This window comes from Mesoplodon densirostris, chromosome 5, assembly GCF_025265405.1.
Source record: "Mesoplodon densirostris isolate mMesDen1 chromosome 5, mMesDen1 primary haplotype, whole genome shotgun sequence".
NCBI lineage: Eukaryota > Metazoa > Chordata > Mammalia > Artiodactyla > Ziphiidae > Mesoplodon > Mesoplodon densirostris.
In genome coordinates, this window is record NC_082665.1 from 120149922 (window position 1) to 120704448 (window position 554527).

Genomic DNA, 554527 nt, shown 5'->3' on the forward strand with positions numbered 1-554527 from the left:
TGCAATTGTACTCATGGTACCTACTATGTGTTTGGCACCAGTATAGGCATGGGGATAATCAGTGAAAAAAGCAGACAAGAATCCCTGCCCTCATGGAACTTATTCTGTAGCAATGACAAATCCAATTACTAGTATGATTTGACATGGATCCTATAAAACTATACTGGTTCTTTATCTAGCTAATGATCTATATCTACATGTAAGTTTTAATGTTTTTGCATCCTGTAGTTTTAGTTTTAGTTCAAAATTTAACTTTTATCAGGATAGGCCAAAAGCTGGTTGACTCATACCAGGTATGGTCAGAAGCCCCCTCCTGAGCAAACGTGTTGATCCAAGAAAATACAAAATAACCAAATGTCACATCTGATTTCTCATAGCCACATGGAGAATGTCATTTTGTTTGTCATGCATCAGTCGGCTCCTGGACTAAAACCTGAGCTGCAATGAACTTATTCCATGCAGCCCTTTTCTAGAAGGGCTAACCAGTGCCATTTGAGACTAATTTTTCTATATAGCTAAGGAAGACAACTCTCTGGACTTACTTTTACAATGTATCTCTCTAGAAATAAGGCTTTGCATTAGATGGGAAGGTATTACACAATGAATGGGAGGGTGTGTGTGTGTGTGTACGTGTGTATATGTATGCATGCTAGTACCCTGAGCTCCCCTTTCATTTGGCTTCAACCAAAAACTTGTCTCTTGAGGGCAAACTGATGCAGCTGGGAGGAGAAAGTCAGCTTCTCCTTAACTCCCCAGTCTGCTGCCTAAGTTCTATGAGTCCAAAGTGGGGTTTGGGGAGAGGAAGCCACATTTACCTCACAACTGTGACTGAGCCATCTTCCTGCTGCCAGGGACTCAGATCTAGGTTGAACATATCTGTTACTTGGGCCCAAGGAACAGATTCTATATGAGTTAATATCTTAAGCCTCTAGTTTGAATTCCTGTGCCTCTTCACAGGGTCTCCCAGAGCCCCATGCTGTTTTTTGATAAAGAGAACTGGAATTCTTTCTGCCTTTGTACTGGTGACTGGGATTTGTCCCAAACAGGCATGATTGGGAACTATTCTTCCCATTGCTGAACCTTTATCAAGCTAGACTTGAGGGGCCCTGCAGTCTGCTGGGAATCAGGTGAGGTAACCAAAGGGAGTTCATAATTTAAGCCTATGAAAGACAAAACAAATACTGTACCATACTTCTCAGAATCTGCAAAGCTTCTTTGAGCTTCTAGAGATTTATGAACAGTTATTCCATGAACTCTTGGTTCTTGGACTCATTTTATACTTGGACCATACCTGTATTTATTTTCAAGAATCTCATCATGTGAACTTTGAGGGATGTCTGGTCACACCACAGGTGAAGTCCTCATCAGACTGGATGGAACCCAGATTCCTCTAACCTAGGCTAATACCATATCAGAAAGGCTCACTTGGACCCCTGGTGGAGGCTGGGGGAGTAGTCTGGGGCCCACTTGACTTCTGGGGCACATTCCTGGGCACCCTCTTGGCTCCATAGGAGGCATGAAGGCTGGGGGAGAGGCCATCTTACCTGAGAGCCCCTACCTGTTCCCTAGGTAAGACCACTCCTCCCCAGGTCTTCATGCTTTTCTGGGGAGTAATGAAGAGAAATTTCTAAGACCTGTGTGTGCTCCTCGCAGAACCCTCAACCCTCCCTCTCCTCCAAAACTCACAGCCACATTACCACGATCTACCTTGAGACCATCTGGCCTAATTTCACTAATCTCTGCATCTCCGATTAGGTCAGTCACCAGAACTCAGATCCTCCCCTCACTTCTTCCCTCATCCCCTGCACTACTTACATCCTTTGAAGCTATATTTTTTCCTCTATAGCATGTGTCATCATCTGTACTTTATATATTTTACTTATTTATTTGTCTGTATTCCCGTCAGAATGTAAGCTCCATGGGGGCAGGAATTCTTGTCTGGTTTGTTGTTGTCTAGGATAGCGCTTGGCACATAGTCGGTATTCAATAAACATTTGCTGAGTGAATAAATGATGTGATGGATATCTAGTATTTATTGAGGGTCACTAATTATTAATAATATTCATTCTCTTGTTTTTTGGATAAATGACCCTCTCATTGATCTCTGAGGATGCATTAGCTTTTCCCATAGTCTCCAATAGTTAAGGGGACCCTCCAGAGCCCAAATCATTGCATTACTTTGGCCATAATCTTTGACAGCCTTCCCCCATGTCAAACATTTGCCAAAGAGACCAATGTGTCCAGTGTAAATATCGATGCTATCCAGCCTCAACCTTCTGGATCCCAACCACCACCCCTACTTGCATATGCTTCTTTCAAAAGACATTTAATCCAGGAGAAAACAGCCAGATTTCTGACTATTATAGCCAAATTTGAGGTCTGATGGGAAACTGGCATGTGGCAATGGTCTAAGCAATCATCTTTGTAACACCATCAGGCTCACTGTGATAACTACCTTCTCACTTTAATTTCTAAATCATTTATTCCTCAGAAGCTAGAAATGCTGGGTTGATGGCCTCTCCTAGAAGGCTATGCACCTGTCTGGCCCTACTAGACACCTTGTGCTGTGCCATTAAGCTGGAACGTGATCACTTATATCCTGCAACACCAACCAACCAGTGAGACCCTGCAAGGGCCTCCCCCTTTAATGACCTATTCCATCACTGAGCTTGCTTTGCAGCTTGCCTTGCAGGTGGACAGAGAGTATTTAGATCATTTGTAGTGGTCTGGTTTTGAGGTCCCTATATCAATGGCTCTCCAACAAGTTTGTTGGTTGCTTGTCCCAACAAATAAAGCACTATGTCAGCATCTTCAATGCCAAACGAGAATGAAGGAAGAATCTGGGAAGTACAAAGCCTCCTATTTCCATTGCCAACTTCCGGAGGCCTTGTAGGAACTTAACTGTGTAAATCAATTTAAACACCTGCTCCTCTCAGGGCTAAGATGCCCATGCAAGTCCTCATGAATCTATGAGATACCAGAGCAACTCCTGGAGGGCCATACTTCTGAGCCACTCTCAGAGTGAGCGTGCCACACCGGTGAAATCTAAACACTGCTTCTACATCAACTATGTTTCAGTCCCCACTCGCACCCTGGGATCCTTTTACCCTGATTGGTGCCATAGCAACTGCCCAGACTCAGCACAGCCAGATGTAAAAACTTCACACGATGCTTGGGTATAAGGCCCATTAAAAGGTCACCATTGCCAGGAAACAGAATCTCTGGACATCCTTACAAATAGAATAACACACCTTATTCCACCATCCCGGAAATTCAAAGGCAGATACATACAGACCCCCTCCCCCATCACTGTTATGTTTCCCTGTGGCTACCGCTATCCGTGACCAGACACACCCACAGCAAGCCTGGCTATATGATCACACCACTAGCACCCCTCATGGTCATTGGTAAGGCTGGATACAGCACCAGTGCTGTGAAAACCCCCTCCCAGGCCAGGATGGGCTTGCAGGGCCAGCATAAAGAGGGTTCATGGGACAGATGTGAGATCCAGCTGTGTATCTGCCCTGAACCCCTGTCTTGGGATTCGACTATTAACAAAGCACACCTTAAAGCAGAATGGAGTCAGAGCCAGAGCAGCTCCTTTAAGGAGTGGAGGGAGGGAGGGCTGCTGCACCATCGGATGGCCCAATACAAGTAGGAGGAAGGTGTGTGAGCGGTGTTCCTTGAGCCACCTGGTCACCAGAACTACAATCTTATCCTTGTCTTCTGGCTGCACTTGCAGTTTTCTAAACTTGTCTTCCTTTTTGGATTATGAATTTGGAATTTATTTAAAGGGCTCACATCCTCATAAAATCATTTTTACTGGGGTTCAACACCTTTCCTGTGCGTGTATATTTGTATATAGGTACACACCCACGCACATGCACACACATACATATGGTTGAATTACAGTCTGCATCTCTTCTCATGGCTTTTCTAATACAGATGCAACTAATTGAATCCTCTGCATGCCACCGCATCTCCTCCAACCCAACCTGTTTTCTTATATGCTAAATCCTTGTGTTGCAGTGGGCATGAACTATATATTTTTAAGGAACAGTCATTTTTATAGCATACTTTGGAGTCTAAAGCTCAGCAAAAACACATTCATACCAGATCTTTCAACAATATGGAATTTCTTATCATCCAAGTTTTATGATCCTCATAAATTCAATTTGTTATAGTCCACATGTGGAATATCTACAGCAGATGCTAGATCCTATACCGCCCCCTTGTTACCATGCTTTTGGGGCTGCCAATGCACATCTTGGTGTGTGCTCAGAGCTACAGAGTAGAGCTTCCTCCGTATCCCACTCTCCTCTCCAGGTAAGTTTTCTTTCCTAATGATGCCTGTTTTATGTTGACGCTAAAATAGTTCAATAATTAGCTTTCTTTGAGCACACAGAGAATTAAAATAGGGAGATGCTCACACGGGTTTATGACCTACATCTAGAATACACTTCAGTGTTGACTATTCTATAATTTACAAAGTGATTCTAATATATGTCATGTTCTTTGAGGATAGGATTATTTCTAACTCATTTTCATAGCCTGTTCAGTGGCTCTTACAGTGTCTGGTACACACTAAGTACTTATTAAGTACTTATTGAATAAATGAGTGGTCCCAACAGCAGTACAGGAGGAAAATGTCAGAATATCAATGGGTTGAGAGACAGATGAGGGCAGTTTTAGAAATGAAACTTCTAAAACCTTGGGCTCTTCGATGGCCAAAAACATGTATGGAAGCTGATGGGAAACAGCTCCTTGTAACCCCTGGGTCCTCGTCTGTGAGATTCAGTGAGAGACTTTACTCTCTCACTATGAGAAATCAGTGCAGGACTGGAGAAAATAACAGAAAGGCAAGTACTGGAAAACAGGATTTTATGTTTCATGTCTATGATTTTTTTTTTTTTTTGGTATATTTAAGTACTTGAGAAAGTGATTCATCAGTCATCAGATTTAACAAAATCCACTCTCCTTTCGCTATGTGCTTTAGTGTTACAGGAAACTTTCAATTATCTCGACGAATGGAATGGAAGCAAAGGTACACATAATCAAATACCATTTCTATTTGCCTTTGGAAAGTATTATGTCTGCTTTTCCCCCAGCAGGTTTGCTTTCATAATGATTAGTTCTAGCTTGGGCTAATATTAAAATGAGTTAGCATTTTCTCTGTACGATACCTGGTAGAAGAGAAATGTGTTTATGGTAGAGGAAACTCATGCAGGGCTTAGTATTTGTCACAGTTAATCACCCACATGTATAATCTACTTGCAGCAAGTGGGATTTTGAACAGAGCAAAGGCAAAGAGCAACTACATGTCCTGGATTTTAATGGCCTGGGGTAGATGCCCCAGGAGAAAGCTACAGCTCATGTTATGCAGAGTGTGAGTAGAAAAAGAACACTGGACTAGGAGTAAAGCAACTGGGCTTCTCATCCTTGATGCCCTATGCAGGCCATATAACCTCTTTGTGTCTCAATTTTTTTACCTACAAAATGAAATAATGACATCTGTAAATATCTATCTAACAGGTTAACTGCCAAAAGAGAGTAGTGAGGAAAGGGCTTGTAAAAGTATTAAATGCTAGGAAAATGCAAAGCATTGATAGACAAGCAATGAAATATTGTCACCGTCTTTTCATGACCTGTCCTTTGCCCTAAGTCCTCAATGCTTGGGGTCTTGGGCTGTCGCTTCTGAAACTTACCCCAGTTTAAAAAAAGAAGTCACATTTCTTAAGGATCCTGCTCTTCCAGAAATAGCTACTTTGATAAAGTCCATGGATCCTAATGAATAGATGTATCCTTTCTCAGGATTTTAGCAGAGATCTTCCAGCTATAATACTTAACCTAGTGGCTCTCAAAGGGAGGTCCCTGGACCACCAGCAGCAGCAGCAGCATCTGGGGATGCAAATTCTTGGAACCACCCCAGACCTACTGAATCACAAACTCTGTGAGTGGAGTCCAGCAATCTGTGTTTTAACAAGTGCTCCAGCTGATTCTGGTGTACACTCAAGTTTGAGAACCACTGACTTAGCTCAAAGGAAAAAAAAGGAAAGCTAGGAGTTGGGCTCTTGGACATGCTACTGAGAAACCTTCATTTCTCTGAAGGAGGTAGGGGAAGACTTAGGGGACTTTTCAAATCATACTGCACAGTCGTGTGTGTGTGGGGGGGTGGGGAATGATGACCGAGAACATAATTTTCTCAGGGATGTCTTTTTCCCAACCACCTTACCTAAAAATGCATCACCCCTCCCCTAGCACTCCCCACTTCCCTTTCTTGATATACTTTTCTTTGTAGCATTTACCACCTTCTGATATGCTGATATTTACCTATGTATTCGTTTATCGTGTTTCCCCCAGGTGGAATGTTCACTCCACGAGGGCACTCTACTTTTTCACTGCTGTGTCCCCAGCTCTGAGAACTGTGCATGGTCCTTAGTGGGCACTCAATAAATATTTGTTGAATTAGTGAGTGAATGAATGACTACTGAACTTGGGAGATGAGAAAATACTGGGTCAGACCAAAACACTGAAACACCTGCAAGCACTCTTCTTACAGCATGGGAGACTTGCCTCTCTGTTCTTGCTTTGGGCTCTGAAATAAGTCTGCAGACAAGGCTTGGGTAACTGCCATCCTCAAGGGTTCAGTTCACTATGCTGTTTGATTATCATTACAAAGTTGCTGTCTGGCTTTTCCTAGGCTGGGGATAGTGTGCTGATTGATCAATACGTTCATAGGGCTGGCTGTGGTTAGGGGGCAGTTTCTGGGTATGCAAGAGACTGGAGTGCGACATAGTAGGGAAAAGGCAGTCTAAGAATAGAAATCTACTGAGTTCTAGTCCTCGTGCTGCCCCTAACTTGCTATATGGTCTTAAGCAAACTGCTTAGCATTTCTGGGTCTCAGTTTCATCTGTGGATCTCAAGGATCTCCAAGGTCCCTTCCAGTTATAATTATATATCCATGCAAGTGTTCCTTGATTAAAAATGCCTATCTCCTCCACTGGTAAGCTCTGTGAGAAGAGGGGCTGAGTCTATATTTGCCCACCTAGTTCATAATGCCCAGCACTTAGGGACACTCAAATATTTTCTGAGTGAGCAAATCCCTGTGAGAACTGAATGGGGATCTCAGCCTCATCAGACTGTGCTCTACAAAACTAAGTCCCAGGTATGAGGATGTGGGCTGCAAAACCCTGACCTGGAAGGGATCTCCAATCACAGGAAGAGCAGGATGCTGGCTCTGCCACACGCCATCCCCCCCTCCCAGGGCACACAGAGGTTGCAAAATTCATTAAAGACCATGGCAAGGTACAAGGGAGAGCCCAGGCTGGGCACTGGCCATCAGCCCTGTGGTCTGAAGAAGCATGGGTTTGGGGATCAGAGACCTGAATTTGAATCACAGATCTGCTATTATCTAGCTTTATGACTCTGTACAAGTTATTTACTTCTCTCAGCTTCAGCCTCTTCATCTGGAAAATGAAGACAGTACTGCTTGCCTCTCAGGATGGCTCTGAAAACTAGAGGAGTTGATGTATATCAAGTGCCTTCCCAGCATCTGGTGTGAGAAGGGTGCTCAGTATATGGAAGGCTCCTTGTCTGGTCCTGCCTTCTCTGCCCCTTACAAGGTTTCTAACAAAGCCTCCTATCCCAAAGAACTGGCCCAAGTTGGTTATTGGCTCATGAGAGTGCCCTGGCCAGTCTGGCTGAAGGGGGATAAAGATTGGAATCAAAAGTGCTTCTCAAAATATCTGCCTTTGGAAATACATATTTTTATTTGCTTCTAGTTTGCTGAGATTTTGAAATTTGTTACTTGCTCTAACTTGATATCAAAAGGTGCAATTTTGTAAATAAAGTTTAACAACCAGTAATCACTTGAACATGCTGACTCTTATCACTGAACAGAACAAATTAGAACTTGACCTCCCTTTTTGGCTGCCTTTGTCTCTCCTTCTGCCTTGCCCTTTCTCTGGCAGAGGGAATTATCCTCCTGTTCCTGCCCTGCCCCCTCCACTTTCCCCCATCACACTCATCTACTTCATATGGCCATCTTTATTCTGGAAAACAAATTCTGCTGCTAGGCAACCAGAAGACAAAATCGCTGTGGTTGACATGATTCTCATTAGTGACTGCAATTGCAGTGGTGCCGCAACTAGGCCAGACGTACACTCATTGCATCTGTCCCCAACAAACAGATCTTTCCAGAAAGTGGGATGGGGTGAATTCTTGGTATAAAATTAAGGGCCTCAGCACTCAACAGAAAGTATTTATAAATCACTGTATATCAACAGCCTGCTTTAGAATCATTTTATTAGAACACATTCAAGAAAGTGACATATGGAAAAAAGACAGCAGCAATTCTTAGTCATGCAAATGCCCGTGTTAAGGTTCTCCATTAGATTTAAATTCAAGTACAAAGACAGTCCTTTCCTGAGCCAGGTGCAATTCCAGAGAATGACACTTTGAATTGAGAGCACGTTTCCTTTGCAAAGTTCAGAACACTGAACAAGTCCCATCCTCACAATAAGATTGTGAGATACATGGAAGTGTAAACTTTCAGGATTTTAAGGAACCCTTTACCCAAGCCCTCCCCCATAACCCAGTTGAGGGAAGTAAGCGCAACTTTGGGACCGCTTAGAAATAAGGTTTAGTCTATTGAAAATAAAGCAGTGGGCCTTAAAAAAATTAGAAAATGAATATATATATATACATATATATATACGTAATGGAGTCAGCTTTGCCTCTTGCCTTGGTGTGGGGTTTCCATGAAACTGTGTTGGGGGTAGGGGCTCTCTCTTGAGTGTTTTGAAAGTTGAAGGACTTTTTTTTTTTTTAACTTTTTATTATGAAAAACTGCAAACATATACAAAAGGGAGAGAATGATATAATAAATACGCACGTACCCATCATCTAGTCTCAACAGTTATCAACACGTGGCCAGTCTGTTTCACTTACTTCTTCTCCCACTTCCCACCCATCCCCTAACAGGACAATTTGGTAGCCAAGGAAGGCTGGGAGGGTGACCTGTGAACCAGACACCTCAGGAGTGAGTGAGGTTAGGGAAGAGCTAGAAAACCGTGACAGAACCTGGGTAGGCTGAAGTAGACAGAATACTTGTTGGGAGAAGTGGTTCCTGCCCATGTCTGGGAAAGGCTGCAGTTCCCTCATCTTCCGTAAACCATAACCATAAACTGTTCCTCCTTCCTCCTCCCTCCTTCTCATGATACAGGGGAAGGCAGGCTGGATTAGAATGATGGGTTTTTCCAGATTGGGGCCACTGACAATAGAAACATTCAACCTGGAGAAGAACTCCAGGGACAAGTACGTCCCTCTGATGAACCTGCCCACTCACATGGCAGACCTCTAGGGCAGCGAGGGCCCGGGGGTGCCTGGTGTTCAGATTGGGAGCTGGGGGTGGTGGTGCGTTGGGCCATGGGGCCTCTCACAGGTCCCTACTGTCCCACCATTTTAGACTTTGGAGAGAAGCTCGGCAACCTCGAATTGCACCCAGTAGAGAAAGAAGCAAGGGGCCCCGAGGGGTGAGCCCATGGCCCAGGGGGGCAGATTTTTGCCTGGAACATGTGGCCCTCTGAGCAAAGGCTGCACCCCACCCCAGCCCTGCCAGAGCAGTCTCAAGAGAGGTGGGTGATGGGAGTCCAGGTGGGAGGTCCCAACGGCGGCACGGCTAACCCGGTGAGCTGCGTGCTAAACGTAAGTGGAGAAAGGATCTCCAGGTCCCAGGTACCACCGAGGAGCAAGGTTGCCGTCCTGTTAAGAAAAGGGCCGGGGCTCTGTGATTTGCATATAACTTTGCAAAAATTTCCATGAGATTCCTGTAGCCTTTTATAGAAAACAGAGTGAAACCATCAGTGCGACCTAATGTATTTCTAGCAACCCAACGCACAGAGTGCAACCTGGCAAACACACAGTCATAATTTTAGAGGAAATGGAGGAAGCAGAGTGCTGTGTAGGACAGTGCTTGGTCTGAAGGTTCAGAAGAAGCCAACCGGGTCCAGGATCCAGAGGAGGATCACTCACTGGACACTGTTAACTGTGGAACACTGTCAAAGTTCAAATCTGTATACTGTTCCTTGCATTAGTTCCCAGTAGAGCACTCCGGCTGTGGCTTTCCAATTTCCCAGACAGATAAGGAGGAGGAAAGCCAGGAATAATATAACTAGGGATGCATTAAATATGAGGTCCAGTGCACCAAGGAGGGAAGGGGGGATGGGATGAACTGGGAGATTGGGACTGACATATATACACTAATATGCATAAAATAGATAACTAAGGAGAACCTGCTGTTTAGCACAGGCAACTCCACTTTGCTGTACAGTAGAAATTAACACAACATTGTAAAACAACTATACCCCAATTTAAAAAAACATACGAGGTCCAGTGGCAGTGATCATTAGTGTTTATTTCATACCCTTTTTGTTTTGTTTTGTTTTCTTGTTTCAACTCTTTTAGGGGCCCTATGCCCTACCAAGTCTTACCATGACATTCAGTTGGGGGAAAGAAACTGAGAAAAGTTTACCCATTTATGCAGCAGATTTTTAGTAGCAACTGACTTAACATTCCTGATTTCAAGTGTTTCCAGGGTCCATAAAGTGGTAGTCTGGACTTTTTCTAAGGCACGTGGTGGGTTAGTGCAGGCTGCAAGGCCAGCTGAGGGAATGGATTACCGAGTGAGGGAGTGAGGGAGCCATGCCAGAGACCCCATATCCCAGTGTTGGTTCCACCATCTCTACTGGGCCATTGGAGGCAATGGAATCATCGTTTCTTTAAGAACAATGGCCCCTCAAAGAGAACCAACTTCTAGTGCTATTGGAAGAGTGACATATTTTAAAAAGCAATGGCTCTTAGCCAGGAGAAAAATTCAAGATGAATTAAAGAGTATGACCTTCCATTTGACTGTGGCTCAGCTCATGGTATCAAAGGCTGCCTTATAAAAACGAGAAAAACAGTATGAGACTCTCTTAGTAAGACCTCCAGTCAGGCAAAAACTGTTCATTAAGGGAGAGAAAACACTTCAGCATCAAGTTCAAATGGCAGTTACCCTGAGCTGTGGGGAAGATAGCAGGTGCTAAGGATTCAGGAGGGAGATGAGATTCTGAAGAAAGCCAGGGGCAGTACGCACGCATTTGTGAAAGGGCAAAGTACTGGGCTCACCTTTTCCAGGGCAAAAGGGACTCAAAAATCTTAAATCATATTTTCCTTTGCATAATGTTACACTTATGGACTGGGGGGGGCAGGTAGCATCAGCTGTCCTGATTAGCTAGTCCTCCACATCATAATTCACTGTCAGTACCAGCTTATAGATGTGCTATTACATCTGTAGAACTTATTTTAGTGGCAGAATTTAATAGTCATATAAGCAATGAATTTCACATTTTGTTCTTTATGCAATGTTTAAAATTCTGAAGGGGGAGAACAGTTTTAAAAAATATTTTTAGTGTCATCATTATTAATAGCTAATTTATTTGTCATTTTTATTATCACTATTATTAATGGCTAATATTTATTGCATGTTTACCATGTGCCAGGTGAAGTGCTGAGTGTTTGGCACACATCATTTCACATAACTTGCACCACAACCTTATGGGATGGGTAATACCATTACCCCCATTTTGCAGATTGAAGCACTGAGGTCCTGCCCAGGATCATACACCTGACAGTGGAGGGGCTGAGATCTGAACTGAGGTTGGTTTGACTCCAAAGCTGTCCTAACCACTGTGCTAGGTTGCCTTTTGTAAAGGAGAATCCATCTGTTAAATGATATTTGTACGTGTGTAATGTTTGTGGATTCCAAAGGTCTTAGAAAGCATCCTTCACACATTTGGAGGATCCATGTTATCCTTGAAGACCTAACTAGAAGTGGTTTGGGTCACCTCATCATGTGTATTCATTAGATTTTGCACAAAAACTTTTATCTCCTTTTAAACCTCAAGTTGTGATGGTCCCTGTGTACCTGCAAATCTATCTGATGATGGTTTGATATGTGAGACATATAAGAAATGAACGCATGTAAGCAAACTGAACACTTGTTCTCCAAAACTCTGAGAAAATACATACACATTTACATAGGAAGCCATTGTTTTATATGGCCCAGTTGATACCTTAAAAGAGTAGTTAACACCAATGCATAGCTCTTTAAAAATGACGGCCATTCATGATCTCACTGAGATGATTTTCTAAAAATCTGGCCTAGGGCAAAGACTAGTGGTAAAAGTTTAAGTGGTTAAAAAAAAAAAAAGGCCATTACATTTCTTTGAAATGCTAATGATCTCTATTATTTAGAAAATAACTCTCTGCTTGGAATTCACAGATATCCCATATCCAATCACCCTCTACCTTTGGCATTCTGATTCAACAGGCCAGTGAGGAGCCTGGGATGCGTTTTTTGAAATGATTCCTCGGTAATTCTAAGGGTCACCTGGTTTAAAATCCTTAAGACAGAGGCCTTTTCTATGTACCAGCCACTCCATGGTTGGAAAACCTGAGTTTTGCAGCGTTTCAACTGCATTTTCACATCTGCCAGCATACATTGTCCAGAAGCACTTGGGCATTTTCCATGAGGAGCAAGAATCAGTGAGACCCATTTTAATAGGACAGCAGCTTTTATTAACCAGACCTCCCCCGAATTCTTTTTTTTTGGGGGGGGGCACCTATATTGAGATTTCTCCCAGCTCCCTCTATTTAGGTGCAGACCCTTTCATAGGAACAGATTACTTATTTATTTAATATACTGTAGGTCTCATTCTAATATTAGACACTCATAATACGAGTTTTCTGAGTTATGATGAGATGTTCTACAGTCCCTGGGTGCACAAGAGACATCATTGGACATCCAATGGTATAAAAATTGCCATAAACGGGGCACATATTTGTTATATTATAGATTTCCATCCTTTCTTGTTCCACAAAGAATCTGAGGTGGCTATTTTGCAATATATTTTTAAATGCATCTTCAGTTGACTACATATTCTAGATGCTTCTGTCTGATGGATTTGGAAGCCACTGAGGCAGGTGTGTGCTTGAATCACTAGTCCTGTGGCCAAGACATAATAAACAGCCTCCTCTAAATTCCTGACTCATGCCATGCTCCACTAGACACAGCAGCCACTGAGCAGTTAGCACATGTAATACACAGAACATGGTCTGTTCTTGGTTTTTTATTCTTTTCTTCCCCTTGTTCTTGGTTTTTTAATTCAGATGCATTTCATTCAGTTGGTCAGGAGGGAGAAACAGTAAGACTTACAGCATTTGGGCCAAAATGTTGCTTTGTGTGTTTCTGCCTGAATCACCCAACTGTTTTCGTTCATGAACTTGGCCAGCAGAAGGCAGCGTATACAGTGGACGTGAGAAAGACCTGGGTTCAAATCTCAGCTCTGCCACTTTCTGGATGTGTGACCTTGGGCAATTATTTAACTTCTACATTCTTCCTCATCTGCAAAATGAGGATAACGATACTTACCTTGAAGAATTGTGAGGATGGAGTGAGAGATTATACATAAAACGCCAGGCTCATAGTAGGAGTTCAGGAAGAAAGACAATTGCTACTGTCAGTCGTTTATGCTCTGGATGCTTCCTTACAGCAGCAGACTTCGTGCTTTTCTCCACCTGCCCAATTTCAGCAGGGGCTTCTAAGGGAAAGGACTGTATGTTTTTCGGTAGATGGGCGGGGTCCTTGGTGGGGACTTCACTGCTTTGTTTGTATTCCTCCATTACACACAGGGAACTGCAAATCCCATATTAACTGGTTTAAAAGAGCCTTTTTCCACCTCAAATTTCAAACTAGGGCCCGGACTGGAAATGTTCCTTCATCAGAATGAAAAACTGAGATACAGACAAGTACAAATGTTGAATCGTGCAGAGAGAAAAGACATAAACATCATGAAATATGTTTTCAGTTTAGCTCTTTTTCAAAACTGATTTTTGTGACTTTCTTTGTTCTTTCCTGTTTCCTACTCTACTTTTGGCTTTTAGACATGCGTGTGTGCCGCTCATCCTGACCCCAGGGCTCCTCATTGGGAATTCGGTAAGGGGGTGACTGGTAAGGAACAGTTGGCCGAGCAGCTTGGTGAAGAGCAGGGAGGCCCTGGAGGTGGTGTAGAGCCAGGCTCTGCTATGTCCCCTCCTGGCTCTGAGGCCAGGGGGTCCCCACTTCCAGAACACTGCCCCAGAGGAAAGAAATGAGCCACAGCAAGGAAGAATCACCCTCCCTGTTTTTCATCTTTCCATTTCTCCTTCCTCTCTTGGAGAGAACCACGAGACTAGGAGGGGTGGGAGAAACATCCTTGACAATGTTTGTTTCATGCAATTTTTTTGTTCCAAGTTCAGAAAGGTTAGAAACTGTCTTTTTACCAAGAATTCTAATCAGAAATTTCCCTATGTCCTTAGACACTGGGAGATGAGGGAGGAGGAGGGAGGGGAGGGGGTGGGGGAGCTGTGTGTTGACCTAATGATGAACCTGCTGTTAGGAACCCTACCGCCCGTGCAGTGGTGACCCATCCCTCCTACCCCAGGTCCCAGTGTCCCCACGCTGATCACTCAGGAAACCCCACCATCTGGAGTCACAGGGGATTAAAACCAAACTGGAAACGTGTCTGCCTTTTCTCTCTCCCACTGCATGTATCTCTTCATAAAATCTCTTCATGAACTTGAAAGTATATTTCGAGCTTTTCCTCACCTTTTCCATACTTTTCAAAACAGCTGAGTTTGGGGGGAAACCCTGATGAACTCCCTATCCACCTCTCCCACCCCTACCCCAACCCCCAAATTTTCCTTCTCTTTCCTTCCACTGTCCAAGGCTCCTGATCTTCACAACCAAACAAAGTTGCCAGTTCCTCAGCTCACAACCTTCAGTAACCTCGGCCCATCCTGCAAGTCAGCCCAAATTCACCGTCTGGTCACTTTCTCTCATCTGGAGATTCTGAGGAGAAGTCCATCCCTCTGTTCCCTACTAGGCCCCTGCTTGTCCCTTTGTCCTTGGTTGACACAGAGGGTTGATCTCAGCAATCACCTAATAATTGTGTCCTATCCTTAAAAATAGCATCTATTAGGTTTTTGTTGTTGTTGTTGCTACTAATAAAAATAATTTGACTTATCATAGAGAATTTGGAAAAAGCCACCATCCAGAAATAACCACTATTTACTTGTTGGTGGATTTCCTTCATCTATACATACATGCATACATATATGTATATACGAATAATGTATATATGCATAGAGGAGCACAAATACACACACATGTATACACATCCACATTCCTTTTAATGTTTAACAGAAAAATTAGTCTTTCATATTTAGAGGGAAAAGGAAGACCCCAAGCAGGTGGGAAAGAAAAATAACGCCAGGCTGCAGCTCAGGTAGGCTCTTCACCTGTGCCAGCTGCGGCCATGAGCCTTTGGAGCACCTGGCTTATTGGTTTGTAATGTCACGGGCCTGATGGCTGAGGAAAATATCCAAGCTATCCCTGCCTCCCAGACCACGTAGATGAATCCTTCTTAGAGAGCAATATGGGAAACACATTCAGAGACTCACAAAAGTTCATAAATATACACAAACAGAAGTTATACACATAAAACATATTCAAACAAGTCTTTTCTGAGCCCCCTCTGTGAATGCCCAGCTCAACCTCAGTGCATTGAGGTTAACACAAGGCATCACACGTGAGCTTTTGTCTTTGTGGGTCTCAGGACTCAGCTGCTGAGACAAAAACTAACCCCTGGGAAACAACAGCAGACTGAAAGGAGATGGTTTCTCACAAAGTGCTGATGAAAGGGACTCCAGAGATCATTCTAATAATGAAGAAAATGCGTTCCAGCAACATTCTTCCCGAGGTCAGAAACATATCTATCAGGACAGAGAGAGAATTTTGGAGACACAGTGATGCAGTATATGTTAGACATATACTAACAAAGGCAATTATGATTTGAAAGATCATTATATTTTAGTGAAGATGATCACACATATCTACCGGAAAACATGTTAGAGGAGAGGTCCCCCGGGGAGGTGCAAGACCAGGAGGAAGTGGCCTGTTTATCAGGATGCTCTAGGTCCTAGAGAATGTTGCTGTGGTTTGGGAGACATGTTTCTCCTCTTGAAGCTCCCAGAGATAGACTCTATATATTATATAAAAATCTGAAGCCAGGCTAAGGAATGTGCAATCACTGTGATGATCCAGTGGAATGTTATTTCAGGAGGAGGACAGAGAATGAAGGAGAGCTGAGATGGCTTCGAGACCAAGCTGTGGATGGGGATGTAGGCCAGGAGCAGACCCGGGAGATGGCATATGAGCTTAATTTCAGTTCTGTTGAGTAGACTGCAGTGAGTCATCCAAGAACAGTTATGTCATAGACGGCTGGAAATACGGTAGTGGGTCCCAGAGTGGAAAGTGAGGGCTAGAAACAGACATCTTTCAACTCACTGTTAAGAGTGCAACTTCATGCTAAGTAATATGGAAAACACAAAGTAAAACATATATGCTTTGGATGTTAAAGAATGATATGCGATTTTGTCAGGGGGTAGGGAGCAATATTGTTGGCTCAGAGGTGGTGGCAGGAGATTAATGTGGAGTAGTGAGCATTTCCATGAAGGAGGCATGAGTCAGGCTGGCAGTGAGGGGTGGGTAGGACGTGATCAGGTAAAGTCGGTGGGCATTATAGGAAATGGAAGCAGCAGGAGCAGATCACAACGTGAGTGGGGGCACTCGATTGCCATTGTTTACTTTGTACCAGATGCTGTAGTAGACAGTAAAGAGAGAAGCAACATTAAGATCAAGACATGATCGTCAAAAAACTCACAATGTAACATGGGAGAAAGACATACAGGCAACCAATTGTTTGGGAAGTGCAATTTGGGTGCAACATAGAAATTGCCAATATTCAATCAACCATTTTGCATCCATGAAAATGGCAGTTTCATATGATTCCATCTAATATAAGTGCACTATAGTGTTATATAAAAGGTAAGGGTCTCTAAAGGATCACGCAGAGGAAGGAAAACTATATAAATGACTTTGGAGGTGGGCCTGTACTTTATTCTAAATAAATGTGCTACTGAAGTCTTTTAACAGATAAGCGAGATATTGAGAGAGATGTTTTAGGAAGATGAATTTGGTGTCAGTAGAAAAGATAAAATGAAAGGGCAAAATCCCAGAAAGCAGTGGGGGACATTTAGGAGGCTACTTAAAGAATTTAAGCAAAGGGTGACCAAGGCCTGACCAGGGTGATGTGACAGACATTTGGAGGGAATCATCCTCAGGACTTGGCAACAGACCTGCTGGCTATCAGGGGATATGCCCCAAAATGGATCCACAGATACAAACCTGGGTATCTGGAAAATCCTGTTTCTACCCCAAACAGGGAAGTCAAACCAAGTTGCTGGTTTGAAAGAAAAAGAAAATTTTCTGATGCTGAGACTGAGGGAAGCCAACATCAAACTGGAAGGACCTACAGTGACTGTGTTCATTATGTCACCATTTGGTCTTATATTTGCTTGCTGGTTTCCTGGTTCTCCAGTAGAACTGAGTGTTCGTAAGGTTGGGGACTGGCCTGTTTGGTGTCACTCAGCATCTCCAGCCTGCAACAGTGCCTGACACATAGTAGGCGCACAAAATAATGTGCTGTGTGAACAAACAATGAATATGGAACTGCCGTTAGGAGTGACGTCACTTCAGAGATATCATGTTGGAATTTTTGTCATGGACCTCAGTATGGAAGCAACAAAAACTACTGTTGAAGGTGGGAGAGGATCTGGAGAAAGAAGAATCAGGAGAAGTTCCAGTGCAGGGAGCATGAAGTCACAAAGAGGTGTGAGGTGGCAGAGGGAAAGGGGATGCTTGACAGTAAGAGGGAAAGAAGAGGTGTTGAATGGATGTACTGGATGGAGGTGGGTACAAAGCATGAGATTCAGAGCCTGTGGGTAGTTTCACTTTAGACTCTCTCTGAGTCTAAGAGAAAGAATGAGAGCATAAAAGGACAGTTACACATCAAGGTGAAGATAAGAGTAATTCTGTAACTATCATGCTAAACAAACAAACAAACAAACAAAAAACCTCTCAGTGTTTCTTGGATAATACTCAATAAAATCTAAATTCCTTTCAATGGTGTCCAGAGTCTGCCCTGATCTGACCCAACCAATCATTTCAGCCTTGTTTCTGACAGCTCACCTCACAAACTCCGCACTTCATCAGGCATATTTACTCTACATGACCCAAACTTATCCTATATTTTCCTTTCTCCCTTTCCCTGCTCTTGCTGTTTGATCCATTTAGGATGACTTTCCTCTCCACTCCCAATACCAATGCTGCCTGGATAAGCTCTACCCACTTCGTAAAGTTTAATGCTGAACCTTCTCTAATCTTCCCAAACTAGGTAAGTTCGAGTTTCTTAATAATATTTGTTTCCCATTTCTAGCTCTCTTTCTTACCCACAATGCCCAACACATTACCTTGTGTTTATTGGGTCTTCGTTTATTGACTTAACAAATATTAACTGGGTCCCTCCTGTGAATCAGTATTTTGTTAGATTTGGTGATGCAGTGGGGGTATAAAACAGATATGTCTCCGCCCTCATGGACTTAACATCTGGTGTTGGAGGCAACTGTGTAACCAAACAAACGCTTATATAGTAAATAATGGTGGTAAGTTCCAAGAAATAACAATACAGAATGCAGTGAGAGATATGACTTGGGGAGGGGAGTTAGTCAGAGGGTCAGGAAGGGTTAAGATCTGAAAGAAGAGAGAGCAAAAGGAGTGGGAAACAAGGCTGAAATGAGTGGTTGGGTCAGATCATGGGAGACGCTGGAGAGCAAAAGGAGAAAGGATTTTCCAGGCAGAGGAAACAAAGGCCCTGAGACGGCAAAGAAACCTGACACATTCAAGGAAGGCCAGGAACGTTGCAAGGCAGGAAACAAGAGGAAGAGTGGCTGCAGCGAGGAGAAGAGGGCTGAGGTCCAGACAGTGCCCTCGTAGGTCATGTTGAGGACTTTGGTATTCACCCTAAGGGCAAAAGGACCCTCTCAAAGGGCTTGAAGCCATAGATGCGAAGAGCTTGCATTTGAAAAAGATCACATTGGTCTCAGAGTGAAGAAAAGATTAGAGGAAAGTAAGAGTGAATGTCTGGGGACCAATTAGGAGGCTTCTTTCATAGGCCATGTGTGATAGGACAGTGGCTCGGACTAGAGTGGATTACACAGACCCTCAATAAATGCCAAAGGAGTGCAGAATCAGTGTTTTGGAGTTAATCACTAGGACTGAGAAAAGCTGAGTTTCACCTTTACAAATCTTTCCACTAATGTAAATCATAGTCAGCGTCACCTCAGCTCTCTAAAACCCGTGGAAAATGTGTCTGTCAGGATAATCAAGTGTTCTGGATGACTAAAGATAAACAGCAACGCCACCTTTTTCTCCCCATTTAAATCTTTTAATGAATATCTTTACATCTCTGACTTCTTAAAAAGCAAAGTACACTGAACATAATTTCCCCATCTGTTGACAATTACACAAACCAACATGAGTAATAGTTATGGTGTAGTACAAAATACAAAGGATGTTGTAAGACATGCCAGGTCATAATAGCACTCTTGGTACCTTCACTAAATAGAACCCAACTGCTGGAGTTTTATTTCCTCCTTCAGCTTTTGCTTTCATAGCTTTTCTGCTTCCTCTCTTGCTGTCAACAGCTCAGCCTTCGTGGCTATTACTGTGTCTATATAAAAGTAACTTCCTCCTCTTCTAATTTTCTTAGGGGCTAAGTAACTAGATGACAGAGATGGTAAGCATTACATATAAAATTAGGATTGGAGAGGCTTTCCTGTGAGCATAGATGCTTAGTTTTACTATGTAAAGATTTCCTTCCTGGGTCTTGGATCTGTTTGTCAGACAACTGAGTTCCAAATCCAATGGACTTATCTTTTTTTCTAATACATTTCATCGCTCTAACTATATTACCTGTCACATAATATATAGAGTAAAATGCAACAGATACCTTGAAAAAAGTCAACTAGTTCTTATTCTTTTATTAAAACAGGGATAGGGACTTCCCTGGTGGGGCAGTGGTTAAGACTCCGTGCTTCCAATGCAGGGGTCCTGGGTTTGATCCCTGGTCAGGGAACTAGATCCCACATGCATGCCACAACTAAGAAGTTCACATGCCACAACTGAGGAGCCCACGAGCTGCAACTAAGGAGCCCGCCTGCTGCAACTAAGACCCGGTGTAACCAAATAAATAAATAAATAAAGATTTTAAAAAAGAAAAAAACAGGGGTAAACTTAGGGACTGACAGAAACCTACATTATATATAAAGTTTCCATGGTGGTACACTATTATGTGGAGAAACAAATGATAAACTGTTATTTTAAAGGACTAAATGTAAGAAATGTCTCATTATGTCCCATCATATAAGTCTTTAACTTACAAACGTACTGCCTTCAAAATGTCAAATTAGATGTTTTTCAAGACACAATAAAGAGAGTGAAAAGACTAGCCACACAGTGATAGCAGATACTTACAATGTGTATAATCAACAAAGGACTAATGTCTGGAATACATAAAGAAATCCAAAAATGCATAAGAAAAAACCAGACAACTCACAACTAGGCAAAGGCTTAAACAAGGATGTAAAGGAGAAAATCCAAAGGTCCAAGAAGATATGGAGAGGCTTCAACCTCATTAGTAATTAGGGGAACGCAAATTAAAACCATAAGCAGATATTACTACATACCCATCAGATCCGCAACAATTTTGAAGTCCGGCATATCAAGTATACTCAAGAATGTAGTGCAACAGAAAAGTCTCACAGATACTGGCAGGAGTGGAAATCTGGTATCCGCATTTTGAAAAATAGATTACACCATCTAGTTAAGTTGAAGACATATATATATATATATCTCCTATTACCTAGCAATTTCCTTTTTTTTTTCCACCTAGAAATTTCACTCCTACCTTTACACCCTAGAGAAACTCAAGTACATGTATACAAGGATACATATAGAAGAATATTCATAGCAGTATTGTTCACAGCAGCCCCAAACATCCCATGTGCAGAATGGATAAATTGTGGTATATTCATACAATGGTATACTATACAGCAGTGAAAATGAATGAAAAACTACCCACATCAGCATGGATGAATTCCATAAAAATGAGGGTTGAGTGAGAGAAGAGGCACACACAGTACGACCTAGCCATATAAATTTAAAAACAGCCACATTGAAACTATATTGTTTAGGGACACATACATAGGAGGCAAAATAATAAAGAAAAGTAAGGACAGTATTATTATGAATGTCAGGAGAATGGTTACCTCTAGGGAAGAAGACAGGGTTGTGACCAGGGAGGGGCACACAGGGGGCTTCTGGAAAGCTGGCAATGCCCTCCTTTCATGAACTGCATGGTAATTACATATATGTTCACTTTATAATTATTCATTCACGTGTTTAGTACTTTTTGATGCATTTTCAACATATATATTTTACATTAATAAAATTTTTAAAAAGGTTAATGTAAACCAGATGTTTCTGATTAGGAATGCATTTCATCCATAGAAATAAGAGTATAAATAACAGCTAATTAATCAGAGAAGCCCATAACTCTCATTAGGTAATAGTATAAGTTAAATACTGCACATTTCAAATATATTTCAGAAAATAATATAGTTGCAATATTATCAGCTAAACAAAATATATACAAGAGAAATAATGAATAAGGATTATTTTAAAGTATCTGATACCAGATTGGAAAAGATAAAAAATATTGAAGATATACTAGATTGCAAGACTGGGGAAACTGACACTCATACTCAGCCGGAGAGAGTATAGATTGGTCCAGCTTCTGTAGGGGGTGATCTAACAATGTCTATCAACATTTTTAAATGCATATTCTACTTCTAGGAAGCTATCCTGTTAATATACTCATGACCGACAAGTGTGAGAAACTGTATCTGTACAAGAATTACAGACCTGTCTGTAATGGTAAAAGATTAGAAACATCCCATACACCCATCAATAGAAGACTAGTTAAATAAATTATGGTACTCTAAGTATGGAATACTGTGTAGCCATCAAAAAGAATGATGCAGCTCTACATGTCCTACTATGAAATTACCCAGATTTGTTACAAGGGAGAAAGTATAAAGCAGTACTTATCATATGCTATTACTTATTTAAACAATTTTTAAAAAGAATAAATAAGTATGAGCTTTTATATTTTAAAATAATATCTCTAGAAAAATACCCACATTTTAAATCATGTTTATGTATTATTGCTTCAAAAGTTCTTTTAAAAAACCTTCAGTGCATATGCTTAAGGAAAAACAGGTTTAATTATATTATTATGAGGAACAATAAGAAAGTTTTGGTAAAAATTTTAAGGGGACTTTTGAATAGTCCCCATCAGAGCTAACAGGCCATTAAAAAAAAAGCCTAATTCCACATCAAAACAAAATACTTCTTTTGATATGGATGTAGTATCAGTAGCATTGCTCTTTTACAGACTGTCCGTGATTAGAATAATTATTCTGGGATCAAAACTGATACCAAGGAGGAGAAATAGAAGGAAGATGAACTTCAAGGCCAAGCTCAAATTTCACTTCTGATAATAAAAAGCCTTCCCTGGCTCCCAGGCTGTTTGTTGTTCAAAGTGGGTATACTTCTGTTACAAAAGGTAGTGTATGTGTGGCAAGTATGTATCTCACCTAACATTCCTCTTCCTAGTTTCTCTGATGCCTCGCTCAGCCACTGGCATAAAGGAAGTGCTAAGGACAACTCTCCTTCCTTAAATACAAGTAACACCTATATAGCCACCCTATTTGGCATCACATATTAAGACCCCTGGGGGGTAGGAACTCAGAAAACTCTGGGACAAGGACAGAGGTGGTTCTTATATAGCTGGAATCTCCATGGTATCTGGTCACCAGTGGACATTCAATAAAATTCTGTTGAATAAAAGAATGAATTCAGTGTACCAGAATATTTGTAATAATTTTCCATTTTTGCCTCTAGCTAATTTCATTCTTCTCTGTTAACAGATTTTTCTGCTTGATCAGGTGTTAATGGTAGTGCCTACTTATTTGCCCTCTAAATAACATAACCGATCTAGTGGTTTGGTCTATGTCCCTGTTAGAAGTACTGTGTTAAATCTAATGGTAGAGAACATATCCTAAAAACCTTTCTCCTTGAGGAGTTTTCAATAAAATTTTCACAAGTACAATAAAGGTTCTTAATAGCCCATATGTAAAGAGGCATAAAAATTGTGACTGTTCTTGTTTTGAGAGGTTGTGGGGTGAAGTGGGGTAGGGACATCAGATAAGTTAGACTCTGTATTACAAATTTCAGATTCTAAAATTTGAAGTAACTCCATTTAACAAACTATTCCCCACTCCTCATCCCCTTACATCTTTCATCATCATCATCATCATCATAACAGTTTAAAAAGAACTTTTTAAAAGAACAATTTACCTTTGGTATTCCTGTTATATGAGATAGAAGTAATTTTAATATTTGGGAGCTATGTGAATACTTCCTAATCTTTTCTCCTCATCCGGAATGTCTACCTGCCATGAAGGTAACCTTCCCTAATCAGGAATCCGCTGACTGCAACTACAGCTCAAAGATGATAGCGGCGAGAAATCTAACATTCTGGTTTGATTTCTGTTTTTAATTCAGGAAATTAAAAATTGGGGGACTACTTTCAAGAACTCCCAAGTAATCTTTTTAAACAAATTGCTAAATTCTTTTAAGATAAAAGCTGCAATGATGTCAGTCACAGAGACATACAAAAAAATAGAAGTAACTTGCAAGGCATTCCAAATACCTCAAAATCGAGCATATTTAGGTTCATATCAGCACAAAAGAGAAAGGTCTAAGCAGGCCACCAAGGTGTTTTGTCTGTTTTGTTCACTGTCTTATCCTCTGTGTTTAGAATAGCACCTGCTGGATAGTAGGAGCTCAATAAATGCCTGATAAATCAATCAATGAGATAAAAAGATAGCATACATTAAAATCATGAGGAAAAGAGGACTTCCCTGGCGATCCAGTGGTTGACTCCGCACTTACGTTGCAGGGGGTGGGGGTTCAATCCCTGGTCGGGGAACTAAGATCCCACATGCTGTGCAGTGTGGCCAAAAAATAAAAAAAATTTAAAAAAAATCATGAGGCAAAGAAAAGGTAATGAATTTTTAATATCCTCTAGTGCTTACTAAGTCAGACTGTCATCCATGTGTAAGTGAGAAACAGCAAAGAGTAAGTGAAACTTTTTAAACCCCATTCCTGCAGCTGAAAGGACACCAGCTAGCAGGAGACAGGAGACAAACAGAAAAATACAGAAACTGTTTTTCTTTTTCTTTTTTTTTTTCCCTTCAGTACATCATGAAGTTCAGAGAGGAGTATAAGCCCTTGCATATGATGCAGAGAGCAATGCTTATGGGAGCATTCAGTAAGCATCTCACAGCCAGCATCAGCAGGGGCCATGCAGATTAGAGGAACAGCTCTCCTGAACTTCTAATCAATGTATACATGTCTCTGCAATCAGCAATTTTAAACAGAACCAATTAGAGCATTAATAATAATAATAATGACAGTAGATAAACATTCTGAACTTGGAAGACTCAACTCTAAGCCCTTACATATGGGGAAGCTGGAAACTTGACTATCAGCTCTGAAACAAGGCAGTGACTGCTCCAACACAACCAGAGCCAGAGCCGTGTGGAACATGGCGGCAGAAGAATGGAAAGACTGATTAGCAGAGGGAAGGGTCTGGTTGAAACTAGGGAGTAGACACCTGGAATGGGTCAGCCTTCACAGGTCTGCATCTTCCAGCAGTTTTCTCTCAACAGAAAGAGCTATCAGGGCAGAGGCAGGCTGCTCCCCTTGGTGGGCGTTTGCTACTTGGCACCCGTGGAAAGACCCTGAGCCAAAGTCCCATCTTCACTGTGGTTCCTAGTGGAAGGCCACCACGGAGGACAGGCAAACATGTTTTTCTCGACAAGACCCTACTTTCTGGCACTAGGATCACACCATCTCACCCCAATGCCTCAAATGGTTCGATCTCCCCATCCCCATCCAGTGTCCACCACATCCCACTAGTCATGGCAGACAGGTTGCCAGTAGCCATCAGCAGTGAGGAAGTGAAGCTAAGCTTCCAGGCAGGTAAAACCCAAACTAGCATTTTCAATCTAAGGTCAAGATAAAGAAACAGGATACTATTTATCCACTTGTCTATCAAACAGGCTTTTGTCAAGACTCCTATGTTACGGCCACAGAACATGTCATGTTTGACAGCACAGCACCCATGGGGGAAGGCAGCTCAGCTAAAGCAGAGCCGCCACTGCAAAGCCACCTTCACCCGCCCCATCCACGCTCATCTCAGTGCTTTGGCTCTAGACGTTCATTTCTAGCAACACTTCTGCTTGAAATTTCTAGAAGAGTTCATTTTCGCAACCACAAGGAGAGCTTGCCTCCAGATTTCAAAACTCCTGGTGTCACTCTTAGTCATCCAGGAGCACAATTTTTTAAGAACGGTATTTCCCACAACCTGTTTCCCTCTTACCAGTAGCTTTAAGAAGGTAGATTCAGCCATCTTGTTCTTCACTAAAAGAACTTTTTAACTCACACAGAAGGAAAAAAGGGTAAGTGGGGTAAGTGATATGCCAAGAAGTCTGTGCAGAATACTCCAGTAAAACCCTTGTCCTGAGAGCTGCCACTTCTCTCTCTGCCCGTGGCCTCCAAGCTGGCCCCCGCCTCCCTCCCTGGACGTGCCTTCTCCCCATTTCGGGCCCCTCCTCCCCAGTGTGTCCGGCCGGCAGTGTACTCACTTGGGTCTTGTTTGCCTTGGACTGTCGCCAGCTAATCCACTTTCACATCTTGGCTTGATCTCAGATTTGCTTTCTCCTTCCACCAAAATTTTTAAAAACAGAATTCAGATTTGTGCTGGGCTGCCTTCCCGCAGTGCCTCTTGCCAGCTCTCAGAGCCTGACCGGGAATTTGCCTTGAGAGGTCTGAAGACTCTTCTGGGGCAGAATCACACTCCCACCAAGGCCGCTATATGACTCACAAGTACTTGCTATCAAAGACTCTGCGACAGGCATTAATACTTGGAAGGTATCTTCCCCGTTTGCCATATGCCAGCCCCGGAGATGCTGGACTGGCCTACAGAACCTCTCTGTAATTTACTTTGCTGTGGATTTTCTGGGGCTGGGGCGGGATGGTGTAGAGGCAGCTGGAGAAGAAGCCAGTAACAATTGTGTTTGCTGTTTGCTACAAAGTTCTGGAAGCTGAACTATCAGGGTTACTACAAAAGTACCATGTTTTTAATCCCATTGAACAGGCAGGAGAGTGACTTGGGTTTGAGTCTGAGGTCTGCCACGAACTGGCTTTGTGACTCTGAGCAAGTCACTTTGTTCCCTTTAAACAGGATGGAGACAGAGGGCTAGAGGATCTCTCAGGTTCCATTCTTCCCTGAGCTTCTATGCTTCCAAATTCCAAACTTCCAAGTCAAATCTGGCCTCTGGCCACCCCTGCAGCTATCACACAGAGATCTAATCTACTGGCAAATCAGCTTTTGCAATTTCTTTATTTCTGGAACATATACTTGCACAGTGTCGCCACTAGAAACCAAGAGATTTGTGCGGCACGGTGCTCTGAGGTTTCCTGTGATCTGCCTGTGTGCAGCAAACTGTCCATCGGCTGCTGTGTGTTATGAAGCTTATTTGCTTTTTCAGTTGATTGGTAACGTTAAAGGTGGGCCTCTCCAGGGAGGTTTTCAAGCTCTGGAGTGTAAGTCAAATATTAAGTAAAATAATGCTGTCATGAGAGGTTTTGTCCCGCGAACCTCAGTTGTGTTTTTCACACTGTTGGGCTGTGTGTGATGCTGGGAGCCAGTCACTTATTCGAGCCACTTTTCATTTAGAGGAAAACAGGTGATCTCAACTCCTTGCACTTTAAAGACTCGTTCTGAAAAGCCAGCACATTTGTCCTGTGTTGAGTGTTGCTCAGGAGAGGATGGATTTGGGCTTCTGGGTGGTGACAGAGCCGCCACAGGGAGGAGGACCGGGGACTCCTCTGCTGTTTGTTGCCCCCTGCTGCCACCTCTCCCGCCCACCCTGGATCAAAGTAACAAAGGGACCACACTAGGAAAAGAAGTTATTTTCAAACCTAGCCCTGAACTTGGATTATTCAGAAAACTAACAAAAAAAAAAATCGTAATTTGGGTTTAAAACTTTAAAGTGGAGATGACATTTTTCCTACTTTGGAGTGACTACCAAGTTCTTGAGAAAATCAGAATGCCTCTACCTGGGATTCATACAGCAACTCCAACCCACTGTACTGTTAGGCGTGGGGTACGACTGAGACTCAAGATTACAGTTTGTGAAGTCCAAGTTTAGGTTTCAGATATATCCACTCCAAACCCCGGGAACGAGGAGTACAATTATGTACTCTTCAAAGGTATTTATTTAAGGATTAGAAAGTGCTTTGTTCCTAGATGGGAGGCAACATAAACCTCTCCCACTAAGAAACATTTTAGGGCCCTGAGACAAAGGGCAGAGTAACAGAAGTGCTGAGGAATCTCTCCTGGAGACGCATCACGTTTTCTTTTTCTAGCTTTTAACACAGTGCATTTAATAGGCTGGATCTCCAGCAGTTGGGTCACCTGCTCAGGCCCCACGGCTAAATGTCACACGCTGTCACAATCTCATTCTGGAGATTCAACCTTGGGGGGCCCATCTTGATTTTTTTTTAAAAATGATGATCAATAACTTTATTTTTTTATTATCTCATACATATATTTTTAAGGTCAAGTACTTCCTTACATATGTGCTGAGTTGTCCATTAAATTCTTTTGGATACATTTTTAGTAGATTTGTATTACACTGTCTTATTTGGATATATCTGAAGGTAAATTCAAAACCAACCCAACCAACCAAACAAACAAACAAAACAAAAACTCTGGTTTTTCTCCAACCAGAAAACGTACCAGTGGTTTCTCTGTGTTCTCTCAAATACCAAATCATATGTTGTAATATATTTTATAATATATCTATTAGCTATTGTTTTGGGTTATTTATACCTTCTTCTATATTAACACAGATATGGGAGTTAAAAAAGCATGTCTTCTTTTATAATTTTATTTAATCTAATATAACTAAAATAGTAGCAACAAAATAGAGGTCATTCACCCAAATATATCATGAAATTGTGTACATTATATACACACAACATATCTAGGGATAAGGCTCAAAACGCATTTTTCTCTTTTTAACAAGTTATATCCTGCTGGTGTGTTGCATCATCTTGATGGTTTTTAAGAATTTGTTAAGTGAAAAATATTACATCATGTGAACTGATAGGATTTTTATTAGTCCCAACACTGTTGAGTTTCCACATTTCCAGATGTTTGGTTTTTCTCCTTAGCGGCGAAAGCCAGTGATCTGTAGGCCCTTAAAACTCCAGGGCGCACGCTGTCTATTTTCTCTCACGCCAGTCGCCTATAGTCACCCGGACAGCGACCTACCCACCGCATGTCTCCTCTGCTTCATACCCTCTTTCACACAGGATCTTGGCTAGTCCTTCAAAATCCCAGGAAGCTGAAACCATTGCCTTCACTGTACAGACTTGGAGACTGAGGCATGAAATGATTAAATGACCCACTCAAGGTCCTGCAGCTGGTGAACAACCAGGGACTGAATCCATGCCTGGTCCCCAAACCCATCCCCTTCCTCTGTGCAGTAGACGCCTTTGCAGCCCACTCAGATCCTCTTTCCTGCTGTGGTTCCCATGCCCCAGCTCTTGTGCATGTTGGCTGCTAACAGCTCACAGCTATCACAAAAGGCCAGGCCCCTTGCCCGAAGGTGGGGCAAATTCTGGGTGCAATTCACGCTCCAGGTCCAGGAGGGATCAGACTGAGCTAGACTCCAGATGAAACCACATGCACATTTGCTTTAGCTCCTTCTGCACCGGCCCCTGTTTCTTGCCCCTTTTCCTGAAAGCACACCCTTAATAAACTACATGCATAGGAATCACGGTCTCAGACTCTGCTTCTAGGGAATGGGACCCAGTTTGCTCTCCTTCCTCCCAAGAAGCTCTATATCCATCCTTATTCTCTGGAGGGCTTTTCTATTTAGGAGCCCATTTAAATGAAGAGATTCTATTTTTTCCCCTCCATCATCTGTCCCCCGATCAACACTAATCTTTACAAGGAAACTAATTTCTTACATTTAATTTGAGTTCTTCCAATTGCAGCATTAGCCCACTTTTTCTTACAAGAAAAACCTAGAAGCTTTTTATCTCTGATGCTATTAGCAGAAGACTAGGGATGCCATCCTTTCTCTTTCTGGTTATTTACCTTTCCTCCCTATTAGACAATAAGCCAAAGGATGGCAGGGCCTTGTTTCATTCAATGCTGTACTCTCAGCATGGAGAGCAACACCTGCTGTGGAGTAAGTGGGCCCTCAACACAGAGCATGTATGAAGAGAGATGGCATAGGTCAACTATGGGGGACCTTTGGTGAGGTTGGGACCTCACCAAAGCATGGGCTGGGCCCTCTTGGACTACAGCCCTTGCACCTAGTGGCCTGCTTTGTGCTCCCAGAGTGCATGTGTCAGGATTACCAGGTTCTGATAAACCAGGTGAGGCTCTTTAGAAGTCTATTCCCAGAAGGCTTCTGCAGCCAGGCTGCCCTGCCCCTTGTTAGAGGCATCACGTTACTGCAGTTACTCAGTAACGTGATGCCTCTAACAAAGGATTCCTTGTAGGAATCCTTTGACTTTAGAGCGTTTCTTCCCACATGGTAAAACAAAATTTTGGTCATGACCCATTATATTGATTTGACAGTCGAGAGTTTTAAAACTTCTGAGTTAAATCCTGGGATCTCCAGGCTTCTCCAGGCATTTCCCATCCCCCTTCAGCACACAGTCATTATCAGCCCACCTTGTACCTTAGATCACATTTGCTTGCTTTTGAAATCCCTCCTTAAAATCACAATCAGTCCTGGGATGTTCCAGCAGTGTTCTTTCCCTTATAATTTTTGCAGGGACTCGCACTCACAACTCAATTTCCCTGTCTCCAGCCAGTCTGGACATGTCTAGAAATTCATAGTGTATTTTGGATGAAAAGCATCCCTACTAGGAGGTGTTTGTAATGTTCAATTCAAAAAGCATTTACTGAACGTCTCCAGCATGCCTAGTCTAAATGTCAAATATTATACATGCACAGGGACTGTCACTGTTCAGATGGCTGCTTCTGCACCATTAGCTGGTAATTATTCAGCAGACATCCATCGTGTTCAACTACAAGATGCTTCTTCACTGCCACCTCATAACTCAGCCTTGCTTGACTAGAATTCTATAATTCTGGATGTCTTTGAAGTGTGGTTGCAAAGCTCCATCACTTAATACATGTATAAGCAAAAGAGTCTTTACGGTGGAATGCCCAGAGTAGTATGAGCCTACTCTGGACAGAATAGGAAGGCGCTCAGACCCAGATCTCTATAGAACAAAGTAAGCACATCCATTTGCCTTCAGGGAAATGACACTTTTACATGGGACAGGGGCAAGGTAGAACCTAATTATGCAGACCCATTTGAGAGATGAACAAAAGCAACTTTGGGGAAAGCTTATTCATGCCATTTACTGAGGCACCCATGTCGGCTTTGTCGGCATTTAATGCAGAATTAATAATATTAGACTGGTTCCTCATCAAGGGAGGATTTACCACAAGCAATCCCAGCTTCTCTGTTATAGAGAAAGGTGCGGAAGTTCCCTTTCCTAAAAAGAAGAGTCAGACAAGGAGGGTTCCAAGTGTCAAAACCTGGGTGGGAAATGAGGAGGGGCCGGGCATTGGTCTTCTGTTCTCAACCTTGTCTTTTTAGCCAGAATTTGGATGAAGCCACAAAATGTACATTTAGCCAATAATGCTGGGAAATGCAGCTGACATACTGGACAGAATAATTTATATTCAAAACATACTGGATTATGGATGGAACTAAACAAGAGAAAATCTAATAGATATTAAGTAGTCTGACACGCAGTTTACTAAGTCACCTGCTGAGTTAAGGGCAGTCCACGAAAACAGGTCAGGAGATTTTATGAGCCAGCAGTGTACACCCTACTAGACACGGTGAACCTTCTTAGGGAGGAGGGCAGGCATAGCAGCTCTAGAACAAGGAGATGAACTTGAGTCGGTTAGATCACACCTAATGTACTATATTCCATTCTGGAGGCCCCATTTTACACAGATCATTACACACTAGAGTAAACCAGAGGAAAGCAACCAGGATATGGAAGGGTCGGAAAACACATTAATACAAGGAATAGTTGGAGAAACTGAGGACTTCTAAACAAAGAAGATTAAGAGAAAAGACAACTGTCTTCAAATACCTAAAGCCTTAGGGGTTACCACTGGTCAAAGGTGATACAATCTGAGGATTAAAATGAAATACCTGGCAGTAATGGACCATAACCCATTGGATAATAAAATAAGCCATGAGCCAATGCTAACTACAAATAGCTACGTCTAAAGATTCTAAGGGTTAGCAAATGGGAAGAGGAGTAAAGTTGCCCTATTGCAGACAAGTAAACTGATGCTCCATCCCTTTAGGTCTAATATAGAAAAAAACCTACTGACAGTTAATGAACCAAGGACCCAGAGGGCAGAACTCTACTCAAGAACTTCCAAAGATCCTCAGTCTGCTTAATAATTGTGCACTTTTTTTTTTTTTTTTTTTTTTTGTGGACGTGGGCCTCTCACTGTTGTGGCCTCTCCCGTTGCAGAGCACAGGCTCCGGACGCGCAGTCTCAGCGGCCATGGCTCACAGGTCCAGCCACTCCGTGGCATGTGGGATCTTCCCGGACCGGGGCACGAACCCGTGTCCCCTGCATCGGCAGGCAGACTCTCAACGACTGCGCCACCAGGGAAGCCCAATAATTATGCACTCTTATTCACAGTATCTAAATTTCTGTTTCCCCTCTAATAAGGACGGAAAGTTGACCTTTACTGAATGTCTAATAGATGCCAACTAATTATATTTTACTTAACCTTCCCAAGGACTCAGTGAGATGGGTATTTGTTTTACAGGTCGGGGAATTAAGGTGCAGTAACTCAGGCAATGTGACACAGAGGGTGAGTGCCAGAGCTGGATTTGAATCCAGGTGTGTCCAAACTCCTTCCACCCCACCCCAGCGCACAGAGGACACACAAGGGGATTGCAGAGGGGCCTTGGGGCCCCACAGCTCCTCAAGGTCATCTGTCATGGCCCTTTAAGGGTTACATTTACCATCTACCCAGCCCACAGTGCTACGACTCTCACCCCTCTGGATTAGAAGAGGAAGACTGGGGCCTTTCCTAGAAACTCACCAATAAAATGACCCTGATCCCTGTGAGGTGCCTCTGCCCCATCCCCTCCCCACAGCCACCCTGTTTGCCCTTCTGTTGAATGTGGCTCAGCCTACCTGAATCAACCCACTTGCTCTTTCTCTTCTTCAGAGTCTGTTCACCTGACCACTTGGAAACCAATGGAGACCAGTTTCCTGGTCTTTGGGTATAGATAGGGGGAAATTTACCTTTGTTGATAACATCTATGAATTCAAAGATACCAATAAATGGTTTCTCTGATGAAGGACAGGGCAGGTCAAGGGAACACCTGGCTGTCCTGATCTCACTGCTCAGTGACAGAAGAATAAGAACCTTCTAACTGCAGTGCAAGGTCACAGGCAGGCCCTCCCTTTATCTGACTATTTCTAAGCAATTTTCCAGGTTTTGTGTCAGAACCCAGAATCTTTCTTCATCTCCCAACCCGATGCCCATGTTTCCCAAGGTCTGAGAAGGTAATTAAGGGTTAATGTTCCCAACAGGCCGGGAACATTACCTGCAGCTTTCTGCTTGCAAGTAAGGAAACTTCTAGGCTTCTTTAGCATATTTAAAAATACAGTATTTGTATGTTTGGTTGCTTTCCGACCACCTGTTTTAGCTTCCTCTTCATGCTGGAGTTCTCTACCCCCCTGTTCATTCATTCTCCAAGTACTTCTTGAGCATCCATGTGTGTTATGTGCTGAGGGTACAGCCATGAAACAGACAGACACAACCCCGGCCCTCATCAGGGCTTAAGAGCCCGGCTATAGAGACATACATGAAACGAAAATTACACATATAAGGATTCACACTCAACAAAGCATCCACATGTGTCTACAGTATCCAGCACAGAGTTCGGCATGTGGTGGGTGCTTTTTCATGAATATGTGACTGATGTTTTTGTGGAATGTGCAGAAGGTCTGGCCAGCTGAGTTCACCTTAGCATTGGGAGCTCAAAGCTTTGACTTTAATAAGAGTGAGGGAAAAACATGACAGTGAATCAGGGAGACCTGGGTTCTGGTTCTTGCTTTTCCACTCACTACTAGGATTTTCTTAGACGAGTCACTCAGTCTTTCTGGGCGTCAGTTTCCTTACTTGTGGATAATGTGTAAGTACCAGGGTTCCTCATTAACAAAGAAATGCCTGCTGTCAGAGGCGTTCTATTCTAACCACACTCACCTTGCCAGAGGACAAGGAAAGGCTGGAGCCGAGGGCTTCCTAAGACAGCTGTCTCTGGCAGAGGTGTCTGTTTAAGGGCCGCGGGGAAGACAAAGCAGCAGCTGGAAGGGAGGCATCCCCCAGACCATGGAATTAATAGGCCACTATGTCTGAACATGGGAAACATGCACTTCACTTACCACCCACTGACTGTTTAAAAATAAACACTTTCATTCATAGGATACTCTAGGTTATAGTTCTAAACAACAGATCAGAGGAGAAAGGAAAGTACAGAAATACTTTTCTTTGTATGTTTTACAAGTAGAAAAAACCAATTTTCCATCTACTCTGATAGTCAAAAGTGGCTTAGAAACTTGAAGGCAGGACGTCAAATAGAATTAATTACCTTGCATGTCCTTGCACACTAGTCTAGAGCATGATTTAGCACCATGATCTTAGGAAGTTTGGGGGGCATAGTCTTTTTTTTTTTTCCCAGTAAGAAAAAAATTAGGAAAAATCCTAATGAATGCAGATTATCTTTTTAAAATGCCCCTAACTTAGAAAACTGAAATGAAGCGAGGACACAGCCTGTTGCCTGAGGCTGAAGGACTAAGGCCAAAATACTAGGTCTAGAAACTAGGGCCAAATGGTCCTTGTAAACCCATACCTTTATTAATAAAATCCCTAGTATTCAGAAAATGATCATCTCAAACTCTTCCGACCCTGAGGTAAGCAAATGAGAGTAAGGTCAGAGACAGAACCTTCCCCGTCCCTGCTGCACATTCAGACCGCTGAATTCCTCCGCTAGCTTGAGCAAATGCACTGAGTCTTCGCTACATTCTTCTTTCTTTGGCTCCCCATCAGAGCTCCTAACTTTTGCTTACTTGCTCCAAAATGTAAGCAAGCAAGTGACCAGGTTTTCTCCTGAGACAACTACATCCCTCCACGCCGCTTCAAATACCACTTCCTGGTCCTCTGCCCCTCAGGAACTGAGCCCCAGTACTCTGGCCAGAGGAGGGCATCATTTCCACCAGAGCCCCTTCGGATAGGAGGCCCCTTCCAACCAGCATCTTTGTGGCCATTTCCCAAATCACTGATCTTGGTCTAAATTTAGGTCTCTGGAAACTATCCCAGCCTCAGCTCCCTGAGTTCCAGCCTCCCAGAAAGCAGAGCAGCCCAGGCAGCGCTGGTGAGGCATCTCAGAAGGAGAGGAAACCCAGACTCACTCTCCACCCTCGCCAGGTCTGCTAAACTCTCATGGCGTCAGAGGTCTGGCTGGCCGCCTCAATCTTCTGCCCCTCAGACAAGATCTCCGTGCTGTGACATACCTCCTCCAGCCCTGCTCCTTCCCCTTTGGCCGGCACAAAGAGACCACTGGCTCCTGAGGTCAGGCTCCACCATGGGAGAAATTCCTCTAGGGGTTAACTCTCCAGGGGTGGTTAAGCCAACAAGAAGTCTTGGGGGAAGGAAGGTTGGGGCACTGTCCTACCTTGTCACTGTCCACTGTGTTCTGAGAGGTCCTAGAGGCAATGGAGATGGTGTCTGGCTGGCTGCTCCCATCCCCCTGGCTGTCAACATCCTCCACTCCATCCCTGCAGGAAGAAGAGAAAAGCAACAGGGGTGGGGGTGGGGGGAGCGACTGTGGGCTTAGAGCACACAAGTGTTTCCAGCTGGGCTGGTGGAGCAGCGCCTTAGCACTTTCTAGCAGGGATGTGTCTAAAATTATTCCACGAAAGGAAGCAGCCCCATGTAATTTTCAATGATGTCACTTCTTGCACTTAGCAAATACATAATCACTATGTTGATAACTGAACACAAAATGACTCCTCTCCATAACTCCTCTGGCCCACGGTGCAGAGTGGGCAGCTATTTACTTATTTTCACTAGGAATGGCTCTATAAAAGGCAGTAGGAAGAAGTATGTCCTGCTTAGAACCTAGGCTTCTCTCCAGCTGCCTGGGTCATCTGCAACAGTCCCAGAGTTCAGGGTATTCAAACAGATTTTCTGTATATGCTGTAACAGGGTGAGGGTGGTTTATAGCTGGCTTATAAAGAGAAGAGAACTGAGAAGATATTTTTTTGACCTGTGTTTCTTTTGCTCAAGAAAATGGGGTGGGACATCTTCTCCAGGGGCAATTATCCTTGGGAAGGTCGGACCCTCAACTCCTGGGTCTGGAGGAGTTTATTGCCTTCATTTTGGTGGGTCTTGGTGATCTCATGCTTATTTATGATGATTTCTTATTAACACAGAAGACCAAGGCGTCTTCTCAAAGATAAGAGGACGGTCACAGATTCTGCAGCAGCTTTTGAGCCAGCTGTGCTCCTGAGTGTCTGATAAGATAGTCTCCTAAGTGCACTCCTGACGTTTGGACCCCTTCCTGGGCCCCTGGACCACACTGCTGTCCCATTCACATGCTCCCTCAACTCTCCAGCTTTAGAACTGGGTCCCAATCCTACACTGAACCCAAAGCTCTGGCCAACGGGGATTAGATGCCTGGGAACTGGTGAAGGCTGAAGGGTCTACGTCAGGAAAAACTGGAGATGTGGGCCAGGGGTTAGATAAACCAGCCCAGGAAGTGACAGCTCTTCCTATGGAGGTCTTTGCGAAAGTCACACCCCTGATACTGCTTATGGAGAAGTATAGCCTTAGGGGAAATGGGAACTCAGTGCCTGACAGTGTTACCACATGGGCAACATATCTCATATACCGAAGCTCAGAGTCTAAATAACTACAATCTGGAGTGTGAGTGTGTGTGGGCACGTGTGTGCATGTGGGCATACATGGGATGCCAATGTACATACACTGGGTCTGCAAGTCATAAAAAGTGTTTTCTCCCACCCAGAACACTTCCAAGTCAATTGTTCTCTCACCACCATTTGTGGGCTTGGGAAATGCCAATTTATTTTAATAATATAAGCCACAGATTCATAGGAAGGAAAATCTGCTGTAGAAAGAAATTATGTGATGTATTTCAAAACCAAAAATAAAGGAGTTTCAGATCATCTGTTGTTTCAGATATCTGGACCAGTGCTCCCCACCATTTGTAGACAGTTGAGAGCTGGCTGTACGTTCTGCTTCCCACTATTCTGGCCCGTTGCAGGCCCTTCTGGTCCACACCAGATGAGGCCAGTTCTTGGGGACGTGGGGAGCCCATCCAGGACTGTTGGTTGTATTACCCAAGCCAATCCACTCCTCTGTAAACTCTGTCCCCATATGCAGGGAGCCAAGCTAATGAAATAACACAATGCCTGGCTGTTCTCTGCAGAGACTGCTAAGGTTTATCCCCTTCTCATCACAGGACAATGACCAAGAAAAGGTGTGAGGCATTTCCAAGATATGTCCATCCCATGTTCTAGAGATGCTCAAACTCTCCTACTATAGGAAAAAGGGGCTTTTTCTGCAGAGTAACCCTAGATAAGCTCACCTGAATATCCTTCCCACCATGGTCCTGGACCTTCAATTCCTTATAACTGTTTCCATTCTCTTTTCTTTATTGAAGTAGGGGCTTCCTACAGCAGGGTCTGTCTCTAGTGCTAAACTAAGTCTGCCCCTTACCTGGACTCTGGACAAAGGTAACTGAAATCAAAATAACCCCTCCCTAACACAGTCATAATTGTTCCTTCAGCACCGAGAGGGGTCCTTATCCTGGTCATGCTGGTCTTGGGGCTCTTGCCTCCTGGAGGAATCTCTCTCTACCTTAGCCACACCCTTCTTTTGGCTACCACCTCCCTTGGTGGCTCCCAAGCCTGTGTAGCCTGGTTGGCACCAAAGGGTCAACTAGAATCTCCTGAATTTAATCCATTCATGAATAGGAGAGGAGAGGACAGCCTGTTATCACCAACATCCATCACCTCCATAACTCTGTTTTTGTTTTTTCTTTTCCAAAACTGATATGAAGCTTTTATATGCTTTCTCTTGAAGTGCCCTCCAAAAGAGTCATTGTAGGTGACTGTAACACGGAGATTTGAGAAAGAAATACTTAAGCAGTCATCCACTGGTCTTAGGAAAACTCGGATTCAGAAGGGCCCAGAGAGATGAAGATATAAAAAATAAGTCCTCTTCTGCCACATCATATTGCTTATCTCAGATGAATGAAGACGAGGACTCTTGGGGCTTGCAGTAGGAGCTGCAGTGACAGCCCCACCATACCACGCCCACATTACAGTCCTTTGGCTGCCTAGCCAGTCCAGAGAGCCCCGACTCAAAGCCACCTCCTTCCCAAAGCTTTCCCCAGACACTTCACTCCAGCGCTCATCCAAAGTCCCCCCTCCTTGATGCCTGCAGCATTTCCTGTCCCTACGAGTGGTCCTGCTTTTTCTTGTCTAACTATTCCACGTGTGAGATGTGACTGTAAGGTGGTTCTTGAGGGAATGGACTCATCTTACACTTCCTTTTATCTTCCCCGGGCACCCAGCACAGTGTTTATCAGAGGACAGGTGCCCAGGGAAGCCCTGCTGAATGTAATTGACAGTAACGGGTGAGATGCTTAAAGAGAAGGTGACTCCTCTTAGGTAGAACTCAGTGGGGTGTTACAAAGACGGGTGCTGCCTGCAGAGTGTACCGCCCCCATGGAAGCAAAGGTTCACCCCACCCCCACTCCCGGAAGCCTGTGAGGCTGTGCTGGGGGCAGAGACGCTGGTTACCTCTTACTATTGTTCCTCTGTTTGGCTGGTGTTTTGGGGAGCTGAATTGGCTCCTTTAAAGCTCCTTTCAGGTGAATGATCCTCTCTTGAATCACCTCACGTATGTTCTTGATCCATTCCTGCTTGGTTTCTATGTTGGAGGCCTGGAGTGCCACAGGGAGAGAGAGTGAGAATCCCATTTCCCTTCAATCCACTGAAACAGTTCTCAACCCTCCTCTTGCAGGCTTAACCCATCATCTTCAAGGATACCAAATATTGGAGGGGTTCATTTCTCTCATTTTATACTTGTGACTCTTCAATCCCAGGGACATGCTTCTCCAACTCCTTGAACAGGGCTATGACCCCAAGACTCAATGTAGATTTCTACAGGATGATTTTCAAAGTATTTAATAACCTGGGAGGCACTGACCAACCCTGATATCTGCCCCTGCTGGGCCAAGGGTTAACACTTCAGTTACTAGATTCTGAGGAGGTCTGGGGAGTACAGGAGGGGCAGCAAGGGGGCATTTGGAGGCAGCAGCCATTTACCAACTGGTACAACTGGATATATGTCAGGAGGCTCAACACCTGTATGGCTACATAGGCTGGTACTGATTGAAAGTCAGTCCTGGGTTTTTAGCCCTGTAAACCTGTTAATTGAAGGCATTGCTACCACCCCACGAATACCCCATTTGTCTTCATGGAACTTTTTTCAGGTACTTCTGCCTCGTGTCAGGTAGCAGCTATGCTGGCAATTCAGAGTAAACAAGTGTGAAGCTTGGTCAGGGCTGGCCCATCTCTTCCTTGGGGATGGGCACTTCCCTGGTAAGCACATGACTGGTGGGTGTGCCATGTGCAGGATCTCTCCTCGGTTACACTAACAGGACCACAGGCACTGACTCAGTTCCCAGGCTACGTGCACCCTGGGGAGCTGAGGTGACTCCTTCTCAACACTCCTCTCAATCAGCATAGTTCCCATGTTAGTATGATTCACTAGAGCTCCTAGAACATAAGTTCCCAGAGGACTGGGTTCATATCCCATACATAGGTATCCTCCACAGCACTGAGCAGAATACCTTATATGTGGAAGGTGTTCAGGAAAAAAAATGTTGAGTGAATGTGGAGCAAATCAAGGTGCCGTTTACCAAAGGGTCATTTGTTGTCCTTGCCACTTGAAGGAACCATATGGACAGAACGTATTTAAGCGGGCCCTGTTGAGGCCGTTCCCTGCCTCCTTCCCTCCATGTTCCAACAGGCGCCTGGACTTAGGAGACCACTCATCTTGAGATTTCAGGCTCCTTTCATGAAAGAATTTGCATCTCAACACCCATGTGAAGCCGCCCTTCCCGAGAGAGGGAGAAGCCCAGTGGCCCGGTGGAGTCTCCAGGCCCCAGCTTTTAGGTGGATCCTGCCCACATCCCTCCACGTTCCCTTCGGCTGTCCCCAACCCTGGTCGTGCGCCCAGCAGAGAGCAGTACTTACTTTCAGCACTGTTTTATTGTCTGAGGATGGGGTGCGCCCAGACCACAAGGCGAATTTGCAGGGATCGCCCTCTACGTGCTCCGTCACACCCAGCTCTGAGGTCTGTAGACAGGAAATGCCTGTGAGAGGCGGGGAAGGGGAGGGCAGTGGGGAGACTTAGGGCTGGGGTTGGGAAGGGAAAGGCAACAGAGAGGAGAGGACCGAGGGAGGGGCTCTGTCAATCAAACTTAAACAGATCGGATGTTCTGTTCCTCTACCCAGGATGCAAGGACCTACAGGCACGTGCCTGATGAGCAGGTAGCAGGGAGGGCAGGTGAAGAGGGAGGCGCCCAAAGCCAACTGGAAGAAGAACGGTGAACGCTAAGATGCAAAAGTGGGCGTTGAGGGGGCGCTTTCCAACTAGGATGCATTTTCATCTGTCCAGGATGGTTTTGGTGTGGCGCCAGGGGAGAGATGAGCGGAGTGTTCAAGATCCCTTCCTACCCAAGGGTACTATGCAAATGGGGAGTCTCGTCTGACCCCACCTGCCCCACCTACCAGTAGCTTGTTCTTGTAAACATATTTTGTGTGTCCTGAAGAGTCTTTGATCTCCTTGCTGAAAACCAAGGAGATCTCAAAGAGGAACAGGTGTCGCTCGCGCCCCTTCCGGATCAGCGACTTGGGGTCCCACACTTGAAAGGCATCCTGCAGAATCAGCTCCCCCTGCACGTCCAGGTTCTCGTCGAACCCTGAAAAACACCCAGGTCTCCTCTCCAGAACCAGTATCAGTGGAACCTCCTGCAAAGCTCCTGTGCAGCCTCCCCCAGCCCCACTGTCAGCTGGGGACCTCCTGCAAAGTAAACCCCATCTCTCCTTCTCCCTCCACAGCTCCCACTGTCCCTGTCTTGGAGCTCGGAGTGGGGCTGAGGACAAACACTGCCTGCCTGAGTGCCCTTGACCCTACTCCATTTGTTAGTGCTTCATTCCTTACATTCCATTCCTAGGACTCTTCCTAGGATTGCTCCTATACTGCGTGGTGCACAAGCCTTCAACAATTTATATTCATGCCACTTTAATAGAGGTTCTGAAACTTCAGTGTGGGTAAGAATCACCTAGATTGCTTATGAAAACACAGATTCCTGCCCATTCCTCAACGCCCAAGAGATTGGGATTCAGTAGGGATGGGGTGGAGCCCATGAATTTGCACTCTGACAAGCTCCCAGGTGCTGCTGCTGCTGGTCCACAGAGCATCCCTTGAGTAGCTGGATCTGGAATACAGGTCAGGGACAGGCTGGAGGAGAGGGTATTTACAGAGGTGGACAGGCAGGGGTCGGGGTGGGCATGGGGAGCAGGTGCAAACAGAAAAGAAGAGGTGGAGAAAGTGTGACACTAGGAATATGTGCAGATGGTCGGGGCTCAGTAATCAGGGCTCCTTTGCAATGAAGAAGTGGGGCTTCCTGTGCTTAGGGTGGCCCAGGAAGTACTGAAACCAGACCAAGTCTTTTAGATGGCGTTGGGGCGGGGCAAGTGGTGGGGGGTGATGGAGCCCAGAAGAGAGAAAACACCCCACAGGTTTACCTTGTACAACGGAGTAGACTCGCCTTCCTTATCTCACCTGTTTGTCAGCCCAGATTGGGATACTGAGTATTAACACATCGAACAGTTTCCACCCCAATAAGGCTGCTCTGCCCATATCCGCTCTGTTTTGCGGTATCAGGAGCACTTGCTGGAGTCTCACTCTACCAGGTTTCTGGGTCCCAAGAGCACGGTTCCAGCCAATGAACGTGCTTCAGCAAAGTCCTATCAGGTTTAGCTGGCTGGACTTTTCTTACCAGCTAGGAAGGGCATGAGGGTAGCTGCATACTAACGTGAATGTACTTAATGCAACTGAACTGTACACTTAAAAATGGTTAGGACAGTAAACTTTATGTTATGTATACTTTAGTATATAAAAAAAGAGCAGGGCACAAGGCTAAAGATGGTGGGTGTGTGTATGTGCAGGATTTCTACTTATTCTGACGACAAATGCAATGCAAATGTTATGCAGAGGAAGAGGGCTGCTGTGGGTCAGGGGCTCTAGCACATTTATAATAAGGATGACAGCCTGTCCTACTCTACCTCTCAGGCAGCAAGTTGTCCACATATTTGATTCGGCACAGGCCTGGAGGCAGGTGTTAGCTGAGCTAGCCCCTGTGGATCTCCTCTCACACTTCCCCAGGACCTATGTAACAATTTGCCATTTCTCCTCTCTTCTAGCTTGGCCCCTTGCCTGACTTCATGCCACTTCCCTCCCATGACACAAGCTTCATGGTCCTAGGAAAGGAGGCGGCTCCCCTGAGGAGGCTGAGAGGACAGCTACCTTCCAGCATGCTGACGTGCATGGCATCATTGGCTTTCTTTGGGACACTGAGCATCACCTCCAGGCCATCCTTGAGCTCCCCTTTCCCTTCTTCACAGCAAGTTAAAAGTTCCTGCGAAAAAAGTCCGGATACATTGAGAACTGTTTCCCCCAGCTTCCCCACCGTCCCGCTACCTAACCCCTCAAGGCAATTATATACCAATTCCTCAAGGAATTATATACCAGCTTCATTCTCTGTAATGGTCCCCTCTGAGGTATGAGGAAAGTGGGGTGGGGTGGAAAGGTTATCGCCAAAGAATTCAACCACCATGCTTTTCCCAGACTGAGCTTCCTCAGCTCAGTCTAATCCAAACTAACTCAATTCAACCCAACTCCCAAATGGCTGGCACTAGAAGTCAGCAACTAGGGCATTCTCTGTCACTCAACTGACCTCCTGGAGGTCAGGGAATACCCCTGGCAAAACACATGAACAGAGGTACAGTGCTGTGTGATCATAAAGAGGAGACAAATGGTGTGCGAAGGACACACAGCACTCATACATCACTGCATGCCTACTGCCAGCACCACTTTTATTTACACACCTCTACTGCCTGAACGACTTCCACCATACTGGGAGCAACTTTGGGTTACGGACATTACAGGCATAGTTTTTCAGAGTTATAAAAGATTTGTAGATCCTATGGATCAGGAGTTCCTAACCTGGGGCCAATAGATGGGATTCTGGATTAGTCCTTGCATTGTCAGATGAGGACACTGTGATTAACAGGGACAGAGATTTCCCCCAGGTTATAGAATTCACTAGAGGCCATGCCGGAGCCTGAATCCAGGTCTCTTGAATCCAAATCCAAGTACTCCATCCACCACGCCAACCTGCCTTCCACCTGTCCTCCTGGAGCGTGTCCTCTCTTTTACATCCTCATTGGAGACTAGGTCATTACTACATCCATAAAAGATATACAGTATCTGGTTGATGGAGAAGAGATAATTTCCAACTATTTTAGTAACCATAAAGACCACTGGGAATGATTTCACCCAAACCAGAGGAATGCTGGCTTTTATTTTTCCTATCAGGGTTATCGTATCTTGCTCACTTTGACACTGGGAAGGAAAAAGTTAAGTGATCTACAATCCATACTCTCTCCTTCTGTGGAGGAGAGAAGGAATGGTGTAAGGGAAAGCAGGGAATGGGTGGATGGGTGGGGATGCATTTCCAGGAAAGAAAGAAGTTGACAAGATCAAACCTTATAAACACATTAATGACAGACCTCTTGACAAACTAGTAGTACTTGCTAGCAGGAGAGTACTTATTTATGGAGTGCTGTTAGTAGGATATATCTGGTCTGTCTAGGACTTCTCATGGTAAACAAACGTAGAATCCATGGGCAATATCACATAAGCTACACAACTGTCTAAGTAAAAAGAGATTACATTTCATGACCAAAATGGCTCTCTTCAGGGTAAGTGATAGGATGCAACATACATCATTTAGAAACCCTGTATGTTAATCAGGGCCACAGCACATCCTGATGCTGTAAGAAAGGACTTGGAGCTATTGGTGATCTTCTCTCTGTGTTTTACCTCTGTTTTGGGATTATTTGTATCTTTGAAATTATTAGTAAAGCTTTATACTTGGTAAGATTATCTGATTAATGAGCATCTGATATGAGAATCCAAGCCTTTGTGTCATCTTGGATACATTTCCATATGAAGAAGAGAGCTTTGAGTGTCCAAAGAAGAGGTGAACTGCCCAGAGTACATGTTTGGGAGGTAGACATGATCAGTTCTCAGCTCTGTCCTTGGTTCCAGTCAGTATAATAGCATCATCGTTTAGAAAGCTGTATTTCCTTCTGCCAACCTGAAGTTCTCTGATTCTCCCCATCCTTTACTAATTTTAATCCTCCTAACCTGTTCTCATACATCATCAAAGGAACTTCTAGGCAGAAACATAAGAGAAAAATAAGAAATATGCTTCAGGGACTTCCCTGGTGGCACAGTGGTTAAGAATCCACCTGCCAATGCAGGGGACACGGGTTCGAGCCCTGGTCCAGGAAGATCCCACATGCCGTGGAGCAACTAAGCCCACGTGCCACAACTACTGAGCCTGTATTCTAGAGCCTGCGAGCCACAACTACTGAAGCCCACATGCCTAGAGCCTGTGCTCCAAAACAAGAGAAGCCACCGCAACGACAAGCCTGTGCACTGCAATGAAAAGTAGCCCCCTCTCGCCACAACTAAAGAAAGTCTGCGCACAGCAACAAAGACCCAACGCAGTCAAAATAAATAAATAAATAAAAGAAATATGCTTCAGTTTGCAACAGAAAACACCAAAACCCAAAGCAATTTGGCAAGTCCACCGATCAACTAGCAAAATCAATGAGTTCTCCTCAGATCCCTGCCATGGTTTACGATAAGGAAAAGGCTCCACATTTAATTTAGACTCCAAAAGGACAGCTGTAGCAGATTTACATACAGACTATTGAACACTCTGACTTTCACTTTCATGCAACACCTAAAGGGAGGAACCCCAGAGGATACTGATAATTAAATATCAATTCACTCAGAATAAAACTAACTTTAATAAGAAAATAAATTCCAGGGCTTCCCTGGTGGCGCAGTGGTTGGGAGTCCGCCTGCCGATGCAGGGGATACGGGTTCGTGCCCCGGTCTGGGAAGATCCCACATGCCGCGGAGAGGCTGGGCCCGTGAGCCATGGCCGCTGGGCCTGTGCGTCCGGAGCCTGTGCTCCGCAATGGGGGAGGCCACAACAGTGAGAGGCCCGCGTACAGCAAAAAAAAAAAAAAAAAAAAAAAAAAAGAAAATAAAATCCATATTATTTATTTATAGTAAAAGTGAACTATTTTTCTTTTACTCAGCAAGCACTCTGCTACCAGCACATTTAAAAGAGGTCAAATTTATCTTAACTCTTTTTTGTCCCAAATAATTTTTCAATGTCTCTACAACAAATTTCCCCCTACTTCACTGTCTTCCTTCTCAGTTGCCTGCACGGTCCTCTCTTCCTAAAACATCCAGTTACAGAATGAAGGCCCAGAGCCCACCCCTCCATCTGCCTAAAGCGAAACACAGGGCAGCCCATCCATCCTCCGCTTCCCTCCCTTGTCCATGTCACAAAATTCATCCTAGGAACTTCAGCCTTATGGGATTAACAGGGAGAGGTGAAAAACTATATTTCTTTTCCAACTGCATCTTAATTGATTTAAGACCCTGGCAGTGTGGGTGGGCATGCCAGTTTTGTTTTGTTTTTTCAATGCACAACCCCACCAATTCCCGAATAGGCTTTGGGATACTCAAATTTGAAAACCACAAAAATAAATTAAAAAAAAATCTTCTGGCACAAGAAAAGTCATTTAGAAGGGTCATGCATCAAGTGGGCTAGAGAAGGAGAGGATAATTATACACAGAAATCTGGCTAAGGAGAAATTCCTGTAAGTAACCACAAAAGTGGATATCTGACAGTCAAAGGCAAAGAAGGACCTCAAGCGCTTGTGATTTAAAGGTAGGAAGCACACCAGTGTTTCAGAAGAGAAGCCTCTCACCACCACTCTGAGATCTTAGGAGAATTTCTGTGAGTCTTTATATAAGAAACTTCAAAAACAGACAGGGTGGCATCCTCAAAATGCCAGCAGCAGTGCTGCCCAAACAGCCGTGATGTTCTGCACATAGTTATTTCTGATACCAGTCTCAATAAAGGCCAAGGGCGTGATGCCCTGTGGTGATTCTCTACGTCATTTCTGCAGGGTTGGGAGACTGGAGGGCCTGGAAGTGAAGCCCACTGCCTCTTCCTGGAGTCGAAGAAGGAGACAGTTTGAAGGAGGAGGCTGAAAGGGAAGAGGGAGGGTACAGGGCCCTGCCCTGGTCCAGAGGGGAGAAGAGAGGTCAGGGCATGACTCACTGCTGCCCCCACTCCTCTTATCACGGAGCTACAAGTGCTAAGGCAGGAAGACCCCACAGACTGGAAAGCTGGGCACACTCCAACGTGAGTAGAATCTGGATTTGAAACTAGACTGGTTTTCAGATTTAGTGAAGCAGATAGAACATGTGAGGTTCAGCAAGCATCTCACAGAGCTGAACTTCATCAGATTTTCTCTGGAACTATACTACTTATGACATGCCTCTCCCTATTCTTTTATCCTTTGCATTTGAGGAGCGACGAGCAAAATATTCAAACTTAGGGAAAACTCCACGCTTGCACATTAAGCATTAATATAGATACAGGTTATATAACTGCCTATGATATTGATTTCCCAGGCTTTCTGTGGGGAAATGTCATATTTTCAGACTGTCAGTGTGTCCTTCTCTGAGAAGAATCAGCCCAAATCACTCAGTATTTTACATAATTTGATTATTTGACTTTTAAAGAAAAAGATTTTGGAAAAAACCTAAATCTCTTGGTTGGCTCCAGAAGAGCCCCTAACATATGGGATCCTACAGATACAGAGTGCCACTGTCTTTTAATATGTACTTTTTAACTATTTCCTCTCTGAAACCTCCTAGTCTTGACAAACATGGAGATTAAGACAAGGGTAGGTGCTGCCCTGGGCCTCCACTGCCCACGTAGACTGGCACTGCCCCTAACACCTTGACCCCGGATCCCATCGGAAGCAGGGCCCACCAGGAGGAATCTGCCCAAAAGGGAAGGACAGGAGAGACTCTACGTACCAGCCAGTGCCTGGGGTGGCAGTCACTAAAAGCTGTGCAGTGGCGGATGCATGTGAAAACAGTCACAATCCATTCCTGCTCCCATTTCTCCTCTCCCCCACCCCAATAAGCATCTGGAATTTCATGGGATGGAACATGCAGTCTAGAACCATCACTGCCAGCATGGGCTCATCTCTGAAGTTCTGCTCCAGGTAGAGGAAAAGTCTTCAGGTGGAAGCTTTCCCATCCTTGGGCAAAGCTGGGACTCCCTGGGCCTGGTCAACAGTGTGGTCAGGGTGGCAGAGAGGGAGGGCAGATACCTTCAGGAGCAGCTGGTACTTAGTGATCCTCTGGACGGGCTTAATTAGGTAGGAAGAGATGGAGTTGGCCAGACCGTGCCGCTGCTGTATCTCCTACAGGGATGAAAAACGGGCACCGTTAGACACAGAGGGCCATGTGCACGTATGTCTTCTGGGAGGAGGTGGGCTGGGTTAGGAGAGAGGAGAAAAGGGAAAAGGGCACACAACTATGAGAAACTGCTCTTTGATGGGAAAAGGAGGAGGAATGGCATTCTATCAAGGGAAAATGTATAAGCCAAAACACACAGGAAATAATCATTGTATCTTTAGATGATAATGAGGACCATACCTGAGCAGTACAGAGGATCACACCTAGATTCTAGAAAAGTGAAAATACACTTAGATAAGAAGATGGATGTAGGTCATTAATGGTGTGGAGCTAGAAGAATGAATTAGGATGTGATGGGGAGCTTCTCAGGGGTAAAGTATTGTAGATCTTAAATAGAAGCAACATATGGTGAAAGCAATGTTTCAGAAAGATTAATATAAGCCTAATAGCAACATAGAGGGTGGAAGCTGGGAAATAGAGACAAAGAGACCAGTTCAGAGATTACTGCAAAAGTCTGAGTGTGTAAACACGCAGTTACCATATGATCCAGCAATTCCACTTCTAGGTATATACCTGAGAGAAATCAAAACATATGTCCACACAAAGACTTGTATAAAATGTTCATAGCAGTACTATTAAGAGCAGTGAAAAGGTGGACACAACTCAAATCTCCATCAACTGATGAATGAAAAAACAAAATGTAGTATAGTCAGTCATACAATGGAATATAATTTGGCCATGAAAAGGAATGAAGTACTGAGACGCTACAACATAGATGAATCTTAACTTTATGCTAAGTGAAAGAAGTCAGTCACAAAAGAACACACATTATATCATTGCATTTTTAATGAAATGTCCAGAAGAGGAAAATCTATAGAAATAGGAAATAGATCATTGGTTGCTTAGAGCTGGGGGAGTAGGAAGGAGGATAAGATGGAAGGGTGATAGCTAAAGGGCATGGGGTTGCTTTATGAGATGATGAAATAGTTGCACATGTCTGTGAGTATACTAAACAATTAAACTGTACCCTTTACATATATGTATAATATACATCTGTATCTCCAGGTGTGTAACATGGGGGCTTGCCATAAACAAAGATTAGTGAGAACAAAGCGTTGGGAGGATTACAAGAAACATTTTAAAGCTCGACAAGATAGGACTTGCTACGCGGCTATGAAGGAGGGTGAAAAAGAGGGAATGACAATAATAAAAAATTCCATTTTCCGCCAACTATCCCAGAAAGTAGCAATTTTCTCACTCATTTGCGTCTTCCCTAGAGGTGTGTAGTTATAGCAGGACTTATTCAAGGAAAATGGGCAAACAGCTGACAGCTTGACCCTATTTGGGAAAATGAACATTGTGAGTTTACTTGGGGGCTTTGGCAGGAGAGGACAGGCAATAACGCACCTTTGACAGGCTTCCCTCTCTGACAAGGTGCCAGTTCGGGGAAGGCTTCATGTGGACACTGAGGAAGGGGCGGCCTCCAGAGGCTGGGTCAGCCCAACCAAGCTTAGTAATCAACATGGTACCAGACACCACAGCCTCACGGTCCCCACATTTGGAGTAGAAAATTCCAGATCACGTCAATGTGTGGGTCTTTCCTGGACTTGAATTTTCTGTGCTCTCTTTACAATAATGGATAATAAGGCTGTCTTTATTGGGGGGTTATCTCTTATAGAAGGAGGGCCTAAAGTAGATGGCTTCTAGGTGTAGAATTTAGGGAAACCCTTCTGATGGAAGGGGGAAAGCTACAAAGATGATGCTTTCTGGAATGCTTTGGGAACAGTCAGGAGGGTTTACTGCTCTCCCTCCCCACCTCTGGGCCAAGCTCCAGGAACTGCTACTGGTCTGGTTTTCTGGCTTCCACTGGCCTCCCCAACTAACGTAGAGGCTCATCAGGCATGACGTTGGAAAATGGGGGGTGGGGTGTGAAATTTGGAGTATATCTGCCTGCAAGTCAAAGTCTAGAAACAGGGATATGAGAATGTAGGACTAGAGGAGAACACAGTTTAGCACCAGACATTGTAACATGTACAAAATGAGCCAGGCAACCCGTCAGTCAACCTCAGGGGACTCACAGGTGGGGGAGGTGTGTGTAATAGAAAGGTCCACTGTTAACCTGCCCAAAGGCAGATTGTTACAAACGCCGTAGAGAGACACAGAGGATACTGCATGCATAGAGAGGCAAGGATTCATACAGGAAGCAACACGTGACCTTTAAAGGTTAGGAAGACCTCTAAGAGTGTCTGTGTGGGCCTGTGTGCCCGCCTGCACCTGTGTGTGCAGAGGGCTCACAATCCATTCTAGGCAGGGAGAGCAGTGTGAGCAAAGATAAGGGAGGAGAAGAGTCTGAGGCATGCTCAGAGCACAGGACATGTATGTTCAGAAAAATGTGAAGTGGAAAACAGGACACAGTGCATTTTAAAACTTCAGAAAGACCCTTCTGGTTACTGTTGATAAATAACCAGAAATGTCTTAAGAGAAATACATTATTAAGCAGAGATAATAGCGCTATAGGGCATCCCAGATGATAGTCAATAAATTCTGATACCAAGTTAGAGAAAGACTTTTCTTGGGTTTTCTGCTTAAACAAATATAACCTCAGAAATTCCACGTTGGGACCATTTCCATAGTAATACTCCGTTTTTAAAAATCAAGTATGTTTTTTCTTGTCTTGTTTCTTGTTTTTTCTTGTTTTACCCATTCAAGTGTCATTTCTTCACTGAGCAACAAGACACTTGTAGAATCATTTCTGTTATAGCAGGGTCAGGCTAGAAAGATGCTCAGAGAAAGGTTATTTTGTAAACTTGAGTATGGGAACCATGTTTGAATGTCTGACTCCCCATGGGGCCTGGCACACTATCTTGAATACAGTAGACACTCGAAGATTTATAGGTGGAATGAGGTAGGCAGAAAGTTAGATTGACGGATACTAAAATGACACGACTACCAGAATGGCCATCACTGCTGCTGCCACTTATCTCTCACTGAACTTCACTTTTATTCTCATTCTTTTTCTCTCTCTGTTCTTCCCGTGCATCCTGCAGTGGCCCGTTTGATTCTGTCACTCTCTGGGGACCAGCAGTATATATACCATCATTTGCCAACAGGATTGCATCCTCACCCAAAACCGGGGGACCAGACAAGGTACATCGGCTCTGAGTCTTCTCTTGGCTTCCATCACAGCATAAGTGCTCAACCCTGGCTGCACGTTACTCTCACCTGGAAATGTTTAAAACTCTCAATGCCCAGGCCAAACCCAGGCTGATCATATCAAAATCAGGGCTGGGACCGTAATCACTATTTTTCAAAGCTCCCCAGGTAATTCCAATGGGCAGTCAAGGTTGAAACAATTGCATTATAGTCAGTGACTCCCAAACTTGAGCAGGTATCAGAGAGCTCCTTAAAACTCAGATTGTTGGGCTCCAGCGCTGGGGATTCTGATTCAATAGATCTAGAGTGGGGTCCAAAATACATATTTCTAACAAGTTCTCAGGTGATGCTGATGCGGCTGGGCTGAGAGCACATTTTGAGGAACCCCTACATTTGAGAAGCTATATAGGCAGTAGAAGTGGAATATCCTAGTACGCCTCCTCTGCTTGTGAGATTTATGGCTAGCTGGATTCGGTGTGGAGGCACGGAGGCAAATGAGCATTATCCGAAACCACAGCACTTGAGATGGGATGGAGTAAAACAAAAGATAAACACTGCTTTTGTTTTTCTCCATGTTTTATCCATGAGAGAGAGGTTTGGAGGGGCCAGTAAAGAAAAATGAGGAACAAAGGATAGCTAAAAACCCATGATCTCAGAGTAGAGAAGCAATTTCCACCTGCTCATCAGTGGTTCAAGGATGGAAATTCACAGCTTACATCAAAGAAGGTGCCTGCATGCTCCAGGATCAGCTGGTTGGAATCAGGCTTGTTTTTACAGTAGGTGACGTACATCTGAAATTTGTCTGCCTAAAAAAACAAAAACGATAATAGGTCAGCATCCATTAGTTGCTCCCTTCTGTTGACTGCCAGCAAGGGCTATGCAGTTAAACCCTCAGATATTGCGTGTTACAGGATTATCTGTGGCAAATGTCCTGGGCTCATCGGGTCTGTGCTCCCCTAACAAACTTTGGGATGCTTTTTTCCTATCAGCAGGGGGAGAAAGCTCACTGAAAGTGAGCTCATTTTAATACTAGTCAATGCTAGATAGAATTAAAAAAAAACAATTCACATATCCTCATGTATCCTGAAGCTGGACAGAATTTACTGAGAGATTATCCCCCTTTTTGGATTACCTATAATTGTGCTTCCCACCTTGAAAAATGACAGCATTTGCTCTGAAAACAAAAGTCACAGAATGAAAACGAAGTGTGATCTCAGAGGGGGATCTGCTAGAACTCCAAATGTCTCCACTGGGGGCAGTTTGTAGGGCATGTTAAACGCCTATGCTACCATGCCCCACTTCCCAGAAGCAATGATGGGGGAAAGGAAAGCAGGGTGACCCTCTGGGGCAGGGTCTGAACAATGAGTCCTAGCCAGATTGCTACTTCAAGTCAAGAATTTTATGGCTTAGTGAAAATTCATTTCTTATGTCTTTGGGATCCTCTGGGTCAGTGTTTCACAGCCTTTCCACTGGAAAGGGTGTGTGTACTTTGGCCACCAAGCACTTTTCCCATTCGTGAAATGCTCCCCATCCTCGTGCTTACACCATATTGGGGATGTCCTCTTCTAAGAAAGCAGCCTAGCTATGTTTTAATTATAGCAGGTTCCATTTATGCCACCACTTTCCCAAGTTCTTTATATATATTAACTCATTTGATCCTTATGAGAACCCTACGTGGTGAGTTCTATTATTATCATCCCCATTTTACAAATGTGAAAATGGTGGCATAAGGTTGGTTAAGTAACTTTAAATTCCCTTAGTTACAAAGTGGTGGATCCCAGGCCACCTGCCTTCAGGCTTCTTGGTAATAACTGTTGCTGTTCAATACATTGCAAACAACTCTTTCTACCCTTTACTCCTGCACTACACTCATAAATTAAGATTATAAGACTTAAGAAAGTCACTTTGGGATAATTCTTGGCAAAATGTGCATATTTTACACAATCATGAAAGGTTTTCTGAAACCAATTTTAGGGTTTATATACTACCTGGGAGGCATTCATCATCCCTAAGAGATGTTGATAAACCATACTTATGGTTGATGGTAAGGCAAATCCACAATATGTATGAAAAAAGATACCAGAAAACCCCCCAAAAACCTTCACTTAATGGTCAATCTCATTTTCTCTCTACACTGGCCATGCAAGGGATCATAAATTATTTATCAGCACTAATGTGAACTGTGCATGGGCTCAAGTATTTAGAGGTGAAAAATGTATTAGCACAAAATAAGATGGCAGTCTGAGACTTCCTTAAGAAATGAGAGTGTGCCAGGAAGCAAATGTTATAGTTTCAGAAAACGGAAGTAACTCAGGTCTTGAGTTGTGGCATAAGCTGTGATATTAATTACATGTCAATGGGCTAGCCAATGTCTTAGCTCCTCTGAAATGTTTCCATATATAGAATATAAAACAACCATAGCCCTGCCTATTCCAGAGGGCTGTTAAGAGCACATACTCTCTGAAGAGTGAAAACATTTGGAAAAGTGGTTAGCCCATTTTGAGTGGAGGTTATAATTAGTTAACCTTTGAATATTAGAGCTCCTGGCCCTGGGGAAGGATTTCCATGTTTAGTTGCACTTATTGTACTAGGTGGACTTCCCTCAAGATGTTGGCGCTCATACCATGAACCTGAACTCAGGATAATGTGGCACAGAGATGCTAACAGACACTAATGTTTCTGTTTGTATAAGTAGAACCTAGTACATTCAGCCCATTTACTTGGCCCAAGAAAGAGAATGACTAGATATGCATCCTGTAGGTCAGAATTGGGATGGATACCCAAGGAGTCTGTTCTCTAATAAGGAAGAAAATGTAAACGATGGTTTGGTGGATTTCTAAAGTTCTAATTCCTTAATCCTCATCCTGTTAAAAACAAAACAACTCGTGGATGGAGCTGGAGTAGTTCTTCTACCAAGGGTGGTGGTCTTGTTCCAATCTCCTGACATCTCAATTTTAGAAAGTTTTTAGAAAACTTAAGGTGGAGCTTGGACACACCATCTAAGGACCTTTCCCAAGGAGGGCTCTGCTCCTCAGGGACAGACTGCTTCTTTCAGATCTACTCATGGCCCCTCTCTATAGCCCTTGGTCCTGTGTTAGAACTTCAGTGACACCAATCAGCTCAGGCACTGAACAGTGATGTCATCTGGTAGCATCTGCATTCCTGGAAAGCATGTGACAGTGGGAGGAGAAGAAGCTCAGGTCGGTTACCCAGGTGACAAAGCAGTGTCCCACATCCTCAGGCAGCTGCTCGTACTTCTCCAGCTCTTTGAGGAAGATGCTGCAAGGGGAGAGAAAGGCCAAATCAGACATCTCTGTACTGCTGACCCCCTCTCCACCAGAAGCTTATACTGAGGTCATCCCAACCTCGTAAGCTCTCCATTATTTACACGTGGCTTCTCTACTCTCTAAGCAACACGTGGTAACAAGCGATTTTAAATATGTTGGAACTAATTTCATTAAAATTTGTATTAATTGATTAATTAGTGCTACTTAATATTGTTTCCCTTAAGGGTTTACACTTCTCAGGCTGAAAATAATGAAATATTATACTTTTGTTGGGCATTTCATTTTAACAGTAACTATGACTATTTTTTTACACAAGTAATCTCAGCATGTTGTAACATTTAAAAATATACAGATATAGGTATCAAAAGAACAAAATAAATATCATCTACGATCCCAGAGATAGGTGGAAAAATTCTGAATCCTACACTGACTTCTTTCCAATTTTTCACTTACTTCTTCCATCAGTACCCAGTTTGTGCTAAAAAACTGAGTTAACGTTTCCTAATGCTGACATTGTTAGGAAAGAAAATTTAATGGGGAAAAAGTCATAATACATTTCAAAGCTGAATTGAATTACTACTGAATTATCTGCCATTGTGGATATCTGAGCCATGGCCCCCTTGTATCTTAATAAATAATAAAGAGTTGACTATACCAACTTCAAATTAATATATTAAACAATTGGTTTGAGCTCAGAGAATATAAGCTCAAATAAGCCAGAATCATTGGAATGGAATTTGCTTTTTAAAAATCACACAAAGTTTTTCAAATAAAAAATAATATGAGGCTGTGGGGAAACATTCTGATGGAGATGGAAGATGGTATAATCTTTGCACAGGTCAATTTGATAACATCTATCAAAATAAAAAATGTACTTATCTTTGCCTCTGCAATTTTAATTTTGGAAAATGTCCTATAGTTGTAGTCACATGTGTGTAACATGAAGTATATACATGTATATTCACTGTGGCACTGTTCATAACAGCAAAAGATACTCTATAGATGACAAAGTAAACTACAGTACATCCACAAAACCATATACTATATAGCTATAAAAAATGGCAAAGCTTTTTAGGTTTTCACATGGAAGATCTCCAGGGCAGGCTGTTAAGTAAAAAAAGCAAGGTGTGGAAGAATGTATCTAATATTCTGCCTTTTGTCTAAGTAAGTAATATATACTCTTATTTCCAACCCAAGAAACTAATGGTCAAAGTGTACAATTTCAGTCATGCAATATAAGTTCTGGAGATCTATTATATAGCATAATACTTATAGCTAACAATAATGTATTGTATACTTAAAAGTTGCAAAGATGGTAGATCTTATGTTAAGTGTTCTTATATAATTATAATAGGGGAGAAAACTTTGGGAGGTGATAAATATGTCTATGGCCTTGATGGTGGTGATGGTTTCATGGGTGTAGAGTTATCCCCAAACGCATCAGGTTGTGATATTAAATATGTACAGCTTTTTACATCAACCATACTTCAATAAAGTGGTTAAAAAGAAAGTCATTACCTAAAATGAAAAGACAACCTACTGAATGGGAGAAAATATTGGCAAATGATATAACCAATACAGATTAATATCCAACATATATAAATAGCTCATACAACTCAACATCAAAAAAACAAACAACATGATTTAAAAATGGGCAGAAGATCTGAATGGATGTTTTTCCCAAGAAGACATACAGATGGCCAACAGGCACATGAAAAGATGCCCAACATCATTAATCATCAGAGAAATGCAAATTAAAACCACAGTGAAGTATCACCTCACACCAGACAGAATGGCTATCACCAAAAAGAACACAAATAACAAACGCTGGAGAGGGTGGGGAGAGAAGGGAACCCTTCTACACTGTTGGTGGGAATGTAAATTGGTGCAGCCACTGTGGAAAACAGCATGGAGCATTCTCCAAAAACTAAAAATAGAGCTACCATATGACCCAGCAATTCTACTCCTGAGTATATATCTGAAAAAAATGAAAACTCTAATTTGAAAAGACACATGCACCCCAATGTTCATAGCAGCATTATGTACAATTGCCAAGATATGGAAGCAACCTAAGTGTCCAAGAGATGAATGGATAAAGAAGATGTGGTACATATACAATGGAATATTAGCCATAAAAAGAATGAAATTTTGCCATTTGCAACAGCATGGATTGAGTAGGAGGGCATTATGCTCAGTGAAGTAAGTCAGACAGAGAGAGACAAATACTGTATGATATCACTTATATGTGGAGTCTAAAAAACACCACAAACTAGTGAATATAACAAAAAAGAAACAGACTCACAGATATAGAGAACAAGCTAGTGGTTACCAGTGGGCAGAGGAAAGTGGGGAGCAGCAAGATAGGGAAAGGGGATTAAGAGGTACAAACTACTATACATATAAAAAAAATAAGCTACAAGGATATACTGTACAACATGGGGAATATAGCCAATATTTTATAATAACTATAAATGGAGTATAACCTTTAAAGATTGTGAATCACTATGTTGTATACCTCAAAGTTATAAAATATTATACATCAACCATACCTCAATAAAAAAAAGAAAAGCAAACAGACTTTTAAACATGTGAAATGACATATAAAGAAGAGCATTCACCACAGTGCTGTCTGAAATAAAAGTCGGTTGGAAACAACACAAATATATTTTTAAAAAGTCATTACCATAGGAAACCAGGTGAAGGAACAGGGTGAATGAAGATAGTGGTGGGTGGGTCTTCTCAATCTATACTTTTCTATTTAATTTTGATTTTAAAAATTAATTCAAAAATTAAATTAAAATATATAAAGTAGGTCTGAATGATTCTACTGCCTACCTCTACCATTGGAACAAGTAAATTTTATTGATTTGACTTACACTACTTGAGTCCTCTTGTCCAAGAATTCTGGCAGCATCTTACAATTATAATTACAAGTGGTTATGGATTCTATATATATGTTATTTGTGTTCTCCCTTCAATGACATAGAAAGATGTTGGTTTTGGTTTAAAGAAATATGTATGTGCAATTAAAAAATGTTTGGCAAGTCATATTTGGAAGGCCAAAATGCTAATGATTGATAGGCTCATAGATGATATTTTTTGCCCACCTGCCATTTAAATTTTCTACAACAAATGGGTATTACTTCAGTAATAAGAAAAAGTCACTTAAAATTCTTTGAAGACTCCTAGCAATACCCATTTGATGATAATCATCTTTCTCCTGAATTCTGGAGTATCCTGATCTGAATCATGGAACAGCAGTGATTAAAATGCGATTTGGGCTTACACAATGCAAATATGCAGTGCTCAAAAATCAATAAGTATCATACTTGTTGCTATTTTTAGAACTGCAGGTGACACATGTATTTAATATGACTTCTAAATTAGAAATAGGAAAAATTTATATAATGCTGTAAGTGAGGATCAAGTTTTTTTCAAGGCCAAAAAGAAAACATCTTTTTTTGTAGCAAAGAGAAGCAATCTGGCTCATTACTATATATAACATAATATGTTAAAATATTAATCTATTTTTAATATAATTTTTATTTCTGGAACTAAATTCTAGAAGACATTTATTATGTGACTCTTTTCCATGAGAACACTAAATAATAAAATGTACAAAATCTTCAGAGGTAATTTTTTTAGGTGCTGAGATATTCTTTACACAGTCATTTCTCATATGGGCTGAACAGGGCCAAGGTCATTTCTCATATGGGCTGAACAGGGCCAGGGTGGGGCGGGGGGGGGGCGCTGGAATGGCTTGATGAGTTGGGGGGGGAAGAAACTCTGATGAGCTATTCTAGGACAAGGACTGGTGAAAGGAAATGAACTGCTTTAAAGAAAGCAGGACTAGGAGGGCAGAGTACTTGGAAGAAGAGAGAAAGAGGCGAATTTGGAGCCCTGGGCACCTACAATAAATGCTATTGGCTGTAGGAAACCTCCACTTCCCCACTCTCAGGATCTCACTCCAATCCCCTGCCTCTCACCCCCATGGTATATAGGCCCTTCTCCTTTAACAGCAATCAAATAAATGATACAACAGCCTGGATCATGACATACCACTTAAGATATAAAATGGTATTCTTGCTTTAGAAGTTGCAAGGACTCTGTGACGACTCAGGGAGAGTGTCCCTCCTTCCTTGACTTATGACCTAAGGTCAGTGGCCTGGTCACTTTAGATTAATTTTAAGTGCACAGTGATAATTATACCCACAGAGTTGACAATTGATCTAGATGCTGAAGATGGTGCTAGAATTTTATTTAAAATCCTGGTAATTTAAATAGAGCAATACCCTGACTTTTGGTGACAGCAGGTATCAAAAACCTATGGGAGGATGCTCTGCTTGAAAATTCTCGAGAAGTGAAAGCACTTTAAAATGAGTTAAGTACATAGACTATCATTGCTACAATTAATGCCTTTTCGGAAAATGCAGGTTTTAACGGCAGCTGCCACTGCTAGTTCACCTTTCTACTGACCCGAGGCCTCACTTCCCTTCCCTCCCACAGCCAAGCTCAAGTCAAAGAGCCAGAGTTCACACCTACTCACAGTTGTGAGGGGGTCTTCCGAAGTCTCATTTTTCTCAACTTTAAATAACCTCGTGGGGATGTTGTGAGGATTTAATAAATCCACGTAGGTAAAGAACCCAAACCACTGCCTGGCATATAGCAGGCACTAAATAAACATTAGTTCTTCAGGATCAGTGCTTCCCAGTCTTAATAAGCTCCACTCCTGTAGACTTATCCCGAGAGAGCTCTCCCCACCATGCCCCTGTTGGAAAATCTATAGTAGATTACCTTCTCCTAAACCATATCCTGGGAAAATCTTGATTGGGTATTATGCAAAGATTGGATTTCAAGGTCATAGATCATGTAAGTTTGGGAAATGCTGGGCTAAACTAGTTCATTTATGGCAGGACTTCTAAAATCCTATAATATGATGAGGCACATTATAAATCTCTGAAGTATCTGATAGAGTGTGCAGTGCTTCCCAAACTTCTTTGCGAGTGGAACATTTCTGTGGGGACTTTGTCTTAAGGAACACTCTTGGAGAACCTTAGTTAGTGGTCATCACACGTGGCTGTGCACTGCCCTCTGGGTTAGGATCTGAGCATCTGTATTGTTTAGCAAAGCTCCCTGGGTAATTCTAATGCATCCAATCCATAGGTCAGCTTTTGAAGGCAACTGCCCCATTCCAGTGTGCTTCCAGTTGTTAGATCCTACATCAACTCTATATGATTTAATTTTTAAATAAAAAAGCTAAGAATTTTAAAAGCTATTTATTTCATGCTGGGCATATCAATTCATAACTTTGAGTAAGATGTGCACTACCATCTCAATGTAATTGTTGATGGTAAGTGGCAGTATTAAACTCTATTTTTTTTAATTTGAAGCTTATGAAGATGACAGGTTATGTACGTCTGATCAGTATCATTCTACCTACTTCAAATAGATGTGATGAGTTTAAATTAAAGCACAAGAGGTCACAACACTCTTCACAAATGATGGGATATTCCTCCTCAGCTGTTCTATAGAAACATCTTGGTCCTCACCATTTCAATAATTATATGTAATAAATCATGGGAGAACGAGCAAAGCAAGGGGTTTAAGAGTTTGCATGAATGTCTGGGGTTCTTTCAGAAATGAATAAAACTTGTAAAGAAATGTCAAGATTCAAATACTGTATGATATCACTTATATGTGGAATTTAAAAAATACAACAAACTAGTGAATATAACAAAAAAGAAGCAGACTCACAGATACAGAGAATGAACTAGTGGTTACCATGGGGAGGGGGGAGGGGCAATATGGGGTAGGGGATTAAGAGATACAAGCTATTAGGTATAAAATAAGCTACAAGAATGTATTGTACAACATGGGGGATATAGCCAACATTTTATAATAACTATAACCTTTAAAATTGTGAATCACTACACTGTACACCTGTAGCTTATATAATAGTGTACAGCAACTACACTTCGATAAAAAAATGTCAAGATCTAAGCAGTGTCACTACTCTATTAAAGTATTACGATACAATATATTATGCAGTTACTTTATGAGGAAAATGCTTCCCTCTGACTTTGGACAGGATCCTGGGAAATGAAACCTCTAGCATTTGTTGATAGAAAAGCTTTGTGAGCTTTGTCATTAAGTACTATGGAAACAGCACCATTCCAAAGGCACCCTGAGTCATTCTGATTTTGTTATTCTCGCCAAAGGTAAATTTGGCCTATATTCTTACTGCTTCTGGAGAAGTATATCATTCACAGAGGACCTCTACGTCAAGGGTGCAGCTTGCATTTAAAGGGGAGCATATGTGATGACCTTGTGTATGCGTGCTCTCATGCATGTGCATGCACACTTGTTGGGACAAGGGGAATGAAGGTGGGGGGCGGTGCTGTGGTAACGGGGCAGCGGGGAGAAGAACAACGAGGAGGAGACAAACAAATAAAGCTGGAGGCAGCCAGGGAGAAAGGCATCAGGCTCATCTTTGCAGGCAGTCCAGGACACTGCCCCGTATCAATGCTTTCATACAAGTGGAGCTAGAGATCGTTTCTAAGGGATCCACTAGTGACCAGACAGATTTAGAGCCCATCTTGGAAGAGGCTCTGGACTGCAGGCCAGGACAGCTGGTTAGCATACTGAGCAGCTGTTAAACTAATGGAGAGTTGTGCACACTCCAGGGAAGGTACCAGATTGTTCACAAAAGTGTTTAATCAGCACAGTTTGATCACCTGGGCTGAGCCATGACAATCAGCGGGCTCTGTCCCTTTATTTCACAGCAGAAACTTCAGCTTAGGCTAGAGGTGAAGGGGTGAAGTGTGCAGGGCTGGACTCTTACTCAGCATATGCCCCGCCCTCACCTCCAACCTCAAGCAGAAGTTTACCTCGCTGCACTGCTACCTGTTGAATATGTTTCGCTAATATTTCTTAAGTTTGTTTAACTTGTGTGATCAGATGAATCAAAAAGTATTGCATAGGGCTTCCCTGGTGGCACAGTGGTGGAGAGTCCGCCTGCCGATGCAGGGGACACGGGTTCGTGCCCCGGTCTGGGAAGATCCCACATGCCGTGGAGCGGCTGGGCCCGTGAGCCATGGCTGCTGAGCCTGCATGTCCGGAGCCTGTGTTCCGCAACGGGAGAGGCCACAACAGTGAGAGGCCCGCGTACCGCCAAAAAAAAAAAAAAAAAAAAAAAAAAAAAAAAAAAATTGCATAAATACAAGTTTAATGTTAAAGTAAAATATAAACAATCTCACATTTAATGTTATTCATAGCCGTTGATAGCCTGTTTAGCAACTAGGCAAGGACGCTAAGCAGTTAGTGTGTACAAGTGAAATGAACATGACTTGAACACCCCAAATGAATGTTTAGACTTTGTCTTGCTTTGGGTACTCCCTAATATCTATAACCAGCACCAATGTCGATGGCTTACTGAAAAACAATAGCAACAAAATCACAGCTAAATTTTTTTTAGGGCCCTTCTGATGGGTAAGGCCTCAGTTATCCCTTAGAATATGGGTTTAGGGCCCAAGAAAAATCACAAGTCTTCTCCTTCCTCTTCGCTTGGCATTTGAATATTAAGAAAATGACAGTGTGACTTAATAGGGAGTTATGAAGACTTGGATTCTTTGGCTGTGTTACTAACTTGTTTGTGCAGGTCACGAAATTATGTAAGCTCCAGTTTCTATAAAACAAGGGAATAGGATAGAATGAGATTTTCTTGGAGTGTGAAAAAAGCATAGAAAGCACAGAATACGCGATTTTGAAGCAAGGGGTATGTGTGTGGGAAGGAGTAGGAGAGGCAATGGAGGAGAAGGCAGCTGCAGCCTGGCAGTGTGGCCTCCAGAAGGGGATGTGACCTGCACATCCCTATTCTCACCACTTGGTGGAGCCAGCTCCTCACCTTGTAGCTACAGATCTACCCTCTGTGTTTCAAGGGGTTGTAAAATCAATTTAGTGGGTGGAAACCAGCATTAAAAAGGAAGGAGAATGGAACCTAATCCAAAATATCAGAGTGCATCACACATAGTGAGGGTGTTATTTTGGAGGACTTAATTTTCCTCTTATATATAATGTATAAGCATATGCATATCAGGACATGATATATAATTTTTCTTTGGTTCATGATCAAAAATATTTGAAAAGCACTTTGCTGATGCTCCTGCCTGCAACAGGACACAGGGAGGTCTAGGTCTTTATCCATCTCTCTCCCTCCCTCTCACCCTCGACCCTCCCCCTTTCTCCCTCTCTATTTATCTACCATCTCCCTCTAGTAGTGCCCCCCTTTCCCCCCTTCCTTCCTCTCTCCTTCTCCCCATCTCTTCTTTCCCCTTGTTATCCACTGTTCTCACTTCTCTATCCAGGTATTTTACCCCACTTTCCCACTCACTCTGTCTCTCCTGCCTTCCTTCGTGCTCTCCTACACCACCATTTCTGACTCATACCATCTCCACCCACCACCTCTCCCCTCCTGAGCCTCAATCTCACAGACACAGACGTGACAAGACACAGTCTAAGTAGGAGTGTGATGGCCAGACCTTCCCCATCCTCGACCCAGGATTCAGACTCACTCCCAAATGCCTCCCATTGCCTCTCGGCCTCCCTCCTAGACTTCACCACTCTCCTCCCTGAAAGGGCCTGTGTTCAAACTCTCCTCCATCATCAAGGGAGCTGTGCCTGGTTGTACAAATCCCACTGGTTATTTAAATTCCATCTCAAATGCCCCTCCCCTGGGAAGCCTTCCTGTTACTCCAACAGAGACTATTTTCTTTGCTCCTTTGATCTGCACTTCTGCTCACCTCCACCCTTATCACCAGTACCTCACTGATTCCCAGAACTCGGAGGGCAGAGCCTTGGTTAGGTTCCCCACTGGGTACCAACTCCATCTCCAAACCAGTGCAGGGCTGACCTCACGGTGGAACTCCTGGGAGATCATGGAAGTGTGGGCCTGGTTTGGTGGTTCACCGGCATCTCCCATCATTCCCCCCAACCTTGTCTTCTCCTGCCCTGCTGCACACCACCCTCTGCTCCCACTGACCCCAGCTACTTGGTGCCCTGGAAGGCTGCCCTGGGCCTGACCAGTGTCTCAGCTCAGTCCCACTTAGCCCTGGCCCTGGCCCTCAGCCTTGGGCCAGGGAATACTAGGCTGGTAGGGCAATGGGTGGTGGCCAAGTCCAAATCTAATAGCTTCTGGCCAGACCTGGAGGAGGGAGTTTGCAGAAGGGTTATCCAGCCCTGGTTGTTGGTCCCCTACTTGTCTTTCCAACCCTTGCTGAAAACTGACTTATTTCAGGTCATTATTGTAAGGGTGTGTGACCTGGATGACACACCTATGAAAGAAATGGGTTGAAGTGTTCCTCAAATTTGAGGATGCACATGGAAGCTGGTTAGATATGAATCAAACAACCCAGATTTGGCAGTGCCAGCTGGTGGTCTATGGAGTAGGGGAGGGGGAGAGAGCACTGACGTGGGAAACCCAGCCCCTGGAATCTACACCTAATCTTTCAAGGGGGAGATGTCACGTACTGGGCAAGTCACTGGCCCCTCTCTGGGTCTCAGTGTCCTTATCTGTAAAAGGAAATGGTTGTACTTGATGGTCAGGAAGACCTTCTGATCCCTGACAGCAGAGATTTTATAAAAATGTTATTGCCCAGACTCACATATGTCCATATCTCCAAAAACTGAAAAGGAAAAAGTAACGTTCAGATTTAACCAAAGGTGATAAGCATTTTAAACAAACAGCTGTCCTTATCAAAGCTGAAAATCTAATACAAGCCAAACTGAAAATAAATGATTTTCCCACATCATGAGCTGTAGGCCATAGTGGGGAGATACAGCATCAGCAAAATCATTACCGTTTGGGGGATCTATTTATGGCACATACTCCCTTATCCGAGCGCTCCCAGAATGCTTAGCAACAGGCAATAGAAATGGATCTAGTTTTTGAGTAGATAAGTTTCATGATCTTTACATTTAGTTGTATAATAAAGAGATGTAGTATGAAAATAGGGAGAGTGGAGGGTAAAACCTAAGTATCATTCCACTTAAACCTCCAATTTGTGTTCAAATGACTACTTGTAGGTATTAAATTCTATATAGTGAATTGTTCTTCTTTACAGAAATTTTGGTACTTGGGAATTTCTCCATTCAATACCTATAGAGACAAAGGTCCTAGAGAAAGATCACATACATACAACTACTCTTTTTTTTTTTTTTTTTTTTGTGGTACACGGGCCTCTCCCGTTGCGGGGCACAGGCTCCGGACGCGCAGGCCCAGCAGCCATGGCTCACGGGCCCAGCCGCTCCGCAGCATGTGGGATCTTCCCGGACCAGGGCACGAACCCGCGTCCCCTGCATTGGCGGCAGATTCTTAACCACTGCGCCACCAGGGAGGCCCCCATACAACTACTCTTGATTGTCATTTTCCAAAGTGACACCATTTAAAAGGATCAATACTAACTAGCTGAAATATTTAACATATTCACCCTTGGTGTAGGTACTAACCTCCTAGTGACTCAGCTAATTTGGTTGTGCAGGCAGTGTCAATCTCAACTCCTCTGCCTTTCAATCTCTCTGTCTCCCAATCTTCCTTCCTTCCTTCCTCTTTCCTTCACTCTCTCTCTGGAGTACAGGCAGATAACGTGAGCTATGCACTAGAAATCAGAAGAGTCTGCTTCTCTGTTAGCACTTAATTATAAATTTGAGGGCTTCCCTGGTGGCGCAGTGGTTGAGAGTCTGCCTGCCGATGCAGGGGACGCGGGTTCGTGCCCCGGTCCGGGAAGATCCCACAGGCCGCGGAGCGGCTGGGCCCGTGAGCCATGGCTGCTGAGCCTGCGCGTCCGGAGCCTGTGCTCCGCAACGGGAGAGGCCACAATAGTGAGAGGCCCGCGTACCGAAAAAAAAAAAAAAAATTGAAAAGATGCAAGCAACTGGGGTTAAAAAGAACCTTTTGATATCTTCAGGTTAAAAAGTGACGATTTCAGAAAAGTATTCCTGAAGAGCAAACAAGTGTTTGGACCACTGTCTGGCCTTCCCATTAAGAAGTACCCAGGAAACTCCTTCATTTAGACATGAAAATGTTTTGCTTGTCTAGAAGGTTCTGATAGTGGTGGGGAAAAATAATGGTTTTCCATGTCTTGAGGTTTTCATAAACAAAAGACTGAATTATGACTTGAATGGCATTAGCCGTAAATCTGCAAATCGTAATTCTATTTTAAACCCATCCATCCATTCATCCATCCAACAAATATTTACTTAAAGTTTACTGTGTGCCAGGCATTGGGGTTATGCAGTGAAATACATGGTCTCTTATGGAGTTCACAGTTTCTGCATTTTCAAAGTTGGCTTAATTGCCATTTTACCTCTTACTTATTAGAGATTTTAGAGGTGTTATGCCTTCTACATTAATTAAACTTTGTATGGCACAAGTAGACAGCATAAGTTATGAACAGAGTAAAGCCTTAGTTCTCCAGATCCTGTAGGGAATTAATATGCAGCTTGATTTTCTTGAATGTTCCCTTAAATTGTGGATTATTTAAAACATATTTTTTGGTGGATAGCTTTCTAAACGCATTACAAGTTCCGTGCTTTCTCATGCAGAATATATCAATGATTCAGGATTATTACTAATATATTAGTATGCTATATTTTAATATTTGGATGTGTTGGGCTCTATATTGGGACATAGGATCATGTGCACCAATATAGAATAGCCCTTGACCACTATGATTTTTTGGGTTCTTTGGCCTTTTTTTTTTTTTTTTTGGTAGTTTTTCTTTCTTTCCTGTCAGGTATTGGTGTCAAGCTACTTGCTCAAGTTCTTGATTCTTATTTGCTGCTTCTAAATTGCTATGGGCTCGGAAACAATCTAACCAAGAAGTAAAGAGGCTTACAGGGAGGATAGAAAGGAGTTCCTATGGAAAGACAAAAACTTTATCCTTAGGATATCTCTTTGGGTTGCTCAGAGGCTGGTTTTTATCTTCTTCCTGTTTCTCTAATGTTATACATAGGTAACGTTTGCTGGGTAGCTGTGCTCTTGATCACTGAATTAACTCCTCTCTACAGAATGCAACATTCCATAAGGTTTAACTTGACTTTTTTATTTTATGGGTTTCTTAGAACTATATATTGTAACTGGTAGGTAGATTTCTAGCTATTTAAAAGACTACCAAACTGCTTGCCATGATTTATTGGAGTGATACCATTAAACCAGAAAAAGGCGTGGCTATGCTAGATATTTTGTTAGAATTGGTCAATTTTGAAATGAAGAGTCTTTCCCCTTATACATTGATTTGGCAAAAACAAGGCTCACGGGAAGTACATGTATTGATCTCTAGATTTCTATACCTTGTCAATTTGGTAGGAATATGAGGAAAGTGAGACTTTTGATTAAATCCCAGAGATCATACATCAGAAAAGAAAAGTAACATGACTTACTGCTTTCCAGGCTGATGTCTTCCCAGATATCCTGGGGAGATGGGATAATACTCAGCTGAGTTCAGATGATGGAATTTGGGGTCAATGGTCAAGATGGTTTTATTGGGATCTTATTAAACAGACATGAGGAGAGAATATTTCTATGTTTGGAGATTTCCAGACAAACCATATAGAGAGTGTTAAAATTTGGATTAAAAAAAAAGACTGGGAACTTTTATAAAGTACTCCAGAAAGTCAGAAGGTAATTTCACCCTAGAGCTTACTGCTTTCATAATCTGAAAGGGGAGCTACACATTTTACGTTCTCCTTAAACTAATGCCATTTGATGACATTACAGGGGATTAATCATCAGGAGAGGACAAGAGAGGAGTGACTCTCCACCCCTTCTTTAGACCTTTTAGAACTCAGGATCCTTTTATGCCCAACTCTTACCTCTTAGTCATTCTTAGCAAAGGGCCACACTGAGGTCTCATTTTCTAGAGCTGGGCTGTGCAGTATGGTAGCCACTTGCCACCTATATTTATTAAACAAAGTTGAAAATGCTGTTTTCAGTAACAATAGTCACATTTCAAGTGTTCACTAGGCACACATGACCAGTGGCTACTGTACTGGACAGCACAGACATGGAACATTTCCATTACTGCACAGAGCTCGATGGCGCAGTGCTGTTTTAGAATCTTGCCTCAGGAGGGCTGCTACACCGGTGCCCACTGCCTTCCCAGGACCTCTCCGAGCTGGCAGTTTCATCTTCAGCATGACTGCTTAATTCAGTCAAATCCTTGACTAGCCTGACCCTAGGACTTCCTCCAGACTGTATCCTACAACACTGAATCTCTACCTCAACCCTTCTCTGCAACAGGGTCCTGAGAGAGCTCTAGGATTTTATGTCAACATTATTTCTCATGTCTTGAGGTTTCCTCTATTTGTACTTTGGAAACTGAATTATTTCCATAAGCTGGTTATGTAACTAATCAAGCAATGTTCTTGCTGACCCTCTGTTAATGATGGAACATGTTTAGTATGCTGTGGGAAAGATATTTAAATCAAGTTGGGAGCTAGAAAAAATGAATTGTGAGGTTTTAGAGCTCTATGATTCTACTGATTTCAACAAAACATAGAGGGTTGATTGATGTTCCCCCCATAAGCTGTCAAGAAATATGTTCCATTAGATAGTTAGTTTGATTATCTATCTATCTATCTATCATCTATCATCTGTTGTTGTTTTAGTTGAGGGTGGGGAAGATGAGGTAGTTAAGGATGGAGGAAGTATTTAGGTGAAAGAAAACTTCAGTGGAATTTGAAACCTAAGGCCCACAGAGTAGGACGGTTAGCCTCAGATGAATTCTAATGTCAGGATTCCCAATAGTTTTAATGAGCAGAAGCTACTTTTACTTCCTCAAGGCCTGGCTATCATTCTGATTGGGTCTGAAGATGTTGGCAGGTAGGTCCCTCAGGACACTGGGGAGAGACACTGCTGAATACTTGACTTCACCCTCCACTAGGAATTCTGGACCATTGCAGAGAAAGAAGTGTGAGTGAGAAAGAAGTCTGACAGCCACTGACTTAGAAAATTTAATGGGCCATACTTTACAAGGCAAGCTTTCCCAATCAGCTTTGGCCCACTTGTTGGGAAAGCCCTGCTGTTGGGTATTTATGGCCCTGAGTGTGCTCCACTGAAACCTTCTGCCAACCTACTTGTTATGAAAATCGTAGATCTCCTGGATGTTGCCAAAGATGATATGCTCCTTATTAAGGACCCCAGGGGGGATCTCCTCCACACCACTGGTCATTTCCCATAGGTAGGTCTGTAAGACAGCAACGGTTCCGTCACTGGCAAGCACTGCCACGTGAAATACACACAAAACAAGCAGGGCCTCAAACCTGTGGGGTAAGGCTCAGACTGGGAATGCACGTAGAGCCTAAAAAGTGAGATGGTAAATAAGCAGAATGGAAAGAACGAAAACCTGAATGTTCCATTACTGTGAACTGTTGCTAGGGAAATTCACATCCCAGACTTTAGCAAGAACACAAACTCCACAGTCTTCTTATTTATTAAATGTGTTTGAGTCTGACTGTGTGTCGGGGGGAGGATGCAGATTTTTAGACTCAACTTAAGTTCATTGACTGTGTCATAGATTTTATTTTGAATTCAAGTGTGTTATATGCTTTTTTTTTTTTTTTTTTTTGCTGGGCCTAGTTCCAGTCTGAGAAAAGTTTCTTTCCAAAGCACTTTAAACTCCCATGCAATTATTATTGACTCTGGGAGAAAGATGTCCTCTGGTTGGTTTTTTATTCTTCAAGCTCCGGGAGAAGACAGAGTACTGAGCTCCTCTCCAGGACTTGATGTGGCAAGGATGTCAGTTTCTAATACAGCTGAGAACTGATGACCGCAAGACTTACCTCTAAGCACTCGTGTAAGTCCCTCACATAAGCCTTCTCTGTCTGAAGCAGTTCCGCCATAATGAATCTAGAAGGAAGCAAATGGGCTTTTAGTTGGTTAGAGATGTAATACCTCCCTTCCTTCAAACTTCACTTCCCCCACCCCAGCATTTATGACATTCTTGAATGTCCTATTTTTCTACTTTACCAATATACATCTCTTCCTTTGAGTCCCTCTCACTCTGATCATTTGCTCTGTGTCCCTTCAGAATGTTTGTGCTCAGCTAGTTCCATACTCTTTTCCCTTTTTACCCCCACCCAGTTCTACCATGTTGTGATTCTGTGCTGATATGTGTGTGCTCTCAGTTGCACATCTGTGTGTGTGTGTGCACATACGCTTGTAGTGCCACTCACACTCATTCTCACCAACTAGACACCAACTCAGCTTCCTATGTTCCTCTTACTGTAGCTCCCAGAATGATGATTCCTGCTGAGTAGAATTGCTGACTTACACCAAAACAGTTCCCAGTCCCACAGGTTAAACCAGGTTTAAAAGCCAGAAACAGATGCCCAAGACACCACCGCCAAGACTGGGGGTTAGCAAACTTTTTCTGGAAAGAGCCAGAGAGTAACTATTTGTGGGCCATTCAGTCTCTGTCACAACCACTCAGCTTTGCTGTTGTGTGTGAAAGAAGCCACAGACAATATGTTAAAAAAGTAAGTCTGGCTGTGTTCCAATAAAACTATTTATAAACAGAAAAGAATTTCATCTAATTTTCATGTCACAAAATATTCTTCTTGTTTTGATAGTTTTCAACCATTTAAAAATATAAAAAAATATTTTTTAGCTTACAGACTATATAAAACAGGTGGTGGACCAGATGTGGCATGTAGGCCATAGCGTGCTGACCTCTGGCTTCTAATGGGGTTATTTTACATCACAAACTGATGTGCATGAGGCTGAGCATGTGATCCCAAGCACAGCACAAGCTAATGATATTAACTGACTACTCTTCAGTCTCCCAAAAAGAGAAGTTGTGCTACACATATGCAAGGGGAAGGCTCCTTCCTCCTTGGACCCCCAAACAACACAATGTACCCGTGCGGGCGTTCAACTCACGATGCGTGGCTTCACTGTAGTGTACTTACGCCACTTTCTTTCTTTGATAAATTTGTTTTAGAAATGGTGCTTCCTAGCTGGCATGTGATATGCAATAATATCTAATTTAGCACAAAATATATTTTTATATATTTATCTTAGATTTTCCATGTCATTTTTTCATGGAACTTCATAATGAGAATCCCTATTTACAAGGTGTTCCATCACATAAAAATTTTGAGAAAGATTATCCCGAGTGTTCCCTGTTGGAGATTTCAGAAGAAATATTAAAATGAGCAGCATCTTTTCCTGAACCTTTATCTTGGTGGGATTTTCCTTAAAGCAAAACTTTGTTGTAGCAGTAGCCTTTCTGTTAAATTATTGATTTTAAAAATTCCCTTTTGCAGGAGTTAATGAGCCACTCTCTTGTTAGTCTTGCTCTATTGGTAGAGTGGAAAGTCCATGAGCTTTGAAGTCAGACATCCAGGAATTGAATTATGACTGTCATTTCCTAGAGGCAGGACTTGCTTCTCCAAGCCCCAGACTCCTTACTTATAAAACAGCTGATCACACAGGGCTGCTGCAAGAATTAAACAAGATCCTATAAGCAAAGTTCCTAGTACACTGTAAGTGCTTGGTAAACAAAGAAAGAAGGAAGATCAGAAGGAACGTAATCCCACTTGCTTTGAAAAGTTGTCTTTGATTTTACTGCCTTGGGTTCTGGCATGCCTCTACCTTCTCCCTTTTTCTCCATCTGCTTCCTGCAGTTTTTCCTGTTTTTCTTCATAATTTAGCTCCACTACCCTCTACCCCATTTTGTTTTATTTTCCACCCACCCTTTACCATCCTCTGGCTATTTGGTGTCTCAAAGACAGCCCAGCAGGAAGATCTGGCCATGTGTTGTCTCCTCATTTCCTTCTCTGCTATGGGTTGAATTGTGTCTCCCCCAAAATGCATATGTTGGGTCCCAACCGCCAGTACCTCACAATGTGACCTTATTTAGAGACAGTCATTGCAGATGCAATTTAAGATGAGGTCATACTGGAGTAGGGTGGGCCCTCGTTCCAAAATGACTGGTATCCTTAAAATGGGGGGAAGTCAACACAGGCCTGTATTCAGAGAGGACGCCATGTGAACATGAAGATGGCCATCTGTAAGGCAGGGAGAAAGGCCTGGAGCAGAGTCTTCCCTCCCAGCCCTCAGAAGGAATCAACCCAGCCAACAACTTGATTTCAGACTTCCAGCCTCCAGAACTGTGAGACAATACATTTCTGTTGTTTAAAGCACCTGATACGTCATACTTTCTTTTTTTTTTTTTTTTTTTTTTGGCGGTACGTGGGCCTCTCACTGTTGTGGCCTCTCCCGTAGTGGAGCACAGGTTCCGGACACGCAGGCTCAGCAGCCATGGCTCACGGGCCCAGCCGCTCCACGGCATGTGGGATCTTCCCAGACCGGGGCACGAACCTGTGTCCCCTGCATCGGCAGGCGGACTCTCAACCACTGCGCCACCAGGGAAGCCCCGTCATACTTTCTTACAGCAGCCCAGATGAAACATAGCTCTGACTTCACAGACCAGCTTGAGTTTCTTCAGTTCCAAGGGACCTGTGGTCTTACTTCATTTTGATAAAATCAACTACAGAGGCCTTCTTAATCTTAGAACACACCATTTTTTTCCAGCATTACCCAAAAGGAATGCCAAAATACTCTTCATAAAGCCCTTGCATATCTCTAGCTATGTGTAACTTTGTAACACTGATATAAAGAAAGCAGAGTGATCAAGACACGGTTTGTAAGGTTGACATGGTTCATTGTTTCTTCTGTCCAATGCCCTAAAGTTCTTGGTTAGTGTGAAATGTGGGTGGAAGCATCATGTCTGTCCATTCCAACCTCTGTAGGTGGTCATGGGGACACAGCAAGCTGTCTAAAGGGACGGGTGGCAGTGAAAACCAAGCATAGCCTTGAGGAGCCTGCCAGGCGGTGGAACTATCTCATGCCCAACCCCCCACATACTCTTTCTTCCGGGCTGATTTCCGCTTCTCTTCATTGACCTCATGGTTGGCATCCCGGAGCTTGACCTCACGATCTGAAAGGCTTGCTGGGATGATATCCAGCTCCAGGTCCTTGTTATCCTACACACAGAGAGATCGCAGAGGTCACCTTGGAGATGCTTTGGGAAAGCAACTCACCAGAGTTGGTGGAGGTGGGGGAAGGGAAGAACAGAGAAAGATATTACGGAGAAGGATAAGAAGATGCGGAATCCCACCAACTGCTACCCACAAGCACTCTTCTTCATGGGATAATTTTTTTTTCAAATAAGAAAAGTATAAAATGTTCAGGTCAAAGGCTCAGGGATAATATCCACAACAAAGAAAAAGAATGCACACATTTGATAATTAGTGTCATATTTCCTCAAGGAGTTGGGCCTGATTAGATCTACACACACACACACACACACACACACACACACACAGAGGTCCAAGATTGATGATTAACCATTAAAACAGATGTGAAACAGAAATGTAAAAAGATATAAAACTTTCATTTGTCAAGGGAAAATAATAAAAGTAAATATTTTTATTTAAACAAGCAACTTCCCTTAGAAATAGAAAGCTAAATGATAGAACAATTACTGAATTTTCTAATTGCCCATTCATGCTTATTTCAACCACCGTTTGGTATTTATATAGAATAAAAACCTCTAGGAAAAAAATCTCACAGGTTAAAGCCTGGGGGAGACGTTAATTCCCCCAATCTTTGTGGTTTGACCACTTTATTCTCTAGTCTGCTGTGCTTCAGTGTATGAGCCTATTTAAAGATTTAAGAATTAGAAATCCTAGGATTAAATTGCCAGGCTGTATTTAGCTCTTAATTCATAGGTTAATGACCCCTATTATAAAGAGGAGATTAAAAGTCAGTCTTCCTTTGCTTCCTGGAAAATAGTACTTCTTTTCAGTTGAAATGTCAAATAGACTTTATACAAATTGCATACCTTATTCTTGAAAGAGCACTATTATACATACTGAGGACTCTAATCATTTGCTGATTAACATAATTGGGTGGAAGACAGTACTGATGAAGCCAAGATAAAGGGTTTAATCCTCAAAGTCAACAGTTAACTCTACACATAGAAAAACTCTGTTCTGTAGCCACAGGCCCTATCCCTGGCCAGCCAATTTTGCACTGCATATAGCACCAGGCATGGGGAGCTGGAAGCCAATGGCTCAGCAAGATCCAGTCCCTCCAGGAGAAAGACAACACAAGGCAAGTGCTCTAGGGGTCAACAGCTCAGGGAGATTCCTCTGCAAACCCAGCTTCCCTCCACAGCAATGAACAGCAGTACTGAGGGAGGTAAGAAAGGAGGATGTCCCAGCTGGGCAATCCCACACCTACCTCTGTGTTGACTCCAAGGGCTTTCTCCAGAGAGTACCGGTACTTTCCCATCCTCAAGGAGAAGTCTCTGTAATGCTTGTCCACCGTGGTCACCCATTTCCTGATCTCTGTGGCATGAATGTGGCCTTTTTCCACAAAGCTATCGGCCAGCTGAATCAGGAGTTTCACCTTCTCCTTTGTTTGCTGCCCCAAAAGATGGTCGTAAGTTACTAGCTTACCTTTACTATCATGGCCCTTCACTCCAGCCCTCTTTCCTTCTTCACAGAAGCCATAGAATACCCCAGAGCCAGACTGCCTCCGTTTATATCCCAGTGCTGTCACTTACTGGCTGGGAGGGCTTGAGCAAACTACTGAAACCCTCTGTGCCTCAGTTCCTTCATCTGTAAAATAGGGATCATAATAGTATCTATATTGTAGGGTTGTTGTGAGCATTATATGAGTTGACAATGTAGGATGTGTCTGGAACACAGTGTTCACAGTAAAAACTCAGTAAGCAATAAATGTTAGCCAGTATGATTATTGATGTAAGAATCTCTTTCATTAATATAGCACTTTATCAGTTTACAGAGTATGTTCATGTTACATCTGAGACTCGTTTGAGTCTTAAAGCATCCCTAGGAGGCAGGTGGAGGGAGGTGGTATGGCTCTCTTTGAAACACAGATTGAAAAGGCTGAGGCTTAGAGAGGCTTAGGGCTTGTCCAAGTTCATACAACCTGTAAGTGATAGAGCCGTTTGCCACTGGTCCATAGTTTCTAGTTCTCTCCCTTTACTCTACTGGCCTGAAGAAGGCTTTCTAAACATCAGGTGAGTTGGCACACCCAGGATCTACAGAAATCTAACTAGCAGATTTAAGAGTAAACTCTGTCCCTTTCACCACCAGGACCTTGTTTTTAGTTTCCTTGAGAGAGAGAGAGAGAGAGAGAGAGAGAGAGAGAGAGAGAGAGAGAGAGAGAGAGAGAGAGAGAGAAGTGAACAAAGCTAGTGTCCATCATAGGGCTAAGTGAGGTGGAGCCCTGACGTGGGTCAATTTCATTTCTAACAAGAGTGTGTTCAACATCTTCTCTGTCCACACCACTGTGCAGAGGGCTGTGGGGAAAGACCTGGGGGGTAAACAACAGAAGAAAAAGAGATTTCCACCAGACTGTCTATATCCCTAGAGGGACAAGATTTTCACACAGAGTAGTTCAATAACTCAGGGCATTATGTAATTGAACGTCAAAATAAGAAATATGTATAGTTAACACGGCAGGAATTTTAAAACAGGAAAAAAATGAAGGTGGGCTGGCAGGGGTGGAATAGGTGTCATGGGGGAGGCGGGACCTGTGCTGGGTAAGATATGGAAACAGAAGGGCTATTCAAACAAGCAAACGCTTGCTCATCTTTTATCCTCAGTTTGGGTTTTGAAACTCTATCAGGAAAACCTGATAGATTTTAAGAGAAAGGGAAGAATATTTACATAATATTCTGAGAAGTAATCTTTTATCTTTCGGACTGGGGGAAAGTAGGTACAAGGTTTGGATCATGCTACGATCTGGGTAATTGAGGGAAACTGAGACAGAAAATCACTGGAGCAAGAGCAGAACAGACAGAGGAGCCTTTCTTTCTTTATGCCACCACCCTCACCCTTGCCTCTCCAGGCTCACCCACAGCCCCTCCCACGAGAGACTGACCCTCTCAAGAACTGCCAGAGGGAAACTTCTGGCCAGAGAGGCAAGCAGAGAGAACTTGGTCCCCCACCGCCAGGGCTCCCACTCTCCAGCAACTCACTCAACACCTCGAGCCTCTCCTACCTCAGCACAGTGGGCTGGTCCCCAGGGCTGGGAGATAAGGGGCCAGAAGAGCTTTGGTGTGAAGGAAAGAAGGTAGGTATGAGGACAGGAGAAACACCTCCTTAGCAACGAAAAGGCAAAGAATAATGGCGCTGGGACTCGGTTAATACAAGATACCTGGTATTCCAAGGACTTCTATTTCTTGCATTTAGTGTTTCCCCTCTGACCCGGGAAACAATTTTTCTTAGGTTTGTCATTTACTTAAAACAGTGATTAATTTTTGTAGCTATAATCAAGAAATCCATCTTCATGTAAAATCTTGGAAACACATATTTATTCTCTGCTCTTGGTAAGGAGACTTGAGCACGAGATGGGGGTTTATAGCCAATTGGTAGCAGCAGTCCTACCAGAGCAGCCCTATAATTTCCTATCAGAGGAAATGATATCCTAAAACATCAAAACTGATTAAGAGTCAACAGGGATAGTGGCTTGTGAGCAAGAGCATTCCAGGTATGTGTGGGACCCAGGGGGAGCAAACAGACAGTGAAACTGGCAGCGTAGACAAGCTATCCCCCACGTGGCCTCACCTGCCCACGTGACCGTCTCCACTGCTCTCCGTGGCCCCGAAATTCCAGCCATGTTAAATAAACCTCACCTGCCCCCCACAATGTGATGAGTGGCTCCTCCTCAGCCCTGCTTTCACCCCAATGGCCCTCCCTCACCTCTCCTCCTCGTCCACAAGCCGAGTGGGAGATGCCCTTCCCAGTGTTCCCACAGTACCACACACATGCTGCTACTTCAGTGTGTATCACGCTGAGTTATTTATGTCTCCTTCATTAGACCATGTGCTTCTAAGAGATGAGTGTGATCTTATTCAGTTGTAGCTCCAATGTCTACTATGTATACCCTAATAATAATAATGTTGAGTAAATGGATGAGTGCGTAATTATTGTGCTGGGAGGTGAGTAAAATTAGACCAGCAAGAGTTGAAGGTTTACACTGGGAAGAATTAGATGAAAAGATTTGACCCCAACCATGCCCACGGCCCCTACTGAGAGCAGTCTGAAGTGATTTCTTATACGTGGGTAACTATGGTGGCACAGTGCGACCCGCCCCATGACTGGCTACCGCTGATGAGATCAGAGGTAAAACTTGTCCCACGAGGGCAGCCCATCAATATGCAGCCAGTGACTTCCAAGGTGTCCTGGCCTAGAAGCTCTGACTAAACAGGGACAGGGGCAACATGCTGGGTCAATTAAGCTGGTTTTTCTGGGGATGTGAACTGTAGAGACAGGGAACTGGGTGGCTGGTTGGAGAGTAGAAGTGAAAGCAAATAGCAGAGAGAAGGGAAGCTGAATCACAGTGGTGGTAGCCGTGTATGCCTGATCTCCTGAGATGAGCTGACTCGGAAATAGGGCTGCTGGAACTGCCCTGGTCTCGGGTGACATCCCAGTTTTCATCTCCAGAGGTGAGATTATGCCACGTGTCTTGTTCTTCCCATTGGGCTGAGTCATTCAGCTTCTCCTGGGCTCCTTCGAGGTCCAGTCGCACAGCTTCTGTCTTCTTTATTTCCACATACAGCCATACAAAATCTTTTCCCCTTCTAAACTTAAGCCAGCTTGAAACTCAAATCTTGCCACCAAGAAGAATAACTTATACAGACTGATAAAGTGGGGGTCAGATTGTAGAGGTGCTTGCATGATAGGTTCAGGAGTATGGACATGATCTTGTGGACAAAGGGAGATTTTGGGGAATATAATTCACTTGGGCCTGGAAATTTAGAACACATCTCACTTATCTTGGGATTCTTGTGTTCCCTAGTGTATATTTTGCCCTTTCATTTTCAATTCTATGTTATCTGCTGGAAAAGACAGAGGTTAAAAATAAGGGTTCAGTAGTTCTATTTTTCTTATTTTTTCTCTTCCTTCCTTCTTTTGATCAGTTAATATTATATCCTCTTCCCCTAATCAGAGCACCTTACTCCGAATATAATTTGTAAAAAGCCCTTTTGGTATCTCTTGAAAATCTGACAAGTCTTTAAAATTTAGCCTTCTTGACATATTCTCATAATCTAATTATAAGCATCCAATTGGCCTTTCATTGCTGATCTGCCTTGTACTTATTGATATATTCTTTCGGGGTATGGAATTATTGTGCTCCCTGAGTGGGAAAACCGTTCCTTGAGATGTATCTTCATATTCATTCCACAGGAGAAAGATTTTCTTGTTAAATATGAAAAACTAAACCTTTCAAAAATGTCTATCACATGTGAGCTATGCTCATTCCTCTTAAGAGTCTCAGAAACAGAAACGTGACCATATTTTATCTGAACTGTTTAGATTCTACTTTTCTCATAGAAAGTGCCTCTCTGACAAGCCCAGTGTTCTCCTTCTTGGCTATCTGAATTCAAAGACATAATTTAGTTCAGCTAAAGCTCCAGTCACGTTCATTATCACTTATTTCTCTTTTGTTAAGAAGAAGCTAGTCCAGTTTATCTCATAGCTTCTTTCACTTTCAGAGATAAAATTATCAGTTTAGAAAAGCGTTTTCTCAACATCATTACTCATTGAGAAATGTAAATGAAAACCACAATGAGATACCACTTCATACCCACTAGCATGGTTATACAAAAAAGACAGACGATAACCAGTGTTGGAGAGGATGTAGAGAAGTGAGAACTCATATACACCGCTGGTGGAAATGGAAAATGGTGTATGCACTTTGGGAAACAGTTTGGAATTTCCTCATAAAGTTAAATATAGAGTCGCCACCTGACCCAGCCATTCCACTCTCAGGTATATACCTAAGAGAACTGAAAACATATGTTCACACCAAAACTTGTACACAAATGTTCACAGCAACATTACTCAAAGTAGCCCAAAACTGGAAACAATCCAAGTGTCCATCAACTGATGAATGTATAACAAAATGTGGTTTATCCATACAGTGGAGTATTATCCAGTCACAAAGAGGAACGAAGTACTGATGAACTACTGCTACAACATGGATGAATCTTGAAAACACTCTAAGTGAAAGAAGCCAGACATAAAAGACCACATATTACATGATTCCATGATTCCATTTACATGAAGTGTCCAGAACAGGCAAACTCATAGAGACAGAAAGTAGATTAGTGGTTGCCAGGGGCTAAGGGGAGGGGAAAAGGGGAGTGACTGCTGGGGTTTATTGTGGGGAGGGATGATATATTCCAGAACTAGACAGTGGCGACGGCTGCACAACCTTGTGAATGTACGAAAAACTACTGAATTGTAAAAAATGGAAAACAGAAGAATCTAAAGAGTTTTGCTCTTAGAAGAAATAGAGTTCTTCCAGATGTCAAGATGATTAAACTTTCCTATCACCATGTACCATGACCCCTTATAAATTCTGAAACCCACAATAGGAAAATATCATTGGCATTCTTCTAACTGGATTGTCCACAGCATACCACAACAAGAAAATTTTGTTTTCCTCTTATCCTCATCCAAATTCTCTTTACCTTATTTTTATTCTCACATTTGTATACTGCTACATAGAAAGTACCTTTTTATATTCAGTGTTTCTTCTACTTGATCTGTTTCTTTGGAACAGAGTATAATAATTCAATATACTCAGAATACTCTGTTGCTCTGTTCAATCATGAGGGCCACCATACTTACTGTCGTGTGTTTTAAGGTCAATTTGGTTTCCATTTCAAATTCACTTTATTGATTATAAAGATTAAAACCAAAGATGGCTGGTTAAAAGAGGTTTGCTTCTGGTAAGTGGGACTGCAGTGGGGCCGGAGGCTACTGCCTTTCATCAGAAGGTCCCCAGCTGGATTTGTTATCTTGTAGATATTCTCATAACAAATAGTCCTGAAACTTGGAAATGATAGATGGGAGGATGAAATCCCATTAAGAGAAATAGTTAAGAGGAAGAGAGAATAAAGAGAGAGTCAAAGTAAAAGAATCATATTAAATAGAGGTTTGGGGAGGAAGCACTGTTGAAATCTATCCAAACTTCTTTTTCTCTTATGTTCTCAAATATCTGTAGCCTCCCTTCAATGCATAAGATATAGTTAGGTATGTGAATAAAGCATGGTTCTTGTCCTTTGGGATCTTGCAGGCTCATACAGGAGATAACACTGTACACACATTGCCGGGAGGACAGGATGGTCCAGGTCAGGTGCCTTAAGGGCTGCACAGACAATGTCTGCAGTGCAGGGATAGGCCGATTGTATCTGGCTTGTAGGCAGGGACACAGAGGAGGAGGCACTGAAGTGGGAAGGCGGGGTCTTCTTAAAAAGTACAAACTAGAGGGAAGAGAAGGCTATTCTAGGCAGAGAAATAGTATAGAAAAGATAGAGAGGCAAGAAAATCAATGATGTATCTCTCGGAGGGTAAGAAAATAATATCCATTCAGCTGGAGCATAAAATCTGCATAAACCCATTAACTGAAGATACAGTGGCAGTGGTAAGGCGGCACAGTTGTAGACATTGTTGAGTGTTGCCTAAAGGCACTGTATAATCATTAAAGCTCTTGAGCTGGGTGGTAATCTGACCAAAGCAGTGTTTTAAAGGTGAACGCCAATGAAGGGCAGGATGGGTTGGAAGGAAGGAAAGGCCAAAAGCATGGAACCCAATTCGGGTGACAACGATGTGAATAGAAAAGAGAAAGACAGGAAGATTGTAAAGGAAGGGTGAATTAAAGTGACTGAATGACTCTCCACATTTCCACTTTGGTGATGGACAGACTCTGATCCTAGGAGGTTCTGGGTATCTGCTGTGACCCATCCTACGTGAGCAGGATCACCAGTGGATCTGATACTATTCAGCCTCTTAGTGGCTCATTGTTGACACTATTTGGAGAGGGGCAGAGAGGTGCAAAGTGGGTAATTCAAAACCATTTTCATTTGGATTTGAAACGGGTTCTGTGCGTCTGCCACCTCCTGGGCACTGTCTGCTCTAGCTGGTATTGAAATGAATCTCTTATCTGAAATGACAGTTCTTCACATTGGGTGAAAAGGCCCCAAAGCTCACAAGTGTGCAGGGGGAGGCTCCCTGCTAGCAAGAGTTCAGAGTGTAGGATTCACAAAGTGGATAACCACTTCTGAAATACCAGCTCAGGAAGGAGGCTAAGGGCCTAATTTTGTTGCAGCAGATTAGAGAGAAATTTGCTGCAGTGTCAGAGGGATCTCTGGATAAGGTAGGCATTTATATGTTCCCCCCCTGACTCTCACAAAAGCTCCTCTCATCCTGGGAATAGCATCTGCCCTATGTGGAAGTGATGCCAAGGATGGTCCTCCATGGCAGGGAGCCCCGTGTGAGGGACAAGGATGCTACAAAGAGGGAACTGAGACATCAGATTTCACTCAAAGCCAAGGGTCCTCAGATCAAATCCTGGCTGGGAAAACAGATGAAAATGAGATTTCCTTCTATTATATTATTTTCATTCTCCACCTCAGTGCGAATGGGGGTGAGAGGGTGTGTGGTACGTGCACCAATGCATGTTTTGCTCCCCAGAGACCTCAGCCTGGCTCATTTGCAGGGTGAGGCCAGAGGGAAGTAGTCAGCTCCAGAACCTGCTTTGTGAACCCACCCATAGCCACTGGCCCTTCCCAAAAGATGGACTTCCCAAGCCATTCAAATTTCAAGAATATGTGGCTGATATTCCCACACATTTCACATGAATACATTCCTTTGCCTTATCTGGTCTGAAAGAATACAGCAGATTCCAGAATCTGGAGCACGAAGATGAGCACCATTTGGAAGAACAGCGTATAGGAGTTGAGTTCCTACGTACAGAGGCTCTATCAACAGCTGCATCTCCTTGGATGTTCAGGTCTCAAAGGAGATGATCCTACCTGTGTGTCCCCCCCTCCTTGCCTCTGTAGTCAAGCATTTCTGTGTACAGAGGCTGTTCTCCCTCCCGCAATGTGAAATTGGCCAGATTGGGGAGTGCTGGGTGGAAGGGGAGGGCTCCGGGATGCTTCCTACCTTGGCAGGCACCCTGAACTCCCCATATTCCTTCAGCAGCTCCTGAGTCTCCTCTGAAGTCTCCCCCGTGGAGGTATGTGTTGAGAGGTAATATTCACCTGTTTCTTGGATCCAGTCTAGCGCCTGTAGGAGGAAACAACCCATTCAGTGCCCCAAAAGCCAGCTGTTAGTAGGAAAACATGCCATGCTCTGACGTGAAGGTTTGTAGTTTGGGACAGCATGATGGACCTAGGAAATGCTGACACGATTCAATCAGTATGTAGCTTGGAAGTTGATTTTATGAAAGAGCTCTCCCCTGTTAGACCTGGAACAACCCACCAGCAAAGAGAGTGTTTTGTCCATTAGACTGGGGACTCTTCTAGGCCAGGCCAGTGTCATCTATGAGTTAGAGCAATCTGCCCCCAGCATCTCCTCCCAACTCCTGGTACCAGACTCTGAACAGAGTGCCTGGTGAAGGCTGAACAGCTGGTCAGAGCAAGGATGCTTTCTTCTTTTCATCTCCACCTCCCATCTCTACTCTGCCTGCTCCTATGACTCTCTTCAGGACTGTCTCAAGTCTTGGCCATCTAGGCCTCTGTATGGACCCCGGAAGTGAAGCAATGCCAGGGAAAGCTCTGAACATACCTGCTTGGCGCTTCGCTCAAACACCACGTATTGCTGGCACTGGTCTAACCGCCGCTTCTTCAAGGTCCAGAAGTGCAGGACACGGTTCTCCCTCTGTAAGAGCTCACTCAGGATGGCTGCAGGGCAGAGAGACAGGCGCTGGTCACAGGAAGGTCCTGAGCAAATCTGACCGGCTGCTTCAGCCCCACTACCAGGTGCCACATAACTGAGACCTTTAAGTCTCCCCATCGGACTGATTCAGCACCAGAAGCAAGGGAGCAAAGGTTTGGTCCAGAGAGAATTTCCCAGAGATCAGGGAGACTGAGGCAGGGCCTGTTGATGAGGTTCCATCAATGAAGGGGGGAAGAGGATGTCCCCAGGGTGACTTAAAAGTGACTCTGATTCTCTTCACACCAAAGCTAGTCCTTGATGATAAGAGACCTTGGGAATTATCGGTGCTGAAAATAATAGCTAACATAACTGGTGCCTGGGAGCCTGCAGAGAGTGAATGGACTTGACAGGAACACCAGCCACTCTTGAGGGGTTCTAGGAGAGGGCCAGAGGGGAATGGCATGAGGACTGGGGTAACGGCATGATAGCCATGTCACTTGCCACAAGCTCTGTCCCATACAAAGGGCTATGCACTTAGCATCTCAACAGCACAACCTCAATTTTAAAACCTCTAAATTATGGGCCTAGGGAAGCTATGTTGGAATCACGTCATCACGGAATCATGTCTCTAGGCCCAAACTTCCATGCTGGTTGGGACTGATCATAAGAAAAGCTAAAAGCTGTTCTCACGTCATCTCTAATGAAGGTGAGCGCGAGGATGTGTACAAGGCACGGGGCACCACGGTGGCCGTGGGAGCTGTTTGTCCATGTCATGTCCCTCCCTCTCTCTACTTCTGTTGTTCCAGAAGCAGCTGGTTATGTGGATGGATTTCTGAAGTGTCTAATAGTACGTTCTAAGCTTGAAGCAATAAAATTTATCTTGTATTGTTTGCCTCCTGCTTCCTGCTAACTATATTAGATACTAATAAAATACACAATAATGATGCTATGGAAAGTTAACACTTATTCAGTACTCACTATGTGGCAGGTACGTATTTTCACAGTACCTCAGGATGCATGGACCACTATTATCTCCATTTTACAGATGAAGAAACTGAGGCTTAGAGAGGATAGGAAACTCAACCAGGGTCAGTCAGATAAAGGGGTAGAGCTATTTGACTTAAGAGCCTGGGTCCTTAGCCACCTTGGTCTACCGAATTATTGTGCTCTACAAAAAAGGCACAGCCCAAATTGCAGTGCTTGTACTTAGAAGTTTTTGTTGATTTTGTGTACTTTTAATGCCCGATGGAAGTTTGGCTCTCTAAGGACAGAATCTGTCTCTCCTCTCTTAGGCTGAGAGCTTTTATGGTCCCTATTATTCACCTCTCCCTATATCTCTGCCCTTATTATGTAGCTTTTTAGTTCCTCCCCAAAGAGACAAAGTGTACTTCCTCACCCCCAAACTCAGGCTCAGTCACATGACTTTCTTTGGCAAATGGGCTGTTAATAGATAAGACACAAGTAGGGGCTTGAAGTGTGCTTGTGCACTTGAGCTTGCCCCTTAAATCTCTGCCAACACCTCTATAAGAAGTTCTCCTGGGTAACCGCTGCCCCTTCAACCAAAGTCCCAGAATTAATCCACATGGAGCAGACAAGAACCCACCCTGCAGTGAAGGAGCCAAGCCAGCCAGACCTGCAGCCTCAAGCAGAACCGCATCACTGAGCCCAGCCAAGGCAGCTGGTCCCCAAGCCAACACGGTCATTGAATGATAAATGCTTATAGTTGTAGGCCACTGAATTTCAGGGGTTGTTATGCAGCAATAATTGCTCCTGTAACGAAAACTTAAAATAAGTGGCATTGGCTTTGGGTCCAGGCAGCAGGTGGAAAGGAAATGGCTATAGGAGAGATTGTAGGTCCCTGCTCAGGTGGAAGCTTCAACTGGGCAAAGACAGTGAGAACCTGTGTTTCCTTTGTTACTCTTTTTGTCTCCTAGTCAGAGTTTTGTTCACTGAGGTCCCTCTGTGGTGGCTGAGAAAATCAATCCAGCTCAGGCGAAAATCCTAATGAGTTTCAGGTCTCATTTGTGCCCCATCTGGTAAACTTTCCTTTGGGCAAACCCTGCCCTGGCGCCCACGAAGGTGCGGCACATCCTGCTCACCCTGGGTGGCTGTCACTCTCCGCACACTGGGGCGGGGGCGGGGCGTGTGTGCTCTCAGTAGGCAGCTGGCCTCACCCAAGCTGCCACCTGCACTTGGACATCAGAACACAGGCTTTGAAAAATCTGCAGGAAGGGGAAGGTGACATAATGCTAGCCACCCACAGGGACCCTCGGCTGCAAACAGGGTGGCACATCTGGAAAAGGAATGCTGCTTCCCTCTTCTCTGTAGGGACCGTTGATTACTAAGTTTAATTCTTCTCAGTGGCCTCTGATCTTCGCACCTCCTGAGTTCCTTGAGCAGGAGAGAGGCCCTTCCCAGAGGAGGTCAGAGCTTCGCTCTGTCTGCTTGGCAGCTCGCCAAGCCTGTCCCCACTCCTCACTCCAAGTCAGCGTCACTTTCCTCCCTAGCCTTGGTCTCTGGGGTTGACTAATGGCCACGTACTGCACAGTGTAGATACATAGAGAACATCTGTCGTTTCAGGAAATTCTATTAGCGTTGTTCTAAACTCTTAAGATAAATGCAAAAGCTCTGGGGAAATTTTATAGTCATTTTTCCATCCCAAATCTTGAGGCATGTTGAATCGCCACCACCCACACCATCCCACATCACACTTCTTCTCATCCAAGGAGAAGAACCAGGAAGTCTGAGGTCACATGAAGACCAGGTACCCAGGCTCTGGTCCATGCGGCGGAAGTGGCTCGAGGCCGGCAGGGCTTGCACTGACCTTTCACTTGCTGCTCGGGTCCTCGGGTGTGGCTGGCGGCACTGGGCATGCTGACATTGTTCCTGTGGATGTACTTGAGAAAGACCTCAGCGTTCCGCCGTGCCAGGGTGCAGGCCTGAGAGAGACAAGGTGTGAAGCCCCACACATAAGTCCCGGTCTGGTAGGGGCACATGATCTAAGACACTGAAGAAGGGGTGCTGATGATGAGGCTTCTGGGGCTCTGGGTGAGCAGAGCCCTGGGGCAACTTCCAGTTTATGTATACTCCAGTTCCAATGCAGGAGACTCACTCACTCTTTTGTTGAGTAAAGAAAAGCTAGCTCCCTGTGCCTCTCCCCTTTCCATCACAGACAAAACCAGAAATCAGCCACCCTTCGACTACTACATGTTGATTCAGCGTGACCACCTGAGAGTGACTCTCAGGTTGGTTTCCCTCTGCCACCAAAATGCCTCATATATGACCACTTTAACATTAGCTTAATTTAGACTTGAGAAAGCAAATTTAGTGATCAAACCTATTAACTGTATGTTCCAAATCTAAATGGAAATTACCCACATTTTAGAAACGTATTTGTCCATCAAACCCAGCCCCGCCTCAGTAAGACTAATAAAGATCCTATTGCTGGGAAATATCAGTCATGTAAAGGGGTAAGAGCCATTGTACTGCCCCCTTAAGACTCACAAGAGTGGTGGGTAGCAGAGAGGACAGGTCTGTCCCATGCTATTGTATCCAATCCAGGCCCAGCAAGGGCAGGAGTCATGAAGCAAGTCAGGGCTAGAATCTAGGTCTACTGACAGAGTACTTCTAGTTTCTCTCAAGACAAGAGATTTTCTGAATTTCTTTAAAAAGCAGTATTTTTCCTGATGGTAGAGGTAATACATGCTAGTCCATTAACTTTCAATCCACAGTTTTCAGAATTAAATTATCTCTAGACAAAACTGTTAACTTTAAAACATCTTTATACTTAGCATCTGATTCTACAAATCATGTGGTAAAAAAATTATTTTAAATGTTGCATTCCCAACAATGGCTTCTGGGAGCTCTGGGAAAAGACTGCTAGTGGGTCCTTCCACTCTGAGGCCCATGAATTTAACAGCTGGACAGTGGTCCAAAGCTAAGGAATCCAAAATAGATCAACTAGTGTATACACATGGAGAGCTCGATATTCCGTCCATTGGGCTTGTAATTCCCACAACAATAAGGAGTTTTTCAACTATGGTTTTAGGCACATATGGAAAACATCAGAACATTTTCTTTTTTCCTTCTTCAAAAGAAACATTTAATTTTATGAAGACATACCTTTATACATCTATTTAAAATATCTGACATGCCCTACAAAAATTGTTTTGTTTTAAACTGTGTTTTGTCATAGGGAAGACTTTTAAAGTCATCTTAAGCCCTGTATGGAAGAATTTCTATTTAATCTTATTAGTAAGAGCTGATTACTAAGAGTTCTGATCAAATGTGGGTACAGATACCAGATAGATGGGAGAAGGGCAGGGAGAGGTCATCTTTTAAAAAGAATAAAAATAAAACTTAAAGAGGTGGTCAAGTAGAGAAAATCCCTAATAAAAGAAAGGCAGTTAATTACAGAATTGTAGAAAATCAGTGGCAACATGTCAGGGTATAAAAATTCTCTTTTGTGCTTTCAGAAACCTGAAAGGAAGCAGAACATGAAAGCAGGGAATCTGAGAGAAAATGGAGCCTTTAGATAAGTTTTAACACTGAAGGCTCTGTCAGAGAGAAGATCAAAGGCAGGAGGAAAGAGGCTTGGGAGAACTTCCCACACCAGCTGAAAGCTGTTCAGAGCAGGACTGTGCTTCCTCTCTGGGAAGCTAAGGCTCTTTTAAAAACAAAACAAACAAAATAAGGTATCTCTCTCTTCATACAGCACAATAAACAGTGTTACATTCACTGGTACTTGGTAATCGTTAGACTGATAAATAAATAAGATGTCTAAATGTATTTCTTTAACTCTTGCCCTAAATTTTGCATCATCCATTTATAAAAGATGTATTTTAATAGTTTCCTATCTAGGCTTATATATTTCAATTAAACTATTTTTATAGATAAATGAAAGTAGGTACTTTTCTCAGTTAACATCAATGGGATATCAGGATATTTGTACATGGCACCAGTAGAAATGAAGCATCCTAATTGCCTAATTACACAAAAAAGTGCCGAGAGAAATAAAGAATGTTTGAAGTGTAACCTTTCAACTTTTCGAATTAACCAGCCAATATCCCCTCTACAAATGCCCCCTTTAGATAAGAAGCTAGAAGATAGAGGGGTATGGGAAGCCCACATGAAGCAGTGAGAGAGAGAGACGGAGAGACAGAGACAGAAAGGAGGAGGCGGAGGCGGAGGCCATGGGGAGAGTAAGACAGCAGATCAAACACAAGGCTGAAGCCCCAGACCCTGGATGACAATGTGCTCTGACCTTAAGGAAGGCCTCCTTTTGCTCCAAATGTTTACTGATGAGTGGAATGACGTGGTCCATCTCTGCTGCTGGCCCCAATTTATCTCGTCCACCACACCAGTCCTCGTCTCTCCGGTATTCTTGCTCTAAGCTCTCCAGGACACTACAGACCTAATGAATCATGGAGGAAAAACTTAGTAAATTAATCATTGAAAGGTCCTATTTTATGAGGACCTTTAGCTAAGAGGCCCCTACAGAAGTGACAGTTTTCATTCAAAATCTAATTTGTAGACTTAGGTGCACAGTGCCCCTGAGACATCTAAGAAAAGTCCAGGAGGCAGTGAGAATCCAGCATCTGGAGCTTGGGAGACAGATGACTACCGAGATATGGACTTTGGAATTATCTTCTGACAGTTGATGGTTGAAGGCTGAAGCTATGGGGGTTGATGACATCATCTAGGGATAGTATGCAGAGCAAGAAAGGAAGAGAGGCTAGTAATTTGGGGGCTTTCAAAGTGTTTTTATATATTATATTGCTATAACCTTATGATATGTCTATGAATTAGGTAGAACAGGAGAAAGAGGTTTGAAGAAGATAACTGGGTTGTCCAACTATCTGTCCTTGCTCTACAGGAAGTCGCCTCAAGTAGAGGTAAAGGAGGAAGTTGCCTATGTTGTGTGACTTATGGGCCATAAATGAATGTTACCTTTTCCCTCCCTGGGGAAAAATATTCCAGCAAAATTGTTTCAAGGTACTACTATAAGGCAATGACATCTCCAGGCCTGCTATTATAAAATGCACATTTCCTTCAGAGGGATAACAAATTTGGGTTGACCTAAAAGATAGTGAAGACGGTTTTTCATTTCTAAAAATGCTGAGAGGCCATGCTCTAAGTGACCTTATAGATGAACTCAAAAGACCAAAAGCATTTCAAATGGGGCTTAGAGGGAAAGTTAGGTTGAGTGCATCAGTAGGAGACCCAGGGCAGCCTAGTGTCAGGGCTTAAGGAAGGATGCAGAAAATAGAAACTCATTCCTATACTTTCCTTCAATAGTCTGTGGCAGCAGGGGAGAACAGCACTAACTACCCTTGGCCTCCTCTGTCTGAGAAAGGCATCTCTTTTGGTGAAGCATGTGGCATTGGATAAGATGCTTTTTGAGTTATGAACTGAGCTGAAAAATAAGCTGAAAGATGTCCCAGGCAGAACACCCTCATAGCCAACATGCTTCCCATGTCGTGAGGAGGCCTATCCCTGAACTCCAGCTGGTTTCTTTAGCACCACACACCTCTCTTGTTGCAAGACCTGAAAACATGCAGGAGGCTCACGTCTTGAGAGAAAACAGATTATACACACAAAAAAAAACTTTAAGAAAATGAGTACTTGACACCTGTCCCATGACAGTATTGGACTTAAAACCAATCAATTTGGGAGCTACAGGAAATGGAAAGATTATCCAGCATAAGTCCTTTAATTCAATAGGCGAAGAAACAGAAATCTAGAGAGATAAAGTGACCTTTGGTAAGGTCAGTTCAGGGTCAAATTTCCTGACTCAATCTAGTGCTTTGTCCCCTTCAGCATCTTGAACCATCTCAAATTAAAATCTGTATATGATATTAGACAGGGGTTAAGCTTCATTTTTTTATATGGATATTCAGTTGTCTAGCACCATTTGTTAAAAAGACTTTACTTACTGAATTGCTTTCTCAAAAATCAACTGACTGTATATATGTGGGTCTACTTCTGGAACCTCTACTCTGTTCAACTGTGTCTGTTCTTACACCAATGCCATTCTGTCTTGACCACTGCAGCTTTAGGGTAAGTCTTAAAATCAGGTAGTGTAACTCCTTCAACTTTGTTCTTCTTTTTCAAGACGGTTTTGGCTATTTTAGTCTCTTTGCATTTCCATGTAAATCTTAGAATCAGCCTATTGACTTTCTGGGGTGTGATTGGGATGTGCTGAATTTACAGATCAACTGGAGAAGCTCTTTATCTCGTTAGTTTGCTGCACCCACTTCTGAGGCCATCAGAGGCATCATCTCTCTGAAACACTGAAAGGAGAACTGAGAGAAGGTTTGAAGATGAATACTGGCTGCAGGGCCCTCTGACAGGCATGCTCTGAGACAGACTTTCCCATGGTCCCTGTAAGTCACCCAGAGGAGAATGTTTCTCTATTTCTACCAGGGAGTGATTTGAATGAGGAAATTATTTTATACTGAATAAAATTACTCCTGTCTTAAACCTCTGTTTCATGAAAAGAGTCCCCTAACAGCACCCAAATCATTTAAAAATCCTCTTTGCCCGTGCGCATATTGCTGTACAGATGTACTAGTAATGGGTTTGTATTTTTATGGCCCTGCTGTAGGTATCTCCTACCTTTTCTCCCCCAGCTGTACCATCCTACTAGTTAGGCTCACAGTTCTCCAATGACAGAAAGCGGTGTTTCCTTATTAGACTGGGAACCCCATGAATGAAAGAGCTGTATGTTTTTCAAGCAGTGCATAGTACCTGATTGTGGTAAATTAGACTGTGCTCAGCAAATTGTCACTCTCCTCTCCCAACCTTCACAGGAGGCATATACTGCCATGCTTCGTTGATGTTGGCTTGGCCACGTGACTTGTTTTGGTCAAAAGGATGTTAGAGCATGTGACACAAGCAGGCTTGAAACGCACTCGCACAGTAGATTTTGGGTTCTTGCACTCCTGCTTTTCACCATAAATATGCCTCAGGTAGCTGCTGGTCAAGGAGGAGGAGAAATATAGGAACAGATCCAGACCCAACCTGCAGCTTGGAGCCTAGTTCTACCAAGCTCAGCCAAGATCAGCTGAACACCGGATACTTAAGCAAAAAATATGTGCTTATTGTTTTATACCACTGGGTTGAGGGGTGATCTGTTACACAGCATTATTGTTGCAAGAGCTAACTGGTACACCACTCAAACTTGGCACTCAGCCTACACCTACCCAGTTTCTACTTCAACACCGAAATCCTGTGAGGTTGAGAAATTTGTAAGAAACAAATCACATAGTCCACTCTTGTAATGGAAAGGATTATAAGGAAGCAAACCATGGTGTTTCCACAAATCATTCTTCTACTCTCAAAGGCTAGTACTGAGAGGAGTGGCTTCTTGCTGAGGTAGATGCTGCAGATTTGCAGTGTGAGGCAGAAAACAGTCCTCCGTCAGTCTCAGCCCCACACATTCCACAGCCCTTTCCCTCACCTGCTCAGAAGTTTTGTAAAAGGCCACTGAGGCATTGACCAGTTTCAACCGGTCTTCCATCTTCAGCATAAGCTGCTGCCAGTGGAGGGCCACCTTCTCAGCACATTCCCGGATGGCGTCCGCATCGTAGTGGCCAGCCTGGAGCAGTGCCTCAGCTTTCTGCTGTACCTGCAGGGCACTCTGGTGTGTCTTCTGCAAGGAAGTGGCATGAAAGAGGGACTGGGCACAAGGGGAGGAGAGAGAGGTCCGTGGGAACGACCCAGGCGTGGTATGGGAGGGGGTGGAGTGAGGCGTGAGTGGAAAGATGCAGAAAAGTTAAAGAGCTTTAAATGACTGATTCAAACATGTTGTCATCATTGTTTCTTAAGCATATTTTTAAAAAGAATATCAAACATTTTCATTAACTAATTGTTCAGGTCCCTAACTCCTACCCCCACTCCTTTCTCTTTACTTGCATCACTCTGCATTTTAAAGACATTTCAGTTCCTGTGCTAGAGAAACGCAGTTGTGTATAAATCTGCTTCCTGACTGATTCATACATTAGTTAAATTTCCTTTTCAAATCTAATCATAAAATTATTCATCATGAATTTTCAAAGGAGGTTACTGCCGTAGTCCCATTCTGCAGATCAGATAAACATAGCCCATAAAAAATATCCCCATGTAACACAAATCTCAACCAATAATGCAATCATTTTAAACATGAATGATCAGTTTTAAAAAGGTTCCAGTAGAAGGAAGACATTTGGCAGGTTAATAAAGTAGAAGAGTAGCATCTCACACCATCTCTTAGTTACCAAGGGAAAAGAACAGCACAGTAGATAATTCAGCTTAACACAGCATCCCACATTACTACCTTATTTATGTTTGCCTTTAGGATAATCTATATTGTAGAAGGTTTGTGTCTTATTCAGGGTAAGTGTCATTCTCTGAGTTCACTTTAACTGTAGGGGCTGGGGAGAACAGGTTGGAGAACTGGGTGGCAGGGAGACAGCCAAATGGGATTACAATGTATTAAAATAAAGGACTGATGTGGATGAGCCATGTGACTTCAAAGAGCTAATATTATCCCAACTTCAGCTACTGGAATCATTTCAACCCAATGGCACAGTACTAATTTGGCCTTTGCACTTTCAAAGTAGAGCTTAGCTGGCAGTGGAAAAGAGCAGCTGGAAGCCCAGCACCTCACTCCAGAATGATTTCTGCCCTTCTTGGGCTACAGTGTTGGGACAGTTCCCCCAGAGCAAATCCATCAGCACTCCTGTGTGTGAGTACAACCTCCCCCTCTTCTCACCTCTGCCTCCCCCTTCACCTTCATTCCAGATGGCAGCCCGTCTAGAGAGTCTATCAACCACCTCCTGGTTGCCCTCCCCACCCCGCCTGAATCTGTCCTCAGTGTTAGCTATGTTAGCACGACCTCCTCCAGCAGCCTAGACTCCTTTATTCCCTCACTTTGCCACTGAGTCGGCCTTCAGTCCTGATGACCACATTAGCATCTGGGTTCCTAATTGCTGGATGAAGCTAGAAAAATAAACTAACAAGTAGAAATGATCCACTAAAAATCCTTGGTTTCTTTCCCTGTTTTACTTATTGGTACCATTTTCTTTTCCCGCCTCCTAAATGTAGAGGTACCCCAAGGTCCATTCTTGGTTTTGGTTCACGTCTGTAGAGTTCTCATCCTTTCCCTTGGCTTCTATCATTTCCTCTTTGTAAATGGCTCTCCAATCTGTATTTCTCGCCTGATATCTGAGCCTCATCTTTAATTGTCTTTGGATGTGAGGGTGAGCTGCCTGTCACACCTCTCACCTAGGTCAGTAGCACTGATTCAGATGATCTAGCTGCCCGCCCCATGTTAGTCACTTACAAAGATGCATTCTCAGTAGAAGTGAAATATCTTCCCAGAGAGAAGAGGAACCCTTGCCAAGGAATGAGAATGGCTTTACTGCCCAATCAGAGCCTCCACCTTCCTCCCAGATGTCTGCTCAAGTTCCATACCTAAACCTAAACTCCTCCTCCCTCTGAAACAGTCTTCCCAGGCAGTCCACCATCCTGTGGACGGTGCCCTCCTCACTGCCATCTAGGATCACAGTCTTGTCATCATCCTTGCCTGTTGCTCCTCAGCCTGAAACCCAGTCCAGCTCTCACCACTTCATACCTAGGCCTCTGTGGTGGTCACCTAACTAGTCTTTTCCTGCCTTCCATTTCTAACCCATCGAACCCGTCCCTTACATTTCTGACAGATTCTCTCTAACAGGAAGTGCTTCAATTAAGAGAATTCTAACATCCTTTCCAGTGCTAAAACCCTAATTTTATGCTCTAAACATCACTTCCATCTCTCAATTCAAATGCCTGCAATGGTTCACCCACTGCTACAAAATCAAGTCCAAACTTTAGAGGATGTTATTAAAAGCCCCTCACACTGTGGTCCCAAGTACATCATTATGTACTACTACTTCCTTACAAAGACCATTTGGAAATAAACTTGCCTTTGCCATCTTCATTCTCCCTGCCTTTAAGGAACACATCTTAGACTCTCCTCATCTATGATCCAGTCTCCATTGGAGACTCAGTTCAGATCCAACCTCCTTCAAAGAGGCCTTTTTGGACAGCCTGAGACTTACTAAAAACTACCCTCTTCTGAATACCTATATCACTCATCTAACGCTTGGCTGATTTTCCTTACTTAAGATAGTGAAACTCTCAAGGCAAGGAATGTTTTAAAAATATCCCTTTAATAGCTGTCATTTAACCAGGTATATATTCTGTGCTAGGAACTGTACTTATGCATTTTTTCCTTAGTTCTCATAACATTACTCCAAGGTGGATATTATTATTCCCACTTCACAGATTAAGAAACTGAGACTCAGGCTGGTTAAGGGACTTGCCCAAAAATGTACATCTAAGGAAGTGATGAAACCAGATTCAGGTTTGACCTATTCCCAAATCTATGTCCTTTCCACCATATCACACCATATCATTTCATCTCTAGCCATTAGAATGGTAACTGTCTACAGTTTCTCATTCAGAGGAAGAGTTCACCAAGTGAACATTAGTGATTCTGATAATTATTTGGCCTCTCCTCAATATATGAAACCAGCATATAATTTTCATCATAAATTTGTTATTATATATTTTCTCTGAGAATGGAGGAGATAGAGGAGTAACTTTCATTTTCCTATAATTTATGCTGTGTAACAAATCCTCTTCCTTATTCTGAAACTCATTATTATCTGATAGTCCTGGGAGCCCCTTCTTCCCTTTAATTACCTAAATTATGAACTCTTATGCATATGACATAATCTCTGCTTTGCTAAAGCTTGAGTCATTATTTTGCATTTATTTCTACTATTATCTAATCCTATTGAGTGCTGTATCTTTGAGACATGGATTATCAAGGATGTTCATGTTTAGTAGGAGGACATGGAAGAAAACCAAACCAAATCAACTGAATTTATTATCCAGTTTTAACTACTGTTTCTGTCATAATGCTTATGCTTAAAATGCAGAAGAGGATTTCAAATTAAAATGGATTTTAAAATCAAGTGTGTCTCTATGATGTTCACAGTTCTTGAAGACACATCAGCCACAACATTTGGATACTAACAAACAATAATCTGGGTTTGTTGATAGAGCTATGCTTCTGGAGAGCTGTGTACTGCTCTGCACTCTGAATGGCTCCGGGGAAGTTTTTCTGTAACCAAGGCTACCTCAGGTAAACATTCTGACCTTCTTTAAGGAGACCAAAACCTTCAGACTGATGAGGCCACCAAACCTAGGGTGAGCAAACATCTTGGTTTGCCCATGAGAGTTCTAGTACCTGCTGATTTTCCTGGCTTAGTTATTAATAATTCCCTCCTTCACTCTTAAAAGTGTCTCAGTTCTAACAATAACTTATATGATCATCTTACCTATAGCCATTTTATTTTCCCTTCTGGAGCCCAGGGTTCTTTCTTAGGGCCCAAGAAGACAAATTATGTTCCCTGTCAGTGATCACTGTAAAGGCCTCCAGTAACAGTATCAAAATGGGTTAAATCAAACCAGACTAGTTAGATCTCCTATCAAATTGCTTAAATCCCCTGGCGTACGTTCCCCCAATGCAGAACCTGGTCTAAACTGACACATTTAGAGAGAAACACAAGGCCACCTGGAGAAGGAACGCATGTTGAAATTCTGGCTCTGTTCTCGTCATTTTTCTAGCCAAGCTGCAGACCTTGCCTACCTTCCATTCCCAAGATCTATGAGAAATCCTATCTGTTCTGCCATGTCTCCTTGAGTCCACAGACATAAACTCGACAGGGGTCTATATCTCAACATCTATTCTAAGAATATTTGATCGAGTTGCATCCATGAAATTAAAGAGATATAGATGCTTAGTGAGCCTCTATTCTGTTAAGGATGCAAGAGCATCTAATACAAATTCATACATACTGCATATGCAAGTCAGGTGGAATTTGGTTATTTCAATAGCATTGCTAATGCATTTACCCACTATTTTCTCCTAGCTCATTGAGATACTCAAGGGTGTCATAACGCTTGGTTTTTGTGTTTTTTTTAAATTTTTTATAATGCTTGGTTTTACTTGCCCAACGTTTGATTAAGGGACTGAAAATTTAATTACCTGATGGGGCAGGTAAACCTCCACGTTCAAGATAAACAAGGAGGAGGTATGGCCAAAGGCTGCCCTCTCTCTGCGTAGCATCCCTCACAGCTCCTGCCAAGCCTTGACTGTGACTGCCCAACCTTCGTTCTCTTCACTGTTGCCTCTCGATGGGGTTTTGACCACTGTGTGCCTAATTCTTGATTATAATCCCAATCTTGATTTTTCCTTTACAATGAATAGATTCCAACACTCTAATATTTGGGCGTGCCAGTAAAATGCAACAGAGCTGCTGATGATAAAACTTCTTTCCTCTGGTTAGTTCTTCCTTAGAAAATAATTTGTCCATACTGTGTGTGTAATACACAGTTTATTTTTAAATCTCAAATCTCAGACAGGAGTCTGGTACGAGCAAGGGTTCCTAAGAAGTTATCAGACATCTTAGAGAAATATATCACTCGTATCAATGCTATGTTTTCACATACAAGATAACTTTTGGAAAATTAAATGGTTGAAATCAATCAATACTAGCTTAAAAATAGCTACAGTTGGATCATTGTATTAAAGATATACTTATTGGCATGAACAGTTAAAATCTTATCATTGTTGTGTTTTTTTAGTAGAAGATAATCACCTTTGCATTTCTTACACACTCTGAAGTGGGTTAAGTTTTATACTGAACCACAAGTAATGGATGTCTTTGAGGTTTTCACTCCTTATCTCTTTTCCCATTGGTACTGAACTTATTTTATTTTTAACATAGTTCCCATGTCCCATTTCCTACTCTTTTCCCTACACCACTCTAGAACAATCAGTTCAAGTCTCTTTGGGAAGGAAATGTTCTAGTAGAAAGGATAATTAAAGATATTATTTAAAGCAAGACAAAATTTATATTAGACTATCATAAGTGGAGTTTTATTTTAAAATAGCCTTTAAAACAAGTCTTGGTGAGTTTCTGGTTTCAGTTTATTCTTTAAATATGACTTCCACCAGCATGACTGAACAACTATTTTCAGTGAATCAAACTATCTAGTGCAGTCTGCTCCCGTGCTCACTACTCGTTAAAAGGCAGATCTGACAATGGAATCTAAATGTTACATGTAAACCAAATGTTTAAAAATGGAATCCTAGTTTACTAATGACTTCTGCAGTTGTTTATCCTCAATTCTTTGTGAGCTTCAACTAGAGGTGACTTCTAACCTTATAGCTTTACATTTCTCACGTGGTGTATAGTCCATAATGTATAAAAAACTCAGTGGACCAGGGGCCTTGAAAGTTAAAGGTATCAATAAGTAAGAAAGATCCACATTTGGAGTGTGAATATTTGTCTTCTAATACCAGGCTTCCTTGGGGTGATGAAGCCCTGCATTTGCTTCTCCATCAATTCCTGGGTCATAAGGAGGCTACCTGGCCCATTTCACTAGAAAGAGTAATGGCTTCACCACATAAAGGAACACCCGCATCTTGAGGAATCATCCTGCCTAAGGTGCAGACCAGAGAGGGGAAGGGAGGACAGTGCAGCCAGATTTGGGTGTTACCTCGATGGCCAGTTGGAACTGCTCGTGTTCCCGCTGCAGCTGCTCTGCTTCCGACAAAGAGCTGGCGTTGACCAGGCTGGCGTTGAGCATCGACTCCCCATTGCGGATCCATCCCAGGACCTAGGGAGTCGGGACAAGAGCATAGGTGAATGGCCTTTCAGTGACAGGCCCTTCAGTCAGAGAGCTTGCTATCTCCTACCCACAGTTGAAAACAGGACAGGAAGAGTCTAGATAATTAAAATCTCCTTAAATTTGCTTCGTACCTTGCGCCATAAGGTACTTATTTTAAGTACCAACCTCATTCCCAACTTCATCTCTTCTTTCCTACCCTTAACACTCCTCAGTCCCAGGCTCCTCAGCCACTTAATTTAAACATTACTTCATCTGACTGCATTGTATGTATGTTTCCAAAGTTCCATCTGGAACATAGTATGGTATAAATAAATAAATGCCATCTGTTGGTATCCCTTTCATTTTTTTAAGGCCCAATTCAAATAACAATAACTGCTTGAAATCTTCTATACCTAACCACTCCTATTAGAAACAATCTCTTCATCATCTAGTGAAACCCAGATCATTTTGCATGTACCACCTTTGTGGCACTCACCAAAGCCTGCCTTATTCAGTTATTTCGACCTATGTTTCATCTCCTCCCCTTACAATGTAAAATTCTGGAAGACTAGAGTAATATATGAGTCATATTTTAATCTCACCCAATGCCTAGCACAGTACCTTTCATACGACGGGTATGCAGTAACGTTTTTGAAAGAGTGAAAATACCCAAGTCACACCTGAGCAGTGTGTCCAACCTCCTATACCTTGCAAAATAGCCAAGAGTAGACAGGTTTGAGCTTTGGTTAAACAATCCAAAGGGAGGAGAAATAAAACAAGCAAAATAGCATGAATCATCCATACACTGGATCATTAGAAAAAGGGAGAATATGTTATAATTGATTTAAATTATTTAGAGGCAATGGCTAGGCTGAGTAAAATTTCTAGGTGACCTTAATTAGTACAGGGGGAAAGAAAACTCAGCTAGGGAATATTAGAATAGAAGGAGAAATAGCTGACACTGTCTAGACAGTCCCAGCTAAAATAGAGATGTGGCAATAATCCAGCTAATAGAGTCAAGTGCAAATAATCAAACTGGAAGTAACAGGCCTTGAAAATCTACCTTGTGTTTGGTCATCAGAAAATTGCCAAATATTTGCTTTATTAAGGAGTCTGAGAGTTTGCTTGGAGAGGAAATAAAAATTCTTCTGAAATTTTAAGACCAGTAAATACCATCCATCTGTTCCCTCAAGGCAAAGCAGAAGACACCACAATCTGTTTCAGATTTTTTTTTCTTCTCTCAACTTCTTCATGTTAAACAATTAGAAAAATACTAAGTCTGGTCTCCTATTCCATAACCCTCACAGGCATTTCTCAAATGTCCTCCTTAAGCAGAAAATGACTGATACCATATTGTTCATGGATAACATCGGGACATAAATCCCACTGAAGCTGGGCTATTTGGATTGAGATGTTAATTCATGGGCAGTCTGGCAGATTGTGGATGAGATGCCAATCTGTAAAGCAATTAGTTCCAGGAAATAACTGCTCAGAGCGTATGTGTGAAATCTCTGATGCCACTGGTGTGCTGTAGCTGGCTGACTATAGAGGTGCTAATGATATCTAAAAGCTGGCTGCAAGTTCGGGTACATGCATACATGGATTACATGCCCAAATGCTTCACCTCTTTGGAAAATGGAGCTCACAATTTATATTTTTGAATTATGTAAGTCCTTCTGCAGTGATTCATCACATCTTGCTTGGTTCAAGATTCACTTGAGGGTGTCAGAGAAACATTTTCTCAATGTGCATGACAAATCAACGCTTGAGGGACAATTTGACTCCCTCTGGGCCTCCTGAGTCTTGGTGGAATATTTTCCTCTCTAGTTTCAGTCAACTGAAAATATCAGTTATAGCTATGGTTGTGAGGTCACCATTTACCAGGTTTTCCATTTAGAAATATTATAGGTTTTAGTCTCTACAGCTTTCATTAAATGATGCCATATCCTTGATATCCTTGTTCATTTTTATTTCCCAAATGTTGTTTATAAAGGCATTCCAGGACTTCAACATGGGAGGTTTGATTTTAGGAAGATAAAAATGCACTGTAGTTCAATCAATGGCTTGGGTTCAGGGGTGGGACTGATGCCAATGATTAAACTACCAAGTATTTTTATCTTCCTAAAATCAAACCTCCCATGTTGAAGTCCCGGACTCAGTCCTAGAAGCAAAACTGGGAATGTGTAGAAAGAGCATAAAATCTGAAGTCAGAATACCTGGCTTTGTTACTGCCTGGTAAAACCATTTAACTCCTCTGAGCCTCAGCTTTTTCATCTGTAAAGATAGGATAATGGTACCTTCCCTTCCTATATCAGGGTTGATGTAGCCTACCATAAAATGCAAAGCCTGATGATGGTGGTTCTAGCGATTTTTAGTTTTGAGGCAAAACTAGCTAATGCTATGATTCTTCATTTACACCTCTCACAATAAGAAGAGAAAAAAATTTAGGAATATTAACTTTTATTCTAGTATTTGTAGAGCTTATTGACATATTCTGATGTGATGTAAATACCTTAGCTGTTTTATTATCATCACTCTTTGTGCTCTGATCAATGCTAACTCTTGTTGGTGTAATTTTCTATTACTGTCATCCTTTATCTTTCTGGTTCATAAAATTGGTTATTCTTGTGTGATCATCCAAATGAGAGAAAGGTAGTAGAAGAAAGTTTGTAACAAACATGGGAAAATGTTGGTCCTACTAATCTTGACCTGCATGACTTTGGAAACATCACTTAATCTCTCTGAGGCTCAGTTTTCTTAACTGTAAAATGGTAAATCACAGGGTATAGATGAAATAATTAATGTAAAAGTATTTTGCAAACCATATAATGCAATCCTTAACATGAACATTTTATACTGATCATTCATCTTAGGCAACAGTTTACTGATAAGTTAGATGGTCTTTGAAGGTCATTTTGAGCCATAATATTCCATACTTCTTTCAAAATTCAGAGACTGCCCCTATAACCATAGGATACCAGAGGAACTTAGCTCTGCAGAAATGAGGGATGGGAAGAGTATTGCTGCTTGGGGACTTGGGAGCTAGGCCACCAATTCAGCTCAGTCAGGGGTGAGGGGAGAACTGAAGATGGAGATCTATTGGTTCCTCAGGCCAAGGAAGTTCAGATAACCCCGAGTTAGGAGAAGCATGGATGTGGTTAACTGGACATGAATGTCCAAAATGATGACACCACCTAAGCTGGTCAAGCTGGACACTGTAGCCACGTAGGCTGGGGAAGCTGCTTGGCTATGGCTGTGTTCTCTAGGCCACACTGACAGGAAAGCTATGAGGCTGCACTGAAGGACACTGTGTCTAACTCCTGCTACTGCAGATGACTTATCACAAGGCACAATGACTTCTGAAACTCTAGCCACAGGAAAATCATCAGTCCCTCAGGTGGTAACTGGGAGCCTGTCATATTTCTAGTGTTTCTTAGTTCTAAAAATTCACAGTTTATGAGATTATATGTGTTCATCCCTCATGATTTTATAGACTATGACTGTGTGTCTTCCTAATTATCTCCGTTTTGAAACAAATGGATAGTGCTTGTACCTATGGCTGCCTCTCTTTTGGACCTACTCCAGCTCCTTTCTAACTTTTACGTACAGTGAACAGAATGAAACAGTAGTCTATACAGGAATATGAGGAGAGGATATTTTCTCCTTTGATTTAAATTTCCATCTTGATCATATGCAAATTTTGGCCAGTATTTGGTCCACAGGGGTAATTTAAGTCAATGTCTTTAGTAGACAAATGATAAGTACAATTTCTTTCCCCAAAGCTTAGAGCTCCAACATCTTATAAATCCATTTTGGCCTATTTTCTGCTAAATGCATTGCTCTGCAGGAAACATGGAAATTCACTTAGTTTTATGCCCATTAAATAGGTTTTTCAAATCTTCCTGAATTATCTAATAAATGTGAGGCTATCCTTACCAGAGTAGCAATTTTCCTGGAAAGCAATCAGAGCATTCTGTGGGTTCTGGAGAATAATCTGAACTATTTTTCTAGAAGAAAGGGGGCATCTGGGTGGTCTATGGCCCTGGACCATAGGAATCAGGGGAATGGTTTCCCTTCAAGATTCAGCATTTCTCTGGAGATGCTGGGGCCATTTATCTTAGATACAAAGTCCTATGTAATCCCTCAGAAAGCAAGTCAGTTGCATTAATCAGTTTCATTTGTTCTAAATACTTGAAAATAATTTTCAGTCAATGTCTGCGACATTACCTCTCCTCAGAGCTTCAGTTTAATATAAGTGTGGTGTAACTGCACATAAGGTTATGAAGGCCAAATCTAAACCTTTAATCTCTGAGCTCTAACAACAGAGCTGTATCACAACACATTGTGGCCCTCTCCCTTTCTCTCCCCATTAATGGCACTTCAATTAAGGTGTCTCTTTCTTTCTCTTTCTTTCTTTTCCTTCCTTCCTTCCCTCCCTCCCTCCTTCCTTTCTCTCTCTCTCTCCCTTTCTCTTTCTTTCTCTTTCTCTCTCTTTTTCTCTCTCTCCCTCTCTTTCTTTCTTTCAGTATATTCAAAAGAGAAACTCTCAAGCTAGTGTCTAAATTTAGCCCAAGTGATCTGTACTGACATCCAAATTAAGTCCCTCTTTCCAAGCGTCAACAGCTTTCAAGTCAATATTTCCTGCTCCACCAACTTCCATCAAACGCGAATGCCTGTCGGAAACTGGACCAGACGACCCCTAAAGGAGAACAAGCTTGTCTAATGAGGCACAGTGGCTTAATGGAGCAGTGGTCCCTCGACACCTCCGAGGGCCGCAGTCCTTCACGCTTTTCCTAAAGGCTGACCCCAGCAATCCAGTGCCATTTTGAACTACAGTCCCCCTGTGTGTCATCCTTGCTGTGGTGGAGAGAAGGAGAAGGAATGTTCTCACTCCTGCGGAAGAATTCTTTTTTGTCCTCCAATTCATGAAACACTGAACAGGCACGTACACAGATATTAGTCAAGGCTGGATGATCCATACATAGATAATCTCCTTTCCCACTCGACAAACTACCTATCATCATCCCAGCTCCCCATCCTGTACAGAATGGATACTTGGAGGATTAAAACTCATTTCATTTCCATTTTCATCTCAGCCAAGAAAAACATAATTAGGAAGTTGGCTCTACTATGAATGCTGTAGCAAAAATAAATAAAATAAAAAACCAGGAACAAAAGCAAAATTATATATTTAATTTCAAAGTCAATTAGGAATATTTTTCCTGTTATCTGGTTTACTGAGATGACATGAACAAACAGTAGAGGAGAACTCCCATGGCCTGCTGAGCCCGCTGCTTGATCTGGCTGGTGCCACCCCCTCTGCCAGGTGTAGGCCATGCCTACCCATCTTCTCAGACATGGCACTGTGGAGGCCAGGAAAAGCCCAGACTGCATTCTGCTGGAGAACTTCTGTCTATTTCTCCTGGAACTCCAGGGTGGGAGTGGGGTCCAGCAGAGGCAAATTGTAGGACCTTGTATTTCAGAGGCTTGGGCTCAAGTTTCAGCTAAGTAGCCAACAGGCCCTGGGAGCACTCATCCTATGGTATCTCAGTTTCCTCATTTGTAAGCTAAATGTCCACCACTTTCTCTCATGGGCCTGTCCTCCTAAACCGAAATCACAAACGAGAAAGTACTTGTCATATGAAAAGAAAGTACTATCATTACTGCCAAGAGATTCAGAATTTGAATATTCATCACTGCTCTGGGCCTGCTAGGATTTCTACCATGTCCCCACGAGTAACAAGTCTCACCAGACATTCAGGTGTGACTCCAGTGTAATTAAACAGAAAACAACCGGGATGGCAGTGCTGTATCTGGCTTTGCCTGGGGCTCAGTGATGTTACCTGTGCTCAAGATGGATCTTTAGCACACAATGTGTGGACTCTTAGTACTCTTTGGAAAAGAAGGGGAGCAGAGAAGATAATTTTTCACATTATAATAAATAGTATATAATTAAAACATAGGCATTAGCAAGGAATACCCTGAATAAAAGGGGCCGAGCAATAATTAAATAAAATATGATGTTTTTGTTCCCTGTGCTAAATTAATAGACTAATCTAAAAGCTCTAGCAGTCACTGAACATAAGAAAAAACATTTAAAAGAGGAAGATGTGTCTCTGCTTAGGATGTTTTGGGTGGGGCTCTCCCTAGAGGAAGCAGGGGGATAGGGTTGCTTGCGAGAGTCTGGAGCACAGGGAGAAAACACTGAAGCGCTATGAGCTCTGCCCTGCAGGGAAGCCCTTCTGCACCCATGGAGGGTGAAGGTGAGGTCTTTCCTCACCTCATTAGACCTGTCTGGTGACCTTTCTAAGCTTTGGTGACTTCCTCTGAAAGGAGAGTAATATCAGCTTCACAGAATGGTTGTGAGGATTGATCAAGAGATAGGTATAAAAGGCACACAACACTCAATTAAAGGAACTATAATTATATTTGTATTTCTTCAATCCCACTTTGTCTAAATAGGAAATCCCCAATAATTATGCTAAAAATTCCCATTTAGTCTGTTCATGATATAAATATGTAGTATTTTTAAAATGTATCATTGGTCATTGTGGGTATGTTCCTAGAGATCCCTAGGAATGGTACAGGGATGTCCTTTAGAAAGATAGCTAGTATTATGTCTCATACAGGTAAGTACTCTTTTCTTTTTAAGATTGGCTTTAATGTGACTAGAACATTTTCTTATAAGAACCGCACACACATTGAAAAGAAATATGGGAACTGAAGGATGGCTACCCCTTATTGATTCTCAAGTATATGTCAGGTCCTGTACTAGGCACACAAATTAATCAAGCTGGCTTTAAAGCCTGAATATGTTTATTGATACAGGCTTTGCATTTCCTATGAACTCTGGGCAGGGCTGAGGATAGAAAGGAAGAGAATCGATTCAGTGACTGAGGGCAACTTGGAACAGCACTGAGGTACTCTCCTTAGATTGTTATATGTCAGAGAAATAATGCACTTGTAGTTTGAGCCATTGTACCATTAGATCTATTTGTTAGAGTCAGTAGATAGCAGCCTAGCTTTCAGAAACGAATACAACCACTCCTTAACTTACCTATTTCCTAATTCTGGTTATACCGGTGGCTCTGTATGCCTTACCCCATTCCAGGAGCAGGCCCAGGCCAGACTCAGCCACTGGGAAGCCCAGGCTGCAGGACGAGAGTCAGGCTCACCTGTCTGACCTCTGCCTGGAGGTGTCGCAGTTGGAGACACTGCTCGAGCCGCTCATGGGTCTGCTCTGCGTTGAGCTCCAACTCGTGCTGCTTCTCCTGGAGAAACTCCAGTAGCTCTTGCACCTGGGCTGCCAGATCAATGTCTTTTTCACAGATTAACTCAATTCCTGATTTAAACAAAATGTAAACCATTAAAAACCAGGTAGTACCGTAAAGACTACATTTCCTTCTATATGCACATGAAAGCTGGAATCTGGAAATAGCCATCACCAACACCCTCCCAACCTCTGCATATCCCTCAGTGAAACTGGATAGATCACCATAACGGGTCTTTGTTTGGGATGCTCGAACCATGCCGTCTCTGTTGGATTAACTGATCCTTTGTCAGGAAACAACTCTTCAACACATGATCAGCTCCTTATCAACTGGAGTCAAAGAGGTGGTCCTCTGGATTCCATCCCAGACAAGGCTGCATACAACAGTCCCTGCTGGGCAGTTTGCCTACACCCAGAATATTCACAACCGAGCCTCTGGATCACATTGGGAAATACAAAACAAAGCCCCAGAGACCCTGTCTCAGGAACTACCAAAGGCACACTCTCTTTTAGCTGGTCAGATGCAATTTACCATTGGATGCTAAGTCCATTCTGAAGAGAATAGTTGGCCAGTGGTGATTTTCTTAGCCAACTACCTAGGTCCCCTAAAAAAGCAACTCAGAAATTCATCACTGCCACCACCAACACACCTGCCTGATACAGTGGGGGCATATAAGGAAAGTCCGTACACGCTAAAGGAAATTCTTTTCTAGAAGCAAAAATAGTGTTTTATGTAAGAACAATATGGGAGAGTGGGAAATTTTTTTCTGGTGTTACATGGTAATAATTTCAGTATCTTTTCATGTTTATTTTTTCTGTCCGTTTCATAATTCCAAGGCCCAGCTCCTGAAATATCTGTGGGAGACAGAGAAGAGGATGACTTGTCCTTTTAGCAGTCAACTCCCTCTAGTTACTATCTGCAGTTACCAAGGGGATGAGGTAGAGCATCTCCTTGACTGAAATCAAAAAATAAGAAGAAATAAAAAATTTCTACCTTTGCAGTGCTAGGCAACATGGGATGACCCTTGGCCTCCATGTTTACTTTTTAAAATGCAATTTAAGATCCACCTGCAGGGGGCTTCCCTGGTGGCGCAGTGGTTGAGAGTCCGCCTGCCGATGCAGGGGACACGGGTTCATGCCCCGGTCTGGGAAGATCCCACATGCCGCGGAGCGGCTGGGCCCGTGAGCCATGGCCGCTGAGCCTGCGCGTCCGGAGCCTGTGCTCTGCAACGGGAGAGGCCACAACAGTGAGAGGCCCATGTACCGCAAAAAAAAAAAAAAAAAAAAAAAGATCCACCTGCAGAAGTGGATCCCTGTTTCCAGTCACAATGCAGATTTTTTTCCAGCTCGTTTTCTTCCTGCATGCATCTCTGGTGTTTAGTGTGCTGGGCTTGGGCAAAGTGTCTTTCTGTGGGAAGCTCATGGCTTACCCATGCCACATCACATGCAAATGGGCTTTCTTAGCCTGGTGCTTCATCAAAGGGACCAGCCACCTGCTTAGACGATCATCCAGAACAGGCTCCCTGCCTGCCTGGAGACTCCAGCCCTTCATTTTCATCTATCTTGCTTGATATTTTTTTTATGTGAGATGAACACAGGAAATAAAATAGGTGAAGATGGTGTAATCGGGCTAAGAACAATTGTTTTATATCCACTTTTCTTCCCTTCCTCCAGATCCACATTCCTTCAGCCCAGAGTAGCTTCCATTTTGGAAGAACACAGGCCTTTTCTTTCCTTTTATGACACAAGTACAATTATTTGTGGCCCATTATTTTTACGTATATCTGTTTCCCCCAGACTGATGTTCACTCTTGATTAATTCAGTAAACACTGACATTGAGAATTTGCTATGGCGAGACATAACCACTCTGCTGGATACCGGGAACGTAAAGAGAAGAAAGGAGGAGCCCTACCCTCATGCTTCTACCGAAGCTACGGGAACGCAAATAACCCCAACAGAATTCAGTATGCACTAGAATACCAGTATAATATACAATAGTTATCAAGCTTTACTGAACTTTTACCACGCTTGTGTTTCTCTCACTGCATCCTCACAATGACTGCATATGGTTAAGATTCCTATAATTGCCGTTCTTCTGAGGAAGGTGAAGCTTAGAGAGATTGGGTAACATGCTCAAGGACACCCAGGTAGTGAGAGGTGCGGCTGGGACCCCAACAAAGGAAATCTCTCTCTCTCCTGGCTGTACCCTTAACCTCTATGTGCAAGGAGAAGAGTGATCCTCACAACCTAATTTTTTTTAATTAATTAATTTATGGATGTGTTGGGTCTTTGTTGCTGTGCACGGGCTTTCTCTAGTTGTGGTGAGCAGGGGCTACTCTTTGTTGCGGTGCGCGTGCTTCTCATTGTGGTGGCTTCTCTTGTTGTGGAGCATGGGCTCTAAGCGCCGGCTTCAGCAGCTGTGGCTGGAAGGCTCTAGAGTGCAGGCTCAGTAGTTGTGGCGCACAGGCTTAGTTGCTCCACGGCATGTGGGATCTTCCCGGACCAGGGCTCGAACGTGTGTCTCCTGCATTGACAGGTGGATTCTTAACCACTGTGCCACCAGGGAAGCCCCTCACGACCTAATTTAAGACTTCATTTAAATGCTGGGTCTGGGTACTTTCCAGACACAGTAAATGTGAAGCACCATTGCCATAGACTCCATAGAGTTTTCACTTAAAAACCTTGCATAAAGAGAGAACTTGACGCTTTAAACCACAAAAGCAACGTATGCATAGGATACGCAGCTCCTGTCTTATTCCTAAGGTCATGGGTAACAGTCACATGGTTGGTGACATTAGGGTGAAGACCTGGGCCATAACCAATGGGGGCAGTGAGGCTGAATCATGGCTAGTGAGAACTGGAGGGGACTTTAGGAATGAAGGCCTGCCTGCCACACTGGACAAAAGAAGAAACTAAGGTCTACAGAGAAAGAACAGGGACTTCCAAAGTCAAAGTGCTTGTTGGCGGTGCATCTGGACCTTGAATTCAGTCAGTGGGTTTACTCCAAGTCGACTCTTTCCAGCAAACCCTGCCACTTTCCAACTTGAGGCCCAGTAGATAACCCTAAACAAGGAGCAAGTAAAGAAACTTCCTATTTTGCCAACTACTGCTAAGGCTGATGTTGATTTAAACAAGGCTTTTGCTTTGGTTAGGGTTGTTGGCACATCAGGCGGATTTAGTAGGACCTGGCTGAATGTTACAAACTTCATACCAAAAAATAAGTGTAAGGAAATTCCTTACTTCTCCTATAAAAATCCAATAAAAATCATTTACTCCTACAAAAATCAAAGCATAAGCCCTAATTATTTTAGCCTGGAGGGTTAAATAGCAACCAAATTCTTAATTTTGCTAATTGTCCTTTTTCTGAGACAATAGTTTATTTTACCTCTAGTTCAAATATAGTTCATTAAACAGACAAGGTAAGTGCCCAGCCCATTTATTGCCTCAGTCCGGTGTCTCTGAAGTACTGCTTTCCTTGGCCACCTAGGTCCTCAGTAAGGCCCACTCTCGGTCCACCTCCAACCTCCACCCCTGGACCCCAGCTCTGGCGTGTTGCTGCCCTCCCTTCCTCCAAGCCAGAGATGAGGTTGACGCCTCCTCTGCAGGACAGGCACACGGCAGCAGACAGAGGGAGCTTCCCTGAGAGCCTTGAGGCCTCACGGGCTATGCCAGACTGAACAGCCAGCTGAGGAGGAGCAGAGACTGAAGAGGCCAATCAAGGCTCTTTTGACAAAGCTCATTCCTAGAACAGGATATGTGGGGGTGGGCAGCCCATCTGCTTGGGGTGTTTTCACCCACTCAGCCCTCATGGTTAAGGTGGCTGCCAAGCACAGCCAGTCTTCAGGGACTGCCAGCTCCCGGCAGTCTTTCCGTTACCAAGGATACCTGGCTCTTGGACAGAGGTGCACTTGCCCAAGGTCACGCCAGCATCCTGCTCCTACATGCCGCAGGTTTTCAGGCAGATGAGGCGCTCCACCTGCCAGACACGTCAATACTGAGGGATGAAGGGATGGGGGATGAGCATCCCTGCAGAGTTTCTCTGCACAGTCTCTCTCCTGGGTACTATGTCTGCATTCTCTCATGGTTCCCCATCTTAGTTGGATAGCAGGCTATGGCGAGCATCATGAGGACAAGTTGTAGGGTGAAACCCTGAGTCCAGACAAGGTTCTCAGTCACAGTTTGCCCCTTCCCTAATAAGGCCTTGAAAAGGTACAGCTGTGGCCAAGAACACTGCTTCTCAAACTTTAACATGCACATGATTTACCTGAAGATTTTGTTAAAATGCAGATTCAGATTCGTAAGTCTGGGATTCTGCCTTTCTAATCAGCTCTAGAGTCATGCTGGTGCTGCTGGTTCAGGGCCCACACTTAGAGTAGGTCCTGATCAGTGGTCCTAGATTAGTGCATCAGAATCACCTAGAGGGCTTACTGAAACAGATTGTTGGGCCTCGCCCCCAAGAGATTCTGACGTGGCAGGTTCTAGGGATGGGCCCTTGAACTTGCATTTCTAACAAGTTCTCCGGTAATGCTGATGCTGCTGATCTGGGACCACATTTGGAAGTCGTTGCCCTGGGGCACGTCATAGATATCAGCTGCTGTGATTTAACCATCAAGATGAAAAGCAGTGGTTCTCAGCCCTGGCTGCACAGTGGTATCACCTGAGGAGCTTTTGCCGATGCCCAAGTCCCATTCAGAGGTGTTAGATCACAGTATCTGGGCACTGTCATTTTAGAAATAGTCCCCAGATAATCATGTGAATGAAGGGGCTTCCTGGAGCTGTGTGGAGCGTGGGCTGCACCCTGTAAACAGGCCTGGGTCTCATAGGCAGCTGCAGCCTGGTCACAACAAATGAAAATTCAAGGAAAGATTATGCTGACCAAAGTAAACAGAATTTACTAGATTGTCTCTCCTCTGGTTAGAAGTGAAGTTCCTTTGAATGCTGCTATGTCCTCTATCAGGTCATTAAGAGAAACACAGTACCCTAAAGTCAAGTCTGACTGCTAAAGTCTGCCTGACAATCTCATGATTTAAATATCCTTCACAATCAGCAGGGATGTGGACAGACCATGTTTTAAAGAGTTGATGGCTTGAGGCCCTATCTGCTTCTTCCTGGAAGAGCCGGGTGGGTGGCAGTGTGGAGACCTGGGTTCTGGCACTTCACTGGTGTGAGTCCAGATCAATGACTTCCTCTTTCTGGACTAGTTGGACGAGGGGACAGCGATGGCTCTCTCCGGTTCTAACATCAAAGGCTGTTCTAGAAAGTGGCAGGTGTAACGTTAAGTGTTCATGGACTTGTTGGATAAACAGTGAATAGGGCTTCCCTGGTGGCACAGTGGTTGGGAGTCCACCTGCTGATGCAGGGGACACGGGTTCATGCCCCGGTCCGGGAGGATCCCACATGCCATGGAGTGGCTGGGCCCGTGAGCCATGGCTGCTGAGCCTGCGCATCCAGAGCCTGTGCTCCACAGTGGGAGAGGGCACAACAGTGAGAGGCCCGCGTACCGCCAAAAAACAAAACAAAACAAAACAAAACAGTGAATAAATCCTGAGCAGGAAAAGAAGTCAAGCCTGGATAACTTGGCCATGTGTTTTTTGAGAAGTTATAAAATTATATGACCTCACCATAAACTTTATCAGTACTTCTTACACTCAAGCACAGACAGTTTTAAGAAAAATGAGGACAGATAGGCCTGGACTGGAATGAGGAGCCGGCTCTGGGGGTGGAGGACAGGGCAGGAGAGTGTGTGCAGGGCACAGGGGTGGAACAGCAGCATCCGTACATCTGAATACAATTCACAAGGATGCCTGACGGCCTTTGCAGTCCACCTGGTTTATTTCTCCAGACCACCATGTTTTTGGATCTGTGCTAATTTCCATCATTGGTTTTTCCCCTTCTCCCCACAGCACCAGGAGAACCTGGCCCTATTCCTATTTTTATCATAGCCTAACCGGGCAACCTCAGACAAACAATTTCAGCTCTCATGCTTCAGTTTCTTTTTCATTAACATGGGGTCAAAAACCTCTGTTCCTTGTACCTGTGGGAAGAGAATGAGTGAGTGGAGCGGAAGGGCTTGTTGGAGTCAAGCTGCTGTCCTTGTCTTCACCACCTCCCCACCGGAAGCAGGAGCACGGGACAGGTCGCCTACCTGAGGCCTGGACCTCCATGATGTACTGGTGCAGATCCTGGCCCTGCTGGATGACCTCGAAGGTCATGTTGTTCATGGCTAGCTTCCGCTCCGTGTGGCGCTGCAGCCGCTGCTCGGCCAGTGTCAGATCCTCCGTGTTGAAGTCGTTCATCTGCCGAAGCAAGTCCTCATTCCAGGCATCTAGCTCTGCCGTCACCTGTGAGGGAACCACCATCACTGCAGGCTCACTGGTCCACAAGAGCCTTATTAACTAACCCAAGCTTCAGAACTGTCTCTACTTTGCATCTCTTTTTTGACCCCTAGACTACGTTTAAGCAATGGTGCCATTACCCACGTATGCATGCCTTTAAAAGTGCTCTCCCGTGTTTCAATGTCTACGGCAGCAGCAAACACTTACATGATGGATTATGGTTTAGAAAGGTTTTCACACTCCATCTCAACCTACTCCCACAGTAACCTGGAGAGGCAGGCAGGGTGGACATCCCCAGGTCCATCTCACAGAAGAGGAAGCTGACGCTCACTCACACAGATGGAATGCTTTGCTCAGAGTTCACCCTGCTCATGAGGGGCACGACCTGAGGACATTACTCAGTTCTTCCCCTGACTGCAAAGACTTTGTCCCCCATACCACAACCATTGTTGTAAAGATCTCATCATCGGAGAGGGCCTCAGAAATTAAGTACTGAGGGCTTCCCTGGTGGCGCAGTGGTTGAGAGTCCGCCTGCCGATGCAGGGGACACGGATTCGTGCCCCGGTCCGGGAAGATCCCACATGCCGCGGAGCAGCTGGGCCCGTGAGCCATGGCCGCTGAGCCTGCGCGTCCGGAGCCTGTGCTCCGCAATGGGAGAGTCCACGGCAGTGAGAGGCCCGCGTACCGCAAAAAATAAATAAATAAATAAAATAAAATAAATTAAGTACGGAGTCTAACTCTTTTCAAGAACCAGAAACAGAGGGCTGGAGAATCTTGGTAAATGGCCCGAGGTTACACAGTTGGTTAGACCCCAAACCCAGGGGCCCTGATCTGGTTCCCATGTTCTGTTGTACAGTATTCTCTCGGCTACAATGGCTGATACCAGGAAGTGGTAACAAAACGAGGTAGAGATGTATAACTTACCTCTAGAAATCCAAGCAGATTAAACTCTATTGAGGCATGACTGAGTCTCATGAAGACTGAGCATGCAGTGAAGGAGAACCTCGCCCTAAGATGACTTTGCTAATTGGTTACTGCTCTACGCCTTCACTCCCGTGATGTGCCCTCGTTTACTCACAAATATGTGCCTGCAAAGAGAGACTGAATCCTATACTTCCTTTACAATCACTGCTAGCATCCACATAGTAAGAACTCAGAAGTATTGAAGTATTGGATAATAATTCCACCTGACACGTGAATCAAATAAAACCTTTTCTAAAACGGTTTTCAGGTCTGTTCTCGCAGGCCAGCCCTGTGGCAGCCCTGTGAAGGCAATGGCACAGGCGCTGTCACCCTCTTTTCTGGGAAGAGGCAATGGAAGCCTCACCCCAGATCACACAGTTGCAGGATGGCCCAGGCAGCCTAAGCACACGGCCCAGAGCCCAGCTTAGTGATTTTCATCATGCTGGGTCTCATCCCAGCTGACATGTGGCATAAGCTTCCCAATTACCAAACACTGCTGTCCAAGAGCATCAGGGGACAAAGAGAAGGAAAGATGCAGCTGAGAGATGGTGCTGTTCCATGCTGTGCCAGGGCCATAAAGGCTGGGATGGGAAAGGCGAGCAGTCCCTGTGAGGGGCTGCCATCCAGGGCACAGGATTCCACTCTTTGTCTAACAGTAAGACTTTCCTCCACTGAAAGTGCAGTTTCTCTCTTTGAAGCAGAAATGGGGAACTGTAAAAATATTACCTTCACTGTGGTGGGTTCTCACCTCATGCTGCCACCTCTTTGCAGGTCAACTAAGGGATCCACTGAGCTCAGCCCGAAAACCTAGTACCTACTTATTGTGGGGAGCCCTTGGGGATCTGGGAACCAGCGGGTTGGTAGGCAAACAGGTTTTTGTTATATCCCGTCTTTTTAAATTTTTTTAGATTTTTTTTGACGTGGACCATTTTTAAAGTCTTTATTGAATTTGTTACATTATTGCTTCTGTTTTATGTTTTGGTTTTTTGGTTGCGAGGCATGTGGGATCTTAGCTCCCCGACCAGGGATCGAACCCACACCCCCTGCATTGGAAGGTGAGGTCTTAACCACTGGACAGCCAGGGAAGTCCCTATATCCCATCTTTGAAAAGCACTTCATTCTCTAACTAGAGAAAGGAGTTAAACTGAGAAAAATAAGAGAGATAACTTATAATTTATAAGAGATAACTTATAGAATGAATAGGCCTTTGTAGACTAGGCCTATAGCTATGTTTTCCCTTCCTGTATTTAAAAAAAAATTGAAGTATAATCTGCATATAATAAGACACATAAATTTTAAGCATTCAGTTCTATGAGTTTTGACACGTTTAGTTACTGGTGTAGCCACCACCAAAACCAAAATATAGGACCTTTCCATCACCCTAGGGAGTCATCCTTTCCAGTCAGTTCCTGACCCTGCCCCACTTCAGGTACCATTTTCTGATTTCTGTCCTCACAGATTCTTAGATTCCATACAAATGAAACCATACAGTATGGACTCTTTCATGTCTAGCTTCTGTGTTCAACACACTGTATTTAAGATTTATCTGTGTTGTATCAGTTCATTCCTTGCTACTGCTGAGTTCCATGGTATAGAGATACCGTGATTTATGTATCCGTCCTCTAGCTGGTGAACTCCTGGGTTGTTTTCAGTGTTTGGCTATTATGAATAAGGCTGATATGAAAGCTCTTGCACAAGTCTTACTGTGGACATTGGTTTTCATTTCTCTTGAGGGTCACTTAGGAGTGCAATTGTAGGGTCATAGGGTAAGTGTACGTTTAACATTCCCAAGAGGAATTTCGCATTCCCTGTGAAAGTTCCAGTTGCTCACCATCATTCGGTATTATCAGTCTACTTAATTTTAGCCAAGCTAGTGGGTGTGAAGTGATATCTTATTATGGTTTGAGGTTGTATTTCCCTGATGACTCATGGTGGTGAACACATTTTCATATGCTTATTGACCGTTGGTATCTACTTTCAGAAAGTGTTGAGTTTTTTGCTCATTTTTCAAAAGCTAGGTTATCTTTTGATTATAGATTTGTAAGAGTTCTTAATATACGCTGGATATAAGTCATTTATCAGATAATATATGGAAAATAGACCAAACAAAATTTTTAATCCATTTCCTCATCTACAAGCTTAAGGAAAATAAAAATAAGAAAACAATCATGAAAGGAAGAGTCTGCCTTTTCTTTACATTTTAGTTTTTGTTTTGTTTTCATGAAACTGAGTCTATGAAGAAGCTGTTTGCTGCAGGAAGATCCCAGAGGGGTCCCAAGGCCTGAGTCTGTGGAGCAGAAAGGCAAGTGTCGAGGGTCCTGGTTAGGGCAGAGCCAAGGTGAGGTGCTTTGGTTGGGGAGAGTGAGGCTCAGACGTCTGGTATCTTGGGAATCTGAACCTAAAGCAAATGTAAAGTATGCCCAGGATTCTATATCTGGTGTTTCTATATTCCTTCCTTCCCCTTCTCCACCCGTACCTCCCAATACCATTGAGCTGAAGGACCCAAGTCTGTCATGAAGCCTGAAGAATGAGAATTTCAAGGAGCTACTCAATGCAACAGCCTGGCTTCCAAGCCTCCCTTCCTGGGTCTATGTACAGTCATGTCTGACTCTCTTCCCAAATCCCCAAGAACTAATGCCCAGAGCCTTGAAATAGTCTGATTTATGAATTTCGAATGTCGGCTGGAGTTTAAATTATTTTCTTTCCTGAGTATTTTCTGTTTCCTCCAGGAATATTCTGTCATTGGCTTCCCTCTCTCCACCTTCCTTCTGGGGCACAAGGTTGGCATATAGCAGGGGCTCTTTTTTTTTTTTTTTTTTAAAGAAAAAAATTTGATTTCAAACCTGAAGCTTGCTTTACAGCTAATGAACAAACCTAGCCTTCTGGTCCCATCTCATGCTCTTCTGTTATGTGAACCAGGTATCTGGTTTACTCCCTGATCCTGAGAGGTAGTTCTGCCCTCTCCAATCACCTTCTCTGGTCCAGCAGCCCTGAGACATCCTTGTCCCTCCTCCCAGTCTGCTCAAGTCCTCAATGCCCTTCAAAGTCACCCCTCTGTCATGAAGAGCTTCATGACCACCCCCAGAACCTGACGTTTTTCTCCGGCTTATCTCATAACATGGGACATGGGCTAATTTGCTAATACAGAGACAAAGCCATGAAAAGAAAAACCTGTCTGGGGATTGATCTGGTGATCTAACTCCATTTGGAAAAGAAACCTGGAAGAATTTGTACTAGGCAGAAACTAGGGCCTGAACCAAATGAGTGAAAGATGGAATAGAAGGTACCCACAGGGCATTCAGCTTTCAATCAACCTATTTTGCTTTCTCCTTCCACTCAATTAGCTCCATCTCGGCTCCTGGCTCACTCAGCTCCTCTCTGGGCTCCAGTGGCCCCTCTCTGCCTCACTCTTCTGAATTAATTGGCATGTGAGGATATGAGAGATACATTGCCAGTGTTTCTATTCTACCAATTATCTACTCTAGAGCCACAGCCATAAGGAAAATCAGAGAAGGAGGTGAACAGGAATTTAGAAAGGATAAGAGGCAGTGGGAAATGGGAAGACACTTCAAAAAGAAGACCAAGGCTTTCCTACCAGATGAGATTCACTGAACCCAGTATTCTGCGGTCAAAAACTGACCCAAGGGACTTGGTTTAGCAGTAGCCTTGGGCTCTGTTCTCAGAAAGCCCTCTTCACTGGCTCCTCCCATTTTCTGGGTCCTTCCCAGGAGTTACGTGTAGAGAATGCTTTCTCCCCTCACCCCCAAGTGTACCTGCCTGAAACAGAACTCACCTGTCCCTCTTTTCCCACTTCCTATGGTCTATTCCCATCACCTTAGCTCTTTATTATCAGCTGCAGAGTTGGAAATATCACTGTGTAGTCCTTTCCTTCAGATCAGTTTTAGATGCTGGTGATCATGATGAAGATGATGATCATGGTTAAAAGAAGATTCTATCCTGAATTGTGCATTTATTATGGGATAGACAGTGTTAAGCATTTGATTTTCTTTTATTTCATCCTCATAGCAACTCTAGGAGGAAACGAAGGCACACAGAAGTCAGATCATTTGCCTCATGGTCTCAGAGCTGGTGGTGGCAGAGCTCAGCATTCAACTACAAAGTCCAGGGCTCTTAACCATGGTGTCATATCAACAGAGCTGGTCCAAGAACTAACTTCAGGGGATAGCTTTCTTTTTATTTTTCTCACTTCAGAGAAGTGCCTGTTTAACCTTTCCCCTGTTTTCTTCTCTAAAAAACCCCCCACAAACTCCTGATAACTCCATTTTCTTCACTTCACATGAACCTTTGAAATTAATCATGTGCTTTGAACAGATCAATTAACTGTGTGTTTGTGGCCTTATATAATGCCAGGAATATTTTACCCATTCAAAAAAAAACCACACAGCCTTCCCCCAGTAGGATATTTTTGTTGAAGAGTTGGTAAATTTAAAAAATTCGGTGCTTTGTGACCACCTAGAGCGGTAGGATAGGGAGGGTGGGAGACACAAGAGAGAGGAGAATGGGGATGGATGTATATGTATAGCTGAGTCACTTTGTTATACAGCAGAAACTAACACACCATTGTAAAGCAATTATACTCCAATAAAGATGTTTAAAAAAATTGACACTGAGTATTTATACTCAGTATAAAGGTCACGTTAACCTATCTAGAATTCTCTGGTTTCCCAGGGGCCTTTGCCATGAACAGGGGACACATCTGCAATCCGGCATTGGGGTTTGAACACTGGGACAAAAGCTGTGGCAAAGAGAAGTGTAACCTGCCCTCTGCATGGGCACATTCTCTGTATGGCAAGCGCAAATGCCTGTGGCTCTCACAGCAGTTACGTGAACACTCAGAGATCACCTAACAGGATTGGGTAACAAATTCAGAGAGAAGCAATGGGGGAGAATAAGATGGAATGTTTGCTTAAAATCTGGATGCAAATACATACACATATGTATATGTATGTACAGCATATTAGTATCGGGTTGGCCAAAAGGTTCATTTGAGTTCTTCCATAACATCTTATGGAAGAACCCGAACAAACTTTTGGTCAACCCAATATATATTATTTAGGTATTTTATTAATAATAACAATGCTGACTACAATGTATTATAGTATTTATTAAGTGCTAGGCACTTTGCTAAAAATGTTCTGTGTGTTAACTCATTAAATCCTTAATAACCCTATGGGGATTGGGAATTATTATTTTCATACCTATTTCTCAGATGAGGAAACCAAATGAGTAACTCGTCTAAAAATCACACAATTAGTAAAGCTGGTGAAACAGGTTTCAAACCCAGGCACTCTAACTCAAAATACTGCATACTCAATGACTGCACTATACTGCCTCTCAGCAAAGGGTGTGTGTGTCTGTGTGCATCAACACTGCATACGTTATGTACATTAAGGTCCAGTCCCATTCCAACTAACAGTGGCGAGGAAGGATCCAAGGCATTTCATTGTGGTAAGATGCTCTGAAATACATAAGCTGTCAATTGCAAATGAACATCTTTCTGTTCTAAATATAAGGTCATTATTTGTATTAAAACGAGAAAAGCGAAAGCTAAATATTCTCCACTGACCTACAAGTGCTGGCTGATAGGGAAAGACATATTGCAGCTAAAGAGACAGTCTCACTGCATGGGAAGGGCTATTTTATCTATAATGGGTATGTACATTGATATGCATAACCACTGTGAAACTAAAATAAACTAAATTACCATAGGCATTTGTTCTTCTTGTCTAGTCTAGTGTTAAGTTTTTTTCTGTTAATCAATTTATAAAATGATGAGGATTAGTGAATTCTAATACAGATTATTTTAAAAGTATATCATAGAATTTCCCTCTGTTTTAGAAATATATATAACCTGTCTAAAGAGTTAAAATATTTCTTTATGTAGCTATAAGAAAACCTTTGAGGATACTACAAGAGTTTTCTGGAAAAGCAGAAGGACTTAGCAGTAAAGATATCCACTTGGTTGTTTTTTGATTTTTGGCAAAAAAAATGTAAGAACATATTGCAGCACTGTAACTGATGAGTTCCAATGTTCGGTCACCTAATTTCTATTCCAATTGGATAATTGGGATAATGGAACACAATTTTTATTGAACCAAGTTCATGTTCTTTTTTTCATTATCATCATGATTAAAACCGAGATCTTTTATAATCATGACTGATCTTGAGTCTTTATTTTGCCCATATCTTTGCATCTTAATCAGTTTGAGACTTGTAGGACTCTATTCTGTTTTCAAAAAAATCTCTCCTCTGTTGAAGAGCTCCTATGATGTATACTGTTCACCCATTCTAAAACTTATCAATGCTTGAGTGTCAGAATGGGTTTTCTCCCGTGAAAGCTAAACACCCAGTGCTGGAGCTTACATCATTTCCTTCTACTGAGTTCCCTGTTATCTTTACCAGAAAGGAGAAGCAGACAGCATTTGAACCTTGATAATGTCACCTGACTTCAGGTCCACAGCTCCTTACCCACCCCATTATAGAATGATCTGAAAGCTTCCATCAGGGATCTTTGATAATTTGCCAAAAACAAGTGACATGCCAGAATACTAAAGCTGTGTAAATAATCCTTTTTTTTCCCCAAAGGAAGATGTTAGGGGAAACTCCCAATGATCCTGAAACCAATTTGACAAAAGTCTAGAAGAAACTATCAAATAACTATTTTGTGAGAATTTTGGTTTACTTTATTGTATTTATTCTGCATTTCCTTTGCAAACGATTTGGAGTACATTTAGAAAATGCTGTAGGAATCCCAAGGGAACCCACAAAAATTGATCTCAAGCAGATCTCATTTTCTTTCTTGATATAGTTACTAAACTGGTGCATTTAAGGCCTGTTACAAACATGGAGAACAGCAAGGCTTTGCAGAGTCTCACACTGTATCTATGGAGGAAAGGGCTACGAAATTGGACTAGAAGATGACGTGGCCCTTTGAAGGAATGACTGTGCAGGCTGATGGCTGTGTCACCGAAGGAAAACTTCCAGTGAGGCACCACAGAGCCCTGCCTGACCTTGCCAATGTTTCAAGTTGTTGAAATACTGATAGCAATAATAAATTAAATTTATTTTGATAGGCTGAAGAACTGGGCCTAAAAAAAAAAGAGTAAAATTTGAGAGGAAAAATACATAAAAAGCTTTCGTTTAAGGTAAAAAAAAAAAGTCAGTGTATTGGAAGCACGTATCTTGAAAAGACAACCAGGGGCTTTTAAGGGAGCACAAGCCTCAACAAGGCAGAAAAGGCCCCTATCTCCTGGGCTGTGCTGGGAGAGCGCCAGGGTCCTGGACACACAGCTCCCAAGGGGTGTGTGTAAGCCAGCCATGGCTAACTACAGCCCAGCCAGCAGGGGGCAACCAGAAGAGGTACAATGTGTACCCAGAAAGCGGCGAGTACATCAGAGCTATGTCCCACAGAAAAGGGCTGACAATAAAGAGAAGTAGTTATCGAAGTTTTAGAGTCAGAAGGGACTGCAGAAATAACTTACACAATCTCAACACTTTTCAGATAAAGGAAAAGAGGTCTGTGATGAACATCTTCAAATATTTTTAAGGCTGCCAAATAAAAGGGAGCAGATTTGTTCTGTTTTTCAGAGAACAGAACCAGGACCAAAGGGTAGAAGGGTGGAGATCTTGGTTCAACACACTAATGAGATCCTGAGCTCCCTCCTCTCCCCAGCCCTGCTTCTGGGCTCTGGAGATATTCTGGTAGAGGCTAGATGGCATCCTTCAGAGATGCCAAATCCTAGCCACCAACTTTTACCTGTCCTCCAGGTGTCATCTCATTGGGAAGCCTTCCACGGGCAGCCTGAGAAAGCTAAGCATTCCTGTCTCAGTGTTCTCATCAAGCTGTAAGCTTCTCTCTGTCATAGAATGATCACATTATAGGATGGTTCTATTGCTATGGTTCTCCCCAACTAGCCCACTGATGGCAGGGATTGTCTCATCCTCAATGCCCAACACAATTTTTGGTGCATAGTAGGTGCTCACTAAATGTTTATCAAGTGTAAAACATGAAAGGCCTCTGCATACAACCAATTGCAGAGTTGAGACCACCAGTGCAAATTACAATCAGCTTTCTCTCCTCTAGGCAGAATTTTCCTCCTTGAAGGCCATTTTCCTCAGCCTCAGCCTGGCCCCAGCTTGTCCTAATGTGAACTCCATGGATTTATAGTTTGCTATTCCATTCCTTACCTGGGTTAATGATGCAGATTAATTTTCAGGTACATTGAGAAAAACTTTGGTTTTAATTATAGAGTCAGAAATTTAAAAGAAAGATCAGGGCTTCCCTGGTGGCGCAGTGGTTGAGAGTCTGCCTGCCGATGCAGGGGGCGCAGGTTCGTGCCCCGGTCTGGGAGGATCCCACATGCCGTGGAGCATCTGGGCCCGTGAGCCATGGCCGCTGAGCCTGCGCGTCCGGAGCCTGTGCTCTGCGACGGGAGAGGCCACAGCAGTGAGAGGCCCGCGTACCGCAAAAAAAAAAAAAAAAGAAAGATCATAACTGTGGCCTATTTTTTAGTCCCTTGTATAGAGTTTCTTTCTTGGTGTCATTCCTAGCACAAAATTATCCATTGATAACAGAGAGAAATATTCTCTGTATATAAATAAGCATATGTATGTGCATATATATTATATGCACACGTATTTGATCAAACCAATAAAAAAAGATACGATGTTTCCCCGGACTTTCATAGGGTACTGACACTGGAGTCTCACTCGGAACACATGGCAGGTGATGTGGTGGGCAGGGCACCTCAGGGACGGTGGAAGGACCACAATGCAGAGGGGTGGACTGGCTCATTTGTTCAGTTGCTTTCAGCATATTTCAAATTATTGCTGTTTTCATGTGCCCAGTTAAATGGACTTATCTATTATCTAGTTTTAACTAAACTACCCTTCACAAAAAGACGTGGCTTAACACGGTTCCTCAAAGAAACTACAGTTTGAAGATAATACTAAACATGAAAGCACAAGAGAACTTTGAACTCTTTGGCAGCCACATGATGGGGTAAAGAAACAATGACAATCTAATCAGGTCTGTCAAGAGACCAAACCAAAAAATAATTGAAAATTATCAAGAAGACTATTTGAAATACAGAACTACAACTTCTAATGAAAAAGTCAAACTTCACCCTAAAGGCACAGTGAACTTTGAGATTATTAGTGATAGTATAACATGTATATAATTTATAAATTAATATGGATGCATATATAGGGGGTTGCAAGTTCAAAAATATTTTATTGAGAGAGTGTCTAATCAAAAGAGTTTGGAGACCACTGTCCTGTTCCTGCTTCTAAAAATATTTTTTTATTTCTTTCTGATCATTCTGATTAATTGTAGAAAAGGTGAAATGCATGGAGTTATCAAAAACAAGAAGAAATTATCCATATTCTTACCACCACAAAATAAATATTATTTGCATTTGGTGAAGTGTTTCTTCCATTACAACTGTTTCCTATAACTTATCTTTCATAGGAGGCTGAACTTACAGGGAAAAAACTTTAAAGAGCATCATGTTCCGCTATGGGTCACTTCATCTAGTCTCCAGGGAGTCTAAGAAGGAGTGTCAGGAATGCAGCTGCAGTCCTGGTTTCTGAACATTTGCCTAATACATGTGGGATAAGTTTCACTCTCAGTGGGTTTACTCCCTGACCCCATCCCAGGTATACTCTGGAAGCCATATAATTAAGTAAAACGAGACTGGTGCCGCAACTCATGTGTTACCTTAATTTTAAAATTAATTAGCCCATGCCAGCCATCAGTGACATGGTTAAGGAGTCACACTTCGATTACCCAAATGTCAGGGGAGCAGGTCAGCTCTGGTTTTCAGTAATCCCTAGGAATTCTGAGTATGTCCATCAAATGCTTTCCTTTAAGAAAGGAAACCATAGCTGTAGGTCTTGCAGTGACAGCCTCTGCCTGGCTTATATCAGCTCCAGCATGGCTCTCATTACAGAAACCACCCTCAGTTTCACACTCTGAATCTTCTCTAGAAGTTTGCCCTTCATCCTTACAGTGAAACCCTAGCTGGTATTTGAAATTATCTCATCACCCTCAAAAATAACTTCTGACAATCTGACTTGAAGGAGAAATTTTCCATAGGTTTGGCAGGATTTCCATTTCTGTCTAAGATGAAAGGCGGCATTTCCCCAAGCTTTGGGCCACACCCGAAATGGGGAACAAGACCCCTTCTAAAACCTGGGTGCAGAACTAAATTTTTATCACCCTCATTTTTATCTCCCTCATTTGGTCTGTTTATTATTTTTATCTCCCTCATTTTATTAGACCCTCATACTACTTCCCTAGTTCTGGTTTGCAGCATACCAAGCTGTCCAAGTTGTTGTCAGGGTGGGAGGGGAAACATTTATACAAACATTTATACAAACAAAGGCTGAGAAATGCAAATTCTACAATTTAAATATCAAACTCTTCTACTGCAACATTTAAATAGGATCCAATTTTAAAGTATTTGATTTACAATCAACTTAAAAAAAAAAAGAATATCTTTTTACATATGCTTTGGATTCGGAATGGATTTTCCCAGAATTACTGCAGGCAAACACACCAGAGTGAGGCCCCTGGCTGATGTCAGGGGTACAGTTCAAGTGGCAAAGTGAAGCCAACTGACCCGTTTTGGAAATAAACCAGCAACCCAGACCTCAAAACCACAGCCGTTTCATCAAATAAAGCTTAAACACCCAAATCCTCAGGTTATTTCCTCCCCCTTAAGCACTTTTTGATGTGGACCTGGAATGACAGGAGAGTAGATAAAGAATACAACAGTCAAATCCCCACACCTGCTAACATAATTCCCGCAGGGATATATTCACTCTCGGTGGGTGAAGACTGTGGGAGGGCCTGCCGCCAACACTGTTGCAACCAAACATTACCTCTGTTTATTTCGGTGAGTCTCACTCCCAACTACCAAAGAATAATAACTCAGGCCCCCTCTTTCCTTTCTTTATTACCTTTGTCACCCCACTTTCATTCCTTTCTGCATACCAACGCCTCTAATTTTCCACTGGCATTTTCACTGTTCTTTCAATATATGTTTTAATACTGTCTGCCACCTGAAATCCCTTGGGGGGTAGATTCAAGATAAATTATAAGTAAGAAACATAAATAAATTTACTTGAAGTTATGGAATGAGTTGGAAGGATAATCGAGATCTAAACTTAAAGACTTATCTTTTCCTTTGTTTCGGAAACTGTCCAGAAAGCACCTTTTAGAACACGACATCTTTAAGCAAAAAAGCTGCAGTGGCTTCCAGGAAGTCAGGATAGCAGTGAAGAAGGGAAAGGTCATAAGAGAGTCAGGGATAGGAAGGATTGCTTTAGGACTGCTTTTTGTTTGTTTGTTTTTACATTTCTGATTCTCATTATAAACATTTTTGGTCTCAGGATTGAAGAAGAGGGCTTCTATTGCCAGGACAGTTTTCTGGTCCTGCGTGGGATTGCGAATGACATTGGCATTGGGATATTGGAGCATACAACATTTGAAAAAATAATAATTTTCCTTCCAAACCAGTTCCACAGAAGTTTCCACAGATATTGTTGGGAAGATCAATCCCAGACTCCCAGAAGTCCCAACTAGGAGGAGATGGTTGGAATGCAAAGTAAAGTTTTAATGAATGGTAGAGGGATCATTGGTTTTCCTTCACAACACACCAGCCAGGAGCAAAGAGAAGATATAGCTTTTAATTTAACTCTTTGCCATCCCTGAAAAGGACAAAGCGCCATAGGTGTTGAATACTCTTCACACCTCAGAAACCCTACTGGCCTGGCTTTAGTTACTGTGTCAAAGCAGAAGATAACAAAAGGTGGGGCTTCCCTGGTGGTGCAGTGGTTGAGAGTCCGCCTGCCGATGCAGGGGACACGGGTTTGTGCCCCCGTCCAGGAAGATCCCACATGCTACGGAGCGGCTGGGCCCGTGAGCCATGGCCGCTGAGCCTGTGCGTCTGCAGCCTGTGCTCTGCAATGGGAGAGGCCACAACGGTGAGAGGCCCGCATACCGCAAAAATAAATAAATAAAATAAAATAAAATAAAAGGTGGATATTATGTGGGGCATCACAAAGAGGACATAAATATACCAGAACAGCGGATTCTGACCTTCCCAGAATGAAGTGAGGAGTCAATGAAATGAACCAGCAAATGTCCTCCACATATGCTTACTTTCTTAATAAGCAGAAAGCAAACTGAGGATTCGGATCTTCCTTCCTGTGTCTCCTGACTTCCTGGCTGCTGTGTGAGTCTATCTAATCCCTGATCTACAGTTACCAGCTGAAGAGACCACCTAATTTTATCACCTTCCTACTCATGAAGCTATAGAATCCAACAAGTCTGCCTCAGTCACCAAACAGCCAACTCCACGGTCTGCCAGGAACTAAAGTGCCAAGTAGGAGTCCAATGCAAGCCAACAAAACCCTTCTCAATGGAGTAATCCCAGACAGACAGCGAGGCGAGGGGCTCTGCTTGGCAGCCTGGGTGAGGGGGACTGGAAGGAATCCAACACGGTGGAATGTGAATTTGCTGATTTCCAGAAACATATCAGGATGCATAATCCCCTCCAATCCCCTTAGGCTACTACACAGCAGTCCTTCCAGTTCCCGGGGCACTGCCCTCGGCCACCTCACCTGCCCAGCACCTCCTCCCCACATGTACCTCAATGGTGTACTGCTCAAAGATGCGCAGCTGCAGGAAGATGTCCAGCTTGATCTTTCGCTCATGGAACAGCTCCTCCATCTGCACCTGGGCATCGTCGAGCTGCTGCAGCACTGACTCGATGTGGCTGATGGAGCTACTGTGGGGCGTCTTGTTGCTGGACACAGCCGAGTCCCTGTGGCAGAGCGGGGGAGAGAAGGGAGGGGCCTTGACATGTTCACAGTGACAGAGGAGCAGGGGGCCTTCCTCGTCTGAGTGAGGGGGACGGCAATCTACTGTGAGCCTGGCACTGTCTGCTTAGTAGGTGAGCCAAAGCTACTGTACACAGCACCATAGCTCTAAGGCTAGCTGCTGTCCTATTCCTCAGACAGAATCGTGACAGGATCAAATGAAATAATGCATGCAAAAGGGCTCCACAAATGTTACAGAAATAGAATGGTTCCACACATCTATGTAGTCGAATATATACATATTTCAAGACACACATACACAAATACACATATCACAATACATAAGGGTACATAAATTAAGGCATATGTAAAAAAAAAAATCCTTCCTAGTTTTACCTCACAGGATCATGGTTAAAATGAGATCATGGCTGCCAAAATTATTCATCCCCTTTGTAAGTCCATGCCAAAGTTATGGGCTCGTGTTATTACACAGGCTTCACGCTATACTTAGGAAAGCATGGGGTCTGGAGGCTGCAAGCCTGGCTTAAGTCTCCCTCTGACATATATGGGCTGGTGACCTTAGGAAATCACCTCCCTGAGGCCCAGTTGCCTCCTGTAAAGTGGGCTTAATAATCCCTGCCCTACTCACGGCACAGTTTGCTGTTAAAGAAGATGGCATGTGTGACCGTGCTCTGTGACCAGGAACGCGCTGTATGAATGACTGTTAATCCTGAAAGGACAGTGATGTGTCAGGTGCTGACTGGAGATGGGTCCAGCTGTGGAGTAGAAGCTAGGGCACAAGAGGCTGGACAACCAACGAAGGCTTCAGAGAGGATGAGCCCAGAATTGGGTGTTAGAAGAAAAGGAGGAGCTGAGTAGATGCGAGGGGTGGGCTTTCTGAGCAGAAAGGGTCTATACAAAAGAAGCAAGGGGAGGTGGCATGCCACAGAGGGAACCAAGAGATAAACATATTGATCTGCTTAGACGATTGAGGGGGTGGTGACACGTCCAGAGTCCATTATAACAGGCAAACTGCAGAGTTCAAGAAGCTCAGATTCTACAGGGCCTTGGCTGAGTAAGCTAGAGCCCTAAAACTTGAAGTAAACAAGCACATTCATTATTTCACGACACCTTCGTTTCTGACACAGTTTAAGAAGTCAGAGGGGAAAATCATTAGTTTTGAATGGTCTCATCAGCATCCTTTCTGAAAACCAGGTCCTTCTGGCCTGTGTTTGTCTCAGAAGCAATGGTATCTGAGCTCACACTATTTCTAGACGGAGCATAAAGCCAGTTTGTCAAGAGCCTCCCTTTCTGTCATCTAGAGAGCTTCTGATCCCTCCCTTCTCACCCTGACCTATTTGGGCATGAAAGCCCCCTACTGCACAGCTTCCCCCAACTACGAAAAGAACTCAAGAGGAGTACTCAACACTGTGTATTATGCATTTGCTAAGGAGGGTGGATATGACTATTCTTTCTGACAGCTCCCCTCAGTCTTTCTCTATCACCCAGCCTCCAGAAGGAAGAGGATGATTTCTGGTCACTTTGTTCAGCATCTCTGTCAGTGTCACATTCACTAGGAATCATAGAGATGATATAAAAACCACCTTAGGTGCTTCGGTGATCAGTGCCAGAGGAGTCGTGGAGGCCTAGGGAAGATGTGTGCACTGGTATGTGTGAGGCATCCTGCCAATGTCCACTAGGCATCGTTTGCTTTTTTTCTTTGACTGGTCTTGATATCAGGGAGGAGAGTCCAGGCTAGCATCAGGCTGCTGGGGGGACGAACAGTCACCAGTGGTTCTTGTCACATGACTATGGCCCTCTCTGAAGTCCATGGAACTTAAACTTGTAGGACAGGCATCAGCAACCTCGTTGCCTTTACCATCACTGAGTAGCCTTCAGCCCTCAGGTATGGAGCAAGGTTGGCAAGGGATAAGAGCGAGTGGCACCTCCACAAACCCAGCGCCACAGAGAGGCTAGCCAAGCTTGTGAAAAGTATTTGGAGAGAAAATGCAAAAGCCATCACATAATTCTAGAGCTTACAAGCTCCTAGAGTGAACCCCTTAATCACACAGACAAAGCAGCTGAGGCCCAGAGAGGCTAAGTGGCTGCCTACTATTTGGAATTTTCTTCAGAAGCAAGTAACAGTGGAGTTTCCTAGGTAGGCAGACAAAACTGTCACATATTATATATTCATGACAGTGAATTGGGGGAAGAAGGGAAAGAGGCTGTCTCGTTGGTATGCAAAAGAGGACTCAGAACATCCCATCTCATGTGCATGTTTGGAATAGAAATGATTAATCCAACAGAAAAACATGCCAGGGCCATCTTAAGGTAAGCTCTCACTGTTTATTTAATTGGACAACTGGTATGGGGTGGTGGGGAAGCCCTCTCCAACTGAAGTAATTCCCTCTGGCTCCAGGACTGTCCTGGGACTTGTTGATGAGATTATTTCTGTCCAGAGCTGGCAGAGGTCCTGGCATTCAGTGATTTGAGGATAAAAACAAGTCCCCGCAGGCAGACATCATCAGCGCCATCAAATCCTATTTACACAGCACCTGGACATAGGGCTGGTTGCTGAGGGCTTGCTCAAGGCCTCGTGACACTTTACCTGAGGAGCCGATGCCCTTGACAGGGACAGGAAACTAACTAGACACTGATGCCAATAGAAAGGAGGCAATGGTGTGGATGATTCTAAATGAACATAAGGTATCAGGTAGGATTTTCTAAGATCCCTTCTTAGTTATTTTTGTTTAGGGCAATAGAGAAGGAGTTTTATTTTCTGGGTAGCAAGGAATGGTGGAAAGGTCATATGTGGCTAAGTGGAGAGCAGAGTGGGACACATCACACACTCCCTACATTCTCACAGGGCCAAAGGCGGCCATTTGGGGTTACATTTCACCAACTGGAGCACTAGAATTCAGAGGCAGCCTGAGAACAGATGCCAGATAACACTATATTCCATAATGGCTATTTCTCCACATGATCAAATGTGCCATCATTCTCAATGAAGACACTATTTATTTAACTTTTTGTTGTATTTATATTACTTATTGATCGCTGAATAATGTCTTCAATGATACATAATGCTTTGAAACATCAGAGCTTTTCCACTGACTCTTCCACTCTAAATTCAAGTTGGGTATGGTGCAGGCATTTTTATATCTGACAGATGGAGAAACCAAAACTCACACAAGACCACAAAGCTGGCTGCGGCTGAGCCAAGACCAGAACATGATGACTTATCTCACGTCTAGTCCGAGGCATTTCCCACTGGAAAGCACTGCCCATGCTGACCTGGCCTCGCTGGGCTCCCCCAGGGAGGGAGGCGCTGACCTGAGCTGCTGGATAAGGTCTTCGCCCTCCTTGATGACGTTGAGTGTGGCATCCAGAGTAGCGGTCTGCTGCTGCTGGAACTGCTTGATCAGTTCCTGGACCGCATCCACAGAGTCTGCACAGACATCCTCCAGCATCTCCTTCTGAAGGTCTTCCATCCATGTCCACAGCTGTGGGGGAGAGAGCAGAGACTCCACTCAGGGCACGTGGGAGAGGCTAGGGCTGGGGTTAAGGGCAAGAGTGTGGAACTGAGGTCACTCAACCTACCCTCAACCAGTCAGTGCGGTATCAGACTGTCCTTCTAATCAGCACCCCTATGGGTCAGTTTACATTTCTGTATTTATATTCACTACGCATTTCTGTTAAGTTTACTCCATTAGTGCTGGCATTCCTGAAGGACAGGAACCACCCTCAGCCTTAACTTCCCAGTAGTTTAGGGAAACTGTGGTCTTAGAGCAGGAAGCTCACTCATTTTTGAGCGACTGGGAAGAACAGGAAACTGGTGATGGACAAATATTATTTCATCTTTCATAAAGGACAGGTCTGCATACTTCCTCCAGGTAGCTAGATGCTGATTCCTAGAAATGTATCATGATTTTACAAATATGTAAGAAAGAATGTGACACTCAGTAAGAACCAAGTGAAGATTAATTAAGAAAATATGTGCTATGCTAAATTATTTTGTTCTTTTCAGGATGGCTTGGTTGGTTAGAAAGTTGAATGCTAAAGACGTAGCTTATCTTAATTTCAATGTAACTATGAGACATTTCTCCCATGATATTCAAGATGATGAAATGCAGTCAGGATGATATTACTGGTCAGACAACTTTAAAAGAGCTAAGTATAGCATTTTGAATGGAATAAGTACTGAAAATGATGAGGAGTTGAATTGAATTACTGAAAACTCATTTATTAATAGCTCTTCCTCATGCTGAAAATAGATCTCCAGTGGCCACAGCGCTTCTCTTCTGTTTTCATTGAGCATTTTCATGAATTGTAGAGGGAAAGATGAGTCTGATGTTTGCTTAGAAACAAGGAATCTTCACTTGACTAGCAGGAAAGATAAGCTCATGGCTCTACCAGGAGAAAATCCAGTAGAGAGAAAAAATTCATAGAAGGAGCCAGAAGATGTGGATTGTGGCCTCTGTTCTTCCTAAAACTTGTGGTGCCTTTGAGTAAATCACTATACCCTTTGCTCTCCAAGACTTCATGTGTAAAATAGGCTGGGGAGAGCATAAAATAAAATGGTTAGTTACCTTATGGTTCTAACATTCTGTAAGTCTCCCATGTTAAAAACATGGATAAATATTCACCTTAAGAATACTATTTCATCTTGTTGGTTCTCACTATGATAAATCATGGTATGGCCTTTGGAACAAGGGATTAAAAAAGAGACAATAAAGAGAGACAAAAATAGTCTTCAGATCTTGGACAAGTTATTCTTTGTTCTTTAGAGAGGAAAGGCCCTAAGTGTGGCAGAAGAGGTGGAGTTCACAAGATTAACAAGCCCTCGAGGTAGCAAATAATGGGGTATAAAGAATGTTCTTTTTGGACAGGCAAAAACCTCTCTGAGCCTCAGTTTCCTAATCTACAAAATGGGAAGAATAAGATTTGCCCTGCTCACTTCAAAGATTATGAGAAATAAATTATTTACTTATTATCAATGCTTTAAATAAACAAATAGCATTATCAATAAGCCTATAACATTGTGATGATAGCTATAAGGAATACGAATTATTATTATTCAGTGCTCCTGTCATTTAGTAGCTTGTGTCTGGTTGTAATTAATTCAGTTTATTTTCTTTACAAATAAGTTTTTGTTGTAAAACACAAAACAAGTTTTCTAGACCATTTAAGCTGGGATACATATTCCTACAGGGATGAATGTATATATTTTAAACCAGCATGAAATTAGGAAGTTCAGGATATTGGTCACTATAACTTAAAATTACTTCAGACTTTCTGGCTGTCATTTTGCCTAGAGCAAAACCATTTTCCAGATGTGCTGAAGTCCTTGGGTATGAGATAATGGAATCTCTGAAAAATTATTGTATAGAGAGGCAATATAGCATAGTAGTTAAGAGTTTCAGACCCCACACAACATTGTAAGTCAACTATACTTCAATTAAATAAATGAAAGAAAGAAAGAAAGAAAGAAAAAAGAGAAGAGAAGAAGGAAGAAAGAAAGAAGGAAATAACGAAAGGGTTTCAAACCCCAGTTCTACCACATATTTCCTATATAACCTTGAGTAAGTAACCTACCGTTTTTGCACCTCAGTTTCCCTTGTCAATAAAATGGGAACAGTAATGGTTCTTACACCCACAGAGTTGTAAAGATTATTAATAAGTTGATATATATATATATGTGTGTTATGTCTGTGCATATACATACAAATAAGTGAGATATATGTGTGTGTATGCAGATATATATACACACTCTACATTTATATAACATATATATACCAATAAATATATACACATATGTATTTATTTGTACACACACACACACAGACATCCGCACACAGATGTATTATATCACTTAGAAACAGTGCCTGGCGTATAGTAAGTGCTATGCAAGTGCTAGATATTATTATATTTAAAAGATATTTTTCATGCAAGCCACCTCTAGTTCCCACTAGAAGACAGAGGGAAAGTTTGAAATACTCCTTCATTTTGAAATTGGCAAAAGATCAATACTGGATTTGGTCTTTCAATATGCTAGGATGAGCTGGGCCCCTCTTTTCTGTTTTTGCAGTTTTGTTGTGGGATATCTAAAGAAAGCCTAGAGATTGAAAAGTCTACATATTTCTTTAAAAAAAAACAAGAAAAGAAAAGACTATGTGAAGAGAGAGAGAGATTAAAATTGTGGACAGGAAGCAGGGCACTTAAGAAAAATAAACTCAATGTGTCAACGGAGGACAGGCACTGAGATGGAAGACTGCTCAGGATGAGGCTGGCACTCCCGTTACAGGAATAAGAGACAGAGGCTTACAGATATCTTGAGGATTTTATTTTATTTAGGATAATTTTATTCTCAGTACCATCCTTAAGCTATTTTAATGGCTTCACAGCTTGGAGTTCCTTTTTCCCCCCTCTTTAACAAAAACTTGAACACCTCTGGTGTAGGTCTAGGGAAGAAAGTCAGCATCGTTCCCTTCTGAGGAAATCCACCATGACTCATGACACTCCCCCCGCCTGGTGGTCATGCAGCTAAATTGTAGGGACAGTCAAAGACCAAACTTGCCAAAGATGAGGTGTCAGTGTTACAAACAAAAAGACTAGACAAAGATTGGGTACGTCCGATAATACACTGACCTCAGGAGTCAATATCATTTAAAAACTGTGTCCTCCCCACCAAAATTCTCTGATTCATGAATTGATTTCTCAGATTTCTGGCCATGTAGTGTACTATATTATAAAGAAACTCTTATCTAAGGTAGATTAAAACCTACTGCTACGGAAAATCAGCTAAGAGATAAACAATCAAGTACAACATTAGATGCCGCTCATCCCAGTGGTCAGCAGCCTGATTAGGAAAGGAAGGGGCCAGTCTACCTTCAAGAGGATAAAATGTCAAAATTGCTAGGGAATTTGACTCAGCGAAAGGGAAGGGGATTACAGCACCAGAGACAAAGGGCTAGTGACATCTTTCTCTATTTTTCCTTCTGTAAAAACAAAACAAAACAACCCAGAGAGAAAAGAGTTGTTGAATGGAATTGATATTTACTGGAGATAATTCTTGATTCTTCCCTTGTCTGGCTAGTGCTATACTCATGGGAAAACTACTTTACTTCAATTACTTCATACTTAAAGTGCATGTGCATTAGTGTGTGTGTGTGTGTAGGTGTGTGTTTGTGATTTCTCTCACTTATCTCTAAAATCCCTTCCAACTCTAACATGCTATGGTTTCTCTTCAGAAACTGAGGTAAAGAAGAGGGTAGTAATAGAAATGATTCTCTAAACTGAAAAATGCAATCATGGCTTTCACACCAAGACACCAAAAGTTAGCAACAGTTCAAGGATAACTGCACCACCAAGTTACTATTTACCACCTGGAAAGCTTGAGTAGGGAGCCACAGGGGATCCCGAGAAACATGCACACAGTCACCCCCTGGTGTCAACAAGCTTAAATTGCATGCTCATAATTTTGTTGTAAGCACCTCTGGAGCATAAAGTGAACGAACATAAACGTCAGTGTCACTGAACTATGAGTAAGGATCCATATTCTATTCCCTGGGCTGTAAATTTTCTACTGTCTAAATTTCCTGTAGGTTTCCTTCTGTGTATGTGTCTATCTGACTTATCCTTGAAGAGCATACCTAGACTGCTTCGAAAGGAATACAAATCAGAGAGCTGCCGGACTCCAGCTCCAGCGAGTCCAGGGATACCCGAGGGATGGATAGCGTCGGCGAAGGAAATAATTCTATTACACTTCTTAAAGTATCAGCATTGCATGTTTCTCTTTCTCATGTCTTTATTCTTCTATTGTTTACAATCACAGGTTTATATATTGTAGTTGATTACATTACCAGGTACGTGGCCATGCAATCTTAGCACAATCAAACCTCAAAATATTCTATAAAGATTAAAAAATATATATCCCCTAATTTCTAGATGTCCTATTAAAATATTTCCCCAAGTTCCCATTAATCACAGGTTATTTCTTAGTAACCAAGCCAAGCAGTTATATGATTATTTTAATTGTAAAAGTTGGAGCTACTTGTTCCTATTTCTCTTCTTGCATGGGCAACCTTTTACAATGATTCCATGAAAATATTTACAATATACCCTGCATGCCCTTTCTTGTTGTTTCCTCCAACTGAGACAGTGTTTTCTCCCTACCCTAGCAACTAATTCTGCTCTAGGCATTTGCTTTTCTATAATTAATCTTCCTTTATAATAGAACCATAAATTTCCTATGTCATCAGGAACTCCGGCCCATGGCCATAACTCCATACTAGAGGGTGTTTTTCATAAAAACATCCCCTTAGTTCCAGGCTCTTAATTCTTTACCCATTTCCCCAGGGCTTTAGTGGGTACTTCCCATTCTGTGGTAGTTTCAGGAGGGGGAGTCCTAGGGGAATTTTTCTTTCACGTGGAGCAACATCCCCCCAAAATTGCCCCTGTATGTAAATTTATTATCATAAAACATAACAACGGAGCTGTAGTCCACCTTCCTGGCATGGCGCTGCCTTGCAGTTTCGCCTTCCGTTGCTCATGACTTTGTCATGGTGCAATGGCTCCAGGATGGCTTCCGACAGAAAGCCACATCTATTATTACTTTACTCATTATCAGGAGCCAATGAGATTGAGTCAGAATGATCTCACACTTCAAGCTATCACAAGGGATTGCCAGAACAAGGTGAAATCATGGAGTGAGTGAGGCAGCTTGGGAGCAGCCGCCACGTTTCTTCCTACTGCCTTCCATTTCCTTTCTCTCTCCTAGGATAATCCTCTTAACCCTCTGCTTATCTAGAGTCTAACATATTAGCCCTGCACCTTTGCCATCAACCCCCCTGCTCCCCAGAAAGAACCTCCTGTTTCACCCATTTCCAGACCCTCTCTTCTTTTTTATTTTTTCTACCGAATAGGAAAACGTAATATTTACTTCCCAACCTGTTTTATGAGACAAGCATAACTTTGATCCCCAAATCTGACATGGACATTATAAAAAGGGAAAATTATAGATGGAGCCAACATAATAGGATTGTCAGACCCTCTCTTCTCGATCAAACACACTGTACAAGGACCATTCTTTCAGGGTTCTGCTCTCTGCTTGGCAATAACTATTTGTTCCATGCTGATATATACACTCAGATGGCTTTATGTGCCCTTTCTCTCAGAGAACACATGTAATTGTGGCCAAAAATACCCACATCCAAAAGAATGAGCCTAATTTGAGAATTTCTAGAACTTTGGCAGGGGGAGAGTTAAGGCAGCCTTTCAATGCCCTACCTAAGGTGAGCTCTAAGACTGAAACCAGTGAGTTCAGGAAGGGCCAGCGCATGGACCCCATTCTGCTTGCATAGTGGGGAGCCTGAGAAAAGGGCAACTGAAAAGGGCAGGAAGGGAGGGAAAAGGAAGGGAGAAACTAGGAGGTTTATAGAAATAATGAGGCTTAGGGACGACTGGTTAAGGAAAGAGGTAATTTTACTCCACCACCTTCTCCTGCTGATTGGCTGTACCATTTGCACAGCTCTGGTAGCCATTGTGCTGATACAACTGATTGACCCCCAGAGATGCAGAAAGGAGCACCAATTCCACAGGATGAATCGCCCCTCCCTCATTCTGAAGAAATCATTTTTCTTTGGCATTGACTACAAGCTTTTATTTCTTAAATAAACACCATATCAGTTTAGCAGCGGAAATAGAGGATGAAGCTGTTTTGTTCTTGAGGCCATTATGTCTTTTGAAGACTGATTTAGTTTTGGTTCTACAGTGGGTGAGTAGAGAAACATGTATATATGTGAGTGTCTGTGGCATCTGTGGTATGTGTGTGTGTACCTATTTGAGAAGGAAACAGCATGAAAGAATGATTTCACAGGGTTATAAACAAATGGAAATGGGCATTTAATTAAACTACCTAATAAAGAGCTGAGGTTGATTATCTTGGCCACATTCCTTAGTTAATTTGACTCTCATATTATGATTGCAAAAATATCTAAAAATGGATATTTTGAAAACCCAGCAACTGCAGCATTTCCATGGAAACACAGCAAGGAGAGAGAATTCTGTCTGGACAATCTCTGCAGAGCAGATGACACTTGCTACAAGTGCCTTTTCCCTGGACAAAGAAAATGAGGACTTGGGTAAATGCTTCTCCTTATATCCTCTCCTAGCTCTCCAGACCAGCAGACAGTCAGCTGGCCTCTTGCCCCCAGGCAAAAAGAAGGTATTTGAAAGTTCAGCACAATTTGTATTAAGAGCTGAGGTTCTGGATACTTAAGAAGGTTCCAAGCACATGTTTGTCTCTTCTCTTTATTATGTAGCTTTTCCCTCTAAGTAGGGATGGGAAGTTTTGTTTTTATAAAATAACATTTATTGAGATTGTTCCTGATTTTCAATTGAAAATATCGTTGAAGAAAACTTATAAAACAAATAAAATATGCAAAGGAAAATGAAATCACCCATAACATTCTTAGCTTCTTTGTATACTGCTTTCTAGTCTTTATTCTATGTGTGTGATCAAAATTGAGGCCATGATAGATATACAGTTTTTTATGTTACACCACAAGCCCTCTCTCATGCCGTTAATGATCTTTGACAGTGTGATTTATAATAACTGTATAATATTTCACTCTATAGATTTACTATGATTTGTTTAATGAGTCACTTAACATGGAATATTTAGATGGCTTCTAATTTATTCAAGGTTATTAATAACGTTGTAATGAAGTGGTTAGAAGGCTTTAACCCTCCAGACTCCTTTAGTCACCAAGAATTCACAAAGCAGGCAAATAGAATCAAGCAGACTCTTCAATCTGCAGAAGAAATGAGCTTGGAGGATATCTTCTTCATATTTTCCTTCGGTTTCCTCTCTGATCCTAATTAGAGTACATCTTTAGCAAAACTGAGCAGAAGATTATCCTTCCATTCACTCTATTTACTGTAAGAAAGAAAAACATCCATAGCAACTCAAAATTCCCTCACAGACTTGCAGACTAGTAAACTTGGCTACTAATCTTGCCTTGAGTAAAATGCCAGAAGTTTGCCTATAGAGTCAAGAGGAAGGAGTCAAGAGTTAACAGACCCGGATCAGACAGGACCCACACTTAGCAAGGTTTGAGAGGTGGTGTGTCCTGAGAGGTAATAAACAGAATAGGGAAAGAGCAAACTACAGGACTTCCTTCTCCATTAGCCCATCCAAGGATGCTGACTTCTGCCCCAATAGTCCATTTCTGCCTGCCATACAGGCTCTAGAGGAAAGGCCCCACAGGCAATTCAGATTCCCCACCTGCTCTTCTTTGTTTTCACTGTCTATAGAGTTCAAGTCAAAGAACTGGAATAGATGAACCATGTAATTGAATGGGCTTCCCCCGCCTTACTTTATTTTATTTTATTTTATTTTTTTAGCAGAAACGACTAGCTTCTCATTGTCAAGTAAACCTATTCAATATTTATTCAGCATCACTATGTATCTGACACAGCAGTAGAAATATACAGTAAGATCTGTATCTACACATCTAAACCCACATGTGTATGCTCCATCTGAGCACCTCCAATTTAACGAGGAAGCTCCAATCACCTCAGTGAGATCCCAGCATCTTGATGAGGTATACACACAGTGCTCCTGTCCTGCCTGGGGCGGGGGGGAGTTGGAAGCCCCAGGGAAGAATTTGAAGGAAAAATGATGCCTGAGTTGAGTCCTCAAGTTCCTTATTAACCCTGCATTAGAGATGCTCTAAGAATAAACTTGGGGGGGAGTTTTCTCCTAGGAAAAAAATGGGTATTAGTATTGTACTATTCAATTTTGTAATAGCCATCATCATAATTATCACAAAGGAATAGAGAGTAAGTAATTTTCCCAAAGGCACACAGCATGCTCAGCGAAGATCTAGATCTGGAAATCTGACCTCCCTGGCATCGAAGATCTTGCTGTACTTAACAGGTGTGTGTATAACACATATGCCTAAGTGTGTACATACGTACACATGTCTTATTCTCTACTCTGCCTAAAAGGCACCTCAGACAGACTAGTTTGGGGATGGGAAAGTAGCTGAGAGAAAGCATGCAGATATAAAGTCCTGTGGGATGGCCCCTGTGAGCATCCCCTCCACAATAGCCACTCAAAATGATGTTTTTCTTTCCATCCTGAAAAAACAAGTCAGAAACTGTATGATCTGAGAGTTGCAGACCTCTTGAATAGAAAGAGCCTCACAATCACACATCCCCTTGCACCCAGGCAGGACTGCTCCTAATTTCTCTCATATTTTGAGGTCCCGAAGAAAAGAGACTATGCGACTTCTGACAGCCTCCTGTCTGAATGAATCCCCTGGTGGAGAAAAGTCCTCCAAGTCTCTGTTTCCTGGCCTTCATATGAAAGGCAAATGAGAAGAAGCATGGGCTTTGGAGTCAGACTTGAGATCAGTCCCTACATTTACGACATCCTCACTACAAGATCCTGGGTAAATTATTAATTTCTCTGATCTTTAAAATTAGAATAAAAAATGACAATTCTCATGGCTATCGACTAGAGAGATAAATAGTCAAGCGCACTGTAGGGGCCCATCCATTTTAGTTCCCTCTCCCTTTCTTCACCTGCTCCCAGTATCATGCTGCTCCCTTTGTTACTATTTGATATGAATGTGGTTGTATACACTGAGCCACGGTGGGAAAACAAGTCTCAGGTTTAAATAGGACCCCAGGCTTAGCAAGGTTTGAAAGCTCTCTGGGAAAACAATGGTTACTAACTGCATCCCCAACTATTCCTGTGTGCCACACCCCCAGCCCTGGGAACACTTTGCTTTTCTCAGCTAAGAGCTACCCTCCCCACCAAGCCCCTGCTTTGGGGTTTGAAAAGGTAATGAGGAAAAAGATGAGCAAGGAGAAGAAAGAAGAGCAGAGGACAGGAGGAGATACAAGAGGGAAAAAGGAGGACAGAATGTGTGGTAGCAGGTAAGAGCATGAGCGCAGAGTTTAGGGAGATGGGTCAAGGCTCTGCTGCACTGGCAGCTCTGTAACCTTAGACAAGTTCTTTTCTGGGCCTTAGTTTCCCCATTTGAAAATATGTTCAATAAAGTCTGTATCATGAGATTCTCATGAGGATTACACGAGATGATGTATGTGTCTAACAACTAGTAGGTACTCAATTAGAAAAAACTACTACCGAATATACATTGAGTGCTTACAATAAACCAAATCTTTAGGCTAGGTAAAACACCTGTATCACCTCAGGCTTAATTTATTATTATTATTAATTATTATTATCAGTATCAAATAAAGAAGAAGAGGAGGAGAAGAAAAAGAAAGGAATCTTGAATTCACATTGGAACCATAAGGGGCCTTAGGGCCATTGAGTCCGACTGCATAATTTTATAGATGAGGCAACCCAAGGCCAGAGACACAGTGATTTGCACAAGCTCACGGGGTTCTATAGCAGCAGGATCTGGACTGGATCCCAGCCTCCTAGTTTCATGTACAGAAGGTGGGAGATGCCGCTAGAAAGGGTTCCTGGGAGCCTCAGTCACCTTTTCAGGAGTGGCACTTCCATGGAAACTAACCTCATCCATCACCTCTCTTGGCAGCCAGTACCCTCACAGCCCTCACAAGGAACATGACTCCTGTTCATTCATGCTCCATTCTCTCACCCACAGGCTCATAATTAAAAGAGAATACACATGCCTTTGGTTTCTGAGACCATTATTAAGAACTGGGTGAGTCACAAGCAAGCAGACAGACAGGCAGGAAAACCTGGATTAAAGCTAATCCCCTTGCTTTACAGACACTCATCAGAGAGTGGTTGTAGGTCCCACAGAGAGGAAGCAGAGCCAGCTTCACGGGGCTCCCCAGCCCTTCATCTGCCTGGGGAATCGCAGTTTAGAAAACATTATCTTCTCATGTTTGTCTCTGATAGGCACTGCAATGATTTGCATTCATTCCCACAAAGTGTCAGAAAAGCCTGTGAAGGAGTAACAACCAGGCTTCTTAATGCATTTCAAATATCAAAAATCAACTTAATTAACTAGGGTGCAATCCAACTTTAATTAATACTCCATTAAAATGAATTCCTGGGGGGAACACAAGCATGCACACACATAATGAGCTCATCTGCCAAGGGTGTTATTACAGAAGAGGCCAAACGTGCCTCCTCACTGGCCACTTACTCAATCTCAGAGTGCCCCGTGTTAATCAGAACCAAAGAACAACCGCACGTTTGCAACCCTCCTCCTCTCTATGGGCCCTTCTACCCTGCCAACAATGCAACATGATCCATCCTCCCCTCTCCTGTCTCCACTTTGTGAATGATTCGGGGACCGGATTTAAGCCCAGCTGGCTTCCTCCTGCATGGAAGTCACCCCAGTCCCCCCTTCCTTCACTGGCTGTCACTCCACGATGAGAAAGGTGAGGACCATTTCACTTTGAGAGCACCCCGTGGCAGACCTCATTAAGAAGATTTAATCCTCTGTTTAAAAAAATAATAAAATAAAAACATAGAACAGATTTGCAAACTCTGTGTGTTCCTTGCTGGTAGCAAAGATGATCAAAATTCTGCAGGACTCTAATTTTTGACAGGAAACAGCAACCAAGAAAAATTGGGTGTGGGGTGGGAAGGGAGTCTCTGATCCTCTAATATTGCCACTTACGGCGATGATTTCTATACCAGGGATCCCCAAATTCCTCCAGCTGCAGACTAAATGCTCTAACAGACTCCCCAAACCACCTGCCTTCCCAAGCCCCCTCCTCACTAGAGATGCGGAGGAAATTTTGCCCCATGTTGGTAGAGACCTCAATACAGGTTATAAGGGGCAAATTATTAATATCATCAACCTTAGGAGGCTAGTAATCCCCAGACCACCCAGGACCCCAGGCAGACCTCAGGGGCTAGGAAACTGCCCTGACCTTTGCCGGAACAAAGCAGCCCAGCCAGCACCCCTCCTCTGCTCGCTGCCCTTACCTCTTTGGTGTGAGTGTGGAAGGAGACAGACATGTCCAGCAGAAGCTTCCGCTGCTCCACCCTACGCACGAAGTCTTGGATGCGCACCTCCAGATGCCGAGCTGCCTTGTAGATCTCCTCCGGGTCACATTCCCCTGTCTGAGCCAGCTGCTCTGCCGCTTCTAGGAGCTTGTCCGCATTGGTATAAGTATTCTGCCGGCAACGACAGTGAGGGAAAGTCAACTTACAGTCACAAACCGAGCTTCGCGCCTTCGCCCAGCACCCACCCCGGGCTGCCCAGAGCTGGAGCGCAGGGCGTGGGCGCCGAGCCCAGAGCTCCTTGATTTGGCACGGGGGAGCTCAGCGCCCAGCTCACCCACCGCCTCTCGGCAAGCCAGCAGCCTGCCTAGCAGCTTGGAACAAGTGGGCACTAGCTAGGTGCCTTCTGCGTCCCTGGGATTTCTCCCAGGTGGGCCGTGCCTGGAGAGAAGTGAGGAGACACGCTAGAATCCCCATTCCTTGGCCGCGCGCCCTGACCCCCTACCCTTACGGAGATCCATCACTGCCCTCACATCTCAGGCTGTAACTGCCAGAGTTGGAAATACCTCATCCACAAAGATCGGCTGGGTTTCTATATGAGAACGCCAGGGAAATAATAACTGGGAGACTTGCTCGACTTTCCCCCCAAGTCCCTTGTAACTACTGGTGTTTATCTTTTGGAATGGAGCTATCTCTTTGGAGGGGAAAGGGTCAGCAACTCAGGGAACCGACAGAAGGAAGCAGCCACAGCCAGAGTGAGGAGATGCAGGCTATTCCCTGTGCGCCCAGCGAAGGCTTAAAGCTTGCAGGAAGGTTGGGGATGAGTCTGGTGATTTTGTTTATCTTAAGCTACCACAGGCACACACACATTCGCACATGCACACACTCACTCTCACACACACTCTCCCCCCAACCCCTGTCTGTATTCTCCAGAGCAGTTTAAAAGGCAACCAACTTGTAATTATTGTCCATCAGGATGGAGTCACTGCCTCTGCAATACCTATATTCCAGTTATTACATATATGCCATGGATACAACTTTCCTCACTAGGCTTCCCTTAAAAAAGATCTCCAGACAGACCCTGGATTAGAGTTGGTGACTCAGGTGTACATTATATTTCTTAATATCCCTATAGCGGCACAATGACCTACAGAATGGTGAACAAGTGGTTACTGGTGACGGTGTGAATCCGGCGGCAGAAACAGTCAGGATCGAATGCAGAGTGAGTGGAGAACTAGAATGGATTTTGCAGCAATGACTGTATGGTACTTTACTTTGCCCATATCTGAAGTGGCCTCCGCTCCCCATAGAGTTCTTTAGACTCACCTGAAGACCTGGGTGTTAAAGGTTGAATTGTGCCCCCTCTAAATTCACATGGTGAAGTCCTAACCCCCAGTACCTCAAAATGGGACCCTTATTTGTAATCAGTTATTGCAGATGTAATTAGTTAAGATCAAGTCATAGTGAAGTAGGGTGGACCCCTAATTCAATATAACTACTGTCTTTCAAAAAAGAATGCCACGTGAAGAGACAGACACACACTCAGGGAGAACACCGTGTGAAGCTGAAGGCGGGGATCAGGGGATGTGTCTACAAGCCAAGGAATGCCAAAGAGTGCCAGCAAACCGCTGGAAGGTAAGAGAGGCATGGAACAGATTCTCCCTCATATCCCTCAGAAAAAAACAACCCTGCTGACACCTTGTTCTTGGACTTCTAGCCTCCAGAACTCTGAGGCGATACATTTCTGTTGTTTAAGTCACTCAGTGTGTGGTACTTTGTTACGGCAACCCTAGCACACTAATACACCAGGTGGAAGACCCCAAAGACTGTTCACCCAGCTTCTTGATGGAACTGCAGAAGATGAGCAGGCTTGCAGCGAACACTTGTCATGGCCTCAAGGGATGCCAAGAGAAGCCCTAGTGGATCTGTAAGGAATGCCATCTGACAAGCAACTGCCCGAGGTAAACACTGTCCCCAGAGCAGGTGAGATGGGGCCGGGGCTGGGAGTGGGGATGAAAAGGAAGAAAAATCCTTCGGCCTCACTTGAAATGCTGGGAGAGATGGGAAATGATAGGCGGGAGGGGACCTCTGGGGCTGTGGGCCAGGTTAAGGAAGCCTCTTAGCGGGTTGCCTGCAATTTCTAGTAAATATATCCAGAGCTGACGGGAGAGAGTTTTTTCAAGGATCTTTCAAATTTTTCACTTCAAACTTTAGGGAATCTCAAGAAATCCCCCAAAAACCCCTGAGGTTGTGACTTTGTAGTTTCTAGCCAATAAATAAAAATTTATGCCAAGCCAAAGCAAGCTTGTTTACAAGTTAAGTTTGGGACCGATAAGAGGTAAATAAAAAGCAAAAGTGAAGTTTCCGCTGCATGTAAGGTGGACAACTTGTCCTGGTTTGCCCAGGACTTTTCTGGTTTTAGCACTGAAAGTCCCGTGTCCTGGAAAGCCTGTCAGTCCTGGGAAAATCGGGATGGCTGGTCAACCTAACACATACCCAACACTGTAGGTGTCTCAGGAGTACAGATACATATACGATGTATATTGCCTCAAAGGAGAATAAAATCACCCTTGAGGGAAATAATGTGACAACACATTAAATGGGGCAAGCAGTACAATAATTAGGGATTAACGTTTCTTGGCATGATATAGGTGCTAAGAAGAAAATGAGTGAAAACCAAATAATAGTAGCCAATAATGACTGAATACTTCTCACATGCCAAGGACCATATGTATTAACTTGCTTAGTCTTCACAATAACCCTAGGAAGTCGATATAGCCATCAGCCCCATTTTACAGATAAAGAAACTGAGGCAGAAAGTATTTCTGGCTAAGGTCACATTTCTCAAAAGTGACAGAAATAAGATTAAAATCTTGTTGTCTGCCTTCTGAGCCCAAGCTCCAAACCAAACTACCCTATCAGATGAAAAGGGGCCCTGCACGCCATCCTAAGGTGTTTTGGTCCAAGGTAGTGGGAAAGCACTGAACAGCTGTAGGTAGAAGAGAAGCACGACTGGGGTACAGTATCTAGAGACACTACCCTGTCTCTCTACAGATGAAGGCAGAAGCCTGAGGATGGGCAGGATTTAGCAGAGAAGGAAGGGTTTCTCATGGACAGGACTGTCTCTCTTTGTGCTCTGTTTATCCCATACCACAGCTGCTCTCATGCTCGTGGTAATGATGTGTTTCCCTGGGTATCTCCCCAGTTACTGGTCTGTGTACCCCTTAAAGGTAGGTTCCATGTCTCACTCATCCCTGGTTCTTCATGCCAGATACCATGGCTGGTACACAATAGGCACTTACTAAATGTCTGTTGAACGAACAAGATTCAGAGATGGGAATGCTCATGTCATGTCTGGATAAGTTGAGGCAACCTGACTAAAATTGGAGAGTGGCAGGAAATCACATTGGATAAGGCAGGGGAGAGCTCGATAATAGATTTTATAGAGAGAGAGGGACAAGAGAGACGGGGGGAGGGCAACAGAGTCAGCACTAAAAGCTGGGGTCCCTGCTCTACCCGCTACCCAGCCCTCCTCCCCATCACGACCAGAAAGAGCCTCTTAAATTCAAATCCAGTCACACCTCTCCTTCATGTAAAACTGTTCAGGGGCTTCCCACTGACTTTGGGGTAAAACAACTCAGGGTGCCGTGCAAGGCCCTTCTTCACCTGACACTTGTTTTTTCCCTTCAGCTTCAACTCACATCACTCCCCAACAAATAGCCTGTGAAACAAATTGCTTACACTTCCGGAAACTCACAGCACTGAATCTTCCCCTGTGCTTCTGCCTGGAGTGTCCTTCCCCTACTTTTTTTACACGACCAACTCTTACTCACCCTTTAAGACCCAGCCCAGCCCAGGTGTCACTTCTTTCAGGAAGTGTACCCTGAGATCCACTTCTCTCCCAAGGTTGGCTTAGATGAACTCCTCTGGGCTCCAGAGTGACCTGTGCCAACTCCCTCCTTGGTACCTGCCATATTCTAATGCAAATGTTTGCCTTTCTCATCCACTTAGGGGCAGGTAAAGTCTTTCACATCTTTCCCTTAGTGCCTGGCACCAAATAAGTGCTCTATAAAATTTTAGTGAAGGAATGAATAATTAAAGAATACATTAATCCCACCAATCCTAATATTCAATCCTTGGCCCTCATCAACTACTTGGTATAAGACCTCACATGCTAGAATTCATGTTCAATGTTCAATCCCATTTGGTTTATCCTACCTCCTGGCACAGTCTTGAAACAAGAATGTGCTTACAGAATACCAACTAAAGTATTAACAGAGCAATACACTGATGCTTGTCATTGACACAAATTGGGGCAAGGATCACCATAGGCTTCCGCTCACCTTCTGACCAAATTAACAACAGTTTCTGCCCCAGGGCCAGAGTCCAACCTCACTATGAGTGCAGTTCCTAGGTATTCTTTGGTTCTCCAGCCTCCTATCCCCTGTCTTGGGTTTGGCCCCTTGCTGACGTTTCCTAACTAATGTTGCGAAAATGGGTTATGAGTGCGGGGATATCAATCCCTCAGCCCCTGGGGCTTTCAAGCAGGGCCCGTGGTAGCCAGAGACCTGAGTCAGAGATTTGGGCCATACAGATGGCTGCACTTCCTGTTCTTCCCCACCCCCACCCCCATGCCTGTGTCCATCAGGTAAAAGCCCTTATGTCGAAAGGCATAAAATCTCATCTTCACTTTATTGTGCTTTGCAGATACTGCTTTTTTTTTTTTTTTTAACAACTTGAAGGTTTGTGTCAACCCTGCGTTGAACAAATCTATCAGCACTGTTTTTCCAACAGCATTTGCTCACCTCATGTCTCTGTGTCACATTTTGGTAATTCTCGCAATATTTTAAATTCTTTCATTATCATTATCTTTGTTGATCTTTGATCAGTGATCTTTGATGTTACTACTATGACTTGCTGAAGGCTCAGATTATGATTAGCATTTTTAAGCAATAAAGGATTTTTAAATTAAGGCATATACATTGTTTTTTTAGACATAATGCTCTGGGCACACTTAACAGACTACAGTATAGTGTAAACAAAACTTTTATATGCACTGGGAAACAAAAAATTCATGTGGCTCGCTTTATTGCTGTTTTTACTTTATTGCAGCAGTCTGGAACTAAACCCGCAATATCTCTGAAGTATGCCTGTACCTTCCATTCCCCCTTCTGCAGCCTGCGCTCATTACTTTTTTGAAACAGAGCATTCTAGGATAACTAAAAACATGGGCATCCCAGCAATACAGATGTGGTTTCAGACTTCTTAGGCTGAAGCAGAGGGACAGGAGGTCGGCTTTTTCAGGCAAGGTGTGGGACAGGCAGTCAGTAAAAACATTTCTGGTGTTAAGAGTTGGCCTCCTTGATAATATGAAGTTAGCCATCTTGGCCCTATGCTCTGGGGATGAGGAAGGATGAGGCCAAAAGTTACTCTTATAATTCAAAAGAGGCAATATGGACTGAAGAACGTAACTATCAGAGGGCCAGGATAGAACTCCCCTCCTGATGATTTTCTTTCCAGGTTGCATTGTTGGGACCAATGAGCAGTGAGAGGAAAGCAGCAAAAGGACACAAACACTAAAAAAATAAAAGAGAGAGACAGACAGACAGACATAGAAGCACAGGCATTAGGGAGGCATATACTTATCTCTGGATCTTGACATCAGAGAATGCCAGGCAGATCAAGGTAATGCCATTTGAGTAGTACTTTACAGTTGACAAATAAATCTCTCTCGTACTCCTTCCTTACCCAATCTGGGGCAGATCTACAGAGGATGCATCTGTGTGTGAGGAGACTACCCAAGGCTGGAGAAAGAACCACTTGAAAGGATTGGATGTAACAGCATGCAGTACTCTCACTGGGTGATGGATAGTACCTGTTTCTACCAGTTAGACTGGAAAATGCTGTGATTCACAGGATATTGGGTAGAGTATTCAGATGAGTCTTGCCTCAGCTAAGGTAAATAATTAGCTCTAGACTGAGTACTTCTCTGGTCTTGCCTAACACATTTAAAAAATTTTTTTATTGGGGTATAATTGATTTACAATGTTGTGTTAGTTTCAGGTGTAAAGTGAAGTGAATCCATTATACATATACACATATCCACTCTTTTTTAGCTTCTTTTCCCATAGAGGCCAATATAGAGTGTTGAGTAGAGTTCCCTGTGCTATATAGTAGGTCCTTATTAGTTATCTATTCTATATATAGTAGTGTGTATGTGTCAGTCCCAATCTTCCAATTTATCCCTTCTCCCCCTTACCCCTCAGTAGCCATAAGTTTATTTTTTACATCTGTAACTCTATTTCTATTTTATAAATAAGTTCATGTGTAGCCTTTTTTTAGATTCCACATATAAGTGATATCATGATATTTGTCTTTCTCTGTCTGACTTACTACACTTGGTATGAGAATCTCTAGGTCCATCCATGTTGCTGCAAATGGCATTATTTTGTTCTTTTTTATGGCTGAGTAATATTCCATTGTATATATGTACCACATCTTCTTTATCCATTCCTCTGTTGATGGACATTTAGATTGTTTCCATGTCCTGGCTATTGTAAATAGTGCTGCAATGAATATTGGGGTCCCTGTATCTTTTCGAATTATGGTTTTCTCCAGATACATGCCCAGGAGTGGGATTGCTGGATCATATGGTAGCTCTATTTTCAATTTTTTAAGGAACATCCATACTGTCCTCCATAGTGGCTGTACCAGATTGCACTCCCTAACACATTTTAAAAGAAAGACCTGAAAGGATCAAACTTTTTTCAAGTAACTTAACTGTGTCCCAGAACAAAGTTTAAGAATATTTATAAGAATACAGAAATATCCAGCAACCAACAGGTAAAATTCATAATGTCTGGTATCTAGTAAAAAATTACCAGGCATACAAAGAAGCAGGAAAACATAACTTACGAGGCAAACAAAAATCAATCAAAACTGACCCAGAACTGGCATAGATGTTAAAATTAATAGAAAGATACTTAGAAATGATTATTTTAACTATTTCATATGCTCAAAAAGTTAGGCAGAGAAACAGAAGACATTAAAAAAAAAGGCTTTACACTTTTAGAGATAAAAAACATACTGGATGGTATTAACAGGAGGTTAGATGTTGCAGAAGAAAAGTTTACTGAACTTGAGAACATAGCAATAGAAACTACTGAAAATGCTGAGAACTGAATCACTATGTTGTACACCTGAAACTAACACAATATTGTAAATCAATCATACTTCAAATAAATAAACAAACATGTAAATAAAATGCTCAGAAAAAAAAGAACTCAAAAAAAACTAAAGCATCAGTGAACTGTGGGACAACTTTTGGAAGACTAATATTCATGTAATTGAAATCCCTAAAGGAGGGGGAGGGAAGTGGAAAAGATATTTGAAGAAATAATGACCAAAAGTTTCCAAACTTAATGAAAACTATAAATCCACAGATCCAAGAAACTCAACAAACCCTTAACACAAGAAACACAAGGAAAACTACATGAAGGCACATAAAAATCAAATCAAATCAAGTGGAAAAAGAAAATGAATTCTTAAAAGTGACCAAGGGAAAAAAGATACATTGTACACAAAGGAACAAAGATAAGGATTACAACAGACTTCTCATCAGAAATAATGCAATCAAGAAAACAGTGGAACAACATCTTTAAAGTGAAAAACAAACAAAAAACCCCACCAACCGAACAAAAAACCTGTCAAACTAGAATTCTAAGCCCAGCACAAATATTTTTCAAAAACAAAGGTGAAATAAAGGCACTTTAAGGCATACAGAAGCTGAAAGAATTCTTCACTAGTAGATTTGCATGACAAGACATGTTAAAAGAAGTCCTTCAGAAAGTAGGAAAATGGTAACAGTCAGAAATATAGATCCACACGCAGGAATGAAGAACACTGGAAGTGCTCTCATATGGGTGACTATATAAGATTTTTTTCTTACTATTTAAACTCTTTAAAAGATAACTGAATGGTTAAACAAAAATAGTAACAATGTAGTGTGGAGTTTATAGCACATACCCAAGTAAAACATATGACAATGGCACAAAGGCCAGGAAGGGAGAAACAGAAACCCAGTTGACCCTTGAACAACACGGGGGTTAATTCGTCCTCCATATCTGAGGTTCCCCTGCATCCAAGGATTCAAGCAACCATGGATTGTGTAGTACTGTAGTATTTACTATTGAAAAATATCTATGTATAAGTGGACCTGAGCAGTACAAACCTGCACTGGGTAAACTGTATACAACTGTAAGGTTCTTGTACTATATGTAAAGTGGATAATATTACTTGAAGTAAACTATGATATATTAAAGACAAATACTATAAACCCTGAAGCAAGCATTAAAGTAACTAAATAGTGACAGCTATTTAGCCAGCAAAGGAGATAAAATAGAATCATAAAAAATACTCAGTTAATCCAAAAGAGGAAGAAAAAGAGAAAATGTAACAAAGAATAGATGAAACAAATAGAAATAAATAAGATGACATTAAATACATCAATAATCACATTAAATAAATTGTCTAAATACCACAATCAAAAGGCAGAGATTTTCAGACTGGATAAAAAGGCAAGTCCCAAGTATACACTGTCTATAAGGAATGCACTTCAAATGTAAAGACACAACTAGGTTAAAAGCAAAAGGGTAGAAAAAAATATAGTATGATAACACTAATCAAAATAAAGCTTGGGTGGCTACATTAATATCAGACATAGTAGATTTCAGAGCAAATAATATTACCAGGGAAAAAGAAGGTGACTTCATAATTATAAAAGGGTCAGTTCATCAGAAGGATACATTAATCCTAGACATTTATATACCCAATAACAAAGCTTCGAAATATGTGAAGCAAAAACTGATAAACTTGCAAGGAGAAAGAGACAAATCCACAATTACAGACATTTAATGCCCCCTCTCAATAATTAATAGAAACGTAGGCAAGAAATTAGTAAGGATATAGGAGATTTGAACAGTCTCAACCAACTTGATCTAATTGACATTTATAGAACACTCCACCCAACAACAGCAGAATGCACACTCTTTACAAGTGCTCACAGAATATTTATCAAGATTAATCATATTCTGGGCCATAAAACAAGTCTAACACATTTAAAAGGATAGGAGTCATAAAAGTATTTTCTCTGATCATAAAGTAATTAAATTATAAGTCAATAATAGAAATATCTCTGGAAACTCCAAAGAGTGGGAAACTAAATAACACACTTCTAAATAATCCAGGGGTCAAAGAAGGCAGTATCCACTTACCAAGTATGTACAGTATGCTAGGCATTGTGTTAGGCTCTTTATATACATTACCTCTAAGCTTTGAAACCAATCATAAGATAGGCATTATTGATTTCATTTTACAAATGAGAAAACAAATGAGGCTCAGAGAGGTAAAGTAACTTGTTTGGAGAATGTTACAGAGCTAGAAAATGGCAAGCTGTGTTTCTGACTGTAACATCCAGGCTCTTTTTTCATTGAACCATGTATCTCTCTAAGACTCAATGTAAAATCTCCATCTCCTCTGCTTCTCTGTTACTTTACTCACTTTTATGCCTTTGATTTTCAAATTATGACACTGTAATTGTTCATTTGAAACTGCTATTCTTGTTTGCAACAAACTTCCAGTGTGTACACGTTGACTTCCAGGGAGAACTGAATTCTCCTTGGAGGAGACAGTCCTATCGTACTCGTCTTTTCTATCTCAGCTACTCATCAGTATACCTGCCAGCACAGTGCTGTGCTCTCAAGAGGCAGTCAACCCCAAAACTCTGCAGCCCAGCGTCTTGTCAGCAGTAAGCCTTGGAAATGGACGTTTACCTTATCTCCTAATGTAGCTAGTCCTGAATTTAAGAATAAGTAGTGATCCAAAAGTTCCTTTGTAAGACTTACTTAGCAGTGGGAGTGTGTTTTCCATGTAAAAGGGAGTTAGAGTCTCAGGACAAAGTAAAGAAACTCAGTTGAGGACATAGCATATTTAAAATACAGTACTGATACAGCACATCATGTACAATCAGCCAAAATTTATAACTAGGGTGATATAGGAAAATGCTTTTCAGTTTTCATCCTGGAGCATCAGGCACATATTTCTCCATCATCTGCTGGCTCTTGCAGGGGAAGAAGGGATGGACTCTGACAATGGCAAAGAGGTCTTTGGTGGGAAGCAATAAGATGGAAAGGAGGAAACTACTCGGTATCAGTGATGGGTTAACCCACCATATTATATCTGCTGGAAGGACGTCTTCCTAGGTGCCCTGAATAAGGGAACAAACAATAGTTGCCTCCATTAGGACAAGCTGTATGTCCAAACAAGGAGTAACTAATGACTAGTCCTAATCAGATGCTCCTTAAATTGGAGACTGTCTGTACAAATCTGCTACAAATCTACTAACTGGGACTGAAACCAAATATAACTACTGTAGATGCCAATACCTCCCAACACAAAAAGTCTGGGAGCTGAGATTATCTCTGGGAACCTAAATGCTGGCTTTATCACATTTACATATACAATCACCACCCTGTTTCATTCTCACACACATCTCTACTTTCTGGAAAGCATTTTCCTCTCTGTTTCTAAAATGCTTCAACACCTTTTCCTATTAACAATAAATCGTGTATTTTTCAGAACTCCACATTTTTTAAGTAAAGTTTTATTTCCTACAGTCTAACTTTTATTTGTTTAAGAATGTACCTAGGGCCTCCCTGGTGGCGCAGTGGTTGGGAGTCCGCCTGCCGAGGCAGGGGATACGGGTTCGTGCCCCGGTCTGGGAGGATCCCATATGCCGCGGAGCGGCTGGGCCCGTGAGCCATGGCCGCTGAGCCTGCGCGTCCGGAGCCTGTGCTCCGCAACGGGAGAGGCCACAACAGTGAGAGGCCCGCGTACGGCAAAAAAAAAAAAAAAAAAGAATGTACCTAGGCTGAGGAATTCCAAGAAAAGAATAGCAGTTGTTTTTTGCTAGGGTGTTCTCCTTTACTGATTTTCTCTTTCCTTCTAATCCTCACTAACCCTCTTCATTTACATGCTATGCTTTAAAGGAACTTCAGTGTATTTTCTCTCAGCTGCAGGCTGGAAGCTGAATATCTAAGCACTCTCAGGTAAGACAGCAAAAGAGATAATGAGAATTAACTATTAGCATATTATAATAATAAAAAGTAACACTTTGTTTCTGGACCAAAAGGCAGGGTCAATCCTAGAGGTTGCCAATACAAGTTACAAAATGTGATTTGACAGAAAATACCAGGTCCAGCTTGTAAGAAAGGACCAGCCAGATTCCAGAAAATGTGGCCACCCCTAGGGGACTGAGACACAAAGCAAGGATGGACTTTCTCCTTGACCCTCCCCACCTATGCCTCCAGGGCATGGAGAGTTGAAGGCAGAGGCTGGGCCAGGCCTGACGCTTAGACTGAACATAAAGAAGATGGTGCTTATAGGAAGGGGCCTAGAGGCCAGAGGTTGGCCCAGAGTTACAGGCTGGGGCTAAGGAAAGAGTCCTAGGGAGCTGAGCAATTAGGAGATCAAAACCAGGAGAGTGCTGTGCAGACACAAAGCTCTGAAGACTGCAGAGGGAAGCATTTAATCCTCTTCCCACTGAGCAAGTCCCAGATGCAGCCAGCTGGCATCCATATTGCTGCTGGGAAACAACCCACTCTTGGAAATTAATAATACAGTCTCCACCCTGGCCACTCTTCCTCTTCCCTCCTTCCCCTCACTCAGCTCAAATTGGCAAAAAAATGAAGGGGAACACGTAACCACAACAGAAGAATGAGGACAAAAATATTTTAGAAGTGAAGAAGGCAGACCAAAGTGTTCAGATACGGATTTGTGGATTGCCCAGTCACCCAGCCCTATAGAAGTTCATTCTCATGTGGAATTCTTAAAGCCAAAGAAACAGTAGTTGGTAAGACAGCATCCCCATGGAACAGAGATGAGTAGGGCCACCTGTTGCAGGATTTGGCAATTCAAGAGATTTGGGGGTGGGGGGATGTACCCAAAGTGATGTTCTCTCTCAGAAGAGTAACTTTGCAGTGTTGCTGGTTTTCCTGTTTTCCATATCCTATGTTTGGTTGGCAGTGGGAGGCAGTGGGCATGAGAGGGAGAAGGCAGGGCTTTAGAGAGAGAAGACAGTAGGCTTAAAAATACTGCTGAAAACCTTGGGGCTTGTGGATTTATTTTTCTCTTCTGTTCCACCCTGAAAAGGATGGAGAGGGAAAGGTATGCCTGACCCAGGGAAATGGGGATCACGTGATGGGGAGAACAAGCAGAGGGGCTGGCCCACATTTCTGCTCTCACACTGGTTAGCACAGTGCTCCTCGAGCCCTCTCACCCTCTTGTGGTCACATACAGCCCTGAGGGTCCTACATAGATCTAAAGGGAGCCTACCGCCTCTGACTCTCTTTATGGATGGTGTTCCTGCTCACTTTCGACTTCGCAGACCCCAACCCCTCCTATCTGCCCTGTACTTACCTTAGCCAACCTCCCTGGGTTTCATCCACAGATTCTATGGAACAAGGTTTCTTAATAGTAGCACTATTAACATTTTGGGCTGGATAATTCTATGTTGGGGGGCTGTTATGGGTTGAGTTCTGTCCATCCAAAAAGATATGTTGCAGCCTTAAGTACCTGAGAATGCGACCGTTTTTAGAAATAGTGTTGATGTAGGTGGAATTAGTTAAGATGAGGTCAGACTGGAATTGGGTGGGCTTTAATCCACTATGACTCGTGCCCTTATAAAAAGATGGGCGCATAAACATACAGACATAGACAGGGCGCCGTGTGACATGAAGGCCAAGACTGGAGTGATACAAAGGAATGCCAAAGATTGCCAGCAAACACCAGAAGTCCAGAGAGAGAGGCTGGGAACAGATTCTCCCTCACAGAAGGAACTAAACCTACCAACACCTTGATCTCAGACTTCTAGCCTCCAGGTCTGTGAGACATACACTTCAGTTGTTTTAAGCCACCCAGTTTGCAGTACTTTGTTACAGTAGCCCTAGGAAACGAATACAGGGGCTATTCTGTGTACTGCAGGATGTTTAGCATAATCCTTGGCCTCTACCCACAGGATGCCAATAGCAATCCCTTCCCCAGATGTCATAACCAAAAATGTCCCCAGACGTTGACAGATGTCCCCTGGAGGGCAAAAATGCCTTCCAGTTGAGAAACACTGTTTTAGATCATAAAACCATAGAGGAAGCCCCAGTGAGGGAGACTGTACAACCTCCTCAGCTTACAGTGCTTTTCTGATTATCATTCATATAGCAGAAGCCTTAAGAAATCATCTAATCCTGTCGTTCTCAGAGGACTGGATTAGGGTAGGTAAAGGCATCTGGGGAAGAAAAGCACTGCTCAGGCCCTACCCCAGATCACTCAAATCAGAATGGGAGGCTACGGGTGTGGGTGAGGAGAGTATCTGGCAGCGTATGTTCTTAAAAGCTCCCCCAGCAGATGTTTTTTATAATTGCAGCCACTATCTAAGGTTGAAACCACTCATGTAAGGACTGGGCTCACAGCCTGGGCTGAAATTCTAAGGTGAGAGGAATCTAGTCTTTTGCCCTAAAATGGCTACAGGCTTTGAATGAATGGTAATGTTCCTTAAGACCAAAATGTTCAATAATAGGGGGAGGCTTTACTACACTGTGGTACGACCACATGAGGCAGTCGTTACAATTATGTTTTGAAGACTATTTAGTGATTTGAGGAAGTATTCCTGATGTGAGATTAAATGAACAAGTCAGGATAAATCACAGTATGGTTCTGACTCCTATCTATCTATCTATCTATCTATCGGAAAAAACTATTACTGATATTGATGGCTGCCTATTTTGGATCCACTTACAAACATTAGTACAGTGGTAGACTATGCTATTGTATCATGTTACAGATAAGAAAACTGAGGCTTGGAAAGGTGAAGGAACTTGAGCAAGCTCACATAGCTAGTAAATGGTGGATGCCAATGTGGAATTCACATTTATTTGACTCCAAGCAAAACGTTCTTTGCATTCTGCTGTGCTGAATGGAAATCTGCCAAAAAATATTAATAGTTTATATATAATTATCTTTAAGTTATATTAGGGATGATTTTTCTTTTCCACTATTTCTTTGTTTCCAAATGTTCTATGGTGAACATGTATTAATTTTACAGTCAAAAAAAAAAGGAAAAATCATTCAAAGTATAAAAATTATATGCAGGGCATTCTTTAGAAATTATGCCAAAAAATAAACAAAACTTTATATTTAAATTTTATATGTTTGCTCCTCTTTGTATGTGTAAGAAGAAAAATGTACAAGCTAACTGTGATTGCCTTGAGAGGGAGGGATTGGGAAGTGGGAGCGGAGGGATAATTAGCATTTTTATTTACACATATCTTTGCAATGTTTCACTTGTTATTACAAAAAATAGGAATCGCTTTCAAAATTTGAAAACTACCAAATAAAAGAAATTTTAAAGGAAAACGTAAGGATCTAATATATTTCTGTCAACTGAGTACATCCAGAAATACAAACAACTTTCATTACAAATGTATTTATCTTAGAGACAGATGCATTTCCTAGTTCTGGGAACCTGAAGACACTCATGCTTGACCAACCACTGCGAAACATTCAATCATAAAAAAAATGCAAAATCTCTCTGTAGCCCCAGTCAGAGATTTCACCTTTCTCAGCTTGGACTTTATGACACTGCGCATCATAGCTCTGAAGAAACATGATTTTGATATGACATATATATGCAAAAAAGATCCACTTAAAAGTAATTACCTATGAAATCCTGAAAATTATTTCCCCTGGGCACAATGCAACATCAACCACCCGGGACCCTGAGTTGTCTCCCTCAGCAGTCAAAAATAAGAGACATGTCAAATTTGAAAATACTTAAAAGTGAGGCAGACTCTCAGACAACACTCCCAAGAGCCTCCATCTGGAATGGGGTTATAGGGTTTGGTTGAAAGCCTTCTTTATCACCGTCATATAAATATCAAAGCCCCCATTTCCACGGCGGCGTGGAGCTGACAGCAGCAAAGAGTGACAGGCAGGGGCCAGTCTTTTGGTACTTATCTGTATGAAACCGACAAGCTGATGCGATTGAAATGCTTAGGGCCCTTTAAATAAAAATCAGCAAAATAAAGATGGAGTGATGCAAAGATCAAAGGAATAACAGGAGAGATCTACTTGTAGAAGAATCATCCTCTGTCTTCCCATCTTGCTGGTACATTCTGGGACTGGGGTTTCCGTGGCTTTAGAAGGTCTAGGTCACTTATATCTCACCTTCCCCGGGTATACCATTAAGATCATCATCATCATCCAAGAGAAATATGGCTTTTAGCCACAGGGCTGCTCCGGGGCCCACAGGAAGTGACACATACTGCTCTAGGGGCTATATTCTCTGATCGGGCCTCCCTCAAAGCAAGTCAGTCCTAGAAGGGCTGCAGTGTTGGGAGGGACCCTCTGTAATGGAAAAGGAAAGCCTAGGCCTCTGCAATGGCCTTGGAGGTCTCTCTACTCATGTTCACTGAAATTAGTGAACATTGCCATGCATCCTGAGGCATCAAAAAAAAAAAAAAAAAGGTGAATTGTGTTCAGAATGGTCTGTATATAAGGCTATAAGGCACGGAAAGTTTAAACTGTATTTCAAAAAGTTTACCAAAAGTAAGGATGAAATCTGAAACGTTTCAGCATGAAGTGCTTAGGGTGAAGTCTTGGTTTTTTCTGAAATTAAATTCTGTAGAACAGTTCATTCTCCAAGGACGAGAAGGAAATGAGGTGTAACAGTAGTACAAAGTGGTGCTGTGATGCTGAGGGCACACTGGGTAATGAGTGGTCGGGTCAGATGGACAGGCCTGGAGAAGTTTTCAGAAGGAGGCACATTGTTCAGCCAACTTTAAAAAGTCTACAATGTGAAGGCAAAGAGGAGGAATCTGCCAGGCAAGGGAATGGCTTGGGCAAAGATCCAGACTGGGAAGTTGGGAAGATGTGAGGGGTCTTGGCGAGGAACTAAGAGAGGCACAGTCCTGGGGTTTCCTCCTTCAAGTCGGGGTTGGTGATGGAAAGTGTGCTGGGGGTGTAAAGCAAAAGTGGCTCTTGGCTCTTCAGGAAGAACAGTCCACCTCTGCTGAGAGAAGCCCAGTGCAGGAGTCAGAGAGCTCAGCTCTAGCCCTCACTGTGGGATAAGCCCCAGACAGTGGTCATGTGGTACAGAACAGTGGTGGGGAGGGGTGTGAGGGGGGCAGAAGAGACAGAGGAAGGAGAGCTACACAAAGAATGGGGCCACCTGCACACCCTTCTCAAACAGGGCCAGATTCAGAGATTTGCTCTAGGATGGAAGAGACACCATATATCCAACCAAGGACTGTTTACCACAGACTGTCCGCCAAGACCCAGGGCCCTCTGAGACCTCAAGGTCCCCATTTTCAAAGTGGGAACAACATCTGCTTCCTGTTTCCTTTCTTTAGGTGATGGAGTGAAGAGACTCAACCACTGGAGCATTTCCTTGGAGCAGAGATGCTTTGGGAGATCAAAGACTCCCCACAAATGGGCCCCAAGAGAACGGGCAGAATCCAAATAGCTGGAGGTTGGACCGTGAGACAGGGAAGGGTCATGAGGTTCAGGCTCACATCCCATCATTCACCTCGTTATCTGGAGCGCTTGAACGTTCCTACCTTTTACAGGCCAAGAAGTGTCTTCCATGACCACAGATTACACCCATTATCCTCATAGTCATGAAAACCTCGGCAAGAATCATGAGTTATTCAGCACAAACCCACCCTCAACACGACAAAGGGGAAATTAAGCAATGGGGTTATGTGAATGGAGACACAGTAAGCAGAAGCAAGCTGGCCAGGAGGTGGGGTCTGGCAGGGCATGGATACTTTCACAGAACCCCAAAGAAAGTAGCTGGAAGAGTCACTGTAGGCCCCCAGGGCTCTCTGGAAAGGCTGGGTATGAGCTGTGAGCAGGGCTTCCCTGTTCTCTCTGGGCAGAAGGTCTTATGTAAGATAAGTGGTCAGAGTACTCTACGTACAAAGCATCATGCTGTTTCCATTTCCATTTCCAAAATCCACCTCTGACCCCAAAGTCTCACTGATCTACACTTACATAAACATCTGAACAAGGCTCATTAAATCACTAGCTTTAGCTTTAGAATGTGGAAAGTTTCCCGGCTAATCCTACTATGCATGGGAATCTGGCTCTCAAACAGTGTCAGAATTCTGAAGAGTTCAGTTAAACTCCGAGACTGGTCAGCACATTCTCTCTCTTGGGAAACACCCGGTATGGGGCAACAGCATCAATCTTCTCTATATCTTTCGCTCCTCTTTTCTAAGCATGTTCCAGACATGATCTCATCCACTGTCTCTATATCTCTGGAATAATAATGATAATTTACATCTGCTCTGTGCTCTAGACTTATAGTGCTTTTAAGTACATTATCTCATTTAATGCTTACTTCAACTATGATGGAATAAACATTATTCCCACTTTGTAGATGTAGAAAGGAAGTTTGGTGAGGTTAGGTGACGTGTACATACAGATGGAGTGGCTCTGGGCCTCCTACCCAGGTGTTCCAATCCCTGTATCCTTCTTCTTACTGGATCTTGTTGCCTCCCACAAGGAAAAAGGGAGGAAGACTCTGTAACTCTCATTTTATTGATGGTAAGATTATGGCTTTAATGACTGAAGTGGCCTTCATATGAGGCATAGGGTAAGGAAAGAGAGAATCTAGGAAATTATCAAAATTATTCTCTTTGATAGAGAGAATCTATCAAAGGTATCTGGTACCAAATCATCTGACCATCTGAAGCCATGATGGGATGTAATTACTTGGAGTGAACCTCAAACCTCAACCTTTCTAACCTTATAAATTTGTAAAACTTTTACCAGAGTGACAGGTACAGCAGTTGGGTCAGACCCAAGTTTTGCATCCAAATAACCCTCTCTTCCTTAGCTATATTTTTTTAAGCAAATGAGACTGACCTTGTGAATTCCCGAGACACTAAAGAGTCTATAATTTTAGGCAGAGTCCAAGACTCCTGAAGAAGAAGAAAACTGAGACATGTCTATCACATGGATTTGGAGCTCCCTTTTTAGCCTTATTCACTGCCCCCTTCCCTCGAAGTTATTTTCAAATTCTAGGCATGTGATGGACTAAAGTCCACCAGAGCTATTTCAAACCATACCTGGCATTGTTGAGGCTCAGATGTAACAGACAAAATAGCCCACAGGGTGAAACATCATGGAGATGCGTAATTACAGCTGAGGTTGCCAATATCTAATGCTATCAGCTCCTAGAATATAGTAGGATAGCTACACGAGTCTCTACTGAAACCCAAAGGGCAGTCAGTGCCTTGGGCTGGCTGGGCATTTGCCTTGTGTATCCCAAGACAAATAAAGGCACCTATCCTGATAAGGCTTGGATGTCACCTGGTCCCACAGAAGACCACAAGAGCTCAGCTCTCTCTGCCCCAAACCTGGCTGCCTTTCCAGGTGGAATAACTCAGATGTGATGCTTTGTTCCTGTCAGACCTTGGCAGTGGGCTTTTCTCCTGTTAAAAATTTATTCCAAACAAAACTGGTTCATGAAATACCTCCAGTTGCTTATTGGCAGAGAAAAAGGATACATCTGCTTGGTGGGCTGTTCTTGTTGGTGGTGTATGTTTATTTTTTGGTTTGTGTAATATATAGCCTGAAGCCCTTTCACTCAGGACTCTTAGGTGTTGGTTCCTGGTATTCATCACCTGTCCCCATGGCACCTCCACCCACAAGTTCTCAAAAGCCCTTACCCTTCAGCCCAGACACTCCTGATTTGCCCATCACCCCGAACGCCACAGCAAAGGCATACTTGCCTCACGGAGCTCTTAGGAGTCCTAGAAAGCACAGCCCAGATGAAACCACACTTGGACCAGAACCAAGTGCTGCATCCTGGACCCTGACTAGAGCCTCTATTTCAGGAAAGGATCTCCCAAGAGAAGATGGGACAGAAATGAAGGAAAGAGGAGGAGGAAAAGAAGAAGGAGAGAAAGGAAGAAGGAATGGGGAGGAGGAGAGAGGCTACAAATGCTACTGTTTTGAAGTACTCCCCACCCACCTACCACCTCCACCATCACCATCTCCAACATCATCTCAGCCAGTTTTAGGGGCTCAGAAGGTCCTCACATCCCTCTAATATACATACACCTGCAATGGGGGCACTGGAAAGGCTTGGGAGGGCACTTGTAAGTTGCCATTCTCTGAAGCTTTCTCTTGGGAAAAGATTCTGAATGCTTGGCTTAAACCCAGCCCTCTGTTTTCAATGCTTATTTTGCTTCTCTTTACCCACTTGTAACTGTACCTGCTTTTAACAGCCTATAATTATAAGTTACTAGAATCTGGGAAAGAGTAAAAAGTCTTAATATTTCACCAGCAAAAAATAAAACAAAACAAAAACAAAAACCACTGCAGATATATATCTATTACCATGGATATATCATTAAGTGAGAAAAGTTGGCAACCAACATACATATACATATAAATAAAGAAATATCTGGAAGAATAAACACCAAAGTATTAGCAAATGTTAAGACAGACAACTGAGTGGGTGGATTATTTTTGTTCCTTTTTGGCTCATCTGCACATATATAATGAAAATGTGTAGTTTTGTAATTAGAAATTTTTTAAAAATAAAAATAAAATAGAAACTTCATTTGGAAAAAAAAAATCAAAAAGAGAGTTGAATAAGCTCAGTTTTCCCCATTACTCTGAAGGTACGTGAGTTAGAAGCATGGGCTCTGGGGTCAGACTGGGTTCAAAGCTTGCATCCTACACTTGAATGATACTCTCTAGGCCTGATTTTTCATCTGGAAGTTGAGGATAATATTAAAATCTTCTCCACAGAGTTGTTTCAAGGATTAAATGAGTTTTTTCTTATAAAGATATGTATTCAATAAATGGCAGTTATTATCATTCTTACATGTTTACAGCACAGGTTTAAAACCTTGCAAATACTTTTCAAAATGTTTTTATCCAGGAGAAATATTTTCATTGTGGAATTTGCATACATTCCCCCCATATGCAAATCCATCACTTGCTCCCTCTTACTTTCAGCTAGACAGTGCTGGCTTCCAGGGGCCCACCCTGCGGGCACAGTGTCACAGAAATGAAAGGAAGATGGAAGAGAAAGGAAGTCAATTTGGTTTCTCTTAATCTGGGCAGGTTGACCTGTGTTGAAATTAATTATTGGAAGACATGGTAATACATGGTTTGCTTTCAGAATCAGTACCAGCAGATGAGGAAGCTTTCCTCTGGAACAGCTTTCCTTGTTTCCTTTCTAAACCACGTCAGTGCTCTCTGAGAGTCAGCAACTTTATTCTTCCCACCGGTGTGTTATTCTCATTGTGCAAGGTAAATATGTTGACACCTTGTGAAACTAGTGGCCACATTCTTGGGACCCCTGTGAGCAGGCCCACTGAATCAGAGAATCCTTTGGAAGGGAGACTGCTCTCACTCAGTGCCCAGACTCTCTCCCCTTCCTTCCCCTTTTCTGAGGCCTTATGGCAGGTTCAGCTTCAGTCTCATGACAGAAATGGAATCACACGTCTTACCAACAGATTAGTCCTTCATAGCAGGTCCCACTGGCAGCTAATCCAGCCCTGCCCTGGTGCCCACATTTGATAATTAGACTTTTATCCCTATCCCTTCCTTACCTGGAACTCTGCCTCTGATTTGCAGCCCAGGAACTGAAGTCTGCTATCTGTTAAGAGTCTTCTCAATGTAAACCACTGATCCTTTTCCTTGCATCTGTGAATACATTGGCTCTTGGATGCCCAGTAGTGGGTATCCCCTACCTACCACCCCAAGGCAGGATGCACCATTACTCTATTGCCTTTCCTTGGTTCTGACTGGTCAAATTGGATGGAACCCTCTTCCGCATGCTTAACCCGAGGGCCAAGCTTAGTTCCTGTAGCTGATCTTTCCACTTGGCACCTGGCGCATCTCAAAGGACAAGCCTACTCTTTCCAACATAGTTAGGCAGACCACACCATGCTGAGGCTTGAGAGATGACAGCATGGTCCTTGATAACCTATCCTGGCAGGGAGTGAGGCTTAGAGGTATCCCATCACCACCACTCCCATGGTCACCACTACTGCCACTGAGGCCACCATTCACCAGGCACCTCCCACGAAACAAATTCTCTATTAGGCACATTCTACATGTTATTTCTAACCCTCACATCACTCTGTGGGGGAGGTGTCACCATCTCTATTTTAGAGAGGACACTGAGGCTCAGGGAAATTGACTGTCCCTGGGCCCAAGGCCAACGAAAGGAAAGAACAGATTGACTGCAAATGCTACACTTTTCTTCACTATATCATATGTCCAAATAGAGGGAAATTGGAACTGAGAGGGATGTCTCAAACAGGCTTGTGCAGCTATCAAGGGAGATGTGTTCTGGAAACAAGGAAGTTTCATTAATGATGGCCTGACCTTAGCAAAAGGTAAAAAGAAAGAGACAAAATAGGACTTCCCTGGTGGCGCAGTGGTTAAGAATCCGCCTGCCAATGCAGGGGACACATATTCGATCCCTGGTCTGGGAAGATCCCACATGCCGCGGAGCAACTAAGCCCGTGTGCCACAACTACTGAGCCCACGCTCTAGAGCCCGTGAGCCACAACTACTGAAGCCCACGCGCCTAGAGGCCGTGCTCCGCAACAAGAGAAGCCACCGCAATGAGAAGCCCGCGCACCGCAACGAAGAGTAGCCCCTGCTCACCGCAACTAGAGAAAGCCCATGTGCAGCAACCAAGGCCCATGTGCAGCAACCAAGACCCAATGCAGCCAAAAATAAATAAATTAATTTCAAAAAAAAAAGAGAAAGACAAAATAATATTCCGGGCTGGGCCAAGTATAGTCCACTTTGTGCTAGAAAATGGAAATGAAGACTCAGGCTAGATACTGGCCAAGTTAATTGTTAAACAGGACAAGCGCCAGCAGAGAACAGAGCCAGCTGTCACCAATAGTGGGTACACATGTTTCAGATAAGGCAGAGGATGGGTAGAGAAAGATGAGAGGCAGTCATAGAATTCCCAGAGCCCTGAGGTCACACAGAGCTTTTAGATGAAGAAGATGTCATAGAGGGTCATGAAGGTGACCCTGGAGTCCAAGGGAATTATTAGGCACAAGAAGGGAAAGACTGTCACTCAGCAGTCCTGTGGCCACAGTGCTAACACATGGTTGTCTGAGGGGCTACCTGGATCCACACATAGAAAGAGGATTAGGAACTGGTTCTGGAGTGAAACTGAGGACACTGCCAGGCCCAATCCCAGAGACATCCAAAGCTTTTGTGGATCAAGAGACTCTGTGGCAAAGGAGTTGAGAGCCTGGGCTCTGGAGCCAGACTACTGGGTTTGAATCCCAGTTCCATCCCTTACTAGCTTTGCCAACTTGAGCTATTATATCACCTCTTTGCCTCCGACTCCTTATCTGTAAGTGGGAATATCAATACCTAACTCATGGGATGTTATGAGAATGAAGCGAACAGTGCCTGGCACATAGAAAGTCCTCAGTAAGTGTTACTGTTATTATCATTACTGCTGTTGTTATTAGGATCTCCTCAACAGGGAGAAGGAAAACATGTCTATCAGTGAACACGATAGACTGAATAAAAAGTATGACTAGAGTTGTCTTGGACTGAAATCAATATACTTAACATAAAATCGGTATACTTCTTTTGTCTAATTTACCTTTTCCTTTGTTGTTGCCTTTAAGATACCCTTGAAAAGAACAAATCTTATTCATTTCCAACACGGGAGAATTTTTGAAAGGGAAAAAGAACTTCGTCACATTTCAACTAACAGAGGGAGAGGGTTAAAGCCTCCCTAGCAGTCAGGCACAGTGTGATGATAACTATCTCAGCCGTTAAATCATGGAAACTTAGTGAGGCTGGGGAAATGAACTGAGTAAGGATTACCATGCCCTGTTGTCAACATTGGTTTCCTATGAAACCAATTCACAGGAAATAATTTCATCTGAAATAATGTTTTAGGTTTTTTTGTTTTTGTTTTTGTTTTTGTTGTTAAAAAAATATGGAAGAGTCCAAAGAACTCACTCAAAATTTGGCTCCAAAGATGCTTCTTCCCAAGTGCCAGATCCTGGACTGGGGCTGTCCATGCTAACTCCAGCTGAGGGCAATCCTACTAATTCCATGAAGATGGCTCTCGGTTAGGTCCCAGGTTATATGTTCCTGGGGCCTGTGTTGTTATGAATATTCATCTAATCTACCTCTCTTCCATTTATCATTCTTAGAGTTGGAAAGGACCTTAGACATCACCTGGCCTGATATCCACCCAACAAAGGAATGAATACCATTCATTCCTTTACTTTTCAAGCACCAATTGCATGTTAGGCTCACCATGCTAGGCATTGGGATAAAAAGGCTAATAAAATAAAATTTCTGCTCTAAGGAAGGTCATAGCTGGGGAGTGAGGCCATCATAAAATTGATTATGACACTGCATGATAACTACCTTGATAGGGATGTGACCAGAAAAAGTGGATGCCTTAGAAAAGGGGTATTCAATCCAAGCCATGGAGGCCACTGAAGGCTTCCTGAAGAGGCGATACTTGAGATGAGTGTTCAAAGATGCACAGAAGTTGGTTGGGGTAGTCAAAGTTAAAGACCTGGGAAGGATTAAAGAGGAGACAGCACTGAGACTTGAGAGCATGACATGTTCAGGTAACTCTGGGAGACAGGACTATTGAGTTGGGCAGAGGGAGCACAGGAGGGATAAAAGGTAAAACCAGAGAAGTCAGCAGCCAGGTCATTAAAGGTTTATAATATCAAGAGTTTGACCTTTATCCCAATGGGACAACACCTATGAGTTCCATAACAAATGGAGTAGCATGATGAGATGTGCATTTTAGGAAAACCACTCTGGTAGCAATTTGGGCATGGATTTAAGGAGACCATGACTAGAGTCAGGGAAAACAGGAGGATATTGCAATACTCCAATCAAGAGATAATGAGACTCTGCTCTAGGGCAGTGGCAATGAAGATGGGGGGAAGGGGACATATTAAAGACATAGAATCAGTAGGACTTTGTGAAGGGCTCATGAGGGGTGAGAGTTAAGAATGACTCCCAAGTTTCTGGCTGAAGCAGGTGGTTGGTGCTCTTCACCAGCACAGGGAATACAGGGGGAAGAGCACACCTGGAAGGGGCAGGAGATGATCAAATACATTTTGGACACATTGGGTTTGAGAACCTTCTGAAAAGTCAAAGTGGAAGTGTCCAGAAAGCCAGTGTGTTTTTGAACAGGAAGCACAGGGGTAAGGTCAGAGATGAGACACAGATTTGGAAGCCATCAGAGTAGGGGGGAAGTTGAGGGTGGGAAAGAGTATAAAATCATAAAATGAGAAGAGAAGGTCTGGGGAACAAATCCTGGGGAAAAAGGAGAAGAGTCTAAGAAGGACCAGTCAGAAAGACATAAAGAAACCAAGAGAGCCAGGTGTCGTGGCAGGCGGAGGACAAGTGAATTTAAAAAGGAGGAAGTGGTTGACAGGGTCAAATGCTTCAGGAAGACCAATTAGTATCTGAAAAGTATCCTTTGGATTTAACAAACAAAAAGAAACATTCAGGTGGAGACTTTGGTAAGATTAACCTCTGTTGGCCAGAGAGAATAGAAGCCCAATGACAGAGGTCAAAGGGCATCTAGGAGGTAAGGAAGTAAGGGCAGATGCAAATACAAACTGTTCTCTCAAGAACTTGGGCTTTCAAGGGGAGGAGAAACAGGGTCCAGAAAAGGTAGTCTTGGTTTCTTTTTATTTATTTGTTTGTTTTTAGCTTTTTACATATCCTAGGGAAAAAAGGGTTGCCTCTGCTGGAAAACCTCCCATGATGAGAAGCACACTACATCACAAGATATTTCATTCTGGTTTTGGACAGCTCATAAAAAAGCAACCATGGGCTTCCCTGGTGGCGCAGTGGTTGAGAATCCGCCTGCCGATGCAGGGGACATGGGTTCGTGCCCCGGTCTGGGAAGATCCCACATGCCGCGGAGCGGCTAGGCCCGTGAGCCATGGCCGCTCAGCCTGCGCGTCCGGAGCCTGTGCTCCGCAACGGGAGAGGCCACAACAGTGAGAGGCCCGCGTACCGCAAAAAAAAAAACCCCAAAACAAAACAAAACAAAACAAAAAAAAGCAACCATGTATTAGAAATGATACATGAATTAAGCTAAAATTAGCTTCACTATACCTTCCACCCTATCTCTTCCATAGGAACCTTTCAACTATCAAACCCACCTCCCCTTCCCTAAAAAAAATTATTTACTCAGAATTGGACATATCCAGTTACTTCAACTTCACTATTTTGGCAGCCTTCCAACGATTATAGCATAGTTTGTCAATATCCTCTTGAAAATATATTTTCTAGAATTAGACACAGTATTCTATATGTGATCTAAACAGTATATAGAGAAATCCTTATTTCTCTGGTTTAGAGATTATATTTTAATTTGCATCATCACTCAAAGGTCTTTACTATTCTCCTTTGTTCTAAGAGCAATGTCTAAACCCTTTTATCTAAAAGTCAAGGTTCGAGAGAGAGTCTAGACATAATCTATACTCTTTTGAGCTTTTCTACAATGATCCGCTCTCTACATTGTAGAACACTTTGCTCTCATCAACTTATTGATGTTTTATTTATGGTGTCACAGAATTTACAGGAGATGCCAGGAAATTTGAGGGCTCTCATAACCACCAGAGTTTTCCCTGAACCAGAACTGAAATTATATCAGAATTTCCCATATCCTCCATTTGATGGAGGATATTATGGTCCTCTCCAGTCACAATCATGGCTTTTTGTTTGCTCTCCTTTAATCTCTATTATGTCTCCATATTGTTTACTACCCTCAGGTTTGTAGATCTCATATAGATGAGAACCTTTCTTATATATCCTCACCCCTCTTATTAAACGAGTCCTTTAAACAGACAATCTTCTTCAATTGCCATTTTTTACTTACGAGCTCAATACCCTAAAATCTCAGGAATATTTATATTTATCTTCTTGTGTTAAAGTTTAAGTACCTTACTTGTTACACATGCCTTTTGTTGATATATAGATAAGGCTATAAATATTGTTTGCAATCTGTATTCTTGGTATTTTTCTTTAACCTAAGTTGACCTAAGGGCATTTCCTTCAGAAGATGTTTCTTTCTGTGTCACCCGTGGGCCTCACATGTCTGCTTTTGGCTTTACTGGGGTAATTTTCTCCTTCTACTTCAAAATTTGCTTAAATCCTTCTAGACAGATCAACAAGGCTTTCTGCCAAAGCACATCCTTCCCAATCTTTACAAGATGCACTCTGTCCCTTTCCAGAAGTATATCACCCTGGCTCCGTAGGATATAGTCCAGAAGACTTTTTAAAACACCATCTACACAAGTAGCCATTTGTTTCTCAGCCTCCCTTCTTTTCCATAGTCACTGCCATCACACGGAACAAGAGATAAATACACCACCTGTGCTTTCGAATCTTTCAGTGTGCTACCCAGAACTTTAAAGTCATTAGGAATACAGTCCCAGTTTCTTCTGAGTTTGCCATTTGTTCCACACAGGAAGCAACAAAAGTGGGGGGACAATTCATTGTCTTGATAAGAAGTTCTTGGCAGGCTTTCTATAATATCTTGGATATTGGCTCCGACCCCTTCTCAATTTTCCACATCAAGTGTATATAATGTGACCTTCAAAACCCTTGTTTGGGAATTAACCACCATATAAAATATCTTTCTTCTTCCTGACAGTGGTCACAAGACCCCTCCCATCAGCTCATGCCAGTAACTTCTCCCTAAGTGCTTTGTGGAAGGAATGTCCTGAGTCCACCCCAATGGGAAGAGTGCCAGGCAACATCCAAAGGGTAAGACTGTCCTTCATTTCTCTGCCATTTCACATTCTTCCACTTGCCCACTTCATGACATTAATTTATCAGCATTTTCCTGGCTTTCTTTCTATCTTTTTTCATCCTGCCTAAGAACCTTTCATCATCTCTAAGAAACTGGGGAGGATAGAAGACACAGGAGGGAGGAGATATGGGGATGTATGTATACGTATAGCTGATTCACTTTGTTATACAGCAGCAACCAGCACACCACTGTAAAGCAATTATACTCCAATAAAGATATTAAAAAAATAGAATGTGAAAAAAGAAACTGGAGTGTGGAAAAGTACCTGTTTAATCTTTCCCCCCTCTCCCTTCTGCTTGCATTTGCAGCTGCTATACTTGGCCACCATCTCAGGCATGAAAAGAAAGATGGAACTTACTCTAAAGGTCACTATACTACCTCAAGGCAGGTGTTTTTTTTTTTGATCACCAAATGAACTAAGGGTTTATCTTGGTTTCACTAGATGCACTCCTTGAAAACCTTAAAAGAGTAAAGATTATGTCTCCTCTCTTATTGTGGGATTTCTTAGAGGTTTAGAATACTCTGGCTGCATGTTTTTCATTAGACTGTGAGTTCCTCAAGACAGAAACTGTGCATCTCTTTCATTTTCCACAGTGCCCAACACAGAGGCTTGATGGGACATGGAAACTTAATGAACTGTCCAACTCTGTGGGCAGAGGCTTTCCATCTCTATGGATTACCCTATTCTAGTCACCCTTAGTACTCTGGTAGGTTAGCTGATTACACTTTGAATATCTTTAATGGGCAAGGTCACTGATGGGTCCACTAAAATGTTTCCCTTCCATTTTTTGCCTATTTTGTCCCCAAGGCTCAGAATGAGGTTTTTTTTTTAATGTATTCTATTTAAGTTTGAAGAAAAAGCAAGGGTCAGCTAGAGAAATAACTAACTAGAGATTATTGAATGAAGTACTTAATTGTGCCCCTGTTTTTATATTTCTTTAAATCTTTCTTTGATTGGTCTGTTCTTTCAAAAATGTTACACTGATGCTTAGCTGCTTAAATGTGACTTGGTGCTTTGAGATTTTAAATAATATATATTTGAATGTAAATGTTTGCTCTTTTGACTAAACTAGCGTACAGAGAGTCTGGCATTTCAGATAATGAGGTCATAAAGCAGACCACTAACAGCAGGCACAGCTGCTCTCTAAACCACAGGCACTTGAGTACTCCCCTACTGAGTCACAGCAAATATCTCGGGACAAAATGTCAGTACCACTGCCCACTCTACCTCTTGGGCAGATATGGATGCATCCATCCCCTGAAAGCTATGCTCTTAGGGGTAGCAATTCCATCCCTATGCCTGTTCATACTCCCAATGACAGCTAACATGCAACACACACACACACACACACTATATATATATATATATATATATATATATATATATATATAATATATATACATGTATGTATATATGTATATATAAGTAATAAGTGTTTTTTTTTAAATCTGATTTACGCTATGGCCTGAGTCATTTGATGAGTTTATAGGCAACTTGAGTCAAGTATCTATCTGGAGCAGCAGGGGTTCCCACTGGTCCCCAGCTCTTCTATTTGAGCATGGACAATCTCAGCAGCTTAGACTAGAAAGACCTGTAGAGACAGCCCCTTGGTGCATCCCCTGGCCCTGGCCCCTCACCACCTGCCTGTCAGGCTGTCATGACTGAGGCTCCTTTCCTCACGCAGCTCGGCTTCTAGGTAGGCTATTCAAAGAGTGCCATCTGCAGGATGAAGGGAGGATCATAAATATTTATTCATTTCCTTCAAATGATAGTTGAAGAATTTAAAACGTGTTCAAGAGCTAATCAACACAAGATTTAAGTTAAAGTTTAATGACAGATAATGAATTGCTACATTCATTCTTCACAGGTATCATTTGTTTTTTGTTTTTTGGGTTTTTTTTTTGTGGTACGCGGGCCTCTCACTGTTGCGGAGCACAGGCTCCGGACGTGCAGGCTCAGCGGCCATGGCTCACGGGCCCAGCTGCTCCACGGCATGTGGGATCCTCCCAGACCGGGGCATGAACCCGTGTCCCCTGCATCAGCAGGCAGACTCTCAACCACTGCGCCACCAGGGAAGCCCTGTATTTATTTTAAGGACTGCCTTAAATGTCTTTACTCCAAAGAGTAACCAATGGTTAGAATCAAAGGCGCCCCCACTATCCCAAGAGTGGAGAGGTGTTCGTTCAGGGCCTTTATGCTGCCCCTGGACCCCTCCCCACGGGTAGCCATTTCTCTGCTCTTCCCTTAAGAAGGGCACATGTCCAGTGGTGACAGATGAAACAGCTCTCTTCCTACTTTGATTCAAGACAATTCTTAAAATCTGAATGCAGAGAATGGGAGCTCAGAGTTCCCTTGTCCTACCAGCCTCAGGTCAAAGAATCATACGGTCACAAAGCTGAAAGAGGCTCCTTCACGGAATCATGACCCTGCGCAGTGCTGCTGACCAGCGGCCCCCAGTCTCCTCCTTCACCCTATGTGTGATGCCCTTCCTGACTGTATCTCACAAGCAGCAGCCCACAACAACCAGGAACAGGTTTCTAATTCTTTCACTGTGTGTCACTGATCTCTGACGAACTCAAGAATTATCCAATTCCTGACTAAATTCACTTCTCTCCCCCCAGTGGCCCTCACCTAGTGAGGAGAGAAGCAGGAAAAAGAGCGCCCTTTCCTGCCTCGGTTGCCCCCTTTCTCAGTACCTGAGCGTGATGGTCACACTGCACAGAAAAAAGCAGGGCTGAGGCAAGTGGCTGCTGGCCACTCACCTGCCTTGGCTATGGTTGGAGGTGGTTCTCCTATGTGGACTACCAATTCCAGGATGCTAGGCAGCTCCCCTGCCCACACCCTTCCCCAGAATAGGGATGAGGGAACAAGACAGGATTCATTTCCAGACTATGAGACCCATCTCTAGAGGCGTATCTACAGGAGAATGATGCAGTGATCTCATGGCCCTTCACTGAGGTGTTCCCTTTGTGGTCTGCATCCTCCGCAAACCTCCTAAAAGCAGGAGGCTTTTGGAAGGTACACTCTCTTCTCTCTCATAATGACACAGTCTTATCAGGAAGCAGAGGCAGAGACAAGTGGATTATATCAAAAGATGACTCATTGGCAGGACCAGGGGAAATAATGCCTGTGACAGGAGAAGCCTCCCCTACCCCATTCTTGCTCTTTGCCCTGTACTGTCCATGAGGACACTGGTAATGAATTTTACACCCAATTCCTCCACCTCAGTAAGGAGGGACAGCATGGGGTTAGGGTGAGAACACGAGTCTGGACTCACACCTGGGTTGAAATCTCCACAGAACCACCGACAAGCTAGATGACAAAGGCACTGAAGGACTTTCTGATCCTTAGTGTCGTCTTCTATAAAACAAAGCTGATACTGTCTATCGTTCAGGGTTGGTGGGAGATAAAATACTTAATAGGCCCATAAGCTCTCAAAAATGTGTCCATTCTTTCTTTAGTATGAATTTAAGTTAATGTGTCTCTGGCACTAACTGAAAGGCACTGTCCCATGGGAAGGGCATATCAGGCACCAGCGAGAAGGTGGAGGAGCAACTGGGAGAAATGAGGTTGAGGTTGGGGAGGCCACGAGGCTTGTTTGGTTGTAACAACACACAAAAACGACAGCCCCCTCATGGGCCTATGACCACAGCTGGCATTGCCTATGAGGCCACAGCAGTAAGTGAGCAAGGAGGAGTGGGCTGGATCAGGGCGGTGGGTGGCTCTGGGGATGTCCTCCCCAAGTGAGGAGGGCTGAACCACAGGACAGCCAGAAGGCAGGGGCACCAAAGCTATGGGATGGCTCTATTCCAACAGATGGTCCCAGGTACCACAATGCCCACTCTCAGCAGGCAGGGAGTCTGGATGACCCTCTTCCATCCTTTGCCCCCTAACAGACTGGACAGGCACCAGAATGCCTGGCCACCCAGATATTTTGGGTCTGTAATACATCTTGTCCACCAGAGGCACATTGGGCCTGTGTCTGTATCATGTTGGCATAGTCCAGCTCATGCTGTAAAAGATCCCTGTGTGGCTATGAGGCTGGTTTTTGTTCTTATGGTGGTGGTACTGGTGGTCGTGGTAAAATAAACATTAACAGAAAACTTAAAAGTTCAGGGGCACTGAGTCACCCTGTTGTGCAACCATCACCACCATCCATCTCCAAAAATCTCTACCTTGCAAAACTGAAACTCTGCACCCACTAAATAATAACTCCCCATCAGCACTTGGCAACCACCCTTCTACCTCCTATCTCCATAAATTTGACTACTTTAGGTACTTCATGTAAGTGGACTCATATGATATTTGTCCTTTTGTGACTGACATTTCACATAGCATAGTATCTTCAAGGTTCATCCATGCTGTAGCATGTGTCATACTTCCTTACTTTTTAAGACCAAATAATATTCCATTATGTGTATATACCATATTTGGTTTATCTATTCATCTGTTGATGGACACTTAGGTTGCTTCCACCTTTAGGTTACTGTGAAAAATGCTGCTTGAACATGGGTGTGCAAATATCTTTTCGCATCCTTGCTCTTAATTCTTTTGGGTATATACTCAGAAGTGGGATTGCTGAATCATATGGTAATTCTATGCTTAATATTTTGAGGAACTGCCATACTGTTTTGTTTTTGTTTTTGTGGTACGCGGGCCTCTCGCTGCTGTGGCCTCTCCCGTTGCGGAGCACAGGCTCCGGACGCGCAGGCTCAGTGGCCATGGCTCACAGGCCCAGGTGCTCCGTGGCATGTGGGATCTTCCCGGACCGGGGCATGAACCCATGTCCCCTGCATCGGCAGGCGGACTCTCAACCACTGTGCCTCCAGGGAAGCCCTGCCATACAGTTTTTAACAGTGGCTGCACCATTTTACATTCCAACCAACAGTGCACAGAGGTTTTCTTTGAGGTTTTCTTTATCCCATAGGTTGGGTCTCATCTATCTGCCTCCGCAGGTTCAGGTTGCTGCTGACACAGTCTCTCTGGTTCCGTCAGGCCTCTCACCCTCCAGCATCCCTTGCAGCTCCCCTAGGGATGGGGAGCAGCCCTGGTCTGCTCCCACTACTTCCTGTCCGCCAGCAGATTCCTTTGGCTCTTGGCAGGCCCTCTCCTTTCACACCCACAGCTCACATCTGTCTGGGGCTGGTCACCTCCCCGGGTGAGGTTGGGGCTCTGGACAATGCCCAGCAGGACTCCCCCACTGAGGGCTGCCTATGTAATGGAATCAGAGCCAGCCCTGGCTAAAGCCGTGATGTGGAAAACTCTAGCTTTGTCACCCTCACTACTCTGGCAGCATCCACCTCTCCATCCCTTAGTGACACCTTTCCCAGCTGCCCCTTCCCTGCTTTACTCATTCTACTGCAACTGATTACAGTTGACAGAATACTAATTTACCACTCACCTAGTGATCCTAGAGCAGACAAGGGTCTCCTTGCATCAGGCGGGAAGGCAGCCCAGAAGCCATGGGCTATCCACCCAACATGCCCCACCAAACACCAAAGCCACAGCCCTGGTCTCCCTCACTGCTCCACACACGCATACAACCATACACAGCATCTCACCTGAGCCACCTCTTCAAAGTCATCGTGCCTCTTCTGCAGGGCCCGGGCTCGATGCAAAGACTTCCCGACCCCTGTATGCTTGCTGAGAAAGGCCTCGCCGTGGTTTTCAATCCAGTCTAACACCTAGTCAGAGAAGGAAGACAGAAACAATGACTTCTTGGCAAAAGACACGTGACAACATGTGTGACTGTTAGGCTATTAGAGTCCCCGTCCCAGTCAGAAAGCAGCAGTCCAGGCGTAAATGTTCAATCCACGGTGGACACAGGGATTTCATTACTGTCATTGGCAATACAACAATCCCACCCTTAACTAAGTTCAGCTCTTCCTCTTTGATCTCCAGAATATCCCCTCATCACTTTCTCAGTTTTCTCAGCCTTAATTAGCCCATTATTTTAAACAAGTTACACAGACCGCCAGGCACAGTTTAACCCTCTCACTACTTTGACTCCAACCATATAAAGTCAGACACATTTGCAGGAAATTAAGCAGTGTCAGGTCAGGGCAGTTCCTTGGCACTCACTGCACCATAAAAATGCTCATGGCAGTGGCATCAAGTCATGGGGATCCTACCTCATTGTTCTCCTGGGACTCCCTTCCTAATCTTGGGAGTCAAGTCCAGAGCAGTCAGTCCCTAACGGGAGCTACGCTCAAGAGAGCTGATCACCAGGACAACTGCCCTCTCTGGCTTCTTTCCACCTTTCTCCTCCAATCAACATCAACCAACCAACCAACCAACAAAATAAAGTAAGGTCTTTAGTATCTATGATGCTCTTGGGTAGCAGTAGAGACTCCATGCTCTCCAGGCTTAAGGTCTAGTGATTTGGCCTCAAGATATTTTCCTCAGAGTTGTGAGAAGCTAGAAAAGAGGTGGCTGGAGCAGTAGAGGGATGAGTCAGGCGATGCCTAGAAGGTGAGAAAATATGTTGTCCTGAGGGGTACTTGACGGGGGAGTGGAAAGCCCTTAGTAAACGCCTCGAAATGTAGGGAGGATCAAAGCCTTTAGCCCATTTTGCATTTGCTCACATAACCCAACAAAAATGTGTGCCTCCCAGGGAGAAGGGAAGCAGTTCATTTGGGCCCTGAGGGGTTGGCACTCGCTAAATCAGATGGCCACAATTGAATCAGAATTACAGCACAGACACACCTGTTGCTGATCCTGCCAAGACTCAACTAAGCCCACTCTATTCCTACTATAGTAAACGTCAACTAAACATTTGATTAATGAGGTACTAGCTTTCTCAGATTGTAGAATGACTTTTGGGAAAATGATTTAGATGAACTAGCCCTGTTTAAAAGGGCACTTTAATTCTGCTTTTTCTACAGATTGCCCTGTGGCAAGCAGAGAGACCAAATCATTGCCTGGACTGCAGACATGAGAGTTCTGTTTCTACGGAATTTAGCCTTTAGCTTCACTTCCTCTGACATTTGAGATAAATTTATGCCTGCAATTGTAAAAAGTATGGAAGCTTTCAAAGTCTTAGGTGGCAGTATCATAAAGCCATACCAAGATGGTATTGGTTAGAGAAATGCACATATGAACATAAAAATGAGGTTTAACAAAAATGCATGGTACAAAGCCAGGTCAGGTAACTGTCCACTAAAATGAAGAAAAAAAGAAGGCTTTTGCAAAAGTGACTTTATCTAAACATTAGTGTAAAGATTTTAAGCACTTTAGCATCAAGGATTTACTATATAACACATGGAACTATATTCAATATCTTGTAATAACCAGTAATGGAAAATAATCTGAAAATACATATATATAACTGAATCACTTTGCTGTACACCTGAAACTAACACAATATTATAAATCAACTATACTTCAATTTTAAAAAGGTTTTAAACACTTTAACAAATTCTGGCAATTTTTTTTAATATTCTGGAGGCACATCTGTAAAAAGAAATTGCAGTAGTAAGTGAACTGAATTTTTACCTTTTGCAAACTCTGAAAGGCAGCACTGAAAGGAAGTTTAGATATTCTTTTCTTAGAATAAAGAAGAGCCTACTTTTCTCTTGAGTTACTTATGGTGATATTTCAGCAACAAAAGTCAGGAGAGTGCATTTTTACCTGATTTGCCACAATGTGATCCCATTCTATACCGGACAGTGATGATGGGTGTCAGCATGCAAGGTCAAAGACAAACATTTCTAGTCACAAAGTTTCTCATATATTGTGTACCATGGATAGCGTAGTTTTATAATTTTTATGCATATTTAAACTTTTATTAATCCCCCCCCCGCCTTTTTTTTTGCGGTATGCGGGCCTCTCACTGTTGTGGCCTCTCCCGCTGCGGAGCACAGGCTCTGGACGTGCAGGCTCAGCAGCCATGGCTCACGGGCCCAGCCGCTCCACGGCATGTGGGATCTTCCTGGACCGGGGCACAAACCCGTGTCCCCTGCATCGGCAGGCAGACTCTCAACCACTGTGCCATCAGGGAAGCCCTATTAATCCCCTTTTGAGAATGAATTGAAGCTTGGAGATAATTTTTATATACACAGGAGCTGTCTTACAGCTTTTCATGAGTGCTTTGGAATTTATGATGTATTTTCAGGTTACAATTAAAAAAAATTTTTTTTGAGCAGTTAAGTGTGACTTGCTTGTCTGGCACTTTTTTTCATGAATTTTATTTTATTCCTTTTCATTTTTAATCTCTAGATTTAATAAATATTCTAAATAATATTCTAAAGCAAATTGGTTAGAGAGAAATGTTTTTCATCTACTAGTTTACAAATGGTTAGCTTTTATACTCTCTGGGGGTGCTTTCACAACTTTTAAACTTTTTTTAAAAAGCAATTTGTTTCCTGTTTATTTTGCTTTCTTTAAAATGTCAATTCGTTTTCAGTTAGTGACAGTTTACTTAATCAGCTCTACCTTAACCACTTAAAAATCTATTTCATATTTGAGAGGCTTTTACTTAGTTTAAACATAACTTTGCTGTGTGAGGTTACATTGCCTCCATTTGGTACAGCTTCTGCCATTAGAACTGGAGCTGTGGGGAAAACACATGCAACCTCAATGCGGGGTCAGGGACTGCAGGGAAATCAAGTTAACAAAACAAAAGCAAATGATTTAGGACGTGAACAAGATTACTTTAGTAATATATAGAGACGGAAAAAGCATCTGAGGACAGAGAAACGGAATCAATATATGATGCACTGTTCAAAATGTTGATTTCTGACAATTTTATTTCAGAGAGTTCTTTTAGAGCCAGCATGGCCTGGTACAAATACTTAGGCCATATGCTCTCTTGACCTTTGATTTCATGCCTCCCAACCCTGGGAATACAATCCAGCTTCCTACGTGGACTGCACAGCAGAGAAATGTGCTTCTGAACAGACACCAGTGGTGCCTGACAATTACGTGACACTCTGTAAACTAATGTGCATCATCGGAAGTCTGGTGAGTCCCAGAATCTGAACATCACTGGTTGAAGAATAAATTGAGTTTCTAGCCTTACCCTGGACCCTATCAAAGTGTAAGCACCGATCAAGGTACCCCTTATTAGCTGGTCCCTATGTAATTTCTCTCATCTATAAGATCTTATTTAAAATAGTCAATTATCAGTTGTAGTTAGGATAGTACAGGATGATAGTTAATCATACCTATTGATGGCTTTGAATTGGTATTTAAGTGTTTCCAACGATAGGTTTTTTCCTTTTGTTTTTGTCTGAAGGAAGAGTCTTCAGGATGCAGAGACGCACGTGTGGGCTACGACTATTCACATATTCAAATAGATATTTATTATTAGCCTCATGGTGGCCTAGCACCAGGCACTAGGACAGCACAGCGTGCAGGATTAAACAAGGCAGGCTCGGCCCTGACTCCAGGAACTCAGTCTAGGTGGGTAACGAGCACTAGATATGAAATCACACAATTCATCATTAATTGCCAGGGTGAAAAGTGCCAACGGTCAGCGAAGCCCACTCTGAAGAAGTGAGGCCTGAGAGACAGTGGGACTTAACCAAATTAGGAATTGAAAAGACCAGCCTGGTGTGAGCAGGTGTACGTAGGAAATGCGCCCCGAGGCGGCAGGCACCAGGTAGAGCTGAGCCCTGGTGTGCTGAGTCTGACTCCAGTGTTAGCCTAAGAGCCACTGAAGGGCTGAAGGAGGAGAAAGACACCATCAGATCTGCATTTAAAAATTATTGCTCTGACCGCTTTGTGGAGAATCAGTTGTTGGAAGACAGGAACAGAGGTAGGAAAACAGGAGGTTCCTGCGGAAATCCTCACGAGGCGATGGTGGCTCAGGCGAGGCCAGTGGCAGTGTCCGTGGAGAGACAGGTTTCAGTAATATTTAGGGGAGAGAACAGCCAGGATTTGGTGATGGGGCCTGGGGGTGATGCAGAGGCAGGTGGAAGCCTGACCCCCAGGAAGAGGAACTTGTCACTGGTACAGAAGCAAGTGAGTCACAAGGGATAGCACAAAGATGACAGATTTTTTGGTTAAGTTTTCTTTCAATTTTCATACTCACACTCTGTTTTTTTTTTTTTTTTTTTTTTTTTTTTATGCGGTACGCGGGCCTCTCACTGTTGTGGCCTCTCCCGTTGTGGAGCACAGGCTCCGGACGCGCAGGCTCAGAGGCCATGGCTCACGGGCCCCGTCGCTCCGCGGCATGTGGGATCTTCCCAGACCGGGGCACGAACCCATGTCCCCTGCATCGGCAGGCGGACTCGCAACCACTGCGCCACCAGGGAAGCCCTCACACTCTGGTTTTGATAAATGACAGGTGTGCCTCTGAACTTGAGTGGGAAGTAGCACCCAGTGAGAGCTGTCAATCTCATTCTGGCAAGATGTGCCTTTAATTTCAAAGGAGTAATTTTATACACTAAGGTTTAAAAATAAATTATGAATTTCTAATATAGCCAGATCCTAATGATAAAAAAAAAAGTTTGGGACACAAAATCCACCTGAAGAATATAAATTAGGCTTACATGGAGTTAAACCTTGCATTCTTGAAGGCATTTCACTGGGGTATAGTTTTTGAGGGGCCCCTTAACCTGACATGCAAAGTCCTCTGCAACAGGTCCACCCCTCCCAACCCCACCTCCAATGAGTTCCTGCCCCACCTCTCAACACCCCCCAAAACTGCTTCTCACCTCCTGAGTTTTGTTCTTACTATTTTTCACTTCACTTGAAATGTCCATCTCTTTTTTCTCCCTATATCCACTTCCCAGGCTCCTTCTTACTCATCTTTTAAGTGCCATCTCAAACTCTACTTTTGGAAAGCCTTTTCTCTTTAACAATCCACTCAGGCTGGGGTGGTGTCACTCTTCTCTGTTCTGTTCAAACCACAATTATTGCCCACAGGCTGGTCTCTCCCACTAGACTCTGACCTCCCTGTGATTCCTGGACACAGCATGGTACTCAGCACAGAGGGGTTTGCGTGAGATATGTTGAACTCAACTCAACTCAAAACTCATTGCCCCAACACACAACTTTGGGGTGAATGTCTCCAGCTCCGTACTCCCTAGATAGGTAACTCTTAGTACCTCTCACAGCCTGCATTCAAAGTTCTCCCTTTGTGTGGATCCACCCTCTCTCCACTGCCCCACTTGGCAGGTAGGTAGCTCCTGAAGAAGTATGGGGTTTTCACCATTGTATCCTGCCCTTTCATCCCTCGCCTGCCCCCAGTGTCCCCATCAGCACCGCACACTCAGAAGATACTCAATGAATGTTTATAGCCATGAGTTGTCAAGTGCAAATACGGCTGCCTACTGTCTTGGGAGAAGCTGTGCCAGCACATTCAGTAGGAGGCCTGATCTTTGCCCCATCACTGGAAACAACAGCCCTGGTCAGCCTGGGACTCCTCCCCACGAAGGCAGGCAGGCAGTCTTGCAAACAACGTGTAAAGCTCTTTCTCCTTTCTCATGCCCCAACTTTTCAACCGGAATTAGTCCTTTCCCAGAACAGCCTTTTCCAAGAGAGACACTCACATCCTGAACCGGATCTGGGAGCCAATCTAACAGCCATTATGCATAATTCCCTAATCACCCCCTTTCTTCCTCATCTAATTGTGTTTATTCCAACCAGCATACAATCAAGACAGAGTACTTTTCAGGGGAGGAGACAGTCCTTTCTAGCTGCTAAGGAGAAGAGAAAAGTCCTTTTGAAGAGAACTATTGATATTTTCTGAACAGTGGCCATAAATACAACCGAGTTAATGGGAGAAAATCAAGGGCCTAGCTGCTTTCTGTCCCAGGACTCTGATTTTTTGGATTCTTCTAACATGATAGAATCTTAGTGTTGGAGAAGAACTCAACGATCTCCCAGCCCAGTGCAGGAGGCCCCTGCATTTAGAGGCAACCACCTTTGAACAAAGTTTTAAGTTGGTATCTAAGCTCTGTTAATATGTAAGTGCTTTAGGTTCCTAAAGCATCATTAAAATGTGGTACCATCATGATCATTCTAAATTAAAGACACCATAACTTACAGAAGAACCTGGGTTCTCACCCCAGCTCTGCCCCTAACCAGTTGTGGCCCAGCTGGGTGTGTGCCTTCTCCTCTCTGAACCTCACTTTCTCCAATGAGACTGTTGGATCACATCATCTCCCTAAATCTCCCTCCAACTCAAATATTTCATGATTTTATTACATTGAGGGTAGGGCAGTTCCCCTCCTCAGAAGAAAAGGCTATGCAGGGCCCACTCTTTGTCCAGCACTAGGCCAGGGCACATGCTCACCATCTCATCTATGCTATCTCACCACAACCCTGGGATGGTGAGAGTTATTATCCCCATGTTTGGATGAAGAAAATGAATCTCAGAGTGGTTAGTTAACTTGCCTGAGCTCACACAGCTACTAAATAGTGGAGTCAGGATTCAAACCCAAATGGTTCTGGCAGCAACGCTACCATCTGATTCCCAGACCTTACTCAAGTTTTCCCATGTGTCCCAACACTGACTTTTAGAGGAAAAGGATGCAGGCCAGAAGCATGTGTCATGCTTAGTTGTCCCTTTAATCTGGAAGAGTTCCTCAGGCTTCCCTTGACTTTCCTGCCTTTGACACTTTTAATAGTTACAGGTCTATTACTTTACAAAATGTCCCTCAGTTTGGGTTTGTCTGATGTTTCCTCATGATCGGAATCAGGAATAACACAGAAATGATTCTTGTTCTTCCCACTGCATTCTATCAGGTGGGATATAATTTGAATTTCCCCCATTACTCATGATGTTAACTTTGATCACTGGGTCAGGGTGGTGTCTTCCAGCCTTTTTCTAGAAAGTCACTCTTATTCCTTTGCGATTAATAAGTATTTGAAGGAGGTAGTTTGAGACCATGGAGGTGGCAGAAGCTGTGATGTGCCACAAAGGACTTTTTACCACGCTGCTGAGAGTGTCACCAGCAGACAGACAGCCTTGGGTGTCAGTCCCCTTTGGGGATTATTACCCTTGGCTGAAGAGAGTGGCTTTGCCCAAAGCCCCTTCTTACATTGACCCGTGCCCAGTGACAGACTCTAGAGTATAAAGACCCAGTTTTCACTCCCCAACCTGAGACAATCTTCAGAACGCCCGATAGGGCTGGCTGAGGATTCCCTTGAGATAACACTGCAGCTCAACTTCATTCTCTGTCTAATCCTCCTTCTTCCCTTCCCTTCCTCAGGGGTTGATTCCAAGACCACCTCCTAGTAAACTTCCTCTGGGTAGCCCCCTGTGTGGACACCTCCTCAGCCTGTTTGGATTCCAATCCTCTAAGCTGGGCTGCCCTCCCTGCATGGATGCCCTCCTCCCTCTGCCCAGGCTGTGACACTGCACAGCCCCTGCCCCTCGTGGATGACCTCCTTGACCTGCTCACTGTCTGCAACTATGCACCTGACACCTATACCAGGCCACCCTTCTCTGCTCTGCTCACCTTGCCTGGGCTCCGACGCCTGCACCAGGCTGCGCCTGCACGGGGACTCCCTCCTCACTCTGCTCTGGACCACCCTTCCTTGAGGACTCCCAGTGCTGGGGTGCCCTCCCACCAAAGCCATCCTCAGCCCACCCCACTCTGACCTCCCTGGACCACTGCGGCCCTCCCACCCTGCAGAGAGACCCACCTTGCTCAGCCCCGCTTAAGAGGAAGAGCCTCCCTTTTCTGGAAACACCTCTTCCTTAGCTCCTGAGACGCCATCTCACTGAGAATTCCCCCACCTCACTGATCTCCATTGTTGTCTACTTTTCTGAATCCTCCTAGTCTTCCCAGGCTCTAAATTTTGGAATGCCTGAGGGCTCATCCCCGGACCTCTTCTTTCTCTTCTCTTACTCCCTAGATGATCTCACCCAGTTCCATGGCTTTAAATATCATCTATGTGCTGGTAATTTCCATATTCACAGTTCCAGCCCTAATTCTCTCCTGAGATTGAGACTCATGTACCCAGCTGCCTACTCTTCCTTTCCAGTTTGGTTTATAATGGGCACCTCAAGCTTAACATATCTAAAACAGAACTCTTTATTCCCTTCTGCCCCACTCCCCTCCTCTCCCAGTTTTCCTTGTATCAGCAAAAGCACCACAATTCACTGCTTAGCTGCAAGCCTGTCTTACTTACTCTTTCCTGTACACTGATTTCCATCAAAACCACCCTAGTCCCAGCCACCATCTTTCCTCATTCACCCGATCAGCCCTCTAGGTGGTTTTCCTCCTTTTACTCCCTCCACACAGTAGCCAGATCTTTAAATATAACATTTCTTTCAACAAGAATCAAGTCATGACATTCCTCTTATCGAAACTCTACAACTGTTTCCTATCACACTTAGAAAATCCAAATTCTCTCCATAGCTTATAAGGCCTGAGGTGATCTGGACCCAGCCCATTTCTTCAAACTGTTTACTCCTTTTCCCTCCTCTCTATTCACCAGGTACTCTGGCCCTTCTCCTATTTTCATGAATGTCCCCAGCTCATTCTGGTCCCAAGGACTTTGTAGGTCCCATTTCACATGCTTGGAATCTCTTCTTAAACACACCCCGTGGCTTATTCATTCAGCTCACCTGCTGTCATTCTAGCACCTATGACATATTTGTTTGTTTGTGATGGTGTTCTCTCCCTCCTGAATGTAAACTCCACACAGGCAGGGGCTTTGTTTGGTTCACTGCTATGTTCTCAAAGAGCATCTGCTGAATAAATGAGTGAATGAACTCAACCTGATGTGAGAACTTCCTGTGTGATAAAGGGCAAAAACCATTAAAGGAAAGGGAGCTGTTTGGCAAATAGTTGTGAAATCAGAATCCCAACTCTCTGATTCCCTCCCTGGCTCTCTCTGATCAATCATCTTATTTGAAATATGTTATTAAGTTTGTGTCATAATTTGATCCATGATAAAACGGGCAAGGCGTTTTGTTGTGTTAAGTAAACTGAAGAATGGCCCCCCTCAGCTGTTACCTCCCAGCGCCCAGCCCCGACTCTGTAGAAGCCGATATTCTGAGGTCGGGAAGGAGAGTTGGCATGCCATCGGTGTCCACACGCATTTTGTTCTGTTAAAAGCTCAAGTGCGCATGACGTGTGTGAGCGCCCAGGACAGCCATCAAATCACTGTTTCTGTCTCCTTGCACAGCACACTGAGCACTAGTTCTGAAGGGGAGCAGCTCATTCTCTGCCGGCACCACCCCGCTCCCCGTCGGTTGAGACTGGAGAGCGTGCGGGTACCACTTGAAATGGCCAATTACCACCAATTCATTTTCTGTCCCCTCTTTGGAACAAGTATGATCAAAATAAATGTCTTGCTATGGCAGAAAAAGCCATCATTTTTCTGAGAGGGCTCAGCTGAAACTCATTAGCAGGTGTACAGACTCTCTTCCCCCTTAGAACCACAGTCCTCTGCCCTGACAATTGTGATGCTGGGTGGAAGCCGGCTAAGAAACCAGCCGCCTCCCTCCCTTGGACCCCTCCACTCCCAGGCAGCCCACGCCTGTCCCTTCCCAACAGGCTGAGGTGACTGGAAATTGTCTTTGTCTTTGACATCTCCCTGAAAGCATCTCCTCACATGGTGCCTTTGATTCCTGTTTGTGGTGTCACCACACTTTTCATCACTAAGGACTGAATCTCTCAAGTCAGAGGTTCTCAAACTTTAGACCGCTTCAGAATTACTTGGGGTTCATTCTAAAACCTAGGCACCACCTTACCCACAGATTCTGAATCAAAAAGTATAAAGTAGGGTCAGATAATCTGTTCTTAACAAGACCCTACTCTGCCCAGATGATCTTAATGCCAGGGGTCTGAAACTGAGTCCCCCTAAAACGAGTTCCCCTGCCGAGTTTATGGTTAACCTCTTTATCCAAAACTGTATTCCTTTTCTTGTCCTGCCCCTGTTCCCCTCAGGATTGAGAAGCATCAAAGAAAAGGGGGAACTGAAACTGAGCAGGACCTTGTGAGGTCTTCCTGGATACAAAAGCCCCTCCAAGTCCCCCGTTTTGGTTTGGCCTTCCCCAAGTTCCAAAGAGGAGGCTCATGCAGTTAATGATTAGAACAATAGAGCCACAGGACTCCCAGTTCCTCCTGAAGGGATGCAGATAACAATCTGGTGTATATCTTTGAGTTGCCCTGCAGAAACTACAACCCCCATCCAGTGGAGGATAGTGACTACATGCTGACCACAAGCAGCAGACCCCAGACTGGTTGGAACCAGAAGGTTGATGATTAAGATTCCTGAAACATCACCCTGTTACCTCACCACCAACCAATCAGAAGAATGTCCATGAGCTGATCACATACCCTGTGACTCTCACCCCTAATGCTGCCTTTAAAAGCCCTTTCCTGAAAATTATCAAGGAGTTTGGGTCTTTTGAGCACAAGTTTCCTATTCTCCTTGCTTGTCGCCCTACAATAAACTCTGTACTTTCCTTCACTACAACTCGGTGTTGGTAGATTGGCTTTGCTGTGCATTGGACAGGTGGACCTGAGTTGGGTTCTTCAACAGGTCCAAGAACCCCACTTTAAAGAACACAGTCCCATATTCACACTTGACACCTCCCTTGTCTTCTAACAAAATGGACAGCAATTTCCAGTGATTTTTTTTCATAAATGCTCTCAAATCTACCCTTGTCCCATCACCTTAGCCCATGACCGTGGCCCTAGGATCTTCCCACTCCAACACAGTCCTCCTCTGGTACTAAATGACCTCAGACCTTCACTCTGATCACCTGTTTTCTCTGGTCAAAATCTTTCAATAGTTCCCCACTAGTTATAAAGTATGAGTCTTTTATCCTTTAGCCTAGTATTCAAAGCTCCAGAAATAGCATGTTGAGGTCAAGGACATGCCGAACATAGGGGTTATCAGAAAGAAGTGACCTTGGATGGTGACTGTCTAGTCATTTGTTAACATAGTAATAAAAGAGGAATTGAGGACATTAAAGGTGTTTAAAATTGTTGTGTATCAAGAAAGCCCTGAGGCTCAGTAACTCCTGGGAGGAACCTTCTCTCACTGCCTCCCAGGACCCACCGGCCTCCCAACCCTGCCAGATGGAGGCACCCAGGTCCTTCCTTGGAAGGTACTCATCACAGAAGGATGACTGTTCAGTCAGAACAGAGTTTGCATTCAGAAAATCAAAGTGAGCACCCAGGGAAAGGTCATGATGGGGAAGGGAAGAGAAGGCAGAGAGCAGGGCGGAGAGGAATGGGGTGAGGTACAGAGTGTGAAGGGTCCATGAAATTCCAGGCAGGAGGGTCTGAGCAAATCAGGAGCAGGCCTCTGAAGCCCATTTCCCAGCCCTGCCAATTCTAGCTAGAGGATACATGGAGAAGACTGGAACAGACCCTTTGGTACCAGCCTCCTACTATGGGGAGAGGGATGGAGCACCCCTTCTAAGATCAGTGACACCAAAGAGGCAGATGAGAAAGCTTCCCCATCCTCACTCCCATCAGAAAGCAACCCTGACCAGCAGAGCCCTCTCTTTCTCCCCTCCCTTCCTCCCCCAATTCAGCCAAGCCTCAACCCTGCTCACTTTCTGGACACTCACCCTGCCCAAAGAATCATCTATTATCTACTTGAATGTATTTGAATGATTGGATTATCACCATCCAAACTTAATTGAGAACTTTAATACTGCTAAATACAACCATGGGCAAATGGACATTATTCAAGATACATGCTACAAAGAAAAGCATCAGCAATACTGAGTTAACATAATTATGGTTATTATGAAAAACAAGTGAGAATGGGTAGTGCCTGTCTTAGGGACATTTGTGTTAGAGCTAAATAACTGTAGAGAGCCATTTTATAATGATGGAGCAGGTGAAAAGAGTGTTTGCGTGTGAGTATGACTGCCTGTGTGGGTCTTCCTGGACAGGGAGTTTAGGGATGAATCTCAGCTGTCAGTGGCTATATGCCAAGTCTGATCCCTTGGGACCAAGCAATCTATCAGGGCCCTTTGAGCCCTGCACTAACTTATAAACCCCTCAAGGGCAGGATCCGTGTCTCTCTGCATTCCCACCACCTAACATAGTGCCCAGAGCATAGCAGAGAGGCTAAGAGCACGGACCTAGAGATTCAGTGGACTTGGGTTTATAGCCTTCCTCTGTCACTAGCTGTGTGACCTTGTGTAAGTTTACTTAACCTTTCTAAGCCTCAATTTCCTCATTAGTATTGATAAGATGAGGACCAAAGTTATCACCTGCTTCATAGTGTTGGAAGATTAATTAAGATAAGTGAAGTGATTAGATGCTCAATTGCTCATAAAGATGATGAATCCTGAGCTATGAACAATAAAACTTTTATAGACACATTTAATGCCAGGAACCAAATCTCAGGGTTGGAATCCAACCATCCATCTGATGTTTGAATCTCCTCCCCAACATACCCACCAAGTAACTAACTAGTCAGCATTTCAGATTTTTGATGATGGCTCCCCCTTGTGTATGTTCCCTCATCTATCTGGGACTATGCCCTGAGTGAGCATTTTCCTTCTTAGATGCTTTAATCGTTCCTTCTTATAAGAAGAGTTCTTTTCTAGACCCATCATCATTCCAGTCACTTTTTTTCTAACTAAGCATGCTGTTTGTAACCCAAAGTGCTCACCTTTTATTATGCAAAGCTGTTAATTGGATTATACAATGCCCAAACCGGTTTAGTATGATTAAGGGGCTTTAGTCACTACAGCTAGTAAAAGATTGAATATATGGAGTTTAAAAAAATTACTCTCAAATCCTTTTTACACGTTCTTTGGCAGGCAAGAGCTGATACAGTAAAAGCTATAATTTTCCACGGGAGGCTCCAGAAAAACCTGATAGAAACAGGTGAGGTTCATTTGTAGTACAAGAACTATGGACTTTAATATTAATACACTCATTCAGAATGGAAAATCACTAAGCCAGAAAATTCTGACGTCACTGCCCCTCCCTCGCTCACCTTTGGACGGCTTAAAAGCAAAACACATTACTTTTAAGGGAAGGCACTGGAGCCTCAAATGGGTAATGTCCCACCCACCCCACCAAGACCACTCCTAACCCTTCCAGCCTGACCTCCCTCTATCACTGCCAAGAGTAGGCACTCAGTTAGATTTCCTCTTCCTGTCCCCTGGCTATAACTTAGCTCTCCACTTCCTGGCCTTCCCCAGGAATACCATCCCCATCTCCTCTGCCTGAGCTCCAAGCACCAATGCAAATGCCATTCCACCCACAAGGAACTTTCTCTGCTCTGACTCCACCAGCCCATTGTTGTCTTGCTTCTTTGGCCCTGAACCCAGATAGCCACGTGCCACTCATACATCCTCGGGTATATATATCTTCTCTTGGGCCAGAGACCTCCAACTCCTAGTATAGGGCCTTGCACACAGGTGTTCCAAAACACTTTACCAATTTATTCTTGCACCACACGGAGGGAGAAGAAGAAAGGGAGGCAGAACAGATGGCCTGCAGAGATACTCACAACAGTTGTTCTGGCTATGAAAAAATGGAATGGAGTTTGCATCTACTAGAAAGATCAAGACTAGCTACTCCTCGTTCTTCTCAGCAAAGTCAGGTCTATCTGGGCTTGAAAGGAGTCCTTTATTCTTATGGGAAGCCACAGGGTTAGGAGAGAAGAACAGACAGAAGGTGGAGGTCAGCTGATGCTATCATAGAGCGTTCTTATGGCTGTTGCTTAGTGCTGTTCCACACCAAACTGGAAAAACAACAGGACTGAAAATTATTCCACTAGCAATACTATGGTAGGTGCACTCTATCTATGCCTTTCTGCAGCTTAATGGACCCAAGTTCCAGTTTGATCCTTAGAGACTTATTTCCATTGCTTCAAAGCCCAGAGGGGAAGAGGACACTTTTGGGGAACCAAGGGAGAGCTAGCACAGGGATGATGTGTCAGGCCAATTCTGGCTGCAGATATTTAAATGGAATCTCTTATTCACTGGTGTCTATCTTTGGTTTCAACCTCTCTGCTTCACTCTGCTTTAGGCAAGGTATCCTTATTTGGGAAAAGACCACCCCCAGAAATGGCAATGGGACAAGGAGTCGGGTGGGGAGAGGCTGGCGGGCTCTCCCCCGCCTCTCCACTAGCAGGAGTCCCTGTCTCTTTCTCTTTCTCTTCTGTCTCTCCCCCACCTTCCTCTTTCTCTTTCTCCTCCCAGCCCAGGTATGTCTGTTTCTCTGCTCTCTGTCTTTAAATCTCTCTCCCTTTCTTTCCCATCCTCCACTGTCTGTCTCTGTCTCTCCTTCTCTCTCCCTGTTTCAGGGTGTGTGTATGTGGTCTGTCTTTCCCCTCTCTACGTTAGTATGTGTGTGTCCCTCCTGTCTCTCTTCTGTTCTCCATCGCTGTCCGCCTGGCTCTTCTCTTGTGTGGTTTTTCTGTAGGACACCTGGACTGGGAGCCAGAAGACTTAGCTTCTGGTCCTGGCACTACCATCAACTAGCTGTGTGGTTATGGCCAAGTTGCTTTACATCTCTGGCCCTCAATTTTCTTGACCCTATAGTAGGTGAGACTGAATGCTCTTCCAGGTCCCCGGCAATTCTGAGATTTTATCACTGAATGAAATGGAACTCATCAGACTCAGGAGACACCCGAGTACCACTCAAAGAGGATGTGACTAAACCGAGACAATACTGCTGGAGGATGTACTACATGCTAGGCAGGTGCTGTGCTTGCACCTCCTTCGGTCCAATGAGATAGGTATGTGATGGTTCCTATTTTAGGGGTGAGGAAACTGAAGCACCAGCAGTGAAGCCACTTGCCCAAGGTCCCATGGCTAAGACTTGTCAGAGCAGGATTTAAACTCAGGCCATCTGGCTCCAGAGTCCATGCTCTTATCCATAATGCTGCATCACCCTAGCCACCGACGCTCGCTCACAAGCTTCCCACTTAGGCTGCAGAGTAAACATCTCTAGACCCCAAATGTGCTCAAGAGTCTTGGATCCAGACTATATGGTTCAATCAATTCTCTCCTCCTTCAAGACACCAACTCTGACTTTTCACACCTCTGCCTGTAAGTGTCCCATCAACACTCTGTTGTCTTGCACACTGCCTGGCATGCTCGGGTAGCACAGACCTTTCTATTTTCAAGTGTGTATGTCTTGTTGCCTTTCTACCTAACCAACCAGGCATCTTGCCAGAACCTAGTGCAGTGCTGGGCCCACTGCCCAGACCCATGCTTGTTGAATACCAGGATATTGAGGAGTACCAGGATACTTTGTAGCACTGATGTTATGTCCCCGACTCCTCTGCCTGGACTGTTAGGAAATACCTGGGACCTTCAGACTTTCACATCACAATTCCTGCAAACAGACTGCAGCTACTCACTGGCAGCTACTGGATGGGTTGGGAAGGAGGGTTAGATGGTGTTCAATTCACAGAAGCAGAAACAGGGGGCCTCCAATAATAATTTCAACTCAAGTCAGCAAATATAAAGAGAACCCCAGCTTCATGCCAGACAGCAGCAGCCGTGGCTTCTACTCTCAAGGAGATACTGGAAAAGAAGAGATGAAGCATGCAAAATAAAAAATGATAAATTCATAAAATTCCAATAGTACTTTGACCTTTGAGTTAACATTATTGTTTGCATGTGTTTTTGTATTATTAAATAAAATCGTGGGAGCACAGAGCAGGAAAACTGCTTGTCCAGTCTGATTCTGAAAACTAGGACAGGCTCCTGTATGGCTGGGAGTCGGGAGACCAGAGTCCAAGTCCATCACTGGAACCACTGAGTGCGTTATATTCAGCGCTCTCTGAAGTGCCAACTCAGGCACGGTCAGGCATCAATGCTCGCTTGGGTGTCAAGAAGCATTTGAAACCCACACCGGGTTTCGTAGCCCTTGGTTTTCACATTTTTCTTCGTGCATCTGTCCCAGTGTCAGATATTTGGTGAGTGAGAGTTAGCCGGACAATGGGTGAATGACGTCGTGTCCCCAGAAGTCACATTCACATGTCCCGAAAAGAACAATGGAATCAGTCATCCTGGGGAATTCAGTCCTCGTGGAAAATCCAAACCCCTTTACATCCACCTCATAATCTTCTACTTGCTTTTGGTGAGTGCCAACAATGTGATTCATCTTGTAGAGATGAATTGATAGGGCCTCCATTCCAGAAATGCTCTCATTTTTAGAGCACGATGTAGAACAGCCGCCGGTGTAGTTTTATTATACTTTTCCCCAGCTTTAGTGTAGATGTCACGATGGCCACAGAAGAGTCTGATAACAGCTGTTCCCAGAGAGTCCGAGTCTGGATGCTGCCCTCCTGATGGGGAAGCCTTTCACCCACCCTCCTTGCAGCACCTCTGCCCCTCTCCAGCACCCGTCCTAGTACAACAGCCATGAAAACAGCAGGGAGGCAAAGAGCACACCAAGGAAGCTGCACAATCCATGGCCCAGAAATCTCCAAAAGTCACTCAAAGTTCACTGAGGTGGTAACACCTTCTGTGTGCCTCTGGAGGCTGACACCTAACTCTGTCCCAATCACAGACCAACCCTGTGCTCTCCTGTGCTCAGAGATGATACCTTGATCTGAACAATTCCAGACGGCAGGAGCAGACAACTGATGCATTTGCTTCTCCATCCCCAGCAAGCCCCACAAGGGTTTCAGGGCTGGGGTCAGCACATAAGCAGTGCCCATCTCTCCTGAGGCTGAGGTGTCGCCTCCGATGACTCATCACTGCCCCAGCCGGGGGACAGGGGCTACAAAGGAGTTAGGGCAGCCCAAGAATGGGGGACACTCCTGAAGGCCTGTCTACTCCTGGGACTGACTGCACGGTGGTGACCCCACACCCAGAGGGCGTCACGACCCCTGATAGGATGCCCCGCTCTCCTTCTAGCCTGTCTCCATCACAGGATATCCAGTACAAGGGCCCCCCAACAACAGCTGTGAGGGGAACCAACACTCCAAAGACATGTCCAGTTGGCTCTCAATTTTCCATGTATATTTCGACATACTTTTCGATTACACTTGGTCAATACCGCAGGAGGTGTGGAAGGAGAGTGAAATGTTATTTTATATGTATAATCTTGAAATTATGAGGTGGCCACAGAAAATTCTGAGAACACGAGTGCTCCCACCCCTGCCTCTCAAAGTGAACCAGCAGGGAGATGATGCTAAACCTTAACTTCCGTCTCCAGCTCCCAACAAGCTCTCCCTACCCCCCACCCAGCTATCAGTCCTCAAAGAAAAGCTCCCAGGGGTCCCCAAAGAGACAGACAGAGAAGTATGAGGAAAAAAGAATGTGTCCTTTCATCCAAAAGGGCATTTGTGGCAAGGCTGTCCTTTCATAGTTAGAAACAACAATTTCTTTATTATTTGTGGTAAAGAAAAATGCTATGGCTCTTATAATAACGCAAAAAACAGATTAAGCCAGGAGTAACCTCTAATCACAGAACAATTATCAACAGCCCTTGTTTTAAATCTGGTTTCCCAAATCCAAGCTTGCCAAAGAATCCCCTAAAGGCCCTGTACCCCACCACAGCCCAACTCTAGCAGTCCACCTGCATCCCTGATTGAGAAGTGGGCACACCGTGGGTCCAGCTCCGACAGCGCTCAGATAACCCCCTAGGACCCGGGGCTGTCCAGAGAGCTCATGCCTGGGGGACGGTCAAGCTTCCCCCAAAGAAAACAATGTCATGACTGCAAGGAATTGCTGTCTCTCAGATTGAGCCTCCCTTCACAACACCAGAGGGTGAGAAGGCCTGTCTGTAAAGCTGCTTAAGTGAGAAGCATCAATTAACAAGTCCGGATGGTGTGGAGGGGTGAAGCTGGGGGCTGAACTGCCCTCCTCCCTCCATAAATCAGGCGTTCCCAGGCCTGATCACCTAGGTCAGGGACTTGTGCCACCTGCCTGCCTGAGACAGATGCCAGGCTCAGGGAAGCAGTCTGTTACCTGCTGGACATCCTGCTGGAAGACGCAGAGCTGCAGCCGCTGGTGGAGCCGCACCTTGCGGTGCTGCCAGATGCTCTCGAGCCGTCGCTGGTGATGCAGCACCTCATGCACCACGTCCAGCACCTGGTGCACTGCCTTGGAGTAGTTGGCTGTGGCTGTGAGGGACTCGGAGTTCCCAGGACTCAGGGGACGCTGCAGCACATCCAGCAGCGCTTTGCCGTCCTGGCTGACCTGCAAGAGGGAAAGAGGTCCAGTCTAGGGAGTGGAGGGGCAGGAGGGGCACAGGGAGGCGAGGCAAGCCTGCTGGCATCCCTGATGCGGACTGAGAATCTCAGTCCCACCGACACCCATGACGACCAAGGAGTGTGCCACCAGAGCTTCCACAGTGCCCAGCCGCAGCCCGGGGAGGGCCGAGCACCCCGCAATCCTGAGGGAGAGGAGGTGCTGGGGCTGCAGCCAGTTGTCTGCGAGACCCCGAATCACTGTCTCCCTCCCCCTTGAATTTCAGCTTCCTGAGGGCAGGGACTCGGCCTTGTTTATCTCGCCCCACGCCTGGAAGAGGGCCTGACACTTGGTACTTGGTAAGTATTTACTTGATAAATATTCTCACTGACTGGGTCAGGCAGCAGATCTTTGCTTCAGAAAAAAAGCTGAATATAAGTTGACACCATAAACCTCTCTCCCCGTTCCCTCTTCTATCCTCACCTTCCTCTACCTAGCTCTAAACTTCTAGGTGTGTGACCAGAGGCAAGTTATTGACACTTAACCCCTCTGGGCCTCAGTTTCCTTGTTTGTGACGTAGGAATAGAAATGGTACATATCCCATAGGATTGTGGTAAAGATTAAATGAGTTAACACATGCAGGGCACTTAGAAGAGGGCCCGGCAGGTACTGGCTACCAATTCTACCTTTATCATCATCATCATCATTTTTCTCTCCTTTACTTCCTTGTCATTGTCTTCCTTTTATACTTACCCTTCTTTTGCTCTCCTTCTACATATTTATAGATATACATACAACCTCCTTTCTTCTTCTCCTGAAAATGTTAACTTCCCTGTCTTTCCAGAACACGCAGAATAAGGGAGGGACCCTTAGATTGTGGACACAACGTGCATGCTCCTGGGTTCCCCACCACTCACCCTCAGTGCTGAAACCAGTGGGGGTGACATTCCCTGCCATTCCTCACTGGATTCCTGGCAGTATTTCTGGAAAGCGGCACCATCTGATTGACACCTGTGGCTCTCCGGCGCTTGGCGGGTTGGCCAGCGAGCGTGCGCCTTTCTACTTTAAAACCGTGGTGACTAGGGCATTGATAGGAATTTTAAGACCCCAAGTTAACCTGGTTAACAAGGAAGTCAAAGTTGTTTTGGAGTTGAAACGGCCTTTTCCTTCCAGCAAGGTGTGAAAGGAGGTGTGCCTGGTACAAGTTAAGAAGGAAGTTTTTTCCCCTTCTTAACTTGTACCATGCTCCCAGCCTCTGATTTTTTCAGCAGAAGAGCCTTTTAGTTTGTCCTCCACTTCCACAGCAGCTTCTCACTCCTGCGAACACTTATCTCCAACCTGTGGTGAGTTGTGCTCTGGAGCTTCCAGTGAGAAAATTAGTATTTTTTGATGAGCTGCTTTATAAAAGGGGTGGCAGGGCTAGTGCGTGCATGCCCGCTCACCAGACAGAAAGCAACTCCAGAGGAGCACAGCCTTGCTTTCTTACAGTCCTTCCACAGAAGACACAGTCCAGTCTTCACAAATAGGGTGAGGTAGGGGTGTGTGTCTGTGTGTGTGTGTGTGTGTGTGTTCACACATAGGGTGAGGTAGGGTGTGTGTGTGTGTGTGTGTACACACATGTGCACTAAGGCGGTTCCTGCCAATGGCTGCATTTTGACATCATCATTAACAGATCAAGGATCTTAACGATGTCTCCAGAGGGAGAAAAATGGCCTCTCTTCTTCTTAGTCCAACTCAGGCTATTTCACAGCACACAGGCCGGTACTCTTGCCACACACCCATACCCCTATACACAGCCAGGACCTCTGGGTGTCCACTGGGTTCTCACCTCTGTGTAGGCCTGGGTCACCTGCTCATACAAGGACTGGTGGTGGTGGATCGCCAGCTCCAGGTCCTGCATCTCAGACGGCAGGCCACCTTCGCTGCACATCTTGCACCAGGCGTCCACTCCCGACAGGAACTGGAAGGAGATGCCGGCTGGGTCAGTGTGGGAGCACTGGGGGCGGGCAATGGGCAGATTATGTACAGACGGTCAGATACCTTGGGAAGAAGCATCAGGAACTCTGGAAGCCTTCAGAGACCACTGCAGACAGTGGAGTTTTTTCTTTAATTTTACAAACACCAACCCCAGGTAAGAAGTCAGTACCCAGTACCTGTTTAGGAAGTATGGTTTCCACAAAGAAAGATGATTATTATGAAACTGCTGGGGGTGGGAGTTGACTTCACGTTCAACAGGTTATATCCACACACTGATGATAAAATACAGGTGTGCAAACAGCTCACTACATGACATGTGTATGTGAGAGCTTCTTGTCCTGTGCACACTCACAAGTACAAGTGAGAGGCAACATATAATGAAATGGGATGTTTCCACACATGTGCTTTATAGTGTAGACATTGAGCTGTGAAGAGTAGCAAAGAATGCCTCATTCAGGCCCATCAGGCACCCCAGGGAACCTGCAGAGACCATTCCCTCAGGGGATGGAGATTAACACTCAGAAAGATCCCTGCTATTGGGTCAGAACCCCAAGGGGTGGGAGAGGGGAGGGCAGCTCAGCGGGACAGATTGTACTGTGTCTAGAGTGGCTCCTGGGATGTGATATATAGATATAGATCTTGACAGACATCAAATTATTTAAAAATTAAAATTAACAATTGCGGGAGACTATGGGTCTCCATGCACAAAGGGTGAGCTAACTGAAATTACTCAGATTTATTGAGTGGAAAATACACCTCTAAAATGCAAATAATTCTTCACCCAACAGTCTGGAGTGGTTCTGTCTGTGATTCTTCTTGCCTGGGTGCACAGCTCCATTTAAATTAATTGCCTAAATACCTTTTTATCTCATTGCCAAGAACAGCCCATCTGAGGACAATAAAGAGCTGCCTAAATAAACGCATTGAAAAAATAGCCTTGAATCCATTGTCTGTGTGTGAGTGTGTGTGTGTGCTTTCCAGCTAAAAAGAAGCATGGTTTATGAGTTTCCCTGAAGGACTGGCAATACCCGAGAAATTGCATTAAAAAGTAGATACAAATAAAATTGCTTCTTATCCAAACTAATCCAAGTCAGGAAACAGCAAATAGAAGTTGAGTCCTCCAGTTACTCTCAGTTCGGGTACTGTGTTTCTACAACTGCCTGAGTTCCCCTCTTGGTATCACGTCAGCTTTCAGTCCTTAGCCACTTGGCTGTGGCAGCTGATTTTTCATTCTGTATGTTTTTAATCGCAGTAAGCCGTCTCCTAACAATTCTGGCAGAGTGCTGGGTGACACCCAGAATCAGGTTGCATGTGCTTGCTAATATCTCAGAAGCTCCTTGCTCCATCAACAACCATTTCATAAAGGAACCTGAAAGTAACTTGACAGTGTGTGTCAGTCGTCGGGGGAGCACCTCTTCAAGGTCTTTGGGATTTCTTTGTAATACTCTAACCAGAGTCCTATAGTAGACCCCACAAAACGGTCATCTCAAGGACAGAAAGACAGAGAGACAGAGAGGGAGGCACTGAACCTCCCTTGCCAATCTGGAGAAACCTTGAACAAAGTGTGCAAATAATAGGTTGAAGAGAGAACAGGAGATCAGACATGAATATTCTCAGGTACTGCCACCATCATCTTAAAACAACAACAACAAAAAAAGGCTAGATTCCTCTCAATGTGTAGGGCTGCTCTTGACTTATAACACAAGTACTTTCAGTCTTTGGGAAGGTCTCAGATGGAAACAGACACAGGTGGAGGAAATACAAAGATACCAACAGATCTTTGGTGATGTCTACCATTTAAAAAACACACTAAGCACCTAATATATTCCATCTCTAATCCTTATAACAGTGCTGTGAGATTTATGATCATCCCCACATTAGAGATGAGGAAACAAGCTCAGAATGTTGAGGTGACTTGCCTAAGAGTTAATGATTAGAACTTACCTGTGTCTGGCATCAAAACCTAGACTCCTTCAATTATTCCATGCTGCCTTCCATGTTAGATGGGTAACAGAGGAAGAGATTTAAGGTATGACCTTGTGTCTGACTCTGTGTTATCTGTGAGCTACCCAAATGTCATACAAAGAAAGAAATTTAGGGGTTAAGACCATAGGCTTTAATGTTAGACACACCTGATCCCAGATGCCTATCGATTAATTGTGTGATTTTCACAAGGGTATATTAATAAACTTTTAATAACCAGCATATACGTGTGTATGTAATACACACACAAGTGTTATAAACTTTACTGCTATAAAAGATGTGTAGCACATAATTTATAAAGAATAATAACACATAGAATGCTTATGATAAATTCCATGTAACAAATTGATTCTCACAGATGCTTTTGTTTGTAAATGACAAACTTATATAGTTCCAACACAAAAGCTGGTTGATATTTTCACTTTTGTTAAGATGTAAGACAAAAGTGAAAAATACCTGGAGACTTATGTCAGAACATTACTCATTCATCAGTGATTTTAAGTGACCTCTTTGCTAAATGCAATAATAGTTTTTGAATATCAGAAGAATATTTCCTTGATTTTGTGTTCTATTCACAATGCAACAGCTATACACAGGGCACATTTTTAGGTTTAATCTGCATTTTAAAATATTTTCTTAAGATTCTAGACAATCAATAAAACAACAAATCAAGCCCTGGTTTCTAACACTTGATGATTTCCATGGTGTAAAACTTTTATCTTGCCCTATTTCAGGCTACCACTGCAACATCACCAAATATGTAGTTGGGATGAGGTGATCAGTAGCACACAGCTGTATACTATTTCCACCACAGACATAAATGTTGACAAAGAGACAAATGGTAACTCTTGCTAGCTTTGCTTAACATTCAAACAGGAAGGAACCCAGAGCCTGTTTACATTCTGCTTAGTAGTTTATTGTTGTGGGGGGTGGGGAGAAAGGGGGGGGAAGAGAGAGAGAGAGAGAGAGAGAGAATATAACATAGACAGAAATAATCTCAAGAACATAGAAAATAATAAAATCTAGTAAAATAATTGAAAATGATGAGTTTTGAGTATTTATTATCTTTGCTTTTAATGTGATATATTTAATTTAAATTTATATAGTTTAAAGAAATGGCTATGTTTAACAACCAGCTCATAAAATTCCTGAAAATTTAACCGTTGGCTCTCCCTAAGCTGGTTAGAGTCAGGTCCTACATGCCACTGGATCTTAGGCAGGTTACTTAATCTCTGTGAGCTTCCCTGCTCCTCTCTGTAAAATGGGTTAGTAATGTCACTGGCCAATGCCAGTAAGTAAATGGCAACAAGTAATTATTATTTCTGTCCACTGTATTATTATTACATTATTATTATCCACAGCAAATGCTTCATGTAAAATTAGTTTCCCCCTGTTCTCGGCACTCAATGATCAGTTTAGTTTCACCCCTTTGGTCTATCCTATGGAATGCAAACTAAGCAGTCAACACACATACACACATATACACACACACACACACGTACATGCGCATGCACACACACGTCCAACAATAAACTACTAAGCAGAATAGTTAGCTCTGGGTTTCTTCCTGTTTGAATGTTAAGCAAAGCCTCCAAGAGTTACCAATGTCTCTTTGGGTACACAGGGGCCATGACAGTAGTAGAATATGGGTTTTTGTCAAAACTACTCAGCGCGGTCTTTGGTGTTTCAAAAAGAGAGGAGGGGCTCTCTACACCTCAGTGTATGTCCTCCCAGCCTGCCCTGCCCTGCCCCTGCCCCTCCGCTTCCCACCACCAGCGGCCACAGCAGCTCCCTTGGCCTTACCTGCTCAGCCTTCTGATGGAACACAGCAGACATGGCGAGGATGGTGCTGCGCTCATCCAGAGCGGCCGCAAAGCTCTTCCACTCCTGGTCTAGCTGCGTGGAGATTTGCTTGATTTGCTGCGAGGCATAGTGGCCGGCCTCTGAGAGGCGGGAAGCCACGGACATGATGCGGTTGATGTTGACATAGGCGTTCTGGGAAGCAAGGGAGAGGGGGTGCTTAGTGGGGCAGGCTGAAAAGGCACCCACAGAGCACCCTGCGGTGGGGGAATACGTGGGGAAGGAGGCTACCCAAAACAAAAAGTTTGAGAGAGGCTAGTATCGGCCACATTAACATATCCATTTTGAGCCCATAGGAGGTCTTTGTTTATATTATGAAATTACAGCAGATGGCAGGTACAGTAACTGAGCCCTTTGATTTTGAGGACCAACATAGTTTTTGTGCCAACTATTAATGCCCACGAATGCAGTCACTTTACATGGACTACCTTAATAATCCTCACAATCATCTTATGAGGTCATGCCATGGGGACATCATGGTACTTCCAAGAGTTTCTCTCCGGAAGCAACGGCTCAGACCAGGGCAAAAGCCGGAGGAGGCAAAGGCACCTCTCTCAGCTCAGGAGAGAGCTGTACCCAGGGCATTACTGCCAACTACAACAGGGCAGCAGTGCTCATTAAAGAGGGCAAAGGACACACGTCACAGGATGACCACACATCTTCCTACCACCAAGTGAAGACTTTGCTGCCCCCTGTTCCTACCCCCACCAAGAGAGCAGGTGAATAAATAAATAAAGAGAGCATATGAAGCCACAATATCCATGCTAAAAATAAGATCTGTGGAGCCCTTTCTTGTCCCTACGTGACTTAGGAACATCTCCCCACCTGATCCCAAAAAGGCATCTGTGGGGCTCTCCTGGCCCTGCTGACTCCTCTCACCCTGTGTTTTGTTTACATTTATTCCCACCTTTGATTGCCAATTAAAAATTCATGACCATGTGTGGCATTCCTTACTAGGAGAGCAGAAAACTCTACAGGAAGAAAGAAGACAAAAAACCCCACAAACGCACACACAAAGGCAGTAGTGAGCATGATTATTTTTAACTGCTACCCCTATTAATCGTCTGAGGTGTCAAAACAATCAAGTAATATTGTAGCCCCTACAGGGAGTTATTCTGACTCACACCATGTCTGTCTGAAGGAGGACTAGTGGGGCAGGTTGCTTGCACACCTTTGTTCTTTGTTATGAATCTTCTGATATGATAATAAATATTCTTCGGCAACGGCATTTTCTCTTGGCTCTATTAGCTCAGCGGTAGTTCATTAAAAATGGGTAAGTTTAATGAAGGTTCTTTATTTTCCTTTCCCTCTTCCCTCATGGTCCGCATTCATGTTCGCTGTCCTGACCTCAAGCACTCCATCCCAAACCTGAGCCAGGTTGATAAGGTCTCTCTTCATTTAAAAGGTGTCTGTGGAAGTTTAAGAGGTTAAGTGAAGCACTTGAACACAAATCCATCCTGATGTCTCATGATCCCCATGCGTAACCTCTTTCTTTAGTCTGGCTTGAGACCTTTCTGACTAGTACGTTTCCTTAATAGAACTAGAATATTACTGACTCTTATTATTTGAAATAACTATCCTTCAAAGACTTAGGAATCATTATCAGTCCTGTTTTCTGAGTTAGGACACGGATTCTTCTTAAAATTAAACTCTATTTATAGAACTGACAGAAAAACCAACTCTGAATTAGAAATAGAAGGAAAGAAACAGGGGGATAAAAGACATATACTAATTTTAATAGTCCTGTCTTTTAAGGGACTAACATTAGGATTTCCACCAAATTTCCTGCTTGGGTTCCACCCAAAGCAGACCTTGAAACAAGGATTTGGGGCAGACTGTTTATTTGGGTGTGATCCCAGAAAGCCCAGTGAGGGAGTAGGCAAGTCAAAGAGGGAAGGGAGGCAAATAAAGAAAGGATGTGTCCATTAGTGGGTTACTGCTCTGAGCATTTGGGGGTCGTCTCTCCTGAAACCTTTGAGAGACTGTGTACAACACACTTCTGAGTGTCCCACTGGGAGATGACGGATCTGGGGTATTTATGCACAAGTCCCATCACTCATGGTTGGAAGTCTCTCCTAGAGTTACTCCCTGGCATTTCCAGCCTGACCTACACACAGGCCAAGCATAGTCCCCAGGTCAGAGAGTGACCATGGGCAGAGAAACACGGGAAGCTGTCGCTGGGCATGGGAACCGTCTGCAGATGACCCTCGGGGAGGACTGAGGGGATATGAGTGGGACATTGGCAGCATCTAGTAAAGCTGCCTTTCCAAACTGGATTTGAATCCTGGAAACCCTCCCCACGCCACACACATTTCTCCAACTCTATCTAGTGTGGTTGGGTTTTCCTGTCCTGGGAAAGACCTTCGTATCCTTTGTCCAGAAGGGAAGCAAGAACAGCAATAAGAGCAGGGCATGGCCTGTCCCCCGGTCTCTCGGGTGCATCTTATGGATGCCTGGCCCTTTGTCATCACTGACTGTTTATATTCTCTCCCCACAGGGAAGTTGGGGAGGTGTGTTTCTGCTCACTTTTAGGAAGACCTTTCTAGCTATTAGAGATGTTGAACTGTGGCTGACTCTGGAGGCTGTTAACACCTTGTCACTCCTTCAAATATTTATGGAGAGTGGGCCAGGCTCTGTGTTGGGGGCTGTGGGAGATCAAAGACAAAGAGGAAAGAGACAGGATTCCTGCCCTCAGGGGCTCACAGCTGAGACTTAAAAAAAAGTCCTCAAATAACTGTAATTTAAGCAAAATGAAGTAAGTGTTACGACAGAGGTAGAGGCAACTCGCAGTGGGGATGCAGGGGTAAGGGATACGAACCACTGGCAAGGATGTGGAGAAGGGGCTTCCTGCACAGAAGGGGGTGGTGAGGTTGGCAGTCCTCCAAGGCCCCCTTCAACCCTTAAGCCTGTGATCATAAATGAAAGCTAAAAACAAACAAACAAAAAGAGACCACAGCTTACATTTCACATTCTAGAGACTAGCACAGTAAATGCCTTTTTGTTTCCTTATCAGTGGGCAGAGAGATGTCTTACTAAAGCTAACAAATGATTACACTGCACAGAAGAAGTGGAGGCAGTGTTCCTCACAAAAGAGGGATAAGTATAATGTTGACTCATGAATTTGCTCATTGTTCTTCTCTACAGGCCCTTTGAAGAACAGCAAAACACTGCAGGCAAGTCACATGGCCCAAGTTCATCATCACCTTCTTTATCTCCCTCCAGCTTAGAACCTGAGACAAATAGGCAGAGAGATTCTAAACTGGAGTCACAAACCAAATGACAAGAGAAGAATGGCGGAGAAGGTCTCACATGACTTAAAAGGACAGAGCAAGGTTAAGAGTCCAAATAAACAGGGTGCTTAGTCGTTAGGCACAAATGACATGTCATGGCCTTGGGTCAATCCCTTTGTGTAGTTTTTCTGTGTCACTGTCTATGCTTCTGTTAAAGAGCACCTGGGACTCCCGTTTGTCCTGGGGACGTGGCCAGTGGGAATGGATATTTGGATTCTTCACGGCCTTTCCATTTTCTACCAGCTGCCTCCTCTACGCCCTCCCACCTGGCCGGGCTCTGCCGTTCTTCCCTGCCAGCCTTCAATGCCCTTCCAGCTGCAGAGCTGTCCGTCAGTCAAGGGCATCAACGTTGCTGGGTCAGGAGTCAGACGTGAGTTCTCGTCCAGCCCTGGCACTTACTTAAGATGTCACTTGCCTCCTCTGTGCCTCAGCTTCCTCACCTGTAAGATGAACTAAAGATCTCAGACATTCCAATTCTGAGTAAGCAGTGTCCAGTGTCGGCGCCATATAACCAGGCCTCCAGGTGTACCCTGTTCATGGAGGGCACACAGATTGAACGTAGAGAGAACTTAGGTGGTCACAGTCTTCTTCTGTCTCATCTCCAGTGCCTGGGGGAATACTGACTAAATCTAGACCTCATTCTATGGAGGAGGTGGGGCATATACTGAAGCAACAAGGGAAACAAAGCTGTCAAGTGTCCACGTGCAATGGGATGGTTTTAAACAGAAGAGGAACGTTATCTGGTTTATGCTTTCAAAAAACTGCTCTATTCACTAAAGGGCTGGCAAGGGGACACCTACGTGGAGTGAGACCAAGAAGAGCAGTGCGGCGCACCCCAGAGGGACATGTAGCCCAGCCTTGGCTGTCCACATGCCTCAGCCCCTCAGCCCAGCTCTGCTTTCTGCACTGTCGTGCCAGGGCCACAGCTCGAGCTGGGTGACCAAGGGCCAGCTGCTCCCCTCCCCCTCTACTCTGCAGCCCCTTCCCCTGAGCCGAGCTGCCTAGACGAACCAGCTTCCCTGGTCAGAAATCAACAACATGACTAGTAATTCTAGCTTAGTGAGTATCTTCTTAAACTCTTACCTCAAAACTGCTTTATGAGTTTAACCCCCCCCCCACCATATCAGTGCTGCTATTATTATTATTATTCAAAGTATTGCACTGTCCAACGTTTAAACACGATCTACCCTGCAGAATGCAACGCACCTGCAGCCTGGTCTGCTGCGTCCTCCACCCCACCCTATCTCCCCCCAAAGGCTCTCCTCCGATCATTTTGGTCACAAATAGGAAAAATAACTAAATTCCAACAGAATCATCCTAACTCAAAACCCTCTATATTTACATCCTGCCCCCACTTTTGTTGCCTACAAAATTCTCTGTTTTCTCATTTCACTCCTGCAGCCATTAAGTGGAAATCACAGGATGGATGGCTAGACCCTTCTCCTGAGGTCTTGTCTCCTGCTGTGATTAACTGAAATCTATGGAACAAAGTCATTCTGCTGAAATAACTATTTGGCAGAATCTTTTTTTTTTTTTTAACCTGGCTGAAGCTTGATGAAAGTTTTCAGCCATGCCAAAGGCTCTCACTTTGAACCTAGCTCCTGGCTGCCCTGACTGGCTACAAAAATATGCAAAGTTGCTTGCAAGATAATGATAACTCTCCACTTAAAAACCCAGCTAAATTTTCTCTTTAAATGTAATCTCTTATGTGGTATACTCTGAAAGAGATACTGGCTCTTCTAGAAATAATCATTTGATGCAAGCTATCATTTTGGTAACCCTAGGGTCTGTGTCAGGGGCTGATTGTAAGAGCAGATCATTTCTGAGTACATGTATTATTTGAATCCCATTCACTTCACTCCTAAAATAAGGAGTGAATTTTACACTCCTGTGATTGTAGGTCCCCACCCTGAATCAGAAACTCCCTCCTGTGGGTTACATGAGATAACATAAAGCATCCAGTCAGTTGCCTGGCATATAACTGATAACTCAAAGAATGTCATATCTTTTCCCACATCTAATTCCAGCACATTGGTGTTAACTCTCCAAGTTAATTGCAAACCAAATCAAAGCATTAGTAAAAAGTAAAACAAAAGAAAAATCTATTAACTATTCCAACTAGAGACAAATATTCCAATGAGTCCAGAGTCCTACTGTACTTCACAGAAAGCTTGCCACAAAGTCCCCTACTCTTCCTGAGGAACACTCCCTTGCACAGGAGCCTGCCACATGGGCCCAGCCCCACAGCAGGCAAAGCTGGCCTAGCTGCCTGTCAGGCCACTGCCCTGCAAACTACATCCCCTGTGTTGGCAGATGCCCTACCCCTAGTATTCAAGAGTCTAGGGCCCTGAACTGTCCACAGGTCTGTCTTTGACCCAGAAAGATTGGAGAGTTCAGAATCAGCCAGTGACTAGCTCTGTGATCCATGCCCTTTCAACCTTAAGTCAGAAAAATAGAGGCCTTTGTCTCTTGGGCAGGCTCAGTAGTTGTGGCACGCGGGCTTAGTTGCTCCGTGGCATGTGGGATCCTTCTGGACCAGGGCTCAAACCCGTGTCCCCTGCATTGGCAGGCAGATTCCCAAGCACTGCGCCACCAGGGAAGCCCCCTGTATCTTTAATTTTAATAGATTTGGTCAGGTTGCAATCCATGAAAGCTGTAACTACTCAAATGTCCCTGTATCTTTTTACTTTGGTAAAGCATTTGTTTTACAAGTAAAGTACAATTTATGTGCAAGTGAAATAGGCAAGTTTTAGTGAGCAAATTATGCTTTAAGAAGGAAGAGAATATAAACACACTTCATTTAAAGTTTTTAGAAGCCAAGTTCATATAACAATCTCATTTTATAGTTAGAAAAATAAAATAAAACCCAGACATTTCTTGCTTGAATCCACCTAGTAGGTGATTAAAAAATCTGTTTGATCAATTAAGTGGTGTATTCAAAGTCACAAAAAGAGAGGCAAATTGGGACTAGACTCAGGTCTCCTGATTCCTAGTCTGCATGATCCTTCTGCTTATACTACCTTTTTCTCATGCCCTGCAGATAAATATTAATTTAAGGGTTTTTTTGGTAACACTCAAAGAGAGCCATGAGGAGAATTATTTGGAGATTTTCCCATACAGCTTTCAGAGGCTTCATGAGTAACACTCAGAATCAGTAAGAAATAGATTGTGCCAAAGCAATGGAAAAAGCTGAACCTCACCTCCTTTTTCCAGATTAATAGTACCATATGATCGCTTACATCTTTGCTAGTACGAAACCCACTTTGGGTCTTGAAGCTGTTAAAGCATCAGCTTATGATTAATTAGCTGAACATTACCATGTAAACCTGCTGATCCCACCTCGAAACATATGGACACCGGGATAGGAACATCTGGAATAAGAACTGTCCACACTTGAAACTCTACTACAATAGCTATAAGGTGCAGTGAGTGCTAAACGAAACCTCTAACTTCTGCCTCCCTCAAACCACAGGGTGCCCTCTAGGGAACAAAACAGGGCAGCTGATGGATGACTATCTGGTCAGGGCTGGCCAAACAGTAGGTCAAACCATGTGGAAGCCATCTGTCACTGTCCGGCAGAGAGAGGAAAGAAGCTGGAACAGCCCTGGTGCTCAGCAAAGATAACACTGGCTTGTGAATCCCTCTGTCTCTCTCGCCCGGCTTGCTGTAGCAGTGTTTCCTCCAGCAATTGCCTTACAAACCATTAAGCAGCCATGAAAACAAACGCTTGGCCATATGTCCGAGGGCCAAGGAAACCCAGGAGCAGATTTAAGTAAAAGAGAAAGACTTCTGTCTCTCCTCTCGCAGCTCTGAGCGAAACTTCCTTAAAAGGGTGAGCGTCTTTGTATGAGGCATTATTGCAGGATTGAAATGGTAGGGAGGGATGGGTACAGCTGGAATTACATTCAGGGAGGCCAGCAGGGAAAGAGGCTGGAAACAATGTAGCTCTTCTAAGTTAGGATGTAGTAATTTCAGGCTGCCTTTAAGGTTGGAATGAGAGACTATAAAACTTCACAGAAACACATTCACCAGTATTTTATTTCCCAGGCCTTTCTTCTGCATTTCTCTTAGCTATTCAGAGCTTGGTCCTGGCATCAGCGCAACCTGGGAACTGGTTAGAAATGCAGAATCTCAGGCCCTTTCCCGATCTTCTGGATCAGAATCTGCATTTTAACAAGATTGTCCCAAGTGATACGTATGCACATTAAAGTCTGAGACGCTCTACAGATGGGAACTACGAGGAGATGTCCCGAACAAGGAGAACTATTTCTTCTACCACTCCTGACCCTGACAATGGTAAGAGCTGAACATTTGCCAAACATAACACCATGCCAAATGTTGTGCTTAAAATGCATGATCACATTTCATCCTTACAACATCCCTGGCAAAGGTACCAACACTATCCTCCATTTATGGACGAGGTAGTGAGGCTCTGAGAAACTGAAATAACTTGCCTATGATCTCACAACTAGGAAGGAAATACAGAGCCACGGTTAGCACCAAGTGCCCATGTTCTTTCCCACTGTGCTGTTTTACTTTGCCATAAATGTGAAAGCAGTTGAGACAACCAAAGATGTCCCTCAAGGAAGATGATGAAGAGAAATTGCTCCCAAAGATTTACAAACTCATATCCCAGAAAAACAGGGCTCCTGGAGAGAGAATTCAATAAAAATTTCTACTTCTCTAAAGCCTCCCCACTGGGGTCCTTGACTTGCCCTTGGAATTCCCAGAACAGCTCAGCTCCAGAATCAGCAGGAGCCTGGCAGGTGGGCTTTTCTTGTCCTCTCCCTCCTTGGAAGAATAATCTCTACCTGTAAATCCAAGGCCAGTCACCTTGAGGAACAGGTTCCTGTCTCCACAGAACCACAGTAAAGCTCAGGATTAAGGCAATTCTTTGCCCCTTTACTCAATATTGTGATTTATTGTCGGAGTCTTAAATCTGCTATCCTATTTGTTTATTCAACCATTCATCCAGTAATTCAAGGCACTGTGCAAGCAGGGAACAAGCAGACAAAACTCCTATGCTCATGGAGCTTACATTTTAGAAGAGTCAGACAATAAGGTAATATCTACTATATATATTTCTTATTTCAGTGCTATACAAAATATAGCTGGGAAAAGGATAGAGCATGGTGGGGCTGGGAAGTGCTACTTAAGATAGAGAAGTCAGGGTAGGCTGACCCCTGAAACTGAGGGTGACACTGCAGCTTAGCCCTGAATGAAGTGAGAGAATGAACAGCCAGGAAGAGGCTCCAGGTAAGGAAACAGCAGGGGCAAAGACCACAAGGCAGGAATGACCTTGAAGCGTTCAAGAAGCAGCAAGAAGCCCAGGGTGGCTGGAGCAGTTGAATAGGTGGTAGAGGATGAGATTGCAGGGGTAACGGGTGTCCAGACCACACAGAGCCTCGTAAGCCACGGTAAGGGACTTCAGCTTTTATCCTGAGAAGGATTAAAGCACTTTGAGCACAGGAGTGACACAATTTTGGCAGGATCGCTAGGGCTGTTATGTTAAGAATGGACTGGAAGGAAACAAAGGTGGAAGCAGGGAGACCAGATAGGAGCTACTAAAATAGTCCAGGCAGGTAATGGCCGTGGAAGTGGTAACAAGTGGACAGATTCTGGATATACTTTGAGGGCAGAACCAAGTGGACTTGCTGATGGAAATCCTTTAGTTCTTCCTCATTTCTGGTCCTCTGGTTGGGTCACGAACTCTGACCTCTGTTTTGTTTTCTTTTTTTGGCACTGCTCCCTTCTCATATGCCTATCTAGTCCTGACCTCTCAGTTCTTGAATCTTCTGATTTGTAAACGTCCTGCCTGTATGTGCCTGATCAGTCTCTGTCCCTTGTCTGGTACTCCTGGTCGGCTATCAGCCATGCTCCAGAAAGGCATATGCAATGTTGCTGCTGCTTATTATTATCAATACTTCATATTTGTGTCGTGCTTTACAGTTTAAGACCTTTCGTGTACATTATCTCATCTGACGTGCTAGGTTTCACAGACCATTTCATGCCTTTCATTCGGCTGCAGGAGACCTCAGGGAAGAGGCATGAGTCAGCTTTGGCTGAATTTCAGACAAATTAACTCCTTGGCAGCTACAGACCTGGCAGAGAGCAGGCACTGGCTGCATGTATGTCAAAGTGTGTGGGTAAACTGAGCTACAAGGTTCAGGGGGTAAACATCCAGAGGGCACAGCAAATATCCTGAGGGTAAGGGACATGCTGACAGAGGGTCCCCGAGAGTAGTGGACTAAAGCTAGAAAAAAGGTAACCAAGGGTGTTGGGCAGAGAACCAGGAGTGAGGTGGAAGAGGAGGGAAACCTGTGCCCTGGAGGGGGTGAATGATCAGGAGAGAAGGCTGAACCAGGCCACTGCCAGCCACGAGTCAGAAACCTGTATGGTCAGCTAAGCCCTGCAGGTCAGCTCAGAGAAGCCTTTCAGAAGGGACCTAGGGACATGACCGGGCAGCAAGGTGAGGGGAGCCAGCATTGCGCAGCAGGGTGATACTGAGTGGTACAGAGTGATGCTTTGCCTCTGCCAAGGAGCTTCCCTCTGTTTCTGGTTTGAATAGGGGCCAACCTCCAAAACGTGGCTGATTAGAGTCTAGTGGGTAAAGGAAAATGGGGCACCTGGAGAGGTTGGAGTAGGGAGCAAGGAAAAGAGAGTAAAGACAGATACTCTTTCTCCCTGGATACACCTGACCTTGAAGGGAAGTCCTCCAACTCCACAGGTTAATTATCCAATAGCTTTAGAGTTTGACCCTAGGGCTAATGTCAGTTGGCTTATTTTCTCCACCTGATTCAGTGATTCTCAGTCTGGTTCTCCACCTTGTACAGGTTTCCTGGGGGACATCCCAGCGCAGTTAAATCAGAGTCCAGGGCAGTGGGGCCCAGATGTGGTGTTTTTTCAAAGCTCCCGAGTGACTCCAGTGGGCCATCAGGATGAAGGGCTGCTGCCTTAGACATGTGCACCAGCCTCACTGGGCTTAGTTCAAAGCACACTCCTTTCTCCTTAGGACAATTCTAATGCTGACAATGGTGCCAAGAGCAAGGATCATAAATGGATCCTGAGCAGATCAGAAAATAAATCTAATCCTCCCACTGAGTTAGAAGAAAATGGAAATTCCACCCACAAGGCTGTTTGTGGAGATACAAAAACTGCATCCTGTTCAACTCGATTAGTAAGAATAGGTCTGGTTGGTGATACATGAAGCATTTTACAAGTGCAGGTTTCCTTAGAAGGCCTGCCTTAGGGAATCTCAGTGCTAACAGAAAACCCTGGATCACGTTCATTCTTGTCAGGGAAGGACACATTTTAATGGCTTTACTTCCATCTTTAGCAGTAGAACCTCAGAAAGATGCTTGAGGTCAGGTGGACTTAAAAGACCATCCAGTGGTTCCTGGACTTTACTGTGCATCACCTGGGGACCCTGTAAGCATCCTGGTTCCCAGGCCCACCCCTGATGGAAACTATTGCTCTCATTCACCTTCTTTTCATGGCTGTTCAGCTTCTGCTCAAGTCATGTCCTGTAGGGTTCCCTCAAAAGTAAAGGCCGTGCCTTGCCAGTTCTGCATCCTCGCTGCCAAACTCTGCTCCAGGTTGGTAACAGGTGCTGTAGCATGCTTAATATCCTATTCATTCAACGAGCATTTATTAGACACCTCCTAGGTGCCAGGCATTGTTACAGGCCCTGGAGATATGGGTGTGAATGAAACAAAGCTCTGTCCTTAAGAGCTTATATCCTAGTGGGCAAAATTCTCCTCACATTAGGCATATGAAATGTAAGGATGGCTAAACTGCAATCTCGTTGAAGGCAGCTTTGTGTCTTGTGAATCTTGCTATTCTTAGTGTCCAGCAAAGGGCAAAGAGAACACAACATCAAAAGTCTGTTGAATACACCAATGAGTGAGTGCCGAGGGGTGCACCCAGAGCCTCCTATCTCAGCTTTGCCAACACCACCATGGTCGGTGCCCATGCTCTGTCATGGTCATTACCTTCAACCATTAAGAAGATTATATCTTAAAGGTAGCAGGAACCCATTTACAAAACATTCACTCTCCAGTTGTCTTTTTCTCCTCCTCCTCCCCTCCTTCTTAACAGTTGTATTGAGATATAATTCACATACCATACAATTCACCCATTGAAACTCAGTGTATATAACGCAGTGGGTTTTAGTATTATAGTATTTGGTATACAGATATGTGCAACCAACATTGCAGTCAATTTTACAACATTTTTATCGTCAAAAGAAACCCTGTACCCTTTCCTTTCACTACTGTTCCTCTATCCTCCATCCATCCCAAGCCTACTACTTTCTGTTTCTATAGGTTTGCCTATTCTAGACTGTTCATATAAATGGACTTATATAACTATGTGGTCTTTGGTGACTGGATTCTTTCACTTAGTAAGATGTTTTCAAAGTTCATCCATGTTAGAGCCTGTATCAGCACTTCATTCCTTTTTATGCCAAATAATATTCTATTATACGTATACACCACGTTTTGTTTATCCATTCATCAGTCAATGGACAATTGGGTTTTTTCCACCTTCTGGCTATTATTAATGTTTCCTTAAACATTTGTGTATAATGTATGGACTTTTGTATGGACATACAAAAGTCATTTGTCATTTCTCTTGAGTATATACATAGCAGTTGAATCTCTGGGTCATAGGGTAACTCAATGTTTAACTGAGGAATTGCCAGACTGTATTCCAAATGGCCACACCATGTTACACTCCCTCAAGCATTGTATGAGGATTCTGATTTCTCAAGGTCCTCACCTCACCTTTGTTATTATCTGACTTTTTGATTATAGCTATCCTAAAGGATGTGAAAAGGTATCTCATTGTGGTTTTGATTTGTATTTCCCTCATGACTAACAGCTTTTCATGCACTTTCAAGCATCTTTTCATACACTTATTGACCACTTGTTTATCTTCTTGGGAGAAATGACTGTTCAGATTCTTTGTCCATTTTTCCATTGGGTTACTTTTCTTTTTGTTATTGAGTTGGAAGAGTTCTTTATTCTCTTATTCTGTATTATAGATTCTAGATACAAGTCCCTTATCAGACAAATGAATTGCAAATATTTTCTCCCATTCTGTGGGCTGCCTTTTCACTTTCTTCATTGTAACTTTTGAATCACAAAAGTTCTTAATTTTGATGAAGTCTAATTTATCTATTTTTTATTTAGTATGAGGTAAGGATCCAGCTTCATTTTTTGAACGTGTCTATCCAGTTGTCCCAGCACCATTTGTTGAAAAGACTATTCTTTCCACATTGAATGGTCATGGAACACTTGTCAAAAATCAGTTGACCACAGACATATGACTTTATTTATGGACTCTCAATTCTACTCCATTGATCTTTATGTCTGTACTTATGCCAGTACCATACTGTCTTGATTACTGTGGTTTTGTGGTAAATTTTGAGATCAGGAAATATGAGTCCTCCAACTTTGTTCTTCTTAAAGATTATTTTGGCTACTCTGGGTCCCTTGCAATTCCATACAAATTTTAGAATCTACTAGTTAGCTTCTACAAAGAAGCCAGCCAGGATTCTGATAGAGATGTGCTGAATCTGTATATTAATTTGGGGAGCATGGCCATCTTAACAATATTTAAGTCTTTCACTCCATGAGTATGAGATGTTTTTCCCTTTATTTAGATCTTAAATTTCTTTCAACGTTTTATAGTTTTCAGAGTACAAGTTTTGCACTTTTGTTAAATCTTTCCCAAGTATTTTATGCTTTTTGATGCTACTATAAATGGAATAGTTTTCTTAATTTCAATTCCAGATTGTTCAGTGTGTAGAAATATCCTGGAATCTGAACTCATTTATTAATTCTAATAATTTACTAGTTCTAATAATTTTATAGCAAATGCCTTAGGATTTTCCATATACAAAATCATGACATCTGAGAATAGAGATAGTTTTACTTCTTTGTTTCTAATCTAGATGTCTTTTCTTTTTCCTGAATAACCGTCCTGGCTAGAACTTCCAGTGTTAATTAGAAGTGGCAGACTTATCCTGTTCCTGATCCTAGGGAGAGGGTATCCAGTCTTTCACCATGAAGCATGATGTTAGCTGTGGGTTTTTCATAGGTGCCCTTTATCAGACTGAGGAAGTTCTTTTTTAGTCCCAGTTTGTTGAGTGTTTTTATTATGAAAGGGTATTGAATTCCGTCAAATAGTTTTTCTGGGTCTATTGACATAATCATGTGATTTTTGTTTTTTATTTTACTGATGTTAAACCAACCTCACAATCCTGGGGTAATTCCCAGTTCATCATAGTATATAATTCTTTCTGTATGTGATTTGGTTTGTTGTTAGCATTTTGTTGGACATTTTAACATCCATATTCAAAAGCAATATTGGTCAGTAGCTTTCTTTTCTTTTGTAATGTTTTTGTTTGGTTTTGGTATCAAAGTAATACTAGCCTCATAGAAAGAGTTGAGAGTACTTCCTCCTTTTCTATTTTTTTTTGAAAAGCTTCTGAAGAATTAGTATTAACTCTTTAAATGTTTGATAGAATTCAGTGGTAAAGCTCTCTGGGCCTGGGTTTTTGTCCATTTCATCTAAGTTATCTAATTTATTGGTGTACAATTGTTTGTAGTATTCCTTTATAATCCTTTTTGTTTCTGTAACGTTGGTAGTAATATCCTCTCTTTCATTTCTGATGCCAGTAATTTTTCTTCTTGGTTATTCTAGCTAAAGGTTTGTCAATTTTGTTGATCTTTTCAAAGAACCAGCTTTTGGTTTCACTGATTTTTTTCTACTGTTTTTTTCTCTTCTATTTCATTAATTTTCACTCTTATCTTTATTACTTCCTTCCTTCTGTTCGTTTTAGGCTTAGTTTGCTCTTCTTTTTCTAGTGCCTTAAGGTGGAAGTTTAGGATATTAATTTAGATTTCTTTTCTTTTTTTTACTACAGGTATTTACAACCATAAATTTCTCTCCAAGCATGGCTTTAGCTGCAGCCTATAAGTTTTGATATGCTGTGTCTTCATTTTCATTCATTTTAAAGTATTTTCTAATTTCCCTTTTTATTACTTCTTTGATCCATTGTATATTTAAGAGAGTGTTATTTAATTTCTACGTATTTGTGAATTCCCCAAATTTCTTTCTGTTGCTGATTTTTAATTTCATTCCATTCTGGTCAGAGAATGTATTTTATATTATCTTTACCCCTTTTATTTATTAAGATTTCTTTTATTGCCAATATATGGTCTATTCTGGGCAATGTTTCATGTGCCCTTGAGAAGAACGTTTAGTCTGCTGTTGTTGGGTGGAGTGTTCTATAGGTTGATTTGGTTTATAGTCTATTTCTTCATTCAAGTCTTCTACTTTCTTATTGATCTTCTGCTTAGCTGTTCTAACTATTATTAAAAGTGGGGTATGAAAGTCTCTATTATTTTTGAATTGTATTTCTCTCATCATTTTTGTCAGTTTTTGCTTCATTTATTTTGGTGTTACATTGTTGGGTACATATGCTTATAATTTTTATATCTTCCTGATGGAGTAACTCTTCCATCATTACAAAATGTTCCCCATTTTCTCCAGTAACATTTTTGTTTTGTTTTGTTTTTGTTTTGAAGTCTATTTAAAAGTCTGTTATTAGTGTAGTCACTCTGGGTCTTCTTATGATTGCTGTTTTCACAATACATCTGTTTCCATCCTTTTAATTTCAATCTATCATAATCTTGAATCTAAAGAGTTTCTCCTATAGACAATATATTGTTGGATTTTTTTAATCCATTTGACAATTTCTACCTTTGACTAGATTGTTTAACCTTTTCACATTTAATGTCATTATTGATATAGTTGGATTTATGCCTGCCATTTTACTTTTTCTATATGTCACATGTCTGTCTTTATACCTCTGTTCTTTCCATAGTGCTTTCTTTTGTATTATGTGAATATTTTATAATGTAGTATTTTAATATCTTTGCTAACTTTTTTCTCTATTTTTCTTTGTTATTTTCTTAGCTGTTGTTCTAGCGTTTAATATGAATATCTTAACTTATGAGAATCAGCTTCAGAGGCATACTAACTTAATTCCACTGAGATAGTAAAATGTCACTCCTGTATATCTTTATTCCCTTTCCCTTCTTTTTTTTGAATTTTATTTTATTTATTTTTTTAAACAGCAGGTTCTTATTAGTTACCCATTTTATACATATTAGTGTATATATGTCAATCCCAATCTCCCAATTCATCACATCACCACCACCACCCCTGCCACTTTCCCCTCTTGATGTCCATATGTTTGTTCTCTGCATCTGTGTCTCTATTTCTGCCTTGCAAACCTGTTCATCTGTACCATTTTTCTAGGTTCCACATATATGCATTAATATACGATATTTGTTTTTCTCTTTCTGAGTTACTTCACTGTGTATGACAGTCTCTAGATCCATCCACGTCTCTACAAATGACTCAATTTCATTGCTTTGTATGGCTGAGTAATATTCCACTGTATATATGTACCACATCTTCTTTATCCATTCGTCTGTCAACAGGCATTTACGTTGTTTCCATGTCCTGGCTATTGTAAATAGTGCTGCAATGAACATTGGGGTGCGTGTGTCTTCTTGAATTACGGTTTTCTCTGGGTATATGCCGAGTAGTGGGATTGCTGGGTCATATGGTAATTCTTTTTTTAGTTTTTTTTTTTTTTTTTTTTTTCTTTGCGGTACATGGGCCTCTCACTGTTGTGGCCTCTCCTGTTGCAGGAGCGCAGGCTCCGGATGCGCAGGCTCAGTGGCCATGGCTCAGAGGCCCAGCCGCTCCGCGGCACGTGGGATCCTCCCGGACCGGGGCACGAACCCGTGTCCCCTGCATCAGCAGGCGGACTCGCAACCACTGTGCCACCAGGGAAGTCCTCTTTTTTAGTTTTTTAAGGAACCTCCATACCGTTCTCCATAGTGGCTGTATCAATTTACATTCCCAACAACAGTGCAAGAGGGTTTCCTTTTCTCCACACCCTCTCCAGCATTTCTTGTTTGTAGATTTTCTGATGATGCCCATTCTAACTGGTGTGAGGTGATACCTCATTGTAGTTTTGATTTGCATTTCTCTAATAATTAGTGATGTTGAGTAGCTTTTCATGTGCTTCTTAGCCATCTGTATGTCTTCTTTGGAGAAATGTCTATTTACGTCTTCTGCCCATTTTTGGATTGGGTTGTTTGTTTAATATTGAGCTGCATGAGCTGTTTATATATTTTGGAGATTAATACTTTGTCCATTGATTTGTTTGCAAATATTTTCTCCCATTCTGAGGGTTGTCTTTTGGTCTTGTTTATGGTTTCCTTTGCTGTGCAAAAGCTTTTAAGTTTCATTAGGTCCCATTTGTTTATTTTTGTTTTTATTTCCATTTCTCTACGAGGTGGGTCAAAAAGGATCTTGCTGTGATTTATGTCATAGAGTGTTCTGCCTATGTTTTCCTCTAAGAGTTTGAGAGTTTCTGGCCTTACATTTAGGTCTTTAATCCATTTTGAGCTTATTTTTGTGTATGGTATTAGGGAGTGATCTAATCTCATACTTTTACATGTACCTGTCCAGTTTTCCCAGCACCACTTATTGAAGAGACTGTCCTTTCTCCACTGTACCTTCCTGCCTCCTTTATCAAAGATCAGGTGACCATATGTGCGTGGGTTTATCTCTGGGCTTTCTATTCTGTTCCATTGATCTATCTTTCTGTTTTTGTGCCAGTACCATACTGTCTTGATTACTGTAGCTTTGTAGTATAGTCAGAAGTCAGGGAGCCTGATTCCTCCAGCTCCGTTTTTCATTCTCAAGATTAACATTCTTTATTTTAAAGTCTATTTTATCTGATATGAGTATAGCTACTCCAGCTTTCTTTTGATTTCCATTGGCATGGAATATGTTTTTCCATCCCCTCACTTTCAGTCTGTATGTGTCCCTAGATCTGAAGTGGGTCTCTTGTAGACAGCATATATATGGGTCTTGTTTTTGTATCCATTCAGCAAGCCTGTGTTCTTTTGGTTGGAGCATTTAATACATTCACGTTTAAGGTAATTATCGATATGTATGTTCCTGTGACAATTTTCTTAATTGTTTTGGGTTTGTTTTTGTAGGTCCTTTTCTTCTCTTGTGTTTTCCACTTAGAGAAGTTCCTTTAGCATTTGTTGTAGAGCTGGTTTGGTGGTGCTGAATTCTCTTAGCTTTTGCTTATCTGTAAAGCTTTTGATTTCTCCATTGAATCTGAATGATATCCTTGCCAGGTAGAGTAATCTTGGTTGTAGGTTCTTCCCTTTCATCACTTTAAGTATATCATGACACTCCCTTCTGGCTTGTAGAGTTTCTGCTGAGAAATCAACTATTAACCTTATGGGAGTTCCCTTGTATGTTATTTTTAGGTTTTCTCTTGCTGCTTTCAATAATTTTTCTTTAATTTTTGCCAATTTGATTACTATGTGTCTCAGTGTGTTTCTCCTTGGGTTTATCCTGTATGGGACTCACTGCACTTCCTGGACTTGGGTGCCTATTTCCTTTCCCATGTTAGGGAAGTTTTTGACTATAATCTCTTCAAATATTTTCTCGGGTCCTTTCTCTCTCTCTTCTCCTTCTGGGACCCCTATAATGCGAATGCTGTTGCGTTTAATGTTGTCCCAGAGGTATCTTAGTCCTCATTTCTTTTCACTCTTTTTTCTTCATTCTGTTCTGCAGCAGTGAATTCCACCATTCTGTCTTCCAGGTCACTTATCCATTCTTCTGCCTCAGTTATTCTGCTATTGATTCCTTCTAGTGTAGTTTTCATTTCAGTTATTGTATTGTTCATCTGTTTGTTTGTTCTTTAATTCTTCTAGGTCTTTGTTAAACATTTCTTGCATCTTCTTGATCTTTGCCTCCATTGTTTTTCCGAGGCCCTGGATCATCTTCACTATCATTATTCTGAATTCTTTTTCTGGAAAGTTGCCTATCTCCACTTCATTTTGTTGTTTTTCTGGGGTTTTATCTTGTTCCTTCATCTGGTACATAGCCCTCTGCCTTTTCATCTTGTCTATCTTTCTGTGAATGTAGTGTTGTTTTTTTTTCCCACAGGCTGCAGGACTATAGTTCTTCTTGCCTCTGCTGTCTGCCCTCTGGTGGATGAGGCTATCTAAGAGGTTTGTGCAAGTTTCCTGATGGGAGGGACCAGTGGTGGGTAGAGCTGGCTGTTGCTCTGGTGGACAGAGATCAGTAAAACTTTAATCCTCTTGTCTGCTGATGGGTGGGGCTGGGTTCCCTCCCTGTTGGTTGTTTGGCCTGAGGCGACCCAACACTGAAGCCTACCCAGGCTCTTTGGTGGGGCTAATGGAGGACTCTGGGAGGGCTGATGCCAAGGAGTACTTCCCAGAACTTCTGCTGCCAGTGTCCTTGTCCTCACAGTGAAACACAGCCACTCCCCGCCTATGCAGGAGACCCTCCAGCACTAGCAGGTAGGTCTGGTTCAGTCTCTTGCAGGGTCACTGCTCCTTCCCCTGGGTCCTGATGCACATACTACTTTGTGTGTGCCTTCCAAGACTGGAGTCTCTGTTTCCCCCAGTCCTGTCAACATCCTGCAATCAAATCCTGCTAGCCTTCAAAGTCTGATTCTCTAGGAATTCCTCCCCCCGTTGCTGGACCCCCAGGTTGGGAAGTCTGAAGTGGGACTCAGAACCTTCACTCCAGTGGGTGGACTTCTGTGGTAACATTGTTCTCCAGTTTGTGAGTCACCTACCCAGCAGTTATGGGATTTGATTTTATTGTGATTGCACCCCTCCTACCGTCTCATTGTGGCTTCTCCTTTGTCTTTGGATGTGGGGTATCTTTTTCAGTGAGTTCCAGTGTCTTCCTGTTGATGATTGTTCAGCAGTTGCTTGTGATTCTGGTGCTCTCGCAAGAGGGAGTGAGCCCTTTCCCCTCTTTTTGTGATGTTATTATACATATTACATTTATAAATGTTATAAACCCAGCATTAGATTGTATCACTTTTTACAATTTTATGTCTTTTGAAGAAGGTGAGAGGAGAAAGCAGAGTAAATATAAGTTTATAGCTCTTGTTATATTCACCTCCTTATTTATCATTTCTGGATGTTTTCTTCTGTCCTATTTTCTTCTGTGCATTCAAGTTACCATCTGGAGTAACTTCCTTAGCCCTATACAGCTTTACTCTTAACTCCTTTGTGCTGTCACTGGAGAATATGTTACATTTCTATATATTATAAGCTCAGTAGTACAATGTATACATATTATTTTATACAATGGATTTTTAAATCGGTGACGAGAAGAAAGAAGAAGAAAGTTGCACCTATGCTGTCTTTTATAGTTATGTAATTATCTTTCCCAATGCTCTCTGTCTTTTTCGTACAGATTCAAAAGAGCGAGTCTGGGCTCACTCGCTTTCATCATAAAGAACTTCCTTTATTGTTTCCCATAAGGTGTGTCTGCTAGCAACAAATTTCCTCAGTGTTTGATTATGTGGAAATATCTTTATTTCACTTTGATTTTTGAAAGATAGCTTTGCTGAATATGGGATTCTTGGTTGACAGTTTTTTTCCGTTAAGCACTTTGAATATGTTATTCTACTTCCTTCTGGGCTCCATTGTTTCCGATGAGAAATCAGTTATTATTCTTATTGGGATTCCCCTGTGACAACTCCTTTTTCTCTTGCTGCTTTCAGGATTTTCTCCCTGTCTTTAGGTTTCAGTATTTTCACTATGATGAATCTGTTTGTGGACCTCTTTCCTTTATCCTACTTGGAGTTCCTCGAGCTTCTTGGCTTTGTAGATTGTTTTTCAATATTTGGGAAGATTTCAGCTATAATTTTTAAAAAAATGTTCCTTTCTCTCTTCTCTCATTCTAGTACTCCCATTATGCCTATGATGGTACATTTGATGATGTCCTGCATTTTTCTGAGGGTCTGTTCATATTTCCTCATTCTTTTTTCTTTCTGTTCTTCAGATTGCATAATTTCTATTGCTCCATCTTCAAGGTTCTTCTTCCAATTCACTTACTGTTGACCTCCTCTAGTGAATTTTTCATTTCAGTGATTGTATTTTCCAACTCCAGAACTTCCTTTTGGTACTTTTCAAAATAATTTCTATCTCTTTATTGATATTCTCTGTTTGGTGAGATGATATCATCATATCTACTTTTACTTCTTCAATTATAGTTTCTTTCAGTTTTTGTTTTTTTAAAAAAATATTTATAATGGCTACTTTGAAATCTTTGTTAAATCTGATATCTGGTCACTCTCACAGGCATTTTCTGTTTCTTGATTTTTCCAGTGTGTGCTTTTTATCCATTTGTTCCCCCCGCCCCACCCCCCCATCATACATTTCTGTTTCTTTTCATAGCTCATAATTTTTTGTTGGAACCTGGACATTTAGATAATACACTGTAGCATCTCTGGGTACTGATTCCCACACTTCTGGGGATTGTTATTGTTATTTGCCTGCTTATTTGTTTAGTGACTGGCTGGATTATTTTAGTGGGAAACCTCTGATGTTGCTCCTCAGGGGAAGCAGTCTTGGGTATGCCCACAGTCACCCTGGGATGACACTGGTCTTCGAAGTCCTCTCTTTAACTTTCTCTTTCCCTGACCACACCCAGCTGTTAACTTCCACTAATTTCCAGCTCATTACTCGATTGCTTTCAACAGTGTCCTGGGGTATAAATATAGATCTGCTTCACAGATCTATCCAATCAAATCCAAGCTCCTTTGAAGGGACAGTTCCTGAGGTCACTACTTAAGTTCTGGCCCCAGGAAGTCTCTTTCTCGCTGACAAACCAGCCTGCCTACTATTTACCCTATATCTCCAGTGACTCTAGAAATCTTCTCTCAGTTGCCTCTCACCATAATTTCCCTAAGGGCATTTCTGAGAGTGCTATTGGTTTGAACTTCTCTACGCTCTATTGCAAATAAATGCAGTTGCTTTGGGAAAAGATTTGGGGCTCTCTGTTTTATAGTTTGTTTCTACTCCCAGGCAACACTATTTCTCAGCAGTGTTGTGCCCATGGTATAGCCTCTGCTCCATGAGTGGGGGCTAGGCAGAAGAAGGAGTCCCCACCTCTTGGCCACACTCACCTAGAACTTAATTTCAGCAACAGGTAGCTTGGACCAGGATAGGAAATGTCCTATCTGGGAAGACAGTCCTTCAGTTGGGAGCTAGGGGCAAAGGAGACCCTGTGTTCTTGGTTGCACTAGTCTGGAGTAGTGTTTCCATTTTGTTGAGCTGGGAGGTGGGAGGAAAGAGGGTCCTGGTTCAAATACCACAGATTTGCTGTTCTTACCAAGTTTTAGTAAATTTTCTTGAATAAATGTTTCTTCATTTGCTGTGTGCACTTAGGACCATTTCTAGAGACTTTAAATGGTTCTTTTAAAATAATGTCCACCAGTTTCACTGGAGAGCAGGTTTGCATAGCGCCTCATGCTGTCATACTAGAAGTGGACTCTCTTTCAGAACTGGTAATGCTTTATTTTAGGGCGTGACTATTTTATAAATATATATACCTCTCCACAGAACAACAGTTCTCTAACTTTAATATGTACATAAATCACCCATGAAACTTGTCAAAAAATGGAGGTTTGGGGGCCTCATTCCCCAGAGATTATGATTTTCTAGGACTGGGGTGGAAACCAAAAAGAAATCTACATTTTTAGCAAGTCTACTACAAGATTCTTTGAAAAAAAAATTGTACTAAAAAGACTAATGCATACAAGCTAAGACTCATCTCTTCTCTTTTTCAACAGGTTTTATGTGTACTAAGAGGCTTTGTGGCTATGACAGGGTCAAATCCTGGCTATTAAACTATTAAACATCACAATAGTGTGTGTGCTTGTGTGTGTGTGTGTGTGTGTGCATGCGTGTGTTCCCCAAAACCTGAGCTCTCTGGGACCCTCCTTTTTCTTAATTCTGCCTTCTGTTGTGAAAGGCTTTCTCACAAATTCTCCTTCCCCTGAGTGTGGCCTCCTGCTCTGATGGGAGTGTGGGCGATGGAAGTGGGGTCACTTCATCACAGGAAGTGCTGTCTGTTTGGGGGTAGGGAATTACTTGTGGAATCATGGTTTGGGTCTGCTGAGAATCAGAGATGACAAAGGACCCCAGAGCAAGGCTTCTCAAATTGAGGTCAGGAAACCTGCTCAGAATCTTTACCTCTCTTGCACCAGACCTGATTTTTCCTTGTTGCTACCATTTCTAACTTTCCCTCAAAACAAAGAGAGCACCACAGGCTTTGCTGCAATTGGTCTGATTTGTACACCATCAAGTGGCAGTATGTGCCTCTGGTGAGCAAATTAATAGGATTAAAGCAGCTATCAACATGCCGCAGCAGAAAGGCTTCCTACTGTCCAGCTGCACATGTTATCACTAATGTGAGTCCTCACAGTCGTAACAATGAAAATGAATATCACTTCATATTTTAAAACTCTGGACAGAAACCATTAGCAATTTAGTTTTCCCAAAGAACCGGCGAATTAAAATTGTAAATAAGACTGTGCTATGTTTGTATGTACTCCTGTGAGTGTCTTTTCCATGAGGAGCTAGAGCACAGATGGCTACCTGATTGTTCTGTTTATTACAGTACAACCCGACCCTAATTTCATCTGCCCACACTCCCATCAGAGGAGGAGGCCACATTCAGGGGAAGGAGAATTTGTGAGAAAGCCTTTCACAACAGAAGGCGAAATTAAGAAAAAGGAGGGGCCCAGAGAGCTCAGGAAACCTGGCTTTATGAGGCACTATAAGAAGCCAGAGAATATCTTCCTACTGGGTTTAGTAGGTGGGTTATTATTATTATTATTATTATTATTTATTATTAAAGATCAAAAGAATAGGATTCCCCAGTGGAAACTGCAAAAAAACATGTTATAACAAAAAGCCAAAGATCAACCAATTTTAACCTTTTTCTTTCAGAGTTGCTCATGTACCATACTCAGTGGGGCATTATACTCCCACACTCTCCACATGTTAATAATTGATAGCCTTTATTGGTACCAATTCAGAGACAAAATTTAGGAAATTTCTGATTTTGCTTCCACGGTTTAATGATATGCAATTATTTCTCAGTAATGGTCACCTCAGCTGGGGTCGGGTCTTTAACTGGTATATAAAACTAGACATGAAAACAAAACTTAAAAAACAGATAAATTATAACTAGATCATCTTCATTTACCAAACAGTATACCTAGGGGTTCTTTAAATTATAAAGAAGAATTGGTACTTTATAGAGTTAATTCACAGACCATTAATTACTATCAATGAATGAACAATAAGCATTAAGTCAATACTGATTATTAATTGAAAAATATACCTGACCTCCCCTCATTTAAATGGAGCCCCTTTTGTTATCCTCCATCGTAGCAGCACTTACTCTTCCAACATAAGACTTCTTGATTTGTATTTATGTATTTACTTATGAGATTATATAATATCACCTGTCTCTCCACTGGAACCTCCGTGGACAGACCATTTTGTTCACCACTATATGCCCGACATCCAGCACAATGTCTAATCCTTAATTATTTGTGGAATGAATGAAGAAAGAAGTCATGAGGTTCTTGGGATCTTATATATTGGGGAGGGTGATCGATAGGCTTTAGGATTCCCTTGAATCCCCTGAAAATGCCTAAAATATGCCACATACATTTCTCTGGAAAGAAGACCCACAACTTTCATTAGATTTCAAAGGGGTCTGTGACCTCCCTGAAAGGTAAGGGATCACTGGCCTATTTCACTGATAAAACAGGATTCAGTAGCAAAGAACTCACCTGTAGCCTGAAACAAAGTACGCTGCATGTACCTTTACATGGACAGATGTGTGGGCATATGTATAGGTTCTTTTCCAAGAACCGAAAAGGAAATGCCTCAGTGAACTTACAAAACAATCCACGTTACCACTTCCCCTGAGTAAATGATCATTCCTACAGTCACTGGGCTCCAGCAGTAGCTGCTTAAATTCATCTGTTTCTTGGCAGCAACATCCATCACTCAGGCCAGAGAAAAGGAGTCTGTAATTCCCTCTATTGACCTCCTTGGGTTGCTGACATCCTTCTTAAGGGAAGTCCCTTTTAATAAGAAACCTGTAAACCTCCCAGTTAACAAAAGTACGTGCTGTGTTTATAACGCACCAGTTCAGCCAATTTGATCAAACAACCCTGGGATTTCCCTTCCCCTGCCCTGCAGCCAGAGAGGAGAGCCAGCCTAATCAGGCTAAACAGGCAGGAACTCACGGCAAAGGGAGACTAGAGATGGGCTGGAACGTGCTAATGGGCTGTTGTATATTAAACCTCCTCTTCCTCCCTCCCACCTCCTGAAAATTTCAGTAAATTTCCTCCCTCGTTTTTATTTTTTTTGTCCTGAAAATGGAGACTTCAGAAGTAAATTTGTCAGAGGAAATGTTTTTGATGTGTTATTAACGCTCAGTTATCCATATTAACAGAGAAGAGCAGTGGTGCAGATAATTCAAAGCCAAAGGCTCTTTCTATTTAACTTTGTAGTTCATTGTTTTGAGGGGCTTGATGGTAGACTTACCTCCCTAATTATGTTTGTCTTTGCTTCTTATTAAAATGAGTTTGTCTGCCTTAGGGCCAGGCAGTTGGGTGACATGAAGATTCTGGCACAGAATTTGTAAAATTCACCAGGGGAAATCCACAAGGCACACAGATAATCAAACCTGACTAGATTTGAGTTCATGTTCTTAATCACCTGTGATCAATTGGTTTGCTCCTCTGTGACTAAAGCGAGCCTGGGATGAGACATAATTATAGAAGACTAGTTGGACTAGTCTTTATATTTAGATGAAGACAAGACTGCTGTGGCCCAAATTGGTAACACAGTCAATATTGATCTTTTCCCTGCCCGGTCCCACAACCTTCTATTCTGCAGCCAGAGGTCCCTTCCCATCCAAATCTCACGCTGTTCACCTCTACCTTACATCCTGCCATGGCTCCCTGTGCTAATGATTAGGGCTATTCACAAATACCTACTCTCTCCTCCCCAGCATGTGGAGGTAGGACCATATACCTCCACCCACGATGTTAGATGTGGCCGTGTGACTGGTGTTGGGTAGTGAAATGCCTCACTTCTACGTGGAAGGTTTCAGAGCTAGTGTGCGCTTGGCTACTTGCTTTGTCTGCTGAGGCACTGGCTGCATCTGAGACAGTGGCTGCTCCCTCGGTTTGGGAGTCTCATCGAGTGAGTGCGATGAGCACAGCCCCCATCAGCCAGCGATGGGCATGTGGTAGGAACAAGAAATGAACCTCTATTACTTTAAACCACTGAGACTGTATGGTTCTTAGGTCGCTCAGCATCTCTATCACCGCACATATCAAGCTGTACTGTGACTGAGTTATCTCCCTAACTAGACACTGAAAACTGGAGGCCAGAATTATTTGTGTATAATACAGTCCAGTGTATAACACTGTTAAAACAACTCCATAGAAAATGAAATTATCTTCTTTCCTGGCCTCTGTGATCCTCTGTGTTTATCTTTTTCTAACACCCGCCCCTCTCCCAGCATCACCAGATGAAATGATATGGGGTCTTTGGCGTTCAGATATACAGGGAATGGTGGAGCTATTCTTTTGGACCAGTATTACAAGCAAGAAGAGCTGGCAGAGGGGAGAGAGAGAGATGTCGAGGCATACTTAGGCTGCAGACATTTCAGATACAACGGGTTCAAGGGGCAGACAAGATTTCAAAGTCTTGGGGAAGACCACATGGAAAAATTATTATCCCAAAGGGTTAGTTTTACGAGGAATCACAGGTGTTATCTGGACTAGATTCCTGTATCACCAGCATCATCATTATCATAATACCAATATTTACTGATAATGGACTATGTACCAGGCACATCTCCAGCCACCTTACAATTAACTCATTGAATCCTCACAGCAGCCCTATAAGGTGGCTATTATTTTTTCCATTTTACAGATGAAGAAATGGAAGCACAGACAGGTAAATTTCCTATGGCCACACAGCTAGCAAACATCCCTCTCTGAATTCAGCGTCTGCTTGAAGTCTCCCCATCCCGGGGGGCTCACTACCTTCCAGTACATCCCACCTCCTGAGCCACGTGCTGCCTCCCCCTCCAACTGCCGTCCCCTGGACCGTTCTGCCTCCTAGACCAACACAAAACAATTCCATCCTCTTCTCTCCAAGGCAGCCCTCCACGTAACTGAAGGCAGCAGCTGTGCATCCCGCAAGGCTCCTCTTCTCTAGACTAAGCAGCCCAGTTCACTCAACCGTTTCCAACGCGCCACAGCCTGAGGTGCCTCTCCTCCCAGCTTAGTGACTCACACAGGCCAGTGGGTTTAGTCAGCGGAGTGGAACTGGGCACTCTCCTTTCTAGTCTTGCACTGGGCTGATGGCTTCTACAACCCTATCACGTTCCTTTCACCATGTAAAGCAGGGTCCGGAGGCAGAAATGAGGCCATAATCTGCTGCAGGAACAGCCGGCTCACCACGTCTCCTGCACTCGTCCCTATCTTGGCAAATGGAATGCTAAAAGGGGCCGCATGTTCACAGTTTCTCACCCCTCCTCGGCTTGGAAGTCTGTTTCTGCTCTCTCCACTGCAGCCCCGTCCCCCTCGTTATTCTCCTGCCCCCGAGAAGAGACCCTGCACTCACCATGGAGTTCATGGCGAAGTGATTGTGCTGTGTCTGGAGGTCCAGGGCGTGCTGGTAGCTGACTCCAATCTCTGTATGACTCTGGAGGAATAACTCCTTGTTGTGGCTTATCCAGTCGAACATCTAGAGGGGGAAAGAAGGCACACAGTCATCAGGAGGGCATGGGTCCAACAGCAAGGAACTTTCAGAGCTACTGGGAGAAAAGCAGCCTTCCTGCTGGGGCCCAGTGAGGACCAGTCATCGTGCTCAGGGTCGGGGGTGGCCCACACCCTGGCTTCCCAGGAGAGCCCTCCTCCTTAGCAGAAGGCCCTGCCACCAGCCTCCATGTCTCCCTACAGAGCCTAGGGGGAGAGAGAAAATGAGTAAGAGGACCAAGGAGAAGGGGGAGGAAGCTGCTCACTTTCCCTAGTTACTTCCCCTTTTAAAAGCTTTTAGAGAGCTTCTCTGGTGGCGCAGTGGTTGAGAGTCCGCCTGCCAGTGCAGGGGACGCGGGTTCGTGCCCCAGTCCGGGAAGATCCCACATGCCGCAGAGCAGCTGGGCCCGTGAGCCATGGCCGCTGAGCCTCCGCGTCCGGAGCCTGCGCTCCGCGGCGGGAGGGACCACAACAGGGAGAGGCCCGCGTACCTCGCAAAAAAAAAAAAAAAAGCTTTTAGAAATCGTCAAAAGCCACGCCCCCCTCAATGCATGCTTTAGGGACAGGTGAAGTGGAGACAAGTGGGAGGTTTAATCCACTCCCTACTGCACCAGCAGGAGAGAGAGACACGTTGGAAGCCACAGGGCATCCTAACATGCCCCATTCCACTTACACTGCCCGACCACACATTGTTGAACTGACTCTGAACGCAGTCAACTTTTCTTGTGACTCCACAGCTTCACAGTTCCAGGGTTTCTGCTATGACTCATGAGGAACCAGAAGAGGAGGATTTTAAGGGTAGAGTAAATACTGCCTAGCACAGTGGGCACTGAGCCATTTTCCTCCCCATGGCTCTGTACCTGGTTTTCATTTAGGTTTCCACCTCTCCCACAGGTGGCCCATTCACTTTTAGGGGACCTAACCAGAACCTCAATTCCAAGGGAAAGCCTGGTCACTCTAAGGGTTACCCCCTGTCAGGACACCAGATCTAAGCCAATCCGTGTATGACATTTCCTGACCCATGGGATTGTCTTAGAAACAGGTATATTATCCAATTCAGTACAATAAAACACAAAGGGAAGTTTGCTGGAAGCTTCTGGGAAAACAGAACTGTAGTTGTTTAGATATGACTTCTCTTCCTCTGATACTGTCATTGTGACCCTGCGCCTCAAACTGCTGTAGTCATTCTGCTGGCAGCTTGAGGGTGAAGCCAATGGGCAGAGAAAGAGTGTAGCCAAAACAATGGCAGGAAACAAGCAGAGCCCTGATTAAGCCTTGCCTGACCTCCACACTGTGTCTGGACTTGCTTAGTACCTGAGCCAAGAAATCCTCTTTATTAGTCAAACTGGTTTAATTTGGATTTTCTGTAATCCTCTGCCCAGAGTAGTCAAGTGATATAGCCAGGAAACGTGTTAAACCTTTGGAGAAGAGGATCGCTATGCTTGGAACTCATGGTCCATAGTTTGGGCTGAGCTAAAGGCTGCAGCTCAGTTGCAGAGTAGAGCAGGGAAGAACGGAGCACAGGTGTAGGCTGAGAAGCTGCAAAGATCACGCCAGCTTTCCTGGAGGCAGAACCACAGCCTCATTCCATTCTTCCCCTTTAAACAGAAAAGCGAATTTACTTTTTCAGTTACGATTAACCAGCATTTATTGGACACTCATTATATGCCAGGCCCTGTACAAGGCAAAAATGATTAATATGTGATTCCTGAGTTTAAGTGGCTTAAAAGCCAGTGTGGAAAGCAAACATGGACTCAGATACAGTGTTAGCACAACTTGGCATATGACTTGATTAAAATCACAACTCAACAAAGAAATCTATCAAGATAAAGTTCAGTGTGGTGTATCAAGGTAGCAGCCTCTCTTGATGGTGTGAAGAGAGGGAAGAGCAGAGAAGGCTTCCCAGAGGAGGTGACACCTGACTTGACCCTGACTCAGGTAGGAATTAGCCAGGTGAAAGAGTGAGATGTGGGCTCCAGGCAAAGGGAAGATCAAAGGGGCAGAACTGTGGGGCAGCCCAGTGTGCAGAGGGCTCTGAAAGCACCACGTCTGTGCTTCTGGACCTGATGTGAGGAGAGGATGTGGCTGGGGAGGTAGAAGGGACCTGGACATGGGCTTTAGGAAACCTGGACCATATACTGCGGGCAGCAAGATGTCAGTGGAGGGTTGTAAGCTGAGCAGTGAAATGTGATGTGAGCTTTGAGAGCAGCATGGGATGTGGACTGGCGGGGAGAGATGGAGCAGTAAGAATGGTTAGGAGGTTGTAATCCTGGGGAGCAAGAGTGAGAACCTGGAAGCCCGGATGCGGGGAGTGACAGTGGAGTCTGTGGAGTGGGCAGAGTGAGAGTTACTAGGAAGGGACTGAGGACTCCCAACTGTTTGGGGAGGGAGGGTGAGAAAGAGAGAGGGAAGACAGCCAGGTATCTGGCATGGCGCCCTGGATCCTTGTAAGAGAAGGTGCTACCATGGCACCACCTCAAGAGAAGGGCAAGAAGCTGGGGTAGGGGAGGAGAGACAGCAGGTTCTGTTTCAGATGCTGAGTTTGAGAGGCTTAGGAGACCTTCAGGTGGAGGGGTCCTGTGGGCAGTTAGAGTTTTGTCCAGAGGTCAGGAGAGGGACATCAAGGCTATGAAAACCCATGGGTAAGTACAAGCACATCACCTTCCCAAGGCAAATGGGCATTAAATGGGATTGAATTTGGAGATGATTCTCCCTTTTGAATTACCCAGATCACTTCCGGCTACCTACACAGATAAAGAGCCAAAGTATCATCCTTCACTTTCAAGTGTCAGCAGATGTTCCAGGCTGGGGGTGCCTGCAGAGGCTGCGCAGGATCGGTGGCGTGCGCCACCCTGGGTCCACCAGCCACAGCCAACCCCACACCATAGGCATGCGGTCAGCGCTTTTTAAAATTACTATTAAGGACAAGAGGGGAAGAAGACAAGTGCCCCAGGAGTCTAAAGGAACTTCATTGTGTAATTTTTGTTCTTTAAAATTCTGCCTCTCAACCCCATTTAAAAATCATCCTCATCTCTTTTCCTTGTTGACCAAAGAATCAATAAAATTAATGAAAATCTGAAATGCCTGAAGTCCTTGGAACTCAGGATGAAAAGTGCTCACTCATACTTTCTTGTCTATCCCAGTGGCCTAGAAGTGACCTTCCCTGTATTTTCTGTTAAATGAGTATTTAGATATGCTAATAAACAGAGAGTTATGTGCTAGCACCAGAATGATTAGATTGCCTGGCGCCAGGTCCCTACTGGACTACAGAGCAAGGAGAGCCGAACATGGGCCAGTTAGGGAGAAAAGCAATAACAACAGTGAGTTAAAAGGCAGGCGAGAGTGGAGAGTGCTGGAGGAACCGCACGCCTCATTGAATGGGCTTCTCACACAATGAGGTCTGCACCCAGGCCACTGAGCCCCATCTGCCTTCCATACTGGAACACACAAGCTGTCTCTGGGGGCTGCGCATTCTGGGAAAGTTCAGCTATGCCGGAGGCTAGAGGCAGTGCTCCAAGGAGGTGACACTCATCTCAGGCATCTAGGGACCAGACAGTCGATGTGATGACAGGAACCACAGTCTCTCCAACATGGCTGTTTCCTAGGGACAGTCTCAAGTCTTCTCTGGGCCTGAATCTGCTGCCTAATTGTATATAATACTCACTTTTGTGAGCCTGGTTGCCTGCAAGGGTCACCAGCATTTCTGCTGCATTCACTGCAACTGGCTGCAGAGAGAGAATGTGTGTGTGTGCACATGCATGTAAGCACCCATGTGCGTGTGCAGTTAAGTGGGATAAGGACTAGGCTGGTTCTGGGCCTGGCTCTGTCACTAATTACCCATGAGACTGTGGGCAAGTCTCTTCTTTTCTGGGCTTCTCTACATTTCCAAGGGATAAGCAGTACCCAGAATGGAGGTAAGCATCCTGGTTTACAATCGGCTCAATTTGGAAACTTACGGAGTGCATTTTTTTCCATTCAAAATAAAAATTAGTTTTATTGAGTCTCCTGGATCAGAATGCTTATTCATTGCTACAGCTTAACATTTCTAACTTTTGAATACAAAGAATGACTGTAAGAAAACTGGCATTGTTCTTAATAGCCAGAGAAATGCAGCTTCTTAGTCTCAGCCTTGACATCTGTCCAGTGCTTTAGGGTTCAAAATGTCCATTCACAAGCATCATCTCACTGTCTCCAGCAGGCCCACTTCACAGATGGAAAACAGGTTCAGAGAAGTGAAGCCCCCCCACAATAGGCTTCATTCATGCCACCCAAGGCACATTCACTGAGTGTCTGTTGATCCAGGCTCTTGGGACACTGCCCTGCCTCCTGCATGTGACTGTAGGAACTCCTCTGCCCAAAAAGGCAGCCACCAGGGCACTGTGGGGCTCCAGCGGTGGTAGGATGCTGTCCCTCACATGGGGCCATTCAGTGGCCAGTACCCGGCCCCCTCCTCTCTGCCTCCCACCTGCCCCCTCAGCGCTTGGGGATGGCTGATTCAAATAGCTCCACTTCTCTCAATAAATACTTAGTGAATGAAAGAAATGCATGAGGGAGTTGGTCACAGGCTCTGGGGTTGCTAATCTCCAGACAAGCTGACTGTTTCTAAACTAGGACATTTTATGATTTGATCTATTTGAATTGGGCTCTCTGGAAGACACCTGAACTAGACACTGGAACAAAAATCTAAAGAAAAAAAACCAAAAAAAACTAAAGAAAATATCTCCACAGTGGTTTCAAACATTTTGAACTGTCTTTTTTTTTTTTGAGAAGATATAAATGGTAGGTTCAACAAAATGTAATAAAACAACAAAATTCCTCCAGGAGGAAAGTTCATGTCTAAATAATGAAATTTTATCTCTTTGTTTGGAAACCAACATAGTTTTGTCTCATTAAGAAGATAGATGTTACATGTAAGCTACTTGGGTTTTTTTTCCCACGTTTTGCAAAGTAATGTTTTTATGCTGGCTTAAACTCAGTGAAAATACACAAATCTAGTTCTTAGTATATAATAAATGATAAATGAATCTATTTAAATGCAAATTAGGAAAATAAACAGAAACCTTTTCTCCGTTTCTTTTAAATATTTCTTCTTTTCTTTTAAAAGGTTATTATTGTTCTGTTTTTAATAAAGCATAAACTATTTCATAGAGCAAGGATATTAAATAAGGATCTTGGGCTTATTTTCCTTCATTTGCCAAATTTAGCAACAGCATCTGATTTAGAGTTTTAACTTTCAAACTACCTTACCACCTAGTGTTAGTATTTTATACTGTCTGTAATTTAGATTACATTGGTTTTAATTTGCTCATATTCAGGTTTGGTGACTTGATTGAGAGGACAGAAGACAACCAATGGATTTTCTTTCCTAAATATGCACATTCCAGTACCGCCTGTTGTCCCCTGTTACCCTGCTTGGACACTGCAGCGACCCACCCGTAAAAGCCTGTGCTCTAAAGAATACTAACAACCTCCTTGCCAGAGAACCTTGCTACATCTGAAAACTTGCTGTGCAGTCAACTCCAAATAAAATGTTATGTGTGTTATAGTGCAAAGAACAGAGGCTTCAAATCAGGAGACTTGGGTTCTAGTGCAGATCTGCTTTATAAACTTTGACAAGTTAGGTTAATGGTCTAAATCTCAGTTTCCTTACCTTGAAATGGGGATAACAATTTATACTATTTCAACCTTAGCATAGTAGTGAGATTCAAATAAGACAATGGTTTCATGCTTCAGTAAGTGCTATATAGCAGATAGATTTTTAAATCTATATAGTGAGCATATTCTATTGCACATATTTCCCTAATGTTTTGTTTTAGAGCACAAAACAGACAAAAGGTGTGGATTTAAAACTGTACTGTGTTCACTTTGCAAAATCACCACAGGCTCATGGAAATCACATCTGCAGCTCGTACACAAACATCCACAGCCCATCCCTCCCGGAGACGCACTCCCAGTGCCACCGCAGGGCACTGCACAGACCAGGGACACCCATGCATCCTCCCACTGCCTCCACCCTGACACACACTCAGGGCCCTGTGGTGCCTTTGCCCACACAGGACTCAGAGCCCCGTACACTCTCTCAGGGTCATTCCTGAGGGCACTGTCCCCTCCTGCCCTCCCTGTGTAGCCTAACCAGGGATCTCACCCCCTCCTGCCTTGCTCCCAAACTCCCCCTTCCCCATCCTCTCTGCCACTCCCCAACCCTTTCACTATTAGAGATTCAATCCCTTTGGCTCTTAACAGTTTTTTTTTTTTACTTAGGAGAGACTCCTACTAAAATGTATTATTCCTGCAGCCCTTCCTGGAATTAGTTTATCCTGGATACAGAAACAGCTTATTAAGAAAGCAAGGCACTTTGTGAACACGGCCCAGGGATGAGATCCTAGAATGGGGTGGCAGAGAAGCCCTACACCAAGAGAGAGAGAGGGCCTAAAGTGAGAAGTGGGTGGGAATTAAGGGCAAATTTCCCCACCTGACAACTCTGGCTGACCCCAGGCACATGTCCTCAGGCAAACAGGGCAACACACAGACCCCATGTGTGTGTTCTGGCCTAGGACCCTTAAGACCCTTCAACTTTGTTTTCAATTATCCACTCACCTAGGATTGAGCTTTCCTGCTTTTCCAAAGCGGGGTAGAGAAAGAAAAAATAAAGGAACCCAAAATTTGGATCTAGTTTCTAGGTTCCTAGAATTCCTTACAGAAGGGAGTTTGACATCTCTCCTCTTCTGTATCCTGCAAGGCCTGCAGGCCATAGGGAGTCCAAGGTTCTGGGAGGCCGTCCTTACACTGGTGTCTATAGACAGGGGAGGTGGTTGGGACTTGTGCCTGATAGACAGTTAATAAATATCTACTGAGGGAGAGAAGGTGTTCTGGGCCCTGCCTGTTTTCCTTTAGGCTTTTGGAATGTCATCGGGCATTCTTGTATATATGGTATAAGAGAGAAGCCATTTTTATCTTTCACCATAAATCCAGCTGCTCTCAGAAGATGGCTCAGCCTGGTTACCTGGAGACCCCAGCACTGTAGCCTCAGGAATCAGCCAGGGCACCAAACAATTTCACCAGCCAGGCTGTGTCTCTGACCTGTAGACATTCTATCGATCCCCTAGTATATTTCTTACCCACTCCATCCCCAAATTCCCTAATTCCCAGATCTCAGATCCAACATCCTAACAGGCTGCTCACATCTAGAACTGCCCCAGTTTCTCTGTAAAACAGGCAAATGTCCCTATTTGCTCTCACTGTGAGCAAGGAAATAAGAAAATCTTTTCCCCTTCTGCATGCTAATCTGAACTTCATTTAACACCCCAGTTCTGTTCCCCTGGAAACAGAGAAAGATAGTATGTGCCAACATATTACTAAGTCATGTTGCCAGTGGTAAAAACACCCCCGATTGGTAAACTGTATCTGGATTAGAAGGACTATCAATAAACTATAAATAACTGATGGGGACAGCATTCCCTGATCTTCCCTGAAGGGGGTGACTCTTGTGACTGGCGTGTCCATTGCAGGAACCCTGGAAGCTGTGCCAACAGAGGATGCTGGCTTCTGTGGGGCATGGGTTGTTGAGCCATGGGAGCTTCTGCAGCTGCCCACCATGGATCTTGTCTCCTTGCCCCTGAGCTGGATTGTTGCAAGGACTGTCCTGCTGGGAAACCACAGCTTCCATCTTGTATTGTCCTGACTGGATCAGCGCCAAGGGTGGCCCATAGCAGTCTTTAAGTCTGAATGCTTAGTAGAATCTAAGAAGACTCCTTGGTAGGTGTGGCATCCATATTGCAGAGTCAAACTTTGTGTATATAGTCTCTCCTTGTCTTGCATTTCTCCATTCTCCTTTCTCATTTTCACCTTCTCTCAATAACATCAGTAACGATAATGGTAACAACAATAATAGCAGCTAACATTTGCTGAATGCTCACTCTGTGCCAGGCACTATTCTAAGCATTTAACATATTGAACTCACTTAATCCTCTCAATAACCTCCTAATTATCTCCCCAATATTAACCCCCAATATTATCATCTCCATTTTACAGACTGAGAAACTAAGGCACAGAGAGGCCCAAAGCCACAAAGCTAATAAGTGGCAGAGCTGAGATTCAAACCCAGGAGGCCCAGTTCCAGTGCTGATGCTCTTAACCCTGCTGCTCCACCTTCCAAAATGCTCAGAGCTTCATTCTGTCCACCCTTCCCATCATCAGCAAACTTTCAGAAGTGCATTCTGGCCCCCCCTGCTGTTTTTGTTTTCCCTCCATCCACTTCCTCTTTAACTCCTTGTAACACCTTCTACCTTTACTGCTTTCCTAAGTCTGCACCCACGGTGAAAAATAATTGCCTCCTTTCTGAGGTCTTGATCCTGCCCTTGATCTCTCATCAGAATCTGATGCATTCCCTTCTGAAACTCAACTGTCTCTGGCCTTCTACACCAGGTCATTTTCAGGGGCAGGCCATCCGGCTGCAGACATGATCAGCATCCCCCTCCTGCTTTCACAAGTCGTTACTGGACACTAAATTCTCCCAGGAGAACCAGTGCTTTCACCCACTCACACTCTCTTCCTTGACATACCATGTCTAGTCTCAGCACAACAAAAACAATAGGAACGTTCTAATTTCAAAAGCTCATCAATCCTTCAGTTCTACACTGATTTATTAGACGTGGCTCCCACTTCTCTGGCTGCCCCTTCATGGCTTTCTTTCCTGTCCCTCACACCCTTACTGGCACAGTCTCAACCCTTAGCCCTCAGCCCTCTGCCTTTTATTCGTCAGCTCTGTCCATTTGAAAAACCATCCAGGCTCACAATTTCAACCACACAAATAGTATTTCCTGTTTCATGCGCCAGGCCCTGTGCTAAGTACCTCCACAGACTATCTCATGAGCCTTTATAATAATGCAGAAAAAGGGTATTGTTAATTCTGCTTTCAACATAGTGAAAACTCAGTACAAAGAGCTGAAGTAAATTGCCCAAGATCATACAGCTTGTAAGTGATGGAGATAAATTTAGAATCTAGTGTCCATCTGAACCTAATTTCCTCTGCTCCAGGGTGTTCTCTAACCTTAACTTCCCCAATAACTTATAAGAATAAATATGTGCCTGGTTCTGCACAGTGAGAGTTACACATGTTATCTTAAGCCCCATGGCAGCCGTAAGAGATAGTAGATAACATCATCACCACCTTTGTCTAGTTGAAGAAACAGATTCAGATCAAATAACTTGGCCAAGGTCACACAGTCAGGGTTCATATTAAAGACTCAAATCTAAGTCTATATGGCTCCAAAGTCCATGCTTTTAAACCACTATCGAATTGTCTCCCAAATGCACACCTAAATTGCAGATTATTCCTAGTCACATGGTGCCCATGGATTCAATGTGAATATCCCCTTGCTGTTCCAGTAGCATCTAAAACTATTCTGCCTGTTCTATGAAAACTCTTACCTTCTCTTGACACCCCACATCTTTACCCCACCCCCACCCTGCCCATTTGCTCTCTTTCCTCAAATCACTCTGAAATATACCCTTCACTTTCCACTGCTACTGATACTCACCACTCAGCCCCTCCTGCCAAGATTACTGCAATTACTCCCTTACTGATCTCACTGAGTCTGTTTTCTTCCTTATACCCAGCAATCTGCCCCCACCAGGTTCAATGCTCTAATACACTGCTTTCACGCTGTCATTCCCTCAGTCCAAAAAAAAATTTTTAAACCCACAAAATTATTGTTGCCCTCTATTATCTATATTGCAAAATCCAATCTCCTTACTCTGGCATTCAAGGTACCTCCCCTCCACCTTCAATTGGTCCACATCTGCCTTTCCCCCTATTCTTTTACACCCCTGTCCTACACCAAGCATCCTTTCCTGTCATATTCTATTCACTTCCATGCAAATACACCACACCATGATCACTGCCACCCCCGTGTTTGTGTTGACATCTTTCCTTCCATGAAATACTCCATATCCAAATATCCAAATTATTTCTACCCTTCAAAATACAACTGAAGTCTCACTTCCTCCAGATGTCTTCTTTGAGCAACTGAGCCCATACTGATTTCTCTTTCCTCCAAACTCACTGCTCAAGTATCTACCACAATAGTTCACAAACCTAGCCTTCATTCAGAACTACCTAAAGTGTTTTCTTAAAAAAATATAGCTTCCTAGGCCCTACCCTTGAGATTCTGATTCAATAGGAGTTCTGCAGGTAATTCTAATGCACTTTCATTTTTATTTAAACAGTTCATGTGGACTTATACCCTGCTCTTAATGGGGTAGCTGGTATCAAACTTAACTCTACCACATGTAAACTAGTTAAAAGCACTGGTCAACAACCAACATAGACCAATGATCCTTGGAGGAAGGGAAACATACAATGTAAGCCCCATATCCACCTTGGCTTTCTCCCTGAGGGTATTTTCCAAACTGTGGAGCCCAGAAACAGGAGCTGGGCCGAGAGCAGCAGTCTTAATGGGTATAAAACACCAGGGATTAGACTTCAGGGCTGGTAAGGTGGTTGCAATTACAGTGATAGGAAGTAAGAGAGAGGGAGCTAAGAAAAGGAGCCCTAAAAATCTTCACCAAAATTTCCTTCAGGTCCTTGGCCAAATCCTAAGCTGTGCATAGGCAAGGTGAGACTCCAGAAGGTCTAGTGAAGAACAGCTGTGGGAGGTGGAGAGCTGAACAGAAACGTCAGAGGCTACAGAGTGCTGAGGAAATGTTAGGAGTTCTAAATCAAACAGTGTAAAGAGACTTTGGTGAACACTCTGGACATTCAGTTGGGACCCCAGAAAGACCAGACTGTAAGAGTAAGACCCATATCCTAAGAATAAGGGCTATACCCTAAGATTAAAGAAAAGATGGAAGTAGATGTATCATAGCAAAGCCTAAACCAAGGCTCAATAGGATCACGATCTGCAGTTTAACTGCAGCCCAGAACAAAACTTAACAATATTTAGAGAAGGATAACCTAGTCAAGAGTCTGTACAGTACATCATCTATAATAACCAGTAAATTATTCAACATATGAAGCAGAGAAAAGTGACTAAGAATTAAAAAAATTAAACAGTCAATAGAAACAGATCCAGAGATGATCAGGCAATAATTTAGCATACAAAACTTTCAAAAGAATCATGATTAACATCTTAAAGAAAATAGGAGGGAAAGGGACAAAATGGATTAAAAGATGGAACATGGCAACAGAGTCCAGTGTTCTGTTTCCTGTAGCCAAAAGAATTCTGATATAAATAGTCACATGCTCATGATGCTCAGTACAATATTTTATTCACTTACTGAATGCCCACTGTATTCCAGACATTGGATTAGAGACTGATGATAAAAGATCAAGGTCAAAGTCTAGTAAGGGAGACAAATGTATTCAACAGTCTGTCAACTTTAAGTGTGACAAGTACTATGAAACATTGTAAAGCAACTATACTCCAATAAAGATGTTAAAAAAAAAAAGTGTATATGATGGGCTGATAGCAGAGAAGGACTTGCTCCAACTTGTTAGAGGTAGAGACGGGGAGAAGCACGATGACTCCCAGAAGGTCAAAACAGCTGAACAATACTTGAAAGACAACAGGATTTATTCAGGTGAAGAAGGTGTAGACGGGAAGGGCATCTGAATGAGAGGAAACAGCTTGAAAAACAGCATGGGATGTGAGCAGGTACCAAGAGCTCTAGAGCAGGACGTGAGAGGGAGTGAGAAGGGATGATGAAAGGCAGGGAGGGGCCTAGGTTGAAAGCCAAAGGTCAAAAGGCAGAACTGGGCCTTTATTCAGTGGTAGTGAGGAAACACTGAAGGAAAGCAATAAGGTCAAATTAGCCTTTAACCCTGAACTGGGTGTCTACACTGAAGCCCCCAGATACAGTCATTTATCTCATTGCGAAGAGGAGTCCAAGTCATCCCTGATCTCACAAAACAAAATCAACTAGCACATTACAGACTTCTTACCAACTGAGGGTTCTTGCCTTCCCACCCCACTCCCTCCGCCCTTCTTTTCCCCCTCTCCTCCTTTTTCTTAAAAACCCTTCAATGTCTGGGTCAAAGAAGATAAATACAAAGGAGGAGATAAAGATAACATATGAAGGTGCCCAGCACAATGCATGACACATGGTAGATGCTGAATACATGCTAGCTCCTTCCCACTTCTCCTGGATTCAGATAGGATAAGCCGGCAGTCACAAAAAGAAGCTGCTTTTGGGGCTTCCCTGGTGGCGCAGTGGTTGAGAGTCCGCCTGCCGATGCAGGGGACACGGGTTCGTGCCCCGGTCCGGGAAGATCCCACATGCCACGGAGCGGCTGGGCCCGTGAGCCATGGCCACTGAGCCTGCGTGTCCAGAGCCTGTGCTCCGCAACGGGAGAGGCCACAACAATGAGAGGCCCGCGTACCCCTCCCCCACCCCACACACACACAAAGAAGCTGCTTTTGGATTAGAGAAACTCAGGCTGCAACTCTTGATGCTCAGATCACACACTGTCCGTGAAAATGAGCACACTCCTGTTAGGCCTTAAAAGGCCACTCTCCTCAGGCTTGCCCTCCTCATGCTAAGTGTTGTAATGAAAAGTCTCACCAAGCCTATTCAGACTTCGAATAATTTTCTTTTTTCTTTGCATTTGATTTCCAGTGTGCTTGCTTGGATGGACTAAATTTCCTGCAGCCCTGGCAACACACACGCTACCCAACTGTGGGGAAGGAATGGTCATCCAGGAGCCAGCGAGTCAAGCAGACGAGAAACAGAACCAACCAAGCCAGGAGTCAGTCCAGGCAGCCCGGGGATATTGACTCTGAGTGGCCAAATTCCTTCCATCTGAACCACAGATGATGATAAAATAGTTTCAGGAACAGCATGAGGGAATGTTCACTCACTTCCCAAAATGTAAAACTGAAGAGGTCAAACCCGATTTAATTCAAGCTGAGAAAATAGTGCCTAACTTTATCCCAGAGCTACATTTAGCCATAAACTGAGCTCTGGCCCTTGGCAAGTTAATTTAGAGGAGCTAATGCTTGTTCCTGGCCTACAAGATACACTCAATAAATAGTAACTATTATTGTTACTGCAAAAATGGAGTGTCTGTCGGATGTTCTCACCCAGTCCTCCTACGCATCCTAAAATCAGCTGTGGCAATTACTTGCACATCTGGGGAAAAAGATTCCACATGGGCTAAGGAGGAGGTGGCCCTCCCTTCAGGAGTCCCTCTCTGAGAGAAGGGGCAGGTGCTATGCTGGAAGGGGTCTGTGCTAGGTGGGCTTGACCTTGAGCTGAGGAAGACAGCCAGCACTCCCCTTTTCCCTTCTCCCCTCTTCCTGCAGCAGCTTCAACAATGGGGCTCAGGCAGGTGGGGGAGCACGAGGGAGCCAGGCTCAGGCACATCCAGGAGAAGTTGCTCAGTCGTGCTTCCAGCTTCCAGACCACACCTGGTAGAGCATACCCCACAGGAGCTCAGGAAAGACTTAGGAATGAAGAGCCCAATCTTCAAAACCCTCAGTTTCTCTAACAATCTTCTTCAGAGGACTAAGGTAAATGCCTGTGCTTAGATAGAGTCACTGTCCCTAAGAGTAGGGCAGAAACACAATAAACAGATAACTCTTGGTAATGTTTATGGTAACCTTCATCAACACTTCTCTGACTTTTCTGTGCCTTAAGAGAAATTAATGTTTGAATTTAGTCTTTCATCCTTCTTCCAAAGTGTTGCTGGGCTTTCTTTCCACCTCTGTCCTGGGGTCATCATCCTAACATGAAGGCCTTGTGGTTCCCTTAGCTCTCCGCCTTGACCTCCCGTTGGTCACCTGGTCCCATTTCCTTTCGTTCAGACTATCTCCAGGGTTTGCCCCTCTCCTTTCCATTCCCACTGTCACCTCATCTGCCCACACTTGGATTAGTATAAAAGGACCAGAACTGGTTTCCCTGCCTCCAAATCTCTCACTCCATTGCAAGATGAAACTTGCTAACACCTCAGTTTTCAAGCAAGAGCACTGGAGTAACGTCTCTCGGAATGACTCAACAGTAGGTGGTGCTCTTGTGCCAGCCCAGAGCACTCACAAAACTTCTGTTCCATCAGGCAGCCTAATGAGTACAGACTGTGCCATGGTCCACTCTTTATTTGGCACTGACTATGTGCCTCTGGGGAACACAGTTATCTAAGACACTGGCCCTGACCTCCAGGAATATGCAATATAATTGGGTTGGAACAGGGCCAGTTTGAGGGGGATGGATAAAGACCATGCATGGACAGATGCCTGGAGGACAGAAAGACTACCTCCAGCAGGGAAGAGTGGGGAGAGTAGCTGGACCTTCAGCTAGGGTAGGGTTTCTTTCTTTCTTTCTCTCTTTCTGTCTTTCTTTCTTTCTTTTTCTTTCTGTCTCTATTTATTTATTCATTTATTTATTTATACTGTAGGTTCTCATTAGTTATCTATTTTATACATAGTATCAATAGTGTATATATGCCAATCCCAATCTCCCAATTCATCCTGCGCCCCCCCTTGGTATCCATACATATGTTCTCTATGTCTGTGTCTCTATTTCTGCTTTGTAAATAAGATAGTCTACACCAATTTTCTCAGATTCCACATATATGTGTTAACATACGATATTTGTTTTTCCCTTTCCTTCTTTCTTTCCTTTCCTTCCTTCCTTCTTTCTTTCTTTATTTTTGGCTGCGTTGGGTCTTCGTTGCTGCGCACAGGCTTTCTCTAGCTGCGGCGAGCAGGGTCTACTCTTCCTTGTGGTGCACAGGCTTCTCATTGCGGTGGTTTCTGTTGTTGCAGAGCGTGGGCTCTAGGTGCGCGGGCTTCAGTAGTTGCAGCACGCAGGCTCAGTAGTTGTGGCACACGGACTTAGTTGCTCCGTGGCATGTGGGATCTTCCCAGACTAGGGATCAAACCTGTGTCTCCTGCATTGGCAGGTGGATTCTTAACCACTGCGCCACCAGGCAAGTCCCTGTTTTTCTCTTTCTAACTTACTTCACTCTGTATGACGGTCTCTAGGTCCATCTAGGGTAGGGTTTCAGTAGGCAGATGGGAGGGAGGTCGGTGTAAACATAGGTGCGAGAAGGTGGGCCTGTGCAAAGCACACAAGAGGCTGTCCTGGGGTGGGGGCTGAATGCCCAAGTCCAGTCTCACTCTCCATTCTAGGTCCTTCTGGTTTGCACCTCCTTGGACACCTCGTGACAAGGGGTGCCCCAGGGAAATATTTAGGATAAGACAAGTGCCACTCTGAGGTGGGACCAGTCAGTCCATCTGTTCTGCGTGGAGGAAACCAACATCCTTTTTTTCTTTATACCAAGAAAGGGCAAGAATCCAGCTTTCCTCTGGTCCCTGGTTACTCAGGGAGAGGTGTGACTAGATTTCTGACCCCTTCCTGTGACTCCAGGTAATCGACATGGCATGGACATCACCCTCCTACACTCCTCCCCATGCAGCCTGAGCTCCAGCCACACTAGCCAGTAGATGTTTCCAGAACTCACCCTGTACCCCTGAGGCTGCCATGCCTTTGTTCATCTTCTTCCCTGCACCCCAACCTGGCCTGAAGTTTTCCCCTTCTGTGGTTCCCAAAGCAGTGATAGGTTCTTTGGCCAACTTTCCCCATGTAGCAGCTGTCTGTCAGTGCCCGCCCCTCCACTGCTCCAGTGTGGTAAGGCCCGACTCCAGCTCATCTTCCAAATGCCCGTTCCCAGCACAGTATCCGGCACTTATTTAATTGGCTTGTCTTCAGCAACAGTGTTCTAAGATCTTGCCAAACTGGGCACACGCTTCTAATTTCCTTTTCCTTCTACTAGTTTCTCCAGGCACCAGGGCCCTATCTCACCTCCCTGCTCTCCTGCCACATACTGCCCACTGTCTGCTCCAGCACCCTTGTTGTGCATGACCCTGTACTCTCCGCCCTTCCTCCCAGGCCCTGCAACAAAGGCCTCCCCACGCCTCTCTTCCACTCCTGATCCCATCTATCTACATGGCCCAGCTCAAGCTGGTCTCTACAAACCTACCATCTGCTGAGCACCTACCAGGCTCCCAGCATACTAGATGCTTCGTATACATTTTCTATAATCCATATGACAATCCTAAGGCATGTATTAAAATCTACATTTTACAGATAAACTGCTCAGAGAGGGTGAGCTGGCCACGGATAAGTTAATCAGCTAGCGAGTGCCTAAGCTGGGATTCAAACCCAAGTCTCTGTGATTGTAAAGGCAGTGCTCTTTCTAGAAGCCTTGGCTGTGTTCTCTGTCCTCAGTGGGAAGCCTGAGCCACACAGGGAACCAGCCAAGGAAGGAAGCAGGACCAGAAAAGGGAAGCAAAGCAAGCAGTTCCGGCAGAATGGATGCACCCTAGAAGGCCAGGGTAACACAGGCTGGAGGAGCCTAGGGGCGCGGAGAAGAGGGTCACAAACAGGAGAGGAAGCAGAAGAGGTGCAGCAGGGAGGACAGAAGGTGAAGAGAAGGAGGGAAAGGGGGTTCTTCAAAGTAAAATGTCTGGCAAGAAATCTTGAAAAATTTCCCTACCCGAAACAGAGATGCAGTTTGTTTTTCACTTTATAAATTGTACCTGAATGTCTTTCATTCTTCAAAAAGGGTGCTTAAGACATTTCTTCCACTTCCCCTACTGGGGCAGAGCTGACATGTTTTGTTTTTTCTTGGACCACCTCCCCACTCTCTCCCCTCCCCCACACTAGACTCCCAACCCTAATCCCTGCCCAGTAAGCAATAAAGACCTTGATATCCAACCAGGTTCTAACCACTGGAGTGGTTACTATTTCTTAGCCATCTTTTTCTTACAAGGATTGGGAATCACATCAATGCTGAACCTGATTTTCCTTACACTTGCCCACATTATTCCCCCATCCGGTGCCTGGGATGGGCACAGGTCAGCACCTAGCAGAGGACCTGACACAGAGCAGACGCTCAATGTCTGTGGACAAAGGAATGAATCAATGAATGTTTCTCTGTCACTTCTCCCTGTGCCTCATACAACTTCTCTGATCAGGATCCTTCTTTCCTAGCTCACTTAAATTGCTGCAGACAGAATCAAGGTGACAACCTGGATTCTGGAAAGTACTGTAAACATAGTGCCCATGTTCTCGGTTCCAAAGGGTCACTCTGGGGTCCGTAGTGCTATGGGGTCCACACATAAGTAGAAGCCACCTATGACAATTCAGGCCCCTTCCGGCCCTCGTAAGAGACCTGGGAGGGAGCCAAGGCTGCCGTGCCCAGCGTTCCTGCCACGCCTTGCTCCGCTCTGCTCTCCACACCCACTTCTCGTGCAGGCCTGGCGACTGCGGCAGACACTGGGGCTCAACACGCAGCAGAGGGAAGGAAGGAGAGGGAGAAAGGATGTAAGGAGGAGAAAAACAGCTTCGGGAAAAAACACGCACACATGCAGCCTGCAGAACATTGTGACTTGGATTATTTTTGGAATCTAATGTTTCTAATGTTCAAGGGGAGGAAATGAGAAAAAGCAAGTAGAGATTCCCAGGACCCGCAGGCTGGAAATAATACAGGACACTGTGTCCTCTGTTGGGCGGGACACGGACACACTTCCTCGCCCTGAGCCCAGTCAGCAGGGGGGTGGCGGGCAGTGGTTTAGGCCTCAGTAGGAGGAGGGACGCAGGAGCAAGGGGTACCGGGAGCCCTTCTCCAAAAAAAGCAAGAAATTACAAACCACTCAGTGAAGACCTTGCCCCGAAGAAGGTCATAGTTCTTGGAAGCCTCCCTCCCTACACTGAGGGCTCAGGCAAATGAATCACAGAGACTTGTCAGCACGCCCCGGACAGGCCCAAACAGTGTTTGCCCTCTTACCACAGCATCAGTAAGGACACAGGTCAGGTGACCACTAGCCTCCACTCCACCCCAGCCCCTCTGGCCACCTCCTAGGTCACTGGCATACTTAACCCTTTCTCCTGCAGGGCCGGGGTAAGGTAAGGCTGTGTGTGTGTGTGTGTGTGTGTGCGCGCGCGTGTGTGTGTGCGTGTGTGTGTGTGTGTTGGGGGAGGGGAAGGAGCCCCAGCCTCACAGCAGAGGGCCCACCTTCCCACTGCCCACCTGGCTCTATCCCAGGCACACCTCCCAACCTCACCAAGTCTCAGCTTCCCCATGTAAAATGATGCTCACATTCACGCCCTGCACAAAGTAGACGGGAGACCAAATGAGGAACCACTGACTGGGTGACTCTGGGTGGGTCTCTGCTCTGGGTCAAAGTTTTCTATGTAAAAGGAAGGGCTAGACCAGAAAATCTCTAAGGTCAGGGGTGTGAGAACACTTTAAAAACTGACATTCAAAAAAATAGTTCGTATTATAATGACTACAACGGCACTTCAGTTTGACCAATGACCCTGCTGGCTCGAGGGGCGTGCGGGTTGGAGAGGGGGGCGAAGAGAAGAGGCAGTGGGCCAAGTGTGGGGCAGGGGGGAGGGCAGTGCACTCCCTCCACACGGCCCCACTGGTTCTTGTCACCCCAGGCAGAAGGAGACTTAGGGTCCTGCTTTGGGCCCTGGGGAGTGATCGGAGCTGTTGATACCTCAGAGGGAAAGGGCAGGAAACAGCAGTGGATACTCTGCCCAGTGACAGGGCATCCTGGGGATGTCCTAAATTGCTCATACAGTTAACAGGACACGCACAGCAAACACAATAGGCACAAAACAGTGCAGGGCCCTGCTGCCTACCATGATGCTCTTCACCCAGTGGGCCCCATATTCATATTTTCTCAGGGTGACTAACATGAAAATAACATTATTTTGTTCGCACAGACCTCCAAGAATATCAAAATGCACAGACGTATTTCTTGGATGGACTATAGGAGTGCTTCTGGCCGCAAGCTTGTAAGAGAATAAGACAAATATGCTCTTTGCTATAATGCACAGCAGGAGGTGACAAGTGTCTCAGACGTAGCAGGTGATCACATCCCCCTGGGGAGAATCGCTTTCCTCTGTGGCTGCTTCAAGGACAGACACCGTTTTTCCAGAGAACTTTCCATGTGGCGGCTCCCCCAACCCTGACCCATCAGATATGATCCCAGCTTGACCTGCGTGCTCCTGTCTTTTGCCTCACCCAGGGGCACCACACAATCTAGTGATCTTGGGAGACCCTGTGAACCTACATCATAATTGCCAACTTCTGTCAAAACTTGATTCTTAACTTTATTCCATTAGGGATCACTGAAAATTATTTGGAGCAAGTTCATTTGGAAGGTAGCATGGATCACGATCTGCGAGGTCTCAGCAGGGGGCGACGGATGACTGAGGAGTAAAGTAGGACTGAAACAGCACAGGGAGAAGGAAGGGAAGCCAAGGTCTAGGGAGCAGCGATGCTGGGCCAGGCAGGGGGCCAGCACCTCCACCCACATCATCCCATCTAATTCTCCTAACAACCCTGGGCAGCAGCTTGGGCTTTTTTTTTTTAAGCAGGAAAAGAACTCAACAGATTACGGTTCTATTTCCTGAGAAAAGTTTCTTATTTTCCATCATCCCCCAAGGCGACAACCCTGAAGAGAGAAGAGCCAACTGTAGATATACAGGGGAGAAGGAATAGCAAAAAAGGTGAAAATTCCTCTAGAATTGTTGAGCTGTAATGGGGCTGAGACACCACGTAGTGTGGCAAGTCTCCAAGGAGGGGGAGAGGCAGGCACATTTGGCTTGGGGGGGTAGGGGTCTTTACCAAACTGTTCTGGGGATTCTGATACACCCCCTTACAAGCCTATTCTCGACCACCACCAACCCCCCACCACCATGACCACACGCACACGCTGCCACCCCACCTCCCCCACTGAGACACATTTTCACAGACAGAGAGGATCGACATGAGAACAGTGCCCTGTGCAATCAGGAAAAAGTCGAAAGACACTAAGCTAGCCCAAACTCTTCCTCTTTGTTTTGCTGGGAACATAATTGGGGGTCAGAGGTTGCAGATGCGCCTGCAGTCTCCCAAGTGGTAAGTGGCACCCCAGGACACATCCGAACCCCCATTCACACAGCTCCATTTCAGCAGGGACACGGCACCCGTGGGTGTGAACAGACTTTCACCATGCAAGGATGAATATGCAGGAAGACATTTAAAATTAGGTTCTCCACAAACGTATGGACACTAAGGGGGGAAAGCGGGGGACGGGGGGCAGGGGTGGTGGTGGTGGGATGAACTGGGAGATTGGGATTGACAGATATACACTAATATGTATAAAACGGATAACTAATAAGAACCTGCAGTATAAAAAAATAAAATTTAAAAAATAAAATTAAAATAAAATTAGGTTCTCCAAAGGGAGCTTTCCCACAGGTGGCGTGGTGAGGGCAGCCATCAAGGCCAGGGCCCTCTAAGCAAATGAGAGGTTCTCATCTGGGCAGGTACCTTGGTGATGGAGGAGGTGGGCACCTAAATATTCTCCCAAGTGTGGTGATAAAGATCTTGTCTTGGATGTGTCCCACATGAAACAAGCACAACATGCTGTATAAACTGATGATAAGCATAATTCCAATACTGGAAACCCACTGGATAGCTGTGTTCATTCTTTCACAGGGGCTTCTCTTACAGGAAGTGGGACTATACTCTCTCTTTCCAGAAGGGCTTTGGGCAAGATTAGAGGGACTCCCAGGTAAACATCAGTATAGCCTCCTTTATTCAGAAGCGAAGTAGACAAATGTTCCTCCATCAGTTAAGTCTAGTTATGCCCCAGAGCCCTTCTAAGCACTTCTCTTTCCCTACAAAGACTGGAAGATTGTGGGCCTTCCCCAAATTAGAAGGCGGATGGTGCAGCAGCTTTGGTACTTTCTGATACTTATGACTGGCATCAGCACATAGATGGGCAGCAGGAGGTCACAACGGCCGGCATCAGGATGACAAGGCTGGGTTTCCTACAGTGCATGGAAGGTAAACTTTTACATCTCAAGGTCTCTTCCAGTTCTACCATCCTAAGATGTGCCCCAGGCACCCAGGAAGGGGGAGGAAGCTAGGGAAGACCCTCCACTGAGCAGCACCCATCCTTCCCTTTTCCAAGAGGACATCTACAACGAGTCTACTTAATGATGCTTAACACCACAAACTGCCCCCTAATGGGAAAGAGGCCTCCCTCTCTCCTGTAATGGGATGTGACTGCAGGGCAGACACCTTCATCACAGAGGGTCCACTGCAGCAGTGGGGGCAACTGGCTGTGAAACGGAGCTGCAAAGAGAGCCATAATCTGCTCCTGACTAATGAGGAGTGACTGGCTTGTGCTCTGTGAACACAGTGGAGGACAGGCCCATTAGTTACAGACCAGAGGGCACAGGGCCCAGGGCCCAGGGCCCAGGCAGCAGTGCTCATCTTCTAACAAGGTGCATTGTGCGTTACTTGAATCACCTCTGAATTACCCAGCCCTCCCACAAATTGCTCATTAAGGCTTTCCTGTCATTCCTGAGCTGCAATATTCCCCTTCTCTGAAAACTCCCTAAGCACAGAGGCTGTGCCTAGGACAGTGAGGTGCACACAGCAGACATAAGTAATAATAAATAGGACTTGATGACAACTTGCTGCTCCAAGACAGAAACTCTGGCTCACTCATCTTTATCCAAGTGCCTGGTTTTGGGCTCATGACAGCTGCTCAGCAGAAGTTTATTAAATGAATGGGTGGCCTGCTTTATGAATTATCTGCAAAACAGTGTCCCTCTCCCTAAATGTTTAATTGGGAGAGAGAATGGCTCCTTCCCCGCCACCCCCAAGATGAGGGATGCATGCATAGAGTCATTGCAGAGGTCAGGGGAAGGTGGGGAGGGGTTGTTTCACTTCCCAAGGCCAGCTGGTAAATGGGGAGCACTGACCATTATTCAAGGCCTGGGAAAGAAGCTGTCACCCACAGGGCCAGAGGGGAGACGCTGTGCCCACCCCTTTACAAAAATAGAAGCTGGGCGATTATCAGACTCCTCCAATTGCCAAAAGCTTCCCAGATCTGGAATTAAAGGCCTCCGACAAGCCTCCCACCAGAGAGGAGGCTAAGACGTGGCTCATGCAGGAACTATTTCCTCAGGCCCTTGTTTAGATGAGGATCTGCACATACAACTCTTACCCAAGCCACCACCCTCCTCACCCCCTTTCCAAAACACCAAATAAGTCAAGGGCTGAGGCACTTAGTTCTGCACAGATATTTTAGATTAATCTTGAAGCAATTTAAAAGGACTGTTTTCCTCCCCTGCCCCTCACCCAGCACATTTCTGTGGCAGCCGGGTCAAGCCTGAGCAGCATTTTCGCCACTGACTCAATACCGAAATATTCCTGGGCTGCCCTCTTCCCATCGGCCTTTTACTCCCTCTGTTTTGTTTTAGATATTCTCTCCCCCACCCCTCCCCCTCTACACACACACGTGCACACACACACACATGTGCACAAACACGCATGCACATACACGTCTTTTTAAGGTATGAGCACAGATCCTAACTTACAGTCCATGCACAGAATTCAGGGATCATGGATTCGAGTAGGGAAAAAATACGCCTTTATTTTTACTCACCTCTAACTAAAATAGAGCATCCTCTTCAATTATGAACAGAGGCAACACACTTCATTAATGTTACCAATACTTGGGCCTCTGACATCAATAGAAACACACACATTCTCATATCGTATCAGGGTTGTTTGTCCTGAAATGTCAGTGACGGTCATCACTACTTCAAAATTATGGTAGTTATAAGACTTCAAGTCCATCTTGTTGTTTAACATGTTCCTAAAGAAGTACATATGTTGCTGTCCTTAAAAATTTTAATAACTGTACTTCAAAAAATATTTTCCAAGCCCGTATGTTATTTTGTACATTTACAAATATTATTCTGAGAAGAGGTCCATAGGCTTCACCAGACCAAAGGGGTCCAGAGCACAGAAAGGTTAAGAGCCCCTGCTGTCATATGAGCATTAGAAGATGGGATCTGAGATTTTCCCTAGAGTCATCATGGGCCAGGGGACTCAGGGGCTGACCAGCAGCATTCAGTGGTAGCGTGAGGCAGACGCTAGGAGTGGTGGGATAGTAGGGTTATTGGATAAGAGGTTGGGTGGGCTTTGGAGACAGACAAAATACTGGCTCTGTCCAACTGGCAGTGTGATCTTGGGCAAGCCGTTTCATCTCTCTGAGCTTCCATTTCCTCCACTATGAATTAGGAATAATAATATACCATACAATTCTCACGAGCATGAATTGAGAGGATATATGTGTGGCAACAACTACTGCTTGGCTGGCTGGCACTTGGCTGACTCTAGGTCAGCCTTCCCCACCTGGGGGCTTCTGGGGCTAAGGTATGTTATGTTGTTTTGTATTGTTGTTTTGTTTTGTTTTGGAGATGGGTACTGTCTGTGCCCTATGTTGGCTTCCCATTTCCTGAACTCAGACACATCTAGACAGACCTAAGTCTCCTACCTCCTCTTCTGTCCCGGCTCACTGAAACAGGCACTCAGTCCAGGATGCAAAGCAGATCTCCTGCCCCAGAGCAGAAGAGACCTCAAGTGAAAAAGAAATGTTCCAAACCTTTCCAACATTGGTCACAGGAGCCAAAGTACCTGCAGACTCTGGGTTTGCAGAGCAGCTGGCTCCTGACCTGGTGTCTCTCCTAACTTGGATATGAGATGGGGATTCTGTAGTCCAAGTGCCCGCAACCCCAAATCCAGGCCAGGCCAGGGTCAGACCCAGGCTGCCTGGCCACTGGGCAAAGAGCCCTCAGGAAGGCCAGAGGAAACCTTGCAACTCCTAAAGTTGTGCAAAAACTCCTTTACATGCATGTCTCTTCCAAACTCTGGCTTAAATGATGTTCAAAAGTTCTGTTGTAAAAAGGGGCCATGCACTCTTTTAAAATTATACCTATTGATTTTCATGTGATTATAAATGATAAAAGATTGGAAAGCACAGAAAATTTATACAGAGAAATTAAAATCAAGCATAAGCCTTGCCCCTAGAAATCAAAACTATTAATGTTGTGGTGAATTTTCTTCCAGCTATACTTATGTTAGCACACTTACATAAACTGGGATCATAATTATATCATTTTATATCCCGATTTTGTCACTTAAACTACCTAGAGACATTTTCAATATGGGCTCTTAAAAGACACAAAACCATTATATCAGACGCTGTCTTCTGTAAAACTCACAGGTTACTGAGAGTCATGGTATTCCTACAAGTGGTATTGTGCATTTAAATGTGCTGTTCTCAGAAAACTGGTAGGAGAGCCCCTTTCACTCTTCTTAAAGTGCATGTAACAGTAAACTCTCTTCTTTAGCTTGGAGAGCATCTAGAGAAGATACTTTTGCATTCTCAGCAAAGAGGCACTGTATGGTATTTTCCTTTTTCACTTTCTCATATCTCCCTGATAAGGGGAAAGCTTCAAAAATTCACTGCTGGAAAAATATCTTGCTTGACAAAGTGTGCAGCTGAGGGAAAACCTCCAGAAAGAAGTGGTGTGGCAGGAAGAGAGCCCTGGACTTCAAATGGAAGACAGCTGGATTCCTGTGTCAAGTCTGTCATTGTGGTCCTGAGATCAAATAACACCCACCACCAGCCACCTCAAAGGACCAAAGGGCTGCGTAGACTAAATGAGACTCTGTATGCGAAAGTGCTTTGTCAATAGTCAAATACACTGCAGGGAAATAACCGCTAAGTCACGTTGTTGTGGCTGGTAACAGCATTGTTACTCCTGTTGCTCAGCCGGCTTGAACTACGCACGGCACGCCCTGAGAGGGGCAGCGTCCAATAGTGCAAAAGCGTGGACTCTGCAGCCATGCTGCACCTCCTCGTTTGGCCAAGTTATTTAGCCTCTCAGTTTCTTCATCTGTAAAATGGGATGATGATAATACACCTACTTCATAGGACACGTGACAGATTAAAATAAGTTAATTTACACAAGATGCACAGAACAATACCTGGCACTTAATATACACTCCACAAGAGGAGCTTTAAAATGTTGGACTAGCGGTCTCCGTCATTCTCCCTAGAAAGCTATGTATGCCCCCCACCCCGGCCCTGCTCAGGTTTGGCTGGCACCCTCCTACCTTTTCAGCATCCTGCTCGAAGAGCCGCAGCTGGAAGCACTGGTCCAGTTTGAGCTTGCGCACGTGCCACATCTGGTGCAGGTGCTGCCGGGTGGAGTGCAGCTTGTCCAGGAGGCTGGTGATCTTGGGCACCAGGCTCTGGAAGTCGGCGCTGCCCGGGATGCAGTTGCGCCCTGAGAAGCCGTCGCTGCAGCGGATGCACTGAAGCAGCCGCTGCCCCTCCCGGTCCAGCTCCTCCACAGGGGCCTTGAGCACCTTCTTCTTGAGCTGTGTGTGCTCGTCGATGAGCCGCCGTGAGCCCTCCACGTCCACGGGGAACTCCTTGCGGGCTAGCATCTCCTGCAGGTCCTCGAGGCGCGAGAGCAGATGCACGGCACTGTTGAAGAACTCCTCCAGGGAGAGCCGCAGCTCGATCCACTCCTCGTGGTTATAGTCCAGGGAGCCGTCAAACTCCTCTGTCAGCTGGGAGGGGTCCACCAGCTTCGTGAGGCCCTCCACGGACACCATGCTCGTCTGGGATGGGCAGACACAGAGAGGGAGACTCAGTGATGCTGGGGCAAGTCAGGGGAAGACCCCAGGGCAGCCATAGGCAGAAGAGAGAAAGTCAAGGGGAAAGGCCAAGATAAGTCCATATAATAACGACCACAGCTTGCCTGAGAAAGGGCAAATGGGAGAGCAGGTAGCCCCCTGGTCAGCTAAGATCAGCAGTTTCAAAAGACCAGCTTACTGGTTCAAAGAGCCTCTCCGCCTGCTCACCATTTGCCATTGAAGGGAAGACTGCCTTTATGTTCCTACTGCCCTCATCTTCCTCCTTCCCATCCCCAAGTCTGCCACAACACGGCTCAGGATGCTAGAATCAGAAGCTGGAAGAACAGACTGAATCTAATTTTAGGGGGTCTCGTTCTCAATAGCTTTAAAACCTAGGATATCCTCATGGTTGGATTAAGCAGTGTGGGTCAGTCTTGGGCTGCAAGGGTCTCAGAGGCGATCTTCCTGCCTCTTCCCACAAGCAGATGCCCTCCTCTGATGCAGTGAACAAACAGGGCTCAGGGGACAGGGAGCCTGGGCCCTCGGCTTTCCCTGAGCCCCACAGACTCTTGGAGAGCAGAGCGGAGAATGTTTGTCTCCAGGACACAGAGCAGCAAATGACGGCACAGCAACCACCCCGACGTACCAAGAAAGATTGTTTCTTTCCTACAGGATTTCTTGATTCTCTCTCCTGGAGAAGGAGAGGCTACTAGAGAAATCTCTGGATTCTGGGTCCAACCCTACACTTACTAATTGCGTGAACTGGGCAAACCAAGTTCACAGAGCCGTTGTTTCGTCCTCTGTATAATGGAGATAATGCTTTTCTCCTAGGGCTGTGCTGGAATTAAACCTGACGGTGTGTAAAGCACCGAGGGCACCAGCATGGAGCACGTGCTCAGTCCCTGTGAGTGCTCATCAGGATGATCTGAAGGCTGCATCCTTACTGGAACCCTTACAAGCAGTTCGTCTCCCTCTGTCTTGCTGCTCTCTGAGCATCGCCTCCTCGTCTCCCTTTTCCTTCTATCTCCTTCCAAAGGCACAGGAAGGAGCTGCCTGTGTCTGAAACAGGGGTTCTCAAACTCATCAGATACCCTTGGGGAGTTTAAAAAAACACTGATGCTCAAGCCCCACCCCCAGAAACTCTTAGTTAGCCTGGACTGGAGCTTGGGCATGGGTAATTTTAAAAGCTCCTAATGTGCAACCAGTGACACAAGCCTCTGCTGATCTAGATCCCTGCAACTCAAAATGCAGCCCTCAAACCAGCAACATTGGCACCACCTGGGAGCTTGTTAGAAATGCAGGATCTCAGGCCCCACCTAGACCTTCTGAGTCAGGATCTGCATTTAACAAGATCCCCAGGAGAATCTGTGCATTAAACCCTGAAAAGCCCTGTGTTAGAGCCTTTTCCCCTTTGAATTTGGCTCAAAGTTTACCACTTGCAGGAAGTCTCCCGTGATTATTCACTAATTATTCATTAAGTATCTGCCATTGAACAAGCCTGGACTCTCATCTCTGTAGCACCTACCATCTCGGTCTGCACTAAGTACTGCATCTGCTCTTTATAAAACACTACGTCATAAATATTCTTCCGAGTTGGAAGCCCCCACCTCTGTCTCCTGCTCTTCTTGTTTAGGAGGCAAAGACAAGCGTGCTCAATTTGGGGTGAAGGAGGTGCAGGGAGATGGGAAATGCTGGGCAGCTAGGCTGAAGCAAAAGTTTCAAGACTTGGAAAGATTGTTTCCAGTCGCTTCAGCTAATAAATTTATAGGCCTGTTGTCACCGCTTCTGTATAAACAAACCAAAAATACACAAAGCATTTATTTCCCTACAGGACTCCTAGCATTGGGAAGGGTTCTGGGGGAGCATGAGAGTTAACTGTTCTTACACCAAGTCAAATTTCTCATGTTATTTACACAGAGAACTGCCTCTCAGGTGGTCAGGTTGCTGTGCTCAAATCACAACCTGTTGGGGCCACCACCCCACACAAAGGCGCTCCCGGCCCCTGGGGACAAACGTCTGGAATGAGAAGTTGCTGTTAGATTAAGAGCAGGTCTGCCTTTCCAACACACACATACTCAGGGTTCGTCCTCTTGCAGATGGGGGCCAGAGTTCTGAGAAAGGAGAACAGCTCGGATCTGGCTGGAACAAAGGTTCCTAAATCATTGATTTAATGTGTTGTCATTAAAAATTCTCAGGGGACACATATGGCCTCTAGAAAAATCTAGTTAAAAAACATGTTTTCTCTGAGTATAAAAGTAATACAAAATTGTCAAAAGAAAGTAGAAAAACATAATCCAGCCACCTCAAATAAAGCACTGTTAACCATTTTCATGTATCTCTCAGCCTTCCTCTAGATCTACTACACTCTTAAAAACCAATTTCAGATTATATTGCCCATACTGCTTTATAAAGTCTTTTTCTTTCCTAAATTAAAAAAATTTTTATTTATTTTTTAAATTTATTTTTGGCTGCATTGGGTCTTCGTTGCTGCGCTTGGGCTTTCTCTAGTTGCGGCGAGTGGGGGCTGCTCTTCGTTGAGGTGCGCAGCCTTCTCATTGCAGTGGCTTCTCTTGCTGTGGAGCACGGGCTCTAGGCGCGTGGGCTTCAGTAGTTGTGGCACGTGGGTTCAGTATTTGTGGCGCACGGGCTTAGCTGCTCCGTGGCATGTGGGATCTTCCCAGACCAGGCTCGAACCCGTGTCCCCTGCATTGGCAGGTGGATTCTTAATCACTGCGCCACCAGGGAAGCCCTATAACTTGTCTTTTTAAAAACAATATATCATGTGCATTTTTCAATGACACTTGTTCTAAATATGATTTTTAATGGCTTCATAGTATTTGTGTATTAATGTTGCCAAAATTAATGGATATTTAGGATATGAACTATACATATGTGCATGTATACATATGCATATATATAAATATTTGTGTATACATATGTGTATATTATTGCAAAAAACACTGTGATGAATATCCTTATAGACATTCTTTGTTTATAGTTATCATTAGTTCTTCACCTTTCTGTTTTAATTTTTATATTAAAAATATTTTCCTAGAAGGAGAATTGAGAGATCACTGGATATAAACTCTTTTTAAGGCATTTGACCCAAATTACAAAGCTGCCCCCCAGAAACAACTGCTCTGATTTATACTCACCAGTAGTAACAGGACTGCCTAATGACTCTGTGCCCTTGGGACAATCGCATGAGCCTCTTATTCCTTCTGAGACTCTCACTGGCAAGGCCACAGTGACCAAGGAATCCTGAATTACCAGCCCCTGACATGTTGGGGACGGTAGGAAGGTGGAGAAGTGCAGGTGAGAAATGGGTGGGTAGCAGAAGGGGAAGGAAAACGGGAGCTAAGAGAGAGGTCGGCCTCACCTCGAAGATGAATTTGGAGCTGCCAAAGTTGGTCTTCTGTTTCTGCCAGAAGTTGTCGGGTTTGATGATGAGGGCCACATGGATCTCGGCTGGAAAGGCTTCCTGCAGCGTCTTGAGGAGGGGCTTGATGAGGTCCCACTTGGAGCCCCGCATGTCGATGATGACGGTGAAGCCACGTTTGCACACGTCCTCACTGTGGGGGAGGTCAGAGGTCAATCACGGTCACTCTGGGCCGCTGAGACTTTGGAGTACACAGTCAAAAAGCATCTGGAAACCTGCATTCCTCTTTATCTGGACCAACCTTCCAACTTCACGCCAGGTCTCCTGGCTGCCTTGCAATCCAACTCAAAATGTACTGCCTCAGAAAACCTTTCGAGATTAACCCCATCTGACCAAGGGCACCTGCCTTCTCCCAGCACTTAGCAAGTAACTCAGCTTTCCCTGTAGTCAAATGCACTTGTTGGGACGTTTACAGTTTCGGTATTCACTATTATGTTTGATTTTCTTTTAATTCTTGTCTCTCTCTCTTGCTCCTGGGTTGAATCATATTTTCTCCATTTGAATACAAGCTCTCTAGAGTCAGGGATGCTGCTGCCCTTAGATCTGCGATGGAAAGTCCTTGGCATGAACGCTGTCCTTCCCCGGGCCCACATCAATGGCAGCCACTGATATGCTTTACCACTGAACACAACCTGGACCAAAGAATCTTTTTCAATAAAGGGGTCTAGGCCAATTCTACCAATTGATTAGAGATGGTACACAAGGTATTGATAACATCATTGTATTTAAGATGTATTACTTGTAGTTCAAATTGTATGTCAACTTTGAAAAACTCAGGTTGCTGAGCCATGCTGATTGATTACTCTCAGATGGCCAAGGGTGGGACTGATTAGAACAGTAGATGTGGTCCCGTTGTCTCATGTACTTCCATTATAAGAGTCAGGGTATGAAAAGGTACATTTCAGGAAGTTAAGACAGGGGAAACTGCTCTTGAAATCAAGGCCAGATGAAGTGACAGTGATCAACTTGAAAACCAGAAACTAATCGGGCTAAGTGAATCAAGATGTTGCTACATAACTTATTAAGTAGCAAAGTTTATTTAAATACTTGGACTTTATAAGTCCTAAGAATTGAAAGAAAAAAAAAAAACAAAGATCAAAACAGTTATAACACCTCAATTTGGAAGAAAGTCTATGTTTTGGTAGTTAGAGGGTTTTCCTTCTATCCTTCATTTATTTAACCTGTGTATTTATTTTCTAACTCAAAATAGACTTTGGTTAATTCACATGTTTATATAAATACTGGTGTAGCATTTCCTTAGGTTGTTTGGCTTAATTTCCTATTACCCAGACTGTACTAGCTTAAAGCCCTGTGCATGTTGCATGCCCCATAGTCGTGCACCACCACCTACCAATGGCTTACAGGTACTGGAGGTAAGGCCACAATGGGAGGATTTAGGCTACAAAAGGAAACAAAACCCTGTTTCAGGCTTCATTCTCAAATCTCAGCCAGTGATGAAAATGTCACAGACTTTTGAAGACACCACAGCTCCTGTGATTGTGTGAGTGTCTCAAGCATAAGGCAGCTTATTGGGCCTCCCAGTAACACAGGAAACTCCCCAGGTGAGGAGAGACACTCTTTCCATTTCTTCTTGTTGACACAAAGGATTAGACTCAGCAAGGGGGAAAGCTGAGCCTTTTGTTTCTCCACAAATCCTATATCCCAAAGGAAAGGAGTTATCTCTTCTCCTTCTCTGACACTTATTGAGTCAGTAAGTGGCCAGAGTCTTCCATAAATAATTCTCTCCACCTTATTGTCTGAAAGCCATGTGCCTTTTTCTTAAATTACAGAATTTCTTTCCCATTATGAGAAAATACCCAGTAATTATAGAAAAGTTAGAATATTCAAAAATCTGTATAAGAGATACTAATGGGGCTTCCCTGGTGGCGCAGTGGTTGAGAGTCCGCCTGCCGATGCAGGGGACACAGGTTCGTGCCCCAGTCCGGGAGGATTCCACATGCCGCGGAGCGGCTGGGCCCGTGAGCCATGGCTGCTGAGCCTGCGCGTCTGGAGCCTGTGCTCCGCAACGGGAGAGGCCACAGCAGTGAGAGGCCCGCGTACCGCAAAAAAAAAGATACTAATGGTGGGGATTTATAATCCTCAGGCCTATTTCCTTCCAGTCTTTTTTGTACATGTCATTTGTATACCATATAGTGTTCTACCTTTCATTGTAACACAGAATTTTTTCTCATGTCTAACATTTCTTTGAAACAGTTACATTTAATGACACATAGTCCATCCAATACCTGCACCACAGCTTTTTAAATCATCCTCATTATTGCTTTACAGGGCACATCAGCTTATATATCTACCAGCAATGCTGAGAGTACCCCCCACTGCCCCTTTACTGTATCCTCATCAGCACTGGTCACTGAATTTTTTAAATCTTTGCCAGTTTTCCAAGAAAAATATGGCATTACATTTAAATTTGCATTTCTTTGATTACTGGCTATAGCTTATTGGCCTATAAGAATTTCTTCTGTGATTTACCTGACCATTTCTTTTATCTCTTTTTCTATGGCAGTTTAATGGCTTTTCTCACTGAGCTTAGTTTCATTTAGCCTGACTCACATTTGTTGCACACGCACTTATGCCAGGCACTGCATGGTAACTGTGGGTCTTCCCTTCCCTTAGAGATGACTGACTTCCTTGCTTACCTGCTCCTCAGGCTCCATCACTGTTACCATAATTGTGCTGACATGACAAAACCCTGTCCCTAACAACAAAGAGTCACTGTTGCTACCAAGAGCTGGAGCTTGACTATCCCAGTATCTAAATGTGGTCATCAGGAATAGCTTACACTCTATTAACGAATGAATTCTGACAACTAAAAGAGAAATAAGGTACTAAATACTCTCTAGGAAGTTCTCACTCGCTCAGGAGATGGGGAAAGAGGCCCAGGGGCTGAATGCTGAGAGATTACCTACCTAATTGGCATCTTTCTGTGAAAACAGCTAATCTACCAAGGTGCTTTCTGTGTTTGGTTGGAAACAAAGAACATAGCTGGAAGAAGGAAAAGAACTTTTTTTTTTTTTTTTTTTTTTGCAGTACGAGAGCCTCTCACTGTTGTGGCCTCTCCCGTTGCAGAGCACAGGCTCCGGACGCGCAGGCTCAGCGGCCATGGCTCACGGGCCCAGCCGCTCCGCGGCATGTGGGATCCTCCCGGACTGGGGCACGAACCCGTGTCCCCTGCATCGGCAGGCGGACTCTCAACCACTGTGCCACCAGGGAAGCCCAGGGAAAAGAGCTTTTTATCACATACTTATTGTGCCAGGGATGGTGGTTGGGCACTTGACATACATTATTTCATTTTATCCTCATGATGGATAAACTTGGCATGGTTATCGCCATGTAAGAGATGATGACACTGAGGCACAGAATTTGCCCAAGGTCACATGACTGGTAAGTACCTAGAGTCAAAACCAGGACCACTGACTCCAAAAGCCCAAGCTCAGGTCACTGTATAATGTGACCCACCATGTTGCCACCACGTGTGGTGTTTTTGTGACTGGGTGTGGGGTGAAGGGTCATGATAAGGGGACGAGATTAGGGAGCTCATAGGAGATGGGGGAAATTAGGGCAAAGAATCCAAGTGGATGACCTCCACTCTGCAGTCTGCACAATCACAAAATCATAAAAGCAAAAGAGCATGGCGTATTCAGAAAGTTCAAGTAATTCACTTTGGTTTAGGCACAGGGGCGAGAGGCAGAAAGTGATGAGGAACTGCTGTCTGAATGCTTCAGAGAGCCCTACTCTGGGCTCCGACCCTCCTCTTGCACACCCTCCCCCCAGGGAACGAGGACACTTGACAGAAAGAGACCATGCTGCCCCCATCCTTTTCGAGACCAAGTTCCTTGTACCTGAAACCCTAAAATCCCCAGCTCAAAGGTCTTTACCTACTTCCTTGGCCCATGTGTGCCTCTCTCCCAAGTCCAATTCCTCAAGGGTAAGGAACACCACCAGTATGAGCACCTCGGCCTGAGGGGCGGCAAAGAGCTGCTGTTTGTAAGGATGTGGCTAAAACATGTATGTGCGAGCCGGGTGTCCACGTGCATGCATGAGGACCCCCGCAGTGGGAGAGAGCTGGGCTGTGAGAAGGCAGGCAGAGCACGAGCTGAAGGCAGAGCTCCCTGTACTGCCGAGTTCTAGCATGGAACTCAGGAGTCCAACAAATCTGAATCTGAAGCTGGCCTCCTAGGTCGCTGTGAAGATATGTTTGTCAAGGTAGTAGGGGAGAACACATTTTATCTAACAGTTCGTTAGCTTGCTGTATTAATTTTCAATATTTAGACATAGGGTATGTGGGTTTCCATTTGTACTCCTGCCCTGCCCGGGCATTGCAACGGTAGAAGCAGGGCTTCCAGAGAAGAGGCAGGAGTGGAAGCAGGCCTCAAGTCAGGACGCTTCTTGTACCATGGCAGAAGCGGCGCATTTATCCTAAGGGCAATCAGGAACCACTGAAGGGTGTCATTCAGGGATGGAACATGAGCAGGTGATTTGGGAAGATTACCCTGCAGCTGTGCAGAGGGAGAGTAAACCAGGGTCAAGCAGCCTGAGCGGGAGAACAGAAGCAGAGAAACCTCCTCCTTTGGACTAAAATGCCTTTTAAGTGAAGTCTTCCTTGGGCCACCCGATTTATAGCTGCAGCCATCACCTAGCACTCCCTACCTCCCTTCCCTGATTTATTGGTCTCCTTAGCACTTAGTACCATTGGGGTCATGTATTTTACTTATTCATTTATTGTCCATTTTCCCTCACTGGAAAGTAACCTCGATGAGGGCAGGGCTGTTTGTACTGATTTCACTATCCAGTGCCCACAGTGCCTGGGCCCGGCTAAGACTCAATACACTGAGGAAGGAGGAGTGGTAGTTAAGGGTATGGAATCTAGAGCCAACCCTCCTCGGTCTGAATCCCAGCTCCATCATTTACCTATCAAGAAACCTTAGGCAAGTTACTTTTAACCTCTGTGCTGTAAAACGTGAATAATAGTAACTACATTACAGGGTTACTTTAGAGGTTAAGTTTGTTAATACACATAAAGCACTTACAATGGTGCTGGGCACGGTTCTGTACTATGTGAGTCTTAGCTGCTGGAGGAGACATAGTTGGTGTCCCCCCAAGGGCCACTTTATTGACCACTGTGCCCAGCCCCCAGCTCCATAAGTGTTGCAGCAATCAGTTTATGCCTGAGACCATGTCAGGAGACTTACCTTTGGCTGATGGGTGCACTTTTCCGAAAGATGCCTAGGCAGTTATACCCCCACCCCAGGGGGGGCCAATGTTTCTCTTATACAGGAGTGTCTTTCCCTCAAGGCGGGGTAACTCTGAAGTGTGACTTATGCTCCAGAGCCTTCTTACTCCCCCAGTCAGTCTCCAGCTAGACTTCACCTGAGACCACATCCTTGCTCAGTCCTGCCCCTTCCTACTCTGATCCTCTAACTCCCTTACGAGTCCTTCCTAAAGATCATGCCCTTAATAAATCATCTGTATCTGAATCCCTGTCTCAAGAAACACAGCCACAGTCATACATACATAAATTTCATACATATATGAAATTCTGAAGGCAATTTGAAATATAGTCTGGAGATTAAAAGAGGAATCTGGGTTGTAAATTTTGACTTGGGAGTCATACTGTGCCTGAAACATAGTAGGTGTTCAATAACACTTGCTGAATGAATAAATCCATGAACTGTGGCAGTAGATAGGCACAGAAGTGGGTGAGATCACCCAGTGAAGACAAGTAAGATGAAAAGAATCTTCTTCTGAGTCCAGAATAGAACTGATGGGCATATCAATTTTAAGAGATGGGAGAAGAAAGGAGATGAGCCTGAGGAACAAATGCAGAGAAGTTAGATAAAACCGGGAGAGGAGCGGAAAAGAAATCAGGGAGGAGAGGGTTTCAAGGAGGAACTACAGCGTCAAATGATGCAGAGAGGTAGGTCATTAGCTGAGATGAGAACTATTGCGCTTAGCTGCTAAGAGGCCTTGGTCCGGTTGGCCAGGGCAGTGTCAGTGGGTGCTGGGGCAGGAAATGTGTGGATCAGGGAAGCAGTCTTCCTGGTTGGTCTCTGAGATGATGGGAGGAAGTGTCAAGATCATCAGAGGTGGCATTTGGCGCACACCCTCCCCTGGCCCTGTCTCCCTGACTCCAGAAACCACCAGGGTCCACACCCTGCTCTTTGGCTGCCCCCAGCCCCACAGAGGCTCCCCAGCCCCCCTCTTCCCCAAGTCTCCATGCCCCCAGACGTCCCTTCCTCTCACTCAGTGTGCTCACATGGGGAGCAGTTGCAGCAAACCAATTTACACTGGAACATAACTAACAGGCAGCCTTCCTTTTCCCTTTGGGTTACTGACCTTTTCAGTGATATTTCTTAGCCCAAATTAAATTTTCAGGGGCAGAATTTGCATTGTGTATGGTGAGGATGGGAGCACAGAAAGGTGAGGATTGGAGCAGCAGGCCTTCGAATCCACCTAAGGAGGGGAAAGGAGGGTGAGCGACCCTCTCCATCTCCCATGTCCCCGATTTAGAGAGAGGCAGCCACTGCACCTTCCCCCTGCCCCACTAGCTTCCCGACTGGGGCTTGAGACCTGGGCCCCCTTGGCCAGCTTCTCACCCTTTGTGATACATTACGGTCCCTTCCACCTGTGAGCTGCTTCATGGACTCTCAGGGGCTCTCGGGCCCAGGACGTAATGTAGACTGAGTGACTGGATGACTGACCAGATAGTTCTTGTACTCAGTTCTATACCATTTACTCTTGTTCATTGCGTCACGGGGGCTCTTTTCACTCAAGTGCTACCTGAAAACAGCATTTGTGCCACTTCAGGCCGATGCTTCTCAAACTTCACTGACTTCGTCATCACCTAGGACCCTGGTTTAAAATGATGATTTCAGCTACCCCTTTCAGATATTCTGATGAAAATCTGTCTGGGATGAGGCCCAGGAGTCTCCCTAGGGGATCCAAGGACAACACCTAGACTCTCATAGGTGTGGTTTGTGAGAGTTTAATGCTACACACTTTGTCTACGTCAGATGAGGACGGGCGTTAATAAACAGGAGGTAGCACACAACCGTGCAGTCAGAACAACGCTTGCAAGGTGGGCCAACAGCTTTGCTATACAGAAGTCTGTCAAAAATATCAGTGGGTTTCTCTCTCCATCGCCTCATGCTCTCTTGAAGGGAGTCATGTATTGCAAGCCCAGGCTTGTGGGAGTTCTGGCCTTGCAGTGCATTTCTCTGGTTCTTTTTGCAAAGACCGAGCTCCTCCTCTGTGAGCCTAGAGAGACTTTCCCTGAAGGGCCTCGGTGGTGGCTGCCCTCCCCAATGTAGCTGTCTATGCTCAACCAGATGCCCGCTGGAGATCTGCCTTCCCGAGCTTCCCTCTCTACTTCTTATCATACACCTGACCTGGCAGCCTCATTTAAACTTCTGGGCAAGTTCTGGGTGCCTCTCTGGGTCCCTGTGGGTCCTGCCCACATCTGATGCCCCAGAGTCATCTCCTGACCCACTGGGCTGAGAACTCTGTGAGGATGGTCCCAAGTCTGGAGGGCCTCCATGGTGGACAATGAGGAATCAATGAATAGGCATGTCATCCCTGACCCTCTGCACTCCTAGAGGCCCCCCCGCCCATGCTAGCAGAGATCACAATTTAGCAGCCCATCGTTAAACCCAGTCCCCCAAAGTGGTTTTATTAGATACAGTTGTTACTGTGGTTTATGACGCTTTCAAGTGCCTTTGGGGGAAGCCTTCAGTGCCTTCATTCACATACTCACCTGACCTGTCTGCCTGCTGGCCTGTGGATCTGCCTCCTCTGTCTTAGCCGCTGTTACTTCCCAGTCCTGTTTCACACATTAGAAGACTCAATGGCCCTAGCTCATGGAGCAGGGATTAAGGTACCAGTGTCTCGAGCTAAAGGTTGCTCTGGACAGCAGGGCAGAGCACCTGTTGGTGACAACCCCAGGCCAGGGCTTCAGCCTGGGTTACAGGTCTGGCCTCAGGGACCCAAGTACCACTTTCCTGCTCCCTCAGCTCCTCCCCAGGTTCCTGGCTCAGTGAAGCTCAGATCATCTCTCTGGATTCCATCCAGGCCACATCAGTGAACCACACTGGATACTTCCCATTATCATCTGGCTAAGGGGTCAGGTTCAAATGCCACCTTCTCCCTGGGGTCTTCCCTGATCTTCCCCTTGCCAAAACAAACAGCATATTATCCATGCCTCTATTAACATCGTTATTAGTCCTGATGTTGTGTTATAGCCTCTCATCCCTCTATGCCTGTGGGCTTGCCTACCTCAACCCCACCTTTGCCTAGGAAACTTCTATCACAAAGCTCAACTCACATGCCTCTTCTTCCAAGGAGTCTCTCACTGATAGACCCCTGCCCCATCCCACTCCATCCTCACTGGGATAAGGGCTCTTCCCATGCACTGCCATAACCTTGTGCTTACTCTGCATGGCAGCTGTCATGTATGGGGTAACTACAGCCAGGCTCTGGCTGATCAATTTCTGTATCCCTTACAGAGATTTATATGCCTTCATGATGAGAGCCTAGTTATGAAGGGGCTTCATAAATAATATGGTGTCATATAATAATATGACATAAATAATATGGTGTCCTATAAATATATTATGCATTAATTTATTCATCTAACAAATATTTATTGAGCACTTACTTTGTGGCTGGCCCAGTGCTAGGCACTAGAGTGGGAGAGATGGACACGAGACATTAGCTAGATAAAAAGAATAAATACAAATTGTGATAAGTCTTAACAACTTATCAGGTGGTCAGGCCACTATGAGGAGATGACATATAAACAAAGACCAAAACTATGAGAAGCACCTAGTTAAGGGAACGCTGTAGAAAGAATAACGCAGGCAGAGGGAACAGCCTATGCAAAGGTCTTAAGGTGGAAAAGAGCCTGTATGGGGGCTGATTCTCCATTACAGTACGGAAGTGGCGCGGTGAAGTCATAAGTGAGCAGGAGACCAGCAGCCAGACCTGGCTCTAAATTTTGAGGACCTCAAAACCTTAAGCTGGAGAGAAATATAAAATGAGAGCCAAACTTGGAGTGGCCATTTTTTTAAGTTAAAATTGGACATAAACATATATTAATGATAAAGCTAATCTTATTGAGCACACAAGAATCTATGCCTGCTAAGCGTGTTTTTTGTTTGTTTGTTTGTTTTGCGGTACACGGGCCTCTCACTGTTGTGGCCTCTCCCGTTGCGGAGCACAGGCTCCCGACGTACAGGCTCAGCGGCCATGGCTCACGGGCCCAGCCGCTCTCCAGCACGTGGGATCTTCCCAGACCGGGGCACGAACCCGTGTCCCCTGCATCGGCAGGCGGACTCTCAACCACTGAGCCACCAGGGAAGCCCTGCTAAGCGTTTTATATGCATTATCTTATTTATTCCTCACATGAAACTCACAAGTAGCTGCTCTTATTATCCCACCCTACAGTTAAGGAAACTGAGGCCAAGAGCAGCTGAATAACTTGCTAAAGTCACCAGAAAAAGGTAAAATCATATTTGAATCTAGTCTGATTCCAGTATCTGTCATGCTACCTTGCCTCAGGCTTGAGCCTGAAGAAACGTTAAAGCTTACTCCTGCTAACCCTTCATTTCAGAGCCGAGGGCAGCAAATTCCAGAGGAAGGAATTTTCTCAGAGTCACACAGTTGCGTGGATGTTTTGGCCATTTGTATCAGACATCCAGTTGTCAATCTGCCCATTTCAGGTCTTCTATTAAGCCACAAGAACTTTGGAGCTGAGACATCAAATAATCTGGTTTGGAGGCTCAGGGTATACTGTTTTGAGTGCTAAAGCTCCTTCCCCAGGAATGAGGAACATCCTGTTCACTCCAGCAGCACAGAGATGGCCTGACCCCCTTTACCCCAAATCCTGTGATGCCATCTGAGATTTACCCCATACCTATGAATATCTGGCAGATTCTCACTTGAAACAAGCTGCTGAAATAAATGTAACATCGATCCATCCTGGTGGCAGGTGGGGGAGCAGCGATCGACAATGAGCACCACGCCGGCAGACTAGGAGAGGGGGCAACAAGGGTTTCTGCTTAGTGTGTGCTGCTGGGGGCTGCTCAGTTGGTACTAGTTGCGGGGTACAGGGTGTCAGAATCCTAGTGTTGGGGGCCCGGGAAGCCCAGCACTTGGGCAGTGATGGAGCAGAAGCAGCTTTCAAATCAGACCTATTCACTAAGTAGTCCAGGGAAGGAGACAAACTGAACACTGGGGTAGAGGGCTGGACTAGTCGCTGAGGAGTGAGCGAGGGACAGCAAGGACAAGACAGATGGAGGACTTCCTGCTGCCCTCGTGCAGCAGGGCCCTGCCACACACAGCTCTGGCCCCCCAGGAGCAAAGAGGCCCAGCAATGCAGGATGACCTGGAGGGATGATGAAGAAGTCTTACCACGGTGTGCGGACAGTTTACCACAAGCAAACAGAAACCAGGAAACAGCAGAAGGAAGAGTAGCCCCAAGAAGTCGCCCACTTCGCACTTTCCCTAGAACTGCACTGTACCCATGTCTCTCTGAAAACATTTTTTTTTTTTTTTTTTTTTTTTTTGTGGTACGCGGGCCTCTCACTGCTGTGGCCTCTCCCGTTGCGGAGCACAGGCTCCGGACGCAGAGGCTCAGTGGCCATGGCTCACGGGCCCAGACGCTCCGTGGCATGTGGGATCTTCCCGGACCGGGGCACGAACCCATGTCCCCTGCATCGGCAGGCAGACTCTCAACCACTGCGCCACCAGGGAAGCCCTCCCTGAAAACATTTTATGAGCTGAATTCTCCATTCAGAACTTGAGGAACAAAACATGTCCTTGGAGTTCTGAGGAGAAAACGATGCCCTGACCCATTTGTGCCCAAGTTCTCATGCCATTCTCAGGCCATGGAGAGTCCATGGCTGTAGGGTCCAGATTTTCTTTCGATACTTTGTCCATCACACAGTTCTGTGTCAACGTGTTTTCTGCTCCTTCGTGCTATTCTTTTTTTTTTTTAACATCTTTATTGGAGTATAATTGCTTTACAATGGTGTGTTAGTTTCTGATTTATAACAAAGTGAATCAGTTATACATATACATATATACCCATATCTCTTCCCTCTTGCGTCTCCCTCCCTGCCACCCTCCCTATCACACCCCTCTAGGTGGTCACAGAGCACCAAGCTGATCTCCCTGTGCCATGCGGCTGCTTCCCACTAGCTAGCTATTTTACATTTGGTAGTGTATATATGTCCATGCCACTCTCTTACTGCGTCCCAGCTTACCCTTCCCAGCTTACCCTTCCCCTCCCTGTGTGCTCAAGTCCATTCTCTAGTCTGCATCTTAGCAGCTCTCTGCTGATTGCCCAAAACTGTACCACACCCACTTTCTTAAACACCCAGAAATCAGCAGGAGGTAAAGTGTTAAGACACATTAGCACCTGCTTTAAGCTTTCTACTGGTATAATCAGAAGCAGTAAAAACAAGCTGGAGGAGGCAGTGCCTTATAGAGAAATGAGCCACTCGAGGGAATGTTGTGTGGTGAGTGAGTGAGAGTTCAGTCACGCAGACAGTTCTCAAACTCATCCTGCACAACGTGGAGGCTCCTGTTTGGCTGGATGCGGAACGGAGAAGCGGGGAGTTCAGAGGGGTGGGAGGGCTCCCATGCCTGTCCTGTACCTCTTGGCAGGCTCACACATGATTGTCCACCATCAGCTGGCTTTCGGTCATGAGGCCATTCAGCTACCATCAAAGCCTCTTCAGGAACCATGTTAAGCCATCCAGAGGCTTTTGTATGTTTCGTTTCTTGTTTTTTTGTTTTGTTTTGTTTTACTGGAAGACACCCTCTGTCTACTTTTCCAGGTCATGATTATTCCAAACAATGTGTGTCTTTTCTACTCATTTAACAACACATCTTTTGCCTCTGTACCTCTGACCTGTGATACTGAGGCTGGGGGGCAAAGGTCAAAGCTGATCCTTTATCCTAGATTGAAGCCTCAATCCCTTCTCTGTAAAGTGGGGAGACTCTGACTAATTGGCCTGGGGTTCGGGCTCAGCACTGTTTAAAATTTCCCTCGTGGGCTTCCCTGGTGGCGCAGTGGTTGAGAGTCCGCCTGCCGATGCAGGGGACACGGGTTTGTGCCCCGGTCCGGGAGGATCCCACATGCCGTGGAGCGGCTGGGCCCGTGGGCCATGGCCGCTGAGCCTGTGCGTCCAGAGCCTGTGCTCCGCAGCGGGGTGGGGGTGGGGGGGCACAACAGTGAGAGGCCCGTGTACCGCAAAAAAAAAAAAAAAAAAAAATTTCTCTGGTGATGTGAAAGTACAGCCATGGTTAGGTGCCACTACAGTAAAGGTTCTGGAGATTTCCTTGCCCATTTCCAGGTCTAGGATCTCCCCCTTGCCTGTTCCCCACCCTCGACTTTACCAGAAGCAAACCCAACTCTTGCCCAGTCAGCATGCCAGGGAGACCGCACAATGGAGTCCAAGTTAGGAAGGTTTACATTTCCCACCGCTTTAAAGTCTGCTGCCTAATTCCACCCAAATGAAGCTGTCTAAACAAACAAATTTAAAAACTCTGATTGCAATTGTGCCAGGGACAAGGATGTGGCTGATTCTCTTTTGTATCACTGGACAGAGTGTGGTAAAGACTCAGGCCCCAAGATTATTCCTGAATCCCAAGTGTGGCCGTAAAGCAACAGGTCCGTGGCCTAAAAAACACAGCAGGACTTCTGCACCCAATACTGACTTGTGCTCAATGCCATCTTTAAACCAAACACTTTCTAAAAATCAAGAACCAAAAAAGCTCTGAAGGAACAAAGATTTGCCATCCTGCAGATAGTCAAAGGAGCATGCCACAGCCTGAAGGGAGTTCCCAAAGAGAGTTCCAGAAATGGGCCGGCTGATGCAGCACCAAGGTAAAAGGATGCAGCCTTCCAAAGGAAGGTTCCCATCAGGGCCAGCCTGGTCAGCTGCATATAAACCCTGGCGTGTGTTAATCCACCAGGTTATCATCTTACAGTCTCACAGATTCTGAAATACAACTCCCGTTCACCTAAGGAAGAGACCTGCTTTCTAAGCCAGACTGTCCTTGGGCAGGGCACTTGGCAAGGAGCTACTCTCAGCTAGGAGAAAAGGAGCTTGGAAACTCGGGAGAAGGCCCAGAACCATTGCTCCTAGAAGTCTGGGGTTGGCTGGCCAGAGAGGGCGGGTGGCTGGGATGGAAACTGACATATCCGTTCCCAACCTCAGCCTCCTGTCCTATTTCCCACCCTCCTTCACAGAGCTGTCTGTCCCTTCCTTCTAGGGCATTCAGAACATGAAACAGAAATGAAATGGAAACCAAAGCACGAGGGAAAGAAAGAAAGAACAGAAACCAAAACCCACAACCTCTCCACACAGCCTTCCCCCTGCCCTCCCCAGACCAGCCCCAGGGCCATGCTCCTCTGGCCTTCACCATCTGCCCCTTCTTTCCCATAGTCAGGCCAGGGGAAAGACCAGTCATCTTTTTTTTTTTTTTTTTTTTTTTTTTGAGGAACGCGGGCCTCTCACTGTTGTGGCCTCTCCCGTTGCGGAGCACAGGCTCCGGACGTGCAGGCTCAGCGGCCATGGCTCACGGGCCCAGCCGCTCCACGGCATGTGGGATCCTCCCGGAACGGGGCACGAACCCGTGTCCCCTGCATTGGCAGGCGGACTCTCAACCTCTGCGCCGCCAGGGGAGCCCCCAGTCATCTTTTTAACTGTAAAAAAATGTCATTATAATCACTGCTCATACATCTGTGAGTAGTAGACCAAAGATTGAATCCACATTCCAAAGATTGTAACCTGTCTAACCACAGTGTCTCAGTTACCCCAGCTACAGAACACAGGGAGCTTTTCCAAAGCCGGGAGACAGAGAAGAGAGAAGAGAGCTGACCCAGGAGAGGCTGTTGCAGTGTGCCGTGTACCGGGGACACCTTGCTCGCTGCAATCCCTGTTGCCATCGCCACTCCTTCTCCTCCTCTCGCTTCATCCCCAGCTCTCCTCACCCTCTCACGGGGATTCCCCCTTCTCCAGCTGGGCTCCGGTTTCTTAGCAGGGCAGGTGGAATCCTCATTAATAAACCGCACACTTCCTCCAGGAAACAATCTTTGGTCAAAACTGCCTGCGCACACCACCTCTCCTCCTCCTCCCTAAGTAACAGTCACGTTCTTGAGAGCCCGCTGCTATTTGCCTGCACACACAGACACATGCCCTAATAAACCACCAACGCAGACACCGTCAGCTGCCCTCACAGGCACACTCGTGGCCAGGCCCGCTGGGCGTTGCCAACGCAGGAGCTCCGCTTCGCGCAGAGCAGGAGATCTCACCCAGGAGCCAGCCTTCCTGCCTTCTGACACCAGTGAGGGTCCCTGTGATTTCCATAGTGGAAAACCCTGTGAAGGCTCAGGCACGGACGCAAACCTGAGAGCAGCAAGGGAGGTCGAGGAGAGCCAACGGAGAAACCCAAGGGAGGGGGACATGTTTGGAATTTAAACGAAACATGAAGGGCTCCAACAGGCCTTTGTCCACACCCACAGCTAGCTCAGAGGCCCTGAGGGCTTGTGGGTGAGTGGACAATTCCTCCATGTAAGACCCCAGGGAGGTCCTGAATCCACTGCATGCTGTTCTGGGGACCACCTGCTGGCCCACAGGTCCTGTCCATGTTAGGGGGAAGAGTGGGGTTACAGCAACCGGCCCCAGCAACAGCACTGGCCAGCTGGGTGGCCCTGGGCATCTCAACACACTCTCTGGACAGCATTCCACCCTTTTAAAGTGAAGGGGTTGGCCTGGCTGACCTCTACAATCCCTTCCTGCCTCAAGCTCCAGGATTCTAATCCATCTACTTCTTTTAAAATTCAGTTCAGATTATACATCCAATAAGCTATCTCTGATGACATCCACTGAACTGCTATGCTTATTGAACAAATGCCTGGAAAACGTTTAGTTCGTTTTCTCCAGTGGGTCCTAGAACCTCCACTAGACTGCAAGCTTTCCCAAGGGCAAGAACTGGGACCCCTCACTAGTCTGCAAGTTCAGCCTGACAAAACCAGAGGATTATTTGACCATTATCTCTAAGTTGATGTGTGTGTAAGAACTAAACAATTGTCCCATCTATGCACAGAATTAAATCTGGACCGATTTGCAGGCTCCCTAACAGAGCACTCCATCCCGGTCTGGGCTAGGTCAGGGGGAGGAGTGGTTCTTGCCTTCCTCTGGGTCCAAAACAGGGAATTTCTCTTCAGCAAATAAGTTCTGAAGACTGCGTTTCCTGCAAAGGAAAATAGCCTCCAGTCCGGAAATGAGAGGACAGTCTCTTCCAGGACAGGGAATCAGGGTGGAGAGTGTCACAGCACGAGATTCAGACCTTGCCTCGGGTACCAGGCCAAGAGGAGTTTCTGCGCAAAACCTGGCACACAAACTGCTAGCAATGGAAACAGATGAAATTCCAGCTCAGGACTGCACGGAACATTCTGAGACAAGAAGGAGAAAAATGTATTTGGTTTTAGGGTTTTTGAATAGTTCTCAAAACCAAGGCTGGTCCTTGCTTGACCTAGAATGAGGCAGGGGGCGGGGGGAGAGGAGGGAGGCTCTGAGAGAAAGGGAAAGAGGGAGTAGGACCATCAGGATGCATACTTGGATGATGTCAGTAAATGACTCAGAAAAACATTTGTCCTAGCTGAGTCACGGTGGCTCTGACCAAGTGCTCCTGTCTGGGTTCCGGAAGAAACAGGACTGGCTGTCACACTTGCTCAATTTAGAAACAGGAATGCTTCTCCTCGGTGAGACAATTATTACATACTCAAGTATTAAACGTTATTTAATATTTACTACAGTTGTCTAGGAAAGATTATATTAAACCCATTTTGTAGTTGAGGAAAAATAATTGTCACTTAGTGATTACTTAAGTTTAAATGTTTCAATAAAAATTTGAAAAGTAAAGCCTAGAAAATCTAAGGTCTAGTGAGGAGAGAGCAGAATATTACCATTTGGAGCCTCTGACAAAACCCATCTGTATCTTCCAGGCAGCTGAGCTAATGTACTCCACCACTTGGTGGCAGCGTACCTAAATTGCCAGAAGTATACGTACGTGATAAAGGCAGTCTCAACAAAACTAAGTATCATAACATGAAGTGTCAGCATCCAATATATGCCGAAAAACATACACAACCCCAAACACCAGTGAGGGGCACATGATAGAACCTAACCAATGACAGGTGAAGAGAAATACAAAACATGCTGAAAATAATTACCTAATGGGGGAGGGAGAAACAACCCCAAATCTGGAACCCACCAAGTGAAAAACACATCCTCTTCCCCAGTGCCAGGCTGTCTCTCCAGTATCCATATTCAGGGAGCTCCCTCATTTCCAATATTCCAGCCAAATGAATCTGAACTAAATTTAGATCATCCTGATTCTCCAGCAAGAATTCCTGAAAGACCTGAATATACTGGGACTTACATCACCAGCAATGCTGAAGTTTACCTAATCTAAGTGGAACCAGAAACATCAGCTTCCTAATCAGCCTGTTGTTGGTGAGCCATAGACTCCAGAAGCCTAAACAAGAAAGTAAATGACTCCACCTAAGCTTTAGAGGCTCGTCCAACATTGCTGCCCAGAGACAAACTCCAAGGAGACCCAACTTTCTCAGTGGAAGGCAGATAAGGACCTCAGTTCAGATAAGAGCAGAGGAGATTAACAACTACTTTGTGCCAAGCCAGGAACTAATTACACAACCAGCCAAGGAGCTGAAATACACCCAGAAGCAAAACTAAAGATCCACCAAGGGCAAAAAACAATTAAGTCTTTATAGATTTCTTATCAGATCTGAACTTTCATGTAGGGTTCCCTTTAACATCCCTATTAGTTTAGGCAAGTGAAAGGAATCCTACCCTGGAAGACCCCAAAGGGCAGGCCCTGTGGCCAATTCCTCTACTCTTTCAAATCCAGGGCCAGGTTTAGGTGCATAACATATGGCCCTAAATTAGGGTTCTTTTTTTTTTTTTTTTTTTTTTTTTTGCGGTACGCGGCCCAGCCACGTAGGTTCCTTTTGGCTCACGGGCCCAGCCACTCCGTGGCATGTGGGATCTTCCCGGACCAGGGCACGAACCCGTGTCCCCTGCATCGGCAGGCGGACTCTCAACCACTGCGCCACCAGGGAAGCCCTAAATTAGGGTTCTTTTTTTTTTTTTTTGTGGTACGCGGGCCTCTCACTGTTGTGGCCTCTCCTGTTGCGGAGCACAGGCTCCAGACGCGCAGGCTCAGCAGCCATGGCTCACGGGCCCAGCCGCTCCGTGGCATGTGGGATCCTCCCGGACCGGGGCACGAACCCGTGTCCCCTGCATCGGCAGGTGGACTCTCAACCACTGCGCCACCAGGGAAGCCCTAAATTAGGGTTCTTGATGATGGTAATGACAATCTTTGCACAGTAGGCTCTGGGCAGTAAGGAGCATATAAACTTAAATTTGGAGAAACATAAAGACTTGGAACTCTATGGCAAGACATACTGGAAGTATAAATTGGGAAATTTGGAAAGAAATGTGGCAATGTGTATCACTAGCCTTAAAAAAATCCATGATTGCCACAAATCTATCCCAAAGAAACCATTTAAAATGTAGACAAAGGTTCACAAACAAAGAAGTTTACTGAGAGTTATTTACAGCACTGAAGTTTTGGAAATGACTTAGATGTCTAATGATAGGGTTAATTAGAATACGGTGTATCCCAAGATATAGTATTATGCATAAAAAGTTTTTAATGTTATGAAAATATTCTTAGGGTATAATATTAAGTGGAATAAAATAAGAAGCAAAATCAAATAACCAATATGATTCAATTCTGCTTTTAAAAATCTCCAAAGGAAAAATATAGGAAGGAAAAATGTCAATACATTAATTATTCCTATTTCTAGAGGTTAGAGTTACAAGTGGTTTTTTAAAATTTTTTCTATTTTCTGCATTTATTTTCTATAATAAAGAAATATTTTTCTACTTTGAAAAAGAGGCCAAGACTTTATCACACTATTAGGCATATATATTCATTCATTCAGTATTTATTACAAGCCTGCTAGGCGATACTGATCTTATTACTATTACTACTGTTCTACTAGCTCTTATTCCAACCTTAACCATCACCCTAACCTTGACTTTGACAAAGCTGTGCTAGAGACAATAAAGGACAAGTGACTAAACAAGGTCCCCACTGCCAAGCAAGGAAAGGGAAAGAAACCACTGTTTGCCACCAGCCCGTGCTGTGTGCCGAGTCCTAGGCTAGGTACCTTACCTGTGTTCTCTAGTAATCCTCACTACCCACGTTGTGTCTGGTGATATTTCTATGCCTATTTTACAGGCGAGGCAATCTGTCAGCTGCATGCACATTTCTCCTCCTACAGGGGAGGGTTCAGGGGTTCATTCTTCCTGGACTGGAACCCCCTGCATAATTTCCAGGATCAATATTTGTCCTCAAGGCCACTCTTTCTTCCTCTATTAGTCCACGGTTCCACTCCCACCAAGTCAGTGGCAATGTCCAAACTCCCTTCTAAGGGTTACATTTAAGATGCATGTGAAGAAAAAACAACACACCCTCTCCATCAGGAATCCTTCTGTCCAGTGCTGGATCCTTGATTTATCACCTAAAGACGTTTACTGGAAGCATTTCTGGAATAATGAGTGCTGCTTCTCATAGTTACTTCATGACCACATGGTTTCCGCCTCTGATTGTCCAGGTTATTGTTCTCCAGGGAATCACAAATGCTTGCCTCTGCATGTGAAGCATCACAGCTGGCTCTCCCCACTCTACACACACACACACACACACACACACACACACACACACTTGCTTTTCACAAGGTTTCCATGAGTCCCTCTGGCTGGCCCTCTGCCTCAGAACTGCACCAGCATAGACACAGACCTGCCAAGTCCAGCAGTGGCATGGTCAAGGAAGTGAACTAACTTCAAAATGCCTATCAGCTGACTGCTGAGTAATGCCAGAATTGTGCTTCTGATGCCAGAGCAAGGCAAGATCGAACTAGGCAGGTGGCTGAGTGAAAGAAACATCTAAGACCGGAGGAAAGAGAACAGGATGAACCCCCTAGAATACAAAAGAGGCCACCCCCACCATTCCAGGCTTTATGTTCAGCATCCCTACTACGGACGGCCTTTTTACTTATCTCTTTAAATAGTTTCCATGGTCTTAAGTGCTTTTTTTCCCCCCACTACATCCCTTAGTGTAATTAATTACTGAAAAATAGTTGACTATCATCCACAGATGAGCATAAATGAGTAGCATTTGTGTGTCTAAAACTGAACACAAAGACCTGGGGGAGGAAGTCTGAGGCATCCCCCACCACCTCCATTATCCTGCACATCCACAGTCACCACTGCTGTCTTGGCCAGCAGAAACCCAGGTTTCAGGCAATTGCCACCTGCATTTACCACCTGCAGCAAGCTTCACACTTAAAATCCAAAGAGAACCTTGGAGGAAGCAGGTTTGATGGACAGGATGCCACTGCCCACCAAAATTACATCATCTGCCCCTCATCTCCTTACTACCCTCTTCTACTGTCCTGCTCCAATCCAATCCTATCCTTCAGGGTCTGCCTTCCTTCTCTCTCCAAACCTGTCTGCTGCACTCCATCAACCACTGCCTCCTTCACTCTGGCCTCTTCATCTATTCAGTGGATAAAAGCGCAGGCTCTGGTGCTCCAAATTACACTGGCTGTGTGTCCATCGGCAAGTTATCTAACCTCTTTGAGACTCAGTTTCCTCATATGCAAAATGGGAATAAATAATACCCATCTCAAAATGCTGTGAAAACTAAGTTAATGTATACAGAATACTCACAACAGTACAATAATGTAGGTTTGAAGATAATAATAATGGCTAGCATTTATGTATTACTTTATAGATCAGTTCCAGAGGTTGGAAGCATTAAGTGCTTTTTTTCAACTCAAAATTATGTTTGAAGATTTATCCATGTTGTTGCATAGCACAGTAGTCACAGAAAACTATACATGGTATAATACCATTTTTATAAAGCTCAAAATTACGGGCTTCCCTGGTGGTGCAGTGGTTGGGAATCCGCCTGCCGATGCAGGGGACACAGGTTTGTGCCCCGGTCCAGGAGGATCCCACATGCCGCGGAGTGGCTGGGCCCGTGAGCCATGCCCGCTGAGCTTGCGCGTCCGGAGCCTGTGCTCCACAGCGGGAGAGGCCACGGCAGTGAGAGGCCCGCGTACCACAAAAAAAAAAACAAACACAAAAACAATCAAGTCCACCTCTCCTTAGCAAATGTCCCAAGGTGAGATTAGAGTGGGGAAGAACCACAGGTAGCTTCAAGAGCAGAGGTGATGTCCTGCTTCTGAGTTTGGGGGTGGGCTCTCAGGTGTTCGATTTATTATTATGCTTTATAACTGACACACACATTACATCTCTTCCTTCATATGTAGCAAATATTGCCATATATGTACTTATACTTAGTTATTATTATTATTAGGTTCCTTTAGGAGACAGACTCTTCCTTCATATGTAGCAAATATTGCCATATATGTACTTATCCTTATACTTAGTATTATTATTAGGTTCCTTTAGGAGACAGACTGTAAAGTACTGACTGTGCGGGTGCTATAGGCACCTTAGACATCCGTCATGGCTGCTGCTACCAGCGCCAAAGGTTCATCCTCATTGCCTCCTGTTCTGCCCACATTCCCCTCTTCCAAGATGCTCTTAGGGGAAGGGGCCTGGGGCAAAGCAGGCTGGGTTACCGACTACCCCAGTCCCAGGGAAGGTGGGGCCCTGCCCCTAGGATGCTGCAGCAGAGTAAGGAGGGGGGCCGGTGGTGACCGTTGGGTGTAGGGGCCACCTTCTCCCCCTGTTCTAGCAGGGAGGAGGTAGCCATTATTTGTCCCAGCCTGGGCCCCCCCACTCTGGTTTCCTATTTGCAGTTACTTGAATTAAAAAATATCCTTTTCTGGAAAAAAAAAGAAAAAGGAATGAATGAAACATTGGACAAAAAGCAACACAACTGTCCAGAGGTAGTCTGTGAACAGAGGAAAGATGGAAGCAGAACCTTGGGGGTTGGGGAGGATCAGAAGGGTGGGAGTGGGCAAGGGTATAGCTCCTTGTTATTAGTGCCCCGAGTGAGGGAAGGAAGGGGAAACCGAGGCCTAGAGTGGAAGCAGACAGGGACAGGGAGTGGCTCTAGCCCACGTTAAGTGGCTGCCACCGGGAGCCCAGGCCTCCTGGGTCTCACCTGGATAAAAGTGACTCTGCATTTTCATCATTGCACTAGATTCCAGGGTGAGGGCAAGATAGGCTGGAGCCTGCTTAGAGGGGGGAGGGGGCTTAAACCCCTCCTGCCTGCCTTCCTGTGCCCCCAAGCGGGAGGCCCAACCTACTGCAGGGACTAGGCCAGGTGGGAAGGAAGCAAAGGGGGTGTGAGCCACCCCTGGTGAGACACAGCTTGGTCGGGGGCATCTGGGGCCAGTCACCCCTCTCCAGTGGCCACACCTGCTGCCACTAGTACCTGCCTGGGTGCTAGGCATGAGAGATTGCTACATAGTTTCCTCACAACACCCTTGTGAGATGGTCGTTCTTTTCCCAAATTAAAAATTAGAATACTGGACTCAGAAAAGTTGAGTCATATGCTCAGGGTCTCACCCTATGTCAAACATCTTCTTTTTGCCCCTCTGAATCCATTCTCCATCTTCTCCCCTCTACCCGATGCCCTGGGAGGCTGACCCACATGAACTGCCTCAATGAGCCCCCTGTCACCTGGCTTTGGTTGCATTCAATCAATGACAAACAATGACAGGAGGTCAGAGAATGGGAGGGGGGAAGCAAGAGTATCAACTTCCCTTGCCCCACATCGTGGAATCACCGTGAGTTGGTGGCAACTCTCTACTGAAGGTCACAGCTCTTGTCAAGCAGCCCTCTCATACAGCTACCTCTCCAGGTTCTATGCACCTCTCCTCACCTTGCCCCTTCAGGCCTAGAAGTCGTAATGTCTTCTCTCCCTGCTACTGCCAGCTCTGGGATAACTTGGAAATCCAAACCTTGCTGCTTTCCCTGTTGCCTACCCGCACCATTGTCAAGTGTGCTTTTGTTAAACTCTTCTCAGATAACCCGGGTGGAGTGGTCATATGTTCCCTGACTCAGAGCTGGGATCTGAACCCCAGTGCCTTCCATCTATCCGAAGATGCCTCTCTTCGCTTTGCTGTGAGGGTCTGTATGGCTCCAAGGAAGGTGATCGCTGACAATGGTTGTTACTATTGTGATGTTATGTTCCTTAGCAGCAGAGTAGAATACTATTTGCTCTTCAGGGCTTGGATTATGTACACCTTACAACAGGAACACTTTACTGATATTGCTAAGAAATTTGTGTAGAATGTGGGAAGTGTAATAGAAATTATAAACTCTTTATATATAAGCAACAAAAGACATTTAAAAAGGGATCTGGAAAGGGATAAAGTTTAGGCAAATGTCCTCATTGGCTCTATTTTCTGAACCTTCCATCACTACTCCCTGCATCCTCCTTTAATTGATGATCTCAGAGCAAAGGGCAGGATGCCAATGACACAACTCAACAGGCCCTTACAACAGACGGATTCACTGATGACAGTTTCCATAGCTTGGATTCTCTCGTGCTGAATATAATGGGAGGAAATCCTTGCAGTTTATACCTGCTCATCTTTTAACTGTCTTCCTGGCTCTCTGCTTACTTCTATTTTCTGGTGATGCTGCACATAGATAGTGCTGGCTATAAGCCCAATTTATCTCTTGCTGAAATCAGCAGAACAAGAGAAAATGTTATCAAATAATAAGCTGTGAATATTGGCACCTTGGTTTGATTGGCATTGCAGAATATCCCATCTTAATTTCTTGTCATCTTTCCCCACCAGTATGACACCTGCATTCCTTGCTGGAACACTCAGCATCTCAGCAGCACTGCTAAGAACAGAATTAAGTGGCTGATACATCAAGGGGCTAACGATCGGTACCCTTGGGAGCAGCAGAAAGATGTTCATGACAAAGCAGGATAACAATGATGAAGGAGAGAAGGAATTCAATGCAATAAAAACACCTGGGATTTCTTTACTAGATACTTAGAAGTTTCTATTCCAAGCATATGGTCAACTCCCAATTATCACAGTGGGTAGATTATCCATACTGTGAGCTATGCTGGGGTAATTGTTTACTCTCAGCCTAGATTTTCTATCTGTCTCTCAATTTCTAGGGACATTCATCACCTGATTGTTTCTGAGTATTTCCTTTCCACTCCTTTCAGGTACAAGTGACTGCAAGCAGATAGTAGAGGAGAAGGACAAAAAAGCTAGATAAGTGTAGGATGGATGACAGAAAAGATAACATGGGAGTTCACCAAGATACCTATCCATGCCCTGGTTCGTATTAGGCACTCAATAAATACTTGTTAAATTGAGTGAATGGAGTTGTCAGAAAGTTGCATTAGAAGACTCTTAAGGCCTCTCTTCCTACCCTAATGTTCCATGATTCCTCAGAATAAGATAACAGAAAGCTTGGAGAAGCCCAAGGAGATAGATGCTCATACTCAGCAGGAGCAAGAAAGGGAAGCTGGAAAGGACTCATCTCAGGCTGAGATGGATCCCAGAAGCGTAACTGGTACTGTCACAAACACATCACTCCAGGATGATGCTTAGCCCCGGGTGACACCTCAAAACTCCCACCCAGAGTACAAGGGGACAGAAAAGCAGTTCTCTTAGGATTTAAGATGTAGACAAGATCTGAAGTGAAATTCCAGGCCTTAAATTATTTAGGGAACCTGAGAAAGAGAGTGTATGTTGGTGGGGTGGTAATACTGCTTTGAGGTTCTAGATTTTATGATGTATTTTTCCCCAATATCATAGAAACAAAGAATTCAGGGCAGGAAAGCTTCTTAGAAATGATCTAATCCAGCCTCCCATCCACTGGAGGAATCCTTCCTACAGCATCGCTAACAGAAGGTCATCTAGTAGCCGGCAACAGGAAGCTCTCTTTCTCCAGAGGTAGCAGTGTTACTGCTGGACAGCTCCCGGGCAGATTCTTTCTCCACTTCAGAGTCCTGATCTCTCTAACTTCTACCCTTTGATTCGACAGAGACCATGCCCGTTCCCTCCTCTTTGGGGCAGCTCTCCTGATACCTGAAGTCAGGAATCACTTTTCTTCCATTTTCACTCCTGCAAGAAAACATCCTTCAGTCCTTCAACTGAAGAGACACAGTTTGTGGATCCCTCGGTGTGCTGCTCTACTGACAGACAGCACTCTAACTCAGCGGTCCCCAACCATTCTGGCACCAGGGATCGGTTTCATGCAAGACAATTTATCCATGGAAGGGGGTGGGGGATGATTTCGGGATGATTCAAGCACATTACATTTATTGTGCACTTTATTTCTATTATTATTACACTGTAATATATAATGAAACAATTATACAACTCACCATAATGCTAACAGGAGGTGGCACTCAGGCGGTACTGCGAGCAATGGGGAGTGGCTGTAAATACAGATGGAGCTTCGCTCGCTCACCGGCCGCTCCCCTCCTGCTGTGTGGCCCGGTTCCTAACAGGCCACGGACCAGTAGTGGTTGCGGACCCCTGCTCTAACTGGTCCGCGTAGCTCCTAAAAGGGGGTTGGCAGAGTTCAATGCTGCAGAACTGAATGCAGTAGTCCAGACATGGCCTGGCCTTCACACAGGATAGTGGGACTATTTCTTCCCATTCATTTCACACAACCATCCTTCCTCCCAGCCCCTCTTGGGTTTTGCTCCCCTTCACTCAGCAGAAACCTTTGCCTTTTTAATTGCTTCCAATCTGTTTTGTCCCATTTTTGCTTAACAAGTCAGAATTAATAAAAGTGTTCTTCTAATCTCTCACCTTCTATTCTAAAGGAAAGATGGGTGTGTATTAGCTACATGGATGTGATAAACCTACCAGAAAGAAGAACATACCCTTCATATTCATAAAGGGTACACTGTGATAATTCCTAAATTATCACAACCATCTGTTTAATCACCTATTCTAGAATGGTGCCCAAAATGGCCATCAAGCTGATTGGTTCCTTAGATTCTGGGATCCTCCTTCATCACTTACTGATCCTATTTGCTTGTCTTCTGCGGGCTGCTTCATCCCCTAGGCTACCAGCACAATTATATACTGTGCTGTCCTTTATGGTCACTGGTTTGGCACTGGGTAGGGAAATACCCAGGTTTTCCCTAACTTTCTCAAAATGTCTGCTCCTGCTCACCATGAATCCTAAATCGGCCTGGCTTATAGAGGCTCTAAATATTTGCTAAATAAATAAATAATAAATAAATGCTTGAATAAATGAATGTCAAATGTCACCCACAGACGATTACACCAGTCTGAAGAGCACACTCCACTCCACAGGAGCCTATCTTTCTAGCTTCCTTGCCCATGACCCACAATAGGCCATGTCTTCTCATCAGTGTCACCTTCCTAGTCTAGTTAATCATTTTCACAGTATCCTTTCTTTCCCAAAGCCATGGCTAAGCAGAAGAGTGGCAAACACTATCTGATGCGCTAAGTCCTTCAGTTTTCCACCCCAGACCTCACTGTCTTTGGAACAGCTCTGTTCCAGGTTTTGTTTCAAACAGTCTTCACCTATGAACTTGTGGCCAACGGAATTAGAAAGTGATGGGTGGGCAGGACTAGTTGGTAAACTCTTTAGCCTGCCAGGTACACACACTCCTGGTGAACATGGGTCCCTTGGGAGGGAGGCAGCAGGCATCCCTGAACAATTCTTCCCACTGAAAGTAGCAGCAGGATTCTTGCCTCCCACCTGCCAGAACCTGTGAAAAACCTGTTCTGTTCTCAGGAGCCTGGGATGCAATGCTTGTGACCACCCACTGGGAAGCAGAGAGCCTGCATCTAGTATGTTCCTCCAATGATAACATATTGTTTCTCCTTTTTCATGACCTTCCTCCCAGCCCCTATTGGAGTTTGTTCCCCTTCACCCAGCAGAAACCTTTTCCTTTTTAATTGCTTCCAATCTGTTTTGTCCCATCTTTGCTTAACAAGCCAGAATTAAGAAAATGGTCTTCCAATTCTTTCACCTTCTATTCTAAAGAAAAGATGAGTGTGCCTTAGCTGCAGGGATGTGATAAACCTACCAGAAAGAAAAACATAGCCTTCAGGATCCCAAATTTCTTCTGTCTCTAAAAGAACTAAGAGTCTGTCATGGGTCCCCAAGAAAACTTTTCCTATATATCGCTTCTGAAAATGCCTAGTTTTATTCCTCTTAGTAGTATACTCAGGAAAGATGCTTGTAAAAATGCTTAGCCCCTAGATGGCTAAATTGCTAAATTACCCCATCAATCATGGGTTATTTAATCCATCCCCTTGCCTCCAAGACAGATGGGAATATTTCTTCTGTATAAAGACCTCTGGAGAAAAACTCTTTTATTCTATTCTTCATCCAAGTCTCATGCACTCAAAATTTAGAAGCTCTCCTTTGGATATAACCTAAGTCCCTTTCATTGGAGCTTAAGACCTTTCATCTTTTTTCAGGTTCCCTGTGGATACCATAAAGAAAAGAACGACACCATCTGACATCTATTTGTTCACAGCCTTCTGCTCAGAGCTCTTCAGGGCTCCCCATTCTGTTCCACATCCTTCCAAGCATTCGATGACGGCTCCTAAATCCCCTTTACCACCTGCCCGTCACCATCCACCAACCTCTGTACATGTGCCCCCCCCCCACAGCCACAGCTCTTTCAAATGAAGTGCTGGCCTCGCTTGACACCTGCTTCAAGAACTTAATCAGCACGTTCAACAATTAGCCAAGGTCTCCCCGCAAAGGCAGACGTCCTCTCTGTGATTGACTAATTCCCCTATAAAACGCACAGAGACAAGATGAAGGTTCTAAAGGCCCCAGGCATCACTTCTTATTTACCACAACGAACACTTGACAGGCTCCAACCCCACTAAGAGTCAGAGAACAGAGTTCTCGCTGGCCACGAGCAAGGATGAGGAGAGCACTGGGGCGGGAATCAGGAGGGTTCTGACCAAGCTCTGCCACTGCCCCACCCCCGTAAGCAACTCTAATCCCATATGGACCCTGTTTCCTAAGCAGAACATGACACGCATTTGCCTGGATTACTTCTCAGGGCTCTTCCGGCTCTCACATTCTATGATTCTCTGACTATGCAAAGGCCTCTCCTACTCCTTCTTAAAAGATATACATCATGTCCCTGGCATGTCTCCCTCACCACCCTCTGAGGCCAGCACCACCTAGAAACACTCAGAAATCAGTGTTTCTCAACCTTTTTAAAAAATCATCCCCTGTCCCAAAAGAGACATTTTATACTTTTTTCCTTAATCACCCACCCAATGAGATTTTAATACCATGAATATACTGTATATATCTGTTTATGTACTATGTGTATAGCTGGGCTTAATACATAAAAGAGTAAGGTGTTTTTTTTTTTTTTTTTTTTTTTGCCATCCCCAAGAACGAATTCTCATCCCCCTTGGAGGCAATATTACCCCCATTGAAAATGCATGACTTAGATTGAGTTTAAGGCTGCCTCTTGAATGATATAAGTGGAGTTATTTGCCCCAAACTCTAAAAGCCACAAACATATTCATAAGCCAGAGGTTTTAGAAAAAAATCCATTACACAGCCAGAGTGGAATCAGCCAGAATTCCCATTTCCCCAAGGTAAAGAACAGTTTCCCATCCCTGCTCCTGAGGCCACACTGTCACCTCTTCCAGGGCCTGTCCCGGTCCTCTTAGCCTAGGACCTTCACCTCTGCCCATGGTTCCCACATCCAGCTCCCACTCCATCCATATGAATCCCAGCAGTAACAATGGGAATGATGGGAATGAGGCGAACAATGGGTGATGATGTTCCAGAAATAATTAGAATCCATTCCAAGGGCAGAAACAGCCAGGCCCCTGGCAGGGATGGAGGCACATTCCAACTCACTTGCATCAGTCCAGCTTCCCCCTCCCTCTCCTGCAGGACATTCATCTTACCTTGGCACGCTGGCCAGATAGGTCACGAGTTTCCTCAGGTCTTCCTGTCTTATTCTGTCATGATTGCTGCGGGCAGGGAAGGTCAGGATTGGTCCACCTCGCTTATCACGGCCCCCTGCAGGGAGGAAGAGAAGGGAGTTTAAGAAAACCAGCTAGAAACTGCTCTGGAAACAGGCAGAAAGATGGTGCCCAGAGAAATCCAGTCACTGCTTAGGGCAAGGGCATGGGGTTTGGGTGTGGGGAACATGCGTGACCCTGGGCAAGTCTTTTGACTTTTCTGGTGTCTCATCTGCAAAATGCAGGTGAAAATAATGATGACTATATTACAGGGTTGCTGCAAGACCTGATAAGATGGCACATGAGGAAGCACTTTGACAAGTTCTCTTCACGAATGTGAGACCATAATGAAGGAAGTGATAACTGCTCGTACTGAGAAAACAAGCCATTAAAAGTGCTATGGGGGGGCTTCCCTGGTGGCGCAGTGGTTGAGAGTCCGCCTGCCGATGCAGGGGACACGGGTTCGTGCCCCGATCCCGGAAGATCCCACATGCCGCGGAGCGGCTGGGCCCGCGAGCCATGGCCGCGGAGCCTGTGTGTCCGGAGCCTGTGCTCCGCAACGGGAGAGGCCACAGCAGTGAGAGGCCCACGTACAGCAAAAAAAAAAAAAAAAAAGTGCTATGGGGGCTTCCCTGGTGGCGCAGTGGTTGAGAGTCCGCCTGCCGATGCAGGGGACACGGGTTCGTGCCCCGGTCCGGGAAGTTCCCACGTGCCGCGGAGCGGCTGGGCCCGTGAACCATGGCCGCTGAGCCTGCGTGTCCGGAGCCTGTGCTCTGCAACGGGAGAGGCCACAGCAGTGAGAGGCCCGCGTACCGCAAAAAAAAAAAAAAAAAAAAAAAGTGCTATGGTCTTTGGAAATTCAACTTCCAGTTCACTTCTCTTTGCAGACATCTATGAGCAGGGAGTGCTCAAGATGAACTGAATACCACGGTGAGAAGCCCTTAAAGCATCCAGCAGGGACATCATTGCTGGGAGGTTTTTAGATTCATAGAGAAGACCTAAGTGTGTTCTACACAACCAAGGATCCACCCCTGCCTGCCTGCCTGAGGTGCCACCTGTCACTCCTGCTGGAGAAGCACATGAATCTTTATTGGGAATAGGATGCTCAAGGTCTTAATCGCTGAAAATGCATAGGTACACACTAGGATTACCAATGTTTTCTAAATATCAGGTTTTAAAAAAAGCTGGAGGGAGTAATTGAGATGATGATCATTGTTTGCTATCAGAAGGCTGGGATTTTACATGGTTGCTTTTTCCTTCCTCTATTCTCCAAACTTTCTACTCACTATTTATTCTACGATTTAAAATTTTCTTTGTTAATGGATACTACGATTGGGAAGCAGGACCAAGTTTCTCAGGAAGGTTAGGTGAGGACGAAGCTAAGGTGTAGTAACTATGTCCTTCCAGGCACTGCCTATGTCACAAAGAAAACTCGGGGTCATGATCACAGACGCCCCAGCCCGCACGCACCTCAGGCTGCCACCCAACATCCCCCAGAACAGGGGCCACAAAGGGATCTAGAGCAAGAGGGAGTAAGGGCTGGCATGGCCACCACCAATACTGGAAAAGAGGCTTAAAGCTCAGCCCCCTGAAGAAGGATCTTTTCCAAGGAAAAGCAGAGCCTCCCAGGGACCCACCCAGTATGAGTTCATGAATAATGTTTCCCTCTTATTGTGGGGTCCAGAAACCACAAGACACAGGGGGGTCTTGACAAACAAAATCCAGTCCATTCCAGGATACTCCTGAGGAGGAAATAAGGAGGCTGCAAGGAGAAAAGGGTCAAACAAGAGCAGGGCCACTGAGAGATCTGACCCTGAAGAAAAACATATGTCAGCACCACCATCCCTTCTCTGCAGCCCCCCACCAGGGCAGATTTGTGTAGATATACCAGAGAGTTTGACCCTGGTCCCCAGCTCCAAACCTTCCAAACCACAGGCTCTGGTTCCATGTATGGATAACCAACCTCATCTCATCTACCTTGTAAGTGATCCCCATCTCCCAACTGCCTTCCACAGGAGAGAAAGGAAGTGAAGGGATCAAGTGGAAAGTTCCCTCAAAGCTGGGAGGTTCTCCCTCACTCTCCACCTTCCCCTCCAGCCTTGACCTCACCTGAAGGATTTTCACTCTTGGGTGTTTTTTGTCTTTTTTAAACTTGGAGTATAATTGCTTTACAATGTTGTGAATCAGCTATGTGTATACACACATCCCCGCCCTCTCGGACCTCCCTCCCCACCTTCCCCCACATCTAGGTCATCACAGAGAACGAGCTGAGCTCCCTGTACTATAGAGCAGGTTCCCACTAGCTAGCTATTTTATACATGGTAGTGTATACATGTCAATCCTAATCTCCCAGTTCATCCCCCCTTCCCCTTCCCCCACTGTGTCCACACATCCGTTCTCTACGTCTGCGTCTGTATTCCTGCCCTGCAAATAGGTTCATCTGTACCTCTTGGGTGGTTTTACCTGCAGCTGTCCTTCTCACTGACCTTCTGTGGATGGTTTAAGAGTAGAGTTAAGGGAACATGGGGAGCCGAGGCTGGTCTGATGGCAAAGGCTACCTAAGAGGCTTGGAGGGCTGCTGGCACTGTCCCTCCTGAGCGGAGCAAGTTATGCCCTGGGAGACAGGGGTTTCATAATGTTGGCTGCAGAAGGTTCCAGATGGCAGGGGAAGGGTGGGGGGAGAAGACCTGGGGAAGTGGAATTCCTTCCCTCCAGGAAGAATGGATAAGGAGTCCAGAGAGGGCTGCATGATCAAGCCAGGTATTTTTCAGAAAGGAGATGAACTTGCAAGACTGTAGGAAGAAGAGGAGGAACAGGCATAAAGGAAGAGAATCATCACACTGGAAAGAGTGGGGACAACAGATGGACCAAGGATTCAGAGTAGGTACAAGGGGAGGGGTTCTGCCTCCTTCTCTTTGGCAGACTGATAGAACTCAAAGAGGGAGGAGGAAACAAAGATAAGTTATGGAGACGGAGAGCTCAGCGGTGCCTGGGAGACACTGTTTCTCTAGGTGACATAGAGTGGTGAGGGTCAGGGTGGGCTTGAGGTGCTGGGAGAAAGGAGGATGGACCACCGTTGGAGAGTGTCCCTAGAGAATGGACAGCAGGACTGGGTACTATGTGGGTTTAAGAGTAGGTGGCAGGGTACCAGGGCATAGTGAGAGCTCTGTTGAAAGGTCTGGCCGCGGTGTCCATGCTAGGCTCTAACTTGAGAGAAAACAGAACAGAACTAATGCATGGGCTAAGTGGGGAGGGCTCAGTGAGGGTAGGAAATGGCCTACTGGTTCATGAGTTCCCAGAGGAGAGGGAACAGCATATGTTTTATCTGATATCCATATTCCCCCGACTGATAGAGGAACACCAGCAATGGAGCAAGGTGAGAGGCTAAGGCCACAGACAGACATATCAAGGCTCAAGGTCTCGGATGTGTGGGGCCACGGTAGGGAGGTAGGAGACTTTGGTGCCAAGGAGACTGAGAAGCCATGAAGCTGTAGGATTTGACTGATAATTGACATGAATGCTGAACTCCCAGAGGGCAATAAGCATAGATAAAGAATGAGAACCCTTCGCTAAAGCCAGTGTGCATTGTGGAAGTGGACCCCAGATGGTGGGAGACAAAAGAGCCAAGTTTTGAAAAGGCAGTAGAGATGGTGGCAGGGTCTTCAGCAGCGCCACCCCCCACCTCGACCAACACCTGCTGTCTGCCTCCTCAGTCGAGGCTTTGGTGCTGGGAGCTATAATACGGGATTGTAGAGAATAAAGAGGGAGGGGTGGTTAGATGGGCAAGAACCTGCACTGGTCCCCTCCCACAAAGGCCGGGCAGGACGGGGCTGGGGAGGAGGCAAGGCTGAAAGAGGGGAGGTTAAGGCGAACCTGACTGACGTGGGGGAGGATGGCACTCACGTTTTTCAGGGGGAGGCAGGCTCCAACTAGGGTAAGTAGGTTAGGGTACTTTGTGGGGAGGACAAGAAAATACATCTAGGAAATCATACCAAAAGTTTGGCCCATGTAACTACAGTTCTGCAAGATGCTAATGGACACACATGATGTTTTCTTAAGGGAATGTGTTATTTGTAGCTTGGGAAACGCTTTCATGTGCTTGAAGGACATGTGCTTTAATGAACATGGCAAATCTCCAAGAGGGGGACTATAATAGGCAGCATTTCCCAAACTTATTTGAGAGTAGACCCCTTTTTCTTTTTTGAGGATCATCTAATGCGACTGTTGTTCTATGGAACATGCTTTGAGACACGGGTCCAGAGTATAAAATTTCACCACAGCAGTGTAGAGTTCCTCTGGGAACATGGGCTTGATGTTGATGGGAGAAAAGGCAGCAGAGAGGGACATCAGGAGGGGGCCAAAAGGAGGGTGTGGGCACACATAGAGAGCAGGGGTGAAATAGGCCTGCAGGAGAAGGCTGGATAAAAGGGACAGTGGGCGTTGCAAGTGGGAGTCAGAAGCACACGAAGGAAGCCAGAGAGAGAGCAAAGGGAGAGCCCACAGCTGAGAATACGGAGCAGGATGGGGCAGAGCTGAAACGACAGAGGCCCCCCCTCCCTCAGCACAGCCGCAGATCCCGTCTCACACACGTGCACACACCCACGCGGTGGTGGGCTGCCCTGGATTATTCCAAATGCACGTTCCCATGGCAGCGCAACTTCCCCTTCCTCTGGCCATGCTGAGCACCAGCGGGGGAGGGCGCTCAACCAGCACTTCGTTTCTCTGCTCAGCACTTCCTGCAGCGCTTCTGCTCAGAAAGACATGTAACCACTACACTGCGGTATTTAATTCTGGGCTTCTTTATTTTGTTTTATTTTTGTGTTCTGTCTTCTAAAAGCTTAGGATACAAGGGCCTTTTTTGGTTTGTTTTTTGTTTTGGAGTTTTTTTTTAGATACAGCCAGTCATCCCCCTGGCACCCTCAGTGTCCTTCCCAGGCACAGAAGGACAATGTTCCCTAAGCCCCAAAGCTCCTGGCACCACGTGCAGATGAATAAGACTTACCCCACATAGAGAACAGACTTGTGGTTGCCAAGGGGGAGGGGGGGTAAGGGAGGGATGGATTGGGAGCTTGGGATTAGCAGATGTAAACTATTATATATCGAATGGATAAACAACAAGGTCCTACTGTACAGCACAGGGAACTATATTCAATATCCTGTGATAAACCATAATGGAAAAGAATATGAAAAAGAATATATATATATATAACTGAGTCACTTTGCTGTGCAGCAGAAATTAACAAGACATTGTAAATCAACTATACTTCAATTAAAAAAAAAAAAAAAAGACTTACCCCAGGCTGCCTGGCCCACATCAACACATGGGCATGAGCTGCAACCCCCGGCCCCTTTGGTCCTACTCTGGGAAGCAGCTACTGGCCTCATGCCTAACTAACTGCCTTCCTGGCACATTGTTGCTCTGTAGTCCATTAGAACAACTCCCTACACTTGGGAAGCTCTTTTCTAGGGCTGGCTGGGCCCTGCCCCAGGGCTCTGACAGAATTCACATGGGAAAAAATAAACCACGAACAGTCAAGCAAGGGTCCCCATGTCAGAATGTACCCTGTCTGCACTCATATGCCCTGAACTGATGTGGAACAGAATGGTGCTCAGAGGGTATGCATTAAAGCCAGGAAGGCTGAAATTGAGTTATTTGTAGTGAGGTGGATGGACCTAAAATCTGTCATACAGAGTGAAGTAAGTCAGAAAGAGGAAAAAAAAAAATACTGTATGCTAACACATATGTATGGAATCTAAAAAAAAAATGTTCTGAAGAACCTAGGGGCAGGACAGGAATAAAGATGCAGACATAGAGAATGGACTTGAGGACACGGGGAGGGGGAACTGTAAGCTGGGATGAAGTGATAGAGTGGCATTGACATATATATATACTACCAAATGTAAAATAGATAGCTAGTGGGAAGCAGCCGCATAGCACAGGGAGATCAGCTCGGTGCTTTGTGACCACCTAGAGGGGTGGGATAGGGAGGGTGGGAGGGAGATGCAAGAGGGAGGAGATATGGGAATATATGTATATGTATAGCTGATTCACTTTGTTATAAAGCAGAAACTAACACACCATTGTAAAGCAATTATACTCCAATAAAGATGTTAAAAAAAAAAGCCAGGAAGGCTTCCTGGAGGAGGCAAAGTGGGAACTGACTTGGGACAGAGAGGAAAGGCTCAAACTGGCAGAAGGTGCGGGGAATGCACTGCAGATAGAGGAAAAATCAGGCATAGAGAATGGGAGAATTAGCAGGACACCCAGGGAGAGGGAGGACACAGGGTTAAATAGGTTAAATAGGCTCAAGGCATTAAAGAATAAAAGGAAAAGATCTGCTCCGGCTCCCTATAGAGCTGTGCGCCGTGTCCTGGGAACCCAGATGATGGGCAACAGCAGAAGTCAGAGGCCTGGTGCTGCCCAGCAGCCCCAGGACTTGTACACAAGGTCCTCCCACATGCTCAGCAAGCACTCAGATCCAAGACTACAAAGGCTTTGGAGGCTGTCTTCCACATCTCCCCATACTGAAGTCGCTGCCACATGATCCTGCGAAGGGATCAGCCTGAGCTTCAGCATCTTCAGTGACAGGGGCTCACCACCTAATAAGATATGCCAAATGGGGAAAGGAAAGGCAGCTTCCCAGCCACTCTCTCTAACAGCAAAAACAATAGCAAAACATTGTATTATTATTATCACTAATGATAATAATAATATGGAATGCACTTTGTACATTTCAAAGGCTTACATACTCCCATCACATACTCTGCTCTCTCGCCTCTTCCCTCTGGTCAGGTGGGAGACACCTGCTACTTGGTTTCTCCTTCCTCAAACCCCCTTCCTCTCTCTCCCTTCTCTCCATTTTGGCTATCACCCACCAGCAAGGGTGAACCCCTGCACTGTGGGACTGTGCTCTTTCACTGTGATTGAATCGCCACTCCTTGTAGATGACCAGAATCATCCAGAAACAAAGGCTCAATCCACGAAGGTGTATTAAGCACCTGGGTGTATTTCTTAAAATATGATCCTTTGCTGTTCTCACACTGCCATCCCCCCAGCCCCTGCCAGAGATTCTAATCCAGGAGGCTTATATTAATGCCCTAGAACTGGCACCCAGAGTGATGTTGGTGCACCTTATAGTTTGGCTTCAATTACATTAGGGGTCACCAAACTTTTTCTTAAAGGGCCACATGGTAAACATTTTAGGCTTGTGGACATCTGGTCTCTGCTAGAACTGCTACTACTCAACTCTGCTGTTACAGTAACAAAGCAGCCATTGACAATACTTGTAAAAAGCTGAATAATGACCCCCAAACATATCAAGTCCTAATCCCTAGAACTTGTAAATGTCACCTTATTTGGAAAAAGAGCTTTTGCAGACAGGGCTCCTAAGATGGGGAAGATTATCCTGGAATATCTGAGTGGGCCCTAAGTGCAGTCATAAGTATCCTTACTGTGAGACATTGGGAGATTTGACACAGACAGAAGAGCAGAAGGCGGTACCACCATGGAGGCAGAGATGGGAGTAATGTGGCCACAAGCCAAGGGATGCTGGCAGCCCCCAGAAGCTGGAAGCGGCAAGAAACAAATTGTCCCCTAGAGCCTCCTGAAGGAGTACAGCCTGCTGAAACTTTGACTTCAGCCCAATAAACTGATTTTGGACTTCTGGCCTCTGTAACTGTGAGAGAATACATTTCTGTTGCTGTAAGCCACCAAGCTTTGTGGCAACTTGTTACAGCAGCAATAGGAAGCTAATTAATACATTACTAAGTGAATGCACATGGCTATGTTCCAGTAAAACTTTATTTACAAAAACAGGTGGCTGGCCTGCAGCAAAACACAGGCTATAGTTTGATAACCCCTGAATTAGACATTAAAGGGACCAGGTGCATAAGATGGGTTGGAGAGAGAAGTAAGAAATGAGTATTATTCAGAAAAATAAATAAATAGACACAAATACTCACTTGAGTTCCCTTTGCTGGAAGGAGAGAGAAGGAGGAGCAAGAAAAAATGTAAATCTCCTGTTCACCCACTCAGAGATGAACCCAAATAAAACCTCTGGGGATGTGTGAAGGGGACAGACCCCTCCAGCTGGAGCATCTCTCAGAGGGGCCTCAGCAGCTCCTGCGGCCCTGACAAGCCTGAGAGGGCAGGGCAGGGTGAGGTGGATGTGTGTGGGTGCAAGAATTGGGGAGGGCACTCACCTGTTGTGAACATCCTCCAGGACACCCAGCAAGGACCAGAGGGCTCCCTTCCCTTTCTGCCTGCCTCTGGAGAGAGGAAGCAGCTGCTCTGAGCATCGCTTCCACCACCACTTCTCTCTCACTAGCACACAAAGGAGTGAGTGCCTGTGCACACACGTGCACACAAACACACACACACAACTTCTCTAGGTCCACTATAAAGGAAGCTTCCATAGACACTCACCAGACACGAAGGCCACTTTTTCCTTTAGGATGGGAAGGACATCAGAAGCTTTCAAACCATCATTCCGAAAAGACCCTGTCAGAGAACAAAACAGAAAGAATAAGGGTGAAAGAGGCCAAATGGCTGAATCCCTCAGTTCCACCCTTAGTTTCCCAGCCCCATCATGAGCCAGAAAGTAATGCCTTGCTCAGGCCCCACAACCCAGCCCAAGAGCAGGAGAGGCTCCACAACAGAAAGGACACTTCCACATGATGCCAGGCCATAGGGGTGACTGAGGGTATGGCCCTCCAGGTCCTTTTCAAGGAGAGACCAGTCCAAGTTACCCCCCAAAACACACACAAAGCTCCAAGCCCTGGAGGCAACAACTACGGCCCTGTTGCTGTGAACTTGAAAATGGGGGCTTTTTAGAAACCATTTTTGACTTCTAGGGCTAGCACAGTGGCTGATACACAGTAGACACTCAGTAAATGTCTGCTGAACAGATTAATTAACATCAAGATGGACCACAATGCCCTAAATAATTCTTTTTGTCTTTCCTCTATGTGGCACAGCAACTGCTAGCCTTCATTTTACAGATGGGAAAAGTGAAAATCCCCAAGTGACAAGCAAAGTTGAGTGCAAAACCCCTCCCCACCTCTTCTCCTGCCCTTTCAGTATCACTGTCCTCAGTCCACAATGGACAGCTGGTAAGCTATGTCAATCCCATGGGAAGGAAACACCCTCCCTTCTTCAGCAACTCTTTCTCTGCCTAAATCTTGCTTCTCAGTTGGAAAGTCCTTTCAGGAGTCCAGTTGAGCTCCTGTTAGAGGGTTGGGGGCAGAGGCCTGGGGCTCACACAGAATGGAAAATAACAATGTGCCTGGAGAAACAGCAGCCTCTGGAGGCAAAGGACAACCCAGCCCCGTGTGCGATGCGTGGGAAGGGAGGACTCAGCTTACACATGCTCACAAAAACTCCAGGCCAGTCCACTGCACCCCTATCATTCACCCTGAGTATCCCACAAGGACTCTCAGGGAAAGCCAGCCCACACTCAGAGCCCTGCAGGCTGTGATGGAATCTCTGCTGTGTACTGCCTCTAGGGACATGGCTCAGAGGGACCCCAGAAGAGTGGCGGCCCTGTGTCAGCTCAGTGAGAGAGAACCAGAGACCACAGACACCCCTTCTAGTGCCTTTCTCCACTCGGCTTACTTTCTTGGGGTCCCAAGCTGACAATTTACAGAGGGGAGAAATGTGCTGGACAGGATGGTCCCACTCAGGGTGTCTCAATCCCTAAAAATTGACTAGTTCAAGGATGCAAAATTGTTAGGAATTCTGGCAACAACCTGGGACTAAGATCACTGGCCTAGGGAAGGGAAATGAGACAGTTACACACTCCACCAAAAAGAAGAGAAGTATCCCCAGAGTGCCGGTTTCCAGGGTCAGAGGTCATACCCTAACCCAAAGCAAAGTTCCAAAGGGCCTCTGACCCTTTCACCTATTTCTTCTTTTTCATTTTTCATTAAATGAAGACAGTGAGGCTTTTTTTCATCAGTTGCTTCTCTTTACAAGCTGGCCCAGAGTAGCTGATGCTGAATTAACCAGCTGCAAGGCTCACTTTGAGAAGACCGTGGGCAATAGAGGAAAAAAAATAACACCATAAAAAAGGAAGTTCTAACTATAAGCAGGGTTTTGTATTTTCTTAGTTTCTACAGATCTTTATGCTCTGACTTTCTCTTCCAACACAGGAAAGCAATTAAACCTCACTAGGAGAAACTAATTAGGATCCATATAAATTATTGTAGAAATTACAAACAGATACATAAGTAAATTTTCACCATGATGCAATAAGAAGTTCCAGCTTCCTGAGCAAGGAAGAGTCCTATCAGGCCTTACCAACTAGATAAGGAACATCTTTAATACATGAATTGCTTGAGTAGAATGATGCTTCTGCATGAAAATAGTTCATTTTCATATGTGGACTATGTCTTTTTATACATCAGTTTTAAAACACTCTCCTTTACGTCACTACATATACTATTAATTTCTAGAGAAACAAATTTTAATAAGAAAAGTTAAACTTCAGTCCTGTCTTCATCTAGATTATTTACAAGTTCGAAAATAGCAAGACCGAAAGTAATGAGATTTTACTGTATAATAAGAATCCACATAATCCTCTTTTCTCCTAAACTCCTGGCCTGTTTTTTTCCACTGTTCTTCCTCTCTTCCCCTACCATGTTAAAGTATACAAGACGGCTCTAATTCCACACAGTCCCCAGATATTAAGGAAGAGTTTGAAATTTGCTCTAAAAGAAGCAAAAGGTTCCCCATCCCGCCCTCTCCCCACCCCCACCTGTGGAGAGAGAGAGGGAGGGAATTTGGAATTTCATCCTGAGTACCCTACTCATCATGCCCCACCTCTCTGTTCTCCCCTCCAGACTCCAAGACCTGAGAGAAGGGGAGCAGCTTGTCCAGGCAGCTTGCACTTGTTGGCCCGAGTAAACGTCACTATCTTGGGGTGGGCTGGTCTAAGATTCCCAGCGGGGCTTCCTCTTCTCAGGCCAGAGTCTTCCCTCATCCCGTTCAGACCACAGCTGAGCTATCTCCCAGGTTGTGTGCCCACCATAAGAAAACCTAAAGTGTCCAGATTTACAAAATCCTTAACTAGGGGATAATCATTTCCAACAACAAGATTTTTCACATTATGAAAGGATTTGCTCCAGGGTTTCTTCAAATAAAAGTTGCCTTAGTGGTTTGAATTAGTTTCTCATTTGCCAAAAAATTGAATTACAAATAACTTTTCAATAATGTATTATTATGTAAAGCCAAGTAGAGCTAAACTAATTAGCCCAGCAGCTCAGAAGTTGGTGACCTTGCATAGAAAACCTACTTGCACTGGCTAAAGATTCTATGTGTCAACTCCCCCACCATCCTTGTGAAACCAGCTGTCAGAATCTATAAGAAAGGGGAACTTCACTGAAAGCTAACTCAAACAGGACCAATGAAAGAGCATGTTTTCACTCCCAGGTACATGTCTGGGCAGACTCATAGTAAATATTCAATAAATATTTGATGAAAGAATAAATATATGAACGAAATGTTAACCCTTCCTAAAGTGACTTGCACAAGGTCAGTGGTCTCATCTGTCACACCAAGTGCTGGTGATCTGAGTAGATGACCTCCAGAGTACCACTCAGCTCTAGTATTCTGAGACTTTTTAAACCTTTTCTTCATATTTATTGGCCTTTAACATCTTCAGGGGGCTTCCCTGGTGGCGCAGTGGTTGAGAGTCCGCCTGCCGATGCAGGGGACACGGGTTCGTGCCCCGGTCTGGGAAGATCCCACATGCCGGGGAGCGGCTAGGCCCGTGAGCTACGGCAGCTGAGCCTGCATGTCCGGAGCCTGTGCTCCGCAATGGGAGAGGCCGCAACAGTGAGAGGCCCGCGTACCGCAAAAACAAACAAACAAACAAACGATCTTCAGGTTATCAGATCAATATGCTTTGAAAGAAAGTATTGGGAACCAATTCCCTGCAATTTGGGAAGATATAACAACTCTTCCCTGGCCTCCCAGCCCATTCTTTCCCAGGAATCAGTTTAGGGATTGGAATGTTCAGGGCACATCACCCCATTTTGTGGACAGCCCAAGTTACCAAAATGCGAGACTAATGATGGGAGAACTTCCGGGGGCATACACACCTTGACGGAGGAAGACATGAACTGCAATTACTCTCTCTGATACAAGGTACATTTGAGAGCACTATTAGACTATAAACCCTAGGCCCCTTGCTACCTCTAAAGAAAGTCTGAGAAGAAATAAAGGTCCCTGTGCCCTTGGGGTTACTGCAGGAAAAGAAAGAACCAGAGGGCTCCCTCATGGGCCTGGCCCAACATGAATGCTGTGCTTTATCTTAAGGACAAAGGCACACTTCCCCCGTTCAGTGTTAATCCCACCCCAGTCATGTCCTGCTGCTGTCAGATTTACAAGCCTGCTGTTCTGTTAATTAGCAAAGTTGAAATGCTCTGTGTCTATTAGGGAAGTAAAAATTACCACCGCCGTCTCCCCAGGATCTCCAGCATGGGTCTTCTCCAAGCCCCACTCTTACCTCCTCCTCACTCCAAATGGGTTATGCTCACATTGCTGCTGCCTTTTCCTCTTCACACTTCCCTAGTCACTGCTCCGTTGCTGGAAGATGCCGATCATCCTCACGCTGGCTCCCAGCCTCTGTGTGGCCCCACGTGGCAAGAGCAGGACCAGCCCTTGTGTCACAGGCCCTGTCTGTGGTTTTGTGGCTCTGGGATGGCAGTGAGTCTCCCAGGGCAGCTGGGTGCCTTGTCTATGCTAACCTCCTTTAGGATGCAATCATGATTTCAACAAGTGAAGAAACAACCAAGTGTTGAGCATTTGGAGGTGCAAGCTGCCAGGGTACCCATGGATTGCTCTTTGTTTCCTTTTGGTTCTCAGTCACACCCCCTTAATTTGCACTTAGTTAGAAGTTATTGTGTAAGTATGCTAATGTGGCATCAAATGGGCCCTAACCCTGTTTTGCCACTGAGACAGCAAATTTCCCAATGCTCAGGTCTCTGCCTCCTCTTTCCACGCCATCCCTGTGGTGTCCAGCATGGGAGCCTTGATCACGGTGGCACTGAAACACTGACTGATCTGCTGTACAAAAGAGATTTGGCTTATAGCTGAGAATTCCAAGAGCTCATTAGGTAGAACCTTGGTTTTGGCATTATTTGGACAGTTTCCTATTCCCAGGGTCATTCTTTTATCAATTCTCTATTGAACACCTATTATGTGCTAGGCCTTATGTTAGGCTGTGGTGATACTTTGACAAATAAGAAATGGACGCTGTTCTCCAGGGGTCTTCCAGGCAGAGGTAGACAGGTATGCAGACAGGACAATGAGGTATTATTAGAGATAAGACATTAAGGGTACAGAATGCCAGGGAGCCCAAAGGAAAGGCTTCCTAATGGTGAGTCCTAAATCCTTCCTACTTAAGTAACAAGCATCAGCTACCACCTTGCTAGAAATGCAGAATCCCAGGCCCCACCCCAGACTTACAAGATCAGAGCTTGTATTTTAACAAGAAACCCAGGTGATGAATATTCATTATGTTTAGGGAAGTGATATACTCTAAAGTATGTCTTTCTATTCCAGAGTCGCTTCAGAGGCAGAGATAGACAAAAGCATCCTTTAGCCCAGTCTAAGCAGAACCTCTAAAATCTGACCTAGTGCTGCTGCTCATGACCCCTCCCACTCCCACCATGGGAAGACCCCTCCCTCCTGCCCAGGATTCCAGAGATTCAGCCATTACTCTGTGACCCAGAACTCAAATCCAGCTCTGGAATAAAAAGGCTATCCAGGAGGGCTATCCCGCTCCAGGGCACTGAGACTGGACCATGTCTTGTTTTTTGGCAGTAGGAATATTTATGAATAACACTTGTCCAAACTGCTCAGAATTCTGGTAGCTTAAAACCACTCTCTCATGAATCAAATATTTTAATTTCACAACAAATCTTCCTCGCTACCCCAACCCTCAGAGCCCTCCACCTTCTCTAACTGCTCTCAGTACCATAAACACTGTCACTGATCATATTTACAGGCCAAGATGCCATCTCTCAGATGGCCCTGGAGGACAGAGCAGCCAGGCGGCTTATGCCTGTTCATCACACCTGCACTCCCACCCATAGGTGCAAAGCCTTGAACACTGGGCAACACTGGATGAGAAACAGAGGAAGGAGAGGCGCCCCCACCCTAGGGAGCTCCACATCTAAGGAGAACACAGTGCTTATCTCAAGCAATTTGCTCCTTTGGAGGGGAGACCCAATTTTTGCCCTCTGAGAGTTTCCTGCCTAATAAAATGCCTAATGCCCATTTCCCCTGACACCAGGAAGCCACCAGACACTCTATAAAAAAACAACTTAGGGGCTTCCCTGGTGGCACCGTGGTTAAGAATCCGCCTGCCAATGCAGGGACACGGGTTTGAGCCCTGGTCCGGGAAGATCCCACATGCCGTGGAGCAACTAAGCCCATGCGCCACAACTACTGAGCCTGTGCTCTAGAGCCAGCGAGCCACAACTACTGAAGCCCGCGCGCCTAGAGCCCGTGCTCTGCAGCAAAAGAAGCCACCGCAATGAGAAGCCCACGCACCGCAAAGAAGAGTAGTAGCCCCCGGTTGCCGCAACTAGAGAAAGCCCACGCAGCAACGAAGACCCAACGCAGCCAAAAATAAATAAATAAAAATAATAAAGTTCCCTTAAAAAGAAAACAAACAAACAAAGCTTAAGAGTGTGAGATGCTGGTAGAGACCCTCCCATTCTGCCTCCAACATGGCTGTCCTGCATCCTCTCTACCCTGATTACTGGTGCCCTCAACCACTGAGTTACCCAAACAGAAACCTGGGAGGCATATCCTAGACTCCACCCCACCCCCGCTCCTATATTACAAATATCGATTCAGTCACTTGGCTCTGTTGATTCTACCTCTTAAATCTTTCTCTAATCCATCACTTCCTCTGGGCAGTTTCCCTGACCTCCCCATCAAGTTGAGCTGTCCCTGACTGTTATCTTGTACTCTGTCATTCCTGAAAGGCATTTCTACGTTTTCATTCTGTTCCCCATTAACTGATCCTGACACCCCAAGGGTGGGGACCACATCTTACTCGGTGTTCTACGCCAGCACCGAGCACAGTGCCTGTCAAGCAAAAGAGGATAAAGAAACACTGCACTGAAACTGAGCATGCACAGGTCCTAAGAAGACAGAGAGTAAGAGTGGTGAGTTGGAGGCAGTTCATCAGGGTGGCTCCACCAAGAGGTGACCTTTGAACTAGGTTTTGAATAAGGGAAGGGCCATGGAACAGTGCTCTGGTGGGAAGCAGTATGTGCCAAGGCAGAGAGGAAGGGGCAAGCAAGCTGTGTGCTAGAAACAGAGAACAGACTGAACAGAAAAGCAGGGTTATGCAGCCACGGAGAGGAGGGCATGGGGGTGGTGGGTGGGCTCCGTGATCTCATTCTGAACTTGAACAATCTCAGTAGGGTGGGCTCCCGAGAAGGCCCTGGCAAAGATGTGTGCGCAAGTGCCTGCAGAAGCTCAGAGAGCTGGACTGTGCCGCAGCAAGGGCCAGAACTGGTGGAATCTGGCTGGTCCCAAAGGCAGGCTGTGATTCCAGAACAGAGCTGGACCCAGCAGGTGCTGACTCCAACCTCCACGTCACATTCTGTTCTATCTTGAAGGAGATGGGGAGAATGGGACACACAGCCCCTGCTGAGGTGGGTGGTGGACTGGGGGGCAGGGGGCACTGGAACTTGGCCTCTTTATATCTTCTCCCTAGGTTCTAAGAGAAGCAGGAGGAATGCTTGTCTGCTAAGTACCTCCTGGGAGCCTGCCAGGCCAGAAAGCAGGCTGAGAGTTTGTGGAAGACCCTGAAGATGCAATGTGGAACTATTCATAAAGGGAAGAGACTTGAGGACATGGCCCCTTCTCTGTAGGGTCTAGATGGGCAAAGCCCTTGGGAGAAGATGCTGTCAGTGCAGCTGGGCTGAGAGGGAATCTATTGGTGCAAAGTGGCAATGATCTTTATTCCCCTCACTGTCCCTTCTCTCCTTCCCCCTTTCCTATATTAACCCAAGAGGAGAGAGAGGTGGCAAGAATGAGAGGGGAAAGGGTAAGAGTGAGAGACAAAGAGCTGGAAAGACACACACACACACACACACACAGATGGAGGTGATTGTCTTGTCTCCTCCTTACAGACACGCTAACGAGCTATTGAGGCAACTCCTCCGGGGACTATAAATATGTTCCTTGGAGCTCTCCTTAAAACACCTGCCACTGAGGCAGGAAGTGTGTGCAGAGCTCAGCGGAAGGAATAAATCTGGCCGAGAAAGAGGCTGGGCAGCTTAGTGTCAGCAACAGATGCACCACACAGCATGGGGATCCACTGCCTCTCCCCAGCTGGGGATCTATCACCCCACTGACACCTGCAAATGTCAGAGCAGCTGGCAGCACGCTCCCACCCCTTGAGCAGCAGCCACCGAGCAGCGATGGTGTGGTAGGCTCTCCCCGACCCCGGCACCAGGCCATGGGACTTCTGAGAGAAGGACATTCACGAACCTCAGCTCACCTGATTTCAGCGCAAAAGGGGAGAAGAAAAAAACCCACAAAGTCTCCTCTTTCAGCAACTGCTAAGAACTAAGCTTTTCCAAACAAACTGACGAGGCCTTATGCAGTGTGAGGCAGTGGCCAGGGACTTGTGATGATGGCCAGGTTGAGCCGTCTTTACACAATGGGGACACAACGTCTACCTTCTCTGAACTCTGACATGCATTTGAAAGTCACCCCTCACAATGAGCACTTTTGGCCCTGCTCCATAGTGAGCTGTGTCGCTTCTCCAGGGTGCTTTCCCTAACTCCATCCCGACCCCAGGCCGGCCTGGCTTCCCTTCTCTGTGCATCACGTGGCAGGCACCTCACTGCCATGCCATCTCCACTCCTGCATCTGGATCCCTCTCTAGACTCTAAGCTCTTGAGGGCAGGGACTGGCACACAGCTGGTGCTTAATGAGCAGCCCAGGAACCAAATCTTATTCATCCACAGTGCCTTCCACACAAAAGGTGATTAATAGCAGCTGTGTCTCTTCCCCTCCTGGTCCCTCTCTGTGCCTTTTTTATTTTACCCCACCTCCATCTTTCTCTCTCTCACGCTTCACGTGAACTCTTAATTGTGGCCTGTTTCAATATTAACTTCCTAAAGTCAATATTAGATATAAAGGCCTGGCTAATGGGCTACTTCTGAAGAGCAGAAATGTGTAACACTTACCACTGCTAAATTAGCTCCACTAAAGATCACTAATAATTAGCACTTTATTTATTTTTTTTTTTTTTTTTTTTTTTTTTTTTTTCTGTACGCGGGCCTCTCACTGCTGTGGCCTCTCCCGTTGCGGAGCACAGGCTCCGGACACACAGGCTCCGCGGCCATGGCTCGCGGGCCCAGCCGCTCCGCGGCATGTGGGATCTTCCGGGATCGGGGCACGAACCCGTGTCCCCTGCATCGGCAGGCGGACTCTCAACCACTGCGCCACCAGGGAAGCCCCAATTAGCACTTTAAACATGTGGGTAACACCTCTCTAAGCCCAGCTAATGAGCAAACCATTTGTTTATTCTTCACAAGCTTTAATATTAGCTTGAGCTGAGACCTCAGCTGCAATACACAGGTTCACTCACTCTCCCTCCCTTCCCAGAAAAGGCGCCATCACTCAATGTCCCCTGGACACAAGAAAATGGCCACTTCAGAAGTGACTATACCTGCTTATCTTTTTTTTTTAACAGTCTTTGCTAACTGATCAGGTTATTTAAAGTGCTCATGCCTCACAGATGGTGGTGAGGGTGGTAGATTTATTGTCTTTTTTTCTTACACTGAGCATTACTCTTGGATGGGTCCTCAAAGTAACACAGAACATTTGCCAATGATGAATCAGTCCGTGCTGAATATAAATCAGCTGTTGAACATTAGCAGTATATTTGCTTTTATAATATGTTTAGAGAGAGTTACAGAGGTACTCAGAGGCAGGAGGTGTGTGCTGTGGAAGTCCAGACATGTAAAAGTTTCAGTCCTTGGGACCCTCACTCTCAGTCTCTTTCCCTCTCCCCCAGTGTGCATATCAATAGCATTTTAATTTTAATTTTGATTTAATCAGGACATTATGACTTTAGTTAAAAATGAAATTGTTGATATGAGAAGCCAGCTTTGGCCTCTGTCACTATGGAAGGCACTCAGGCAGGCGTCCAAACATGAAATGGCCCGGCACATCCCCAAGGCCTCTTTCCTCTCCCCCCACACCGACCCATGGCCTGAAATTCAGGTGTGGGCCGCAGTAAAGCAGCAATGGCTGACGGCAGAGCTCAGAGCAGGAGACCCTCATGGGCAGCTCCTGGAGCAGTCTCTCTCACCCCAGCCCAGACTTTCTCCCTGTTCCCACCTCCAGGCTTTCTGACTCCACAGCTGTGCCATTCCTGCCCTGATCTCACTACCACGCCCGACAGTGGAAGCAATGCCAGAGGGACAGATTGGACACAGGTCCACACAGACACAGAACAACTAGGGCCCAAGTAATAACAAGGTTTGCAGAATTGCAAGTGCAGCCTGACAGGTGAGAAGGGCCACACCCCAAGGTCATATTATTGAACAAACTTTAGCAAACTAAAACCCCTTCTCCCACTTCAAGGACGTGCGTGCTGCTGTCCTTGGTCCTGAGCTAGTTGTGTAGTTGCTACTCAGAGTGACTGCTGTCCAGCCTGTCTTAGGATATGTGAACCAAATGCGAAAGAGAGAAAAAAGAGACGTTAAGATATATCAGAGAGATAAACAAATATGAAAAAGTATTGAAAGGGCTTCCCTGGTGGCGCAGTGGTTGAGAGTCTGCCTGCCAATGCAGGGGACACGGGTTCGTGCCCCGGTCCGGGAAGATCCCACATGCCGCGGAGCGGCTGGGCCCGTGAGCCATGGCCACTGAGCCTGCGCGTCCGAAGTCTGTGCTCCGCAATGGGAGAGGCCACAACAGTGAGAGGCCCGCGTACCGCAAAAAAAAAAAAAAAAAGTGTGTGGTGGGGAAGGGCTTGAACCTCATGAAACTGCATTCAAGTTATTGCATATAAACCCATATGTGCCCATTTTTCTGAGAAGAAAATTGTGTAATTCCAGTTTTCATGAGATTTTCAAAAGGGTCAATAGCTCCCTAAATGGTAGAGAACCACTGGTCTAAAGCAAAGTCAAAATGAGACCCTACAGTCTGCTTTGAGTTCTAACCACTAAATCCTATCACCCATCACCTGCCTCACTCATGGCCCACTAACACTCATGGTTTAGCTGAGACCCAATAGGGTGGTTGGGCTGGAAGAGAAACTAGAGAAGAGAAATGATTTAGATTCCTTAGCTTGGATAAGAGGAATGTGAGGCAGATGGTGGGAGGTAAAGCCTATGCGCCAGATCCTATGCTCTAAGGATAAGCTTCAGAGGCGGTTTTCTCTTGTTACAGAGGGCCAGAAGGAGTGAGGTTAAACACAAAATGAGTTTTTTGGTTTTTTGTTCGTTTGTTTTTGGCCACGCTGTGCAGCACGCGGGATCTTAGTTCTGCAACCATTGCCCCCTGCAATGGAAGCACAGAGTCTTAACCACTGGACTGCCAGGGAAGTCCCTGAAATGAGTTTTATAAATACCTAGGCAGTGCCTTTCCTGGGAGCCTTCCTAACTGAAGATTTCTCTGGCCTCTAACCCCAGCTAGCAGAGTGATGACAACTTTACCCAAGATCCCTCCTAGACCATGAGGGGTTATGGTCAAGATTAGAGCCAGTAGAGGGGGTCTGCAAACTTATTTAACAAGATCCCTTGGAGCTGGATCATGGCAGAATGAGACGCAGGCTCTCAGGTGTTCCTAGTCAGGCAGCCACAGCAGAGCAAGCCTGGCCAGTATTCTCTCATCAAGCCATCTTGCACCAAATGGTGAGCTTTCCCAGGGCAGGAACATCCCAAGAGGCAGCTCACAGACCTGAGCAAAACACAGGCTCTGGATTCAGATAGAACTAAGTCTGACTCCCAGCTCCAGCACTTACTAACTGTATGCCCTTGGACAGTTTACTTAACCTCTCTGAGTCTGTTTCCTCATCAGAGGTAAAAATACCTACTTCACAGTCTGTAGTGATGATTAAAGGAGAAAATCTATTTGAAGGTACCAGACACATAGCTGATGCTATGTCAACATAACACTCCTTCCCTCCTTCCTGTTTATCTTGGTAGCCCCAGCATGGGGCGTAGTACACAGTAGATGCTCAATAAAAGTATTGATTATGTGAATAAATAAATGAATGAGTGAACGAGTAAGTGAATGGAGTAAATTCAGAAAATGGCAGCTAATAACTACCTTTCCACCTCCCCACTACATACCTGTAAGCCATGTTGCTCACACTCCTCTTGCAGTTACTCTGAATTTTCATTGTTTCTTTCTCTCCCCTACCCAATCTGGGCTGTTTGATGAGTACTCTAACCACTCCTGCTCCCATAGCCAGGTTCTCCAGATGCAAAAGAAAGCCTCTGTCTCCAGCGGGAGAGCAGCTGCTGGTTGAGTGCTTGCCCCTCCTCCTGTGTCCAGAGCGCTACGGTCCCCGGTACCCCTCCCATACTAATCTCTATGTGCTGGAGCCTGTAGCTGGCCAGTCTCATCCCGTCTTCCCTAGCTCCTCTCCCCACTGCGCTGGGTTCCAGACAAAGGTGTACTGGTCCAGATGGCATTTCTGAGAAGGACCCCTACTGAAAACGCATCCTGACAGCAAGGTCACCATCTGAGATGAGGTAGCCCTAACATCTACCTGTGGGCAGAATCTTCAGAGCCCCATGAGGAGCCCCAGCAGCTTGCAGGGAGAAACAAGAGGCCTGAGGGGAGTCCATGCCCTGTGGGTCTTTTCTTTGGTTGGCCTTGAGCTATCAGGCCATTGAGAGTGGACAAAGGGCTAGAGAGGTCACAGAGCTAGGTGTGGAGGCTGGAGGTGTGGCGAATACACACCCCGGTGAATCGGACCCTTAATCCACTTGCTACATAGAATAAATGGCTCCACGCTGCTAAAATTCTCTGTTCCAGGCTCTCTGAAAGTCTTTTCTCATTAATTCTCCAATACTTACAATTTTCTCCAGTAATGAGCAAAATACCTCTAGGAGGCTGGGAAACCTGGTCCTCTTTGCTCTTTTCCAGCTCCTTGAAGAAGAGGAGACCTTGCCACAACCAGGGAGCCGTGAGGCTGCCTTGTCCATGGATGAATATGCACGTGTACTCAGAACACAGCTTATATGCTAAGGACTAGAATAATATTAAAGTAGGGAGTAATGACATTCATTATGGCTTCATACTATTGAAAACTCACACGAAACCTAAATGTTCAACCACAGGGGATTGGTAAAATTAACCATGGTCTATCCACTCTATGCAGCCATTAAACATGACACTGTACAAGAATAATTAATGCCATGGGAAATGTCATGGTATATTGTTAAGTGAGAAAGCCAGATTATAAAATAGCATGTACAACTTTATCCCCATTGTATATACACTGGTGTGTGTGTGTGTATAAAAACCATATACATACAGTAGACAGCGATTATTTTTGGAAAACGGGATTATGACTAATGTTGTTAATGTTTCTCTAATGTTTTTCACTGTCCAATTTTTCTTATTTGTTCTTGAAATAATTGAGATAGAGCAAATTCCCTTCTTTGTATATTAATCTTTCATATACAGGATCCTTATATAATATTCATGCACTTAAAACATTTAATAATTAGGTTGTGGTTATGACACTATCTGCAAACTTATTTAAAGTTTAGGATAACTGTGTTATGCAGCTGTTCACTCTACGATGTAATTCAATGGCAAATAAAAGTGGCTACGATTCATCACAGATACAGTTGTCTTACGACTAAAAGAAATGAAGTCCAAATAAGCTATAATAAGAAATTTAATTTTTCATTAAATGCCATTTAAAGATTTTCCATATATGTAAATAGGGTTTATCTCAGGAAGACAAGACATTAAAGAAGATTCAAGTAAAATAAAATTCAAATAAAATCAACATGGTTTTGTATTAAAAAGCTAAATATTATATCAGTTGAATGAATCTCTAAATACCTATTATGTGCCAAAGGGATTTTCAACTAGACTTTCATTTGGAAGGATACATGGATAAAAATAATTAAACATAGGGCTTCGTAGTGGCACAGTGGTTGAGAGTCCGCCTGCAGATGCAGGGGACACGGGTTTGTGCCCTGGTCCGGGAAGATCCCACATGCCGCGGAGCAGCTAGGCCCCTGAGCCATGGCCGCTGAGCCTGCGCGTCGGAGCCTGTGCTCCACAACGGGAGAGGCCACAACAGTGAGAGGCCCGCGTACCACAAAAAAATAATAATAAAATAATAATTAAACATGTTTTGGAAAAATGATGAATAATGGGTTGGGTTTGCCCTACTAGATATTAAAATATATATATTTTAAAATACAATTATTAAAGGTGGCACAGACAAAAGAATTAACATATAAATGAATGGAGCCTGATTAACAGACCTAATATAGATCTGACATATTTAAGAACCTAATATATGATAAGGGAAGAATCTAAAGAAATAGGGAAAAGATGAATTATTCAATAAATGGCGCTGGAAAAATAGACTAGTTGGAAAAGAAAAATCAAGTTAATCTTCATAGCTTCACACTATACGCCAAAATAAATTTTAGAGTAGAAAACCAAATCTTAAAAATGGCATACAAAAAAAAAAACACTGTAAGAAAAAATGTGGGTGACTATTTAACTGATCCCTGAATGAGAAAGAGCTAGACATGAAAACACTGAAGAAATAAGAAAGGAAAATATTTATTATTTTGTCTATGGAAATTTTTAAACTATACATCAGAGTATAAGCAAAATTTAGAATGTAAATGACAATCTGGAAACGTATTTACAACAAATCTGACAAAGGATTAATACTACTCCCTATCTGAAAAACAGGCAAAGAATATAAACATACATTTCAAAAAAAAAGAAGAAATGGCAATAAACAAGAAAAAGTCGTCAACCTAATTAGTAATCAAGGAAGTGCAAACTACATAATGAGATGTTTTAAAATCCTTTAAATTTGCAAAGATTTTGAAAAGGCAACAATCCTCAATGCTGGCAAGAGTTCAGGGCTAGCCTTCTCTGCCCACATCCCTGCCAGTGCACTTAAAATGACAGCAACCCTTCCAGAGGGCAATATGGTAATATGAATCATGAATAATAATATACATAATCAATGACCTAGTAATTCAGTTCCCCTTCTGGATGTCCATCTAAGGAACTAAGGAAAAATGATGGCAAATATTTGAGGAGAAGGGGTTTCAAGCAGCACTTTTTATTGTGGTCCCAAACTGCAAACAGCCTAAATGTCCAACAGATGGGATTAGTTAGATAAACTTGAGATAGCGCTAAATGAAAAACCAATCAGCCATTAAATTTTTTATTTTTGAGTAATTTATATATATCTTTTTGTTTTTGTTGTTTTTTGTTTTTGTTTTTTGAGGTACGTGGGCCTCTCACTGTTGTGGCCTCTCCCGTTGTGGAGCACAGGCTCCGGATGCGCAGGCTCAGCGGCCATGGCTCACGGGCCCAGCCACTATGTGGCATGTGGGATCTTCCTGGACCGGGGCACGAACCCGTGTCCCCTGCATCGGCAGGCGGACTCTCAACCACTGCGCCACCAGGGAAGCCCGGTAATTTATAATTTCATGGAAGAATGCTCACAATATGTAAAGTAAAAAATAGGATACTAATGATACAAGTACTATACAAACATTAGGCTGAATCTTATGAAATTGTTGAGGCTCAACTGGTTTTTTTTTTTTTTACCTTCAGAAATAACAATTTGGTATGATCCCAAATATGGATATAATATATTTCTGGGTTGTGGGGATTATTAAGATATTTTATTTTCTTCTTTATACTGTTCGATAGTTTTTAAATTTTCTTCAATGAATATGTATTAAAATTTTAAAGCTGTATAATTATGTAAAGACCATATGAAGAACCATCCATAATTCTAATTTGTAATAAACCACCTCTGCTTCCTCTTGTCTGGATTTTACAATCCTCTGCCTCGTTGATCTCTTAATCTCCATGCTCTTCATCTAGGTCTCTCTTTTAATTTATTTGCACGTTCTGTAACTAGCTCTTTGGGGTTAATCCCCCCAAAAGAAGCAGGGCCCTAGAAAGGGTCTGACCTGTGCTGTCAGTCCCCCTTCCTCCAGGAAGCCTTCCCAGAACAGGCATGAGGGTTATGAGATTTCTAATGCCCAGAAGTGGCCCCATGCTTTTCAGTCAGCAGAAATACCACAGAAGAGGAAAGCAGGCAGCCTCCTCACTGGGAGTTCTCCCAACTCGTGTCACACGGCCACTCCCCTAGAGTTGGACTAAGGTTCCTGCCCCGTCCCATGGTAGGATCACAGATAAAAGGTAAGGACCCACAGGCTTGGGGGAAGGCAGCCAGCAGCTTCCCTCCAACAGCTCGCTGGTGAGAATGAATCCAGCACCCACAGCCTGACGTCTTATTGTGCTTTCTATTCTTGCTAGATGTCTGCTGGCATCTTCATCTGCTACATGATGAGGACCTCTTTATGACAGGTCCTCTCCCAGCACTTCTGGACTGTGCCACTCACAGAGCTCCTAGGCCCCAAGGGGTGGCAGAAAGAACAACAGACTTGGAGTTAGATAATCAGAGTTCAACTCATTTCAACTTAGCAACTTTGGGGACTTCCCTGGCAGTCCAGTGGTTAAGACCCCGTGCTCCCAATGCAGGGAGCACAGGTTTGATCCCTGGTCGGGGAACTAAGATCCCACATGTCACATGGTGTGCCACACTTCCTCAAAAAAAAAAAACAAAAACCCAAAAACCAAACCAAAAAAACTTCACAACTTTGAGGGGGTTCCTCACCCTCTTTGCCTTCAATTTCCTCAAGTGGATATTTCAATACTACCTCAGTAAGAATTAAATAAATTTAAGGTAAAGCAGTTGCCAAACTAGAAAGCCCTATACAAAAGCAAGGTATTAGTTATCATGCTTTTATTGTAAACTCCTGTGGAAGCAATTATAGATTTTACGCCTTTCTGGTCTTGAAGCATGCCTGTGCTTTTAGGTTCTAGCTAAAGCCCTCCCACCACTGCCACCATTACCACCAACCTCAGGAAAGAGGTAGCCCCCTATTTGGCAACCATGATCAGAGAAAGCCTGGCTCTTCCCATCTACCTGCTGTGCTCCACTGTCTCAGGGCTGAGGACATAACTGTGCTGACTGTAACCCTGAACTCAAGGCAGGCACCAGATGCTGGGTAATTGTGTGGCTATGTGCCCATTCCCATTTGGGGAACACAGGGAACATGGTTCCCCATGTGGGGTGAGGACTGTGTTAAAGTAACCAAAGGCACATCCTTGAAGTCCTACATGTGTAATTGTCTCAGCATACCCACTAGGACAAGCAGATGAGTGAAACCTGGGAGACAGTCTCAGTTCTCCATGAAATGCCAGCCCCAGTAGAGTCCTGCCACCTCTTCCAACCCCTTTCTCTTCTGACAACTGAATGTATCCTCGCAACCTCTAGAATGCATAAAGAGATGGGTCCCCATCCCAGGAACAGGGCCAGGGCCTCCACCCTCCACATCTTCACCAGCCTCCCAGAGTAAAGCATCACTTACTCTCAGCTGCCTCTCCTACGACCCTCATCCAGAAAAGAACTCCCAAACATGCCCAGTGGCTCTGCAAACAGCCCCTGCCAGTGGATTTAACAGAGACAACAACCTTCCTTCTCAGAGCACTGGGCTGTGACAAAACATGCCCCTTCCTAGAGCACCCATCGGGGGCCAGAACCAAGCAGAACAAGTGGAATGTCAGAGCTAGAAAGCCCTTACAGGCTGCTAGTCCTTCATTTATAGGAAGGGAAACTGAGATCTAGTGAGGGGAAGGCACTCAAGGTCACATGATGAGTCTAGAAACCCAATCTTAGTCCGGCATTCTCTGCTCCATGCCACATGGCCTGAAGTGTACCCCCCCTAAAGATGCGTTCACATTAAAATGCAAGGATGGGTAGATGATAATTTAGAGCTTTACTATCCAACACAGTAGCCATCAGCTACATGAGGCTATTTAAATTTCAATTAATTAAACAGAATTAAAAATTCATTTCCCCAGTCACATTTGAAGCAGCTAATGGCTGTCATATTGAAGAACACAGACAGAGAACATTTCCATCATTGCAGAAAAGTTCTAGTGACAGTGCAAATCATTTAGATGGATGGATATCCTACAAAAAATTTTCTTGAGGTTAGGGTCTGTGTCAAGTGCTCCCTTGGAATGTACTGGGAATGTTCTCCATATCCCACAACCAATGACTGAATGACTGAAAGTATAGCCTATGATACAACCAACAAGGGCTCAGTCAGCAAGGACTCCGAGTCCATGAAACACAGATTGGCCATGCAAGGAAGCCAGAGAGACGGCCTTCCTTGGTCTAAGCACAGGAGCCTAGGGAAACAACAAGTAGCTTCTGTCTCCTCACCTCTTTTTTCAAAAAGTATGATTATTAATTTTTGAAACTTGATCAAATTTTCCCATGGATACCAAAGCTTTCAGTTACTAATTGCCAAGCCTCACACAGATGCCTTTGAGCCTCAGCCACTTTGGGAGGTAGCTGTGCAGGAGACCAAGAGGCCTAAAGGAGAAGGGAAATCCTCACGTTCCCTAGTGGGAAAAAAATCTTCACTAACCTCTCGTTTTCAAGAGGCAATTTGAAACCCTGTGTGTCCGCTTACTTTACAGTGTCCAATCAAGCCCTTCATCAAGCCAATGAAAAGCTAATTGCTCATACTGGAAATCAGGCTGCTATGCTACAGTGAGAAGCCATCCTGCCCGATGGCTTTGTAAGCCCACAGTCCAACGCATCACAAGGTGAGAAGTCCCTCAGAAGACTGGTGAAGGGCTTCCCTGGTGGCGCAGTGGTTGGGAGTCCGCCTGCCGATGCAGGGGACAAGGGTTCATGCCCCGGTCCAGGAAGATCCCACATGCCATGGAGTGGCTGGGCCGGTGAGCCATGGCCGCTGAGCCTGCGCATCCGGAGCCTGTGCTCCACAACGGGAGAGGCCACAACAGTGAGAGGCCCACGTACCGCAAAAAAAAAAAAAAAGACTGGTGAACATTCTGTCAAGGAGAAAGCCCCTGTGCAAACAGGCTTGACTGGTTCTGCTCTATTCAACATCTTGAGTAAAAACCTGATTAAGAACATTTTTGCCAATTAAAAAAAATGTTTTAGAAATTTCTGGATGTACAGCCTCCAGTAAAGAAATCCTTTTAAATATAAAGGTTCATTTGTTAAAATGAGACCAAAAGAAAGAGAGATTAGCTGCCTACAGAGGTTGGGAAAAGACCAGGGCCCCTGGATATTTATTTTCTTTTATTTTAAATTGAAGTAGAGTTGATTTACTCCTGTATATTTTCAACACCTGAAGTTCCAACTATACATGAGAAAAGGAAAAGAATTACTCTGAGTTCTACCAGCTCAGTTAAGGTGATTGATAAAATTAATGTTCAGAGCTCATAAGATACTCAATGAACACTTGATTTCTTTTCTATAGGCTGTGAGTATATTTCTTTTAGTTCACACAATAGTGTATAATAATTTGCTTTGCTATTTCAATTTTCTTTTAACATCTTTATTGGAGTATAATTGCTTTACAATGGTGTGTTAGTTTCTGCTGTATAACAAAGTGAAACAGCTATACATATACTTATATCCCCATATCCCCTCCCTCTTGCGTCTCCCTCCCACCCCTCTAGGTGGTCACAAAGCACCAAGCTGATCTCCCTGTGCTATGTGGCTGCTTCCCACTAGCTATCCGTTTTACATTTGGTAGTGTATATATGTCCATGCCACTCTCTCACTTCATCCCAGCTTACTCTTCCTCCTCCCCGTGTCCTCAAGTCCATTCTCTACGTCTGCGTCTTTATTCCTGTCCTGCCCCTAGGTTCGTCAGAACCTTTTTTTTTTTTTTAAGATTCCATATATATGTGTTAGCATACGGTATTTTTCTCTTTCTGACTTACTTTGCTCTGTATGACAGACTCTAGGTCCATCCACCTCACTACAAATAACTCAACTTCGTTTCTTTTTATGGCTGAGTAATATTCCATTGTATATATGTGCCACATCTTCTTTATCCGTTCATCCGTCGCATCCTGATTTCAGAGATGGCAAAATGTGAGGGGAAAAGGGAATCTCAGAATCAGTGAAATATGGGAACAAGTATTTACTGGGTACTTGTTATATTCTAGGCAATGAACTAAGTGTTTTAGATATTATTTCATTTAACCTTAAAATAACCCTATGAGTTAGAAATGTATGAAAGATCAGCATTTTACAGAGGAGAGAACTGAGGTACAGAGGGTTTACATGATTTGTTTAAGGTCACCTAACTAGTCCATAAGAAGAGGTGAGATTTGAACCAATAACTATTTCACTCCAAACTCCATCTTCTTAACCTTTTACCCTTTGAACAAGGCTGGAGCATTTGATGCAAAGTGAAAATGAGGTGTCTGATGGAGATAGGGCTGAAACACTGAAACTGTCAGAATACATAAAAGGAACTTGTTATGGTGAAATACTTACAACTAGAAGGGACCTTAAAGATAATGTGTCACAAGCACATACTTTATAGGCAAAGAAACTAAAGCCCAGAGGGGTTATGTCATTTGTGCAAGGTTACACAGCCATTAGTGCAAAAGCTAGGATTCTAGAATTTTGCCAGGTAATAAGATCAAGCTTACCAATCCATAGTTGCTTGAATCTGCCAATTCCCATATTTTCACATCCTAGGCATTTTCCATTTTTATACATTGATTTCTTAGTGATTTTCCCTGTGATCACATAGGCAAGCTTCTTCCACTGAATTCCTTCAGGACTGAGACACAGAGCATTCTCAAAACAGTGTGGGGAGGTGGACAGAGCAGGAGAGCCTGGGTTCTAATCCTTCTAGCTCTAGAAACCTAGCAGGCTTAATTTCTCTGTGCTTTGTGGATTCATATGTAAAATGAGGCTAGTAACACCAACCTCATATAAAGACAATGTCTACAAAGTCTTGATGGCACACAGTAGACGGACAATCGATGGCAGTTATTTTGGCTATGACTGTTGCAGTAGCTTGGTGCTTTTACTATGCCCTCACCTTTCTTGCCATCAGTTCTTATATGGATAATCTATTTTGCATTTTCCAATCTTAATTACATCCTCTTGGCCGGAAACAGTAGAAGCAGGATGACAGGCTTGACCCTTGCCTTCCCCATCTCCCTTTAAGATAAACCAACTTTTCCAAGAAGAAAACTAAAACCCTCCTCTCTCTTTACTGATCCTAAGCTTGTCTCCTGATGGCTTTAATCCAGTTACCTGCCCTCCCTTTAATTTTTTATATAAGGCCTTTAAACATCAAGCTCCTTGAAGAAGTCCCTTTCCTTTTATAATTCGTGCTGCTCGTCTTAAAGTGAAGGCTAACCCCTTCCCAAGGCGTGGGCAGCCCTCAAGACTTCACAGCCACTTGAAGCTCAAGTTCAAAGCAATTTATGTTCAACTTTCCAACCACTGGGGGTTGAGTGCCAGTACAGGAAAAGTCCCTTCCTACCTTTTCAGGGATCTTTGTGCTTCTAGTTACATACATGTGAGAAGACAATGTGTGATAATTATGTCGCAGGCTGCCAGGAAGCTAGGGCGGACCCTCAAGCTGGGAAGTGGAAAGTGCCAAAGAGGCTGAGTAGCCAGGATGTGGGCTGACTTAACAGTCCTACTTTCCATTTTAAAGGCACCTAACTGGGGGGAAGGCACGGGCCCAGCCCCACAGTTAGCCACTCTGTGGAAATCCCAGCTGGTGAAACCAGCAGGCATAACCAAGGCACCTCCATCCCCCTGGGTGATAGCGTACCTCACAAAACACAGGCTTTGTAAATCAAGCATCACAAGAGCCCAAATGTCAGCTCCTGCCTTTGCAAGCCCTGCCTGGCTGTTATTTTCTTCTGGCTGCTTTTGTGGGACTTTGCAGTAAATTTTTGCTACCATTGATTAAAGGCTACTACCTAGGGGTGGATGCCCTAAGTGCCTTTCATACCTGATGTTGTTTAAGTCTCACAACTACCCTATGGAATATACATATATTATTTCCACATTTTATGGACGAAAACTAAAGATTAGAGAGATCAAATAATTTACCCAAAGTTACAGGGCTAGGAAAGGATGAAATCAGGATTTGAACTCAGGTCTATCCCATTCCAAAGCCTGTGTACAAACCCTCATGCCATATGGATCTATCTCATCTAGTTCCCAAGTACCCTGGTCAAGGCACATCTGGAGCGTCAATCCCTTTAGGGTTGCAATGTAGCCATGTTTGGGGCAGCCCCAGACACACAGTTGGATGTGTCTGGGATGGGCCTCCAGTGCCTGAGTTTCTATGGAGTCAGAGGACAGCCAGACTGCTGAGCTTCTGCCTCAGTTTCCTGCTGAGCACTGTAGTTAGTCCCCTGCAGCTAGCACTGAGCTCTGAAACCCCACCTGACCAGTTAGGACCTTGCTCATCCTTTGCCATGCCCCTCTCCTAGAGCAGGCTGCAGGGAAGTGTCTTAGTCCCTGTGCCCCCAAGTCAGTGTCTGAGGGCCTGCCAGGAATGGAAGGATGGTCCCGCAGTGTAGGACCACAGACTACCCTGACCCTGAGGGTAGTCTCTGCTGACACTCGCTCTCAGGATTGCCCTAATCTCCCTCCCCCACCATGGATGGTGGATGGTGATGCTGGCCTGAAAGAAACTTTCTTTTGCATTGCTCCACTGGCTCCCATGTATTTCACTGCTGACTGTTTGCCTCTTCCAGGCAAGCCCAGCAGTCCCTGAGCACTCAGCCAGACATTCTGCCAACCCTTTCAAAAGGACCAATGCCAATCTTGATCTGAAGTGGGAAGGCAGTTTTCTTCATGTAAGCAAGTGACTAAAACAACCCATAAAAGACTGTCTGAAGCATTTCAGTCAACAATTGGCTAAATTAAAATGAGAATTCCCATGAACCTCCCCACCCCATTGACTGTTAATGACATAGTAACTATAAACACAACAGCAAATATTATTACCAACTTCAAGTGTTAACTTGAAACCAGATGGTAAAGTCAGCAAAACACTCCAGTCCTGGGAAGTTCAGGAGCTCACATAATACAGTTAATCCAGCAACTGTAAATCCAACTTAGAGGAAATCTGTATCTGACTGTGGGAATGTGTTATACTACCCAGTAAACCCTAGAGGCTAAGCATAAGAAGTCTCCTGTGGTGACTTGGGTTGTCCGATATCCATGGTGGCAACTGTTTCCACCAAGCCATGTACGGTTGGGCCAGAGACTGGCTGGTTGCTCACCAAGCCCACTCCCTCTTCTGAAGCACACAGCTCTTTTATTTCCCAGCTGCTCTTGAGGTTCAGAGCAGTCACATGACTGAGCTCTAGCAAATGAAATGTGGGCAGAAGTGTTATATGCCATTTCCAGGACTGGCCCCTGAAATCGTCCCACACGTGTGTCCTCCACACTCTCTCTGCCCTCTTCTGAAGGCTGACTGCAGAGGTTCCATTAGAGGACTCCAAGGTATGGCAGAGTCACTGAATAGAAGTGGAACATCTGGAGTAGACGGTGACATGAGCAAGAAATAAGCTTCTATTACGTTACCCCTGATATTGGCAGATTATTACAGTAGTTAACCTATGCTGACCCATTAACAGAGAACAATGTTGACATTCTTGACATAATTTTGGGTGAAATATCATGATGGTAAACTGTGCAGACTGAAGAAATTACTTTCTCTCTGCATTCCAAAATCTTCTGTCTAGTGTTAATGTGTAAAGGGTGGACAGGTCTCTTTCAAAAGCAAGAAGGATATGGCAGTGATGTGGGTACCAAAACTGTGGGAGAACTTCAAAGAGAAGGAGAACAATTAACATAGAAAAGGGGGAAATTTGGGAGGACTTAGAACTACTTAGGACTTAGTAGTTAGCTGGGCTCTCCATCCTCCTCCCTGAAAGAGCTGATCCATTCCCACGCCTCTGACAAACACATGCGAAAGTACCAGGTACATTTCAGAGATCAATATTAACACAAAGCACTATTATCATTCTGATTCCCAAATCTAAATCCTTGGTCTCCTCTCTCACCCAGCCTAGCTCCAGCTGCATGGGCAACCACCAGCACGTGTTTCCATTTAGATGCAAAGTTCAAATCTTCCTCTGTTCTCAACTTTGTGTCTCCATCTTGCCACAGATGGGAATAATCATTTGCTTCACACCTAACATATGCCATATCCATATATAATAATTGTAATATATAATATTATACATGTATATTATGATTATAGTAATTACCTCATTAAATCCTCTCATATTCTTTCCCAAGATAGATGTCATTACCTTATTTCATGGGTGTGGAAACTGAGACTCATAGAAGTCAAACGATTTGGCCAAGTTCACACAACTGGTAACTAGAACTGTAAGAATGATTTTCATTTATGTAAAACCTATAACTGACGAGAGTGCTTCCTTAAACAGCTAAATACACCTGGTGGTGTGCTAGACTCTGCTGCTCTGGCTCTCAAGAGCCAACAGTAATTGTCAGGATTTTCCTCAGCTCCTCATGAAACAGGTTGGTAGCTTGAACTCTGCCACAGATAGCAGTATTTACACAATGGAAATCAGCAAATGCTACAAATGCTATACTCAGGGCTTTCATTCCTCCTTGGAAACATTTACCATCACTAACTACACCTTTCTATTTGGACCAATATGGCAAGGCAACACTGTTGTTCTGTTGAGATTTCAGGAATAAGGAGTAGAAGGAAAAAGTGCCTTACAGCAGACTTTGCAAACAAAAACTTACCAAAAGTGAAGGCAAATATTACAAAGACACAAAGGAATGAGGAAGAACTATGGGTCCCTCAACCTGGCTCAAGCTTCTGACGCTTCCATAAGAGCTCTCCTAACAAACTGGTAAGAAACAATTAGGAAAAACAACACCAGTTTAGGAGGGAAGGCAGTTAAATTCTGGGGCAATGTGGAGAAATGCTATGGAACGAAAGATCTCAGAGATTTAGTTTTGAACTAAGGGGTGAGGGAGGCATTACAAGCCTCTTGAGGTCACTTCTGAAACAGGGATTATTTTTTAAAAGTTTTTTAACCCCAAAACCTGTAATTAGCACATTAATGCACAGATAATCCAAAGCAAAAGATAAAAATCACATGATGCTTTCCAAAGCCAAAAATAAATGACTGGAACGTTTCCTTTGATCAGCTGCACACGGTTTACCTTCTGTAATCAAAGTGCATCTTAATTAGGCGAGCATGTGCATACACAATATTTGGGGAAAGGAGGATAGAAGCTTATAGAGTGGTTAGGGGCAGTCAGCCTGCATTCACTTTTCTCTTAAGTACGCACTCCCCCTGTGGAAAATAATCCCCATGTGAAAAGTAAAGAAATTGGTGCTTTTACTTGTGGCCTACAGCAGTTGTTTCCAAACCTGGCTTATCATCAAATTTGGCTGAAAAAAATTTTTAAATATAGATGCTGGTGTCTAGATTTAGATTCAGTGAGTGTAAGAAACTGTGTGTTTGCCAGAACTGAACTGAAAGGCTCATAAAAGCATAACATCAAAACAATAATTATTATTAAAGGATTAAAGGATCCTAAGAAGAAACCTAAATAAGGTTGACCAACCAACCCAAGTACGGCCAGGGAGGGGAGAAACACTTCGGGCAGAGGGTCTGAAGGGGATTACAGTTTTTGAAGAGGTTACACCCAGATCTAGCAGGACTCTGAATATAAGGGAAGAAGACTAATTGCCACTTATTAGCTATGTTCGGAGGGTGAGTGACAATCACCCTCAGAATCCTCATCTGTGAAATGGGGAGAGTCACGCCAAAACTGCTAGGCAGTTGGAGAATGGAAAGCATGTACCACAGTTTCTGGCAGAGGACATCACTGTTAGTTACTGCTCTATTATTATTTTCTCTTTTTGACCCTGCTTTGGGAACATTATCCCATGCCAAAGCACAGAAAGCTACAGAAGCTGCTGCCTGGGTGCCTCCAAACTCCTTCTCCTGCAGCAGCCTACAGCGGGCTCACAGTATCTTCTGAGGATGACAGAGAAGGCTCATCACTGCACCCGGTCAAAAATCAAGAGAGTGGCTTTCACTTGGCTCTGCCCTCAACTCGCTACATGACCTTGAACAAGCCTTCTGCTTCTTTTGGTCTTAATTTTGAATCCTGACAAATGGGCACAATCAAAAAGAACCTGTCCTGGCCAGAAAGCTCTAATGAAGAGCCCAGGAGAATGGGTTAATGTGAAGCTTCAGACAGCTTAGGGATAACGAGCCAGTCTGTTGCTGTCCCCAGGAGCTTTCCCTCCCTCCTGGGTCAGGGAGATGGTTGACACTCCCAAACTGCTGCACTGAGCTTCTGCTAATTGGAGACTTGATGACAGATGACACCAAGCTTCTGGGAAACAAAACGATCTCTCCAGCCCCAGAGCTCTGCAGTGAGGAGGAGGGAGGATGCGAAACTTCCCCTGAGCTGCAACCAAGGCTCCTGGGGGCAGCACATAAAACATTAATGGGACTCAAGCCGCCACCAGGACATGTCAGGGAGTACAGGAAACAAGCTAAGCTGAGAGTGGAGCCTGCCAGCTGGCACAACACACTGGGAACAAGCCAGGGCCAGCCAAGAGCAGCAGGACAGCCATGGAGGACCACAGCAGCATGAGAGCGCCAGAGACTCCAGAAGAGTCTCAGGAATTAAGGGAAGGGCACTTTGTTCTCCACCAGAGAGGAAAAGAGGCGTGTCTTGAAGAAAAGGTGAGAAAGTAAAATTAGGAGGGAAGGACACCAGTTGTATCTGTTGTGAGAGATCATCACAGGAGAGACAAACAATGGCCGTGCATTGGAGAAGGCAGGCTTGGGAAGAGGGGAAGGGTGGAGGAGTCTGAAAATGCAGCCTGAAAAAAAGTGAAGGGAACAGACCAGGAGAAGGAGGGAGGGTTCAAAAAAATTAGGTTACCCAAACCCTCATCAAAGGAGTAGGGTGGAATGACTGCCACTTATCAACCCAGAGAGATTTTCTAAATCACTTCCATGTAAATGAAGTACACCAAACATATGGGATTTCACACTTCCAGTGTGAGCTAGCTCTGAACACATCATGTTTTCTCCACTCCCCCAATCCCCCTTCTCTGCAAGTGAAGGGACGTAGGAGATGGGGAGGGGGCGAGAGTGATAATGTGACAGGAAATGCCCACATGGCCCTAGCTTGCTGACTGGATGATCCTCATTTCCATCAGCTCCTGGTCACAGCTCCAAGGCCCAAGTCTAACTGCAGACAAGGAGATAGCCCAGGTAAAAACCACTTCTTCCCAAGATAGGAGCCACATCATTGGAGTAACTCCCTTGGCTGCATTTATGGATTTAATTCATACCAAATTAATTTACATGTCCTTAAAAGTTAAACATTCTCCAAAAGTAAATATTCCCAAGTCTATCACTTGTTTATGTTCGATGTCCTCCATCAGATCTGGAGTTCCCAAGGGCAGCTCTACACTTCTCCCTTCCCACCAGGAGCTTTGGAAGAACAGAAATCACACACACCAACCTATACAGACCCCAACAGAGCCTACACCAGGACTTTGTAAATACTTTTTTGATGAGGATAGCATTTTAAATGCTTGTTATTCCCTAAGGATTCTTCTCCAGGAAGAGAAAAGTTCTGAAAACTAGTAATGTCTGTTAAAAAAGAAAGCACACAAGACTCCAGTCTTCCATGGGGAGTGCCAAGACCTGGAGTGACCAGGAGCTCAGCCAGCGGGAGTCAAGGAAAGCCATTGTTCTTCCTGCTATAAAGGATGGCCTGTACCACACAATGTCTCCACCACCCTCTGAGCCCCAGTTCAGCTGGGACTTCCCAGACCTCACAATCCTGCATTGGTTAGGATTGTGTTTGGCTGAGAGTAACAGAAAGCCCTACTATAATGGCTTAAAAAAGTAAAGTGCTTATGTATCTCAAGCAACAAGAAGTCTGGGGCTGGCAATCTGGAGCTGCTTCAATGGTGGCTATCTTCTTGATCCACCACCTTTGCACACGGCTTTTGTCTCTTGGTCACACGATGGCTGCAAGAGCTCCTGGCATCTTGGCCCCATTCCAGGAAGGAAGAAGGGTAAAAAGCAAACAGCTTTCTCTTTGGGTGTTTTTATCTTTACTTGAAAAGAGAAGGCCTTCCCATTGACTTGTACCTACAATTCAATAGAATCGTGTCACATGGTCTTCCTTAATGGCAAGGGAAGCTGGAAATGTAAGTATTTCACTCTCCACCCTTTATAATAAAGGAAGAAAAGGGAGTAGATCTTTGGAATGGATGTTAAGTACACCAGCCTGCAGTATCTGTGTCATACATACAGATTCTCAAATCAAAAGGACACTCGCACCCTCCCAAGAGGGACGATGTAGGGTGCCTCTGGATTGTCTACTCTCTCAAATGTGAAGGGCTGTGAAAAAATTTACTCCAGTCTCAGAAAAACCTCTCGGGCTCCCAAATGTGCCCCCTCCCATTGAACATACTGAGTCACGTTTACATGCATTCTCTTATGTATTCCTCACTACAATTCCCTAAGGCACAGGTAATATATCCCACTTTTATAGATAAAGAAGGAGAGGCTAATGCCAAAGGTCCCATCGCTTATAAGTGTCAGGATCAGATTCTGAAGCCAGATTTCTAGTCTCAGATCAGTGCTTTTCTCTTTATACCATTGGTCACTCTTACACTGCATGCCTGACTGTTTCTGCTACTGCTGCAATCCACTACCTTTCCTGTTTATGATGATCCTTTCCCTATTTAAAATTGAGATTAAGACAAAAGGAGAAGATAGGTCATGGGGAATCTGGCAAATACCATAAAAGGTTGAAAAAGATGAGGAGCCTCTCACTCTTGCCAATAGAGTGTGCATCTTGCTCTCCCGAAGCTCACCCAAAAGAGGTTCTAAAAAACCAAATCCAAGAATAGAAGATGGCTTGCAGGGGCCACCAGCTCCATAGCACTCACTCCACCACCCTCAAACTGCAGGGACAGACTTGTTCCCTGGCACGTCTGCGACTACCCCCCTGCTGCAGGTTGCTGCACAGGCTCGGCATTGCTCAGGCTGACCACATACTGCTCCAGCAGAACGCTTTTATCCCTGCATGGTAATTGCCTGGCCACTGTTCTGACTCCCACACAAGACCCTTCACTCCTTAAGAAAAAAGGGCTGTGTCTAATTCGATATTGCATCCCCAGCATCTAGCATGATGCCTGGCACATGGTAAGTTCCTAATAAAAGATATTCAAATAAATAATGCAAAACATCAATTCTTCTTACTATAGTGTCTGTACATTTCTTTTTGCCCTCTCCAGAGTGGGAAGAGAAAACAGCTGGTCACTCTGGTGGGTGCCCAATTAGGACTCCACAGATCCCAGGGAGGGTAGAATTTGAGCCATTTAGCACAAATCTCTTAAGATGCAAGACCCAAGGAGGCTGAAATCTACAGCATTGGGGGTGATGTTTCTGCGTTTCTGAGGTGGGTGAGGGGTGTAAGAAGGAGAGGGAAATGAGCTCTGAACTTCTAACAGGCAGGACTCTTGGTGCAAGGAAAGCAGAGGCGAAGGGAAACGGGAAGAAGGCAAATGGGAGGCAGCAAGAGTGAATGCCAGACCCTACCTGGGCGCCTCCATTCAGGGAATCAGTGCCGCAGCCACACAGGCAGCCTGGACTCGACTTCAGAGTCCCCCTGCCTCTGGCCTCTCAGGCCTTTTCTTAGCTTCCTTAAGTCCATTCTACTGCCCTGCCCTGACCCCTGGTACCTTGCCCCTGACTCTCCTACCTGATCCATCACACTTCCACGGACTCCCTGAGTCTACCCGAGGCCCCGAGGTCCATTCCCAGGCCCTGCGCACTGCAGCCCACAGCCACTGTTGATGGAGGAAGAGGATGCAGAAGCCAAAGGTGCCTGCAAAGCAGCGGTTCCTAGCCTCTCTGGAGTCAATGACCCCTTTGAGAATCTGATGAAAGCCACAGACTTTTGTCCCAGCCACGAATGCACATATGCATACAACCACAAAATTTCCATGCAATTTTAGGAGCTGGATAGACTTCTGAAAAAGCCCACTCATGGACCCAGAATAAGCACTCCTGGTCCAAGGTCAGTCACAACTTTTGTTTTAGAGCTGTTGAGCTCCCTGAGAGAAGCCCCAAGTGGCCCAGCCAGGCCACTCTCAGCTTGTCCTTCCCACAGGGAAGCTTTTGGAACAGTAAGAACACAAATTGTCTCTTTGATCCCTCCCACTCAGAAGCTTTTAATGAAAAAAACACTGAGCGCTTACTGCGTGACAAGCTGTGGGAAGCCAAAGGACTTGACATACATTTTCTGGAAATCTAATCTTCACAATAAACTTGTGAAGCAGGTATTCTCCCCTTTCAGATGAAGAAATCAGGCTTAAAGAAGTTAAGGAATCGACTGTGGTCACACAAATGCATAGTGGGTTATGGAGTGTGGAATCAAACCCAGACTTGTCCGGGACCCATGCCTGCTCTTGTGTGCTTTCACACTCTAGACAGTTCCCAAGCCTAAGTTAGTTTTAGGAGTAAGCCAAGGAAAGCTCCCCTGGCCACCCAAAATCTACCCCTGTCTACATGCTGCACAAAGCCTTTAATTCCACAATCAGAAATCTAGCTAAAAAGAGAAGTAATGCTTCATGGTTATGCGTCCATTTCTCTGGCTCTATATAAATGTGGCATTGTTGTTTGGACAGTTCATGGAACTGTCACCTGAGTCACTGAGTGTGAGCCAGAAGAGAGGGGTAGGGAGCACTCCAGTAGGAAATAGTAGAAAGCAGCTGAAGACGGGTCAGGGGACATGCTGGGGAGCATCTTTGAAGATGCAATGAAGAAAACTAGCTGGCAGAGGGGAAGGAACATTCCCAGATAAACTGTATAGCAAGAAAAAAAGATAAATTCCTTCCTATGAACAACAAACACTGCAGGGGCTTGGGGTCAGAGCAGAGGATGAGCCCTACCCTGTCAGGTACCTGCTGGAGGGCTGGGGGCTGGAAATGGCCTTTAGAATGGACTGTCTTGGGCTTCCCTGGTGGCGCAGTGGTTGAGAGTCCGCCTGCCGATGCAGGGGACATGGGTTCATGCCCCGGTCCGGGAAGATCCCACATGCCGCGGAGCGGCTGGGCCCGTGAGCCATGGCCGCTGAGCCTGCGCGTCCGGAGCCTGCGCTCCACAACGGGAGAGGCCACAACAGTGAGAGGCCTGAGTACTGCCAAAAAAACAAAAAAAAAAGAATGGACTATCTTCACATGCTGGTCAAGCAAGATGCTGAGGCTAGGCTGGAGAGTAAGCCCAGCAAAGAACACACAGGAAAGATGTCACCCATAGCTGGAAGAGTGCCACAGCTTGGGAGGGACAGGGGTCAGGACTAAGTCAAGGTATGGTTTGACAGAGTCTAGAATCCAGGAGACAAGATCAAGTGAAAGTGGTTTGGGAGCAAACAAGGGGACAGGAGAAGACTGCACTCTGGGTGTCTGTTTATAACCGGCACCCAGGGATGCTTTTAGTGGCCAGAGACGAGGGCTTGGTAAGCAAGAGGGCTGGTCTTGATTAAAGCACCTGAGGAAGGTGGGCCCCTTCCCCCCAGCATCATGGATGTTCAGGAAACCAAATAAAAAATTATAAAACAGAATGCAAATAAAAAGCTTAACCTGTTATAAGTCTACAGGATACGATGTTCTTCGGATATACTAGAATGATATAAAGCAAATCTAGTCAACAATATCATTATGGATAGATGCAAAGACTAAACAAGGGTTTATAATTTTTAAGTTAAAATAATCCTAAATGTTCAATAAGAATGCAATTAAATGAAGCATGGTATCAGTATAATTATTAGGTGTGTGGGGTCTGAAATCAGAATGCTCTACTCAAGAACTGTGTGTGACCTTTTGAAAATTATTTAAATTCCTTAAGCCTCTATTTCCTTACCTGTAAATGGGCATAATTATAGTAACTGCCTCCTGGTATTATTATTTAGCAGAGTGCTTGATATATTCCTAGATCACTATATAGCAAGAAATAGTTCCATAAATGTTAGCTAGCAGTTGTGTTGTCATTATCAAGATGTATTCATAATATAGAATACTACTGAGCCATTAAAAATAATTTGTAGAAATATGATACTGAAAGATGCTTACAAACAATTTAGGGTTTTAAGAAACAGATTATAAAGCATGTATGCTTTATTTTTGTTATTCATACATTTATATAGTTATGTTTATATAGATGTTTTATATGTGCATGTATTTTTAAAAATTGAAGTACAGTTGATTTACAATGTTGTGTTAGTTTCCATATATATGCATTTAAATGATTAAGAGAATGAGATAAAGATTCAGAAATGAATAGCCAAGGAGAACAGGAAAGCACTTTTGCCCTCAGAAATGAAGAAAAGAAAGGCCAACTTCAATACAGCCAGAAAAAGCTCTAAGGGAATGTGCTGCTGAGGACTTTCTTTGATGCGAGCTTACAGAAGATTCCTGCTGTCAGGGCTGCCCCCGTACCCCCCACTGCCCTTCTTTTCTCCTGTCCTCAGTCCGTGAACTGGGATTTAGATCTCTCCAATCTTAGAAACAGGCAACAGCAGCCTCATTATTATCAGCATGACCAAGGATAACAACAGCAACACCTCTCATGGCAGGAGTACCTCACCTTTTCTCAGAGCACTTCACACACCCGACTTGCCTCTAAAAAAACCTTCACCTGAGCATTGATCCTGAGCAGGACCCCACCTGCAGCCTGTCCCAGTCTGAGATGCACAACCTCCTCTGGGCCAGGAATTAAATGAGTAAATCAGGGATGCTCACTCAGGCCACACAGATTGGGAGAGAACCACGTACGTTGTGCAGACATCACTGAGGGTTCTTGGCTAAGACCAGTGGAGTCGTGGAAAACACTCCACCCCCTTTCCCATGTATTCCCAGTATTCAGAGTGGACAGTTGGAGAAAGAGTTTCATGCCCTGAGGACAAAGCTGGCAAATGAAAGAAAGGTCCCCAGTTCCCTCCCTCTGGGCTCTGGGGAGCTCTGCCTCTTCCCAAGGCAAAAGAGCAATTTTGTCGAGAACCAAAATAATTATAGGAGTGCACTGAGTGCAGGTGAGTTTGATGCGACTGTCTGAAATTAGGTTTCTGGCAGGTAGGCAGGCCTTTTCAGGTTTCAGCAGGTGTCCTTTTGTGCAGAAGCGTGGACAAAGCCTCCCACGCTCGCTGCTAAACTCGGGAGTCAAGAGGTAGCTGAGAGTGAAGACAAAGAGAAGGGCTCTTGTGGAGCCCATTCTGTGCCCAGGAATAAGCATCCAAGGGCAGTGATGCATTGAGGCTCTGTATTTTAAGACCTCCTTTTAGGGTAGGTTGGATAAGACAGGTGGCTCTATAAGGCCCCTGGGGAGGAGAAGAAAAAGACTTCTTCCATCCTCCCACCTGCCCACACAGGGAGCCTCAGGAGGAGGGTCTGGAAATGGCAACATACTCTGTTAGGGCTCTTAGAAGGTCAGGGCCCGCTCCAGGAGCCTCCTCTCCATCACTGACAAAGCACTTCAACATGCACCATCAGTTTGATCCCTACAACCGGGGAATAGACAGCCTATCAGTTTATAGCAGGCAGCATCCCAAGGACCATGTCACACAGGAGGTCTTGAGGAAGGTGAGGGACTCTGGCGGGGAGAACGAGGCCCTGTGAGGTCTAATAAGCAAGCCCTCAGCAGCTTGGCTAAGTTCCAGGAGAAAAGGTAATTCACGTGGGGCTACAGGAAACGTTCTTTCACAACTTCTGAATGTGTGGGTGTGGTTTCTCCCTAAGCTTTAACCTTCTCATTACTTCTTCCCACATCTCTTCTAGTAGTAATAATAAGTCGACTTTGCAAACAGAATCTAAAGGTATTTGTGGTCCACAGACATTTACCCCAGTCTGCAATATCTGCAACAACTACATACGCATGTTCTCATGCTTGTCACTCCCCCAACCTTCCACCTACCCCCTTACCATCACTCCCTTCTCTTCCTGACATTCAGGTCTGCCAGCTCAGGGTCCTCAAACACATGTCCTTAGAAAATACACTTTCCCCAATATACAACCCTCTTCCCGTGAAGCTATAGATAAGGGCCCACCCAGAAAGAGAACAAGGCCAGGCTGAAATCTGAAAAGCCACACTGACCCAGAGGCCCTGGCCTTACAGAGCCACCTGGTGTACAAGGAGCACTGGGGGAAGGCTCAGTGCTCCTTGGGTTCAGCTGCACCCAGAGATACATCTCACAACTCAACTCAGATATTAACTTCTCCTGCTCCTGTAGGGCAGACCATTTATGCTTCTAGTAACATGGAGATACATTTTGAATGACAGGTGACAACCAGCGGCAAGTGCTTACATGAAGATTATTTGCTTCCATGATCACCTGGAGGCAAGTGTTCATCCTAGTGGGAAGAAATAGGATGTAACTCTTTTTTTTTTTTTTTTTGCGGCATGCGGGCCTCTCACTGTTGTGGCCTCTCCCGTTGCGGAGCACAGGCTCTGGACGCGCAGGCTCAGCGGCCACGGCTCACAGGCCCAGCCGCTCCGCAGCATATGGGATCCTCCCGGACCGGGGCACGAACCCGCGTCCCCTGCATTGGCAGGCGGACTCTCAACCACTGCGCCGCCTGGGAAGCCCATGATGTAACTCTTTTGAATACTGCATTTCATTCCAAGAAGTATATAGTAGCATCATGACCACCAGGAAACTAGAGCCTAAGAGGTGCCTAATTTGCCTATCATCACACAGCTAGTAGCGATGACGCAGCCAGGACTAGAGCCAGGTCTACCTGACTCCAAAGCCCTTAATCTGTACCCTCCTTGCCCTGGAGCTCCTTCCCTCTCCTCCAGACCTACCTGAACCATGCCCATGTGAGTCACTCTTCCAGTGGCATCACTGGAAGAGACTTTGGGGGACCAGTCCAGCTCATATTGATCCCTCCTTCCCCTGCTCTTTTATTACACTCATAGTCTGAAGTATTCTACCTAGCATCGGATTTTTTTTTTACTCTCCTATTTCTCTCTAATTGCTTCATATGTGACTTCATGGCTTCCGAACCAGTCCCTGCTCCTGGATCATTTTCTCTCACTTTTCCCACTATGCCATGGGGCACAAGCACTAGTGAACAATGAGCTTGAGAGATGCAGATGCAAACTCTGGTTGGCACCCTCTTTCTGGAGTACAGAATTTCAAAAGTCAGAATTCACCCTAGTTCTACCTTTTTGGCTCTTTTCACAAGTTAAAAGTGGTGCTTATGAAGAATTCTAAAAAAATGGGAAAATGCTTATGATAAAATGTCAAGCTAAAAGAGATAGGATGCAAAAATAGATATACTGTGTGAGCTCAACTATGTATAAAGTGCATAAAAATACTGGAGAAACTATATTAAAGAAAAAAGGAAAATAAAGACTGGAAGGAAATATACCAAAGGTTAAAGAGGGGTTATACCAAAGGTTAGAGAGGGGTTATCTCTGGCTGGTAGGACTATTAAAGATTGCTATGTTTCCATTTAGTTTTCTGTCTCTCTTTTGGAAACACTAGAAATTGCATGTTAAAGAAATTCCAGAATGAAAGTCAAATTGGACTCTATTTGTAGAGGAGTTAGTAGGAGTGAGCTTGGTGGTGAAGAAGGGTTACATTAGGAAAAAATATTTTAAAAATATTTCATTCAGAGTTCTGTTGTTTTGTTTTTAGGGTATAATTCTCTAGGGATGTAGAGACAAATTAGAGTTTAAAGCCATTTGAAATCATTCTCCTCAGTGTGGTTATGCCATCAATTTGATACCTGGTTGGGTTCACTCATTCATTTTGGTTTTCTTTTTTCTTTTTAGGAATTGCTTATTAAATTTAATTTTGTTTTATAATTTGATAAAACATTCAGTTGGTTTCTAAATTGCAGCTACAAAGCAAAGTACATTCAGAGAAGTCTACGTTCTCTATCTTCTCCATTCTCTTTTTCTTTCCCACTTGAGTGATTTTTGTTAAGTTTGGAATTATTATATATAAATATGTATCTTTATTATATGTAAATATATATGTATGGATATATATATATATATATATATATATATATATGCATTCTTATCCCTCCTTTTTCAATTATAAGGTAGTATATTACATACAGGGTTTTTTTTAATCTTACTTTTTTCACTTAATAAAATATCTTAAAGATTAATTTATAACAGCATATATAAAAAAAAATATTTCGGGCTTCCCTGGTGGCGCAGTGGTTGAGAGTCCGCTTGCCGATGCAGAGGACATGCGTTCATGCCCCGGTCTGGGAAGATCCCACATGCCGCGGAGCGGCTGGGCCCGTGAGCCATGGTCGCTGAGCCTGCGCGTCCAGAGGCTGTGGTCCGCAACGGGAGAGGCCACAACAGTGAGAGGCCCGCGTACCGCAAAAAAAAAAAAAAAATTCATTCAGAGCACAAACAGATAAACAAAAATCACTCTAGGAATTAAAAATGGAGGGAATTCAATGCAGGAAACTGGTTATCCAAATGACAGAAGAGCTAAGAAACCAAATAGGATGGAGGGGAAACCCAGAGATTACCAGGAGCCAGGGTCACCCATGGAAACGGGAACCAGGAAAGGTGAGCCTAATTTCCTTCATCCAGAAAATGTAGTCATCAGAGGGGGAGGGGAGGGATACTCCTATCTCCTCTTTTTTTCTCCACACTTCAGTCTCCTGCCAGTGCCTTCCACTGACCAAACTCAGCTAGGAGCCAGATGTCATGGAGCCTGGGAAATGCAGTCTGCAGGGGTTGGCGCCCTGCAAAACAGGACAGGGCAGGAGAAGTTGGGGGAGGGGGAATCTGAAGGCAAACTGTCTCAGGACCACCATGAAGGGGGTAAAATTAGATCAAATATCAAATAATTTCTAGGTCAGGTCAATAAAGAATAAAAGTACATATGTTGACAATTTTCAGGAGAACATAAGTTTTATACACATACAATTAGTTCAAGGCAAACACAAATTCTATTTTAACAGCCAGCTCTCAATAGCAGTATTTCCCAAACTTTCCTGATAGCAAGAGTTCCCTGGGGTCATTTGTTAAACACACAGGTTCCCAGGCCCCTGCCTGAAGATATGGGTTTGATCTGCCCAGACCTAGTGTGGTAGATTAAAGATGGCAACAAATTGTTTGCTAGTCCTCCCATTAAAAGGCAGAGTCCATTCCCACCAACAGTGCAAGAGGGTTCCCTTTTCTCCACACCTTCTCCAGCATTTATTGTTTGTAGATTTTTTGATGATGGCCATTGTAGTGAGGTGGATGGACCTAGAGTCTCTCATACAGAGTGAAGTAAGTCAGAAAGAGAAAAACAAATACCATATGCTAATACATATATATGGGATCTTAAAAAAAATGGTTCTGATGACCTAGGGGCAGGACAAGAATAAAGACACAGACGTAGAGAATGGACTTGAGGACACAGGAAGGGGGAAGGGGAAGCTGGGATGAAGCGAGAGAGTGGCATGGACATATATACACTACCAAATGTAAAATCGATAGCTAGTGGGAAACAGCCACATAGCACAGGGAGATCAGCTTGGTGCTTTGCGACCACCTAGAGGGGTGGGATAGGAGGGTGAGAGGGAGAGGCAAGAGGGAGGGGATATGGGGATTTATGTATACATATAGCTGATTCACTTTGTTATACAGCAGAAACTAACACAGTGTTGTAAAGCAATTATACTCCGACAAAGATGTTAAAAAAAAAAAAAATGGCAGAGTCCAATCCCCCATCCTTTGAATCTGGGGTGGCCTTAGTGACTTGTCTGACCAATAGAATGCAATCAAAGGGACATCCTAGGACTTCTGAGGCCTTGAAGCATCTGCCCAGGGCACCTGAAACACTCCCACTGAGAAAGCCAACCATGACGTAGGAAACCTGACTACTCTGAGACCCCCACGCTATGAGGAAGACCCAGCTAGCCAGGTGGAGAGACCACATGAAGAGAGAAAAATGGCTGGCCAGGCTAGCTGTTCCTCTTGGCATCAGACATGGTATGAAGAGCCATCCTAGACATCCCAGCCTCAGCAGACACAAAGTGTGTGTGTGTTGGGGACACAAAAGATTGTGAGGGGAAAATCTCACTACAGGCAAAATGGAAGGCCCAATCATATAGCCCTAGTGCACCGGTCCCAGCCACCTCTAACTATCAGAACCACCCCTGAGGCCCCAAGCATTACAGAGTAGACGTAAGCCACCCTCACTGTGCTCTGCCTGAATTCTTGACCCACAAAATCATGAGCATAATAAAATGGTTTTTGTTTCAGGCCATTATGTCTTAGGGTCATCAATAAATAAAAGGAACAGCTTGCCGGCGATTTGAGAGTCTTCAGAAGTGATCTGGTCCACCTCTAGCCTCTCAAGTGGGACTGTGCTCCAAGTAACCTGCCCACAGATGAATGTCAGTGTTGGTGATGGTGGGAAGGGGGACACGTAGGGTCTTGAAGAGAAATGACAGCACTCAGACATATAAACGCTGGGGACAAAGCCAGAGGCCCTGGAAAAGTTCAGAGGAGAATTGGGCAAGGCCGACCACCCCAAGCTCCCTGGTTATTTTCAGCTTCTGGGCTTGCACATGAAAGCTTTGTCTCTCCAAATGCCCTGTGCTCCTCCCATCCCTTCTCTTCTCCATCCCATCCCTTCATCACCTTCCAACTCCATTCAAAAGTTGCTTCCTAAAAAGAGTAAGTAGGACCTGACCTGGTTCTAGTCTCATTTCCTACATCTTCTCAATGCCCATGCACAGAAAGTGGGGAAAATAATTGTGGACTAAAATAAGGTAGTTTGGAAAAGTACTTATGAACTATAAAGCACTCTTTTTCCCTTGTATGTTTCTTTTTATACACTATTGTGTGTAAAACTTTTCCAGAGCCAAGAACTGGGTGGTCACAGGGAGAAGCATTTCTACTCCCTGCTTTCTGTGCCTCTTTCAAAACTCCTGGAATCCCCTGCATGCTCCAAGGGTATGAGCTGACATCACATACAACATCAAAACTTTCAGACTTGAACCCTTATGGGGACTTAGAGTACTGTCTCAGGACACTCTCCACTCCATCCTCCATCCCAAGATGAACCTGTGTGCTCAGTCTTGCCTGGAGCATGTGACATATAGTGAGAAAGGCCAGGATAGTCTCAGTGCAACACCTGCTCACTGGAAGACCTGAGTGTCAGGTGTTAGACAATTCTCCATGGTGTCCTGCATTTCTTCCCGTCTTATAAGCAAAGGCCCTGATAACTTTTGTTCCAGACCACCTTTTCCCTCTGAGGCAGAGAGCAGATTTGTTTGCTGACCAGTGTAATAAAGATAATGTCTCCCTCTGGGACAAAGGCTGGGCAGATTTGCTTGCAGCCCCTTTAAAAGACTGGGGTTTCCTAGGGTGGTGGTTCCTCAGCTGTGCATACACAGCATCCGCTGGGGCCCCTCTGCATGGCCGCTGTGGGATGTGGAGGTGAGGGGTACCAACACAAACGTGCTAAAGCTCATGCTACTGGTTTTGCCATGGGTAATTAAGTCCTTTGTCTCTGACCCAGGCTAACTTGTTAGCTTGCAAATAGGTAACATCTCACGCCCTTCGGGTTGGAGTTTTTGGCCACTAGGTACTAGAGTACACACTCACCCCACCTCTGAAACACCTGCTCCAGCCTCCCATTCCTCCTGTCTAAAGTACTTCCTTATGCCAAACCCTTGATGACAAACCCACTGCCTGTGCCAGCACAAGACAAAAGAAGCTGAAGGTTGGGCTTCCCTGGTGGCGCAGTGGTTGAGAGTCTGCCTGCCGATGCAGGGGACACGGGTTCATGCCCCGGTCCGGGAAGATCCCACATGCCACGGAGCGGCTAGGCCCGTGAGCCATGGCCGCTGAGCCTGCGCATCCGGAGCCTGTGCTCCGCAACGGGAGAGGCCACAACAGTGAGAGGCCCGCGTACTGCAAAAAAAAAAAAAAAAGCTGAAGGTAAATATAATTAAGGGGCTAATTCGAGCACTAGACACCAATTTCTGTCAGAACCAGCCATGCTGAAGGGATAATGATACTAACTAAGGCAGCTTTTGCTCTGAAGGAAAATCTTTTCAGAAACGTTTTCCCTACAGAGTTTTTCTCCTCCAACACCTTGACCCCTCAGGACTGTTTTCTTACTGTCCTGAAGGTCCACGTCCTCCAATCCCCTGTCTATACTGTAGAATCAGTTTATCTAGAGACCTTGTAAAACCTGCAAATTCCTGCTCCACCACAGACCTACTGAGTCAGAGTCTCTGGAGGTGGGGTCCTAGAATCTGCATTTGAAGCAAGTGCCCAGGTGATTCTTAGGTATGCTAAAAGTTGTTTTAAACACTGTGGGCTCAATCCTGGCTGCACCTGAAAATATGATGCCAGGGCTCCAGGCCAGAGATCCTCATTAATTTCTCTGAAATGGGGCCTGGGTGTGGGTTTTTTTTTTAATGCTTTCTTAGGAGATTCCATTTGCAGTCAGGGTTCAAAACCCCCAGTTTGTTTACCCTATTGGGAACAGGAGCCAGGTGAAAATGCATATACTGGAGAGTCTTCACCAATATTCCACTGCTCCAACATCCCAACTGCCCTTCAACAAACTCATTTAGCTCTTCTCCCTTCAAATATAAATGTGAAGAACTGCCCCCACTCGTAACTCACTATAAATCACTAACCATAGAGATCTACCCTCACAATGTAGAGTTAATTGGCCCATTCCCTTTCTTTCACTCCACCTTGGGGCTCCGATTAATCCATTTACAGTTCGTCTATCCATCTATCCCCCATAAGCTTGCTAAAGACGTCTTCGGCAACCACTGGGTTCCTCCTGGCTTATTACTCCGCCATTCATGGTCAGTTCTCCATGCCTCCCTCCCTCGGCCCCCATCCCTCAACACCCAAATCTCCAGGGGAACAGAAGCCGGGGAAAGACACCCCTTCATACTGGAGGCCTGGGAACATTTGCTAATGAAGTGGAGTCTGAACAGCTGCTAAAGATCCTTGCCTCTCCTGCCCCACACATTCCCTGTGTCTGGATGGGTGACCAGGGTGCCACCGAAGCCTCTATTTAGAGACTACATTCAGCAGATCTGACGTGGAAGCCCTGCCTCCCTCTCACTATGCTCTTGAGGGCACCACTTAACAGGAGGGTTACTTGGGCATCTATAAACATAAGACATTTACTTCTTTATGGGGAGAAGAGAGGAGAGTAATACAGAGCTTCCATTCCACATGCATTAAAGACAGCGTACTCCACATGCTCCATGCCTGTCCCACTTGCTGTGCCTTTTAGGAAGCTATCCCCCAACCTACCAAGGTGAGCTCCACATGGCCAAGTCATCAAGATCTACTGATATAGTACGCCTCTAGCATTCCTGCCAGCATCATTCCCCTCTTCTGCCATGGCCCCTCCCAGAAGAAAAACTACCCCCACACTCACCACAGTCACCTCCGTCAAAACTCCCACTGGGGAGGAATCTGATACACTCAGGCGTGGAGCACTGATAAGGCATGGCCAGGGAAACATCTTACATCAAAGGAATGTGTCACTTTAATGGTCGAAATGTGGACTAGGTTGAGCTGGAGAAAGAGATTCTCTAAGGGGACAGTGGGAGGGTTTTTATTCCTAGGAAAAAGGAACAAGTTTATTAGTCTCAGCCCCTGCCTAATGGAGATATAAGCTGGAGGAAGTTATCGGAAATCTCAGCATTTCATTCAGTAAACAACTGGGCGCCTACTTGCAACAAGCTCTGGTTGGGCACTGTGTGGATTCAGTGATGGATGAGACATGTCCTCTCCCTCCAGAGCCTACCATAAAAGGCAATCACACATGAAGAAGACACTTAGAAGATATACGAATGGCCAGTAATCCATGAAAAGATGTTCAACATCACCATCATTATGGAAACACAAATCAAAACTACAAAGAGATTCCACTTCATGCTCATTAGGATGGCTACTATAAAACAAAACAAAAACAGAAAATAACAAATGTTGGCAAGGATGTGGAGAGATTGGGACCCTTGTGCACTGTTGGTGAGAAGGTTAAATGGTGCAGCTGCTGTGGTAAATAGTAGGGCAATTCCTCAAAAAATTAAAAATAGAATTACCATATGGTGCAGCAATTCCACTCCTTGGTATATACCCAAAAGAACGGAAAGCGGGGTCTTGAAGAGATATTGGTACCCCCATGCTCATAGCAGCCTTACTCACAGTAGCTAAAATGTGGAAGCAACCCAAGTGTCCACTGACAGACGAATGAATAAATAAAATGTGGTACATACATACTAGCCTATTATTTGGCCCTAAAAAGAAAGGAAATTCTGACACATGCTACAACACAGATGAAACTTGAGGACATTATGCTAAGTGAAATAAGTTAGTCACAAAAAAACAAATACTCTATGATTCCACTTTTTTTAGGTATCTAGACTAAGCAAAATCATAGAGAAAGAAAGTGGAAAGGTGGCTGCCAGGGGCTGGGGAAGAAACAATAGGGAGTTACTGTTTAACGGGTACCTTGATGACACCTTGATCGCAGCCTCATGAGAGGCCATGAGGCAGAGGACCTAGTAAGTCGTGTCTGGGCCCCTGACCCACAGAAAGTGTGAGATGATAAATGTGTGTTATTTTAAGCCAGTAAGTTTTAATTTGTTACACAGATAACTAATACACTACTTAAGTCCTCTCTCTAGCCCCCAAATATTTGCCACTCTATTGTTTTGACTTCTGACCAATTAATATATCTTCCAATACCACATTTGTGTTGAATTCCCTTAGGATAATTTTATCTTGTATGTAATTTTCATCAGATTGATATTTCCTACTGCAAGAGGATGCAATCACTATAAAGGTGCTCCTGGGCTCCTAACAGCCAATGTGGAAACATCCAGACTTAGGTTGGTAACAAGATTCTCATCCCTGATTGGCCACAAGGCCACTGGACCCTGTTCCTAAAATACTTGAGGACCTTCACTCTCCCACCTGACTTGGTTTCCCTTTTCTACTGTCTCCTTTCTTCCCCATCAGAGAAAAGATATTGTTCTATATCCCTAAGAGGAGTCACTTTCCACTACACACTGTATTTTCACAGCACATATGTATCATCCCTAGGCCTGTCTCTCTTCTTTATTTCCGATTCTTTCCAAACTACCTCAGGAAAAGATTTCCTTCTCTTTTCCTTCCTCTAATTTCTCCTCCCTGCTTTGTTTTGATTTTGAGCCAAAAATAATCCTAATGATAGCTAATAAGTGCAAGATCAGTGCCAGGGATTTACACCTATATCAGGAAAAAGGCAGAACCATGCATTTTGAAGAAAATTAGAGCTAATAACCAAAGCCAGCGACTCTAAAGCCCTTGAAAGCACCTCCCAAATCAACATCAGAACCTCTACAAAAGCTTCAACCGCCCATCTCATCATCATCTAATTTAACTTAACCTACTTTTGACCATAAGCACCTTTCCAGAAAAAATAAAATAGGACTCCCCTTTGCTGAGGTTTTTGCTATGCGTACTATTAAAACAATGTTGTTCTCTACTTTTTTTTTAATTGCAAATGTATGATATGTGGTGAGTTATTTTGCATTTAGCCTGAGAATGTTTAACCATTACGCATAAACGTGTTTTTTAGAAGAGTACAAGACTAGTTCTGATACCTGACCTACCAATGATTTTTGAGACCTAGCCCACTTGTAAGTTGGGGTCACAGACACTTGTATGTAGAGTGTGAATGGTGTTGTTCATTTATGAAGTGAGGTGAGAGACAGGGGAATGTGTAAATTCGGGCAAGGGGGCTGAGCAGAGCTGGGAGGAAGGAGACCAGGGAGTGGAGCAAGCTCCGTGGGAAGGAGGACCAGGGGAGGGGAGTGGAAGGCCGATGATATTTTCTGAGTAACTCATATGTGAGGGGCACTGAGCCAGAGCTTTCTCCTGTTACTGTACTGAATTCTCACCTCTGCCCCGTGAGTTAGGGCATGTTCTCCGGCCATTTTTCAGATGAGGAGACTGGTTCTTAGAGAGTTTATATGACTTGCTGAAGGTCACACAGCTCATAAGTGTTGGGGCCAAGATTCCAATTTGGGTCTTTTTGAAGAGCCAGCAAGGACCTTCTGGTCACTTCCTGGTGCACCTACCCACTCCCTTCTTTATCTAGGCGCTCCTGGGCTCCTAACAGCCAATGTGGAAACATCTAAACTTTATCTAGGTGAAGAAAAAGGAGGGGGTGGATTGCCCTACTTTTCTTTTTTTTTTTTTTTTTTTTGTGGTACATGGGCCTCTCACCGCTGCGGCCTCTCCCGCTGCAGAGCACAGGCTCCGGATGTGCAGGCTCAGCGGCCATGGCTCACGGGCCCAGCCGCTCCGCAGCATGCGGGATCCTCCCAGACTGGGGCATGAACCCGTGTCCACTGCATCGGCAGGCAGACTCCCAACCACTGCGCCACCAGGGAAGCCCTGCCCTACTTTTCTTGATGAAAGTTGGGGCAAGGAAATGCTAAAGCACAAGAGGAAAGTGGCAGAGAAAGTCTCAGAACCAGAGAGTTTATGTTTCCCAAATCATGGAAAACTCTGTGGCCTTTAAAGTAGCAGCTGGAGGGCTGGGTCTGGACTGCTCAGGAGCACTGGAAGGAGAAAGCCAGGGCACCCCTTCCCAAAGCCACCACAGCCTCCCTGGGCCAGTGAGAAACAGCAGCCCTAGCAGAGCAGGGCCAAGGCAAGGTGAGCAGCTGAGAAAAGCCACAGCTATGAAACCAAGAATGGCTAAACACCAGTTACCCCAGGCATAAACTCAGCATCGTCCTGATCAAAGTGTGTGTATATGATTACAATTAGGGGAAAACTGAGGGAGGGGAAGCTAGGGCTTAATGAGGAAGATATAGCTATGTATCCCAGGCATTCGTTTCTTTAAAAGTATTTGCTCTGAAAGAATTATCTTCCTTTTATCAATACTTGCTTGCTTAGTGTTGTTTAAACATCACCCTTTTAATGAAGAGGTATGCCGTGGACCCGACAAAAGGGATATAGAAACTGTGCTCAGCTTTTATCTCAAGCAAACTCTTGGACGTCACTGCTTGGATCTGCATGTCTCTGGAGAGCCCAGGTCCTGCCTTTGCAAAGAGTCCCCCAGGTGGTGCAGATGCAAGTGGTCCAAATCCACTTTAGGAACAAATGGCTTGGAATGAGTGGCTATGGAAAAGTCCACCTATGACACAGACACACTGATTAGATTGAGACTGCTCTCCAAGATACGGGCCTTAGAAAACTGAGAGGAAACTGTTGGATGATAAGAAAATTCTGGGCTACTGGCCACTAAAATACAATGACCTCCAGCATACTTCACCCCTACTGCTCATCAGCATTTCACAAGCAGCTCTCACTGACTCCTTATGACCCTCCCCTCCCTAATACTGCTCCTAGTTAAAATATTAGCCATGCCTGATATTTTTACTAGACCACAGGTTGTGGTCAAGGTTGCCAGGATATTCATTGTGTTTAAAGTGCTGCAAGAGAAAACAGAGGGCTTTGCCTGAGTCCATGTTTGCCAAGCAATGGCCTTGTCCTGAGTGCACAGGAGGTGGCTGGCCTTCCCCTATGAAGGGCACCCACAAAGGTCTCCATCTGCCCAGAGCAGAGCCCCCAGACTCCCAGGTCCCGTGGAAAGGCAGGGGAGAACAGAGGAAGCCATTAGCACACCTGCCCCACAGTGGTGCCCACCCAGGCGTCTGTGCACCTCTAACAGTAGAGAGACAGCCTCCGCCTCTTCCCAGGGAAGGTTAGGTGATCTTTACTAAGTGCTCTGAGCCCTTGGGACCCAATGGGCCTCTCTGCCCCGGGAGTCTGACAGGAAATCAATCTGCCGTCTCCTTTGCTTTCTGAATATTATGGATGCCCATCAGGTAGGAGTTTGAATCAGATGGTCTCCAAGGTTCCTCCTAACACCAACGCTCCATAATTCCTTTTAGCCAAGGCCCAAGGATCCCTTTTTGGCTTGAGGCAAGGAGAAAACTGACATAAAGTTAGCAAACACAGTCACCTCCCAAATTCCCTTGAAAAGAGGAGAGAGCAGTGGTATGAATAATCCAGAATTGGACCTTTTTTTACATCTGAAGAAACTGAGACCAGATTGGAGGAGCAACTTAAAGACAAGGTGATAGGGTTGATGGCTGAACTTGGGCTGGAGCCAGGACTCCATAGAGTTCATACAGAGCAGAGAGTTAGAGAAGAGAGCCTGAAATCTAAAAGATGTGAGCAAGGTGGCCACATCCATGGTGGTCTAGAGAGCAGGCCTGGGTGCTCAGCAGGGCACACACCGTGCTGGGCACTCAGTGCTTCCAGGTGTGTGTGTCTTACGTGCCTAATATTCTGTAAGCATCTTGAGGACAGAGAACTTGGTGTGTTGTTATTCCACGTGCATCACCATACCCAACACAGGGCACGTGGAAGCAGAGAACCGAAGCCCCCTCTGGCTGCACATGCAGGGCCCCACCATTGTCTCACCCGGCACATTAGCTTTCATGACAACAGAAGTCAGGCTGGCCCAGGGTCGTGAGGTCCTGCCAGCTGCCCCCCTTCTCTTGGGAGGACAACACAAGGTCCCCACACAGACTGACCAGGCAGAAAAGGAAACCCCTCTGTGGATTAAACCCTGCCATTGTTTTCTCAGTTCTGAAGATGGTGACCAGCTCGCAAGACCCAAGCCATCCTCCAAACATCTTCCATACCAAGGATTATAAGTGCTGAAGTCAAGAAAGGAAGAAGAGCTCTGAGCAACAAGAGAAGCCAAGACTCTCCAGCCTCCAGGACACAAACCACTCTACTTGAAGCTTAGGTCACATACACAGGACCCTCCTGGGCCAATGTCCACCTCTAGCTCCTGACCACGTAGCCTTCCTATCCCTCCCTAGACCCTGGTGCAGAGTCCCACTATCTGCCATTCCACACCTACCCCTGTAATGAGAATAGCAGGGTTTGTACCTTTCTTTAAAGGCACCTGGTGAGGGCTAAGCAGACAAGCTGACAGCTAGATGCTGATATAGTCCTCAAACAAGCAGGTGCACCAACCTCTAGAGAGTTACTGTCACTTAGTAACATATAAAAGGTAAGGTCTATCTCTTTCCCTTTTGTCTGAGGCAGAAGCCAGCAAACATGATTAGGGGTGGAGAATGCCTAGGAAACATACAGGCCTACATTTGCTAGAGGTACCATAAAGCTCCAAGTCATCAGGTGAGATGGGGGTCCTGGTGTGGTTCACCCCACCCCCTCTTCATGCGTCCAGGGAGCAGAAGCCAAGAGCCTAAGCTTTGTAACAGACCTCAGCAACAAAGTCCTGCATTCACACTCGAGACTCTGTCCCCAGAGCACACCTCTGGAAACTTCTAGCACACCTGCAGGCTGCCCCTCCCTCCCTCTTACAGGAAAGCTCTCCTCTGGCTATGCTCTGTTGACCGGGACCTGGTCAGGTCAGGCCTGCTCTGCAGGGGGAGGGGAACTGGCCGAGACCCAGCACCAAGCCACATGCATGGGGACCCAACGAGAACCCTGCACTTCTGCCCTTCTCCAGGGACACAGATGCGATTTCGAACTTCTGGGCACTTTGCCCAACGGCCCGACATCCTAGGAGGGCAGGAGGGGCCAAGCTGGCTCCAAGAAAGGAGGCTGACATGGGAGTTACTGGTAGAGGGGCCCAGGAGAGACAACCCAAACCTGAGGGGGAGATTGGCAGTGACAGATAAGCAAGTAAGCCTTGTGCCGAAAAGGGACAAATGCTGTAAAGTTCCCACCTCGCTGCTGCAGAAAGTCTGCTGGAACATCAGGAACTCCTTGGCAGTGATGAATGGTGGGGCATTTTGCACTTCACAGTATGAACGACAAGCTTTATATATTTTTTCCCGAAGTTCCTGGAGAACCTTCATCTCTGCCTAGCTGGGCACTTCTAAGGCCTTGCCCTGGCCTCCCCAGTTGGCCCTGAGACATGGCCACTGAAAATAACAGGAAACCTTGATCCTTTCCCTCCTACTCCCCTTCTCCCAGTTATCACTGGCCCGGAGGCCAAGGCAAAGACAAAGGAGGTGGAGGAAGCTTCAGTGCCTGCATGTTTGTTGACCCTACGTTCCCCTCATCTCCCCCGCCGCCCCCCAACCTTCAAATCAACCTAAGCACCACTTCCATAAGCTATTCCATCCTCAAAGCCTAACAGAGGGTTAGTGTCTACTCCCAACTGTGTCTGCCCTTCGCCCACTACATGCCCTTTCATCCAGTCTGGGACACCCACGTCCATGATCTAAACATAGGCCACCACTGGGGCTCTGCCCTCCCAACGTTTCCCTTTTCAAATTTACTTTTTCTCTTTATCAAATTTATTTTAGCTATTATGAAAGCAATACATGTTCATCATAGAAAATTTGAAAAATGAATCAGACATAGGAAATAAAATGACCTAATGTCTCAACCCCTCTCCCCCCGATATATTAACTCTGTTTTTTAAATTACATTTCCTTCTGGTCTTCTTGCTGTGCATTTTTCCTTTATTTTTTTCCATCTGGATCAGACAGCCTGATTCCCCAGCTCTGTCACTTACTAATTGTGTGAACTCGGGCAAGTTATTTCCTTAATCTCATGAAGCCCGATTTCCTGGCTAGAATGGCAATGAGGGTGGAAGCCAATGGCGGCAGCTCTGCTCATTCCTATTGTATCTGCTTTCCAATAAAAGCTTTTACTGACTTTATGATCAGATCAGTCAATAAAGAAATAAAATTCAATTTATAAAAATTCACGTGACACAACTTTTTTGAAATGCAGCTATCATATCCCAGGAGGTAGGTCACTTAAAGTGTGGAATCATCACTTCCTGTGGATGGCACAGCCCCAGCATGCAGGCAACAGTGATGCACAGTGTTGAGAGAGTCGAGAATAATCACAAAGCTATGACTTACTGTGTACCTACTATGTTCTAGAAATTCTGCTAGGCGCTTGGCAGATTTTTTTCTCCTAGTCTCAACAAACTTGCAAAACAAATTCAGATCCCCATTCTACAGATAAGGAGAGCTAGGCTAAAAGGCTTAACCAAAACCTCAGATCTAGAAAGCCCAGAGTCCAGGTCTTCTGCATCCAAATCCCACTCTATTGTCCTAAGCAGTGACCTGATTCTCTGTGCATCATTTCTGGCCATTCCATTCGGTACTCAAGCAGAATTTCTTGTCTGGAGCAGACTTTCTGGCTGTTTTTCTTTAACTTCCTCCTCTGGCCTTTCTGCAGGGGACCAGGATTAGCTAGGTGGACACATTCTGACCTTCCCTGCTCACAGCAATCAAGACAGAATAAAACAGAAAGATCTGTGGAAACTCATGACCTATTGGCTGGTATGCTGAGGTAATGTGAAGGGGCACGGGGTGGGGGTGGGACCAACTTAATTCAGGAGCTCTGAATGAGGAACTCGAGCTCGTCCTGCCCTTAGAATAGAATCTAATGATCTCTGGAATATCATCACCCTCTATTAAATGAATGACACCTCACATCAATCACACAAAATAGATACAGCCATATTATGCATGAGGAAAATAAGATTCAGAAAAATCACATAATCTACTCAGAGCCACACAGCCAGTCAGTGCTAAAGCTGAGCTGGCTGAACCCAGGTCTGTTCAACTCCCCAACCCATGCTTTTCCACTCCACCAAGCTGCTCTCCTTACTAAGTATCCAAAAACATACACAGGTAGTGCAAGATTTGGAGAGAGGATGCTTAAGACACCCATCAGAACCTTTCCCAGAACCCCCAGAAAGATGATTTTATTCAGGGACCCTGATGGCAACTTCTCACAGCTATTAAACCATCTGCCTGAGAATCCAAATTCTAATTTCCTCCACAGGCAGGAATTCCTCAGGGAACATGTAGTTCAAACTTCAGGGAGAGTCAGAAAAACAGAAGTCCTTCTGTGGTAGATTGTTTACTAGGCTGGCCATATCAAGTCCTCCCATCCATGTGTGCATGCTCCTTTGCGATGTGACTGTCTCTCTATCAAGAGGTGGCACCTATCTGCTTACCCCCCAAATCTAGGCTAGTCTGAGACTTGGTTTAACCAGAATATAGTAGAAGAGACACTGTGTGCCTTCTAGGCCTCGACTTCAAGAGGTCTTGCAGCTTCTGCTTTCATCTTCTTGGAACACTTCTGCCATCATGTAAGGAAACTCAGAACTGTGTTCTCGTGGATGAGAGGCCACAAGATGAACAGAGACACCTGCTGATAATCAGCACCAACCACCAGACATGAGAGTGAAGCCATCTTAGACCATCCAGCCCCAGCCGAACTGTCGAATGACTCCAGCTACATGAGTGACCCCAGCTGAGACCAGCAGAAGAACTTCCCAGCTGATTCCGACCCAAATGGCTGACCCATAGAACTATAAGCAAATCAACAATTGTTTTAAGCCACTAAGGTTTGAGTATTTTGTTACACAGCAATAGGTAACTGATACACCTTCCCTTTGCCTCTGAAAACACTTCCCTCACTTCTCAGCAATACCCACCCACCTATCCAGGGAGGAATCTCCTTTGATTCTAAGCAACCCCTGCACTGGACTTCTCTCAGAAGGTTCTTGCTGATAATCCCTTTCATTCTGTGTATATTTATGCAGTGTATCCTACAAGCCCAGCGCTGTACTGGCAGACATAGGATATTCAAAAATGTGTGAGTCGAGGACTGTGCCTCTCAATCAACTCACGGTATTACAGATGTCAGAAACCCAAGCCCCCAAACAGTAGCAATACAAAGGGAAATGTGAGGTGCACAGCTGAGCTACGCACCAGACCATGTGCCTGTGATGGGCAGAAGTCTGAATAAATGGGCAACATGGAGAAAAGTGATTTGGAGTCCAATTTCCCAAATCATCTCACGGTAGATTACTCCAGTGCACACATCCATCACTTCTGAGAGCATAAAGCATGTGGGAACTGAGGAAGACTGTAAAGTATATTTCAGGCAAGGTAGCTGACATGGCTCATGGCCTGAGACTCTGCAGGCTCCAAGAAACCCCAAGACTGGAGCCAGACAGCACATACAGTTTTGACTTCATAAAGAAGAGCTGAACCCAAGGGTTTCACAGGGGCTCATAAAAATGGGAGAGGTTTAGAGACTGCTTTTATTGATGTACAATTCCTCCATGTATACTCAAGAGGAAAATGTCTTCTCTCACTTATCAAGTTCTTGGTCACAGACAACAACTCTCTGTTGCCTTCTGAAGAATTCCAAACTTTTAACCTGACATTAGGGGCTCTCCATGATCTGATGCTAAAGTGAGATCTGGAAATCTAATCCCAGCACTAACACTTATTCAGCAGCTGTGTGGCCCTGGGCTGGACACTTCACACCTCTGAGTCTCTGTTTCTTAATCTGTAAAACTGGGAGTTTACGTGCATAGATCATGGGGATGTTATGAAAAGTAAAATGACATAACAAAGTGCCCAGTATTGTGTCTGGCATACAATGGATGTTGACTAAATGTACAGTTCCTTCCCAAAAGTTCAACATCTTCCATCACAGAGAACAGTATGTGAGATGCCAGGGAGGAGGTAAGGGTTCCTTGGGATAAAGGCATGTCTTGAAGCTTGATGTGGTTGGAAAGGACCAGAGTGATGGACTACATCTCTGTGTCACTGTTTGTTCTTGTTTTTTCCTGTACATCCCAACTACATCTACATAGTGATCAGGCAGCTACCCAAGGCTTTGCCAAGGTATTTTCTGAGAAGGGAACTCTGAGATGCTCTGGGTTGCATTTTATTCAAGCCAGCCTCCTCTCTCCTTACACCTCATACCCAACAATGGGCATTCGCCGCTTGTACTCAGAACACTGGTCCCACGTTAGGATTGTTGTCACCTCCATATCTAGTTTCATGAGTGGGAAAAACTCTAATCCTAATTTCCTTGGACCCACTCCAGCAAGGCACCACTCCCACATCCAGGCCAACTGAGAGTCCCAGAGAGACTCTCCCCTAGCTCTTCCCCTACCTGCTCCCCTATGGACAGGAAAGTCAGTCCACTGTTGGTCATAACTCCTTCCTGTCTTTCTCACACAAATATACGCTGATATTTTACAGTAAAATGGGAAACTGAACTAAGAGAACTACATCTCCATCAGGGACTAATCAATACCATTGACCGGAGCAGCTTTTCACTGAATGTGAGGTGCCAGGGAACTATGGAGATCCTCCTCTCATCCCACTAAAAGTAAACATACTGCCCCTCCACCAATCCCTGGGATTCTACTGGAGGGTAGTTGTAGATTGTCCACAAGTATCAACCCCTGCCCAACTAGAGCCTACAGCTGGGCAGAAGCTATAGCTGCTAAAATATCAACCACTGGCTCAGGATTGAAGAGAAATAGGCTCCTTCATACCTGTGAGCCCTTATCAGGTGGAAAGGCCTCCCTGACAGTAACCCACACACACCCCTACCCCTGCCCTGTCATTTAGCCCAGAGAGCCCACATGCTTAGTGAAATGGAGTGGTACCCAGTCTCCAAGCATGGACTACCTATGGCTGCTCCATCGCTCCCATCCAAATCGCAGCACTGACTCCTCATAAGAGAATGGAAATAATTTGTTAAGTGACTCCCTGTGCCAAGCCTTCTGTTTGGTCATTGACACGTGTTCATCTTTCATTCCTACAGCATCCCTCTGAGTAAGACATTATTATTTCCATTTTACATATGAGTAAACTGAGGCTAATGCAGCCTAAGATAACACAGTCCATAGATAGGATCTGCATCAAGGTCCATGACTTTCCACCCAAGAGTCAACATTTAGAGTTGCACTCTCTTAGTATGTATTCTGAATATACCTGCCTATGTTTGGGTGTTTGCCTACATAGGACAGAGTTTGCGCCTCAGTCACTTGTTTCCTATAGCTTCCAGCACAGTGCCATGTTTGGTGGTAGGGTTGACAATGGTGACAGATGGGGTTGTCTTCCAAATCACTCCCAGAGTCCTCCTCCATCAGAGGCCCACTGAGACCTAACCCAAACTAGAGGGCATGTGAATGTAGCTACCACAGTCATCAAAAACGATGCATTTTTTTGTACAATATTTAATATACTATATTGTCATGACAGGCGTTTAGACCATGATGAAAAGACATGAGAAGAAGCAGAGGGACATGCAGAGAGGGTAGACAATGTCACCTTTTCTATGAGCTCACTCTTCACCTGGGAAAGAGGGTGGCACCACTAAGCCTCTCCCCAGGGAGCATCCTCTGGTTTTCAAACCTGGCTGAGTCCCTGATCCAGGTGCACCTTAGGATTCTCACCACCACTCTGGGAGCTCCCTTAAAGCCAAAGCAAACAACTCTCCCAAGCAGAAGCCAGCTCTCCGTGCTCTTCCCTGAACTGTCCCACGTTCTCTCTAACCCAGGTTCCCAGGGCTTCGACAAGGTAGAGTCAGTTGCCAATGGCAACCAAATCCCACTGCTTCAACTCCAACTTCACTTGGATTGGTTTGGAGGGATGGAAGTCAAGGAGGGGCCGGGACCAAGTTGCCTCGTGTCTAATGCGCTCACTTAACAATCATCATGCCTTATACCCAGGCGACTCTTCAACTTTTCTAAGGGCTTTCCAGTATCATCTCATCATCGCTTAACCTTGCTGCAGTCCTTGAGGTGAATGACAATGTCCTCAGGCAGACAGGAACTCCTTGCAGTTGTTTTGTCCCTCTCTACCAGCCTCAACACCTTTAGAGACCAAAAGACTTTCAGCAGAGGAAGAGCAGGAATCTGATCCTCCCAATACAAAGCCACAGAATCACTCAGTCTTAGAGGTGGATGGGGTCTCAGGTGTTCTCCAACTAGGCAACTCTCATGCTTAGCAGGGGTGCCCTCTAAACCAGCACCGTCCAGTAGAACATTCTGTGATGACGGACACACACACATATCTGTTCTGTGCAATACTGTCCTCACCAGGCACATATGGCTATTGATCACTTGAAATGTAGCTAATAACACAACTGAGGAGCTGAAATTTTTTATTTTATTTTCATTGTAAAAAAATTTTAATTTTAATAGCCACATGTGCTAGTGGCTACTGTATAAGACAATAGCATCCCAACCAGACCTCACTGCAATGGTAATTTACTGTCTCAGTTTGCTATCATCCCACAGACCAAAGGGTGTCATGGAATTTGACACAGAGGATACCTGGCGTATGTGCTGAAAGAATCATGTGATGAAAAGGCTAACTGGATTACCTTTTGCCTACAGTTTTGATGTTGATCACTTCAATAACAAAATGCTTACAAATGTTTACAGACTGAGCAGGTTAGACACAGGAGCCACGAAAGACCATCGAGCCCAGACCCGTCATTTTATAGATGGGAAAACAGACTGGTTAACCCCTTTCTCCTCAGATCATACCTGACAGATCCGTGCTCTTTAGGGAGTCCACTGTTGTCCCATACTTGCTCCCAAAGTTTCTGACAACTTTCCCAATTATTCTCCACCTGTAGGTATCCCAGGGAGAGAGCCAAGCTGGGGAGAAGAAGTTACATCTGTCACCTTGAATCTCCTCCTCAAGGATTCCACAGAGGCCCACAGGTTGGGGGTAAACCGTGGGGAAAGAGCTACGGGAGTGCCGGGCCCAGACTCTCAATGCAGAGCCCTGCGGTCCTCTCTTGTTCCTGCCCACCTCCATCTTCACTCATCGGTCACCTATTTGGAAACCTCCAAATTTACATGTGCAAAAAACCACCTTTTCCTCTCATATTAGCTCAGTGGTCCCAGTTTAAATTGGGGGCTTCTAGCCAAACTGGTTCCCAGAAGAACATCTTTCCCTTTGCTGTTTGCTGCGTGGATCCCTGGTGAGAGGGAGTGCCCACTGGTGTAGGTCTTAGAAATGAAGATTTTGAAGTTACGGAGAGACAGAATCTAATTTTCTTGTAATAAGAAAAATATCTGGGGGGAGCCAGATCAAGATGGCAGAATAGAAGGATATGGAGCTCGCCTCCTCCAGCAAATACATCAAAAATGCAACTACATGTGGAACAATTCTCACTGAACACCTGCTGAATGTGGGCAGAAGACCTCATACAACCAAAGCTGCAAGAAAAATATTTGTTTTCCCTGTTTTTTAAACCAAAAATTAAGAAGAATGAATATGTATGACAGTCTAATGTTTATTAGTATTATTTAGAGTTCTCCAGTCATACTGTTGTAACCCATAACCGTTCACTCATCAACCATGTATTGAATACCTTCTTCCCAGTCACTATGCTGGCCATCGCATTATCTTATAACATCCAACCATTCAATATTTATTGAGCCCCTACTAGACAGAGAAGTTCTTATCTTCATAGAACTTACATTTAATGGAAGGCTTTCAATAATCTGCATACAAAATAAAACTATCATTTCAGATAGTGTAAGTCCTAAAAGAACATACAAGCAATAGCACTAGAGCATGACAGGTGGAGTAGGGGATGTGCTATTTTAGCTCTGGTGGCCAGGAAAGGCCGCTTTAAGGAAGCGACGTTTGAGCTAAGGCCTGATTGTTGGGAAAGAGGTAAATGATGCCCCAGGGGAGGGAAGATGCCCCAGAGAGAGGGAAGAACACATGCAAAGGCCCTGAGATGAGAACAAGCTTGGCAGGTTTTGGGAATAGAAGACTGGCTGCAGCATGGTAGGAGAAGGGGTCTGAGAAAGGGGCAGGTTCAGATGATGTAGCGCCTGACAGGCCACACTAAGAGGTATGGATGGTATTCCTAGCACACGGGAAGGCACTGGGGGGGTTTAAGCATGAGAGAGATATGATCAGATTTATGAATAGAAATACTTACATTACGGATACAATATTTACGATACAGGAAGATGACTGCAAAGCAGGCCATTACAAAGTATTATAGGAACTATGCTAATGAAGAAATCTTCACTGCAAGGAGGGAGTCAAGAAAAAGACTAGGCTTCTTAGGGTAATGGCATTCTACGCAATAATGACAGCTGCAAAGGTGTGGAAATGTGAAACAATACGTATGGAACATGATGGCACGTTGGAGGGGAGACAGGTAGTCAGCCTGGAGGGCAAGTAGGTACATCCATGGGAGGTCTTATACACCAGCCTCAGGAACTGAATTGATTCTGCAGGTCCCTAGTCCTTAACTTGGCTCTTAAAAATACTGGTACCTGGCCCCACACCAGACCAATTCCATCAGAACTTCTGAGGTGGAAGGCAGGCACCAGTACATTTAAAAGCTCTCTGGGTGATGCTAATGCATGGCCAGGGTTGAAAAACCACCACTGCAGGTGATGACTGAGGAGCCCTGAAGGGTTTGAGATAAGCAGTAACAATTATTTATTTTCCGTAACAGGTTTGTTTTTCTAAAGATTATATTTTAGAATACAGTATTTTTAAAGTATAATATATTCAGGCAATGATGACAAATTAATTACCTACATTTGCATTTGAAAGTTTTGAACATTGTTGCAAATGGAGTCACGAGTTTCCATCCCTCCTGAACTCTGGCTCTTAGGACAGTTTACGAGAAATCTAGAAACATCTAAACAGAAGAAACCATCAGCAATACAGAGCTGAAGGACTTTAGAGCCAGAAAGATACCCCTCAGAGCCTCTTTATTTTACAGATACAAAAAGAGAGGACCAAAGAGGTGCCATGACAAGGCCCAGGTTGGCCAGGGTTAGCAGCAAAGACAGAACTGGAACCCAGGCTCTCCACACCACACCACACTGCTGCGTATTACTAAATAAGAAAAGCCATCCTAATTTCTGGACTTGGCATTTTTTACAATATTAAGTAGATCATGAAAGAGCACTTAATTTTAGAAGAGAAATATAAAAGAGGAAAAGGATAGAAAATAAAAATCCAAACTAATCAAAAGCAGTTTTGGGCACATAGAACTTTATTTTTCAGGTTATCTCCTTAGTTTATGACCTTCTAATGCTTTATTTTGATATTTCGATAGGCTTCTGTAAACAGAATTTGTTCAAAGTAAGACAGGTTTTCTACAGGTTAGTAATTCTTGTTCAAAGCGCATATTTCAAGATGTAGACCCACATCTTTCTCCAGCCTCCAGAAGATGGAAGAATTTGAAGCAAGAGACACAGAAGACTGGGTCCTTTCTCTGTGCTGCAGGATGCATTTGCAGGACAGAATCCCTGGCTCTATGTTAGAATCAAACACCTGAGGATTTTTTGAGCCTATATTTGGAAATACCAATCCAACACTGAAGGCTAAAATATGCAGCATGTTTTACGGGTGTGCCAGGCAAATGTAGCAGCAGTGCCACCTGCATTTTTACTGTCATCTTTGGGCTCAAGATCCAAGATTCAAGCAGCAGTGGCCAGCCATGTGGTTCTTCTCCATTTCTTGATGAAATCTTTCACTTTACTCTCATCTGGACAAGTTGGAGGAAGTGCACCGAGATTTTAATTGCCAGATGAGTTTATCTGAAACAGAAGTAAGGGGTGGCTCAGCAAAGGTCACTGTCCAATCTGGATGCAGCCATAGCTATAGAAACTGACTTTGTTTATTTTGGTGTGTGAGTTCTGCAGTGAATCCAAAAGACAGTGCTTCTTGCTGCTCAGAATGACCACAGAAGAGACAGGGTTCAAGCTAGACCATGTGTAAGCTATGAAAGCTGCGACCATCCCCAGTAGGAGCAGATGTTGCAACTGAATCAACAGAAATAGTGGCTTGGCCAAGGCTTGGTCATGCAGAGATGGGAGCAAATCCTCAGGTATTAAAACATCAGCCAAGTGGCCCAGAAGAAGACTGCGTGCAGGGAAGCTTGGAAGGAGGAGCACAGGCTTGGAAGTTGGCCCAGAGCAAACCTGTAGGTGAAAGATATGAGGACCATGGTCAAGGACCATGGTCAAGGGCCACCCAGCCTAGGGGTGGCCACTTCTGATGTTAAAGGGACCAAGCTCATTGGGACAGTCATCAGTTTGTGTTCTTCAAGCCGGAAATCCTCTGAAATTGTCTCAGGATCTTCCAAGATTAGACCCAGAACATTACCACTGTCTGGAATAGAGATAAGAGTTCCCAGAACCAAGTTATCTTTCTAAGCTGTGAAATTACATTTTATAATCCTTTAAGATCCTCAGATATTACTTTCTTGAATAACTTATTTGTTTTTTTTCTTAAACTCCCAAAAGGACATCGATCCTCTATGTTATCCAGTTTTTTTCTACAGCTTCTCAGTGTCTTTTATAAACTTACCCAATTTTTTTCAATCCCTGAGTAAAGATCCTAAAATTCAGTGTCCTGTTGTAATATTTATACATTTCTTCTTTTACCTTTGTATCATTTCCTTTTACCTATTATGAAGCCTCAATTCTTGAACCTATTTTTCTACATGTCTTAGAATCTATTTTTCTCTCCTACCTATCTTCTGGAGTACATCCAGCTTATAAAGATCTATAAAGAACACCAATAAAAAAATTTTTTTATGTCATCAACAGATTTAGGCTACGGGATGCACACTCTGATGCAGAATAAGATGACGACATCTTCTCCAAACTGCTTTCACATCACTTGCAAGGTGATTTGTCAAAACAAATACTTTACCACTCTTCTCTGGAAGACTTCATCTACTTCATATATGGAGATTCCCATCTATTTTTAATGATTCTGGAAACACAAAAGATGGTTCAAGTGTCATATGATGGAATCCATGGTTCCTTCCCTCTGTGCAAGTGATCAACCTTCCACTGCAGGAGCTGCTTGCTCTCCATGGATGCTTCCATTGCCCATGTGTTCACATCCTCACTCTAAAGAGGTTTGCTAAGAATGTCTTCCAAACCTGGGGCTCTAGTCAAGGTCTACTTTCAGGCACTCAAACCAACAGGCCAGGAGAACACATCGCTCCTTTTTTTTTTAAGTCCTTCTCATCTTCAAACATCGCCTTATTTATGATGTGTTTTGAATACAGCAAAGGGACTATGGGTGATTTGCATTTGTTCCCTGTATGGCCCTGGTGAGGATGCTGCGGTTTCACACACGGCAGCGGCAGGAATGGGGATTTGAGTGCTAGGAGGAGGTGCCGGCGTCCTCTCTTTTGTGCACCTTCTTTCACTCACGAAGAACTGTTTAAGCAGCAGACATGTCCCACACATGAAGGTGCACTCATCTCCTTTAAACACGCTTATTTCCTTGGATGGTATGTGGAGGTCATGTTTCTTCCTCTCCTTTGGAATAACCTGCAGTGAGGAAGGGCTTCATGTGCAGGAAGGAGGTTCCATTTTGCTAAGGAGAAAAAGGACAAAACTGTAGTTAGTGCCTCTCTTGTTTCTAGGTAATTTTCTCCAGCATATAAACTCTGATAACAGCCTCTTCAGAGGACACTAAGCAGTATTCCAGCTCTGAAGGCCCCACCTCAGTAGTAAGATTGGGTGTTTGACTTCGCCTCCGAGCATAGCTTCACAAGAATTCAAATATAATTTACATACATTATGGAAATATGCCACTGCAGCTAAAATAGACTGTGATATTCGGTTTAGATAAATTTAAACTCTTACCTTGCAGTGAGGAGACATCTCTTTTTCCTTTGTGAATCTCAGAGTGAAGGGCCTCAAGGAGCTGATTTCCAACTTCCTTCCAACTCCTGCACCTTCACACCGGCTTTACTCCTGCCTCTCCTGACCACATGAGGCAGGGAGGTCCTTGCTTTCTAGCCTCCAAGCCTGCAGCGAGCATCCACACCACCCAGACTCTAAAGGCCTAGTTAGGAGGACTGGGACTTGTCCTCCAACCTGTGGAGCAAAATCCAACAACAAGAAGCCCACAGAAAAGGCACTGATTTTTCCTGCCCCAACCCACTCTTAGCAGACTGGCTGTCTGCCCTGAAGGCAGGAACTCATGCAGCCATCACCCCTGCGAGCCATGTCTGGCTGTGTGCATGACTCAGATCGTCAGGCATCACAGGCAGCTCTGCATTAAACAGGGCTCTGCATCATCATCAGAGATGATGTGGAGTAGGCACGAGACAGGTCCTAATATATGAACACAAAACTTCAAACATTTGATTTCATGCTAAAATGAAACAATTTCTCAATCCAAAAGACATCCATCTTTCAGCCCCTTTCTGGGTTATTTTCTGGGCCTTCAGCCTGTAGGGGACTCCTCAGAAACAGAGAGGCCACCAGGCAGTGCCTGTGGTTCTGATCTTCAGAAGCAGCTAGAGAAAGGAGAAAATTGGGAGGTGATGCTGTGAGGTTTCGATGCAGGTGCCCACAGGCCTGGAGAATGAAATGCTCTGCGATATGTGCAAACAGCTCTCACTTCGAGGAGCAAAGTCTGGGCCAGAGGACCAGGGTCCGTGAGAGTACAGGACATTTTTGATAAAGTGCATGAGGCCCCATGACACTCACATACTTGTGTTCTGTCGATGCAAACCCATGTCCCCGCTGACCTCCCGGGATAAAGAGTAAACTGTGAACCGAAAGGAAGGAAGAAAGAGGAAAGAGTAGAGTTGAGGAGGGAGCATAACCTTGAGGGCAGAGGTAGAACCAGCGAGGTGATCTCAGATCATCCGTTCCTAAGCACGGTTTACAGTTCATTTCAATCCAATTACTGAGGTCTGATTTACCCCCTCCCAAGGGAGCTTCCAAAAGAAATAATAATATATTGTATTAATTGAGTCCCAGTAAACAGGGTTAATTCCTCACAATGATTGTAAATAGTGAGCATTCACCACAAAGTGCAATAGTCACCCTGTTAACACCCAGAGTTTCAAATTTACTTGACTATCAGCTTTGTCCAGTATCTGTACTCTTTTGTTTTTTGAGGGAAAGTGCTTGTGATTTTTGTTCATGGTAAAAGATACATAACATAAAATTTAGCATTTTAACCATTTTTAAGTGTACAGTTCAGTGGCATTAAGTACATTCACACTGTTGTGCAGCCATCACCACCATGCGTCTCCAGAACTTCATCTTCCCCAACTGAAACCTGCACTACTTTTCACACAGTCTATGAGCCACCCCAGAACCCCAAAGGATGAGGCCTCCACCTACCACCCTGTTCCGTCCTGGGGAGGACTCTAAGATACAATATTATCTAGCATTTTAAGGTTCACAAAGTTCTTCCTCAATGCCCACACCAACCTCACTTGCCTCCTGTAAAAGGAAGAAGACCAAGGCTCTGAGAGGGGGACAGGCTCACCCCAACAGAACCGTGACAATGGGTGGGACCGGGCTAGGCTTCCAGTGCACACCTCATGATACCTCACCACCTCTAACACTGAGAAGGGGGATGTGAGAAAGCTGGTGCCTAAGGACACCCTCCAAGGGCAGACCTGTCCCTTGTCCCACTCTCTGCTTTGTGGGACCCTCACTGCTTTGGACAGAAAGCCAGAGCGGCCTGGTGGCCCAGAAAAAAAGGCAGCTCTCTTACACAGCACTCACTGCAAACGCCAACTTGGTCGTTGAGCACTTTTTTTTTCTTCCTTTCCTTTTTCACTTGCATCAAGATAAACCCACACCCCATTCACTTCTTCACAAGATCACCATAACACACTACCCATCACCCTTCTCTCTGTCCTCTTCCCAGTGCACAGGAATAGAGACGGTCTCTATTCCTGATGAGCGTTTTAGCCAGATTTCTTCTGCATAAAAATAGGAGTGCCCAAGAGATCCTGCCTGGTGTGATTTCTGCTTCCTGTGCCTTGTAGGGGTGGCTCTGTCCATGACTCCCCATCAAGCTCAAGATGCTCCAAGTGCTTCACAGAGCACCTCCATTCAGGTGACCAGGGGCTTCCAAGCGTGTATTTGCCCCTATGTACTTCTGGGCAAAATGGCATCACGAATGGTAAGTGCAGACTTCTTACCACAGACAGAATCACAACACTGGTCACGGTACTGCACACCCATGGCACCCAAGCATTTGATCCCCTGAATTTGCGACACATACACCCCAAGTGCACGTTGAACCCCACTGTATTCCTTTCCTAGGGCTGCCACAACAAATTACCACAAACTGGATGGCTTAAAACAACAGAAATTTGTCCTCTCACAGTTTGGCCCAAAAGTCCAAAATCAAGGTGGCAGGGCCTGAAGGCTCTATGGAAGACGCCGTCCTTGGCTCTTCCAGGCTTATAATAGAGCCTGGGAATCCCTGTCATTTCTGGGCATACAGCTCCATCACTCATCTCTGCCTCCCCCTTCACATGGCCTTCTTCTCCATGAATCCACTGCTCTTCCTACAAGGACACCAATCATAGGATTTAGGGCTCACCCTAATCCAGCACAACCCCTTGTTACCTTAACTAATTACATCTGCACAGGTCCTATTTCCAAATAAGGTCACATTCTGAGGTTTGTGGGTAGACCTGAATTCTCAGAGAACACTTATTCAACCCAGTATACCCACCATCCAGCTCCAAGGTATGTTAAATCCAGTTTCTCGTTTTCTTTGTTTGTTTGTTTTTGCCTCCAGCACCTTCTCTATTTCAATCCTACTCTTGACCATTGCCTTGTTGGAACCATTTCTGAGGCATCTGCCTCCATTCTCCCTACCCCATTCAACATCTCCAGACCTCACTTTAAATGGGTGCATGAACACCAGGTCGAGAAGGAAATAATACTAAGTTGCCCACAGAGGGTTCATGATTTCAAGTCTCCATCTCTCCTCATTCACCCAAGAAATAGCGTGCGCTCAACTCACATTCAGCATTGCACTGGAGCTTACAGGATTCCTGCCCTCAGGGGACTTAGTGTACAATAGAGAAATGGACAATTGCATGGTGAGATGAGCAAAGCAAGGAAAAGACCGAGGTACTGAAGGAGGAAGTGGGCATGAGCAGTGGAGGAGCAGAAGACATGGGGACAATGTGGGAAAAGGCAAGAAGACACAAACAAGCGTAGAATTTTCCGGGGACTGTGAGCAGACCCCAGCTGGCTAGATGATGGCCCCACTGCAAAGGGCAGCCTCCGTCAGTGATAAGGTTGTAAAGGCAACTGTTTGTGGATGTGCACCTGATCCTGTAGGGCTTTGAGTCCAGGCCAAGAGGACTCACTAAGGTTTTCTAAGCAACTGGGGGGTTTGACTAAGTGGTGTTCAGGGAAGCCAGATCTAGTTGGGTGTGCATGATGGACTGGGGGAAGTAGGGAGTTGGCAAGGAAACACTGGCTGGGAGCCCAGTTAAGAAGACAGGCTCTAGGGCCAGAGCTTCATTCTTCTTCTATCTGTGAATCCCCACCCGTGGCCGCAACCTTCCGTCAGACTCTGCAGTCAATACAGCCATCCCGACATGGCTGGGGGTGGGGCATCCTGGCTGCCCTCCAGCCCTCCCTTCCCATTAACATGATGCGTTGCAGAGGGCACATCATGGAGAGCTTTCAGTGAATTCCAGGAACAGAGATACCCTTCAGACAAAAATCCCCAAAGAGGAGCTCAGCAGTACTTTGCAAATGAACACACAAATGGCTCTTATGGACAACAGCCTGCCCAGAGAGGACAGAGTCATGGCCTCAGTTCAGATTCAGCTTCTTCCCGCCACTGCATTTCCCCAGTACTGGCGCTGGCATCCAGGAGGTAACGAAGCGACCCCCTGCTCAGGGCACTGCTTTCTCCCCATGAGACTGAGAGCTCCCCAGGAAGGGTGGGCTGTCTCTCCCTTAAGGCTCCAGCAGGGTCCCTCCAGTCACCAGACGCAAAGCCCAGGGGAGGCTGTAATACACCTCCACCTTCTCTATCCTCCTCACGGGCCCCCAGATTCCCCTGCTTGGGACCTTAAGGAGCAGAGGGCAGGGTGGAGGTAACATGGATGGCGCAGGAGCAAGCCCAGAGAGTGGGAGGCAGAATAATCTCTGTAGTCCTCAAGGCACATCCCTGAGCCTCTTTTCTTGCCTTAGGCCTTCCTGGAGGAAAGTGAGCAGAAGGGGGCTCAAAGGAGCACGAGGATGGCTTTCTCCTTAAGAAAAGTTCGGTGTGCCAGGGGAAGCTCCTCCAGGCCTCACAGCCACGGCGCCCTTGCCTGGCTGTAAACCAGCCGGGAGGAGTAGGTCTCAGGAAAGAGCCTGGGGCAGGAGCACAGGGGAAAGGGGGAGATGTGGAATTTCCTGAGCGCAGCTAAGGCAAAGGAGAGAAAAGGCACACTCTCCACGTCCACCTCCACTGGCCTGGAAGTTCAAGCTCCGCTAGGTGGTACACAGGATAGCAGTCCCCAGGGGAAGGACCCTCCTCCAGATTGTTTTCCCTTTTTCATCAATCAAACTTGAAAGACATAACTTCCACCCCCTTTATTTCTGAAGGGAGATGCAAATGGGTGATCTGTTTGGACTAAAATTAAACTCCCTCTGTGTGTAACTTCTCGATGGCATTCATATATTGAATCTGATTCACACTTTTGATGGGAAAGGTTTTATTAATATAACTACTTATCCCAGCCCACTCGCATTGGGATTCATGGCTCTTGCCCAAGGTACATTTTGGCTTAGTTCTATGTTAACTTAAATCCTGGCATGGACTAATGTTTCATGACAAGCACATTGACAAATGCTGTGAGAGATTCCTAGCTGTCTTTGGGTAACGATTATGAAGCAAAATTGGAAGTGGGAAGCGGCCTTGTTTACACAAGCAAAGACCCCCAGATTGGAGGGTCTGGAGACTCGGGATCTCATCGCACCACTATCCGTGTGATCCAGCCATTGCCTCTTCAGAGTCTCAGGTTCCTCATCTGTAGAATGAGATTGCTGGCCTCACACAATTCTCAGTTCTCTTCCAGCTCTGACTTCCTGTGATTGTAAAAGACATTTAAAAATATCTCCAGGGAGAGAAATCTCACAATATTATTTAGTCATGAGAAGATTGGACTAATGATAGCTAATATCTCTGGGTTCTGAAAGTCTATTATTCAGTTATACACAATGGTTTTTAAATGTGCAAAGATTAGTAAAAAAGTTTAACAAACAAAACAGAAGAGTCTTTCTTAAATGCCCCTTTTTAAAAGAACAGAAGTTAAAGAGCCTAAAATAAAACCTCTAGCCATTCTGTGTATACACAGAGAAAACGAGTGGATGAGATTAAAGCTATGCAACATCTGGGGTGGCAAAAAACCTGTGGTGACTAGGACACTTTGCTGATTGAAATAAGACATGACAATTACGGGGACATTATACCACAGTCCTAACTCCATGTCACTGTTATACCTTTTGCCATTAGGCACAGGGGAACCCAGAATCCCAACATGTGTATGGCATTATGCAAAAAAGATTAATTCTCTCTCAGCAAGGGCACTGCTCTCTCCCCAGCTCCATGGCAGACCCTGGGGCAGTAGAGTAGCATCTCAAGATACTTAAGAACTTGGGTAGGACAACTAGGGCTTTAGCAGGTGCCCAGATTGGATGTTACTATGCAAAGCCTGACATCCGGTTGGAGTTGGAGTCATCCTGGTTAACAGGCCATAGATGAGCTCAAGTCACAATGAAGGTACAAAGAGGCGTACAATACAGGGATAGACAAGTGACACTTATCACCAAATACTCAGCTAAGTCCAGCCATGGCAGGGAACAGCAATGGGCAAGAGTTGTGGTCAAGCATTAGTAAGGTTTTTGTCGGGCCCCAAGTTTAAACAGAATCTATCATTTAACACAGTGAGAAGTCATCCAAGCCCTCAGGGCTGGGAACAAATTTTGAGTGATGGTATATAGAAGATTCTCAACTGTATTCCTTGACCAAATGGAAACTTACAAAGAAGCTATTGCTCCATCGTTTGCTGAACAATGTTTCCCATTCATGGCAGCTCAGACTTTTAAGTCACCCAGGACAGGGGAACAGGAGTGAGGGATAACTCTCTAAGCTTAAATGTGCTTGGACCAGGTCCAAGTCCCCTAGGAAGGAGAACTGCACTTCATCGACCACGCTGGGTGTCACTGATGGAAAGGAGCTGTATTATCTGGATGTGTTGGGGATCTGACAGCGATCCATATCCTCCGTAGTTTGAGTTGGGTTGGGCCCTTAAAAAAGGGATGCTCACCCACCTGAGGAGAAACACCCCTCAGCACACCTCAGACCCAGCTGCCTCAGGATCTTAGAAAACTTGAAAGATTTCAGGCTGCTAGAGGTAGCTGGACACAAACAAAAGGCCCTCCACAGAGTCATTAAAATAAGCAAGCAGTTAGAGGCTCTGGGTATCTAATGTCAGCATGACAATCAGGCAGATGTGATAAACCCCAAGAATAAGCACCAGCTAAGCCTATTTTGAGAGAAAGCATTCCCTTATTATGAGAAGCGGCATTAGATAAAGTAACGATCATTGTCAGTTGAATCTTGTGAGAAATTGTATTTAACTTGAAACTAAGTATTGTGTTCCTATCAATTCCATTTCTTATGGTATATCTATCTTCTAATGGAGAGGACAGTTAACTAATACACATTATGATTCTATTAGAGTTATTTTATTTGGAGAAGTATACCTAAATACAGTCTGGGAGTCAATGGGTTTTATATCTGGGAACTTCCTTGACCTCTGATCTTGCCCTGGCCTCTCTTAGCCATCATACCTGTGCCAAGGATCTCACTAGCCACTTATCCAATAAAATCAAACTCAAAGTAGTACCAATTACTTGGTGGCACTTCCAAATTGTAATGCATGGAAACAGATCCACAGACATATATGTATCACTTGATTCAGGACAAAAGTGACACTACAGTGCTGAAGAGAAAGAACACTCTTTTTAACAAAAGACTGAGTCAATTGGATGGCCAAACAGGAAGAAGAAAAAAAAGAATCTTTCCCTCACTATACACAAAAAGCACTTCCAAATAGATCTAAATGTGAAAAGTAAAACAATACAGCTTTCAGTAAAAAAAAATTTAGGGTAGACAAAGATTTCTTTTTTTTTTATTTTAACTTAATTTTATTTTTTTAATATCTTTATTGGAGTATAATTACTTAACAATGGTGTGTTAGTTTCTGCTTTATAACAAAGTGAATCAGTTATACATATACATATGTTCCCATATCTCTTCCCTCTTGCGTCTCCCTCCCTCACACCCTCCCTATCCCACCCCTCTAGGTGGTCACAAACCACTGAGCTGATCTCCCTGTGCTACGCGGCTGCTTCCCACTAGCTATCTATTTTACATTTGGTAGTGTATATATGTCCATGTCACTCTCTCACTTTATCACAGCTTACCCTTCCCCCTCCCCATATCATCAAGTCCATTTTCTAGTAGGTCTGTGTCTTTATTCCCGTCTTACCCTTAGGTTCTTCATGACTTTTTTTTTCTTAGATTCCATATATATGTGTTAGCATATGGTATTTGTTTTTCTCTTTCTGACTTACTTCACTCTGTGTGACAGACTCTAGGTCCATCCACCTCACTACAAATATCTCAATTTCGTTTCTTTTTATGGCTGAGTAATATTCCATTGTGTATATGTGCCACACCTTCTTTATCCATTCATCCGATGATGGACACTTAGGTTGCTCCCATGTCCTGGCTATGGAGAACAGTATGGAGGTTCCTTAAAAAACTAAAAATAGAACTACCATACGACCCAGCAATCCTACTACTGGGCATATACCCTGAGAAAACCATAATTCAAAAAGAGTCATGTACCAAAATGTTCATTGCAGTTCTATTTACAGATTTCTTAAATAGGACACAAAAAGCGCTAACTGCAAAAGAAAAAAACTTGGTAGATTAAAACTTGTACTACATTAAAATGAATAATGTATTTCATCCAAATACATCATAAAGAGCATGAACAGCCAAGCTATAGACTGGAAGAAGATATTCACAATGCATATATTCCACAAAAGACTCATATCCAGAATATATAAAGAACTCCTACAACTCAATAAAAAAAGCAGATCCATTCAATAGCAAAGACTAAGCAAAACAACTGAAGATTCACTTTACAAAAAAGGGCATCCAAACGGCCAATAAACATATGCAAAGGTTCTTGACCTCATTCATCATCAGGGAAATACAAAAGCAAAAAACAAAAAGCAAACCCACAATGTGGCACTACTATATACCTACCAGAAGGGCTAAATGGAAAAAACAAATAACACTAAGTATTAGCAAAGATGTGGAGCGACTGGAAGTCTCCTACCTCCTGGTGGAGATGTGAATTGTTATAACTACTTTAGGAAACTATTGATGTTTGACAGTACTTACTACAGCTAAACATACGCATCCTCTAGAGCTCAGTAATTACTCTCCCAGGTATGTACTCCACAGTACTGGGAACATACATTCATCAACAGACTTATACAAAAGTGCTCACAGCAGCTTTATTCATAATAGCTCCAAACTGGAAACAACCCATATCCCTTATACAGTAAAATAAACAAATTGTAGTATTTGTAGAATATTACATCACAATGAAAATGACATACAGTTGCTACACACAGTGTGGATTAATCTCTCACATATAATGCTGAACAAAAGAGGACACATGCAAAATAGAACATACTTTAAGATACCATTTATGTAAAGTGTCAAAACAGGCAAAGTAATCTATGGTGCTGGAAGTCACCCTAGATATTGCCCTTGAGAGGAGAGACTAGTGAACGGAAGGGGACCCTTGGGGGCCAGTGTTCTGGGGTGCTGGTAACGTTCTGGTTCTTAATCTGTAAGCTGGTTTCTCAGGTATGCTCACTGGGTAAAAATTCACTGAGCTGTACACTTAGGATTTGTGTACTTTACCAGATGTATGTTATATTTTGGTAAAAAAAAAAAAAAGTTTACAATGAGGATATATAAACACAAAATAAACTGAAGGCGTAAAGTCCATGTGGGGGTGGGGGGCGGGCATAAATTCCACCTTGCCAATCCAGACCTATTCTACTAAATGACAGCAAAATTGACAGCTTCTCATTGCTCAGATTATTCTGTTCTCAAATGAAAATTTGATTTTTTATTTATTTAAGATATAGGCCCCACTTTCAGAAAAAATTGGAAGCCATCATCTTATTTATTGAGCAAACACACGTTAGAGGCTTTTTAGTCTTCACTGGAAGCTTTTAGGACACCAAAATTTTTAAATTTTGCTTGGTTTACTTTTACTTTTTTTCCCATGTTAATATATGAGGTTTTAAAAATACAATCTTTCTTGGCTAACACCCTCTAATGAAGAGTAACCGCCCTAGTATTTACATAGCCAGCAAGCAAATTAAGCAGAGTGGAACACAATCTACCCAATCAGAATCTTTGGAAGGCTTCAGCCAGCGACCATTGTTCAGGTCTAACAGCCTCATGCTCATTGGAAAGGGAAGATTGGGAGCAATTACCTCAATAATCCAAGCCAAGAAAAACAGCCACGGTGTTCAGGAAAAAGAGGGGGCCACAGAGACCAAAGCTGCTCTAGTGAAACAGAGCCTGGCTGGCCAGAAAGAGCTCATGTTTTCCATGTGCTGGCTTCTGCCCTTCTGGAGAAAAGCTTTTCCAGGGGACGGGCTCATTCTCTTCCATCCACCAGACTTACACTTGTACAATGCCTATGGTTTACAAAGTTGCCCAGATACTACTATCACCTGAGTCTTATGCTCACACTAAGAAAAAGGTTATTACTACCCCCTTTTTGCTGATGAAAGAACTGAGGCTCGGCCGGCTAAGGTACTTCTTAAAGCCACAGGACCGGAAAGTCGCAGAGCAAGGACGAGGCACACTCAGGCACCGTGCTCTGTCTCCTCTACCATGAGGTCTCCTGGCTTCTCTCCAAGCCTGCTTGTGAGCATAAGAACATAATCCCAAGACCTGAAAATATTAGGCTAGGACTGTTAGACATTGGGCAGCAGGCAAGCTGGAAACCATGTCCCAGCCCATGAACAGTGTTCACATCTTCAGGATCATGCATCCTGGAGGCATTGGGAGGAGTGGGGAGAGGCACAGGAAGGAGCCAAGACTGGGGCAATTAGCTGTTGAGTGTTAGCCATGGTCTGACTGCCTCAGTCCAACTCCACTGCACAAAGGTCATCAGCAGCAATGGAAACATGTTCCATCCAGGCAGGCTTTCCTGCAGATGGAACTGACACTTGTAGCTTTGAAATATACACCATATAGCTCTGAAGTCCATTCACCAACATGGTAAGGTTGATTCTGCTAGAGAAGACATGTCCCCAGTACTAAAGCATAAAGAGCACTGGCTTTGGAATCCAACAGACCTGGCTTTGAATCCCAACTCTACTTTGTGAAGACACAGCTAGTGAACAAGTTACTTTGCTCTGAGCTTCAGTTTCCTTGGCCATAAAACAGCAATAATACCTACCCATCAGAATCATTGTGAAAATTGATGAAATAATATATGTAAAGTTCCTCTCCCTGCTCCCTACTTTATAAAATAAATGGATGAAAATAAGATTAGTTTTCTTTTTGTGAGCCTTTAAAACATATAATATGACAAGCTTGTGCTTTCTTGGCAGCTAAAATGAAATAAAAACGTAAATCGTTTAAATTCATACCTTACAGGATACTCATATATGAGTTTGTAATAACCTTCTCAGATGGCCTAATGTAAGCACCTTGACCTATTTTTTTTTTCCCCTTTTTCACCTGGAAGTAATCTGATTAACTCAGTGCCTGCTTCATTTCCTGGAAGAGAAACTGCAATCATCTTCTCCTTAATTTCAATAAATGATTAACATGACAAAAACATGTCAGCCATAGTCAGAATCCAGCTCCCACAATTTTCTCTGGAACTGATGTTGCCAAATGCTGCCTGAAAGAAAGATGAGTATCTGATTTCCCAGTTAACTCCAGATGTTGTCCTGGGCAAATTCCACAGGTTACCCAAAGAAGCTGAAAGAAAGGGTCTTATACTTGGCTGCCTATGACTTTCCTTTAAAAAAAAAAAAATCAAAATCTACAGGTGCTCTTCCATTAGAATGTTTTGCTGTCACCTCAAACCCCATGAATACCCTCTACCCATCAACTGGTCTGCCTATCCAACTGTCCTATTTCTGTCCATGCCTGCACACTCTTAGAAACTTAGAAACAAGGAACTGGAAAGGCTTCCATTAAAGCCATTTGGTCCAATATCAAAAAAAATGCAGGAATCATTTCCAGTCAACCCTGATGATCTGCTACTGGCTAAATACCTCCAGTGTAGGCGAGTCAACTACAAATACAAACTTCTCTGCTGCATTGCTCCCCTTCTTGGTCAAGTTCTTCCATAAATCTAGCTGGCATGTTTCCCCTTATGTTCTTCTCCCATTCACTAATCCTAGCTCTGCCTTCAAGAGCAATGGGGGACATAGATAAATCTCACCCGTCCTCCACATTGGAAGCCCAGCAATATGGAAGGCAGCCATTAGGTTTATATACACATTTTCTGCTCTGAATCAAAGACAATTCAAATAACATTTGTTGAGGGTCAACTACGTGCCTCATATTGCTTTAGGTGCTAAGACAGGAGAGCTAAATAACGCATGGTATCTACACACAAGAGTCTTACACGAGTCCCTAAGAACAATTTGGATATGACCTAGCTTCCAGACCACCCACTGTCTCCCTCCTCCAGGTACACTGTGGCTTGTTGATACTTCCCTTAAAGCATCAACTTTAAGATGCTTTAAGAGAAGCATCTTAAAGTTGGGTATTTACCCAAAGGAGTTGAAAACTTATGTCCACACAAAAACCTGCATAAAGATGTTTATAGAAGCTTTATCCTTAATTGCCAAAACTTGGAAGCAAACAAGATGTCCTTTAATAGATGAATGGATAAACTGTGGTGCATCCAGACAATGGAGTATTATTCAGAGCTAAAAGGAAATGAGTTATCAAGCCATGAAAGGACATGGAGGAACTTTAAATGCCTATTACTAAGTGAAAGAAGTCAATCTGAAAAGGCTGTATACTGTAGGATTCCAACTATATGACATTCTGGCAAAACTATGGAGACAGTAAAAAGATCAGTGGATGCCAGGGGTTGGGGGAGGGAGGCAGAGAACATGGGATTAAGGCAGTGAAACTACTTTGTATGCTACTATAATGGTAGACATGTAACATTATACTTTTGTCTTAACCCATAGAAGATACAACACCAAGAGTGAACCTTAATGTCAACTATGGACTTTGGGTGACTATGACATGTTGATGTGCGTTCATCAGTTGTCACAAATATACCACTCTGGTGGGGGATGCAGACAATGGGGGAGGGTAGGCATGTGGGGAGGGCAGGGTGTAAGTGGGAAATCTCTGTATCTTCGTCTCCATTTTTCTGTGAACCTAAGACTCTTAAAACATAAGTCTTTTTAAAAAAATTAATAGACCAAAAGTAGATGGGTGGGTCTGTGGATTATACCAATGTCGATTACCAGTGTGGTTTTGATATTGCACTATAGTTGTGTTAGATGTTAACAGTGGGGGATGCTGGGTGAAGGGTGCAAGGACCTCCCTGTATGTTTCTTTGCAACTTCCTATGAATCTATAATTATTTCAAAATTAAAAGTTTAAAAATAAATGGATAGATGAGATGACACTGGCAAAAGCTGCTGACAGGACAGTTCAGATTCTACAAATAGGCCCGAACCAGGGTGGGTCTATCTACTGAAATACTTCTGGAAATGAGCACCGAGGAGAAGAGAGCAGAACTGTCCAATCAATAGCCACACCCTGCCCCTCCCTAGGAGGTAGGGCATCTTTCTGGAAGGGCAACTCTGAGCTCTGTGTTCTGAATCTATAGGGCTTTCTCCTCATTCCTATTCTGGAACAACTAGATGGTCAGAGTCTGTGGCCTGTGCTCCTTGTCACCTGGAAGGATTATGTGGACTCGGGGTGGGGGGGGTCATGAGCCATCAGCCTCCAGAGTCCAACACACCTGGCTTTAAAATGCAGGCCCATCACTCACCAGCTGTGGTGGCCTGAGCACATGATTTGCCCTCTTCTAGACTCCACAAAACAGGGATGGAGAGAAGCACTGTTATCACATAGGGTTGTGAGAGGAGTCAATGAAAGAATTCATACAAAGCACATATAAAGCTCCAGTATCTACTAAAAACTCAGTAAATGCTCATGGTCTTAGAGCCTCCTGCATGAATAAGGACACACTCTTACTCCCCTTTCAACTTCAAACAGAGCATCTGTCCTTCCCCCACTTGCTGGTACCTCTCAGCATGCCATGGCGTCTCAGATTTCCAGCTAGTCTAACCAGAGCTTCTCAAACCATCTGCAGTAAAGGACCAGTTTAGTTTGGTTTTTTTCCATTTATTTTTATTTTTTTAATTAATTTTATTTATTTATTTTTGGCTGCGTTGGGTCTTCGTTGCTGCACTTGGGCTTTCTCTAGTTGCGGCAAGTGGGGGCCACTCTTCATCGCGGTGCGCGGGCCTCTCACCGTCGCGGGCCCCCCCGCCGCCCCGCGCTGCGGAGCACAGGCTCCAGACGCGCAGGCTCAGCAGCCGCGGCCCAGGGGCCCAGTCGCTCCGCGGCATGTGGGATCCTCCCAGACCAGGGCCCGAACCCGCGTGCCCTGCACCGGCAGGCAGACCATCAACCACTGAGCCACCAGGGAAGCCTCCCCTTTTTTTTTTTCCATTTTTTAATCCAATCTGTTATAGACTGGTACTTTAGTAAAATACAATGAAAATGAATTATTTGAGAAAGGCAATTTGAAATCAAATATAAGGCCCAGTTGTTGTTGTTTTTTTAATTTTTAGATTCAACAGACAAAAATACTCTGACAAATTGCTATAAAAGTATCTAAATGCTTCCTTTCGATTTCTGTACTTCTCATTACTGACGAATAACAGAGAGTTGGCAGAGCTGGACCAGTGACTGCACTTTGAGTACTGCCTCTTTTGTACCTTTTCCTCCAAGTTCCTAATAATATTACAGTCATAAAACACAAATGAGTAACTAAAAATCTCTATTTTTTATATTAATTTTAATTCCCGAGATTGCATGTTCTTTGAGTGCCAGGGTCACGTCCACTGTGCCTAGCATATGACAGGTGCCTCATAGGGGCTCAAATCCTTGCTGATAATCCAAATATTAAACAGGTATATTATTTCCTTCTACTTTTTCACAATTTAGACCACTTGATAGTGCATTTGTGAAAACCTGCCTAATGAACACATTTTGTCCCTGTAGCATCCCTCCCTATTTACCTGCCGTCCATCTCTTTGTGTTTGTCTTTTTCACCACCTGCTTCATCTCCATTTAACTGAAATGCACTAGATATAGTCACTGTTTCTCTTCTACTGAGGGACAAGACAGGACAAATCACAGTAAATTCCATTCATTAGAAAAGCTGGCTCTGGCTCACCAGATAAACATTCAAGGAAATGGAGTGTGCATATTAATACACTTCCAGGGTACACTGTTATTCTCTCTACGGCTGGGCCCATGATGGCTGCTCAATAAATGTTTATGTGAACTGGCCATGGAGCATCGGCTACATCTGTGACTGCAAGTCACATCTTCATCATGTCCCTCAGAAGACAGAAAGGGGCAATGAGTGCTGTTACAGGAATGAGCCTCGGGCCATTTAGACCAGTGCTTTTCTACCCTGGCTGCACAGCGGAATCACCTGGGGAACTTTCAAAAAAGAATACTCATGCCTGCCTCCCAGACCCAGAGACTTTTATTTATTTATTTATTTATTTATTTGCGGTACCCGGGCCTCTCACTGTTGTGGCCTCTCCCGTTGCGGAGCACAGGCTCCGGACGCGCAGGCTCAGCGGCCATGGCTCACGGGCCCAGCCGCTCCACGGCATGTGGGATCCTCCCAGACCGGGGCACGAGCCCGTGTCCCCTGCATCGGCAGGCGGACTCTCAACCACTGCGCCACCAGGGAAGCCCCAGACACTTTTTTTTAATGTAATTGTTCTGCGATGAAACGTGAGCATCATTATTTTTCAGGTTCCATCAGTAATTCCAATGTGCAGCTAAGATGAAAAACCACTGATCTGGAATACCCTAGCAGATGTGCCTTACTTGTTTGTTGAGTGGATGAATGACTCACTCAATGGGTGGGAATGACTCTGTGGCAAATGTGAAGACAGTCTTGACTCCTGTCTCCTCAGACCCCTCACCTCTAGCGTGCATCTCCTCCCGAGGTCCAGCCTTAAACTCCAGCCAGAAACATCCCCCGTCCATCCTCTTCCTAGTAGGAGGAGGGCTTGTTTCTCCCAGGGATTACTGGCCCTAAAAAAGCACTAACTTAGCTCATCCTCACCTTTGTCAAGCAGGAGACTCCAGGACTTTCTAGAATACATACCCACAAGGCCCCCACAAAGAGCACTGGCCTCACTCACACAGGATGGGAACATGTCATCTCATCTATTTTGTGTTTATCTAATGGTTGTTCCCCGATTGTTTTTCTGGCGGTCCATGGGACCACAATGCTATTTCAGACTCCAGACCCCAGAGGACAGAGGTCTGAGAACGCTTAGTACCAAGTGGCTGGTTTTTAAAAGTCAAGTAAACAGACGCTGCTGTGCTGCTGAAGGCAGGCAGCGGGCAGTGTGAGAGGTGAACGGGGGAAGGAGGAGGAGGAAGTGACGCAATGTGTGGGGCCCAGAGGGGGTGATGAGATGCTGGCAGCCCACTGTGGGCAGGCACAGGCGACACACGGATCAGGCAGTGTCTGCAACCACATCCAAGGGGCAGGGAAGAGCTTCACTTCCAGGTTCTCTCCTGAGAATGCGTGCCTGCTGTTGCCCTGGCTTCTGACCTCTGGCTGCCCCCTTAGCTGCTGCTGCTTCTGCTCTTTCCACCTGAACAGCAGCCCCTCCCCAGCCTCCTCTTCAAACCTCTTTCTGTGACCCCAGAGGAACCGCTGAACTTTCACTCTCCCTCTGGACCCGGGACCTCCCTGTCCTCCTTGACGCCTACATACCTACACAGAAGCAGTTCAGGTTGCTACGTGGGGATGTTTGGAAGGAGATGAACACAGGGTGGCTGTGTTTTAAACCAGGAAGAAAAAAAAGGAAATACATTAGGTCCAAGGAGAGACCTTCCGCTGGCCCCCCAGAGCAGACATCCCCTGGGTCTCCCGTTCCCTGCCCACTTGCATATTGACGGCATTCTATCACTGGTAACGGGCATTTTCTGGTATGCTTCTGTCTCCCCACTAAAAGGGGAAAAGGAAACTTGCACTATTTGGGCACCCCTGTTTCCTGGCACTCTGCTAGACTCTATTTGTGGGTTTTCTCATACAATTCTTCTAATCCATGAGCTACGTTAAGAGACCCACCGAGGGTCACACAGCTTGCAATCGGCAGAGCTGGGATTCAAACCTAGTACTTTATGACTTCAAAGCTCACAGAGGATCATCCTCCCGTGAAAGTAAGTCTCACACTCCTGTCACTAAAAAGAATAATCTGCCCTCAGCCCTAAAGGGGCTCACCCAAGGCAAGAATCATGAAGCCCCATTAGACTGGTTCCTCCCACTGGGCTCCATAAACCATGTGAGTTGACTGAATCATCAGCTTCCAGAAAAGAGGGGAAAACATATTTGTCATCTACATGCCAGTAACATATGAAGAGATATGTGCCTTCTCTTTTTACACCAGCTTCATAGGTGGCTGGAGAAAGGAAGGAGGGAGGCGCCCAGCCAAGACAGGTGAATCACTGACCACCCCAGAGTCCAAAATAACATTTCTGAGTCCCAGAAGCACCTCACAACTGTAGGGATCCTGAGAAAATGATTTGTTCACGTACCATCCAGTAGATAATTCCTGAGCACCTACTATGTGCCAAGAACTGTACTAGATGCAGGGGTGAACAAAGCAGTCAGCTCTGTCCTCGTATAGCTAGCAGCTATCAGAGGAACAAGGCTGGGGTTCAGAGGCATTTGTGGGGTAACCATCTCCTGACACACTACCATAACTTTAGAGCTGAGGCACTTTTGAGGGAGGAGGAGGAGAAGGAGGAGTTAAGGAAACCAAACTCGTTGCTATGCAACCATGATGATTTATTCTTAGCCAGAGCAGCAGCACCACACCGGGTGTGGGTGGGGGAGGAGCCGGGAGCCAGGGCAGGTGGGGGGGAAGCCGGAGGAGTGGGAGGGGGCCCCTCCCCTGGGAGCCGCTCACAAATGGACACTGCACAGAATCGTACTCACCAGAGGCAGTCAGAATATTGTGGGGACAGCCCTGGGAACCACAGAGAGGACCTCCTGCCCGGCTGCAAAAAAACCCCTTGATCTTGGGCCTGAAATTAACCTTCAGTTATTATAACCAGGTCTGTACTGAATACCAAAAGGGACAAAGAATAGCATAAAGGCTGGCATGTTTCATGCCTGGGGGAACATACAGTCCACCGGGGCACTGAGATACACACGCATAGAAACAGTCCATCAACAGGTATTTATTAAGTACCTCCCGCGTGTGCATTCTGCACAGCGCAGGATGCTGCGGGGGTGGAGGTGGCCCCAGGGCTGAGGGAGGGCACAGACTGTGTTGGATGGGCAGAGGCCAGCACCGTGCTGACAGACACTGCTGGGTCCTGGCTCTGAGTGCTGGACCCGTCTCTGCCGCCAAGGGCTCCGCACAGCCTGCGGCTAGTTGCTCGAGGTCTCTGAGCCTCAGTCTCCTGACCTTTAAAATGAGACTTGGACTAAGCAATCCTTCCAGTTCTGACATGCCTGAGTCTTTGCCATTATAAACACTATAGGATTTCAGTGGGAGCACAGCTGAGTATGAACCAGAACACTCGGGAGGGGGCTACATGGAAGAGGGAAGATTGTAAGATGGAGTAGGGGAGGGAGGCTGATGTTTATTGAGGGCCTATTATTTACTTTTACCTAGGGATGAAGGGTTTTCAGAGTTGAAAAAGCCAAGCCTCAGGGAGGCTGAGTAACTTGCTCAAAGCCACACAGCTAGTAAGTAGCAGATCCAAGATTCAAACCCAGATCCACCTGGCTCCACAGCCTGTGTACTTGCCACTAGCTCCCACTGCTTCTCTAAGATGGTAGGACATGGATAGGAAGTGGGGTATGAGGAGGCCTGGGGAAGCAGCATGCACAAAGACACCGACAGCTTGAAAACCCCCAGGATTAACAAGGGAAGGTTCCCGGGCTTGTGAGGGGAAGGAGGGTGTGATGAGCAGAAAGAATGAGAACCAGGCGGTCCCTCACCCACACCCTGCACTGTGCTAAACGCTGCGGAAAAGAAAACGGTGCACAAAACCGTCCTTACCCTGAGTTAATGTGCAACCAAGGAGATAAAATGTGAAAACTGACAATTAGTGAAATGCTACAGAAAGTGCCAAAGAAGGTGTACAAAAGTAAATCATAGCACAGCGTAAGTGGGGAGACTGCTGCTTCCTATTTCGGCGACCACAGGAGACCTGTGGAGGAAGGGGGAGTGGATGTGAGCCTTAGAGGATTCCAGGGGGAACGGTGGGGAGAGGGGGAGAGAGGTAAGGACATCTGGAACAGGAAAAATCTCATCCAGGGGAGAAAAATGCAGAAAGTATGCTCTGTCTGCTTAGAAGAGAGAGCTGGTGGGAAACAGCCGTGTTGGGCGAGACTAGAGGGCCTTCGCTGATAGAGAGAAGATCCTTAACCAGAAGGCTGTGAGAAACCACTGACCACGCTTGAGCAGGAGAAAGACAGGCTAAAGAGGAGTTTAGGTAAAGGCAACCAGCAGCACTCAGAGAGCCAGGGTGGGATGAGGGGGGTCTGAACGAGGGGGTAGCCCTGGGGATGGCAAGGAAGGACTAATTTCTTGGGCGTTTCAAGATGAACGGAAAAGTCCTGGTGAATGGGGAGGGGGAGAAGGCAGGAATCAAGGGAAACCCAAACTTCAAACCAAGAGAATGATAGGGCCATGTTGACAACTAGAGAAGCCTAGCAAAAAATAAAACTTTGGGAGAGGATGGTGATGAGGTTGATTAGTTCCATTTTAGACATTCTAAGGTTCCTTTAGGATATCCAGAATGGTGAATCATAAACTCAGGAAAAAGAAACTTTAGGCTGGAGGAGGGGAGATGGGTTCACCCATCGTCCAGGGTGAGATGAGTCCTCCGCTGTTCCTTAAGCCCACAGGGAAGGCAGGACAGCTGATCTGTGGGTTAGGAACTGTATGTCCTGATAAGAGAAATCACAGGTGAGTGGAAACAAATCCCTGAGCCAACTGGTAATTATTCCCATCAATAGAGCAAGTGAGGCTCTTAATCAGGGTCAAGCCCAGAAGAATGGAGTCCACTTCCCTCTCCAAGCAGTAATCCCTTCTGTGCTCTAGTGAGGGATCATCAGCCTCTGCCAGGGACAGGGAATCATAGGGGACCTCACCCAGCATCTTGGTGTGGAGGCAAGGGATAAGATTTTGGAGTCAGAAAGATCTGGGTAAGAATCACAGTTTCTCCATCTGAGTGAGTGTAGGCAAGTTACCCAACCTCTCTGAAGAGTAAAAAAGACAAGCACCAAGTGCCAGTCATAGTGTAGGTCATATAGATGGTGTCAGTTAAATGTTAGTTCCCTCCACCCCCACCCCAGAGCAGGCCTTCCCTTACTGATCAGTTCTCGTTGAAACAGTTTTTTTCGTTAGTAGCTACTCAGAAGGCCTAGTTATACTCTCTGGGATAGCACAAAAAATCAGTCAGTTTCCCCTTCCACCTGCCAAATGTTGATTATGTTTCCCCTGAAGCTGGATTTGGGGCACCTTGAACTGAATTCCATCCTCATGATAAGGTCTGACAGATACAGAGCAGAGAGGGGCTGTAACTGCCCTTCTATCAATATAAATGCAGCCCAAGGGCCCCAAAATATCACCTCCACCTGACTGTTAGGGGCATATGAAACTCTACCATTAGAGATTTATTTCTTTAGCCTAACATACTTCTTTTAAATAATAAATTCTCCCATGAGGAATAATCCACTGAGCTGTTACCAATCATAAATAACAAAACGTGCATTAATTTATCAGCTGCAGGAGGTGGGGTGTGTATCAAGGGTTTTGATGCTTTGGAGAAAAGGCAGGGGGCATTTTGGAGTTGAGATCACTGGTCCTATTTGGGGAGGCTGCTGAAGTGAGTTAGAGACCAGAGGGCAAAAGGACGTAGCAGAGCAAATTTCACAGCTTCACCAGGAAGCAGCGCTGATCGCTGAACAAGAAGGGTCACAGTAGAGATAACCCTGCCAACTGAAATCACCATGTGACAATGTGGGACCTTCAGGATACACTATGAGAGTCAGGGGGGCTGTAGCTTTCCAAAGGGCATCGCAAAGCCCCATAGAAAACCTACCTCCACCTCCCACAGAGGCAAAATCAAAGGGATCAAAGGTGCACCAGGGGAGACTGTGATTGGAGCCAGAAAGCACTTCCAGGTGATGCAGCAATTCTCCTTTGTTGCCCAGCTAGGTTTTCCTTGTGCCCCATCACTCTCCTGAAACTGTTCCTTCAACGATGACCCGTGATGGCCTAACATCCGAACCCCAGGGTTCTACCTCACTCCTCAGCAGATTGAAGGCCAGTGCCCACGCCTTCCTTGAAACCCCCACGTGAAGGCACCCCAGGTGCCCTGGTGTGACCACTCTCACATTCCATCTCACCTGCCCCAAGGCTCTGCCTTTCTCCTCTGCACCATCCCATCTCTAACAAGGCAGAGGGACCCCTTCCTGCACTTCTCCGCAGAGCAGGCAAGAGTAGCTCTGAAGAGTCTCTCCTGCATGGGGCTGAGCACACAGCAGGTGCATAATATTGCAGACGTAACAAAGGAAACCACTGCATTCAGATGCTGGCCAAAGTGTGGCTCGAGAGGATGATGCCCTAGGAAGTGAGCCACAGAAGGCACGGCACTTGGCTGTGTTTCTGAGGGAGCTTCCCTTACTCGACATACACGGCCTGACTCTGACCCACAAGCACCCGTTCAGCGTGTTTTCTCCAGAGAACTTAAAGGGTGTGCTGTCAACCCCAGGGCCCTTTGCCTCCTCATTACCTTGGTCTCCAGTATCCAAGGAGACGTTCTCACAGAGGGCTGCATCTCCATAGAAAAAGGTTCCAGGGACGACGGAACCCTGAGAGGAGAGCTCTTCTTGGCCACAAGGGAGCTTTTCTCCTCCAGGCCAGCTTCCCCAGCGCACCACCTCCCAACCCCACTGTTGGCCTCCAGCATCCTCCCTGACCCCCGCCCTTGCCTGATCTGCACCAATTTTCTTTGTGATGCAGCCTTTCTGTCGCCTCTCATCTATGTTATATGTCCCATGATACACACATACATGAACAATAGCTGAGAACACCACACTCCCAACCTCTGGGCTCTTTCACACCAATGTGTTGCGTCTCCTCCCAGCAGAAGTGCCGTGGAGGGGAAGACCGCGCTCTCCCCTCGACAAGCATGGGGACCACAGCCATGACCGAGTCACACATCATCCTTGACTCTTCCTCCCTCTGTACCCACCACTTCCCTTAAGCTCCCAGCAGAACTCTGCCCTTACGGGTGCCCCCAGTTCATGCTGGTAACTCAGAGGTACACAAGGAAAACCAAGAGGTCCTGGAACTTCATGGGAGGGGAAATATGAATACATAAGGAAAGGCGGAAGGAGAGAGGCAGGAGGGGGAAGGACTGGAGTGAATCCTTTGTGAGCTCAGCCATTTCTTACATCCTGTCTTAGTCTCCCTTGTCATCTTTGGCCCTGGCCCTGATTACTGAGAGTTACCCTTTGATCCACTCCTCCATCTCTGCTCATTGAGTGTGAAACATTGAAATTTGTCAGATATTCTGAGCACCAGAACCCATGCAAGAAGTTGCCAAGGCAACAGAACACTCCTCCTTGGTATAAATATTCATGGGTGATACCACTAGTTGAGTAGAGCTCAGATGTCTTCCCCTTCCCCCTCCTTTAGGCAGGTCTGGCTGATTTCAGAGCTGAGGGAGCCATTAGTGGTTTTGACAGGGGGAATGGAATGGAAAAGAGTGGGTCCCTCCAAAGACCAGCTAAGATGCTGCCTAATGAGCCATCCAGTAGGGAAACAGGATTTTGCAGTTCTGATTAAATGCTCAGCTCCCACTGGGCCCAGAGGTGGGATGGGGACAGAGAGAAGGCTGCCGGAAGATGGAGTGGCATGAATTGTGGGACAGGACTCCCTAAACCACAGTACCAGGCCATAGCACCCAGGACAGGTGCTTGAGATACCAGCCTGCAGGGGCCACTGGGAGATGTCCGGGGCCTTATGCTCTGGCTAGGGCTGTTCTGATCTCCCTCGTTCTCCACACTTTCTCCCTAACCTTCAAAGACACAGACTGCACAGAAGATACTTAGGATTAAGTATCCATGACCCAGTGCTATTCACAGAGGACTGTGCCTCAGCAGATACCATTCCATTCAGAGGGCTAGCTCAGCCATCTCCTGTATTCAACCCACCCCCGAGCATCTTTTTTTTAGCCCTTTCCCTTTCCTGGATCTCAATCTTACCATCTCTAAAAGGGGAGGGCTTTCCTCTCCTCCTTCCAACCTCTAATATTTCTGGAAAAGGGAAAAATAGTATGAAATTTTGCCTGTAAGGACTACTTGGAGGAATTTTTTTAAGCAGCAGTCAGTACCAGCAGCCCCACTGCTGGGAGGCAGGGGTCCTCAGGCAGTCCCCAGAGACCACAGCTCTCATGCTTTGAGGGAGAGAGGGGACAACAATCCAGGAAAAGGTGTCCTGCGCTCATCTCCCCTGCTCCTCCACATCCTCACCATCGCTCCCCACATGCACCCACTGCGCCCAGACTGGGCTATTCACACATTGGGAGCTACACCCCCACCCCTGCTCACACCAGTATCACTGCATATCTCACACTCACTCATCCTGCCAGGACCAGCACACTCACCTCCCCAAAGCCCTCCCCAGCCATACAGTCCATAGGACTCTCCTCCCCACTCCTGAAGACCTACCGCTTGCACCAATCATTTGACACATCACACTCTGTTTAATCAGTATTGTCTTGAAAGCCCCACACAGCACCTAGAGCAGTGCTGTGTACGTAGTAGGCACTTAAGTGAATATTTGTTTTAGGGTAGATTTTTTAAAAATTATTCATTGTTGGACTTCCCTGGTGGCACAGTGATTAAGAATCCGCCTGCCAAGGCAAGGGACATGAGTTTGATCCCTGGTCCAGGAAGATCCCACATGCTTCAGAGCAACTAAGCCCGTGCGCCACAACTACTGAGCCTGCACTCTAGAGCCTGTGAGCCACAACTGCTGAGCCTGCAAGCCACAACTACTGAAGCCTGCGCTCTAGAGCCCGTGAGCCACAAGTACTGAAGCCCGCGTGCCTAGAGCCCGTGCTCCGCAACAAGAGAAGGCACCGCAATGAGAAGCCCAGGCACCGCAACAAAGAGTAGCCCCTGCTCACTGCAACTAGAGAAAGCCCGTGCGCAGCAATGAAGACCCAATGCAGCCAAAAATAAATAAAATAAATATAAATTTATAATAAAAAAATTTCTTCATTGTTCAACAAAACCAGGCGACTCAAGTCTCCAGGTGTCCGAGTATGTCCTCCAAGAGAGTGGAAGCTCCTCACACCCTCTGCTATACTTCCCAGCACAGCTCTCTTCCTCCTCTCCTAAACACACCATTCCTGCCTGGCCTGAAACATCCTTTCCAGCTGCCCAAACTCTCACAGCTGCTCCACCCCACCAACCCCGCCCCTACTCGTCTAGGATGGCTCAGGACCTCACTTCCCCACCTCTGACCCCCACTGAGCCATGTTTCCCTCACTAGAGGCCCCTGAATTTCCTGTGGAGCACAAACTAGGTGTAACTTTAAAGCGTCCCCAGCTTTGTCACAAACACCCTGGGACATGCACATCTGCGACCATCTTTTCCAGGTCACACCCAGCACCAGGAGTCTGTGTCCTAGGTTGGAATCCCAGGATCTCTTAGCTGACTTGAACCTCTACCCAGAATTCTGGGCCTCCAACAGCCACTGGGTTTCCTGGCAGGAAACTGGTATTGTCTCTCCCTGTGAGTAGACTATAAAGACCAACGAACTCTACCCTCCTCCCAGAGGGTAAACAGACGTCAGGCCCACCCCACACATCCCCCCAGCCTCCCCAAGAGTCAGCCTAGTGTCATGATAAGACAGTGGGCTTTGCTACCAGGCAGTCCAGGGTTCAAATCCTTGGGTAATTTGATGATGTGCCCAAGTCAATAGGCATCTATTGATGGGCTACTCTTGCACTAAGGGGTCAGGGGCTCTCTGAGTATGGTCCTCACACCGGCAGCATCAGTAGCATCTGCGAACTTGTTAGAAATGCAACTTCTTGGGCCCACCCCAGACCTGCTGGGTCAGAAACTCCAGCAACCTGTGTTTTAACAAACTCTCCAAGTGATTCTGATGCACAATCGAATTTGAGGACCACTGATTTAGGCCCTAGGAATACACAAAAATGAAAAACCTACAGTCTAGACCAGCAGTTATCAGCCCTGGCTGCACATTAAAACCAGCAGAGGAGCTTTTAAAATAACACCAAAGCCCGGACCCAGCCCAGAGCAATTCCATTAGAATCTCTAGGAATGGGTAAATAATCGTAATGCAATGTGCTGAGTGCAAAGATTGAATATACGTGTGCAGGCAACTGAGAAGGGAGAAGGCAATAAGGAGGTGAGGGCAAGTGGCTTCACCGTCTGTGCCTCTGTTTTCTCATCTATAAAATGGGGATTGCAATGGCCACCCTACATGAGATGATGTATGTAAATAACCGGTATAGAGTAGATGCTAAGTTGGCATCAATCCCTCCCTTACCCAGACCAGGCCCTTTGTTGACTCTGACCGCAGCAGCTGGACTGATGTGTTTAGTATTCCCCACATCAGTTCATCAAGGACACCGCCCCACCAAGGACAGACCTTCTGGCTAGCCATAGCTTTGGACAAGAGCTCTCTTCAGCAGCCATATCGACATTCCCAGAGTCTTCAGTCATTGTCCTGAAAAATAGCCTGGGTTCTTGGGAACCAGACTGTCCCCAGAGGGCTGCTCACAGCCCAAACCCCAGTTCTGACACCCCCAACTCCTTCAAAGAACAGCTCTCTAAAACAACTCAACCAAGGCGTCTTGAGTTACACTAGGGACACGTACATGGTCCTACACCTGCTCCCTCTCAAACTTTTGCCTGTGGCTCCAGGCAGGGCCTCTGGCTCAGGGGGAGCTCTCTCTGCATCAGGCAGACCCCCTGATGTAGAAGCTTTCATTACTCCATCTCCCTCCTCAGCAACATCTGAATGCAGGCCTACTGGGGATTTGACCAAAGCGCCAAGCTCCTTCCCCCTCCCTCCCCACCAGGCACAGGAGTAGCCCTGCTGTCACAGAGGGTGCCCTGGGCCTCCCACAATGCTGCTGACCTGCAGGCCCACAGGCAGCCGCATGCTCCCAAATAGAGCAGAGACATGGGGGCTGTCTTTGTAGCTGCCCCCTTGCGCTCTATGCTTACCCCAGCAGATGCTAAAAACATATTTGGTTTCCTCTTGAGAACAGCCTTCACTGTCATTAAAAAAAAAAAAAAACAACAAGCAAATTGCGTCATTACTTCGTAGGCAAACCTTGCTTTTTTTTTTTTTTTTTTTTTGGTAACTAAAAACGTGATCACTCAGCCTGCCCAGATTTGGTTTCCTCTTCCCTAGACTTCCTCAAATGAAGCTGGGCTATTTCCAAAAATCAAATTAGCATTCAAAGAATAAAGTCCTGTCAACCTTAAAGAATAGTTTAAAACAAACAACAACAAAAACCCTGCACCACCAGACTGGTAAACAGTCTCCAGAATGCAGACCTCACAGAGTCTGAACACAGGTGGTGCTCCTGGCCTCGGTGCACCTCAGGGGGCTTGCTTTGAAGGGAGTACCCCCTCAGATGGCGGTGATCAGTAAAGCATCAGTCATGCCATCATCTACAAGGGGCCTAGAAACCAAACCCCCCTGCCCAAGTAAGGAAGTAGGAGGGGGACCCGGAAACAAGGAGGGATCTGACTGCAGAGAAAAGGGGCCAGACACCCAGAAGCAGGAACCAGGCCTATCCTCCAAAGAGGCAGGGGCTGCCAGGGAGAAAGTGTCTTCAGAAGCCAAAGCCTGGCCTAGTTTCCTGCCCCTGACCCACAGAGCCCCCACAGAAGAATCTGGAACATGAGACAGGAACAAAAAACGCTGCAGAAACAGTCCTGGAGGAACAGGAAAAACACAGGAGCCGCACAGCTTTTCCCCAGTTCTCTGAGTGGTAATACTAGGGCCGATTCCTTCCCAGATACCACAAAGTCACCCTCTCCTGGCCCCATCACCCCTCCTCCTCCTTCCTCAAGTCCTGCCACGTGCAAAATAAGACCTCAGCCCAGGCTGGCCAGAGGAGAATGAGATATTTTCTCCTTGGCTCTGCCTTTTCATTCAGCCTTAAAAAGCTCAGGCCGGGCAAGAAGCCCGCAAGTGTATCGTGCTGTGCCTTGGTGCTCACATCCCCAGGGCTGGCTGGATCTCCCTGTGCTTCTCCTCCTCACTCCGGCGTTCTCGCTGGCTGGGGTGCCAGACCCTGGGCTCTGGAAGCACTTATTGAGTGGCCCTCACAATCCTTAGGAAAGTGTGGCCAAAAACAGAGCATTAGCAATGCACAGCTCTGTCCACCAAGGCACGCCAGGCTGGGGCTCCAACAGGTAGAGGGCAGCTGGAGGGTCAGGGAAAGGGTGTGTCATCGGGTGGTACACAGTCTTCGGCACTGATGGTGGAAAAAGATACTGGGCAACCAAAGTGATGGACAGTTGATAATCCAGAATCATGGGCATTGTTTGTTAGGAGACAACATGATTTTTCACAGCAAAGTTGCAAAGAATCTACTTGTTTAAAAATGAATTTGCATTTCCTGAATACAAAGACTAGGAAGGTTAGAGAACAATCACATGAAAAGAGGAAGCCAGTTCAGGCTTTAAAATTGACCATATAATAGACATCCAGAAATAAGTAAGAACTAGCTGTATGGGGAAGACACATAGGAAGTTAGAGCTGAGAGGGACCTGAGACATCATCTAGCCCCCCACTTTACAGATGAGAAAACTAAGGCCCGGGGAAGTGAAGTGATTGCCTCATATTACAGCCACTAGGCAGAGGAGCCACAACAAGAGCTGGATGGTCTAAGCAGAGACCTGTTCACTAGTTCACATTGGTCCAAGGGCTTCCCCTTGAAAAGAACCATCATCCTAAACCCCTGATATGGAACAGTGTGTCGCCAGGACACTGCAGGTCTCTTGGCAGTGGCTGTTTCTGTGATTACTGTGTTTCCTTACACATGAGTCACCCTCATGTGTGCTGACTGCACTAGGTTGAGCACCAAAATGATTCATAAATCACTGCCCAATTATTTGAAATCAGAGCATGGTCTTTGATAGCAGCACTTTATCTGATTCAAATCAGTAGCTGTTATCCACTTAATCAAGTTCAAGCACAACAATATTCTTGGTATTTGGGTGGTCCTTTTGATTTTTTCCAAAATTCTTTGACATCTTGTACCTAACATTCTGTGCACCAAACCCCACGGGTTAAAGGTAGAGAAGGGGCTGAGACACCTATTTCATAGACTTTTCTGATGATTACCCATCAGTAGCAGCTGGCAAGTGGGGCTGAGAGACCAGCAAAGGACTCCTGACTCCCAGAGCCAAGCTCTTTCCACAGTAAGTTGGGAGTAGGAGTAAGAAGCTAAAATTTACAAGAAGTTTCAAAGGCAAGAGCCATAAGGACATTGTTTGTTAACCTGCAGGCAAAGAGAAGATACAGGGGCCTGGGGGCAAACTACTGAGAATCATACTTCAGTCATACCACCGTTTTATTTTTCTTTCTTTTTTTATTTTTTTTGCTTTTTTATTATAGTGTACAAATCTTAAGGGAAGAGCTAGGTAAATTTTTGCATGTTTATACACTGATATAACCATCTAGACCAAGCCTTAGAACATTTATAGCTACCCAGCAGGTTCCCTCATCCCCCTTCCAATCAAGAATAACCACTGTTCTGACCTCTACCCCATACAATAGGTTTTGCTTGTCCTTGACCTTCATATACATAAGAAAATATAATATTTATTCTTTTATATCTGGCTTCTTTTACTCAACATTCTGTTTGTAAGATTCCTCTATGCTGTTCCTAAGCCAATAGTGTGATTCTTCTCATTGCTGTATAACACTCTGTTGCATCAATATATTATACAACAATGTATTTACCCATTCTACTGTTGATAGAAACGCTTTGGTTGTTTCCAGTTTGGGGCTGTTATTAATAAAGCTGATATGAACATTCTTGTACATGTTTGGATGAAGATAAACCCTCCTGTCAGCTGGGAATATCCAGGAGCAGAACTGGAGCATCACAGGGGTATACATAATAGACACTACCAAAATTTTTTCAGTGTTTGCATCTATCAGCAAAGACAGTTCCAGTGGCTCCACATCCTCACCAACACTTCGTGTTATTGGTAAAGACTCCTTTTTAAAGTATCACTGGGAAACAAGGTACCCCAGTTAGGTTTCCACATAACTGATTTTAGTCTTTAAGCCACTGTTCTTTTTAATTCTAACAATTTTACTTCTTGAACAGAGTTAACCACCTAACCCTTGCAGACCATACTGAGATGTGCAGATAGATGTCTGCCCCCATGTTAAGTATCTAGGAACTTCACTATCTCCTCCTTCTTGGGTAGACATCACGAAAGTATCAGCAGATCATACACCTTCTTCTAATAGCTCTTCTAGGAAATACTGAAGATGGCCTAATCAGGAACTTTAATTTATACATAATCATAAGTCAGTAAGTTCTAGTCTCATTGTGCCTGGGCTTCTTCACTGCTGTAAGGCTATTTCTATGTCTGGAATAGTGAAGGTTGCCCCATAAATAGGTAAGTGAGTTATTACTCATTTCATTCGTTTTTATGTGGCTTGGCAAATGTTACTCAGTTATCAATCAACACACATTTATAAAGCACATATTTTATGTTACTGAGCTAGACACTCTGGAAGCCACAAAGAAAATCAACATTTCCCCTGAGGTGGAAGAGCCCTAGGGTAAATCATGTGGAATGCTGTCATCTGCCTTCCTCTTCTCACTTTACCCACCCAAACTCTTTCACAGATGAAATGAGGTTAAAATAAACATCAATGATGGTCTTGGCCTTGGAGAGGAAAGCAAGTCGTTATGAGAATGATAATGGAAGAGGACAGAATAGGCCTGCCCAAAGGGCCATGGTGATGGGGCTAGCAGGCATTTGGTCCTATCCAAAACGTCTATAACGCACTTGGTCCATAAGACATTTGGTCCATGCCAAAAGGTCCTTGGAATTTGGTCCTATCTAAAGCATCCATGAGTATATTTGGTCCATGCCAAATCGTTTTGGACAGGACCAAATATCAAGGATATTTTAGCATGGACCAAATGTTCTACAATGGGTGATAGAGTAAATGGATGATAGAAGGTGATGACTGTAACCTAAAGTCTTCACTTACAACAAGGTCAAGTTCTACCTTATACCTTCCTCCCCTGACCTCTTCCCACCACCACCTTCCTTCTCCCCAGCTACTCTAGGTGTCATCGCCCATACCTCATCACCAGGGAATATATGCCCATGACAAGACATATTCCCCAACCTTATAGAACACACCAGCCTTAAAGGACATACCTATGGTGAGCACCAAATGCAGGGTTGACTCTAGAGAGGAGTCACTGTGAAATGGCACATGCAGGCAAAGAATGGAAGGGCCTTGGGCTGGTCCTTAACACAGGTAAGAAAAGGCTGAGCAGTGGAGCAATGGTGGGAAGTGCTCTGCCCTCTAATAGAGCACAGGACAAGAGCAGGAAGAAACATGGGATCCTTAGAGTCTGTTAATAGACAGGGCAAGCTTTCCATACCATCACACCCTTAAGATGCTCAGATATGATTCGGCTACTGCTCCTGAGTATAGCCTGGCTTCTTCACTCAAACAAAAGCTGTCCAAAAACAGTGACTGAAAATTTTAGGGACTTTCTTAGAAACATCCTCAGATAAGCAAGTGGATGAGGCTGTGTACAATTTTGCTCATCAGTATTCTACAGCCTTCAATTTCTCAATTCATAGTTTCTGACTTGGCTCTCTAGACATCAAATGCAAATGACTGAGAATAACTCCATGGTTTTTCTGCACTGGAAAGCTGCTTCTGTCCCTGTGCAGAGACGTAACCAAGTCGACATGGCAGCTAGCACTGGGGATGGGGGAGGGGACAGGGAACAGGCACAGGAGGGTCAGATGCATGAGGTGACTCTAAACCCCAGAACCCTTCAGGACCAGGTGAAGAGGGTGGAAATAGCATCTGAGTAGGGGCAGAGGGAATACCTCACACCACACCAGAGCCACCCACATGAAGACACAATTCTCAGATCACTATGCTCCCCTCCATCAAGCTCACTTCTCCAGATATCTTTTTGGGGCCTAATTCATGTTGTTTTTTTTTTTCCAGGAATCTGTAGTCTTATTCAATCTTGAGGGACCATCTACTTCTTGTCGCTTGGTTTAAATTTTCATTTGGTTTTCCTGCTTCCCTGTACTGTCAACACAGAGGGAACACCTCCTCTCTGGCTGGGGCAAAAGTAAAACAACCACTTTTGAAAAGCCAATCAGCAAAAGGGATGGGGCTGAGACTTCCATTCTTAGCCGCAAAGTTTATTTCCCCTCAGGCTTCTGTCCTCATCAGTGTTTGCTGTCTACATAATCTCTGTAGGAAACACATCTTATTCAGGGACAAATGTCTTTTAATATACAAAAAGTAACAGCCATCAGTTAAACAAACATAACATTAGTTGGTAGCATCTATGTCTCAACATTCCAGGCTTCTGTTTTCTCTGATCATTGACTGATCTGATTCCACTGATAAGTTTGACTACCAGTACAATGAACAGCTTGAGAAAAGTCAGAGTGTGCACATCAGTAAGTGCTTCTTGAGAGCAGGGAGCTGGCCTTATTCATTGCTGTCTTCCTAGCACTTACCACAGACCTGCACAAACGGACTGAATAAATGTTAATTGAGGGAACACATGAATGAAGGAAATAATTCAGTAATTTAAAACATATTGTACACATCAAAGGCATAAATTCTGAAGGGACACAAAATTACAGAGAGGTTTAGCCTGTAAGACTGTGGAATAAGAGTAATAAAGTAAATGCAGCATAAGAGAAAGAAAACCAAATGTAGGAGACACACGGATCAACCAAAAAGTCTAAAGCATTGCCAAACAGACTATGTGGGAATAATAACTGCTGTCCTCAATTATCTGAAGGATTTCAAGTAAAAATGAAATTATATAGCTCCATATTACTCTAGAGGGCTGAACTCAGATCGTGCCTAAATTAGACAAAGTCAGATTTCAATCACATAAAATAGCTGACTACCAGTTAGCTCTGTCCAACACTGAAAGGAGTTGTCATGTGGAGCCATGAGAGCCTTGTCACTGAAGCTATGGATCATCACTACTCAGACATCATCCAGAGGCAATTTCTGCCTCAAGTGGAAGTTAGACTCAATGGACTCTAAGGTCTCATTCATAACTAAGATTTTATGAATCTAGAACTCTGAGCTCAAAAGTGGATAGAGTCAAACAAAGCAGACTTCCTGGAAGAGGAGAGTTTGAAGTCAGACTGGGAAGGAGATAACATGGAATTAGCAAATTAGTCTAGTTGCTACAGTACACATTGGAGTATAGGACCCAGAAATCTTACTAAAGGGGGGAGGATTAGAAAAATCACCCTGTATAATTGTGTCAGGGACACTTTAGGGTCCATTGTAATCTATTCTCAGAACAAACTATTCCAAGTAAATTGATGCCTTCCCAAATTGGTGGATAATGCTAACCTAGATCAAACTGAAATGGGAAAATCTTATCAGATATTTAAGTTGATGCAATATGGAGAGCCCATAGAGTTGGAAATTAAAGGAAGCCAACAACAAGGCAAGTCTAGCCCACAAATCTGTAACCAATTTGAAACCTGTGAATGGTGGTCTCTGAGTGCTGCCATGAAAGCGCCTATCCTAGCAGCCTTGGACTCTTGTCATTATCAAACCAGGGGTCATTATTTTATGAATCTTATATTGTAGCTGAGCCAGACAGACAACAGTACCTTCTTTCATTTTGCTTGGATAATGGCCAATTACAAGTCACTTTACTAAGACCTAAAGAGTATTGTGCCCATCTGTTCACAATTGATGGGAATAATTGAGGGGTAGAATGTGCCAGGCACTCTTGGACAATCCTGTAGAAATGGGTCAGGAGACTTCTTGGCCATTTGCCATGTGACAACACTTCCTTCAACTGTGAACATATGGACCTGATGAAACTATCACTTGGAGAGCATGGTACAACAAGGCTGGGGCCATTCCATCTCCACAAGAAAATTTACCTAAGTTACAGCAAGGGAATAGCCTTTACATTCTGTGTTACACCTTAAGAAATTCTTGCAAGCACGCATCCTTGTGTTGTACCCTCGAATTAGAAAGGGAAAGTTGTGATTGGATGTCATCCCTGTCTATTATCTTAAGTTTTAAACAGGGAGATAAATCACCACAAAGGAGAGGAGTGGCCAGGTGGTGTCCTGAGACCAACTTCTGTTGTCCACCTCTCCTAAGATGGAGCAGTGGTGGGGAGCAGGAAAGAGTTCTCAAATATTTGCTCAGACTTTTGAAAGAGTTCAATGATTGAAGGAGAGAAACCTCACCATTAGTGGCTGAGGAAACAGTTTGGGTAACACTGGATTATTTATAAACATAATCTTGTCCAAAAAAAAAAAAAGAGAGAACTGGCTGAAAAAACTTTCTGACGTCTGTCTTTTCAAGTTCAGAAATCTTCTCTTGTGACTTATTTTAAAAAGAGAGAGAACGGAATCATTCATTTGAGGCCTGGCAAAAACAAGGAAGTCTCTCCTTATTCTTGGCCAGGAATTCCCAAAACCAATGTCCCCTTTTATTTGACTTTTCTATAGTGAACATCAAGGTAAACCATGAAGGCAGAAGAGATGTCCCTAAAAGGCACCCTAGTGGAGGAAGGGAGTGTTAGTAGGTGAGCTGCTAAGGTTTGGGCACGAACTGGTAGTCAACTCCTTTTCCTCCAAACCAAGATGGAGCCTCTAACTCATGGAGCTGCCAGTGTTCAAGTGGAAACACCTGATTGGCACAGCCCAGGCCTAATCAACCAGAGGGGCTGATGGCCTAATTGTGGGTTATCCACATTCTTGACATCTCCTCCTCTGTCCTCTCAAGTATTTTCCTGTTCACAGGGGAATCAAGGACAAGGAGTGGAAGAAATTCATTCCAAGGCATTTTGCTGTTTGTGGGCAGTGTGTTGAAAGCATTTCTAGGAAAAGGGGATTATGCTGTAAGTTAAAAAGAGAGTTTGTGTTTCCTCTGATTTCAATTATTCAGGCCCTCGGTGTCCTTGACTCCCCCCCAGCCTCCCTGGCGTGCCCAGAATAAAGAAGAGTGGGCCTGAATAATGATATCTTTCAGCAGTGCCAGGAACACCACACGCAACCCTCTGCCCACCATAATCATAGCTTCCTGTCCTTTGCCTGATAGCTCAAGGTCACATGCTCCTGGAACTCTTGCTTACTCACCACACCATCTCTAACCTTGCACCTCCCTCTTCACAGTAGTAGTAGCATTTTGAGTCACGCATATTTTTTGTTCTCATGATTTGGAACTGACAATGTGAAATAACAGAACAAAATAAGAGGCATGCTATCTGAGGTGCTGGATTCAAGGCATGGCTTCTCCTTGCTAGCTGGGAGACCTTAGGCAAATCTCTTCACCTGTGGAGCTACAGTCTCATCTGGAAAAGGATGATATGGATTTCAAATGAAATAACCTATGTGAAAGCTTTCTGGAAATTGTAAAGCAGCCTGTTTCTGTTGGGGGTGATGCAGAGACCATGTCTCTTCCTTATACTTCAGAGTCTGAACTAGGGTCGTACCCACTTTGCAGGCTCAGCACAGATTTGGCTGAAATGTCACTGAATGCCCACCTTGTCCCTACAGTGCTAACATGGACCCTCTCCCCAGCTTTACCATGTACATTCAGAAGCCATGCACATCATTATAAAGATGCCTACCAAGAAGGATCCTGTAGCCTGGCCTTGTGCGTCCCCAGAGAGGAGAGCAAATCCAGGCCTCAGAGCCTGCTGAAGGACATGATGGCGGCAGCAGGCTGGCATCGAGACTCCTCCAGCACTGCAGGCCACGCAGGTACATCTAGCCCCACCACCCAGGAGACAAATCACCCCGATACCCAGGAATTTTATCTCCTCTTTAGCACCACCACCTGCAGAACTACCGTCACAACCACTGCAGCCAAACTCCCTGGCACCACTCACCTCACCATTTGGCAAGTTAAGAGCCCAGAATTCTCTCACTGGGACTCTTTTTTAGAGTCATAACTAAAATCTCTGATTGCCCAACAGAAAGTATCCAGGAGACCAAAGGGAGAAGCATGCTATGTGACACCTGAAGCCACTAATCGCCCATCTTCCCTGCAGCAGTGCATGAACAGTGTCTTGTCTTCTTCCCTGAGTGTCTGCTAACAGGTCCGCCTGTGATTAGAAGCACTTAGAGTGATACTAACTCGCTCAGCTGACACCAATAAGCAGATGCTTTGTTTTACAACAAAGCAAATTCAATAATTAATGGCCTTATGGAGAATTCCGATCCATGGCCTCTTTCAACAGGGCTCCAAAGTCATCCCCAAACTATAAAAATGCTTCAGATAGAAATAAATCACTTTCTTGCACTTTATTGTACAACCAGGTACCACAGGCCCCAGAGTCAACCCTTCCCTAATGGTCTGATAAAGGAGGTAAGAAATGGCTGAGTGCTCATGAGTGACTTGGACAATATTTTATAAACACAAAAGAAATCAGTATCACAGTGCTGTAGACGTAGCAGTGATATCCCCTGAAAAACTTGAGATGCCCTCCCCAGAGCTACCCAAGTTCTATCATGTTATAAATATCTAACTCAAGCTGGACTTCTTCCATAAAGCTTTCTGTGATCTCTCCAGCCTAGAAAAAAATCATTCATTCATTCATTCAACATTTATTTATTGAGCATCTATGTGTACCAGGCACTGTGCTAGGTTGTTCTGGGGGTAGAACAATATAAACAGTTAAAATCTCAGTTGGATGGCTCCATCCTCTGATCTATTAATAGAAGCTGTGTTTATAACCCCTGCATCAAATAGTCTTTCACAGAGAGCATTTTCCCAAAACTCATATTACTCTCCACTTTACAACATAATTATGAACATGTCTTTTTAAGCAGTGTGAAGGTAAAAGCACTTCTGATTTCTCTTGTGGTGCGGTAAGAGAAGGTGCTACAGCAAACATAATCCTCAATGGTGAAAAAGTGAAAGCATTTCCTCTAAGATCAGGAAGAAGACAAGGGTGTCCACTCTCACCACTATTATTCAACATAGTTTTGGACGTCCTAGCCACAGCAATCAGAGAAGAAACAGAAATAAAAGGAATACAAATTGGAAAAGAAGTAAAACCATCCACCACTGTTTGCAGGTGACATGATACTATATATGGAAAATCCTAAAGATGCCACCAGAAAGCTACTAGAGCTAAGCAATGAATTTGGTAAAGTTGCAGGATACAAAAATACACAGAAATCTCTCGCATTCCTATACACTAACAACGAAAGGGCAGAAAGAGAAACTAAGGAAACAGTCCCATTTACCATTGCAACAAAAAGAATAAAATACCCAGGAATAAACCTACCTAAGGAGGCAAAGGACCTGTACTCAGAAAACTATAAAACACTGATGAAAGAAATCAAAGATGACATAAACAGATGGAGAGATATACCATGTTCTTGGATTAGAAGAATCAATATTGTTAAAATGACTCTACTACCAAAAGCAATCTACAGATTCAATGCAATCCCTATCAAACTACCACTGGCATTTTTCACAGAACTAGAACAAAAAATCTTACAATTTGTATGGAAACACAAAAGATCCCAAATAGCCAAAGCAATCTTGAGAAAGAAAAACGGAGCTGGAGGAATCAGGCTCCCTGACTTCAGACTATACTACAAAGCTACAGTAATCAAGACAGTATGGTACTGGCACAAAAACAGAAATACAGATCAATGGAACAGGACAGAAAGCCCAGAAATAAAACCACGCACCTATGGTCACTTAATCTATGACAAAGGAAGCAAAAATATACAATGGAAAAAAGACAGCCTCTTCAATAAGTGGTGCTGGGAAAACTGGACAGCTGCATATAAAAGAATGAAATTAGAACACTCTCTAACACCATACACAAAAATAAACTCAAAATGGATTAAAGACCTAAATGTAAGACCAGACACTATAAAATCTTAGAGGAAAACATAGGCAGAACACTCTTTGACATAAATCACAACATCTTTTTTGACCCATCTCCTAGAGTAATGAAAATTAATACAAAAATAAACAAGTGGGGCGTAATTAAACTTAAAAGTTTTTGCACAGCAAAGGAGACTGTAAACAAGATGAAAAGACAACACTCTGAATGGGAGAAAATATTTGCAAATGAAGCAATTGACAAAGAATTAATCTCCAAAATATACAAGCAGCTCATACAGCTCAATATCAAAAAAACAAATAACCCAATCAAAAAGTGGGCAGAAGACCTATATAGACATTTCTCCAAAGAAGACATACAGATGGCCAACAAACACATGAAAAGCTGCTCAACATCACTAATTATTAGAGAAATGTCTATCAAAACTACAATGAGATATCACCTCACACCGGTCAGAATGGCCATCATCAAAAAATCTACAAATAGTAAATGCTGGAGAGGATGTGGAGAAAAGGCAACCCTCATACACTGCTGGTGGGAATGTAAATTGATATAGCCACTGTGGAAAACAGTATGGAGATTCCTTAAAAAACTAAAAATATAACTACCATATGACGCAACAATCCCATTACTGGGCATACACTCAGAGAAAACCACAATTCAAAAAAACGCATGCACCCCAATGTTCATAGCAGCACTATTTACAATAGCCAGGACATGGAAGCAACCTAAATGTCCATCAAAAGAGGAATGGATAAAGAAGATGTGGTACATATATACAATGGAATATTACTGAGCCATAAAAAGGAATGAACTTGGGTCATTTGTAGAGATGTGGATGGACCTAGAGAGTGTCATACAGAGTGAAGTATGTCAGAAAGAGAAAAGCAAATATTGTATAACAACACATATATGTGGAATCTAGAAAAATGGTATAGATGATCTTATTTGCAAAGCAGAAACAGAGAAATAGACGTAGAGAACAAATGTATGGATACCAAGGGGGGAAGGGGTGGGAAGGGAGGAATTAGGAGATTGGGATTGACACATATACATTACTGATACTATGTATAAAATAGACAACTGATGGGAACATAATGTGTAGCACAGGGAACTCTACCTAATGCACTATGGTAACCTAAATGGGAGGGAAGTCCAAAAGGGAGGGGATATCTGTATGTGTATGGATGATTCACTCTGTTGTCCAGTGGAGGCTAACACAACATTGTAAAGCAACCATACTCCGATAAAAATTAATTTAAAAAAAGTTTAAAGAAGAGAAGGTGCTAAGTAAATAAACGTTGAATGAATAGTTAGCTAATTGTGTGAAATAAATAAATAAATATGTTTAATTTTCCTATCTAGCTTGTAAACTTCTCCAAGGACAAGAATTTCTCTGTTAACATTTCTGTATCTTCTAGAGCATCCAATCTAGGGCTGGGTACGTGGCTCATTCTGAATACATACTTAGTTGAATTCAGTAATTCTGCTTGCAGTGGGGGTTCCTCTTCCATGCCAATCCTGTTAATCATACCCTAGATTTAGAAAACGGGAAGCATAAGGCCAAGGAAAACAATATAATCAGTCCTAAGTGACCTACAATCCCCCAACATACTGCCTAAGCTGTCTCCCAAACCAGAGCACTGTGTTTGTGAGAGAGGAATAAAGTCATCATTCATCCACGAGGACTGACATAAGCCACCTGTGCATTGCAAGAAGAAAACCAGAATGAAATTGGAGCAGCAAGACTGATTTTAGACAAAAAGACCACCCATGGAAACATCCATCATGTGACCTACTCAGGATCTGCCTGCCAAAAGACCACGAACCCAGGAGTCAGAGCCACCTACCCAGTCAGGGGTACAGCTGCAGCCAAAACCAGTCCATGGAGGCCAGAGACCCTGGGTATGTACCTATGCTTGCTGTCTTTTACTTTTGTCTCTTGAAATCCATGTTCTAAAATATCTAGCCCTGCTCTGATAACCCTTAAGGGATGCCTCAGCTAAAGAAGTCAGTGGATAGAGCTGACCTCTGTGGGGAGATGGTCCAATATCCTTTGTTACACTAGGTGAGATCAGGTGAACTGATGGTGCTCTCCCAACCCCCACGGGCATCTGTGAGTCCTATCATCTAGACCACCAATGAGTACATCATTAGCACTGGCACAGCACACCCAGCCTGGGAATGACACAGGATGCCTGTGTGTCACCTACAGGGACATTAAAGTTCTAAGTTCTGGACATCCTCATAGGACATCTCAGGATTTACCGTCTGAAAATTCAACCCACTTACTCAGAAGCCCATCCTCCCCATTCCCAAAATTAGAAAGTACCCCAGGACCTTCAAAATCAACATTAAATGACCAAAACTTACATTCCCCTTGCTATCACAGACAACGCCAGACTTCGCTTCAGCCTTCCCAGATCTGAGCAGTCTGACCCTCCTAATGTTGTATCAAACCTGGAAGTATTCCTGCCTCCTTCCCCATCCTTGTGATCCGGCATGGATCCTGAAGCTGCTCTTGGAAACCAGCAATGGCATTTAGTCATGCAAAGCAGGGAGCTGACTTCATTTTCCTCAATAAATATTTCAATGAGATTCAGAGAAATAAGAGAAACCTTATTCATGAGAGTTATGTTTGTCTTAATGATTCACAGCATAATTTGTTCCAATTAAATATTTATTTTAATATCTTCTTGGGTCTGGAAACTTCTGCCCATTCATCAGTGAGTCTTCGTATCATCAGTCCCCTCACAGATGTGAAGATGCTGGGAAGAGCCTCGTTCTCCTCCAATGTGGGAGTTTTTCCTTTCCAGCTCCCTCCTAGGGGGGAGCCTGTGCCATGCTTTCACTGTCTCTGGCACACGCCCCAGAGCCCTGCCAGCCAATCTCCATTCCCTGCTCCCTCTTACCTTGCATCTCTCAACCCTACATATAGTCTTGAAGCTCCCCTGGCTCAGATACCTCTCCCAGACACAGAATCCTGAGAAACTCTCCCTAAAATAGGGGTGAGGGGTGTGCTGGGCATTATGATATGGTAAAAAGGAGACTGGAATTGCAATAAAGACCTCTGAGTTCAAGTTCCAATGTCTACTTCTGGTGGTATAATGGGGAAATATGTATTGTTGGAAGAATCAAGTGAGATGATAGAGGTGCCTCACAAACTGTAAAGAATTAGAGCTCCCTCCCGGGGTTGTGACAATTAAATAAGAAGATATATTTCCAGTGTTTAGGACAAACCTGGCATATAATAAATACTCAAATAAGACATAGTTACCATAAAAATATGAGAAATGAAATGTTTACTTTCATTACAGCTCAATGACTATTTAGGTCTCACTGTCTAACTTGTTTACATGTTGCCTAAGTGAATGTTTCCATTACTCCCATATACAGATGTATGGAACTCTTAGTAATATCCAGGATGTATGTCAGGGGCAGAGGGTTGCTGTGTATGTATGTGTGTGTTGCACTTTTCAGCTGTTCACGTTTACACATATCTTCACAATCTCCTCAAGATACTCTCTCTCCCACGGAAATAGCATAATCCTCGCTCAGTTGCTAAAGCTTCCTTAGATACCAAGAAAAGCATTCCCTGTTTCCATCATAGGGAACATAGTCTAAGCCACTCCCACGCCCTTGGCCCCAAGAGCAGTCCCCATCAGTGGAAGCCAGAGCCGTCTGCCATCTGTGGTCCCTCTGTCCTGATCCCAGCTGAGAGTTCCCCACTCAGCCTCCCGAAATCTGGCTCCTGGTATACATGGAAGTGTCTCCTCCTGGGCTCAGAAAGTGCAGCAGTCACCCTCAGGGAAGGCACAGTCCTCTGCCTCTGCCTCCCTCCTGGCCTGCCCTTGCCCTCAGGGAGGCTTTCTGGACAGTACAGAGAGAAGGGTGAGCCCAGGGGGAGGAGGGAGAACAAGCAGATTTCCAAGGCAGCCTGAAACCTAAAGGGATTTTACCTGTTGCATTAATTAAATGTCATTTCTAAAATGTTTAGGTCCTTGGCACTGTGAGAAAGATTTAGTACGCCAAAGCAAAAAGGACTTCTGAAAAGTAATTATAAAGGCTTATAAGTTAATAATGGCTTTGTACCTGTATTACTAGAGCTAATTCCATTATCTGAGAAACTAAAAACGGATGTTCAGTAACCTGGCGAATTCCCCAGTCCACAGCTCCTGAAAGAACAATCCTCTTTGCTACCACATCATGTTAAGTGCTTTTCTAAGAGGCCATCCCAGAATATCTCCCACCATGTCTGAGTCATTCCATCCCCTCTAGACACCACCCACCCCACTCCACCCACGCATACACACAGCCTTCATGTTCCTCTACTTCCGGAGCCAAGGAATCTTAAATTAGCACCGCGGTGTATTATTTTCCCACTCATAAAACGACTAGCTGAGTGATATTAGCTCAAAAGAATGAATGAACCATTCTGGGTGCCAAGGCACTGCCAGGGTCAAAGAGGTTTTGATCTGGGAGTACTTCCTAGCACCTTTCAAATGATACCAATTCTGCCTTCCCCAGAGATAACTCTTAATGAATGTTTTAGTTATTTAAATATCAAATAATTTTCTGATTCTCTTCCCCCACATGCTCAAGGGGAAAACACCACTATTTTTCTTTTCCATAAAAGAAATTCCCAGGGGCTTCCCTGGTGGCACAGTGGTTGCGAGTCTGCCTGCAGATGCAGGGGACACAGGTTTATGCCCTGGTCCGGGAGGATCCCACATGCCGCGGAGCGGCTGGGCCCGTGAGCCATGGCCGCTGAGCCTGCGCGTCCGGAGCCTGCGCTCCGCAACGGGAGAGGCCACAACAGTGAGAGGCCACAACAGTGAGAGGCCCGCGTACGGCAAAAAAAAAAAAAAAAAAGAAAAAGAAAGAAAGAAAAAAGAAATTCCCAGTAGAGACCCCCAGCTCAGGGCAGCAGGTCAACAGCATACACTTGTCCACACACCAGCCAGTGCCCCCTTCTCTCCCCCAGAACTGCTGCAGATCAGAATGAAGCCTGCAATGTATGAAATCTGATCTTCTATCTGCCACTTGATCTTCCATCTGTCACTTCCCTAATTCAGCTGGGGGCTGGAAGATAGAGCAAGAGACGTCTCCAGGGGTCCACTTGGCAAGAGCAGATGTTAACCAAATGGGAGAGATGTAATGCTCCTTCAAGGCAAGAAGAGGACTAAGGTCATAGCCAAATATACCTTGGTGGCCAGAGGAGACCCCAAGATGTCACTGAATGATCCAACATCTAACTCTGCCCCCAGGCGCCTAGGGTATAGGTATTCTCATCAGTTTCCAGATGGAGAAGTGGAAAGAACATGAGGATTAGAATAAGAAAACCTAGGTTAGAATCCTGACTCATCATTATATAAGCTGAATGACTTGGGCAAGTCACATAACTTCTTTGAGCTTCAGTTTCCTCAACTGTAAAATAAGGACAATACTCTTGTGAGGTTTGAGATAAGCACCTAGGACAGTTCCTGGCACATTAGGAGGTACTTAATCAATGTTCCAAAACACTAAATTACAACACAACCATTATCAACAGGCCATATTATCTGGGTTCTTTTCCAGTAGAAGGTCTAGATTTTTGTTATCTGTCTATACTATTTTTGCTGGCCCTTGCATGACTAAGAAGAAGCTACTGAGAGACTACCAGCTGGAATGGAAGATGTAGTCTCCAACCATGACTAGAGAGAAATTATCTAACAGATAACTGAGCCACAGCCTTCCCCTCACGAATACAGTGCTGGGGCCAACTATGCTAACAGCACCATAAGGATATTTTAAAACATCACTGTCACTGGAAAATAAATCTGCACCATCCCCTTCATTTGGATATAGAAGAGAAGTTTTTTTTTTTTTTTTTTTTTTGCTGTACGCGGGCCTCTCACTGCTGTGGCCTCTCCCGTTGCGGAGCACAGGCTCCGGACACACAGGCTCCGCGGCCATGGCTCGCGGGCCCAGCCGCTCTGCGGCATGTGGGATCTTCCGGGATCGGGGCACGAACCCGTGTCCCCTGCATCGGCAGGCGGACTCTCAACCACTGCGCCACCATGGAAGCCCAGAAGAGAAGTTTTAAGCCACCAAATTTGCTTCTTTGTAGACCATGTCCTGGTAAATAGATCTTATCTTTAAAAATGCATCCCCATCTTTGTTGACAATCCTGATTTCCATACCGAGAAATGTTCCTGGAACCAGGGTCTGTTTCTAGAAACCAATTTAAATTTATGAAGCTGCTTATATTTATGATAAAGTGGAAGTAAATCTGGCTGAAGCAAAAATCTACCTTCCCAAGATGACTCACTGTTCATTTATTAGTTGCTGCCCTTAGCTAACATCCAAGCCACAGGCTGCCCCTTGCTCAGCCTTCTTACAGGAACCTGGCTCATTCTACAGGAACCTGGCTCATTCGGGAGCACCGGGAAGGAGCTGAAAAAGTAGGGGAAGCAAACAGCATTAAATCGAGGGACACACCCTCTACAGCCAAGGCCAGCACCCAGGAGGGGCAGCAGGGCTCAGACAGTGGCGGAAGGACTCCACCCACATGGCACTTGGAACAGAAGCTCTCTTCCAACTGGAGGCAAAGAGCTGCTAATCTGACGCACATCCAAAACAGAGATGTTGGTAAAAATAAAATGACCACTGCTCCCCTGTGAGAAAGCCAGGAAGAGAACATATTGAAGCAATCATGGCCTGAAACCTGCCTATCACCAGTGCTACCACTAAGTGACCTCAGTGATCAAGTTACTTTTCTTGCTCAAAATCTCCCAATAGCTGCCCATAAACTACTGAATAAAATCCTAAATCTCCAGTGTGGAACATAAAGCAGCCTTTCCAGCTTTCTCTTTCATTATCCCAAATCCCCTGCACACATACTCACAATGAGCATACACACTCAAGTCCACATGAAGACCATCTCCCAAACTCTGCACCTTTCCTCTCTTGCCCTCCTCTACCTCCACAAGTCCAGCTTCTACACATCCTTCAAGGCCAAGCCCACAGCTGGAATTCTTCTCTCCCTCTTCTCTGCTCCCACGGCACCTTCCAAATAAATAATCCTTTCTCTTCACTGTAATTTCCATGAAGACAAAGACTGCCTGCCTTGTTCACTCTCATAATAGTACCTTTGCAGATATTTAATAAATATTTGTCAATTTCAGGAGTCCCTCAGTGCCAAGATGTTTGTTCTGTGACTTGAGTTTTCTAGTCCTCAGCAGACACGAAGTCCCTGTTAACTGAGTCAGTTCAAGGTCCACTGGCTTTAGCCTGATTTCCTTTCTCATGCGGTAGCTCAGCCTCTGAAGAGTCTCATCCCACTGTGTCCAGGAGCCCCGCTCACATCCCCCCTGGGCTCCCCAGGAGTCCTACCAGCCACAACTGCTGTGTCTTCCTCTCCTGCTCTGGCTGCCCACTGCTGCTGGAGGATGCCTGAGGTGACCTCTGTGAGGACTCCAGCATCTGACCCAGGGTGCGGGCTCCCGGGCTCACCAATCCCCAACACTTAAGTGCCAAATGGCCTGAGTTCCCTGGAGTCCCCCCTGCCCCTGGACCTGCCCCCCTGCCCGCTGGAAGCTTAGTCCCTTACCCACTCTGTCCATGAGATGAGCATCATCTGTCACCGCGCGTCACGAAGAGCCCTCCTGAGAGCAGTTGCTCCCACTTCTGTGCAGCGCCCCTCCCCTCAGGGCTCATACGTCAGCCCCACGGGGTAGCTAGAGACAGACATCTGGGAAAGAGAGCGCGGTCTTTCCAAAACCCCATCTTCCCCTTCCTCCCATTCAAACCCACCACACCAACAGGGACCACTGGGCTGCTTGCCTCTCTGATGAAGTGGCCAGGACAGGTCCAAGTGCTCACGGTGGCCACAGTGTATGCTAAGCTACACTCCTTTGCCTCTGATATAAGTTCTCCCCCAATGTGCTGCCTCAGGCCTCATCCCTTGTCCCCCTGTGCGCAGTGCTGAAGCAGAAGAGCTGAGTGCAACCACCCTTCCTAGTTAAAGTCGGGAACCCCTTCCGCTGCCTTCCTCCTTCTTTCAATGCCTCTGCCCAGGGCCCACTCTACCCACCCCACACCTCCGAGGACCCCGCTGCCTCAGCCCCTTCCTCTCTCCCTCCAACAGGCATTCACCACTGTGCACAGGTCCTCCTTCTCTCCAGAAGTGGTGGATGAGATTGGATTTCAGCAGATACTGCCCAGGGCCTGAAGACTTATCAATGCTGAGGCTTTCTATGCCTGCCAATTAGTGTGTCCGTTATTCTGGGCTGGGTTGTGCAAGCCCTTATTCTACTTAATGGAGAAGGAACTCCAGTGCGGCACGAAGCACCATGGGCTGAAGGCTGAGCCCGCAGGAGACAACAAGGAAGCCGTCCCTCAGAGGCAGCCCAGCTTGGCCACCTGGCAGGTAGCCTCAAGGTAAGGAGGCTGGGTCTTCAAAGGAACAACTGATGGAAGACTCCATGCCTACAGGAAACACGTCCCAGTCACAACAAGGTGCACAGGGCAGCCGCACAGGGCAACCCGAGGCAGAAATTTTCCCCCAGGGCCTCAGGCCAAATTTCAAGGCAAGTGGAGGTTGGTCTTTGATTCCTTCCCCATACCCGACTCTCCATTGCCCTCCCTCAGAGCCCGGGCACCCAGCACTCACAGCACATGGTCTCCCTCACCTCTTCAAAACCTGCCCACCTCAGTTGCTAGGCCCCGGATCCCATCCTGACCATTCCACCATCCTCTTCTCATCCAAAAGTTAAATTTTAGGCATTGCGGGTTAAGAATTAACAGCTAACATTTATTGAGCTTTTAACATGTGTAACATCACTTCATCCATACAATAACCCTATGAGGTAAATACTGATACTGTCAGCATCTTATAAATAAGGAAACTAAGGCCTAGAGAGGCCAAGTGAAACACCCAATATTATGCAGTAGTGAGTGGTAGAGTTGAACCATTTATGGTTCACACTGAACCATTCAGTATACTCCCTTAAAGGCTAAGTCCATCAGCAAACGAAGCCTGGCCACTGGGCTTGATACTTCCAAACTTTATTAAGCTTTAGGTTTTTCTTTAGTTTTTAAAGGAGTCTGGCCATGCAAATCAATAGCTTTAACTGGTAGAGTTTAAGGATGAAATAGCATGGAGGTGATAAAAGGGGACAGAACCTACTTTCGATTCACCTTCCCCCCACTTGAAGCCACCAGCCCAAAACCCAGCTGTACTCATCTGCCCATGACCAAAAATACATACACGTTCAACCTGCTTGGCACACCTTCTTCTTTGGATATCTTCTTTGAGGGACTTCCAAGAGCTAGCAACCTGTGGCAAGTAATGTACTGATAAGGGGAACGTCTAAGGTGAGGTCAAGGCATAGACATGGGATACGGAAAAGAGAGGGAGGGAAATGGATCCTGAACCTGCAGGAGGCATTGTCAGGAATTGGACCTCCTCTCCTCAAATGGAAACTATGGCGGGGACAGACAGGGCAGGGGGGTAAATGTTCCTCTTTATGGGTCCTCTTGTCCCAAAGAGAGGTTATGGAGTCCATCTGGTTTCTCAAAGGCAGGGAGTAAGCAGCCTGCAGGAAAGGCTGTCTTTGGTACCCTCGGACCTCACTCTGTGCCCTCCAGCTCTGCTCCTAGGTAACGAGGGCAGGCGTATTACAGCAAGGACGGACCTCCAGCCCTGCTGGGGAAGTGACCCCCATGTTCCTGAGGTCTGTGACGATTCTTAAGCCTTAACATGAGCCTTCTTCTGCAAGCTGCATCCCATTTCTGCCAGAAACACCTGGACAGACCCAGCTCATCCAGTGGGGCCATATGACATGCATTAGTTTTCAAGCAATATGCATTTATAAAGGTTATTTGTACTGTGATTAAATTTTGTGAATAAATTTCCAATGAGGCCATTCTTTCTACTACAGAATTTTGTTTTTGAATATTTTGATTAAATAAAATTATTACATTTGGTAGCAGGCTATCTCAAATTTTTATAGTTTTTAGGTTACAAAGTGAGTTTTCAAGGAGCATGCCCTCGACACTTCTGAATCCTTTCCATTAGGGTTTGGCTTTACATTTTTCTGCATCATTCAGAGCACATAGGTCCCCAGGTAGGGCAAGAAACATGGCTACACTTCTTAATCCTTAACTCTAGCTGAGCACAGAGTATGACAAATATAGTTGGTTTCCTGCTCAGTAGCCATTTACCCCCTTCTTCCTGGCTTATAGGACCTAGATTTTGTTCAAGAATCAAGTATCTGTGTGCTTCAGGGAAGCAGAGACACTTTCAGCCCCACAGGGTAAATGTTAATTCTGTTACACCAATCATGGAAATTACATCCCCTTTCCGGTGGCTTGTTTAGGAATACATGCACGAAAAACAGGCTCTTTCAGTTGCTGTGAGTCCTCTATGAGACATATGAACTTGTGACAGCCATCTTGGGACTATGAGGAATGGAAGGGTGCAGAGAAATAGGGTCCTGGGACCTTCATTTCTTGTAACAGCTGGTTGGGCAATTAGAACCAACCCTCTCAGTGAAGAAAGTTTGTGGGGTTTTTTCTTAATCTTCTTAAAAGCATTAAAGAGCTAAGTAGCTAGGCCAAAACCTTGAAGAAGGTGAGAATCCAAAGAAGTTGCCTCAAAACACAAAGCAACTTTTGCCCTGAGAGCATCTGGCAATCTGTAAGAAATAGTGGCAAAACTAAGCTGTGCTTTTCACAGCCTGGACGGGCAAGGGGAGCAGAAATCAAAGTTCAGAGCCAGCCCAGTGAAGGAACTCTGATAAATAACACCCCACACTAAGCTGGGCTTTCTCCCAGAGGGAGGGCTTCACCTTCAAGGTAAAGGAAGTCTAGAAACAAGACAGCTCTCCTGAAAACTTGAAACACAGCTGCCTGTAGTCTGGGTCCAAGGAACCTCAAGCATTCAACTTGGGTTCAGGTGGAACTGAACTAGTAGTATCTCTAGGAGTCCAGCAGAAGAAAATGATCATTGCAGGAGAAAGTTACCATTCTAGGCTTCAAATTACTCTCATAAAACCTTTTTCAAAAATAATGACCATGAAATAATCAAAGATAACACAAGGAAAAAGACACTATGAGCAAGACCCATCAGAAACAGCAGACTACAGAAACAGACCCACAAAGACTTCAGATATTGGAATTATAAAATAGAGACTCTAAAGTAAATATACCTACTATGTTCAAAGAAATAAAAGACAAGCTTCAAAGATTTTTTATTAAACTGAAAACTTTTTAAAAAGTGATTTGAAAAAGAATTAAGTAGAGATTTTAGCACTGAAAAATATAATACCTGAAATTAAGAAGTCAATGAACGCAACATGGATGGACCTAGAGATTGTCCTATTGAGTGAACTAAGTCAGACACAGGAAGACAAATATCATATGATATTGCTTATATGTGGAATCTAAAAAAATAAGGGGGGTACAAATGAACTTATTTACGAAACAGAAGTAGAGTCATGGATGTAGAAAACAAACTATGGTTACCAGGGGATGAGTGGGGGAAGGGATAAATTGGGAGATTGGGACTGACATATACACACTACTATATATAAAATAGATAACTAATAATAACCTGCTGTATAGCATAGGGAACTCCACTCAATACTCTGTAATGGCCTACATGGGAAAAGAATCTTTAAAAAAAAAGAGGGGAGGGGCTTCCCTGGTGGCACAGTGGTTGAGAATCCACCTGCCGATGTAGGGGACACCGGTTCACGTCCCGGTCCGAGAAGATCCCACATGCCGCGGAACGGCTGGGCCCGTGAGCCATGGCTGATGAGCCTGTGCGTCCACAGCCTGCGCTCCGCAACGGGAGAGGCCACAACAGTGAGAGGCCCGCATACCACAAAAAAAAAAAAAAAAAAAAAAAAAGAGGGGATATATGTATATGTAAAACTGATTTACTTTGCTGTACACCTGAAACTAACACAACACTGTAAATCAACTATACGCCAATAGAAATTTTTTTAAGTCAATGAACAAATTTAATTGCAGATTAGACACAGCTGAATAGAGAATTAATAAACTAGAAGATAGACAAATACCATATGACATTGATTATATGTGGAATCTAAAAGAATGATACAAATGAACTTATTTACAAAACAGACATAGATCACAGATGTAGGAAACAAACATATGGTTACCAAAGGGGAAGAGGGGGAGGGATAAATTAGGAGTTTGGGGTTAACATATACTCTACTCCGTAGTATATATGGAGTAGATAACCAACAAGGGTTTACTGTATAGCACAGGGAACTATACTCAAACACTTGGAATACCTATCATGGAAAACAATCTAGGGACTTCCCTGGTGGTCCAGTGGTTAAGACTCCGTGCTTCCACTGCAGGGGGCATGGGTTCAATTACTGGTTGGGGAACTAAGATCCTGTATGCCGCATGGCACAGCCAAAAAAAAAAGAATCATATATATATGATTATATATATAATCACCTTGCTGTGCACCTGAAACTAACACAACATTGTAAATCAACTATATTTCAATAAAAAAAAATTTTTTAAATAAAGAAAAAAATAAACTGGAAGAGAAATCAGAGGAAACTAGGATGCATCATGGAGAGATAAAATTGTGAAAAACACAGAATGATAAGAAATATAGAACGTACAGTGAGAAATCTCAACTTCAATCACTTTCAAAATGGATTCAAATTCAAGACATTTTCATTTTAATCAATTGTATCCCAAAAGGAGAGAAGGGAAAGAACCAAGATAATGGGGGAGAATTTTCCAAAACTGATGAATTGCAACAACCTGTAGATGTCAGAAATCTAATGAACCCAAGCAGACTAAGTAAGAGAGAATCTGGTTATACTGAGCCTCTGATTTAATGGCCCAACTTCTGAACTTCTTGTTAAGAAGCACGAAAAGAAATAGGAAGAAAGGAGGAGAATTATTTATTCTTTAAGTCATTTTGAGTTTAGTTTCAATTACTTGCAGCCAAATGCATCCTAAATGATATTCATAGTGAGAATAAAGTATCCACCATTTACTGAATGCCTACTATGTGTCATGCACAACATACAGATTTCAATTTTGTGTAATTCCCCACAAAGCCTTAAAAGGTAGTACATATCAGTCAATACAGGCTTGGTAGACTAAGGATACAAACCACCTCAAAATCTCAGTAGCTTTACAGAAAAAAATAATTATTTCTTGCTCATACTACATCTTCAAAATGGTTCAGCAGAGGACTATGCTCATAGTCACTCACGGTCCCAGGCTGATGGAGCCTTTAAAACCCAACACAGCTCCTATAATTGATGAAACACTGGGAGAATAAAGTAAATAGTATTTTACTTTTAAAGCTTCCATATGGAAATGAAACATCTGACTCTGCTCGTATTTCATTGGCCAAAGCAAGTCACACGACCAAAGGTGTAGGGAAGTGCAATTTTATCGTGTGCCTGGAAGGTGTAGAGCTGGAAATATGTAGTGAATGGCTCTTACGATGACCACAGATAGATTTGACCCTAGTGCTTCCAATGAGGAAGCTGAGGCTCAGAGAGGTATTTTATACATGTTCAATGAATGGAGAATGTGCTCACATTAATACATCTTCTGAAGGTAATATTATGAAAATGACTATTTGCCCTTTGGTGATGGGGTAGTGAGAACAGAAATGGAGCTGTGATACGATCTATAAAGAGACAAGCAAAGTACCTAGTTGGGTCTCATCATGCTCTATCCCAGAATCACCATTATCAAGGGCAGAGTATGGGACCAAAGCAGCCAGAGGGCACACATCTTAGTCCTTCCTTTGTTCCTTGTGCTAACCCGAGCCTTTCCTACATGGATAAGGTGGGACTGAAATTGGCCAGAGAGAGAGTTTGTATACATGCACTAAAGTTTCCCATTATCTTATGTATTCCAGGTGTTCAAGATGTGGTTAAGAGGGGGAAAAAAATAAGCCCACATAATCGAGTTGGCCATGCCGTTTCTTAACTTTGATCTATGTAGATTCAGAAAGCTTGCCAAGACAAAGGAGATGCAAACTGAGAGAGCTCTCAACTCATCATGTCCAAACACAGGAGAAGGGGCCACCTTGTTCTCTCGGGTCCTCAAGACCTTCCTATGAGGTGGATTTTCCAGCCTGTAATGTGCAGAATATTCCCCACCTCCTCCCATACCTACTGATGACACATGCACCACCCCCCTCCTAGTACCCTACACTATTGGCAGGCTCCCTTGGCTGCCACGTGCATCCTGCCTCTGCCAGCCCTGTCCAGCCTCCTGCAGATACAGCAGCATTTGCCTGAGATTCTCTCCTTGTGGCAGGGAAAGAGTCAACACTGGGGTTCTTATTTACTTACGTGTTGGTTTAGTCCTTCCCAGGGATGAGGCAGCGGTTAAGAGGAAGGGGAGGGAGGAGGGACGGGGGGAAGGCACAGAAAAGAAGCTGTGGTGAGCCAGAGATTGGCGGAAGAAGTGTCTATAATTTCAACTGCTTTCCAACCACACTGTCTCTAGCTGAGCCCCCTGGGGTGAAAGGTCTGTGTATTACTGGGGATAGGAGTTTGTAACCTTAATTAAGCCTTGAAGCATTTGGCGGTGTTCATCCTGAAACTTCCAGAAGGAAAAAAAATATGGTTTCCATTACAGTGTCACTGAGGGGCTTGTCCTGGGGTTGGGATCATTAAAATGAAAACACTGATGAGTAAGTCATGGCATTTTTTTCTCCAAGACTTACGTCCTTCCTCCACCCCTAGCACTGTACTTTATTTTGAGACGGGCTTAAAATAGTCTATAAAATATGGAGCTCATTATCCCATCTAACAAATTTCATTTGGCATGAATGTAGATTAAAAGCCCCACGCCAGTTCTTCCTCCTAGCCTGGGTTTATAAGGAAGACACTCCTCTGCTTTTGCTCAGGGCTGAGTTCTTTAGAGCGTGATTCTGCAACAGACAGGGAGAGCCAGGAGGTGCCACTTCCAACTCCACTCAGCTTATTTTTCATGATAATAACAAGGGAGGATAGAGAAAGACAATTCTGCTTTTGGGGCTTCTGAGAAATTTTCCCTACAGCCTTAAAAAGCCTAATCCAAACTAGACACCCCTCAAACCCATGAATTCTCCAGTCTGCCCATTCTTCCACATACAGTGACTCTACCTGGGCTGCTAAGCATGTTAAAAGGGGCAGAATTGAGTTGAAACCACAGGGAATATAATGAAAAGAGGCCTCAACTAGGAGTTTTTGTGTCCTTGCTTCAAATGCAGGCTCAGCCAACAACTAACGGTATGACTTTAGAAAGCGAAATCCTCTCTTTGGGCTCAGTTTCCTCATCTCTTAAATGAGGGGTCTCTTCCAACTCTGTCTCTTTTTTCTTGCTCGGGGTACAATTATGGAGGCAAAGAGAATGAGAAATAAAAACCTTTTCCTACTCACCACTGATCTTATTTGACCCAATACCATCTCTCGAACCAATAAATTCACTTTTTATCTGATAAAGCCCCAGGCTTCTCTGATTACACCTTTTGTCTGAATCACTAGAGTGTTTGCATTGCATTTCCTCTTACCCCGAATGCCCCTTTCCCTTGCTCTATCCAAATCCTTAAAAATCCAAATACGCACAAGGACAGTGCGCTTAATAATAGTAAGTACGTGCTGATGAGCTGATTTATCAATTTTTAACACAGACCTTGCACACGTGTCGTCTCCTCTCCAACGATCTCCCCCAGGGCACAGTAGAGGATTTTGTGTAAGAGGAGGGATCAGGGACTGATCTCTTGATGGCCCTGACAGGCTCCACTCATTAGCAGTCCCCTCTGAGCTATCCAATGGCTGAGTAACCAGGTGACAGACCCACTCCTTGCCCTTGTATTTTCTAGTTGTAGGTCCCTCTGAGTCCCCTCAGCTACTTCACCTATACAATGAGAATAACACCCCCTACACACAGCACTGCTGGAGAGGCTTGAATGACGCAGGTAAGAACCTATCCAAAGTCTTGAACTACCCACCTCTCCAGTCTCAGCCCATGACATTGCCTCCTCTTTTGCTAAGAATATCAAGGCCATCTGAATTGCATTTCCTCATTTCCTTTTTCCTACTTAAAAATAGCTCTCTAAGCACCCCCCTTCTTCCTCTCTCCCAGCAGAGGAAGCATTCTCCCTCCTCCAGTCTTCCACTTCCATCTGCACTCCTTAGCCAACCCACTCCTACCTCCTCCAGGTCACTGTCACACTTTACAGCATTTATCACAAGCTCTTCTTCTAAATTCAACTGTTGCTTGACTCATGTATTGTCTGCCTCACTCATTAGAATGTAAACTTCATGAAGATTTTATGCCTCATTCATGCTGTATCCCCAGCAAACAGCACGGTGCCTGGAGCATCGTCGATGCTCAATGCGTATTTCTTGAATGGCTCAATAGATCCATTTCTATTCATCATTTTCAAACTCCTCTCTGTCCCTGGCACCCTCCCCCAGCCTCAAACACATCCAAGCCTCCCTTCTTCCACAAAACCATCGCTTGACCCTACTGTCGCGTCAGCCGCCATTCTAGTTTCACCTGGCATGTTCTGACATGCTTCTCAGACAATATGTGCTTGCTGCTGCCTTATCATCACCACCTCCTCCCACCACAATCTGGTTTCTCTTCATAATGGCTGCCGAAACAATGCTGTGAGTCGTCACCAAACTCCTCACATTGCCCATCTCCCTGCAGGTGGGGACCCCTGACTGTCCCTTCCCCTCTACTCCCAGGAATCTCTTGTCCACTGGCTTCCTCCCATCCTTAGAATACTCTTCTCACCCCTTTGATACTGTCGCCCCAGGTCCACACTTTCCAAAACCAAGCTACACCCATCTACATGTTCCTCTAGACTCTTTCCTGAGTTAATATCAATTTCACTATCATTCTGGGGGCAGACGACTCAAAACCATGCATCTCCTACCCTAACTCTCTAGAAACATAGACATACTTCCGTTGCATGAAGGAGGTGGGCATTTTGTTATGCCATGTTATACTTCTTGGCATTCTCAGCACCTGGCCTACTGCCGGGGACATGGAAAGTGTTCAATACATTTTTAAACAGTTAAATGTTACTGCTCTGCCATTATTTGCCTTTAACCTGATATGCAAGCAAGAATCTTCACAAGGTGACCCCAACCTATCTTTCCAAATTTAACTCTTACCACACAGATGTTTCTGGCAGTCTGTACTCTCTGTCTTCCATCCTCATCATTAAGTACTACTAAAGCTTAAGTCAGTTCTCTCCTTTTTAATCTACCTGCCATTGTATTATCGACTGTGCTATTTCTTAGTGTCTATTTCCCCTGCTAAACCCTAAAGCTTCATGAAGACAAGAATGCCGTCATCTTCAGCACTGTATTCCTAGGCCCTTGAATACGGCACAGCCTATAGTAGGTCCTCAGAAGATACTTATTGAAGGAGTGAACATTTCCTCTTTCCTTCAGACAGACCCAACTATTTCTCCCCCTTGTGAATGCATAGCACTCATTTAGCAATTCAACTTGAAACGCCTTGTGAAATCACACCGATATATTATAGGTGTTGTAGGTGTATTATTTTGCAGGCATTACAGGTATTGTCTACATAGAACCATGGAACATTACAGCTAGAAGGGATCCTTCTTATAAGTAATCCAGAAGGGCCAACAGAGACTCAGAGAAGTTACCGCTGGTTCTGGATCTTTCAGGAGTTTGAACTGTAAGTTCTCTGAGGGCAGGAATCCTACTTCCTACCCCTAAACACTCCCTGCTATACCCGGAGCCCTGAGTAGACAGTATTACTACTGCCGCTAATAATAACACTACTATTTATTGTTTTGACAATTCCTTTGGTGACATACCACCTCCATCCACAAGGTGAAGAACAAACCCATCACCTATGCTGGGAACCCACAGGGGGCTTTCTGACCATCCAGTCACACAGCTACCCCCACTGCCTCTCAGCTCTGAGCCATCACTGAAAATGTCACAACAGAAGAACAGGCGCTGGGAGGCCATGCCACACCCAGGATGTGCTGTTTTACTGTTCTCCCCTCACAGTCACCTCCTCCTCATTGGATAGAAACACCACACCGGGACCTCACAGCACAGCTATCGGTGTCCTTCCCCCAGGACTTGGCCTAGATATATCTTGTCTAGTGATCTCACACCACAGACATCGCATCCCAGTGATACACTCTACTCTCTGCTGACAGGGAAGGTGGGCAGACACCCCAGTTTAACACATGTGCCAGAGAGAGAGAAAGATGGGGGTCCACCCACCGGTACAAGAACAGGTAGAGGAGAGAACTCATCCCAGATGAGAGTCAGGGGTCCTGGATCTCGATTCTTCTCTTAGTAGCTCTGTGACTATAGCAAATTCTTTAACCTCTACAAGCTGGTTTCCTACCTGTCAAATGAGAACTAAAGTAACTTCTCTCAAAGAGACAAAGTGAGGACCAAGGGGGATAAGATATTGGAACTATCAAATCATTACAGTTCTCTCCCCCACACCCCCCTCAACAATTCCAGGATAATCAGCACCGTCTCTGAGTTCCCTGGGGAGTTCAAATACTCTGTTGGCCCTATTTATGCAGTTTCTTAATAGGATACAACCTTGAACTAGGTGTCTGGGTGAGAATACAAAGGGATAGGGAGACAAGGACCTGCCCTCAGAGAAGCTCTACTCACAATGAAAGAGAAGGACCCCCCAGAAGCAACTAAGCTCCTAAAAGCAACAGAAATCTGGGAGGAGAGCATGCTTTTACTGAGGCACTTATTCACACCAGGCACCAGCCACACATATTAACTTCTTCAAGGCTCACAACCAGCCCATGAGGTGTGTCATTTTACCAACCACAGGAGCACATCGTGAATCACAGAACGCTGGCCTGGTACCTAAGTGCCCACGTGTCTTTGAACAGAACCAGGTATGATTGATCGTGGGAGCTTTTTCTGGAGGACATAGGGGCTATGTGGTTTGGAAGGGGAAGGATGTGGATTAACTGTAAGAGGGGGAAGCTTCGGGCATTTCAAGTGGAAGCACAGGAAAATAGGAAGGTTGCTGGGGAAGTTCTGGTATGGGGCAATGAGGAATTGTCCTGAGATGGTGTTTCAAGGGGTGCTGTATTCAAAGTGCTTATCGAACAAAAGGCCAGGTCCCTTTAGGAAAGTGGTTTTGTGCCATAAGCCAACTGAATAAGAGATATCTATTTGTGATGTAAAAGCTAAGTTAAAATAACTTCTTTATGTATTGTATGAATATTCAGCTCAAATGGGAAGGTGATTACAACCGAACCTCCTCTTATTAGAAAATGCCCAGCACAGGAGAACCAGTCTATATGTTTTTCATACACATGCTGTGCTTTTCTTTTCCCTGCCAACCACAGAAAGGGAGGAACAAGTCATAAAGCTTGGCACAAAGAAGCTACTTATCATGCTGGACACATATATGCAACAGGTAACAAGAAGAGGACAAGCCAAACCAAGGTGGGTATCCAGAGTCCAAGGCAGCCTAGGAACGGACTAAGCAAAGACACCAACTCTGAGCCAGCCAGTGGCCAGTGCTGGGAAGATAAATGAGCAGCAATCAAACCAAAGACAGGGCATCTGTCAGTGATGGGAAACCAGGGGCCAGCAAGTGGGCTGCAGGCACAGGAAGGACAAGACCACAGATCAGCGTGCTCTGAGAGCCATGGCCATGAGGGCCAGCTGCCTGGACACTGCACTTGGGCAGAGTCAATGCTTGGATAGAACGTTTGGTAGATTTGAAGATTGAGGCAACAGAGCATGGCCACTCAGGGAGAGGGAGCTTTAGTGAGAAAGACAAGTAAATTCCCAGCCGAAGAAGAGCCCAACACCATGGAGGCTTGAGGAAAGTTACTGTCCTCACTGTCCATCTACCCAGAAGGGAGAAAGGGATTTTTCTTTCTCTAATTATAGCTGAGTATGGGCAGTGCCCACCTACTGAAGTTACTCTAAGCAAGTAATGAAAGGTTGTTGACATCTGCAGTGACAAACCACCATCCCAAAATCCAGAACCCTAGGCAGCCAGAACAGAGAGTGGCAAACCCAAGGCAGGCTGAGACCAGACAACATCCTGGGGCACAGGTAAATGTTTCTTTTCCCCAGGAATATGAAAGAAAGTCAAGATTTAGAAAGACAAATATCATATGATATCGCTTATATGAGGAATCTAAAAAAAAATGATACAAACGAACTTATTTACAAAACAGAAACAGACGCACAGACTTAGAGAACGAACTTATGGTTACCGGGGCGGGGGGGGGTGGGGGGGAAGGGTGGGTGGGAGGGATAGATTGGGAGTTTGGGACTGACACGTACACACTGATATATTTAAAACAGATAACCAACAAGGACCTACTATATAGCACAGGGAACTCTGCTCAGTCCTCTGTAATAACCAAAATGGGAAAAGAATTTGAAAAAGAATAGATACATGTATATGTATAACTGAATCACCCTGCTGTACACCTGAAACTAACACAACATTGTTAATCAACTATACTCCAATATAAAATAAAAATTAAAAGCAAAAAAATTTTTTAATTAAAAAAAAGATTTAGTTAGGTAGCGATAGAAAATGGTTAGAGCTGAAATTTCTGAAGAAACCGGCATGAATTATATCCAAAGGACTGCATTCTTTTAAATGTTGTTCCTTAGTACATTCCTATTTTACGCCTACATTTACTACTCTCATTTAGTAATTGCTTTTCTCATTTGTTTTGTTATTTTGCTGAAGAGTCATTTTTGCCTTTACCCTCTGGTCTCCATATGAAAGCATGACAATGAGCAGTTCTCAACTGTGGCTGTCATTAGAATCACCTGCAGAGCTCCTTAAAAATGCCAATGTCTAGCCTCCTTTCCAAGGACTCTAATTTAGTTGGCTGGGGGGGTGGGAAGGGAGAAGCTGGGTATCATGCTTTCTAAGAGCTCCCAGATGATTCTAGTATATGTCCAGGGATGAGAACCAGTTGGTTTCTGGCCCAGAATCCAAAACACTTTGTGGTAGGTACAGGAATGTAGACGAAGCAGCAAGAAGAAATTAAAGCCAATAATGTAAATTCAACATACCACTTAAGTTTTCCACATCCCAGTCATTTTTGTACTTCTATCACCATCTCACCATATCCCCATAACTCCTACAGTTATTTCCTTGATATCATTTTAAATCAATTCCATCTTTTACTTAAATTTGTTTTTAAAAGAAACTAGTAGACTGGGGGGTAATGGTAAGGTAACATAAAAAGGCAGGAGCAAGAGAAGAAAAGACAGTGGCTCCTGAGAGGAAAAAGCACTCAGAGTTAGAAATCAGGGATGGGTGGGCCCAGGGAGAGACCCAGGATCCATGAGGCCAAGTAGGCCTAAGCACAGCAGTGAGAAGGAATGAAGTCTTGATGATGGGTTAGGGAATAACAGAAAGTGTCGTGGAATAGGGTTACAGGTGGCATGGGGCTGTGCCTTTAAAGGAACTCTAGGGACAGAGAAGACGGAGGGACCAGGGGCGATGGAGGAGGCAGACATCTGGGGCCAGAGATGAAGGCAGGGCAGAGTGTGAGGCCCAGGTAGGGCTGGTGAGAAGGTAAAAGGGAGACTACAGGTGGGAATGAGGGGAGATCTGAGGGATGGGTGGGGCTAAGGAGGGCCTGCACTGGATGGGGTGTGGGCAGGGGGTGGACAGTACAGCAGAAGCAGATGCTGGACAAAACAGGGTGTCCTCCAGACAGTGCCAGGCAGTGACCAGCAAGAAAATGTCCAGCGATACCTGTAAACTGCCTGAAATCGTTTCATGCGCTACCAGTGGTGGTCGTTCCCACACACTGGGAAACACTGCCCAATGCTCTATGAATAAAGAGCATCAGTCTTTTCACTCTTCCCCTTTCATGACAAAAAAAAAAAAAAATTAGATGTAAACAAGGAAATGTAAACCCCCACCTCACTTGTCTGGTCCCCATGGATACACCAAAACTCAACAACAAAAGGCAATGTGACTTCTCTTCTCTTATACACACACTCATGTTTCAGATCTGTATGAGCACCTTTCTTTTGATGGACAGTCCCCACCATAGGAACCACCTCCTCAGTCACCATCTGAAAGCACAGAACACAATCAGCAGAGTTGACAAATGCCCAGTAACAAACACTGTAAAAACAGCATCTGCTATTAATGAAAGAAATCACCAAAATAATCATGTCTGAGCAACCTGGCAGTTCATTATCGTATAAATCCTCACATATAGTTAAGTAAAGTCCTAGAAAACAACCCCTTTTATTTCCTTAAATCCTTATCCTTGATGAACAATGATGGGGGAGACAAAAGATTCATCTGCAATCACCAAGCATGCACTGCCATTTCTTCGTAAAGTTTATTTCCACTCCATGATGTGTTCCAACGTTTCCTCCCTTTTCCTAGGTGTGTCAAATCACACATCAGTTATCCCCCAGTCACATCCACGAGAATGACTCAGGCTGGCACACAGCTTGTTGATTATTTCAATTTCCTGGGCTACACTTATCATTTCCCACTTCTCATTGCTTATTCCCTCCTCACTCTCTTGCGGTCTGTTACTTTCAAAATGACATGAGGCATAACAATGATAGGGTGAAGTGACATAAAATCCTAAAAAAGACGAAGGGAACTAAATTCTGTTACACTAAAGACAAATCCAGGAGAATTTTGTTCACTGCGCAGAAGGACAGGTTCATCATTCATCCATTCATTCAACAAATATTTATTGAGCATTTCCCATGAGCTAGCTCAGTTTAGCACACCACATTGAAGCATGCCACTGTCTATACAAAGTTAGCTAACGTTAGTTACTAGAGGGAAGTTGCTGTATCCTAAAATTCTGCTTGAACGTGGCTGTGGGCATCACACGTGTACATGTGTAATACCCATTAACCAGAACTGGGCAACATAAATCAACACCCAACCCCCAAAGCCTGAAAATAAGGGGCCCTACACAGTCAGAAGCTGCTAGTCTAAAGCCTCACATTAAAGAAAACCCTAGAAACACTGTTTATGAAAGACCATAAACTTTCCAAATATGCATGGAAGAATGCACCATTCTGGCAACCAACGTTTGCTATCCAAGGGGAGCGTTTAATCAATCAAGCCATAAATTCATTAACCTGACATTTCTAAGAATGCCTGACATCTTTACATGCACTCACACAATAAATTTCCCCCAAATTCTATAATATAGGTATTATTATTAACATTCCCATTTTTCAGATTAACAAACTGAGGGTCATTTTGAGGGTAAATCATTTATTCAAGGGCACCGAGAAAGTAATGAAGCCAAAACTTGAACCTAAGTTTGCAACTCATGGATTCAAGCATTTTCTAAAAAATAAAACCAAATTATTATTAATGTAGCTTATACATTAACATCTAGTTTATTTTTACAATTAGCATCATATGTTGGTTTGAATCTTGTTTTAATTTATGTAAGTATAAATTATCTCTAAGCCTCTAACAACTCTTAATTGGACTTTTCTCAACTCCTGGTTATTAGATACCACACGTTCCTGTCTTTCCTAATATGTCTGTCAGACAGTGAGAATTAACCGTCTTGGTAAAGAAAATTAACATTTAAGGGGCATTTTCTTCTCCAGGCACTGGGTTAAGTATTTCACAGTTTTTTCCCTACAGCAACCCTCTGAGTTGGTGCTACTGTTGTCATTATCATTCCCTTTTACAATGAAGGAGACACAGAAAGGTGAAGTAACTTGCCTAAGGTCACACAGATAAGGGGGATTCACACCCGGTCTCCTTCTCCTTCCCTTGGTCTATGATCTCCACCAGTAACAAGCTCCTGGCTCTCTTCCTAACACTCTCATCTCGTCTCAAGTCTGGGCTCCCACTGGCCTGTTCTCAGGGCTAGTGAGAGACTGCTTTTCAAATGTGCTGGTTTGGTTTCCTCCATCTTTGATTTCTCCCTGATAACAGCGCTGGTTCACCTGCTATGTGTAGCGCTCTGCTTCCACCTGGTATTGACCTCCTGGCACACCTACAGCTATTCAAAGTGAAGATGAGTACACCTTGGGCTGTGCAGCAGAGCTTCCCCTGGGCCACCTTTTCCATCAGGGGTTTGACATCATTCTTGCAAAAACCTCTTAAAGGAGCCAAAGCTTTTAAAAATAACACTCAACATTGTAAAAAAAAAAAAAAAAAAGAAAAAGAAAAAGAAAGAAAGAAAGAAAGAAAAGAATCAATGACTCAACCAGGTTAACAGTGGGTTTTCCTTACACCAGAATGTCTAGATTTGCATCACATTACCAGGAGATTTAAATCACATGAATATTCAATGATAAAATGTATTAAGGTCAGATTAACCTGAGGAATAAAATGGACTTTCCCTTCCCTTTCCACTAACTGCAAATTCTGTACTGGCTCTATCTACAGATAACCACAAAGGCAGCTGCCCTCCGGACAGGTGCTACAGCTCCATGATGCTGAGGGGCATTGTAAGGAGGAAATGAACACTTACAAAGCACCTACTATGCACCAGACATTATGTTACGTGTTTTACGGGTATGAATTAACTAAGAATTCCACAACAACCCCAGCAGATATGTCTCACCACACCCATTTTACAGATGGGGAAACAAGCTTAGATAGGTGACACAAATCAGCCTAAGGTCACAGAGCTGGTGGTGGCAGAGCTGAGATGTGAGCCTGCATCTGTCTGCCCTCAGCTTCTTGCTCAGGGACGATTCTCCTTGCTGCACTGCTCAGGGTTCCATCTAGAACCCTGAAAGACAGGGCTTAACTTGTCTTTGAGTACAGTACACAGCTTGATGCTCAACCCAACAAGACAGGAGATCCGGATACACACACGCTCCCCAAATGGCCCTGGGCTGCCAATACCCGGCTGGGTAAAAATGTCCCCAGAAAAACAGCCTTTTTTTTTTACTTTCCATGGGTTGGCTACTCAGCTGTTTCATTCTCTCTTCTCTCTCCTTGCTTTCTGCTCCCTTCTCCACTGCATTTTTCTCTGTGTGTGTGTGTGTGTGTCTGTTTCTGTCTCTCTCTCTGTCAGAAATCTCTGTGTGTGTGCATATCTCCCTCTCTCTTACACACATACACACACACACACACACACACTCATATTCATTCTCTTTCCTCCCCCCAGGAATACCTCGATCCAGCAGCCGGAGTAAGCGGAGATACCAAAGATACCACTGGTCCCAGAAGCGGTCCGTCATCCCCCCCTGAACTCATCCTTCACAGCCAGTCCCCTCAGCACAGCCTCATCCCACCACCGCCGACTCGAGGAGGCCGGAATTACTTGACGCTGGGCTCGCGCGCGCCGCCTGCTCAAAGCAAATGCCTGCCTGCGAAGACAGCCACCAGTCCTCCCACACAGAGGCTGACTGTGCCGGGAGCCCGTTTCACAGCAACAAAGGAACAAGTGCAGAACACTGCCGCCTTGTGCAGACTGAGCCTGCATGGGCCCAAAGGGAGATCAGAGGTGCGGGGGAGGGCGGCCAGGGAGCAGAGAGGTGGTCTTGGGAATGAAAACCCACAGTCAAGGCCATATCTTGAATGTCATTCCAGGGTCTCCTGCCATCCTGGCTGTCCCTGCCTCCCATGCCAGAGGCCAGTGGCTTCCCTAACAGGACAGGGGTGGGAAGCCAGGAGCTCAACCACCCTGGACTCCGAGGCCAGACCAGAAGAGCTAGAGCCTCACTGCCTTGTTCCTTGGGAACCACAGGCACCTCCTGCCCAAGGGTGCAGGACCCATGTGACCAGAAAAAGGCCACAGACCCTATCTCCCTCCGTGGACCCTCTGCTGTCGTGGAGACAGCATGGGCTCTGGAGTCACGTGGTCATGGATTCAAATCCTGCTACCACTGAAGAGCTGCCTAGCCTTGGTCAAGTGACTTCAACCCTAGGCGCCTCCTCTGAAAACTAGAGAGAACAGCATTTGCTTCATCAGGCTATGCTGAGGCTCCCAGGATAGGAAGGACCTAACATTTCTGGTCCAGCACTTGGTGAATGGTGGTGCTCAAGTGCTCATTCCCCTCTCCCCTCCAACCCCTCTTCCTCTCACCAGATTCCCAGCTCCCACACCTCCTTACATCCCATGCTTTCCCACCTCTGTGCATGTGCTCCTGTTCTCCCTGCCCATAGCATGGCCACCCTACTCCCCCACTTCATCGTGGCCAAATCCTCCTATTTTTCCACAGAATCAGGTAGCCTTCCCTCATCTTTCTCCCCCTCTACCCTGCATTTCACTCCCTCCTTTGTGTAAGACCTCCTTTGTACAGGACTGCTCCCTTACTTGACCACAAACTCCATGAAGACAGGATCTGCTCTGTGATCTTCGTTACATCCCCTGAAGCATCTTGAACTTTGCAAGTGCTTGAGTATTTACTAACTGAATGAGTGAAGAGGCAAATGGCACGTGCGCCCCACACGGTTTCATGTTTAAGTCAGGAAGAGGAGTGGACTGCAAGGGCCTCCGTTCCTGGGCACCACATAAGGCCTGTAGGAGGATGACAGGGCACCCTGGCCTTGCCTTGCTGGGAACCCATTTTACAGGGTGCTGGCCACCCACACAGTGAGCCTGTGTCCTCAGGTGACCAGAAGTCCTGCTCAAACAAGGGAAATCCGAGGGGACCCCAGGTCTGGAACAACTCTGGACTCCAAGCCTAAAAACTACCCGGCAGCCACGTGCATATTCATCACCGCTTTTGTTTCAGCCCAGGCCATGCCAGCAATGCCTTCTCACTGTCCTAATGGAAACGCTGGCACCCCAGGCTTCCGGGTCTCCAACAGCAGCAGGCAGGAACAGGCCTCCTCAGAGTCAGCTGTTCCTGGGAGCTTAGGCTTCCAGTTATGACACAGGCTGCAGACTCTGACATACGCAGACTGAGGAGGGGGCACATCCTGGGGCAGGAGCTAGGCAGGGGAGGGAGAAGGCCAGCAGAGCCACATCTCCACCAGCCTGGCCCTGCCCCTGCTCCACCGCTGCACCATGGTTCCTTCTGGAAGGGCAGCACTGGGACTGAGCACACACCACTTCCCAGAAGCTACCTCGCAGGCTCTGGTAGTATTATTTTACTATTACCTTAAATGGACAAGACTCCAGTGTGTAGTTGACACGAGAATGCACGCCCCTCCTCCTCTCTCTCCAGAGAGAAGTGCACTGACCCTCAGCTTCCCCCTTCCTTCATGAGTAACAAGCTCCATCATTCAGGTGTGGCCAGAACTTTTTAGCTCACACAGTACTTCCACATCCATCATCTCCCTTGGCCCCCTGAGCCACCCTGCAAGGTCTGTAGGATGGGACTCACGTTCCCCAGTCTACAGAAGGGAAAACCCATGTTCCAAGAGGTTCAATCACTTGCTTATGGTCAAATACCTAGAAGGTGGCTGGGCTGAGGAAGAAATGCGTGCCATCTGTCTCCTCCCGAAGAGAGTTTCTGGGGCTCTGGATTGTTCCCTGGGGAACTGTGATGTCTTTCATAGAGAGGTGGAGGCCCTCCCAGTAGGGCAGGACGCCCAGGGCAGTGCTGACATGCCACCAGCACAGGCTCAGTAGAGGGCCTGCCTGTGGCCTCCTACTGAGTGACAGCCCTTCATCTTTTTCTTTGGCTCTGGCTTGTGGCTGCCAAGGGAGAGCATCTCCAAATAAAAATGCCAAAAGTGGCTCTGTCTAACCCAACTGGGAGAAATCTGAGATGTGAGGGATGCACACATGGCTCCCACCATGAGGAGACCTAGACAGAGATGGGCTTTGGAAAGAGCATGCGTCTGTGAGGCAGAAAGTCCTAGTGACTCTGTGGATGCCGTGGGAACTCTGATGGGGTAATTCTACTATTCCACATCCCATTCTTGGGCCTGGAGAAGGAAGCTGGCCCTGTTCCCCTCCTTCTAGTAATCAAGTGCCAAGCATTCCACACAGCCTCATTTTCAAAGAAAGAGAATAAAGATGTTAAAGGACAACACGGATGCAAGAACTTCCCCCACAAACTGTGAACCTAAGAACATAAGCATCACTTGGGGGGTCGGGGCCAGGAGGAACCCATTCAGCCAGCAATTTTACTAAAGATTGGCTTCAACCCATCGAGCTGGGCTCCTGGGAGCTCCCCAGCACACCAACGCTCATCTCTCCAACTCCCACAGAGCCTCGTAAGCCATGCTTTCAATCCAGCCCCTCCAGAAGTTGAATAAAACGTTCCAAGAGATTGTCAGAGTTGCCATGTAGCTGGAGTGCAATTAGAATGGACGGGACGTCGGCCAGGAGGGGGCTTTATTAGGTTTTTGTTGTTGTTGTCATTTTGTCTTAAACAATACTCCTGCAGCAGCTCCTTCTTTCATCATGGTCAAAGCAAGCACGGTCATTCCCCTTGGCATGGTTCCTCCAACCCACCTGGGGCCTGTTCTACAGGGACCTGTTCTCAGGAACAAGGAGCATCTCCAGGCCAGCAACGGCCCGTCCATTCCAGGGGGCTGATGCCCATCTGGATGATCACCGGTTACTCGGTGTCACAACACAGATGTGTTCCCTTCTCTTCGCTGTTCCTTCTTCTTCCTTGGCACTGTTCTTTCTCCCTCTCTCCGCCCGCCCCAACGTGGAAACACTGTGTTCCCGGTCAGATAAAGCCAGCACAAGTGTATGGAGCAGAAGGCAAGCAGCACAGAGGGAGAAGAGAAGCAATCATGTCCCAAATCTTTCCCACTCATCTCCCGGGGCAATGGCCATGGTTCCCGCAGAGGCACTGGCCAACTTCTCGGACACACAGGGCTACCTGACCAGGGAAGGCCACAAGGGAGGTGGTACAGTTGCTAGTCTGCATAGCAGAGGGAAGACTATCCCTGCCCCTCTCTGCCCCACCCATGCAAGTGGGCTCCACCAGGCTGCCATTTTGCCCTATAAGCTGTGCTTCAGTTGCAACATGTATCACACACTCCAGCAGACACCAGCCTCAGCCACCTCCCACACCACTTCTGCCCCTTGGCGATTAGCACCCAAGTGGTGAAGTGCAGCCCTGTGGCAACATAGTCTCAGTGACGCCACCCACGGATGGGATGGACACCGGCCAGTCTCTCCTGTGAAAGCCTGGTGTCCCCAGGTGAACAGGCTCCCGAGGTCCACACCTGAGGCCAGCATCTAAGACAGGTATCACCTGTCACACTGAAATTCAAGTCCACTTCTCCCAAGAGGCCTTTTCCAGCTAACCTCGTTCATCTTCTATCTCAGAGGTTCTCAAAGTTTAATGGGCAGCAGAATAACCTTAGAGGGTTGGTTATCCATGCAGATAACTAGGCCTCACTCCCCAAGGCCTGCATTTTTAACAAGTTCCTTAGATGAGTCTGAAATGGTGATCTATCTGCTTCTGTCCCTGCTCTCTTCTCTTACTTCACTGAACTATTTTGGTTGAATTCTAGAGTGCACCTCATTTCCCACACATCCTCAAAGTCCAGTAGGGAGGAGGATTCTGAGTCCAGAATTAGAAGAGTCTCCTGGAAGGTAAAGGGAGGTCCCGCCTGCCCTCAAGGCCCAATAGAGGGCCCCAGACAGAGAGGCTGAGGAGCTGCCAGCCAGGAGGCTGAGAATCAGGCTCATCTCTCCACAGGCTCCAGAAAGCATTCATCTGTACAGTGGCTTTAAATGTCACCTCAAATATCAGGCCGGGCAGCAGGAGGGGAAGGTGGAAGCTAATTAGCCTGCCTTGTCCTACTTTTGTGTTGCTTTCATCCTTGTTCACCTCTGACCTCCACTGGGATCTTTAACTCTCCCTTGGCGGGGGTAGCCTGGAGATGCCACACGACCCATCACCACACAGGGCTCTAAACCAAATTGCTAAGTGGGGAAATGCAGTCCCTCTCCGACCCCTCCCCTGAGCATTTATTCCTCCCCCACCAATCGCCAGAACCCCCATGTTGACCTGAGTCTCCAACCACAGCACGCCACCCAACACCCCCAGCCTGGGCCCCAAGAGCTAGAGCCTTCCTCTCTTGCTATGCCTTTTCAAAGCTCACCCATCCTGGGCCTGTGAAAAGTATTGTGATAATCTCATCCCCTGTAAGGTTTTCATGATGAGAGCTTAATATTCAAGACCCTCAGGGAATATTTACATTTTGGCAAAAATATTGTCTTAGGTCAAAGGAAAGAAAACAAAGAACCAAAACAAAACCAGGCTCATAGATACAGAGAACAGATCAGTGGTTGCCACAGGTGGGCAGTGGAGGGTGGGTGAAGCGGGTCAAAAGGTACAAACCTCCAGTTATAAAATACATAAGTCCTGAGGATGTAATGTACAGCATGGTGGCTACAGTTAATAACACTGTATTGTACATTTGAAAGTTGCTAAGAGAATAGATCTTAAAAGTTCTCATCTAAGGAAAAAAATCTGTAATTAGGTACAGTGACAGATGTTAACTAGACTTACTGTGGTGATCATTTAACAATATATACAAATCATTAAGTTGTACACCTAAAACTAATATAGTATTGTATGTCAACTATACATCAATTTTTTTTAAAAGGGAAATGTAAAAAAAAAATAGTATGGCATATTTATACCATCACCAGGAGTGCTAAGTTAACATTTTATTTTGAGGATTTTTGTATGTGTGTGTAGATATATATATATATATATATTCTTAAGTCAAAGAGCTTAATTTGTGCAAATTATGATCTGGAATGACAAGTAAATTTATTCAACCATTAAAAAAAAGGGGGGGCTTCCCTGGTGGCACAGTGGTTGAGAGTCCGCCTACCAATGCAGGGGACACGGGTTCAGGCCCCGGTCTGGGAAGATCCCACATGCCGCGGAGCAGCTGGGCCCGTTAGCCATGGACGCTGAGCCTGCGCGTCGGGAGCCTGTGCTCCACAACGGGAGAGGCCACAGCAGTGAGAGGCCCGCGTACCACAAAAAAAAAAAAAAAAAAAAGGAAGGGAAGCAGAAGTCCTGGCCTCAGATGAGCAGTAGGGGTGGGGTACGTTGGGGGCAAGAAGGAGGGTCCATGACTCTCTTCCTTAAGCTCCATGGGTGTTTGCCTGTCAGGTGACCTGATGAAGGCAACTCAAGGGACCTGTTGCCTCTTCTGCCTTCCTCGCTCGCTCCCCTGATCTCCCACTTCCTACCCAGAACATGGTTGGCTGCTCTCTCCAAATACCTAAATTTAAAGTAGTTCTTCTTGAAGAAAAAAATAATAATAATAAATAGTTAGAGCAGACAACTCAGAACCTGACCAAAGAGGCCCAACAATCCAGAGAGCTCATTATTGCCTCCTCTGTTTCCCTCACAGCCAGTAAGGGGCGTTTCCCTCTTGCCTCTACTAACAGCAGCTTCTCCACCCATCAAAGGAGGCGGTGTGCCTCAGTGACCTAAGGGCCATCAAGTCTGGGGGCCGTTCACTCCCCTGAGGTTTGGCTTCTCTTAACTGTTTCTCCCATCTCTCAATTCCCACAGTGCACCAACTTAGAATCAGGAAAACTTAAGTTGTCAGTCACCACAGCTGAAACCTCATGCCTCACTCAGTCTGTGGGGAGCCCTGCTGTGGAGAATTCCCTCCCTTCTCTCTTCATCCCATGCCTTCTCCATCTCCTCCGAAAGCTTTTCCAAACAGCCCCCCTCAGCACATCTGCCCAGGAAAATCAAGCATCAGACTACGATGACTGCAGTTGATAATAATGAATGTGAAGTTCAACAGGATCAAAAAGAGCCCACTGTACCATCAAAGAAGTACTAAATTTTGACTAGCATACATCTAGAATGAAACTTTTTTTTCCATAACTGTTGCGTTTCTTTATTTTTTGGAAAATGTATAATTTGTGTGTTTTCCATAAGGCAAACACAATATTTGACTCACCTGAACGCCCTGAAACCGACTTTAACACACACGCACCAGAGTAGCTGCACACTAGCCAATTTGAATTCTCTCTTCCTTGACTCTTATTTTTAAAAAGAAAAGAATCAATTGCGATGATCACTTTACTTTCTGGCAAATGAATTCTGCTTATCGTTCTTAAAAATAACTGATTCCCATAAATTCTATAACTAATCTCTTTATGATTTGTTTATCCAGTTAATCTGAAACCTTCTAGGTGTTGGGAAAGAGCCTGAGCTGAATGAGACTAACTAGGTTCAAATCCCAAATCTTTTTTCTAGCTAACTAACTTCAGGCAAGTGACTTAACACCCCTAAATCTCAGCCTCTTCATCCGGCAAGTGACTTAACACCCCTAAATCTCAGTCTCTTCATCTTTTGGATGAAGATAAGGCTGACCTTACCAAATCAGAACAACCTGCATGAGGAAAAAACAAAATAACATATAAAATACTAAGCACTGTACCTTACCTAACAGAGCAGGTGCTTCATAAGGTTAGTGCATTCTCCTACGACAGAAAACAAGCTCATGCCAGGTTGAACTTCTCAATCCATGGGATCTAAGTGGACAGATAAACCAGTAAAACAAAGAAAAAAAAAAAACAGAGAGGGCAGACAGCAGAAGCAAGAAGAACTACAATCCTGCAGGCTGTGGAACAAAAACCACAATCACAGAAAGATAGACAAGATGAAAAGGCAGAGGGCCATGTACCAGATGAAGGAACAAGATAAAACCCCAGAAAAACAACTAAATGAAGTGGAGATAGGCAACCTTCCAGAAAAAGAATTCAGAATAATGATAGTGAAGATGATCCAGGGCCTCGGAAAAAGAATGGAGGCAAAGATGGAGAAGATGCAAGAAATGTTTTAAAAAGACCTAGAAGAATTAAAGAACAAACAAACAGAGATGAACAATACAATAACTGAAATGAAAACTACACTAGAAGGAATCAATAGCAGAATAACTGAGGCAGAAGAACGGATAAGTGACCTGGAAGACAGAATGGTGGAATTCACGGCCACAGAACAGAATAAAGAAAAAGAATGAAAAGAAATGAAGACAGCCTAAGAGACCTCTGGGACAACATTAAATGAAACAACATTCGCATTATAGGGGTCCCAGAAGGAGAAGAGAGAGAGGAAGGACCCGAGACAATATTTGAAGAGATTATAGTTGAAAACTTCCCTAACATGGGAAAGGAAATAGCCACCCAAGTCCAGGAAGTGCAGAGAGTGCCATACAGGATAAACCCAAGGAGAAACATGCCGAGACACACAGTAATCAAATTGGCAAAAATTAAAGACAAAGAAAAATTATTGAAAGCAGCAAGGGAAAAATGACAAAAAAACATACAAGGGAACTCCCATAAGGTTAACAGCTGATTTCTCAGCAGAAAATCCACAAGCCAGAAGGGAGTGGCATGATATACTTAAAGTGATGAAAGGGAAGGACCTACAACCAAGATTACTCTACCCGGCAAGGATCTCATTCGGATTTGATGGAGAAATCAAAAGCTTTACAGACAAGCAAAAGCTAAGAGAGTTCAGCACCACCAAACCAACTCTACAACAAATGCTAAAGGAACTTCTCTAAGTGGGAAACACAAGAGAAGAAAAGGACCTACAGAAACAAACCCATAGCAATTAAGAAAATGGTAATACGGGGCTTCCCTGGTGGTGCAGTGGTTGGGAGTCCGCCTGCCGATGCAGGGGACACTGGTTCGTGCCCCGGTCCAGGAAGATCCCGCATGCCATGGAGCGGCTGGGTCAGTGAGCCATGGCCGCTGGGCCTGCGTGTCCGGAGCCCATGCTCTGCAATGGGAGGCCACAACAGTGAGAGACCCACGTAACACACACACAAAAAAAAAAATGGTAATAGGAACATACATATCAATAATTACCTTAAATGTGAATGGATTAAATGCTCCAACCAAAAGACACAGGCTCACTGAATGCATACAAAAACAAGACCCATCTATATGCTGTCTACAAGAGATCCACTTCAGACCTAGGGACACATATAGACTGAAAGTGAGGGGATGGAAAAAGATATTCCATGCCAATGGAAATCAAAAGAAAGCTGGAGTAGCAATACTCATATCAGATAAAGAGACTTTAAATTAAAGAATGTTGGCCTTCCCTGGTGGCGCAGTGGTTAAGAGTCTGCCTGCCGATGCAGGGGACACGGGTTCATGCCCCGGTCCGGGAAGATCCCACATGCCGTGGAGCGGCTGGGCCCGTGAGCCATGGCTGCTGAGCCTGTGCATCCGGAGCCTGTGCTCCGCAACGGGAGAGGCCACACCAGTGAGAGGCCCGCACACAAGAAAGAAAGAAAGAAAGAAAGAAGGAAAGAAAGAAAGAAAGAAAGAAAGAAAGAATGTTACAAGAGACAAGGAAGGACACTACATAATGATCAAGGGATCAATCCAAGAAGAAGATATAACAATTATAAATATATATGCACCCAACATAGGAGCACCTCAATACATAAGGCAACTGCTAACAACTATAAAAGAGGAAATCAACAGTAACACAATAATATTGAGGGACTTTAACACCTCACTTACACCAATGGACAGATCATCCAAACAGAATATTAATAAGGAAACACGAGCTTTAAATGACACAATAGACCAGATAGATTTAATTGATATTTATAGGACATTCCAACCAGAAACAGCAGATTACACTTTCTTCTGAAGTGCACATGGAACATTCTCCAGGATAGATCACATCTTGGGTCACAAATCAAGCCACAGTAAATTTAAGAAAAGTGAAATCATATCAAGCCTCTTTTCTGACCACAACGCTATGAGATTAGAAATGAATTACAGGGAAAAAAAGTAACAAACACATGGAGGCTAAACATTACACTATTAAATAACCAAGAGATCACTGAAGAAATCAAAGAGGAAATCAAAAAATACCTAGAGACAAATGGCAATGAAAGCACGACAATCGAAAACCTATGGGATGCAGCAAAAGCAATTCTAAGAGGGAAGTTTATAGCTATACAAGCCTACCTCAAGAAACAAAAAAACCCTCAAACAATCTAATCTTACACCTAAAGGAACTAGAGAAAGAAGAACAAACAAAACCCAAAGTTAGCAGAAGGAAAGAAATCATAAAGATCAGAGCAGAAATAAATGAAATACAAACAAAGAAAACAATAGCAAGGATCAATAAAACTAAAAGCTGGTTCTTTGAGAAGATTTAAAAAATTGATCAACCATTAATGAGACTCATCAAGAAAAAGAGGGAGAGGACTCAAATCAATAAAATTAGAAATGAAAAAGGAAAAGTTACAACAGACATTGCAGAAATACAAAGCATCCTAAGAGACTACTACAAGCAACTCTATGCCAATAAAATGGACAACCTGGAAGAAATGGACAAATTCTTAGAAAGGTATAACCTTCCAAGACTGAACCAGGAAGAAATAGAAAATATGAACAGACCAATCACAAGTAATGAAATTGAAACTGTGATTAAAAGTCTTCCAACAAACAAAAGCCCAGGACCAGAAGGCTTCACAGGTGAATTCTATCAAACATTTAGAGAAGAGCTAACACCCATCCTTCTCAAACTCTTCCAAAAAATTGCAGAGGAAGGAACACTCCCAAACTCATTCTATGAGGTCACCATCACCCTGATACCAAAACCTGACAAAGATACTACAAAAAAAGAAAATTACAGATCAATATCACTGATGAATATAGATGCAAAAATCCTCAACAAAATACTAGCAAACAGAATCCAACAACACATTAAAAGGATCATACACCATGATCAAGTGGGATTTATCCCAGGGATGCAAGGATTCTGCAATATACGTAAATCAATCAATGTGGTAAACCATATTAACAAATTGAAGAATAAAAACCATATGATCATCTCAACAGATGCAGAAAAAGCTTTTGACAAAATTCAACACCCATTTATGATAAAAACTCTCCAGAAAGTGGGCATAGAGGGAACCTATCTCAACATAAAGGCCATATACGACAAACCCACAGCAGACATCATTCTCAATGGTGAAAAACTGAAACCATTTCCTCTAAGATCAGGAACAAGAAAAGGACGTCCACTCTCACCACTATCATTCAACATAGTTTTGGAAGTCCTAGCCACGGCAATCAGAGAAGAAAAAGAAATAAAGGAATACAAATTAGAAAAGAAGAAGTCAAACTGTCACTGTTTGCAGATGACATGATACTATACACAGAGAATCCTAAAGATGCCACCAGAAAACTACTAGGGCTAATCAATGAATTTGGTAAAGTTGCAGGATACAAAATTAATGCACAGAAATCTCTTGCATTCGTATACACTAATGATGAAAAATCTGAAAGAGAGATTAAGGAAACACTCCCATTTACCACTGCAACAAAAAGAATAAAAAAAAAAAAAGTCAGCTTTGCCACTGAGGACAGCTGTAAGCCAAGTGGCCCTTGTGAAGTCCTGAGTTAGGGACAAGTCATGACTCCAAATCCCCTGGCTCTCTACCTGCCCTTCATGTGGGGACAGATTCCTATATCTTACTTGCCCAACTGCCCTAGCTTATCTGGCTTCCTCCCTCTGCCCTAACACAGGCTGCAAATTTCCAACAGAGATTCAATTATGAGAAATCCTTTGACTATGCCCACATGAACCATGTGGATGACCCTCAGTACTGAGGAGATGGAAAACCTTACCGAGTTCCCTGATGGAGTTTCCAGGTAGTAAACACCAATGATTTGGCTTCCCTAAAAGTCCGTCAACCCTGGGACTTCCCTTCCCTGATGGTGCAGTGATTAAGAATCCACCTGCCAATGCAGGGGACACAAGTTCGATCCCTGGTCTGGGAAGATCCCACATGCCATGGAGCAACTAAGCCCATGTGCCACAACTACTGAGCCTGCACTCTAGAGCCCACAAGCCACAACTACTGAAGCCCGCATGCCTAGAGCCCATGCTCAGCAACAAGAGAAGCCACCGCAATGAGAAATGAGAAGCTTGCCCACCGCAATGAAGAGTAGTCCCCGCTTGCCACAACTAGAGAAAGCCTGCATGCAGCATTGAAGACCCAACGGAGCCCAAAAATAATTAATCAATTAATTAATTAATTTTTTAAAAAAGTCCATCAGTACTGGCCTCGAAGCATGCACACAGGAAAGGAAAGCCTAGTTAAAGACATCCATGTAAAAAAGCCAACTATAAAACTCCAAGAAGAAAAACTTCTACAGTCTTAGGGTGGGAAGGTTTTCCTAAGCAAGACACAAAGCTCAACAAACTGGCTTTTACATGCATTTTTTTAAACCTCTGGAGGGATATACAAGTCACCTAAGGAGAACAGGGGATGGACAACAGTATTGAAAAGGAATACTTTTCACTGAATTTTTTTTTTTTACACCTTTTGAATTTTGACCCTTGCACTGTACTTAACTTTTTAAAGGACATTTTAAGATGATGCAGTCAAGAATAAATAAAACTGTTTTTTGAGTCTAGCTGCCATGATGTAAGAAGCCCAAGCCACATGGAAAAACCACATTAAGGAGAACCAAGGACCCATACTGAGAAGCCCAGCTAATCCCAGCCCCACCCACAGCAACTGCCATCCACGTAAGTGAGGCCACTTTGTAGCTTCCAGCCATCCCAGCAGACACCACATGAAACAGAACTAACTGCCTGCTCAACCCTCACAATCATAATAAATGGTAAATTGTTGCTGTGAGCCATTATGACCAGGGGTGGTTTGTCACAGTGTAAAGAAAAATGAAACAGGGAGTCATTGGTAAATGGAGAGACGTTAAAGCCACAAGACTGAATGAGATCACAAGGAGGTATTGAAAAGGACTGTACTTCATTTCGTCTAGAAGACAGAAGCTTGTCTAGTCTCAGGACAGTACCTATCTATCTATCTATCTATCTATCTATCTTGGAACTTGAATTCTGAAGACAGTGTTGTCACAGGGGTGTCTATTTAACATGCTTGCTTGAATTTTAAAAAGAAGTCAGGGGCTTCCCTGGTGGCACAGTGGTTGAGAGTCCGCCTGCCAATGCAGGGGACACAGGTTCGTGCCCCGGTCCAGGAAGATCCCACATGTTGTGGAGCGGCTGCACCCGTGAGCCATGGTCGCTGAGCCTGTGCGTCCGGAGCCCATGCTCTGCAACGGGAGAGGCTACAACAGTGAGAGGCCCGCGTATCGCAAATAAATAAATAAATAAATAAATAAATAAATAATAAAAAGTCAGATTTTCTCTGACAGGAAGTAAATATGTCTGATTTGGCTGCTTTCTTTGACAATGAGAGCTGCCTTTTCCAATTCATTAAATTTCCAGCTCCAAGATTTTTTTTTTTTTTGCGGTATGCGGGCCTCTCACTGTTGTGGCCTCCCCCGTTGCGGAGCACAGGCTCCGGACGCGCAGGCTCCGGACGCGCAGGCTCAGCGGTCATGGCTCACGGGCCCAGCCGCTCCGCAGCATATGGGATCCTCCCAGACCGGGGCACGAACCCGTATCCCCTGCATTGGCAGGCGGACTCTCAACCACTTGCGCCACCAGGGAGGCCCCAGCTCCAAGATTTTTAAGAAAATATATTTAAAGCCTGTATATGATATACAACACTCTAGAAAATATTTTATTTGCAACCACTTAAACTTATGGTAAAAAAAAATGTTTAATGTCAACTGAGATGTGTGAGGGGAGTATATAGTTCTCAATATGCTCTTGGGGAATACATAAACAAAAAAGTCTGAAACCTACTGAGCTGTGTATGGTATACCCATATAATGGAATATTATGCAGCTGTTAAAAATAATAAGGTTTTCTGCAAATAGATATGAAAAGATCTTCCAAGCATACTGTTGGGTTAAAAATGCAAGGCACAGAACAATAAAGTTAGTATTCACTCAGTTTTGATAAGAAAGTGGTAAAATAAGGATGGATTCAGATTTGCCTATATTTTAAAAAAGAAACACTGGAAGGATTCACAAGAAAATAACACTGATAGTTACCTATGGAAGGAGGGGGCTGGGTAGATAGGCGTAAGGTCGTATTTGATATTGTATTAATTTTTGAACAACAGTAATGTATTATAATCATGGATTTTTTAAGTCCTCAGAGGAAAGAAAAGAATGTATAAAATTGCAAAAACATGAACAACGTTAAAAGATAATCTAGGAGACAAATATTTGCTACACTGCAACAAAACATCACATAAAGGATTAATACCTCGAATTTACAACAAGCTCCTAAAAACCAGTAAGAAAAAACTAAACAACCCAGTATAAAATCAGTTAATAAGAACAGGTAATTCACAGAAGAAAAACACAAATGATTGATAAAAAGTAAAAAGATGCTAACCTCTACTAATGATCAGGGAAATGCAAATTATAGCATAACAGCATGCATATTTTACCTATCATATTGGAAAATATATATACATAACCTGGCAGGAGAGTATATTGATGTAACATTTTTAAAAATCAATTTGGCAATACCTATCAACATTTCTAAAGTGCATAGCCTTCAATCCAGCAATTCTACTTATAAAATCTCACCTACTGCACTTATACATACGTTTCAGTGTATTCTGTAAAAAACAGCAAAAAAACTGGAGAGAACCTAAAAATTCAACAATAAGGAACTAGTAAAATAAATTATGATACAATCTATATTATACTTTGAAACCATTATAAAGGACAAGCAATTTTACACATAGTTACATTTAAGGATGTCCATGATATATTGTTGGGTAGGAGAATACAATTTGCAAGATAATTTGAAATAATTTGTATTATTCCATTTTTTGGTGAGAATAGATATAGAATATAAATATACACATACACACTATGAATACGTATTTTAACGTGCATAGAAAAGGAGTTCTGGTAGGACATAACACCAAACTGTTAACAGTGGTTATCCCTAGGAGATAGGGGTAGGTGGTTAGAGAATAGTATTTTATAAAATTTTATGTTGTTATTATTTTTTATCATAAGCATTTGTTACTTTGGTGATTTTCAAACCACTGCAGGCTAACTGAAGTGGGAACTCAGACCTTTTCTGAAAGCTGAGAGGTCTCTGAGGGCCAGAACAGCAAGTTCCTTCTCCACTTCCCACTCACAAGGGTCTGGAATGTGAGGTGGTCCCCAGAGAACCCACAGGCCATCATAAGCAAGTCCCTGGACTCAGGCACCCACCCACTGGCTGGCAGAGGCAGTTCCTCCCACACTCTGCTCCACTCCTTGCTTACCACAGGGATCGGATGGGTGCTTCATGACCTCAACGAGCACTCAGTACAACCCAACTCTTCTCAGCCTGTTCACTTGCCAGCTACTTAGACATCTTGTGGGACTTTGGTCAGAGATGGCGACTGTGTTTCATCTCAAGTTCCAGCTCTAACCAGGGGCAGTGATTGTCCAGAGCTTTGTGTTAAATCAAGTTACTATCTTCCCCTTTGTATCAATAAATATCTTTGAGACTATGTCGGGGGGTGGGGGTGGGGAGGAACAACCCTGAGGCCACAGGCAGGAAGGATGCGGGAAGAGTGGCACGACCGACCATCCATTAGTGACGGCTGCCAAGAGGAGGCTGGAAGAGCCGTAGCACGTGGGCTGGCAAGTCTGCCATCCCCGCCCTGGAACAGTGGGCTCTGACTCACTAACAGTGATACTCTCAAATCCACCGTCTCTACTGGGAGTGTTATTACTTTGGCAGGTGGAGACTGAAGGGGGGCACTGAGGGTGAAGGAGGGTGACAGCTCACTATGGCTGTGTCATAAGCGCTGTGTCCATCAGAAGACAGGGTGAAGACGAGGAGAGCCTGAGCAAGGGGAAGGATCCACTAACAGGTGGAGTTGTGCCCCAAAAAGCTTCAGATGGAAGGCTCTGAACATCTGGGTACAGTGCAGGCCCAGAGCCTGGGTTCCATCTGTCAGGTTTTAGCAAGTTCCTTAACCCAAGCACACGCAGTTGTGCCCACGAAAGAACACACCTTTCACAATTGTGAACCATCCAAGTGCCCTGTTCATTGGGAATTCATTGGGAATTCACTCATCTTCCCTATCCCCGCAACCAAAACCAGAAAAAACCCAAAGCCAAAAAATTCTCAGAACTTCACGTGTTGTAACTAAAAACACTCAATAAACAAAGCCAGCCCTTGGGCTCCCTTGGGAAGTAATTGTCTAAGAATGTTTCTTTTCTTTCAGCTGGTGAGAGAGAGACAGACGTGCTAAGGCTGTGCGGAGCTCATCTTGAAAGCATTAATTTTTCCAAACACCAACATGCAGTTCCTTTGCTTTTCCGGAGCGAGTGGCAGCAGGCTGTGAGGAGGCTGCAAGGACGCCCCTCTGAGCAGGGTCTGCCTGTGGGGGCTCAGAGGAAGGGTCACTACCTGCCATGGGGAGGGGCTGCCCAAGGCCTGTGAGGGCACTGATGCCTTGGGGTGGATCCCTCAATTCCAAAATGGGAAGAGAGAGAGCAGAACCAATACCTCTGCCCCTTTTCAGGCCCGTTCTCTAGGGACCCAGGGGCAATCAGTTAAAACGTTCTTCGTCCTCACCCATTCCTCACCACCTGTAGCCCTGACAATCACACACAAGTGGCCTAGCACCAGGAAAGGGTGCCCAGTTTGGGTGGTAGAGGTCTTTAAACCATTTCTCCTTCTTCTCTTCCCCATTTAGGGATGGTAGCCCAGAGTGGAGGCTGCAATCTGGTCACCCAAAGTTTAACTGTTCTTTGTTGTCCCAAGTCCATTCTCCCCAGGAGGCTGGGGACACTCTGCTCTGCAGTCTGTTCACAGAGGACAAGACACAACGAACCATCTACAGCGGCAAGGGAAAGTCCCATTGCCTGCCTGCTGAAGTCAGACGTGACAACTAGGATACACCCGAAGCCCTGACAGTCTTTACTAGACATTCTCCAGGTGGAGTGCTACCACTGGGGCCTATGCATATCCAGCAGCATGCCAGGATTCCCAATGGGGATCAGTGCCCACCCCAACCCAGGCTTAAATGCTGTATCACCACCAAGACTTCATATGCCAGTTCTACCACTGACTAGTTGTGTGAGACTGTTCAAGTTACTTCACTTCCTGTGCCTCTGTTTTCTTTTCTGTAGAATGAGAGTGATACTAATAGTATTTAAATAAGTTGAATACAAAGGGCTTAAAGTAGTACCTGGCACACAGTACTCTACATGTGTTTATGATTTTGATTATTATTAACTGTCCAGCCTTCACTCTCCATGCTCAGCTAGCGCTTCCTTTTGGTCCACTGCATGTACTCCTCCCATGCTTTGGAACATTGTTTCCTACCTGTCATTATCTAAGCTATCTGTGCTAATTCTCTAAGTCTCTAGAAGGACTTCCCTTCCCCATCCAGCTGGGCTGGGTATCCCTGCATATGTTCCCATCATACCCTGTTCTTTTTCGGTATCATATTAAATCCATTATACATCAGATTATATTCCAATTGTCTATATGTCTCCTCAGCCAGGTCCCATTCATTGCTGTATCCCTAGTGCCTCGCACAGAGAAGGCAATCAATAAACATGTGTTCAAGGAATGAATGAATGAATGAATGAGGAATAGATAAAGGGAAGCTTTCATTTGTTCAACAAGCATTTCACAGGTGTCTACTCTGTGTCATATCCTGGACTATGCCTGGAAATACACGAAGGAACAGAACACCCAGGAGGCTCCCCAAGAATTCAGTTTGAAAAGCAGAGCTTCTGCCTTCCGGCAGTAACTCAAGAGAAAATCGGGGATAGGTGTAGCCCTGCCCAAGGCAGGAGGTCACCAGGTCCCAGAGAGAAGGCGTGGCTCTTGGAGGGAAATACAGGTTTGCCCAGATTGGGTCTGTTTAACTTGAAGCAAGCAACGGAAGCCCTGAACCTAAGATTCTGTTTATTTTCCCTGTATTTGAAGAATAAATGTAGCTTTGCAAGACCTGTAAAAAACAAAAGGTGAATTCTTCATTATGAGGGTGGTTTATTTACCCAAGTACTATCAATCGAACTCTTCCTAGAGAAACACTGGTCAGTTCATTGCATCCATGCTGTCTGCAGACTTGTCTTCACCAGACTGTAAATGCCTACAGACAGAGACCACAGTTAGTGCATTTTTGTACCCCACCCCACTCCTGCCTGCCACGGGCACCTAGCGCCTAGCACAGTGCCTCGTCCAGGGTAAAGGAACATTGCAGATGCAAACGGGGAACAGCTCAGTCATTTTGTATCATTTCTTCCTTTCTGCCTTCTCTCTCTGTTTTTATGTTTGTTTTGTTTATTAGCTTAAGGGAAAAGAAAAAAGAAACATCAGGAGTTAAAGGAGTATTTGTTGTTCCTATTTTTCTCTTCTGAAGCAGAACTGACCCCACCACCATCCCACCTCGCAAACAAGGCCAGCCGTGGGCTTCTGGAGATCTACTTGCCTGTCACTTTACCAGAAGCCTTTGATAGCTCAGGCTCACTGAAGGAAAAAAAGGAAACGGAATTTCTACTTATAGTAAGAAAAAGCCGAAGCAACTTTTTCCTTGGAGATTACATCATAGATACTTGAGGTTATGTTTTCCACACTAGATGCCCTAAAAATGAGGCAACAGAGGTTCTTCTCCTTAATGAAAAGTCCAAGCCTGGCCACCTCCAGAAGGGCAATAGAGCTCACAAATCCGGGCTGGGGAACGGAGGACTCCAGGGACCACCACCCTATGCAGTTGAAGCCATGTGACTGTACATCTGTCCCAAGGATTTTCAGAGTTGCAATGCCTTCACCCTCCATCACCCACTCCAGGACTCTGGTCCCACCATCCTTATCGTTTTGAGGGTCATCTGTGGCACATCATAAATACAAATTTCAAAGCCAGATAAAAGTGAGTTGGAAATTATCTGTCTCATGATGTCCATTCTTCTTACAGATAAGGCAGAGTAAGCTAATAAGGCCTGTAACTCAGAAAATGTCTTTTTACCATGAGAACTAGACTGAGAAAACAGGTGCCCATGGCTGTGTGTCAATGCGTGTGTCCATGTACCTACAGCTGTGGGTGTGTCCATGTGACTATACCTCTGTATACCATAAATTAGCCTGAATAACACTGGAAATATAACCCTAGGTACTGAGCTTATCACTAAGGCTGCTGTGTCTCTGACACCAGACACAGTCTCCCTGGGAGACCAACTGGTTTGGGAACATACAGGTAAGAAGGGTAATTTGAGAACAGATAGCTTATTTTTTCCTAATATCTTTGAGTTGGAATGAACACTTTCCATGGAGGTACATAAAAACATTGCTCATTAAAGTGTTACCCGCATATACTTTAAATGACACTCATCTTGGGCGATGTATATCATCCTCATTTACCTCCGTGACAGGCACACAAGGGTGGGTGGGCAGGAGAACATTATATAGTGTGCGTCTAGATCTCTGCTAAACCTTTGGCAAATGTCCTCCACAATATTCTTGTAGATAAGATAGTGAAAAATGAACAGGATAAGAGTACAGTTGGATGGAATTGCTGTAGATAAATTGCAGGACCCGGGCCTCCCTGGTGGCGCAGTGGTTGAGAGTCCGCCTGCCGATGCAGGGGACACGGGTTCGTGCCCCAATCCCGGAGGATCCCACATGCCGCGGAGCGGCTGGGCCCGCGAGCCATGGCCGCGGAGCCTGTGTGTCCGGAGCCTGTGCTCCGCAACGGGAGAGGCCACAGCAGTGAGAGGCCCGCGTACAGCAAAAAAAAAAAAAAAAAAAAAAAAAAAAAAAAAAAATTGCAGGACCCAAAGAGTGTTTATTAGGACAATACAGTGAGCTTTAGGTGGGATGCAGGTCTCTGGTGGTAGCCACAAAGCTCTTCCCTTGACTGCTGTGTTTGACTGAAAAAAAAAAAAAAAAAAAGTTCCTAAGATGACAAAATGAAAGATGTGCTTATAGCATGGACAGATGATACAAAACTGGTAGAGTGAGCTTAATATTGTAAGAGATGACCAAAATCAATATGTAAATCTATCTTAGCAGATTTGAACACCAGGTCAAAATGAACAAAGGCAAGCTTTATGCCTGAGATCTACATTTTAAGATAAAAAATGTACCTATCACTCACTTAGCAATTCCAGTCCTTTGTATCTACCCTAGAGAAATACTTGTGTATGTGCCTGCTTGTTCACGAACGTTCGCTGCAGCACTGTTTATAATGGTAAAAAAATAAAAAATAAAAGTAAAAGAAACAGAAACAACAGAAGAATTGCTAAGACAACTAGGGAATATCCACAGTGAGAAATACTATCCAGAAGATTTTCAAGACATGCCATTGCATGAAAAAAAAAGTTGCAAAATGATATGAAAAGCCTGATATGTTAACCTCAGACATACACACACACAGAGATATTTACAAATTTCTACAGATATATAGATAGATAGATATATAGATGTAGATAGATAGATACAGATATAGATATACATATAAGCAAATGCATGGAAAGGTCTGGAAGGTCCCTAACATCTGCTACCACGATCTACCTCCAGGGAGAAATTAATTGCTATGAAGTCAAAAAGGGCTTTCACTTTACCTGTAACATCTGAAATTCAGAATGTATTGTGTTAAACTGTGTGATTCAGTGCTCATTTTAAAGTCTTGCTTTTCGCTTTTAAAAAAAAGTTCAAAAATAGGGGGAAGGACACAAATTCTTGGGGTTTCCATTACCACAAACCTAAGAGGTGTCAGCATTGTGTAAAGACTACAAAAAGCTAATTCATACCACACAGAGTGCATCTGAAGTCTGGCGTCCAGGTAGCCTGCAAGTACCAGGGATCACTTAGCTGATCAAGTCTGTAGCACTGTGTTGGATCGAAGCCTGGCAGCACAATTAAGCAGGGACACTGGCAAAGTAGAAAGCAACTAGGGGAAAGAAATGCCTGTGGGGAGTCTGAAAAGCATGACTTCAGAATAAAGATTGAAGGAACCACAATTGTTTAACCTCAAAACAGGATCATGGGGAGATGGGCTGCTTCAAATATTTGAAGGGTCAAAATGCAGATGACACAGCAAACTTATATTGGGTTTTTCCAGGGGTAAAAACCAGGGTAAATAAAAACAAGTAATTCTTTCTATTAAAAATAAATAAAAAGAAGAGACATTCTGATAGAACGAATGACAACAGAATGGTCTGTCAGGCAAGATCATGATCTCCCTGTTACTAGAGGCATTCAAGTAAGAGCTTCTATATGAAAAGATATTGGATTTAATTAGAAGCAAAACTATGTGATTTTTAAGATCTCTAACAACTTTAATATCTTATGATTCCACATTTTGGCTGCAGAATCAATTTTCAATCAATGTGTACCCCCATCAACTTCAAATCCCACAGGTGGTGTACTCTGCCACCAGGTGGCAGTAGATGCTTTGGACTCCGGATCCTAAACGTTAGCTGTGGTGAAAAAGAAATTAGCACAGTTTTATATTTTTTAAAATAAAATTTTTAAAAGGACAGATACAAACATCAAGTCCAAAAGTAGCCTATTTCAAAGGAACATGTAAGTATAATTCATAATTTTTCTGATTACTCCATCACAATGATTCTTAATCACCTGCTCTCCTCTTGTACATTTCCTTTGTACAGGGTCTACAAAGAGAACCTTATCTTCTTCTGTGGCCTCCTCTCTCTGGTGTCAAGTTTCCTGACTTGCACACAGTTCCAGATCCCTGCGTCTCCTCCTAATGCAAAAATGTCCTCTGCTTCCTCCGCAGCTGCAGAGCATGTCTGCTACTACAGTCTTTCTTCCAGACCCAAGCAGAAGACCTAACAGGAGGGTCAGAGAAACACCCCAGCCATTTCCTGCTTCTAGCTTTCCTGCCCCTGTATCCACACAGCTGGAGCCACAAAACAAGCAAGCAACAAAAACAGAATAGACTGAGTAGCTGAATCTCCATACCCTGACAGTATGAAAGTATATGATTATCTTTTCCAAATTAGAAGAGAATAATCTCCCACCCAGCTCTTAAAGAAAGGAGAAACTTTGCTTCTCTAGCCACAGCTGTCAGCTTGGGTGTTGCTTAAAATTTGAATACAATCAACAACCCTTGTCCCAGTCCCTAGCAACCTAAAACTATAACACTGCCTTGGTTACAGATCATTTCAGAAAACCTGGTTCTCAGAAAGCATTTCTGTAAGAGCTTGTGAGTGAATGAAAACAAAGCAAGGTTTTCTTAAAACTGAGATTTAAAGCAGTTTCTTCACAATAAACCATGTACCTGAGTCAAGGTCTTACTCACCCTTCTGGTCTCAGGTGAAACACCTCTTCTTCCAGGATGCTCTCAGTATGCTAGGACTGTGTTGGTTGCCCCTGCTATGTGCACCAACAGTACCCTGTACCACCTGCCTTGGTCACAGCCCTGCCCCTGCCAGGCCACCGTCCTTACCACGCTCACTGCAGTGGCCTCTGTACCGGCCCATTTCCTGGTTACACTGCAGGATTCATGAAGACCTAGACTGTATCTGTTTCTTTTACAACTGAATCCCCTGAACACAGTAGGACTATAAGTATTCATGAAACTATCATAAATACACACATTATTAATTAACTACTTAATGTGGAGCCCAAATGAGGATAATATTCATCCATTCCATTGAGGATAATATTCATCCATCCCACAAACTTCTCCTGAGCATCTTTTGTGCCAGTGTCGTATGAGATGTGTCAAACCCAGGCTCTGCCCTCAAAGAGCATGCAATGGGGGAAGGAAATCAAGACAAGTACACAAATACCTATGCTACAAAGTAGACACAGCAAAACCAAAAAAGGACGGATAACAGAGAATGAGAAAATGGCCAAGGCAGTGGGATCACCAAGTAGTTCAAAGTAGCTGGAGCTAAGGCTGTGGGACAGGTAATACTGGTACCAAAGCCTGGAGGCCCTTGAATAATACCTTCAATTAAAGAATCAGTGTGTGTCAAGCTAAGTGCTTTATATTCATGATTTCATTTATTACTTGGAACAATTCTGTGTAAAATCCTCCTGTTACAGAGAAGGAAACAGGCTCAGAGGAGTCTCAAGAAAACTGCCTAAGCTGGCACAGCCGGTAAGTGGCAGAGCTGGGATCTACACCTAGGCCAGACTGATGACTATTACTGCAATACCACAGGGCTTTGGAGCCTGAGATGCCAAGTTAAGGAACTGCTACTTTATCCAGTGGGCAATGCAGAGCCACTTTGAGTAGGATTATGCCACAGTCAAAAGTTTGTGCTTGGGAAGATTTATCAGACAGTAATGGAGCATGGGTTGGGAGCAGTCAGGCCTGAAGCCTACTGCAATGGTCCCAATGTTGTATCGTGAAACTCCTGAACTGGGAGAGCAGCAGCAAGACTGGAAAGGTGGTTCCAAGCTGAAGAATCCAGGGCAAGAGCGGGGACAGTCTAGGATGATCCCAAGGTGTACACCTGAGTGACAAAGGGCAGGGATGCGTAAGTGGCATATGCCTGTTTCTCTAGTGCCTCTACATGTGTGCATGAGTTTGTGGTGCTTGTGGGAAAGGACAGGAATGAGCACAGGCATGGGTGGAGCTCCAAAACGGGGGCAGCCTAAATCCTCACTCCCACATCTCACTAGGCACTGCTGCTACCTGAAAAGCACCCTGAATTCCCCTAACCATCCCACCCACTTGGAGCATCTGAGCCCTAGCAACTCACAAGAGCAATAATGTACAAGGCATCAATCATGTCCACCCAGGTCTACTCTCCTCCAGCTAGACTGCCCCAGCACAGAGAATACCTGGTCCCAAATCAGCACCAAGAAGCAGAAGAGTACTAGACAGAGTTATAAGCTCCAGGCAGTAACCCTGACTCCCTGTAACCTTGGGCCAAAGGCTTAACCTCTCTGGATCTGTTTCCTCATCTGTAAGACAAGCAGTTTGGACCAAAGTCAGAAGTTGCACACTGGAGGCCCACAGGCCAAACTCATCCTGCTAATGGACTTTGTTTGACCAGCACAGTGTCTTTTAATTGAATTAGTTTCAACAGTTAAAAATCAGGCTACTGCACAAAGAAAATACCTATCTGAATCCTCTCCGAAACAAGAAGATATGGCAACAAGGAGCTCACATTCCCATGTGGCATCCATCAGCTGGGGCTGAGTAGCTGCAGCCCCCCGAGAAGAGGCACCACTCTCCAGTCTGCCACCGTCTCCACCACTCTCTACTGTTCCCTGACACTCTCCACTCACCATCTACACTTGGCCTATTTTGATATTTCAGGTTAATGGTCTGGCTCCTTTGGGCACCTAAGTTCATGACCCCTAAGAAGATGATGATCTAAAATATCATCATTGTGAGGCTCAGGAATTGGGGACAGTAAACAAAAGCACAGAGAAGCTGGCAGTGGACTCCCCACAGTGGCAGATGCGGGCCTCTCAGAGAGGCAGGGGCTTGCTGCCGCTGATGAGGGTTTATTAAAACCCATGTCAGGCTTGCCCACCATCCCCACAGCCCCACCCCATCAAGGAGGAACTCACGGATGACATCAGCCTTGGACTCAGTCAGAGAGAGCCCATCATGAAGCAATTTGCTTCCCCGGCCTCTCTAATTTAACAATTAGCTCAACAACCCTGGTCAGGCACTTGCTGCTGAAGCAGAGAAGTGATTCTGACCAGCAGCAGCTTCAGCCTGGAAGCGTCACGAGGTTCTTTCCCGCACTGCCCTCGCTTCAGCTGGCTCTGTCTCTTGGCTCACACAGACAGATATTTTCATATCTCCAAAGGGGTTCCACCTTCTCCTTGAGCCTCCCGCTTGAGCTCCTTGGAAATTCTCCCCCGTGTCCAAAATCAGTTTCTCCTACTGCAACTTTAGCCCACCCTCTGTTAGTCTGTCCTGCAGAGATCCTGGCCTCATCACAGGAAGCAAGCCAGGCCAGAATGCTCCAGTCAATCACTTCTCTGGCTCTTTGGGAGCTGGGGTGTGGAAGGGAAGCCTGCACAGAATCCATGCTGCAGGGAGGAGGGTATATTCACAAGGCTGGCAGCCTTGGAACCTCCTAGGCACAGATCCTGACTCAGAGAACAAGTCTCAGGAACTGGGGCTTGCCCTGACCTGGACAGCATGATCAGCTGCCCATGTGCATCACCAAAGGGCCTCTCGGTAGAATGCACAGTACCTCCCTTGCCCAGCATGTCCTGCTCCTGCCTCCAAGTCCTTTCTCAAGCGGTACCTGAAACCCTAATGCCAAATGTCAGAGAGAGATGCACACACATTGGTAAGGGGAGAGTGAAGAGAAGAGTTTATAAAGTCACAAGTCCACAGAAACCTGAAGGCTATTTTAAAATATAGTATTAGAATTCCCAGGATAGATGGGATGAGGTCAGGGACCACAACAGCAGACGTTCAAAAAGGAAAGCATCCCTGCATGACTAGGGAGAAATTTCAAAGAGGCCACGGAAGAAGAAATGGCACATAAACACAAAACAACCCAGGAACTTAAGCCAAAAATAAAATTGAGGAATGCCAATGTCAAGGTCAATCACAGAGGTTATTGTGTTCTACCAAAGGGAAACAATGAGACGGAGAATCAGGGGGAGCAGTGATGATGCTCCTGGTACAAAAAGTATCCTCAAGAAAGAAAGTCCTTCCCAACTTGCCCTCCTCCATTGACAGGAGTGAAGTCAGGGTTGAAACTGCAGTGAAGTGCTCAGGAACCTGACTGACAAACGAGATGTAAATAAATCACCAGGACCATATGGCATCCACCTGGCAGTCCTGAAGGAATTCAAGGGTGAAATTGTAGAGCCGCTAGCCAAAACGTGTAACCTCTTATTACAAAGTCACTTGTGCCCTAGAACTGCCAGAGTACTCATGTAGCCTCCATTCATAAGAAAAGATCCGGGAGAATTCTCATTTTCAAACCAGGAAAGTCAGCAAAACATATGTGAAGAAAAGGACTACTAAGTGTGTAAGCAAGCATGACCTACCAGAGGAAAAGACAGGACAGTTCTTATAACAGCAAAGCATGCATATAAGAATCTTTGAAAGAATAAATATGAATGTGAATTAAAGAGAATATGTGGATGTAACTTACATAAATTTCCGAGAAATTATTAGCAAGGGATTATAGTAAAAAAGCTTTTTTAATTGAATAATGATGCAACAGGAAAAACACTTTTTCTGTAAGCTGGCTTAGAGACGGGAAACAAGTAAAAAAATTGACATGTCTAGGGCTTCCCTGGTGGCGCAGTGGTTGAGAGTCCGCCTGCCGATGCAGGGGACACGGGTTCGTGCCCCGGTCCAGGAAGATCCCACGTGCCGCGGAGTGGCTGGGCCCGTGAGCCATGGTCGCTGAGCCTGCGCGTCCGGAGCCTGTGCTCCGCAACGGGAGAGGCCACAACAGTGAGAGCCCCGCGTACCGCAAAAAAAAAAAAAAAAAAAATTGACGTCTTCAAATTAAGAAATAAAAAAGTGGTGTTCTTAAGGCATGAACAGTAGAACTGGTCTTATATAACATTCTTATAAATAATCTGTTGGAAGGAGTTAGTGGTGAGCTACTCCACAGGTCTACACTCTCCCAGGCAAGAAAAAGAACTGCTGATCCAGAGAAACGATAGGAAGGTCTTTTCAGATTCTAAGAGCTGATGTGAGGGAGGTGACTGAGTTTCAGTGTGATGGGCTCTATCTGCCCTGTGACAGTTCCTTCGTCTCCTCTCTCTAGATAAGATGAATTCTGGGCTCCATTCCCTGGACCTTACGAACGTGGGCTCCAGAACCTACATATGCCTGGAAAATAGGAACAAATCCAGATTTAACTCACAGAAAATGCTTCTGGCTAGACTAACAGGGAGATTGTCCACCATATTTGGTTAAACCCTGACCAGTCAGGTTGGCCATGGGCTGGCCCTTCTTCCCTTACCTGCAGTGCCCATTCAATACACAGAACTTCATGTTTATAAACCCAAGGCAGACATCCATAGAAGAGACATTGTGATGCTATGAACTAAAAATTCTAAAACAAACAAGAGTGTAACTGGATTTACCTATTCCTTTGAATTAATTTTTGTTATTGCATCTTACGTCAGGCATATAGCAGGGAGCTAACCAGAGAAATGCAAACCTGAATGAGTTCAGCATCCCTTACTGGGCCCACTGTTCCCTGTGACCCACCTCATCTGCCTATCCTGCTTCTCCTACTGCTCCCTATATGAGTGACTGCCACATGGTAATAGGCTGTGCACCACTTTCTCAGCATCCATCTCTGCTTATCCAAGTCCATTCATTCCTTCAAAACTATGGGCCAAACAACTCCTCCCCACAGTTATCCCCTAGCATCATGGGAGCTTAAAACTTACTCTAGCATTTTGGGCTTGAGGTCAGTCCTTTGTTGGAAAACTCAGAAACAAAAAAGTTCTATGTCGTGTCACCTGCTCAAACTTGTTCTAATGTAGTATAGTGGCTATACGCATAGGTTCAAATCCTAGCTCTACTGATCACTAGTTGAGTAAACTCGGAGCTCAACATCCTCATTTGTCATATGGATGGTATAATGTTTACCTACTTCAAAGGGCAGTTCTGGGGATCAACTGAGGTCATGCTTATAAAGGGCTTGGTACAGTAGCTGGTGCATAGTAAACACTCAACAAAATTTAGCTGGTACTAACAATGTCTCCTTTCCTCTAGATCTAACAGATCAGCTCCTTTCTCGATTTTCTCCCCAATCTAACTGTAGCTTTTAAAAGGCTGCTTTTCAAGAGGCAACTGATTCTAGCTGCCTCTGTTCTACAGCCCCTCAGTGCTCAGCTGACCCTTTACTATCTTCTTGTGCAGTATTTACTGGGTGCCAAAAACAACAACTAAGTACAACTGTGACAGGACCTGGAGTGCTCAGGTCAGTATGGTCTGTGGAGGCTGATGGACTGGGGAAACCAAACCATCATCCAAAAATTGCTTAGTGAGCATGTATCAATAAAAGCAAGGCTAGAGGAGTCTGCAGGATAATTCATGGCCCAAGGACAGCATACCACAATGGGCTGGTGTATATACCCCAACATTAGAGCTAGACCTGCCAGAGAACCAAAGATCCCTTGTCTGTGGTCAGAGCCTGAATGTGCACTACCAGCTTCTGTCTCTTTAATAACTTGCCTTTCAGAAGTGCCTCAGCTGACCAGCAACTTCTGTACACAGTCTTTCCCCAGGCTGCCCTCGGTGCAATTAATTAGGCTTTGGATTACTAAATTACAGTCACATTTCAGCAGGGCATCCCTGAGATTATTCCCAGCTCATACTGATGAAGTCTTTTCTCTTCCTTCACACATTTGCAGAATACCTCCTGGTCCACAGCTGCAGATGATGGATCACATCCATGTAGGATGGATGGATGGACCTAATTTAACCCTCAAAGGCAGCTTCATTTCTATTATTTCCAAGTTCCTGGGAGACTTTGTTGTTACCTCCATGAAACCTCTATGGGCCAGAACTCCCCCAGGCCAGGATCCTCATCTGTTTTATTCTTTAGTGAGAAGAACAAGAATTCATTAGCAGTAGGCACCTCATCAATGGCATTGATTGACCTGTTAAGTGAAGCTGCAGACATTTGCTTTCATTAACAGGAAGAGACCACTTCTCAAGCACTGGTGAGAGAGAGCAGATTCAGGGAGCAGACCGGAACAGAACAAGACCAGGAAGAGGGTATACTGAGCTGTTGTCTCTGCTGTCTTTACAAGGACTTGCAGAAAGAAGTATAACATGTCCTTGGGTTGTATTTAGAAAACTGATACCCACTACTTAGAAAGAAACAGCTCGCCTTCCACCACATTTATCCTGGCCAACATTCTCTTTTCCTTCCCTGGTGTCTTAATAGCCCATGGAAGAACATCAGCTTTAGTTCTCAGAAGAAAGAAACTTGGAGCCTGGGACAGGAATATGTCTTATTCTACAAATCACTGACTTCGTAGGCTAGGGAAGATCTTCAAGAGGTCTTTCAGGGATCCGTCTGGCTCAAGGACTGATGTGTCTGAGGGACATTCTAACAGAGGAGAGGTCTTGCCAGTTGGGGGCTGCTCGCCTTCCTGTGTGGTTGTGGCATGGACGTCACGTGCTCTCTTCTTCTGGGTTTAACTGAGCTGCAAGGCAATGTTGATGAAAAGAGCCCATGTTTGAAGTGAGGCAGCCTTGGGCGAGATCCTGGTTTTGACAATTTCTGGCAAATCACTTAACCTCTCGGTGCCTGTTCTCTCAAAGTACAGGAGGAAATACTACATTTCAGAGTTTGGGGAGGTCTAGAGAGGACATCTGAAAAGTGCCTAACCAATGACTGTTCTTCTGATGGGAGACTTCTGGCTAACTTGGCACCTGCAAAGACACCACCATTAGAGAAGTCACCACCAAGTAACACCTGACTGGCTCAGAGCACCAAGCATCCCAGCACACCTAAACAGGTGGGAACACCATGCCCCCACAGCATCCAACCAGGCACAAGGATGCCTCCCTCCCCTTCCTGGTTATCCTTCACATGGAAATGCTACATTCCTGAGTCCAGAGTATATGTAGAAGGGACCCTAGCAATCATTCAGTGCAACCCTCTCATTTTACAGGAGGGAAAACTGAGACCCTGAAAGGACAAGGGACAGATCAAAGTCAATGATAGATCAATATCCAAGTCAATGATAGGTCAATCCTAGAACCAAGACCTCCTGACTGGGTCGAGGGCTTTATTCACTATCCTGCACAGACCCACTGAAGGTGACACACAAGGCAAGATACCAGAGGAACAGAATGTCAAGCTTGTATTTATTTAGCTTTTACTGTATAAACAACACTGGGATAGGCACTAAGACTTTCAAAAAGTTCCCAGCTGTCCTCCAGGAACTTAACATCTGTCAAGCTGGGGAGAAAATACCTGGCACATGCAACAGCAATAGTGAAAGGAGGTTTGTGATGACAGGTCCTGGAATGTGTTCAAGGAGATCAGAGGTGGGAACAGAGCGACGTCACAGAAGACTTCTTCCCCACCTGGAGTGGAACAATGCTGGAGCCCCACAAAATTGATAGACTATGAATAGACGGACCATAGCTAGGATGGAAAGGACCTTCAAGCAAAGGTTCCAGCAGGAGCAGAGTCTTGGAGTCTAGCCTGAGTATGGTGTGTTCTCAAGCAAATAAAGAGAGAGCCTAGAGCAGGTTCTCCAAGAACCTGGAAACTATTACCTGGCTGCTTCCTGGATCTCTTACCATGGAGCATGGAGCTGGGTGCTCAGAGCAGAGACCTTGAGGATTCCAAGTTATTCAGCAATCACCACAACACTGAGGTCTCTCACACACACGTATGTGCACACAGGTGTGCCGAGAGAGTTGGCTGCTCAGATTTCTCTCTTCCTATGCACTCCATGACCCACTCTCATCTGAGCTCCACCAGGCTCTGACCACCCCATCACTGAAGCAGCCTTCACCTCTGCTCTGCACAAAGGCTTGTCCAGCTATCCTTAGTGCTGCCCACAGGGCCGAAGTGTGTTTTGCCACTGCCTCTTCACAGTCTCCACCTTTGCTCCACACATGCTCTGTCTTTTAAAGCAGTCTGTCTGTGAGCTTTGGAGAGCTTGTCCCCAGAAAATAGGGGACAGGTCCAGCTAACTGTGCTAACCTCAATGCGACCTTCCTTTCACTTTTCTTACCTTAATTTTCTCTCTGCCCTTATTTCATCACCTCCTTACTTTATCCTGTTGTAGTGCATATTTTTTATAAGCTGCTGTAACTCCTTTTTCAAGCAAGGTGGTATCTAAATGCATGCCTGCTGGTCTAGCTCATTTGCACAGCAGCTTGACAAGAGAAGCTCTCCAGTCTCTCCTCCAGGGATACCTTGGCACCCCCATCACAGACTCTCCAAATCCATCCTTCCAGGCTTAAGCCAAATGTCACCTTTCCTACAACCATTCCCTAACTCCTCCTGGTAAAGTTCACCTCCCTCCCCTCTGAGCTCCAACTGCATGTGGTATCTACCCCTTTATAACACTTACCCTACTTCACACTGTAATCCACTCTAAACACTGGTAAAAATTATCATTATTACTTTTATTATTATTATTATTTTCTTAAAGAAAAGCAGCTCTATGATGTCATTCCCTCACTCAAAAACACTCAATGGCTCCCCATGCACAATGAAGGAATCCCTCACTTTAACACAAGTATACCTCTAGTTGGATTTCCTATTTTCATTCTACATACCTGCTGATCAAACTGCCTACCTTTCCTCAAGCATGCCCTCTTTCTTTTCTACAAGTAGAAGAGGAGCAGCAGATTCTGTATACTTCTCTCCAGTGCTGTCGCAGGGCTGCACACTAAAAATAGGGACACTCATGTAGACTCAGCTCTGGGAGATCCCCAGTCTCTTAGAGTCTTTTTAACTTTCTCCCCTCAGTATTTCTTTCTCCTCCTCCTCCTAGGTCTCCATGAATTTATTTTCTCCCAGCGTAGTGCAATAGAAAGAACATAGACTATGGAAGTAGACATATAGACTATTGCTTGGTTCAAATCCTAGCTCTGCACTTAACAGCTATGTGATTTTAAGAAAGTTCCTAGCTTCTTTGAGTCTCCATTTCCTTATCTTTAAGATGGGAACCACAAAGGTTATTTTATTTATTTACCTTTTTGTATTCTTTTCCATTATGGTTTTTTACAAGATTTTGGATATCTACCAGTCTCCAGTCTCAGCACAAGCACTGCTTGGGGCCGAGGCCCTTTCCACATCATAAATCACACTGTTTCCTCATACATCAAGTGGAAAATGCCACGTTGTCCCTTCCTCAGACCACAAGTCAGAGAAAGCTCCTCTTCACCCCTTACCAATTCCTCCAAGCGCCATGATGTTTCCTACCTTTTGTAAAAATGACACGTCCCAAATGCTTCTGTCAATAGCATTATTCAACTCCTGGGGGTGGGGGGAAGGTCTAAATCAATAAATACATAAAATCCACCAGCTTCTCTATCATCTCCAGACATGACAGGGCAGGGGGTGGGGTTCCTGATGTTCAAATGCAAAATGAACTGTGAGTTTGTAATGGAGGTAGCCAGGGAAGGGGGGTTTACTCTAGGCTGCCTCATATTTGTGTCTCTGGGCTAAACACAAATGTTGAGTTATGTTCGGTAGGAAAAAGGGAGTAGTACTGGACGGACTCTAAAGGTTTAACCTCTCTCTGTAGCACGCTCAGCAAAAGAGCCTCCCAGGAATTCAGAGCGCAGGTGTAGTTTGGGGCTGTCACTCGTGTCACTGAGCCAACTAACCTTTCTGGTTTTCATCCTAATTTCACAAAGCGATCTCAATACTTCAGAGTTGCGACCTGGCATGATGTCATTAGGCTGCTACCTGTGGAAAGGCCGGTTACACTAGGTGGAGGCTGACAAAGGCCCATGCAAGTGCCCTTGAGTTCCACAGATGGAGATGGGTGGTTTCCTTCCTGAAGGAAGACCATGCCCCTTCCCTGACGTTTAGTCGATCCTAGAACTGGGATCTGGTTGAGCGATCCAAACTTTGTCATCCTGCCCCCTTGGTGAAGGGATTTGTCAGAATAGTGGCCCAGATTTAAAGGAGGCACCGCTTCTAAAGGGGAAGCCATGTTTTTCTCCGTGCAACACTAGCTGGGTCCTCTCAGGATCAGACCCATGGGCTAATAGCCTCCTCGAGGCCACTGCCAACCAGCTGAGCTCACAGCACAGGTCCCGAGAAGATACATGCGGGACACAAGGAGACCATGCGAGGAGCCTCTTGTCTGCGTCTTCATGTGTCATAATTAGTTGGAGATAATGACCCAATTCTGAGATCCATGAGGCTGGGCAAATAGGGGTAGGTTCAGTGGAGACAAAGTCACTTGAGGGCCCTTTTGCTCTTTCTATCTTTGGAAATTAAAGACATGACCTCAGATGTTTTATTAATCTCCAAAGCCTAGAAACTGAGGTACAAAATATAAACATTCACCCTAAATCTATGGAGGGTGTAATTTGTGTTTGCTCTGTTATTTAAGAATGTTCAATTCTTCTCTACAGAAAACAAGAGAAACAAACAAAATGAAGATAGACGAAGACAGATAAAACTAAGCACAGGCAATAAGGAAGCAAGTAGCTCATGAGGCATGTTAGACATGGATAAAATAAAAGCATGCACGTGTTGAAGAGACATTAGGAAGGAAGGAAATGACCAAGTAGACACCTAATGTTCATGCCAGACACCAACTGCTCTTTTGTGACACCCATTCAGGCCCCATGAGTCCTCTGCCCACAAGAGACCCAGAGCTGTTTTCAGAACTGTTCTGGCCAGGCTTACTGCCCCAGTGTTTCTCCAAAAAAAAAAGTATGTGTTGGTCATAGGCACCTTCTGCCTATTGTGCCCTCTCATTCGCCTCTCAATTCTGGTTTCCATAACACATCATCAGCGGGCAAGGCTGACCTGGCAGAGAGACAGACAGGACCTCTGACTCTGTACAACACAGAAGCCAGGGATGTGGTCTTTCCACCCACTCGTACCCTATCCCAATGCATAAACCCAACCCATGTCTTTGGCTGCGAGTTTTCAGTTCTATGACCTCAGGACAGTGTGCCAACTATGTGTAAAATACACTTAGAGGCCCCCATTGCATCAAGGTAATTTCCTATCACAAGAGAGCCTGGTGGGGTGGTGACCTTGAAGAGTCAAGGTCAGGGAATGCAGAAAGAGAGGAAAGGTGCGAATTTCATGTCTGAGGTCAGAGTAGAATTAGGTCCTGGAGGAAAGATCATTTCACTGAGAGCCAGGATATGAGTGTCCTCTTTTGGGCTCTGCCACTAAGAAGTTGTGGACAAATCACTTTGCCTCTCAGAAACTCAGTTTTCTTGTCAGAATGAGGCAGTTAGGCTAAATTATCTCTAATATCCCTTCTGGAGCTCCCATTTGGGGATTTGAAGTCTGCTTCCAGCCTGTACCCCACAGCTAATAGTGCATCCTCAGAAACCGGTGTTTGCATAAAGTGCCTGGTGCTTATGTAGTAGAGTACAAGAGATCACCTGGCTCCTCTGCATACTAGCAATGGGGAAGTAACTAAGAGTGAGGTTGGAAAAAAAAAAGTTTTCTCCTAAAAGCCTCATATTCTCCTAGTGGGCCAGATGAAGATGTCCGGATCCACCCTCCCCCACTGTGCACCCTGTTCTAGGTCAGCCTCTGTCCTCCTCTAGCCGGTTCTGGGCCCTGGGAGGCTGACCTGCATGTACTGCATCAAGGCTCTCTTGCCGTCTGGCATCCTGCTGAGTTCAGCCATTGGAAAGCGCTAGCAGAAGATCAAGAGAAGCAAAGATAGTGAGGCTGGGACATCCCCTACCTCTCCTCAACCTCCCCTGGGGTCCTGATGGGCTGGCTGTGTCCCTTAACCTAAAGTCCCAGCTCCCTTTCAGATAGCCCTCAATACAAACTCTCTTGTCCCCAAGTTCTGGTACAACTCCTTCCTCATTCCGTTAGGTCTAGAGGAACTAACTCCTCGTTACTAGTCTCTGTCCACACTTGGGTAAAGAGCCCCTTCACTAAACCTTCCTCAGATGATCCAACATGGCTGGGCCATCTGCTTCCTGCTGGATCCCTGACTGGTGTTCCTAATGAACCCATTTTCTCTCTAGTCCCATCTTTGAATGACTGATTCACTCTGAAAATCTCTGCACTATGCAATGCACATTCCAGACTTTCTCTGGTGCAGCTGAATTCCCAGACAGAAGCTGAGCTGCCTCTTTTCTCTGTAGCCCTCTTCATGCCTACCTGCAAAATTTCCTGTTCCGCTTGAAAAACATATCACAATGACTAAAAGAACGTCAGTTCTGTGCATGGATGAGTAGCACAACATTCCATTCACGTCACTGTCCAATGAGATCTTCCATGCAACCTGGTGACTCAACATCTCTCCCTGGAGATGGCTTTATTGCCCCTCATATCAATGTCTTCCTACTTATAAGCCTCTCCCTGACAACACCCAGTCCACCCTGCCAGAGAAAAGGGTGTCATCGAGGATGCCGGATCCCCATCAAACCCAGCTCCACCTCTGCCCCCGGACTCACCACAAACTGGAAGGCGGCCCAAATTGAATGCTTTTGTCTGGCCTCTAGAGAATTTTTTTTTTAATTTCAGCTATACTGAGGTATAATTAACATATAAAATTGTAAGATATTTGAAGTGTACATCATGGTGATTTGTTATATGTATACATTGTGAAAGGATTCCCCCATATAGTAAATGCATCCATCACCTCACATATTTATCTCTTTATGAGAGCGCAAAAGTTCTACTCCCTTAGCAAATTTCAGTTACACAATACAGTGTTGTTAACTATAGTCACCATGATGTTCATTAGATCCTCAGACCTTATTCATTGTATAGCTGAAAGTTTGTACCCTTTTACCCACCTCTCCCTATTTCCGCCACCCCCCAACCCCTGGCAACCACTTTTCTACTCTCTGTTTCTATGAGTTTAACTTTTTTTTTTTTAAAGATTCCACATATAAGTGATACCACGCAGTATTTGTCTTTCTCTAGCTGACTTATTTCACTTAGCATAATGCCTTCAAGGTCCATTCATGTTGTCACAAATGGTGGGATTTCCTTTGGCCTCTGGAGAAAGTATGTTCTCTCTCAGTCCCAGTCTAAGTTTAACATCTCTACTTCTTGAGACGGTTTCTTTTTAATAATAATAGTAATAATGATAATAAAGCAGTTATTGAGTACCTGTGTACCAGACACCGATCTAAACATGTTGTGTGTTATACAATTCAGTCTTCACACAACCCTATACAGCAGGTCCCTTTGTCAGCCCACCCCATTTTAGGGAAGAGAAATGGCACAGAGTTGAAGCCACATGCCACAATTCAGGCCCGTGAAATCTGGCTCCAGAGCCTTTACTCTTTTTTTCTTTTAATGTTTTGTTATGAAATGTTTTAATCATCTTGAAGAGTAGAAAGAATAGTATAACTAGTCCCCATACACTCACACCTAAACTTAACAATTACTAACTTGTTGCCATATTTGCCTCATAATCTTTACAGAACTATTTTGAAGTGATTTGTGGACATCATAACATTTCACCTATAAATGCAGCATGCATCTCTTAAATATGAAGGCATTTTCTTATCCACAACACTGCTAATCACACGTAACAAAATTAACAGTAATTCCTTAATATTATCTAATAACCAGTCTATATTCAAATTTCCCCAACTGTCCCCACAAAATATAGAACTCTTTATGAGTTTGCACATTGTCCTCACACAGGGCCGGTCGGATGTCATCTGAATTATTCCAATTTTTGTTCATACGCTGCACCCAAGCCCCCCACCACTGTGCTATCTCCTCCTTGCTGTGCTTTTCCTCCTTAAATAGTCTTTTAAAATGAAAAATCTTCTCTCTTACTCTAATTCTCCTTCCACTCAGTTTGTGTATAAATCGAGTGCAAACCAGTCTTTCCTGGTGGGAAAGACGAACCTCCCCAATTTAGCTATGGCTTCACTGCAGCCGAGACCTCTGTAAGAGCCACAACAGAGAGCACGCACAAGACACAGCACTGCTTATGTCACTGTGAACAACTCAAAGAAAAGGGTTAAGGTGGGGAGGCTCCTGAAGAGATGGACGGGGATCTCTCTGGGGTGAGTATTCTTGCCAAGAGGGAGGAAACTGGCAAATTTTGCTCCAGGTCTTTGCCTCTGTCACTCTTGTTCTGAAAACAATGTGCGTGCAGCTCACGTGGTGGGAGGCGGAAAGGAAAGGCAAGGCTGGGTCACTCCAGGAACAGAGGGCCACTTCTGAGAGTCCAGACACCAACCAAAAGCAGTCCTCATACACACACCCGTTCTCTTCCTCAGGGCCCAGCTAATCAGCTCCTAATCAGATGTCATCTTTGGGCGCCCTCTCAAAAAGTCGCAGATCTTCTCCCACCCCGGGTGGGCAGCGTGTGTGGCGGGGGTTGACAGGAGAACAGGTCAACATCACTGTTGCCTTTTATCCTGCTTCTGACCTCTTTGATGAAGGAAAGATGATGAGAAGTGAAAGAAGAAGAGCTCAGAGAAGAGGGCATCAGCTAAGTCTTCCCTCTCTACTATTCAGGAGCTCAAGTCCCTAACATACCTCTAAACACCAAAACCATAGGTCCTGCCTCTAAAGGGCTGCCAGAGGGACTTCCCTGATGGCGCAGTGGTTAAGAATCCACCTGCCAATGCAGGGGACACGGGTTTGATCCCTGGTCTGGGAAGATCCCACGTGCCACGGAGCAACTAAGCCCGTGCGCCACAACTGCTGAGCCTGCGCTCTAGAGCCCGTGAGCCACAGCTACTGAGCCCACGTGCCACAACTACTGAAGCCCGCACACGTACAGCCTATGCTCCGCAACAAGAGAAGCCACAGCAATGAGAAGCCCGTGCACCGCAACGAAGAGCAGCCCCCGCTCGCCGCAACTAGAGAAAGCCCGCGTGCAGCAACAAAGACCCAGCACGGCCAAAAATAAATAAAGGGGTGCCAGAGGAATCGCAGCATTTTTCATTCACTGATATATTGTCTCTTACCATCTCTCAGCAGTTTAAACTCCTTCTTGTTCTTTAAAGCTTAATCAAAATCACCTCCTGGGCCTCCCTGGTGGCGCAAGTGGTTGAGAGTCCGCCTGCCGATGCAGGGGATACGGGTTCGTGCCCCGGTCTGGGAGGATCCCATATGCCGCGGAGCGGCTGGGCCCGTGAGCCATGGCCGCTGAGCCTGCGCGTCCGGAGCCTGCGCGTCCGGAGCCTGTGCTCCGCGACGGGGGAGGCCACAACAGTGAGAGGCCCGCATACCGCAAAAGGAAAAAAAAAAAAAAAAAAAAAAAATCACCTCCTGAGTTTGACATCCTCATCTATGCCTCCTTAGCATCCTGTGATGACCCAGCTGCAGGATGTATCACGATGAGCTATAATTATGTTTCCTTGGTTGTCTCCCCTGCTAGACTTCAAGCTCCTGAGGCTAAAACCATGTCTTATTTATCTCTGTACCCTCAGTCCTTAACACAAGGCCTGTCATATATCAGTCATTTAACAAGTGCTGCTCAAAATGTACTGAATTCTAGAACTTCTCCCAAAACCACCTTCTGTGTATTGCTAACAGTATTAGTGTTTTTCTTTATTTTTCTTTACTTAAAAAAAAAAAAATCCCCCGTTGCTTCTCAGTAGCTCACCTGATAATCAGTGGCTGGAAAACATCACACATCCCAAAAACTTGAGTCTGTGTCTACAGAGAAGTAAGCCTGCCCCTTATTAGTGTTTTGTACATCAATCCTTTTATACCATGACTCCTGAAGGTTTGGCCTGGCCTTTTTTGATCCTTGCTACACCAAAGTCAGTGCTTTACATATGGCACACCCTCAAGAAACGCTTGTTGAATTGACCTAATGGTGTCCATGATCCTATCTCCCTGAAGAAGTTGACCATCTTCCAAATATAGCTACAGTGTTTTTTTGTTTTTTTGTTTTTTTGTGGTACGCAGGCCTCTCACTGTTGTGGCCTCTCCCATTGCAGAGCACAGGCTCCGGACGTGCAGGCTTAGCGGCCATGGCTCACGGGCCCAGCCGCTCCACGGCATGTGGGATCTTCCCAAACCGGGGCATGAACCCGTGTCCCCTGCATTGGCAGGCAGACTCTCAACCACTGCGCCAACAAGGAAGCCCCAAATATAGCTACAGTGTTTGAATTATGTTAAGTAGCTAACAAGGTTCAAACAAGGACGAAAATTACCAATCCCTCCTGGAAGTGAGCAGAGAGAAGGGCTTTCTTGCTTCCAAAATGTCCAAACATCTTGTTCTAAATACTGACATCTGTTTGCCTCCAGTTTGCTCCTCCCAATGTTTGCCAACTGGCCAAGAATATTTGTGTCTTTACCAACCATCTTTTCCCATTGCACACACGTCACTTCCTTCCCGAGCTGGCAATTTCACAGGCACTACCGTGTAAGCACCAAGGGCAAATACCCACCCCCACTGAGGAGGTGATGCCACCGCCTCTGTACCCTGGACAAGCCCTCTATCAAAGTGTTCCAGGGGCTCACCCCTCTACAAAAGTGCCATCATCCCAACACAGTCCCCACTGCCCTCCCCTCCACTGCTTCTCTTCCCATTGCCCTCTTAAATCACATATAATCTGGTTGCCATGACACCTTTAAAGACACTAAACCCTCATTCCACATGCATGAGTCCTGGAGACAGACTGACCGGCCTTCAGTGTTTGGTGACCACTTCCACACTCTTTAATCCTGAAGTCCTCCCATCGAGCTGTCCTAGCTCTCCTTCTGCCTCTCCAACTCTCCTTGGATGTCTTATGGACTCTGCAATCCCTCCCACCCTCTAAATCGGAGCTGTCCTGAAGCCATCTGTGAGCTCTCTCCTTACACAGCCTGGGGACTCCCACTCCTGGGAAGGCTCCACTGCCTTGTGCAGAAACACCTCCTCACACTTAAGTGCATGGCAGTCTCTCTCCTTTACATCCTTCAGTGTCCCCGTCCTACCTCAGGCACTCCCAAATGCAAAGCTCAACCCCCTTCTCTCCCATACACTTTCAGCCCCACAGCCTCCAATGTGTTCTAGACAACTGCATTTTAATCACCTGCTGTCACCTCACATTAAATGTCATCCCTCTCCAAATTAGCTCCCTTTCCCAATGTCCTCCTTTCTTCCGTTGTGCCTCCATTTTTCTAAGGCACCAAAGAAGTGTATGATGTCAGAAAAACAAGAGAAATAATTACAGAACGGGTAGAGACTTTTATACTTGGAAAGTAGCAGGGAAGTGTTAACACCTACAGTGGAACACAGGAGTTAAAGATGTGGATTTCTAGGATCCGCTCCCAGAGATTCCACTTCAGGACGTCTGCGCTGGGGCCCAGGAATCTGAATTTTAACAACGCAGATTCTGATTCTAAGTGATTCTGATACAAACAGTCATAAGTCACATTCTGGGAAGAACTGGGTCTTAGCAGTTGGGTACAGGATAAAGATGACAGGACTAAAAACGTGTAAATGCCCAAAGGTGGCTTTAAATAGAAGCAATAAACTGTTACAAAGCTCTGTTGCTTAGGGATTTCTACTAAAACCATAGAACCGGGATACACTGCAGAAATTATCTGGTCTCACCCCTTCATTTAACAAGGGAAAACTGAAGCTTAGAGGATGTTAATTACTTACCCAAGGCCACACAAGTCTAAGGCAGAGCGTTTAACATAAGTGACAAAGAATTTCTTTTCTCCATAGAAGTAAACAAAATAAGTAGGCCCATACACATACACACACACACACACACACACAAGCTTAAAATGGTACTTCCCAAAGTTTAATGTGCAAATGAATTACATGAGGCTCTTTTTAATATGCAGAATCTGATTCAGCAAGTCTGGGGGGCCTGAGGTCCTGCATTTCTAGCCCCAGGTGATGCAGATGCTGCTGGTTCACGATCCACCCTTTGAGTAGCAGGTCTTAGAAAGTAAGGTAACTGCCCTCCTGTTGTTCTAAGTAAATGGTCTATTTCTTTACAGTGAGCACTTGTGCCACAGAAAGCCGAATACCTCCAATTTCCTCGGCCGGCTGTACTGAGTGAAGTGAATGGACTTACTACATCGCTGCCTCAGGATTCAGGCCACTAATCACCTGTTGACAGACAGCAGGGGTGGAGCTCAGAACAAAGCGGGACTAATAAGCCTCCAAGTTCAGCCCTGTTACTGAAACTTCCATATTGAAAAGTGTGATGAGATTACAAAATTTTAAAAAAGGATTTTTAAAGATGTAGCTATGTACTTTTCTTGAAAACATATTTAGAAAATCAGGAGATTATTTCATTTTGAAGAAAACTTTCAAATTAAAAATAAATGTCCTTGGCTTCCCTGGTGGCGCAGTGGTTAAGAATCTGCCTGCCAATGCTGGGGACACGGGTTCAAGCCCTGGTCCGGGAAGATCTCACATGCCGCGAAGCAACTAAGCCTGTGCGCCACAACTACTAAGCCTGCGCTCTAGAGCTCGCGAGCTCCAACTACTGAGCCTGAAAGCCACAACTACTGAGGCCATGCGCCACAACTACTGAAGCCTGCATGCCTAGAGCCTGTGTTTCGCAACATGAGAAGTCACCGCAATAAGAAGCCCGCACACCGCAACAAAGAGTAGCCCCCGCTCGCCGCCCACGTGCAGCAACAAAGACCCAATGCAGCCAAAAATAAATAAATAAAATACATTTATTTAAAAATAAATAAATAAATGTCCTTGTCTAGAAATACATGTAGAAGCAAACAAAAGGTTTTGTTTGGAACCCGGAAATAAAGATGCACTCGGGCACCATTACTATGAACAAAACTGGACGACACCCAGAAGGAGAATACTCTCCTGACTCAGAGGTGACCTCTAGCACCACAATGTCGGACCTCAAAACTTGGCTCCATCACTTACATACCACAGGATATTGAGCAAGTCATTTGAGCCCAGTTTCCTCATCTGTAAAATGGGGTCATTATGAACATTCAATGAGTTCCTAAGGAAAGTAGGAAAGAAAGGACAGTAAAGCGCTTAGCATGATGCCTAACACATGGTGAGCATTCAACACAAACTGGCTATAAATATTTCTAGAACTGTGAGCACAGCCAATGAACCACAGTTTAGTGAATTCCTCAGCCACTGAGGAATTTAGCTTGATCAGTCACAAGGTAGAACTCTCTACTGTACTTGCCTCCCCAAGGCTTAGAGGCCTCCTCTGGAAAAAGAGACCCACACAAAAATTCCTGGCTCAGTCTCTCCCATCCATCTTGGGGCCTCTCAAGTGCAGGCATGTGGTTTGTGACAGGGGCAAGCATCATCAGTGGCTATGTCTGGGTACTTGTTACCCACTTAGGAATCCTCCATCAGCAGGGCCAGCTTCGGGGGTATGTAGTCACACAGGGTCTCACACTGAGAAGGCCCTGTGTTTGGGATTTAATGCTCTGTGGTCAATGTCTCAAAATTCTTAATAATTTCATCTTTGAATATGTGCTTTGTAAGGGAAGGCTGATGGGAAAAGGGAGCATGCACCAGGGGATTGGGGCCCAGGCTTACACACTGTCTACCTCCAGCCACCTTTCAGGGGTGGGTTCTCAGGCCCCCATTCCCCCACCCTCTGGGGCTCTGGGTCTTGTCTGGCCTCCCCATCCCTGTCCCCTAGCAGAGGCCTGGACATAAATATGGCTGGGAGAGGGGGTCAAGGTCAGGCACATACACCCCACAATGTCTCAATGCAGAGCATGGCAGCCATCCCTCCCCTGGGCTCTCTGCACCACAGCATGCTCAGAGGGCAACTCAGCAGGAGCAAGCATCTCTCCCACCTGCAATCCAGGTAGCTAGCATGCCCCAGTGCTTGCAGTATCCTTGGTAGTTGCCCATCTACTCTGGGTTGAAGAAGTGGGCCCATGGGAAGGAGAGATGCCTGACTCAACTTCTCTGCCCCTACCCAAGGGTCGTCAGTCTTGCAGCTGGTAGAAGGGGGGATCCCAGGAGTCCAAAGGCCACATGCACCGAATCACAAGGAGGGAGGGGGCCAGGCACCTGTAAGAGTCTGCACTGGCCCCCTGAGTATCCCGAGCTAAGGGAGCACATCATTAAATAGCAAATTTGAAACACCATGACAGGTCGAGAGAGAGACTGTGGGAAAAAGGAAAGGCTTTATATTTTAACAACTGTAATAGCACTTTTGCCCTGTTTTTGAACAAGAAGCCTCGAATTTTCATTTTGCATTGGGTCCTTCAAATTATGTAGCTGGTCCTGACTATCAGCCTCCAGCCCCATCCCAACTCCCCTACTTGGTGCTATTTTCACCTCCCCCTCATCTCATGATGAGGGGGTAAGACCTAGACCCTTCTCGTGACAGGAATCCCTGATAAGTACCGATCAGCCTCAAGAATGGTCAGTAAAGCTAATAAAGAGTGGAAAAGAAAAGTCCCTTGAGAATCAAGCCCACTCGGAAGCAAAGGAATTCTCAGGAGCAGATGTCTGACAACCTAGAGAAGAGCAACTAGGCTGAGGAGATAAAAGGATTAAAATCACCCCCAGAAAAGATTTCCCAACATTTATGCCACTATTCCCACGGTTCCCAAACTATATGTCCAATGTACCCTGGAGCACCACAGCAAATTCATAGGGGTTCCACGGGCTATTTAAATTTTTGAGGGAAATACGTCAATGCTTGACATCTGTCAGACACCACATGAGCTACTAGGACAAGATTTTAATAGTTCTCAGTTACAGCATTAAATCACACGTCATTCCTTTCGATGACATCAGATCTTCGCAAAACTAGATTTGGGGCAGTTGCCATGAAAAAAGCAAGCACAGCACAAAAATAAATATAGAACGGGAAATGAAAGTAATATTCAAACTGATTCCAAGTTCTGAGAAGTTGTGCAGTGCCCAACAAGGGCATCTGTCTCAGTAGTAAGTAACCATAGTTATTTAAGAATGAAATAAAAATACTTTTCTTTCAATTTATGTGTATTACTTCTTCAAATGGCTACTACATTGTTAGGACATAAGTACTTATTAAGTTTTTTGGACCTAAATATTTAATGAACAGATCTATGAAGCCCTTGCTTGGCCTAAGAATACCACGGAAAAATTAGTAAGATGTTAAAGAAGCATGAACTGAGAAAGTTCAGGAACCTCTGCACTACACAACCAGTTTCTTTTATATAACGAGAGTCTCTGGAAGGAGAGGATAAGGACGAGGATTGTGAGGAGCACATACTCAGTGGAACCAGAGTTAGACTCAACCAGGTATAAACCAACAACTGACACAGGGGCATTTCTCACATTACATTTAAAGAAGCTATGCCCAAAGTTCAAACTTTAACCTGAATGTTAAAAAAACCAACATAATAAATCTAGATCCTTTCATCTTCAGCCTGGAGGATGGATGGTCTAATGTGGAAAAGGGTGAAGGAGATGTTAAATCCAAAGGTGAGGGACGAAAAGACAGAGACCAGAGGGAAGCTCATTGATTTAATTGGACTGGATCAATTCTAGTTAGAAATCACAGAAAAACCCATTGCAAGTCAGTGCTGAGCCAGGCCACAGATAAGGCTGAGGCTCTCTGGCACCACAGGGAGAAGGGTAACTTCAAAACATTCAAGCTTGAGAGGGAAGAAAAAAGATAACTGAGAGAAGAGTTTGGATCAAAAAGCAATCAGGGCCTTCCATGTTGACAGAATAAAAGCTTGAAGATAAATGGGCCTCTTCAGGTCACAACATGTTTTATTTGTGGCCGGAAAGAGCATCTGGCCCACCTATCAAAATGAGTTAACCCCACCCAAGGCCTCAGGAACACAAAGATGTGGCATCAGCCGAAGAGACAGAGGACGGCATACAGGAGGTAGCTCTGTTACCATGAACTGAAGGAGGAATTTACAGATATGAAGACCCCCTAGGGCTAAAGGATAATGTTCTGTGGGGAATTTGGATGCCCAGCACCTCACTTTCTTACTATTGTCAGATGGTTTGAACCATGTCACACCAGGCTTAGGGAATAAGCCTGGATGCCAGCAGGCTCACTAAATGGAGAGGACATCCGTGAGCAGCACAAACAGCAGAAACTCATGTGCTGACCTGATGCAGAAAGAGGTATGGGGACAGCAGCTGATGACATCAAGAACTACATCCCAGCCAGGTGCTCTCAATGGGCTCCTCCTGCTTCAGAGCTGGTGCCTGCACATCCAGGGGACAGGGCCAAAGCAAGAAGAGTCCTCAGTCAATAAGAACAGCTGCAGCGAGAGCTCACATCCGTTTCCCTCTCTCCTGCTGCCCCTTCAGCTTCTGCAGGTGCCCCGGATGCTGAGTGGATCTTTCATTACTCTCCTTGACTGACCTTACTCCATTTCACCTTCTTGGCCATTATCTACCTTCCTTGGCCCAGCCCCTTGATGTCCTGAATCTGGCTTGGGGGTGCACTCTGACCTGGCCACCCTCTCTTGGTCATTCTATAAACGTTGAGAATTTCTTGACCTTTAAATCTTACTTGTGTTTCCTCAATCCCCCCTTGTGTTTCTCATCCTCAGCCCAGCTCAGCCCAGCTTCCAGAATAATACTCCTATCTGAAGCCAGAGTGGCAGAAGAGGGAGTGCAATAAGGGCAGCGCCAAGAAAAAGAACAGGATATGGTCCTGGAGGCTTAATCTCCAGAGGAAGAAGCACTCTGAGGATGACCCTCCCCACCCGCTCTTCTCCAAGCCAAATGTGATAAAGGATAAATCAGTGGAAGTTAAAACTCCCTCTACTAGAGAGGGAAAAGATCTGCCAGGGCCAGCCAAGACAGATCTCTCTGGGGAAGAATATTTGCCAAATATCCAATTTAAAGAAGTTGAAGGCTCTGAGAAAATTCAAACAAAACTTTTCTCCTTTCAAAAATCCTCTCTACAGACCAGGAGAGGAAACAAATCATGTTTAAGAGTACTTGTTATATATAGATTATGGCACCCCAAAATTGTTGACTGCACTTTCTTGGGAAGCCTATAAATATTTGGCAGGTCCTATAAAAGGATGAACTAAGGATACTATAACTGGCTCAGAATTTATCCTGTACAACTCACCCAGAGACTGGCAAAACTGGGAGTCTGTCATTGCTGAATTTCTAATGGCTGGGGACAGATATCAGCCAATGACAATTTATTCTGAATTCTGTGTGTCACGTGTGAAAACAGGGATTTCCTCCCTACCCCCCCCACCCCCCAAGGCAATCTTTATAGGACTGTCACAGAGCTGAGATAGGCAGAGGACCACCCTTCCCTAAAGAACATTCTCAGAGAGACCTTGTAGACTTTCAAAATGGCAGTCATCCATTTCAGCACCTTCAGTCTCCAGTGAAGAAACTCAGGCCCAGGGAGGTGAGTGTCCTGCCCAAGATCACAGAGGCCAGCACGGAGCTGAAAGCAGCACACAGCTCTCCCAACCCCAGACAGGGACATGCCCCTCTGTACCACACTGCAGCCATAACTGTGCCACATGCCAGCCAGAAGACTTGTGAAGGTCTCTACTGACATCCAAAGCTGGGCCGACTTCCACTGATCACACTTTTGGGGAGTCCTCTGGCACCCCCCAAAAAAGATCATCATATATAAATTTCATTTCAAGGGCTGAGCAGTGCCTGGAAAGTGCAGCCTCAACCACAGAATACACATGACATGCAAGGCAAGGGGCTGCAGAAGATTAAACCACCCTGAAGCCAACGATGAAAAACACAGGGTTAAAAGTCCTGACACCTGAAGAGATAAACTGCTTCCTTTATTCTTAACCTCCACAAAGGCTCTCCAGGAATTCACAGGCTCTCCCATTTAAGCTGATGTATGGGGAAATCAAACTGAATCCAACAGCCCAGAAATGGAAAAGTCCCACAGAACAAAGCCTCAGGAGTACATATATTGAGGGACCTGGAAGGAATGAATAAAGTGTGTACCTGGATGCAGAACCATTTAAACGGAGAAGAAAAGTCTTGGCATGGAAAAAAGTGACACCCACCAGAGTGCTTAACAGAGCCCTAAAAGGATTGGCCTTCTGCTCTACTTTAAAGAGATTTAGAGTTGGATTTGATGATGCCGCCCCTGCCGTCAGATCCTGCCAAATCTACAGTTCTGTGGCCCTAGGGCCTGGGAAACCTAAGGTAGCACATGACTGCACACTTGGCCATGGGTCTCTCACAGAGGACCTAGGGAATCTGCCTTGGTCTCTGTCATGAGGAAAACTAAAACCTAAGGGGAAATCACAAACATGCTTATTCAATACCTACTGTGGTGCTAGATGGAATAATTAGGGTGGTCTGAAAAAAGTCTCAGTCAGAGAATTACCTCGATGCATAACAAATCAAATAAATCTTCTAAACAAACTCGGTAGAACAACTGAATGGCTGTAAGAGCTTAGCAACTGGGCCAGACCAGAGAGAAGACATTAGGTGATCTCCTCTTGGATTCAAGAGACACACTGGGTGGCACGAGGAGCAGGGCAGAGGAAGCATTCTGGCTAACAGTCAGCAGACTTCTGTGAGCCCTGCACTCCTCCAGCAGCCCAGTTGTCCCAGAGCAAAAATCAGACATTACAATCAGATTCTATGAGAATTACAGAGTACTAAGTTGTATAACCAAGCCTGAAGTGTGCCTCTGCTAGAAGTGACGCACTATGGAGTCTGTTGGGGAATGCTAAAAATCATTTCTGTTATCAATGTATGTAAAAGCTTTTGGCAAATAGAATTCAAATCCCACCTCCCTCCCCCAAAAGTAATTGTAACACCAGATAATATGGAAATCTAGCATGTTTACTCTTTGGCATGAGGAATTCACCAGGCTTCTTTTTAAAGTTCCAGAGGTCCTGAGGTTAATGGTTAACTAAATGAGCTAAGATATTTGCCATAATCCCGCCAATTAAGGAGCTACATTCAACTAGACTATAGACAATAAACTCCTAGAGAAACTTTGGCTAGACCTACTGATAATCATAACCCACAAAGTTTATCTTAAAGTTACTAAGTGCTAATCAGGACATCCAGAATTTCAGGTTATAGGAAAAGAATACACAAGCATTCTTAGGGAGACTTTATCACACACTCACAAAGCTCCTACTGCCAAGATATTAATTAGTTCATTGGTGGACAGTATAGTCTAAACCACCCTGTTGTTCACACGTCAGTAAATCAATGGTTCCAACTGTGGGAAATATAGTCTGAAGGTCCCTGGTCTGGTGTCTGGCCTCAGGCACAATGTGGTAAGGCTGGCTGTCTGGGCACCATGAATCTAGGGGCTACCTGTTATGAAAGGCCTGAGAGGTATGAGGATACACCAAAGCCTGCAGGGAAGCATCAGGGCTGAGGCGGAAAAGAAAACTATCCCAGAGCTCTCTGATGCATCAACACAAGTGGGTGGAGAATGATAGCATGCTCTCCATTTGTTTCCAGAGGCTTCTGCAACTTTTTAAATAAAGCAGTAATAGGAAGATGGGGCATAGAAGAGGAAATGGTACCACAGCTAATGCTGCAAAGACCCAAGCCTCTCGTATGAAGCCATCTCTACCCAGTCCCAAGTTTTCCTGTTGCCTAGGAACAGTCACAAAACATGCTGGGAAGGGTAGCTTAAATATCCAGGTGCAGGCTCTGTGGGTTCCCTAGACCAATTCTTGACCCAAACCTGACTTAACTCGTCTATCTGAGCTTACATTTGGCTAGAGGCCTAGGGATTTCCCCATTTTGCACATGTCAGACACTCTCCCTGGGAAGGAAAAAGAATTAATTTGACACAAGCAATCAATCCCACTGGAATGTTTGTGCACACCAAGCCAAGCAGAAATGGATCCTAAAAGGAGCACTTCTGGGAGGTGACGGGAATTTTAATGCTGAAAAATGATACTGTGTCAAGAACCCAGTATGATGGAAGAAGCACACACATTTGTATCCAAAGCATGAGCAACACCACACACATGCACATTGCACATATATGCACATAGGCATGCACACTCACCATCTTCAAGGGAAAAGACGTCTGGGTATATAATTGTCCAGGCTTCCATCACTCTGTTTATGTTTTGTATTCAAAATGCTTTAAGAGGTTGAAGAATAGAGCAGTGCTAAACCCCTTTAAAGCAGAAAGCTAGAATAGTCTGTGAAATATCCCTGTGACTCCAATGTGATCCCTGTGGTGCCAGGCTTGGTGAAAGCACCCACAACCTCTAATCCCCCATAATCTCACACAACCCTCTGCCTTTGACCACCCTTCTCCCTTTGCCAGGAATTTCCTCCCGACCCTGTCACTCTGGATAATGAGCGCATCTTCCAAATGCCATTCAAGCATCTCCTACTCTGTGACCACCACCACATCTGCCAAAATAGGCTTCATCACTCCCCTGTTTATGTCCCTGGATTCTACTAGTGTAGTCATATTATATACTTGGAATGTTTCGATGTACTTGAAAAAAAACTAATTTGTTTCCCTCTATCAAAATATGAGTTCTCTGAAGGTCTAAAGAATGTGAGGGAAAGGAGGTGGAGCTCTGGGTAGAAGGAAATGTAGAAGAAAGCCAAGACAGCAGTTCAATTACCCAGTGCCTCCTCTTGAGATGATGCGGTTGAGCTGGGTTTGCACATGCCCTAGGAAATGAAGATTTGGGATTGCTTTCACCATCTTCTCTAGGCGACTCAAAAGAAGAAAAGTTCAAGAACATGAGCTGGCAGGAAGATCATTAAATTAGTCCTCATGCCTCGAGAGAACTGGTAGAGCAGCTCTGATGGAGCCCTGGTGAGGGCATTCTCTAGGGTGTTTAGACACATCCCTAATGACAGACTTGGGGTCCAAAGGAACAGGCTGAGAAGTGTAGGCTTTTCAACACAGACCCAGAAGTCCCAGAAACCTGGCCCTTCTTTCAAAAGGTTCTAAGGGCCAAAATAGTTTGAAGGTATTGCTGACCATCAGGATGATTCTCCTCAAGGGAATTAGAGCCCTTGATCACCAAGCAAGGATGTGGGGTCACCTGTGAGCTCTGGCACCAGGGGTGTGACCAAGCAGACTACAGCTGCTCAGACCAAAGGCCTCAGAAGGATGGAAAGTCTTCAGAGAACCACAGCATAAAGGTCCTGAGACCACTTACCACGGGGTTTCTATCCCTGCTGGCTTTACTGCTGTCCAGTTAGTTCAGAATGTTGAAGATGGAAGATACATTTGAGACTACCTAGCTCACCTCCCTCATTGTCTAAGAGAGGGAAAGGGGTTTACCAACCTCATCAATCAGAAAACTGTGCTCCTGACACCCAGCCCCCCGCTCTTTCCACTTGAATCCAACCAGCTGGCACCATCATTTGCCTGCTTCTTTGGTTTTTTTCTGTACTTTCCTGGCCCTCCTGTCTTGCCAGTCTCCCAGTTTCTGCCACCTTCACAGGAAACAGAGTTCTCATTTTCCCTGGTCAAATGAGAAACACTGCTCATAGCTACTAGAGCTACTTGAGTCCCAGAGCCCTGGAGTGAGAACAGTATGTAAAACACAGAAGTCTTCCTGGGTCAAAGAAGTGGAAGAGGACTTCCCTGGTGGCGCAGTGGTTAAGAATCCACCTGCCGGGCTTCCCTGGTGGCGCAGTGGTTGAGAGTCCGCCTGCCAATGCAGGGCACACGGGTTCGAGTCCTGGTCTGGGAAGATCCCACATGCCATGGAGCAGCTGGCCCCGTGAGCCACAATTACTGAGCCTGCGCGTCTGGAGCCTGTGCTCCGCAACAAGAGAGGCCGTGATAGTGAGAGGCCCGCGCACCGCGATGAGGAGTGGCCCCCACTTGCCACAACTAGAGAAAGCCCTCACACAGAAACGAAGGCCCAACACAGCCATAAATAAATAATAATTAAAAAAAAAAAAAAAAAAGAATCCACCTGCCAATGCAGGGGACACGGGTTCGAGCCCTGGTCCGTGAAGATCCCACATGCCGTGGAGCAACTAAGCCCATGCGCCACAACTACTGAGCTCGCGTGCCACAACTACTGAAGCACGTGCGCCTAGAGCCCAGGTTCCACAACAAGAGAAGCCACCGCAATGAGAAGCCTGCACACCGCAATGAAGAGCAGCCCCCGTTCACCACAACTAGAGAAAGCCCACGTGCAGCAATGAAGACACAACGCAGCCAAAAATAAATAAATTTATTTAAAAAAAAAAGAAGTGGAAGAATTTTGGTTAAAAATAACAGCAAATAAACAGCTCCACCACAAAAGAAGCAGAGCAATAGCCCTAAGCTGGACTTCATTTTTCTATTTTTTTATTATCTATTTCAATTGATCTTATTTAACACATCCTTTCTATAGAATACATGTTCGTGAAAACCTAGGCTGATGTTAAAGGAATTAGCTTTATTTGGAAAAAGCAAAACTGACTAGAACTGGTCATTTTAGGAGGCTGAAGAGACTCGGAAAGCAGATCCTAGCAAGGTAAGAGGGAACCCAGACCCATTAGAGGCCCCTAACTCAAACATTAGTCATATTCACCAGACAGAAACGCAGGCATCAGCAGTGCAGCTCTGTAAGTAATCCGTCACCACCCATCACCCTCCTAAAGCTGGGAGCTCCTTGAAGACAGAGACTGCGCCATGCTCCCCTCTGGACCACAGTGCATAGGATGTAAGAAGTGCTCACCAAATGCTTGCTGGAAGAATTGACAATGGCGCGCTCTCGCATGCTTACATGCACATAAACGCATACATGTATGGAGACAGAATCCCAGTGAAGGCAGTCTTAGAAGCCCCATTTCTAAACCTTTTTTCCCCAAAATTATTGTTTTAACTAGGGTAACACTGTTTAAAAATACAATGTATTTTTCTCTCTTGCATGTCCTTACATACATTTAACCTCCCCCTTACTCTGTCAGAAGCATCTACTTGCCTCAGGGAAGATCAGGATAGTTTTAGTAGCAGGATAGTTTTAGTAGCAGGCAAAGAGAAAGCATCCATGTTCAGCTGTTGACAGCATGGACAGGAATTTTTTTAGTGTGCAGCTTGAATACTCGACACATTCTTGAGGTGTAGGAATCAACACATCAAGCTCCAAAATGGGTGTACTTGACCACAGAGATCATTCTAAACCAAAGGTAAAGAATACTCAAGATGCCACATTAGGGAGATCCTTGCTACAAGAGAAGGAGAAGAAGCTTTCTCCCTCAAGCATCAGGAGAATGTGGCAAAAATTCAGTCTAGGAGATGGGACACCAGGGTCCCAGCTTCCTCCTATCTACCACCTCAAGGCCCAACCAGGGTTTGGGGTGAAGGGGGCAGCTTTAGAATATAACATCTCAATAGGTGTGAAGGCACCTGAGAACCCTAAGGCCACTCCTGAGGACGCTGCAGGCCTCTAGGTCAACAGCTGCCATTCAGTCCCATACCTGATCCACACGGTGCGGAGGTGACGGGATGAAAACACAGCACTGGCCAAGTGGGTATCTAGTTAGGCAAGCCAGGTGTAGAGGTGCTGTCTTTTCATAGTTGGCACTGAGTAAGCTGGGGATCTATATCTTTCTTCATCCCCTGATGACGGTACTCAGAGATGCTTAGAGAGCCACAGACTAGGCAGAGGCCTGGGGTCAGGACTAGGAGGCTGCCATGTGCAGGGACTTTGACCCCATAGGCAAATAGTCAAGACATGAATGTTAGTGCTGGGTATCAGCACAATACCCCAGAAAGCAAGACACCAGTACAGGGATCAGATCAGACCAGACCAGCCCCCATGAAACAAATATCAGGGGAATCCAACCATCATGCCATGGCTCCAAGCACCCCTCTCCCCCTGCCCCCGCCACTATCACCACAAGTTCACAGGTGCACCTCTACACACCCAGACCCAGAGAAGTGGGAAAACAGAAGAAAATCGCAGTGAATGAGAAATTTACCGGAAAGAAACAGTCATCCAAAAAGACCAATCGGGGGGAGAAAAAAACAAACACATGACATACTATAAACTAGCCAAGTTGGGGTGGAGGGAGATTAGCTCCACATTAGAAAATTTTAAAAGCTACATTTTCTTTGCACGTCTGGGTGATAAAGAGTGTGCAACTGAGCTGCAGTGTCACCCATCAGAGAGAAACCCACAGCCATTCTGGGCAGTCAGATGAACCACTCTTCCACTCTCACACACGTCTCTTTTCCAAAAGCAAATGGAACATATCATGAAACGTTTCACTCCATCTCTAGTGCTACCAATTTCCTACCAGACATGAAAAAATGTACAGCCTCAAACGCGGTGTGGCTGTCACTCCCAACAGAGCACCCTAGCTCAGCTTTCAACCACACTCAAAACTAAGGGAGACCCCAGAGAAAGGCAGCAAACAAAAACCCTTTTCACTGAGTCAGCAATTTTATTTGTCCAAAGAATTTTCCTTCTATTATCTCACTTTATCTCATACTACTCCTATGATGTATGGCAGGGCAAGTATGTTTACCTCTTTCTGCAGATGAGGAAAGACAGGTTCCATCTGTAAAAACAGACATTTTAACTGGTTTAGCCAAGTCACAGAGATAATTAGTGGTGGGCAGAATTGGAAACCGAGGTCTCCCAAATCACATCGTTGAATTCTTCTAGCCAAACACAGACTATGGCTTTTGCACACACAACCTAAAGCACTTCCATACCTGTGGTATTGGAATTAACTTTCACTCAAACCCACAAAACACATGTGGCTTTTTTTGGCTAATTGTGACTGCAAATCTGGCTCCTAAGTCACTTAAAGGCATACAACAAAAAAAGCCAAGAATGGCCTCTACCATTTATTTAAATGTCATTAATAAAAGCATCTGTAAACATTGCACAGAAAATTAGCCTCCAGAGAACAGGACTGGCTGTTCTCCCTCCCTCCTGAGGATAAAAGCAGAAGAAACATCCTGACCCTACGGCTGTCTCACAGTCACTTTTGAAAATGATCAAATAATGGGTGACCCTTCTTGCTACTTTTTGGGCCAAATAATGTCCCAGAACAAACATGGGTCCTCAGAAAAGCTGGTTTATAAATGTCCATCATTAGGAGAATGGTTAAATAAAATGTGGCACATCCACACAACGGAATGTAACACAACTCTTCAAACAAATGAGGTGGAACATATGCACTGACATGGAAAAATGTCCATGATTATAGAGTGATAAAAACAAATTGCAGAATAACAGGTATAGCATAATTCTTTTTTGTTAAAATATGAAAGAAAGCTATGCATTTGTATAAACACATATTTGTATATGTAACAAGTATATACGTCCATTGAATTTATCTTAACATCAGGGAAAAGGAGGAAGAAAGAGCATTCACGTTTAACCATAGATCCTGTACTTCCATTTTGTGTAACTATATCTTACAACAGTAAGTATCAATGCCTTTACCCCTCCAGACAACCAACAAATCCTCTGTCTTCTTACGTTACCCCATGTAAAGGGTACTGGCTTATGAATGACTCACGTTGCTCAATAGATACGTGTATACTGATATAACATACATTTAAATTAATTGGGGAAAATGGTTTCATTTAGGAAAAAGTCTAAATGTCTAAATAAATGTTCTACGAAGTATAAGAAAATCAAATCTCTCTAAATGAAACATTATTTACCACTTACTTAAATTATCTTTTAGCTTATAGACAATAAACACATATTAAATGAATCAATGAATGAGTGAAAGAAATTCCCTTTCTGATTGACTTCCAAGTAGTCATTTTTTCCTATACTAGTCTCCCCCTAACCCAACAAGAGCATAAACTCTTCAGGAACAAGGACCATTTGTTACCCACCTTTAGCAGCCCCCTTAGTATCTGGCATAATACTGGGCACATTGCAGACAGTCAATATTGATTAGTTGGTCCATTTGAATGTTTGAACTTCCCTATGTGGATTTTTGCAAAAGGGTGCTTCTTTAGTTTTCCAGTGGAAAACTATGGAATATTTGTAAACAAGCAATAAAAGGGATCCCCTCTAATTAATCCAGAATAAACAAGAGTTTTTCACTATATTTCACGGTAAATATTGATTTCACAGGTCTTTTTGTTTGAGATACAACTGCCTGTCCACACACACACAAAAAAGATTCATTTCCTTAACATAATGTTTAATTCTAAAACTCCCAATGACCTACACACCAATAAATAGCTCTCTAAAAAAAAAAAGTCAAGGCAACAAATACTAATCAAGCAAGTATCTGCAAGGCACAAAATTGAGTGTTGAGAAGAAGACAGACAATTCCAAAGCAAAAGGTACAGCCTACTTGGGGAAACCAGACATGACCATTTTCCAAGGTAGGGCTTCCAAAATGTCTTGGAGCCATCAATGTTGAGTAAAGTTCTGGTAAGAGACTAGTGTCCAAACAAGTCTGGTGCACACCTCACCTCCACCTTGGACCTCTCATCCAAGTCACCAAATAAGGACTCAAGAATCCTCTGTTTTCACCTCTACTCCAGAGGCTGCAGGGCTGAACAAGATGCAGAAGTCTGAACACCTAGCCCACTCTGAACTCAACTAGACAGATCAGTCTTTAATGCAATTCTCACTCATTCTCCAGAGAATGGATCCAATCCGTCTCCTGTCTTTGCAGGATCTCAGCACCCCTCAGTCCTTCAGATGACCTTGGTTCCCAATCCCAGAGAAGACTGAGGTCAGTTTTCTTAATGAGCTTAATAAGGGCTCTACCATCTGACCTGTACACGTGACCTGAAAACCACCTGGTCTTTTCCCATAGCCACAGATGAAGAAGTACCCCTCCATCCCAGAGATAACCTCTTTGCCTGGGAATTTTCATCCTTTGCTGACTTTTGAAGAAGCTGGTGCCCATTCTGGTACCCCACCCCCACACATACCACCTTCTATCACCTTCAGTGTCTACCACTACCTCCTCCCATGATTTTTTCAAACACTCAAAGATTTTTCTCTCTCTTTAAAAAACAAAACAAAACAAAACTTCACTGGACCTAATAACCTTTAAAAATTTTATTGAAGTATAATTTGCATGCATAAAATTGCACGTAAGTCTACAACTCACTGAAAGTGCACAAACAGATCTCACCTATCATCAAGAAACAAAAGAGTGCCAGTACTCCCAAAATACCCCTTCAATTACCATCGTATTAGTCTCCTTACTTTTATTACCAAACCTCTTCAACAGTGGTTTATTTTCATTTTCATCACCTCCTCATCTATTTCAGCATAAGCAACCTCTCTTCAGTGAATCCTCGCCACACGCATGCAGGTGAGGTTGTTGATCTTTCATTATGTTCTCAATGTACAGCATGCAATCCTTTGTTTGTGTGTCAGGCAACGCCACCAGACTGTTACTCTCCATGTGGGAAAGATGATTTCTAACTTGCTGGTGTAGCCCCAGTGCCTGGCACTTATTAGGTTCACAGCTGGTGTTTGATACTTGAATGAATGAATGCAAGCATGAATGAAGAGATCCACTCACTTAAATCTAGTGTTCGCTGAAATCGATCAGTCTTTGTCCAGCTCTCATCAAAAGTAATCATGATATTTAGCTGTCAAAACTCAACGGCTAGGACCATGAAGAACGACTAAAAAATTATACTCTTCCAATAGTTGGTTAAGCATTCTCTTTATATCCAAGTATTTGAGGCTGTTATGTGCCAGTGGACTAGGATACAGAGAAGAGACAACATCTTGCACCCACCCTACAAATTAAAGCTGTGACATCACTCCCAATGGCACTCTGTCCTTCCATGGCCACAGACCCAACATGGAGTCCTGCCAATCTTTTCCCCTAACTGCTCCGAGAGATACTCCTCCCTCTCTCCACAATCTCCTTTCCAGGAGAATAAGAAGTCAGAGACAGGAAACCCCCAGGAGCCCCAGACCCCTCCCCCAGTCCCCTTTTGTCACATCCAATTAACCATCTGCCAGTCTCCTGGGTCTCCCTCTAGGCCCACTGTCCAGCTGCCAACTGAACACTGTGTTTCCCCACCCCCATTCCCCATAGATGCCCATTGTCCCCAGGCTGCAGGGTAAGAGCGTAAATGGCAAGGGGTGTAGGCACATTCCCAGACCCTGTCTGTTATACCCTGGAATAACTGTAACTGCAAGCTTAAAAATCACATCCCTACCTAACTATGCATGAGGAAGGGAGGAAGGGAGGAAAGAAGGAAGGAAGCAAGGGAAGGAGGAAGGGAGGGAGGAAAGATGGAGAGGGTATCGCAGGGGAGGGGAGTGGAGAGGAGGAAGCAAGCTACTGAAGCATAATTTTCATGATTTGGAAAATCTAACTAGTAATATGATTATATATATAATATATACAATATAGTTTTACTAGCAATATTATATATAGTCATATTCTATTACTAGTAATATAATCCCATTTCTATTACTATTTACAATATGAATATAAGTATCACAATCTATAACTACCAAATCAAGTGATCCTGATAGGTAAGATTTTTTTTTACTCATTTTACTCACAAGGAAACTGAAGCTCAGAGAGGCTGTACCTTGCACAAGGTCACACAGCTAGTAAGTTCAAGTTCTAAGACTATGATTCTGAAACTGAGCCATACCTAAGGAAACTCCCACCTCCTCCTGCTCTCGGAAATATAAACCCAGTCCCCCACAGCCCACCTTCTGGTAACAGGAACCCCTGGATTCCTACTTCCATCCCCTAAAGGGCCATATAAGATGCCTCACTTGATGACAGTTCTTGGGTTTGCCCCTAAAATGAGAGCTGAAGGGAGTACTTTGGGGCCAAAGGAATGGGTGTGCTCATTGGCATCTTTCGTCTGTTGTGAAGGGTTTCTCTTCATGGAGAAAAATGGGGAAAAGGCTCCTCCATGACCCCTGGTCTGCTTCCTCTTTCTTCTAGAACCTCTAGAGGTATGTCCATCCCTCACAGAGACAGTACCCGATGGCCAGGCATGACCCCTCCTCAGGAGGCTGCCCCTACACCTTCTTGTCTGAGTCCTCCTCCTTCTGTCCTGTCCTCACTCACCCTCCACCCCACCCCCAACTTGCCTTTCTGACTCACACTCTGTAGGAAGTGATTCTGCAGACCCCTCTACAGCCTGAAGCAAATCCCACCTCAGCCTGCAAAAGGAAGCCACTAGCACTTCTAAAAGGATTGCTATTTTGGGACCTCCCAGCCTTGCTTTCTAGCTTCTCTGTCCAAGGGGCCTTCTAGAGCCACACCAACCCAGCTCACCCATTTCACAGCTGCCTTCATCTTGAACTATCCGCCCCAAGCACAGGACCACAAGCCCCTGAGTCTCCAAGCCAGCTGATGCTCCCTGTGCTGGGGCTGTTGACCAAGCACATTGTGCCCTCAGCAGAGCTGCTGGCCAGCCTACTACTTTACTGAAGTCCGCCTTCCCCCAGTCTCCTCCTCTGGCCAAGACTCACCCCCCAGCTACCTTGAGATCCACCCTTACAGGCTCATCCAGGATCTACTTCCTTCAACTGCTCCTCTTTTCTAAATATTCATTCCCTTCCCCAAGCCTGCCTTCTCCCTCCTCCCCACCCGTAGGTATTCACAGATCTTCCCTACCTAAAAAAATCCTCCCCTCAACTCTGCTACCCATCTCCAGCTACCTTATTATTTTTAACCTTCCCTTCACAGCCAAACCTTTCCAAAGAATCATCTATATGCACTCCCACCACTTCCTCCCCACGTACTCACTCCCCATTTCCCTTGAAATTTGAATTCCACCTCCCATACACAAGTGAAACTTACTTCAAAGGTTACCAGTGATCTCCCAGTTTCCAGAACCCACAGGGTTTGCTCAGTCCCCCTCTCCCTCAACCCCTCTGCAGCATTAGACCCTATTGATGACCGGACTGTTTCCAAGCCCTGCTCTCTCCTGGTTCTCCTCCAGCCCTTCACTTGAGTCTACAGCTCTGTCCTTGGCCCTCTGCCCTTAAGTCTCTATATGCTTTTCATTTATTATCTCATCTATTCTGATAGCTCCAGCCACAACTTCTTACGGATATCTCCCAAATCTATATTTCAGTCTCTGGCCTCCCTCCAAAGCTCCAGACTCCCTCCGCTATCTGCCTACTGAATCAACACCTCCCTAAGCTATTTCACTGACACCTGAAAAGCAACACGTCCCAAAGTAAATTCCCAAATCCTGCCTCTCCTCCTGCCTCCCCACAGCTGCTCCTCTTCTTCCTTAACTCCTAATTTTCATTTAGGGTTGGAGTAATCTTTGAGTCCTGACTCTTCCTTAGCACCTCTACATCCAAGTTACCAAGTCCTATAGACGCTACATCCACAACCTCCCTCGTATCCATCCCCTCCTCCCCATTTCCACTGTGCCATCTCAAGTTCAGGCCCTCCTAACCTATCCCAGTGGTCTCCCAATCCAACCCTGGCTAGCAGTTCCTCCCCCATTCCAACTGACCCTCTGCAGGGCTGCCAGATTTATCTTCCTCATCATGTCACCACCCCATTCAGAAACTTAGTGGCTCCTGAAAGCTAACTGCAGAAAGACCAAACTCCTTGGCCTGCCATTCAAAGCCCTTGGTTATCTAGGAGTCCAATAAAGGTTTAATAAATGAAGCAGTCAATCAACTTGGTCCCTACCCCCTTCTGATTTTTATCTCCCATTGACCCTCCACCTGAATCCTCTAAGTCACACAAACTGGACCACTTACTGCCCCCAAATATGCCATGGATGGTCATGCCTTTTTCTAACACTGTTCCAATACCTTCCGTCTTCCCCATCCAAATCCTACCCATCCTTCAGGTCTCAGCTCAAGAAGCAGCTACTTCCTTGAGAACACAGTTCATTTGCCACTTTTCACTCTCCTTGTTTATACCTCATATCTGTGTTTTCTAGCTAATAACCAGCTCCCTTCTAATAATGCCATGGGACAGAAGGGGAAGAGATGAAGCTAATTCTCCAACAGTTTCTTCTTTACTCCCCTGTATTAATTCCTCTGTTCTCCCAGCAATTCCTTCTGTTCCCTCACTCCTCAGCAGACACGATTTCAAGCCGCTCTATTGATCCAACAGTCCTGTGGCTGCCAATCATTTCCTAGTTATTTTGCTGCCAGTCATTCACACTCAAAGGCGTGGCAGGAGGAGTCTGAACTGCACGAAGACAGAGAAGGAGCGGGAAGGGCCTGATTCATTGCACCCACCTGAGGCTCAGTGGAAGCAGGAACCCCATTCTCGCTGGGCTCCTCCAGATGGTATGGGGCCATGTGGGCCAGGGTCTGGGGAACTGGCATTTATATACTTTTGTGGAGGAGGAGAGAACAGGAGTGCCCTGATTTGTTGTAAGGAGGATGCCCCATCCAGTCCCCTTGGGAAACCAAATTGAGAAGGACTGAAAAATGTCCCATGAAGGTCAGATTAAATAAGATAATACTTGTCAGAGGTGGTACTTAGAGTAATAGAATGTTTGATTTGGAAGGAACTATCTACACATATTTGGATAGAATTGTACAACTTATAAAGACCTTTCACACACGGTATCTTATTTGAGTCTCTCAACAGCCCTATAAGGAAACTGGGTGCTGGGGTGCACTATCCTCATCTTACACAGATGTTACTCACTTGCCCAAGTCATGAAGATAAGTAGAGAGCAAAGGGGAGGGTTCACCTCCTGCTCTCTTGCCTGACATTTTTGGCCTCTTTCACAGGCTTTTTCTCCCTTTCCCACCCCTTAAATTCAAGTGCTCCCTGAGGTGGGTATTGTAATTATATTCATTTTCCTTCCTGATCTATATTCTTTCTTGCAATAATTTTATACACTCCCAGAGCACAGTATACATGGCTGCACTAGGAACTCGATAAATATTTGTCAAACAAATGATTAAATTAATGAATGAAAAAGAGCTGAGGCCCAGACCCTAGCCTTCTGATTCCACCTAGGCTCCTGCACACCATCGTGACGCCTCTCCAGCACCCCTGCCACCCCGTGTCAAAAACCCTGCACAGTACCCCTTCTGGAGATTCCCTCAGCCTCTGTGCCATCACATTCACTTAATGATAAAAACAACAGGAACAGCTAGTATTTCTTGTGCTCCTAATGTGGGTCAGAAACCACTAGATGCTTTTTACACATGTTTTTCCTATTTAATCCTCTCAACCTGTGAAACAAGCACCCTTGGTCCCATTTTGCAGAAGACTGAGGATGACATAGGTTATATAATTTACCCAAGATTCTGCCCCTGGTTAGTGCTGAGCCCATCTGATCCAAAGCCCATGGTCTTCTGGCTATAACCAGGGTTTCTCAGCCTCAGCACCACTGACATTTGGAGGCTGAAGAATTCTTGTCCCGTGCATTATAAGATGTTTAGCAGCACCCTAGACCCCTACCCACTAGATGCCAGTACAACCCCCTCCCTGAGTTGACAACCCCCAAAAATGTCTCCAGGCATTGCCAAATGTTTCTTGGAGGACAAAACTGCCTCCCGTTGAGAACCACTAGACTATACCATGCTGCCCATCGCCAGAAGTAAACTACCAAGTTCCAGAACCGAAAAGAACTTGGAAAAGTAAAAGTGTTCATTCTCCAACGTCTAAAAAGGACCTCTAGTTCACCTGTTCTAGTGTTTTATTGACACCGACAGTCAGGAATATTTTTTGTCACTTCTCACCTAATTTCTTTCTGTAGCTTCAGTTTATTCCAACACCTCTTCCATCCCCAAGGGATTATCAAATACAGTTGGACAGAATGTGCCAATAATTGAGTTCTTGATGATTAGTGGCCCAAGGATAAAGCAAAGTCCCCCAAATATTATGGAGGTGTACCTAAATGTTGTTGATATGTTTCTAAATATATTAATGTAGTAATAGCCTTCCCTCTTCAGAACAACAAAGTCCTCTCAATACTCCATCAAAAGTTCTTGGGAAATGGCGTGGCCAAAAGCCCAAATCATGATGGGTTTAAGTGGAGGAGAATCAAGAAGGAATGGTAAATATTGAATTGTGTCATGTTTACATTCTGAAGCATCAAACGCAACATCAAAAAGAGATGTTTTCCTTTGCTGCAAAAGAGAGCTCAGGAGGTAAAAGACTCTACCCCTTTTAGGGTGCCTGGCAATGCCCAGACAGGGTGATATTTACTCAAAAAACTGCACAGTAACATAGGTTGTTATTCCAAGTCAGATCTGGACCTGACAATGACCAGTTCTCTGTCTAGGTGGGATGGGGTTTTTATGAGAGAAAAATCTAAAGAGTTGTACACTGAATACCAATATATCACCACCTAAATTCAGCAACTGCTTATATTTTGCTGTGTTTGCTTTATCTATACAGGGGGGAGACAGCTTGTTTTGGTTTGGTTTTGGTGAATCACAAGCTTTTTAAAAGATCTTTTAAAGAACAAATCACTTCATTGTATGAAAAGGATAAAAACAATACAATACCTCTGATGAAGTGAGACAATGAGTATAGACAAGTGAGTGTTTAAGGAATTCAGAGGAGAGAGTTGGTCTTGTGAGCTATGAAAGCTTCCAGAAGAATGTGGTGTTAAAGTCTTGAAGAATAAGTTGCATTTGTAGAGTAGGGGCGAAGGGGTGGATGATTCAAAGGGAACATGAGTCAAAGTGCCCTTGGACGGTGAGAAGAGCAGGCTGGCTCTGAGGTGTGAAGGACAGACTTGACCCTGAAGGCACTAGAAAGTCACTGTAGGTTCATAAACCAGGTGTGACAAAAGTAGTTCAATCTCCTTTAGGAAGTGCAAACTGCCTGCAGATGCCAATTGGAGTGGGGGTGAGAGAGCAGAGTCCAAGGGCCAAGAATAAAGGCTGGTGAGTCCATGAGCACCATAATGGGTCTCCTGGCCTAGGGCAGAGGCCCTGAGGATGAACAGCATGGGCTCACTATGAAAGATAATAGAGTTTGTTAGAAGACTGAGATTCCTCAGAGACAATAGCAAGGTGCTAAATACCATGACTAGGAAAGGGAAGGTGTCACTTATAGGATTAAGGAAGACAAGAGGAGAAGCTAGTTTAGGGACTTGGAAAGACAGAGTTGAGTTTGAGGCTGACCAAGGTCCAAGTAACAGCAAACAGTCCAGTTAAAAATGTCTGGACTCACAAAACCGAAGCTCAACAGAAAAAAAGATATTTCCACATCAATCTCATTAAATTTATCCTCTGAATTTTCTTCCTTTGAGTCTTATAGAAGGAGGTTTCTCCTCTGCTCACCAAAGTCAAGATTTTACTTTCGCTAGGGAACCTCCACTTGTCTCACCTCTTCAGGTATCTAACTCAAAAATCAACCAAGCATCTTCAGTTCTTCCTGCCCACAATCTCTCTCCCTTCCACATCCAAACCTGTTCTGACTCTCTGACCAAAAAATGAAAACCCCTTTTCTTGGTACTAACATGCCATCTGACTAGCACCCAAACTCTTTTTCCTTTCACTGGTAAACTCTGCAAGTAATTGATTCCTACCCACCACCCCAAATCCCTACTCTGAATGCCTCTTCTAATACTGTGCTCCCAAGAGCTCATAGTGGCTTTCTTTTTATCACATCCAGTGACACTTACCCGGCACTCCTCTTATTCAACCTGTCTGCAGCCTGTCATCACATCAGAACCCACGTTGACTCCCTGGGGTCTCCAGGATCAAGTCTCCTTTGCTGCCACTTCCTAAACAAGGGTTTCTCCTCCAAATTCTAACTTTAGCCCTCTCCTCTTCCCTCCACCCCCTCCCCCTGAGGGCTGATGCATTCACAGCTTCAGCTGCAGTGAGCCTTGATTCAGGAGGCTTCCAAGGCCACAATACCAGCCCTAACCTCCCACCTGTGCTCCTGTCTGGAGTCCCATATCTCCCACAAACCAACTCCACCTGGATGCTCCTCAATCACCTCTAATTTTCCACATTCAAAGCTAACAGCATTATCTGCCCTGCAAAACCAGCTCCTGTCCTCAACCAGAGTGCTTCAGTCAGGACACTGTTGGTCCTCTATGCTTTTAACCCAGCTACTTCCATTATTCTCGAGGGCTTAATTTTCTTTCTCCCCTACAACTAGTTTGTCAACAAATACCCACATTTCTGCCTTGGACAATGTCTCTCAGAGTGGTTCCTGAGTCCCCGTCCTTTCTGCCACCAACCCAGACCAAGCCCCTCTCCCTCAGTTCCAGATCACTTTTGCATTTGGATCCTTTCTCTCTCTCTCCACTTCATCTATCATATGACCCCCAGATTAACCTTTCCAAATACCACTTTCTTCAGGACATGCCCTTGCTCAGGAACCTAAAGTGACTCCCTATCAGTCCTGAATCAGATCCAATCTCCTCTCTTGGGCTCCCAAGAGTCTCCCTATCTGGCCTTGCCCTACCTACCCAACCCTGTTTCCCATTCCTCCCTACCCTACACCTTCTACCCAGTCTTCCCAGTATCCTCAATGTCAATGCCTCAACCTCCCCGAGCTTTTGCCCATGATTCTCTTCCCACCCTCCATCTCCCCTTCAAAGGCTACCCTCAGTTCCACTCCTCTGTAGTTCTGCCAACTTTTTATCTTAGAGCACCATAATGTTCAGCAAGTAATTAATCTCTAATTGAGCAGTAATTGTCAATCTTCTTTTAAAAGCTCTTGGAGGGTAGAAACCAATCTGAATATTTCTTTTGTATCCCATAGCACCCTGGACAGCAGAAGGGTCCTAGTAGAAGCTGAAAAGCCCTTGTTGGTTTTCTATTCCAATTGATTTCTATTCCCAGTTCTGAGTTCCCATATTTCCCCTCCTCTGCCTCATAACCATGATCAATAAAATTATTGTGACACACTTTCCCAGGCGTGGATCAGAGAATTCCCAGAAAGACAACACAGAATACACCAATCTATAAGAATAATGGTGGGGACAGGGGGTGTGCATGGGTGTTTCTTTCTGTCCGTGTACATGTATGGATGTAGGATTTGGGGAATGTCAAAAGAACTGAAATACCAAAATAATCAGAAGAGGACAAGTAAAGAACCAAAATGACAGAATAATTCGAAACATGCCTAATTAGAGACACAGTATGCCAGGGTTTTGACAAAGCAATTGCCAGTCTGGTCTTTGTGTATGCAAAATTTTCCACCAGAAAGTAGGGGGTAACCCTGGCACTAGGGACTTTGAAAATGTGTTTGAAGCTTTTTCAATTGTTCAACTAAATAAATTTATAATCTGTCCAGCCTACCAGGTGTAGTGTTATGTTCCATAAACATGGGGACTCAGAAGGGAGACGGTTAAGAAATATGGCCTTTTCCAGGTTTAAGAATCCCCAGCAAAAGCCCAGGCTAGAGACTGGAAGGGGGTAAGATCAAGAAGCAGAGCACAGAGGACCACTCAGGGTGGGTGGTGGTCCTAGACCCTACCACGAACAGTCTGCACCCCCTCTTACAACTTGTTACAGGTCATCAGTCATTTGCAGCCTTATGCGCTGAAGATTTCACCCTTCTCTGATTCAAAGTGCACATCAGACCTAGGCCCCCCTCAACAAGGCTGCCTGAGGAGAAAGAATATCCCCAACAGGATTCCATAGGAGACGGACTCAGTCTGCTATTTACTCTGTGATTTGAGCCAGGGCTAGACAATGTAAGCCCCATGTTGTGTTTTGAAAGGCCCTGGGAAAAGTAACACATTGGACCATTATAGGCCATTAACACCATTAACACTGTGTGAATTCATTTGTCAGAAATTAGCAAGCCTCCAGAAACTGAAATCTGCTCCAAGGGCCTGGGACAGAGAATAGACAGGATCTAGTGTTTGGATGGTAGAAAAGGGGAAGGAGGAGTGGATGCCAAAAGATAAAAGTGGGTCCAGAAAAGGAAGGTGGGAAAGCTCACACTTCAAGAGTTTTCCCCAGAGCTAAGAAAAGGCAGAGTTTTGTGCCAGATGGGAGGCAAAGGGTGGATGGTAGGGGTGTCAATGAAGACGTCCTGGTGAATGTTTCCAGGTAACACTTAGCCCCCAGAACCTCTCCCCTAGATAATAAACTAAGGTTATCAGGTCAGGCAGCTCTTTAGAATTCATGCTTTGGTTCCTGGGCTGTGTGAGTGTATGAAAGTGTGTGTGTGTGTATGAGTGTGTGTGTGTGTGTGTGTGTAAGTGAGAGTGAGAGAGAGAGAGAGAGAGAGAGAAAGGGGGGGATGGGGAAGGTGTATATTAGAATATACATCTGGGGAAAAGGAAGGAGGGAGGCGAGGCTGAGCCCTGAGAAGCAGGATAGGATAACAGAGGCTCCCTCTGCTTTCTCCAGGTCCTGGCATCAGCTCCTATCCTCCAGCTCTTTCCTCTTCAGACCAACTAGAAAATGAACATACGGGCTGACCAAGTCTTGACTTCTAAAGCCACAAGTCTCCTCAACAAAGCACCCCAACCCTTCCCTCAGATGACCTCCAGGGCAAGGCTATGAGGTTAGGAAACAGATGGGTGCACAGGGAATCTTCAAAGCCAACCTGCTCTTTGACCCCATCAGTTCACGTCCTCCTACCCAATTTACAGAACGAGGGGAGATGACCAGGGTCCCCATAACTTACTGGACTCTTTGGGAAAAAGATTCCAGACCACATGGTTCCAGACATGGAAGATGGGGAGCTCTACCTACAGGGTTGGTGGAAGCCACAGGTAAAGAGGAGATGGAGAAACCCTGGTCATCAGAGAAACAGGGCCACAGGTGGTGGTAGATGAGGGTGGTCGGTTCTGCTCTGGGAAAGGGGCTGTGTAGCCAAGGAACAATGAGGAGCTATAGACCTGGGGGCTGGGAGGTGGCAGGGGCCGAAAACAGCCGTCAAGGCAGATCTGGGGGGTGGGGGTGGTGCTCTACATACCACAGGCAAGCAAAGATTCAGTGGGTGTGTATGAGGGGGACGCTAACTCACACTTCCAGGAATGAGTGATTCTTGTGAAAAGCTCATCCTTTTCCAGAACTGGAGAAGAGGAGGACAAGAAGGAGGTCCCAGGCGCCCACCGTCCTCCCTGCCGGGTCTGCCTCTCAAGTCTGAGACTCTGGCTCCCCACACGCACCAGGCACTACAGTCCTCGGTCCGCCCCGCTCCCGACTGTCAGTCTGCAGCCTGCGCGACTCTCGGTCCCCACTGTCCCTCTTTGCACATCGGGGCCGGGGGCCGCCGGCCGGAGAAGGCGTGCCGGCCCAGGGCGGCGGGAGCCGGGCTGACGGGCGCTGTGGGGAAGGGGGAGCCGAGGGAGGGGCGGGGGACGCCGGTAGCCGGAGCGGCGCACTGCAAAGTGATCCAACATCGCCCCATCCCCGCGCTCCGGGAGAAGGCGGCCCGAGGGGACCGCCTCTCGCCTCCCCAACACAGACTCCCGCAAGTGGGGTGAACGCCGAGGGGCGCAGAGCTCCCAGCCCCCACCCCTCCCCAAAATGCAACCCGCATTGCCATAACAACAAGAATCTCGGCCACTCCAGCCCCGGCGACGAGGGGGACTGCCCCCCAACACACACACACCAGTAACAGCCCTCCTTCCCCAAACTTGTCCAAGACGCCGCATCCAGGGCAGCAGCCTCCCTCCCCAACCCCCCGCGCCCTGCCCAGCTTACCTGTCCGGAAAAAGGCGTCCACGTCCGAGTCAGCGGCTCCTCCTTCCTCCGCTGCCCCCTCCGGGGGGTTCATGACTGGGGGAGGGCGTCCGCAGGCAGCCGGGGGCCGGCGAAGCCCGGGGCCGAGGGCTGCTCGGCGCCCTGTGGGCGGAGGGCGCGGGGCGCAGCGGCCGCGGCCGCAGACCCGGAGGACACCGGGCTTCAAGGGCGGGCGGCCGGCCGGGGTGGCAGGGCTAGGACAGAGGACGCCGAGGCTCCCTCAGGCAGAGGCGCGCGGCGGGCTGGGGGCGCCTGCTGCCGGCTCCCCCATGGTCCCCCTTCCCCGGGGGCGCTGGCCGCCTGCTGTCTGGCCGGGGCCGGGGTACAAAATGCCTGGGCGCCCGCTCTCCCTCAGCAGCGGCAGCTGGCTCTCCTCCTCGCCCGTCTGCCTGTCTCTATTGTTCAGCCCTGCTAGTCTCTCCTCTTTATTTTTCCTCCTCCCTCCCACCCTCCCTGTCTCTCTACCTCCTCCCTCCCTCGCTCGACCGCCCGCTCGCTCTCAGCCTCCCTCCCTCGCTCGCTCTCTGGCTCCCCCTCTGGCTCCCTCCGCCGCCGCCGCCGCAGCCGCCTCACAACTCCTCCCCCGCTCCCGCTCCTCCGTCCCAGCCAACAATGACCCGGGCAACGCCGAGCTTAACTAAAGCTCCGGCCCGGGCCGGGGGCTCGCCGCGGCCCCCCGGCGGCGCGGACGCCTCCCTCCCCCGCCTCCCCGCGCCGGCCTCTCCGGGAGCCAAGCCCGGGCCCCGAGCTATTGTTCGCTGCTGTGCTAGGCCGGCTTCCTGAGCCCCGCAGGAAAAGCGCCGGCGAAGGAGGCTGCCGGGGAGGGGGCGGGGCCGCCGGGCGAGTCCCGGGCCAGCGGGCGCACGCCGGGCTCGCCGTGGGGGCTCTGGCGCCCCAGCCCTGCGCGCTCACCCTCGCCTCTCGCGCGGCCTGGGCTCCGGGCCCGGAGGCCGCCTCCTCCACCCCACCCCGTTCCCAGGTGTGAGAGGGCCCGCCCCCCAAGCTGCGTGTCCCCCAAGCTGGGCCGATCCGTCCCTAGAGGCTGGACTTTTCCCCTCTCCTTCCCGACAGGCTCTCTCCAGTCTCCTTCACCTCCTGAGCCTTTCGCATTTTCCTCACCAACTCTCCTTAGTTCCTTTCTTTTTTAGCTTTTCTCTTCCTTTTCCCCCTTTTCAGCGCCCCTTTAAACATCTCTGCCTGTCGCTGTGACTCTTTGTCCAGTTCATTCCTATTGCGATGTGTCCCTATCTTTCCCTGTGACTCTCTTGTCTCTCATTTGTCTCTGTCCTGCCTCGGTACTTGGCCCCTATCGCAGCGCTCCTCTTGGACAGCTGTCAAAACTCCCTAATCCCCCGGGCCTTCTCTGTTTTGTTCTCCCTCTTGTGAATGGAGAGATCCAGTTGGCCAGGAGAAAGGAGGTGTTACAGCCAGATGAATTTCAATTAAAGTGGGGAGTGGGGCTGGGGAGGAATGGGGAAGACCTCAAAAAAGAAAGCAGATGCTGTATGGGGTAATTAATGCAGTGATTGCATTGTGCCAATTGGTTTTTTAAGCAACAATTAAACAATCATTAGCCAGTATTCTGTTTATGGTCCTAGTGACTGCGAAGCTTACAAACCAGAGGCTCTTTAAACCTCAGTACTTAATGTGGTGTGTTGGGGGCTGTAGCTGCTGCCACATCCAGCCAGATGGAGAGGCTGTGGCCTGACCTCGTGTGTTAAAACACACCTCACAGGAAAACCAGGTCCTAGTGTAAAATTGATGGCCTGCTACCCACCAGCCAGAATCTCCCGGATCTATCTTCGCTGACCACCTACTTGGTTCCATCTCTCTCCAGGTCAAAGCACCTGGAACCTTTCCAGATCTATTAACCAGCTAACTCTAACAGCAAACAGGATTAATTAAATATGTTTTTAGTGAACGCTTTCTGGTTCCCTGTACTCCTACTTTCTTTACTGAATGTCACAATTTTTTTTTCACCCACTGAAAAAAATAAGTACAGTTGCCTGTCTCCAATCTTGGCTACATGTATCAGACCCTGTTTCTTAAAAATTAATAGAGACTCTGACATCACAAGTTCATTGCCATGAGATCTAATTCATCTGGTCCTAATAGCCTGAACTGCCTTAAAGTAGCCAGATGCTCCCTTTCTTACCACCTTCCCTGAAAATGAAAGTACTTCTCATTTGTCTTTTCTAAATTTTGCCTTCCCCTTTACCCGGAGCCGAAACCCTGGCCTGCATTCCCACACATGCACATGATGGCAGAGCTGCTATTAACTGGCACCATTGTGCAGATAGAGAACCGGAGGCCTGGCAAGAGCATTAGCTTATCCCAAATTCAGAAGAAACATAACATGTTTAGAGGAAGGTTCATATTAAATTTTCAAAAGATGTGGACCAGAATGGGGGAAAACCTTATGTAATGACACAGATATTTTTGAGAGGAAATTTCTATTAAGATTTTAGATGTGTCTATTAAGCAATTTCTATTAAGATTTTAAATGTTCATAGCTATATTAATATCAGACAAAGATTTCAGAGCAAAAACTGTTACTAGAGATAAAGAGGGACATTTCAATTCATCAACTGCACATAACAATCCTAAAATTTTTTGCATCTGGGAGAGTTTCAAAATATATGAAGCAAAACTGATAGGACAAAACAAGGAGAAATAGACAAATTCAAAAGTATAGTCAGAGATTTTAACATCTGTCTCACTCAATAATTTATAAGGAAACAGATCACCAGTAAGGATATGGGAGACTTGAACAATGCTATCAACCAACTTAACTGACATATACAGAATACACCACTCAATAACAACAAATATACATTGTTTTCAAGTGCACGGCTATCAGCTGCATAAGATAAACTATATGCTAAGCCATAAAACAGGTGTTGATATATTAAGAGGATTAACATCATGCAAAGTGATATGAAAATTATACGTCAGTTGTTTTTTTTTAAAAAATCATACAGTGTTCTCTGAGCACAATGAATTAAGCTAGAAATTAATAACAAATATTAGAAAAAATCCCCCAAATATTTGAAAACTAAAAAAAGAGCCCATGGGCCTCCCTGGTGGCGCAAGTGGTTGAGAGTCCGCCTGCCGATGCAGGGGATACGGGTTCGTGCCCCGGTCTGGGGGGATCCCATGTGCCGCGGAGCGGCTGGGCCCGTGAGCCATGGCCGCTGGGCCTGCGCGTCCGGAGCCTGTGCTCCGCAACGGGAGAGGCCACAACAGTGAGAGGCCCACATACCGCAAAAAAAGAAAAAAAAAAAAAAAAAAAAAAAAAAAAAAAAAAAGAGCCCATGATCAACTAAGAACTCAATGGAGATATCAGAAAGAATTTTTAACCAAATAAAGATGAAAAAACATCATATAAAAATCTATAAAATAGAGCTAAAACAGTACATAGAGGGAAATTTGTAGTACCAAAATACCTATCTTGTAAAGTCTCAAATCAATGATCTCCTGTTCTACCTTAAGAGCAAATGAAATCCAAAGCAGAAGAATAGAAAGTTTAAAAGATTCGAGCATAAAGAAATGAAATATATAACAGAAAAACAAAGGAGAAAAATCAGTGAAACTAAAAGTGAATTCTTTGAGAAGATAGATAAAATTGACAAACCTCTAGCCAGACTGCAATAAGAAAACAGAGAGAAGACTCAAATTAGTATTATTAGCAGAAATAAGAGAAGTGACATCGCTATAGATTATAGATAGGTAAAAAGAATAATAGGGAAATATTAATGAACAGTTTTATGCCAACAAATTTGACAACTTAAAAAGGACAAATTCTTTGGAAGACACAAACTACTAAAGCTCACTCAAGAAGAAATAGATAACTTAAATAATTATATATCAATTAAAGAAATTAAATTTGTAGCTTAAAAGCTTCCCACAAAGAAAACTCAAGACCCATATGGCTTCAGTGGTGAACTCTATGAAACATTTAAGGAAGAAACAATACCAATTCCATACACACTCTTCCTGAAAAAGTGAAGAAGAGAGAATATTTCCCAACTATTTCTATGAGGCCAGCATTAATGATGCCAAAACTAAACAAAGACCATGTAAGAGAAAAAAACAAAACAAAACTACAGACCGCTATCCTTCATGAACATAGATGCAAAATTCTTAATAAAATTTTAGCAAATCAAATCCAATAATATGTAAAAAGGATAATACAACATGACCAAGTGGGTGGGTTTATATCAAGGAGGCAAGATGGATTTAACATTTGAAAATCTATCAATGTAATTTACCATATGTTATGGATTGAGTTGTGTCCCCCAAAAAGATATGTTGAAGTCCTAATCTGAGGTACCTGTGAATGTGACTTTATTTTGAAATAAATCTTTGTAGGTGTAATCAACTTTGGATGAGGTCATTAAGGTGAGCACTAATCCAACATGACTGGTTCCTTATAAGAAGAGAAAAACTCCATGTGAAGACAGAGACACAGAGAAAACACCATGTTACAATAGAGGCAGAGATTGGAATGATGCAGCTGCAAGCCAAGGAACACCAAGAATTGATGGCCACCACCAGAAGCTAGGAAGAGGCAAGGAAGGATTCCACCCAGAACCTCAGAGGGATCATAGCCCTGCTGACACCTTGATTTCAGACTTCTGGTCTCCAGAACTGGAACAGAATAAATTTCTGTTCTTTTAACCCACCCAATCTGTGGTATTTTGTTATGGTAGCCCTAGAAAATTCATATACCATATTTAAAAAGAAAAACCATATGATCATTTCAATAGATACAGGAAAAGCATTTGACAACATACAATATCTATTTCTGATCAAAACTCTCAGCAAACTAGGAATTGAAAGAACTTCCTCAACTTAATAAATGGCATCTACAAAAAACCTACAGTAACATTATACTGAATGGCAAAAAACTAAATGCTTCCTCCTAAGATCAGAACAAAGCAAAAATATCCACTCTCACTTGTATTCAACATTGTACTGGATATTCTAGCCAGTACAATAAGGTAAGAAAAAGAAATTAAAGGCATCCAAATTGAAGAGGAAGAGGTAAAACTGTCTTTATTCATAGACAACATGATTGCCTATTTAGAAAATCCATGAAATCCATCAAAATGTCACTAGAACTAATAATGTGTTTAGCAAGATTTCAGGATGTAAGACCAATATTTAAAAATAAATTGTATTTTTATACACTAGCAATGAAGATTGTAAACGGAAGTTTGAAAGCATCACTATTTATATTAGCTTGGAAAAATATGACATATGAAGGCTAAATCTGATAAAAGATATGCAAGACCCTTGCAGTATAAACTATAATATATTATGAAAGAAATTAAAGAAGACTTAAGTAAATGGAGAGTTATACTGTGTCATGATCAGAAGACTCAAAATGCTTAAGACATCAATTTTCTCCAAATTGATCAGCAAATTTGATGTAATCCCAATCAAGATTCCAGAAGGTTTTTTGTAGATATTGATAAACTGATTCAATGCAAAGAAACTAGAAAGCCAAAACCACTAAGAAAAAGAGGGAAAAAGTTGAAGGACTTACATTACCCAATTTCAAGAATAATTATAAAGTTACAGTAATCAAGACAATGTGGTATTGGTGTAAAGACAGACAAATAGATCAACGGAATAGAATGGAGTACAGAAACAGACCCACACATGTATTGTCAATTGCTTTGCAACAAAGATCAGGGAATGGTGTTTGAAAAACTGAAAATCTATATTAGTTTTCTATGGCTGCTATAACAAATTGCCACAAACTCAGTGGCTTATAACAACCCAAATTTTATTATCTTACAGTTCTGGAAGTCAGAAGTCCAAAATGGGTCTCACTGTGCTAAAATCAAGGTATTAGTGGGACTGCGTTCTTTCTGGAGGCTCTGGGAGAGAATCTGTTTCCTTGCTTTTTCCAGCTTCCAGAAGCCACCTGTATTTTTTAGCTTTTGTCCTCCTTCCTCCATCTTCAAAACCACCTATGAGCCTCTCATACTGCCATCTCTCTGGTTCTCCACTTTTAAGGGCCCTTGTGATTACAGTGGGCTCACTCAGAATAATCTAGGATAATCTCCCTATTTTAAGGTCATCTGATTAGCAAACTTAATTCCATCTGAAACCTTAATTCCCTTGTAATTTGCTGTGTAACCTAACATAATCACAGGTTCTGAGGACTGGGAGGTAGACATCATTGGGGAAATGCATTATTCTATCACAATATCCATATTAAAAAAAGATAATTTGTATCAATATTTCACACTAGATACAAAAAGGATCATAGACCTAAATGTGTACCTAAAACTACAAAATTTCTAGCAGATATTGAAGAAAATCTTTGTGATTTTGGTAGGCAAAGATTTCTTAGCTATGACACCAAAAGCATAATCCTTAAAAGGAAAAAAATGATAAACTTGACTTCATCAAAATTAAGAGGTTCTACTCTTCAAAAGACATTGTTAAGAAAATGAAAAGACAAGCCATCGGGAGAAATATTTGAGAGTTACATATCTGATGAAGGGCTATACCCAGAATATATAAAGAATTCTCAAACTCAAAATAAGAAAACAAACAACCCAATTTTGAAAAACTGGGCAAAAGATTTGAATAGACACTCACCTTAGCAGATATATGGATGGCAAATAAGCACCTGAGAAGATGCTCAACATCATTAGTCATTAGGGAAATTAAAATCACAATGAGACACTACAATCTATATGAATATCTAAAATAAAAAGACATTCATATCAAGTGTTGGTGAAGATGTGGAATAACTGGAACTCTCATACACTTCTGGCGAGATTATTAAATGATACAACCACTTTAGAGTTTGGCAGGTTTTTTTTGGTTTATTTTTTTGGGGGGGGGTGTTGTTTTTTTGAATTTTATTTTATTTTTTTATAGAGCAGGTTCTTATTAGTTATCTATTTTATACATATTAGTGTATATATGTCAATCCCAATCTCCCAATTCATCCCACCACACCCCTGCCACCCTCACTTTCCCCCCTTGGTGTCCATACATTTGTTCTCTACATCTGTGTCTCTATTTCTGCCCTGCAAACCGGTTCATCTGTACCATTTTTCTTGATTCCACGTATATGCATTAATATATTTGTTTTTCTCTTTCTGACTTACTTCACTCTGTATGGCACTCTCTAGGTCCATCCACATCTCTACAAATGACCAAATTTCATTCCTTTTAATGGCTGAGTAATATTCCATTGTATATATGTATCACATCTTCTTTATCCATTTGTCTGTCGATGGGCATTTAGGTTGCATCCATGACCTGGCTATTGTACATAGTGCTGCAATGAACATTGATGTACATGTGTCTTTTTTAATTATGGTTTTCTCTGGGTATATGCCCAGTAGTGGGATTGCTGGGTCTGGCAGTTTCTTACATAAACATGCCCCTATGTTATGGCCCAGCCATTCTTGGTATTTACCCAAGAGAAATAAAAGCATACATCAATGCAAAGACTTGTACACACATGTTCATAGCAGCTTTATATTTATAACAGCCAAAAACAGGATGCAATCACAAAATTCATCAAGTGATGAGATAAACAAATTGCAAGCTATTCATAATACTCAGTAATAAAATGAATGAATTATTGATATACCAACAATACATGGATAAAATAATTATGCTGAATGAATAAAAGTCAGACCAGAAGAGTCCATAATAAATTATTCTATCTATATAAAATTATTGGAAATGCAAAGTAATCTATACTTATAGAAAAGTGGATCTGTGGGTGGAGATGACCAGAACAGGAGACTGGGAGGGCAGGAGCAAGCGGGTAGGATTATGAAGAGAAACAAGGAAACTTCTGGAGATGATGGATATGTCCTTGATCGTGGTGATGGTTTCATGGGTGTATGCTTATGTCAAAACTGGTCAATTATACCTCAATAAAGCTATTTTTTAAAAAACAATTTTTTAAAAGAACAGGGTAAAGCTGTAACTACTATATACAAGGATATAGTTAGTAGTTACCTTGAGGGGATTATATGGGATTTTTATGGACCATAAAATATATATATATTTAAATTTTCATAATATGTATTCTTTACAATGAGGAAAGAGAGAGAGAGAATCATGACCTGGGGAAATTTTTCCACACGGTGCATAAGAATTCAGGGTGGAGGAAGGAGGAGAGATGTTCAGGACCAAGTATTTAGAAAAAACTCTCAAATAATTTGACAGACACCCCCTTCTCTCCACCCCTCTTTGAAGATTTAAGGAGGAAGGGGACAGGATGATACAGAAGACTAGGTGGAAGAATGATGAAGTGTATTGAGCCCAGAAGCCTTCAGAGTGTTACTGACCTAGGTTCTTGGACCCCTTAATCAATAGCAATTGAAAACAGGCCAGAAGAGGAGTTCAGGCAAGGCTTTTATTGGGACTCATGCTGCAGCACGAGGGAGCAAGAACAAGTAACAGGTGCCCTTGCTCGTTCCCTGAGGCAGAGGCGAGATGGTTATGAGGTGAGGGTAGGAGCGGATTGGTGGGTTTGGTCGGAGGGGTGGCTTAGGTGGTCTGCCCCGCCCCTTGGTGGTGCTGTGTGCAGGGAGCATGCGCACTACACTGATTCTGTTCCTGGCACCTCAGAAGTGGCAGGTGGGTTTTGGCCTTTTTGTATCTTATTGTTCATAATTTGCCCCAACGGCACATGTAGGCAGTTAATTTTATTCCCTTATAGTTTCTTTGTATCTGTTGCTCGAGGAGACATGTATCCAGGTGCAAGCACTGCAGCAGTGCAGCAAAGGGTCCCAGGCCCCAGGTCCCAGTCTGTCTCAAGAGGAGTTCAGAATTCATAGAAGTAATCAAGGAGCAAGGCGGTAAGCACCTCAACGACGGTGTGGCTGTGGGAAGGAAATGGAAAGCTGTGAAAGTCACCAAGAAGGAAAAGCAGGAGCATGTGTTGATGGCTTATATGTGGAGTGGTGCAGATCTGGGCAGAAAAGAGGAAGAGGTGGTGAACTGGAATTCAAGACACCGCTGGGCACTAGGTAACAGAGAATGGTGGCATGACTAACAGAAGAAAGAAATCTAGAGGAGAAACCAATCTATAGAAAGATGGGAAAGTGATTTAGTAGGATACATGATTTAGAAGGAAAGTGATTTACTTAATCTAACCCCTCATTTCATCATTAGGAAAACTGGAGAATAAAATGACTTGTCCAAAGTCACATAGCAGACCCTAGAATTCATGCCTCCTAGGCTAGTTTTCCATGCTGCTTCCCTGTAACACATTTCCTCCTACCTGAGTATCTGAAGTGATGATGGGCATCGGGTCGTAATGTCCAATCAGCAGTTAGAACTGTAAGCACAGAACCTGGGAGGGCTAGGAGCTGGAAATATTGATTAAGGAGCTAGGAGCTGGCTGAAGCAGCAAGGGCAAATGAGATAAATGCTTTTCTATCCATTTCTATTAGCTTTCATCTTTAGACGTATTATCCACTTGTATGTCCTGCTTTCCACTCAAATAAAATTTGCCTTAGAACCAGCACCTCTTCCTGTCTCTCCTGACTTCATTATTCGGTTCCCACAGACTAGAACCATGGGACACTTGCTAGGCTTCTCCACCTCTTCTACTTCCAGCATCCATGCCATCATTAAGCCAAAGTTTTCCTTTGAAATGTCACCCGTTGCCCCCTTTTACCTCCAATGTCATCCTAGCCCAGCCTTCAGCTCTGTAATCTTTTTTTAAAAAAATAAATTTATTTATTTTTGGCTGCATTGGTCCTTGTTGCTGTGCTCGGGCTTTCTCTAGCTGCAGCGAGCAGGGGCTACTCTTCATTGTGGTGCACGGACTTCTCATTGTAGTGGCTTGTTTTGTTGCGGAGCACGGGCTCCAGGCACGCGGGCTCAGTAGTTGTGGTTCACGGGCTCTAGAAAGCGTTTGTGGCACTCGGACTTAATTGCTCCGCGGCATGTGGGATCTTCCTGGACCAGGGCTTGAACCTGTGTCCCCTGCATTGGCAGGCGGATTCTTAACCACTGCGCCACCAGAGAAGTCCCTCAGCTCTGTAATCTTGAATTTCCACAACACCTTGTCAACTGGCTTCCCCAGGTAAGGTGGTAGGCGGGGGGAAGTAAAGCCAATGCCTGAAAAAAAAGATAGACCAGCAAGACAGACAAGTCAGAGGAACATGTTGGCCTTGGAGACAAAACACACGAGGGTGTCAGGGGCCACACTGGGGTCAAAAATGGCAGATGCCACAGATAAGTGAGGGGCAACAAAGACTGGGATGTGAAGACAGGATTTGGGTAAGTGGTAGATTTCAAGGCATCTTTGCGAGAGAAAGAGGAGGCTGGAACCCGATTACAGGAGAGAGTATGTGGTGAGGGAGCAAAGCAGAGGGTGGAACCCGATTGTAGACAGAACCGGGACCAGTGTGTGAAGACAGAATGGGAGGAGCAAAGCTGAAACATCTGTTCGTGATGTTCGGGCAGTGAAAAAAGAATATAAAACAGTAGCTAGACCGGATGGTCAAGTGTCCAAATATTTATTTCATTTTGTTTTTCAAAATGGAGTTAGCTGTGCACAGTTGAAGGACACAGCTGAGAGAAGAGAGGGATAAAAAATTCTGAAGCTGGAAAACTATGAGCATCATTGCAGAAACCGGAAGGGCGGGTGGCCTTCCCTGTTGCAGGGATCAGCCGGCATCCTGAGGGTTGGTCTGCATAGAGGAAGCTGGTGGAAGGTACTTGGGCCTCAAATCTTGATTCCCAGCCCTCCGTCCATACTACACAGGAAATTTCTAACACAAAGCTGTTTCCTTAGTCACACCATTTTCTGTTTAGAGTGAGCATAGGAAGTAATCTGTCCTGTTCTTTTAACACTTCCAAGGGAATGCCAAAACATCCCCCAGTCTTCACCTTGCTTGATATACAGTTGTGAGAGAACCAAAGTTCTTCCTGACCTCTACTCTTAAGCCTTCCTGCTGCAACTGAAGCCCGTTCCCTCTCATCCTGTCTTTGGGGAAAGCATGTGGAGGCCAAAAAGCCTGCCTGCATGAGGAAATCTGCAACAGGTAAAGATATGGATTTCCTCCAGACCCTGAGGAAGTTGCCCTCATAGACTCCACACCCATGTTCCTGTCAGCCTTGCCTATCCTGAAGAGAGGGGGTAACTCAAAAAGACAAAAGAGCATTCAAGTATACCTCAGTTTCCACTGATATTTTGAGAGAAAGACCCCCCTTAGACAGTTCAGAGATTCAGGTCCAAAGGAAGCCAGAAGAAATTCCACAGCTAATAAACCAAAGCATATGTATGTGAAGCTACCCAAGAAGAGCTACATGTGCTTAAGAAGTGAAGAGACACATAATCCAGTCAGCCCAGGAGCCTCTCTGTGTCACTAAGTGTACTCGAGGAAGAGTTTAGTCTCCTCTCTGATGTCATCTCAGAGGATAGGACCTGCCAAGCATCCCTAGGACATATGTCTCACAGCAAGTGACAAGAAAGGAATCAAGATGTGAAAAAGAAAGCGAGAAACGGAAAGGTCAGGATGGAAAAGGAATAAAGACAAAGGTGGAAGAAAGATGATGATAAGAACACAACAAAATACAAGAGAGGGAACGAGAGAGGTGGAAAAAGATGTAGAGAAAGGGAGTTCACTTATAGCTGCTGTTCACTTATAGCAGAGGTTTTGTAAATAAAGTTTTATTGGAATGCAGCCATGCCATTCTCTTTTTTTTTAACATCTTTATTGGAGTATAATTGCTTTACAATGGTGTGTTAGTTTCTGATTTATAACAAAGTGAATCAGCTATACATATACATATATCCCCATATCTCTTCCCTCTTGCATCCCCCCCTCCCTCCCTCCCTATCCCACCCCTCTAGGTGGCCACAAAGCACCGAGCTGATCTCCCTGTGCTATGTGGCTGCTTCCCACTAGCTATCTATTTTACATCTGGTAGTGTATATATGTCCATCATGCCATTCTTTTACTTAGTGTCTATGGCTGCTTTTGTGCTACAACAGCAGAGCTGAGTAGTTGTGGCAGAGACCTGTGGCCTGCAAAGTCAAAAATATTTACTATCTGGCCTTTATAAAAAAAGGTTTGCTGGCTCCTGACATAGAGTAATCATGTCATAACTTCCTCTAACGCTAGTAAGCTCTCCCTGGTTCATCAACTATTGTTTATGCTTAAAGTTATCTTCAGAAACCATTATCCTGAAAGAAACCAAGGCGAGAGCCAAGCAATGGGAAAATTATTCAGAGCTGTAGCTTAGAGAGTGACCAAAGCAAGACTGCACCAAGATACAAGAGAAATCTCAAAGCTGAAGAACAAATCTGACTCTCAGAAAGATAGCTATAGATGGAAAATATATATGTGTATATATATAAGTATGTGTGTGTGAAATATAATTTTAGCTGCATGTGCTAAATACTAATCAGAAACTTATATACATAAATATATATGTATATTTCTGAGCAGCATTATGTTTCTGTATATACATTTTTCCTGATTAGTATTTAAGCAATGCTAAAATTACATTTTGTACATTACTAAATTCACAGTTGTTTCATGGTGATAAGATTAATATGGGGCTTCCCTGGTGGCGCAGTGGTTGAGAGTCCGCCTGCCGATGCAGGGGACGCGGGTTCGTGCCCCAGTCCGGGAAGATCCCACATGCCGCAGAGCGGCTGGGCCCGTGAGCCGTGGCCGCTGGGCCTGCACATCCGGAGCCTGTGCTCCGCAGCGGGAGAGGCCACAACAGTGAGAGGCCTGCGTACCACACACACACACACAAAAAAGATTAATATGATTTGGGAACTAAAGCAATTGATCAATACATGAATAATAATAATATAAAACTGAAATATGGATAACAGGGGAAATTAGGGAAAGAAAATAGTTTAAATGTTTCCATTATCTTCTTCTGATATTAACATGAGAGTACATGTTTGAAAGTGGTATTTTTTATATCTCTATCCAAGGTGCTTGATAACATGAGACTAAGGAGGAAAAAGGCTGGGAGTAAAGGGTGAATTCTACCCCATGAAATGTGAAACAGAGTCATCTAGGCTGTTTTGGAGATTCTGCAAAGAAATTAAAGAGCCAGGTGAAAGCCACATGTCTCCTGCATTTGGGCTCATATTTTTCCAGTCTTACCTTCTTCAGATTACTCCTCCCCAAACTCCATGAAGCCATCCCACTCTATCTTGTCCCGCACACTCACACACACACACATTCATGACTCCAGGCACAAGGTTCTACTCTTCATCCTCTCAATTATCCAGCAATCCTTGTGCTGTCCCCATTTCTAGGCTCCTATTCGAAGGCAAAAACACTGCTGGTTATCTACCCAAAATCCATTCTCCTTACTAAGACAACTGCAATGTTATCCAGGAGGGCAGTGTGTCCAGCTAACATGTTCACCTTCCCCCAACTCCTTTACAGCTAGGGGTGGCCATGTAACCTATTTCTTGTCATGAGACATGACTCAGAGAAAGTCTGCTAGGGAGTTGGGGAAAGTGTTTGCCCTCCTTATACAGGCCCTCCTTTTCCCTCCCACATGCCTCTCTCCTTTCTCCATTCTCCTTTCCTTCCTTCCTTTCTTTCTTCTTTTTCCTGCCTGGTCCACAAACCAGAGGTTTGAGATAGAACAGCCATCTTGGGAGCATGACACAGCAAAGCCACAGGCTAAGGATGGGAAGCCTAAGGAGGGAAGAAGCCTGAGACCCTGAGGACAACTTGGAGCTGCTACATCAGCCTTGGACTTCTCATTAAGTGAGAATAACATGCTGTCATTTAGTTAAGGCTCTATAGGCAGGTTTAGGTAATGAGTAGCCTAACGCAACTAATACCCTTCCTTCTACCTGGAAAGTCACTCTCCCCATTTCATAGCCAGTTTTTGAAGACCTACACTTCCTTCAAAACCCACCTTAAATCCCACCTCAAGAAGGCATTCCATAACTTCTCAAGATTAATCTCCTTCTCTCCCGTGGTCACATAGGGCACAATTAAAATCATTAAAGTAGCATGCATATATCAAGCATGCTTCATGTCATAAATAATTATGAATGTTTATTCACACATACCACGCCACTCCCAGATTGAGAGCTACTAAGGGCAAGGATCTTCTTCACTCATTTTGAATGCCCGGCAGCACCCAGCACCTTGCCCAGAGCAGTCACTCAATGAAGGATTGTTGAATTACTTTGATAGGAGACATGCTCCTCCCTTCCCAAGTATATATTATGGGTCATATTAAAACATCTGGCCTCTATGTTTATAGGGTGGAAAAGTTACCAAATGGAAAATAGACTTTAGAAATCCTGGTCATGTTTTGACCACATTTTTACAGTTTTGAAACTGTACAGCCTATTGCTGACTAATGGACCAGATGTATAAACTAAAGTCAAAGAAGGGACAGAAATGAGATGGTATTTAAAGCCCAAGACTGGGCCTATATACTATCAAAATAGTATGCTGGTTTCACCAAACTCAACCTCAAAACAGTATCTGCTGAAGGTAGACCCCTATCTACAGCAGTTAATCCAACTTTTATACTTCTACTGCTTATTTATTTCCTTTGTTTGACAAATTTTTTTGAGCACCTACTATGTGCCAAGCCTAGAGTGACCAATCATCCCATTTTGCCTGTGACTGAGGGGTTTTTGAGATGCAGGACGTTTAGTGCTAAAACCAGAGAGTCCCAGGCAAACCAAGATGGTTGGTTACCCAAGAAGCTCTGTTCCCGATACTGGATATAAAGCACTAAAAAACACAAATGTGGTCGCTGCCCATATGGAGCTCTGCAATCTAGTGGGCTTTTATTGGGGGGATCCTAGTAATTACAAATAGGTTTGCAGCCTTTAACTATATTTTCAAGTCATTCAAGTTAGATTTTATTACACAGGAATCAAGTCCATCCAACACTTCCAGGTGCTAACACCACAAATCTCTCAGCACAGCTGGCTGTCCATGTGGAGGAAAGATGAAGGATTTGGAATAGGAGAGTAAGCAGAAGTTCAGCTCATGAATGTGGTCATTGTTCTGCCGGCTGTGAATTCCAACCAACTTTAATCACAGCCTGGACCAGCCATCTGTTGTTCTTGGATCAGCAGGCAGACTCTATCTTCAGGTTCTCAGCCCTCTTTGTGACACAGATTTTGACCTGTTGGGTGGAACAGTGCCTTCTTTGGAAAGGGCCAGGAGATGTCAACTTTCCCTGCGGGAGTATGGAGGTAATCTGACTGTGGCATCTGCTGATGTAGCCATTGCAGTTTAGTGGGGATATGGCTTTTTCTCCATCATTGATCCATATGCATTCCTCCTATAGCTGGATACTGGATTAAAGAGAAAAACCTTCTCACTCTTGGGTCAAGGGCATATGATGACTTATTTTCCCTCTCAGAATGTCAACCCTTCTTCCAGGTAGACAGTCAGCCCTCTGTATCCACAGGAAATTCAAGGACAAAGTCTATTTAAAAAAAAATTTAAAGAAGTTAAAAAAAAAAAAGAGCCTACATGGCACAAAAGGAGGCATAGTGTAGTATCTCATAAACAACAGGAAGAGTCACCCCTATAACAAGGTGTGAATCAATATTCTAAGTAAAGTAAGTAAATGGCTTTTTTAAAAAACTTCAGCCACATTGCAAGGAAATATCTCTTTATACAGCACACCCTCTTTATTGGCGGGTTCTGTATCTGTGAATTCAACCAACAGCAGATCAAAAATAGTCAGAAAAAATTCCAAAAAGCAACTTGAGTTTGCCACATGCTGGCAACAACCTACATCACATTTACACTGTATTTACAACTATTTATATCGTATTTACACTGTATTAGAAATAATCTAGAGATGGTTTAAAGTATAAAGGAGGATGTGCATAGGTTAAATGTAAATACTATGCCATTTTATATAAAGGACTTAAGCATCCCCACATTTTGGTGTCTGTGGGGGTCCTGGAACCAATCTCCCATAAATACCAAGGGACAGCTGTAATATGCTCTTCTGAGTTTAATAATCTGAAGGTCTTATGCCCCACAGTAGCTATCAATGCAACAAAGACTTAAGGTCTTGGTTCCTCCATTCCCAGAATCAGTGGATTACTTCTTACTCTGTGGTGGACTTTTTCTCTTCTATCTCCAGACTTCACTTCTGTTAGGCTTTAGTAACCACCTATTAGTTTTCTACAATTGGCTAGACACCATGCTAGGTACTTTTTAAATCCATTATCTTATTTAAGCTGCACAATAACTCAAAGTAGATATTGTTATTCCCACTTCCAGATGAAGAAACCGAGGCACAGAAAGATTAGGGAACTTTCCCTGGGTCACATATTATAAATGGACAGAGACTAATTTGAATCCCACTCTCTCAGACCTTTCTGAGAGGTGGTTTGATGCTCTGAAAGGGAACAGATCTTGTATACTTAAAGATAAGTGTGAGAAGAACTTTGAAAAGAGAAGCAATTTTGGGTCTGTTTATTTCTAAATTTTGCTTGGGGAGAAGGCGGGTGGGACAGGGAACACTCCAAATCAGGGAGAGCGGCTGGACAAAAGTGTTGGTCTATTGCCCTGCACTAGATCAAATGTTAACTTAATTTATAACTATATGTGAGTTTGTGCTTTGAAGCAATAAGGAATTAATTTAAAAACCACCTTAGAGGGCTTTAAGAATATTTTTTTCAACAAACAAAACTAAAATGCTTAATTTTATTTCCATGGAAATTTTTATGGCAAAGATGCTTTGAGTGGCCTAGAATTACCCTTTGGAAAGATACAGACCAGAGAAGTTAGGGAGTTCTCTCTTTTTTGTTCCTCCTGGGCAGCTTTATCACTGAGGCACAGCATTGTGGGTCTCCGAGCCAGACCACACCACTACCCACGCCTTCCGTTGGTACAGTGGTAGGATGTTGCAGGGACCCCAGAACAGCTTTTACAAATGAGGCAAGAAAAACCTAGAGCCATGTATCTCCAGGGTCTTGCCAATGGCCTGATTTGTAGCAGGTACTCAATAATTTTATTGAATAAATGAATAAGTAAACAAATAAATAAAGTGATTTTTTTAGAAGGTCACACAGCAGGGACAAAAATCCAGTGTCCTAAATCTTCACTCCATCCTTGATCTAGTTACATCATTCTCTGGGTAAGCCTGGCCAACTTTAAAATGGATATTTGGAAATCAGAATGAATAGGGCTCTGTGCCTGACTTAAGCAATACCCCAAATTTAATTACAGATGTGGAAAAGATCGAGTTGGTGAAGACCTTCTGTTATCTAGATGCCAAGACCATTCGGTGTGGTTGGTTTGATTTCTAATGAGCATCTGCTCCAACTCACCAACCCCTTTACACTTTCCTTCAATGCACAGCTCACGTTACAAAGTCAACAATTCTTTATTATCTGCATGGTCATTCACTCTCTTGCTGTCTCTCCCTGGTAATTGTTTAATCTGGCTTCCCCTACCACATTTCTTGGCTGCCTGCTCCCCCCTGCCCCTGTCAGTCAGGTTGTACTCAGGGAATGTAAAGGCACAGAGAGCATTCCAAAGTGAGTTATAATTGATGAGGTGTTTATCTACTGCTTTGGATTAGCCCCATGCCCTGTATGGATACACACAGCTTTGGCTGGTTGAACAACCATCCACGGATGGGGCCGCATCCTAAGATTTAGTCTCAGCTTTCCATTGTCTGTGCTAAGAGAGGGGACAAGGAGTGTGGCTGCACAGCAGATACATTTTAAAAAATCAAGGTATAATTTACACCCATTTTAATTCCTCATTTTAATGAGTTTTTACAATGTTCTACACCTGTGCTACCATCACCATACTTGAGACAAAGCACATTTCCAGCATCACAATAGTGCTCTTGTGCCTCATCTCTGTCAGTCTTCCCCTACTTTGGCCTCAGGCAACCACCAATCTTCTTTCTATCACTATAGATTAGATTTGTCTTTTCTAGGGTTTCATGTAAGTGGAATCAGAGAGTATGTACTCAACAAAAGTTATTTTTACTTGACTTTGAAATAGCTTCTCTGATTTCCTTCCCAGTGATGTCTGGTTCAGGCTGATATTAAAATGAGTTCATGTTTCCAGCACCCACACTGCTTTGACAGGGCAGGCAGAGCAAGGACTTGGCGGAAACCTGAGAGGTAAGAAGCAGAGGCTGATGAAAATAATTGCTGGCGGTGAGAAGAATGCTGGCTCTTCCCAGCATTGGTAGAATATGATCAAGAGTGTGTGACCACTTTGTGCCCCGAACCCATTATCAGTGTCGCTCAATACGGCCTCTCCAAAACCTAACTGCCTGGGAATTTTGCCTGCTTTGCCTTGAGTGGGCATTTTATTTGGAAACTCCAGCCTCCAGCCAGCCTCTCTCAGCCATGGAGTCATTGCACCCTCTGGTGTAAACACAGGGATCTGTCACCCCCGTGGCATGAGGCAATACCCACCCCACAGCCATTTATCACCCACCACAGCCCTGCCCTGGAATGTCAGCTCCCTCCAGCTGCTGTTAGGTTCATGGGTCAGAGCTGAGCTTGTGAATACATGAACGTACAGGGATCCCAAGAGTTCAAGCGCTTAAGAGAAGACAGGACCAGAGAGAAGGGAAACCCCAGAAAAGACAGAGCAAGCTAGACGTGAAAGATGAAGAGGTGAGGGGCAGACGCCCAGCCCGAAAAACAAAGCAGGCAGGAATAGAGGGATGGACTTTCTTTTCACTCTGAGAGAAATCCTTACATTCACTCCTCCGTCCAAATAAATAGATTCAGACCCAGGCTATGAGAATCCTTGAAACGTGGGTTTTAACAAGGAAACGCTGATAAATCTTTTCGACCACCTACAGCTCCAGGTGCTGCTGGACCTGCTTAATCCCTTTAAACCTCCAGTAACTTCAACTATGGTGTTTAAAGTCTCATAAATCTGCACTAGCTTAAAATAGGGAAATATAAATCATGTTCAGGAGCTTAGGGGTAGGGAAAGAAGATGGGCATCCCAATGCCATTTAAAACCACACCACAGGCTTTTCATCAATTGATTCCAAGGAAAGCTGAAATGGGAAATGCTCAGGTTTCCGAGCTGTGGTTCCATGCGTTCTCAGTTTGTTCTTTTTCCTTTTCTCAGGGGATGAGGTGGAGTGTTAGGGAGTGTTGACAGGCTATTTAGTTGGAGAGAAAAAGACTGCAAAGACCTAGCACATTTAGTCCTATTTTTACACAAAATAAAACCAAAACCAAACAACAATCATTTAAAAAAAACAAAACCTACTGCCAGAAGTTATTAGAAAACAGCACTGTTTCCAGTAAGGTAACAACATAAATGATGTCTACTTTTTGTTAAAATATTAATTCATGGCAAAATATAAAAGTTATGGATATTATGCTACTAATAATAGTTAACTTTTCTTTATCATTCCTGCTACATGCCAGGTACCTCCCAGGTGAAGAGCTTTAAGTACATTATCTAATTTCATCCTCACAGTAGCCCCATGAGAAATATTATTTTCTCTGTTTTGCAGATGAGGAAATGAGGTTCAGATTGTTTAAGTAACTCACCCCAAGTCACACAGCTGGTAAATGATAGAGCAAAAGTTCAAACCCAGAGTTTGTTTTGAGAGCCCTTATCTTATCCAGATGCCATCTATTGGGCTGGCCAAAAAGTTTGTGTTTTTCCATAACATCTTACAGCCTACCCAATACCTTCTGGGCTGCAGTAGAACCAGCCACAGACCACCTGGAATAATCCCATATATCATGCTCTGAGAATTGATGTGTTTTCCTCTTTCTCTTTCTTGGCCTGGTCCCATGAGCTTTTCAAACCCCAAAGTCAGAAAAGTCTGCTATATTAGTTGAATCTTTACTCAAAATTCAGACAATGCAGAGAAAATGAGAGTCCCTCACTTATGCTGCTTGCTTCAAGTCGCAGTCTTCTTGCCATGATGTACTACCAAGTGATCCTGGAGAAACCTCTGAACTTTAGTTTCCTCACCTATTTAATAAGGATGTATATGACCCACCTTTGGGGTTGTTATGAGGATTAATGTGTGGGAAAGCAGTCTGGAGACTGCAAAGGCCAAGGAATTGCTGGGTCTTATCATGATTATGGTACCTTAAATATAATAAGGAGGAACGGCCCCTTTCCAATGCCAGCTTCACAGACAAGAGAAAAGGGAAAAGACATTTCAGTCACTCGGATGGAGACCAGAACTCATTTCAAAATACTCATCATTGAAAGACCTGAGAGAGGGAAAATACATGTCTCTCTACCATCACTTCCCAAACTGTCTTCAGTGGGGTATTGACAGATGGTTCTTCCAAAAGTCTGTGGCCAGAGAGATTTGGAAAACACCATATATGTGATCCCTCCCTCAGGGAATCACAATGTACTTTGTCTTAAAGGTCCTGAGAAGTCGTACCATAAAATAGTCTCTGCTTGATCCAGCAATTCCCAAACATTTGACCATAGGAACTTTATTTTGGGGTTTCCATTTATTAAACAGCTCCCAGAACACCAGGGAACACAGTGTAGGGGCTGCCATTCTCAATATCCACCGTTCCTCTCACTCACCATCAGCACAGAATCGGATCTACACTCAATCATTCCACTGTGACCCGTGTTCCTTCATCAAACACTCACATCACAATGAGGAGACCCCCAACGCCTGTGAACACGTTGTTACAATACCAGGCTCTTCACAGGGGAGAGTATATACAGCACACCCCACAGATCTCTGGGTTCAGTCCTCACTGCCTCAGATAAAAACAGAGGAACAAAAAGAGGAAGGGGTGCCTGTCTCATTTAGCGGCTCTTCTGCAATGTGCGTTTAATGATGCTAACTTAACACTAGAGAATCGTTTTCATTTGCTGTCCTTCAGAAGCCGACCTTGAAACAAGGATTTGAGAGCAAGTAGTTTGTTTGGGAGTTAATCCAAGGAAATACCAGCAAGAGAGTGAGGAAGTGAGTCAGGAAGGGGAAGACAGCCAATAAAAAGTGAATTATTAAGCCAACTATAGCTTAAGTAGACAGCTATAGCTTAAGCCTACAGGGAAACAGTGTAAAACACACTTCAGAATTATCCCACCCACTGGATGAGGTTGCTGGGATAGTCACACATCATCTCCCATCACTTGTTGGTTGAAGGATGCTCTGGGTGGGGGTGGGGGTGGGGTGCAGGGCAGTTATATTTCCAGAACTTCTGAGCCGCCATGTATCTTGGGCATAGTAACCTTCCAGGGTTCCAGATAAGGTCTTCAAGCACCAACTTGTAGATACGTGCAGTTGGAAGATGTCTGGAGCCCACCGAAAATGATAAAACCTGAGAGATATGGGTCTGCCTCGCAGTGTCTCATACTTGCTTTGTATTTTCAGATGGGAAAACAAAGTTTGAATGAAAGTTAAATGTACCCTTACTTCCTGAGCAGCTGTTCCAGGTATTTTTGAGGTGCAGGGTGGGCAGAACATGACCTTGAGTCTATAGTCCCAGGCCAAGAAGATAACTGAGCCGAGAACACAGGCGATCACCTCTCCTCTTCCTCCTGAGACAGTGGCTATTGGACTTTTTTCTGGCTCCACATCACTAATATTGCTCATTACAAGCAGTGATTCTCAACAGCTGAAGATGAGGAGAAGCTACATTCCACCAGAGCTGTGCATGGGAATCCAGGGGGGCAGAATCTGTACTTAAAATATCTGTTTCTATGACTGCCTCACTCCCACACCTGATGCTAGGTCATTGTGATAGCGGTAATAGGAACATAGGATGGGCTAATGACTGATCAGATGAGGCAGGTCAATGTGCCTCTGAAACCAGCAACTATTTCAGCTGAAGGCATCTCTTTTTTCTAAACATATAAGAAAAGTTACAGTGTGGCAGCAAAGGAAGAAGTTTTTACTGTAAGCCAAGGATGTTTGAGTGTTTCAAGAAGCTGGCAAAAGACCAGAGTTTAGGAGAAGCTGCAAGCAAAATTGTAATTGACTCAATTTATGGTTGTTCAAGTTAAGACCATCATTCAACATCCAGTTAAGTTGAAAGTCAGAGGTTCCCTGTTCTGGTTCAAGGGATTATTACTTTCTGTTCCCCTTTCCCCACATCTTACCTGCTACCCTTCCTCTTTCCTTGAGTTCATTCCTATTATATAACATTTACAGATGTGGCTAAATTTGGAGCAATGTCAGTAATGTATACCGAAGGGAACTCAGTTACTTTGTCTCCACAGTGTTCCAAATTATAAAACCTGATTATACCTATGGTTTGAACCTCTATTTTGTCAGGTTATGGAAAATAAGATAAAGAGAAGGAAAGGCAGCATTTTAGGAAGGGCCAGGGTAGAGATTCCTCCACATAAGTTGTGCTTCTTTTACTAACATGACATCAAATGATTCTTTGGCCCTTAATAAAAGTAGTCATCGGTGCTTATAATTTTCTCTCCAAGTTCCTAAGCATTTTAACTCAAGGTGCCTCCTCTTGGTTGACATCTTCATTCCTGGATACAGCTTTCAAGGGAAGCAGCAACAATACTGCTTTGCCTGATCCTGACCTCTCCAAGCTGGAACTTCTTTTCACAGCTCCTCTGAAGACAATGGCCTATACACCATTCATAATGCCAGAGATACTTACAAGAGTGGAAGAGTGGATTTCAGATATGGACTAAGAACCACCATCCATCTACCCTTTATCCCTGGGAAGAGAAGGAATGCAAGCCATCTTTACTTCTCCCCATGTCCCTCACCTCTGTACCTCAAGAAGAGGTCATGCCAGTGTGATGGAGAGATCTTAGCACACTGAGTGGGAGTGGCTTAGAAAAGATGGTGGGCCCCTCTCTGCCACCCTCCTTTCTCCCTATTCCCTTTGCATTGCTGAAGAGGGCATCTGGCTCACAGTTTTCTTCTCCCATGCCTGCTGCATGCATTCATCTTTTTGGCATCTTGGCCCATGAAGGTCCCCAAACTTGGGTTTGTGCTTAGGCGAAGGAACAGCATACGGAAGCCTCTGGCCTCTGCGTTGTGCTCTAGGCCACCTAACAGAGCTTTCAAATGCAAGCTCCTTCGTCATTGCTCCCTGTGCATATATTATCCTTAGGAACTTTATGGAGAAGAGAGAGAGAGAAGACTATGTCCCTTGTTTGGGAAAAGGATTTGGGCATTTCTTAAGGTGTCCTGGCCTCCTAATTCACCAACTGTTAATGTTTTGCCACATTTGCTTTATCTATATGTATGGTATGTTTGCATGTGTATGTTTGGGGTGTTTTTATTTTTTCTTGTTTTGAACCATTTGGAAATAAGTCATAACATCACAGTTACCATTTTAACCATTTTTAAGTATACAATTCAGTGGCATTAAGTACCTTCACATTGTTGTGCATCCATCTCTGGAACTTTTTCATCTTCCCAAACTGAAACTCTTCCATTAGGCAACAACTCATTCCTCCTTCCACTAGCTCCTGGCAACCACCATTCTGTTCTCTGTCTCTATGCAATTTGACTACTCTAGGTAACACAGATAAGTGGAATCATACAATATTTGTCCTTTTGTGTCTGGCTTATTTCACTTAGCATAATGTCTTCAAGGTTCATCCATGCTGTAGCATATGTAAGAATTTCCTTCCTTTTTAAGGCTGAATAATATTCCATTTAACATATATACCACATTTTGTTTATCCATTCATCCACTGATGTCCACTTGAGTTGCTTCCACCTTTTGACTATATTAAGTAATGCTGCTATGAGTATTGGGTACACAAATATGTGTTCGAGTCCCTGCTTTCAATTATTTTGGGTATATACCCAGAAGTGAGATTTCTGGATCATATGGTAATTCTATGTTTAATTTTTTGTGGAATTACTATACTGTTTTCTACAGAGGCTGCACCATTTTACATTCCCATCAGCCATGGTTCCAATTTCTCCACATCCTCACCAACACTTGTTATTTTCCAGTTTTTTAAATAATAGCCATTCTAATCGGTGTGATCTCATTGCGGTTTTGATATGCATTTCCCTAATGGTCAGTGATGTTAAGCATATTTTCATGTGCTTATAGACTAGCTGTATATTTTCTTTGGAGAAATATCTTTTCACGTCTTTTGCCCATTTTTTAATCTAGTTCTTATTTTTGTTGTTGTTGAGTGGAAGTTCTTCATATATTCTGGATATCAATCCCTTATCAGATATATGATTTGAAAATATTTTCTCCAATCCCATGGTTTCCTTTTCGCTCTGCTAATTGTATCCTTTGATGCATACAAGTTTTTTATTTGGCTGTAGTCCAATTAATTTTTTTCTTTTGTTGCCCATTGGTGGCTACTAGAAAATTTTAAATTACCTGTGGTTCACATTATACTTCTGTTGGACAGTGCTGGCCTGAAAGTTTGATTAGATTCACTTTGGGTGAGAATATGTTACAGATGATGCTGTGTACTTCATAGTGTATCCCAGCAGGAGGTATACAATTTCAGGTTGTTCCACTAATAGTGATGCTAAGTTTGATTGTCTGGTTAAAGTGGTAACTTTCATATATTTGGATTACAAAGTATATTTTTGCCTTTGCCGCTTCCAAATAATTTGTGAGATGACACTTTTTACCAGAATATTTTTTTAATTATCATCAAAACTTCTTAGCCCTCTTAGAGAAACCAACATCTACAGATCAACACTAAGGTTAATCATCAATGAGTCAAATCCTGAATGCATGACCTTTCTAAGGAGGGCAGTTCAGATAACTCTTGGCCTTTTTAGCCCTTGACTTTTTCATGGCTGCAACAGGCAGAAAACACACTATGCCTGACCTTCCCCAACCTCCTTCCTAATGGCCATAAGTAATCCATAGCACTCACTTGGGCCAGTCGTTTCCATTGTAACTGTCCCTAAAGCTTACCCAGCTCCCCTTTCCTGTCTTGTTATTGGCAACAACCTACTACTCCTGAATTTTGGAGAGTTCCCCAGGGGAGTCTCTCATGCACTCAAGAACCTCTCTCTTGTTTTTCAACTCTGTCCCCACTTCTTTTTTTCTGTGACCACACTAACGTCTGTGCCAAGGCTGGTGGCTCTCAGAGCTCCCAGATCTGCAAACTCCCATGGTGCCAAAGATGCCCTACACCTCCCAGAATCTTCCCTGGTTAAAGCCATGCTGGGTCTATGTCAGGTGGAGAAGACCACCTCTGTAGGGCACTTTTCCCCCGGGTGCCAAGATAGCACCTCTGTTTGTATTCCTCTGCCTCACAGCATCAGTTGTGAAATCATGTTTTTTCAGTTTCTGCTTGAGTCTCAAGAACTTGGTTCATCATAAATATCCAGGATAGACACCTTGCTTTCTTCTGATCTCCCTTGTCTTTCCAGGGCCCTGAGCAAAAACACCTTCCTTCTTCCTTTAGCCAAATCAGTTCTTAGCACTCCTGCCCACTTTTCTTCAGAGGGATATGAAATTCATTTAGGCTCCAGATGGGACAACTAGTCATATTCTACATTACAGTCCTAAGTAGGAGAGAACCACTCAGTGAAATTTCTAAATTTTCTTCTATATGTTTGTGTGGCCACGAACCCATATGGCTGATGACATAATCAAAGGACTCCAACTAGGTCTTAAGAGTTATTCCCATTACAGATAAAAAGAGATGCTACTGACCTTTCCAGTAAAGACCCACGACCCAAGGATATCAGAGAATAGAGGAGGAAGTTAAGATTATGCACAAATGCTATAAAATCTTAAACGATTCTAAAATAAAACATAGGAGAAAATCTTTGCAACCTTGGGGTACAAAAAGATTTCTTAGTGTACACAAAAGATAAAACAAAAAGTTAATAAATTGGACCTAATCAAAATTTTAAAATGTTGCTCTTTGAAATACATTGTTTAAAAAATGAAAAGTTATGCCACAAAATGGGAGAAAATATTTGCAATATACATATCTGGCAAAGGATTTATATCCAGAACATATAAAGAACTGTTACAATTCAATAATAAAAATACAAAAAAATGCAGTTTTTAAATGGGCAAAAAATGTGAAGCAACACTTCATGAAAGAAGATATGTGAATGGCCAATAAGCACATGAAAAATGCTCCATATCATTAGTTGTGTGCTAATTAAAATCATAATTGTATATCATTTCACACCCATTAGAATAGCAAAAAATTTAAAAGACTGACCCTATCAGCTGCTGACAAGGATGTGGACAAACTGGAATTCTCCTGTAATACTGTTGGGAATGTAAAATGGTACAAGCACTTTGAAAAAGAATGTGGCAATTTTTTAAAATGTTAAGCATACACCTGTCATTTAATCCAGTCATTGAACTCCTATTTACCCAAGAGAATTAAAGTAAACATGAAAGTTTGAATGAATATTCATAGCAGCTTTAATTGTAATAGCCCCAAACAGAATGCAACTTAAATGTCTCTCGGGCTTCCCTGGTGGCGCAGTGGTTGAGAGTCCGCCTGCCAATGCAGGGGACACGGGTTCATGCCCTGGTCCGGGAAGATCCCACATGCCGTGGAGCGGCTGGGCCCGTGAGCCATGGCCGCCGAGCCTGCGCGTCCAGAGCCTGTGCTCCGCAACGGGAGAGGCCACAACAGTAAGAGGCCCGCGTACGGCAAAAAAAAAAAAAAAAGTCTCTCAACAGGAAACAGATAAAATGTCATGTACTCATACAATGGAATACTACTCAGCAATAAAAAAGTATAAATTATTGATATGCCAATAGGATGGATGAATCTCAAAATAATTATGCTGGATGAGGGACTTCCCTGGTGACACAGTGGTTAAGACTCTGAGCTCCTGATGCAGGGGGCCCGGGTTCGATCCCTGGTCAGGAAACTAGATCCCACATGCATGCAGCAACTAAGAGTTCACATGCCACAACTAAGGAGCTGGCGAGCCGCAACTAAGGAGACTGCCTGCTGCAACTAAGACCCGGCACAACCAAATAAATAAGTAAATATTTTTTAAAAATAAGCTAATGTATACTTAACCATTGGCACAAAATAGACATTTAATAAATGCATTTTGAAAAATTACGCTGGATGAAAAAAAGCCAGACACAAAAGAGTATATACTGTAAAATTCTATTCATGCAGAATTCTGGAAAATGCAAACTTCCCTATAGTGACAGAGAGATCAGTGGTTCCATGGGGCTAGGGGCAGAGGGAAAGATGGGCTGCAAACATGTCTAAGGAAACTTTTGGGGGATGCTGGAAATCTCCTGTGGATTGATTGTGTTGGTGGTTTCCCAGGGGTATGCATCTGTCAAAATGCATCAAATTGTATAAATTTTCAAAGTGGCAGACAGAGTTAAGGAAGAGGGGGAGTTGGAAGCTGAGAGCCCCTCATATCCCCAGGGAAATTCAGAGAAGATCTCTTTCTTTGGATGTGAGGGCGATGGGAGGTTGGAAACAGGCTGGACTGAGTACCAGATAACTACAGTCAGAGGAGGAGAGATCACCTCTGCCAATAAGGACCACTCAACAGTGATCAGTCTGAGCCCCTGTGAGCCCTGCACACATCCTTCCTGTCTGGAAGGCTTTCCTCTTCCCAGCCACATTCATCACTTCTTGTAAGACTCTCTTCCTCCAAGAATTATTTTCTAATTTATTCCCAACCATTCTGCATTCACAGCATGATTTCCACTAAATCACCTATACTTCCTTTCACAGCTACCTGTTGCCCATAAATATACGTGCTTTTTGAGTCAGCTATTATTAAGCATTGGCAAGGAGGTAGGGAAATCGAACCCTCATCCATAGCTGGTGCAGCCATTCTGAAGGAGAACTCAGTACCTTAAAATCTACCAAGCCCACTACTAGGTATACCCCCCAGAGAAATTCTTCCTGGGGAACACAGGAGATGTGCCTAAGGAGGTTCATTACCTCAGTGTTGGGGGCCAACTAGATGTCCATCTCTAAGGCACATGCAAGTAAAACTTGGTATATGCATACAGCAGAGTAATGAACTAGATATTCATACAGCAATCTGGATTGATCTCAAGAACAGAGTTGAGAGAAAAAAAGTAAAAACAGAATGAGATTTATAGCCAATTCCATTTATGTATTACACACCCACATAAAACAGCTTTGTGTATTTTTGTAAGGGTGCTCATATATCTAAATAAACATCTGTCAGATGGATTGGAAGGACTGTACTAAATATATTAGAGTGGATGCCTATGGGAGGAAGGCAGGAAGATTGGGAATGGTGAGTGAAGGAAAAAACATTAAAATTAAATATTTTTTCTTAAAAAGAAAGAGGGTCATTCCATGGATAGATGATGATATTCCATGAACTAAGAATGGGATTAACTCAAGCATGTGCACCTGAATCCCAAAGGATACAAAAAAGAAAAAAATTAGAGATAAATGATAGATGATAGGTAGACAGATGATTGATAGATAGATGACTGATAGGTAGATAGATAGATAGATAGATAGATAAATTTTGCCTTTCACATTCAAAATGAAAGAACTAACTGTTCCCTGGTGTGGTGTATTAGTTTCCTATTGCTGCCGTAAAAAAGTTCCACAATTTTAGTGGCTTAAAACAACATAAATTATTGTTGTACAGTTCTGCAGGTAACAAGTCCAACAGAGGTTTCACTGGGCAAAAATCAAAATGTCATCAGGGCTGCGTTCCTTTCTCGAGGCTCTAAGGGAAATCCATTTCCTTGCCTTTTCCAGCATGTAGGAATCACCCACATTCCTTGACTCATGGCTCTCTTCCTCCACCTTCAAAGCCACTAAAGGCAGGTCTAATTTTTCTTACATATCCTTCTCTGACTCTGACCTTCTCTTCTGCCTTACTTTTCCACTTTTCAGGACCTTTGTGATTACATTGAGTCCACCTGGATAATCCAGAAATATCTCCATAACCTAAAATCGTCTAATTCCCCAATACCATGTAAGTTAACATATTCACAGGTTTCAGGGGTTCACAAGTTCCATGTTGACATTTTGGGATCCACTATTCTGCCTCCCACACCTGGGCATATGGAAAATCATGATAAGCACAAAACCACATGTCCTTTGTTATTTTAAGTCAGTTATTCAGCTAAATAACAAAAACAAAACAAAAGTGTGTTGAGTCCTACTATATGCCAGATCCCTGTGATAAGAGCTGAGGTTAGAGTAGGGGTCAGGAATTGGGGATTTGAGGATTTCTCCCTCCCTTTCAAACAAAATTCCCATTCTGGCTTATTTTAGCTAAGGGATAAATGAGAAGTAATATGCTTAAACCATTCTCATTACATTGTAAATGACTGGCCTATGGTAACCTTCTAGAAGAGACGTTTACATTCTTTTTTAAAGGAGCACCCTAATGCAGTGCTTCTTCTTTTTTTTTTTAACATCTTTATTGGAGTATAATTGCTTTACCATGGTGTGTTAGTTTCTGCTGGATAACAAAGTGAATCAGCTATACATAAACATATAACCCCATATCCCCTCCCTCTGCATCTCCCCCTCACCCTCCCTATCCCACCCCTGTAGGTGGTCACAAAGCACCGACCCAGTGCTTCTTAACCTCTAATGAGCATACAAAACAGCTGGGAATCTTGTCAAATGCAGTTTTGATCCAGTAGGTGTAGCATGGGGCCTGAAACTCTGCTTTTTGACAAGCTCCCTCCCAGGTGGTACTGATGCTGCCTGTCCAGGTCGCCAGGTGGAGGAGCACAGCCCTAACTCAAATAAAGCTCTAACCCTAAGCAATACTTAGTCTGACCTTGCCACCGATCTATCCTTATGAAGGGTTTGCCTCCATCTAAGAGTTTATAGTAGTCAATCAGTTTGCCAAAACATCACACTTTGTTACTGACAAAACACCTGTAGTAGAGGGGACACTCTGCCTATTAGTAATGGCCTTGGTTTCCCACCAAGGTTTCTGACCAAGGCTCAAATTTATCCTTAGATATGGAGCATACTATTTACAATCCTTGATATAATAGTGAGTCGCTTGTCTCCTAGACCAAGACTTCCAATATCCAAGGCTGACACCCCCCAGACAGTGACCCAGTGACCCAGTACCTGGATTCATACATATTGTCGGAAATTTATAAGATTTGAGCTACTTAAGGATTCCCTAGACAAGGGGATAAAGACTGATTTAAGATTCAAAGTTATCTGTTGAACAGGGTTGAGCTTTTGCATACTAGCTCCTTTGGGGCAGTGGGGAGAGATGAGCAAGAAGCAACAGAATCTCTACAGGTAGCTTAGAGATCATCTTGATAGGGACCTCTGGCCAATGCAACAACCTTAGTAAAGTTCAGGGACCAATGAGAGGACACATGATTGCATCAAGGTGAATTGATAATGTAATGTGTAAGGTAAACGAATGCAGCGTGTTCCTGTATATACCACATGGCCGCTCCTGATTCCTGAGCTTGGGCAATACTACTTCAGGGAACACTTCTCAGTACTGATGCACTTGGATGTCCTCTGACCTATGACTTCTCCAAATCTTTGTTTTGGCCTCAGAAAGAGATCACATTGGGGAAATGAAGCAGATCCATACCTGCAGTTCCATACCTTCTATCTGCAAGATAGCTAGGTCCATCTCATCTCCTTGGCCGAGTGCTGTTATGTTGTTCCCCCCAAGGCCTCCTTGAGGAGCCCCCACCATTTTATGTTCTCTCTAGGTCTCCTTCCCACCTTATCCTGGGTGAGTAATTGCTAAAAACTCTCTTGTATGGGCTAACACTACTGGGGTCCCCTGATCTACCCTCAGCTTTCATCCAAGTATTAAAATATAGAATTTTAACCCTGGCAGCAGCTTTTAAGACACAGTCTAATATGCATCACTGTATGGATAAAGAAAAGGAAGTCTACAGAGGGGAGTAAGTAGATCAAGATCAACCGCAGTTCATGGCAGAGTCTATATCCAAACCTAGCTCACAGAGGTCAGGTGACTTGTTTGAGATCATATGTCCAGTTGATAGCAACACTGAGTCGAGAACCCAACTCCAAGACTTTTTTCCACTACAGCCTCCTTCAACCACAGCTAGAACACCACTGCCCACCCCTGATGGGAGGACCCCCCCATTATTGATTCATTAATGCCTTTGAAGGTATTCACCTTGAGGGCTGAGGGTCAAGGTCTGCTTTGGGCGAAAGGGTAAATGGCGCTACCTGGGAATTCACTGACCAAGTCTGGTCTTTTATCTCACGACTGTGTTAGCCTTCCCACCTAATTCTGTTTTTATGGCTTAAGCTTTTTAATTCTTTTCCTACCCAATCCCTGTTTCTGGCCATGTGTGATTACTATCCTGCTATTCCAAGTTTCTTTCCAGTTGGGTAAGTCTCCACTCTTTGTCCTAGCACAAGGCTTTTCCTTTTGATTTCATCTCACCTGCCTGGGGGGTACGGTGCGGGGAGCAGCTTACCTTCGCACCCTTCTGTTCACGTCTCACTCACTTCTTCCCACCTCTCCACTTTTCACCACTGTCTTACTTCCCATTTCCTCTCTCCCTTCCACTTCTCTTGGAATGATGGCCCCTGAATTTCTTGCCCCCATCAAGATGGATGGCCTTCCTCCTTCTACTTAAGGGAGGGGAGGAGCCGTGAAAGCCCCAAATGCCATCTTTCATCTTATTTCCTATGTCAGCACATATCCTATTTATAACTCTGCCTCCTTCTTAGCAGATTGACACAGCACTCTGCTTGGTTCCCAGAATAAATGCAATTCAAGAATGAGTGGCAAGTCCAGGCTCCCAGGATTCTTCTGTAGGCAGGCATTTGTTAGGAGTGTTGCTGCCAGCACTGGAGAAGTGTCTCTGCTGCATCTGTGCTTCTCTGAGCCCATCTTCCGCTGTCCTGGAAACTCCTCCCATAGAGGACTTTCTTCCCAGCAGATTTCACTTCCTGATCATGTTAGCACCAGCTTACATTAAAGGTGTTTTTTACTCCCCTAGCGTACCCTGACTACAGTATAAAAGATAATTAAGAAATACTTGTTGGGTGAATGAATGTTGGCATATTAATAATAGGTCATAACTGAGTTTGTAGGAAGCCAATTTGGAATTATAGCTGATTGTCAAAGTGAACAATACACATTAAAATTCACATTTTAAAAATAAAAACCGGGGCTTCCCTGGTGGCGCAGTGGTTGAGAGTCCGCCTGCCGATGCAGGGGACACGGGTTCGTGCCCCAGTCCGGGAAGATCCCACGTGCCGTGGAGCGGCTGGGCCCGTGAGCCATGGCCGCTGAGCCTGAGCGTCCGGAGCCTGTGCTCCACAACGGGAGAGGCCACAACAGTGAGAGGCCCGTGTACCACAAAAAATAAATAAATAAATAAAAACCAATTTCATATTACACCCAATATTGCTGATGTTTCCAAATCATTATAAAACCTGAACGAAGGAGCAACATTTACAGAGCAACTTCCACTACTAGGAAGTGTACTTTGCTTAAATGATTTCATTTATTCTACAACCTCTGAAATAGGTACTGAAAGTATCCTCATTTGGGGGTAAAAAAAACACAGACTCAGGTAGGTGAGCAGTTTGGCCTAGGTCACAGAAAGAGTACGTGAATTCAACCCAAGCTATGTGCCTTCAAAGCTCACCTTAAAAACTGAGAGAGGATTTGGGGTCTCTGAACACAGCATCTAAAGTAGCACACGCTAATAACTTCTGGTTCAGTGCGTGCCCCTTGTCTATTTCTTTCCTGCTTGGCACATAGTAGATGCTCAAACAAATATTTGTTGAATTAAATTATTGAATGTACCATTTAGACTCAGTTTCTTAACCTGGCATTATTCTAATTTTCCGGGCTTGACGTACACACGTCAGAAGAAACCCAGCATCGAGCTTCGGAGGGTTATCAGAGGGGGATGCACAGGCCAATGTTTCTGTCTTCATAAAGGAAAACAGATATGGGATGAAACCTTAACAGGCAGGTTTTAGGTCAGAACTAAAGGAAACACTGTAAGATACTGGACCAGGCCACTGAAGAAAACCAAATGTTTTGTCTGCAGATCCCCATCTCTCTGAGATGAGCCAGATTCCTGCCTGCTGGGAAGGCTCTGCCTCTGAGGGTCTGCAGAGGCACCAGAAGCTGCTCTTCTGCACTTGTGGTAACAGTAGGAAGAGTGCTGCAGAAACTGCCCTCGTTCAGTGGCACCCTCTTCACAGTAATGTGGAGTTGTTAGTTCCCTTGATTGCTCTCTGATGCGTAGCTTTAATTGTATCCTTGCTTTTATGTAGAGAATAGAATCATGTTCCCGAGAGGATAGCTAGGAAAACCCACTCCCAGCCTCCAATACGAAGAGGAGACTGCAGAAACTGCTGCTTCATGGGTGGGAACAGGAGAGAGGTGATGAGGGAGGACAGCTACCTCCAAAGGTGTGGGGTTTATGCATGGAAGGATCACTGTCCCCTTCGCCTCTCCTAAGAGTATAAACAGCAGAATTTTATTCATAGGAAACTGCCTGGAAATTTCATAGGAAATTTCCTATGCATAGGAACTGCCTGTGGAGGAGGGTTTGTGTGGTGCTGAAAAGCTACCATCCTCCCAAAAAGCTGTCCCTCACCCACACTGGAGCTTCCATGGACTAATACCACTATTGACATAATTGTCTATTGTCTTCCTCAATTCTTATGCATGTTTCTATGCAATTGAGATCATACTATATATACATTTTGCAATCTGCCTTTTTCACTTAACACTGTAGTTTATAAGCCTTGGAGGGTGGGAGGATTTGGTAAAATCCAGCCATTTTAGAGTTGAGGGTGATATCAGGCAGAAACAGCAACAACAACCAGCACTGCTGGGTCGGCTCCTGGGAGCTGGACCAGCCCTGTCCCACTGGTGGTAGGGTTCATTTATACATATATACCCATTTATACAACGTCATGAGGCAATAGGCAGTGGTTGGCTCTAGGAGTTAGGATTAAAGGAGTTTTTAAAAAAATCTGCTCTTAACTTTTTTTCCCCAAATTTTATAATAAACCAATATCACCTTTATAGCCAGAAAAAAATTATTGTAATTGTTTCTTCTCTGTGCTGACAAGAAAGCAGCAAGGCATTAGAATCTGAACCAGCTGCAGAAGAGCAAGCCACCCAGGCTCATCTCACCATGCTTCAGGCTCTCCATCTAATGGGAAAATCACCCTGGACCCTCTCAAGAGTAGAGAGTGTAACACCATCACTATCATGCAGAGAAGGTATATGGGACAAGGTAAAGAGATTAGCAGCCTGGATCTGGGAGGTGGCTGAGCTTCGTGGTCCACAGCTGCCCAAGCCTCCAGAGCCCACCCCCACCAAGCCTTTCAGAGGAAGAGCATTCATTCACCTTATTTATGATCATAACCTCCTTACGTAGGCATCATTGAGAACAGATTGGAACCCAGGTATCTTTAGACCCTGAAAAAAGGAGTCAAGCTACTTTCTTTTCCCATTGCTCACTTACAGAGCTGACTAATTCATTATGCACAGGAGACACAGTGCCTAGGGACAAAAATACTTTTAGGGGTCCATAAAAATGTTTTAATATATTATATTAATGTATTTGCCATATGCCAACACAGTTGTAAAATATAAGTTTTGATATTTTTAATGGTGGAAGGGGCCCACAAAAGCAAATATGCCCAAGATCCATGAAAGTCATAATGTGGTCCCACTCAGCCTACGTCAGCTTCATTTTTTCCGGGCCCCACTATGAAATCACCAAGGTGGATTGTGGACCAGAATGCCTACCATTCCTCTTCTTTATCTTTCTGGTACAAAGGAAACAGAACTTGAGTGTGGATATTTGGCAGGACAAACAACCAGAACTGTGAGGTGAGACTGAGACCTCCACAGTAGAATTAGGCAGATGGAGACATATTTTGCAGAGAGCAGAAGAAACAGGTCTTTTAATTGCCCACGCAAACAACCATTATAACACAGGAAGGACAAGAAGCCATAACTCTAGGAAATAACTTGGCATTTCCCCCTTTTCTTAAGAATGATTATCCCTTATTCCTTAGGATAAGGTTTCTGTAAAATGTGAACACCCCCTTTAATAACTCTGGTCCTTCTTTTCAAATTAGAGTTATAAATAAGTAAGTACAACTTGCAAACCATTTGACTACATCCCTGTAGTTTCCTAAGATTCCCTAAGGAGGCACTTACACCAATTTTTGCATCATTAATATTTAAATAAAACCTCGAATTGAATTGTGGGACCAACAGGCATTTACCAAGCACATGTTTGGGCACAATGCAGCACAAGTTTTAGACTTAGGGAACCAGTGGAACATTTGGTCTTTGCAGACCAGCGACAGAATAATGCAGCAAAGACTTTTTTTTTTTTTTTTTTTTTTTTGCGGTACGTGGGCCTCTCTCTGCCGTGGCCTCTCCCGTTTTGGAGCACAGGCTGCGGACGCGCAGGCTCAGCGGCCATAGCTCACGGGCCCAGCCGCTCCGCGGCATGCGGGATCCTCCCAGACCCGGGCACGAACCCGCGTCCCCTGCATCGGCAAGCGGACTCCCAACCACTGCGCCACCAGGGAAACCCCAGCAAAGACTTTTGAAGGGAGAGAATATTGGTTTCAAGAGAGGAAGCCAGGGCAAAAACCCCCAGTTTTACTTGGAGTCCCTTATTCAGCAGCCACAAATACACGGACTGCCATCAGCTACCAGGAAGTAAGCAAAACAGAGCAGCTGAGCAGGCAAGTCCCAAGCCCAAGCCTCAGTCATTTTTTTTTTTTTTTGCGGTACGCGGGCCTCTCACTGTTGTGGCCTCTCCCGTTGTGGAGCACAGGCTCCAGACGCGCAGGCCCAGCGGCCATGGCTCACGGGCCCAGCCGCTCCGCGGCATGTGGGATCTTCCCGGACCGGGGCACGAACCCGTGTCCCCTGCATCGGCAGGTGGACTCTCAACCACTCTGCCACCAGGGAAGCCCCCTCAGTCATTTTTAAAACATCAAGGAAAAGTTACTAAGTTCAAATCACCAAAACACCTGTGGTACAAAAGGAAATAAGTAATTTAAATTCCAAATGCTTTGTTTATAAAATGAGGTGATTTTTCAATACCTTTTGTTGTAATTTTCATTGGTAAACATTTATAGAGCAGGGCACTTTGCCAAGAGAGTGTACACGATACGCTCAATAGCTCAAGCCACAGGGGTTTGCAATGTGTTTGGGAAACATGAGAAATACCAGATGTACGTGGATCACAGCAGTGTGGGGCGTACACGCTGAGTGACACGGGAACAGTCCCGACTCTAAGAGCTGCATGGGAGCCAAGAGAAAGGCGAATGCTCAAGTGACTGACGCGTCATCAAGGATTCAGCAGGAAGCAGATGGCACACTCCAAGGATTTAACTGGGAGTTTAAGAAAACACTGACTGGGCTGTGGGCAGAATTAGCCAACGGATCACAGGGGCAAACAGGTCTAGCAGCAGTGGGACGCTGCTACCACTCTTGGCCTGAAGCAGCAGAGCAAGGACCGAGGTCATGGACCCCACTGAGTGCTGCTGCCTGAAGAGGGGGTGCTCCATAGGCTGAGGCCAGAAGCTCAGGATGGGGCTTGCGTAGGAAATCCCCAACCTCTGGTCACCTGCTGATGCCTCCCACAGGCCCAACCAGAAACTGGAGGGCAAGGGAGCCGGGAGATGCAGCCGTGGGGCACGGATCAGGAGAGACAAGAGTGGAGAGTGGACACAGGGGGACACATAGAGACTAGCCCAGCGCACAGTCTGGACACCTTACTATGGGCTTTCAGAGAAAGGGGAGATTTCTTGGCGTAAACATGGAAGGGGGAGGGCACCTTGGGCAAAGGAAGACATGCATATATAAGAAATGGGAAATAATGTATCTTTCCGCCAAGGAATGTGTGCAGAGTGCATTTTCTTAAGAAGAGGCAGGCTGTAATGTTCCGGAAGCTTGGAGGAACAGACATTTGTGGTGGATACTACTTTGTGCATTGTAGGATGCTTAGCAGCATCCTTGGCCTCGATAGCACCCCACCCCCAGTTGGAATAACAAAAAGTGTCTTCAGACATTGCCGAATGTCCTCAAAGGGGATGCAAAATTGTCCCCAACTGAGAACCACTGGGAAAAGAAAGGAAACGAGACTATAATCAGAAATCTGTTGAAACACAGGGCGGACAGGAGATTCTAAAGGCTTAGAACAATGTGGAACAGTAAGACGGACAGGAGAAGGACAAATGACACACACCCTTAAAAAGAGGAGCAGGCAGGCTGTGTGCGGAGAGGGGGGAGTGGTCGAGGGTAACTTTCAGGTTTGCAGATTGGACAGCAGGGAGGATTATGTCTTCACTGACAGAGCAAGGAAGGGCTGAGGATGCTCTTAGGCAAAAATGATATGTCTGTTGTGAACTTATTTGAAGGAAGCCAAGGATGTTTAGACATGGCACTGAGTTGAGAAGGGAGATTGGGACTAGAGGTGTAAATTTGAGTCATCCACACAGAGACAGACTTCTACCCTCCTATGGAGAGAAGGAAAAGTAGAGAAAACCAAGGACTAAGGTTTTCTTTTTTCTCTTTTTTCAGGGGAGGAGGGGGGGCGTGGGGAGGAATGGTGCTCCTATTTAGAAGAAGAATGTGGGATGGAAACAAAAGGTTCCAGAGACAAGAAAATCAGGCAGTTTTCTGAGGGGGAAATGGGCTGAAGTCCAGCTCCTGCCCCACTCATCTGTTCCTTTGACCCAGGGACTATGCCTGCCTAAAAAGGAGAGACCACCTTATTCTAATGTAGACAAAGGTGCCAAGTAGGCTGGGGGTGGTACTGAGAGACTCAGAGCTGCCCACAGAAGCCACAGGAGGGAGGAAAGTCAAGGAGGGAGGAGCCTTGTTGGTCCCACCTCCCCAGTGGTTAATGGTCCTCTTTTTTTTTTAATCACTCAAATCTGTAAAGAAGTAGACTTTGATTATGTAGACATTTCCACTTAAGTGGAATAAACAGTTGGTTCTCCATAAGTCAGTGGTAATAGGAGGTATGACCCCTCCAGAGTTCTGAAGAAAAAGTTATGCACAGATATAAGCAAGAGGATCATGGGATCCAGAAACACAAGGGGTATCTGTGCCTCTCTGTCTCTGTGGTTCTCTCTGAAGAAAGATGATGGATCTTCTTGCTTTTTTCCCTCAGGAAGATTCATTTTGTGGTAGGCAGAACTCTCAGATGTCCCCCAAGATTGTGTGCTCTGTATAGTCTCATCCCTTTGAGTGTGGGTAGGACCTGTAAATACAATGGGATACCACTCCCGTGAGTAACGTCATGTGGCAAAAGGGAATTTTCAGATGTAATCAGGTCCCCAATTAGTTGACTTTGAGTTGATCAAAAGGGAGATTATCTTGGATGGGCCTGACCTGATCAGGTGAGTCTTTAATACAGACAAGCAGGTGCTCTCTGCGGACTGGAGGAAAGCCAACAGCCATGCTGTGAAATGCTGTGAGGGCTACATAGCTGGGGCCTGAAGATAGCTTCTAGGGGTGGAGAGGAATCCCCCACCAGGAAGAACACAGGGACTTCAGTCCTACAGCCACAAGAAACTGAATTCTGCTGACTACCAGTGAGCATGGGCCCCAAGCCTCATACCAGATGCAGCTGACACCTGAATTGTAGTCTGATGAGACCCTTAGCAGAGGACCCAGCTGGGCTTTTCCTAGGTTCCTGCCCCAAGGACACTGAGATCGTAAATTTATGTTGTTTGTGATAATTTGTCATACAACAAAATAAAATGAATGCCTTTATGGAGAGAAATCATGTCCACAGTGGGTACTGGCTCCACAAGGAGACTGACAACCATACCACACAGCTGAGCTCCAGGAGTACATGGGGACTGAGCAGAGACCAGACTGGGGTGCGACCGTCAGTCCTACTCGGTCCCAGCCTCACCGTGACCCAAGCAGCCTGTAGGATGGGGTCACATCTCATTTCCTGGAAATGGCAAACTTAAACTTAAGATCTAGGAATGTGAACCATGACATAAGCCACACAGGAGAGGCAGAACTTACTTTCTGAGCTAAGATGGTGGTGACACAAGGACGGTCAGGAGTCTTACCCTCATGCCACACTTTTCCTTACTTGATCAAATACAACTTTAGCCCCTAAGACACTGAGCTAAAAAGGCTGAATGGACACTGGAGTATCACTTTTCAGGAGGGCCTCTTGGAAGTAGGAAGGAGGAGGAAGAAAAGTGGAAGGAGAGGAAAAAAAGGAGAACGTTATTCAGTAAACAAATATTTATGGTGCCCATTATGTGTGCAGTCCTGTTCAAGGCCCCAGAAACACACATGAATGAAACAAAAACCCATGTACTCCAGTGAGAGAATATAAGTAAACTGATAAAACAAATCTTTAAAAATACATAGCATGTAGTGATAGTAAAGTAGGAGGCTGGTATTCAATTTTAAATAGAGGGGGAGGTCCATGAAGTCTCCCCCAAAAGGTGACGTTTGAAATAGACCCAAAGGAGCTGCGGAGTGAACCATGTGGTTATCTGAGCAAATCACATTCCAGGCAAAGGAAATACAAGTGCAAAGGTCTTAGGGCAGGAGAGGGCCTGGCCTTGCTAAGGAAGAACAAGACACCCAGTGCCGCTGGAGGGAAATAAGGAAGGAGAAAATGATGGGTCCAGAGAATTTAAGGCCTTGCAGATCACTTTGTCTTTTGACAAAGTGAGGTGGGAGCCACTGAGGACTCTGAATGGAAGAGTGACGAGATCAGTCAGGTTTTCAAAGAATCGCTCTGGCAGCTGAGCTGAAAATAGACTATAGAGTGGCAAGGGCAGAAACAGAGAATTGAGTTAGGAAGGCACTGCAGTGGTCCAGGTGTGAGATGAGGTTTACTCAAACCAGTGTGTTGGTGGTAGAGAAGGTGAGAAGCGCTCAGATTCTGGATATCTTTTGAAGGTAGAGCCAACAGTATTTGCTCAGATTGGATGTTAGGTGTGAGAGAAAAAGCAGCCAGGGATAATGCCAAGGTTTTTAGCCTGAGCAACTGGAAGGATGGAGATGCATTTGCTGATATGGGGAAGACTAGAGGAACTGGTTTGGAAAGGAGTATCAGGAGTGCAGTGCGGGGCGTGTTAAGTTCCAGAAGCCTCTTAGTGGTCCTATCAAGTAGACAGCTGGATATGCGGGTGTGGAGTGTAGGAAAGGATTAGAGTTGGAGATATAAATTTGGAATCGAAAACATGAGATTGGATGAGACAAAAAAAGGGGGTGAGTGTTGATGGGCAAGTCCAAGGGTAAATCCTGGGACACTCCACATTAAGGTATGAGGGAGGGGAGGAAGGACCAGTGTCTTAGTCAGTTTGGGTTGTGTGATATCGTGATTTATAATAAATACATATTTGGTCTTTGTTGTTTCTGGAACCCTCGGAAATTCCAAGGGTTCCAAAAAGCCATGGAATTTCCTAAGTGATGAGAACAACAAAGGTGACTTTTGTTATGTTAATAACGTGACTTTGGGATGTCACTAAGGATGGGGGTTGATTGCCAGAAGAACTAGACATGTCATTAGAGGGTTGGAAATTTCAGTACCACTCCCCTGGGGAGGGGAAAGGGGCTGGAGGTTGAATCAATCACCAATGGTGGGTAATAATTTTATCAAACATGCCTATGTAATAAAGCCTTCATAAATCCCCAAAAGGACAGAGTTCAGAGAGCTTCCAGGTTGATGAACCAGAACGCATCCACGTGCCACAGAGCAGGGCCCCAAGCTGCACAGGGACAGAAGCTCCTTTATTCTGGACTTCACCCTATGTATCTCTCATCTGACTGTTGATTTGTATCCTTTATAATAATCCTGATCTAGTGAGTAAACTGGTTTCGTGAGTTCTATGAGCTGCTCTAGCAAATTAATTGAACCCAAGGAGGGGGTTGTGGGACCTATGATTTATAGCCAGTCGGTCAGAAGCACAGATGACCACCTGGATTTGAGACTAGCATCTGAAGTGGAGGGCAGTCTTGTGGGACTGAGACCTTACCTGTGGAATCTGATGCTCTCTCTGGGTAGATAGTGTCAGAATTGAGTGGAATTGTAGGACACCTAGCTGGTGTCAGAGAATTGCTTGTTGTGTGGGGGAAAAAACTGCACACATTGGAACTGGATGCAGAAGAGCAGGCTGCTATGACAATATACCATAGACTGGGTGGCCTAAAAAACAGAAGTTTATTTCTCACAGTTCTGGAGGCTGGGAAGTCCAAGATCAAAGTTCTGGCAGATTTGGTCCCTGTGAGAGCCCGATTCAAGGCTTACAGACTGCAACCTTCTTGCTGTGCCCTCACATGGCAGAGAGAAGGTCCCTCCCTCTTCTTAAAAGGACACTAATCCAGTCATGGGGCTCCACCCTCATGACCTCACCTAAACCTAATCATCTCCCAAAGGTCCTGCCTCCAAATACCATCATACTGAGCTTTAGGGCTTTAACATATGAATTTGGGAGGACAAAACATTCATTCTATAGCAACCAGCAAAATTGACTGAGAATAAAGAGCTAATGAGGAAGGAGAAAAACCAAGAGTGTGTCATATCCTAAAACCAAGAAAAGAGTTTCAAGGATGAGAGAGTGATCAACAGGGTCAAATGCTGCTGATGAGGCTAAGAGACAACCTTTGATTTAACATCATGTTGTCTGAGATCTTGACAAGAGTAGCTTCAGTGGAGTAATGAGGATGAAAGCCTGATTCAAGTGGACTCGAGAGAGACTGAGAGGACAAAAATTAGAGGCAGCAAGTACAGACAACTCTTTTAAAGAACTTTGCTGGGCTTCCCTGGTGGCACAGTGGTTAAGAATCCACCTGCCAATGCAGGGGATGCAGGTTCGAGCCCTGGTCCGGGAAGATCCCACATGCCATGGAGCAATTAAGCCCGTGCACTGCAACTACTGAACCTGTGCTCTAGAGCCCATGAGCCACAACTACTCAGCCCGCGAGCGACAACTACTGAGCCTGCATGCCACAACTACTGAAGCCCATGCACTTAGAGACCGTGCTCTGCAACAAGAGAAGCCACCACAATGAGAAGCCCACGCACCACAACGAAGAGTAACCCCCACTCGCTGCAACTAGAGAAAGCCCGCGCACAGCAACGAAGACCCAACACAGCCAAAAATAAATAAATAAATTTAAAGAACTTTGCAATAAGGGGAGCAGAGAAACGGGGCAAAGCTGGAGGAGAATATGATGGGAGAAACTGCAGAATATTTGTATGTTGATGAGAACAAGGGGAAAATGAAATGATGAAAACAGATATAGTCAATTCTCAATTATACAAGAAAACAGACAAAAAATAGTGTGACCTATTTGATGAGTTTACTTTAAAAGATCTTATGGACTAATATCTGAAACATAGTTTTTTAAGCGTATGTAAGTTGTGAAACATAATAAACACCCACAAACCCACCACCCACACCAAGAGCTAAACCACCACCAATCACATCTATTCATGTGCTCTTCTCTCTTCCATGCCCCCTGCCTCTCTCTTAGAAGAAAGCAACTTTCCTGAATTTTATGATTGTGAATTCCTTGTAAAGTTATATTCTCTTCACTACATTCTGTTGTATTTATTGACTGACAGAACTTCAACCTGGCCTCCTGCAGACTGTCACACCACTTCAGTCAGACAGTAACATGAAATTACTTTCTTACACCTAACCTCCCACACTGAAATTCCATTTTTCATCTTCCATCTCTAGCTTTGCCTAAAACTCCCCTTCTTCTGCATGAAGATCATTATTATTCTTTCTTCTCTGTATCATTTACCCTGCATTAAAGCAGGAAGGGCCCAGCACACCTTCTTCCCTTGTACACACACAGAACAGACCGACCCTAGTGGCCACAGCATTCTTTTTCTCCTAGAAGATGCACCTGTAGCCCTCAAACCTCCAGCCTCCCCGTCCAATCCTAAGGCACACACTGCCCAGCAGATGCCTATACCAACAGCTGGTGGCCCCTCAACAGAGGGCTCAGGAAGGTGAGTGATGGCCAGTGATTCTGTTTCTTTTATCCCCTACTTGCCTGTGGACAAGTGGCCATCCTCAAGTTATCCAGAATTCTCCACGTGTGCAAGGACCTGCAAGACTCTCGCAAATGCCAACAGACTGGACCCTTTACACATAGATGACAGCAAGCTCTGAAAGCCCTCTGCATATACATAAAACAAAAACCCAGCTCCCCTACTTGCTCACAGATGCTTGAAATTGCTTTAAGGAGAGACAACAGCTTTCATCTCACAACTATAGAAACCTGTGAAGGCCTTGGATGAACTAACTCACTGATTTAGACCAGCGCACACTACTGTTGGACTGAAAGAGTGGATGATGCAATGGGCACCTTAAAAATGGGTATGAAATGACAAGGGTTATAGCAGAGAAAGAGGGGGCTTTTCTTGCTTCCTTGGGAGCTTAAGAAAGAAAAATCTTGAAATCAGAAGACTTTGGCAAAGGTCTTGTCAAACTTGGCCTCACTGCCAGTTGTCTGACCATAGGCAAGTTACTCAACCTTTTAAGCCTGTCTCTTATTTCTAAAGTGAAGGTAAATATTGATACCTACCTCCGGAGTTACTGTGAGACTTCGATGCCATTCTGCACGTGACTATTTTCCTTCTTTCCCTGTTGCCTCTGGCATCTTGAGCTCTGTTCCTATCCACACTAGCTCCATTCCCCTTCCTTAGCATTATAGATGTTAAAAGTGAGAAGTCTGGGGGCTTCTCTGGTGGCGCAGTGGTTGAGAGTCCGCCTGCCGATGCAGGGGATGCGGGTTCTGTGCCCAGGTCCGGGAAGATCCCACGTGCCGCGGAACGGCTAGGCCCGTGAGCCATGGCCGCTGAGCCTGCGCATCCGGAGCTTGTGCTCCGCAACGTGAGAGGCCACAACAGTGAGAGGCCCGCGTACAGAAGGAAAAAAAAAAAGTGAGAAGTCTGGAACCACGAAATGTGGGTTCAAATCCTAACCCTATCACTTACTGTGATCTTGGGCAAGTTACTTAGTGCTCTGTGCTGTTTTCTCACCTGTAAAAATGAAGATAATTAGATTACTTGCTTCATGGGGTGATTATAAGGACTGAGCGAGTTAGTATGTTTAAAAAAGGGGGGGGGAGGACACTGCAAGAAGCGCTTGTGACAATTGTTCCCCAGGGCTTCCCCTCACGTGCTCACTTTCCGCAAGCCAAAAAATCACTGAAAACTCCTCCACTTCCGCTCTCTAATGTACAAAAGCCCACTGTAAATTGCTACACATTCCCCCAGGTTTCTCAACGCCCCCAGTCTCATCCCTAAACCGCTAGGCGGTCTGGTCCTTCTGCCACAAAAAAAAAAGAAGCCGAAGCAGTTCTCAGTTTCCTAGCCCCGCCCCGGGCGGAACTTCGGGAACCCAGACTGAGCGGGAGGCTGTGGCAGAGGGGGCTGGGCGAGACGGGAGGGGCGGAGCCGCGGGGTGGGGAGCGGGGGCGGCTCGGTGAGGTCGCGCCCGCGGCCCCGCGGCAGCGGTTGCTAGGCAGCGCAGCCGGCGTCCGCGTTGCCAGGCGAAGGCGAAGAGCTAACAAAGCCAGGTCCTGCCCCACCTCTCCTGCGCCTTGAGACTGAGGCCGGTGCCGCCCTTCCCCGCCCAGATTCTGCTGCTTTGCGCCCGACGAAGGTGCGAGGCGCTGGATTTCTCCCCACACCTCCCGCCTGAGGGCAGGCGCGAGGTGTCGCCCGGTGCCGGTGCCGGATAGCCAGTTTGGGAGCGAGCCTCAGGTAACCACCCCGAGGGGAAGTGGAGGGAGGGGAGCACCCTGAGCGCCCCGACGACCGCCCGGGTCGGAGGGAAGAGTCCTGCCCGATGGGCCCACCTGGATTCTGAACCCCTCTTGTTCACAAAGCAAGAGGAGGGGACTGTGATCTTTAAGAGAACGTAACCATGGATGATTACTGCTCTCTACCCAAAGTATAAGTATATTTTATACTCAGAGCTACCATTTTATGATTTCTTACACGGGGGCAGTGATTTGGAAACACAACAGAATCTGGGATCAGATCCTCCCATTGACAAGACAAACCTCTGCTTTTTCATCTCTAACATGGGTATGAGAATACCTACGGCGGGATTGCCATGAGGGCCAAAGGACATGACTAGTACTTTATAAACCGCTGTCATTCATTCACTTTCCTCATATATATTGAGTACTGACTGTATTCTAGGCACCAGGCTAGGCACTGGGGATTCTGTTGTGAGCAGAAAGTGACCGTCCCTGCCCTCAAGTTTACAGTCTATTGGGAGAGGCAGGTGTTCATCAAAAAAATCACACAAATAATGGAAAATTAGAGCTGAGCTAAGTGCTGCCAAGGAGAGGTGACTAAGTGATGCTCTGAGAGGGTATAAGGGAATTGACAGTCAGAGAGGTCAGGGAAAGCTGATCTGAGACCCAGAGAACCTATGGAAAGGTGAGGAGTGCATCCAGGCAAGGGTAACCATGTGTCCAAAACACATCACCTCCTATTCCAAACCCAAGCAAGTACATACAGTTGCCTGGTCCTTGGTTCTAAGAGCAGTTCGTAGAAACTCCCTCCGAGATTCTGGTGTCTGGACCCTTTCATTCAGGTAACTGCAGGCTTTCGTTTATATAGTTGAGGCCCTGTTAAGGGCACACCAGTAAAACCAAATAAATTGCAGAAACAAATCTATATTTCGTATTGGATAAGACCTTTATTCTTCAGCACTCGACATATACGTGTTGGCTTGCCTTTCCACATTGGGAGGCATAAGAGGAAATCTGTTGAATTTTAAGATTTGGGGGGGGGGGCAGGGCTAGAATGGATGGACAATTGAGGAAGGCCTACCATAACGAGAGCTTTAAGAACAGAAAAGAACTTCACAAAGCATTGGAATCATGGAATGTTAAGATAGAATGGACCTTTCCCCACTTCTTTTATCAGATGTGAACAAATGGTCCATATTGCCAGAAAGAAAACATTGGGATTCATTGCCTTTCCAACATAAGGAATCTATGATCCTAAGTCTCTGTGGCTCAAAAGTGCATGGAAGTCCTGAGAGATCCATGGGGACACGGGAGGGGAATTTGACCTGTGTTTGCCATTTCTACTGTGGTGCCACCATCTACCCAGTCATCAAAGCTTGAAAAGTAGGGAGTCACCCTAAACTCTTCTCTCTTCTCATCCATCTCCCCCGGTGGTTACCAAGTCCTGTAGCCCCTGTTTCTCCTATCCATCCCCATTGCAATTGCTTTTCAAGGCAATGATGTTCTACAGAGTTGTCACCAAAAGTGCTGCCATATTCTCCTAACCAGGCTCCCTGCATAAAGCTTCTCTCCACTCTCTTCAGCGCATCTCCACAGCTTTCAGTCACTGTGTGTTTCTGAGTCCAGCAAAGAGAAAGAAATCATACAATTTAACAAAGACAGTTCAATATAAGTAATTTTTAACTATAATCGATTGGAGTAATGGAAGATTGGTTAGCAGGACATAAAGATCCAAAGTATACAGGAATCACAGATATACGAAGCAATCACTACCCATGAGATAGATCATCCAAGAAACAGATGACCTCCCAAGAGTGTGTCACAGAGAGTGTAACCACAACTCATTAGATGGCAGAGAAGTTGCTGAGGTTCCAGGCAGCCAGAAATCCACTGTCTGGGATGCCAAAGAAGCCATTCATGAAAAGGTGAAAGTACACTGGCTGTACTCTGCTGCAAGCCTTCCCAAGAGAGGTGTCAGGGGAAGCAGCTAGCCACTGGGCACTGCTGACTGCTGTGCACTGCAGCCATCGGGCACTTAAGAGATTACATACTGCAGATGGTCCAGAAGCTGTGCACCGCAGGATCCCAGCACTGGGGAAACTGCACGGTCCTGGAGCCTAACAGCAAGAGCATGTGGAACCCACAAGAGAAGCCCCTTCCTCCTCCAGTATCCCTCCAGCGCCCTCTACTGACAAAGCTTAACATTATGCCAGCTGGCAAAGGAAAACTAAAAGACCTAATTCTGTTTTTGCTGAGGAGGCAATGCAGGGTGAATGTGGAGCAGAGAGGAAATCAATTGATAACTGGAGCATCAAGTGAACACCAAAATCTGATCGAGCGACTCTAGTGCTTAAATCCTCTAGTGGCTCCCTATTGCCTTTAAGATAAAGTTCAAAAGCCTTACCATGGCAAACCAGGCCTTTTATATTCTGGTGCTGGACTATATTTCCAGCTTTAGGCACAGCCACTCCCTCTTTATCCACTCTAGCCCTCCATAATTACTCACAAGTCCCTGAATTCCCCGTGTTCTCTGACACTTCCACCCCTTTGTCTAAGTAGTCCTAGTCACAAAGAATTCCCTCCTTGCTCTGATCAGATACCTACTCTGTACCTGGCACTGTTCTGGGGCTGGGAATAACAGCAATGAACAAACCAGGCTTCCCCAAGTCTCTGTTCAAATATCATCACTATTTTGGAAGTATTTTCTGACCACCTTCTCCAGTCTTCAGATGAGTTAGATGCCTCATCTAGGAGTTTCTGTTCTCCTATATCTAGTACTTACCATACCCTATTGTAATCACTGATTTTCCTGTTAGTCTCTTCCACTGAACTATGGGCTCTCTGAGGGCAGGGTGTGTAACTAACTTATTTCTGTATCCCAGTATTTATTCAGTGCTATTGCTGACACGTAGGTTTTATTGGATTGTTTGTCCAGGATCACATAATTAAGTCAAAGATAGACCCAGGATCCGAGTCCTGGTCTCCTATTTCATGGTCAAGAGTGCTTCTTCACTAGAGTTTGATCTGCCCTATGGAATCTGTGTTTTGTGTCAGAGAAGCCAAGTGCAATGTTAAACATCATCAAGAATGGTAGTGGAGGGACTTCCTTGGTGGCGCAGTGGTTAAGAATCCACCTGCCAATGCAGGTGACATGGGTTCGATCCCTGGTCTGGGAAGATCCCACATGCCGCGGAGCAACTAAGCCCGTGCGCCACGACTACTGAGCCTGTGCTCTAGAGCCCGTGAGCCACAACTACTGAGCCCTTGTGCCACAACTACTGAAGCCTGCATGCCTAGAGCCCGTGATCCGCAACAAGAGAAGCCACCGCAAAGAGAAGCCTGCGCACCGCAACGAAGAGTAGACCCCGCTCACAGTAACTAGAAAAAACCCGTGCGCAGCAACGAAGACCCAACACAGCCAGAAAAAAAAAAAAAAAAGAATGGAGAGAAACATAGCCCTGATCTTTTGTTGAAAACCATGGTGCATTCACCCCTCATAGCCCTTATGTACTCTGAGTCCCGTATCATAGGAATGCTATGATGAAATCAGAAATAGGGAAAACAAGTAAATGGATGAAATGATGTAGGGGAATATTCTGACTCTTCACTCTGAAGAAATGGAGACTTTCATTTACATGAAAGACAAGGTTAAGGTGGCTCCAGGTTTGTATGCCAGGTCCCAAAGTCAGGGGGTGTGTTCCCGGAGGAAGAAGGGGCTTCTCTTGTGGGTTCCATATGCTCCATGACTGTGATTAGGGAGCACAGTTAACGTAGCAGTCTGTAAACGGTATCCCTGGGCTTGTGGACCATGATGTGAACATGGGGGAAATCTTTGAAATATGAACATGCCTAAGTTAAGACACTTTGAAAGAGGTAACTGTTCACTTGTTAAATAATAAACATGTGGAACTCATAACTTTCAAGGGGTGGTACTAGCAAGATATATAAGCAATTTGGAGAAATTTGCTAATAACAGAGCCAAAAACCACTATGCAAAAAACAAAAAAAAAGGACAAGGTCAGGTAGGACTGCTCTTAGCAATATTGCTGTTGGCATCCAAATGCTGAGTTGGCTTGATCCAGGGGTTGGCCCAGGGTAGAAAAAGATCCAGACTTCTGTGAAATAAAGTTGGAGAGGCAAGCTAATATGAATAAGACAAATCATGGAGAGCTAGAAAGTCAGACAGGGCATCATTCTGATGAGAAAAGAAATGAAGATCCACTAAAGGTTTTAGAAAGTGATGTGATAACATGAGTGGTTAAGACATTTTATCTGGGAAAACTAAACCTCGATTTCCTGGCATTGGAAAATGATTAAAATATTAGAACCTACCTATAGATGGATCTAAGGATTAAATGAGATAAGGAATGTGCATTGACTTTCAAGCCTCTCTTAATGCAGGGCACCCTTCCATTCTTTGGAACTGTATGGAATATGGCTAACAAGACAATAATCATATTTTCAGGACAAAAAATTACAACATGCTCTGACAAATAATTTTTGTTCCACTTCAGGGTGCTAAAAATGTACTTTTCATGATGCAAATGAGAATATCCAGGATATTTCAGTAATTTATGGAGAGAGTCAAACATAATGTTTGAAAGTAGGATTGCCCTAGAGAAAATCCATGATGTGTAATTGCCTTATTCTGAGAGATGCAGTATGGTATAGTGTGGGAAGAGCAATGAAGGAGACCTACGTTCTTGATTCAGCTCCGACAGAAACTGTTAGCTTGTGCCAATCACTTCACTTCTTTGTACATCAATTCTCTCACTTGTAAATTGAAAATATTGAACTATATTGTAAGTCAAATTAAGTCCCTTCCTTTTTGGGGAAAGATGTTCCTTTTTATTTTCCAGACAGATTTTTTTTTTTAAGTCCACTGGGAGTAAAGTGGGGAATGAAAGAGAAGGATGAATAAAAATGGCCATGATATATCAGACTAATGCAATTGAGAGAGTAAAAGAAGTTTGTTTTGGATGCTTTTATGGAAAAGAGGAATTCTACAGTAGGTATGTGGTGGATATGACTGTAGCATGGTTGAGAGTTTACAGCTGCAGATTTGGGAGTCATCAGCATAGAGCTCTGGTTAAAGGCCCCAAAATTCCTCTACTTCCAGTTAGAATATAGGAGGTTGCAGCAGCTCAAGCCACCCACTGCAACAAATTTAAAAATCTAGAAAAATTATTTTTTAAAATATTGTAAATACATCAGGGAGCTTTAGAAGCAACGAGTACTGGATCAATTCAAATTCCAGGAGGGTGCTGAGCCCTTCCAAGGTGAATTGGTTTATTTTTAACAATGGAGACCAAAAGACAATGGGATTACATAAAGTGCTGAAAGGAAAAGTTGCTAACCTAGATATTCTATACTCAGTGAATATGCCCTTTAAAAGAAAGGAGGCAATTAACAGACAAAATGTTCAGAGAATTTTTTTTAGCTGTTTACAAAATACACACCTTGAGCAAAAGGATACCAAAACATTGAAGGGAAAAGTTTGGAAAACTTTTTTTTTTTTTTTTTTTTGCGGTATGCGGGCCTCTCACTGTTGTGGCCTCCCCCGTTGCGGAGCACAGGCTCCGGACGCGCAGGCTCAGCGGCCATGGCTCACGGGCCCAGCCGCTCCGCGGCATATGGGATCCTCCCAGACCGGGGCACGAACCCGTATCCCCTGCATCGGCAGGCGGACTCTCAACCACTTGCGCCACCAGGGAGGCCCTGGAAAACTTTTAATCTTGCAAAAATTAAAAGAAAACTGGCAGGCAAAGTTGACTTTAAGACAAATAAAGTGAGGCATTTCATAATGATAAAGGTTAAATTCAAGAGGAAAAAATATTTAAATCCTTAATATTTATGCAGCTAATAACAGAGATTGGAAATTTATCAAGCAAAAATTGACAGAACTAAAAAAAAAATAGACAAAACCACCTTATAGATGGAGATTTTAAAAACACTTCTCTCAGTTACCGATAGAATAAGCAGACAAAAAAATAAATAAGGATATAGAAGATCTGAACTACATGATTAAACCATATATAGAACATTACACCCAACAACTGCAGAGTAAACATTCTTTTCTGGTACACATGGAGTATTTATCAAAATTCTTAAAAACAAACAATTTGAGAAAAAGAAGTATAGCTTAGAAAACACAAACATCCAGGGACTGAGCCTTAGGCAATACTTCTAAAAAGTAGTGGTGGAGACAAAGGTGAGCAACAGAAATGAACAAGGAACAGCAAAGAGTTGGGGCAAGCAAGACTCTGTACAACCATCATCCAATGGAGTGAGGTGTCTGATCAGAGAGAGATCGATTTCTCAAATGCAATGCAGAAGCCAAGAAGAAGTGTTGTGAGGAAACTCACTAGATTTAGCAGTCAGGGAGACTGGTGATATTTACATTTGTGAAAGCAGTTTCAGAATAATAATCAAGATGGAAACTTTATAGGAGGTTAAAGGAGGAGGGATCACGTGGAGAGGAAAGAGAGTCAGTCCTTAGTGCACTTGGGAAGTCTGACAGTGAAAAAGAGAATTAGACCACTGGGAAAGATAGTAAAGTAAAAAAAAAAAAAAAAAAATGTTTTTAAAGAGAAGGCCAGACAGTGCCTGGAGAAGAATGTAGAGGGTCAAGTGCTGGTTCCTCAGGTCTTGGACAAGGCAAGAACTAAGAGCTCAAGCAGCAGAGGAAAGACTATGAGGTCAAAGAGATGGACTGGTGGCAGAAGATGGCAGTGTGACTTCATTCTGACATCCTTGATCTCACTCAGGTAGGGCTTGAGGGGAAAGTCATTCCCTGGAGATTAAATAAGAAGTAGAAATGTGTTTTGGGGCGATGGCAAAGATCAATGCAGTGGCTTCCTTGGGGGCGCAGTGGCTGAGAGTCCGCCTGCCGATGCAGGGGACACAGGTTCGTGCCCTGGTCCGAGAAGATCCCACATGCCGCGGAGCAGCTGGGCCCATGAGCCATGGCCGCTGAGCCTGTGCTCCGCAACGGGAGAGGCCACAGCAGTGAGAGGCCCGCATACTGCAAAAAGAAAAAAAAAAAAGTGAGAGTGAAGATATTAAATGTTTACTTTGAATAAAACTTCCAATTAAAAATTTTTTAACCTTTTAGAGAGAAATAAAGCTCACATCATGATTTTGCTTTATATCAAGTTGTGTGTTGAAATAACTACATGCAATTCCTGACCAAAAGTTTTTAATGATGTTTTCTTCAAATTCTGATAGTCACCATCAGTGAGAAAGCTTGCCTCACAGATGGGTCTTGGCAAATGTTAAAATGGTATTTATTGGGTTTTCTCCAATTAACAGGAACTCCTTTCTCACTATTAACCAGAATCTGAATAATTTGATTTCTTCTGTCTTTGAAATTCTTAGGATAATGTGAATGGATTTCTAATGCACTTAAATTTTTTATATCATGTATTTCCAAGTAGCGTGACACCTAACAGATGTTTTGCTACCAGTCTTCTTTAGAGTTGAAGTTAGAAATATTAATCTCCCCCCGAACTACTTCTAACCTCATGTTTTCTTTGAATCTATGAGCATTGTTGGTACACTTTATTATATTTTCACACATTCATTGTGATTTTGATTAAATTCATTCTGGTGCTCGAAAATGTCAAGTAAGCCAATTTTCTGAAGACAAGAAACTCTCCTCAACAACTCTGCAATAAGGATCATTGACATTTTTCAATTCCTCTTTTAGCTCCTAACCTCCAGGGTGGGGGAGGGAAAGCTTTTCCTTTGATAGTGACTTAGTAGGAGACAGCAGACTGTTTCTTCACATAAAGCTAAAAACAGACAGAACCATAGCAGCCTGGATTTTATTAGCAACATCCTTTAATATGGAATTCACATCTATAGGCAAATGTACAGACAAGAGCTCTATGTGAAGAAAACAATGGCTTGCATCTCAGGTGTTCAGAACATGGAGAACAGATATGACATAAAGCCTTCCCACCTCCCTGCCATCACAGCTTTCCCACCAGTACAGAAACCATTTTGCTTGCATAATCCAGAAAATCTTATTTGTTTTAAAGTGTTTAGTTCCTACTCCAAATACCTGATCCTGAGTAGTTTGTTTTGGTACTTTCTGGCAAATCAATATTCTTCCAAGCCTTCCTCTCCAGGGATTCTAACTACTGCTATTAACTAAACATTGTTACTAACATCTGTAGATTCATCACCCTTCAGGGAAACACTTTGATTTGGTCTTGTAGAGACTGTCATCAATGCATCTTCTAATAGTAATATTCCATTTTTATATTTCCTTTGCTTAATTTGGTTCCAAACATGGTCATTTCTTAGGCAGGCTGTTAAAATGAGTGATTCTGTAATTGTGGGAGACATTTTGGCTTGAGTTCTTCCTGAACCCAATCTGATGTAAACTACTGTTGTAGTTGTAAACACTGCTATAAACAGTCCCACTGAACAGTGGTTCTCAAAGTGTGGTTTCAGGGAGTTCTGAGGATCCTTGACACTTTAGGGGGGTAGGAATCCATGAAGGTAAAATTATTTTGGTAATAATACTAAGACATTGTATGTCCTCCTCACTCTCCTTCTTAAGAGTGTACAGTGGAGTTTTCCGGAAACTATATGATGTGTAATTGAATTAAATCAAACGGATTGAATGCAAAGCAGAGATGAGAATCTAAGTGTCTTCTATTAAGCCAGACATTAAAAGATTTTCAGAAAATGTAAAACAATGTCATGCTTCTCATTAAGGATTTTTGTTTGTTTCTGGAAACTATAGTTATTTTTCATAAAAATGTTACTTATGTTAACATGTAAAGGAGTTATTTTTATTTTAAAATAAATATTTTTGAATTTCTAAAATGATAAATATTGCAAGATATAACCCACATTAACAAAAGATCTTTGGGGTCCTCAATAACTTTTAGGAATGTAAGGGGTGCTGAGATCAAAAATTTTAAGAATTAATCTCTCAAAAGGCTATCTGTATAATATAGATATTTTCTATTAAGGCTCTGGCATAATTTACCTGGCACAATTTCTTTCATTTGATAACTTTTCCATGAAAATAAGATATTTAGGCAGATATTTGGGTAAAGAAAAAAATTATCAGAGCAAACAAATCAAAATTTGAAATAATCCTCACTATTTTGTCTAATAAGTGATTTAAATTTATATTTTTGACTACATGTATATGTCTGTGAAACTCTAAAAAGTATGAAACTATAATTAGACTTTAATATTTAATTTAAAATTACCCTTTATAGTGGGAAAATAAATAGTATATTTAAAATACTTAAGGAGACTACAGAACTTTTTACTATAACAAATCAGTTTTCAGAGAAAATACGATTGTCCATTTTCTTAAGAATATTTTTAAATAAATCACAAAACGTTTGAAAAATTAAGCATTTGATGGGGGAATTTTTAGAAATATTACCATTTAATTTAATAATTAAAATGCCAAATTTCCCACAAAATATAAATATTACTTATACTCAAGTATAGTTAAAATATTTTGAAAAATATTTTTATAAGAATATTAAAGGCCTACAGTCCCTTTACTGAACCAATTAAATTTTCCACTATTATTTGCTTTTAGAAGCAAACTTTTTTTAAATTTCTATAAACAAATAATGTCATTATAAAATTCCATTCAGAATCAGATTTTGGATATTTTACATCAAAAGCCAAGGATAAATAACCCTATAAATCAAGCCACAGTTAAAAAAAATAAACAAAATCAATTATGTTTTTTTTTTTTTTTTTTCTTTTTTTTTGCGGTATGTGGGCCTCTCACTGTTGTGGCCTCTCCCGTTGCGGAGCACAGGCTCCGGATGCGCAGGCCCAGCGGCCATGGCTCACGGGCCCAGCCGCTCCGCGGCATGTGGGATCCTCCCAGACCGGGGCACGAACCCGTATCCCCTGCATCGGCAGGCAGACTCTTAACCACTGCGCCACCAGGGAGGCCCATCAATTATGTTTTATCAGAGACAAGTGATGATGATGATGATGAAAATATGCCTTCTTTTTGGGGAGAAAATAATTTTAAAAATAAGAGCAAATTAAATCAAAGGAAGAACTAAGTATTTGAAACACTTATGCACAAAAGTTTTCACTGACAATAAATGCATTGCAATTAAAACAATAATCAGACTTACAGAGATGGTTTTAACATGGTGGTTAAAGGGAGAAATTCTATAGAAGCATCTCTGCTGGCAGGTGCTCTGCATAAAACGTTAAGTGCAAAAACAATAATTACTGAAATCTGGAAGTTTACTGACTGAGCAAAATATGTATCTGAATATAATTTCAACTGTTAGAAATTTGTGAAGGGTTATAAAATGGTTGTAAATTTTGTTATCACTATGAAAAGTTTACAACCATGAGTCTCTCATGGCACACCTGTAACCCATTCTGCCATGACCACTTGTGGGAAGCTCAGCTTTAGAGATCTATAAAGGCAGAATAGGATAAAATGGTAAAATGTGTACTACAAATAATATTTGATGATACTCAAGTTTTGTAGGAAGGCTTATGGCATAGTATGGACTCAAGATGAACCTTGGCTGGGGTGTGCAGGTTTTTAACAGATGGAAAGGAAGAGGGAGGGCACCTCAAGTAAGCCAGCCAAAATTAGCAACATACTGAGGATAGGGTACTGCTAACAATGGATGAGAAAGTGTTAAGCTTTGAATATATAATTTCTTGGAAAGTGGCCAGAGTAGACTATGTGTTAGAAATTTGTGTTCGTAAATACTAGTAAAAAATTATATTAAAAAAATTACAGTATAAAATTACATGTATAACTCATGGAGAACCTTGAAAGTCAGGATATGATTATCATTTTGTGAGCCAGGCTCTCTCACCTATTAACAACAGTAGAAGATAGATCCCGACACACCGGCCAGAATAGACCAGAGAATGACCCGAGACAGGGTTGCCCATAAGGAGGCGAGGGGCCGAACCAGACTAAAAGAAGTGGAAAAAGAGAGGAAGGGATGAGTTTGGAGACACATTTCCAAGGAAACATCAATGGGATTCAGTGACAGAGTCAACAGATTAAAGAGAATAGAGGCCAAATGACTGAGGAAATGGTGGTATCGTGTTCCGAAACAAATCTGGAGAGAGGACTTTGTTGGGAGATGGAGAATGAGTTTTAGTGGAGATGTCCTGGAAGCAGTAAGGAGTGTGAAATGTAGCACAGGTCTGAGGTCTGGGACGGACCAACAAGTGTCATCAATACCGTTTCGTGGTAGATGTGAGCTCTCCAAGAATGGCAGAATGCTAGAGACTGAGCTTTGGGAAGATTACTAAGTCTTGCTTAGCAGGAGGAAGCGGGAAGAAGAGCTATGGAGACAGAGGAGGGGTGCTGAGGAAAATATAAAAACAAGAATAGTGTATGCCATCAAAAAAAGAGAAAGCCTCAAGAAAGGAATGACAGTCATGTTTAACTGGACATCTCCAGCCTCAGACTGTGTATGTTCAAATCCTGCCTGTTACTTATTAGTTACGTGTCGTTTCAAAGGTTTTATCATCTTTCATAGTTTCATCGTCATCTGTAAAATGGTGATAATACACCTACCTCATATGGATATGCTGTGGATTAAGTGAAAAAAAATGTATATGGAATACTTAGCACAGGATTATCTTATCTGGCACAGATAAGAAGTTAATAGATGTAATTGATGACTTTAAGGGACCAATGGAATGGTGAGAGCAGAAAAAGTTGCAAGAGGTTAAACAAGGATTGAGCATTGAGAAAAAAGACTACGTATGAAGAACTTACTAGACAGTCTTTGCCCCAAAATGAAGAGAGATCACAGAACAGTCGTTAGAAGAGGCAGTAAGGTGAAGTAAAGGATTTCTTATATTTGCTCTATACCAACAAAGGGTTATCATTAGTATTGTCATGGAGGCCTATTTAATTAGAGTTGGACCATCCTTCTATTGACATGAAGCCACTGAGCCTTCAGAATAGAAATCAAACAATTGCACAGCAACTTAAAAGGTCCTGTCAAAATATATGCAGACAGTAAAATGATGCAGGCACTGTGGAAGACAGTACAATGGTTCCTCAAAAAATTAAAATTAGAATTACTATCTGATCCAGCAATCCCACTTCTGAGTATATACTCAAAAGAATTGAAAGCAGGGACTGGAGCAGGTACTGTTCATGGCAGCATTATTCACAATAGCCAAAAGGTGGAAACAACTCAACAACAATTCATCAAAAGATGAATGTATAAACAAAATGTGGTCTATACAAACAATAGAATACTATTCAGCCTTAAAAAGGAAAGAAATTCTGACACATGCTACAACATGGATGAACCTTAAAGACATTATACTAAGTGAAATAATCCAGACACAAAAGGATGAATATTGTCTGATTCCACTTATATGAGGTCCCTAGAGTAGTCAGATTCATAGAGACAGAAGGTAGTGTGGTGGTTGCCAGGCTGTGGGGAGGGGAATGGGAGTTATTGTTTAATGGGTACAGTTTCAGTTTGGGAAGATGAAAAAATTGTGGAGATGGGTGGTGGTGACGGTTGCACAACAACGAATGTATCTAATGCCACTGAACTGTACACTTAGAAATGGTTAAAGTGGTCAATTTTATGTTATGTATATTTTACCACATATATATATCAGACAATATGAGAAAAATAAGTCACTGTCCTTTGCTAGGTAAAATGAAATGTTATCAGAAACAATCAACTTGTAGCAGTAACTCTTTTTAAATTATGAAATATTTCATACATACGAATAAAATGCATAATGTAAATTTAGGCAGAAAAAATAATGAAACAAACATGTAGGCAGCTACCATCCAGCTTGAAACAGAACATTACTAATAGTGTGGGAACTCCTGTTGTGTCTCCCTGATGATATCCCTCTCCCTCCCCTACCGAGGATAATGCCATTCTGAATTTGTGTTTATCATCCCTTGCTCTTTCTTATATTTCTTTATAATTAAATTTCTTGTAATACTGTTCTTATTATATTTGTGACCCTAAACAATATACGGCTTTTTCCACCCAGCATCATGAGATTCACCCATGGTGGTGTCTGTAACACACTCATTGAGAACTGTGCTATCTTCCCAATGAATTGAAGCTTTTTTTTTTTTTTTTTTTTTTTTTGCGGTACTTGGGCCTCTCACTGTTGTGGCCTCTCCCGTTGCGGAGCACAGGCTCCGGACGTGCAGGCCCAGTGGCCATGGCTCACGGGCCCAGCCGCTCCGCGGTATGTGGGATCCTCCCGCACCTGGGCACGCACGAACCCACATCCCCTCATCGGCAGGCGGACTCTCAACCACTGCGCCACCAGGGAGGCCCTGAATTGAAGCTTTTATATTATGTAGTGACCCTCTTTATTCCTAACAATGCATTTTGCCTTAAAGTCTCTTTTGTCTGGTATTAACACATCTACATCAACTTTCTTGTGGTTATTATTTGCCTATTTATCCATATATCCTTTTACCTTCAGTCTTTCTGGTCCTTGTGTCTTTTCAGATGTGCCTACAGCTGGATATTTAAAAAATCCAGTCTGATAATTTCTGTATTTTAACTGGCACAGTTAAGACCTTTCCTTTTTATTGTGATTACTGATATATATATGGGTTCTCCTCTATCATGTTGTTTATCCACCTTTCCTATGCTTCCCCCAGCCCCTCCTTTCTTGCCTTCATTTGGATCAGTCAATTTGTTTTGTGTTGTTAGTGCTTTTAATTCCTCTTCTCCTATCTACTGATTTGGTGGTTATATTACTTTTATAGTAATTACCCTTGAAATTTTGCCATGTGTACTTGACTTTTTACAAAGTTTAAAATTAATATCTTTATACTCTTCTTCCTCTAAATAAAAGAACATAAAGTAAAAGATAATGGAGTACCACCACCTGAGGCCACTTTGGTTTCTTATCTTGGGATTTCCCAACCAGGTTGGTGGTATAAATTTAAAACTTAGACCTAGGTTGTGGCTACAAACTCGTGGAAGACTATTTCTCCCCCAAAAAGTAGCAGCAAGAGAGAAAGATTTCTGTGCCTCTTCCCCCTGCCATTAGGCAGATATTTTCAGTCCCACCCTTTCACACTGAAAGTGTGTGAGCCTTGGAGGGTTTCAGATTTGGGGGGATAAGAGAGTCTTCCGTTCAGCTATTTACTTCTTCAGTCCTTGCCTGGCCATTTATCTCAAAGCTTCAATTTCCTGGTGTCTACATTTGCCCCCAAGTCAGCCCTAATTTCTTCATTTGCTTTCCACTCTGGTTTCTGCTTTACTCACTTATCTGGCACATGAGGATTTCCCTCACTTTCTTGCAAGGTCAGCAAGGCAATTTGAAAGGTATATTTGCTCGGATTTGTCTCGTATCCAGGTGTTTTGAAGAGACAGTGCTTTTCAGAACATCTAGTCTCTCTTTCTCTACTAAAAGCAAAGACTTTTCATCTGCCATTTATTTGTGTATAGTGTTGCGTACCATCTATGGATTTTCATGTTTTGTTTCAATTTGTCCTGGAACTCTTTGAGTGAAATATACAAGTTTCTCTTTTACAATTAAAGTGGATGAGTACCTGCAAATGTACAGAGAGACGTTCATCAAATGGCTGTTTAATGATTATTTTTATTTGGAAATACGTAACCCAACGTCAAGTAATAGAGGATTCACAGAGTAAATTCTGCTACGATGCTTATTGGGCCAATAAGAGTTGTATGATATGGAAGATGGTCATGATAAGATGTTGAGTAGATAAGCTGTTTTGTATGTCCCCATTTATATATATACAAATATATATTTACGTTGAAAAAATTCTGGAAGGAGACAGCCAGTATTTTGGGATATCACCAGGGATATTTTTGCTTACCTCTTGTTAATCTCTACTTTTTAATGAACAAATAGTATTCTGTGTTTTTGATGTAAATGAAGGAATAACAACAACAAAAAGCAGGGATTAGTGAAAACTTTCTAACCTTGGAGATCTGTCTTGTGGGGTACTTTACTCCCCAGTACTGCACGTATCTAACAGAGGCTGGATGACCTCCTGTCCAAGATTCCTGTCATTTCATGATTCAAAGATTCTCATTTTGTTTATTCCTCCCCCCCCCAACCCCGACAATAGGTCAACCAATCAATGCCTCAGACACATAAGCAAATATGCATCCCCCCGGAGCTGCCGGAATTGCTGAAGCAATTTACCAAAGCCGCCATTCGGACCCAGCCGCAAGATCTCATCCAGTGGGCCGCCGAGTACGTACTCCTTTCTCACCTCCAGCCCCTGGTTCCCATTGGAGGTGGAGGTAGGGGGTGGAGGAGGGAAGGTCTTGGAAACCTGAGGAGGTTGTCACGGCTGCAGCCTGGGAGTCGAGACTGATCGGCATAATCGTTGGTGCTTTAAAATCCACACGTAAATACAGCAAACCGGGCGAGGATGGAGGCCCTCCCCCAAGGGAACGAGACTGAGCAATAGGACGCCAGGGCTATAGGCAAAGTGTCCTAGGGCAATCAGCAAGAGTTAGATTACCACATCACATCACACACGCACACTCCACCCTGTCCCTGCCCTCCACCTCCACCCCTCCCCCAGCCCCGTCCCAGTGGAAAGAAGGGTTCGGAATCCCGCGGAGCTTAGCCTGCCTTTCCCTGGTGTAAACCAGGGCCTCATCCTCAGATTTAACCACTAGATGGCAGCAGTGCACCTGTGGGGGAGCGATGTGATGAGCCCAGGTGGAGGATTGTGTGGGATCAGTCCAAGTGGCCTCGCTCCTGAGTTTACTCCTTGAATGGGACACCTTCCTCTACCACTGTTAAAACTCATTCTTGCGCCCCAGCCAGACACTTTGTATCTTGTCTTTGGGGAAATTGTTATTTTCTTGACTGTGTCTTTGAACTAATACGTTCCTTCAGCATAAGGATGTCCATACAGTACACGTTGCATCCTGGAGAAGCGAGGCAAGAGTGATGGGAACAGGGCTTCCCTGGTGGCGCAGTGGTTGGGAGTCCGCCTGCCGATGCAGGGAACACGGGTTCGTGCCCCGGTCCGGGAAGATCCCACATGCCGCGGAGCGGCTGGGCCCGTGAGCCCTGGCCGCTGAGCCTGCGCGTCCGGAGCCTGTGCTCCGCAACGGGAGAGGCCACAACAGTGAGAGGCCTACGTACCGCAAAAAAAAAAAAAAAAAAAAAAAGAGTGATGGGGACAGGCGAAGCACCGGCTTGGCTGCAAACAGCGTGCCTCCACCACAGGTGTCCTCCTTCAGGAGACACCTTCAGAGGCTGCTCGATGGAAGGAGCTTACACAATAACTGCTGGCTGAGGCTGAAAGAGCTTCCCACACAAAGCCTCCCAGCTACGAAATTGCTTCTTAGACAAAAAGTGCCTGCTCGAACTGGGGGACTGAGGCTTGGGGCAGGAGTTAGGAGCTGACCAGACCTCCCGGGGACCATTTTCAGGCGATTTTTACTGCTTGGGGATGACCTCCTCAGTAGGGCTTCAGTGGGAGAGGGGGGCGAGGAGTGAGAGGCTGCAGAGCGGAGCTGGTGGTTTGGGGGAGGGGAGAATGTCCGCAGCATGAGGCTGAGGAGGTGCAGTGGGAAGGTGGTGAGAAGAAGGTGCGGACACCTTTGAGAAGGCTCACGACGCAGTCGAAGAGGAGCCTCACACAGTCTCCGGCTCCTGGGCTGGGCTAGGACGAAGCTTTTACAAATGGAAGGAAAATAAGCCCGTGGCGCTCATAAAAACAGACACAAATGGGGTTGCTTTGCCTAGTAATGAACTCTGTTTCGTTTTCTAGTCTGAATTTTATATATTACCTCTAAGATTGAACTTTAGCGTCAGAAGACTAATTTCTTTTGACACACTCAGACAGACTTTGTTCTATACTATACAATAGTTTAAAACCCCATTTGATTGTTCTTGCACTGCTTTTATAGCAAGAAAAATGACATTTCTTGGCATTGTCCCTGACATTTATGGGAGAAAACATTCCACTGTTGTAACCTGCTTGCTCCCCCATATTGTATCATGTGCTATAAATGTCTTAGATATCTGTGAAGAATCAGTTTGTAGTTTAACTACAATGAAAAAGGAGAACATGATCTAAGAACACTCTCCATGTATTCAGACACGGAAAGCACTTGTCAGACAGTTTAATGTAACTTACAAACCTGCAGCATTTTAGAGGTAAAACTCCACAAAGTATTTCCAGGATGAAATGTCTACTTAATTTACCACAAGCAAAAGTTTCCCTGCATATGTGTTGTCCATGAAGAAACCATCTACCAGACATCAGCAGGAAAAAAACTAATTTGTCTTGTGGTGGGTCAGTGTGACCACACAAATTTGAAGAACCATGGAACTGCTCACTGCGGAAGAAGCTAAATAACCCATAGAGGATGAAATCCGTGATTACAGCCTCATTTCCACGTTCTCTAACCAACTCTGCTACAAGGTCCAAAGACATTGCTGCTGAGCCACACCCACCCGGCCACTGACCTGTCTGCGGAGACTGCTCGTGCACATTAGTAGAGGTCGCCTGAAGGTATTTCTTCTGCTCTCCCTGCTGGTGACCTCCAAGGGGTGCCTGGAAGGTGTTTCGGTACTGGAAGCCGTTGCTCTGCGTTGTGCGGTGGCTTAGAGACAAAGAGTGGTTTGCATTGTATGGCTTTTATAAAATTTCCCTGTATTCTTTTTATATTACCTGGATCTGGAGAAATTAATAAAATAAAATTAATAAGAGATGGGGCAGAGGCTGTGATCCAGGGGTAGTCAATAACAAGGCTTCTGATGAAGACAGGCCCTTCCATATGGCATCGGTGCCCCAAATATCAACTGCTCATGTCCACTCTCTGCTGCAGGCAGCCTCTTCCCATCATAGATCAATCCCAAAACAGGGCTCAGTGTTCTTCCACACTGCACCAAAACAAAGTCCATTCCACAAAGCACTGGTGGGCAGGCAGATGTTACTGAAATTTCTGAAGGAAGATAGAGGAGGATTTTACAGCACACACCCCATGTGAGTTCATCTCAAACCCTTTTTTCGCTTGTCTTCTCACCTGAGTCTCTATTAGTGCCCTGCCAAACTTCTCTCCCCTCCCCGATGGAGCCCCAAGCCTCACTTCCTCTAGCTGGAAACCCTTTCAGGCTCACCCCCCCAGAGCACCCCATCTCCTCCCCTTTCTTATGGAAGTCATTTTAATTTTCTTCCCACTTCTCTTTCCAAGATTACATACCCCTACTACTACCTAAGACCAACTTTAAGTATGTAGATAGCCATCGTACCAAGCATAAAGACTTTTATATTTGAAAGAAAAATATCCTCCAAGTACTAGGATTCTTCCTTCATAAAAAAGAGTGGGGGATTTAAAATAACAATTTTCTCTCTCCTTTAATATACATACACATAAAATAGACATGCATATGTACATATACAATACTTATATCAATATATTATCTATCTCAATATATATGCCTATATGTGTGTATGTATGTGTGTGCACGTGCACACTAAAACACTTAGGAGGGAATGACTGAAAAAAATACCCAGACCTAATATGCTTCAGGGAATTCCATACCAAATTTTTGGTACTCCTCATCTTTAGAGAGGAACAAATCTTTTTATTCCCTAAGCCATCGCTATACCTTAAGTGTAAAGTAACACATTCAGGCTTTTCCTGTACATAAATGAACAAAAAACAGTGTCTAGCATATAGAAGCCACTTAATAAATGTTCTTTCCTCCATTCCTTCCCTCAAAGAAAAGGGAGAGGGGATTCCCAAAGCATCCAGAGGCCACTGAGGTAGAGGCTGCTCCCCCTAGCCCCCCAACTTTTTTTTCTTGTAGTTATTTTGGGGCTCTGTCCCATGGAGAGACTCCTCCAGTGAGAGAGCCGTCTGAGAGAGTGACTTTGTCTTACTGGGCTGAGCTTACACCGGACCTGTTAAAGATCCTGCATTCTCGGGTAAGGGCCAAACGGCAGCACGGAAGGGGAGTGTAGGGACGATGTTGAGGTTGGGTGCGTACAGACAAAAGTCACCTGGCCACTCACCATTGTCTTAAAATTCACTAAACCATGCACTGAGAGTAAATCTTCCCGTGGGGAAATAGGAATCCTGGTGAAATAGGCTGTAAGCTGAGTTGTGAGTTGGGTCATCCCACGTCGTCCTGAAGCTGGCAGAATGTCCAGGGGCTCAATGCAATGTGAATTCCTTCTCTCCAGAAAGTGCAGGTCCACATGCCTTGCCAGTGTCTCCCTTACTGATCAAGCCCAGATACGATGCCAATCACAGTTGGGGAGGGGCATATTATAGTTCTCCAGTTACCCCAGGTGCAGACATAGCCTAGCTTTTAGGCTCTCTCCACAGCCATATCATCCTGGGAGCTGTCCTGTGAATGGATGAGGAGGGTCTGTCTTGAGAAAGCTTGCAGTTTGGCCAACTCCCAAGAAAAATGGCTTAGCACACTATACCTCACTTTAGGATCCAGGACCAAGAGGTTTGGGGTGATTCAGGACTGACTTAACCAACTGCCTTGGTCCCAGAGGCTTAGCATTTCACTGGAATCAGAGGACCAGGGAAGGAGTAGTAGCACCTCACTGGGTCATCTGCACCATTATTGCATTGTTGGCCGACAACTGGCCATTTGCGCCCTTCCCTCTTGACCACCAAGCACCTTGTGCAGTAGACATGGCATAGATCCGAGGTACCTGGGACCAAGCAACATTAGGCATCCAGACCACAGACCCCATATTATTCCCAGGAAAGCATGGGCGATGCATTCAGGGTCTAGTGCAAAGAACTCAGCGGAGTCTAGAAGCAAGACATTTAACATCTAGTTCTAGTTTCACCACTAATTAGTGGTCTCAGACAAGTTCTCTGCCCCTTGGTTTCATTTTCAGGCTGCTTTATCTGCCTTACAGGGACAACCTAGGGATGAAACAGCAGATAATAAAAGCTCTAGAAAAAAATTAAAGTGTAATATACATATATGTTTTCCCCATAACTCTGATACCTGAAGTTTGAATGATTATATCTCAGAACGTTCTTCACTATGCTGAATATTTCTCCACCCTTACAAAGAGAACTGCCAAACAGAGTCTCTGTTGACCCCTGACACCTTCCCCCACCCCTTGCTGTGTGCTAGGAGAACCGGGGCCTTGCCCCGGGGTAGGTTTCTCAGGGCCTTCTCTTGTCCTGTCCCTCATTCCCTGTCTTGTGTCTGTCCCCGGCCCCGCAGGTTGCTGGCAGACTGATCGTCCATGCAGATGAGCTGGCCCAGATGTGGAAGGTGCTGAATCTCCCACCCGACCTGTTTAATAGTGTGATGAATGTGGGCCGCTTCATGGAGGAGATCGAGTGGCTGAAGTTTCTCGCCCTTTCTTGCAGCTCTCTTGGAGTTGTAAGTTAGCTTTAATGGTTTTTGTTCCTTAAGGGAAAATCTCTCGGGACCTGGCGGGGGGAGGGTTGGTAAGAACACACAGTCAGCTCTCCAGGGTTCATGAGGAGTGTGCTCCTTCTCCTCTTTGAATTAAGGTCATTTCTTTGCTCATCAGCCAGAAGCAGGGATTAGGAGGAGAGAGGGGAAAGGCTCTGGGGAGAGGTTGACTAAAATGCAGGTTTTGGATTATTTATGAATTTCAGTCATTGCACTTAGGTTTATTTCCATTACCGCTCCACTCCCTCCATTCATATTCCTAAAAGTAACCAAGAGCCAGCTGTAGAAGATTGGCTTATACTTGGGTTTCAGACACCTAGAAGATATACCAATAGAGATTTTTAAAAAGAGGTGCAGCCTTATCGAAAACTACTATTTGATAGGCATAATTGGATAGAAAAATCAGAGAGAAGAGAGCAGGAAAGGAGAGATGAGGCTATTTCCAGACTCAGAGTCCTGACATCCCCATGGATGCAGGATGCTCATACAAATTCATGCCTTTTCCAAATTTGACTTGATTGACAACGGCAAAAGCCGTTTTCCTGTTTTAAAGAAACCAATTCATATACATACTTAAAAGATTTAGGTATCATCTTATATGTGGACTCACTCTTGTTAAACACAATTATAATAACTTAAATGAAAATGAGTCAGAAAAATGATTTTTTTAAATCCCTGAAATACATACAAGTTTAAAACTTAATGAGAAAATTATTGCCTCTGCCAAAACTAAATGGTACGAAAAAGGTAGTTTGAATCATTCAGTATGTTTAAATACAATCTTGTTCTTTCTTCTCGAATATCCTGGGTATGCACATTAGACACTTTTGTTTGTGAGAAAAGTTACCAGAAATACTGTAGTCCAACTTTTCCTGTGGATGCTGCTGAACTTTCAGCATAATTATTTCTTTAGACAGGAGAGGCCACTTGTGGGTTTTTTTTCCCTTCTTCGCTGCCCTTTCTTGCACCCTTATGCAACGAATAAACTACTCTCAGCAGCAGAGGCAGATAAGTTGCCAGTCAGCACTATCACACTTCTGTGGAAATAGCCCCAAGGATTGGGGAAAATCACAGGGGAGAAATAAAAAATGGGCACGTTTTATGAAATTCTCATGGGGTCACAAGTTTACTCTCACCATGTTCAGAGACGTCCAAGGCGGGGGGAAGTGTCCCAATACTTTCTCTGTCATTAATCCTGCTCTTCCCCATCTACCCTACCCATGAAGGGTGGAGTAAGAAAATAAGTAGATTCAACCCAACCCAGGACTCTTCACCTGCTGCAATAACTGAAAACAGCTTTAAGGTGAATTGCTCAGTCTCTCAGATTTGTCCTCACTGCTCCTCTCTTCAAGGTGGCAGTTGTTCAAGGAAAGTGGTGATGCTGGGATCACAGAGCAGCCAAGAGGAGGGTTCCCACATCCCTTGGTCCTCTCTGGCATCTCTCTTTTTTTTTTTTTTTTTGCGGTACGCAGGCCTCTCACTGTTGTGGCCTCTCCTGTTGCAGAGCACAGGCTCCGGACATGCAGGCTCAGCGGCCGTGGCTCACGGGCCCAGCCGTTCCACAGCATGTGGGATATTCCAGGACCGGGGCATGAACCCGTGTCCCCTGAATCGGCAGGCGGACTCTCAACCACTGCGCCACCAGGGAAGCCCACTCTCTGGCATCTCTTGTCTCCATGGAAATACTCGTCTGTGTGGTCACTAGCTGTGCAGCTGAAGTCTTTGGTCTCTCTCACAGCACGATGGTCCCCCAGCCAGCTCACCTCCATTCTCCCCGGTGCTCAGGGCCTCTTTAAGTCTCTTCTGGGTTGCCCTCAACTGCTCCCTGCCTTTGGTGCTCTGTGTCACAGCCCCTCAGCACCTTGGAGGTGTCTGAGTCCTCTCCTTGTCCACATACCTCACAGTAACCAAGAGTTGACTTCGGAAAAACCGATTCCAACCCTCCCTCTGCAGCTGTAAGGTTTACTTTGACATGGCTGCCACCCAATCTGGGCAGAGGAAACCATGAGGTGAATTCTTTCTACCTCCCTGCTAAAACGGGGAGGTTGGCCTAGATGTTCCGTGAGGTCCTTTGATCTCTAACATCCTGTGGTTCAATTCCACCTTCTCTGCTTCCACAGAGACACCATCAGGCCTGGCTCTGGATAACAGTGGACCCCGCCAATTCTGAGAGGCACTCAGGTGTCTGACTTTGCTCCCCATCATCCCTATGTCAAAGAACACCTAGAGGGCTTCCCTGGTGGCGCAGTGGTTGAGAGTCTGCCTGCCAATGCAGGGGACACGGGTTCGTGCCCCAGTCCACGAAGATACCACATGCCGCGGAGCGGCTGGGCCCGTGATCCATGGCCGCTGAGCCTGTGCGTCCGGAGCCTGTGCTCCGCAACGGGAGAGGCCACAACAGTGAGAGGCCTGCGTACAGCGAAAAAAAAAATATCACCTAGAGGCGAAGTCAGCATGAAAGTCTAGTCTGTGAATAAAGGGTGCCCTATGGATCCAGGGCCCATCCGATTTTGCCCACTTGGTTCATGTTGGACTATTGCTGGGAACTTAAATGTAAGGGTGGTCAGGGTGTCACCATCTGGAGGAGGGTGGCACTCTTGCTAATCGCTACATTCTTGGAGGCAAGCCCAGAAATGCCCTCCTTGCTTTGCCAGTTCACCAGCCAGCCATGATCTCTGGGCCATGTGGAAAATCCAGCCCCCTCCTTATAGAAGAATCTAATGGCAGGAATTTTAGGAAGCAGGTGCATTTACTTCCCGAATCTGCATGTGATTCACAATGCTACAGTATGCAGACCCGTGTTCCTCTTCCCCGTCACCACTCCTTTCTCTAGAATACCTACCAATCATATACAAGAAGAGATCGTGTAGTCGTGCTCACTGGAAGGAAGGGCATGTTTTGTTAGCAAATCATTCACTTCCTGAGCCTTTCGCCTCTGAGTTTGAAAATGAGGCTTGTAAGATGCTTACAGGCTATCTCTATGGAGTGGATCCCCAGCTGACCCAAAATTCTTGTGCAACAGAATGCAGATCTCTGTTTGCTTCCGATTTATTTAAGTTTACCAAAAAGCTCCAGCCTAGAGAGTTCTTATCCATTCATCTATTTATTAACTATTTGAAAATATTTGAAAATCGTATAAGGGCAATAGAATTTGAGTTATCTGAATAATCAGTAAAAGATGTTCGGGGTAGAAAGCACCTTTATTAGTGTGCTAAGGCTGCCGTAACAAAGTACCACAGACTGGGTGGCTTAAACAACAGCAATTTGTTTTCTCACTGTTTTGGAGGCTGGAAGTCTGAGTTCAAGATGCCTCATTGGCTTGTAAATGGCTATCGTCTCCCTCTTTCTTCACGTGGTTGTCCCCCTCTGCATGCATGTGTCTGGTCGGTCTCTCTCTCTCCCCCATTCTCTCTCTCTGCATCCTAATCTCCTCTTATAAGGACACCAGACCTATTGGATTAGAACGCACTCTGATGACTTCATTTTAACTTAATTAGCTCTTTAAAGGCCCTATCTCCAAATACAGTCACATTCTGAGGTTCTAGGGGTTAGGGCTTCGACATATGAATTTTGCGTGGACATAACTCAGCCCATAACAGCACCCCAATTTGGATGAGGCTGTAGGAAGAGGACTACAGAACAAAGGCAATAGAGCAGTAGGGGTTTTTTTAGAAGCAGAGGGGATGAGCTATAGATGGAAATTGGGAAGTTCAGGGCACACATGCTCACAAATCTACCCAAAATCAGTCATGCTGACTGCAAGTCATGCACGTGGCCTCCCATCCTCTCTGACAACCTCTTACCAGCCTCCTGTGTGCCCACCCTCCCACCCTCCTTTGTGGAAGTGCCTGGCACACTGCCTCACACAGTGCTTCACGATGGCCTCCAGGAGAGAACTCCCAAGGGCAGGAGAGAGGAAATGAAAGGGGTCTGCTCCCCTCCTGTGGCATTTCTCCAAGTGTCTCACGGGAGTACATAAGCTAGACTAATCACTTCAGCCCTTTAGAGAGAAGACTGCAGGGCAGTAAGAAGAAATCATTCTAATTTTGTAGATTACAAAAGCAAATTCCCCTCCTTTAGTGAGATTGTTCTAATTAAAGTAATAAATGTCTTAAAGCATTCAACAGCTTATAAACTTAATTCCTTGAAAGTATCCCTCCAACCGAGAAAGGAAAGGAAAAAGAAAGGCACCCAGTAGATACTCAATATTTTGAGATTGAGTTAAATGACATCTGGGTGTAAAAAATTCAAGCTTTCCAGAATATTACATCATCCCCACTTTATTTTATGAGAGCAAGGTTTTCGTTTTCTTTGTCGTTATCTAAACTGATCTTAGGAATTTAGTTTGGAATAGTGACCTTCTCCTCATTTAACCTTATGGCTTTACAGACCATTGCCAAAACTCTCAAGATAGTGTGTGAAGTGCTATCATCTGACCACGATGGTGGCCCTCCCCGGATCCCTTTCAGCACCTTCCAGTTTCTCTACACGTATATCGCTGAAGTGGATGGGGAGATCTCTGCATCACACGTCAGTCGAATGCTCAACTACATTGAACGTGAAGTGTAAGTAAACATTTACCAATTGGAGGGGAAAGAATATGCGGAAAACAAATCTAGCAGGCCAAGATATAGTGAGGTTACTGTATTATACTGCTCTGGGAACAGAGGAATATTGTGAAGAACAATAAATAGGGATCAGAAAGAGAAGGAGAAACAGAAGAGAAAGAATGGTATAGAACAGTGATTCTTAGAGTGCTACCCAGACCAGCAGCCGCAGTACCTGGGAACGTGTTAGAAATGGGATTTCTCAGGCTGCACCCTGAGTCCATCAAATCAGAAACTCTGGGGGCGGGGCCCAGTGGCTGTGTCTCAGCAAGCACAGTAGGTGACTCTGGCTCCCTTTCAGGTTTGACCAGTGGGGTAGGAGGGGAGGAGGAGGAACAGGCAGTCAAGAGTTTGGAGAAAAAGAGGGTGATGAGGGCAGGAGCCACAGCAGAATTAATTTGGAGTGAGAGAATTGTTTATATATTGTCTTTCTTAAGATTAATTGTTAAATGAGCTAACCTCCAAATATATATTTTTTCCCAAACAGTATTGGTCCTGATGGTTTAATCAAGGTGAGTGACTTTACCCAAAACCCCAGGGTTCGGCTGGAATAAAAGCACAGTTTTGGCAATTTTAAAGGAAGATACAGAGATGATTGTGCTTCAGAATGACTGAACCCCATACACCATCCAATGTCAATTTTCCTGTGAAACTGGTACACACGAATAAACAATTAAGCAAACATATGAAATCAGAAATGTGTGGAATTATGATGTAAAATTGTTGGAACAAAACACGTCCATTAACAGAAGATTAGTTTTCTTCCCACATGGACACTGAGTAAAGTGGCTGATGAAGCATTGATAATGCATCTCAAGTGAAAGCCAGGCTGTCAGATTTTCAAAGGTAGAATGTTATCCAGACACAGTTTTGATGTTTTATAATTGTTAGGCATAATTTACATGAGTAGCTTTTACATGGTCAATCCATGTTTTTACCCGTTTATTTCTTCATTGGTTGCTTTGATGGTCATTCATTCACTCATTCACCAATATTTATTGAGGTTAGCTGTATGCCAGGGATAGGATTGCCAGATAAAATACAGAACACCCAGTTAAACTTGAATTTTGGATAAACAATAATTTTTTAGGAATTTCTGTTTTATTCTTTTGCTACACCTAGCAACCCTAGCCAGGAACTATGCTGGCTTCTGGGCCTATACAAATAAATCTTACGTGAATTCTGCCTTCTAGGAGCTCACAGTCTAACGTGAAGTTAAGACACGAACTTAAATCACTTTAACGTAAGTGGCCCTGAGAGACACTAAAAAAGCATTTCAGAGATGATTATTGAAGTGTCCATATTAAGGTGTCTAACACCATATCCAGATGTAATGAGACCCTCTCAGGAAAATCCCCTGCATGAGCTTAAGACCTTCTGACAAGGTCACCAGAAGATTTTTCTTTCTCCCAGGAAGCAATGAGAACCACAGGCTGGGTGGTTATTGTTCTTAAGGCCAGGTGTGCCCAGGTTGCCCGGTGCCTCCTATCTGTAGTACTATCCCCTCTTTAGAGTTGTTTTTTGTATAAAAATCATGTTTAGGTTGCTTTTTTCATATATACGCATCTCTCTACGGAATTGGGGACATTTTTGTCTATTAGTGTTTAACTAAATAAAAGAAGATTGTGATGGGATGTCACCACAGGCTTTGCCGTCAGCCAAAGTGGCCCATCAGCTGCATCCACTCTGGGACCTTTGGCTGTTTGAAAGCCTGAAGCACTGCAGGTGAAACCCTGAGCTGTAATTAACCAGGTTTAGAGAATGAGTGAGATACTTTAACCTGCCTCAGTCTCTCTGTTTCTCTTTCACTGCAGTCAAAGAATTTAAATATGATCTGGCCTGGGAGTGAGGAGTGAACGGGAGCAGAGGGAACTGCCCCAATGTCAAAGACCCTAAGACAAGTTCATAAAATAATAAAAGTTAAAAGATCCTTTGTACCTTTGAGGGAAACAGCTTGAAATTAGTAACCAAACCTCAGTAGCCCTGAGCATAATCCCTGAAGAGTGAAGCTAATGAAACCCCAGCCATCAGAGTGAATCCTGAACACAGATATGAAATCATTGATGATACTATAGCCATCGGTTGAGACTAAGTGTGATTGGCAATACCAGTGGGGCACTGCCCATTGCTTTTCTTCAAAGCCACCACTTGGTGTCTGCCATTTTCCTCCTCTCCTGCTTTGGCTCACTGTGGCGATGCTTCCTCTAAGCCACTGATATTGCTAAGCCGCAGACGCTCATCAGGTCCCAGCATGTCTGCCAAATCAACCTGCTTCAGCAGTAACCCCAAGGGTGTAAAACTTTTCCCTCTACCTGTGCTATGCTGTGTTAACAATACTAAGAATACTGTGGTAATGATAATAGCCAACATTTATTAAGCACTTACTATGTGCAAGTCACTGTGGACAACACTTTACATACATTCTCAAATTTTTCTTTATGACCTGACCTTACGAAGTCAGTATGATTACCCCCATTTTATAGATGAAAAAACAGTCTTAGAGAAATTAAGCTATTCATTGTCGCTGGTAAGAAGGAATTTGAATCCAGGTCTGTCTGATTCCAAACTTGTGGTGCCCTGTATGCACACTGCCTATGTTAGTATGGAGTTTCCCCTGAGAAACAGCCTCTGAGACAAGGATTTAAGTGCATGCAGTTTGTTTGGGAGGCAATCCCAGGAACAGTGGAAAGGGAGTAGGGAAAGTAAGATGGTGAACGGAAGAAAGCAAATAGAGGTGTGTTATCAAGCCAGTTATCCCTGGAGCCCAGTCCTGCTGGAGGACTCTGGGAGACAATGCAGAACACACCTCAGAGTTACCCCAACCTGAGGGGTGAGGAAGTTCTCCATCATTGGCTAAGAGCTACTTCCTCACCCTGTTCCCATCTGTCATTGACTGAGGGCTTCTTCCAGGGCCATTAACTTTCTGGAATTAACAGTTTGCTCAGCTCATGGCCTGAGCTTGCTCCTTTTGCTCCAGAAAAAAAGCTCTTAGGTAGGAAGTCACATTTGTACACAATAAGCAACCTTTTTTTTTTTTTACATCTTTATTGGAGTATAATTGCTTCACAATGGTGTGTTAGTTTCTGCTTTATAACAAAGTGAATCAGTTATACATATACATATGTTCCCATATCTCTTCCCTCTTGCATCTCCCTCCCTCCCACCCTCCCTATCCCACCCCTCTAGGTGGTCACAAAGCACCAAGCTGATCTCCCTGTGCTATGCGGTACCAAAATGTTCATTGCAGCTCTATTTACAATAGGCCGGAGATGGAAACAACCTAAGTGTCCATCATCGGATGAATGGATAAAGATGTGGCACATATATACAATGGAATATTACTCAGCCATAAAAAGAAACGAAATTAAGCAACCTTTTTAAAATTTATTTATTTATTCATTCATTTAATTTTTGGCTGCATTGGGTCTTTGCTGCTGTGCGCAGGCTTTCTCTAGTTGCGGCGAGCAGGGGCTACTCTTTGTTGCGGGGCACAGGCTTCTCATTGTGGTGGCTTCTCTTGTTGCAGAGCACAGGCTCTAGGCTCATGGGCTTCAGTAGTTGTGGCACATGGGCTTCAGTAGTTGTGGCTCGCGGGCTCTAGAGCACAGGCTCAGTAGTTGTGGCACATAGGCTTAGTTGCTCTGCGGCATGTGGGATCTTCCCGGACCAAGGCTCGAACCCGTGTCCCCTGCATTGGCAGGCGGATTCTTAACCACTGTGCCACCAGGGAAGCCCCAATAAGCAACCTTTGAAAGCATATGGATGGGTGCCAGCAACCTCTGCACAATGCCTTACAGAGATTTTAATAATTTTTAGCATTTTAATCACTACTGTTTCTCTCCTTCAGTAAGGGGCAAGTCCATAAGGGCTGCAGGGCAATAAGTGACTGACACTGTGCTGTAGTAAAATCACACTTGACCTTCAAACCTGACACATTGTCCCAAACCAGCTATTTTGTGTAACTTCCCTAGATGAGATCATTCCGAAGGGGCTCTCTTGATCCTTGCTGCGTCAGACCCATCCCACTGGCCTTCCTATCATGACCAGAAATATCTGAATCCTAGGATGACCTCAGTTAAGCTGTCAAACTGAGACCCCTGTAACATATGGTTTGTATTTCTCCTTTAAAAAGAACAACACTCAGGAAGCAATAAAACCAAGATTTTTTTAAGAAAAAGAAGTGGGCTATTTCTTTCCTAAATTAAGCTATTTTGATTAAAGTGAAGACTGCAGATACTTTTAAAGCTTCTGTTGGAAGTGCAAAGATTATGGCTCAATTCCATTTTCTCCATGCTCCATGCCCTTTTTCTCCTTGATGCTATTCAGTCTGGCACCTCTTTCTCCCTCGTTAACCAACAACTTCCAAGACCACCAGGGCCCTGCAGCAGAAGGCACTGGACACTCAAGTGTGGAAAGCTGGTTTTGAATTATGTAAGAATAGAATTCTTAACCTGAAATTCTTGGAGAGGCTCCTGAATGCCTCTGATAAAATTGTATACATCAGTATGTTTCATAAATGTGCACATAAGCATTTTTCTGAGGAAAAACTATAACACTTTTAGCAAATTCTCAAAATTGTATAGGATTTCAAAAGATTAAGAACCCTTGTGTTAGAATTAATTCCAGATGTCACCAGATGGCTTGAGGAAAAGCAGTAGGGCAAGTCTCAGATCTTTCCAAGCAGAACTGAGTTCGTGTTCCTAACATTTAATTTATTATTCAGTCCACAGCTTTTGTGAATCTTGTCTCCTAGCTACAGATCTTAACGTGTGTTTTTAGTTTAGATTTTTATATACTTTGCAACTTTGGTGTTTTCCTATAAACTGGAACATGGTTAAACATGAACAAAGGTTTTCACACTTTAGAGGCGAGCTGACTGGATAAAGCCACTGGTCCAACGTACTAAATTATAAAATACTGCCTAGACCAAGCTGAGTTGTTAACCATGATACAAAACTTCGCTATCAGGGCTTCCCTTCCCTGGTGGTGCAGTGGTTGAGAGTCTGCCTGCCGATTCAGGGGACACGGGTTCGTGCCCGGGTCCGGGAGGATCCCACATGCCGCGGAGCAGCTGGGCCCGTGAGCCATGGCCGCTGAGCCTGCGCATCCGGAGCCCGTGCTCCGCAACGGGAGAGGCCACAACAGTGAGAGGCCCGCGTACCGAAAAAAAAAAAAAAAAAAAAAAAAACCCTTCGCTATCAGGCTCAGAGGGCTGAGTCCTGAATAATCCTGAGTCTTGTAGCATTCGAGTGGCTGGCAGTCCCAGTGCAACAAAGCAGTCCAAGCGCTGGTTGGTTCACTTATTTACTCAACAATTAAAAAATTCCTACTCTGGGCTTCCCTGGTGGCGCAGTGATTGAGAGTCCGCCTGCCGATGCAGGGGACACGGGTTCGTGCGCCGGTCCAGGAGGATCCCATATGCCGCGGAGCGGCTGGGCCCGTGAGCCATGGCCGCTGAGCCTGCGCATCCGGAGCCTGTGCTCCGCAACGGGAGAGGCCACAACAGTGAGAGGCCCGCGTACAGCAAAAAAAAAAAGAAATTCCTACTCTGTGCAAGGCATTGTGCTAGGTAGTAGGGATGCTACACTGAATAAGTTTCCTGCTTTCATAGATATTAAATTCTACTTGGGAAGACAGACATTAACTAACTAATCACATAAGTGAAAAGTGATGCTGTAACAGCATAGTATAGGGGCACACGAACTAGGTTGCAGGAGTGGGGTGGAAGGAAAGGCTTTCTTGAGAAAGTAACCAGAGAGCAAACTCAGAAGCCTATGGCTTCAGTTACCACAGATGACTGAAAAATGTGTTTCTGTAGCCCATATCTCTCCACCAAGCTCCAGACTCAAATAACCAGTAGCCTACTTGATATTACTTGTATGACTCCAAGGCACTTCTAATCTACATGCCCCAAAATGAGAGTTCCTAGTTTGTAATTTTTTTTCATAATAAAATGTTGGGGGGAAATGAGTTCATAAACTTCCCTCCTAAATATCATCTCTCCCACTACCCATCCAGATGCAAAACCTAGAAACCAAGGCCAATGTAAATACCTCCCCTTTGCCTTACTTCCCAAATTTATCACTAAGTCCTGTTCATTTTACCTCCTATGCTTCTCTCACATCTGTCCTCTCACATCTTCCCACACACCACCCTCCATTCTAGCTACTAACGTATTTCCTCTGGACAATATGGTGGCTTTCTATGACTCTGATCATGGTAGGAAACAGAAAACACTCTCAGCTAGACTTCTAATGACAGAGTTGTGGATGAGGAAGCCAAAAAGGAGTGTTCAGACACCCAGAGAGTAGCAAAACATTATCACCCTGAAGGGACAAGGGGAGCAAATGTTTTATTGGAGCCTGGAGAGAACTGGAGCCCAATGGCTTCTCTGAGTTGTAGTCTCAGAGAGCCAAGGCATCAGCCAGAATGGTGCTAAGAGGGGAGGAATTCCAAGAGGGGAGGAATCCAATCTCTCTCCTCTTTCCCTCCTATCTTCTGCCAGGTGACTCCTATTGACTAAACAAAACCTAAAGCTGACACGCAATTCTGAGTGATGCCATCCTTGCACACAGCTTGTGGGAGCCAGGGTGGGCAAAAATCTCCCCATCCTCCAAATACTGCATATCTGTGCTCTGATTGCTGATTGATGTTCCTGATCACAGGGGTGCAGACAAAGAGGTGGGTGGCCACTGTTGTTGCACATCCCTCCATTGTTGTAAGCCCCTCCCCCTCTGGATGAAGTGACTCATGAGATTTAAAGGGCTGGCACCCTTTCTTCCTCCTTTCATTTTTCTCTTTTTCCTCTTTTGAGAGTCAGATATTAAAAACTGGGATATTCAAAAGCAACTATTGTTGCTATACAGGGAAAATTAGAACATGACCATGCATGCCCAGGGAAAATCTTAAAGATTCAACATACACACAAAAACTGTTAGAACTAATAAGTGAATTCAACAAAGTAGCAGGATACAAAGTCAACACACAAAAATTAGTAACATTACTGTACAACTAACAATGAACAATCTGAAAAGAAAATTAAGAAATTTCCATGTATGTACAATATGGAAATTTCCACTATGTATAATAGTATACATATTACAATTCCATGTATAATAGCCTTAAAAAGAATAAAATACTTAGGAATTAACTTAACCAAGGAAGCGAAAGACTTGTACAATGAAAACTTCAAAACAATGATGAAAGAAATTGACATAAATAAATGCAGCACATCCCATGTTCATGGATTGAAAAATATTTTAAGATGTCACTATTACCCAAAGTAATTCACAGTTCCAATCCCTATCACAACCCCAGTGCCAGAGATGGGAAAACTCATCTTGAAATTCATATGGAATCTCAAGGTACCCTGAATAGCCAAAACAATCTTGAAAGAGAAGAGCAAAGCTGGAGGAGTTACATTTCCTGATTTCAAACTTACCACAAGGCTACCATAATAAAATCAGTTTGGTACTGGCATAAAGGCAGATAAATAAACCTACGGAATAGATAGAGAGCCCAGAAAGAAACCCTTACGTAGTTGGCCAAATAATTTTTGAAGGGTGCCAGGACCATTCAATGGGGAAAGGACAGTCTTTTCAACAAATGATGCTGGGAAAACTGGATATCCACATGCAAAAGAATGAAGTTGGACCCTTACCTAACATCATATATGAGAATTAACTAAAAATGGATCAAAGATCTAAATGTAAGACTTAGAAGTATAGAAACCTTAGAAGAAAACATAGGGCAAATCTTCATGAGATATGCCAATAATTTCTTGGATGTGACACCAAAGACATAGGTAACAAAAGAAAAAAAGGGACAAATGGGAAACTTCATGAAAATAAAAAAACTTCATTTTTCAAAAGACAATATCAACAGAGTAAAAGGGCAACTCACAGAATGGGAGAAAGTATTTACAAATCATATATATGGCAACAGATTAATACCCAGATATGCAGAGAACACCTGAAAATCAACAACAAAAATACAAACAACCCAATTTTTAAAAGGGCAAAGGATTTGAATAGACATTTCTCCAAAGAAGATATGGAAATGGCCAATAAGGACATGAAAAGATGCTCAACATCACTAATCATTAGGGAAATGCAAATCAAAATTACAACGAGATACCACCTCACACCAGTTAGGATGGCTACTATTAAAGAAACAAAAAAATAGGGCTTCCCTGGTGGTGCTGTGGTTAAGAATCCACCTGCCAATGCAGGGGACACGGGTTCGAGCCCTGGTCCAGGAAGATCCCACATGCCGCAGAGCAACTAAGCCTGTGCACCACAACTACTGAGCCTGTGCTCTAGAGCCCGCGTGCCACAACTACTGAGCCTGCGTGCCACAACTACTGAAGCCCACGTGCCTAGAGCCCGTGCTCCGCAACAAGAGAAGCCACTGCCATGAGAAGCCCGTGCACCGCAACGAAGAGTAGCCCCCACTCACCGCAACTAGAGAAAGCCCGTGCACAGCAACAAAGACCCAACGCAGCCAAAAATAAATAAATAAATTTAAAAACAAAAAAATAAACAAAAAACAAAATAAGTGTTGGTGAGGATGTGGAGAAATTGGAACCCTTGTGCACTGTTGTGAAGTAAATCAGAAAGAGAAAAGCAAATACTGTATGCTAACGCATATATATGGACTCTAAAAAAAAATAAAATGGCACTGATGATCCTAGTGGCAGGGCAGGAATAAAGACGTAGACATAGAGAATGGACTTGAGGACACGGGGGGCGGTGGGGCGCCGGGGGGAGAGGCTGGGGCGAAGTGAGAGTGGCATGGACATATATACACCACCAAATGTAAAATAGTTATAGCTAGTGGGAAGCAGCAGCAAAGCACAGGGAGATCAGCTCGGTGCTTTGCGAGGACCTGGAGGGGAGGGATAGGGAGGGTGGGCAGGAGGCTCAAGAGGGAGGGGATATGGGGATACATGTATGCATATGGCTGATTCACTTTGTTGTACAACAGAAACTAACACAGTATTGTGAAGCAATTATACTCCAGTATAGAGTATATTTAAAGAGTATCCATCGTTTACCCTCCTCATTGCGTGGCTGACCGGGAGCTGAGGCTCCCTGCACTGCCCAGCATCATGAGAGAGTATTTTACCTCATATTGCTAGCCTGGGAAAAGATCAAAATCCAGAATTCAAAGTACAGTTTCTACTGAATGCATATTGCTTTTATATCATCATAAAGTCGAAAAATCCTTAGTCGGACCATCATAAGTGTGGACTGTCTGTACACAGTTGGAAAAAGTCTAGAAGGTAATGTACCAATGTTAAGAGTGGTGTTCCCTGGGTAGTGGGATCATGGGTGATTTTTTTTTTTTTTTTTTTTTTTCCCCAGTATGCGGGCCTCTCACTGTTGTGGCCTCCCCCGTTGCGGAGCACAGGCTCTGGACGCGCAGGCTCAGCGGCCATGGCTCACGGGCCCAGCCGCTCCGCGGCATATGGGATCCTCCCAGACCGGGGCACGAACCCGTATCCCCTGTATCGGCAGGCGGACTCTCAACCACTTGCGCCACCAGGGAGGCCCCATGGGTGATTTTT

At 44.4% G+C, this 554527-nt stretch overlaps 2 protein-coding genes across 6 annotated transcripts; one reads left to right on the forward strand and one right to left on the reverse strand.

Moving 5' to 3' along the window:
• Positions 1 to 8347: 8347 nt before the first annotated feature.
• On the reverse strand, positions 8348 to 475734 carry LOC132490793 (kalirin). Of its 5 annotated transcripts, none has more exons than XM_060099427.1 (34): positions 475274 to 475734; positions 287564 to 287638; positions 279082 to 279196; positions 251004 to 251196; positions 247097 to 247609; positions 221984 to 222106; positions 195028 to 195219; positions 191093 to 191224; positions 189043 to 189273; positions 170786 to 170908; positions 138280 to 138471; positions 126666 to 126835; positions 123163 to 123337; positions 109334 to 109529; positions 103093 to 103259; positions 95807 to 95926; positions 89673 to 89864; positions 86475 to 86624; positions 84036 to 84150; positions 81122 to 81237; positions 80498 to 80620; positions 72750 to 72932; positions 71370 to 71488; positions 68282 to 68348; positions 67577 to 67686; positions 53369 to 53438; positions 50876 to 50965; positions 46919 to 47011; positions 41943 to 42054; positions 40142 to 40332; positions 39605 to 39706; positions 38144 to 38286; positions 34990 to 35092; positions 8348 to 9762 (listed from the first exon to the last, which is right to left on the reverse strand). In XM_060099427.1, exons 1-34 carry the CDS (start codon positions 475344 to 475346, stop codon positions 9700 to 9702), a joined length of 4932 nt encoding a protein of 1643 aa, XP_059955410.1. In that variant the 5' UTR covers positions 475347 to 475734; the 3' UTR covers positions 8348 to 9699. The 5 variants fall into 5 exon arrangements, with proteins under 5 accessions (XP_059955410.1, XP_059955407.1, XP_059955406.1 ...); XM_060099424.1 differs by having other exon boundaries at positions 89673 to 89891; XM_060099423.1 differs by having other exon boundaries at positions 126627 to 126835.
• Positions 475735 to 519923: 44189 nt separating this feature from the next.
• Positions 519924 to 545513, forward strand: ROPN1 (rhophilin associated tail protein 1). Its single transcript, XM_060100152.1, has 6 exons — positions 519924 to 519950; positions 535047 to 535174; positions 538763 to 538880; positions 540155 to 540316; positions 544742 to 544917; positions 545447 to 545513. Exons 2-6 carry the CDS (start codon positions 535059 to 535061, stop codon positions 545511 to 545513), a joined length of 639 nt encoding a protein of 212 aa, XP_059956135.1. The 5' UTR covers positions 519924 to 519950; positions 535047 to 535058.
• The last annotated feature ends 9014 nt before the right edge of the window (positions 545514 to 554527 follow it).

Coding starts and splice junctions, on each gene's coding strand:
- LOC132490793 (XM_060099422.1), bottom strand. CDS start 475,346: ATGAACCCCCCGGAGGGGGCAGCGGAGGAAGGAGGAGCCGCTGACTCG. Junction 195,220..221,983: donor ACTTCGCCATGAACTCCATG/GTGAGTGCAGGG, acceptor CTTGCTTCCCAG/AACGCCTATGTCAACATCAA. Junction 42,055..46,918: donor AGTACCAGCTGCTCCTGAAG/GTATCTGCCCTC, acceptor CTTTTTTCGCAG/GAACTTTTAACTTGCTGTGA.
- ROPN1 (XM_060100152.1), top strand. CDS start 535,059: ATGCCTCAGACACATAAGCAAATATGCATCCCCCCGGAGCTGCCGGAA. Junction 535,175..538,762: donor CTCATCCAGTGGGCCGCCGA/GTACGTACTCCT, acceptor TTTTTCTTGTAG/TTATTTTGGGGCTCTGTCCC. Junction 544,918..545,446: donor AACTACATTGAACGTGAAGT/GTAAGTAAACAT, acceptor TTTCCCAAACAG/TATTGGTCCTGATGGTTTAA.